The sequence below is a fragment of the Ambystoma mexicanum genome, chromosome 6q (assembly GCF_040938575.1).
Source record: "Ambystoma mexicanum isolate Mex_15411 chromosome 6q, UKY_AmexF1_1, whole genome shotgun sequence".
Classification (NCBI taxonomy): Eukaryota; Metazoa; Chordata; class Amphibia; order Caudata; family Ambystomatidae; genus Ambystoma; species Ambystoma mexicanum.
In genome coordinates this window covers 1,252,395,100-1,252,971,815 of record NC_090937.1, presented here as the reverse complement: position 1 = coordinate 1,252,971,815, position 576,716 = coordinate 1,252,395,100, and the positions used below count along the sequence as shown (strand labels likewise).

Genomic DNA, 576,716 nt, shown 5'->3' with positions numbered 1-576,716 from the left:
TCTAGTGGTAACCATTTTCCACTGCGAAATAGCATTAAGTAGCAAAAATGGCCTACTTAAGGGATGGATCTTGCATGTACTTACACAAAATGAACCACCAGTGCACAAAAAACGGAAACTGTCTAATACTAGTAGCTGTACGAGTACGGGTCATGCTAGTAGTGCAGTTCCCGTTTCCTCTCAAACCTCTAGATGATATACAACATTAAATCCTGCTCTTCGCCATCAGGGGACTTCGCGAGCTTCCCTCTTAGCTATCCCTGCCTCACAGGTCAGAGGCAATACAAACAGCCTTCCTTAACAAGCCAGGACTCACAACAGTATTGCTCCGTTCCTTGCAGGGGTGGACATATTATACCCTCACCATCTCCTTCTGCCCTCCCTTGTGGGACCTCCCAGTTACCATTTCCAATAAACAAGCAGAACTTATCCCAGCCACTATAGCATAAACATACGCAGAGTTTGTTCTGTTTTGATTACATCATCATTGCGACTGAGCCATGCAGCAGAGCGCCCATACACACGTGGCCCATGGTGCAGAGGCCAACAGGGACATCTCCAGACTTCCTTGTAGGCCAGCCCCACCACTGGTTTCTTAGTGTCTCCACCTATGCCATATTGTGGTATGGGACATCATACAAATACACATATTCTATAAGGTTATGCATTTTGTTGTGCTTGTTTGGTTGTGTTATGACAGTGGGAAAAACAATATTCACTCGTTCCCCCGTTAGTGAGTGCATGTGCATATTATAGTAAACAATCTATATTTATATGAACATTGTATTAATGAGAACTTGATAAAGCCTATGATTGTGTGCATACTATATGTGGGATCAGGGGTCCACTATAAAAGAAACATAGATAAATATACATGTCTTGCAGGAAAGTTAACATATCTGAAGAGCATAGGATATATGAACTGAGAATCCTGTAAGATCTAAACAAAGCTGCTTAATTCTACAGCAATGTGGTCCACTGATCGAGCAGATCCAGAAGGGATAGGAACTACTCCTTAATTAAAAGCAGCAAACGGCAAAACCTACCTGTGCTGAGGTTTTGATGAGGCAGGAAATTGTTCTGAGATTGTCAGTATCTACAATGCAATGGGGCGAACCTATCAGGCTGGGGTCCCACTCCTCTGTGTTTCAATTCCCTATCCGAGTCCTCAGAAACCACAACCACTGAGGCTGAAACGGGTGCTAGAAATGAAATATGAGTGCCTCCAAAATAAATTAAACATGTATGTTTTGTGGCAGAGTCACTAACAAGAGGCTAAGGGGTGGGGCCGAGGCACCCACCATTTCAAAGACAAAGGCACCATGACAAAGACATCTTACTCCAAAATTATGGGGACCCTTTTGTGGCTTCCTCCTATGGAGCAACAGACCACCTAACAGAGTAACAAAAGTTAGGAGTTTCACTTCAGTTGAAAGTGGGAGAATGGACAAGCACCCAACCTAGACCTGTGAATATCTAAGAGCAAACAGGTGTCCCCAGCGCAGTACTAATCAGCCCAATTACATGGAAAGCACGGATATAAAAAGGCATTTGTCCCAATAAATGTGGTGGAAGGTAGGAGGCAGATTGCAAAGAGTGACGAGGGACTGAGAGAAAGGGGAGGTGAGGTAGGACTAAAAGAGATTAGAGGTGAGAAGAAGATGGATGAGCGACAGAAGGATTGAAGAGGCAAGGTGTAGAGAGAAGACCGCATATGAGGAGGGACAGGGAAAGAGGGGGTGAGATAGAGCAGGAAGAGCTAGGGGTAAGGAGAGAGAGAGAAGTGGCCAAGTGGAGCAAGGAGAGTATAGAGGCGATATTGAAACAACAGAGGCAGGGAGAGCAGAAACAAGGAAGAGAGAAAACCACATATGAGGGTGGAAGGAAGGAGAAAGGAAGAGCAACAGAAAAGTAAACACTTAGAGGAAGGAAGAAGGTCAGCAGAATGAAAGAAAAGCACTGTGTGGCCATAGAGAAGGAATAGAATGAAGGAGGATTGAGGTAAGAGTGAGGTAGAGATGGAGAAGAAAGAGGGATGGCAAAAGGGGATAAAACCGTGTGAAAGTGACTGTCCAGCCTACACAGGGTGCCACGGCCCTGACCCAGAGAAAAGAATGGACTCCGGCCTTTAGCACTTTAGAAACTCAGTCCTCACAAGTTATGGCAGCCCTTGACATGAGCATTATTTTGTTTAGATTACCCTCTCGCTCATTTTCCTGTACTGACTTTAACCCAGAATATAGGGGAACAAAGTCAAGTAAACGTGTCTCTGTCGTCGTCTGCGGATTTTACGGCTGGTACAGGGTTTAATGTACAATAAACCTAGGCTGTGTTCCAGCAGAACAGCTGCCATGTTTTTCCAGTGTGGTGTTGAAATAACAGGGCAGATCTACATCAAGTTGGGATTGGGGTTCATAAACTTTACGTGGCAACATGGACCTTGACACTGCTACATATGATGATCCATTCTTGTATGAAATGTCACAATACACTGATATCATAACCATTTTTTTCTTAGTGCACTGAGGGATAATGCTTCATGAGGCCGTGTCATGGTGGGGGCGTGGTCAAATGGCATCACTTCCTGTGGGGGTGTGGTCTAATGACATCACTCCCTGTGGGGGTGTGGTCGAATGACATCACTTCCTGTAGGGGTGTGGACAAATGACATCACTTCCTGTGATGCCACTCTTGGGGGTGTGGCACTGTGATGTCACTTCCGCTACCCCTGGCATTTTGGTGAAATGACGTCCCTGGGTGTAGTGAAGCATATTGGCAAGTAATATGGACACTGTCATATTCTGAAGCATTAGAGAGGGGTGCTTGTTTCTATTTTAATGCAGCATTCTGAAGTGCACACAAGAATGAGGGGAGTCACATCTGTTAGTGGGAAAGTTGATAGTTATTTAATTTAAATGTTTCTAGAAGTCCTATATAGAGGGACCAAATCTAGCTGTGCACAACAGGCCTAGGAGCTCATTTGTTCTGGGTGGTGACAGAATGGTCGGGATTGCGTAAGGAGGTGTAAGTATAAAGAAATTGCGTGTGTGAGGAGAGCAGAATTGTGTAGGGAGATCAGGGCGGTGCAGTGCTGGCCTCGGTCAAGGGTGGGGTGAAGGTGGGCAGCAATCATGTGTCTTGTGTGGAGAGTAGGGCAGTGAAATGCCTCCCACCTGTCGAATGGGCAGGTAGAAGGGCAAAGGTATTTGGGGGTAGAAAGTAAAGGTCACCGAACATGGGCCTCTAGTCCAGGGGACGGCTGTGACAGGAGGGGCCCTGTTTTTGGATAGGCAGCAATGATGGCAGCACTGCTCTTTGCCGATTGGCAAATGACGACGTGGCAGGGTTCGCATACGACATGGTCTGGCCATGTAGGCCAGATACAATTTAAAGAGCTGCTCTTTCAATTGGCAGGCACCGCAGCAACACGTTTTTGACAAAGGGTGTACTCTTCACGATGGGTACAAGGAGAATGGCCTCACTGAAAGAGACACCGATTATCCTGCTAAGGTGGCCAGCATGCATCTCGCAGCCAGCAGGTACTCTCTTCTTCCAGGGGCGTCTCACCTCCACAATTGTTCTATTTAATAATAATGGGCTTGTTCCTCCCTCCCCCACAATCAGTTTTGTGAGGAGAAAATAAAGCGGTGTGGAGAGCGCCGGCTTGAGGTCAAGCGAGCAGGCCTGTGCATGGCAAATAGGCAGCTGCAGAAGGAGGGGGGGACTTTAGCCCTCCCACGCCCATGCCTGGCACCACCCCTGGTGCCACATACCTCAACTCTGAAGTGCTTGCCTAGGACAACCACTCGATCCCTCAGCGCCGCAGCCCAGGTCTCCTTTTCAGTGCCTGGAAGTGAACAAAGCCTGCAAGTGCAAGCCAAAACAGAAATGCGTGCACTCAGGCTGTGTTTATTGTGCGATCAATGGGGGTAGGGCCACCATCATACGTGGCTTGATCCAGTCCATCGCGGGTGGTGAGCTGCGGCAACAAACAAAAAAATGTGTTCACACTGAACTGCACATGTGATTATTGTCCATGCACAGTTCAGAGGGGAAGAAAAAAAAGTGTATTTTTTTGCTTTTTCATGGGGTGGCCGATGGGGGGGCCAGCATTTTTATAAGGGTGGCCATGGCCCCCCCTGGCCACCCCTTGGAGGCGCCCCTGTTCCCAAGCCCCCTCACATTCCAACTCATGCACGTAAATTCACCCAACAGATCTTGTTAGTGTACATATTCTCACCAAACTATGAACTGCCCCCAGTGGAGCATACCACGGGTCTCCTTCCCTGCATTGCCCATAGCGCAACAGAACAGCTATGTCATCACCAAGTGCCATTTGCATCCCCAGTATAATATTCCCAATCGGGAAAATGGTACCCCCAGAATGACCACCCAACCAAACGTGCCACATTGCATTGGCCCAGGCCCTGCAGCAACTGTGAAAAAACGTGGCGTTTTACTCAAATATATTTCTTCTGTGTCTGGCAACAAGAGAAATGAAAGGGGCATGATAACCCCAGTTTGTGTACAGTGAGACATATCTAGAAGGGGGCATCAATGCCAGGTAGCCTCAAGGCACAGATTACAGAAGCATTGGTAACCAAAGAAAAGACTTAGTCAAAGCAAAGAACAGTTAAATCTCTCATGTTGCGGTGGAGCATCCATTAAGGAACTTCATGGCTTCCTCAGGGATTGTAAAGAAGTATGTTTTGCTACTGCATTCTATACGGAGCTTAGCAGGATATAGCAGTGCATATTTCATGCCGAATTGCCTGAGTTTTTTCTTCACTGCCAAGAAGCTTTTGCTCTCATTTTCTACAGCCACAGAGAAGTCTGGGGAGATACACACAGGCCGATTCATGGAATAATTAGCGCGGCGCAAGTGGGCAAAAACGTGCGAATCGCAGTGGAATAGCGAAAATCGCAGTGCAAGTGCGAAAATCGCACGAAAAGCAGCGCACGTCGATTCATGGAAGGCCGTGCGCGAGAAAACCAGCGGATGTGCGATAAAAAAGTGCGCGGCGCACGTTGGCGCACGTTGGCGCACAGGCCATCTAACAGCGTGCGCCAGGTCACAGCGAAAATCGCACAGGCCACAGCGAAATTCGCACATAGCGCGGCGCACGCAACAAAAGTAGGCGGAACACGGGCGTAACACTCGGAATGGGGAACAACTTGCCAAAACGTGGGCGTCACGGGGGAAGTACAGGGCACAAGTGCGCGGAACGCCCACACGCTCGCCTACAACACGTATTCATGGAATAGAATAGGGGAAAAAAGCGCACGCTCAAACCAGCGCACAGGCACAAACACGACCGCCACAAGAAAGGAGGCGGTAGCGTCTCTGCGGCTGTAAGAAATGTGCGCCAAAAGGTGCGCCAACAAATAGCACCTATATACTGCCATGATGAATGTCCCATACTGTGGCCCTCCAGGAAAAATGACATGCAAAGGGGTACCCACAAACACGGACACCCGCTGACAAAAAATACGTGTGCATGTATACCGGGGTGCGCGGGAAGTGTCACACGCGATTTGCAGGGTACGTGCATCACAGGGGTTTGCGTGAAGTTATTCACGCGATCGGGCCTGGGGGAGCGGGCTACGTGTATTTCAGGGGTTCGCGTGAAGTTCCTCACGCGATCGGGCCTGGGGGAGCGGGCTACGTGTATTACAGGGGTTCGCGTGAAGTTATTCACGCGATCGGGCCTGGGGGAGCGGGCTACGTGTATTTCAGGGGTTCGCGTGAAGTTCCTCACGCGATCGGGCCTGGGGGAGCGGGCTACGTGTATTACAGGGGTTCGCGTGAAGTTCCTCACGCGATCGGGCCTGGGGGAGCGTGCTACGTGTATTTCAGAGGTTCGCGTGAAGTTTCACACGCGATCGGGCCTGGGGGAGCGGGCTACGTGTATTACAGGGGTTCGCGTGAAGTTCCTCACGCGATCGGGCCTGGGGGAGCGGGCTACGTGTATTACAGGGGTGCGCGGGAAGTTCCACACGCGAATAGCCTGGGCGCGTGTATTTCAGGGGTGCGCGGGAAGTTCCACACGCAAATAGCCTGGGCGCGTGTATTTCAGGGGTGCGCGGGGAGTTCCACACGCGAATAGCCTGGGCGCGTGTATTTCAGGGGTGCGCGGGATGTTCCACACGCGAATAGCCTGGGCGCGTGTATTTCAGGGGTGCGCGGGAAGTTCCACACGCGAATAGCCTGGGCGCGTGTATTTCAGGGGTGCGCGGGAAGTTCCACACGCGAATAGCCTGGGCGCGTGTATTTCAGGGGTGCGCGGGAAGTTCCACACGCGAATAGCCTGGGCGCGTGTATTTCAGGGGTGCGCGGGAAGTTTTACACGCGAATAGCCTGGGCGCGTGTATTTCAGGGGTGCGCGGGAAGTTTTACACGCGATTTCTGCACGGTACGTGTATTTCAGGGGTGCCGGGGAGTCCCACATGTGATTTGACAGTGTGGGTCCTCCCAGGTGTACCCTGTACACCCTCCACGGCCCCTGCAGGCAGCCCACACCACAGGGGACTACCCTGCATCCCTGGTCATGTCCCGCAGGCAGCCCACCCAACATGGGCATGCCCCCCAGCAAAGGCACATGTCTCCTTGAACTAATGAACACCAACTCATGTCCCCTTGCACCCCCACCCCCCAGCACTGTGGGGCACCTGCCAGCAGGCCCCCACCCATGTCCAACTCATGTCCCCCACCACCCCCACCCCCCCAGCACTGTGGGGCACCTGCCAGCAGGCCCCCACCCATGTCCAACTCATGTCTCCCACCACCCCCACCCCCCAGCCACCAGGGTCACCCTCCACCAGGCCCCCACCCATGTCCCCTATCACCACCACCCCCCAGCCACCAGGGGCACCCTCCACCAGGCCCCCACTCATGTCACCCACCACCCCCACCCCCCAGCCACCAGGGTCACCCTCCACCAGGCCCCCACTCATGTCACACACCACCCCCACCCCCCAGCCACCAGGGTCACCCTCCACCAGGCCCCCACTCATGTCTCCCACCACCCCCACACCCCAGCAGTGCAGGGGCACCCTCCACCAGGCCCCACTCATGTCTACCACCACCCCCACACCCCCAGCCACCAGGGGCACCCTCCACCAGGCCCCCACTCATGTCACCCACCACCCCCACCCCCCAGCCACCAGGGTCACCCTCCACCAGGCCCCCACTCATGTCTCCCACCACCCCCACACCCCAGCAGTGCAGGGGCACCCTCCACCAGGCCCCCACTCATGTCTCCCACCACCCCCACACCCCAGCAGTGCAGGGGCACCCTCCACCAGGCCCCCACTCATGTCTCCCACCACCCCCACACCCCAGCAGTGCAGGGGCACCCTCCACCAGGCCCCCACTCATGTCTCCCACCACCCCCACACCCCAGCAGTGCAGGGTCACCCTCCACCAGGCCCCCACTCATGTCTCCCACCACCCCCACACCCCAGCAGTGCAGGGGCTGCCTCCACCAGGCCCCCACTCATGTCACCCACCACCCCCACCCCCCAGCCACCAGGGGCACCCTCCACCAGGCCCCCACTCATGTCTCCCACCACCCCCACACCCCAGCAGTGCAGGGGCACCCTCCACCAGGCCCCCACTCATGTCTCCCACCACCCCCACACCCTAGCAGTGCAGGGGCACCCTCCACCAGGCCCCCACTCATGTCTCCCACCACCCCCACACCCCAGCAGTGCAGGGTCACCCTCCACCAGGCCCCCACTCATGTCTCCCCCCACACCCCAGCAGTGCAGGGGCAGCCTCCACCAGGCCCCCACTCATGTCACCCACCACCCCCACCCCCCAGCCACCAGGGGCACCCTCCACCAGGCCCCCACTCATGTCTCCCACCACCCCCACACCCCAGCCACCAGGGGCACCCTCCACCAGGCCCCCACTCATGTCTCCCACCACCCCCACACCCCAGCAGTGCAGGGGCACCCTCCACCAGGCCCCCACTCATGTCTCCCACCACCCCCACACCCCAGCAGTGCAGGGGCACCCTCCACCAGGCCCCCACTCATGTCTCCCACCACCCCCACACCCCCAGCCACCAAGGTCACCCTCCACCAGGCCCCCACTCATGTCTCCCACCACCCCCACACCCCAGCAGTGCAGTGGCACCCTCCACCAGGCCCCACTCATGTCTACCACCACCCCCACACCCCCAGCCACCAGGGGCACCCTCCACCAGGCCCCCACTCATGTCACCCACCACCCCCACCCCCCAGCCACCAGGGTCACCCTCCACCAGGCCCCCACTCATGTCTCCCACCACCCCCACACCCCAGCAGTGCAGGGGCACCCTCCACCAGGCCCCCACTCATGTCTCCCACCACCCCCACACCCCAGCAGTGCAGGGGCACCCTCCACCAGGCCCCCACTCATGTCTCCCATCACCCCCACACCCCAGCAGTGCAGGGGCACCCTCCACCAGGCCCCCACTCATGTCTCCCACCACCCCCACACCCCAGCAGTGCAGGGTCACCCTCCACCAGGCCCCCACTCATGTCTCCCACCACCCAGCAGTGCAAGGGCAGCCTCCACCAGGCCCCCACTCATGACACCCACCACCCCCACCCCCCCGCAACCAGGGGCACCCTCCACCAGGCCCCCACTCATGTCTCCCACCACCCCCACACCCCAGCAGTGCAGGGGCACCCTCCACCAGGCCCCCACTCATGTCTCCCACCACCCCCACACCCCAGCAGTGCAGGGTCACCCTCCACCAGGCCCCCACTCATGTCTCCCACCACCCCCACACCCCAGCAGTGCAGGGGCAGCCTCCACCAGGCCCCCACTCATGTCACCCACCACCCCCACCCCCCAGCCACCAGGGGCACCCTCCACCAGGCCCCCACTCATGTCTCCCACCACCCCCACACCCCAGCCACCAGGGGCACCCTCCACCAGGCCCCCACTCATGTCTCCCACCACCCCCACACCCCAGCAGTGCAGGGGCACCCTCCACCAGGCCCCCACTCATGTCTCCCACCACCCCCACACCGCAGCAGTGCAGGGGCACCCTCCACCAGGCCCCCACTCATGTCTCCCACCACCCCCACACCCCCAGCCACCAGGGTCACCCTCCACCAGGCCCCCACTCATGTCTCCCACCACCCCCACACCCCAGCAGTGCAGGGGCAGCCTCCACCAGGCCCCCACCCATGTCTCCCACCACCCTCACCCCCCAGCCACCAGGGGCAGCCTCCACCAGGCCCCCACCCATGTCTCCCACCACCCCCACACCCCAGCAGTGCAGGGTCACCCTCCACCAGCCCCCCACTCATGTCTCCCACCACCCCCACACCCCAGCAGTGCAGGGGCAGCCTCCACCAGGCCCCCACTCATGTCACCCACCACCCCCACCCCCCAGGGGCACCCTCCACCAGGCCCCCACTCATGTCTCCCACCACCCCCACACCCCAGCCACCAGGGGCACCCTCCACCAGGCCCCCACTCATGTCTCCCACCACCCCCACACCCCAGCAGTGCAGGGGCACCCTCCACCAGGCCCCCACTCATGTCTCCCACCACCCCCACACCCCAGCAGTGCAGGGGCACCCTCCACCAGGCCCCCACTCATGTCTACCACCACCCCCACACCCCCAGCCACCAGGGTCACCCTCCACCAGGCCCCCACTCATGTCTCCCACCACCCCCCACACCCCAGCAGTGCAGGGGCAGCCTCCACCAGGCCCCCACCCATGTCTCCCACCACCCCCACCCCCCCAGCCACCAGGGACAGCCTCCACCAGGCCCCCACCCATGTCTCCCACCACCCCCACACCCCAGCCACCAGGGGCACCCTCCACCAGGCCCCCACTCATGTCTCCCACCACCCCCACACCCCAGCAGTGCAGGGGCACCCTCTACCAGGCCCCCACTCATGTCTCCCACCACCCCCACATCCCAGCAGTGCAGGGGCAGCCTCCACCAGGCCCCCACTCATGTCACCCACCACCCCCACCCTCCAGCCACCAGGGGCACCCTCCACCAGGCCCCCACTCATGTCTCCCACCACCCCCACACCCCAGCAGTGCAGGGGCACCCTCCACCAGGCCCCCACTCATGTCTCCCACCACCCCCACACCCCAGCAGTGCAGGGTCACCCTCCACCAGGCCCCCACTCATGTCTCCCACCACCCCCACCCCCCAGCAGTGCAGGGGCAGCCTCCACCAGGCCCCCACTCATGTCACCCACCACCCCCACCCCCCAGCCACCAGGGGCACCCTCCACCAGGCCCCCACTCATGTCTCCCACCACCCCCACACCCCAGCAGTGCAGGGGCACCCTCCACCAGGCACCCACACATGTCCCCCTGCCCCCAGGTCCTGACGATACTCAATCATGGCAGTAATGGGCAGCATACCCAGCACAAACACCCAGGCAAGGATTGCATCCACCCACATAGTGAATGCAATAACATGATACAACCCCAATGGCAAGTCTGTAAATGAACACATGTCCGTCACACACACATACACAATGGGTGCAAGTCAATGTCAAAACCCATATCATGACATGTATGAAACCAATGAGAAAATACCACAAGTGAAAGTTAAAAAGAACATGTATTAAAGATGAAAAATAAGTAAAAAAATCAAACATACAACAATGGGGATAACAAAATAAATGGTCCATGTCCGAGAACAAATGTAAAAATAAAAAAAACAAAGTAATCCAAAAACAAATGTTGTCCAAAGCAAAATCATGTGGAAGTAAAATAATGAAAAACCATTTCCTCATGGTGAACACAATAATTAATGAAAAAAATGTTTCTTCAAAAAGCAAACTATATACACGGAAATTCCAGGGTCCATGAGCCCAACACCATAAATGAAACCTACTACTACCTAATGAAAATAATATATACAAAAAAGTGGCCATTGTCCGAGCGGTCCAAAAAAAAAAAAATTAATAAAGGAAACCTAACACTAACTAACTAAATAACTATATACAAAGGCAGCGGGCAAGTCCTGCGGCTCACTCGGTGATGTTGCTGGCCAGGGCATCATCGAACTCCATGTCGATGTCCTGGAGGCGGGACTCTGTCCTGGCCCCGAGGTCTCGCAGGGATAACCCCATGTCCAGCTCAAACTCCCTGCGAGCTTCCTCGAGGCACTCAGCCCGCCTCAACGCCCGACGCATGGAGAACTCCGCCCTGACCATGGTGAGCCGCTCCTCTTCCGCCCGCTGCCGCTCCGCACCTATCCGCTGGACCAACTGCTCCCACACGGAAGACACCACCATCCCAGGGTTGCCCTGCCCTCCGGCCGATGCCTGCCCCTCTGATCTTGAAGGCCCCGAGCCATGATGCCTCCCACGTCGAGCCTGCTGCTGCCTCCGACGCCACTGCCTCTGCCAGCACGACGGCATCCAGGCTGATGGAAACCACCGACGCCATCGTGCACGTGCCCTGCCTGATGATGCTGTCACATCTTCCACCTGCTGGGGTCCAGTTGCTGTGTTGTCCACCCCTGCTGGACCTCCGACTCCCAACTGTGGCAGGGATGGGATCCCCACCGAGCTGGCTGCATTGGTCGGGGCAGGTCCACAGGGGGCCCTGGTGGCATCTGGGCCGGAAGACGGCAAGGAGAACGACTGGTGTATAGCCTGCACAGAGGAGGAGAGGGCCGCCAGATTGGACAACACATGCAGAAAACCCCCGAACATGGCCGATCCCAATTGGGCCATGTCGGCACGGTGCACTTCGTGATGACGTGCGTCGTCCTCCCGGGAACCACGCACGGCATCACGAATCACAGCTGTGCGCATCGCGACCCCAATCAGGACCTTCTCCACACGGCCAGGGGTTCCCACGTCCGCAGGTGGAGGGGAGTCAGGTGACATGGACATCCCCTCTACCTGCGGACGGGCCTGGGACGGGGCATCCCTGCTGGTGCATGGTGGTGCACTCACAGGGTCAGGGACAGCGACATGCACAGGCCCCGCCACGGTGACCTGTGCTGCCTCCTGCCCCTGGCCCTGGACTGCACCACTTGCACCAGCAGGGATGCCCCCACCAGGCCCCATGTGTGCCCCAGTGGCGGCCTCCTCCTCCTCTGTGCAAACCACCAACCTGGATGGCTCCTCACCGTCCCCCACCGTAGCAGGCCCCTGTGGGGGCTCACCCACCCCTTCCGCTGCAGCCGTGGGGGCATCCCCGCCGCCTTGCTCCACAGCGCCGTCTCCGCCCTCTTCTTCACTAGCCGCTGCGTAGAGGGAGACAAAGAACACAAGCATCAGGGCACTGTACAATGGTCGCCTAGACAGGAAGCAATAGCAGATGAGCACCACTGTCAAAGTACACTTCCATCATGTCCCTCCACAACACATGGGTCAGTCCAGGCAAAACACACACAGTAACAGGCATGGTGCATGCCATGGACATTTCCATGCATGTCCAATGGACTCTTGAAACATTCAATGATATGTAACTCACATGCATCATGGCTCATGCCTATCACATGCACACACTTCACCTCAGTCACATCCATCTGGCCCCAAACACACCAAACACAGCGGATACAAGGGTAATTTGGCTGCTTCACTGAATCTGTGCATTGTCACACACATGTGTCATGCATCCATGGCATGCACAAGTCACAGACACGCAGGTCAGGCACACAGACATGGCTACCATATATGTACCTGGCATCAGCACCCATCCCTCACCCCCACCCATGTCCAGGTACAGAGACTGGCATGCTCTCATGTTCAAAATCTGCATAGGGCTCCCCATGCGGCATTTGGACACATGCAACAACCATGTGGGTCACACATCACTGGTCGCACATGCATTACCATGATGTCCCTGCACACATACATGCATACATGGCCTATGGCACACATACAGGCAAGTATCATAGAACCAGCACACCGCAACATGCCCTGTCTCACACAGTAATGCTTGGACACTTACCGCTCAACTCCAGACGGGCCTCCCTCTCAAGGATCTGGGCGTGGAGCGCTGGGCGTACGCGTTCCAGGACCCTCATCTGGATGGAACTCATGCGGCCCCGGGCCCCCTCCACGAGGCGCCGAGCCTTCACAAGGGTCCTGGACCTCAAGTCCTCCCAGCGCTTCTTGATCTTCAGGACGTCGCGGGTTGCCACCCCCTCCGCGTTGATGGCAACCACACAGTCGGCCCAGATCCTCTGCCGTCCTTCCTTGCCTGCGCGGGACGATCCAAAGAGGGCATCATACTGCCCCAGGACATGCTCCACCAGGACACCAACTTCGGTGTCAGTGAAGCTGGTGCCCCTCTGCCCCTCTGGCCTGGGGTTGCCACTGGTGCCAGATGTGGAAGTGCCCGACATGGCAACCCCAGAGGCAGGTGTGGGTGGGCAACTGGGTCCTGGGGCTGGGCTGTGGTGCGATGTAATCCCAGTCGGGAGTCTTCAGTTCCAGCAGGGGTGGACACAGCAACTGGACCCCTGCAGATGGCTGATGTGCAGGCACCAAATGGCAGGGCACGGTGGCAGCAGGCAGGCAGGCAGGCAGGCAGCAGCAGATGGCACGTGGGAGGCTGCTCGGGGCACTGGGGGGCAGTAACTCGGCCTTCTGGGCAGGAGCGTGGTCTTCCGTGTGTTTTCGCGTGGCCAGCTTGATACGGAGTGATTTGGCACGTGAAAATCCTGCACGTCAGCGTGAAATCCGAGGAAAGGCCCTTAGCGCGTAAGCGCGTCAGCACGCATATGCGATTCTATTGGACCAGAGTCCCTCAGCGCGTAAGCGCGTCTGTGACGTGACCCGCACGGGTGTTCCCCACTCAGCACGTGATGACGGGGCACACGTGGAAATACTGCACTTCAGAGTGTCATCGCGTGTAATTGGACAAAAGTGCGCGTACACGCGATTGGCCTATGTACGTGTATTTCATGGGTGCGCGGGCACTTACACACGCAAGTACGTCAGCGAACCTGTATCCCGTGGTGCGTGTGAATTTCCACACGCTATTGGACTGGGAACTGGATTCCAGGGGTGCGCGGGTCACACGCTGTATCCCGTGGTGCGTGTGAATTTCCACACGCTATTGGACTGGGAACTGGATTCCAGGGGTGCGCGGGTCGCACGCTGTATCCCGTGGTGCGTGTGAATTTCCACACGCTATTGGACTGGGAACTGGATTCCAGGGGTGCGCGGGTCACACGCTCGCCTAGAACACGCGCAAAGCATACATTTGCGCACTTTAACAATAACAAGCTCAGACGCCAGGATGAACATACCGTTCCTAGCAGCAGTGGCAGTGGGCTACCAAAGGAGGAGGAGGAGGAGGAGGAGGATAGTCAGGGCCAGAATATTCACACCCAGAACCAGCCTTTTCGGGCTGCCTGATGACCAGGTGTATGGGAGGTACAGGTTTCCACCACACATTATACTGGACCTGGTGAGTGAGTGGGAGGATGACCTCACATCACCCACCCTGTGCTCCCAAGCACTCAGCCCCCTGGAGAAGGTCCTCAATGTACTGCACTTCTTAGCCACTGGATCATTTCAGCGGACAAGTGCCATAGTGGGTGGGGTGTCACAGGCCACCCACTCACGCTGCCTACACCAGGTCTTGAACATCATGACTGCACGCCCATCAGTCCGCAGGCACATATACCTGCCCAGAACACCTGCAGAAAGGCATGCTGCCGCCCTGGATTTTTACGGTGTGGCACGATTCCCCAAAGTGCTAGGTGCCATCGACTGCACCCATGTGGAGTGAGTTCCATGTCTACTAGTGGAGACCCACCTCCAGTCACTAGAGTTGCGGCATGACTTGAGGCCAGCTTACTCTTTGCCCTGCGCTTTAGGTCATTCCAGCGCTTATAGCAATCATTGGCTGTGCGCCTCACGATTCCAAGGGCACTTACGATGTCCGCAACGGTCTGCCAGTGTGCCTGGCGTTGTGCAGGTGTGGTCTTGGATCCTGCTACAATGACCATCTCGTTGTCATGTCCGGACACATACTCGACAAGTGCATTCAGTTCGTCATCCGTGAAGCTGGGCTTCCTGGATGGGCCGGACTGTGTAGCCGTGTCTGGGGCATCAGCCTGTGCCGGACGAGCACTCTTCCTCTTCCGCTTGGAAGGTGGTGGCGATCCTGAGTGTCCTGCGCCGCTCTGGACACTAGGGGCAGGAGTCCTGGTGGACTCTGTATCAGGAGTGTGGGATTGCACACTCAGCATGGGAGTTGGTGCAGGCATTGGCTCTAGTGTGATGGTGTCAGGGGGAATGTCAGCAGCATGGACTAGGACCGACACTGTCCTGGCTGTGTGTGTGAGGGCTGGGGTGGATGGAGCCGCAGCTGCCCCTGCAGCCTCTCCGCCCTGCCTCCTTGGTGCAGCAGATGACCTTGCTGGCCCAGATGCACATGGCATGGTGACATCAACGTGCACCAGCGCACGTGTCATAGGCCTGCTGACCTGGAAGTCAGCCATGGAGTCAGCCAGATCTGGTGCCACAATGGGCTGGTCCAACAAGGGCTGAGCATGGATGGTGTCAGCCACATCAGCCTCAACGGGAGGGGGGGGGATTATGGGTGCCCTTGACTGGTCCTCCACACATGGGGGGACAGGCTCACCCTGCAAGTAACGACCACGTCCCCTACCGGATCCACCACGGCCACCACTTGTGGCTCTTCCACCTTTGCCACCCTTACGGAATCCTCGCCTCCCAGCCATGGCACTGATGTAAATGTGCGTATGGGAGTGGCTGGAAACTATTGTCCTGGGCAATAGGGGGTCAAAGGGGTTGGGTACCAGATGGTAATTGTACCCTAGTGCTCTTGCAAGGCTGATTGTAACCCCTGGGGAAAGATGACGGGTCACGCTACGCACAGGAGCCCCAAAAAAGGGAGATGACGTGCACGCAACCCCTCCTAGACCACGTGTGCAGAAAGTAAAACCTGCACTACGCTGTGGCACCCAGTAACACAAGAATGAACGTATGCGTGTCACACGCAGCCTAGAATGACCTCTGAAGGGGTAGGCTACACACGGGGCAAGCACAGATGTTAGATACGTGCGTGACTCACCGTCTGCCTGGTAAACGAGCGTGTAAAAGGAGCACGTTTGGTTGGCAACACCCCCGCCAAAAGAAGATTTGTACGCTGTCTGAGGAGACAGGACAAGGGAACACTGTTTGAGGGAACAGGCCCAGGTAAACCAGTAAAAGCGAAAAAAGAGAAAAAGCTGTCAGAGGTAACAGGGAATACGAACTTGAAACGCCGTGAAGTAAATCGCGTGTGAAACGACAAGAAGTACAGAATTCACCCACTCGCTCTCCACGAAAAGCACGTACAAGGAAAACGTGTTCTACACATACCTTTTATACAAGCCACACGTCCAGCGTCACTTACGCGGCGTGTACGCACTAGGGCCATTTCCACCAATTACACGCTTTGTCACTTCTGCGTGTAGGGACATTTCCACCAATTACACGCTTTGTCACTTCTGCGTGTAGGGCCATTTCCACCAATTACACGCTTTGTCACTTCTGCATGTAGGGCCATTTCCACCAATCACACGCGATGAGACTCTGACGTGCAGTCTTTCCACGTGTGCTCTGTCATCACGTGCTGTGTGGGAAACACCCGTGCGGGTCACGTCACAGACGCGCTTACGCGCTGAGGGCCCTTGGTCCAATAGAATCGCGTATGCGTGCTGACGCGCTTACGCGCTAATGGCCTTTCCTCGATTTTCACGCTGACGTGCAGGATTTTCACGTGCCAAAATCACTCCGTACCAAGCTGGCCACGCGTAAGCACACGGAAGACCACGCTCCTGCCCAGAAGGCCGAACTACTGCCCCAGAGCCCCGAGCACGCTCCCACCTACCATCTGCTGCTGCCTGACTGCCTGCTGCCCACGTGCACTGCCATTTGCTGCCTGCACATCAGCCAGGGGTGCTGTTGCTGTGACCACCTCTGCTGGAACCGAAGACTCCCGACTGGGATTCCATCGCTCCACAGCCCAGCCCCAGGACCCAGTTGCCCACCCACTCCTGCCTCTGGGGTTGTCATGTCGGGGCAAACACCATCTGGGACCACTGACAACCCCCGGCCAGAGAGGCAGAGGGGCACCAGCTTCAGTGCCACTGAAGTTGGTGTCCTGGTGGAGCAAGTCCTGGGGCAGTATGATGCCCTCTTCGGAAGTTCCCGCGCCGACAAGGAAGGACGGACTCGGATCTGGACTGACATCGTGACTGCCATCAACGCGGAGGGGGTGGCAGTCCGGGACTTACAACATGTCAGGAAGCGCTGGGAGGACTTCAGGTCCAGGACCCTGAACAAGGCCAGGCGCCTCTTGAAGGCAGCGGATGCCAAGGGGCGCCGGGGCCACTTGTCGGAAGAACAGATGGGGGTCCTGGAACGCATATCCCCAGCGCTCCACGTCCAGGTCCTGGAGAAGCAGACCCGTCTGGAGTCGAGCGGTGAGTGTACATGCATCCTGATTGTGAGCAGTGCGTGTGGTGATTATTCGGTATTGTGCAGGTTGCACATCTGTTTGTATGGGGTCGAGTATGGGTGGGGGTGTACATGGCCGTGGGGCTGACACATGCGAGGGCTGTAATGTGTGAGACATGGATGGTGCTTGTGTGTGTAGGCTTGCATGGCAAATGCAGTTGTGCGTGCACACATGTTTGTATGTATGTGTATGTAAGTAGACATGTCCGTGATGTCACGCATGTATGTTGTTTTGGGCTGCATGTATGAGCACTGTGTACATGTGCATGTGTGTGTATTTGACAAGGGTGCAACAGTGATGCAACATGGATGCATGTGACTGCCGTATGTGTAAGCCTGATTGGCAGATGTGACATGGATGCCCGTCTGAACAGTGCGACACTTGGCAGAGGTGTACACATGCATGCAAGTGTGGTGGTGTGTGTACATGTGTGGTGCACTTCCTGTGTTGCATGTGATGTCTGGGTCACCTTTGGCTGCTCATGCTGTTGTATGTGTATGGATGGTGGTGGCAGTTGCGATATGGCTGTGGTATGGCTCATGTGTGCGAGTTGCAATGACATGTGTGTTGGGGATTGTGATGACATGTCTGAGGTTTCCCAATGCCACTCATGTGCAACTGTCATGTGTGTATGTGTCCATTGTACAGTGCCCTGATGCCTGTGTTTTGTTTCTCCCTGTCTGCAGCGTCAACTGATGAAGAGGGCGGAGAAGGTGCTGTGGAGCACAGCGGCGGGGATCCGACCGCCAGCCGGAGACGCAAGGCTCGGCTCCCCTCCCGTGTTGTCATCTCGTCGGGGAGTGAGGAGTCCGGTGCCGCGTCCCAGGCCGCAGCTGCCGGGGGGAGGTCCAAGAGGCGGAGGTTGGAGTTGGACTCCTCGGCAGCAGAAGGGGCAGCTGGGACCCCACAGGGCCCAACAGGGGAAGATGGCACGGAGTCATCCAGGTTGGTGGGGGGTCTGGTGGAGGAGGAGGCCGTGCAAGCACCAGTGACGGGGTCTGGAGGTGGGGATCCCACTGGTGCTAGTGGTGCAGTCCGAGACCAGGGACAGGAGGCAGCACAGGCCGCCGCGAAGGTGCCTGTGTGCAATCCTGTCCCCGATCCTGTCCCTGCATCATCTTGCACCAGCAGGGATGCCTACGTCCAGACCCGTTTCCAGGCAGGGGATGAGCTGACGTAAACTGGCCTTCCTCTGCCTGCGGACGTGGCTATCCAGGTCCGGGTTGAGCCTGTCCTGGCTGGTGTGGCGTTGCGTCAACGGGCCATGCGAGGTGACCTGCAGTCTTTTCATGGAGAGACTGCACGTCATCTCGAATGGCTCGTTGACCACGTCAGCCTGCTGGGACAGGTCACCCAGACCAGATTCCTCCGTCTGATGGGGCTTGTTCCGACCCCCTCCTCAACTGGACCCCCTACGCGCATGTCGTCCTCTGTGCCATCTTCCCACCCATCAGTCACCTGGGTGCCCTGTGGAGCTGCCTCTGACAGTGCGGCCAGGCTGGTGGAGGAGGCATCCCTACCACAGTCGGGAGTCGGACGTCCAGCAGGGGTGGCCACATCAACAACTGCACCCCAGCCGGCGGAGGATGTGCAGGCAGCAGGAGGCAGTGCACGGGCAGAGGCAGAGCAGCAGCAGCAACATGGTGGGACCCATGAAGGCTTGGGGCCTTCGACATCGGAGGGGCAGGCATCGGCCGGAGGGCAGGAGGACCCAGGACAGAGAGTGTCTTCCGTGTGGCAGCGGTTGGGCCACGCCATAGGTGCGGAGCGGCGGCGGGCGGAAGAGGCGCGGCTCACAATGGTCAGGGCGGAGAACTCCATGCGGAGGGCCCTGAGGCGGGCCGAGTGCCTCGAGGCAATCCGCAGGGGGTTGGAGGAGGACACGGCGTCGTCCCTGCGGACCCTCGGGCCATGGAACTGGACCGCCTCCGGGACATCGAACAGGAGTTCGATGATGCCCTTGCCTGGAACACCACGGAATGAGCCGCTGGACTTGCCCGCCGCCTTTGTATATAGTTCTTTAGTTTTAGGTTTCCTTTGTTTTTTCTTATGATTTGGAGTCGACGGACACTGCTCCACCTTTTGTATATAGTTGATATTTAGGTAGGTTTTTTAGGAGGTTTCCTTAGTTCAGTTGTGATGATGGACCCTTGTTATTTTTGTACATAGTTCTTTGTTGCATGGAGAGTTTTTACATTTCACTTTGGACAAAATTTTTTGGATTTGATTTTCTACTTTTGTGTTTTTATGCGGACATGCAGCTTATTTTTTCACATTTACATTGTAGTTAGTTTTCTTTCTTTAGCATTCGTATTTTTGTCCAATACATTTTTTTTTCCATTGTTCACTGTGTGGTTTCATCTCATTGCTTTTATGCATGTCATGTTGTGTGTTTTCCCATTCAATTGGAAAATATGTGTGTGACGGACATGGGTTCATTTGCTTCATGAACATTGGGGGTGTAACATGTGTTTTCATTTCCATGTGGGTGAATGGGTTACTTGGTAGGGCTTTTTGGCTGTGGAGGCTGACCATTACGCACATGATTGGGGATTGTGAGGACCTGGTGGGGGCTGCACATGGTGGCAGGGGGGTGGGGGTGGTGGGAGACATGAGTGGGGGCCTGGTGGAGGGTGACCCTGGTGGTGGGGGGGTGGGGGTGATAGGGGACATGAGTGGGGTCCTGGTGGAGGTTGACCCTGCACTGCTGGGGGGTGGGGGTGGTGGGAGACATGAGTGGGGGCCTGGTGGAGGGTGCCCCTGCACTGCTGGGGTGTGGGGGTGGTGGGAGACATGGGTGGGTTACTGGTGGAGGGTGCCCCTGCACTGCTGGGGGGTGGGGGTGGTGGGAGACATGAGTGGGGGCCTGGTGGAGGGTGCCCCTGCACTGCTGGGGGGTGGGGGTGGTGGGAGACATGAGTGGGGGCCTGGTGGAGGTTGCCCCTGCACTGCTGGGGTGTGGGGGTGGTGGGAGACATGGGTGGGTGCCTGGTGGAGGCTGCCCCTGCACTGCTGGGGGGTGGGGGTGGTGGGAGACATGAGTGGGGGCCTGGTGGAGGGTGCCCCTGCACTGCTGGGGGGTGGGGGTGGTGGGATACATGAGTGGGGGCCTGGTGGAGGGTGCCCCTGCACTGCTGGGCTGTGGGGGTGGTGGGAGACATGGGTGGGTGCCTGGTGGAGGCTGCCCCTGCACTGCTGGGGGGTGGGGGTGGTGGGAGACATGAGTGGGGGCCTGGTGGAGGGTGCCCCTGCACTGCTGGGGGGTGGGGGTGGTGGGAGACATGAGTGGGGGCCTGGTGGGGGCTGCCCATGGTGGCAGGGGGGTGGGGGTGGTGGTGGTGGGAGACATGAGTGGGGGCCTGGTGGAGGGTGCCCCTGCACTGCTGGGGTGTGGGGGTGGTGGGAGACATGGGTGGGTGCCTGGTGGAGGCTGCCCCTGCACTGGTGGGGGTGGTGGGAGACATGAGTGGGGGCCTGTTGGAGGGTGCCCCTGCACTGCTGGGGGGTGGGGGTGGTGGGAGACATGAGTGGGGGCCTGGTGGGGCTGCCTATGGTGGCAGGGGGGTGGGGGTGGTGGGAGACATGAGTGGGGGCCTGGTGGAGGGTGCCCCTGCACTGCTGGGGGGTGGGGGTGGTGGGAGACATGAGTGGGGGCCTGGTGGAGGGTGCCCCTGCACTGCTGGGGTGTGGGGGTGGTGGGAGACATGAGTGGGGGCCTGGTGGAGGCTGCCCCTGCACTGCTGGGGTGTGGGGGTGGTGGGAGATATGAGTGGGTGCCTGGTGGAGGGTGCCCCTGCACTGCTGGGGTGTGGGGGTGGTGGGAGACATGAGTGGGGGCCTGGTGGAGGCTGCCCCTGCACTGCTGGGGGGTGGGGGTGGTGGGAGACATGAGTGGGGGCCTGGTGGAGGGTGCCCCTGGTGGCGGGGGGGTGGGGGTGATAGGGGACATGAGTGGGGGCCTGGTGGAGGCTGCCCCTGCACTGCGGGGGGGTGGGGGTGGTGGGAGACATGGGTGGGGGCCTGGTGGAGGGTGCCCCTGCACTGCTGGGGGGTGGGGGTGGTGGGAGACATGGGTGGGTGCCTGGTGGAGGCTGCCCCTGCACTGCTGGGGTGTGGGGGTGGTGGGAGACATGGGTGGGTGCCTGGTGGAGGCTGCCCCTGCACTGCTGGGGGGTGGGGGTGGTGGGAGACATGAGTGGGGGCCTGGTGGAGGGTGCCCCTGCACTGCTGGGGGGTGGGGGTGGTGGGAGACATGAGTGGGGGCCTGGTGGGGGCTGCCCATGGTGGCAGGGGGGTGGGGGTGGTGGGAGACATGAGTGGGGGCCTGGTGGAGGCTGCCCCTGCACTGCTGGGGGTGTGGGGGTGGTGGGAGACATGAGTGGGGGCCTGGTGGAGGGTGCCCCTGCACTGCTGGGGTGTGGGGGTGGTGGGAGACATGAGTGGGGGCCTGGTGGAGGGTGACCCTGGTGGCTGGTGGCTGGGGGGTGGGGGTGGTGGGAGACATGAGTGGGGGCCTCGTGGAGGCTGCCCCTGCACTGCTGGGGGGTGGGGGTGGTGGGAGACATGAGTGGGGGCCTGGTGGAGGCTGCCCCTGCACTGCTGGGGGGTGGGGGTGGTGGGAGACATGAGTGGGGGCCTGGTGGGGTTGCCCATGGTGGCAGGGGGGTGGGGGTGGTGGGAGACATGAGTGGGGGCCTGGTGGAGGCTGCCCCTGCACTGCTGGGGGGTGGGGGTGGTGGGAGACATGAGTGGGGGCCTGGTGGAGGGTGCCCCTGGTGGCGGGGGGGTGGGGGTGATATGGGACATGAGTGGGGGCCTGGTGGAGGGTGCCCCTGCACTGCTGGGGGGTGGGGGTGGTGGGAGACATGGGTGGGGGCCTGGTGGAGGCTGCCCCTGCACTGCTGGGGGGTGGGGGTGCAGGGGGACATGAGCAGGTGTGCAGGGTAGTCCCCTGTTTTGTGGGCTGCATGCAGGGGCCGTGGAGGGTGTACAGGGAACACCTGTGAGGACCCACCCAGCCTAATTGCGTGTGATAATTCCCGCACACCCCTGTAATACACGTACCTGGCCAAATCGCATGTGAGAATTCCCGCGCACCCTTGTAATACACGTACCCAGCCGAATCGCGTGTAGAACTTCCCGTGTACCCCTGTAATACACGTACCCAGCCAAATCGCGTGTGATAATTCCCACGTACCACTGTAATACACGTACCCTGGCCAATCGCGTGTACAACTTCCCACGCACCCCTGTAATACACGTACCAAGCCAAATCGCGTCTGATAATTCCCGCGCACCCCTGTAATACACGTACCTGGCCAAATCGCATGTGAGAATTCCCGCGCACCCCTGTAATACACGTACCCAGCCGAATCGCGTGTAGAACTTCCCGTGTACCCATGTAATACACCTACCCAGCCAAATCGCGTGTGATAATTCCCGCGCACCCCTGTAATACACGTACCCAGCCAAATCGCGTGTGATAATTCCTGCGTACCCCTGTGATACACGTGCCCTGGCTAATCGCGTGTAAAACTTCACGCGTACCCCTGTAATACACGTACCCTGGCTAATCGCGTGTATAACTTAACGCGTACCTCTGATATGCACGTTACCCGCTTTGCGTTCCTTGTTTGGCAGCCCTGTGGACTGGTCCAGGGTTAGCGCTGCCCTTTGCGATGATTTAGCGATTTTGATGGCTTTTCCTTGCGTGAGGGCGTTCTTGGGGGCGTTACTGGCGCTGCTGCAGGTTCGCTGCGATACTCTGCGCCACGGCTGGTTTGGGAGCCTAAAATCCATGAATACGCTGTGCGCGGAAATCGGTTTTAGCGCACGAACCTGGCGCAGACAATCGCACGCGGACACTCTGCGCCAGCCGCTTGCGACACTTTTCTGCGAAATTCTATGAATTACCCTGACAGTCTACTGGAGCCCAAGTGCAGTTCTCTATTTTCTTGAGCGGCCTGAAAGATTGCTTCTCTTTCACGATCATTTAGTAGGTGGGTGATAATCGGACGAGGCGCCACTCCGGGCTTAGAGCACCCTCAATCGCAAATTGCAGTGACAATTTAGGATTATCTAGCAGGGAAAGGATAGTATGTTCTACAAAGTCTTCCATAGTGCCTTTTAGGTTATTCTCAGGGACTCCGATGATCCTAATATTAATTCGTTTTGACCTGATTCCAATTCGTCATTCTTCCTGGTGACAGCTTGGATCTGTTTAGTAAGGACACCCACATCAGTTGTCAGTTGGAAACATCAACCTCTACCACTCCTACCCAATGTTAGGCCCCTGTAAGTCTCAAATCCGTTTTCTCCAGTTTTACCTTGATGGATACAATTGTGCCAGTGATATTGTCTTGTTTACTGTGGACGGCCGAGAAACCCTCCTGCATACAGGCCATAATTCGCTGCAATTCGATAGGTTCAGCCGGTTCAGAAGTGCCACTCACAGGCTCTGCATCACTTGAGGTGGCCAGAGCCTTCTTTGGTGAAGATGTTGATGGAGCTCTGCTTCCTTTCAGCTCCTTTAGTCATTTCAGCCTCAATTATGCTTCGGCTGCCCCAGTCGCGGAAGGGTACAGCCCCATGCCTTTTGCAATCCCAAGAGACGATAGCCCGTGAGGGCAGCATTGGCAGTTCTATTCCCGGAAGCGATAGGAAGTAGCAAAGTCCCAGTGTACTGCAGATGGGTGCTTCACCCTTTTTTCGAAGGCGCCAGTTTCAAATGGCTTGTATCAGGGGCATGAACCGCCATTCTGGCATTGCAATCACAGGCCAATCAGAGTACAGTCCCATACATAAAGCACACAGTAGAGGCAAATTAGATGTGGATTGTGGCACTCCACCACCTCACCTGGCTCCTCCCATGTAGTGTAAACTGATAGGGAGCACACAAGATGACCATCAGGTCAGTAAATATCTGGTGGCACAGTATGTGGCAGGAGAGGGCTGAAGTTGTTCCAGATGGCCCTACAAATTAGTAGTGGGTCGATTATCACATAGTTCCCTGATTATTGCAGTCCAAGAAATAGAGAAAACGAAGGAGAGAGGGGAGGGGCATTGCTCTGAAAGGTGCAGATGGCAAGCGTCCAACAAAGGAGACGGTTAATGAGTGTATTCACTGCACCCCCACTCACTGTACAAGTAGTATCCTCCAGTAGTGCTCTGATGTAATACACACGTGTAGCAAGCCCACAATACTTGAATGCACAGGGCTCCCTGTGCGTCAGGACACCAATCCTCAATCCGGAGAAGCTCCAATGCCTCTCCTTGTTGACAGTGCATAGTGCATCGTGGCAGCGGCCCACGCTCGTAAGTATAGCAGATGAGGGTGGGTTCCAGGATGCCAGCCGCTATCAGCGGTAGAGCGCAGGAGCTCCAAATGCAGCACCCGCCCAGCCAAGCTCCACTCAGGCCAGGAAGATCTCTTCACCCAGCAAGACGTGTTGCGGCTGCCATTTTCTCCTGCTCCCCTCGTCCGCTCTACGACTGCTCACCACAGGAAGGCGAGACTAAACTGGGAATCGCAAATATGGAAGACTGCACCTCAGCAGTTTAGAACAGAGGTGGCCTCATTACGACTTTGGCGGTAGCCATGCCGCTATTGGTGGCATGGCTGCTGCCAAAATTGGGTCCAGGTCCGGGTTCCATGAATGGGGAATTACCGGGCCATTCCTAGTTCTGAGGGCCTGGTAATTCCTCCCTCTTGGAACCCGGGCCCAGACCTTCCCCATTCCCATTTGAACCCTCATAGGGCTCAATGGGAATGGGAGTGGGAGCAAACAACGGGCCGATTACGAGCGGCCCATTGTTTGCTCCCTCTTCCCCTCGCGGGACCCAGTAAGGACGCCTGGTTTGACCAGGCGTTACTTACCGGGTCCCGCGAGGGGAGCTTGTAATGAGGCAGAATGGGTTTAACAGGTCCGCCTCCATTAGCGGAGCCCGTTAACCCGTTCTGCCTCAGTTGTAATGAGGCCCAGGAACTCGCCTTAGCCGCACTCCAGGCTGTAACGGTTTTATTACACGGCACACTCCAGCCAGCGACTCCTTCCCCGGCAATGAATGCGGCATACAATAAAGCGTCTTTAATCTTTAATAACCCACAGGTTCGTTTTAGTAGGCCTCCACCCCGTCTCGCACCCAACAATTACAAACACCCCTTGTCACAATGGACCCGGAACCAGGCCGGTGTGTATCAATAAGATATTTATTCATTTATGGTTTAATGAAAGGGCAAAATCAAAAATTTATTTGACAATAGCCACCACTGTTGTGGTACCCAAATGTAATAATTCCTTCAGGACACTTGGTGCAGATCTCCCAACACATTTCACAAGAATCATTAATGGCAAAACAGGAAAAATAACAATTTTAAGGCAATGAATAGCACTAAGGTTTAGCACTCCCCCCTGCAACACTCACCCCGAACATTAGCTAACTTAATTCCCTTTAGATGGAAGGCAGTGGCAAGGAATTTTGAAATTCCGGCCACCACCCCAAGATGGAAAGCCAGAAAAGAAAGTGAAAACCAGTTTTTGAGCAAAGCGGCAGAATCAAATTTTGATTCTTATTATGCACACGGCTACGGGACAGGATGCAAGGAAATTTGTGTTGCTACACTTGTGGAGATAGGGAAGCTGCTAGACTACTAATCCGCACACAGAATAACCTGGGTACAAGGAAGGAAAGTTGATTTTGGGAAAAAAGCAAACGCAAAGACAAATACTCATGGCAATGGAAATTCTTTTTTACACAAGATTTGTGATGACAGGCAGCTAAGGAAAGGGGCTTAGCTGTCAAAATTGGAAATCGGTTTTTAAAGACAAGGTCAAGGACACATGCAGGTAGGATGCTAGACAAGAGGGATTGCTCTTAATGGGACCAATGCAAGTTAAGAATTTGGGGTAATGAACACAAGACATGGGCAAATTCAGTTTTCAGTGACAATGAGACTAATTCTCAAAGACTATAGTAATTAAAGAAAGACACTAAGCGCAAGGGGGTTAATTTCAAATTTTGACCAACTTACACCGTGAATTTCCTTATAAGGGAATTCATTGATTTGCTTCAGAATAATGCTAAGGACTTGCACAGGCTACTGAGAAATTAATCACAGGGAATATGCTAACATCCACAGACTAATACAGATTCTTATGCAGGAAGGTGAATGAATGATATTGGCAATTTGGGACTTTCAATGGAACTTTCAATGGGAATTTCAATGGGACTTTCAATGGGATTTTCAATGGGATGCAATGTTACAAAAAGAAGGGCTTATGCAATTTAGGGCTGAGGTTTTTTGCTACTTACAAACTAAGCCTTGGTTTGGGATTCTGGACAGCCAGCGAGATCTCAGGTCACTCTGGACAGCTAGGGCAAGGAATCTGGTCACTGGGCTCTCCTGGATGGGATCAGCTAGGCAAGGTTTTGGTCTCTGCACTCTCTGGATGGAATCAGCTGCCTCCGTCCTCTTTCTCCTGTCTCCATGGATTCTTGTGTGGGTGTGTCATCCTGTGTCTAGTACTGTTCTCCCTTGTATAGCTCAAAGTACATAATTTATTTTACAATCTAGGGGGAGTATTCTAAAATTACCCCTACTCCCAGGATTGGACAGTCTATCATTTCTCTCTGCACCCCCTGGTCTTATTTGTTCAGGGGAGGGGGGCATCATATGTCTGTTTGGCCATTTATGACAGTTCTTTGTTTCTCAGGTCCACATTTAAGCAAAACTGAGTTATGGATCATAACTTCAAACTTCTACTAGCCACCGCCATAAGAAGTAGATAAGCAGTTTCAGTGGGCCACAGGGAACCAGACAGTCCGATCACCAACTCTGTGTGAGGTAGCATAGCCCTTTGGCACATTTTTGCCCTTTTCATGAAATGCATAACAGTTATAATTCTGCAAATAATTCAATGTGTTCATAACCTCATTTCCCCTCTGTCCACCAAAAGATCCTCTGCACAGGGTTCTTTAATTTGACACAGGAGAAAAGAACAAACTAAGCAGTTTTCTTTCATTTGCAGTGTTTCAGAGTGCTCCTGCTCACATGAAAGGGAAAACAAAAGCTGTGCCAGTTGCAATGTGAAATCCTTGCCCCCCATGTGAATGAACAGTAAGACAATGCTGTTTTAGGATGTATTGCCTAACATTTTGGCATCCAGATGAAATAACTCAAACACAGGGCCGTTTTTCAACGCAGTGCATAACTTTGTGGTATTTTAGATGAAAGAAAAGCAAATGCAGGGCCCTCTTGAATTTAGAGCACAACTTTGATATTCAGATGACAGAACAGCAAATGTAGAGCCGTTTTTCAATGCAGCGCATAACTTTGTGGTTCAGATGAAAGGAACAACAATTGTAGAGCCGTTTTTAATGTGGTGCACAACTTTGATCTTCAGATGACAGAATAGCAAATGTGGAGCTGTCTTGAAAGTAGTGCACAACTTTATGGTTCAGATGAAAGGAACAACAATTGTAGGGCCATTTTGAATGCAGTGTTCACATGCTTGCTGCACATGTGCCAGGGAGAACACAGCACAGCCATTTTGGGTGGCAATGTTTAACTGCGGTTTTTGGTTGAAGGATTTCTGCTAGGGCCTGTAAATGCACCCCACATGGCTCCGAACAGAAGTTGAAAACCAGTCGCTGCAAGCACCAGCTCGAGCAACAGTGGCCGCCCAAACTGGATTATCTCTATACAAGAGGCCATGATGAGCAAGATTAGCAAAATGAAGGGGGACATTAGAGCCAAACATTTTGCCTTAGAAAGAACCAGTGTAACTATGGAAACTTTAAAATCACATGCTTCTTCCCCCATGTTTGATGTTAGGGCTTTTACAAAGACCGAAAAATCGAAGTTTTTTTAAAAATACTTAAATGTACCAATTGCAAGGGGACATTTGCCCTGCACTTATTGTCAAATCCTACACCTCTCAGTTGCTACCTCTGATTACTAAATTTGTGAACACCTCCTTACAGCACAATCTTGTGCTATCTTACAAATAGCAGGATTGGATCTCTCTTGTCTTGACCTGTGTACCTAGTAACTATCGTCCTATCACCAACATACTTTTCCTGTTAAAAAATCTTGGATAGGGCAGCATATACACAGACTCAGGACTTTCTGGCTACACATAACATTTTGGGTCAGAAGTAGTCAAGTTTCAGGAGTGCTCACAGTACTGAGTCCACATTACTGGATCTCAAGGCGAACATCCTACATGTCTTTGAGAAGGGTTGCACAGCACTGCTTATGCTTCTGGATCTGACTGCCACTTTTGTCTTGGTGGACCACTCAATACTAATTTCCAGACTATTAACCGCAGCCTCTTTGTCTCCAGCAGCAGCTAACTGGATTAAATCTTTTCTTTCAGACTGTAAAGCTAAAGTCTTTCATGAGGATTCCATGACAGAGGAATGCCTGGTGACGTGTGGAGACCCCCAGTGATCCTGTGTTTCGCCAGCACTTTTTAACATCTTTACGTTGCCCCTCTTCGAAATGCTGGATGCAGAAGGTGTAATTTATGCTAATTACGCGGATAACAGACAGTGGCGGTCATTACGAGTACAGCGTTAGGGGTTAATGGCACTGTAAGGATGCCGGTGCCGTTAACCCCTTACCGCCGCATTCCGAGGTCCCTTAGCGGGTCCCACTAAGGCCGGCTGGTAAAACAATAACAATTAATAAATTAGCTCCCTCCCCATTCCCATTGAGCCCTGTAGGGGATCGAATGGGAATGGGGAAGGGTTTTTGAATGGGGACTTACCGGGTCCTCCAAGCTTGGAATGACCCGGTAAGCCCCCATTCAGAGAACTCGGACCCGGACACAACTTTGGAGGAAGCCATGGTGTTAATAGCACCATGGCTACCTCCAAACTCGTAATGACCCCCCCAGTGTCTTATTCCATTATCAGGTAATTACAGCAAAGACACCACGACCATCAATGCCATCTATAGTCTTATTCCAACCTGGATGGTGGAAAATGGATTAGCACTCAACGATGCAAAGCCAGAGAGCATGATAGCTGGTGTGCGCCCCAGTTGCATAAGCTGAGTTCTGAGTGTCAGCTTTTTTTGTTTGCAGGTTGTGCCATTGCCGCACTGCCCAAGGTTAAGACCCTGGGAGTATTTTTAGATCAGGAACTTAATATGAAGGCACATATCAACAGCCTGGTCTCTGGTACTTCGCACCATCTAGAATTACTCACACAACTACGATTGAGACCTTTGCTGAGTCTTACTAACTGTGCCACCATCACACAATCGATTATTGGGGCAAGACTGGACTACCGCTCAGTCTCCTGCAGGGCATTGGTAAAGGTGAAATCAACCACTTACAAATCATTCAAAATAATGCAGTATGCGTCGTTGAGGGTCTGCGCAGAACTGACCATGTGTCAGCTACCAGGAGGGCCCGACACTGGTTACCCATGAACAGTCACATTTCTTTTCGGCTCCTGTGCATTACGCAAAAGTGCCTGCATGGCAAAAGTCCAAGTTATCTATCAAGCAGACTCTCCTGGCTTCCTGCCCTGAGAGCTGACAGGTCAAATAATTCTTTGTCTTCTGCAAATACCAAGGTCTAAACTCATGCTAGCGGCCCAAGGAACTTTTCCTTATGTTGCTCCAAGATGTTGGAATGCCCTGCCGCCAGACCTAAGAGTATGTCAGTCCCTTTCTGGCTTCAAACGTGGACTGAAAACTGTTTTAGTCCAATGATCCATGTTTATGTCTGAACCCCTGCCTTTGACACTGACTCTCTTTGGAGCTTCTTTGTTTTCCGTTGTTCATTTTGTCTAGCGATATTATGCCTACGGGCCCTTGGTCCAGTACTATATAAATAAAATAAATAAATAAATAGATAAACATATACCACACGAGTACAACATTTAGCCATAGCGTTTAAAGTTAAAGCTGCTACATTCTGCAATTTGTTGTTGCATGTTAGACCACCAAATATAAAAAAGGCTTCCCAATCCAAATGGGAAATAGACTGCGGAAAGGTGTTTGATGAGAAGACATGGGTATTGTTGTGGTCTAAGGTGAAACACACTCCCACCTCAGCAAGATCACACAAACCTCTATTTCTTCTTACATAGAGCTTTACTAACCCTGATATAGATACTTAAGACTCAGCACGGATCTAACGGGAAGTGTTGGTCTTGTAAGAATAATGCAGGTTCCTATGTACATATGTTTTATGAGTGTTCGTATATTCATAGGTTTTGGCAAGATGTTTAGAAACTCATCAACAATATGTTTTGAAATTAACCTTCCTTTAGCCCTCTCAATTATTTTATTGGGAATTATTGCATTCAGTAAAGATGTATTGGATACTTAATTTATTCTGTGTTGTCTTTTTATTGCCATTGTTATCAAGTTAATTACTGCTAACTGGAAACAATTAAAACACATTTCTATAAAAGTTTCGTGGAATCATATTTGTCACGTACAAAGACTTGGACATTGCATGGCCAGGCGTCTTAATGTACTGGCTAAACATGATGCCAAAGGGGCCCATTTCACCATTTTTCATAACATGTCCGCGCATGGAATATGAACATCTTATCATAAGCTTTACCTTTTTCACTACTGGTGGATTGTGTCTCTAATTGTTGTTTCTGCACCTTGTTCTTCTTAAATTAATTCATTATGCTTCTGCCCTCCCCCCCTTCCCTATCTTCTTAATGTATCTTGTCTGCCTTTTGTGTCCCGTCTTCCCCCTGTTAGTCCATCCTATCTTTTTACTTACACAGATCATACTACAGAGGCATTTTATAATATAGCATATTAGATGTGGTATAATTGCTATCTTGTTTATATCGCTCATGTCTAACTTATTACTGAATGATTGCCCTTTTATTTATTTATTTTCATTGGCTATTTATAATGCACCTGTACAGCAAAAGGTGTTTCAAGGCACAACAAGACAAAAGAGGGGGGAGGGTACATGGATAAAGAAAAACAAAAACGCTCCTACTAGGCCTTGTATCATTCGCATCGTGGTCCCTGGCCCTGAGGCCAAAAATACGTCTTGCAGTCCTATTTTGGATTTGAAGGGAGGAATTCGGCAGATTGAGGAAGAGGCTGTTGCAATAGTCCAGTCTGGAGAGGACCAGAGCTCTGGAGACATTGGGCCTCATTCCGAGTATGGAGGTAGTCATGGCGCTATTTACTTCCCATACCGGTACCGAGTACCGAGTCCGCCCTGGTTCATTGGGGACTTACCGGTCAATTCCAACCTTGGAGGGACCGGTAAATCCCCATTGAAAAAAACATTCCCCATTCCCATTTCAGCCCCCATAGGGCTCAATGGGAATGGGGAAGTAGTTAATAAGTAGAAGTAGTTAATAACGGTACTGCAATTTGCGGTACCGTTATTAGCTCTAAAGTCCCTTAACCGGTCCCGTCCTTAACACCTGGTCAGACCAGGTGTTAAGGAAGGGACCCGCTAAGGGAACTCATAATAGGGCGCAAAGGGATTACCGGCACCGGTGTCCTTACCGGTGCCAGTAATCCCTTTGCGTCCAACTCGTAATGAGGCCCATTGAGTTTCTGGGGGAAGGTGAGGAAAGGGAGAATGCCTCTGAGGAAGGGAAGCTGAAAGTGGGACTTCTTGATAAGTTCTGTGATTTGAGGAGAGAAGGAGAGAGAGGAATCGAAGAGGACACCAAGGTTTTTTGCCTCACAGGAGGGTGAGGGGAGGTGGCCCATGGAGGGAGGCCAGAGAGTAGGAGGAAGCTGAGGTCCCAATGAGAAGGATCTCAGTCTTACTGGCATTAAGGCAGAGATTGTTAGTAGTGAACCATGCCTGAACAGCAGTCAGTCAGGAATGAGAGAGGAAGAAGAGGAGGCAGTGGAGGGAAGCTTGAAGGAGGGATGTATGTTGTCCACATAACACTAGAAGTTAGGAGAAAAGGCACAGATCAAATGGGCTAGTGGGGCAAGGTACATGTTGAAGCGCCACACCACAGGTGAAGAGTGTGACGGAGGAGAAAAAAGTATGTGCTCGAAGCCTGACACTTCCGCTTAGCAGCTCTGCACTTGCCTTTCAGAGAGGCTAGTTCGGAGCAATACCAGGTGTTGCGATTGGAGGTAGGCTTCATGCGGATACTCCTGACAGGGGCAAGGATGTCCAGGGTGTTGGCGTTAGAGAGTTGAAACTTAGTAAGGACTGTGTCAGTGTGAGAGTCGGTCGCAGGAGTGGGCGGGGGAATGTAGGTGGTGGCAAAAGCAGCAAATGACACTCACTTCATTGGTCGAATGACAGGGAAGGTGACTGCCAGTGTGGGCGGGGGCTTAGCCGGGGAACCCTGAAGGTCCATGTGAGAGGACAGGAGAGCATGATCAGACCAGGAGAGAGGTGTAGTGAGAGGGTTGGGGATGGGGATGTCTACTGAGATGAGAGCATCCAAGTTGTGTCCAGCTGAGTCCATCGGACCGGAGGGAAGAATGGAGAGGGAAAGTCACAGAGGTTGCGGAACAGTCCAGAGGCAGCATCAGGGGAGTTCAGGCAAATGTCAGGGATGACAGTGCTCATCAGGTAGACATTAATGATGGCCCTAGAGGTTGGGATATATGCCAAGAGTACTTCCCAATGGGTGCCACCATTAATGGGTGAGGACGAGAAAGGGGAGAGCAATGAGACCATATGATGAATCCAAAGGTCTGGAGAGGGAACGACAAAGAGGATGTCAGTGTCAGTCTGCCTGGAAGAAGCGTTGACATAGGTGTTAGCAATGGGCAGGCCTTGATTGGAGACCAGGAGATCCTTCTTGAATGTTTTCCTTCCAGACTTCGAAAGAGAAGTAGGTGATAGAGTAGCAGTTAGAGAAGATAGGGGAGATTGAAAGCACCATGGATGGAGACCACGGAGAGAAGGAGGAGAGAGAGAGAGAGAGATAGAGAGAGCGAAAGAAAGAGAGAGAGAGAGAGAGAGAGAGAGAGAGAGAGAGGGAAAAAAACTGCTCTGCATGACGCCCAACTTCAACACAACAGCAATCCAACCATCTAGATTCAAGTGTCCAGGATAAAGGGAAAAACCCTAGGTTTCAACATATAGCAGAAAAAGCAGAAACACCTAGATTTATTTATTTATTTGCATTTTAAAGCGCTCACACAGCCCAGGGGCATTGAGGCGCTGTTACAGATTTTTTGTTGCTATTGTTGTCTTAGTTGCATATTTATAACACGCTTAAATACCCAGAAGTTTCTAAATGCAGACCCGGGCATCAAACCTATGTTGCTTCGTGTCATCTTGCTTCCAAGGCGAGCATGTTTCCACTGAGCTATCCTCCCGGCCAAATGATGCAATTTTCCTGGATTCCTGCTCCAATGGTAAACCCAGGCAAACACAGTCTGTAGCAGCTACTGTAGGAGCTGCCCTTTGCCTCAGGGCCCTTTGCTGCCGGGGCTGCAGAGGCAGGAGGCTGCTCAGTGGACAAAGATTAAAAGGGGCTGAAGGCCCAGTCATGCAGCAGTAGTGGAGCAGGTGGCAGGGAGAAAAGCAGGAAGAGGGTGGTCGGAGGCCGGGTTAAGGGGCTACATGCAGCGATGCAGCGATGCAGCAGAGAAACAAAATTAATTAAAATAAAGGCAAAAAGGGAACAGAAGAGCACAGTTCAGGGAAGAGGCACTCACCAGCTACAAAACGGCTATCGAAATGCTGTAGGTCAGCCCAAGCAAGTGAATACACTTGCAGGAAGAATCAGAAGGCTGAAGGCCCAATCATGCAGCAGGGGTGGAGATGGGGGAAGGAGGCAGGGAGGGAATCAGGAAGAGGGTGTTGGAAGAGGGTGTTGGAAGGTTTGGGAAAGGGCTACATGCCACGGTGTGGCTGAGAAACAAAAATGATAAAATACAGGCCAAAAGGGGGCAGAAGAGTGCAGCTCAGGGAAGGGGCTCTCACCAGCTCCAAAACAGCGATCAAAAAATCCATACGCTGTATTATTTTGACCGTACTTTCTCATCTTATGATTCTCTGCTAGCACATCTCCTTACCAACTTATATTGTAAGTTTCCACTCTGTTTCTTATGGAGTTATTTGTTACAAGAACTACTGCTTTTGTTTATATCCGATTGTTCATATTTTCAACAATTCCAATAAAACGTATCAAACAAAACAAAACAAAAATAAAACAGAACAAAACCAGACTCGAACCTCCTTACTGGAATGGTCATGTTGGTATGTATGATAAAGGAACATTTTCCTATACATGAGTCGGTATGATACTTAACAGCCTTCTCCTTTGCATGAGTGGGCCAGAACAGCCAAACATATTTAATTGAAAGTAGTTGACAATAACCATTTTTGACCCCGAAATTCTGCTGCTGTATAGTACATTTAGGGGCTCTGACACTGTTTCGTCCATCAGCATAGCGTTAATTGCTGGCGCTTTGTTCGCACTTCAGTTTAGGTGCAGGACTGCTGTAAAGATAAAAAGAGGACAGGTTTTCAAGTCGTGTGCAGATAGATCTCTGGCACAAGGCAACAGAGAAATCCACTTCCATGCTTCAGCTGATAATAACTCTCTCCGTTCTCTCTCCTCACCGAAGCATTGCTGTGGCCACGAAGTGCATCAGTGCCCAAAACGAATGTGCTTCCATGAAAAAAGTATGTATGGACATTGGGGGTCATTACAAGTTGGGCGGTAAGGGATACCGGGCACCGGTAAGGAGACCGGTGCCGGTAATCCCTTACTGCCCAATTCCGAGGTCCCTTAGCGGGAACCGTAAAGGACGTGTGGTCTGACCACACATCCTTTATGGGCCCCGCTAAGGGACCAGGGCGCTAATAACGGGCCTGCTATTCGCGGGCCCGTTTTTAGCGCCTTCCCCATTCCCATTGAGCCCTATTGGGGCTCTAATGGGAATGGGGAATGGCATTTGGAATGGGGATTTACCGGGTCCGCCCAGGGCGGAATGTCCCGGTAAATCCCCACTCCACCAGACCGGACCCGGACACGATTTTGGAGGCAGCCATGGCGTTAATAGCGCCATGGCTACCTCCTAAGTCGTAATGAGGCCCATTTTTTTTTTAAGGGAGAATGATCTTGTTTTTTAATGTATGTGCTGCCTGGCTTCAAAATGGAAGATAGCAATTATCTTTGTGGGATGGCTATCCCGTTCTCTACAGTCGTTCATCAAACTTCAAGGATGCATGTGGGAACATCGAGCGTGCGTCATGGCAGGAAAGTGCATGCTTTGCTGAGGAGTGCAACCAATGTGTGGTTGCAGCTCTCGGCTGATGCTGGGCCTAAAAGGGAGCCACATTCAAAAACATTTTTAAAAGGGGTCCCTGCCTTAAATGAGAGGCAACAGGCGGGGTCCCTGCCTTAAATGAGAGGCAACAGGCTCACACATGAGTGATGGTTATTTTGTGGAGCACCGTGCGGTTTATATTAAGCAACTCGCTCAATAAGCCAGCAACTCAGCAAAAATATAATTACATTACAAAAATATAAATGCAATTTACCCGGGCAGTGAAGGCTTCTACTGTGTTATACAAGATTAGCGCCAGTCTAGACTGTGTTTCTTCTATTCCTGAAAGGTGGCTATGAAAGCAGGGGCCTCCGTCAAAACACTGGGCTTCATGAAATCTGTGTCAAATTAGCTCTGAAAGTTGGTATAAATGAGCCGGGCCCTGCTGTGTGTCAAAGGGAAGGCGGGCTATGCCAGCTTCTCCTCAAATACTCTGAGAGTGGCAATGGGGTTCATCATTCAAGCTGCCGATATTTTTTTGAAAACAAGGCAGTCGCTGCTTTTTGAACAAGTGACTTCTTGCATGCGCTCAAAATATTTGTTTTCTATGTCATCTAATACCTTTCCATGCTATTTTAAGCCCACGCCTTCCCATTTCTCACATTTTGTCCACACTGCTCCATAGCATTTGAATGTCACTATCAGTGATAGAAGTGTACAAGAAATGTAGTGGAACTGTGACTCTGGGAACGGACAGAGTAGGAAGGAAAGGAGCAACGCATTTTTGAAGGGTTGCAGTCATGCTGGTTGACAGGCAATTGAGTGGAAATAGATTTCAGTTTAGCTGTAGCTGCTATCCGGTGGTAAAGTGGAGAAGTGTGCTTTAACTTCACAAAGGACAGTTCCGGAATGGGACAATGATTGCACAAAGTAGTGGAGCTGTTAACAGTAAAAAATGAAAGTAGTGGAACACTGCTCCGGGCCGTTCCTGCTCACTTCGACCACTAGTCACCATTCAAAATTACAGGAACAATTTAAATGTTTAAGCACGTAGATTTTAATCTCATCTTCTGCAATTACAGGAAATAACTTTTTCATCAGGCATGTTAAACCGGGCTGTACTCCTCCAGAGTTAGGTCCTTGAGGCAGATTTAATCAACATCTGGACATTAAAAAAATAGATAGATTGATTGTAAATGCACGTTCTGGGCTAGCCAGACCCGTGCCTAGATATCTCATATCACCAGACTCTGCCACCCACCGAGGGTGAATAAGAACGAATGGTCACTTTACAGCTCGTCCTTTTGTAATCAGTCGCCTGGAGACAATACTGGGATGTTCTTTTGTTGCTGGTGTGTATAATTTGTGCATATGTTTAATTATGGTCAATACATTGGCGCTTTAGCACCCCCAATGACCCGAGACCAATGCAACGAATACAGAGTAAGGAGAATGGATTTTGTCTAGACATACATAAATCATAGTCCACAAAATCCACTTGACCCATTGTGGTGGACTTTTCAGGGGCGACTTTTCAAGTATCAGTTTGATTGTACTCAAAGGCAAGTGTCCCTTCTGATATATTTATTTGTACTACTTCCACTGTCTGTGGCTGCCCTCTAGGTGGCAGCAGTGCATCACAGTTACCTGTAAGTCACTCTGCCCTCTAATCCTACTGGTGAAGGTGGTGGAGTGGTCTCTGGAGTAGCTTTGAGGGTGGATGTTCACAGAGCCCCAGAAGTCTGCCTGGAATTTGTTTTTACCAGGAAATGAGCCCAAATGAGCGCTCACCAAGACCTGTAGGTATTTAGCACAACAAGGTATCCATGTGGCTTAAAATGGAGTGGTACAACAAAAGTTCCTCCTTTACACCAGTCATTATGTTGAAATATTCCACAACAGAGGTCCAATGTCCACATTTCAACTTGATGAATTATAATTTTTGGCTATGCGAGACAGGTCTGCTCAGGATTAATGAGTTTTAAAAATGTGCCTTTGTGTAGCATTGACAATTAGTCAAAAACAGATTCTATATGGATTTATGTATATTTGGAACCTACAAGTTTGAACCCAAGAGTGTGCCAGCTTTGGTTGTGCTTGTTACGATTCTGAGCAAGAGATGCATTGCAAGGGCATTTGAAACGCTCATAAAGGCGGTGCTTATTGGACTTCCGAAGGCAGGGCTCAGAACTGGGAGAGGCCTGGGCAGAATGGGGCTTGGGTGGCGAGTCCAGACACAGCCATGGAGGATGAAGTCTTGTTGGACACAGCTGCCATCAGCAGTTTAGGTGGCGCCTGCGGAACCCTGAGTGAGGCTGAGAGCGACAATCTCAGATCACAAGACTCCAAGCTCAAAGGATCCAGCAGCAGGTTCCGGGTTCACTGCTAAGGGAGCAAGGATCCAGAGCTTTTGTTAGCTGAGCTTCCATTGAAAGTACTGTGCCATAGAGAGAGGGAGAGCTACAAGAAATATGCGGATGCACACAATGAAACATTTCCAAAGACTTCAATAGACATATGTGCTGCTTTTCGGACACTTATGACAGTGCAGATATTCAGTGAGGGGCCAGCGAGAATGGATGGTTACACTGGTGTGCAGTGCCTGGGGCTTCCCTCTGCTGTAGAGACTACAAGCACATGCACCAATTAGTCTGGTGGAGGGCAGATGAGTTTCCTCAAACCCATCTGTTGAGCCTCAAAATAGAGGATTGCAAATGGTTGACCTTCAAGTGTAGTTTGCACGGTAATTGCAGGCTCTTGGCTCACTTATGCTCAAGAATGTCCCTATTCATCCATTCTCATGAATTTAAACTGGGCTGGGAGTACGCGGTAGTCTGTTGCCAGCACTGATGTGTAGTTTGAGAAATAATTAGTGAGGAACAAGGCAGGAGGGATGGCTCTGCATTGTAGGGTAGAAAAGACTCTTATAAAAATACATGCAATGGTCATTATTTTGCTTAATTTCTGAATCCGTTTGCAGCCACCCATATTCCTTTGGTTCTCCGCCGGTACCATTTATTACTCATTTGGTTTACTATGGCCAACTACCTACTCACACTGCTACTATATCTCAGGCCTTGGCTGCTGGTTTATTGGGTATTGGAGCACGCATCCTATCCCTGGCTCGAATTCTAACTTTGTCTCATTCTACCTCTAATTCGTAGCAGCAAGCTACTGCAAACTCTAAGCCTAGCGTTAGCCCAAGTTTATCATAACTAGTTTAGCGTCACCTGATGGTAATTTATATGTGAGATGAGATGTTGTAACCTCTACAGTATGCAGGACATTTGGTTACAATGTGTCTAGGAGAATATGGAAAAGGAATATTGGCAGTACTGTTCATTTTTGTTGATAAAACAAATAATAATATTATTATTACTAAGTTAATGGGTCGAGTACATTGCTTATAGGCCAAATAGATAAACTAAGTTACTCATCCAAAACATCTGGATGGGTTTTGAAGATGTTTTGTAGGCTAGTGCTTTGACAATAATTCCATCCTTTCCACACTCATGCCATGCAGGGATTGGTGGCCCACGTCACAACAGGACATTGGCATTAATTCATTAATCTTTTATAACACACTTAATAGCAGAGACCCGGTCCTGAGCGTGGGATCAGGATTTGAACCTGTGTAGCTCTGTGTTGTCTTGCTTCCAAGACAAACACGTTGCACCTGAGCTTTCCTCCTGACCCATTACTGGCAATTGGCACTTTGATGCTGTTATTAAGATATTGTAAATGGAAATTACCAATGGCAGATGTGTGGTAGGTGTTTACCTTCTCATATCTCACAGACTCGTCAAATAAAATTGATGTATCTGAAGCTGATGGCTGCAGTAGTGGGACACGTTTCTTTAGTGAATCATCTAACATCTATGATAAATAAAACAATCTTCCTCTGTAGTTTCTCCATGGCTGTAAAGGCTGATGAGAAAAAGTCACATAAGAAAAGGCATTTCATTACTGGCACTTAGCCTGATTGGCTTAAGCCTATCCGAGGGCTTTAAGGGTGCACATATTTAGACTCATGATCTATTTAATGTAAAAAAATCATACATAAATAAAATGTTTATATTGTGGATAACGCTGCATTTTCTAACAAGTCGCAATGCAAGACCACAGTTTTATTAAAGACATAGACGGCCCTGCACATTATCAGAAATGAAAGGAACTCTTAGAGGAGACCTGATGACCAGTCCTGGTGGAACAGATCTGGGGGCCAGTTGCTAAACGGAGGTAGCTGCCTGTACTGATGGGACGCAAAAAGGTTGATCATCAGAGCACCCCATTTTTTCGGAAGAACCTGAAACAAAAGGGGATGCGCTTTCGAGTCACTGGAATCTGTCAGGACACGGGAATGCCAGTCCCCTGTCATGTTGTGAATCCCCATCCAGTTTTATCCAGAATCTCTGCTGTAGCCAGTAGTGCCAGAATTGTTTGCCCAGGTCCTCTAGCAGTCTTAGACAGGTGCCCCGCAGTTTGTTGATGTGATTTACTGCTGAAATATTGTCCTTCCGAAGCAGTACACAGGACACTCGCTGCGTTGTGTCTTTGAGCAGGACCTTGATGGCAAGTAAAGCTGCCAGAAGCTCGTGACAATTGATGTGCAGGCTATGTAGGGTTCTTAGTGCTTTGCCCTTCTCCTCTGCCTGATAAATGAACCTACGGTTTTAAGTGCTTTGCCCTTCTCCTACGCCTACTAAATTCACCTGAGGTTCACATTGCTCTGCAATTCTCTCCCACCTAATTAATGCATGCGGGTTCTCTGTGCTTTGACCTTCTCCTGTGTCTACTAAATGGATATGGTATCCTCAGTACTCTGGCCTGTTTCTCTGTCTACTAATTACACATGATCTTTTCATTGCTTGACCTTCCCCAACGCTTACAAAACAGATGTGGGTGTACGGCCCTTAAAGACCAAAGTCACCCCTCCCAAATCATGTGCCCACTCACTACCAGAAAATGCTAACCTAATTCTCTAACCCTACCCAGCCCCTACTACTGATTTCATGCTACTCTCCCTAACACTGTCGAAGCTATAATTACCCTCCCTAATCAGCCTTACCCACTCCTCCGTCTACAAACTCCAACCATTGACTGTCCCAACTTTCTACTTGCCGGCTTTACATAGACGGGAGATTGAACCCATAGAACCTCATTTCTAAAATCTCAGGAAAAAACAATACATTTCAACCGGTCGCACTACGGAAAATTGTAGGAGTTTACGTATTGCCCAAATCGTCCCAGTTATGCTTAGCAGACGGGCCTGGCAAAAATCCATTGCAATCTGATTCATATGGGCCCATTATAAAGTGGTTTTGCTAAAACACAGCTAAGGTGCCTCATACTATTCACCCATCATTGATTAGACTACAAAAAGTGTGTTTGATAGTGCATACTGCAGGGAGGACAATGTAAGGGCACGCCTATAAAACAACTTTTGTCCTTGTATTCCTTGATGCTGACAAGGCAGTTTCATGATTGGAGCCATATAACTCAGGCAATGAACGCACTGGATTTGGCGCTCAATGTATTCCACTTGTACTGTCTGTATGTACCCTTCAACAAGGATTAATATGAACAGGTGGATTTCATCTGCATTTCAGACATCTGATGCACTTGCTTTTTTATTTAAGCATGAATAACCCTTCTGAGGGCAACACCCTGCTCAGAGAAGTCACGGGTGCCACCTTGGACCCTCTGAAAGCTGTCCAGCACGCTGCATCACAGGACCAAAAAAAAGCCAACACATCAGCCAATCTTGTAGGAGTTGTACAAGCTACCCCTGCCAGCATGTATCATGTTCACGACAGCCTGCATCACCGACAAAACAGTCACAACAAACACACCACTCTACCCGGCCGAGAAACACTAGAGGCAAATGCACCACCAGAAGCCACGACATCCTCACAATGCAAAGAGTTGCAAGATGGTCACATCTAGGAAGTAAGCCTTTTCCTGATATGCACCCTATCTCTGGGACAAGTTACCCAAGCAAAGAAGACACCCTCCCCCGCTCACCCATCATGCACTTCAAGAAGGACCTTAAGACCCTTTCTCTTTAAAGGACATCTATCCAAGAATTCATCACTGCGGCCAACCCTCCCTCTCCCCATCCTCCCACCCTGCCCCCTACCTATTCCAACTTTCTCTGCTACCCTCGTACCCTACCTATAATCCCCTGAGTGCATCCCCTAAATTGCGCTCTGCTGCTTCTGGGCTAGTGTTGCGTTTTATAAAACCCATACATGCATTCATACATGCACTCATACATGCATTCATACATACATACCTTGGACTGAAATAATTGGTTGGGTTTAAATGAATTAAATGAATCTTTCAAAATCTAAGACTCTGAGTGTAATACATCCTGCTTATAGAGTTAGGCCTTTCAGTGAGTTCTCTCAACTTAAAGTAGATAAAACACAAATTAAAAACCTGAGCAGTCGTTTGGCCAAGAACGACACATCACCATTCAAACTTAACTTCCCTGCCCCACTATCTATATTATGTAAAGACTTAACAAGGCAAAGGGAGCTGTAAAACACGTAATTTGTTTGAATGGACAGTATTCGTTCCTCCGTCTCTGTACGTTCCTATATGTAGACTATGGGCTGTGTACAAAAGTAAAAGCAAACACAATTTGTTTAGTTTTAGTGCGATTGAAGAAGGCCAGGGCAAACACATAACACTTGTTATACTGAAGACAGCAACCCGAATCATCTTATCACACCCTGAGTCAAGGTCTCTCTTCCTTAAGAGCAACTTGTTTCAACTATGCCAACAATGTGAATTATCCTCTACTATGATTTTACGAAAACCAAATAGCTTGTTTTTATGATATATGATATTTTATTTGCATCGCGCTCACACACAAGTGTTTCAGAGCACGACGAGGCAAGGGAAGGGCACAAGGGAGGACAAAACGGCAATCTTACTAGGCCCAGTGACATTGAGAACACGCATGTGCAGGGGAGAGGGAAGGGGGAAAGTGCAAGGGAGAGGGGAGAAGTGGAAAGTGCTGAGCAATGGATAAAAAACAACAAGTGGTAGTGCAGCCAGCAAGGTGGCAAGTGCAAGGACTAAGGCGCAGACAAGGGGTGCCTGATAAGTGCAGGTAAGGGGACTGTAAGGTTACAGATACAGACCCAAGTGCAAGGGTTGCCAGGAGGCAGTGCGGGTCTGTGGCTGCATGGGCAGGAACCTGGGCCCAAAATCAGAGGGTAACCAGGTGCACGGTGCCAAAGCAGACAGATCAGCAGGGGAGAGATGAAGCCCAATCCGTTTACATTGCTCTGTGCCATAGCAGAGGAGAATATCTAGTTGTGCGTCAAGTTGATGCCAACCAAAAGGGCAGGCCTAAGAAAAGGGCAGAACAGTCTCCTCAGATGAGAAGTACCAACAGGCAAATCCACATACTTGTTCATGCATTCTTGGGCATCATCAGGGAGGGGTGGCCAAGATGCTGTGTTCTTTATAGGTACAGAGAACAAGCGCTCCACGTCTGGAGGTCACTACTCACGTCAGGTGAAACCCCAAATACTTCAAAATTTGCCAACAGCTTACTTCTTCCTTTCCCCCAAGCTTCAGGTCAGATGAGGAATCATTTCAGGATGGTGGAAGTGACAGATGGATAAAATAGGTACTAGACAAAGCGTCCAATCTTGGGACCACTGCAAGTCTCCAAAAGAATAGTTGTTTCAAAATAAATGAAAACACTGATCCCAAAATACTCAAATCATGCAGTGACTGTCCATTGCAGCTATATTCCATTCCTTTGACCAGCGTCCAGCAACGTTTGTGCACCCCCCCCACCTACCCCCACCCCCAGGCAAAAACAAGAATCTTGTTCTCATAGGTGACTTTCAAGAATGAAGGCTGTAACACTGGAACCTGTATGCTCACTACCTAAAACTTCTTCCTTAAATCCACCAACATCCTCCTGTTTTGCTGTGTGGCCGGCTCAAGTGAAGGAACACCACAATGCCACTACCACTGTAAAAAATGTGCTTCTTACTGGAAGCTGCAGCTAATACAAAGCCTGTAGCCTCCGACTCCTTCAAAGTAAGCAGAACAGTATCTCCACTTGTCATGGTGTGGAAACAAAGAAATTGACATGAGGCCGGGAAGCCCAAAAGGAAACACACCAACACAGGTTACAAAGGACATACAAAGCGCTTTATTTCAAAGTTACAAAGTTACCAAAGTCAATTGACAAGCGAATAGCTATTCGGCCCTCTGACTAACACATGAACCTTCAACGTTAGGTTCGCACTGAAAGTGGGAGAGACCGATCATCGGGATGCTTGGGTTTTTATACATTTAGTACTGCATTGGCCAGCCCTCTTACAAGTTAACCATTTCTGGAACCATGGCTAGGGTTCGTAGCCAGGTCGAACACACAATTTCCATATATTAGATCAGTTCCGCTGATATGGTTACATATTTACACATAGGTTAAACAGAGGACAGGGTCTTAGTTCATGACCCTAACAAGTAGCCTGCGGACATATTATTCATTCACGTGTGCGGAGGTCACCATGGCCGAAGTCTTACTCGAAATGTCATTCGGCCTCCATTTTGTGATTCAGGGTGACTTCCACACTGCAAGAGTACCTAAAATGGCGGCTAGATTCAAGATGGCGGCTTACACAATACATTAAGGTCAAGACCTTGCCGCGGAACCTATGTACATAGTATCCTTTAGACAACTTGGCGTAGGCCAACATACATTTAAACGATGCGATTGGGGTCATAATATTATATCGATTTCCACAGACCCTCCTTTTGGCCTATGCCAAGTGCTAAAACATTATTTCCTAATACTTTTGAAAATACTTGAAGGCATTAGCATCCATAGGTTCCGCATCATTGTCTGAAATGTCAATAGCCATAAAGTTGTTCATAAGAACTTCTTGCAACATGAATTCTTTAGATGCTGTCTTCGGGGTATATATTCTACGCCCTATTGCGCTCATAACTTGGGCACAACATCCCCCTATCATTCCGCATATACTCGGGAGGCATTGAAAACAGCAACAAAGGAATAACAGAGTCCCTAAAATACCTAAAATAACAGAAAGCACCTTCCACCCCCAAGATCGTAGAGAATCCCAAAACCAAGTACTAAGGCTCCAGTCTCCTACAGGGATATGGACTTCAGAACTAAGAGTGTGTAAATTCTGAATTGCTTTGAATATTGTTGGTGAAGAATCTGGTACGAAAACACAGCAAGCGGACCCCACTAATTTACATACTCCACCTCGTTCAGCTAAAATGACATCTAATGCCATTCGATTTTGAAGTGCTACCAATCTTATCGCCTTTTGCTCTAAGGTCATATTGTAAAGTATATCCGTGGTCCGGTTGATTGTTTTCTCCAACACCCTCGCTAATCCCCTGATGTTTTCTGAATTTGCTATTTGTCCCCAGAAGGGAACTACTGATTTGGCTATATCCCCGAACACTTGTCCAGGGGTATCTCCATCATTATCCCGTCGCGGGCGAGCCTTAGATACCTCTAAGGTACTGGCTATAAATACACCTGGTAACAATATCCCTAAATAACAAGTCCCCTGCCAATCCTTGGGCAACCAGGGAAAAGCTAAACTACCACACACAAAATAAACCGGTCCCCCTACATACAAAGGCCTATTTTCCCCAGTCAAATTTACAATATTTATACAAGGCTCGAAATCTCCCATTGGCCTAGTGCCGTTTCTTTGTACACAGAAAGGGACAGAATCAGGACTATGATTTACAGAATAAGAAGGAGGCATGGCATCCTTATTGCCTATCGGAGCCATCTTGAAAGAAACTAGATTTTGAAAAGGAAAAGAAAGTTTATCAGATGGCCTAATAGAGGCGATATTAGGTCTACTCCTATTTGCGAAAAGCGAGCATCCCAGGGGAGTCAATTCACATTTTTCAAATTCATTCAAATTAGTCCCATCGAAGTTCCCTGAGATGCTATCATTCCATCGGCCAAAAAAGAGTGCTCTAAGAGAGGCATAGCAAGAGGTTGTTAGAGGTAAGGGATGTATATACCATCCCAGTCCCTTGTTCCCATGTTGTGGTAAGTGAGTGCAGACCCAACAATTACTCCTATTAAAAATAGCATGCGTAGCATTCATCACTATCATCAAAGTGTTATTATAATATTTCTGTCTATGCCGAGAGTCCCTAGGGGACAGAGTGTGAAGGTGTACAGAGGGAGTCAAAACAGTTGGTACAATTTTGGTCGGTAACAGAGGCTTCAAAGGATAAATTTCTTCGAAGTACCAAAGTCCCACAGCAGCAGTTGCAAAACTAACAGTAATCAAAACGAGAACACAGCAGTACATTTTCGGGGCCCAGGCACATTGTCCATTGTTCGAATTGGTCACCTCCTCATCTAATAGTTCAATACGAGGAGCAGCGGTGAAGGCGGCAGGCATCATGGTTATCCCGATCGACGACCCCAATGTTCGTTGCTGGCGGCACTTCGGCCGCGCGACTTCTTAGTCCTTCCCAACCCTGGCCAACAGAACCCCCCCTTTTCTTTGTTCCAAAAAAAGGGAAAACGATAGTATTTCAATCACTCCTTTTTTTTCTTCCAGATGCACGATACTCGTGCGGCGATTTTATTTGCGTGGTCGAAGGTTGTACCGGATGGTACCCAAGTTTGTTGAATCCAAAAGCAAGGTATCGTCGCTCCCTGAGGGGAGCGTCGTATCAGTAGCGACGGAAGTCGCAGAGCTCGAAACAAGGTTTTCCGGAAGTGATTGATCACGGGAGTGCGGAGACAAAATGGACGGCTCCCCGAGCTCCTCAGGCTCAGAGAACTTCTCCGACGCACTCACAACGCTGCCTGCTACTCCGAGATCAGAGAGTGTAGCACCAGCGAGGGGTTCTGTTTCTTCTGTAACGTGTGGCGTCGGGTGAGGGATCTTCTTGATATGTGTTGCATGTATCCAGTTCTTCTTTCCTGCCACCCGCACTGCCGTCCTGGTGACCAATAAAACCTGGTAGGGTCCCCGCCAGCGAGGCGCGAGACAGGAAGACCTTTCATAGGCCTTCACCAGGACCCAGCTGCCGGGCAATATATCGTGTCCTGGGCCCGTAAACCGTACAGGTAAGGCAGCATTCACCTGGTGGTAAATGAAATACAGATTTTTAGTCAATTGATTACAATAGTCTATGAGCAATACATTCTCCACATCCCTCAGGGCTTTAGGTTTAGGGAGACCCCAAATATTAGCAGGCCTTCCCATTACTACCTCGAATGGAGAGAGCCCAGTTCTAGTCTGGGGTGTGGTGCGCATAGCTAACAACACAATAGGTAAAGCATCTGGCCATTTTAATTTAGTGTCGGCACATGTTTTTGCAAGTTTGTTTTTCAAAATACCATTGTGTCTTTCTACCAACCCCGCACTTTGAGGGTGCCTAGCTGAATGAAAACGTTTCTCTATCCCTAAGGCAACACATATTTGCAACATTACGGCTGCGATGAAGTGGGGGCCGTTGTCCGACCAAATTATCCTCGGGAGCCCAAATCGAGGAAAATAGTCTTTTACCAAGATCTTTGCGGTGGTCATGGCGGTAGCATCTTTGACGGGGAAAGCCTCGACCCATTTGCTAAAAGCACAAATGATAACAAGAACATATTTCAAGTTATTACATCGCTCCATTTCAATAAAATCAAGGTGAATGGTTTCAAAGGGGACAGAGGGGGGCCCGAAACTTCCCCTTGGAGTCACTGTCCCTTTACCCACATTGTGCTGCAGACAAATCATGCAGTTCTGGACGTGTCGTTTTGCAGTTTCCAAAATGTTATCATTCACCCAAACCTGCTGTAATATCTTCGCAATTTGCTGGGCAAACACATGTGTTGGACCGTGTGCCATCGTGACCATTGCTAATACATAAGAATCAGGAAGCAACCATTTCCCGTCAGATGCGTCCACCCAACACCCTTCGTCATCCAATTTCCCCATGCCTTCAGCCCATTTCCTAGATTCTTCAACAGAGGCATCAGTCTGAATATCTCGCACAGACCCAATGCCTTCATCTATTATACAACCCTCTCTCACTTCCCTCGAGGTGTACATGTCTGTGCTAAGGTCTGTAGCTGTTTGTCTAGCTATCAAATCTGCAAAAGCATTTCCTCTTCCCACATTGTCTATGACCTTGCGATGTGCTGCACATTTCATGATTGCTAATTGTTCAGGGAGTGAGAGCGCTAAAAGTAGTTGTACTATTAAGGGACCATGCTGAATCTTGGTCCCGTGTGAGGTCAGAAACCCTCTTTCCAACCACAGTTTTCCGAAATTGTGAGCCACCCCAAAGGCGTACTGACTATCCGTATAAATGTTAACTCTATGCCCTTGGGAGAGCTCACAAGCGCGGGTCAACGCTATAATCTCTGCGGCCTGCGCGGAGTTATGCGGAATCCTTTTAGTTTCTACGATCTTGTTCAAAGTAGTAACTGCATAAGCAGCTGTAGATGTGCCATTCGGAAGTTTAAAACAGGAGCCATCACAAAACAGCTCCCCTTCCGCATTCTCCAAAGGAGTATCTGAGAGTTCTATTCTGCCCTTTGTTTCTTGTTCGGTGGCATACAGGCAGTCATGTGATCCGTCATCGCCGCAAGCAGTAGTTTGCGGGAGAGGCAAAAGTTCAGCCGGATTGAGAACACAACACCTTTTAATTTGGATATGAGGAGCAAATAGAACTAATTCGTACCTGGTCAACCGGGCAGAAGTAAGGTGTTGTGTTTGAGTTTTATTCAATAGAATATCGACAGAGTGAGGTACCATCAAAATTAAATCGTGGCCTAGGACCATCCCCTCACTCTGTTTTACAGACGCAGCGGCAGCAGCAACAGCGCGCAGACATCGCGGCAAAGCGCATGCAACAGGATCGAGGGCGGAGGAATAATAGCCGCACGGCCTATTCTTCCCTCCATGTTCCTGTGTTAACACAGACAAAGCACATCCATTACATTCATGCACAAACAACACAAAGGCCTTATCGTAATTTGGTGTACCCAGAACCGGTGCTGAACACAGCGCGGCTTTGAGAAGCTCAAATGATCGTTGATGTTCCGATTCCCATGGCAATGGCAGAGAAATGCCCTTCTTCGTCAAAGCCAACATCGGTTTTACCACTAGGGCAAAGTTCGGGATCCACAGTCTACAGTAGGACGCCATCCCTATCAGGGCTCTGACTTCCTTCTGTGTTTTTGGGACAGACATGCCAGAAATGTGTTTTATTCGTTCAGGTGTCAATCTTCTCCCCTCCTTTGACAGGAGGTAGCCTAGATAGGCAACCTCCTGACAACAATATTGAAATTTCTTAAGTGAAGCTTTGTGACCATTTTCAGCTAAATGAACAAGCAACAATATAGTGCCCTTTTTACAAGCTTTCTCAGAGTCTGCAGCCAGGAGCAAATCGTCTACATATTGAAGCAGCGTGCAAGTAGGTGGTAATTCAAGGGTGTCGAGCTGCTCTTTTAAGGCTCTACTATAGATACTAGGACTTTCAGTATACCCTTGAGGTGCCCTTGTGAATGTAAACGAGCGTCCCCCCAAGGTGAACGCAAACAAATACCTGCTCTCCTCATGTATCGGAATACTAAAGAAGGCGTTTTTTAAATCTACGACACTAAAGTGTGTAGCCGTAGCAGGGATCATTGTTAAGATCGTTGTTACATCAGGCACGATTGGAAATTGTGGGGCTACCACCCGGTTAATAGCACGAAGATCTATTATAAACCGGTACGGAATTGCATTGTCGCCTTTCTTATATACTGGCAAGATCGGGCTATTACATAAGCTACCTGTAATCTCTTCGATCACTCCACGATGTACAAAATCGGAGACAATGCATTTCAGAGCGCGCTCTCCTTCAATTGAAATTTTATATTGCGGAATGCGCGGTAGCTTAACCCCATGTTTCAATATTATCTTAACAGGATCGATGTGCAATATCCCGACATCATTATCGTCTATTGCCCACAAACATTCTGGGACAATGTCAAATTCGGGAGGTAGAGGTCGGGTCAAGTATTGGGAGTTAAAGGGTTGCTGTGGTGAAACTGTTAATCTAATTCCGTCAGGGGAACAATGAATCACTGCATTCAGTTTCTTCAACAAATTCAACCCCAGCAAATTTTCTCCACAGTTTGAAGCAAGAAGAAAAGGGCACTGGTCTGTAAAAGGAACCAAAGAAACGGGTACCGGCGCAGAAACCGGACAAACAGTTGGTATGCCAGAGAACCCTATAGAGACGTTTGTTTGCCCTGACAGTGGGATGTTTGGAACCCTCGAATGGTCGATGGAGCACTTTTGTGCTCCAGTGTCGATCAAGAACTGATGTTTCCTATTCCCCACCAATAATTCAACATAGGGGCCCTTCTGAATAACGGGAATAGGTAAAGGTTCCAAACGCTGCTTCGGGCAATCCTAGTAAGGCAGAACTTCATCAAAGGGAAGTTCCTCAGAAAGATAGGCGGCGGAAGGGTGATCAAATATATTTCTCGAGTCCATACTCGGAGTCTGATTTTCCCGTGAAAAAGGTTGCTGTGGATCTTGTAGAAGCTGACCCCTATCAGGGCCCCCTGCTCCGGGGCGGCCCCTTGGTCGCCTACCCATACCTCCAAATGTGCCTCCTGACCTCTGACGAAGGGCAGGGCACTGTGCTCGCCAGTGACCTTCCTGGCGGCAATAAGCACACTGATTAATATTTATAGAATTTGGAGGAGTATTTCCTCTTGGAATATACTGACCTCTAGTCTGCGTCATACCTCCTCTGGGGTTTCTGACAATTTGCTGCAACAATACCTTAGTCTTTAGGTCACCCCTTTTTTTTTCGATTTTCTCTTTTTCATTATTAACCCGATTCTCATAATACTGAGCCATATGCAAGACCTCTGACTGAGATTTTGCCTGCCAAGCGCTCTCTGAGGACATAATTTGTGACTGGATGTCGGGCAACAATCCACGCACAAATTTGTCCACAAACAACCTCTTCCCTGACTCTGTACCTAAATCCTGTCCACTGAAGTCGGAGAACACCTGTTCGAATCTATTAAAGAATTCAGTAGTACCTTCAGTTTTCCCTTGGACGCAGGCCGTAAGCTTGTCCCAAATAATCCTTTTTTCTGGGATTATAGTTTTTAATTTAGCAACTATTCTATCGGGTAAGGTAAGTATTACCTGGGGTGGTTTCTCACCAGCTAGTCGTTCCCCATCTATTCTAGTTAAGTTTACCCATGTATCCCCTAACCCCGGCACATCATCTATTGTTCGTACCTGTTTCCATACATCAACAGGTAAAAGCACTGGAAACAATAAATCCATGTCACTTAAGGTGAACACAAACATTCTGGGACAATGTCAAATTCGGGAGGTAGAGGTCGGGTCAAGTATTGGGAGTTAAAGGGTTGCTGTGGTGAAACTGTTAATCTTATTCCGTCAGGGGAACAATGAATCACTGCATTCAGTTTCTTCAACAAATTCAACCCCAGCAAATTTTCTCCACAGTTTGAAGTAAGAAGAAAAGGGCACTGGTCTGTAAAAGGACCCAAAGAAACGGGTACCGGCGCAGAAACCGGACAAACAGTTGGTATGCCAGAGAACCCTATAGAGACGTTTGTTTGCCCTGACAGTGGGATGTTTGGAACCCTCGAATGGTCGATGGAGCACTTTTGTGCTCCAGTGTCGATCAAGAACTGATGTTTCCTATTCCCCACCAATAATTCAACATAGGGGCCCTTCTGAATAACGGGAATAGGTAAAGGTTCCAAACGCTGCTTCGGGCAATCCTAGTAAGGCAGAACTTCATCAAAGGGAAGTTCCTCAGAAAGATAGGCGGCGGAAGGGTGATCAAATATATTTCTCGAGTCCATACTCGGAGTCTGATTTTCCCGTGAAAAAGGTTGCTGTGGATCTTGTAGAAGCTGACCCCTATCAGGGCCCCCTGCTCCGGGGCGGCCCCTTGGTCGCCTACCCATACCTCCAAATGTGCCTCCTGACCTCTGACGAAGGGCAGGGCACTGTGCTCGCCAGTGACCTTCCTGGCGGCAATAAGCACACTGATTAATATTTATAGAATTTGGAGGAGTATTTCCTCTTGGAATATACTGACCTCTAGTCTGCGTCATACCTCCTCTGGGGTTTCTGACAATTTGCTGCACCAATACCTTAGTCTTTAGGTCACCCCTTTTTTTTTCGATTTTCTCTTTTTCATTATTAACCCGATTCTCATAATACTGAGCCATATGCAAGACCTCTGACTGAGATTTTGCCTGCCAAGCGCTCTCTGAGGACATAATTTGTGACTGGATGTCGGGCAACAATCCACGCACAAATTTGTCCACAAACAACCTCTTCCCCGACTCTGTACCTAAATCCTGTCCACTGAAGTCGGAGAACACCTGTTCGAATCTATTAAAGAATTCAGTAGTACCTTCAGTTTTCCCTTGGACGCAGGCCGTAAGCTTGTCCCAAATAATCCTTTTTTCTGGGATTATAGTTTTTAATTTAGCAACTATTCTATCGGGTAAGGTAAGTATTACCTGGGGTGGTTTCTCACCAGCTAGTCGTTCCCCATCTATTCTAGTTAAGTTTACCCATGTATCCCCTAACCCCGGCACATCATCTATTGTTCGTACCTGTTTCCATACATCAACAGGTAAAAGCACTGGAAACAATAAATCCATGTCACTTAAGGTGAACACAGAAGATTGCAAAACGGATTCTATTTCTTTGTAAAACCCTGTCGGGTTCTTCCTGATATCAGGGACTGATTGTCTAATCGTGTTCACTTCCTGTCGAGAGAACGGGACGTGAACAAACTGCGATACGTAATGTGCAGGGATATCCACCGCGGCAGCACCAGTCGCCGCGTTGGCGGGGATTTCTACTTTTGGGACAAAGGTCGGAGGGACCTCTCTCATAGGCAACTGAGATATAGGGACCTCCGACCGCTTACTGAGCAATAGGGCCAAATCGAGCGCTAAAGCAGCTGTAGAAGTGTCGGGCGAAAAAGCTCTTTTACAAATACCCAATAACTCTATGGGGCAACCAACCTTCTTCCTTATACATTCCTCCTGTAAGTGCTGTACCATCACTTGGATTACCTTCCTTTGCATCTCTACCGTGTATTGACTATATGTGTCATACACCTCATCTGGCGGTATCGATGAATCCGAGATCCATCGAATCGCATCTCTAGTACAAATCCGTACTTCCTCAGGTGCTGATCTTTGGCACGAAAGGAACCGTTTCTGCATATATATCCTATCGTCCTCATCATCCTCGTTTTGTAACCTTTCAAAATCCCTCCTAAACTCAAACAATCTGTCAACATGTCCATATACTTTCTGCTCTGTATCCCTCGAAAGTGCCAAGGCATTCAGATCTCTCACCCCTTGTGGGAGATCCGAAGTCTGCAATCTACCCCACATTACACCTAAATGAATCCCCAGTCCTTCAATAAAAACGTTTTTCTCGGGAAAATCGTGCAAATTAGATAATGTTGAAAGTACATCAGTTTGATCACCTTTTTCCATGCAATGTTTAGCCCAAGCAAATAGTTCCTGTTTCCTGCCCGCAGGAACAGTACTACGAGTCACAATTTTCGACCCTGCACCGGGATCTGATTTAGTGAACACTGGACTCCCCAGAATCGGAGGTGTAGGTGAACCTAACACGGGTGCAGGGGAAAGAGGTAATGTAATAGATGAAATAGACAGAGGAGCGACAACCAAAGAACTAGGGGCAGTAGGCTGCGCAGGAGGAGTAGGAATAACGATAGGAGCAATAGCAGGAACGGGCAAGGTGCCCACAACGGGAGCATACGGAGGTGGCGCTGAAGAATCAGGCCTCCGTTCGTTTAATATTTTCTCAATAAACTCCTCGGAAACATGAAAATCTTTAGAAGGGTAAATTTTCTGGACTCCAAGCGAGAAAGCTCTATCCATCTTCTGGGTTTCATCTAATCGTTTTTCCTTGTCATACAACAATGCCTTTTCGGCATTCGTTTTATGACGTCGTGCATGTTTATCCCTACTTTTAAGCTGCTGTAATGCTTCCTTTTTCCAATTTTGTAACACATCAAAGGCTGCTGGCCTAGCCTTCTTTTTAAGCAAGATCGACTCTAAGTATTCAATACGGGGGATCTCAAAGCTACCATTGATTGGCCACTGAAATTCGGAGGCATTTCTGGTCTGTCTGTGCCAAATGTCATTAAATACAATACTACCAATGCCATACTTACAGTACATAGTACACGCCGGCGACCCCTCCTGTGGTGCCGGACGGCTAAATTCCAAAGATTGTCGATCGCTGCGGAACAGAACCCTAAAGCAGCTAGACAATTTCCCAGGCATTTCTCAAAAAATTGGTGTTACCTGGTCCAATAATTGTGTCTGCAGATACAATACGCCAAATTCAAATTGTCAGGGTTAAATTAAGAGCCGGGTCACGACTGCACCTGACCAAACCTAAGGAGGACCGTACGGTTTACAAAGGACTTCAACTAACAAATTTTACCTGCGTTCGGTGGTTTCGGCAAATCTGCCCGCCTCGGAATTGGACCCTCGTCAAGATGCCGTGTCAGACCGCACGACTATCGCCCAAGGATCGGATCGTGCAGCGCTGCCGAGGTATCGCGTCTCGATCGGTCGGGCCCGCAGAATCACACCGTCCGATCCCGATTCGATAGTCTGCGTCAACCTTCAATGATCCGGCATCAATCTTGAGGGTCCCTATTCGGGCGCCAACTGTGGAAACAAAGAAATTGACATGAGGCCGGGAAGCCCAAAAGGAAACACACCAACACAGGTTACAAAGGACATACAAAGCGCTTTATTTCAAAGTTACAAAGTTACCAAAGTCAATTGACAAGCGAATAGCTATTCGGCCCTCTGACTAACACACGAACCTTCAACGTTAGGTTCGCACTGAAAGTGGGAGAGACCGATCATCGGGATGCTTGGGTTTTTATACATTTAGTACTGCATTGGCCAGCCCTCTTACAAGTTAACCATTTCTGGAACCATGGCTAGGGTTCGTAGCCAGGTCGAACACACAATTTCCATATATTAGATCAGTTCCGCTGATATGGTTAGATATTTACACATAGGTTAAACAGAGGACAGGGTCTTAGTTCATGACCCTAACAAGTAGCCTGCCGACATATTATTCATTCACGTGTGCGGAGGTCACCATGGCCGAAGTCTTACTCGAAATGTCATTCGGCCTCCATTTTGTGATTCAGGGTGACTTCCACACTGCAAGAGTACCTAAAATGGCGGCTAGATTCAAGATGGCGGCTTACACAATACATTAAGGTCAAGACCTTGCCGCGGAACCTATGTACATAGTATCCTTTAGACAACTTGGCGTAGGCCAACATACATTTAAACGATGCGATTGGGGTCATAATATTATATCGATTTCCACAATGGTGTTAGGCAAAGGTTGTATGCAGTACCCTCTGGGAACACTACACACAACTATAACTACAGGTGTAAGCAAACCAACCTTTGGTATAAGTCTGCACAACACAGTTTTGGTAGCGGGGCTGAGCAGCCAGGCTTATCTCAAGAGGGGAAATGTGAGCAGTAATGATGTTACACAGAGGTCTACAATCACAGGTGTTCAAATAAACTCTTACACTCAAAGTTTCTTTGATAAATACTTATAATTTGTTTATCTGTCAGTTATAAAACATTCATAAGAAGGAGGCAATTATATAACACACAAATATACTTCAATACTATTTCAAAATACTTTTGAAGAGGAGTAAAAGTAAAGGTTATTAGAACATGAAAGGTTACAATTATTCTTAGACAGTGTAAATATTTTGAGTTCACCAGAAGAGTCATTTCACTTCAATGGGCTAGGCCAAAGTCAATGGCTAAAGTCTTGGATAGGATAACGCGGTTCTGGTAAGTAAACAGTGAAGTCTATGCACAAGTTATCAGAAGTAGTTTGTAAAAAGAATCATCATATGTTGGGTCACAAGCTGATTAGGCCTGCGAGTTGCAAAAGTTTCAAGCACTTTCACCACGAGAGGTAAGTACTCTGGGTCTCGTTTCACAGTATCTTACAATGAAGAAAAAGAAGCATCTGATGACTTCTGTTCCGGACAGTTCCTGCAGATCTCGCTGTTCCTGTGCCTCAGTCGTGGGGACAAGAGGGAGGACATCGGGGGACTCCTGCACTGCACTCAGACTGGTCAAAAAGTTCACAACTGGCAACCCTGAGGAAATTCAACCAGCTCCGAGATGGGCATCCAGGTGGCTTACTTTGGAGTTGATTGGTCCCACCAACTCATAGGGAGAAGTCGTCCTTTGCAGGTCTTCTGTCGATGCGAACTTGGTGATTCAGCCTTCAGCATGGCTTCACGGGGCAAACCAACGGTCCAGGAGTTGCAGCCATCGTCCTCCTCCAGCTCTTCTTCGGTTCCTTGGTCCAGTGGTCGACCCTGCCTTCCAAGCCAAGAGACTCGCCTTTTATTCAGTTCTCTCCCACTCATTCCAGCCTAGCTGTCACTCACCCAGCAGGGTGGCTGTCCTTGCCGGACAGTCAGCCAGCCAATCACCACAGAGTGAATTTGGATCTCCTAGAAGATTAAGCACAGGGAGTTTCGGGCACCTCCCTTACTTCCTGCCCACCCCAGACACTTGGGCGCCAGAGGCGGTCTTCACTCCTGGAGCCCGCCAAAGGTGAATGAACAAAGAGACCAAACCTGGAAAAACTCTAGAAAGACCTTTCCACAAAGAAATGGTGAAAAAAGAAGACCGGGACCTGTTTTAATAAAGGGGGCTCAGACACCATCTTGAAAAACATGGCTCCTGCGATTTAACGTTACCGGAACTACGAATAGTTAGCAGTCGGGAAAAATCATGGTAGTTCATTGTAAAACCATTGGCACCAGCCATTCTAAGAGGAAAGGGTAGCATTTGACTGCTACATTAGTATGTAGACACAGGGGATACTAAGTAATCCCTCCAGCACTCTATTGTAAGATAGTGTATGCTGGGTCTAGGAATTTAAAAGACTAGTAAAGTCAATTTCACTTTACTTTCTCTGGGAAACAGTAGTTTATCCCAGAGAAGGTATTTAAACCTTGGGGAAAGCCTGAAAGGCTTTCCTGTGTCACTGCAATGAGGGTGCTGTGTGACATACATGAACAAGATGATGCCTATGGAGTTGGTTAGACTCCATAACCAAAAAGAAACAAACACAGAAAACACATTGATTTGAAAAGTTCAAAGTCCTATACAGAAAATTGTTCACCTCAAATAGTGGAAAGGTCCAAAAGGACTGGAAAGGGACAAAGGATTTAACAAAAAACGGAACTTTCTCTCTGAGATCTGAAGGATTCAAAACTATTGCCAGGAACTTGTGGTTTGCTAATCGGGACAGGGATCGAGATCCAAATCAACATCACTTGTGATTTATTATTATTATTTTTAGGGAATATATTGAGTGTCGACTTAGCTTTGAGAAGCAACAGATCACTTTACAATCATAGAGAGAAGAATACAGGGAGAAAAGCAGAGAAACCAGGGAGCGGGGAGCTAACGCAGGTGGGGGAGTGCGGCTAGTTGGGTAGCAAGGGATCCACTAGCAATCAGGGGAGGAAACAGTGGGGAGCAGATCAACCAGTCTCATGTGGGGTGGGGAGTGGAGTGTGAGTGGTCCTAGGTGTTAGGGAGAAGCCAGTCATTGAAGAGGAGGATCTTGAGCTCGTTCTGGAACCGTAGATGCGACGGAACGAGTCTGATGTTGATGGGGAGGTAGTTCCAGAGTCCTTGTGTTTATGAACTGTTTGTGACAGGGATGGAATAGCCTGCTTTCACCTGAATATCTTGCCTTCCCCACCCCATTAGTCTTCTTTTAGGGGGAACATCTGGGTTACTGTAACTGCTTCTTAGTCCCTAGTCCCCTCTACTTCACTTCTTTTTTCCGGTCGTGTGGGAGAGTCAAACAGAGATAAACCCTCAGGTCCTGGATGGCAGCTCTTTGAGCAGGTGACCTAGTTTCCCCACCATTTCATGTTCGCTGGTCCAGGATGGGACACCACAAGGGGATGCGTGCATGGGAACAGCGTGATTCCTTGTAGGTATTTCTACTTTCAATAATGTATTTAATCATTTAGTGGGGTGCAAACCCTCCAAAGGTGCCTAGGCACCTAATGCCGAAACTGAACACTGAGATAAAGACCTAGGCCACCAGGCCTGCAGTGAGGAATGCACACCTTACCCACATGTAGTGGTGAAAAGTTCCTAAATAGTACATGCACGAAAGTGATTCAGAAAATTAGGCACATCATACTCCTATGTCTTTAAATTAAAAAAGTGATTAATTTAACTGATGAATGTGGACAGATGCCTATAGCCAATGCATTTCAGACCATAATGGTCCTTCATCAGGGCACAATCTACCCATACAACATTTTTTGCACTGATTTTATTGGGCTGCGGAAAAAAAACAATGTAAGACAATGTAATTATTTGAGATATTGCATTTTTTTATTGATAGGTTGATTTTTCAACTGTAACAATATATATATATATATATATATATATATATATATATATATATATATATATTTACATTGCAAATATCAAAGGTGTTAAAAACACAATAACAAATACACTGGTTCCAACATAATGCAAATTAGTGGCAATTAATATATGAAAGGCACAAGGAGAAAGAGAAAAGAAAAACGAGTTAGTATTCATGTTGTGTACTGTAACACACTTGACATGTTGAAAACAGATCAGAACTGTTTAGTCAACCATGAGAAGAAAGAGTTAACGCTGCATGGATACATGATATACCTCGGTGTTGGTAGTAGTGGTACCAAACGTGCTGAAACCTTGTTCACATCAAATGACAACCTGGAGCTGCACAATCATTCTTCTTAATGCTTGTCTCCAGCCTCTCGTCTAAGGCTGCCAGGATGGTGAATGAAATAAATGTGTGAATCACAATGGTTGACAAAAGGGAATAAAACACTTGAAAATGCCAATAATTACGCCTGATACGTGCAGACCAAAGAGTAACGTCAGGTGGGCACTGTGCATCGTTCATAACCCGCAAAATGTCGCAATTACTGACCTGTCACCCAGTAAAGGAACTGGGAAGCACCTGTAATAGAAATATGTTTCCTGTAATCACATGTAATCGCTCCTGTGCTACCAAGATCAACACTCCAGTCTCGTGAGAAATCCGCAACGACGGCTGCTGAATTACCACAGGTACTGTAATTACTGAATGTGCACTAACTTGTTAAAGTGATGCCAACGTTCATGGCCAGCTATACCTCTACAGGTACCTTTCCGAATTAAGAGGATGTCACTGGTAACCAGGAGGATTCAAGTCGTACAAACATTCTGAAACGACATTTAGGTAAAAACGCCTTTAGAGTAAGCTCATGAAGGCTATGCACTAGGAGGTTGAGTAACGGAAAGTGAAACAGATGAACTCCACTGTAATGAAAGGACATCGTGCATCATGTGAAAATGTAAACTTCATGACGCCATTGGCGGAAAACTGAGGTGAAAAAGCATAGACTGCTGGTAGGCCTAGCGCTAGTTCCATTGTTGACATGCAACAGAAAGACAATGTAAACAATACCTTCTAAAACCTGCCAAGGACGAGATTGCTCATCCTAAATGCACGGTGAATCTCATTAGGCTCATTCTTCTTGCCAGTTAAGTGATTAAGAACTACTTTCTAAAAGGGTAGAGGAAGGTCACGCCTAAGAGAATGACCTTCTCTAATACTCAAATAAGTTCGAAAAAGTGAATTCCACCATCCGTGCTTGCATCTGTAAAACAACACTGAAGGAAATAAGTACTGCATATGTCAATTGCCTAAACTTAAACAATAGGAGCTAAATAAAACCTAGTGCATTTGGATAATGTACCAACTCTGTTGACGTAATAGTGTGTGCAAGAATGCTATTGTGGGTAACTTCTTAACGTCAGGTATCAATATGGTTGAAGGTGAGCCCACTGGACCAGTTGATCAACAAAAGCAATGATTCTTAACACATCTGTGCATGAAGAAAGAAACCTTCCTGTATGATCACATGCTTACTATCTCTCAGAACTGTGTGCACATGTACTCTTATTATTGATTACAAGAAACAGTGCAGATTGAATTCTTCATTCATTCCATTCGGTGTGAGGGAATGCAGACGGTCCACCCAAAATGCTCCACATTGGGCTCTTCTTATCACCTTTGAGCTCCTTCTTGTTCAGTACTTCTAGAATTTGAAATTTCATTTGTGAGATAGAGTGCCCCCATTCGGTGTAATGTCTGGCGACTCTTGAGTTCATGTTCTTGGTACGCGTACAAGACCTGTGTTCATTCCACCAAATTTTTGCACTATGTTACGTTTCTCCAACATAGTAGATGCCACATGGATATCGGATGCAATACACAACATTCTCAGTAGAACGAGTTTCAAAGTCTCTAAACTTGATGCATTCCCCTGAATTCGGATGAAACACATACAGTCCCTTAATGGCGCTATTACAGTTCATAGAGTCTAAGCATGGATATGTCCCTTTCTTAGTCCTCAAACTGTCTGTCATGGTGCTGCCACTGGTGTTCACTAGGAGATCTCTTAGGTTATAGCTCCTATTATGTGTTAACACTGGAGTATGAGAGAGCAACGTTCTCATCCTGGGATCATTCATGAGTAGGTCCCAATGTCTATTAATGCTTCTTTTGATGGTAGAACTCTGCAAAGAGTGTTGTGAAACAAACACTAGCTCTGTTTTAGTTCGGAGATACGTTTCATAACTTCCTCTACGCTCACAGGAGGGAAAACAAAGAAGGGTGTTGTTACTTCGACAACAGTTGTCACGTCAGTGTCTTGCATGGAAACATGCTGACCAGTTAACTGAGAGTCAGTAGTCATCCTAATGGAATAGATTTTGTCCATAAAATAGACATTACATTACATTTGCTAGCCAGGCAAAGCGAAGGGGGAAGACTAGGTAAGATGCATGGAGGACCATGCATCATATCTATTGGACTCCAGTACTGATGGCCTTGCTATGACTTGGATTGTGCACACTCTATAGGCATGATGTCTCAGTGGATTAATACATACTCTGCAGAGATCTGTGTACCTCTGACGGTCACTCCATCACTGGCTCGAATCTGGAGGGCTCCTTCGCCCACTCATCCGTCTCATGGTCGATAAAAGTACCATTGAGTTGGGTAGTAATAACACGTGTTATCAGCACTTAGGTAGGATTCACATTATAATTTCCTTTGCATAGGTGCACTAATTATTGTTGTTAGTTTTGGCTATTAGCTGCCCCTGAAATGCCTGCCTCGAGGCCAACAAGATAGTCATGGGAAGAGAAGAAAGGAGTGAAAGGTGATGTGCGGTGGGACATATTGCCTTTGGGTGCTGTTTGGTTACTTGCCCACCCATTTACCACCCATGCCTATTTATTTATTAATTTATCGATCGTTTGTAAGGCGCTTTATACAACAGAATTGTGTTTCAAAGTGCGACTAGGCTAAATGGGAAGGAAACAGGGGAGATACTAACAGTGGTAAGAAACAAAAAGCAACAATAATATGTATCCAGTCGTGGCCCTACTAGGCCTTGTGGCATTCAGCCGTGCAAGTGCATTGAAAAGAAGTGCGGAAGAGGAGGATGGAAATGGGGAGCGGAGGAGTGGACAAGTGTTGGAGGAGGGCCCAAGGGGGAAGTGCTGAAGGGAGCCAGGAGGAGCACCTCAGGCTAAGTGCTAGTGCAAGTGGCTCTCAAGGGTAGTATGTGGAGCCACCATCCAGGGACCCACAGGGCAATTCAATGGTGGGTGGGGGTCTTTGCGAGTAATGATGGGGAGGTAGTGCCTGATAGCCTGTGTGGTTCATGAGGATCAGGCCAACGGTCACAGCGGCAGTGGTGTGATTAGCAAGGAAGAGAAAGAGACACACAAGAGCAGAGTGTTTAGCACTTTCCAGAATTTAAGGAGGTCCTGCTCAAATCTGAGAGAGACAGGGAGGCTGTTCCAAAGGGAAAAAGTGAGGCGCCAGCCACGGAGAGAGATCAACCCCCACTCACTGGTTAGAGGAAGGTTTGACAGTTGGAGAGTTGGAATTACAGGAGCGTAGGGCTCGAGCAGGGGTGTATTTAGGGAGGGAAAGTTGGAGATAGCATGGTCCCTGACCCCAGAAGGCCTTGCGGATGATGCAGAGGTCTAGCAGTCTTATTCTGGATTAGCTGCAGGGGGCAAAGAGGGGAAAGAGGGAGATTGAGAAAAAGGCAGTTGCAGGAGTCCAGCCTGGAAAGGACCAAAGCTCTGTAGAGATTGAGCTTCTGGGGGAAGGTGAGAAAACGAAGAATGCTTCTGAGGAGGTGGAGCTGGGAGTGGGACTTTTTGGTATGGTCCATGATGTGAGGGCTAAAGGGGAGAGCAGAGTCGAAGATGACGCTGAGGTTTTTGTCCTCACAAGATTGTGGGGGTAGAGGGCCCAAGGAGGGTGAGTAGGATCTCCATTTTACTGGTATTTAGACAGAGATTAGTTACTGAACACCATGCCTTAATGGCGGAGAGACAGTCAGGGATGAGAGAGGAGGAAGAGGGGAAAGTAGATGGAAGTTCGAAGGAAAGTTGTGTGGCACAGGCATAACAAGAGGGGCGAGATAGATATTAAAGAGCCAAGGTGATCCCTGGGGGACACCACAGGTAGAGAGGGTGGTGTTAGAGGAGAAAGGGCCCAATTCCAGATGAAAGGACGGTTACTGAGGAAAGAGGTCAGTCAGTCCAGTGCCCGCTCAGTGATGCCGAGGGTGTCAGAGTCGTTTTATGAGGATGTAATGGATGACCATGACAAAAGCAGAGGAGAGATTAAGGAGAATTAGAACAGCCTGTGAAGCAAGTATTTAAAGAGCCTTCTGGTTATACACAGGGATCAACTCTCTGACTAATGTTAGACAGCCCTCCACCCCCTATCCTGCAGAGGGCTCCCCCTTGTCTGTGCACCATGACTTTGTGACATTGGCCTGTAAGTGAGAATCATTAGGACAGGAGAACTTTCTAATCCTAGTCTACGCATAATCAATGGGTAATATGTGGCTCAGATAGTGCATAAAGCATTTCATCAGCAGAGAATGAAACACAAGGGAAAGCAGATACTTTAACATTTCAAACTATTATTATTAAGGTATTTGCTGAGCGAGGAACTATTTTAGGAAATCAAAATAGCGCTTTACAAGTCACAGAGTGGCATACATGGCAAGGAAAGCTGATCACAACTTATCAATGCAATGGATTGCAGAGCTAACAACATGATAGAGGGCAGGTTGGCAATTTTGCAGCAAGGGATCTACAAACAACCAGGGAGGAAATAGGGGAGACCAGATTGCCCAGCCCCAGGTTGGGTGGGGAGCCAGAGGGTGTGTGGGCCTCAGTATTTGGGAGGGGCCTTTAATTGTAAAGAAATTCTTGAATTCCTTCCTGACATGAAGAAGTGAGGGGCAAGTGTAATGCTGATAGGGGAAGGTTCCCGAGTCTGGGGGTATAGACAGAGAAGATCTGTTTTCTGGCTATTTGCTTCCTGCACTTGTGGAGGTCAAGTGTACACATGTCTTTGCTTCTGGTGGATCGTAGGCCTCCGAAGATGCTGAGCTTCTCAGCAAGGTAACCTGTGACCTTGAGGGTGTTGACCTTGTAGATTATGCTGCACGATTCAAAAGCGATACGTGCTTGCAGCAGAAACCAGTGCAGTACAGTGAGGGTCAGGGTGATGTGGTTGAATTTACAGTCCTTTGATGAGTCATGCTGCAGCATGTAGGACATATTTCAGGGGTGCCAGGGTGGTCATCAGAAGACTTTTCAGGAAGGCATTGGCGCCATCCATGTGGGAGACGCCAAACCTGTATTGAGGCCCATTGTCTCAAAACACAGGGTTATGTGTCATTCTCAGTTAGGGAGGGCGGCTGGACTGCAACAGCCTGATGCATGTTTTCAGGGTGGTAATATATCTTGCGTAAGCACTATAGGGGTGGTAAGGTGGTTTTAAGGCTCTTTATAGTTGCTTGCGTAAATAAAAGGGTGCAGTGGCTGAAACTAAACCATATAACATGGATGTAAGCACTTAGCACATTTCACATTTAACTCAAAGTGTTGTACATAAGACTTGAAAGTGTCACACATATTCACACTGCAAACCTGGAAATGTCATGCATTAGAAAGCAGACAACGAAGTAGCTCGGCCTTCATATTATCTTCATTTATACCCCCTTCCCGGGCTATAATAATTGTATTTAAATGTTCTACTAAAGAGCTTTGGATAAAAGTGTATATAAATTACTTCTTCTTCTTCTTCTTCTTCTTCTTCTTCTTCTTCTTCTTCTTCTTCTTCTTCTTCTTCTTCTTCTTCTTATTATTATTATTACTTGTTCCTGCCTTCTGATTCGATGGCATTCTAGGGCAGCACACCCTCTCTCAACCTGTAGCGCCACCACAACTTTTTGCCCTTCCGTGAAAACATAGATGAAGTCACGGTACAGATTCCCATACAAGTCACTCCTACCATGTGAACAAATTACCCTCCTTCACTGCTTCCTTACTCTTGGTTATCCTCTCTATCACACACTCTCTCAAACCCTCATCTTCCGAACACAGGCTTCCATAGAAGTCCAACAAAGTATTAAGCTAAATATCTTGAAGAATTCTACATCTTATAAAAGCTTACATTCTAATTCTTTGTGAGATGCATAGTTTTCTCTGCTTTTATATTTTTACAGACTCCAACCCAATCTATTCATGTTTATTTAGGAAATAAGCTATAATACACAATTATTTTTAAGATCTTTGAAATTTGCATGATCAGAGCAAGCAGACTGGAGCCACGTAAGTACAAAAATCCGTCATTTCTTATCTGCTTCCGGGAAGTTACAAACAAGTAAAATATATTCTAACACACACCTAATGGATATCCATAAACCAGATAAGATCAGGTCTAAGAGCCACTCCATGAACCTTCCTACATTCACCCACCTATCAATTGCACACCCCGTTCCATGCCCATTCAATGAAAGATGCTGCCCTCTCCATTTTATTCTATTTAATTGATAGACTAAAGTAGGTTACAATAACCCTTTCATGTATAAGAACAACATGACCAGCACTCCAGCACAACAACAGTCAAAGTCTCATACAAATATCCAAGTAAATGCAGCACCTAAATCCATCTCCATCTCCTTCAGAGTACACATGTAAGATCGGAACAGGCCTGGACTGAAACATTGGAGTCATACTGATCCAAATGCAGACAGAAGGCATGGTGCTCAAAGTCCACCTGAAATGTGAGACAATGAACATGCCAGCTCTTTGTCTCATTGATCTTGGCATTCATAGTACAATAGCGAATGTATTTTCTATAATCACACCAACATCCATACATCCATACATATATGTAGAATCAAATATAAATGACTATTCTACATGCAAATAGGATCATGTAATATCTGTAGATACTCAAAACTAAATACTCTGTTCTTGTTTAAAGAGGACATAACTAAAAGAAACATGTCGATAGTATGAGGTAAATCATTATATTGTGCACTTATCAATTTGCTGAAACATCCTCTTGTGTCTATAAAGATAGGTTCCTGATATTTCACACAGTAATTCCTGAATAATTTTGATTAAAACTGACAAGCTGTGTCGCATGTATATGATGATTTAATCAAACAATTTTTATGTCAGCACCATGGACAATGCTGTTGAACTGTATGGAAATTACTACAAGGTAAAAACTTTAGTTTTGGAGAGCAAAACAGCTTGATGTATTAAAGTGTCACACACGCATGAGATTTTAAAATTGAAATAGAAGTGGCATCATTAACCTAATTTTAATTGACATTAGGAGTTCACGTAAGGCAGAATCCTATTTCTGCACATTGTGGCTTAGAAAAATGATGCTGAATATTAAAATTGACATTATTTCCTTGGGACGGAAGTGGAGAAACTTACCACCTTTCTTATTCCATGTTAATGAATAGAGAACTCAGTTCATGATGTTTTAATGTAAGCTATGTTTTTCACAAGTCAAGAAGTTTATCAGTCACTGCAAATCTGTGAGATACATTGTACACCTCACTCACAAACCCAGATATATTTGTCTTCTGTGAAAACCAAGGAAACAAATGAATAAATTGTTACTGTCAGAGACAAACGTGCTTGTCACAAGTACAGATTCTAAAACCATATGTTTTAAATACACTTCCACACGTTTTTAAGACAGGCCCAGTCCCCTCGTAGGTTACTTAGCAATTAAACGTATTTTGGGGGAAACCCTGTATGCACACTGGGCCTCATTATGAGGTTGGAGGTAACCATGGCACTATTAGCGCCATGGCTGCCTCCAAAACCTTACCGACTCCGCCCTGGTGAATGGAGCTATTACCGGCCCATTCCAAGGTTGGTGGGACTGGTAATTCCCCATTCACCAGGGCCCTTCCCCATTCCCATTGAGCCCCCATAGAGCTCAATGGGAATGGGGAAGGTGCTAATAATGGTACCGCAAATTGCGGTACCGTTATTAGCTCCAGAGTCCCTTTGCGAGTCCTGTCCTTAACGCCTGGAAAAACCAGGCATTAAAGGAGGACCTGCAAAGGAGACTCGTAGTAGGGAGGTAAATGATTACTGGTGCCGTTACCGGTGCCGGTAATCCCTTACCGCCCACCTCGTAATGAGGCCCACTATCTGGGATTTAATTAATTAATTTGTCTAAATGCTCTTGTCTCTTTGTACTTGCTCCTGTTTTCTCTTTCAAAGGCCCAGGGCACATAGAGACATCAACCATTACTGCAGGTAGGCTATTCCTTTCAGTCATTCCACTTCCCAAAATTCCTCTAAGGCAATCTTTGTCTGCCTTTGCATTCAACCCCCTCTGAAAAAGGTCTTCTTAAGGGGTTTTCGATCAGCTACTTTGGGTTCAAGCCTAAATCCACTTTTCGCATATCAAACAGGCTCTTCTCATTTTCCCAAAATGCTTCTCTCTTCCTATGTTTTTATTTATTCTATTTTATTTTTGTATTTGTAAAGCGCCTAGCAGTCCAGAGGCATCGAGGAGCTGTTTCAAGAAAGTGTCTTACTTACAACAAGCAACAAGTACATGGAAATGCATGGGTTACAGGTAGCAGTTTTGAGTTTACTACCTAGCAAGACAGGGCTCGTGATAGGTTCTCTTCAAATACACACACCCACTAGGGTCCTCCTATTTGTTTAGATTGGGACATTAAGTTTGCTTTGTCATAAAGTAATGTGTTAGGTATAAGGTCACCTTCCCGCTATGGGTGTACAAACACGATTGGACTGGAATATGTATTTCCCTTATAATTCCCGTTATGGATATTAATAAGAATTTTATATTCAGATGTGCATGAATATCCTGAATCTAAAGACATCCTTTAAGTTTTTGTGGCTGTTTACATAACAGTTACTAAAATATGTACATTTTTAATATGTTATACATTTTAATATATCCTATTTATTTATATGCATGTTGTTCCACTCACTGTATTTAGATCTATTTTTATTTTTCAAATCAGACAAATGGTTCTACAGTTACAGTCAAACATGTTTTTCCTGCTTGCCCTCTTTAAATACAAGATTCATTGTATACTTTACTGTACAATTTAGCTTTCAATTACATGTGCTACTAGGGACCTGATATCAACAGAACCATCTGATTCCATCAACAAACACACTTTTAATATGCTGGTCTTAATGTCGCAGACATGTTCTGCATGAGATCTTATTTCTCTGTCAGGTCAGAGGTAAGGGTTAGTGTAGACATCTCCTTATTTTAAGTTGCCATTACTAACTGACAATGCATTAATTAATCTTTTACCCGGGTGGCCTTCCAAAACTATGACCATGAAAAGCCTGAGTTTGGAATGCATTTTGTCTTATTTTTTCATATTTTACACACAGCCTTTTTCCTGGGTACACAAAGCAGTGCCATTAGTCTTTTTAATGCCTTAATCACAGTGTTGGAAAATGGGACCTGTTTTCAAGAAAGCTTATCCTTGAATACACATACAGTTTAGAGAAAGCACCACACTAAACCAAAGTTCACAACTTAGGTTCACAGTATATGAGAAATAATGTGTCCTATGTAACAGAAATATGCTTTTTACCTTGATTTTTTATAATAACACATAACTAATAAACTTTTATTTTCATAAATATACTAAACCTCTCACGTGACATGCAGTTAATGTCCTGTTGATACTTTCCTTGTAGAAAACCAAAATACAAGTTTCGTAGTTTACAACATTCCATTTTCACATGGCATTTTAAGGATAGCAACTCCTTTTGCACTCCTTTGCACTTACATTTTTCAGTAAAACATTTGCCATTGTAATGCTTAGTATTAATTACATTGATATTTCTGTGCAAAGCCAGTGTGAATGCACATAGGTTAAGGATCCACAAATTAACAACATATTAGATGTAAATGCAACTACTTACAATCTAATACTAATAGTGTTACACCATGACCCCACTAGTAACATAACAGACTTAGGGCCTCATTACACGGTAGGCGGTAAACCATGGCGCTATTAGCGCCATGGTTCATGCCGGTAATTTACCGGTACGCCTTGGTGGAAAGGGGAATTACCGCCCTATTCCAAGGTTGGCGGGGTGGTAATTCCCTCTTCCACCATTGCCCTTCCCCATTCCCATTTTTGCCCCATAGCACTCTATGGGAATGGGGAAGGTGCTAATTACGGTACCGCAAATTGTGGTACCGTAATTAGCTCCACTGGACCCTTTGCGGGTTGGTTTTTAACGCCTGCAAAAAGCAGGCGTTAAATTCCCCAACCCGCAAAGGGACCTCCTAGTAAGGCGGTAAGGGTTTACCGGTACCGGTAAAATACCGGTACCGGTAAACCCTTACCGCCTACCGTGTAATGAGGCCCTTAATATCACAGAACATATAGTACATTAGTATAATTTCTAAACACACATCCATGGTGTTAGACACCTAACAAAGACATATAATAATCACATTTTACAAATATTAAACATGACAAAGGAGTAACATAGACTTGGAATTAGTTTAACCACAGAAACAATATACAATATACTCTTGGCATAGGACATACAATACATGGACTTACTTTACTCAGACACACCATGCAATGTCATCTTGACCCTGGTATACACCCCACAGTGTCCCACCATAATGTGTGTTATGCAATGATTTTGTTTCCTGGTAAATGGGATTTTTGTTTGCAGAAACACCCAGCTCCTCACATATAGCTTACTGTAATAGGATTAGTGACACCTAAATGCACAACTATATATGATTTGCAGCCACCTTCCCCTGATTACCTTGGGTTTTCACCCACTCCCACCAATGGATATGCACACACTTGCACATGACTTCATGGGATCTGTGCACATTTTCATCCCATTAAGAGTGGTATTCAAACCACTTAAACAGGAATATGGTGAACATGTCAGTTAACACCTTCTGACAAACCCATAGGGTACAAATGCTTCTGTAAATGTACTGCAATACTACAACACAAATCGTTGCACAAACTTGAAACTCTGAAACATGCCAATAAACATGACCATCTACTCACACACGAAATCTAGATGATGCACCTCCTGAAACAGAATGCAGCAAGTACACATTTCATGCTGTAATTTTGAGGAATCTGCAACGTCACTGTATCTTAAAGACCGTTGGGTATAATTCTGCTATGTACACATTGTAAACAGTGTATAACTCTTAATCTTGGTCCATACTACCTGCCCACATCATAGCAATGTGCAACTACTGTGTCAGAAAAGCATCCGAAAAGTATGGAACACAATGCACTACTTGATATTTAATTATTGCATAACGTTTACCTACTGACATGTGCTCCACATGGTAGTCATAACCGATGAATTGCCGTCATTCTCAAAATATTAGATTATTACTCTGACATGAATTGAAACATATTTATTCAAACCACCATTGTGCACTAACCCTCTTTATCAATGATGCCAACGGTGGTTACCAGTCTAAGATGCTTAAATGGTGGTTACTGTGCCAATAATGGCCCACACACATGCCCAGTCATTTCAATGTCTCTACTGAAGATTCCTGGTAACTTGCATTACAGGAATAGTCTTACCACTTAACTCCTAACCTGGCATCCCAGCACCATTTACATATCTGTGCTTGTCCCTTTCCATCACAGTGCTTTGCTGGAAACCTCTTTTCCTCTGTGTTACAGAGCCACAGCCAATTCAAGAGCTGTGTTCCTAGATGTCCGTTGTTAATCGTCTCTCTTGGTGGCTGCTCCTCTAAACTAGATGGCTACACAAATGGTTACTCCATTAGAATGTCAACATACGTGGAACAGCCTTCCCAGCCCCTTAACTCCATGGAGGTCATTTTGGATTGTGGCGTAACGTGAATGGAAGGTGTAAAAGACTTGATTATCGCGTGAATGCCTTCCATTCACGCCATGTCACATTTTCATGCATTTGTATGGTAGAGAGGAGGGGTCAAATGCAACTTGCATTTCCGCCACCTTTCTCCACCTCTGTTATGCAATGCTCCAAATTTTGATGGGGCATGGATTTTCATGCCGGTGCAAATGCTGTAGATCCTTATGGGGTCCGCCAGCTTAATGCACTGGCATAAAGCAGTCGGACCCCATAGGCTCCATTGTAAATCCGTTCTGCCATGCTTGCATGGCAGGCAGCATGTTCAATTACAATTAAACGCTACCTGTTTATTTGTAATGGTGAACACTGCTACCATGCATGCATGGTAAGCAGTGTTCACAATTAAAATTAACCGCGGCCTGGCATGCAAGCATGTCAGGCATAGTTTAATTGAAATTGTGTGTGCTGCTTGCCATGCGAGCATGGCGAGCAGTGCTCATATTTGAAAGTAAATGCATGCCAGGCAGCGTTTACTCACTTTACACAGCAGAGTACAAAGGTGCAGGGCAAAGGCGGCATACGTACATTGCAATGGGCAATTATGGGAACATTTTGGTTTGTCAAAAATTGACCATGTGTCTGCATTTAGGTAAAAAAACTACATTGGCTTCCTGTGAAACAGAGATTCAAGCACAAGATTCTTTCCTTGACTCACAAATGCCTGAACTCTGCTGCCCGTCAGTGTCTGGTTAAAAGGACTTCCTCCCAAAAACCATCCAGATTACTGCGATCTAATAACACCGATGGGTGTCCAGTTAAAGTATCGACTGTAAAAGGATCGAATGCAAAAGGATCGACGTAATAGGACCGAAAACAAAAGGATTGCATTTTTTTTAAATTATATATTTTTTGGGGGGTTTTGTATAGGTAAAAAAAAGTGTTTTTTACCACAAAACCAGGGTTTGGGGGGATACCCCCGATAACCCCCCCAAAAAAAAAATGTTTTCAATCCTTTTGTTTTCGGTCCTTTTGAATCGATCCTTTGACCATTCGATCCTTTTGAATCGATCCTTTGACCTATAACCACACCGATGCCTTACATCAACCTCAATTTAGCCTAGAAATGTTTGGGGGTACAAGCTTTGAAGTCTGGGTCCTGCAAGAGTGGAATGCAACCCCTTACCGTTTCATGATTCTTCTCTATCTTGGTGAGGTTTAAGAGGACTATCAAAACTCTTCTCTTTAACATCCCTGATTAAACATCCAGCTCCTTACTACGCTCATCTCCTGAGCTTCACCTTGTGTTGTCTGTCTGTTTGTTGTTATCTATGCGCTCTGAGGCCTACGGGCATGTAGCGCTTTATAAAAATAAAAAATAAATAAGTAAATAATAAACATTGGGCAATGGGGAGCCATTAACGTTGCAGTGCTAACGTAACACTTCCCGCCATCCAATTATGTTTAGGAGCAACATTAGCTCCTCAGAGTATATTTTGGTCTGTAGATGCAACATTATGGTGTTCTGCAGCGCTGTGCGCTGACTTTACCAAGGTCTGCTCAGCCACTCGTCTGCTCAGGCCTGTTCCATTTTCCCAGCACCATACGTGATCTTTCCAGCATAACCGATAGCTGACCTGCATCCTTTTAGAAAACAACCACCATCCAGCATGCCATCATTTCCTACTATTCCAGATTTCACTCACAGCCACCGCTGCTGGACATGGTTTTATCTGCAGTCATCTTAGGCTGCTGCTCTTTACTTTTATGAAAGATGTTTCATGTTTTGTGGGCGGACGTATTCTCTTTCAGGCAGCGCAGCCTAACAGCTATAATCTGTGTTTATCGCAATACCTGTATACTATTGTAGAAGGTTGCACAGCCACTAGATCCAGACTGGATCCAAGTAAGTCGAACTAGGAGTACTTTTCTTTTCATCTGACAGCTTCCAAGTAAGTAGGATATATTGTAAAAGGCCACAAATGGATCATTCACTTACCTAAACTCTGGCTCAATCCCACTCTTGAAATCTTCCTTCATTCACTCATGCACCTTTCACAAACAAATTCTTACGAATTTAGAGCACACAAATGCATACATTCCTGCCAATGAATAATATAAAAGCATCTCTAGCAGGCACCTCGCACCATATCCCGAAGAAGGTGCTTGGTTTCTCTTTAGAGCTGAGGACGTTATCCAAGCCATCAGATCTTTCTTTGAGTTCTCCTCATCCCTGAAGTCTGTCCCACACTCCCCTGCAGCCTGTGAGCTGACTGGTGATCGTGGCATGCAGATGGTGAAGGGCTAAGGCAAAGGGTGGCATCTGTTTGCCTGTTCGGCATTCTGCCCCTACCATGTCCTTCCTCATTGCTCGGTGCAGGATCGATTTACAACTAGTGAGCGACTACACTGTATAGGAACTTTGCCCCATGTTGTCCAGCTATACTTATTTGCTATTTGATTATTTGTCCCAATGTAATTTGTTTTGTACAGTGATTTTCCGTTCTTGCGTCTCACTGTATTTTGTTCTATGTCATGATGTATCCCGTAGTGTCCCATAATAGTTTGTGCTATACCGTGATTTTGCTCCCCGCTGTCCCACTGTAATTTGTTATAGTCTGTGATTTGACCCCCTGCTGTCCCATCTAAGAAGCAAGCAGGTGGCCGATCTCTTTCCTTGGCTGGCTCCCTCCTCTGGAACAGCCTCCCCCTTTCTATCTGTCTTGAGCCGGATTTCCCCAAATTCCGCAAGCTCCTCATGACTTTCCTCTTCTCCTCCTACTTCCTCTCTCTCTCCCATGCTAAACCCCCACAGTCGCTGAGATTGGTGGCCTGGGCCCTTATGTGTCCTTCTGGGTCCTGGCCTTCTGACCAATGGCTTTCAGCCTCCACCCTACCGCTGCACTTTCCTTTGGGCACCCAGTGGACTGTGTTGTTTCCTAGCCCTGCACTTATTGTACTTGCAGGTGACCACTCTCCAAGTGTTCGCTGCCTGGCAGTTACCCTGCAACTGGCTCTCTGGCACTTTCCCCTCTGTGGAACCTCTAGCAGTTACCTCCATCCCCTGTCCCTTCCATCTCTGCACTTGCAGGTTCTGAATGTTTACAAGGCCTTGTACGACCGCTCTGCCTTTTGCTCATCATTTTATTCCATTGTCGTGTTTTGTTCCCTTGTTCCTTCCCCTTTGCCCTGCGGGCACTTTGAAATAACATTTCTTGATATATAAGTGCCTTACAAATGCACAATAAATAAATAAATACATTGTAATTTGTCCAATCCATAAATGTGGCCCCTGGTGTCACACCGTCATTTGCGCTGTACTGTGATTTTGCTCTCTGGTGACACACTATAATTTTGTTGATGGTGTGTTATTGCTCCCTGGTTTCATATCGAAATGAGTGCTGCACTGTGATTTTGTAGAAGGTGCCCCACAGTAATGTTGTTCCGTTGTCCCACTGTATTTTGTACTATACTGTGATGTTCTCCCTGGTGTCCAGCAGTAATGTGAGCTAAACTATGGTGTTGCTCCCTTACGCCACACAGTAAGTCTACCCTCTTGTGCCCCATTATACTTTGTGCCATAGTCTAATTTTGCGTCCTGATGTCACACAGTGATACTGCACCCTCGTGCCACTCCGTCATTTGTGTGATACTGTAATTCTGCCCCCTGATGCTACCCCTCCCTGTGGGCCTTCCCCAAGGCTCATTCCTAGGCCCACTTATCTTCACCCTTTGCACCTCTTCCCTGTGAAACCTCATTTGTTCCTTCAGCTTGAACCATTACTTCTACACTGATGATCTGATGATGCCCAGATAGAGTATTCTTCTCTTTGGTCTCCTTCACCCCTACTATCTCTGAACATATAATCAACTACCTTAACACCATCACCCACAGGACCAATATATGCTGCATCATGCTGAACTCCTCAAAGAAAGGAGTTATCTTTCTTACAGCCTCCAACTCCACACTCCCTTCTCCCATCTCCCTTCCCCCTTGACATTCTCAACACTTTACCCTATGGCTCATAACTTTGTGGCTATCTTCGGCAGAGACTGCACAGTTCATCACAGTTCATCATGGACACTGGCCGCTTAGCCAGGCCTAAACAGAAACACCTATTCATATCTCACGCACCACGCAACTAAAACTCTAATTGCTAGTCTAGTGCTAGGCAAACTAGACTAGTGCCTGAGCCCTCTGCTTGGTCTTCACCTACATGCCTTCACTCTAATCAATAAAGTTCTCAACTTATTGACACACACACTTTTAGACCTTTTCACATCCTCTCCCACCAATACCCACTGACACCATTCTGGATGGTTTCCAATGCAAATCACTCTCTTTTAGTTCCCACTTCATGCCCTCATTTCAACTAATGAAGCCTGTTCGGCAAAAATACCACATGTGGTACTGCCCTGTACTGTCTGCAGGCTTTTCTGTGCTTGCAAACTATTTTTCTCAAAGCCAGGCCTAACCCCAATCCTGACTGACAGTGGCCCTCATTACGACCCTGGCGGAGATCGTGGTGCAATATGCACCATGGAGCACGGCGGAAAGCTGCCGATACCGCCATGGGGGTTGGCGGATTTACCGCCCCATTCCAACCTTGGCGGGGCGGTAAATCCTCATTCCCCATTTTACCCTTCCCCATTCCCATTTTTGCCCCATAGGGTATAATGGGAGTGGGGAAGGCGTTAATTACGCCACCGTAAAATACGGTGGCGTAATTAACAACAAGGTCCCGTAGCGCCATGGATTTCTCCGCCCGGAAAAACCAGGCGGAAAACGGCTCCATGGCGCTACGGGAACTCGTAGTAGGGCGGAAGGGTCCGCCGCGAATACCGCTGGCGTAAACCCACTCCGCCAGGGTCGTAATGAGGCCCAGTGTGTTTTTTGTGCTTTGCCTTACGAGTCCTGATGACTCTTAAGCAGGGATAGCTCAAAGATACCCCTTGAACTCCCAGACAGAGTACTCTCTCTCTGCTAGTAACGTGTCTAGGCGGTGGTGACCTTTTCACCTGTGTAAAATAGTTCCACTGAGTGGACTTCATTTTACCTTGCTGGGCCCTTTTTGACCTTTGCCACCATTCATCAGAATAGAGGTTGTAGTTGTTTGCATTAAAGACCTGAGGGGTCTCATGACCCTCCCTTGTTGTTTGTGTGCGAGATGGTAGCCATCTTTGATTGGACTCGAGGACTGGAGAATGTAGCTAGCCTGAAACCATTTCTAACTGGCATAAGCAGGTGCAAGTCTGGGACAGGGTCATTCTCTTTTGCGAGAGACCTTTTCAGAATGCATGAATACACCTATAGGGATGTTTACCATTGGCTGACCACTGTTCTTTTTTAATTATGCTTGCTGTGTGATTCGGTAGTGTTCCCTCAGTGGTTCCTGAGGGGGTTTAAAGCAGCCCTTCTTGTCTACTCTGGAAGGCCTTCTACTCAAGGAAGGATCAAAATATTGCACTAGCTACTTCAACACACAATTCTAGCCTATGACATCCCACACAATGATGTCATGACTAACCTCAAAGTATGTTTCTAAAATGGCTGTAGATAAAACACATTACAACTTGTTGCAAACCTGCCACGTTCTGTACAGTTAGCTAAAATGGCTGCACACATTTAGAGTTTGCCACACTGTGTAATGTAACAAAGAGAAAAAGAGCACGAAGTTAGTGCCAGAGATTTACTGTCTGGGTTTTTTGTAGGGGGAAGCACAGCTCCCACTACTACTCATATGAACATTATACACAGATTTTAGTCCAGCTTAATTTCCCCCATACGGATATGTCATCTCAATTTAGGAGCTGTTTGGAGGCAATGGGGTGGTGGATGGGCTCAAATTGGCTTAGATTAAATGGGGACAAAACAGAGGTCCTTGTGGTAGGCCCTCCATCTGCCACTGCCCGATGCAGCCCAGCATTCTAGCCTTCTATGCTTGGATCTTTCCCTGCACCAGTATCTGTTGTCAGGGATTTGGGAGTGAAGCTGTCTTCTTCACTTTCTTTGGAGCCCCAAATTGGGGCCACCTGTCAGGGAAGATAGCTCCAGTTGAAAATTCTGTGAAAAGTTCTGCCCTTTCTACCTAAGCATTTTCATGTCCCAGTAGTAACTTCACTGGTTATGAGCCGGCTTGCCTACTGCAACTCACTGTATTTGGTGCAGCCCTTGTACTTAAAGGCATGGGCCCTCATTACGACCCTGGCGGAAAGTGACTGACCGGACCGCCACAGCGTAAATAGCGTTTCCGCCATTGCACGATGGAGCAAAGTGCGGCCCATTCCGACCCATCGGGCACGAGCACCACGGCATGGCGGAAGTGCAAAGTCCGCGATGGCGGAAATGACCCCAAAACGGCCCACACCGCCGCCGTACGGCGCCCTAGGTGCAATACCGCCACCCATTTTAGCGGACACCGCAGTGAGCGCCAACCGGAAAGTACGGTGACCGTAAATATACGGAAACGGAAGTAAAAACATGGGCCCGGAACGGGAAACAACACGCCGTACACCTATAAAACCACAAAATCCACACAACCACTAAAAACACTACCCTGAGACACATCCCAACCCGTCATCCACCCTAGTGAAACCAAGAAAAATGGGAAAAGTAGCGAAGAAAGCGTGCGACCGCAAGCGGCAGGTCCACTTCTCCCGTGAGGAACTCACCGTGCTCACAGAGACCCTCCAGGAGAATGCCGCCGCCGTCTTCTCCACGCAAATGACCAGGACGGCACTTGCGAACAAGAAGGCCATATGGGCCCTGGTGGCACAGCGGGTAAGTGCGGTGGGGACCGCACCCCGCAACCCACAGCAATGCAGAAAGCGATGGGACGACCTGCGGATACGCGTCCGTAGCATACTTTCTGCCAACCGCAACATTGCCACAGCCACCGGGGGAGGATCGGAATCACCCATCAAGTTGACCCCCTGGGAAGAAATCTGTGCCTCCACCATAGGAATGGAGAGCATAGAGGGAGTCGGAGGGATGGAGAAAGGAGTGCAGACATCCGGAGAATCAGGTAGGTGACCCAAATAAAACCATGCCAAATCCACAATGTCCAATCATGTGAATCACATGTGTCCACATAGCGCAACAGTAACACATGGCCAGGAGAACGTCCACACACATTGGCCTGATAGCGCACTTTAAAACTCACAATAAATACATAAATAATTAAAAACCCCTAAAACACCCACTACACGTGCAGCAGGCACACCCTAACTGCAGGCTGCCAAACAACTGCACCCTCACTCCACACACAAATGAAAGCACCTCCAAGGCCCCGACCCAAATCACCCTCAGGTACCACCCCAATGCATGTGATACATTGCCATTCCAATTCCCACAGACCCATTAATAACGCTCGCCCTCCTTTACTCCACCACAGGGTCCGATCCAAACGACGAGCTTCAGGACACCCCTACCAGCACACCTGCAAAGAGGGCCAAGACCAACGGCCAAAGACCCTCCACCTCAGCTGCACGCATCAAGACACGGCAGCAGCACAAATCAAGTGGCAGCACAGAGGAGGGAACATCAACATGCACCCCAGCAGCCAGCATGCCCACAACAGCAGCACCACAGGTCCCCCCAATGGATGCCCCAGAAGGCACTGCCTCCGGTGGCAGCAGCACCATAGGTGACACCCCATTAATGGCAGCATGCTCCGACACAGAAGACGGGGATGTCGAAGTCAGATCCATCCATGACCTGTCCCAATCCCCCTGTCTGTTCCATCCCGTACACCATGAGGATACCACGCAGGGGCACCCACAAGACGACGACTGGCCATCCCCCACAAGCCCTGTGGCAGGGCAACATGAGGCGACCAGCCACTCTGTGACACCACCGCAAATGGCCATGGCCCAGCAGAGGCAACAGTCCCTCGACCAGTTAATCGTGCAACAGCAGCAACTGGCCACGCTCCTCAAGGACCATGCCGATGAATGTGGGGGCACTAAGGCAGACATAGAAACATCAACTGAGACACTCAGGGCAGAAATGGAGAGAAGTACAGAGACACTAAGGGCACAAATGGAGAGTAGCACCGAGAGCCTGAGAGTCCAAATGGAGAGTAGCACCGAGAGCCTGAGAGTCCAAATGGAGAGAAGCACCGAGAGCCTGAGGGGGGAACTGCATGCGACGTCCAAAGACGTATTTGCCGAACTTGCCGCAGTGCGCCGTGTGCTCACTGAGCTCTCACAAACCCTTAGGGACATGCATGGACGTGAGCAGGCAGAGACATCATCCGTTGCAAGTTCCGTCCAGGGCAGCCCCCAACGTAGATCTGGGAGGAACCTGCGCTCCACAGGCAGGGGTGCCCCTGATACCCGCAGAGGGGGCTTGCAATAGCGACTTCCCACTGACAATGTGCATCTTTGGACACTGGTGTTCGGGGGGGAGGTAGGAGGGTGGAGGGGGTGTGTTGGGCTCACTTGGGTGGCGGGTCGATAGGGTGTTCAACATGATATCACATATGCCATAAACAATGCACGATCAACCAATGAGATGTGTGGACAATGATCTTTGTGTACTAGGCCATCATAGGCGTACAGTCCATATTGTGCATGTACCAGACAAACACAGTGCCACGAGTCCCGTGTCCATGTATCAGCCACCAGGCGTGAGTGCTAGAAGCATGCATCAATGAGATGCTGACGAATGTCACGGCCCTCCTGTGCCTCGCGGACTCCTTGAGGTGCTGCCACATCCCCACCCTCATCATGACCATCTTCAGGTGCTTGCAGTTCTGCGTCAGGGGGCATGGGCACATTTCTACGTACGCACATGTTGTGTAGCATGACACATGCCATCACCATCTTTGCAACCTTCTCATGGCGGTACAGGAGTGCCCCGCCAGACCTGCTGAGGCACCGGAAACGAGTCTAGGCCGAATGCCTGTTCAATGACTACACGGGTACGTGAGTGGGCATGGTTGTAGTCCTCCTCATGCTGGTCCCGTGGGTTCCGGACTGGTGTGAGGAGCCATCTCTTCAGTGGATATCCGGCATCACCTGTATGTGGACGATAAACGAATTATGTGGAATGCCATTGCTACGTACGCACCCCCCCCCTTCCTGCCAGGTCATTGCCGCATCACATACCCCACATCATCATGCATGAAATGAGACTCACCGAGTAGCCAGGATCTGTACCCTGCGTGTCGCTCCATGTAGCGTGGTATTGTTGAGTTCCTCAAGACCATAGAATCATGGGTTGATCCAGGGAATCGGGCACAACAATGTGTAATGATCCTGTTGGAGTCACACACCATTTGTACATTCAGAGAATGAAATTGTTTTCGGTTGCGGTACTGGGCCTCCATGGCATGTGGGACGACCAATTCCACATGGGTGCAGTCGATGGCACCAATGCAACCCGGTATGCCGCCAAGTGCATGCAATCCCACTTTTGTGTTGGTAATTTCCTGCTCCGAGCGTGGTAGTGAGATGTAGTCGTCTGCGTGCTGCAGGAGGGCATCGAGCACTTGCAATAGTGTCCGTGAGAACAGTGGCTGAGAAATGCCATGCAACTGTCCGACTGTGTGCTGGTAGGTGCCTGTGGCCAGGAAGTGGAGTACAGACACCACCTTCAGTAGGGGTGGGATGGCGGTTGGGCTATCTATCATGCTGACAAGGTCAGCCTGTGTCATGTCCACAATGGCGGCTATGGTGTCCCGGTCCAAACGGTAGAGGGTGTGGATCTGCTCATCAGTGAGGTTGAACGGATGTGCTCGGAGGCGTGGGATTGCGGGCTGCCTGCGTGGTGGTAGTGGCTGTGCTGGCGGCCCTTGCTGGCCCTGCCTTGCCCTCCTCCTCCTCCTGCGTCTCCTCCGTGCGGCCGGTTGTAGTTGGTGTTCGTCTTCTTCTTGGAGTTGGAGTACTTGCAGTGCTATCAGGTCCCCCAGGGCCAACATAGCTAGTCCTGCCGGTAGCATTTCGGAGTGGGTGTGGTTGTGGGAGGAGACTGGGTGTGCAATTTATGTGTTTTCAGGCTGGATGGCCTCCACCTGTGGTGATTCATTCCACCTGTGCAAGCTGCTCTCCCCTTTGGCCGAGCACGTCCCGCACACAACGCTGCAATTCGAGGAATGGCATCTTGCTATTACAATCATGTATTTGTACCCGATGGCCGTGTAAAATTGGTTGATATGTTCATTCGGCTATGGTCCCATTGTTTCACATACTATCTTAGCAGTCGCGAACAGACTTGTGAAGGGTCAGTGGAACGTAGTACTCGAGTAACGGTGGACCCTCATGCATCACTGTACCGAGTTGCAACGACGGGCGGGGCGTCCCATTTGTGAGTGAAGGCAGTTGCCATTTTCACACACAGCCGCACTCGATGGATTAATTTGTGATTTCAAGCGGCCACAGATGCCTTTTCGACGTGATGTTGCAAATGAGGAATCCGAAGGGCGGCGCTTTCGGTTATCAGCTAGCGGCGAGGAGATGCCCACAGGTCTGACTGCAAATATAACGTTCTATTGTTCAATGTCCTTGGGACAGGGGCCATGGCGAGGATGCAATTATTGATATGAATAGTTTGGGATGCGCAATAGCGAAGTGGACGATGAGGCCGGACGTTCCCAAATACATGTTACTTCACAACACTGGAATTACGGGCTGGGGCACAGTGGATTTTGCAGGCTGCATAACGCACAGACTCAATGGAATTCTCACATGTTATGTGAGTATGGAAACAGGCGTTATCATTACGGGATGAGGGGATGATGAATGGATGCATGGACAGATGATTTGATACAGTGTTTGCCATGTACAGGGCTTCTTGGAATCTGTCCGCCTCCCCTGCGCTATGTGATGCAGGGCTGCCATAGTGGGACCATCGTCTATCTGGCCTTGTTGAGCCCTCCCTGTCTCGACGCGCCTTCAGACACTTGTGTCCATGCACGTTACCAATCCCATCTGATGGATTCTGTTTTCACAGACGCATGCACAGGTACACTCGTTTGTGATGGTGTTTTCACCTCGATATAGATAGTTATGAGTCGCAAGTGGTTTTTGGGTGGTGATGATCCTTTGGAGTGGGCTAGCATGCATATGGCTGTGGATTTAGTGTGATCATTGAAGTGAGTTGTTCGAATGTAGTTCTGATGGCCATTCTATTCTTTTTCTTTTCTTTTGGTTGACAGGTATCTCCTCCCCTTTTGCCACTGCCATCTGTATGCCACTCCTGCAGATGGCTTTTACTCCCGACACCTGCTGCTTCGTGTTAATCAGTGGAGCAGCATTACGATCTTATGGGACGATCGCCAATGGGCCACATGCCCTTACGCAGTACTAGTGGCTCGGAGCAACATTTCGGCCTTTCAGCTGGACTAGTGCCTCCCCATTGGGACGGCCCTGCGGTTCTGTGCGCTTCCATGTTGCCTTTTCGTACGAGAATGTGGCCCTGTGTACCATGAAGGAACAGGGCGTCACACAAGAAGTAGCTGGTCATTTCTTGCGGATGCAGCCCACAATGGTGAAATGTGTTTTGGAGTTCATGGCCTAATGGCTGTATGGGCTTGGTGAATTTGTTGTGCATTAAATTTCTATTCTGATATGGGCCGTGCAGCGTTCTTCTCTGCAAGTGATGTGGCATATTCCTATTTGGGGAGCGATGTGTTGTGAGGAGATCTGCATTGTGTTCCAGCTTCGGAGTATGGTTGCGTGGTACTGTGCTGGGCGCGTTTGCCTACGAAGCCCAGTGAGGTCAGGGATGAGGGCTGCCAATATGACTGTTTGAATGATGTCATGCTCAGGGGCGGGGGATTAGGTTTTGTGTAACAGATGCCGGTCAGCCAGGTGGACTGGTGGAATGATGTGATTTTCGGAATATTGCTGGTCACAGGTGCCTGTGTTTGCGTGCGTTTCTTGGTGGGAGACTGAGGTCATGTCCATTGGAATGGCTTCTGTATTCGTGCCATCTGTGCCCTGCAGCTCCCATTGGCCCCTCTTGAGATTCTTTTGTTCGTTGGCATGCATGGGTGACTTGTACATTTCACTGGTTGCATTGTGACTTCATTGCACCTACGGGGAGTTGTACAATGTGGCCAGGGAGCGGTGTACAGGCACTCAGTGGGGCCGTTTACGGTTGATTCGCGATGCCGTACTTCTCACCATGGCGGAATGGTACTTTCCGCCGTGCTTGATGGCGTTAGGTACATGTCCGCTAGGGTCGGAATTCGCGTACCGTTGCGCCATGGTGGTATTTACGGTTTGGCATGGCGCGCGCGCGCGTACTTGGTGCAGTTAGCGTTGGCGTTCACTACGGTGTCGCTAATGGCATCGTACTTTATGGTGACGGGTCATAGTCGCACCGAGCGGTATTCGATGGCGGTATTGCATTTCCGCCATCGTTTTTCGATTTCTGCCAGGGTCGTAATGAGGGCCATGGTCTAGTAAAAATTTTTATTTCAAAAATAGATAGCCCACATTAAAAAAAAAATACTAGCATCCTCCGTTTTAAAACTTCCTATGTAAAATTTTGAGATATTTAAGCTCAAAAGCAAGCACAAGGGTGCCGCCATTTTGTGAAATGGAGGCCCTCCTGTGCTGGCTTTTGCGGCACTAATGAAGGAAAAGCCAGCCAGCTGTAGTAAATAAAGTCTACCGCTGGGTGGCTTTCCCTTCATTAGTGCCGGGACTCGGAGGACGCGGACCGGAGACCAGAGCAGGAAAGCTGCAGCTGAATCTCGGTAAGTGCTATTTATTTATTTTTACAAAAAATAAGCACTAGCTGCGGTTTTTTTTCTAAGTTTTCCGGGCTGGAGGAGCCCGGAAAACTGAGAAATAAAACCGCAGCTTTAAAAACGTTGTATTTATGTTTGCGGTCGCTTTTGAAGCGACCGCAAACATAAATACAATGTTATTGTGTTGGAAAACGCTGCGGTTTTAAAACCGCAGCGTTTTCCAACGCAACCGTGTTGTGTCTGCCTGAATCTGCTTTACCATTTGGGGCTCTCGGGCTCCCCGGAGCCCGAGAGCCCCAAATGGTAAAGCTGATTCAGGCAGACACAACGCGGCGTTGCGGAAAACAACCGCGTTGTGTCTGCCTGAATCTGCTTTTCCATTTGGGGCTCTCGGGCTCCCCGAGAGCCCCAAATGGAAAAGCAGATTCAGACAGACAACGTAGCATTTCCCATTTGGGGCTCTCGGGCTCCCCACGGGGAGCCCGAGAGCCCCAAATGGGAAATCAGCTGCAGGTAGAAACACTACGCGGCATGTAAACATAACCGCGTGTGTTTCTGCCTGCTGTGGCTTTCACTTTGGGTCTCCGGTGCTCGGAGACCCAAAGTGATAGCCACAGCAGGCAGAAACACACGCGGTTGTGTTGGAAAACGCTGCGGTTTTTCTTTCCAAGTTTCTCAGGCTCCTCTGAGCCGGAGGAGCCTGAGAAACTTGGAACGAAAAACCGCAGCGTTTTCCAACACAATAACGTTGTATTTATGTTTGCGGTCGCTTCAAAAGCGACCGCAAACATAAATACAACGTTTTTAAAGCTGCGGTTTTATTTCTAAGTTTTCCGGGCTCCTCCAGCCCGGAAAACTTAGAAAAAAAACCGCAGCTAGTGCTTATTTTTTGTAAAAAAAAATAAATAGCACTTACCGAGATTCAGCTGCAGCTTTCCTGCTCTGGTCTCCGGTCCGCGTCCTCCGAGTCCCTGCACTAATGAAGGGAAAGCCACCCAGCGGTAGACTTTGTTTACTACAGCTGGCTGGCTTTTCCTTCATTAGTGCCGCAAAAGCAAAAGCCAGCACAGGAGGGCCTCCATTTCACAAAATGGCGGCGCCCCTGTGCTTGCTTTTTCGAATTTTGAGCTTGAATAGCTCAAAATTTTACATAGGAAGTTTTAAAACGGAGGATGCTAGTATTTTTTTTTTAATGTGGCCTATCTATTTTTGAAATAAAAATTTTTACTAGACCATCCCTTTAATCCAATGCCTACAGCAACTCCAAAATCTGGCAGCTCGAGTAGCCACTGCAGCCCCTTATGGGACGCAGATTACTACTATTCTGCAGAATATTCACTGCCTTCCGGTGAGGAAACATACTGGATTTAAATCTCTCTGTGTTGTTCATCGTGCCATATATGGTCAGGGAGCAGACCATCTCTGAGCCAAACTTCAGATTTATATACCAATATACATACCGGGCTCTTCACTCGCAGGATGGCTACCTTCTTGTCATTCCGCGCTACAAGCTAGCCAGAAATGGCGGCCACGTGTTCTCACCAGCAGCTGCCAAGCTGTGGAATGTGCTGCCATGTGATGTTAGAGTTACAGAAATTCATCTCTGGTTTAAGCGTGCTTTAAAAAACAATCTTTTTTGGTGCTCTGCCTGTAAGACCCTTAGTCGGACCATTAGCGCCAAGATGATTCTGGCGAATGTGTGCTTTAGAAATGTAATAAAATAACATAACATAACATAATATAACAAGTAGCTGAACTTCCTGTTACCAACTTGTCTCCGAGCTAAAGGCTAATCCTGGCTAGTTTTTAAACTAACTTCACCGAAACCACACGTGCCATGGGTCAATCGGTTAACATATGAATTCACAACCTGCCCTTCTAGCCTTGGAGACAAGTTTGATATTTTTATTGCTACAGTCACCATTTTTAATTCAGGTTAATTTTATGCGTATGCCAGGCCAAGAGAATGAACACACACATTTGTCTTTCTGGGGGGTTTCAGTGTAGTTTAGTGGCCAGTTCCTAGGTACATAGGTAGTCATGATGACCACAGTGACTAATCCCAGCCCCTAAGGGGATAGATAGGCAGAGCTGAGGGACCCCATAGCAGATAGATCATGTAAACGTTTGATGTCCTGAACAATCCAATGGTGAAGCTCTGCTGCTTTAATGAAGACCAGAGGGAACCTTTTGTGGCAAACCTTTCCTCTGATCAAGTGGAGACAATTGGGTCACAGATCCTGCTCGAAGGGCTAATCTCCTTGAAGCTCCTCACTGAGCCTGCATTGCTGGACCCAGAAGCAGGTGCCCCATCAATGCCAATACCCTAAAGAATCTCTGAGCTAAACTGAAATGGGAATCTTCTCTGCGAGGCCCCAATCAAGTGCTCTTGTTCAGTCTCCTCTCACCTGGAGTGCTCAGTAGGCTCTGCTGCCCTGACACCTAGAACTGTACCACCAAATCCATCCCGCTATTCCATCTTCTGTGGCTGTCTTCTCTCTAGTGTGCTTTTTTCATCTACTACTTCTGCTCAAGCCAAGCTGACCCCATCTTCAGAAGCCAGATCTTATGCCGAGGATAATGTGGGAGTGCAACATCACCAGCAACCGCTGACAGCAGCCATCTCTACTGTCTGTACCTCTGGTTCCGACCCCTCACCTGAGAATCTACACATTTCAAATTGGGGTCCCCCTGCATCAGTATACTATCTCTAGAGTCCTCAGTGATTGCTGTACAATCTGCCACCTCTGGAAATAACCAACCTCATCCTCAAGAACTTCTCAACAATTCCCAGGGTATTGTTCTCCTGCCCCTCAAGTATTGCTGACAGACATTTTCTTCATCTCTTTCTTCATCCAAGAGCCTCTTCTTCAGCTCCACCAACTCTTGAGGTCTCCCTCCAATGGAACTCCAGGAACTGCTCTTTGAGGGCACTTGCGCACTCAGTTAACTCTCTCTCAGCAAATACAGACCCATTGTGCAATATTGGTCCCTCTTGGTATCTGTGAACTTGCCTACCTGAACGGAAAAACATTTACTTGCCTGTTATTGCTGGTTTCTCTTTCAGGAAGTACTTTGTATTGATTCTGCAAGGAACTATATTTAAATGTTCATACTTACTTGCTACATTGTGACCTACCTGATTATAATTTTAGACAAATATGTAGCGTGTAACATCTCTTATTTGGTAATAACAAAAGTGTGTACTGTACCCATGCACCACCCCATTCCACCTTCTTGGCTCCTCTGCCACGACTACTCCTTGGAGACCCTGGTGATAGCCCTTATTAAGGGCATGGCTACCTCCAAGCTCGTAATGAGGCCCAATGTTTCAGAACCCCAAATGGGTAAGGACACAGGCATCATGTATTGCGACTTTGGATGGCTGGGCACAAATGAGAGATACCCATTATTGAGCAAAGAGGAATGACCATCCAACAGTGTAAATCTTACCATTCTAACAGTGACATATTTTTCTATTTTCCACTTTGTATGCAAGTCAGTATGGCACTGTCAAACATGAGGCACAGCTAGGACACATTTGTTGACCTAAAGTTTGATCTGTCCAATACGTGGTGGCTGCAAAACCATGCCCTAACCTCTGACAATGTTTTAGTCTCAACAAACTAGTGCAGGGTGCTTTTCTTAATCCGGTGGGCATTACAATCAAATGCAAGCACAAATTTGGATCTGGCTGCCAGAAAGATGGTAATACATTGTAGAAAGTCTGGAGACTGGTTGAAACATTGGAAATTGAAGACCGCTGTATACGTGAAAAAAGGTGGACAGTGCAGGAAACTCTGTGCCTTTGAGTCTAACATTGTGAAAGTTCTCTACACTGCTTTTCTCATACTGGATTGCACCTATTAGGCTCGTTGCGCTTAAGTGTTTGGATACAATGCACATTACATGAAAAAAACTTTGGGTAAATAACGTGGCTCTCGTATCAATTTTATGGCCCTATAGAAAAGGGAACATGCAGGACCAAGTTCCTTGCATAAATCTTCCTGCAGCCAATGACGTTTAGAGTGGGAGAATCTCTTGTTTTTCTATGTAGACGATATGTCCTGCTATGTGTGTGATTTTCTTCATTGCTCATTTATCTTGTGACCACCATCAGATGAAGAAGTCTCTGGGACGTCCAAAGCTAATGCATCTGCTATCTCAGCATAATATCATTTAGTCCAATAAAAGGTGTCAAAACTTAGATTTTATTTGGTTTAACAACTGGTAAAGCCTGATCACCCGAACAGGCAGCCCTTTCACCCAGGGTCAAGTCCCACTCCTGCAGGCAGCCCATCCCTAGTATATGACAAGGCATTACCAGCTGCAGTGTTGACAGCATTGGCCTCCCAATGCTCCCTCCCGCATGGTTGTAGGGCCAGCCTGTTTGTGCAGAGGCAGAAGACTGTCAGTGACCCAGGAATGAGAGTTGCACAGTTATTAGGCCAATATCTAGTGTTTTGAGAAGGGGGATTGGATTTCAATAGGCTTTCATCTAAATTAGTCAAATATCCTTCAGCTGATCCTGCGACTGATTTATAGCAGCCTTTTCAAAATTGCAGCTATTAAACCATGTCCTTTTCTTAATCAATATCACATTTTAAGATGATTTTACACAACACCATCTGATTTGAATGGTAATGACATTATTATTAATGTCCTGATCAAGTGTGCTTTTTTGGGAATTTTATTTCTAAACATTACAGTATCCAACACACTTTTGAGGTGTACATATTTGTACACTTTGTTTGCCTGTTTCAAATGTTGAGCAAGTGTTGAACTCATTGCTATTGGGATATCATAGACCCTATTCATGCCCATGTTTCCCTTGTGCCGTAGTACAAACATGCTATCTTACATTTACTGGTGGAAACCTAGAAGCGTAAAACCTTATCTTAAATAAGTAATCCAAAGTAGTCTAAAGTAATTGAATGTAATCCAAAGCGATTAAAAGTAATCTAAATGTAATCATAAGGTACGGTAAAGAATTGTTAAGACATACAAATGGAATGTGAAGTCATTCAAAGGATTCTGAAGTAATCAAAATCTGAAAAAACGGCCACTTGCATAGGCTGCCTGGCTGTTTGCCAGCAACTAGATCCCAGTAAATGTATTTACAAATAGTTTCTACTGGATATTGTTTCGGACATGTATTTTTTGTGTACTGAAGATAGTTGTGGTGTTGGTTCTTGTCCCTTCTTGCACACTTCACTTCCCTACCTCTTCCTGTCTGTACATCTGCAGACAGCGCCCTGAGAAATCGACTCTTTACCGTCCTCCTTTCCTCCCTACTCACTGCACCGCTTTCTCTCACTTATCAATTTATTTACTGGCAACCTACTACTTTTTGTGCTGCTAAAAAGCCTTCTATGAAATTGTACATATGAAGAAAGTTAAAACTATAAAATATTATATTAAAAAGACACACAATTTAGCTGGCGTATAGGAGCACTATAAGGAGTGATGTGTATTCCTTTGGGTCACTTGGGTAAAAGCTATTCCTTTATATTGTTGTCTGTCTTGATGGATAGCTGATGTGTTAAGAGCTCGCCTTTGATGTGGGACTAGCTTGCACATCATCCCTTTGAATCCAGGCAAAATTGACTGTGCATTTCCTCCTGATGAGCTCAATACATCGGGTAACATTATATTGGTTAATAATAACAGCTATTATTTCAGTGCTTAAAAGAAGCAGGAATCGAGCATGAAGCGCTAGGTTTAAAAAGACATTTAAAAATGACTTATGAAAGAGAATATTTAGAGGCAAGTTTCATCAAAAGTTGTAGTTAAAATATTGTCATACAAAAATGCCACAATAAACTTCCAGATAGAAGGGTTCTAGAGTGACTCCATATTATTTCAGGATTCCATCCTTGAATACACATGTACTTATCTTTTATTTTTTATTATTGTAAACATAGTTTATTACAAATCTTTTTACAATGCAATTTCCCACGGCTTCATATAAATTTGCATTTAAATTTAGGTTTATCCTCTAGCAAGCAGTTGCAGCAAAAGGTCCAGTAGTCCAGTGAACCTTGACAGGCCGATGGTATATAAAGTTATTTCATTGAGGCCGTACCCCATTTGTGGGCCGTACTCCCGGACCGTGGGTTCTCATTTAGTTTGCCCAGCCCTGATTAAACTGGGATTCCCTCTTCAGCCAATGATCCTTAAGCAAACAGTTGTCGGAGTTGAACCTGTGAGCCTTAGCAAGTCGGTTGTTGTTGTGTTCCCCTGCAGTCAGACCTGATTGCTGGCCGTTCTTCTATACCATGAATTGTCATTCAGTTAGACAACCCCCATAGAACCATTTTGCCCCACTCCAGTAGCTGATGCCCAATCAGGCTACCCAGTTGAATGTAGGCACTAATCGAAAAAATCAATCATTGCGATGGACAAACTCACATGTTCCTCTCTTAAGGCCAATGTCCACCATTCTTCTGCCGATAAGGATTCTGCAGATTTAGTGAATTTTGCCAGATGTTTAGATCTCACGTAGGGTTTCACAGGATGTTGCCTGTGCACAGAACCTACATGTCGGCAGAACATAGTGGTCTTTAAATCTAGTTGCTAAAATCTCCCTTGTTGGCAGTAGGTTAAATCTTAGTTTCATGGCATTTATAACGCGCCTATACACAAGTGTTTCAATTAGTAGTTAGCATCCGGAAATCTTTTAAGATAGGACTGAGGCTGGCCAAAAGTGTTTTCCTCTTGCTCCAGCTGCCTGTAGAGCCAGTCTGTTTCCCATAGTTTTCTTTCAGTTTTGTCTGGATTTGGCACCAACTCTTCGGATGAGGACTTCTTTATTGATAGGAGATTACAACACATGTCTTCCCAGCTTCTGCCCTTGATGTTACCATATTTCAATAATTCTTCCTGAATCAATTCAAAGCATTAGGTTGGATTCCAGTCTATCTATTTTCTATAAAACGAAGGGATTTTAAATCCACAGAGCCCTCCAGTGAGATTAGGCCCAGTTAATGTCTCACTATCTGGATTGGTATTAATTTTGGCAGGCCCAGCACCCACTTCCAAAATGTTCCCTCAAGCAGCGACCATAATTTGCAAGGGGTATTCACCATGGTCTCTGAGCCGTAAGTTAATGTTGGTACTACTTTGGCCTAATAGAAGTCTATCACTGGTTGCATGGAAAAAGCACAACATTTTTTCTTCAAGGTCAACGCTTGATTGGACAGCGCTTCTGCTTTCCCAATGAGATTGGCCTTGTATTCTTTCTGTACAAGGTTTGCCGAAATCATCAAACCCAAGTATTTAAAGGATGAGACAACCTCCATTTCATCTCTGCCAATCCTCCAGAGTAACAGTCTTTTCCCCTTTGAGGACAGCTGGAGTTGTATCACCTTAGTTTTCTCCTGATTGATAGTGAGATTGTTCAGTTCAGTGTATGCTTACAAATGTTTAAGTTGTCTCTGGAGACCTACTGACATCCTATCCATGAGGACCAAGTCATTTGCGTATAGCAAATGCGTGAGCTCTTGTCCTCCTAATTTTGGGAGGAAACCTTTGCATCCTTTCATGAAGTGACAAAGATCCGAAATGTACAGGTTGTAAATGTAGGGAGCCAATGGGCATCACTGTTTTACCCGCAATCAGTTATGATTTTACCCGAAAGCAACCCGTCGCCATTCAGTTTTATTGTGCTTTAATTTGTGCTATTAAGTACGCTGGGCATTTACAGGTTGTCAATTTTCCCCATAGTCTTTGGCAGCTGATGCTGTCAAATGGTTTGGAAAAGTCAATAAATGCCAAGTAGCTCTACTTTTTTGATTTTATCATTTTATTTTTCAAAACAGAAAGGGGGAACAGTAGGTTAGATGTTCCTGCTCCTTTTATGAAGTCAGATCGAAAAGGGGTCTTGATGGCCAGAGTCCATGGCCCATTTTTCAGTCTTTGAAGAAGTAATGAAGCGTATAGTTTCCCTAGGACATCTAAAAGCGATATTGGACGATAGTTCCCTGGGTCAGTTCCGTCTACAGATTTGAAAATTGGAACCAAGGTTGCCATTTCCATGACTCTGAGATAGATCTTGTTTCTAGCAGTTATTTTAAAATTGTATCCAGAGTAGCTGCCGATTCTGTCAGGTTCTCCTTTAGCATCATATTTGTCAGCCCGTCTGGGCCTGGTGCTCGTGAAGCTTTTGCGTGTTTTATCAGCGAGATTAGGTAATCTCGGCTATGCTTTAGCCTCTTAGGCATCGCTATTATTGAGCATGTTGGCTCATCCTTTGGATACTTATATAGGTTCTCATAGAAGTCTATCCAATTTTTCTCTGATACTCCATTAACTGGAACCTGGTGTTGTTTACAAAACAGAGGGGGGTCTGGGAAACTCTCTACCAGCACGAACACAGCCCATTGACTTGTTCTTGGGTGGATGGCCCCTGGGAGAGTCTCAACCAAGTCTTTAGCTCACTGTTCTTTTCACAGAAAAGAAATTTCCCCACATATCAGTCTTTGTCCTGCCCAGGGGCAGTCCAGCACCGAAATGCTAGGCAATTCTCCTCTGAACAAGAGTACCACAGCAACCCCATACACGTGTTTCAACCTTGTTGGGCATCATCAGTGAGGTGAAGCTGCGCCCCTCTAAGAACAGTGAGCAAGGGGTCCACGTCTGGATTCCCCTGGTAACTTAGGGTGAGACCCAAAGTTACTTAGTATGCAAAACAGAGGGGGTCTGGGAAACTCTGTACCAGCACGAACACAGTCCATTGACTTGTTCTTGGGTGGATGGCCCCTGGGAGGGTCTCAACCAAGTCTTTAGCTCACTGTTCTTTTCACAGAAAAGAAATTTCCCCACATATCAGTCTTTGTCCTGCCCAGGGGCAGTCCAGCACCGAAATGCTAGGCAATTCTCCTCTGAACAAGAGTACCACAGCAACCCCATACACATGTTTCAACCTTGTTGGGCATCATCAGTGAGGTGACGCTGCGCCCCTCTAAGAACAGTGAGCAAGGGGTCCACGTCTGGATTCCCCTGGTAACTTAGGGTGAGACCCAAAGTTACTTAGTATTCAAAACAGAGGGGGGTCTGGGAAACTCTCTACCAGCACGAACACAGCCCATTGACTTGTTCTTGGGTGGATGGCCCCTGGGAGAGTCTCAACCAAGTCTTTAGCTCACTGTTCTTTTCACAGAAAAGACATTTCCCCACATATCAGTCTTTGTCCTGCCCAGGGGCAGTCCAGCACCGAAATGCTAGGCAATTCTCCTCTGAACAAGAGTACCACAGCAACCCCATACACGTGTTTCAACCTTGTTGGGCATCATCAGGGAGGTGAAGCTGCGCCCCTCTAAGAACAGTGAGCAAGGGGTCCAAGTCTGGATTCCCCTGGTAACTTAGGGTGAGACCCAAAGTTACTTAGTATTCAAAACAGAGGGGGGTCTGGGAAACTCTCTACCAGCACGAACACAGCCCATTGACTTGTTCTTGGGTGGATGGCCCCTGGGAGAGTCTCAACCAAGTCTTTAGCTCACTGTTCTTTTCACAGAAAAGACATTTCCCCACATATCAGTCTTTGTCCTGCCCAGGGGCAGTCCAGCACCGAAATGCTAGGCAATTCTCCTCTGAACAAGAGTACCACAGCAACCCCATACACGTGTTTCAACCTTGTTGCGCATCATCAGTGAGGTGAAGCTGCGCCCCTCTAAGAACAGTGAGCAAGGGGTCCACATCTGGATTCCCCTGGTAACTTAGGGTGAGACCCAAAGTTACTTAGTATGCAAAACAGAGGGGGGTCTGGGAAACTCTCTACCAGCACAAACACAGCCCATTGACTTGTTCTTGGGTGGATGGCCCCTGGGAGAGTCTCAACCAAGTCTTTAGCTCACTGTTCTTTTCACAGAAAAGAAATTTCCCCACATATCAGTCTTTGTCCTGCCCAGGGGCAGTCCAGCACCGAAATGCTAGGCAATTCTCCTCTGAACAAGAGTACCACAGCAACCCCATACACGTGTTTCAACCTTGTTGGGCATCATCAGTGAGGTGAAGCTGCGTCCCTCTAAGAACAGTGAGCAAGGGGTCCACGTCTGGATTCCCCTGGTAACTTAGGGTGAGTTACCAGGGGTGTTGTTTACAAGTTGCAGAGTTTCTGATTGCCCTTAACTCTCTTGAGTTGTTCTTTTTCATCAGGGCATCTAGCATCAACTGTGTGTCTTTTATCAGCATTTCCTATTTCTTAGATTTCACCCAGTTCTTATAGGTGTTCTTTAGTGTGTTAATTGTTTTGGCTTTTGCGACTGCATCCGTATTTGTTCATTTTTGATGTCTCCTTTTAGCTTAGTTTTTTTGTTGCAATTTCCATATCATAAGCTTGCTTGTGTGCCATTTGCGTAGGCTGCATCGTGGACTTTGGTTTATGATGCATCAGCAACATTGGTCTATAGTCAATGGCTGTGCCCGAGCTCAGTGCGTTCCTGTTGTTAGTTGGCAGTGTAGGTTTTGGGTCAGCACAATGATATCTTGTTTGGCGAGCCTTAACCTGATCCCTCCGTTGTCCACCTGGACTTTATGATATGATATGATAGGTTATTTATGACGTGCTTAATACCCAGAGGTTTCTAAGCACGGACCCAGGGATCAAACCTGTGTTGCTCCATGTCGTCTTGCTTCCAAGCCGAACACATTGCCCCTGAGCTATCCTCCCGGGACTTTGGACTTATATACATGGGAAGAAGTTGTGTTAAATTCATGCCATTGAATCCTTAGCATGTTATGATCATTCTGCTCCATATGAATTACTTCCAGTGAATTCATGACTGCCATACTACTCCTGGAAACAAATATGTAGTCAATTATGGACGACCGATTGCCGGAGTGGTAAGCGGGTTCACAGACCTTGTCCTTTTGCAACGTTCCATTCAACATATGCATGTCGAGAGATTTCATCAATTGGACCCACTCCGCACCTCTTTTTGTTTTCTGCCACACATCATTTACCAGTTTTTGGCCACCCATTTGGTGACCAGTCCTGCAGACCTGGTTTGTCACCGCAAAGAATTATAGCAGCATTTGGCATACTATGGTCTGCATCTAATGGCTTTGCTACGCCTTGCAACATTTCTTCCTCAGCCTTTTCTTTTGGGTTCCAGCAGATATTAATCAAAATTAGGATTTTTTTTCCTTCGGTTGAATACATCTATTGGAGGATCTTTGTTTGAATGTTGTGATCTGTAAGTATGGATCATAGTTAGTTGAAGTAACAGGTACAAAAGAGGTCCCTGATTTCACTAGCGTTAGTAGACCAACCGCAGGTCTGCCCCTCAACAATGTAATTGCAGGGTTGATAAAGGATGCATACCCGTCCAAGACAGGATTTAAAGAGAGACATGTTTCCAAGAGGCAGATATAGGGCCTCATTACACGGTAGGCGGTGGACCAAGGTGCTATTAGCACCTTGGTCCATGCCGGTAAATTACCGGCACTGCCTTGGTGGAAAGGGGAATTACCGCCCTATTCCAAGGTTGGTAGGGCGGTAATTCCCCCTTCCCCATTGCCCTTCCCCATTCCCATTTCTGCCCGATAGGTCCCTTTGCGGGTTCGTTTTTTAACTCCTGCTAAAAGCACCAACCCGCAAAGGGACCTCGTAGTAAGGCGGTAAGGGTTTACCGGTACCGGTAAAATACCGGTACCGGTGAACCCTTACCGCCTACCGTGTAATGAGGTCCATAGTCTTCCTTATTCCAGCCTTGGTCAGCTTGTATTATCAAGTGGGAGAATCCACTAGTGTTCCTTGAGACCAGGCTCACGTTGGAAGGTTCCTCAGGTCTCATATTTGGCTGCTAGTAATCGTGGCCTTTCAGAGTTGCGGTCCAGTCCCTCTGTGTTGGTGGATCGATTGTCACTAGTCTTTTGGCCCCATTGTCTCATGATGCTTTGTTTCTTAGGGCCAACTTTCCCGACTCCTTTTTGCCCAACCGAACACCTAGACCCGGCCCTTTTAGGGGCTTTTCTGCCTTTGGTGTAGGTGATGGACTACTTTTTGCCACAGATCTGTGGTCGTTTCTCTGGTCCTACTGCCGAGTGTTAATTTGGATGTTGGTATGGTATGGTATTGTCTATTTGTAAAGCGCCTATACACAAAGCAAGTGTTTTAAAGTGCACAAGGAGGGAGGGAACAAGGGGGAAAAAACAACAGACATTCAGAGCCTTTGAAATTCTGAACGATATAAGTCTGCACAGGCAGAGTGGGTGCATGGAACAGTGCATATAATACAATTAACAATTTAGATGTCAGCAAATAGGTCTGACAACGATTCTGCAGTTTTGCCAAGTGCATTGAGGCGCCACCATGCAAGGAGGGGAGATAAGGGAAAAACAGATCGACGATCTTCAAGGCATGGTGCATTCAGATCGAGCAAGTGCGCAGACAGGTGCAGGGGAGGTGGAGGTGTGGGGGGACAAGTGCAGAGGGAGAGGAGCAGGGACCAAGTGTACCCAGTCAGTCAGAAGCTGGGGTAAGTGCTGAGAGATGCCACGCTAAAGGGTCATTGACCAAGTGCAGTAACAATGAGGCATGTGCAGGCCCGGAGGCTAGTGCGAGAGGACTGATGAGGGTGCCAGAGACCTCTGACACTCTGAGGTACACCAGACGACCAGTCAGAAGGCTGTGCGGAAAAGGAGGGAGAGAGGGATAGAGTGGAGAGAAAGGTTAGCAGGGTAGAGGGAGAGAGAAGTAAGAGGAGAAGAGGAACGTCTTAAGGAGTTTCTGGAACTTAAAGAGATCAGGCTCAAGACAGAGGGCGGCAGGGAGGCAAATCCAGAGGGAAACCCCTGCAGAGGATAAAGATCTCCCTCCAAATCTCTGCCTGGAGAACTGCACCTCTCGCAGAAGGTTGGAGGTTGATGAAGGCTCGGGAGTACCAATGAGTATCTTCCTCAGATCCTCGTCTACTCTGTGGGGTTACATTGAAGCCCAGGGAGAGCAGGCTGGCTGCGGCGTCTACTCAAGGATCTTTAATAAGTGAGGAACAGAGATGTAGGAGGACTTCCTCTGTCCTTTATTCATTTGGAAACTCCACTATGCAGACATTGTCAGGAACTATTTGCCTTAAATTGGGGACACATTGACAGAGTTTCATAACATTGTGCCTATTTAGGATACATTCTTGCCCTTTGCCCAAGATTCTTTCCAGTCTCAAGCAGCAATCTCCAAGTCTTGACTCTGCCTTCTGATGGTGCCCCTGTCTAAGGCTTCTTTTAGGGTTGCAGTCCTTAAGAATAATGATTTGAAGAAATCAGCGGTCTTCCTACCGGGGCTTCCCAGCAGCCCTACCCTTGCGTCTGCTTCGCACTGCAAGTTATGGTGATCCTGTGAAAGCCCAGCCAGTACTTGTGGGGCTCCTCTGGGTGGCCTTACAGTGGCTTCATTGTTATTTATGTGCAACCTATCTGTCATGATGCCCGCTCCCGGGGAGCCGGTTCAAGCCCTGCGTCCCCGAAAGCGGACATCCAGTCCCCAAGGAAGGACCCAGCTACCCCATATAGGGGCCCTTTGGACAGTGTCCTGGCGCCTATGGCGCCAGGCTCATAAAAGACATCAGTCCTGGCACCATAGGCGCCAGGCTCATTATGGGAGTGCTTGGGTGCACTTACCTGATGCAGACCATGCTGCAGGATCCCGGCCTCCTTGAGGCCTGAAAGGAACTACTTTACCTGTGGGACTAATTTACCATCCGGGCGTGGTCGGGGAAGGATACATACCTGATTGGAGGAAGGATACATACCTGGAACTTCTTCCAAGGCTATTTAAACCCCACCCGAACAGCCACACGTGCTTCGCGTTGTTCTGCATCTAGCAGCTGGACGCTCACCGTGTCTGCTCCTGCATCCTGACTTCTGCCACGCCTGCCAGCATCCTGGATCACCTGCAAAGGAAGAGAAGAAGAGAACAGAAGAAGGAAAAGTCCTTACCTGCTAAATCCGCATCCCGGAGACATCTCGCCGACAATCCTGAAAAGGAAGACTTTTATTTAAAAGCTCATTGCGTCAATCGCTGCAGCGCCGCATTCCACTCACCTTTACAGGGCGCCTCCATGTTCAGCAGCGATCATCCAGATTCGCAGTCACGCCCCAGCGCCTAGGGAGAGAAAGACCAGAACAAAATGTGAGAGAGAGAAGGGAATAAGGAAAGCTAAATCTCCATGTTAAGACTTACCTGTTGATTCATTCCCTCTTCATTTCGGGTCCGCGCCGCATCCTGGCATTTCCGGACCCCGGCCCCTAAGGGGAAAAGGAGACATCAGCGTTAATGAGCGAATGAAAAGACATTACCAAAAAACGCTCATTAAAGACTTACCTGATTTCTACAAGGATTTCACCTCTCATCTGGGGTCGGTGCATTCCGTACCCCGGCCCCTATGGGGAAAAAGACACGAGCATTAGTACATTAATGCATGGACACAAGGGGAACCTCTTATCAAAAAACTTACCTGGAAGCCAAGCAAGTTTGGTTCTCACCAATCCGAAAATCCAGTGAAGTAACTGGATACCAACGCGCCCCTGCATCAGAAGCAGGATGGAGAGCTCGTCCTTCCAGACCCTAAGGTGAGACGCTATGAGGAATCACAGAAGGGTTTCGAGGAGGGTGAGAGGGGAAAGTGGGAGGCCGATTGCATTACCCCACAGACAGTTAATCCCCTATTTTCGCCTACAGAAGGATACTTCTGCGAGCCAGACAAGCCAGATTTGGGGGCCCGGTCCAGTCCGTCTTCCGAACCCTGCGCATCATCTTAGAAGAGGTCACAGCAGCGCGAACCAGGCCAGCGCCTCCGTAGGAGTCAGGTGAGCGTTACACTATCTTACTCAAAAGACACTATTGCTCACTCTCTTCTTTTGATTAGTGTTCTGATGGGACTGTTCTTTCTTGTGACTGGTTGTACAGCCTGCATAATGTTTTCTGTTCCCTATATGGGTTTGTCGGCAGCCATTTGTGCTTTAATCATTTCTGCCAGCTCTTCATCAGTGGAATAAGTAGAGATGTTTACAACAGATAATTTGCTTCCGGCGTCATCCCCGCCAACCTAAAAGAATCATGGGTGCTTACCCTTCAACAAACACTTGACCCGTCAATACCCACTAATTACCGGCCTATCACGACCGTACCATTTCTATTGAAAATCCTCGACAAGGTCGCCTACACACAAATCCAGAAATACCTGGAACTACACCACCTCCTGGGAGCACGTCAATCTGATTTCCACCCACAACACGGCACAGAGACAGCCCTCATAGACTTAAAGACCCAAGTTGACGAATTAAGAGATAAAGGGAAACTGCCCGCCTCCTCCTTCTTGACCTCTCGGCTGCATTCGACCTGGTTGACCATAAGGTCCCATGCAGCCACCTATACTCATCTGCCCACTTCTCTAGGGAGGCCATAGCTTGGATTGAGTCTTTCCTAAGTGAAAGGACCATGTGAGTATTCTCGCCCTCAGCAGCTGCAGACCCTACCCCTATCACATGTGGCGTCCCCCAGGGATCCTGTGTCTCTCCTACGCTATACAACATATTCACCAAGCCCCTTTTCGATGATTTGGACAATCTCAGTATCACCTACACTAATTATGTGGATGATACACAGATTCTCCTCCCACTTTCTGGGGATTATGTTAAGGATTTGGCCTTGGTGAATAGGGTGTATCTCATCATCTAGGCATGGATGGCTAATCATGGTCAATGACTGGATGATGACAAAACAGAGCTCATCATTCTAGGTACCTCCACCAACCTCAAAAAACTGGGGACGAAATACGCCGCCTTCATAATTTACAGTAACCATATTAAAGTGGCAAGTGGGGTGAAAACCCTTGGCTTCTATCTTGACTCAACTCTCTCCTTCACCAAACAAGTCAACATGTTGACTGACTTCCACTACTGGCTACACAAACAGTAAGCCCTTCCTCTCAAACAACAGCTGCATCATCCTGGCCAGAGACCTCATTCTGTCCAGGCTTGATTATTGCAATGCACTTTATATAGGCTCAAACAAAGCATCCAAACACTCCAAAACAACGCCCTAAGAGCGGTCCTTGGTGTGGCTAGGAGAGATCATATTTCTCAGATTCGACAAAATCAAACTGAAAATTACATCCCTCACTCACAAATCTCTGAACAACGCTGCCCCCAGCTATCTGGCCGAGAGGTTCCATAAAAGGACCTCCACCAGACCCTCCAGATTAGCCCATAGCAACTCCCTCCTTGTCCCTAGATTCAAACATTCTAAGTTAGGTGGTAACAGCTTCCCCATTAAAGCGGCCCAGCTCTGGAACTCCATGCCTCCTGCTATCCGAGAAGATCAGCCATATCAGAACTTCAGATCTAAATGCACCAGCTGGCTCAAATCTTCTGATATATAACACCAGTCGTGTGTCCACGAGATTTAAACACCTTCAAGTGGACAGTATCAAAATAATGTATAACATAAATGTCCACTATTATCTTATAACTATTCTGCGCATGTGTGTACCTGTATTGCTAATTTATATATCTGTGTAACCAAGCTGAGAACCTTCCTGTAACTGTAGAGCCCTGATACCCTCGGGTCTGGAGCGCGGTACAAATGAATAAACAAACAAACAAACATAAAGTTGCGTCCTTGTTGTTCATTTGTTGACTAGGTCTAACCTCCGTCTCCTTGGTTGTTAGGTTGAAGTGGCGGATTGATGACGTATCTTTCCTTTTAATTTGTTGTTTGTGTTGAGTATTTGTTAGGGAGAATTCTCTTATAAGGCTAATTTCCCAAACCTAGTGAGTCCCCCAGCAGCTTTGCTGGATTTTTGGGGTTTGTTTTGTTCTCCTGCTAAGAGTGAGACTCTTTTCCTCCCACTCTTAGGCATGATTTGAGGTATGTCTTTGACTTTTTATGTGCTTATGGGCTATGGGGTCTTTTACTCCATAGGGTATCATCTGTTTTTCATGTGTGTTACACAGCACCCTCAGTGCAGTAACACAGGGGTGTCATAGTGACCCCCAAACATAGACTCCATACCCTGGGACTGACTACTGTCTCCCAGGGCATGTAAAGTCACCATTGACTTTACTAGTCCAAAATTGTGAACGGAATCAGTACAAACCATCATTTTGTGGAAGTACTGGAAGGGGTTAATTAGATTGCCCCTGGGTCTGTTTTCAAGGGGGCACTGTGCAGTCCCCCCTTGTCGAGTTTCTGGCTGGTGGCTGTGGTTACCACGCGAAATATTCCACCTGAATATTTCCTATGGGATTTTCCCATTGATTTTAAACGCACCACTTTTTGGTGCAATGTTAAAGATACCACCGATTTATTTATTTAATATTAAATCACCGGTTGGGTATTTTTGCCAGAACTCTTTCTAAAATGGCGTTTGTGTCTGTCTCTGTTACTCTAACCAAGGTCGGGCCCTTTGTTCCACTATTTTGGCGGGCTTCTCCACAGAAGCCCTCCAAATGGTGCCACTCTGTCTGGGTTCCACAGGATGTGTGGGGAGGGGAATTGGCACCCTGAACTGCGTTGCCTTAGCAACCCAAGTCACACTCTTTTCTGATTGGCCCAGTGGTGAGCCGCCCGGCTCACCACTTAGCATGTGTGAGCGACAGCTAGGCTGTTGAATGGGGTTTTTCTGCATAAATGCAGGGCTTTTGGGACTGGTACTTCAGATGTCGCCACAGGACCTAAGAATCTGAAGAGGGAAGAAGCTGAGCCATCTGCAAGGACAACACCACCGATGGAGCCCTGCTGCAACAAACTCACCACTTTCCCAATGACAATAGAAGATCTTCTGCTAGACGAGTCTTCTTCCTTTGAACTGGTGGGATCAACCAGTGCGCCCCTTTCGCCTTCCAAAGACGTCTCTTGGTCGAATCGCCCGTGCCAAGCACCCCGGTGGCCAGATAGCCAAGCTTCACCACTTTGATCGCGAATAAAAGGAACGCACCTTTTAGCAGACAAACTCCGTGGCTGGTTTCATCCCTGTGCAGTGCATCGACTCCATGTTTCCTCTTCGACGAGATCCTCACTTACCCTGGTCGAAACAACAAACTGCAACCACTGCCAGGAACAACTGCCACCGCTGGAGCTTCCTCTCTCTTTAAGGTACTGTGTTCGGCCTGGCTTCCCTTTCCACAGATTGCTAAAGGTGACCCTTAAATACTTGGCTTTCCAACTGGGTTGGCTCCAGACCTTCTAACTTTACTTCTTGAATCACCCCAACCTCTTTTGAACATTCTGCAAAGACTTTTAGTGCATTTAAAACTGTGTGATCTTGGGCACATTTCGCCTTGCTCCATTCAAAGTGGGCCTGGCCTATGAACTTTGGCTCTACAGTGTCTACTGCCTTCACTAACTTGCTTTGAACTTGGAAAAATGTTGGGAACTGTTTTATTTTAATGAGCTGTCTTTCTCTCTCCCTTTAACCGAATTATTGGAGTGCCATCTAGGTTACGCGCTCACATCTGTTTTGACAAATAGTGGTGTTTTGACCTAGACTTGTCTAATAATTATTAAGGGAGGTGTGTATACTTTACCTGACTGTGTTTTAATTTGGTTTTGATTTAGAGTGCTAGTTTATTTCCTAAAGTGTGTTTTAAATAAATAATTATATACTTTTGATACAAAGCTCTGGTCAGTGTTTGTTTGCTCTACTGTGTTTTTGGCACTAGTGTGTATACTCTATATACTGCCCTACTCTTCTTGAGAGAAGTCTGACTGCTCAGCCACAGCTACCAGGTAAATCTGGGTGGTACAGACTGCTTCCAATTGGGTTTACTGCTTACTCCTGTAGTCTTAATCTTCTTGCAGTGGTCCCCAAGGGAACTGCACAGGATTCTGCCTAACAGTATTCAGTTTATTCTTACTTCCGTTCCTCCCCAGGGTTTTCTTTTTAGTTAATTCTGACCGCCCATGTTTTGTGTTTAACAACATCGGGAAGTCGGTTATCTTCGAACTTTGGGATGCCTTGCACCTCCCTTGCCTCAAGTCATTTGTCTCCTCAGAAATGTTATTTTGTATGACAATGGGGCCATCCTGGGATACTTCTTGGCTCTTCTCCGATTGACTGTGCTACACCATAACACATTTTTGTGTGGGGCTGGTTCTGCAATGACCGAACCTTGAATTTGAGCTACTGTACAGCTTTCTTTTGACTCTGTAGTCCTTGGGCTCTGGGTGTGGGGTCATTAAGTGCTGGAACATCACTTATGAGGGAGTTGATGTTGCTGCCCTGAATATTAAGCCGGACGAGAGATTGTTGTTTCATTTATCAGATTGTCTCTTAGATTTACTGCAGTAGCTCGGCTGCCTATGAGATGTGTCTTCACTGGTCTGTCTCCTTCAGGTTTCACACTCATCTTCCTGGGTATCAGCTTCTTCATACCTCACTCTGTCTTTACCCCACCCTTTTTTAGTGCAGAGGTTATTGTTGTTCCTGGGTTGTGATGGAGTTTTAGCAACATCTATCTTGTCCATTTTATTTTCTGTTGTTTTAGTTTGACCAAGGTTTTTTGGTTCACCTAATTCTTTAGCTCTCATTACAGTCGAACAATAAGGTAGCTCCTCTCCTTTTCCCACAAGTTGTGAGGTATTGAGAGGATAACTTCCCTCAGGGTCAATGGCCGATAAGTCAATCTGCCCCGTAGGGGATGATACAGAGGACAGCCTCCGTCTTTTTTGGGCATGTAATCCTGTTGTTTTCCCAAGTAGCAATGGGTCCCTGCCGCTTAAAGCCATTCCCCCTTCATCATAATCTACAAAGCCCTCCAGGATTTCTCCGACAGTCGGTTCTGTTTCGTTACCCCTGTCGGTCTCCCTATGCCAGATCGACCTAGGGGGTGGATTAGATTTTCCTCTGGGCAATGCATTTGCCATTCCTCTCATGTCTGAAGTTGCTTTTGTTGACCGTGGTACATCCTTATCTGGGTGGTCCCCCTTTAGGGAGCTCTCATCAGTTTTGGGGCCACTTAAGACCCGATGTCCTGTGTTCAGTGTTGTAGTAAACGAGGCAGTTTTAATTGGGCGGCAACAGCTCACCTCCATTCCGCATGTCTAACCCTCTCAGTACTTGGAGGACCGATGGGCAAGAAGGTTTGAGTGTGTGTTGGGGCTGACATGCTCAGCCCCCCGGCTTTTGTTACCAAGGGGACAGATATCAGATCTATGGATGTTATTGGGGACCACGTTGGAGTCAAAGCAGGAATACCCACTGGGCTCCTACTGGTCCTGCACCCCTGTATCTTGCAGCTTTTCATCATCCGGCTGACCCTTGCCGCTCTAGGAGAGCAGGAGGCCCGATCTGGCATTAGGTGGGCCCTGTTTTCCTGCCCTGGAAAGGGTGAGCCGGCTTGTTTAGTCCGAGGGCGTCTTAGACCCTCCACGGCCCTATCGAAGCTGCTAGTCTCCCCATAACATCCCTCTACTGCTTCCGTCCTGGGAGAGACATGCGGGACACGCGAATGCATAGCCGAGGCGGGGTCAGTCGAGCAAATGGACAGATCGACACAACCCTGGTTAGCAGGGGGGCTGCATTCCACATTCACCACCAGGGTAGTTAATTTGCTGGACAAGGCAACAGCTCCCGCCCATGGGTCCCCAGGTGGCAAAGCAAGTATTTCTTCACAGTTAACAAGTAGAGGAGCAGCCTCAAAGGGTTCCGGGAAGGTGAATAGTGGTTGCAGGTCATGGGGTAGCCAAAGACTTACCTGAGTCCCCAGGCGACGCAGCCAGCTTGCAAGCTAGCCAGCTTGCCTCCTGTGCTGTGTAGAGCGTCAATACCGGGACGGGCGGCTGCGGTTTTAGCAGGAAGCGGCTCAGAGGCGATGTTGCAGCTGGGCCAGGCATACTGCTTCTGAGCGTTCTTGGTTTTAGTGAGTCTCCTGGGTCCCTTATGGTAGTTCCATCTCGGCATGCTGGCTTCCCAATACTTTTCTTTAATGCAAAGCCCTGGTCTGATTCCATTGACACTCGCCGGTCCACCCGATGTTGGCTGACTGGCGAGTGACTGGGCTCTCCTCAGGACTCCGCGCAAAGAGGCAGTAACAACGTAATGCAAAGCAATGAATTTCAGTCTTCCATCAATTGTAGCACACACATTTATTTATTTATTTGGAAGTTTTATATGTCAAATTATTAGAGCATTTGAGGGTGAACATGGCATATGATGTTAATGGCTGCATGTGTGCGGTTATACCCTAACATACGGTGACTATGCCAAGTATATGATGGCAGCATTAGGATGTCTGCGGCTGCACTTGACATGAGAGCTAAAATGATTGGCCTTGCCAATGTGCGTTTCCTTTGAATTTCGTAAATTGCAGTTATGATATGAACAACAAAACTACCAGAATCAGAAAGTAGATAGTAAAGATAAGATTAGATGGTCTGCTCCAACCTGACAGACAGACAATTCTATGAGGCTCATTACGGGTTTGCCGGTGACCCGTCAGTAATTCCGGCGGCTTACCAGCAAGCCCGCCTTACCGTTACCCGCCCCCGATATCCCAGTATTGCCGGAATATTATGGGTGCCAACAACGGCTTTAAGTTCCCATTCCATAGTGTTCCATAGGACTCCATGGAATGGGTTTCCGCAATCAATGGCACCGGTTCCGGTGATTGCGGCAATTATTTGCCAGTAGGGGTCAGAACCAGCAGGTCAGGCCTGCTGGTGGATCAGGCCCCTTACCCACAAACTCGGAGTGTTCTGGTCTGGCAAAAATGCCAGAGCCGAAATTACCAGCATTTTTACGGTACTGGCACACTCGTAATGAACCCCATATGTCTTGAATTTGATGCAGGTGCAACTGCAAATACATGGCAAGGGCACATGGCAAGGGCACATGGAGAAGCACTGATAGGGATTAGTTAGATGAAAACCACCTGGCAAACAGCCCGATTTGAAGGACCTTTAATCATGCAGATATCACAGTAAAGAGCAAGCTACCAGTGCATGGCTTCTGCCAGCGTCTAAGGCTCCATTCACACAGTTTGAAATCATAAATAACGATGGAATTCGCAAAAAGAAAATATTCTCAAATACATTTTGCAATTGACTTAGTACATATGTTATCGTTGGTCCTTTCTCTAAAGTATGCATAGGGTGTACAATTCGCCCTCTCACAATTCCTCTGGAGGAGCACAAGAAGGCATGCCGAAAGGAGAAACGAAATATTCGATAACAATGCATTTTGAAGAATAGGTAATAATTTACAAACTGGATTTGTATTTTGAGCTATCGACAGTATCCCCGCCAATCTTCAGCCTGGTAGTAGAGAACGTCTGCTGAGAAGACATGAAAGCAAATGGGTTTTGCATCTTTACAGAATGCTGCTGTTCAGAATACATCTGGGATCCAGACGATACACTTTATTAGACGATTGATGCAGCGACACTAAAAAGCCCCCTGACCACACACACAAGGTGCAAATGCTCTGTTTCCTTCCCTGCGACTATTTCAGAACATGTGCTTACATTGCTGTACGCTGACTTTACTTGTACAAACCGCGGAGCTGGCAGTGTACTGAGGTGCACGTTACACGCTAGAAGTAAAACATCAGACATGCAGGCTCAGCAGGGTTAGGGACAGCATAGAGTCACTGCAGCACCTGTGCACAGGCTTGACAGGCATGCGGACACAGTGCCCTGCAAGGGCTTTCTCCTCCGAAACACTTGTGTATGAGCGCGATAGAAATACACTATCACTATCAATATCAGTACAGCAGCCAGACACCGGAAGGGGAGTGAAGTGGGGGGCGGGGCGCAGGGGGTATTGATGGGTGAGAGAGTATCCCTGGTTTCAGCAGTGATTCGATTTTTAGAAAATGATTTAAGGACTGTGATCAATTGCAAAGTTGTTAGATGATAATCTCATGAAAATGAAGGTTTTAATTTTTAAACCAATACCAAATAAAAAATAAAAAATGAAATAAACCTGACTATTGGGCTCCAGTTCCAACGGGAAAAACAAAAATACCGGCGTCAGTGTTTTGGGGTAAGAGCCCTGCACTTCCTGGCCTTGCAGCTCTTGTCCGAATCGGCTCTGCATGACCCCAGATCATACAATGCTCAGAAAAGTGTCAATAATGCGCCCCTTCCTGCTGACCTATGACACTGGCATCTCAACTGTTTCTCAGATCCGACTAAGTGAAAGAACTAAGTGAAAATAGAAATACACTGAAGATAATAGACACTTTTGAAGTGGTGCAGCAGGTTTTCTTTAAAGTGGGGCAGAGATGACGCAGCACGTCCCATTAGAACGTTGGAATGTTGGCAGAGGGCAGACATGGCTGGTATAAATCCTTTGTCCCAACATTCCAAAACATGTTTTTCTTTTTAGTGCTCGTTGGGCCATTGCTGAGTGGTAATGCCCTCTTAACATGCCCTCGCTTCACACTAGCCTTTAATCTAGGCCGAGGGCCATTAACACCTGTTAATGCACGCGGAAGCAGTAATATTGCTTATTTGTGGCTTGGCTTTCTACTTTCTAAGGACTTTTTTTTTTTTTTTACAGACTACAGAAGTGAAGTTTTTTTTCTCCATTGTGCTCACCATTGACTTCACCAGACTGTGCACTACTGCCTTTATCGTCTCAATTGCATTCTCAAAATGGCGAGTGGAAGTGACCTATACACGACTACCGTCTCCGCCTGTTGCTATTTGCTTACTTCCCGGGACACCTATTAACTAACGGGGCCCCGAATGCCGCGCAGAAAGTGCAGGCCTGCATGAGATGAAGGTACATGTTTGAAGGCCGCACAGGTGGACGCAGTCACACAGATGCTGGAATGACTTGAAAGGACCCAGAGAGATATTCCTCGACACACTGAGCAAGGACAAACGCAGGCAAATACAAATTATCTTGCCCACACAGCTGGCGTTGAAGCACACGTTACTTTGACATATGGCGCCAGATACACACAGCACACTGTTTGCGTTTGTGAACGTCATTGATTAAAAAAAAATGAAGAAAACGTGGTTTATACTTTCAGGAACAAGTCATGCGTGAGTGTGTATTTCAAGCGAAGAGCTTAGCGTTGAAAAAAAATATCCCTAAGCAGAAGTATTGGACCGTCCTCTTGCGGGCACTCTCCCACCCTCATCCTGTGTAATAGTAAATCCATGTGTGTTCTAGTCACACCTCGGACATAATAAACGAGAGAATGCCTGCTGACGAGGGAGCCCGTTCTATTGCACCTGACACACCGTCTAAGGCCACATATGCGTCTTTTGCAAAGTCATTTAACACACACTCAGTGAAAGAAATGAAGAGTGCCTTATTCCAAGTCTGGGGGTCCAGAAATAAGGCTGCCGGTAGCAACCTACCGCCACCCTTTCCGCACTGCCAGACTACGAGATTGCCTGCCGGGGCAGGATCTCCCCGCAGGTCTGACCTGCCCAGAGTACTGGCCCCTGCACGTATGGATTTCACGGAAGTACCGTGCTTCTGTGTCCCCATTCCCCTGGAGTCCTACGGGGCTCCACGGGAATGGGGATTTACCGTTTCTGCCGCCTGACATCACAGTCCACCGCTGGTTGTAATATTCTGGTGGCACCGGGATGCCACGCGTTGGAAATGGTGATAGGCGGTCGGTGGCAACCATTTTTGTAAATGATCGGAAATGTTTGCAATGTTAAGGTGTCATAGTTTGGGTGAAAATAAAATGTATGCAAATTATAATTCTGCAAAACAAACCAAGGGGTCCATTCATGGAAATAATGTGCGCCGAAAATTCCCGCGCAGAGGTGCCAAAACGCAAGTGCGAAAATCGCAGGGAAACCAGCGCACATCGATTCATGGAAGTCCGTGCGCGAGAAAAACATTGGATGTGCGCTAAAAATGTGCGCCGCGCATGCCGGCGCACAGGTCATCCAACAGCGTGCGCCACGGCCACTGCGAAATCGCAAATAGCGCGGTGCACATCACAAAAGTAGGTGGAACACGGGGCATAACACTCGGAATGGGGAACAACGCGTGAAAATATGGGCGTCACGGGGGAAGTACAGGAGGCAAGTGCGCGGAACGCCCACACGCACGCCTACAACCCGTATTCATGGAATCGAATAGGGCAAACCAGCGCACGGTCAAAGACGCGCACAGGGCCAAACAAGTACGCCGCAAGAAAGCAGGCGGTAGCGCCCCTGCGACTGAAAAAAATGTGCGCCAAAATGTGCGCTAACAAAAAGCACCCATATACAGCCATGATGAATGGGCCATACAGTGGCCCTCTAGGACAAATGAGGTGCAAAGGGGCATCGACAAACACGGACACCCGCTGTGTGAATAATAGCGTGTGCGCGTGTTCCTGGGTGCGCGGGAAGTTCCACACGCGATTGGCCTGGGTACGTGTACTTCGGGGTGCGCGGGAAGTTCCACACGCGATTAGCCTGGGTACGTGTACTACGGGGTGCGCGGGAAGTTCCACACGCGATTGGCCTGGGTAGGTGTACTTCGGGGTGCGCGGGAAGTTCCACACGCGATTGGCCTGGGTACGTGTACTTCGGGGTGCGCGGGAAGTTCCACACGCGATTGGCCTGGGTACGTGTATTCCGAGGTGCGCGGGAAGATTCACATGCGATTTCAGCAGGGTACGTGTATTTCGGTGGTGCCGGGGAATGCTACACGTGATTTGGCCATGTGGGTCCTCCCAGGTGTTCCCTCTACACCCTCCACGGCCCCTGCAGGCGGCCCACACCACAGGGTATTACCCTGCAACCCTGCTCATGTCTCACAGGCAACCCATCCACCATGGCCATGCCCACCAGCCAAACCACATGTCACCTTGCACTACTGATCACCAACACATGTCTCCCATCACCCTCACCCCCTAGCCACCAGGGGCAGCCTCCACCAGGCCCCCACTCATGTCTCCCACCACCCGACCCCCAGCAGTGCAGGGGCAGCCTCCACCAGGCCCCTCTCATGTCCCCTATCACCCCCACCCCCCAGCCACCAGGGGCAGCCTCCACCAGGCACCCACCCATGTCTACCACCACCCCACCCCCCAGCAGTGCAGGGGCAGCCTCCACCAGGCCCCCACTCATGTCTCCCATCACCCCACCCCCCAGCAGTGCAGGGGCAGCCTCCACCAGGCTCCCACACATGTCCCCCTGCACCCCCACCCCCCAGCAGTGCAGGGGCAGCCTCAACCAGGCCCCCACCCATGTCTACCACCACCCCCACCCCCCAGCCACCAGGGGCAGCCTCCACCAGGCCCACTCATGTCTCCCATCACCCCCACCCCCAGCCACCAGGGGCAGCCTCCACCAGGCCCCACTCATGTCTCCCACCACCCCCACCCCCCAGCAGTGCAGGGGCAGCCTCCACCAGGCCCCCACTCATGTCTCCCACCACCCCCACCCCCAGCCACCAGGGGCAGCCTCCACCAGGCCCCCACTCATGTCCAACTCATGTCTCCCTGCACCCCCACCCCCCAGCCACCAGGGGCAGCCTCCACCAGGCCCCCACCCATGTCTACCACCACCCCCACCCCCCAGCAGGGCAGGGGCAGCCTCCACCAGGCCCCACTCATGTCTCCCACCACCCCCACCCCCCAGCCGTGCAGGGGCAGCCTCCACCAGGCCCCCACCCATGTCTACCACCACCCCCACCCCCCAGCCACCAAGGGCAGCCTCCACCAGGCTCCCACACATGTCCCCATCACCCCCACCCCCCAGCCACCAGGGGCAGCCTCCACCAGGCCCCCTATCATGTCTCCCACCACCCCCACCCCCCAGCAGTGTAGGGGCAGCCTCCACCAGGCTCCCACACATGTCCCCTGCACCCCCACCCCCAGCAGTGCAGGGGCAGCCTCCACCAGGCCCCCACCCATGTCTACCACCACCCCCACCCCCAGCCACCAGGGGCAGCCTCCACCAGGCCCCCAATCATGTCTCCCACCACCCCCACCCCCCAGCAGTGTAGGGGCAGCCTCCACCAGGCTCCCACACATGTCCCCTGCACCCCCACCCCCAGCAGTGCAGGGGCAGCCTCCACCAGGCCCCCACCCATGTCTACCACCACCCCACCCCCCCAGCCACCAGGGGCAGCCTCCACCAGGCCCCCACCCATGTCTACCACCATCCCCACCCCCCAGCAGTGCAGGGGCAGCCTCCACCAGGCCCCACTCATGGCTCCCACCACCCCCACCCCCCAGCCGTGCAGGGGCAGCCTCCACCAGGCCCCCACCCATGTCTACCACCACCCCCACCCCCCAGCCACCAAGGGCAGCCTCCACCAGGCTCCCACACATGTCCCCATCACCCCCACCCCCTAGCCACCAGGGGCAGCCTCCACCAGGCCCCCAATCATGTCTCCCACCACCCCCACCCCCCAGCAGTGTAGGGGCAGCCTCCACCAGGCTCCCACACATGTCCCCTGCACCCCCACCCCCAGCAGTGCAGGGGCAGCCTCCACCAGGCCCCCACCCATGTCTACCACCACCCCCACCCCCAGCCACCAGGGGCAGCCTCCACCAGGCTCCCACACATGTCCCCCTGCACCCCCACCCCACAGCCACCAGGGGCAGCATCCACCAGGCCCCCACTCATGTCTCCCATCACCCCCACCCCCAGCAGTCCAGGGCAGCCTCCACCAGGCTCCCAGACATGTCCCCCTGCACCCCCACCCCCCAGCAGTGCAGGGGCAGCCTCCACCAGGCCCCCGCCCATGTCTACCACCACCCCTACCCCCCAGCCACCAGGAGCAGCCTCCACCAGGCCCCCACTCATGTCTTCCATCACCCCCACCCCCCAGCCACCAGGGGCAGCCTCCACCAGGCCCCCACTCATGTCTCCCACCACCCCCACCCCCCAGCAGTGCAGGGGCAGCCTCCACCAGGCCCCCACTCATGTCTCCCACCACCCCCACCCCCCAGCAGTGCAGGGGCAGCCTCCACCAGCCCCCCACTCATGCCTCCCTGCACCCCCAACCCCCAGCCACCAGGAGCAGCCTCCACCAGGCCCCCACCCATGTCTACCACCACCCCCACCCCCCAGCCACCAGGGGCAGCCTCCACCAGGCCCCCACTCATGTCCAACTCATGTCTCCCTGCACCCCCACCCCCCAGCCACCAGGGACAGCCTCAACCAGGCCCCCACCCATGTCTACCACCACCCCCACCCCCCAGCAGTGCAGGGGCCGCCTCCACCAGGCCCCCACTCATGTCTCATGCCACCCCCACCCCCCAGTAGTGCAGGGGCAGCCTCCACCAGGCCCGCACCCATGTCTACCACCACCCCCACCCCCCAGCCACCAGGGGCAGCCTCCACCAGGCCCCCACTCATGTCTCCCATCACCCCCACCCCCCAGCCACCGGGGGCAGCCTCCACCAGGCTCTCACACATGTCCCCCTGCACCCCCACCCCCAGCAGTGCAGGGGCAGCCTCCACCAGGCCCCCACACATGTCCCCCTGCACCCCCACCCCCCAGCAGTGCAGGGGCAGCCTCCACCAGGCCCCCACCCATGTCGACCACCACCCCCACCCCCCAGCCACCAGGGGCAGCCTCCACCAGGCCCCCACTCATGTCTCCCATCACCCCACCCCCCAGCCACCAGGGGCAGCCTCCACCAGTCCCCCACTCATGTCTCCCACCACCCCCACCCCCCAGCAGTGCAGGGGCAGCCTCCACCAGGCCCCCACTCATGTCTCCCACCACCCCCACCCCCCCAGCAGTACAGGTGCAGCCTCCACCAGGCCCCCACTCATGTCTCCCTGCACCCCCACCCCCCAGCAGTGCAGGGGCAGCCTCCACCAGGCTCCCACACATGTCCCCATGCACCCACACCCCCCAGCAGTGCAGGGGCAGCCTCCACCAGGCTCCCACACATGTCCCCCTGCACCCTACCCCCCAGCCACCAGGGGCAACCTCCACCAGGCCCCCACTCATGTCTCCCATCACCCCCACCCCCCAGCAGTGCAGGGGCAGCCTCCACCAGGCCCCCACTCATGTCCCCCTGCACCACCACCCCCCAGCAGTGCAGGGGTAGCCTCCACCAGGCCCCCACTCATGGATCCCACCACCCCCACCCCCCAGCAGAGCAGGGGCAGCCTCCACCAGGCCCCCACTCATGTCTCCCTGCACCCCCACCCCCCAGCAGTGCAGGGGCAGCCTCCACCAGGCTCCCACACATGTCCCCCTGCACCCCCACCCCCCAGCAGTGCAGGGGCAGCCTCCACCAGGCCCCCACCCATGTCTACCACCACCCCCACCCCCCAGCCACCAGGGGCAGCCTCCACCAGGCCCCCACTCATGTCTCCCATCACCCCACCCCCCAGCCACCAGGGGCAGCCTCCACCAGTCCCCCACTCATGTCTCCCACCACCCCCACCCCCCAGCAGTGCAGGGGCAGCCTCCACCAGGCCCCCACTCATGTCTCCCACCACCCCCACCCCCCAGCAGTACAGGTGCAGCCTCCACCAGGCCCCCACTCATGTCTCCCTGCACCCCCACCCCCCAGCAGTGCAGGGGCAGCCTCCACCAGGCTCCCACACATGTCCCCATGCACCCCCACCCCCCCAGCAGTGCAGGGGCAGCCTCCACCAGGCCCCCACCCATGTCTACCACCACCTCTACCCCCCAGCCACCAGGGGCAGCCTCCACCAGGGGCAGCCTCCACCAGGCCCCCACTCATGTCTCCCATCACCCCCACTCCCAGCCACCAGGGGCAGCCTCCACCAGGCCCCCACTCATGGATCCCACCACCCCCACCCCCCAGCAGAGCAGGGGCAGCCTCCACCAGGCCCACACTCATGTCTCCCACCACCCCCACCCCCCAGCAGTGCAGGGGCAGCCTCCACTAGGCCCCCACTCATGTCTCCCTGCACCCCCACCCCCCAGCCACCAGGGGCAGCCTCCACCAGGCTCCCACACATGTCTACCACCACCCCTACCCCCCAGACACCAGGGGCAGCCTCCACCAGGCCCCCACTCATGTCTCCCATCACCCCCACCCCCACCCACCAGGGGCAGCCTCCACCAGGCCCCCACTCATGTCTACCACCACCCCCACCCCCCAGCAGTGCAGGGGCCGCCTCCACCAGGCCCCCACTCATGTCTCATGCCACCCCCACCCCCCAGTAGTACAGGGGCAGCCTCCACCGGGCCCCCACCCATGTCTACCACCACCCCCACCCCCCAGCCACCAGGGGCAGCCTCCACCAGGCCCCCACTCATGTCTCCCATCACCCCCACCCCCCAGCCACCGGGGGCAGCCTCCACCAGGCTCCCACACATGTCCCCCTGCACCCCCACCCCCCAGCAGTACAGGGGCAGCCTCCACCAGGCCCCCACCCATGTCTACCACCACCCCCACCCCCCAGCCACCAGGGGCAGCCTCCACCAGGCTCCCACACATGTCCCCCTGCACCCCCACCCCCCAGCCACCAGGGGCAGCCTCCACCAGACCCCCACTCATGTCTCCCATCACCCCCACCCCCCAGCAGTGCAGGGGCAGCCTCCACCAGGCTCCCACACATGTCCCCCTGCACCCCCACCCCCCAGCAGTGCAGGGGCAGCCTCCACCATGCCCCCACCCATGTCTACCACCAACCCCCACCCCCCAGCCACCAGGGGCAGCCTCCACCAGGCCCCCACTCATGTCTCCCATCACCCCCACCCCCCAGCCACCAGGGGCAGCCCCCACCAGTCCCCCATTCATGTCTCCCACCACCCCCACCCCCCAGCAGTGCAGGGGCAGCCTCCACCAGGCCCCCACTCATGTCTCCCACCACCCCCACCCCCCAGCAGTACAGGGGCAGCCTCCACCAGGCCCCCACTCATGTCTCCCTGCACCCCCACCCCCCAGCAGTGCAGGGGCAGCCTCCACCAGGCTCCCACACATGTCCCCCTGCACCCCCACCCCCCAGCAGTGCAGGGGCAGCCTCCACCAGGCTCCCACACATGTCCCCCTGCACCCCCACCCCCCAGCCACCAGGGGCAACCTCCACCAGGCCCCCACTCATGTCTCCCATCACCACCACCCCCAGCAGTGCAGGGGCAGCCTCCACCAGGCCCCCACTCATGTCCCCCTGCACTCCCACCCCCCAGCAGTGCAGGGGTAGCCTCCACCAGGCCCCCACCCATGTCTACCACCACCCCTACCCCCCAGCCACCAGGGGCAGCCTCCACCAGGCCCCCACTCATGTCTCCCATCACCCCCACCCCCAGCCACCAGGGGCAGCCTCCACCAGGCCCCCACTCATGTCTCCCACCACCCCCACCCCCCAGCAGTGCAGGGGCAGCCTCCACCAGGCCCCCACTCATGTCTCCCACCACCCCCACCCCCCAGCAGTGCAGGGGCAGCCTCCACCAGGCCCCCACTCATGTCTCCCTGCACCCCCACCCCCCAGCCACCAGGGGCAGCCTCCACCAGGCCCCCACCCATGTCTACCACCACCCCCACCCCCAGCCACCAGGGGTAGGCTCCACCAGGCCCCCACTCATGTCCAACTCATGTCTCCCTGCACCCCCACCCCCCAGCCACCAGGGGCAGCCTCCACCAGGCCCCCACCCATGTCTACCACCACCCCCACCCCCCAGCAGTGCAGGGGCAGCCTCCACCAGGCCCCCACTCATGTCCAACTCATTTCTCCCTGCACCCCCACCCCCCAGCCACCAGGGGCAGCCTCCACCAGGCCTCCTCCCATGTCTACCACCACCCCCACCCCCAGCAGTGTAGGGGCAGCCTCCACCAGGCCCCCACTCGTGTCCCCCTGCACCCCCACCCCCCAGCCACCAGGGGCAGCCTCCACCAGGCCCCCACCCATGTCTCCCACCACCCCCACCACCCAGCCACCAGGGGCAGCCTCCACCAGGCCCCCACTCATGTCTCCCACCACCCCCACCCCCCAGCAGTGCAGGCTCCACCAGGCCCCCACTCATGTCTCCCACCACCCCCACCCCCCAGCAGTGCAGGGGCAGCCTCCACCAGGCCACCACCCATGTCTACCACCACCCCCAGCCACCAGGGGCAGCCTCCACCAGGCCCCCACTCATGTCTCCCATCACCCCCACCCCCCAGCCGTGCGATTTGCCTGGGTACATGTACTTCGGGGTGCGCGGGAAGTTCCACACGCGATTGGCCTGGGTACGTGTACTTCAGGGTGCGCGGGAAGTTCCACACGCGATTGGCCTGGGTACGTGTACTACGGGGTGCGCGGGAAATTCCACACGCGATTGGCCTGGGTACGTGTACTTCGGGGTGCGCGGGAAGTTCCACACGCGATTGGCCTGGGTACGTGTACTACGAGGTGCGCGGGAAGTTCCACCCGCGATTGGCCTGGGTACGTGTACTTCGGGGTGCGCGGGAAGTTCCACCCGCGATTGGCCTGGGTACGTGTACTTCGGGGTGCGCGGGAAGTTCCACCCGCGATTGGCCTGGGTACGTGTACTTCGGGGTGCGCGTGAACTTCCACACGTGACTGGGCCTGTGAGAGTGGGGTACGTGTATTCCAGGGGTGGGCGGGAATATTTACTCGCGACTGGGCCTGGGAGAGCGTGCTACGTGTATTCCTGGGGTGGGTGGGAAGATTCACACGTTCGCCTACAATGTGCCGAAAAATAAATGGTCCAATCCTGAAACAGTACGCCAGCATGAAGCAGGCGTACGTCGACCCGCGCAGCAGAAAAGTGCGCGCAAACAACAAACAAGCTCTTATACCAGGATGAATATACCGTTCCTAGCAGCAGTGGCCGTGCGTTACCAAAGGAGGAGGAGGATAGTGAGGGCCAGAATTTTCACTCCCAGAACCAGCCTTTTTGGGATGCCTGATGACCAGGTGTATGGGAGGTACAGGTTTCCACCACACATAATACTGGACCTGGTCAGTGAGTGGGAGGATGACCTCACATCACCCACCCTGTGCTCCCAAGCACTCAGCCCCCTGGAGAAGGTCCTCAATGTACTGCACTTCTTGGCCACAGGATCATTTCAGCGGACAAGTGCCATAGTGGGTGGGGTGTCACAGGCCACGCAGTCACGCTGCCTACACCAGGTCTTGAACATCATCACTGCACGCCCATCAGTCCGTAGGCACATATACCTGCCCAGGACACCTGCAGAAAGGCAGGCTGCCACACTCGATTTCTATGGTGTGGCACAATTCCCAAAAGTGCTAGGTGCCATTGACTGCACCCATGTGGCACTACGTCCCCCCAGGGCATCTGAGCACATCTATAGGAACCGCAAGCACTGGCATTCCATCAACATGCAGGTAGTATGTAATGCTAAGGGAATCATCACCTCAGTATATGCCAACTATCCAGGGTCCACCCACGACAGCTTCATTTACCAAATGTCTACCCTAAACCGGGACCTAGAAGCTGGGCGGCATGGCGATACATGGCTGCTTGGTGAGTATGAATGCCACTGCACATGCATGCATGTCAGATGCAGAGTTATGTCACTACCCCACTAATGATACCCATCTCCTCCTCACCAGGGGACAGTGCCTACCCTCTGAGCACCCACATGATGACGCCAATTCGGAACCCCATCACGCCTCCAGAGGTAAGATACAACACTGCCCATATTGCAACCCGGGGCATAGTGGAGCGCACATTCGGAGTGCTCAAGTCACGCTTTCGCTCCCTTGACCGTTCTGGCGGGCAGCTGTTATATGCGCCCCCAGTAGTGTGCAGAATCATAGTGGCAGCATGTGTCCTGCACAATGTTGCAACACGCCGGGGCCTGGCTGTGGACATGGTGGTGCCCCCACATCCCCAACCACATGCACGCCCGCTGTGCATGGGAGGGGAGAGGGCACGGGGTGAGGCAGCCCGTACGCAGCTGGTGGCTAATTACTTCACATAGAAATCACACCCCAGTGGAGTGCACACAGGCCTGGCACATACCATCTGATAAGCAATGATGACTCGACCTGACAATTAAGATGAACAAAGGGACAGTCAACTGTCAGAACCATAGCAGCCTGAGATTGTTCATGTGGAAGTGTCACAATGTGTGCATCCCTACCTACACAAACACCACCAATGCAGTGTCATCAAAAGACACTTCCATGCTGCAGAAATGAATACCCACTCGCAAAATACTACATGAAAACAGTGCCATGTCACCCAACCCCTCCCCGGCACGGCCACATAACACACCATGGCATGTCATGCAATGTGAGAGGAAAGAAATTAATCCCCACAACATGCCCCAAGTGTCACCAGCTACAGTGTCCCTAATGGAAACATGTCCACACATGAAATTCTCACAGTAATGCAGGACCTACAACACACATTACCAAATACTTACCAAGAATACCAATCACCCACACAACATTCAACCTACCTTAAACATGACATTACAGACTTAAAAATTTGCTAGCCTCACTACCTGATGATGCCAGCCCTCCGAACACTTCCAAGTATACAATGTTAGCGCCACGCAAGAGTGTAGGTGCACTGCTTACAACATGGACTCCAGTTCCAAGGTGGACCGCATTGTGAAGACATGAGGAATGGACCTGCAAATTAGGAGGATGAGATGGATGCAGAGGCACATATCAATACACCATGCAGTGTACAATACAACAAGAATATGCACTATGAATGTATACACAGTATTGGCTACAGACTGCCCACACAGCTCATGGGAGTCCAATGTCACCATGTACGTCAATGTCACTTGGGCACACCCTTTGCAAGCCCATGGAAACGGGAAGCAGGAGGGGTGTGGGTCACAAAAACCCAAGCATCTGAACCAAATTCATGACAAGCCTGCATGTGCCCAGCCACAATGCAGCGTATGCCCACGGGAGCCACACAAGGCAACACACTGTCCCAAAAAAAAAAAAAATTAAAAAAACAAAAACAAAAAAAAAATCAAAAATGGCCATTAATGGGCCCAGGGGGGGGTGTGGGGGAGGCCACCCAGGAGGTCCGAGGACAGGGTGCACACCAAAACCCACCTGTGTGGATCTTGTAAAAAAAAAAAAACACCTCCATGGGCTCATGGCCTACACGGCTACCCTATTGTGGGAGTATCACTGCTGTCGCTCTCCTCACCCTCTGCAGCTGCATCAGGAGGTGGTGGCACTATGGGAGGCAGCCCACCCAAAGCCCTAGTCTGTTCCTCGATGGCTGCAAGCATGCGGGTGTGGTAGGTCTCGTTCTGGAGGATAAGTGTGCGGAGGTCCCCATGCAACAACTCACGGGATGCCCGGACCTCCGCCCTAGTTGCCTGCATCTCAGCTGAGAGCGTACATGTGAGACGCTCCAGCTGCTGTTCTGTCCTTTTGTTTGTTGAAGCCTCAAACTCAACAAGAGTCGTCCTGAGGTGAAGGAGTTCCACCCTCAGGGCTTCCCTGTGGCCCTGGGACTCTATGGAAATGGCTTCCTGCAGAGTCGCCAGTGCCGCCCGCCTGTCCCTGTCGGACGCCAACATGTCCTCCCTGTGTGACTGGCAGATGGAGTCGGTTGCCTGCTGTAGTCGCTCCATCAGCCTTTCGGGGGGGGCAATGGAAGTGGCCACCCTATCCATGGCCTGAGCCATCATCTCTGATGATGCTGCCTGTTGGGTTGCCATACCGTATATGGATTGCTCCCATGCGGTATTGCCAGGTGGCTGACGGCCTCCACGTCGGCAGGCACCACACCTGTCTGGGGCAAGGCGAACTGCGCCTTGCTGTGCCGGCACTGCCTGAGGCTGCAGGACTGCATTCCCCCTCTGATCTGCTGGCCCAGGAACAGGATCAGATGTCGCGGAGTGTGACCCTGCATCCGTAACCACCAAAGGCGTACCTGCCAACACTGACATCCCCATTGAGGGTTATAACCCTGGTGCAGGTGGGTCGGACAGAACAGAATCCCTCCCAGGAACACTCACCTGCGACGGGAACTTAGGTCTCATCATCCGAATCGACACCTGAATACAGCTCGGGGGAGGTGCAGCCAGAGACACCCCTTGAGAGCACGACCTGCAGCAGTTGTGGTTTCTCACCCACCACCACACCACGTCCCTCACTGGTGGTCGGTCGGCCCTCAGACCCCTACTGGGTCTGCACCATCTCCACAACCCCAGCAGTATCAAGTGCATCATCCCCTGCAAAGACATAAAAGAAAACAAATGGAAACAGGCATTAGCACCATGGCACACAATTAGGGCTGAGAGGCTACAGAAACAGTACTTGATTGACACATGTCCCACATGACTAAAACCCTCCCATGCATGCACCGTCACTGTGTGTGATGGGGAGGCAGATGGCACACATTGATGACATCAAGATGGAAGATGAACACATTTGCTGCATGCTGCCTAGCAGTGGCATCACACATTGGCCAGTGATTGGCAGGTCAAATACACATGCCATCACACAGATGGCATGTACCCTAGCCATGAAGTGAAGAGGGAGAGGAGGTCACCAATTGCTCATTCAGTCCAGTTTGCTCATATAATTGATTTTTTCATTGAAATGGTTCAAATGTTTAACCTGCAGCTGCCAGTCCAAAATGGTCCTATAGCACAGGGACATGTCTAAACTAATCATGTCCAGGAAACTAAGCCAGTCCACTGTACCATAGCCATGTCAGACATGTGACAATAGGACTGAGAAATCCAGAGTAAAAGTGGTGGTATGCAAACAATCTGCCTGAATAAACAGAGGTAAATAAGCAACAATGTTGTGGCAAGATGACACTCCAAGGGCGTGGTGTTGGGCTGGATGTCTAATGTTGGCAGAAGGGATGCTGCTATACCCAAATGCTGGTGCCAAGAATGTATAGGAAGAGGCACATGGGTGACCCGAACCACTCAGGCACACACACCCTCACCTGGCACCCAAACAGAAGCCCTCCCACACACACCATGCACATGGATGACACACACATGCATGTGCACTCACGGGACAATGCCTCGTAATCTGCCAGTTCTCCCACGCCTTGGATCTGTTCCTCCGCGACGTAGGTCCCAGCAACCTGCTCATGTGGAGTGAGTTCTATGTCGTCTGCTGGAGACCCACCTCCAGTCACTAGAGTTGCGGCATGACTTGAGGCCAGCTTATTCTTTGCCCTGTGCTTCAGGTCATTCCAGCGCTTGTAGCATTCATTAGCTGTGCGCCTCACGATTCCAAGGGCACTCATGATGTCTGCAATGGTCTGCCAGTGTGCCTGACGTTGTGCAGGTGTGGTCTTGGATCCTGCAACAATCACCATTTTGCGGTCATGTGCGGACCGATACTCTACAAGTGCATTCAGTTCGGCCTCATTGAAGCTGGGCTTCCTTGACGGGCCGGACTGTGTAGCCGTGTCTGGGGCATCAGCCTCTACTGGACGAGCACTCTTCCTCTTGGAAGGTGGTGGGGATCCTGAGTGTCCTACGCCGCTCTGGACACTAGGGACAGGAGCGTGGGATTGCACACTCAGCATGGGAGTTGGTGCAGGCATTAGCTCAAGTGTGATGGTGTCAGGGGGAATGTCAGCATGATGGACTTGGACCAACACTGTCCTGGCTGGGTGTGTGAGAGGTGGGGTGGATGGAGCTGCAGCTGCCCCTGCAGCCTCCCCAGCCTGCCTACGTGGGGCAGCAGATGACCTAGCTGCCCCTGATCCACGTGGCCTGATGACACCAACGTTCACCGGCGCACGTGGCCTAGACCTGCTGACCTGGAAGTCAGCCATGGAGTCACCCTGTGCCAGGTCTGGTTCCACAGTGGGCTGGTCCAACAAGGGCTGAGCATGGATGGTGTCAGCCACGTTAACCTCAACCAGGGGGGGGGGCATGGGTGTACCTGACTGCTCCTCCACACATGGGGGGCTAGGGGCGCCCTGCAAGTCACGGCCACCACTTGGGGCTCGGCCACCTTTGCCACCCTTACGGCTTGGTCGCCTCCCAGCCATGGCACTGATGTTATTGTGCGTATGGGAGTCGATGTGAACTATTGTCCTGGGCAATTGGGGGTCAAAGGGGTTGGGTACCAGATGGTAATCGTACCCTAGTGCTCTAGAAAGGCTGTATGTCACCCCTGGGGAAAGATGACGGGTCACGCAACGCACAGGCACCCCAAAAAACGGAAGTAAGGTGCACGCAACCCCTCCTAGACCACGTGCGTGGAAAAATAAACCTGCACTATGCTGTGGCACCCAGAAACACAAGAATGAAGCGTACACGCGATTGGCCTGGGTACGTGTATTTCTGGGGTGCGCAGGAAGTTTCACACGCGATTGGTGGAAATCCACGTGTGCTCTGTCATCACGTGTAATGAGGGAAACACCCACGCGCGTCATGTCACAGACGCGCTTACGCGCTAAGGGCCTTTGGTCCAATGAAATCGCATATGTGTGCTGACGTGCATACGCGCTAAGGGCCTTTCCTTGATTTACACGCAGACGTGCAGGATGTTCACATGCCAAATCACTCCGTATCAAGCTGGCCACGCGTAAGCACACGGAAGACCACGCTCCTGCCCACAAGGCTGAATTACTGCCCCCCAGAGCCCCGAGCATGCTCCCACCTGCCATCTGCTGCTGCCTGACTGCCTGCTGCCCACGTGCCCTGCCATTTGCTTCCTGCACATCAGCCAGGGGTGCTGTTGCTGTGACCACCCCTGCTGGGACCGAAGACTCCCGACTGGGATTCCATCGCTCCAGAGCCCAGCCCCAGGACCCAGTTGCCCACCCACTCCTGCCTCTGGGGTTGTCATGTCGGGCACTGCAACATCTGGCACCACTGACAACCCCCGGCCAGAGAGGCAGAGGGGCACCAGCTTCAGTGCCAGGGAAGTTGGTGTCCTGGTGGAGCAAGTCCTGGGGCAGTATGATGCCCTCTACGGAAGTGTGCGCTCCGACAAGGAAGGACGGCCTCGGATCTGGACAGACATCGTGACTGCCATCAACGCGGATGGGGTGGCAGTCCGCGACTTCCAACATGTCAAGAAGCGCTGGGAGACTTCAGGTCCAGGGCCCTTAACAAGGCCCGGCGCCTCTTGAAGGCAGCGGATGCTAAGGGGCGCCGGGGCCACTTGTCGGAAGATCAGATGAGGGTCCTGGAACGTATATCCCCAGCGCTCCACGTCCAGGTCCTTGAGAGGCAGACCCGTCTGGAGTCGAGCTGTAAGTGTACATGCATCATGATTGTAAGCTGTGCGTGTGGTGATGTGCCAGTAGTGTGCCGGTTGCACATCTGTTTGTATGGGGCCGAGTATGGGTGGGGGTGTACAGGACCGTGAGGCTAACACATGCGAGGGCTGTCATGTGTGAGACATGGATGGTGCTTGTGTGTGTAGGCTTGCATGCCAAATGCAGTTGTGTGGGCACACATGTTTGGATGAATGTGTATGTAAGTGGGCGTGTTCGTGATGTCACGCATGTATGTTGTTTTCAGCTGCATGTATCAGCACTGTGTACATGTGCATGTGTGTGTATTTGACAAGGGTGCAACAGTGAGGCAACATGGATGCATGTGACAGCGGGATGTGGAAGCCTGATTGGCTGATGTGACATGGATGCCCATCGGAACACTGCGACAGTTGGCTGAGGTGTACACATGCATGCAAGTGTGGTGGTGTGCGTGCATGTGTAGTGCACTCCCTGTGTTGCATGTGATGTCTGGCTCACCTTTGCCTGCTCATGCTGTTGTATGTGTATTGATGGTGCTGGCAGTTGAGATGTGGCTGTGGTATGGCTCATGTGTGCAAGTTGAAATTACATGTGTGTTGCCGATTGTGATGCCATGTCTGAGGTTTGCCAATGCCACTCATGTGCAACTGTCATGTGTGTATGTGTCCATTGTACAGTGCCCTGATGCCTGTGTTTTATTTCTCCCTGTCTGCAGTGTTAACTGATGAAGAGGGCGGAGAAGGTGCTGTGGAGCACAGCGGCGGGGATCGCACTGCCAGCCGGAGACGCAAGGCCTGGCTCCCCTCCCAGGTTGTGATCTCGTCGGGGAGTGAGGAGTCCGGTGCCGCGTCCCAGGCCGCAGCTGCCGGGGGGAGGTCCAAGAGGTGGAGGTCGGAGTTGGACTCCTCGGCAGCAGAAGGGGCAGCTGGGACCCCACAGGGCCCAACGGGGGAAGATGGCACGGAGTCATCCAGGTTGGTGGGGGGTTTGGTGGAGGAGGAGGCCGTGCAAGCAACAGAGACGGGGTCTGGAGGTAGGGATTCCACTGGTGCTAGTGGTGCAGTGCAGGACCAGGGACAGGAGGCAACACAGGTCGCCGCAGAGGTGCCTGTGTGCAATCCTGTCCCTGATCCTGTCACTGCATCATCTTGCACCAGCAGGGATGTCTACGTCCAGATCCGTTTTCAGGCAGGGGATGAGCTCACGACAACTGGCCTTCCTCTGCCTGCGGACGTGGCTATCCGGGTCCGGGTTGAGCCTGTCCTGACTGGTGTGGCGTTGCATCAACAGGCCATGCGAGCTGACCTGCAGTCTTTTCATGAGGAGACTGCACGTCATCTCGAATGGCTCGGTGACCGCGTCGGCCTACTGGGACAGGTCACCCAGGCCGGATTCCTCCGTTTGATGGGGCTTGCTACGACCCCCTCCTCAACTGAACCCCCTATGCGCCAGTCGTCCTCCGTGCCATCTTCCCACCCATCAGTCACCTGGGTGCCCTGTGGAGCTGCCTCTGACGGTGCGGCCAGGCTGGTGGAGGAGGCATCCCTGCCACAGTCCGGAGTCGGACGTCCAGCAGGGGTGGCCACATCAACGACTGCACCCAGCCAGCGGAGGATGTGCAGGCAGCAGGAGGCAGTGCATGGGCAGAGGCGCAGCAGCAGCAACGTGGTGGGAGCCATGATGGCTCGGGGCCTTCCACATCGGAGGGGCAGGCATCGGCCAGAGGGCAGGAGGACCCAGGACGGGAAGTGTCTTCCGTGTGGCAGCGGTTGGGCCACGCCAAAGATGCGGAACGGCAGCGGGCAGAAGAGGCACGGCTCACGATGGTCAGGGCGGAGAACTCCATGCGGAGGGCCCTGAGGCGTGCCGAGTGCCTCGAGGCAATCCGCAGGGAGTTTGGGGGGAACATGTGGACGCCCTGCGGACCCTCGGGGCCATGGAGGAGGAGCGCCTCCGGGACATTGAGCAGGAGTTCGATGATGCCCTGGCCCGGAACATCCCGAAGTGAGCCGTCGGACTAGCCCGCTGCCCTTGTAAATAGTTATATAGTTAGTGTTAGGTTTCCTTTGGTTTAGCATTTTTTGGACCTTTTGGAAAATGGGCCACATTTTTGTATATAGTTATTTTTTTTAGGTAGTGTTATTAGATAGGTTTCATTTCTTCGGTTGGGATCATGGACCCTGGATTGTTTATCTGTACATAGTTGACTTTTGGATATTCAATTTTTATTATGATTTCGCCATGGAGCAATGGTTTTCGATTTTAATTTTCCATTGGATTTACTTTTGTGGACTATGACTTTGGACAGCTTTCCTTTGCATTATGATTTGTGGTTTTGCATTATTTCACGGACCTGCTGTTTTTTTTTTTAATTTCTATTATTGTTTGTTTATTTTTGATTCAATTTATGTTGCTTTTAATACATATTTTCTCTTCAAAGTTCAATGTGTAGTATCATCTCATCGGTTTCATGCATATCATGATATGGGTTTTGACATTCACTGACACCCATTGGGTGTATGTGAGGGACATGTGTTCATTTCCAAACTTGCAATTGGGCTTCTATCATGTTTTTGCCATTTCTAAGTGGGTGGATGCAATACTCGGGTGGGTGTTTGCCATTTGGAGGCTGACCATAAGGGCCAGGGATCTACATTGTGGTGACATGTTGGATGGGAGACATGAGTGGGGGCCTGGTGGAGGCTGCCCCTGCACTGCTGGGGGGTGGGGGTGGTGGGAGACATGGGTGGGGGCCTGGTGGAGGCTGCCCCTGCACTGCTGGGGGTGGTGGTAGACATGGGTGGGGGCCTGGTGGAGGCTGCCCCTGGTCACTGGGGGGTGGGGGTGCAGGGAGACATGAGTTGGACATGAGTGGGGGCCTGGTGGAGGCTGCCTCTGGTGGCTGGGGGGTGGGGGTGATGGGATACATGGGTGGGGGCCTGGTGGAGGCTGACCCTGGTGGCTGGGGGTGCAGGGGGACATGTGTTGGTGGGCAGTAGTGCAAGGTGACATGTGGGTTGGCTGGGGGGCATGGCCATGGTGGATGGGGTGCCTGCAGGACATGTGCAGGGTAGGCCCCTGTGGTGTGGGCCACCTGCAGGGGCCGTGGAGGGTGTAGAGGGAACACCTGGGAGGACCCACACGTGCAATTCACGTGTGGTGCTCCCAGCGCACCCCTGTAATACACGTACCCTGATGGAATCGCGTGTGATACTTCCCGGGCACCCCTGAAATACACGTACCCTGCTGATTTTGCGTGTGATACTTCCCGCGCACCCCTGAAATACACCTACTCTGCTGCTTTTGCGTGTGATACTTCCTGTGCACCCCTGGAATACACGTACCCTGCTGTTTTTGCGTGTGATACTTCCCGAGCACCCCTGGAATACACGTACCCTGATGGAATCGCGTGTGATACTTCCCGCGCACCCCTAAGATACACGTACCCTGCTGCTTTTGCGTGTGATACTTCCTGCGCACCCCTGAAATACACGTACCCTGCTGCTTCTGCGTGTGATACTTCCCGTGCACCCCTGGAATACACGTACCCTGCTGTTTTTGCATGTGATACATCCCGCGCACCCCTGGAATACACGTACCCTGATGGAATCACGTGTTATACTTCCCGCGCACCCCTAAGATACACGTACCCTGCTGCTTTTGCGTGTGATACTTCCCGCGCACCCCTGAAATACACGTACCCTGCTGTTTTTGCGTGTGATACTTCCCGCGCACCCCTGGAATACATGTACCCTGATGGAATCGCATGTGATACTTCCCGCGCACCCCTGAGATACACGTACACAGGACAATCGCATGTGCCAGCCCTGTGAACTGGTCCAGGGTTAGCGCAGCCCTTTGCGATTATTTGGGGATTTTGAAGGCTTTTCCTTGCGCAAGGGCGTTCTTGGGGGCGTAACTGGCGCTGCTGCAGGGTCGCTGCACCACGCTGCGCCACAGCTGGTTTTGGATGCGAAAATCCATGAATACGCTGTGCGCAGAAATCGATTTCAGCGCACGCGGCTGGCGCAGACATTCGCACAGGCACGCTGTGCGCCAGCCGCGTGCGCCACTTTTGTGCGAATTTCTATGAATTACCCTCCAAGTGTGCAGAGCTTTTGTGTTGAGCATGAATTTCAAAATAACTAATTGCATACAAAGAGAAAGTGAAGTTCCCAAGTGAGGATAAAAGTTGGGAATAACATGTTCTTGGTGGTTCAAAACAGCCGAGTTATGTGTTGTTTGTCTGTTGTTGCAATGTGGTGAAGTATGTGCGGTTTGCTATGCAGAGAAGTGGTTGTGTGAGTTTTCTGTATGAGAAGTGTATGCAGAAAGTTGAGGTATTAGAGTTGTGTTAGCAGGTTTTTTCTTACCTTTTTAACTTTGCATTTCTGCACTCAACATCTATGATTATCCTGTGTGTTTGGTGTATTTTGTCTGCCTAGTTGGCACTCATGTTGAGGAGTGGCAGTTTCCTCTGTGTTACTCTAATGGTATGTGTATCTGGCTGATGCAGATGTTCCCCTGCCCTGGGTTGGTGATGTTTGGGTTAGAGGGTTCTGGTCACTCCCTGCCTGTCCGTGGAGGGTCCTTATCTACCCTAGTTTCCTCTGTAGACTAGCTGTTTATGGACATGGGTTGTTGGCGTGTCCTAACCCCGCCATCCGTTTAGGGAAGATTATTTTAGGGGTCACAGGTTACTCCTTGGGTTTCTTGTTTCCCGCGGGTCTATGCTTCCTAGTCATTTCCTTCTGGTTTCGTAGCAAAGAGCCACATTTTGAGTAGTTTTCGGAATTCCAGATGATCCTCTGTGTTACATATGCTTTTTGGTAGGACATTCCAGGTTATTGCTGCCAGGTGAGAGCAAGATGATCCTCCGAATTGCCGTTTATTGTATGGTTTCGGTTCTACACGAATGTAGTTGCTTTACCTGAGTGGTCTTGTCGGATGGTAGACGGTTATTTTCTTATTTAGGAACTCTGCTCCTTGGCCGTGGATTGTTCTGTGTGTTATGCACATTGTTTTGAACTTTCTTCACTATTCTATTGGAAGCCAGTGTAGCATTTTCAGCGATGGGGTAATGTGTTCTCTTTGTGGTAGTTTCAGCAGGAGTCTGGCTGCAGCGTTTTGGATGCGCTGAAGTTTCATTAATAGACGTGCTGTCAATGAATTGTGCATCAAATTTCATTTTCATTTAACATTAAATAGCACTGTTGGGAGAAAGGCCTTTCTACTCACTTGCCTTTTGTTACCAACATCCACCCCTCACACGCCGTGTTCTTGAAGAAGGCTGCCTTCTAGGTTGGCAGGCAGTCCCAGAATTATTGTTCGGGAATTTACCCGTGGTTCCATAGACACAACAGGTATTTTAAGCCTACAAATGTTATCAGGATTGCAATCGCAAAAGCGTTCAGGCAGCAGACATTGATATGCAGGTAAATAATTCAGCAATTACATTCCTTTACTGATATTTAATTTAGGGGCCATGATGGTACACATTTTAGAAGTTATTTATTACAGCCCTTCTCTGGTAGATAAAGCCGTCCATCACACCCCTGGCTTTTGGATTAACATAAGTGCTAAGACCACTCGGAGGAATTTCTCACCCAATCAAAATGTCCCCACCCTGGCACTCAGGAGAGGCCTCTCCGCGTGGTCGAAGGCTTTTTGCGCATGGAGGAATAGCGGGGCGGGTGGTGGGCATGTTTTATGCGAATTATTACTGAGACCCACTACCATTTCTGATACTGCAGGAGGCCTGTGCCCCTTTCACAGATCCTGATTGGTCTATTCTGACTATCCTGGGTGAGACGGAGTCTAACCTATTTGCTAAAAGTCTTGGCATACAACGTAACCGTGTTAGGTAACTCTACTGGGCAATAAGAAGAGCACCTCCTCAGCTCACATCCTTTTTTGGGAAGTAGAATAATCTTGGCTTCCCCCCAGTATTAAACAAATATTCCCTCCTCTCATATAAAAGTGAACAGCACATAAAGGGCATTTACAATATGCATCTGAATATCCCTCAGGGTCTGGCACTTTATTGATAGCTAATTACAAGTCTTTCTTTAATAATTTACAATTCAACTCTATCATCTTCAGAGGAAACGCACTGTCATGTCGCGGATGTGACATGCAAAACCCCACCACACCGTTATGTTGGATGGCCCGCGTTGGGGTCGCATCCCAGGGGAAGTAACTTTGGGGCTAGGGAGGCGAGAGAGGGGGAGAGGGGCAGTGACTGTAGTAAGGGTGAATAAAGAAGACGTATGAAAGTGCCTCTCTGGGCCTCATTACACGGATGGCGGTAAGGATTTACCGGTGCCGGTAAAATACCGGTACCAGTAAATCCTTACCGCCTTACTACGAGGTCCCTTTGCGGGTTGGGGGATTTAACGCCTGCAAAAAGCAGGCGTTAAATCCCACCAACCCGCAAAGGGACCCAGGGAGCTAATTACGGTCCCGCAATTTGCGGTACCGTAATTAGCGCCTTCCCCATTCCCATTGAGCCCTATGGGCCACAAATGGGAATGGGGAAGGGCAATGGTGGAAGGGGGAATTACTGCCCCGCCAACCTTGGAATGGGGCGGTAATTCCCCTTTCCGCCAAGGCGGTGCCGGTATTTTACCGGCATGAACCATGGCGCTAATAGCGCCATGGTTCTCCGCCATCCGTGTAATGAGGCCCTCTGACTGCTGTCACCTTATTACGGTCACGCCGGTGACCTCCAGTGTGTGTACGCGGGCGGTGTGATGGGCAGTCCCCTTCTAGCTTGGCCCCGACACGCACCACTCACACTCAGTCCCTTCTGAAGAACACAGCCTTGAGTAGTAGTCTCGAAATCCACACAGTTTACCTGTCTCTTTACTCGCTACTGTCCCATCTGCCAGCTTGATCGCTTAGGTATGGGTTTGCTTTCATTTCCGCTTTTAATTTGCATGGCGAACGTTTCTGAGCTTTATTTCATGTTTGGAAACGGATTGTTTGGTCGTGAGTAAACGCATTCTGCGTTGCTAGTGAAGAGGGTACTGATTTGCGAGAGGAGAGTCTGCAGAAGGTCCTATTGGTGCCCCTATCTTTTTACTTCAGCTCGAGCGTATGAAGTTCCTAGGGGAGTTTTCAATTTGCCAAACCCATAACCTTTCCAGTCTAGCTGGTTTCTCCATCAGATGTCGCGTAATGTTTAAAGATGTCCCATTGGACATGTCTTTGTAATGCTCATGTGATGTTTTAAAAAAAATTTACTTGTTTTTAAAAGTTACTATGTAACTGTAAACAAATAATAAAAAAATAAAATAAAAAAAAAACATGTCTTTCATCTCGTGTGCCTGTATTTTTCTAAAAACAAAAAAGCTTTTCTTCTGGCTTGGGACAGGGGCTTGCTCAGATAGTGTGATGTCACCTATCTCTCACACCTGGGTCAGACCTGGGACCTCTGCCTAGTCACCCAGAGACAGTATCATGGTGGGTTCTTTATTTGTTCTCTCCTGCAAGAGGTGACACCCTGTGGACTCCCCTCCATTTGTTTTGGGCAGCTCTCTGTGCTCTGCAAGAAAGGTGGCCCCCCCTCGGAACCACACTTACCTGATACCCTGGCCTCCATCTGCTTCAGGCTGCTGGAAGGACACCCGGGACCCTCATCCACATTGGACTAGCAGGCCCTGGGTCTCTGCTACTGTGAGATGAGGAGCGGGACGGGTTTCACTCCCCTGTAGCCCCTCTAGCCATTTCTCTGAGTTAGGGTCCATATCCTTACCACTCCAACATGGCCACATAGTACATTTAGCTGATTAAAGTGAATTAGACATAGGGTTTCACTAAGTCTCAACGGTGCTAACTGTGTGTTCAAGTTGTTTCCCAGAAGCCCTTGCTTACTTCTACAGTGGCCTTCCTGACAGACCTACCCCTAGAGGTGTTTTCCTGCTGGCTTCCATCAGCCTGCAGTTTTTCCTCTGCAATTCCAGTGGTTGAACTTTTTGGGGGGCTCAGCCTTCTCTGACCTCCCTTTGCCTTATTCCAGGCTGGTGAGGTGGAGGAAATGGGCTCCATTACATCTAGTTCAATTTGGTAAAAGACTAGACCATCATTTGACCAGTCCTGGCTCCAGAATGCATCCACAGCTCCAGTAAGACATGCAGATCAGTCTACTGTCTGAGTGCAGTATAGGCAATAAGCAAACACAAGTAGTCCTCAAATAAATTCAGGAAGAATGGGGAATAAAAATGATGGTCTTCTCCTGGTTGAAAGCGTATCCAACATCACCCAGCCCTGACCCCAGAAGATATGTCACTGCCTCTTTATGAGTAAGATGTTGACCCCAGTTGTCCATTTTGCCGCTATAGCAATTTCCATCCCTAGTAAGGGTCAAATCTCCTGCAAATATTGGTTAACACTTAATGAAGGATACTAGCACTCTCACAAAATGGTAAAAGAAGGCTTTCTGTCAATCATTTGGTGCATATATAGAGGCAATTGTGACCATGTCCCCATTCAGTTCGTCCGACAAGAAAAGATACCTCCCTTCTTTGTTCATTCTACTATGAGAGAGCATCTGTTGTTATAGCTGAATAGAATCCCTGTGTCAGATAATTCTGCTTCGGCAGCTTTCTGTGAGTGAAGAAAAGATACGTCCCTTCCTTGTCCACTCTACAATGAGAGAGCATCTGTTGTTATGGCTAAATAGAATCCCTGTGTCAGCAAATTCTGCTTCGATAGCTTTCTGTGAGTGAAGAAAAGATACCTCCCTTCCTTGTCCACTCTACAATGAGAGAGCATCTGTTGTTATGGCTAAATTGAATCCCTGTGTCAGATAATTATGCTTCGATAGCTTTCTGTGAGGGAAGAAAAGACACCTCCCTTACTTGTCCACTCTACAATGAGAAAGCATCTGTTGTTATGACTGAATAGAATCCCTGTGTCACAAATTCTGCTTCGGCAGCTTTCTGTGAGGGAAGAAAGGATACCTCCCCTCCTTGTCCATTCTACTATGAGAGAGCATCTGTTGTTATAGCTGAATAGAATCCCTGTGTCAGATAATTCTGCTTCGGCAGCTTTCTGTGAGTGAAGAAAAGATACCTCCCTTCCTTGTCCACTCTACAATGAGAGAGCATCTGTTGTTATGACTGAATAGAATCCCTGTGTCAGCAAATTCTGCTTCGGCAGCTTTCTGTGAGTGAAGAAAAGATACCTCCCTTCCTTGTCCACTCTACAATGAGAGAGCATCTGTTGTTATGGCTAAATAGAATTCCTGTGTCAGCAAATTGATCGCTGAGTACAGTAACATCACAACTCCTTGCTCCCTTTCCTCCAAAAAACGGGCATGTGGACCTGTCAACATGCAGACAGCCCATCAACCTTAAAAAATAAAGGACCCTTCCGGGGACGGGTGTGAAGGTATTGTCAGATAGACCTTGATACATGGAACAAGTCCCAACTATGGTGAGGCTTATTCCCTCGAGTACCTGGGCCTTGCAGCAGTGTGTCAGCAAGCCCCTCAAGGAACGCCCGATTTTAGAGCCAAAAGTACAGTTTTTAGGCATCTAGGAAACTTAAAACTGTTACATGCCAGCCCCTACACCCGAACAGCCCCCCTCTCCTCTTGCTTAGTCTCTTTTAGCAAATGCATAGCCTACCACTTAGTCTCTGAACAATCTCTTCTTCCCAGCACAGTCTTTACAGTAGGCGGGAAAAACACTGTTACAGAGCACAGTGGAGGAAGCTGATGCTGCGCAATTCTGGACGCAGCGGTCTACTCTCTGGGTCTCTCTTCTTTGGTTGGGGACCAGATATGATCTGCTCAGCATGGGTCAGCTGTTGTCCTTAAGTCCATCCCAATACGAAGTGCAGTCTCCTCCAGACTAGTGTTTGTTTATTGATTTATAAAGCACACCTAACCCGGTGACATTCCGCGCATGGTACTGATAGTTTTCACATTGTCAGGTTACACAGAGAGTATTTACAGTATTTACAGTCATAATTTACAGACATAATATACAATAATGCAGTAAGAGGGCAAAAGTGCATGTGGATAAGGTTCAATAAAGCAGTTTACATAGCAGACAGTCTCCAAAATGCAAAGCTGAAGCATTCGTAAGGTGTCCAGAGGACTTCACCTGTCATTGGTAGCTAACCAGCTTTTAGTGTTTTTCCTGAACATGTGGAAAGACTGTTCTGAACGCAGACCAGACAGGAGGGCTTTCCATGCCTGGGCAGCCATAACTGGGAAGCTGCTCCCGCCTGCTCTTTTCAGATTGAATCTTGGGACTGTGAGGCAGAAGGAGTTGGCCGTCCTGGAAGGACGTGTTGAGGAATATTTTACAATTTTGTCCTTGAGGTATTTCGGGGCAGCATTGTTGAGGCATTTGTGGGTCAGGGAAACTGTTTTGAACTGGATTCTGTCCTTAATTGCATGCCAACTGTTCTTTCGCCTGGCTTCCGAGATGTGTTGTCTCCTAGGAATACTAAGGGCTGTTCTAAGTGTGTTGTTTTGCAGTATTTGCAGTTTGTGGACGATGTATTTGCTAGCTCCTAAATATAGAGCATTACGATAATCGAGTTTTGAAAGTATTAGCGCTCTCGCTAATGTGATGCAGCTCTCCGTGGAGAGGAACTGTTTGCAAGCTTGTATCAGCTTACAGGTGTAAACTGTGGCCGATGCCGTGGCAGTAACCTGTTTGTGTAGATTAAGAGAAGAGTCAAGGTAGATAACTAGGGTTTTTACCTCTTTTGCCACTTTAATATTGATGCCGTCAATGCCGTCAAGACATTGCATATCATAACTGATACACATGAGCCTTGGGGGACTCTGCATATAATAGGTGAAGGGTCTGCCAAGGCGGAGGGAGAAAAAACTCTCATTGGTCTATTCGTCAGAACTGAATGAATCCATGCTGTGGCTTCCTGGGCAAAATGTGCGGCTGTGGTCAGATGTTTACACAGCACTTTATGATCTACAACATCAAAGGCAGCCGATAGATATAACAATAGTAAAATAGCAAGTTTTCTATTGTCTTTGAGTTGGTCGATTTGATTCTTAAGATCTATCCGAGCTGTTTCCATGCCGTGTTGTGGTCTAAACCCGGATTGCCTGAGCCCTAGGAGATTATTGGTCTCCGGGTAAGGATGGACCTGGGGGTAGGCTGCTTTGTCTATCATCTTGAGTAAAAACGGGACTGTAGTAATCAGCCTGTTGTTCATTGGCATAGTGGGGTCTAAGGACATTTTGTTGAGAGTGGTAAGACCTAGCATCCTTAAGGTTATTGGGGACGCTGCCAGTTAGAAATGAGGCATTGATTAATTTAGTGATAAAAGGAGCCAGGTGTCTGGCCGCTCCTTTGATTATTTTAGCTGGGCAAAAGTCTCCTTGGCATCTTGAAGGCTTAAGCGAGGCAATGATCTTTTCCACCTCTGGCGTGGAGACTTGGGAGAATTGAAAACGCTGAGGAGGTTTAGCAGAGTAGTCTATGGGACTGTGGTTAGTGTCTATTTTGGTAAGGTTTACTCTTTTCTCTGATATTTTATTTTGGAGGAGGGCGATTGTAAAGGACCGGAGGGGGGTGTCTGTACTCCGGCTCTCTATACGGCAGAAGAGAGGCACAGAGCACCCCAGCCAAGTTTCTCTATTGTTGGTAGAAATGGATGAGCAATCAAGGCCTAGCTTCTCAGGAGGTGATGCGTGCTGGTTTTTAAGTACAGTGTAGTTCCCAAGCACCCACAAAGAAATGTCCACACACTATGTTAGTTAAAACACAGTCTTTATATAAATAAGGTTCAAGGTTATATACACAATCACGATGATACACTTTGTGGTCTGACAATTCTAGGATGGTACATATATACAGTTCTAGGTGGTACCACGATTACTCTGATTCCATTAAAATGTATCAACTGTACTCAGTCACAATAGTATACGAATCAGCACAGCAAAACGATACCAACCATAGACCTAGGAGGAAGACAAGTTGGTTAGACAATTGGCAGACTACTGGCCCCGTTTACCTAGGCACAGTTCTGTATGAGGATCCCCCCACCTGGGCAACCTTTAAATGAAGATACACTACAAGCCCAGTCCATATATTGTCTATTAGAGTCTTATCTTCTTCTATAGTTCTGCAACCCAAATGTACCTTGTGTTGGAGAGTTCTTCCACGAGTTTTCCATCTTCCTTTTTCAGCCCGCAGGGCTTTAAGTTGGGGAGTAAACCAAGAGTAAAGATAGGCTCTAGGTTTGCCTTTTCACATTTTGAGCGGGGCAATGGTATCTATGGCTTGCGTGATAGTAGAGTTGAATATCTCTACTAGTTTAGCTGGGTCCGAAGTGGATGGTGTGGGTTTAAGTAAGGGGGTCAGATGTGGCAGTAGCTTGTCTACTGTGATGTTCCGTTTGTTTCTAGTCTGGAGAGGAGGGGCTCTAGGGTTAGACTTCATAGTCTGTATATTAGCCAAAATTGTAAAAGACAGTAGAAAATGGTCAGTCCAAGTTTGCGGTTCAGTGGAACTGACCAAGGTCTCACAGTTGAGATCAGACACCAATCTAAGGTTCTACCTTTGTCATGGGTAGGTTGTTGCACTCTGTGCATAAGGCCTAGTTCTATAAGGGAGTTTGATAGTGCCAGTGCATGTTGGTCATTAGGGTCATTTAGACCCAGGTTGAAGTCTCCTAGCACTAGTATTTATGATGTGGGTTTGGTGTTGCTAGATAGTATCATAGTGATGTCTTCCTCGAAAGAGCCAATGGGACGAGGAGGTCTGTAAATAAGGTGATGAGTTAGTGTGCAAGAGTTATTGACAGGTAGTTTGACCGTGAGTAGTTCACATGACGGAACGTGCGGTGACGTGGATAATCTGAGGCCTAAACTGGCCTTGGTGATGAAAGCTAAGCCGCCACCTCTAGAGGCTTCTCTGTCTGCTCTTAGGATAATGTAGTTGTCAGGTATAGCAAGTAGAAGAGAGGGACCAGCGGCTGCATGGTGCTACGTCTCAGTTATGCAAACAGGTCTAATTTTTGTAGGTTAATCAGGTCGACAATGTCAGTGGCATGAGCTACCAATGATCTTGCATTGATTAGGGTGACTTTGATCTGTGGGGTCGTCATTAAAGAGGGGATGGGGCAAGGTTTACTCTGAGTGGCTACGTTTTTCTTGGTGTATTTTGTTTTAGCAGTAGGGTTATTAAGCGAAAGGGAATGATTAAGTTTAATTGGGTGCCTCGACTGTGTGCAGTAAGTTCTTGTGAGTGCAGAGCCGAGCCTGCTGTTTCTTGTTTCAGTAGGACATGGTTTGTTAGGTACTGGTTTGGTGGCAAATAGTTTAATCCATTAGATAGGCATTACGTACAAAGTCTGTGAGGGTAACACAGTCTGTATTAGAGTGCTTAGTTTCCAAATTAAGCTCTGGTAGGAACTTGGTCGGTCTAATATTTAAAGTATGTAGGCTCTGCTTCAGAGGTGGTAAGAATTTGGTGGGTTTGATCCAGAGTTTGTTTGTTTGTTTGTTTATTGAATTTCTAATGCGCACCAGATCCAGAGGTAGCAGGGCGCAGCAAAAAGAATGTGCAAAGCTTTCAAGTTACATAATGAGAATCACAGTGACATAATAGTAAATACAGAAGACATAAAGGTGGGTGCATTTGCAAAGTAGATACAGAGTTTTACAATCGTGGTTTTAGTTAGAGAAAAGGATAACATATTTACAAAGGCAGACATGTAGATTGTTCAGTTACAGACAGTTATGCCGGAGTCACGTAGGAAGTAATGCCTGTTGGTTGAGAAAGGTGATGTAGCCCTTTCTGAAATGTAGTAAAGGTTGGTCAGCTCTTAACTCGTGAGGTAGGGAGTTCCAGAGTTTAGCAGCCTTCACCGGGAAGCTATTACCACCAATCCTGGTGGATTTGAATCTGGGTACCACAAGACAATTGGCATTGATAGTTCTAGTGGGCCTGGATGAGGATCTTCTCGACAGTTTGTCAATTAGGTAGATAGTTGAAGTTTATGGATGTTCGTTTTGTTAGTGCCGCAGTAGAGGGAATTACAGTAATCTAGTCTTGATAAGATTAGTGCTCTAGCCAGAATAACGCAGTTGTCATTTGACAAGAAAGGCTTGCCCGCTCTTATCAATTTGCATGTGTATGATGTAGTAGAGGCCAGGGATTTCACTTGTCTATTGAAGGACATAGTTGCATCCAGATAGAATCCCAAGGTTTTTACTTCCTTAGAGACTTTGATATTATTGCCGTCAATGATGAATGAGGTATATGCAGGCCCTAGTTTGATGATATTGGAAGGGGTACCCAAAATGATCAACTCTGTCTTGTCATCATTCAGGCAGAGGCCATGAGTGGCCATCCATGCCTGAATGATGAGGTAGATTCTATTCATCAGCGCCACGCCCTTGTCATGATCCCCAGAAAGCGGGAGGAGAATCTGTGTATCATCTGCATAGTTAGTGTAGGTGATACCCAGAAGGTCCAGATCGTCGAACAGAGGCTTGGTGAATATGTTGTAGAGGGTAGGCAACACACAGGATGTGATTGGGGACGGGTCAGCCTCTGCTGACGGGGAGAACACACTTATTGTTCTGTCGCTCAGGAAAGATTCTATACACCTAATCGCTTCGGCGGAGAAGTGGGTCGCTGAGTCCACATGCCTGCAGAGGACCTTGTGGTCCACCAGGTAGAATGTCGCTGAGAGGTCTAGTAATAGGATAAGGGCAGTCTTCCCACTGTCTCTCAGCTCATCGATTTTGGTTTTTAGGTCAATCAGCGCCGTTTCCGTCCCGTGTAATGGTCGGAAGTCTGATTGTCTAACCCCTAGGAGAATATGGAACTCGAGGTATTTTTGTATCTGCACGTAGGCAGCTTTGTCCAAGATTTTTAGGTGAAATGGTACCATCGTGATAGGACGGTAGTTAGTAGCGATGAGAGGATCTAGTGTTTGCTTTTTCAGAAGTGGGAGTACCCAGGATAGTTTGAGGTTGGCTGGGACAATTCCAATTGAGAATGAGCTATTAATATGTTTAGAGATGAATGGGGAGAGGTCTCTGGCCGTATTGTTTGTAATATGTGCTGGGCAGACATCACCCTTGCAGTATGAGGGTTTAAGTGATAGAATGATTTCTTTCTACCTCTAGAACAGATATTTTAGTGAAACGGAAGCGGTTATTTTGTGCCAGTGTTTTGCCATTAAGTGGCATGGAGTTGGTCGGCTGTGCTAGGTTCAGATCATCTTTTTTGGTTTTTATTTTATTTTGTAAGGTGCTTATTTTGTTGGTTAGGGCTTGTTGAATCTCAGAGCACCATGTTTTATTTTTGATACAAACATCAGGAGTTGGGATGGGCGACTCAAATTCTTTTAATATGGAAAATAGTTCTTTCATACTTGAGTTGGCGTTGGCTATTCGTTCATTGTAATTATTTCTTTTTGCCAGATATATTTCATTTTTGTATTGTGCTGAGATTAAGGATAGCTTGTTTTTGTTCTCGCTGGATGGGCAAAGTCTCCAGGTGTTTTCACACTTTCTTTTCAGTGTGCATAAGTCCTTTAGTTTAGGCGTAAACCACTTGTTGAGGTGTGCTTTATTTTTGCTCGGTCTCTGTTTGAGTGGTGAAATTTTGTCTAAGGTGGTCAGCATGATATTATTGTATTCCTGTACTAGGGTACCTGGGTCAAGGTTGTCTGGCAAGGCGTTTAGAGTTGGAAGAATATTAGGTATCACATTGTCTACAGTGATAGTTGTTTTGTTTTTGGTCAAACAAGGTGGCACTGTTTGTGAGCCCAGTGGTTGAGGTCTGGTGGTTGATAGTGTGATAGATACAAGGGAGTGATCTGTCCATGGTTGGGGGGTGATGAGGTAATCGTCGCTGTGCAGTTATAGTCGGCTACCCAGTCTAAGGTTCTACCCTTGCTGTGGGTGGGCTTATTTAATTTTTTTAGATAGTCCCAGTGTTTGCAGGGCGTTGGCAATTTCCTGGGCATGTTTATCTGCTGGGTCATTGAGACCTAAATTAAAGTCGCCTAGCAACAGAAGTTGGGAGGTAGGCTGGAGGTTATTGGCGAGAATATTATTCAGATCCTCCTCAACTGAACCTAAAGGAGGTCTATAGATTACATGCATGGTAAGTGATTGGGAGTTCTTTAATGGTACTTTGGCAGAGAGGATTTCACAAGAATGGATAGTTTGATGCGGGATTAGTCTGATGGAGAGGTTTTCTTTAGATATAATGGCAATTTCTCTGCCACGGGAATCCTCCCTATCTCTTCTAGAAATGGTGTATCCTTCTTGGATGGCAAGCGTGAGCGCTTGTCCGACGGCGTTATGCAGCCAGGACTCAGTAATGGCTAGGAAATCCAAGTCATTTTCAGTGATTCGGTCAGATATATCAATAGCATGTGCTATGAGGGATCTCACATTGAGTAAAGTTCCTTTGATATAGTGGTCATCTGGGGCTTTAGTCGTATATGTAATGTGGGCCTTCGGGGCCAGATGTGTCGTTGGGGCTATACCTGGTGGTACAGTGGGTGTCGTCATGATTGTATACTGACACTCTATAAGTAAGGCGTCTAAGGCTTTAACATAGAGTCTAGCATCCAGTAATATAAGCAAGCGTTTCACAATAAGGCTGCTGTAGGCGTGCATAATATGGGTGGATAGGCTGTTACCTTAGGAGATGGGCAGGTTGAATCAGTGTGGATAGATACTATGTTGGGAGCTAGGTTCTAGTATGCCTAATTACACAGTAAGTCATATGCTAGGACGTCTTAGAAGGTGACAGTACTGGGAGATCGCTTTCAGTGTTATGGCTAAAGGAAGTACAATATTAAGTATCACAGTGCAAAAACGTAGAGTTAGTCGTGGTCAGAGGCGTACTGGAGGCAACCTTAGTAGTGTGCCCTGTGTGACATAGATAGTGTCCTAGGTCATTGGGTAGCAAATGTACAGTAGGTAGCGTGGGGGTTCCAGAGGCAATCCTGGTGATAAGCCGTAGGTGGCCTAGCTAATCCATAACATCATTCAAACACACAAGCAGTAAATATATTACAGCAGGTCAAGGCTGAATGTATGGGTTGCAGTTTGTACAGTAGTCATGGGTTTATCACACTTGTTTCTCCTGACACATAAAAAGTACAGTCAAAAGGGGAAACCTACATATATTTGACATTGGGCCACTTTAGTTTATTTGTCCTTGGGGAGAAGGCCTGTTGTTTCTGTAGTATTGATGCCACCATGTCCTAAAAAATGGGAAATCCATGATACTAAATGAAGCTCATTTCTTGACATGCCCTGAATATGCTTTCTTCTTACAGAATGAGTGACATGTCATGATCACATCTCTTGGCGTAGCTCTTGGACCCAATGGGGCAGTTCTACTATGTGTACTCAATCCAAACTTAGTTCCCCCTGGGTGAAGCATCGGAAGGTTGACTTGAACATCTGCAGGACCCAGGTCTGGATGTCGGTTCCTTTGGCCCCAAACTCTTAGGTTCTCCCTCCTGTGTTGTTTTTCTAAGTCTTTCATTGTTTAGTGCCCTGCTAATCTGTCTTGGTGTGAGACAAGCCATTGCTCAGATTGTACATCTTCTCCACCCTATCGCCCAATGGACCTACATATTGCTTCAACTCAATAAGCGCTTTATGAAGATTTGCAGTCTTGGTCTGTATCTAACTTTTTGACTGTGTTCTCAATATCAGCCTTCAATTCAGAAAAACATTCTTGAAGACACTGTTTTTTATTTATTTGCATTTTTAAAGTGCTGACAGCGGCGCTGTTACAGGAATTTTGCTTTTTTAGTTGTGTAATCGGTTTTTTTGTTTTAGTTGTGTATTTATAACGCGCTTAAATACCCAGAGGCTTTTACGCATGGACCCGGGGATCGAACCTGTGTGGCTTCGTGTCATCTTGCTTCCAAGGCAAAAACGTTGCCGCTGAGCTATCCTCCCGCGACTGTTTGGTAAGTGGTGCATATGTTGAGGTGGAAAACTTTTAATCAGTGCCATTCGGCTGTTGGGAAGTAGGCCTTTTTTGCTTTAATAGCCTGAATGTCATAGGCCTTTCTCTTTTAGAGTGACACAAAATATTTGAGTTTTTTTACCTTGCTTGGGGATTTGCGTGCAGACATATAGAGAAGAGAGTTGCAGAGAGCAGGAGACGGATTTATTGCCCCTGAATTTGCGACTTCATCTGTTGTGGAGTTGACAGTAATGCGATGAGCTTTGGCCAATCAGGGCTATGTGTGATTCTCCACCAAGGTAGTTCTAATATGCCATATTGATTTCGAGGTGAGTGACAAACAACTGTCATGCCACACAGTCCTCTCTTTTGCTGTCTTAAATTCAGTTTCAGACAGCCATGAAAGTTAGAGGAGCGCCCAGCATATTTTACAAGGTTTTGCAGAGCCAGACTTGTGACTGGCCTTGCTTTAGTGGGTCAGTGCAGTGGCATAACATTTATTAAATGGAGGCTTAGTATGGCTAATATCAGAGGCAGCTGGTGAATATTTTAATTAGACGGGCGCAAACATTTTGCATGAATATGTAGGAGTGACCGGGCATAAAGAGTGGACCCAAGCCAACCAAGCGAGGCTGGTGGGGGGAGATTCTCCCCTTGAGAAAATGTTTTAAATAATGGGATGAAATGGTGCATTTTAAAGCACACTTTGTGCGCGCAATTGTGTAAAAAAGCCACACATTTTACAAACAGTTTTGTAATGTAAGATGTGAAAAATCCATTGGATGCCAAGTCACCAACAGTGCATAGTAGCATTTTCCAGCACATTATTATGCTACCTTTGCCCATTGTATGCCAGCATAAAAAATAACATTTTCATACTGATTGTCTGATTGTGCCCATACATTTCCAATTCAGGCTGCACCAGTATATGCCGGTATTCTCACATAAGAACATATTCATGTTTGCTTTGCCCATAATGCTAGTATTGATACTATAACAACCATGTCCATGCTGGCTCTACCAATATATGCCATTACCCCCTGTAAAAACATAGCCCTGTTGGCTCTGCTCTTAGTTGCAGCAATGAATGACCTGCCACAGTAAGAAAATATTGATATTGATATTTTATTTCTATCGCGCTCGTACACAAGTGTTTCAGAGCGCGACAAGGCGAGGGAGGGGAACAGGGGAGAACAAAACAGTGATCTTACTAGACTCAGTGACATTGAGAACACGCAAGTGCATGGGAGAGGGGGAGGGGAAAAGTGCATGGAAGGGGGGAGAAGTGGAAAGTGCAAAGCAGAGGAGAAACAGATAAATAACAATAAATAAATAATAAAGGCAACAAATAGTGTTTGCAAGTGCTAGGTTTAAGGCAGCAGACAGGGTAGGTATGATAAGTGCAGGAAGAAAAAGTGAGGGGGCTGTATGGGTACAGATACAGACCGCAGTGCAAGGGGTGGCCCGGAGGCAGTGCGGGAGGATGGCAGGGTGAGCAGGTACCTGGGCCCGGAGGACATGGGGTGGCCAGGTGCACAGTGCCAAGAGAGAACAGATCAGTAGGGGAGAGGGGGAGCGAAGGCAGAAGAAAAGAGGAAGGTCTTGAGGTACTTCCGGAACCGGAGATGGTTCTCCTCAAGTTTTATAGTCACAGGGAGGCTGTTCCAGAGGGAGGCCCAAGCCGAAGACAGAGATCTACCCCGAGCTCGTTTCTTTGAAAAACGACTGACCCTGAGGGAGTTGGAGGTAGAGGAGCGAAGAGCTCAAGAGGGGAGGTATTTGCAGGGGGATAGCTGAATGTATTTTGGACCCAGGCCCCAGAAAGCCTTGTGGACAATGCAGAGAGTTTTGAATGTAATCCTTGCATCCACTGGGATGGCCAGTTTGTCCTGGTTAGAACACTCATGCTGGCTCTATCATGCCAAAATTCCATTCCACAGTAAGAAGATCTGTACAGACTGGTTGCACCAACTGCAGCATAAAATGCCATGCCACAGTAAGAAAGCATGTATTTGGTGGCGTGGCGGCACAACCGCTCCCACCAATATGTTAGAACATTAATAATGTTGCCACACCATTATTAAATGCCATAATACGAAAACATATCTTTGCTGGCTGCACCCCCCAAACCTCCCTGCTCCCCACTTACCCTTCATAGAAGAACTCTAATCATGTTGACTTTGTCCTTAACACCAGTGTGAAATGTCATGCAACAGTAAGAAAATATGTCCCTGCTAGCTGCTTGTACCAATGCCTCCTGTAGCTCCTGTATCTCTCTCGCACACACAAACCCCACACACGGGAACACACGGCTCACAGGCTCGGCTCCAGACTCCCACTCACTCCAGTGCTTCTCCGGAAGGCCCACCCTACAAATTCTTCAGACAGGAACAGGGGAAGATGTCAGTCAAAAATCATTCCCGGATTTCTTGTTCCTGGAGAGGGATGTGGAGCATTCAGGAACTGGGTGCCCAGGCCCTCTTAACCCAAGTGCAGGAGCACCCCATTCAGGTGTGCTTTTCTCTTATACTCAATACTGCATTGTGATAGTATTCTAAACTGCATTGTGAAACCTAGGCCTTCTTCCCACTATTCAGAACTCTCAAATTTGGGTGTGTTTTCTCCTGTACTCAATACTGCATTGTGAAAGTAGTGCTGTCCTGTGGCTTGCCTCCTTGCATAAGCACTCATCCAGCGAACCTTCTGACACTATCTTAGCGCCTGTCGTCCTGTCCAATTGTCAACCTGTCTCATCCCTCCGTCTCGTTTGCGTGCACCGTGCCCTGTGTCCTTACCTCGTGTTCTCCCCTACCCCTTCCCACTCGCTCTCTCTTCTCACCTCTCCATTCCTTCTCTATGGTGCTCTCTGTCTCTCCTATCTTTTCTAATTGCTTCTCTATCGACTATCCTGCTCTCTTCACTAAATCTGGTAGGAAGAAGTTTAAAAAGGACATCCTGGTCTCCAACCCAGGCCTCCCAATCGCTGACACCTATACCAGTGCCTCCTCCAGGCAAACTGTCACCGACATCCTCCTTGTCGTTCCCTCGCCAGACCTATGGACTCTACATATGGTCTCTGTGCTCTCTCCCTTCTCTTCCTCTCCCATTAATGGTGGCACCCGGTGGGAGGCCATCTTGGCCTCCTTCCACTCCTCTAAGGTCATCATTAATGTTTACTTGAATGGTACCGCCTTGGTCAAAGGCCCTCAGGCCAATCTTCTCCTCTTTGATAGACGCTTCCCGTGCCTCATCAACTTCCTCTCCTCTCCTGCTGTCACTTTTCTTCCCTCCAGGTCCTCCACTGATGTCTCCTCCTCGGCTTCCTTGCCCTCTCCTCCTTCCCTTTCTGCCCCCCATGGTCTTCTTCTACTTCTTCGCAGGGCGTACCTCTGATTTGTACCCCTCCCCAAAAGTCTTTCAAGGTCGACAACCTTCTCCATATTGCCACTCTTAACTCTCACTCAGCTGTCAAACACTCCTCTGACATTTGCCACCTTCTGGAGGAACTTGACCTCGACGTCCTCGGTCTCACTGAGACATGGTTCATGGCCATCTCTGTCACAAGCTTTGACACTCTCCTCCCTGATAGCTACAACATCCTCTCTGCGCCCAGGCCCAACAGTTCCAGAGGGGGTGTAGCCCTGATCTTCCCTGAGTGGATTCCTGCCTCTGCCATTCCTACGCAGGCCTACTCCTCCTTCAAATGCCTCGTCTGCAGGCTCTCTATCTCTCTCTCCTAGTCAATCCCTTACTGTGGCTACTATCTATCGGCCACCTGGTCAGATCTCCTCCTTCCTCTCTGAGTGGTCAGAACTCTCCTCTTCTCTCCTGGTCTCGACCAATCAACTCCTCCTTCTTGGAGACTTCAACATCCACCTGGATGCTTCCTGCCCTTCCTCTGGACTCTTTTGAGACCTTTGCGACTCTCTCTCACTCTCCATTCTCCCCTCTGGCCCGACTCACTCTGCAGGGCATATGCTGGATGTTCTGATCTCCTCAGATCTTCCCCTCTCTATCTCTCTCACCACTACTCTCTCTTGGAGTGATAACTTTCTCCTTTCCTCCCAGCTCACCCTCTCTACCCATCAGGCCAAGCCAACTCCATCATTGCCACCCACCTTCTCGGTCATCAGACCGATGAAGCGCGTGTCAGTTGAGGCTTTCACTGCCACTTTCTCTCCCCCTCTCCCCCTTTGGCTGACTCACACCCTGACACAGCCCTTTCCATGCTCCACTCTGCTATATCAGACACTCTCGATGTTCTTGCCCCTGACGTGAAGATCCGCCTGAAGCTGAAAGCCAAGTACAACTCTTGGTACGTCCCAGACCTCGTCACCCTTAAACACAAGTGCAGGGTGGCTGAGAGGAAATGGCTTGCTTCACAAACATCCTCTGACAAACTGGCATGCTGCCTGCTCCAAAGGCAATACCGGCTCTCTGTTCGCTCTAAGAAGAGAGCCCATATCCAAGCCTGCATCTCTGCAGCATCCAACAACTCGGCTGAACTCTTTAAAATCGGCAAGGAACTGGCAATCCTGCCGCAGTCTCTACCTCTCCTGTCCCTTCCCAGGCTCTCTGCACGGCACTGGCTTCTCACTTCATCTCTAAAACTCAGGACATCTTGTCCCCTCTCTCTCCCTCTCCCCCTTCTCCCTCTACTCCCTTCTCTTCCTCAGGTCCTTCTGCGGCCACTTCTCCTCCCTCCTTCTCTGCCTTTCCCCAGTTCTCCCCAGATGAGGTTTGTAGACAAGTCCGATCTATGAAAGTCTCGTCAAAACAGGCTCACCCCTGTTCCTTCAAAACCACCAAGGACCACATTGACTCCCTGGCTCCTGCCCTTGCCGATTTCTGCAACCACACCTTCACCACTGGAGTCTTCCCCTCCCCCCTGAAGCACTCCTTGTGCACCCTCTTCTTAAGAAACCCTCTACCTATCCTTCCTGCCAGGCTAACTATCGCCAATCTCCATCACTCCGTTCCTGGGCAAACTCCTGGAAAAGCTGGCCATCTCCCAGCTTAATCTTCACACAGAATCTGTTGGTTGTCTCCATGACCATCAGCACAGAAACTGCTCTCCTGAACATCCGCAAAGACCTGCTCTCTAACCTTGATTCCAACACCCCCTGTGTCCTCATCTTACGTGATCTCTCTTCTGCCTTCGACACGGTCAACCATGCCATCCTGCTCAACCGTCTCCATGATAACCAGGGGATCACCGGTCAGGCCCTGGCATGGCTGACTTCTTTTGTCTGTGATCGACCCTCCCAGGTCCAACTCGGGTCCTTCCTCTCCTCCATCTCTATCTCTACCTGTGGTGTTCCCCAGGGGCCTGACCTCTCTCCCTGGCTGATCAACCAATACCTGGCACTTCTTGCCCACTGCATTGCAGTGCTCTGCCCCAACTTCCAGTGCCATACGGATGACACTCAGCTCATTTTCAGGTTACCCTCAGCCACCTCTTTTCCCTCTCTCATCTCTGACTGTCTGTTCGCCATCCAGGAGTGGTGTGCCGCCAATGATCTCTGCCTTAATGCCAGCAAGACTGAGATTCTTCTCATTGGCACACCCACACCCTCCTTTCCTGTCACTCTCTGGCCGGCCTCTCTTGGCCCTCTCCCTGCTCCCATCTGTGAGGCTAAAAACCTCGGGGTCATCTTTGACTCCACACTCTCCTTCTCTCCCAACATCTCTGATGTCTCTAAGAAGTCACACTACCAGCTGCACCTCCTCAGAGATATACTTACTTTCCTCTCCTTCCGCAAGAAGCTCACTGTCTACAGAACTCTGGTTCTCTCTAGGCTGGACTATTGCAACAGCATCTTTCTAAATCTGCCTGCTTCTACTCTCCGCCCTCTGCAGCTCATCCAGAACCGGACTGCGATACTTGTCCTTGGCCTCAAGCCCAGGGATCGTATCTCTCCAGGACTGAAATCTCTGCACTGGCTCCCAGTGGCTGCAAGGATTAGGTTCAAAGCCCTCTGCATTGTCCACAAGGCCTTCTGGGGCCTGGGGCCTCAATACCTTCAACTTTCCTTCCTAAATATCTTCCTTCTCAAGCTCTTCCTTCATCTGCCTCCAACTCCCTCAGGGTCAGTCGCTTCTCCAAGCAACGAGTTGGTGGTAGATAACTTTCTTCGGCCGGGGGCCTCCCTCTGGAACAGCCTCTCTGCCCCCCTGAAACTTGAGGAGAACCATCTCCGATTCCAGAAGCACCTCATAACCTTTCTCTTTGCTTCTGCTTTTTCTCCTCCTCTCCCCTGCTGATTTTCTGGCTGATTCTGAAACTGCACTGGTTTACCTGGCCACCCTCTGATCTTGGGCCCAGGTCCCCTTCTCCGCCAGTCGCACACCTGCACTGCCCTCCTGGAAACCCCCACACTTGGGGACTGTTCTCTGTTACCCTACAGTCCCACCACAAACACTTGACACCTGATGCCTGCACTTACCCTTTACCCTTGCACTTGCCACCTGCTGGCTGTACTTTACTATTGTTATGGATTCTATTATCCCATGTATTGCACTGTCCCCTTCCCCTTCCTCTCCTGCACTTTCCCCTTCTCCCTTCCCATGCTCTTGCACAATCTAAATGACACCTGGCCTAGTAGGTTCGTTGTCTGTCTTCCCTCTGTTCCCCCTCCCTTGCCTCATCATGCCTTGAAACACTTGTGTATAGCCGTGTTATAAATGCCATATCATATCATATCATATCATATATCATATCATGGGCATTTTCAGGGTGCAGTAGCACAGTCAGCATGACCTCCAGACCATGCAGGGGTGGGGAAGCAGAAATCCCTGCCTTTGTGTGTCTCATTGGCCATGTGCAACAGGGTTATAATGGGTGGCGGGTTGGCACCCCATCGCCCATTATGGACAAGCTGCTCCTGGTTGACATCATGAGTTAAAAGTAATGTACCCCTCTGATGTTGGTCCAGCAGTGGGAAATGCCCGCAGAAGGGCCTATCAATAGGTCTAAATTGCTGCAGGACTCATGCCATTGAGTACTCCCTGCAGGTACTGGAAGACAATGCTGCTAACTGGCACCCAGAGCCTCTACTGGGGCATTACTTCCTAGTGCAGCACCTTTATCCCAGGAACGGGATGTCTCCTTTCTTCCTCTGCGTATACCACTGAAAGCTGAAGGGCTCCCACCTGGTCTTTACTTTTATTTTACTTTATTGAATTTATGCTGCGCATAACCAGAAATGGCCCGGAGGCATACAGGTGCAGATGATGACACCTAAAAACAGACAACAGAGGAACGAAGGGACAAATACTCATAAACATCCAATCCAGCCTACCCAACCTGTCAGACTAGAGATAAAAGAGAGAACATGAGGACTACTTAAAAAGGTACGTCTTCAGTTTCTTTTTAAACTTGGCCAGGGATTCTTCCCCTTTAAGCGTAGATGGGACTGAGTTCCAAAGTCTGAGGGCTGCTGTGTAGAACGCACTCTTATCGACTCTTGCCAGCTTGGCTAGCAGATTCACATTGGCTGATCTCAGGTTTTTGACCGTGGGTTTTTTCATAATCCTCTCTGTCATAGATTGTGGGCTGGAGCCCTCCAGACATTTGTGGACTATGGTCAACATGCGATACTGTATCATGGCCTCCATTGGCAACCAGTGGAGACCCCTCCTCGCTTATGAGATAAGGTCATACTTTTTAAATCCGATAATAGCTCGGACCGCACTGTTCTGTATAACCTGGAGTCCGGCAAGTTCACCTTTATTAACTCCCACCATCTGGCGACTATAATAATCTATTTTAGAGCCTATTATAGTCCTCGCAATCGTCTCACTGCTCTTAATCGGGAGGTAAGGGCGCATGTGAGTTAGAAGTCTTATATAATAAGAAGAGGTAGACACAGGGTTACTGATATGCCTACTCATATTAAGGTAGTCCAAATAGTCCAAATAGATGCCAAGTGTTTTTATCTTCCTTTTTATAACGAGTTTACACTCAGCAATGCTAAACTCGTCATATTCAGGTCCCAGTCTGGTAATTCTGGCACTTGTGCCTATAATCATGAGCTCGGTTTTTTCATTATTCAAAGTGAGCCCATTCTCCACCATCCCCCATTCTCCACCATCCAACCTTGTATCAGTCTGAATATTTAATTAATATTGCGTGTGTCCTCGCAATAATTGCCCAAAGTGGTATGATACACTGCGTATCATCCACGTAGTTAGAACAACAAACATCCTTGCTTTGTAGCAGCTGACACAGGGGGGCTGTAAAAATGTTATACAGTGAGGGGGACAAGCAGGCTCCCTGTTGGACAAGGTACGGCAGAGGGACACGGCAGGTTTCTGCATCATGACTGTAGACCCTGACCACTCTGTCTTCCAAAAAGGAACGTATCCATGCCGCTGCATCATCACTGAAGTTGACAACTTCCTTTAGCCTATGCAAAAGGAGAAAGTATTCTACTAAATCGAAGGCGGCAGACAGATCCAAAACCATCAGCAGCATCGTCTGTAATTACCTGGTATACTTGGGTCTAGTCCAGGTGTTTTTATTAGTGGTGTTATCCTTGCACTTTTAGCTCCCTAGGCACGTGGCATTCACTCAATGAGGAGTTCACAATTTTTGTTGACGTGCTGAGATGAGCATCTGAACATGCTTTAACCACCACCACTGGGCATATGTCTCCCTTACAGCTTGTGGGTTTAAGGTTACTTAGAAGGGTACTAAGTTCACCTTCCATTATTGTTCTAAATTTAAAGGTGAGGATTGCCTGTTTTTGAGGTTCCACTGTGGTGGCCGTACTACTATCTCCAGACTGCACATTCGTCTAATTGGTTGCTGACCTAGCCTTCTGGATTTTATCTTTTATACCCTCTAGTTTTTTAAACATGGCATCCTGTATTAGGATGAACCAGGCTTTGCCTTAGACAGCCCCTTCACATATATTGTCCATAGGTTTTTCCAATTCTTTAAGAATTGTGAACAGTTCATTGGGATCTGTTAAAATGGGGCCTCAGCGCCCTTGGTACAGCAAAGGTTGGGCCAGATTGGTAGCAGAGATGTGTGTAAGCCTGTGCTAGCTCCCTTTAGTCGAGGAATCAAAAGTTTCATAATAAATCTGCTGTACTGGGGGTGTAGCGTCATGACCATCAGCACCTGTGATGCCCACGTAGTGAGTGAACACCAGCTGCTCCTGGGGTTCATTGGGGTCATGCTGGACTTTCACAATTTTAGTTTCGAAGGAATTTTTTGGGGACTCCGGTAGGGTGTAATACAGCGCCCACTCTTTATCTCTCAGCATCAGTCCACGTGCTCCACTGCTTTTGTATTGATCTGCAGAGCTCCCGGGCGGACCGTTGCACTATACTCCTCCAAGCATCCACATCACAGTGGCTGCAACATACCATTGCTAGCAGGTCAAGCTCGGGCCTGCAAGCATTTACTGCTTGATCTGTGGGCTCGAGTCCGAACGCCAACCAGAGTAGGGCGTTGCAACAGATGCCGATCTTGGCACCGTTGTTCCAGGCAAATTCAAGTTTGATTCCTCCACTAAAGGGAGCTAGCACAAGCTTCCACACATCTCTGCTACCAATCTGGGCCAACCTTTGCTTTACCAAGGGCGCTGAGGCACCATTTTAACAGATCCTCAAACAGAGCACAGTGCTGGGATGATGTTCTTCAAAAAATGCCTTTCGGCAGGATTGCGTCCATAGTGCCAAGCTGCCAAGAGCCTTGCACTCTCATGCAATCAGGGAAGCCATGCCTGCTCTCATGGACGAATAAGCCTTTTTTTCACACAGGAGCAGCTGCTGTTCACTCGCTACGTGGGCATCACAGGTGCTGATGGTCATGACTCTACACCCCCAGAACAGCAGATTTATTATGAAACTTGAAATTTGAAATGCCTTAAGATTTGATAGCCTGATTGTAGCAGCCGACGCTGTCAGTTTATATATGAATATTACAAGATGGCATTTAAGCTGTCCGTAAATATCTGAATAATTTTCAGCTGACAGGAGTTAATTTTCTTTACCTACTATCCCTTTTGGAACCGTTTTTCCATTTTGGCTTTTGAGTGGCCATCTTTTGCCCTAGAGTGTTCCATCCCGTTTGATGTGTCCCTTCTAAAATGGGCCCCCTATATCTTCTGTCATTTCATGTTTCATCATGCCTACAATTATTAAAGGAGAAAATGTATAAAACACATGCTTCATGGCAGTTTTAGGGACTGTTTTTGTTATAAAAAAAATATCTATAGATGAGTAATTTCCCGGGTGTCACTCGGACGGATTTCGATTTCTATGGTCTAATTGAGTAAAGATTCTGAATATTGCTCTTGGTGCTATGTACATCTGCAATAAACAAAATCAAATAGATAGAGGCTCCATCCACTAAAATCAACTGCCAATGTGCAGAACTGGGCTGGAACCAGAGGATCCATGTTTACTTCTTCAAGGTGATTTCACTGTGTGGGTCCAGTGTTTCTCCTATTTAATATTAGGACTGCTGTAATTGACGTTAATAAATTGTGTGTGTGCAATTGGTAGCACATTGTATGTCTTCATGAACACCCTCCCCCTCCTGTCTGGTGTGTCTAGCTCTGACATACTTCTTCAGGAGACATTCCCACAAGCTGACACAGGTTCCTCATGCTGGGCCAGCATGATTATCCGGTACTTCATGAGCTCCCTCTTGCTTCAAAATTCAAGAGTTGTGCAAGCACTGGCGCCAAACCTATTAGCCACATTTGCAACTTTTCCACTGCCTTAGCACTATATTTGGGCACTCTCAAAATATGCTTAATCTTTCTGCCACAGATAGCTACCACCCTGTTGCTGGAATTCATTGAATGTCCTGGGAGGTGCAGTGAGTTTCTAAATGAAGATTTACATGTACCCCAACCACATATACATCCATAGTATGTGGATTATTGACCTGGCAGTCTGGGAATGCCTTTGAGTATGTATGAGATGACCCCACTCAGTGTACGTACAGGAGACGCTCTCTTTATATTGTTTAATATTGCTCGGCATATTATTCACAGAATCATTCTCAGCTGCCTGGAGGTAGCGGTGATGGTGATTAACCCTTCTCTGGAACAGTCACATTTCTCTCCCTGGAAGAATGCATCAAGATATGGACATTCTTTTCAAACTGGTTTGCATTCTTTTGTCATAGATGGATAGTTGGGGGTAGGAAATGTGTCGCACCTTAATGGATTTTGAGGGTAGGAAATGTGACGTACTTGGATGGATTTTTGGGGATAGGAAATGTGACGCACTTAAATGGATTGTTGGGGTTAAGAACAGTGGTGCACTTAGATGGACTTTGGGGCGTAGGAAATGCGAGGCACAAAATGGATTTTAGGGGGGTAGCATTGGTGTAGCTCTCTCTTGCTGGCCTGTCCATTTACGCAGATGTCATGATGATATCCCCAGCACTCTGAAGAGCATAGGGAGAATCAGCCCAATGTGTTTGAAGTCCTTTGAGGAAAGACTGTCAATTGCACCAAGAAGATGTATTAGGAATGCTCCTTCTGTGCTTAAATATGTCAGGATAGCTTGCGACGGCTCCAGGACCTTGGTACTGGACCTGACAGTTTCTTGATATTAGCCCATTTATATGCTTACAACACCTGTAAGGACAGTCATGCGGTTGTACCTAGATATGCGGGTAGCCTGGCATTGCAACTAGAAGAAAGCACATGCAGGTTAACACTTGTGTTACACTTAGAGCATTTACACCTTATCATGCTAAACCAGCCCATGATGCTCCAAGATATATGTTGATAACCCCCCAATGCACTTATAACTGCTTAGATTAGCCATTGTAATGCACAGTGGTTATATACAGGTATCCTTGATTTCACACTTAGTAGACTTCTTTGGTTAGCATTTGTAGAACTTGGATGATATGTTGTAAGAATATAAAGATAACCTGTCAATTGCGATTAGAGAATCTCATTATCCTAGTTGCTATGGTAACCTGTCTGTCTCACATAGAGGATGTTCTAGGACACCCAGACTATTGCACTTGTTAGACTTGAGGGTTGACTGTGTATAGTGCCTAGAAAAGTCAACGAAGGTAGCTGGCTTTTTCTACCCCACGGAAGATCGGATGACAGAGCTGCATCAAAGAAAAGCTCCATCAGAACATAAGGTATGCATAAATGCACCACTTGGATGGACATCTCCAGCACGCATGGTTATCTATCTATGCACTTTAGAATGTAATTATGACTACGACAAATTCTACCTAGCTGGTCACATAACCGCTTCACACTGAAATACCAGACTAGCCGCAACACCTCTGCCAGTAGAATACAATGACAAACTATGATACATTTCGGTCTAGCTGGGTACATATCAAGTCTCCTGCGCTAGCGTTCTGTCGTGACCTCTCTGGGCACCCATCCACAAGCCTGACCTCCTGGGTTACTTACTGGTTCACAGCCAGCCCTCCTAAATCCTAATCTTGGCCAAATGCACACATGCATCTTAAGCCTTCTCTGAGAACATTCCTATATCTGAACTTCAGTACCCGGGGACGTTCCTACCACAAAGCGTTTTGAGGCCATACACATGGGAAAAAGGCACTATATAAATGACAACTACAATACAATACAATATCCCCTCAGTCTCTTCTGTCCTCCACATTTTCAATAAGATGTTTTCCTCAATGAATAGTTGTGACATGGGAAGGATAAGCAGATTGAAAGACAGGTCACTCTTCCTCTTGAAGTTTCCAACAACATACTGTAACTGTCTTGGAGGAATGCATAAGGATGAAAAGCTCAATAGCCGCTAAAAAGACATCATCCTCACACTCTCCAAGCAACTGATTACATCTCTATGAGTCTATTATGGTCACCAGACTTTATTTGAGAATGCATTGCTTTTCTATTACGGTAGGGGTCAATAACCTTCGGATCTCCAGATGCTTTGGACTACAACTCCCATCATTCATGGCCAGCACAGTCAATTGTGAGTTATCATGGGCGTCATAGTCCAAAATATCTGGAGAGCTGCAGATCTTTTTTGTATGAACTCTGAGTATCATCTTCCAGATTAATGTCATTGGTACAACAGTGATCTACCAGAAACTCTGGATCTTTGGGAAACCACATTACCTGCCCATTGGAAAGAATGACAGGAACAGCTGTTCCCATCTACTCCCCTTCCGAGACTGGGCAACTGCTTTGGTGGCTCAAAGGTACTACTCTCTGTGAGGAGTCAGAAATAAATGCCGGAGACAAAGTTGTCATGTTTTTGGTTAAATACATTTATTAAATAAAACTGGGTCAGGAAAATGCCTCTCTGGCCCTATTCTAAAGAGAGACTTCCCTACCAAGAAACCAGAAACTAAGGATCTGTCTGTGTCAGGATGTCAGTAACTGAAAAAAAACATGCCCAGAACGTCCTATCCTGGCCCTCATACCACAAAGAAATCAACAGAGGGTGCAAGGAAATGTCTTTAACTTGATGTTGGCAAAAGTGTTAAAAACCAAAAGTATAAGAATTACTCCAACAAAAATGTTCTCCAAGGTAAAAACCCTTGGGTCCTGAGGGTGGTCTCCTTGCTCTGGATTTTTAAATAGGATGGCAAAGAAATGTCTCTTTAGCTAATAATTCCTTTGTGTCTTTGCTGGACTCACAGAGTTCTTGTTTAAGCAACAAGATATGTAACAGTCTTTCTGTAGTATTTCTTGTAACTTTGCAGATTGTCTGGTATACAACCCTTGCCAGAAATCTTTATACAATTTCAGCTGCATGGTGTACTCGCATGCCAGGACTTATTTTACGGTTTTGTTAGATCACCTGGTATGCTCTCCTGCCAGGAATCTTTATACAATTTTTGCTGCCTGGTGTACTCGCCTGCCAGGACTTCTTTTGTGTTTCACAATTCTTTGGCTATACCACAATTTCATATACTGTGAGGTGATTGGTATATCTATCTATGGTAATATTTGCTCAAACCTTTCCCCCGCGTTGGCATCTCATCCATCTCTACTTGATTGGGAGTGTTGGCCTTGTCTGCATTCAAACATTCTTCTTACTGGGTGTTGAATATGCACTTTGCCTTGACTGCTTTCAAACACACTTTGGGTATTTTCTGCATGAGCAATCTTGTACCATTCAAACATTTGTTGACACGCTTATCGGAATGTGCCGGGGTCCTAAGCTGCTTTGGGCAGGCTCATTGGTTCCTTCCAGCGTCTCTGATCCTGCTCGCACCTCCTGAAGGGTGAGTTAAAAAAAATGTTTTTTAGGTGGTTGACTTTATTGAAGTCTTTCACCTTCCACCTACATTTATTAAATTACAAAAATTGAAAAATTAGAAGCAACAATGAGAAAATGAAAATGTAGTAAAGTAAAAATATAATCTAAAATCTAAAAGGTGGCATCCACAGAGGGGGGCCAGACACTAACACAGGAGAATCCAATTCTTCTCTTTGCACTCATCACTATCATTGCTTATTGTACATTAATTTGCTCAAACATTTTCTCCAAGTAAGATATCAAAGCAATGAGTAGAAGTGTCCTTACACTTGCATGAATATGTACCACCATTCTTCTGGTGTAGTCGTCTTGGTCTCTTTGAAAAAGTCCCCCTAAAACTTAGTTCTAAATGCTGTGGCAGCTCTACAAAACAACAGCAGGTGTTTAAGAGTTTCTTTTTTCAGACTTCACTTTGCAAAGTCTACAGATTTCACACTTTTCACAGTCTATACCTGTTGTTAAGACCTCTAAGGTTGGGTATAAGTTCAGTTGGAATCTCCTGTACTGTGTTCTGTAGCAAGTGCTAGGACACCTTATCAAGTAATTTGGTAGACCGTTATAGGGCCTGCGTAGTGGAAAACCATAAGAGTATAGTTTAAACTGGCAAGCTTGTTCTTGTGTCCCAATCCAGTCTTGCCTCCATATTTTAACTTTTACTAATACCGGATTGGCCAAGAACTGTTCCTCTGTTGTGTCTAAATTTTTCAGCACCTTGTTACAGGCACTTTTTCGAATCTTGCAGGGATTGATTAGTTCAACTAGCGAGAGCTTGTCTCAATAAACAGAAACATCTTACTGGGACCACAAATAGACACTTTCGATACAGTGTTAAGTTCTTCCACGCGACCAATGCTAGTAGGGAAATCAAACCCAATTCTTGTCTCAATACTTGTATTGGAACACAGTTTGGTAAATTCAAAACTTTTTCCAAAACAGTCTTTCAAGAGAATGCCAAATTGTGGTTAGTAGTGCAATGAATGCTTCTGCCCCGTATGTTAGTATCGTTACTACCTACATTTTAAAAAAGGTGACTACCGGGATAATGGAGAATTTACCATATTTTTTTAGGCAGTCTTCCTTGAGATGCAAGTACTTTTGTTTTATTCCGCAGCATGACTTCACGAGGAGCATCTCTCAAGGCGATGTTAATGCACATTCCTAAGTATATGATTGCGTTCACTCTAATCAGTCTTTTATTGCTCAGGTACCATGATCTTTTGTTAGATTTCTTTCCTTTAGCCGACTGTAGGATCAAGATGTTTGATTTCCCTACATTGATTTGTAGGCCATTGTCTTGCACATAGGTCTGTAATGCATTCAGTTGACGCTGTAGACTCGCAGGAGTTTGGTCAATTAAGACCAAGTCATCTGCATAAAGTCAATAAAATAATACCCCATCAATATTGCGAGGTAAGCTCCTGGCTTTTCTCAGGACTTCTGGCAGGGCTGAAATAAATAAATTAAACAAAGCCGAAGCCAAGGTGAAACCCTGTTTTAGGCCCTTGATGTCTCAATAGAATGTGACAGTATGCCCCTTTGGGCACCTTTATTTGTAGCAAGGTTTCTGTGTAAAGGTCCTTGAATGATTGCAGGATGTCCTTTGGGCACCAGATCAAGTCTCTATCTAGAGAGTCGAAAGTCTGAGCCAAGTCAATAAATGCCAGGTATATCTTGCTGTTGGTCTTGATGGACTGACGTTTCAAAAGATTATTCAAAAAAACATTCAATGAGGTACAAAACCTGACTGCCATAGATCAAAACGATCAGACCTGCTCGTCCAGTCCTCTAAGTCACTTAGGACCAGTTTGGCAAATATTTTACCAACAGCATCGAGAAGGGCGATTGCCCGATAATTCATTGGGTTTGACCTAGCGCCCTTCTTGAATATTGGTACCACTGTAGAGGTCTTCCAGGATGTTGGTACCTGTTTTAGCCTTATAATCTGAGCAAACAATATACCCAGAAAGTTTGCCCATAAATCAGGCTCCTCTTTAAGAAGAGCGTGTGTTAACTCGTCAGGTCCAGGGGCCCTTGAGCAGTTAGCTTTTTTAATTAGCAGTAGAATGCTCTCTTCATCAGTCAAATAAATCCACTACATCCTTGAGTTCACCTCTCCTTGCTTCTGGTCTCTGCTTCCTGTATTAAACAGACTAGTGAAATGATCAATCCACATAGTTTCTGCAAATACAATACATTGGAGGGTCTGAGGTGGAGTGTTTACTGAATTAATTAATTTCCACATGTCTCATGTCTTCTTGCTGGAGATTTTCTGCAACATTTTCTCAGCGTCTTCCTGCAACATTTTGTACTTTCGTGCCTTGACCCAATTGTTGTACTGTTGTGTTCAATTTCTAACCAAGGCTTTGCTAGTTAGATAATCCTCAACTTTGAACCTCTCTAGGTTTGATTTTAGTTGCTTCCTTTCAATCACTAGTTCTGCTTATGCGAAAAGAGTGGTTTCCACCTGCTTTGCTGGTTTCTACAAAGGCCACCAGGAGTTTCGGGTAATCAATGGGATTGCGATTAAACCTATTCTTCTTATTGATTATACGATCTTTAAACCGATCGGTCAGAAGCAGTATTTTTGTCGTATCCATGATTAGATGATTTCGTCCCTGGTAAATTACAACCAGAAAAGTATACATTTCTTCGAGAGGTTTACTGCTCATGATACAAGTGAGCTTTACTGCGATGTGGTCGCAGTGTGTCGTCAATATCACCTCAAGCTTAGACACCCAAGACTGTATGTTCCCTGACAAATACAAATAATCCAGAACCTTGTTAGGGCCACCTCGTTTCCATGTGGGGCGTGCTGGAATATCACCCCTGGTTTGACCATTAAGCAAATGTAAACCTCCCCAGCCAGCTTCCTCTGCCCATAGGGCACCTTTTCTTTCTGGTTCTGTTACGGGCTCGTTTTCTTCAAGGCTAGAGCTTGAAGTTTTCTTCACGATGGTCATATCGAAGTCTCCACATATTATAACTGTTGGATCTTCCAAAGGTTCATAAAACGTATCAACCAGTTCCATGATCCCCTTTATAAAAATGATGTCACTAATTCCTGTTGAATCCCAATTTATTCATTTATTTATTGTGCATTTGTAAGGCGCTTATACATCAAGTAAATTGTGTTTCAAAGCACCCACAGGGCAACGCGGATGGAACTTGGGAAAGAAAAGCAAATATAACAATGAAAGATAGAGGCAGACTTACCAGGCCTTGTGATCATTCAGAACGTGCAAGTGCAGAGACGGAGAAGGGGTAAAGGAAGTGGGTGGTAAGTGCTAGGTGTCCCAAAGAGGGAAGTGTAAGGGAGTAAGCAGCTGTTAAGTGACTTGGTGAGAGTGGTAATATGTTGCATATGATCAGCTGTTCTGTTGGGTTTGTCCTTAATCCAGGAGTCTGGATCTTTAACACGTGAATATAGGGATTTTGAGTATCTCGATAATTTCAATTGATCTTCCATTCCTTATTAATGTTAGCAGCCCCAATGCTTGTCTGCCCCTAGGGTCTTTCGTAGCTGGATTCAGAAAGGCAGAGAAACCACCAAGCACTGGGGATGTTCTCAGTCAGGTCTCCTGAAGGCAAATGATTTCATAATCATCCCAAATTAACTCCTCATTGGTGAACACATGTCCAAAGCCTCTTGTATTCCAACTGCCTATAACTCACTTATCTCGATTTTGTCTGTGGGCTATTTAGGCTCCTTTCCTTTTAGTTGCAAGTGCTTCAGCCAGCCAGGACCAGGATTCATACTGATCATTATCCAACTCATTGTCCTGATATGATGTTACTTCCCTTTCGGCCACATTTTACCACTGTAATTCGCAGAAGTGGGTTGACCCCATCCCCAGGATTAATTCCTCTACACTTTGTAGATTTTCTTTGACTCTTTTAATGTTCAGAGGAGCTTTATGTTCCTTCTTGAGGTGGATCGTCTTCCCATCCGGCCCTTTGTTGTTCAACACTCTTTCCTCTAGGTTATCCATCAGATCAAACCACAACAGCAAAAAAAAGCGAGGCCTCTTCCAAGACAGCTTGCTTAATTAAGTTGGATTCCAAATGGACGGTTGCTTTATCCAGTCACTCCTCACTTAGGAATTCAACCCTAGCAATGGCTCTATATGTGAGCAATCCAAGTCTCGGGATATGATGTAGTAGTCTTAAAATATTTCCGGCCTCATCACAAGTTAGGCGGAGCGGTAAAAATGCATCTGTAATGCTATTACCGCCATATTACCTCTCCGCCCAACTATGAGTTTTGTGGAAAGTTGGAGGTTCACCTCCAGCTCTGAGCTGAGGGTAAATCCGCTGACTTTCTGCCCATTTCTCGGCACAATTACCGTGGTGGTATTAGCACCACAGTAATTGCACCGAAAATGCCCATTGGGTCCAATGGACCCAATATAATTGGGGATTTACCACCCCACCTCAACTTGGGATCCGGTGCTAATAGCGCCAGAAAAAGTTGCAGTAACGCTAATTGCGTTGGGCGGTATCCCAGCTGATTTACTGCCGGGATACCGCCCAACTTATAATGACCTATTCAGTATCAAACCATCATCTGTATGGAAAATCCTTTCCAAGATAACACTTACATTTTCATCCGATAGCTTCTGTCTTCCATCCACATGATTTCCTTTTGGGGTCTGTGGTTTCTCTGAGAGTCTATTGGTCCTTTCTGTTGCTGATTTAGCAAAGGAAAAGCGCTCAGCCAAAGACCTCTTGTTTGCCAATGGAACCTGGGGCGCATTCTGTGCTGTTGTTAAAGCCAAGGTTTTCTGTTCTAGTGTTTTAAACACCTGAAGGGGTTTCTCAATAGTTTCCTCAGTGTTTGTTGTCATCCACTCAATATACAATCATTGATAAGTTATGGGCTTCCCATTCCTTTTCAATTTACGTCCTCACAGGAGTATGTTGACACCTCCATAAGCTATTCAATCATTTCTTCCTCTAATGATGTATCCCCAACCGGTCTTTGTGAAGTGATACTCAATCTTTCTTGCGTCCCTTTCTTAAGACTTCCTTTGGGTTTCCAGTTTTATACCGCTGTTTACTTTCAGACTTGGTGGAATGTTTATGCTCCTAAATAACGTTTGGGAGTCATTAGTTTTTAATTTAAAGTTGGTTTGGTTCTCTTTCTGAGGTTCCCATTGCTGCGTAGCTTCACCCCTGTTTTTATTCTTGAAAACATTGGGTACTCTATATTGTTTTTTTACATGTGAAGGGTCTATACAAACCTGATCTCTTTACAAATCTGATCATTATAAGTTGGGCGGTATCCCGGCAGTAAATCAGCAGGGATACTGCCCAACGCAATTAGCGTTACTGCAACTTTGTCTGACGCTATTAGCACCGGATCCCAAGTTGCGGTGGGGGGGGGTAAATCCCCATTTATATTGGGTCCATTGGACCCAATGGGCATTTTCGGTGCAATTACTGTGGCGCTAATACCCTCCTCTTGTTCCTGCCCAGCTTCTCCGCCCGCCCCCTGTTCATCACAAATGTTATGCTCTTTGAAAGTCCTTTGGTCTGACGTAGAGCCAGCATCGATCTTCTCTGGCACTGTAACCCCCTTCTCTGTTTGACTGGCTTTGTGTGATGCTTCATGAGGCAGACTACCTATACCTATTGCTGAAGCCAGTTGAGGCTCGTTCTGCGAGTTCAGGAAGGTAGGCTCCTGATTTGTCCAATTTTCTGTTTGGGAGAGAACTCCAATGGGGCATTGAGCCCCTGTATCACCTCTTGCTCTTGATTGCCGTCTCAGCTTCTTTTCCTCAATCATAGGGTATAGGATACTGTGTGATATGCTCGTAATTTCTTTCCTGTTTTGTCCAGTTTTTCATGAACTGCAGTGACGAAGCCTTCTACAAAGACCATTTTTGAATGGAGCATAGCTGACAAGGTGGTTTGATCTTTCAGTTGGTCATTTATTGACTAATATCATTTTATGAAGGGGGCTATGGCTACTGACAGTGCTGCCACCGGGCTGGCCTTTTTCCCAGGCCCACAGGCGTCTTTTTTGACGTATCCGCCATGTTCTTCCAGTTCCGTCCGATCTTGAGGGGTAGTAGATGAATCAGAGATATGCAGGATCACTAAATCACTAGGGGGGTAGTAGGATCCTCTACCAACTGTCTCAATCCTAGGCCATTTCCTCCCCCCCATTACTCCCGGAGTTTGCAGGGTCTTGGTATTGTCAACCTCATTTGACAGTCGTTTTAAAAAATGTAAAACCTTATTAGGTTTCACTGTTTTGGTGGAGCTCACCGATTGCTGAGTGCTCTTCTGCTGATCTTTTCCTTGCTTGGCCTTCACTCGGGTATTGGTCTGGGTATCCAGTAGCCTCTGCTTATTATTCCACCTAGCAGTGTCACTCCCTTCTAGTTCTTCTAGTGGAGGGCTGCTGAACCTGCCCTCAAGACTGTTTCCCTTCTGTGAAAAGCGGCATTTGCATGTGTGCTACTTTCCCCCAATCATTGTCAAGTCCTCTACTTCCCCTACATCATTTTCCTTCAGAGGGATTGTTGGTAAGGAGTCACCTTTATCAGCTGTTGTTAAGCTTCTATAATGGAAGCTCCTACCTCCATTAATTCCGAAACCAGCTGGTTTCCAAAACGTGGCTCCTTGAGAGGGGGATAGATCGAATGGAATGGATCGACCCCACCCCCTGCCCCCCATATTCCTGCCCCCTAGAGTATGTGCAATAGATTCTGTAGTTACATTTCCTGTTTTGGGGCTCCTCACATCCCCTTTTAAAGAAAGCGGGATGAGAGATGGCTCTGCTAGATTGTTTATGCAGGTGTCAGCCCTTTCAGACTCAATGGGCCGTATTAGTCCAGTCATGGGGACAGTTATAACTGTTTCCAGTGAATGAGATAGTATGAGATGTTCTGCTAGAGTGTTCCACAATGCATTAGCCTTTGTCGTTTTTTAATTAATATGTTATGATACCTCTTTTGAAACACCCTTACAAAACTCCGCCAAGTTCACCATTTCTCCCCAACCTGTGGACCCAGATGCATCTTTGCCTAGAGTCTTTCTGTTCTCGTGAATGTGGCCGTGGAAGGGGGGGTAACGGAGAGGGTGGCTTAGGGGCCCCATATTTTTCTAAATATGACGCTGTAGATGGGGCTGGAGGGTTATGAACTAATTAAAAAATGTCTGAGCCAAACTTTTCAACCACACAGATTTTTAAATCCTCTAGGTCCTTATCCAACACAGGTTTGTTTGTTAATTGACACAAATAGTCACTGACCTCTCTGGCCTCGATGGCCTCTGGTGAATTAAGGGAGTCGCTACTCAACGGGCACAAAGTACTTGCCTGCATACTTTCCAATGTGGACTGCTGCATACTCCACGAGGCTATTTGCTCCAGGTTCCAACACCAGCTCCTTGAATTTCGCTTCTCCTTTGCCAACGCCAGTCCCAGTAGCGTTACTGCAGGTAGCTGCAGGTAGCTGCTTCTACTCTGCTTTAACTCTGCTTAGCTCCACGAGTGTGCAGAGTATTTAAAAGCTCATCCCAGCCAGCAGGTGACAGCAAATAAACAGTGAAGTCAGACTCGCACCAAAACACCCACTGCAGTCAACTGATTCTCCTCTGCTTCTATTCTTTAACATGCTTTCCACTTTGGAGTATGTGGACACTCTTCCAGCGGCCTGCGCTGCTCTGCGATCACACGCCGACTATCCTTTTGGGCCAAGACTGGAGAATGCTCGGCCGTACATCCAGAAGCACCTCCGCGTCTCCCGAAGTCTCCACTGCCCTTCTTGCTCGCACGCTGCCTTTCTCCTCCTGTCCCGGCAGCCTTCTCCATTCCACAACACCTGTCTGTGTGTCTCACATTGTGAGCCTCATCCTGGGGTTCAACGTCTTCTCCTGCACTGCTCGACCCAACAGTGCGGTTGCCATTTTAAGACTTGGAAAAACAACTAGCCTGCAATGTTGTAAATCGAGCTCCTGTCACTCTGCACAAAATCCCTCGTCCTCCTCCTCGTCTCTGTACCTGGGTGGTTATGGGAGTTGGACTACATTTATACAATTTGACTTTTAACTCTTAGATGGTTTTTCTGAGAGAGTTCACTTAGAGGCACATCTGAAACAAAAGGTGTTAGTGTGAGCTGTGGGTGTTTGGGTCAAAGGTGTGGGTCTGATCAGAATAGTGTAGAGAAGAGATTTCTTGACTTCCTTTACAAGGGGGAACCGCTAGCTGGGAATAGGCCTTTAAGGTCTTGGGTGTCAGAGGGTCTTACTCATGGGAAACGGGGGGAATACTGCGTCTCACCCAATGGACTCAGGGTATCTCCCCAGAGGTAGCCTCCCTCATACAGCTGCCCCCATGGTAAGGATAAGATTAGCAGCTGCTGTCCCATGGCCACACGGGAGGAGGTCACCGCCTGGAAAAAAAATAGAATCACATGTTTAGTGAATAGGGACACATTTATTTCACAAGGAATTAAAGAGATCAGAATATCGCTCTGTATTTTGTTGGGAGATGCAATCGCAAACGTATTTATTTTCTGCTATGCATAACAATGTTTAATGTATATTTATATATCTTTGCTGCTGGATGAGTTGGTAAAAACATAATACATTTTCTTGGACGACCAGGTCTTGCCATACAATTGGCACCCTATTATTCAAAAAGAATTCTGATAACATGCTCACTACTGAAAGCAGCCAGACTGGAGACTGCGTATTCATTCCCGCCGAGGGGATTGAGTGTGGGGTCATAACCCAGTGAACACATACACCAGGCCAGATTCACAGCCTGTTTTTCAATGGGACTTAACCATTGAAAACGCGCGCCCACTGCCCACCAAACTTTAACTTATCTGGGGTCGAGCGCTCATTGATAACCTTTCAGTAAACGATTTCCAAACCATAAAAGGGCACTTCTTCTGTCTTGCAAATCCCAGCGCCCTTCACTGGTCCTGCCAAGCGGCCACTCCCACCCCCAGAATTCCCGAGGTCCCGGCGGTGCATTAGGGCAACGAGGGGGACAGCCACCTTGCCAGCTGAGGCAGGCAGCTAGCCTTTGTTAATTACACTTAACTAGTCACACAAAGCAGCGCCTTCACTGGTGCTCTCATAAACTGGCGTCTCAGGCAACCGCCTGGGTTTCCAGACTGCCTGCCTTCCTGCCCGCCTGCCTGCCTGCGTGTGTGAGAGAGAGGAGGGGGCGAGCCCGGATAGCATGGGGTGCAGAGAAGGAGAGAAGGAAAGCATTAGCATTTCGCTATATACTTATTTTTGACACTCTTTAATAGAAACATGATTGCAGTATTGCCACCTTGATGTCCATATCTTCTTTTCAAAAGCAAACCACGTTGAAGCAGTGCATGTTGTGCTGTCCTTGAAACGAGTGCTTTTGTCAGTGGTGAACTAAAAGGGAGGTACAAGCTGGTGTTTTTTTTTTTTTACCTCAAATGATAAGTTACGAGCAGATACAATAAAAAAAAATAACTTGCGCATACCCTTTCGATATATTGTACTTTCGCTTTTTGAGAACTATGGTCCACCTGCAGGATTTGCTTGCACCCATGCCGCCCACCTTCCCTGTATTTGCAGAATCGGCTCCCCTTTCCCATCCTCCTATCTCCCCCTCACTCATTTAATTTTCTCCAGCAGACTAGCATCTGGATGCACCTACTGTGCACAGTACCAGACTCCATGGATACACCTAGGTGCTCTGAAACAACTATCAAAAGCACAGCATAAAAGCATATTGACATAACACAGCACGCGCAGATCTCTGACACGGCCAACTGAGCAACACCTAGTACTTACTATACACATGAGTGGCTAGGGTGGGACAGGAAGTCAGGCAGGCATGCTCCTGTAAGTGCTGTGGCACTTATAGGAGTGTGTTTTTTTCCAGGGCGGGGGACAGCCGGCGGGGCTTGTGGCTGGCCCCTGCTTTGGGAAGGCACTGACCCAAGAGGAGGGTTAGGCCAGAGCCCAAGCTTTGACCCGGGCTGGCCCATGCACCACATGGCTCGCCCAGCTCTACCTTTAGACCCTCATTTATGATGAAGGCATAAAAAAGCATCCACCGGGTGCGCAGTACCAGCAGGGAGGTGCAGCACACTAACATGTCTTTTTATGGATACTCCTTATTTATTATGAGTGTAAGTGTCTGAAGTAAAGTAGAAGAAAATAGCACAACAACCTGCACGCACTTCACTACACTGCAACAACAAATCGAACCACACATAGCCCCGCGCAACAGCGCATGAAGACCACCAACCGAAAAATACACCTAAGCTCAGCGAACGGTGTAAACCGAACTGAAGCTGCCAACAGCACATCACAGCTCTCTTACTCTTTCTCCCGCTCTGTCCTACTAACGTACCCCCCACCTTACCATTTTGCTTTACAGATCCACCAGAGCACCAGGGGACCACTCCGGTGGTGACAGTGTGCGGTATAAATAAATAATAATAATTTAGCATATATATAACGCTAAAAACCCTCAGGTATCTGAGTGCTGCTCATTGACCGGCTATATCCTTTTTCATTAACATCAAATAAGTAATTACATAGAAGGAAAGCTTAAGTCAATGAGTAGTGCAACTCAGTGGAGACCAAAAAGAAGTTTAAAGGAAAAAAAGCACAGTTCCGTTCCACTGCCTGAACAGACACGGAAAGACACAGAGAGGTAAGGTAATTACAATTGCATTTAATATGTTTTTTCAGTTTAAAATTACTTCTCTGTGATAGCTGTCTCGAGCGTTATGAGTCCTAGTGCTCTGCATGAAATAATAACGAACTTTAACACCGGCAGTCCCTCACCCACAGGCTAAAATAAATTAAAAATCGAATCGCTTCCTTAGTCTGACACTCAGGCACCTGCAGTGTGCGGTGCTCGGTGGTCTATTTGTATGCATGCAGGCATCCGTGGATAACGAGATTAGCACAGCGACAGGCACAGGTCGACAAACTGACAGTAAAGCAGTAAACACAAATATTCCTGTAGTTCTCCTTCAATTACTTCTTGATGCATTTTCAAAGAGGATTAGTAACTCTTTCCAACCCACTTCATGTCAACATCACTTTCCTCTGTTTCCACCAGTAATCATTCGGCCTTTTCGAGGAAAACTGCTACTTAATACTGAGGTCATTAAATGCAACGCCCATCCTTTGAACACACCCATATTTACTTTGAAACGCATCGTAATCACATTTATTTTCATTAAAGTGCCTTTCGCGTTCAGTGGCAGAAACTAACCATAATGCAAAATGAAGAAGCAGACTAGGAAGAAATATCTTAAAGTTCATTTTTGGGCACAATCTTTGCATTGTAAAAATGGATGAAAAGTAGGCTGCGTTCATGACATAATTCTAAGAGTTATTGATAAACCACCAGACTACAAGAAAACATAAAATGTGCTTCTGAGTGTTTAGTTATGTTGGCAAAAATGCAGAATATTCCACGACTGGTTCAAAGCAAGCTGTCCTTGTTGGCGAAGGGCATGGATCAAAGCGTTGAGAGTCAAAAGAAGACCTTTCGTATCACTCGTGCAACCGGCACGCCGCTCCGGCGCATCAGCCACCTAACCCTGGTTTTCTGGGATCCAGAAATTCCAGGGCTAACATTTAGATTGTTCCTATTTACAGGTACACACAGATTGGGGCACACACTCGGCTGGGGTTAGATAAGAAACAGGGTTCATCAGCGTCTGTGGATGCCTAGATGAGAACAGTTTTCTGCTGACCCTTGAGAACCACCACCTTTGAACCCAAAGGCCTTCTTAAGGGTATTCCAATAGTCCTCATCTTCCAGGCAAGTAGAGCTTTCCCTTTCAGAGTCGGTTGATCTCCCTTAAATGTCAATCCGCAGTTTCTTATACGTTGCTTCAGACTTCCGCTCATGTCGGAGCAGACACTGCAGCAGATAAACTGACATTGCTGTAGGTGTACCTGGAGATAGAGGCTCTGGAAGTCCTGCTCTCCTCCTCTGCCAGCCTGGCCCCCCTACCAAGTGTGGGCGCGCTCCACTGGTGGCAGCATGTGAACGTGGCCAGGAAGCCAAGGCGGAAGCGCTTGTTCATGAAGCAGTAGATGATGGGGTTGACACAGGCAGAGGTGTAGGACAGCAAATGGATGAAGGAAATTGGTGCCCCGGAGAGGTGCACATCGGCCGACATGGTGCTGAAGGCCCTCCAGGCATTGACGCTGAAGATCGGTGTCCAGCAGATGAAGAAGAGGATCACAATCACGATCAGCATGCGGATGACTCTCTTTTTGGCCATCAGGTTGGTGGCGGAGCTGCTGCTCCTGACCCTGTCGATTTTGACACTGCAGTTGGTGGATATCTGCTGCATTTCCATCCGCTTTCTCCTCTTCGTCTTCTGGAGGTAGCAGCCATCACCGTCTTCATACTTGCTTCCGCTGAAGCTGTTTTTCCTGTCTGTGCACAGAAGCAACACATTATCTCTCTGCAGTGCTGTGATTTCAACATGCATGGTTGTAAAGCAATAAACACTGTATGGTCAATGTGCCTCTGCTTTGGTCCTCTTAAAAACTCTACAGCATGCCACAGCCAACCATATCACAGGACTGGTGACCCGCCTCTCTTCAAAGAGCGCCAATGACCCCCACCTCAACCCCTGCATCACCTTCAAGCCAGTGCATCACTGACAAGGCATTCCTTCCAGGCGGCACTAGGAGGCAAGTCATAACCAGGCAAGAAAATAAGAACTGTAAGAAGGAAACAAGCAAATAACAAGAACTCCCCTGTTGGGCCCTTCTTCTGAGAAACGAAATACCAAGATTCCCCCTCTCACGTAGACACCCCACAAGGCACTTGCTCTTGAAGCAACACCTGACCATACATGCCAACGTGATGTCTCCCATTCCATTCAGGAGGTGCTTGTCCAGTCATCGTTTTATTGTTGCACTCCAACACACACGTAGTCCTGTGTGTATCATTATAATTCCAGGACTACACGTCCCAGAATGCAACAAAAGAAACAAGACTGGACAAGCACCTCCCCTACTGGAATGTATGTAGGCCTGTCCAATCACAGACTATGGACGACCTAGTTCTCCTACTGACTACCTCCCTTTGTTGTACCTTGCAATCAGCCTTTACCCCGTTCTTCTGCTTCCGAGCTCAGTCCAGGCTCTACACCTCTAACATAACAACAGAAATCAAGGTAGGACTTTGCCACACACCAAACCATTCGGAGGAGACTGTTACCTTGGGACGGCTGCCTCTGGCTCTCTTCAAATTGTATTCCTCTGTAGAGCTCCATTGAAATTAAGCCGTAGGCCACTGCCATGACTATCCCAGGGACCAAGAAGAGGATCAGTAACAGGAAAATGTACCTGAGGAAACAGGAGACAGAACAGGCATTTAATGTCAATTTAAGAAATGCATGGACAGACTGGGGAGGGCCTTGTAGGTTGTCTTAATATGCACGTAGAATCGCCCAAGGGAACTGCCGTGTCCTCTGAGTGGCAGTGTATGTAGACCAAGCCGTGCAATTATACATAAGAGGATGGTGAAAAAACACAGGACATTTTTCAACATGCTGGAGTTCCATCTAACCCATATTGCTTCTTTAATCATCATAAGAAGCATTTTATTTCAGAAAACATCAAAATATTTGTAGACTCGAATATGTCTCCCACTTGTCTCCATACCCTTCCAAGTGTTAATTTAACCTTCTATTCCTTAGGCGCTTCAGGTGCATTGGACAACAACTCCTAAAAGTCCTAGCCAGCATAGTCAATGGTGAGGGATCATGGGAGTGGTAGTCCAAAACATCTGGCGAGCCACAGATTGCAGACCCTGTCTTGAATGGAACCATATTATTTTACCCTGTTGTACAGAGCTCCACTGCTTCACATCCAGGCGTACCAAATGTAAAACCCAGCACATATATACATGCATGCATGCACATACATACATGCATTTTAACCTGACTGACTTCGAATCCGGCAATGAAGTTAGCAGCACTGAAGCCGGCTGCTCATCAGGCACAGGCAAGCAAGTAATTCTTTTTGAAATCATACGCATACGTGCTTTAGCCCAGTTGCCTACATCAAAGCAACACAATCACATCAACATTTTTAGAAATCTCATGGCTCGTTTTTGTTCAATTATTTTTTTAATTGGTTAATTTGCTACGCCTAAAAGCCGTTTAATAACTAACTCAAATACAAATCTAAACACCCTGCACATATAACTTCTAATTAACCTTGTACCGAACAAGGGGAAACGGCTTTGTTGCATAGCAATCTAAAAGCTTCACTTCAAAAATACTCTATATACATGTAACAATAAGACCAACAATCTACATGGTGCCATATAACAATGGTTGCAGAGATTCCAGAATTCTCTGTCTCCACCCTTGAATTGTAGGGCTCTCCCCAACTTGCAATACAAACACGTGATGAATGGAAAGGCCTTAACCACCCTCTTCCATTCTGCCCACCCAAAGCAATCCTTCATGAGTCCTGCAGACCACCCATATTACCTTGAGCTGTGCTAAGGTAAAACACCGTAATTTCCACCCGTTTTATTCCCCTTTACATTTCAAAGGCCTCTGGTATGTGCTAATTTAACCACCTATAGTCGAAGTGAATGACAGTCTCCTTGCTTTAATGTATGCATGCATGTATAGTGTTTCCTATAGTGCAGATCTGTACAAAGGCGATGAGGGGGGTCTACTATATAGACTTCTGGAACAGGGGGTGGGCAGGGAAAAGGTCAGTGTTCTGCCACTCCATCCTTTTTTATTTTTTTATTTGCATTTTTAAAGCGCTCACCCAGCCCGGGTGCATCAAGGCGCTGTTACAGGAACATGTCTTAGTTGCATATTTATAACACGCTTAATAACCAGAGGTTTCTAAGCGCAGACACGGGGATCGAACCTGTGTTGCTTAATGTCATCTTGTTTCCAAGGTGAGCACGTTGCTGCTCGAGCTATCCTCCCATGACCCATCCTGAGTCGCGGGGAATATATAGTGCTATTTTCTTATTTGCGCATCTCGGATTCAAGCGTAAGCTTTTGAAATGGTGTGGCCTCATGAACTGGTATGTTTTCTGGCCAGCGAGCAGGATGTGTTGGTTTTCAATGCTTTCTATAGTATGTGAAACAAGCCGCCATGAAGAGGACACAGGACATGATGTGCCGTGTGGTGAAGGCACAAGCCAGAGCCCCAATGTGTAAGGTCAGGGGATCCAGGGAATAAGGCAGTGTCACATCTCACAGGGGTTACTTAAGCACTGTGGAGGAGGAAGGTGGCATCAGACTGAGGTTCTGCGTCCTGTGATAATATCTCAGTCCACAGGGGGTCCCCAGCTCTTAGTAGAACCCTAAGTATCCCTGAGGATGGGCCGTGTGACAAAGGTACAAGCCAGAGCCCAAATGACAGCGGTCGGGGGATCCAGCTAATAAGGCAGTGTCACATCTCACAGGGGTTACGTAAGCACCATGGAGGAAGGTGGCACCAGACTGAGGTTCTGCCACCTATGTTAATATCTCAGTCCCAGGGGGGTCCTGATCTCATAGTAGAACCCTGAGTATCCCTGAGGATCGGCCGTGTGATGAAGGTAAAAACCAGAGCTCCAGTGAGTACAGTCGGGGGATCCAGCTAATAAGGCAGTGTCACATCTCACAGGGGTTACGTAAGCACTGTGGAGGAAGGTGACACTACACTGAGGTTCTGCCACCTATGTTAATATCTCAGTCCCAGGGGGGTCCTGATCTCATAGTAGAACCCTGAGTATCCCTGAGGATCGGCCGTGTGATGAAGGTAAAAACCAGCGCTCCAGTGAGTACAGTCGGGGGATCCAGCTAATAAGGCAGTGTCACATCTCACAGGGGTTACGTAAGCACTGTGGAGGAAGAAGGTGGCATCAGACTGAGGTTCTGCGTCCTGTGATAATATCTCAGTCCACAGGGGGTCCCCAGCTCTTAGTAGAACCCTAAGTATCCCTGAGGATGGGCCGTGTTACGAAGGTACAAGCCAGAGCCCCAATGTGTAAGGTCAGGGGATCCAGCGAATAAGGCAGTGTCACATCTGACAGGGGTTACTTAAGCACTGTGGAGGAGGAAGGTGGCATCAGACTGAGGTTCTACGTCCTGTGATAATATCTCAGTCCACAGGGGGTCCCCAGCTCTTAGTAGAACCCTCAGTATCCCTGAGGATGGGCCGTGTGACAAAGGTACAAGCCAGAGCCCAAATGACTGCGGTCGGGGGATCCAGCTAATAAGGCAGTGTCACATCTCACAGGGGTTACGTAAGCACTGTGGAGGAGGAAGGTGGCATAAGACTGAGGTTCTGCATCCTGTGATAATATCTCAGTCCCAGGGGGGTCCTGATCTCATAGTAGAACCCTGAGTATCCCTGAGGATCGGCCGTGTGATGAAGGTAAAAACCAGAGCTCCAGTGAGTACAGTCGGGGGATCCAGCTAATAAGGCAGTGTCACATCTCACAGGGGTTACGTAAGCACCATGGAGGAAGGTGGCACCAGACTGAGGTTCTGCGGCCTATGTTAATATTGCAGTCTCGTGGGGTCCCAATCTCTTAGTAAAACCCTGATTATTAAAAGGGGGAAGCTGTGGGAAAAATTGTTGTCAGTACCCAGAGTGTGCAGCTGTAAGACGTTTTGATTGAGGGTGAGGGGCACGAGGTAGTGTAAGATATATTTATGGGACCACAGGTAATATGGGGAGTGCTCCCCTCCAATCAAAAGTGCCACACACATCAACCTTTTTGTTCAATCCTACTCTGTCTGTGATTCATCTAGAACCACATAAATCCCTCAGCCTGTAGCTATGGTAAGCCAAGCACCAGGCCGGTGAAAAAAATATAATTGTATTAATTATTATGTAAAAGATAATATTTACACTAGATCACACAACATTCTGCATTCTCCGCGGCACAAATACTTTTCTTTCCCATCAATTCACTTTTTAGTCAACTAGAAAAACACCCAACGGTTAGAATCACACAAACCACAGACTCCTTAATCCAACTCATGTACAATATTCCTTCTTACAGACAGGTTATATAGAACTATGTGTCCATGAGATTTGCCACATACCAGGGTCAATGATAAAATACTCTTTAATTCACTAAATTGGACAGCACCATAGACATGACAGAACAAGTTAACTGCCCCCTTTGCATTGCATACAATTCACTTTTAATCACATTTAGCACCTTCAAACCTGCCCGGACCATGAGCTTGGCACTATAGTTCATAGGAAGGTTAACTTAAATAGAATGCAACACTTTACTTTGCAAAAACAATTTCAGACATGCAGCGACCTGTCTTGTTATCTCCATGCGCGCTTAGTAAGGCATTACAGTATTGTTTAACTGAATCACATGTAAAATGAATTTGAACTGGCGCTGCGTCCTTAGCAATGCTGACAGTCTTAAAGCACAACAAACTTTTCAGAACAAACACTTTTCTTTCTTTAACCTTTCTCATCAACCCTCTGCCATGCAAAATCCCCCTTCTCTCATGAGCCACTATCCACTTTCTGTAGAAAGTGTGCTTTTCAAATCAGTGACTCCACTCTGTTTAACTGTTTAACTCTGTTCCAGCACGTGAAACCCCAGGTATTCAGTTGATCATTTGAAACCCCTCTGCTTTAAGGTAGGGTTCATTGGAATTAGAAGCATTAGTGTATTTTGTGTTTTTATAAACCCCTCCCTTTAGGGCCTTTTGGGGTTGCCAAAAATAAATAACTATATTAAAAAACTATATTTTTATCCATCCATACTGGAGCAATGTTATTGATTTTGAATTTCAATAAAATCACCCTGTGTAATTTGACTATATGGGAATTAATGTAATTATTATTTGGTAAGAAAATGCTAGGGGTCTACTCTGCCCCACCCAATCCATAAAGGGAAAAATGACATCAAACAGATCGCCACAAGACTTGGTTGGGTTGTACAAGTTACTTACTTAGAATTTCTTTGGGTATTGCACTCAGGGATAACACATCAAGGTCATCCTTCAGGTACAGGCCAAGGACCTTGGTCAAACGCCACCTCAGTCATGGATATTCTCCAGTCTCAATCCCTCTATTTTGTCTCTCCTTCGTCATAGGCCCCCGCCCCTGTCCCTCACCCAGATGATTTCAGTCAGTCCATCTCATTCATCTTCCAGAAAGACCCCTGATTTCCATGGTGCATCCCCTTATGAATCACTCCCACAAGAATGTCTAAATTATCATATGCCAGATTATCGCCTATTGTTCTGGATATTGGACAACTATTTTCCATTCCCTTACCCAAGGCTGAACCTATTTTCTTTGATTTTCCCCTTCAGTTTAACAAGCTCAAATACGGGCAGGGGAGTCCTCCCACTTGAAATTAAATGTTTCCATATTTCAATTTTGCACTTAAAAAACTCTAACATGACAAATATTTTTAATGTACAGTCAAGCATAACAATATATATATATATATATATATATATATATATATATATATATATATATTGGTCTGCCCATGCCACACCTTTTGAAATGAGTCCCGTGATGTGATTGCACAAGTTGTAGGCTGGAACACAGGTTTTTCTTATTTTTTTTCAATATAACATTTTATTGGCATTTTGACCTAAGACAGAGCAGACATTTCACGAAATTTTATTAAAACAGATCACATGTTAGGTTTGTTTTGTAAATGTTCAGTATTCGGGGTGGGTGGGCACTGGGCAGTGTCTCTGATTAGTCCGTGGTGGGTGGTGGTAGGGAGAGTGGCTTTGCCACTGTGGTGTCTTGTGGGTGCACTGTTATCCCAGCCACCGGGTGAATGGTAGTCTGCGGGAGAGGGTTGGGAATTGTTCTGCGAACTCCATGAATGGGGCCCATATATTCTGGAAGCAAGTCAAGTTCCCTGCGCGTAGGCCAGTGATCTTTTCTGCGACTACTGTGTCCCAGCATTTCGCCCACCATAGCGGGATTGATGGGCCTGTGGGGTTTTTCCATTGACGGGCAAGTGCTATTTTCGCAGCTGTCAAGAGATGTGTGCATAGGATGGATAGATTTCCAGTAAGGGGGAGTTCGTTGTCTCCTGTGTCCCCCAGCAGTACTATCCCTGGGTCCCAGGGGATGGTGAGGCCGGTTATTGCTTTTATGTGGTTCAGGATTTCTCTCCAGTATGTCGCTGCTTGTGGGCATGTCGATAGCAGGTGGAATGAGGTTCCTTTGGTTTTGCATCCCCTCCAGCAGCCCGATGGGATGCTCGGATTGGCATTGTGCAGCTGTGTGGGGGTGATGTAGTATCTGTAGCAGATCTTGTATCGCATTCTCTGTTGGTAATGCAGTGACTGCTTTTATGGCTCCTTGTCCATATCTTGTTCACAGGTGCTCTCGTCTATTGGTCGCCCTAGATCTCTTTCCCAGTTGGTCATATATTTTTCTTTGATTGTAGTGTCGTGTTTTTGCAGGAGCCGATATAGTGCGGATATTTTCCCTTTAGGTGGGGCTGTTGTCAGTGTGAGTTCTAGCGCTGTTAAGTCTCTGGAGCCTTTCTCCTTGACAGGTCTCTGTGATAGCCAATGCCTTATCTGGGAGTATCTGAATCTTTCGGTTTCTGCGACCTTGAATTTGGTTTTGCATTCCTCGAACGTCATTGGGTTGCCTCCCACTAGGACGTTTGAGATCGTTCGGAGACCCCCCATTCGCCATGCGGTGAAGCTCAAAGGCTGGAGGCCTGGGGAGAAGTCAAGGTTGCACCAGATAAGGGTTAATGGGCCTATGACCCCTGTGCATTCCCATTTCTGGGCTGATGCTCTCCAGTTCAATATTGTATTGTGTGTTGCCTTCAGTGGACCTCTGTTTTGCTGGTTTCTTGTTATCCGCATATGTGGGAGGTCTGATAGTGGGCATTTGCATCATGCTTCTTCTATTTGTGCCCAGTATGGGGGTTCTGTCGTTTGAGACCATGTGAATGCTGGAGCTAATTGGGCTGCTCGTTTGTACCTGGTTATCTCCGGCACTCCTAGTCCTCCAGTATTTCGGCCTCTGATCATTATGCGTTTCGCTATTCGAGCTCTCTTCCCACCCCATATAAATTTCAATACAGCTCGTTGTAGGGCTTTGAGATCGCTCTCTGGGATGTTGGTTGGTAGGGCTGTGCCGTAGTAAATTAGTCTTGGGACCATGTTCATTTTCGTTGCGGCTACTCTGCCCAGCCATGATATTTCTTGCTTGGACCAGTATGTTATGTCTTTTTTCAGTTCTTTGAACATTGTGGGAAGTTGCTCTGATATATCTGGGTGTGGTTTTTGGGGATGTGAACTCCCAGGTAATGGATTGTGTCCTCGGCCCAAGGAATACGAAATTTGGAAGAGAGTTCCTCTCTCTGTTTCTTTGTGATGTTGATTGTTAGCGCTGTTTATTTATCATAGTTCACTCTGAATCCTGAGGCTTTTCCAAATTCTTCAAGTTCTTCTCGTATGTGGTCCAGGGAGGTAGTCGGGCGAGTGATTTTTAGGAGGACGTCATCGGTGTATAGCGCCACTTTATTTTACCTATCCTCTACTGAGATGCCATGTATGTCTGGGTTTTGTCTGATCCTTCCGGCAAAGGCCTCCATGGACAGCACGAAAACCATGGAGGAGAGCGGGCATCCCTGCCAGAGAACCCTATTGAGAGTTATGCTTTTGGATCTGTGTCCATTTATTCTTAGTTGGGTTGTGGGTGTTTGGTAGTTTGCCATTATCCAGGTTACGAATCTGTGTCCGAATCCCATGTGTTCGAGGGTGTTCTTGATGTCTGTCCAGTCCAGGAGGTCGAACGCCTTGTGTGCGTCTAAAGATATAACCATGAGTTCCTCCTTCTGTCGGTTGGTGCTCTCTATCAGGTCTAATGTTCTTCTGATATTGTCGAACGTGCTTCTCCCAGGGATGAATCCGGTCTGGTCCCTATCTATCAGGTCTGGTAGCACATTCCCCAGTCTGGCGGCTAGGATTTTCGAGAATATTTTCCTGTCTAGGTCATGAGGGTTATTGGTATGTATGCTGTTTGCTGCAGTTTGTGGGCAAGTATTCGGTTAGCCTGGTTGCTTTTACTATAGTAAAACAGCTTAGTGTAGGCGAGGGCTTTGGCCGATCAGTCCGCCCAGTGCATTTCTATCGCAGTTTGCGCTTTCTTCAACTCTCTGTCTAATTTTCTAGAGTGGCAGGCTTTCAGTCGCTTCAATATTATGGAGACTTTGAGCTCTATTGTTGATGCCTGGATCCGGGAGATTCGTTGGTGCTCTGCTGCTACACTTGGTACCCCTTACCACTGGCTTCATCGCTTCCCATACTATTTCGATAGGCATATCGGGGGTTGTTTTTTCCTGAAAATAGGCGATCAATGAGTCCCTTATCTCTGTTTTGATCACATTGTCCAGGAGTATGGAGTCATTTAGTTTCCAGTATCTTGGTGGAGGTGTTGGAAGTCCATTTATAGCTAGGTCTGCTGATACTGGGGCGTGATCCGAGATCATTCGGGTGTGGATTCGTATATTTTCTAGGCATGGGAACAGTGTCCCAGTGATGAGCAGTAGATCGATTTGTGAATGTCCCTCGTGGGCACCCAAGTAGAAGGTGTAATCCCGGGTTCGGCTATTCGCCAGCCTCCACGAGTCTATGGTCTCAGTCTCTCGCATTAATTTTGCAAGGGCTAGGGCTGGGGCGTAATCCGTGTTAGATGGTGGGAGGGTTTTGTCAGTTGCAGGGTCTGAAACCATGTTAAAGTCTCCTCCTATGATCAGGTGGCCCGTGGTGAATGTTGTTACTTTTGGGGTTAGGTTCTGCAAGAAGTTGGCTTGGTCAGTATTCGGACAGTATATCCCCACTATGGTGATCTCCTGGTCCCCTAGGAGTCCCTTTAGCAGGCAGAATCGGCCTGCTGGGTCTCTCTTCGCTGTGATGTCTCGGAGCAGAAAGTTCCTACTCAGTAAAATTGCTATCCCCCATTTCTTTTCCCTGATGTGGCAAATAGGGCTGGTGTGAATCGTCGGAACGTGAGGCGGTGTTTGTCTGTTGCCAGGAGGTGGGTTTCTTGCAGGATTAATATGTCTCCCTCTAAGTTGTTCAGTCTATTCTCTACCGACTTGCATTTCTTCAGAGAGTTGAGGCCACCTACGTTCCGTGTGAGGATGCGGATGTTCCTATCTTCCATCTGGACTGGAGTGTTGATGCTGCCGTGCCTCTAGGGCTTGTCCATTTCGCACTGCGGGGCCCGAAAGTATGGATCCCACCTTTGTGAGTTTATGTGTGGCGAGTATGTGCCTGTCTCGGATGCCATGTCTGTTTCTGTCCTGGAGGGCAACGTGCCTCAACTTTTACCCCCTCTCTTTCCCTCCCTTTCCCTCCCCTCTCTATCCCCCCAACTCCTAGGACCAAGACCAACCTCGTCCAACAGAGAAGGTTGGCTGGACCTTAACGTCGAGCTCTTTGTGGCCAACTGGGCCTGACTGCTGCCGATGGCTCAGCCAGACAGTGCAATGTAGGTTGGTGTATTCAGGCTTTCGCATTATGTTTTAGGGTGAGTGGAGCAATCCATTTGCAGTGTAATTGAGATTTGCTGGACTGTTCCGCTCCTTTCTGGTTCCCCCTCTTGGTATGGATCTCCTGGTTGTATTATGGTGGTACCTTGTGTGAGTAGGGTGTCGTATCTCAGGGCTGAGATATGTTTGTGGCCCTTGCATGTGGCTCAGTCCGGGTCTTTGGTCTTCCGTGGGCCTCTTAGTCTGCGTTTTCTGGTGGCTCTGGACAATGTTTCTCGCTCCTGGGGTTTAGCTTTATTTTGGCTGCATGTCTCGGATTCTGAAGCTTCACTTTCTGGTTCCTTCCCCATGAATTTGTCCGCTTCTTTAGGAGTGCGATTGTATCTTCTAGCTCCTTCCCTTCCCTACTGTTGGGAAACTCCATCTATACTGCACCTTTCGCTCTATTAGCCACCTTGTAAGATTGCAGAGTGCTTTCCTTTTCTGTAGCGTCACAGCGGATAGATTTTGGTATAGTGCTATGTTTGCTCCCCTGAAGGTGACTTGTTTAGTGCTCCGAGCCTCTCGCATTATCTCTTCTTTTATCTTGAAGAAATGGATCCTTGCAAGTACGTCTGGTGGGAATTGTGAGGGTTGCCGCTGTATTCTGAGGTGGACTTGGTCGATCTCCAGGGGGGAGCTGTCTGGGAGGGTCAAGATGAATCTGAAGAGTTCCCTGGTGAAGTTCTCCAGCTTTGTGTCCGTGATTGTTGTCGGGATTCCTCTTAGGCGGATGTTGTTTCTTCGGGATCGATTTTCTGAATCTTCTTGCTGAAGTTCCAGCAGGTCGTATTTCGCTTCTAGGGCTGATAGTCTATCCATGTTCCTTTCTATGTCGAAGGCATGGCCTCAAAAGGTATTTTCTAGGTAGCTCGTGGGTTTTTCAACCTCTGTCACCCTTTTGTCTAGTGCAGTGATTTTCTTTGTGACTTCTTCTGTACCTTTTTTGTATTTCCTTGGTTGTTGCTGTTAGAAGGTCTTTTAAGTTGGATTTGGTTGCGGATTGATCTGCTTCAGAGCCTGTGGAGGGGGTGGACAGTGCCGGGCTGGGCCCATTGTGTGGTCAGCTGTCTTTAGCTTTTCCGCTGCTGGTCCGCCCATTAGGGTTGTTATGTCTGTTTGTTTTGTTGTTTTGTTGCTTTTTGCCATGGTGTGGCTTTTGAGTCTGGGGTCAACCTGCAGGTACAGATATATTTGGGTGTCGAAGTGGTTCTCTCTCTCTCAATTATGGCTCCGTTCTAAGTGCTTATTGTTGTAGTGCTAGTATTCCCGCAAGCTGCGGGGCCGCCAGCCGAGTGGGTGAGTATGCTGGTAGTGCGGGCCTTTAGGAGGGGGGCAGGTCCGTAAGTGGTGCTCTTGTGCTTTAGATGGATCAGGGGGACCGTTTTCCTATTGTGATGGTATTAACTCGCCTTTTGCTGGAAGGTTGTGTGGCGGTCCCCAGTGGGGTTTCCTTGGATGTTCGTGGAGGTTGCTTTGTGCACTTGCTGCTGGGTGGTTGTGCCTCCCACTTCAGGAGTTCAGTCCTGCTGTGGGTTGTATTGCGAGTACTTCCCCCCAGCCCAAGTCTGCTGGCGGCCTGTTCTTTGCTCTCCTAGGAGCTCTCTTGCTAGCGCCCGTGGGGCGCTGCTCTGTGTGGCCTGGTCAGTTTGCCCAATGTAGGGATGTCTGTGGCTATAGGGCGCGTGATAGATCTCGCTGAGTCCGGCACTTTGCCAAGGGCAGTGGACCTCTGGGTGCGGGACTCTTGCTGGGAGGGGGAATGGACTCACTGCTGTCTTGTTTGGTGCGTGCTTCTCGGTCCCGTCGTTTCGGGTGCCGCTGCGTTCTGGGGCTCTTCACATTGATCTGCAGGGCGGGATCTGGCTCCGTAGCTGTAGTGTCTCCCGGGTCCCTCTGGCCGCAGTGTCTGGGTGCTTCGTTGGTTAGGCTGCTCTGTTTCCTTTCCAGTGGTCGTCTTGATGTTGGGCTGGTTGGAGGGCTGTTAGGCTCGTGTGGAGTTCATGGTGCTAGAGGCGATGGGTCTCTGGATGCGGGGCTCCTGCTGCTCCTTCCCGGTCCTGTCCTTCCGGATGTAGCCACGTTCTGGGGCTCATCACAGGGGTCCAAGGTGCAGAAGCTACCTCCGTCCCTGCAGCGTCTCCTGTACCTTTCTGGCCGCAGTGTCTGGGTGCTTCATTGTACGAGCTGCTCCGTTTGCTGCTGAATGTGGAAGCCGGTACAGAGGGTGGGTGGACAGGGGATGTCCGGAGTTGAGAGAGGATGGTCCTGGAGGGATCCGACTGGAGGAAAGGGAGACATAATTTACAGTGAGATGAACAGAAGAAAGGAATGTAAGGCTCAGAAGTGTGGGCTGCATAAGAAGGAGAAGGAGTTAAGAGCCATGAATGGCAACATGCTGAAAGGGGAATAAGAGCGGAAGAAAAGAGTGAGCAGAGATTGTGGAACACGGGAGACCCTGGGGAACATAAGGATTGTGTGCAAAGCTTGGAAGGGATGCAGGGAAATATAAGGGTCATATGAAAAGAGCCATAGGAAGGAACGATGATAAATAAATCTCTCCACTGGCTCCCGGTTGCTGTGAGGATCACTCTTTCCTCACCTTCCCCCAGAAACTCAATGTCCCCAGAGCTCTGGTCGTCTCTAGGTTGGACTACTGCAACAGCCTCTTCCTCAATCTGCCTAAATCCTCCCTTCACCCAGTCAACTAATCCAGAATAGGACTGCAAGGCTTATCCTTGGGCTCAAACCCAGAGATTGCATCTCTCCAGCTCTAAAATCTCTCCACTGGCTCCCGATTGCTGCGAGGATCAAATTCAAGACCCTCTGCATAATCCACAAGGCTTTCTGGGGCCTAGGAACCCACTATATCCAACACTCTGACCATAAATAAGTCCCTGCTAGACCCCTTCGGTCTTCTAGCTCCAACTCTCTACAGATCAGATGCTTTTCCAAGCAGAGAGTGGGGGTAGAGATCTCTCTTCTGCAGGAGCCTCCCTCTGGAATGACCTCCCTGTCCCTCTCAGACTTGAACCAGATCTTCTCAAGTTACAGAAGCTTCTCAAGACCCTCCTTTTCTCTTCTTCCTTCCCTCTCTCCCTTCCCTGCTGATGTCCCCTTCTGCCGCATTTTGACTGGCTGCCTGGTTCCTTGTGATTCATACATGGCACCAGGCCCTCCTTGCCCAGTCTACCCCAGTACTTCGGTCTTCCCTGATCACCCCCTTAACCTGTACTTGCCCTACCGGTCTACCTCATCCTGCATGAGCCTGGGAGGGCCTACACCCCTGTTGAGCCCATCCAGCCCCTTCCTGGCACTTAACATGTGGACCTTCATTCCCATGCACTCTGCATTTCCCTGGCACTTGTCTCCCAGCACTTGCATGCTCTCCACTCCGACCTGCACTTCCTTTCCCTCCTTAGCACTGGCGCATTCAGCTCTGACTGGCACTTCCCCCACCTACACACTCCCCTGCACTTCTTGTTACTTCACTTGCACGATCCAAATGACACAAGGCCTAGTAGGACCATTTTTGTTATTCTTCATCTGTCAGCCGCCCCCCCCCCCCTTCTCCTGTCTTGTTGCGCCTTGAAACACCATTTGCTGTATAGGCGCATTAAAAATACCCAATTAATAAATAAAAATAAGGGGGATAAATAGATAGACATAAACATACAGAATAAAGTCCTGACAGAACAGAATACAAGAATTGGAAAAGGAATTGGGAGAGAGACCAAACAAAGGGAAGGGTGGCAAACTGGGATAATACAGGTGAATTGTAGAGTGATGGCTGAAAAAGAGACCAAGGTCGGTTAGAGAACATGGGAAAGTTGTCACAGCAAATCTGTGAAAAGTGAAAGATGTAAAACACTGAAGGCAAGGGGCACTGGGAAAAAGGTACAAAAGAAGAAAACCGTCCATGAGTGGAGGAGACGCAGGGGGCGGGGAACCAGAATAGCAAAGCACAGGAGTGGAAAAAAGGGAGCAGGAAAGAATGTGTTTAAGCAATAAAGGACATAGTGGAGAATGAATGGAAAATGGACCCCCAAAGGAAGGAGACAAGATCAATACAGGGAGAAAGAGACAAAGACACCATCTGTGAATAGGGAAAGGAAGCATAAAGTGGCTAAAGATATGATGGTGCAAGGGTAAAACTCATATTCAAAGGCAATTTCGTAGGGTGGAGAAAAGAGGAACCATAAGGCTGGATGAAGTGGCAGATAAAGGAAAGCTGCAGGAATGAATAGTGGTTGTACCCAGAGGAAAGACCCATGGAAAGGGGGACCTTTTAGAGAAAGAAAAAAATTGTAGACAGGAAAACCCCCTGAAAAAGATAAATCCTGGAGAAGTCTAAGAGTCTGAAAAGAAATACAAATCAAGTGGGAAAAAGGGGTCATAGAGCCAAAGGGGAAGTAGAGTAACCCAAGTCCTTTCATTTGGAAAAGAGTGGGAGAGGTGGCTGCTAGGGGAAAGAAGGATTGGGAACAATTTGAGGACCTAAGAGATGAGGGCACAAAGAGTGGAGAATCAGAAGGTCTGGCCAAGAAAGCAATCTAGAGAGAAAAGTTTACAGCCCTGGCATGCAAAGAGGGGCAGATGAAGAACGCTAAAGAAGCAGTAAGCAAAGATTAACAGACACATCTATAAGAATGACCATGGAACTAGCCCTAGGGAACACATGCCAAAAAGGTCACCCAGAGTCTAACCCAGGCAGTAGATAAGCCAAAAGGAGAAGCCCAAATCCTACCTCAATAAAAAGGTAAAGCTGGAGAAATGAACAGAGCCCCATGCCAACATATGACAAATGGGAAGTTTGGAGGGACCACCAACCACAATGGAGAGACCCTAGGATCACTGGGATGTTTTAATGTCCCAGTAGATAATAATCCCGATGAAACAAATACAGTCTCTTGAAACAGACTCTGGTTTAAGCAGCATTTGATACGGCTACAGTACATTTCTTTCATGGGGTGATGTGATCAGACATCATCTGACCTGAGGTGGTAGACATTCGTGGCTAGATGTAGAAGAGACAGTGTCACAGTCCGAGGATGTACTCAGAACTTTTAACCTCCATGTAGAGCTGCATGCTGTCAACATATTGGTGGATTTCAGTTTTGATGGTGGATAGTAATTTGTGATCAATGGTGTTAAAGGTGACAGAGAAGACAACCATTAGGTAGACATCATAGATGAATTGGATGGTAGCAGACTCAGTGCTACATTTTTGGTGGAAGCTTGACGGTAGGAGGTTTAGTTGGAAGATTCTTCATATAAGTTGGAATGAGTGCTGTTCCAGATATGGTTTTATGATAGAGGAGGAGGATGTTGTCTGCATAGTTATTTATTTATTTAATATTCATTTTAGTTCATTTAATGGTACCAGAGCATACGAGTTTGCTTTGGGGGTGGTAAGGATGTTGGTCATGTCTTTTCAGGTTATGGTCTTGAAATTTGGTCTTGGGATTTGCTTCAAGGGGGGAGGGACGACTGTGGTTGGCTTACTGCATCAATGTGCTTCCTGGTATGGTCAATGTTGACTGAGACGTATTTACAATGGAATTGTATTTATCCTTACACTGGAATGTGAGCTTCTAGCTGAGGGTTTCTGCAGTAATTGATGAGAGTGCTAATACTTGCACTATGGTAGTTTGCTGTATAGGTGTGCTGAGGTTTCGAGTGGGTTACCCAGAGTGTTTTCAAAGTGATTCAATCTTCCTGGCCCTCATTACGACCCTGGCGGAGAACCATGGTGCAATTTGCACCATGGTCCATGGCGCAAAGCTGCCAACTCCGCCATGGGGGTTGGCGGACTTACCGCCCCATTCCGACCTTGGCGGGGCGGTAAGTCCCCAATCCCCATTTACCCTTCCCCATTCCCATTTTTGCCCCATAGGGTATAATGGGAGTGGGGAAGGCGTTAATTTCGCCACCGTAAATTACGGTGGCGTAATTAACGACAAGTCCCGTAGCGCCATGGATTTTTCCGCCTGCAAAAAGCAGGCGTAAAAATCACCATGGCGCTACGGGAACTCGTAGTCGGGCGGAAAGGTACGCCATGGTTTACGCTGGCGTAAACCCCTTTCCGCCAGGGTCGTAATGAGGGCCCCTGTCATTAGTTTTTTCGCTGTATTTGTTCTTGTCGGAATATGATGCGTTTGCTATCTGTGTGGACCTGTGCGCACCAGCTGCAGCAGTTTTGGTCTATTGGCTTGGGGCTTTACAGGTGCAACAGAAGGTTATTTCAGTTTCATTCTTGTTCCTTGATTGATGGATATGGGCCATGGCATGTGTATACATTGAGCTTCAGTTTGTCGCATGGATCCTCCACATATGCTTAAGTTAAATCTTTTACTGCAAATGATGGTGAAATATTTGAGATTCCTATGCATTTCTCAAAACAATTGCATGCATCCAGGTCATAGCGTCCTGTTTCTGTACTTCCGTGGCTTTTTCTAAGAGCCTCACAGGTAAAAACGTTCTTCACGCGATAATGAGAAGCTCATATTTTCACCAAATGATAATCCGTTGATCTGTGTCTTCTGCCTACAGAATATAAAGAAGACCTTTCCAACCTCCATCCAGATAATGATTGTTCCTGAGAGGTTGCATGAGTCAGAAGTGTTGTTAATCAATTTAAAACATGAGAGAATGAGATTAGCCCCATGCTTTCTCATGAAGAAAACGAGGATTCTGTTATGAAACATCTACCTTTGGTAAAACTAAAAGGTTTGACTTAATTTGTTTACATGTTTGTAAGTATTATGCGTATCTAAACCCACATTTATTTGGGTTTGCCGTGTGACCAGAGGCTGTGTGTGTTTCAGGTTTAAAATTTGACGGGAAACCTCTTGTTGTTTAGGGACTCCCTGCACGAGGGATGCACTGATGCAGATGGTATGATCCACCTGCAGGGGGAGCGGTGTTGTCTGTGAGGTGAGTCCACCTCAACACATTCTAGAGCTCCCCTGCAGAGGAGGGAGCTCAGGGCGTTCTCCCTTTTCCCTTGCTGGTGCCTCATGGTGAGAGAGAGCCTAGCGAGTTCCTTCGCCTGCAGGGTCCCGGCAGCCATATAGGAAGGGAAGTCTGATTGGGAGGAGCTGGGTATGTCCACCATGTGGGTTCTGTATTTCCACACAAGGGCATTCACAGACAGGTAGGCCGAGGTGTTATAGTACACACTGTTTAGCCTGTTTTACCAGAAACCGGGCGCATGGTGGTTGATCGCCTTTGCGAAATGCACAAGAGGTTAAACCTCCCTGCAGTGTGTAAAGAGTGCCATAAAGCCCCACTGGGTTACATGAGTTGGTATACGTCCACCAGACACCTACTGCAAGAGAGTGTGAGAGAGTGGTCTTGGACCCTGTGTTGTTGTCTCCCCTCTAATTCCATCCACGAGTGCTCGCAGAGGCCCAGTTGGTCCTGGGGGTTTGGTTTGTGTGGTGGCTCCCACCAAGGGGCAGGCCCTCCTTTCCTTCCTCCGCTGAAGGGAAGGTTTAGTGGGCATTGACCACTCACAGTGCAAGGTCTGACAGATCCAAGTGTGCGCCTCATCTGTGTGCGGTTTAGCCTGCGTGCATAGTCCGTTCCCAGTGTTGGGAAAGAAGCTCTTGCTGGCATGAGGGGCGCATTACTTGAGATAAGACAACCCTGGAGGCTGGAGGGGCCTAGCCCTGGCTTTACTAGAGTGGCCTGACAGGCTGGGTGCCATCTCACTACGTACTGCACATGGTATCGCCTAGGAGTTTCCCAGGTGACCCCATTGATGTTATTTAATTATTTATTTACCAACCATGAGAGAACTTGTGACAGGTGACCCCATGGATGTTATTCAATTATTTATTTACCAACTGTGAGAGAACTTGTCCCAGGTGAACCCATTGATGTTATTTAATTATTTATTTATCAACTGTAAGAGAACTGGTCCCAAGTAACCCAATTCATGTTATTTAATTATTTATCTACCAACTGTGAAGGAGCTTGCTCCCAAGCGAACCAATTGGATGCTACTTTATTATTTATTTGCTAACTGTATTGCAGGTATTCACAGGCTGCCATTTTGTGATAATCCTATCACTTGCCCCATCGCCCTGGCTGACCTGCCTTTGCGGCACTAATTCATATCTCCCACCCCTGAGCCTGACATTATCAAAACATTCATATTCCCCGCCTCTCTCCGTGACGTTACTGTGCTGCGTAGGCAAATGCGCCCAGTCGTCTTCTACGCGACTTCACACAGAACCCGGAAACCAACACAGAACAACTCACAACACAGCGCGCCACAATTCGGAATCTAAAACTGTACTTTCAAATCAAACAGCAACACAGTACATTTGATAAAGTACATTTATTTAACATTAAATGTTTATAGAATATTCAGCAATTGGCATATTAAATCGGAATGTCATTTTTTTCTTTTCTCTCTATCCGCAAATCCTGTTCCGTTTTATCGTCAGTCACGTGCTGTTACTTTATGGTACACAGGGTGTTGGTTTTCGTTAAAAAAAGCACTTTGGTTGCAGGGTGAACCGCATCAACTAGGCACTAGGCCAGCGTAAAGGTTGATACGTTGCTTCTAGCCACTAGTACCGCGTAAGGGCATATGGGCCCTTGGCGATCGTCCCATAAGATCGTCAAAGTGGTGCAGTTGTTTACGATAAGCTGCAGCTGGCAGTTGAAGAAACCATCTGCCGGGGTCTGAAACTGGTGGCAGTAGCAGTAGGGTAGGATATACCTGTTTTGAAAACATAAAAATTATAATTAGTCTCGCCAGCCGATCTTTATTAATATTATTCATTTTATTTATTACGGCCGATCTGAAACTATTCGCTTTCAAGGATAGTGCAATGGAGTATGTTCGGCTCTAAAATCAATGCGAAAAGTAACAAAATAAATCGAGGGTAACACACAATGAGAAACAAATGTTTGTCTACATGCGTGTGGAATGTGGACCTGCATGCCCATGTGCCTGGTACAAAGACGATCCCACAAACGTTTTACTTGCTCTTCATTCATTCATCCATTCAGTAATTCTCCATTCCGGTATAAAAGCGTCTAAAGAGTTACTTACATTATTATTTGCAATCTCCATGGGTCTCTGCATAATGCAGTCCGTAAATCCCACCGTGCTCTTGACAGCGATTTTTCGTATACTGAACTAACATGAAACTCGGTCTAGTTTCAGAATTTTCTGCCTTATCGTCTTTTACGTTATTGCACCCCTTCTTCAAATGAAGTCCTTTCGGCATGGTCCCTGTCTCCAAGGTCAAAAAACAATAGAACCTTATACTGCCAGTGCGATTCGCGCGGTTCTCCATGCCGCCAGCTGAAAATCAAAGCCGCTGACCTTCACTCTAAACGAACATACATTCTTACTTTGCAACATCCCGTAGTAAAGCCATCTGTGAGAACTTGAATTTCGAATCCATCTATGTACTAGGCCTCAATGTGCAAATGTGAACTGGCTTCTCTCCCATCTGTAATGGCTCGCTTGGCACGTTCTGAGGCCCCCAATTTTGTCCTCGTTGTCCGCGAGTTTTGCAGCCCTAGAGACCAATAACTATGGAGACATTGACTTTTAGGGGGAAGGTCAGGGAAAGTATAACGCACCCGAGGAGTTGAGTTGAAAGTGAGATTTTTTTGTTTGTTTTATTATTTGCAATACGCAAGCCTTGCAAAACTTAGTTACAGTAACAGAAATATATACATACACATATTGACAAGGTCAGCGATATGAGGTGAATTGAGAGAGAAGTCACACATGACACCCAGGTTGTTCGCCACCCAGGATGGTGAAGGGAGGGGTTAGGGTTAGAATACTTTGTATGTACACTGTACAATAACATTTATTTACAAAAAGACAATCATATTACAATTATTTAAACCGGGATTTGTACTTCACAACCAGCTCTGCTTTGTGTGGACATGGCACAGTGGCAATGTTCGGTGGCAATGCATCAGTGCTCTGCACAGAAACGTTCAAAATTCCATATCTGTGCTTCTCGAGTACATCAACAATAAGGCTTTTTACAAAGTCGAACTCCATTTCCTCATAGACTGGTTTGATGACCCATTGCTTACTTCTTTTAGAAAACACCTTAGTGTAGCGAGGCATCCTTACATTACCCGTAATCCTAGATTGTTCAAGGCAGAGATTCTCGTTATGGGCCAAGACCGCAAGTAGAGTCCTATGTTTCATGCCCTGTATGCTGAAATGCAAGTGCTTTGGCCTGTACTTTAGGCACATATTGTGGAACACCTCCAAACCTCCTGTGTGACAGAATTCTGTCAGTCCCCTCAAATCTCTTGATAGAGTGTTATCGAAAACAATCTTCTCAAAGGCTTCGTGTGTAGGTGAAGATGGAATCAACCACTTCTTCTTCCTTGCCTCATCTGGGGACAAAGGGCCATGTTCACATTGGTGTAAATGTAGGTTTTCTGACCAGCGGTGAACGTTGGTACAGTGGTGCATCAGTGACCGCCATTTTTCAAGTAGTATTTCCACTGATCCTTCACAAGTTTTGGAGCTCCACCAAAGATGGTTGCTGATAGACTGGGACCACTGTGAAATACTTTCCAAACCTTTTTTTTTCCCTGCAGCCGAGATTTTCTTATTAATTGATTTAGCAAGATGCCATACATTAAATTGATGTTTAATATGTGGGAACTGCTCTCTCATTGTCTTGGCAATTGAAACGTGTCTGTCCGTGGCTATGAGGTCGATGTGCATTCCCCTCGATTGTAGATATTCCACTGATTTTATAAATCCTAGTTTCTCCATGGCCACTGAGGATGTACATTGTGTTACCTGCACGACCACCAAACTCACAATTTTCTTACTATCCATGTCCTGAAAGTGGTAGGTGCAGTACTTGGCAGAAAATCCAGGGCTGTCACACTGTCCATCGCCGGCTAGCCTGAATCGTTTCCCTTCGGATGTACTTGCTAGAGACAATTGTTCAATTTTCCAAGCATCACTAATGGCCGGAAACAGATAATCATGTTGGTATTTGTAGTACTGCGTTTTAGAAATGAAACGAAGTCCCACAAACTGGAAGAAAGACTCTAACTTTCTAAAACTGGACCCACTAAAAAGTGATGCAGCTGCACACAGTAGATTGCCTGCTGGCAGCTTCCCCAGCATTGGTTGTGCAGACCATGAGAACGCATGATTTAATCTACAGGCGGCATGTATTTTGACGTTACTGCCTTGTTTTTGACGAGTCACATGAATCAATGGCCTCCGACATACTTTCCCTCTGACGGAATGCCCACATTTCAGCATACTTATAATGTCCATCAAAAAACTGTCGAATACAATGTATTTGCCCTCTTTCATTAGACTGTCATCCGGTGTCACTCTTGTTTCGGACTGCATCGTTGAGGACATTTCACCACAACTGAAAGAAATATCGCTGATAACAGGTTCTGATGCGTCGGTGAATGCTGCTGCTGGTTCATTCTCTGACATTTCAACATCAGTTACTTCAACATTGATGGGAGAACACAATATTGTCGACAGATTTTTTGGTGGCAATTTTTTGGCGGGTGTAGATTGTGTGAATTGATCTGCGACTACTTCTGAGCTATCATCAATACATTCAGTATCATCTTCTTGTGGTGGGGCAGTTGCACTGTAGCAATGGTCCATTACAACCATTCTCCGGACACATTAATTTCATGTTCTGGCCATTGGATATGAGCATCTCTAGTCTCAACACGCAGCGTCTGAATTAATAGTTCCTCCATAGTGTAAATGGTCTGGCAAGCAACATCTCTCATTCGCTTCACTGTCTGTGTATGTATAGTTCGTAGACCCACGGGTAACTACAGGACAGATTCGAAAAGGGATGTTCAGTTTAAACACAAGATAAAGTATAGTACAATTGACTGGAAAAAACATAAAATAGTCCCCAGCACAATGAAATTCTAAAGTTATGAACTGTTTGTAACTAACCTTATTTTTGTTTCTTTTCTTTGCAACTTTCTTGACTCGACCTTCAACATATGCACGTTGTAGCTCCGATTCGTTTCCGCATCTCTTCCCTTCCTCTTGCGCTGCAACGACTATATTTTCTGTATCTGCATAGACAGCACGGAATGAGGCTCCATCAACTCCCTGAAACATTGTACTTTCATTACTATGTATCACAATATTGATAACATAAAACACACATGAGGACGAACACACAGGTACATCTCAATAGCTCAACACGAATTAAACATTGTGTAGAACAATCAAACGACAAGTATTCGAGCTCTGATGACCTAGTTCCATGGAACTGTCAGTATCCATACCTCTGGCTCTGCATGGACTGCCATGAATGATTGTATTGGAGAGGAGGCATCAGCAACTCCCTGAAACACAGTACTTGCGTTAGTATGGTTTTCAATATTGTAAACATAACACACACTTGGGGTCGACGGCACAGGTACATATGAAGAGATAACCACAAATGATGCATTGTCTAAAAGAATCAAGGAATATTTAAATATGATCAGATTTAATCGACTTATTTCTCCGATTTCTTTACATCTGCATCATCTAAATGGGATCTTGTGATTGTAGTGGAAGCTCCTTCGTCTTCCTGAAACACAGTACTTGCGTTAATAGGGAAGAAAGTATAGCAAATGGAATCACGTTATATGATCACGCTCGATGGAGCTGTCACTATCCATACCTCGTACTGCTGAAGAATATCTATGGATGTTGTAAATGTCGTGCGCATTTCCGAAAGCTGTTGCGCCGATTCGTATCCGCATGGTCCCGCTTCCACTTCCCCTGGAATTACTTGAATGTCAGGCTCCGCATCAAGTGCGTGGGTTGATGCTTCAACAACTGCCTGAAACATAGTATTTGCATTAGTAAGGATTACAATATTGAAAACACAACACACACTTGGGGTCGACCGCACAGGTACATATCAATGGCTAACCATGAATGAAACATGGTGTAGAACAATCAAACGACAAGTATTCCAGTCCTGATGATCACGGTTGATGGAGCTGTCAGTATCCATACCTCGTGCTGCTGAAGAACATCTAGGGCTGTTGTCAATGTGGTGGACGCTTCAGCATCTCCCTGAAAGACAGTACTTGCATTAGTATGGATAACACTAATTATAACTGAAAACAAACACCAGGGGACGACAACTAAGGTGTATATCAATTGGAAAGCACAAACCAAACAATTGGTAAAATAATCACACGATGCATAAAAACTATTACTTGACATGCATAAAACAAGTCTGTAGCGGAATAGCCAAGTATGATTACCTGATACGCGCTAGAAGTGGTGGATAACTGCGGGCACGTCACGGATGTAGAATGTTCTTGCTTCAGATTCAGTGGATAGTCAAGCAGTTGTAAAGGTAAATTATTGTTTGATAATGAAATGCAAATATTAAAAAATTGCTGTATAAACCGACAGAATACTTGAGAATAATGCTAATGAAAATGCGCAATATAGCACAGTTCCCTGTGCCCATAAATAGATTTCCTTTGGGGGGTTATAAAATCGAAAAATAATTTATTGATAAATGTCATTATTCAAAAAGCTATACACTCATATCAATATCGAAAGTATTACAAGGGACACAACACCTAAAATATCAATTAATCCATTCGGTTACCTACACACTACCGCAAGGCCTAAAGCTAAATCCGGACACTTGACTCACCAGTGGCGGAATGTGGACGAATAGAGTTGGAATAGCATTTGCGAGCAATTTTCGTGTTGTTCGCTGTTTATTCTTCTTTGTTACCCAAGATGTGGCGTACATGTTCGAGGAAAAGTGCTGGCTGCAGATGCGGTATCCATCACCCCTCTTGTCCTCAAAGACTTGCTGGACTCTACTTTCAAGCTCTTCCGGTGGATATCCGCAATGTCTGACCCATTCTCTTATTCGATCAACAGTTTTAGGGAATACATGAATTGTAGTGCCTTCAGATTTAGCATGGGTCTTTGAAGGGCAACCGCTAATCGAAAAGGCAGGCATTGTTGAAAATTCTGAAAAGTAAATATCAAGATTATTATAAAACCTTGATGAATAAAAATGTCATAAAAAAGTAAATGAACCCTACCATGTTCAATGCAAGGTTTGTTTTTGTCGCCGGAACTACACCAGTTCTTCATGTGCGGCTTAGTATTTGCATAAGTTACAGACATTTTTTAAATGATGTGACTAAACTCTGAACATGTGACTCGTCCCTTGGATGTTCTGTCTTGCACGAGAAGGAAACAAGCTTACATTATAGACTGGACCCCCGAAGGATGCAATTCGATGACAATTGACACAGAGGAAAATAAATAGATCTATTGATAGCATAACAATTGAAACTCAAGTCAATAGCAATGAGACCAATGACCATAGCACTATTGGGTACTGTAATTGCAAATAGATAGAAATGTAAAAATGACCGAAATATGACTAGGATACATGGCCTTACCTTGACCAACAAACAGTTGGATTCAGCAGGCCAAGCAGTATGTTGTAGGAGAACAGGTATATGGCCACAGGTAGCACACTGACGAGTTTGCTCGAAGCGGTCACAGATAGCACGATGACGAGCAGATTAGCATAGATCTCAGTGATTCTCAGGTAGAAGGTTCAGGAGTTGACTTGCAAAGCACAAAGATGTTCTCATGAGACATATCAAGTGGTTTATAAAGTATTAGAAACAGGGGTGTGTTTGTGAATGAATGACGTGTGTATGTCGTGGTATTATGTGGTTTGCAGGTGGGCGGCCTGCCTCAGGGGAGGCCTGCCTGGAGACACGGGGGTCTGAGGAGGCCATGTGAGCGATGGCCCCTGGGCGTGGGATACCTTTTGAAGTGTACTTGCTGTTTGGCACCTTGGCCGTTTGCGCCAGTGACAGCCCCCCATGCCAGCGCTCATCCCCGGGTGTGAACCGCTTTTGATAGAGGGGGGTGGGATGGATTGGCGGTGGGCGTGCAGATAAGGCACAGGAAGACTGCTGAATGGAGACACACTTATGTGGATTGCAGGGGGGCAGCCTGCCTCAGGGGAGGCCTGCCTGGAGACACGGGGTCTGAGGAGGCCATGTGAGCAATGGCCCCTGGGCGTAGGATACCTTTTGAAGTGTACATGCTGTTTGGCACCTTGGCCATTTGCGCCTGTGACAGCCCCCCATGCCAGCGCTCATCCCCGGGTGCGAACCACCTTTGATAGAGGGGGGTGGGATGGATGGGCCGGTGGGCATGCAGGCAAGTGTGTGGGAGCGAGGGGCCATCAGGCCCCTCTCATCCTTTACTTCTCAGTAGAAACTCGGACCAAGTGCCTCCAGTAGTGGGTTCGCCCCTTGCCCTTATGTGATGTTAACTTTGGTTGACGTTTGCGTAGATGGGACCACTGAGCAGGACACGGCGCATCCATTTTTGTACCCCCTTTCCACTCCATCTTGGTGACCAGGCCTCACCGCGCAGAGCACATGGCCCCCACCCTCGTTCCCACTCTGACTGGAAAACTCCAGAGGTATTTGCAACAGTTAATAAATGTAACACATCACTCTTCCTCTGAGATCACTGTCCTGCATGTGAAGCAGCCTGAACTAAGCACATAGCTCGTTCATCTCCACAAACGTGTCCTTGCCCACGCACCCTCGCCAGTGTAAACTTACTGCCATTCTGACCATGTGTCCCTGCAAGGTATTCTCTTCATGTGCCAGAACACTGACCACGCCATGATGCCCACCTAGCAGATCCCCAACTAACATTAGACCCCTACTGCAGTATATCGTTGCCTATCAATAACAAATGCCACATACCGGAGATTCTTGTGAGCACAGACCCACACTTCAAACAGTGTATTATACTGGTCAAGACCCTTAACGTAAGGCCTGTATAATCCAATGTTGATTGATAGTATAGATATATGTGTGACTTTTATAGAGACATAACCGACTGAAAGACTTTGAACAAGTGTTATTTAGTGCATGCATTATTGAGAATATATTATGTTAGCTTAGATAGTGACCACCCTGCTTCACAGCGACCTGACCTTCACCCATTCAGAGCACAGATGTCTGACGTCCATCCACCATATGTGGTGTTTTATTTTGTATGTTATTTTGATGACACAAAAATACAAGACTTTACACATTGTACAGGTCAGGTTGCAGCACAGCGAGAGAAAAACCCCTGTACTGAACGCTGTCACTTGGGAAAGTTTCTCTTATGGCACAAACGGCACAGGCGGGTATTACTCTTCGAACGCGGTGTCCAAGCCTCCCGTGAGGCCACCATGTAAAGGAACGATAGGCAACCAGCCTGTACCACCTGTGAAAAGGAATGAAATAAACTGTTTTTAAATGACCAAGATAAGTTTAATAAACGTTTGTTGTCAATGACAATTCTTGTAACTAATAGCATTCTGCTTGGACAAATGCTATCTAGACACTGCACACTAAAGAATGACTTTCATGCGTTACAATGATATGTATATGTAATTTTGGATATAGTAGAAGACCATGAAATAGGAGCGGCATGACAAGCAGAGTATACTTACTCGTTACTCGGATTACGAGGACGAATAGTTGCGCGAAGTTTGTGCATAAGCACCATCATTCTCCTCAACACGGACCGTGTGAGGCAGGCTGCCCTGAAGTCTGGCAGCTCGGTGATGCATTGCGGTCGTGGCTCGCCTTCCGAAATGTAGGCCACGCATCCTGAGTTTTCACAGCAGCAGCAGTTCTCGTCCTCGGTTGGCATTAGCTTGCACCGATTGCATGTGCACCAGGTGGAAACACCGTCCATGCGACTAGGTCCAGGCTCTTCAGCTGTTGAATCGTCCTCCCAACTGCCGTCCGAAGACCCATCGTTTTCGCGTGTTTCCCTTTCCAGTAGTTCCTCCTCGGTATACTCGGGCTCGTACATGTAGGGCATTATTGTAGCCATTGTGTGTTAAACAAACTAAAATAATTTATAGCAGTGGTACTGGTATCTGTTCACACGGGCTACAAGCAACGAAGGTAGCTGACCAGAGCACAGAAACGAGTTACAGAATACTCAAAGTAACACAGATAGAGGAATGGAATCGAAAATCTGCTGCTGTGTGTTGTGAAACGGCCTGTTTATACTTATTGAGGAAAGAGGCGTCCTGCCATTTCCATGGCGACAAGTCATTACCTGAAGCGCAGCGAATGTTGACACAAGACGTGCTTTGGCGTTGTGAAATGGGCGGTGCGCGTCTGCTGATGACAGGCTCAGGGGCGGGGGATATGATTTACTGCCCCAAAAGCAGGTCAGCCAGGGCGATGGGGCAAGTGATAGGATTATCACAAAATGGCAGCGCCCTGATGCCTGTTTTCACCTGCGTTTAATGGACGAAAACTCGGGTAAGGTCCATAGGAATTTTTTCTAAAATCGAGCGACTTAGGCTTAAAAACACATGGCCGACCCGTAGGGACAATAAAAAATTTTGACCGAACCATTCCTTTAACCAGGTACCCACAAATTGCTGCTGGCCTCCAGGGAAGCCTGCACATGCCGAGTTCTGCCAAAAGCCCTCTTTTAGGGGCCTCCAATCTCTCTCTGCTGTGGGTTTCCACTCGCACATGTGTGCAGTAAGGTGTAAGTACCTCATGCTCAGGACTCCTACAGGTTGCTGCTCACCCCGTCTTTCATAAACACAGGTAGAAACACCTTAAACATATCATGTGCTTTATGCAGTGAAGTAGACTGGCTGTAAACAATGCACTATTTGTTTTATGGACTTAGTGTGGGCAGCCCCACATGCCATATGGAGTACATACGTGAATAAAGGATCTCTATTTCGTAGTTCTGGTCATATCATCCTCAAGGTTTGTAAATGTGCTACAAGTTCCAAAGAGTGCTACAGTGGACTTCCTGTTCTTTGATCTGCTTCCTCCCAGGATTTCCTGTCCTGTGACATAATGCCCTGCCTGCTGGTTTCCTTTTCATTCCCTTTCTAATAACTGCCAGTGTACACTCACTTTATATAAAACTAAAAAAGACTATTTGTTTGAAGGTGTAGAATATGATGACCTATTTTCCTGACACAACATCATATATGTTGTTGTTCAGTTTTGTGTTATTTTCTTCATGTATGACCATTGTCAAAACTGAAGTGATAAATTGTTGGGACCTAATGACAGAGATTACATATAATGCATTTTTTATGACATTATGCAAGAGAAACTCCTATTTGCCTATTGTTTATTTCAGTAAAACAAAGCATAACATAAAAATACAACAATAAATAAGCAAACAACAATATTACAAACGCAAATTTAAATGATTGGGGTCAGCCATGTTCCCCATAATAGAAACCACAAAGTTCAGAATTCACCATACCTTAATAGAAATGCTCTCATACAGCCCACCCCACCTGTACAGATTCCGCCCGTAAGAGATAATGCATTGCTGGCTCATAAAATTGAACAAACCTAAACCCTGCAGAACAGGTTTCAATGTGAGCACACTTAAAGCTGAAAAAGCGGGGCAGAAAATAAAAGTGGGCCAAGTGGTCTTTAAGCGTCCCACAGAGCACATGTGATTGGCTCAAGTTCCCTTTAGACAAAGCCGCAATCACATCTTTTAAGTGAATACAATTAAAACGTGCCCTAGAAACAAGAATGAGCAAAGACGACTGCTGATCTCCGCGCAGATATTTCTGCAAACCAGGGGATGTGATTATTGATTTTTTCCTATTGGCTGGTCTCATAAACTCCAGGGACTCTCTCTTAACCCGAAAAAGTGGAGTACATTTGTCTTTGCAGATTTTACGGCCCTAATAGATGAAAAATCAGTAGTAGAAAACACACCCGCATCCACTAAAGCTTTCACACACCTTAGCTAGGGGATCTTTAAGTGGGGATCTCGAAGCACAAGATAGCTAATTCATTCCCGGGTCAGAATAGCTTTAGGTTTTCTCAAAATTCTAAACCAATGTCTGGCAGGTAAGGATGCAACCAAATCGCCAAAAAAACAGCAACTCAGTTCTTAGTGGACTGTTCGCAATCACCTGGATAGGTTCAATTTTGCCAAATCCCCATAGGTCCATACCATATCTTGCTGCAGAAGCGGCTTTGCCATGAAAACTTTGAGCACCAGCTCAATCGGCTTTGTTTTAAATGACCCCAAAGCTCTGGCTAACCCCCCAATCGCCTGTTTTAATATTAGGGTCTGCTTCTCGGCATGTGCCTCAGCCCCAAAGTTCGATGAGAATCTCACCCGCAGGTAATCAAACTAATCCACACTAGGGCTTAACTCACCCTTACAAAGATAGCTGAAAACCTTGGGGGACACTTCCCCCTAAAGCACACCATAACAGTACATTTCTGGGCATTAATCTTCAGCCCCAGAGTATCCATAAATTGTGCCTACTCGTCAACAAGGCAATGTAGGGATCTGGGAGTGCGGTCTAATAAAATCGTGTCATCTGAATTGGCAAGTAAAGGCAAACGTATATATTATCCACCTAGGAAAATCAGAGTTGGATTTAAGTAAATGGTCCTATAGGGCATTTATACAGAGACAAAAAAGCAGAGGGGCCAAGACCCAGCCTTGGTGCACCCCACATTCAACCTGAATAAAGGAGGTACAGTGTCCCGCAGCTCCACTCCTCACACAAGCCACCGTTGAGAGATGTAATCTCTCCAAAAGATCCACCAAGGCACCCGGGCAAGTCATGGATCTGAGCATGCTCATAACCTAACAAGGTTAACCTTGTCAAACGCAGTGCTCAGATCCATGAAAGCCAAAAAGATAGGCTGATGAATAATGAATGTGACACCACAAAGTAAAGATTCAAGATCTGCTCTGCAGCCCCCAGACCAGGTCTAAAACCCAACTAGATATGGGAGAAGATGTTTCTACTCTCCACCCAGGACTCCAATCTTCCAAGAAGGGCCCTCTCCATGATCTTAAATACAGAATTTGTATGAAGCGCCTTTACCCCTTCTTATAAATTGGATGAATCACAGAGGGGACCAGGAAACAGGATGGGTACCTCAAGCACATAAAGCATTGAAACCCAGCACCGAAATAGGGGCCCACAGATTTGGTTCAGCCAGAAACAAGTATGCAGGAACATTATCGAGACCTGGGGCCTTGTTCCTACCTTGATTTTTGTTAGCTTACACAATTACCTCAACAGTGAAAATAATATTGTCTTCCATAGGATTAGAATCCACAACAGAGGGCCAATCAATAGTCCCAACCCCTGGACCGTTGCTATGTAAAGAGGAGTAATGGGCTACTGTTGTGTCTTGTATTTCCCTGCCCCCTGCCCTGTATGTATAAAATGTTGTGAGTGACTGACATGGAATGCTGTGAGTGAGAATGTTATGTTCCGAATGGTTATGTGAATGTCCGTTGAGAAGATGGGTTGATTAAGAGAGGATACCGGTGGATGTTCTTTCCAAGTAAGTTACCTGATGTGGCCTAAATTTCTTCATGTGCCCTGTACCTGGAGTTGGAACTTAGTAAAGATGTTTCCTGTTTCTACCATGGTGTCAGAGTGATGCTTGGCCAGGAACCTACCTTTTCAGCTAGTGAGTGGTCATCAGAAATCCATTATTAACCAGGTCCCAAAAGAGTTTAACATCATTTGTGACAGAAGAATTAACCCATTCCTCCAAAGACTTTGTTTAAATTTCATGTTTTCTAAGAGCTATGGCTTTCTTATAAATAGTTTGACCCATAATAATATTAAATGTTGTGGACGAGGGATTCTTCAAAGTTCTCAGCAGGCAAGACTTCAGCTTTACATACTCTGTGTTGAACCACCTAGGATGAGGACTGCTCTTCTTTCTACCCACCCTCAAAGTAAATGAGGCCGAAATATTGGCTAGTGATATTTAAGTATCGAGAAGTCAGACCAAATGCCACCCCGATTTAAATTGCCAGATAAAAGACGTTCACAAATCTGCAAATTATTTAAAACAATATCCTAAACAAACAAACAAACAAACAAACAAACAAACAAACAAACAAATAAACATCCCTCTGAAGGCTTTCACAGTCTGCTGACTGCCAATTTAAGCAATGCTTCAAGCCACCATGGGACACGTTAGACAAACCGGGGGAGAAAGACCTACCCTGGATCCTAAGGTCCCCTTGGATAGGAAAATGATCGCTATATATATCAACCAGCACCCTAAACCCGATAACACTACCCCAGAATTTTACTGGGACCCAAAAATAATCAATCTTACAGTGACCCAGCATTGAAAAAAATATAAAGTTCCCTGGAACATCTTCGGGGAAGTGACCATTTAACGCCTGCATCCCTCAAGAAAAGAGCAACTTCCATAGCCTAAGCCCCTACCCACACATTCTAACATCTCTCATAGTAAAGGGCAAGATACCACAGCCAGATCATCTCCAGTGGGGCAAACAAAGACACACCTAGCCCACTACCCAACTTGACATTAAAGACCCCCCAGCAAAATAAGACATACATCATTTGTAGCCACCCACTGACCAAACCCTCCATCAAGGTGGCTACAATAGAACGAGAGTTCTTACCAAATTGAGCATGGGGGCTATTATAAAAATTGACCACCAAAATGTAGCGGCCACCCACCCTGCAGATTCTCATCGCCTGCAGGAATGGGCAGGAATACTCCAACTGGAAGGATTCACTCACATAGAGGCACTTGACCAAGATACACAAGTCTCCATGGCAACACCACCTGGAGCTTCTCTGCGCCAGGACAGAATAAGCTTTGGCAAAGGCGTACACCTTATCCTGGGCCTGCTTCGAGACTTGAAAGAGAGTCGAAGAAAACTGCCTCTTCCTATGTGCCAAATCAAATCTAGTTAAGTCGATGATAGGGCAATTGGGATCAATGAAAGTCTCAGAATTGCTACCAGGCCTATGGATTCCTGGAACCCATAACAGGATACTTAGAAAAAGGACATTTTTTGGCTCCTCCACCTCCTGCCAATGATACCAAGAATCATGGACTTGACAGAGCTCAGAATTTGTATCTTCAAAAACCTCAATCCCCTTGGAAGCCAAAAACTTGCAACAATTCCAGAGAGGGAAATTAACTCAGAGACGCTAGAGCTGATCCACAGAGAAGTCCACTTCAGTTAAATAAGACCTCAAACACAAGCAAAATTGGGTGCAATTTTAAAAACGAATTTGGCAATGTGTGACTTTCTGTGCTCCTAAGTAACAAAGTGCTGTATTGAGCTGGGTGGCAGAGGATTGTACAGTGCCTGGGTATGTGGATGAGAAAGGAAGAGGGCTACCCCTGGGCAAAAAAGGGTGTGGTGAAAGCAGCCCCACAAGTCTATTTAATTCTACCATTTGAAACAAGTAATGGCAAAGCAAATTGTTTTGTCCACTTTATTGGAATGGCACAATCATTCGTCAGGCATTTGTATCAGATCACCAGGCAGTCACACCATTTGCCAGTTATTTGAATGATATACCCTGTGAGCAGGGCTTTAAGTGGGCCGGGGCCTGCCGGGGCTGTGCCCCGGCAGGCTCCGAAATTTCGTTTTGAGGCGGGGCCCTGCCGGGGCCCACTAATCTCCCCTGGCAGCCCCGGCCACTACACGAAAAGGCATTTTTTTCTACAGCCTAAAGCTCTCGCTCGTGTGCGAGAGCTTCAGGCTTCAGAAAAAAATGCCTTTCAGCCATAATGGTGGCGCCGCACCTGCGAGGCATCCCTTTAATCAGGTGATGCACGTGGGCCGGCGCCACCATTATGGAGAAAACGTGAGGCCGCTGGAAGCAGAGGCCTTGCTTTCTAAATACTGAAGCTCCCGCGGATTGCGGGAGTTTCAGTCTTTAGGAAAAAGGCCTCTGCTTCCAGTGGCCTCGCCCTTTCAGCCTTAATGGTGACGCTGCCCTTCCCCAGCTGGTGAGGGGCACACCACCATTAAGGCTGAATAGGCGAGGCGCTGTCCCCTATATAAAATAAATGCAGAGATCAGCACCCTCTCCCCAATAGGGGAGAGGGTGTTAATCTCTACAAAAGGCTGCCTGGCAGGGGTGCCAGTAGCCCATTGAGCCGGGACTCGTCAAGGGGGCGTGGCCTAATGGGACATCAAGATCCCCGTTGTTAGGCCACGTGCCCTCGATGAGCCCCGGCTCGATTTGTAGTGCCACTTAAGGCACTGCCTGTGAGCAATGTTCCCTCTGAGCTGTGCACATGGGCTCTTGACCAACTTCCCATTAGGTGCAGTTCAGAAGAGTTGTAGCAGCACACCCAGACAATTCCAACCTTCTCAATAATTAATAATGTGCAAGCCAAATCAGTAATGTGCAAGCCAAATCAGTTACCTGATATTTGGTTTCTCTCTTGTTAAGCTAAATTATACTAACTAGTCTCAATATTCCGGTCTAACCTAGTTGCAATACTATACTGTGAAAGCATGACCTTAAAATCCTTAATACCCTAGAACAGAATATACCCTCAAAAGGTTAAAAACGAATATGATATTGATATTGATATTGATATGTTATTTCTATCGCGCTCGTTAACAAGTGTTTCAGAGGCAAGGGAGAGGAACAGGGAAGAACAAAGCAACGATCTTACTAGGCCCAGTGACATTGACAATGCGCAAGTGCATGGGAGAGGGGGGTGCATGAAGAGGGGAGAAGTGGAAAGTGTGAAGCAAAGGAAAACAGATAAATAATAATAAATACATTAATAAATAAATAAATAATAAAGTCAACAAACAGTGGTAGTGCAGCCAGCAATTGGCAAGTGCTAGGTTTAAGGCAGCAGACAGGGTAGGTCTGATAAGTGCAGGAAGAAAAAGGTTGGGGCTGAATGGGTACAGATAAAGGCCCCAGTGCAAGGGCTGGCCCGGAGGCAGTGTGGGCAGGTGGCAGGGTGAGCAGGTACCTGGGCCAGGAGGACAGATGGTGGCCAGGTGCACGGTGCCAAGAGAGAACAGATCAGCAGGGGAGAGGGGAGGCGAAGGCTGAAGGAAAGTGGAAGGCCTTGAGGTGCTTCCGGAACTGAAGATGGTTCTCCTCAAGTTTTAGGGTGGCCAGAGGCTGTTCCAGAGGGAGGCCCTAGCCAAAGGCAAATCTACCCCCAGCTCGTTTCTTTGAAAAATGACTGACCCTGAGGGAGTTAGAGGTAGAGGAGCAAAGAGCTTTAGAGGGGAGGTATTTGCGGAGGGATAGCTGAAGGTGTTTTGGACCCAAAAAGCCTTGTGGACAATGCAGAGGGTTTTGAATGTAATCCTTGCATCCACTGGGATCCAATGGAGGGATTTCAGAGCTGGAGAGATACGATACAAAGGCTTGAAAATCTGGCTCCATGGACAACACATTTAGCAAAGATTTGCCAGGACTCATTAACCAAAAAACCTTTCCTCCTCACGCGTGACTCTTATGCTTGATGCTACCACATTTATACTTTATGACTGAACCGTTCCAGAACGGTTTCTTTTTAAAATAAAAGTATAGGAACCGGGAAAATTAAAAATAAAAAGTATAGGAGCACCTCTACCAACCGCTCCCGCCCACTTCGAACTCTGCATTTAGCTATAACCGAACAACCGTGAATCTGACGACCTTGGCTATGCGAACGGATGCCAGACTTGTACCTATGGCCGTTTGTTTTATGCTTGTTTTAATACGAATAACGTTCAATCATCAGAATTTAGTTTTACTTACAGTATTTGTATTTGTATTTATTTTATTTGTATTGCGCCCCTGGCCCAGGGGCAACTGGGCGCATTTCTTAGGGAGGGGTAGCATGGGAGGTGCATAAAAGGCAGTGAATTTACAACAATGTCAATATGCAGCTATATATAGCAAAGTACAGCAAATGTACACTTATTTACAGTGAGGCAGAGTGTCATGGGTAGGGAGGGGTATCAGCGAAAAAAATGCATAGTTGATTGCATAAGGTGGTGTGATAGCATGCAGTGGACAAGAGATACTGGCGGTGCAGCGGGTTATGTAAGAGAGGTAGTGTGGTCCTGCTCGAAGAGCCAGGATTTCACTTTGTTCTTAAATGCGAGATATGATGGTTCAGCTCTTAAAGTGGAGGGTAAGGTGTTCTAGAGTTTAGCGGCGAGGACTGGGAAGCTGGATCCCCCTGCTTTTTAGAGCTTGAATCTAGGTATTACCAGTGAATGGTTTTGTGCAGATGTTAATGATCTGATAGTAGTGTGGGTGGTGAAGTGGTTAGCAAGATAGGTGCCTGGTTGGTTATGGATTTGTGAGTGAGTGCAAGAGTTTTGAGTGATACTCTAGAGGTGATAGGGAGCCAATGTAAGCTGCGTCGTGTGTCAGAGATGTGTGATTTCCTGGGGATATTGAGGGCTGCCCTAATGGCATTATTATGGGTGACTTGGAGCTTGTTGATGTTATTCTGGCTGGTAACTAGATATAAGGCATTGGAGTAATCAATGTTTGCCATAACAAGGGTTCTGGCGAGGGTGATGCAGGTAGGGGTAGTTAGGAACGGTCTGCATGCTGTTATAAGCTTGCAGGTATTAACTGAGGCAGATGCAACAGCATTAGTTTGTCTGGTGAGTGACAGTGTGGAGTCAAGATAAATGCCTAATATTTTTGTATCCTTAGAGACGTTAATAGTGTTGTCGTCAATGATGAAGGATTAGAAAGTGGGATCCAATTTACTGAGTCTAGTGTGGGAACCAAGGATAAGTAACTCAGTCTTCTCGTCATTTAAGCACAGTCCATGATGTGCCATCCAGGCCTGGATGACAGAATAAACATCATTAATTGCTTTGGAATCAGTGGCATGGTTGCCAGCGATGGGGATGAGTATCTGGGTGTCACCCGCATAGCTGGTATAGGTGACACCCAGATAGTCGATAATATCAAAGAGGGGCTTAGTAAATATATTGTAGAGTGTTGGAGAGACATATGAACCTTGTGGGACTCCACATAAGACTGGCGATGGTTCGGCATTTTGCATTAGCAAAAGCGTCACCCACACTATGCAACCAAAATGTAATCTGAAATAGCAGATACTGGCTGTAAGTATGCAAGCTGCTTGGATGTGTAACCCCATCCCATGCTTCCTATTCTTCACACGTATTTCACACGGGCACTTCGAAGCTGTACCCTTGCAAGTTAACGCATTTTGAAACTCAAATAAATTGCCCTTTAAAGATTCTGAGTAGGGAAATATCATGCTCTGCCTCTCTCACTTTATCATTGCTAACATTCCCCTATACATGGAGAGCACCATTGCAATATCATTTACGTGGCCTGCAATCATTTATGTATAAAGCATATACCTGGCTCGACTCTTTCATGGTATTAGGGCAATGGGCATGCAGACAGCCACAATGCTTTTCAGCCAATCTGCATCCTTTCCACGTTTTCAGAGTTCCACTGGACACAGTCCTCAACAAATGAAATGGTAACTTTGTAATGCAGTTAATACCATAATATACCAGGTATTGCTGAAACGATCCCAGATGCTCACATCATGGCCAGATTTAATTATCAAAGTCTCAAGATACACACAACTATTGACAGACCCTGCAATGAAAACCTCAGTTTGTTGGACACATAACTTCCAATGCCCAGGTCCCTCTGCCATTTTCAACAATAAGGGCAGGAGCATAGTAGCTAGTTCCATTATGCCCAGTTAGCAAAGCAGGTCTAGATTGAATTATGCCAAAACCAGAAAACCATGCCAGGCTCAAATATGCCCACGCTATGCCCAATCGTTGCATGGCAAGCCTCGTTAAACTAAAAGAATGCTAGGACTAAGAGATTTACAAAACATTTACTTTGCAAGTGAGTGCTTCCAAGAAACCTTGTGGTTCATGTGTGTGTCCTCCGGAGCATAAAACATGGTATTAACAGGTTATGCGAGGTTTAACAGCCCTTTGCGCTCTGTGGGATTTTTGTCATTTGTGCAGGTAGAGTTGGTGCATGGAACAGGATTTCCTCCGCCTAGCCTTTACACTCTGCTTGCAAAAAGCACATGGATATGCACCAGTATGACATTTTCATTCAAGTAACCAATGGACGCCTATGGAATCCACCTTCTTCTTTAGCACCTTCAAAAAACAGTTGGATTCCGCAGTTATCCATCGCACATGCTTCATGGACATGAAGTCGGTAGTTGCAATTTTTGCATTATGAAGAGGAAGGTGTTTAGGCAACTCACCATGGAAATGCAAACCTAGACACGCTCCTCTGTTCAGTTTACTCCTTTTTTTAAAAAAATGAACCCAATGTAGTTTTAGATATGGGGCCTTTCATGAATTGAATACAAAAGGGATGATTCACAAAGCTGTTTCGGTGCAAGTGAAACCGATACACTGCCGTTGAGTTGGCGGAAAGATTTTGGCATTAGAAACAGGGAAACAAGATGGATTTTTTACAGATGTTAAATGTTTATATGATTGTCAGGCACCAACAGGAATAGTTTTAATGAGTGATTTTAGGGTTCATGGCTTGATCCTGACCATTTTTGTTAGCTTTTTAATTTCTTTTGTAATTCGTCAGAATTGGTTTGTCGCCAGGGTGGATAATAATACTGGTCCCCAAAACACTTCACTATTGATCTATACCTTAATAGATATCCATTACTCAAGGTGAAAGAAATACTTTCCCACCACAAAGGTTCATCAGCTACAAACTCCTTCCCAATATTCAAATACAAGGGCTTGTTGTACATAGAGGTAGAGCAGTCCTCCTCTGTCGGGAGTCCCTCTTCTTTTTGACAGGGCGTACACCAGCTTCTTACAGGGAACGTTCACAGATACATGGCAGCTTAGTCTTTCCTTTACCAGCCAAACAATCTATACACAATTGTGTGTTTTTGCCTCTTCTGAGGTGTTATAAAAAATGGTTGAAACAAAAGAGGCATACACATTTGACAAGGGCCCCCCTCGAGGTATAGGAGAAATAAGATGTAGACAAAAATCTGTGTCCTTCTTTGCACATACCTGAGGCTTGCATGCGACTAAGTCAGCGTCACCTGATTCCATGTATTGTTTGCTCGGAGCGATTCACAAAGAGCTTCTTCACAAACACTCCCATTTCCATACTTCTCCATTGATGTTAGGTATGATATGATATGATATGGCATTTATAACGCGCCTACACACAAGTGTTTCAAGGCGCGACGCGGCAGGGAGGGGGGACAAAGGGAAGACAGACAACGATCTTGCTAGGCCAGGTGTCATTCTGATCGCGCAAGTGCATGGGAAGAGGGGAAGGGAAAGTGCAAGGGGTAAGGGAGAGGGGAAAGTGCAGTACAGGGGTAGTAGAATAATAAGATAAATAATAAAGGGCCAGCTGGTGGCAAGTGCAAGGTAATTGCAGACAAGTGCTGAGAGGGGGGCTGTAGGGATACAGAGACAGTCCCGCAGTGCAGGGGTTGCCAGGGAGGCACTGCAGGGGTTACCAGGGAGGCAGTGCAGGGGGCAAGTGGCTGGGCCAGGGACCGAGATCAGTGAGGTATTGGTTTTATCCTCTGCACTCAGGCCTTGCTATTATGTATCCTCCGCTGCTTTCTACACTCCACTGTGGTTACATTCTTCATGTCTCGCCCAGAAAGAGAGACATCGCATTCTAGTGATGCCAATGTCAAAGTCATTGGGTGTTGCGATTACTGTGTCTTTTAAGTGTTAATGAGTAGGTCGTACTTCCTAACAGAGTGGTAGCCAGCACATCTTTGGAAGAAAGTTTAACTTTTTGTTCAAAATTGCTCAAATAGGCTTCAGCTGTGATATCCTTAATTCCTGTAGGCATTGGAAGTTGTATGTTGGGAACTCTACTGGGGACAGTGTCCAATGACTTCCAGAGATGTCCAATTGCTTCTTTGATACTGATCATCGAGAACAATTTGTCCACAGTCATCCTACAATTATTCATGCTTGTTGATGTGTCTGCTTAAGTTAGTGCGCTTGCTTATCAGTGTTCTTAAATGGTGTTTAGGCCTTTACTCTCTTTGAACGACTTTGTAAAATGGTCTATCCATACCATCTGAGAAAACGTTGTCTTATGGATGCCTGTCACCCCGCTTGTTTCCTGATTTAGTTTTTCTTTTCCCTGTTTTTTTAATTGTTCCTAATAATCAAATGTTTGGAGGTAATTTTTAATTTCTTCATTTCTTCCTGAAGTTAATTACATGCCTAATTCAACCATCAGGATTACAGAAAGGGCATGAAAAATAAAAAAGCATTAAAAAAGTAACTGTTTCTGGTACTACAAATTCTGTTACAGGGAAAAAACAAACCTGCTAACCTAATTCTAAAACCTCAACTTTCCGCATATACTTCTCATACAGAAACTCACACAACCAGCTCTCGACACTATACGCAATACGTACGCACTTCACCACATTGCAACAACGGACTAACAACACATATGCCAACACAACAGCACAGGAATATTTACAAAAACCATAAAACCGTACTTAAACTCAGAGAACAGTGCAACCTGAACTGAAGCTGCCAACAGGACATCACAACTCTCACTTTCCTATTCCCACTACACCCTACTAGCCACCCACTACCCCCCTTTCTTCACACCCTTCTTTCAGATCCGCCAGAGCACATGTGGCCACTCCGGTGGTGACGGTGCGTGGTACAAATACCTTTAACATTTCCAATAACATATAAGAGTAACAATTTCACGGATGGTTAGCACAAATGTAATGCCGAGTCAGAGGACTGTGATCAATGTTCCACAAACAGTGACTGTAGGTAGATCCTTCTCAGATTAAATGTGATCAAGCACTCAACATGTGCATGGTCTAAACTAACTGTTCTTGTCAAAACTCACGGTAACGGCGTGTTTTCAATTCTTCATAAAATAAAGATAATTTGCCACTTTATCAACCCAAATGTTCAGAGGACCTTTTTATTTCTGGCTTCATGCAGACCGTTGTACAGCATTGCAGTGACAAACAAGTTCAACTATGACTATATCATCCCACTATTACCGAGTTTGTAAATCAACAATATACGTTTGGAAAGCCATTTCCACAATCACATTTCTTATGTTTAATTTGTTGCACACTAAGGTAGACTGTGTTACAATAGAGAACATTAAGAAATATATCCCCAGTTGAAAGAAAGTAATGTTCATGTGAATTTTGTAGATTGAATTTTGTTTTTTCTTTTATGTCGAGCTTATGGCAATTGCTGCAAGTATTAAGATGACTTGTCAAATGTCAATGCTGTGCTAGAGTTCCCAAATTCACTTCTATCTGCAGCTTCCTATAAACTGTGAGGGGTCTGGAGCAGGTCTCACGTGCATTCATATCCATAGAGCCCAGTTTACAGTTCACCCAGTCATAAGACATAGCCACGTCAGTGAGGTTTGGCATCCAAATTATGTCCATATTTCAATGTACCAGAAATGATGTCTCTAGATATGCATAATGTTTGACTTTCTCACGTGGTGAGTTTCAATATGTCATGTAAACAATATTTATTTTTGTTGATATTAAACATTTATGGGTTTTCAATGTTATACTTGCCTTACATATAAATGGCTTTATGTGAATGTATGAGTTAGATAAACAGTTTTGTCAGCTTAACCTAAGTCAAACTACTTTGGGTCCCCATGGGATTCAATAATGGTGGTAACACATTGCTACTCACAAATTGAAACGAATGGTTCAGGCCCTGTATAGTTGAAAATATAAGTATTTTTTTTTCCATTACTACCCATCATTATTCATTCCATGCTTACATTGACCAGAGACACAAAAGGAAGTTGACCAGTGTGTTCTAGAACAGTGCTAAAAGCCACAATCTAGATCTCATAGCATGATCTCATGGGAGACTAATGTCCTTCCTCCATTTAACTTCAAATAACAGCTCAAAGTGTCCTACGAAAAACCAGTGTGGAAGATATAAAGGCTTTTTTCAACAAGTATGTTGCATATACTATTGTTATTATTATTATTATTATAGCTGCCAATACATCTCGTACATAAAGTTTGCCTGGGTGATATTATTGTAGTCGAAAGTCACTATACTGCCTAATCTGCATTATATTATAATACCATGGTTTGATTTTTAAACAATGAATCTTATATGTTATGGTATGTCACAGATGCTCCTTTTATGCACTGGGTAACAAAAAGAGGAAGCAGCTTGTCCCTGGTGGCCCTTTCTGGACAGTCAAGATAGTCTAGGGGGGATCGTGAACGATGGTTGTGACTGTGGGAGATGTAGTTTTTCTGCATATGTCTTGGTGCTAAGATAAAACAAGAAAAGAGTAAACTGCACAATACTCACCTTTGTGTCATGTATGTGAAGGCTTCTGTTCATAGTACTAGGAATAGCCAACATTATTTTGGGTATTTAAAATACAAGCTGTTTTATGAGGAGTCTGGACAGACTGAAACATCTAATTCTCCTAAAGACATTTCGATGAAATGTCGATAGATTATTGAAAACATGAATTCACCAACTTTGTATCCATTTACTTCTTGAAAAGAAACTTCATGCTGTCATCACTACCGCATGCGAATTCCAGCGACATTGAATAGCTTTTAACAATCAACTTTTTGTACACTGCCCTTTGTCAAGATCTATATTAGAGATGCTTAAACAAGCAGAGCATAGAATAATTGCAATACTAAGACACCTCAATGTATTCAAGACACATTTCAGACATTGAAACGGAAACACAGATAAAGTCACATAAAAGTATTTGACCAGATTTAACTTCCAAAGGATGGCCAGCAAATCTGATATGTACGCCATCAGTTGGAGTAACAAGCCATTACCTCAAACCTGCCATCACTCCCTAAGATAGATTTACCACTCATCTTCAGGTCAGAGTGGTTTTGAGCTGCATCTGTTCCAAACAATGTACTTGTCCTTTGTTCACGTTCATGAATCTCACCTCCACATTATACTTTTAAGCGAAATGCTCTCTATCCTTGTAAGGACTAATAGACATACTCCGATAGTCCAAAAAGACAGAGGGGCTCATCACAAGTCCGGTAGTAACACTTAAAAATGGTGGTAACAGAATTAGCGGCACCAATACTGCTCGACCGGATCATGAGCCGGGCCAAATACAGCCGACAGGATAATCATCCGGCGCTATTACAGCCGGTGCAATTACAGACGGCACAATTACAGACAGCGCAATTACAGCTGGTGCAATTACAGCCAGCGCAATTATAGCCGGTGCAAGTACAGCCGGCCACATGAGGATCAAAATCAGCTGCATCACAAGTCTATGTCCTGCAGTATTGGTGCCGAAAACCAGCGGTAATACAGCCAAAAACACAGCACAGTTACTGCCAGCCTCCAGATGGAGGTAAATGAAGACAGATGCCTGAAATCAAGCCAACGGTGATCCCAATCCACCCCAGAGGGCTAGATAAGGCAACCCTGTCCCCAAACACTCTTTCCAACACTATGCTGCCACTAGCCACTGTGAGCTGGAACAGGCAGCTGCTCATGCTGCTCTTGGAATTAGAGAGGCTGACACCCAGGACAGGGCACAGGGAATACAGGGCAAGGTGGAAAGGAGGAGGAGAGGCCAAGTAAGGAGTGCCCCCGATCCCCAGTGTCAGGCCCTCATCCAGCCAGTTGGTCATACTGTACTGCCTCAGCAGGGAGACCATATCAGAGCTGCTCAGCACAATACAGGACGACATAGGGAGCAGGATCAACATCCAGACAGCTGTGCCCCCACTGCTGAAACTAGTGCCATCCTACAATTCCTTGGAACTGACACTTTCCAGCACTCTGTGGTCATGAGGCACAGCATAGCACAGCCCACATTCTGTGCAGTGCTGGCGCAGGTGCTTGAAGCCCTCCTGCGGCAAGTGCAACGTCACATCTCACTGCCTACCACCCCAGCCCAGGTCAATGCCCTGAAGCCACAGTTCTATGCCATTGCCCAAATGCCAAATATGATTGCAGCCCTGGACTGTACCCATGTTGCGCTGGTGCCCCCCTGCCCCACAAAGCAGTGTACCGAAACCGCAAGCACTACCACTCCATGAATTTGCAGGTGACCTGCGACCCAAACCTCATTATCACCCACTGCTGTGCCTGCTACCCTGGTTCCACCCACAATGCCATGGTCCTATGCAACAGAACACTGCCATGATACATGGAGAGACACAGAGGACAATGGACATGGATAATGGGTGAATAGAAAAGCTAGCAAACATGCGCTGTGGGTCACATTCCCAAATGGTGGGGTGTCCGAATGACCACACAAAGGCTAGCATGACAAGTGAATGCAAAATCCGCACTTGACCACCTCCTGCACCAACATCACAGTACAGACCAGGGAGCATGCACATGTCGGACTTACCTGAATGGAGAAGAAGTAATATAGATACAGTAGCAACCAAATACACAAATATGACTACAGGTACAACACTGCAACATGCACCCACCAAAGCAATGCAGACAAATGGCCAAAATCCCACACATCACAACATCCCTGCCAATGCCTCTGGGCAGCCCACAATTATCCCCCACCAGACACCCGGGGAGGAACCATGGGGAAGCCAGTATCATGCCCCATGCACAGTGTGAATACATATCCACATGACAGCCACCATGTCCGCTGGATATGACACTGACAGACACCCTACGTAACATTTGCTGCAAGGGAGCAGGGTGCATGTGAAGCACAACCATGCACAACCAATGCATGGCACGCGTGACACTGCATGAATAGACACATGCCATGAAATGATGGACCATCTGCATGCACAAGTAGCCCATTGACCTGATATTGTGTACGTCCACCCCCACAACCTACACCATGACTAATGCCTGTGACTCCGCACCATGCAGGTGACTCCATATACCCACAGCTGCATGGCTAATGGCCCCTGTGCATGATCCACAAACACTGCAAGAGAATGCCTACAACCACGTTCACAGCATGACCCGGGTCTGCTTCCAGTGTACCTTTGGCATCCTGAAAGCATGTTTCTGCTGCCTCATTACATTCAATTAGGACTACACGTGTCAGTACAATTTCACCTTTGGTACAAGCCTGTACTACATAGTTTTGTGGTAGCAGTGGCTGAGCAGCCAGACTTACATCAAGAGTAATATGAGCAGTACAAGGGGTTACACAAAGGACCAAACTCACAGTGATTCAAATAACCATTTACTCAAGGTTTCTTGGTAATAGAATATACATTTATTTACACAGTCACTTGGAAACATTATACTAGCAAGAGCACATCAATATCATATACTAATATACTACAAATACACAACCAATAAGTTATTGAACAGGTTCAGTTCCCCTGAAGTTGGAGCAAAATGGCACTTCAGTTATTTTTAAAAGGGGAAAAAAGACAAGGCTAAAAGAAATCAAGGCACACACACTTTCATAGGCAGGGCAAAGGGTTCACTACAACCAGCAATTCAATTCAATAGACCTGGGCCAAAGTCAATGGTTCAGAGTCTTGTATAGGATAGCACAGTTCTGGTAGTAAACGGTTAAGTCTTTGCCACGGATCTTAGAAGAATTTGGTCAGACGAAAAGTTAGATGTCGGTTTAGGGAAGAACAAGCCTTCAAAGTCGGAAAAGTTCCAAAAACCTTCACCGCGGCCGAAAAGATTTCCTGACCGCATTTGCACAGTACCTTTAAATTGAAGAAGAGCTGTAGCTGAGGCAGTTGTGCCTTGCAGTTCCTGCAGATCTCGCTGTTCCTGAGCTTCAGTAGTGGGGACAAGAAGGAGGATGTTGGGAGGTTCCTGCACTGCCCAGGGAAGAGGCCACAAGCCTGGCAAAATGTCAGTTTATGGTGTGAGTGCCTTAAAGACCACGAACTGGTATCCTTCCCACTGGCTATCCAGTTTTCCACATCATTCTGCAGAAAATTCGACCAGTATGGGGACGGTGTCCAGGTGGCTTACGAGTTGGTTGTTCCCACCAAACACAAGGAAAGAAGTTAACCTTGAAGGGTTTCTCTGTCGATGGAGTTTCAGGCAATTCAGACCTGCAGCAGGGCCTCACCGGTGCACCAGGAGTTGCAGCAGTCGTCTTCCTTCAGCTCGTCTTCGGTTCTTTCGTTCCCATGGTCGACTCTGCTTTCCACGTCCCAGAAGCCTGCTTTTAAACAGTTTTCCCCCATTCATTGCAGTGTGGCTGTCACTCATACAGCAGGGTGGCTGTCCTTGCCGGACAGTCAGCCGGCCAACCAAGCCAGAGTGCATTCAGGTCTCCTAGGAGACTAAGCACAGGGAGTTTCGGGCACCTCCCTCACATCCTGTCCACCCCAGACACTCAGGCACCAGAGGAGGGCTTCAGTACTGAAGCCCGCCAAAGGCCAACAAACAAAGGGACCAAACCTGGTTTGGCGCACAGATTTGAACACTAGAAGGACCTTTCCTAAAAAGAAACAGCGAAAAAAGTTGACCGCAGTCTGTTTTTACAGATAGGTCTTGGGCGCCATATTGGAAAACATGGCTGACATGATTTTTTGCTACCGGTGTTCGCGGTCAGGAAAAATCATGGTAGTTTGTTTTAAACCACTGCCACCAGCCATTTCAAGTAGGAAAGGGTAACATCTGACTGTTACATGAGTTTCAGACTCAGGGGATGCTAAGAAGATAGAGTGTGCTGCGTCTGTACATTTAAAAAGACCAGTAAAGTCAATTTAACTTTACATGCTCTGGGAGACAGTAGTCAGTCCCAGAGAAGCTATTTAAACATTGGGGAGTTTAAAAGACACGACTGTGCCACTGCACTAAAGGTGCTGTGTGACACATAAGAAAAAGATGATTCCTATGGAGTTGTTAAAAAAACTCCATAACCAAAGAAGACAAAAGTAAAACACACATCAAAATACATGGAAGAGTGGGAAAAAAGGTTCACACCCTTCCCAGGTAAAAAATAAAATCCTAGAAATCCAGCAAAGTTGCTGGAGGTCTCAAAAGGTAGGGGAAATGAGCACATTTTTGAGAATTCTCCCTAACAACGCTCCAGAAAAAGTTGGGAAAATTGTGCTAGTGTGTGCAATATTGCACAATATCTGCCTGGTGAGAAATGTACCGCTACCCTCTGACGTGGACATTCCACATCCAGAGGATAAGGATGCAGTGCCTGTAGCAGAGGCAAATGCACGCATTGCCAGAGATGACGTGATGGATGGGAGAACGGCACTCCAGGGACTGATATACAATTTATTCTGACACTTACACATGGCACGAGCCATGCATCACAGTGTGACACCCCCCAATAAATCAACACGACAATGACACAATTAGGAATGTCCTTGCACTGATGAATTTTAATGATGTTTATGGAATGAAGCACCCAAACTATTCCCCTCCCACCACCAACTCACCATCACCCTATCCCCCTACCACCACCCTATCCCCCTACTACCACCAACTCCTCATCACACTATCCACCCGCCCAACTTCACAGCATGGCCACTCAAGGAAATCAGTGTCCCAGAGTCTATCACAGTCATGACCTCTTGCAACCCCGTCGGCCCCTGGCGATCTTGGGTGCAGAAGGCACGCTTTCTCTGCAGCGTGCCCTGCTGTGACCCCTTCGTGGGTATTGATGATGTGGATGGGAGCCTGTCGATAGGTCTTTCTACTGTTGCACCTTGGTGCTCCTGCGTATGGTCTCTACCAATGCAGAGATGCCCTCTGTCATCTCCCTGACATGTTGGATGTAGAGTGTAAGGGCGGACGTGTTTGCTGTGGTCTCACCCCTGCTCTGCGCCATGGTGCACAACCCTGGGTGCGGCCAATTTGATCCATATCCTCGAGTGCAGCATCACCATGCTGTGTGTAGAAGTGTGCTGTAGTGTTGAGGGGCTCTGCACTGGCTCAGAACTGTAAGCAGGGGAGCCATATGGGGAAGTATCCATGTCCGGCTCGGGTGTATGTGCATGCTGGCGACATGGAGGGCTCACCTGGGAGTGCTGGCGCTGGCAGCTTGGAGGGCTCACAGGGGATGGCTGGTGCTGGCGGCATGACGGGCTGACTGGGGAGTGTGGCCCTTGGGCAAGTGTTGTCACGGGGCTGGTGTTCCCCTGTAACTCCTCAGTCACCATGGAAGCAGGTGTGGCCTGAGTGTCAGGGCCTTCGGCTGCGGGAGTGGGTGTAGTATGCCCTGCACTGCTCCTAGTGGCCTGTGGTGTGGGCATTGCCTTGGCCGTGCTACGCTGCAGCGTTACCACCATGAGATACAGTCTTGTGTGGACTGTGCGGGCTTTTGTGGGGTGGTGGTGGCAGACCTTGAGGGCCTGGTAGTGGTATTCCCTGATGGGATGGCATCACCCTCTACCTCCTCTGACACCTCTGATGATGCGTGAGTGCCTGTAGCGGACATAGGAAATGTCATCAGGTATGGTTCACCCAGGTATGTTGGCATGCAAGACACAATTGCTATGGCACAGAGTGTGACCCCAAACATATGGGCAAATGGACATGGTTGGTCATGGAAGGAAGCATGTGAGCCCAGCATCACGGGGTTTCTTGTAGCGATGGGTGTGTGACCCATGGCCTGGGAGTCATTGCCCTGTGTTTGGGTAGGGCATGGTGTCCATGCTGGGGAAGCTTATGTCTGACATGCATGCTTGTGGTCCTTCATGGCCCCAAATCCCCTCCCCGGGTGTCCCTCAAATGGTGGGGCGGTGGGGAGGCTTGTTCCACGGCACTTCCATGGCTCTCTGGGGAACTGCTGTGCAGCCAGCAGGGCGGCACTGTGGTGCACAGTGATTGGCAGGCTGGGTACTTATCAGTGTGTGGGACGTGTGCCTCCCTGTGGCTTGTCTGCCATCCCGTCATGGGGCAGGCATACTGGGCCTGCAGCATGCTGGTGTGAGTGATGCAAAGGGTTGTGCAAAGGGTTGTGGTCGCTCACGCACCTCACCCCGCTGGCATAGGGTGTACCTGCAGGAGTGTGGTTCACTTGACTGTCCTTGCCTCTGCTGTGTCGCTCATGGGTGCCCTTGGTGCCCTGCCCCATGGCTGCTGTGGAGGGTGGTTGATGTGCACCCATCACTCTGCCCCATTTGCAAGCCCTGCTTGTGGGTCTGCTGACTCGTGTCCCTGTCTACTGGGGCATCTTATGCTGGGCTATCATTTGTGCATGCATTTGTTGCAGGGGGTTGACTCACCTCCTGCGTCCTGACTGCTGGAACCCCCCTCTGCTGGACCTCCATCTATCCCCTCAAGGTCCAGAACTGTGCTACATTTCTCCTCCCAGGCAGTGAGGAACAGTGCCTCCTGTCGCAAGGGACTCCCAGCTGTGTTGGGACAGCAGTCTCCACATCCTGACCCTCAGGTCATTCGACCGCTTGCAGCAGTCCTCTCCATCATGGGGTACACTGGAAACTGCTGTCACCTTCTGGGCGATGGAGATCAAGATGGTGGTCCGGCGCTGCCCACTGGTCTTGCGTTGATTTCTCAGCAGTGCCCTTATTTTGGTGCAGTTACCGTCGGGCGCTAATTGCGTTACCGCCGGAGTCGGGGGCGCATTTACGCCAGTGATGCAGCATTAGTTCCACTGCACGACCCAGTGGTACCGCTATTCGCGCCCAGCGTTAATTGCGCTGGATTACCGCCACACTTGTGATGAGGCCCAAAGAAGGTTAACTTAAAACATGCATGTTCAATATGATCATTTAAACCTTTAGGAAAAGTAAAACGTAAAAAGGCATATCCAAAATAAAATCACTCCTGTTGTTTTAGCGACCAGTTACTATCTCCAGCTCTAGACAGTTTGTTAGACTTGTTCCAACACTTGAAATCTAACATGTGATGTTTTATGGACAACTTCAACAAAACGTATGCCCACAGGTGCCTTTCTTTCATGATTAATAATTTTACTCTTGTGTTTTTACACTCCTGGTTGTCTCACCAGCTTTTACTCTTAACTCTATACTAATATCCTGCATGGGGAATGTATTGAAAACGTTGATAAGCATTTAGTACAAGATCTTCAAAATTAATTTTTGAATGAATTGTTGACATCATTTTAAGTTTCAACTATTTTCATCAAATTAGGGGCACAACTGTGAGTTTCAATGCAATGAGCCCTAGCTAATTTGTTCATGGACAGATTTGAACAATCTTTTAGTTTTGAACATAAGGAATACTCAACTGTTGATTTATCAATTACATTTTCTAAGGATGGATGGGAACAGAGGGCCAGTTGCAAGGAATGTTTTAATGCATTTCACCTATCACATTCCTGATGCAAATGAGTCAGACATCTATTCATTTTTTGGATAGTTGGATGATATTGCAGGAGAATCAGTTCCAATTTGATATTTGGAGCAAAGATTCTTACAGGATCAGTCTTGCACACACATGTTTTTGTCGTAAGACTTTACTTAATTCCTTAATTGATTTACAAATATAAGGCCATGACAAAATATCAGTAATGATGAAAACTTTAAATTGAGCGTGCAAAAAATAGCAAAACAATTACATCAGAGAAACTATTACAGGCATATGTTGGACAAAAAGCAATTCAGAAAGCAATGCTATTGGACATAATTGATTTGTTGAAGTCGAAAACTGTAAAAACTAAAGAAAGGATGGCATTCATAACTAAATGTTTCACTTATACTTACATTTTGAAAACAAATATATATTATTCAATGCTGTGATTTTATCAGGGTATAAAAGAATTGTTAAAACATACTTCTTTCTTTATATAATGGGAAAATAATTCCAGCTTTACTATATGGAATGGAATGTACCCCTTTTTCTCGTACGATCAATTGGGACAGAATAGAGAGTCGAATATGGAAGAAAACACTTTCTCTCCCTCAATCATTTAGGCTGATATTGGATCATCTTGAGCATACATTATATGAAGACATTAGTGAATATACTAATTCTCGTAAATGTAATGTTCTCAATAACATCCAGGATGACGCTGTAAAGATTCTAATGCAGTGTGAATGCTCCAAAAATACCTTAATTGAAAATCCTGAAAAAGTCAAAAAAACGCTAATGCGCACAGATTGGATAAAACAAGATCCTCAATCAGCATCTTAAAAAATCGCAAAAATGTTCACATATGTGAGAAACCGAGCTCATATCTGTTGCCTTATATTAGAAGGTTTCCCAACCCTATGTGGCGCCAAGAATTAATGCGTTTTCGATTGGGCTTGACAAAGACCAACAAGACTGATCGTATCTGGAATAAATAAGATGCCTCCAGGGGAGAATGTAATCTTTGTGGAGAGAGTCTTATTCAAGATATGCACCATTTACTAATCAGTTGTCCAGCCACTTTGTCACTCCGAGATAAATACTTCACAAGTTTTGTGTATCATCCTTGCTGGATTTCAACACAGGATATTTGGCTTAGACTCAGCCTGTAAACATATTTCACTATCAATTGCTTTATTGAAATTACTAAATTAATTTAATTTTATAACTTTACCTCCTCAACCTTTCAAAAAAAATCTCAGTAAAACTGTCAGTGACATTTTGGGATTCCACCTTTACAAGCATATATGTCAGTCTATATTACTTTATATATTACTTTATATATTAATTTTGAATTCTGTGTGATATAGCCAAACATTATTTTTAAATGTGACATTTATTATGTTTGTTTTAACCTATGATATGTATGATTTAAATGAGTTAACCATGTGATTTGAAAGTCCATCTTTTACCTCTTTTATTTTGTAATAATTGTCTTCTTTTGTTCTTAATTAATCTTTTGTACAATGTGTAAAAAGTCCTTTTGTGAGACTAAATGCACAATAAAGAAAAGAAAAATACTTCTTTCAAAGCTCAATATGAGCTGGTTTAATGACACAAAAGAAGGGACCATTCCCTTCCTTGAACTGTTCACAATGCAATTATGTTTTAAGAGTTTTGTTTAGGAAACATCAATTTACTGACAACATTATCAAATTCAAAGATTTTGAAGCATGTATGTGCAAGTAGATTGTTTACTTGATTAAATGCTCTTGCGGCTTACAATATGTAAGTGAGGCAACCAACAGTGTCAAAACATAGCTTAATGAACACAAGAATAACGTATGAAATCGTCCAGACAAAGGTGGCAGTGGCAAGACATTTTTTTGAAGTTGGCCATAATACATCTTCTGTTATATTTCCCGTATTGGACCAAGTAAGACACTGTCCAGAGACGGAGACCATGAGGGGTTGCTAAAACAACATAAGAGATTTAAGAGAATCCGCTATCCTAATGGTTTCAATGATCATTTCAAAATGGCATGTTTTTGTTAGCCTTCTTTTTCTTTTTGGACTTCCAACATATTTTTGTTAGTCCTAACAAAGATGCCAGACATTTAGTTCCAAAGTTTGTTGTGGAGTGGTGGTATTCAGCAACATGAATAAATGCTTTGGAACATATGGAGCCCAACACCACTACAAAATGGAGATGAGTAGTGACATGAAATGGACGACATCCACCCGTTCATGGATTCCCATAAGCATGTTGAAGCACATTCCTCCTTGCACTCTTTGAACAATATCCTTCAGTGTCTTTTTAATCATTTTGAATTATGCCAGGTGTTTTAGGTTGTTGACTCACATCCATAATGTTCTCTTCTTTCACTGAATGGAAGGATTCACACGTATATTTCTTCCTTTCTAATGTTATGGGGCTTTTTTCTTTTGATGTGTATAACCATTCTCATATTTAACCTAACCCTGAAGTTTGTTTGTTTGTTTGTTTGTTTATTTATTTATATTGCGCACCAGACCCTTAGGTTACCGGGCGCAGCAACAAGTATATGCGAAGCTTACAATGTTACAATGTTGTATAAATGAATTTACAGTATTACACAATATTACACAAATTACTAGAATGTACAAATAAACAATTGTCGTATTTACATGAATGTACAGTTAACAATATACAGGATTAGCAATAATAAACATAAGGGTTAATGTCACGTCAGGGTGCATTAGGTAGGACTACACTTGTGAGTGTTCAGGTGTCAAGTCGTTGTTGGCGATAATGTGTTTGATAAGGTTCCTTCTGAAGTGAGGGAAGGGTTGGTCAGCTCTTAGGTTAGGTGGCAGGGCGTTCCACAGGTTAGCAGCTTTCACAGGGAAGCTGACGCCACCAATTTTGGCAAGTCTGAATCTGGGTACTGCCAAACAATTGGAATTGGCGAGTCTCATGGGTCTATTAGAGGTTTTTCTTTTTATTTTGTCCATCAGGTAGCTAGGAGCAGCATTATTTAAGGCCTTATGGGTTAGTGAGATCATTTTTAGCTGGATTTTATTCTCAGTGGAGAGCCATTTATGTTGCCGCCTAGTCGAGGAGATATGCTCCCTCTTTTTTATTCCTAATGCAGCTCTAAGAGCATTATTTTGTAGAGTTTGAAGTCTTTGGGTATTGGCTTTATTAGCACTACTGTATAGGGCATTACAGTAGTCAAGTCGGGAAAGAATTAAGGCTCTAGCCAAGATTAGGCAGCTGGTATTGGACAGGAAGGGCTTGCCTGCTCTAATCAATTTACAGTATCATCAGAATATAAACTATCATGGTATATCTTGCATTATGTACAGGGCTGTCTTGTGACATGACTAAAACAACCTGTAGCCGATGTTGGGTCTTTTTTCATGTAGAAATTGGCTAGCTGCAGGCCCTGCGTGCAAAGATCCTCTGGAGCAATGCAGCCTGGCACACTGCAGCATTGCTCGAGTAACAAAACCGTTATGCTCGCATGCCTCTCTGGGCAATGCATTAAATGATGGCTGTTTCTGTCTCCCTCAGCCATACTGTCATGTGTGTCTGTTGTAGCTCTAGGAGAAGTACTGGCTCGGATTTAGGATAGTCAGATATTTTATCTAGATTACCATTTTTCTAAAAATACTTTTCAATGGGGTGTTTTTATGCCATGTTTGAAAAGGCCCATACGTTTTTATGGCTACTCAATTGTTTCCGATAATTCCCCTGTGATGAACTTACTGTGACAAGTGTACAGTAGTCTTCTTTGAGTCATTATTTTAAAAAGCACGTTTTCAATGAATTGCATTAAGAAATGTGTGCTGATGATTTGTTACTTTTTGATTTATTTATGTTTTGTATCCTTTCCTCTTTTTCGGGTGGGTGTTATTCCAGTCCCCCTTTTCACCTTTGTAGTCACTTCTCTTCTGTATCTATAAGACACTAATGATAAATTCCTGAATTTTCACCTGCCTTCCCTTCACCCCCTTATCAGTACACCGTACACCAAAGCTAACCCTCCTTACAACTCCTATTACCTTTAATTCCCCATGTATCTCTTTCTTCTGAAAAGTCAGCCCTAACCATAATCCTAAACTGAGCCCTCCAACTTCACCCTTCTCTGTTAGTTTACTTATCTTTTCATCTTTGTTTTCATGGTGATTCATCATTGTTCACCCGTCAGCATCAGGTTCACTCCCACGCTCCTACAATTCAGAAAAGAACTCAAGACCCACCTCTTCAAGGAGTCTTCCCTCCTCAACACTTAGGCCATCACATCGCCATCCACGCACCTGACTTGCTAAATGCCGTCCACCCTCTCCTCCCTGCCGCCCTGCACAGCTGTATCACTCCTCTGTGCCCCATTTATCCTATCCCCCGCTGTATATCTGTTCTATTGTTACATCTGAAAAGCGCTCCATTATGCAGCTGTACTGTTGTATACCTCGGTAAAATGCTCCGTTGTTTATCTGTATTGTTGTACACCTCTGTAAAGTTCTTAAAGCTAGGTCCGCGCTCAATAAATACAATAATTATAATAATTGTTTTCATTCGTCATTCTGGTAACAACTTCTTGTTGTCATGATATTATGACGGCTATCTGAGCCGTTCACTTGGCTCCTCTAATGGCAGTCCACCACGCTGCAGCACATTGTATTAGGGGTGAGCGGGAATTTGACCCATCTTATGCAAACTATATTGGCTTCCTCATCCAGGCCAGGCTACTGTTCAAGACTGCATGTATCACCTACGAAGCTGTCACAAGTAGCACATAATCATACTGTTTGGCTAAGCTCCATATTACTGGTTGCACATTCTCTTCCTTTATCAAATCAACCAACCATCTCAAATCATAATTCCACCTGCAAACAATCCTTCTCTCTCACGGACGTGCACTTTGGAACTCGATCCCGGTATTGCCACTGAATGCCCCACAATTCACCAATTTTTAAAGTCTCTCAAAACCTGGTGTTTTCAACAACACCTGGCCAAAAGACTAACCCCAATGGTCGCACAGACTGTCGCAGAGATCGCAACTCACAGTACTGCGCTACTGTTAAAAGGGTTGTATACGAATTGTTCGTTTTACAACTTTTCGAATTACAATTGACCTTTTCACAATTGACCGAATTGTGAAGGTCAATTGTAACATATATGTGGGGGGGGGAAACCCCCCACAGCCCCCCAGCCAATGCCACCCCCCAAAACCCCTATATAGTGCTCCTTAAATGACTGACGCTAAGTCGGTTCTTTTGAAAATATATATATATATATATACGGTCAATTGTGAAAAGGTCAATTGTGAACCTTTAAATTCGGTCAATTGTTCATTCGAACAATTGTAAACTAACAATTTGGGTAATACCGTTAAAAGATGCCAGCCCAAAAGCTGGCTATCTACACATTTCTCCCAATCGGCATTCAAAAATGATCATAAAAGCTGAACAAGTTTGAAAAAGATTTACTGATAGTTAATGAAGATTACGGTAATTGAACGATTCTATATGAATGATTCTGAGGTTCCATTTGTATTCATTACTGATTACTGGAACTTGAAACACCTCAAAACTGTGAAGTGTGTAAACATACCTCAGGCAAAATAAAAGTTGTTATTTTCCAGATACAATTTAGTAACTAAATGTTATCTGGTGAATAAGGTTGGGAAAGCTGATGCATGGCCCCCTCATCACATCGGAATCTTTCTCGAGAGACCACGCTCTGCCATGACTCCTCTTGATTGTTTGTTTGGATCTTTTGGGGGCAGTAGATAGATGTAATCAAAGTAAAGATGTACCAGTGCATCAAACATTAGGAAGAAGGAGTTATCAGAACTCTATTAGGATGGTGGAATTTTGTCCTGGAAGAATACATGTGAAAGTCGGGTGCTGAAACTCGGATTACCAGAACTATGGTGCTAAAAGACAACTCTTACTCTAATCCCACCTTGGTGTTGGTGGACTAGCAATTCAGATTCTTGAAGAACATGTTAGATTGTGTTTTGTGTTTGAGTACAATAGAATCTTCTGATACAGTTATGGTCTACTTACAAGTTTGGCAGTGCAGTAGAAAAGTGGTGGTAAATCCGTTACTGACACTTTTTTTGGGCAGTAAATGAATTATCCCCACTTTTACCACAGAAGTGGAGGATTTACCTCCAGCAAAATGCTGCCAGATTAACGCCACTTTACCACTACTCGTAATAAATTGGCTATGCTGTGGACCAAGTGGCGGCAAAGGTAAAGGATTTTAGTGGTAATTCCAAGGAAGTACTGGCATTGACTGCATACTGAACATTCTGACTTCAGACAGGGCAGCAACAATACAATTCCCAGGCAAAACCTCTTTCAACAAGCTTATGTTGCTGCAACATCCTATTTAAAACACCATTCAGAAAGCTAAAACGTGGCAAAACGCGTTCACTTTGTTACAGAGAAACTGCATATTATTACATGAATCCTAATGCATTCTCATGTTTACCCACTCCAGTTTAAGCACGTTTGCAATGAAAATACTAAACTTTACATTTAACAAAATAAACCCCCTTTTTTTTTTGTACTTCACCTCCAAAACTCCATCACATGTTTTGCTTCTACCATCATGTGCTAAAAGATTTCTAGACCTTGGCAGCGGTCATTATTGCTTTGTATAATAACCCTTCCACAAACAATGACCCTCGGTTTTGCCTCTGGCCATAACTTACTTTTTTGTGGGTCATTATCCTGTGTTAATAACCCTTCCCTGAGTATATAAGGCTATGCTTATTTTTATTTTTTAGATTTGTAGAGCGCACACCAACCCGTAGGCATCAGTTACATAGGCCTAGGTTGGGCATAGGTGCAGATACAGAATTCCAGGCATTTCAGTCATGGGGATCAGTTATGTGGCCACAGGATCAGGGCATAGGCATAGTTACAGAGATATAGTTACAGGCAGGGTAACACAGTAACACAGCTACAGATCGCCAGAGTCAGATTCACATGTTTGAGTCAGACAGCACACACATATTATAATTGCTGGCAGGCTGCAGTAGAGGACTATTATGTCAAATTATGTGAATAACCAGGTTTTGAGGTTTTTTCAGAAGACCCAGTGTGATGCTTCCACTCTGAGAGCAGGTGGGAGTGGGTTCCAGTATTTGGCAGCCAGCCCTGGGAAACTGGACCCTCCCGCTTTGGTTTGTTTGAACTTAGGTTGGACCAGCTTGTGGGAATGTTGGGCTCTAGTAAGTCTATTAGAGTGGGCTTTATTAATGTTCTGAGTTAGGTAACGAGGGGCTATGTTTGAGATGCACTTGTGGGTGTTTGGGAGAGTCTTGAATAGGATTCTATCTTTGATGGCAAACCAGTGGGCAGCTCTTCAGGTGGCTGAGATGTGTTTAGATTGTCGGATATTGAGGGCAGCATGTATAGCATTGTTATGGAAGGTTTGAAGTCTTTTTAAGTTGTGAGTGGATGTGCCGGCGAAGAGGACATTGCAGTAAGCGAGCATGCGGCCGATCACTGCCCGGGCGATAATTAGACAAATGTGTCTCTGCATAAGAATGGTCTGGCTGCATTGAGCAGTTTACTTGAGTAGGCTGCTGCAGAGGAGATGGCATGTACTTGTCGGGTCATGGAGAGAGTGGCATCCAGGTAGATTCCCAATGTTTTTACCGAAGGGGAGACAGGTATCACAGATATGTCAATATTGAAAGTGGAGTAGTAGGAGTCAAGGGTTTTTAAGGCAGCTGCCGGACCAACAATGAGGAGCTCTGTCTTCTTGTCATTAAGACAGAGGCCATAGGTTGCCATCCAGGTTTGGATCATGGTGTATGTAGAGCTCAGGGTGGAGGAATCTGTGTGGTAAGACCCTGTGAGTGGGGGAAGAATCTGAGTGTCGTAGGCATAGTTAGTGTAGGCTATGGCAAGCAAATCCAGGAGGTCAAAGAGGGGCTTTGTAAAAATGTTATAGAGCGTAAGCGAGACACAAGATCCTTGAGGGACCCCACAATTGATTGTGGATAGAGTGGTACCGGCATTGTTGGCAAAGACTTTTATTACTCTCCCTTCGAAGAAGGACGCGATCTAGCCGGCAGCTTCGTGCAAGGTCATGTGAGGTCAGGTGGTGGCATAAGATGTTGTGAACAACTAGATCGAAGGCCACAGACAGATCGAGGAGGAGAAGCATGGGCACCTTCCTGTTGTCTCTGTGGGAGTCTAATGGAATTTTCAGGTCCCGGAGGGCAGACTCCGTGCCGTGGCCTGGGCGGAAGCCAGATAGACGGATGCCTAGGATTTGATTGGTTTCTAGATGGCATTGAATTTGCAGATAGGCTGCTCTATCCAGGATTGTTAGTAGGAATGGGAAAGTGGTGATCGGTCGATAATTGTTGCCGGTGGTCAGGTCAACTGTGGTTTTTCTTTTTAGTATGGGGAGGACCCAAGCTTCTTTAAGGCAGGAGGGCACTATACCCTTGTGGAAGGAAGCATCAAGGGCACAGTCTTTAATTAGTGGAGCTGGGCAGATATCCCCTTTGTATCTTGAGAGCTTTAGGCTTTGAAGGATATGAGTGATTTGTTGTATAGTTATCTTGTTGAAGTGGAACAGTGGGGCATCAGGCATGTAGGCCGATTGCATGTCCATGGGCAGAGATTGTTGCATGAAGTTTGCTTTTTTTACCTGGATTTCTTGTTTCAATGTGTCAATTTTTGTTAGATAGGTGCTCTGAATGGTTTTGCACCAGGCAGAGTCCTTGTTGATCGTAGAGACTTGGGGGATTGGTGTTTCCAGTTCTTTGAGGATGGTGAACAGTTCCTTGGAATCTGAGCTAGCATTGGCAATCCTAGTGTTGCAGGAGGAGGCCTTGGTGAGTAGAATAGCCTTTTTGTACTGGTTTATGAGGATGGAAAAGGCACGTTTGGATGACTCAGATGGGGTGTTTTTCCAATTCGATTCAGTCAGTCTTTTCTTGGGTTCTGAGAGTGGCAAGCTTTTGGGCATACCAGGTGTTAATGTGGGCAGCTGATTTCACCTTTTTGGCAGCTAGGGGAGCAATGGTATAGATGCCATTAGTGAGTGTGGTGGAGTAGTATTGCACTAGGAGCACTGGGTCAGTAATTTCTATGTTGTCAGGATTGAGGACATTGAGGAACAGGATGAGGTTTTCCTACGTGAGTTTGAGTGCGCTATGGGCAAAGGTGGACAGAGTGGGGCTGATAAAGGGCTTGGGCGGTGGGCTTACTGGGAGTGAGTAGGTGATGATATGATGGTCTGACCGTGGGCATGGTGAGTTAGCTTTGATGGTAGTGTGACAGTTCATGTCTGCAAACCAGTCCAAGGTGCGTCCCTTATTGTGGGTAGGGTTGTTAATACGTTGGTTGAACCCAAGGGTGTTAAGGGCAGTGGCCAGTGACATGACTGCTAGGTCCAGGGGGTCATTAAAGGCCTAAGTCTAGGTCCCCTGGAAGGATCATTTGAGATGTAGGCCTGAGGTTGTCGCTTAGGATGAGGAGTAAGTCTTCTTCAAAGGAGAGGACAGGGACGGGGGGCGGTAGATGAGGAGAATCGATATAGTGTTAGTGGGGGATGTGGTCCATTTGAGTGAGAGAATGTCACAGTTGTTCTTGAGCTCAGCAGGTATTTGTCTGATGGTCTGGTGGTCCTAAAAGCCATGCCACCTCCTTAAGCCATCTGTCACATCTATAGATGGTGTAGCGTAGCCTATGGGGAGGGCGAGCGCTAGCATAGGGCCAGAAGCTGAATGTAGCCAGGTTTCAGTCATGGCCAGGGCATTTAAATTGTTTTTAATGAGGAGGTCGTGGATGTCTAATGCGTGTGCGGGCAGGGAGCGGGCGCTGATAAGGGCTAGATTGAGGTTGTGAGCAGAGGTAATGGGCAAGTTCTGTCCTTGTAAGGAGATGTTTATTAGGATAGGCGAGGCTAGGGTTGTTAGTTTTAGGCAGTGGAAGGTTGCTGGTGTTAGTCATGGTTGCGTGTTGGTTTCAGGCGTAGGGGCGACATTTTGATTGGACTATAAGGTAGAGCTAACATTTGGTATGGCTATTTTATTAGCAGTGGGCTCTGGCAGTATTGAGTACTGGTGCAGGAGCACTGCAATTATTAGGCACAAGAATATTACAAATATTAGATGCAGCACTTGGTATAGCAATTGTACTAGCAGTGGGCTCGGAGGCAGTAATGAGTACTGGTCCTGATGCAGGAGCATTGCAATCATAGGGTACATGAGTATGTCTTCATATAGGTTTGTGGCCGTTGTTAGAGTTTGGGTTGCCCATGTGGGTTGCGCTAAGTGGGTGATCGAGTCCGTGGGCGAACTTGCTTGTCAGGCTTCTTGCTTGAGGGTGCTGGAGCGCTACAGGCACTTGCTAGTGGGCGAAGGGTGGGAGGAGAAATCTTTGTCCTGGTGAGTTTAAGGCACTAGATCGGACTGGTTTTAGGTATCTGCTACAAGAGGGGTAACTGAACCCATACCCAGAGGGGCTGAGCATGGTTGGCTTACCTTTGAAGGCAGTTCTGGAGCCAATACGGGAGTTACGGGCCGTAGTTGATAGAGGTTTTGCACAGTCAACAAGGGTGCAGGGGATGAGACTTAAGAGTCGGGCATTCCGATGCTGCATGTCACGTCGTACTGATGCTGCTTCCATGGAGGGGTTGGAGCAGGCATAGATATGGGCATGTGTAGGCTTAGTACTTGATGGTAGGGCGTCCGGTAGAAAAAGGAAGGGTGGGTAGAGAGAGTGGGTGGTAGTGTTGCTAGGAATAAGAGACGGAATTGGGGTAAGGTGCTTTAGGCCCAACATGCCGTTCCCATTACCGGCATTATACGGCCAGGATCCGGACGGGCCAGACAGGGTGTTTCAAGGGCCTTGCGGGTGGGCCTTCGGTCTGGGCCGGCAAATCCTGCCGGCCTCCATGGTAAATTGACAAGGGGGTCCTGGGAGTCTCTCTGCCAGACATTAGTCCTGGTTACGAGAGACTTACCCAGAGTCTTTAGCTCACTATCTTTCACAGAGAAGAAATATCCCAAACATATCAGTCTTTGTCCTGCCCTTGGGCAGTCCAGCACCGAAATGCTAGGCAATTCTCCTCTGAACAAGAGTACCAACAGCATCCCCAGACACGTGTTTCGGTCTGGTTGGACCTCATCAGTAGGGAGGAGCTGTGCCTCTCTAAGAATAGTGAGCAAGGGGTCCACGTCTGGTATGAGGCGGGTAGGTGGCCAATCAGGGTAAGGTGGAGGCAGGCTGAGTGCAGACACTGGAGCTCCACGGATCGTAGTTAATGTGGCGGCAGCCATCTTAGTAGCACAAAAAGATTCCTTATTGTAAAGCCCAGCAAGGCTTACGTTCATGGTGTTACCTCCTTGTGTGGCAGGAGGCAGGGGAGATGTGTGCACTCCTATGCATCTGCCTGACTACAGGGCCAGACAGGGAATTTCCAGGGACTTGCTTGTGGGCTTTCAGTGTTTATGCTCTTTGTAGGAAAGTATATTTACATATTGATTTGCCTTATCATAGATACTTAAGTATTCGGTGTGTTCATTGGTGAGATCTACCTTGGTATGTGATAAATTCCACTAGCAATGTACAGTGCCAAAAACATGTTTTGGCAGAAAGGATTGCCATTTTCAGAATGTGAAGGCTTTTCATATGGGAAAAATCAAAACTAGCATTGTCCCATTTGCCATTTGATGGATTTGCTCTTTACAATGGAACATTGAAATATAAAAAATAATGCAAGTATTTTGTATGTTTTGATGACAGTCCTGTTTTAGGTGTGGTACTGTGGAATGCAGGTTTATTTTTCACGCATGCTTACATTTCTTTTGCTTGGAGCTTGGGGCATTGGTGCTGTTGCTTCGTTACAGGTGTTTACAGGTATATACCAACTGATATAGTTTCTGTTACCTAATTATAGGTGGGTGCCACTGGAATAGATACCGGAGCCATTGTTGCATGCAGAGATGCTCATGCTGTGTTAGTGGAGAGCAGGACTTGCAGTTCTTGCAATATGTTTACAGGGACTTAAGAGCACAAGTCTCCTTCTTGTGTAATGGAGCACCTTTCTCTTCTGAAAATGTTTCTGTAGCTTTAGCTTGTGAAGAACAACACAAATTGAATGTGGGTCATCCGCATATGCGACTCACATTATAGGAATATTCTTCTAGCCTCACAATGTACTTGTTTATAAATATCGCGTCTGTCTCCTGGTGCCCACTTATAAAGACCTACTGTGATTACTTGCCTGCAAAATGTCAGCTTGGCCCAGGCTCCTATTTGAAGGTTTTACCTGATCACTGCTTGGAGCCTCAGTGCCTGTCATATATCGTAGGTCACAGAGCATGTCTGGACGGTCTGCCCCCATTTCTATCTCAGTAATACTCCTGAGATATACTTTGCCTCAATTAGTACTGGTGCCCCCTTTTTTCCACTTGTCCACTCAATGTCACACCATACATTTACTAGTCACCTTGACTCGTCTGATATTGATTTCCTGGACTTGACATTTTTTGTGAAAACAATGCATCCCATGTGAAGCTTAATACTAAACGCATTGGTAGTAAATTCCTTTTTAAAAATGATACCTTCTATCCTGTTTTTCTACGCACCAGCGTAACGTATGGGCATTGCTTATGCCTGCAGCGCAACAGCCTGAACAGAGATGATTTTGACAGAGAGGCGTGTCTTCTCTCGTTGAACCTCTCTTCAAAAGGGTACCGCAAAAAAGTCATTAGACAATCCAGACGGTGTGCTAGTCCTAATAACCGCACTAGCCTTTTGGAATAGAAGAAGGACAACGATGAGATCTACTGTTTGATATGTGTAAGCACTTATTCAAAGCTATCATACAAGTTAAACCGTGTCACCCTAAAACAAAGACATGGGGCCTCATTACGAGGTTGGCGGTAACCCGCTGGTGCGACTGGCGGGTTGCCGCCAACCCTGTAATACCGGATCTGGCACCTGACTTCCCGGTGCCACTGGGACATTGTCCTGGCAGTGCGGGAAGTCAGGCGCCAGAGTTGTTCGTAACTCACCATTCCCATAGAGTCCACTCTATGGGAGTCTGGAGATGGAAGTGCCTGCACCATTGCTAACGGTGCCGCACTCCCGTGAAGAATCTGCCTACCAAGGCCGCTGCACCCAGCAGGGTCAGACCTGTCGGGTGCAGCGGCCCCGGCAGGCAGCCTCGTAGTATGGCTGTCCATAAACAAGGGTGCCAATAAGCTTACCGGCTCCCTTGTTACGGGGCCACCGCACTTGTAATGAGGCCCATGATGATCTATACTAATGGCCCCTCAAAATGGAACACACCTTTTGCTTCAAGAGAAGTAAACATTTGAAAGATGTCTATACATTCTGACACTAATATTAAAAATATTCCTTCAAAAACACACGGGCATATTGGCTGGAAGGGGAGGCCGACTCTGAGTTCCACTCTATGGGGCATCTCTCATTTCCTTGGCCTCCTCAAGTTGGGTCATTTCAGGCATTGGAGGGCAATGGAATTAGGCACCTGTCGGGCATGGTACAGGAGGGCTGCATTCTTCCCATTCAATCCTTGCAGGAACGATTTGCCCTGGGTGTGGGGGAAGGCTTTAGATATATGCAGCTATCACATGCAATGAGAGCACATTTCCCCCTTCTGAGTGAAATTCCACAGAGCTCTTCACTGGAGGCGAACCTATTTGCAGGGCCGATTGAGACAAAAGTCACGTCTATGTTGTATCAAGTCATTTTGGCTTTCGGTGCTCAGAAACTGTCCCACCTCAGGGAAAAATTGGAGGGGGACTTAAGCCCCATGGAGCCAGAGGAGTGGGTGAAGGCGCTGATGTTCCCTCGGGAGATATGTATATCCACCAAGCTTCACCTCATACATTATAAGATTCTGCAACAGGTTTATTACTCCTGTATTACATTATTTGTGTGGAGGCGAGCAGACAACAATCATTGATTAAGATGTGGGGGACCCGGATGCACGTTCTTTCACACCCTATGGGAATGTCTGCAGATTCAATTATTGTGGGGGGATGTATATGCAATGAATGTGGAGGTCCCCAGAGACCTGAAAAGTGCATTACTTGGGGTTTAGGGAGAGGAGGGTTTCACTAAGCACGAAAAGGTCTTTTGGCTGTTGGCCTGGGACTAATTACGAAAGTCATCATCATACAGTGGGGCTCACCAGTACGCCCTTGGATGGCCAGCTGGGCTGTCGAGATGGACATGTGTTTGACCTTGGAACGGCGTGTGTATTATATGATATGATTGTTTATTTATATAGAGCCTATACACAATGGGCCTCATTACAAGAGTGGTGGAATGGGTTAACGAGTGCCGCAAAAGGATGCGGACCAGTTAACACCATTCTGCCACATTACGAGGTCCCCTCGTGGGACCCGCTCTGCTTCAGGAAAGGGAAGAGGAGCTAACAACGGGCCCGTTCCCTATGGGGGCTGAAATGGGAATGGGGAAGGTCCAGGCCTGGGTTCCTGGAGGGAGGAATTACCGGGCCCTCCGAACTCGGAACTTCCGAACTCGGAATGGCCCGGTAATTCCCCATTCTGGGAACCCGGACCCAGACCCGATTTTGGCAGCAGCCATGCCGCCAATAGCGGCATGGCTACCGCCAAAATCATAATGTGGCCCAATGTGTGTTAAAGCGCTTCAAGGCAAGGGAGGGAACAAGGGAAAATACAATGTCATTCTTACAGACCATGAACAATACAAGTCCTACTATAATGCAAGGGGTGTTCGACAAAGATTGTGAAGTTTTGGGGCAAATCGGAGGACGATGGTGGTGAGTAAGGGATTTCAATATGCAGGTGGAGATGTTGGAGGCTGCTGTGTTTGACTATCACATCAGACTTCTGCAAAATGCTCAGCAGCTTTATTTCTGGTTAACAGCTCAAAGCTACTATGTGTAGCAATGCGAGTTATGTGTATTTATTTATTTATTTGCATTTGTATCGCGCACTTGCAGCCCAAGGGCATTGAGGCGCTGTTACATGAATATGTAAGAAATTTGACATACAGGTTGAGGCGCCATTAGGCTTCTTGGTTAATTACAACATAGCATGAGCAAGTTGCATACATGCAAAATGATAGAGAACAGTAGGTTGGTTCTACATAAGAAGGGGGGTGCCAGTTTACAACTTTTCAGTTGAAGAGCGAAGTTTTGATGGCTTTCCAGAAAGCTTGGTGGGATTCGATCTGTCTCAGGTGAGGAGGGAGTGTGTTCCAGTGTGTGGCGGCCAGTGTGGGAAAGCTGGAGCCGTCTGCTCGTGCTTTACGGATTTTAGGTGTGAGGATAGTGTTGGAATAGACTTCTCTGAGGGGTCTTGAGGCAGTATGCCTCGTGATTCTTTTTTGATAGGTATGTGGGTGCGAGCTCATGGAGGCATTTGTGGGTGATGGCCAGCATTTTTAAAGACAATTCTCTCTTTGACTGGAAGCCAGTGGACCTGTCTTCTGACTTCAGTGATGTGGTCTCTCCTGGATGTTCCAGTGGCTGCCTGGAGTGCGTTATTTTGCACCAGCTGGAGTTTGTTGAGGTTTTTTTGGGAAGTCCCAATGAGGAGAGCATTGCAATAATCAAGCCTAGAACCAATTATCGCCCTTGCAATAGTAAGGCAGTTCTCCCGGGAAAGGAAGGGTCTAGCTGCGTTTAGCACTTTGGTGTAGTACGCAGAAGATGAGGCAATGGCATTAACCTGCCTGTCCATAGTCAGGTCGGCGTCCAAGTAGACTCCAAGAGTCTTGACATTGTTAGAGACTTTGATGGGAATGCTGTCAATAGAGAAGGATGAGTACTGCTCATCGAGGTTGTCCAGGGTGGTGGGTTATTCTATGAGCAGGAGCTCAGTTTTTCGCCGTTGAGGCAGAGCCAATTGTCCGCCATCCAGGATTGGATGGTGGAGTAAATGGAGATGAGAGTGGGAACATCTGCGTCATAGTCCCGTGTGAGAGGAATAAGCACCTGCGTATCATCAGCATAGTTGGTGTATGAGATGTGCATTGCGTCAAGGATGCTGAACAAGGGTCGTGTAAAGAGGGTCTAGAGGGTAGGTGCAATGCACGAACCCTGTGGGACGCCACATTTAATGTGGCTGGGGGTGGCAGGCAGTGTCGGAAAATACTTTCATGAGATTTGGTTGTCTGAAGACAAACAGCTAGGAGCATCTGCAATTAAATGCTCTAAAGTAGCAGAATCACTGGATTTACATTAGATTGCAACCTATTTTGCATTCTGCATTCTAATGCCCTAGTTAAACTTGTGAACTTTCCTTTATTCTCCCCTAGAGCATTAAAGTCCTGTTTGTCATGGACTCATTTCAGGCTTTTAGGTCAATCAATAGATCTGTCAGGATTGATTTTGGAAACTCAGTGTTAGTCGTTCTTCCTAAATTTGCACTAGCCCCTTTGAAGGGAGTCTTTCATGCTGCAGCGCATCTGATCGTTGGTGCTGGTAGATTTGAGCATATTAGCCCGATTTTGAGGTCACTACACTGGCTACCAATTGAACAGAGGATTCAGTTTAAACGACCTGGTATTATGCACAAAACACTTTGTGGCAAAACTCTGATACACCCATCAGAAAGTAGATATTCTCTTTGGAGATTCGAAGTTTGCGGAGTAGAGATGCTGTACGGGTGGAAGTGCATAGATTCAAACAGTCTGTAACAATGAAGCAGTACTTTACTGGTGTTGTTGTGAACCTTTGGAATTGGCTTCTTCCAGAAATAAAAGTGTTTGCGGACTATTTGAAATTTTGAAAGGCTGCAAACATGTGTTTTTGGAATTTAGACAAAAGTGTGTCTAAATAGTATGTGTAATAAATATTATGTGTAGTACCACCATGGAAGGTCAGTGCTCTTATTTTTAAATTTTTTAATTTGCTTTTATTGAGCATTTTTCAGATAAAAGTTTCATACAGCAATAAAAGCGTAATAAAAGAAAACACAGGAGAATATATTCAAAATTCCCTCCCCCTCAATCCCCTCCCTGCCCAGTATTCAAACGTGGCACCATTGGGAGCCATAATGGCTTATCACGAAAGTATATTTGCGATTGGCGTGGCACAGTGTTCCTCTTGTTTATTTGTAGGCCTCCAGGAAAGGGGCCCATTCCAATTCTCTGCTTGGGGTAATATCATATAGGCAGGAAGTTATGTTTTCCATCTCATGTAGGTCTTTCGCCTTTTTAGCCCAAGTTGTTTACGTCGGCAGCATTTCAGATTTCCAGCATATCGTCAAGCATGACCTTGCTGCCAGGAGTAGGAAGTGTATGGGGCACCTTTTTCCACCCCTCGCCTCGTAATTCTAGACCGAAAAGACCAGCCTGGGGTCGTTGTCCCTAGGGATCCCTTCAATCTTTCTGATCCAGCCCATGACTTCCTTCCAGTATGCTTGTGATTTAGGGCAAAACTGTTGCTTGGCGAGCTGATTCACAGAACACTGTCTGTGCAAAATCCTCAATAGCACCAAGGAAAAAATATAGCATCTTACACAGCCACAACAAGCACCCAGCACAGCCAGACACTGCGCCGTGGGCCCATATTGCGCTGTGATGGGGAGTGATAAAAAGGCGATTTCAGCTATTACTTGGCGCAATCATACAGAATGCCACAATGAATACCTGCCCCCTTAAGCACCGGCCAAAGACAGCCCGTTTGTGGTACTATCATGCAAGTTCTCACTGTAGAAACATCAAGTAGACCAGTAAGTCACCCCAACATACTGCACCATGATATAAAACACAATTGCATCACAAACAGGCAAAACAACAGTATCATGATAGCAGTGTCAGCGCAACACCTGGCTCTGAGGCAACAGTACTTACACTGAAAGATGTAGATGGGCCACATCTGTTGTAGCACCTGTGTTGCCACTGTTTCGTCAAGGAGGAAACCATCAATGGCAAATTGGGGCAGTACTTGGGGTACGTTCTTGGTTACTTGCCAATTGCAAGTGCTTCCCAGGCTTCATTGGTGAGATGAAGTTGTGACTGAGGGAGTTGTGAATGATTGCCAGCTAAGGGACGACCACTGCAGGTGGGATTGCCAGGAGTACGGATACAGCGAGGATGGTCACCATGGACAATGTCCCCGTCACTGAACATAGGTAGTCAGTTGTGCAGTTGCACATGATGTTTGAATAATATGGGGCCCCGGTATGTGTGTGTGTTGTGGACACACTCCATCCAATGCATCATGGTCCCCTCATTGGTGCCTATGGTGCCAATGCTTGTTTGCAAATTCCACTGCACATCAGTTCACACACATACCTGAGGTGCCCATAAATGGAAGCAGTGCAGAAAGATGGGTATGTCACCCCTTCTCCACTGATACATACATCATTCAGGTTGAGGCCTTCAGTGTACCAAGTTGTGGAAATGCAAGGCTACATGTGGTGTTGGCACACCGGTTCATGGTAGTCAGCATTGTCAGCAGCACTCTTAAAAAGTGATTTGATAAGCAACTTGCAGTCATGGTTCTTTCACAAACATCGCCCTATGAGAGGAGGATGTTGTTGGGGACTACCCTGACATCCAACACTGGGAAGCAACTGAAAGATCTCAATGTATGTTTGCTGCCTTGCCTTGCCGATGGATGTGGATCACTGAGGTGGTGTGACTCATGTAAAAGTCAATTATCACATCCGCCAACAAGTGCAGTTTCGTTGTGAAGTCAAGACATAGGGTGTTTAGGTTGTGCTTGTGGAGAAAGGGGATGGAACCGTTTATGTGTGTTGTCTCTTTTGTGTACTGTGTCTGGTTCAGTGTGTTGAGAATGCACTGGACACCTTCTTTCAGACAATTGTTACAGGGTTGCCATGAACATAGAAGACAGTGAGGAAGAAGGCGTTTGGGCAAATGAGAAACAATATTGTGAGCAAGTCTGGCAATTTTTCTATTTCAACATTGACTGTCCTTAGGTGGGAGTGACTTGAAGTTCAAGCTGACCGTGTCTGTAGTTGAAAGCAGGAAGCCGCCACAGAGTACGAACAACAAGCAAATGTGTACCTTAGGGTGCATGTGCATGAATCATAATGAATAAGGGGGGTACTTCTCACTATGAGGAATGAGCCCAAAATCATCAACTCAAAGAAATGGCTCTTCCACAGATCCTGGCATTTGACCTTCTCAACCCACTGCTCCATCACTTTGTTGCATGCACAGTCCTTTTTATTGTTTATTTGTATCCGGTTTAAAAACATCTTTTCAACATTTTTTTAATACAAAACAACTTTGTTTGAAAACAATCACATAATGAATCATAAAACAGAGTAGAGTAAAAGAAATTTAGATGTACAAATTATTCTAAAGAAATAACTCACATTTCCTTAAACAACAATAGTATCTCAGTAAGGAAATGATGTAATAGAGCAAAACTCTCTCCCCCTGGATATTTGCACTCCCCCATTGTTACTTCCCCCCACCCTTACAATGATCCCTTGTTAAATGCTCCCATCCATGAGCACATGCCCATACGATCAAGCAAGTGCATCTTACCTTCCTGAATCAAGCTCTACCATAAGGAAACACACAAATGGAATCAATAGGAAGAAGAGTGCAAAGCTTCTCACAGCCCACATCATCTCCAACCCAACAGACCCACCCACCCACCACATAAAGCAATTAACTGCCTGCATGTCTAACAAACATTGGAAGCTGCAAATTGGGCAGAGACGCGAGAAAGGGAAAACTGAACACATCACGTGCTAACAATTCCCACTGACAGTCTATATAAATTAGCCCTTATACACTGATAGACACCTACACAGGGTCATGAAGCATGGACACACGTCATGTATTGAACATGTCAATTGCCAGAAGGGCCTAGAGACTTGCATCTAGCCTTGTGGCCCTAATACCACTAATACTACCGACCATGGAACATGTAGATGATCTGCCAAACCACTCAGACACACATAAGACATCAAGCAAACACATTCATCACCTGCGACAATAACAGTGCAAGACCAGGCATTGTCATATCAAATTAAGGGATATATTAAAAAGCATCCAAAATACAGTAAATAAGAACATGTGTACAAAAAGATACCACATAAATGACAAAAGAAACATAACCATACCCATAGCAAATAATAAAGAAACCAACACAAATATATACAGAAACCATGTAGGGAAATGCCAGGGTCTGCCTCATCCTCACCTCAATGTCTTGGGAAGCCCAGAGAGGCTTCTCTATTATTGAAGACATGGATACTGACTTTCCATCTGTTCCAAGAAAGGGCCCACATCCAGGCCTGCATCTCGGGTGCATCCAACAGCACAGCTGAACTCTTTAAAATCTGCAAGGAACTAGCTAACCCTTCCACAGTCTCTGCCTCACTTCTTCCTTCCCAGGCCCTCTGCAGCGCACTGGCCACGCATTTCACTGCAAAAACTCAGGGCATCCCTCGCCCCCTCCCCTTCCTCCACTCCCCTGCCTCCAATGGCCTCCCATCTCCCCTCTACCTTTCGCGCCTCCTACTCTCCTATCTAACATGATGAGGTCACCAGAGTTTTCTGCTCCATGAAGGTCTCCTCCAAACAGGTCTCTCCCTGTTCCTCCTGAATCTTTAAGGAGAATATTGGCTCTCTTGCCCCTGCACTTGCGGATTTCTGCCACCACTCCTTTGCTAGTGGATCTTTCCCCTCCTTCCTCAAGCACTCCCTTGTGTGCCCTGCTGAAAGAAAAAAACTCTGCAGACATGTCTTGTCCAGCCAACTGCTGTCCCAAATCTATCAGCCCTTCCTTGGGGAAACTCTTGGAGAAGCTGGTCTTTCCCCAACGGATCCTGCACTCTGAACTTGTTGGTTGCCTACACGACCATCAATCTGGATTTTGAGCATCCAGAGGCATGGAAACTGCTCTTCTGAGCACCCACGAGGAACTGCTCAAATCTCTTGACTCCAACTCGCCAACTGTTCTTATTCTACTTGATCTTTCCGCTGCATTTGATACGGTCAACCACTACATCCTCATAAATTGGCTCCACGATACCCTAGGTATCTCAGAGCGAGTACTAGACTGGCTCACCTCATTCTTCAATGACTGTCCATCCCAGGTTGTTCTGGGCTCTTTCTCCTCTCCCACCTCTATCTCCACTTGTGGTGTCCCCCAGAGCTCCAGCCTTTCTCCCTGGCTCTTTAACACCTATCTTGCTCTGCTTGCACACCTCATTTCCACCTTTTCCCCCCAACTTCCAGTGTTATGCAGATGACACATAACTCTTCAAACTTCCCTCTGGCACTCTCCTTACTTCCTCCATCATTCCTGACTGCCTATCTGCCATCCAGTCCTGGTGTACATCCAATGATCTCTGCCTGAACACCAGTAAGACGGAAATCCTTCCTATTGGGACTCCATGCAGTTGTTTGTGTGTGGTTGGAAGTATGTGATGGGTGATACTCCCCAAGGAGCCACAAGTTGCAGAAAGGTCCAGATGCCAGAGCCTGATGGATATAGCTATTGCATAGGATGTAGCATTCATGATTACATCTGTGGATATTGGCCTTAATGTGCATTATGTGGCCATTTGCATCACAGATGACCTGCACATTGATGGAACCCCAATTCTTTCTATTCCGGAATATGTGCTCTGTTTCTATGGGGAGCTGCAGCACTACATGCGTGCACCCAATCAATGGATCCGAGGGCCTGGGGGACGTGTGTGAGGGCATAGAACTCTTGGGACACTCTTTGCAGTGTCTGCTGAGTGAGGGGCATGTCTATATGGGCATGCAGCTTTGTAATGATGCACTGAACGACCCAATGCAAGCACCGGGATTGTGTGGGTTGGTGTATGCCTCCTACAACGACTATGGTCTGCTGGAATGAACCGGGGGTAAAAAAAGTGAAGGACAGATAACACTTTCACATGCTGAGGTACTGAATGTGAGCACATGGGGCGTGATGGCAGGTCAGCCTCCTACTACCTGACCATTTAGAGGATGACATATGGGGGAAATTGGCACCCTAGAAATGATTGTGTGGGTGTGAAATATCCCGAGCCTCCTCCTCCTTGTGTTTGTGTGAGCAGTGTGTGGTCAGCCATTCTGGCTGGGTTTCACTAGCGTTCCGCCTTTATACTTTACTACTTCTCCGGTTGGGCGGTACGTTTCAGGGCAATTGGGGTTTGTGCAACGGTGCGATATTATTTGTTAATTAGGTTTGTTTTGCACTTTAGTGTGTGGATTTGGGAGTTTGCCAGGTGCTTCCCTACCCACACCCATGCCACTCCCCTTTATGCAAATTTAGGCTTGATGCATATTCGGTCCCATTCCGGTCCTTGCATTTGCCTTTCCTTTGCGCTAATATGGCGCTAATGGGTGCAATGTGCAGGGAGCTAAGGGCGCATTCTGTGAATAGCATTCCGACTTTTTGTGCTGAGCAAAATGCGCGTTTGGAGCGGAAGACACTATGCACAGCAGAAAACATATTGGAAATCAGGCCCAATGTGTCGTCACTTTTATATTTTCTCGCTAATATGCTTCAGACTGTTGTGCTTACATATTCAACCGCTCACTTGCAAATGTAGCTTTAACTGGGAGGGTTTCCATAACTCACGTAATTTCAATGATTCACCCGTCAGCATTTCATGTGTGCAGCGACAGTGCTTTAGCTGAGCTGAACATGCTCGAATAGGTGTCCAGTCAAATGGTCGACAGGACAAATGGTCGACACCAAAAGGCCGACAGGTCAAATGGTCGAATTTTTTAAAATTTATATATATATTTTTTAGGTTTTCGTTTAGGGAAAAAAAGGGGGAAAAGGGGACCTCCCCAAAAAAAAAAAAGAAAAATGTGAAAAAACAAAAAAAAGAAAATTCGACCATTTGACCTGTCGACCTTTTGGTGTCGACCATTTGTCCTGTCGACCATTTATTTTCGACCAAATGACCTAGAACTGCTCGAATACAGTCACATGTGTGTGGTGTCTGTCATGCCCTTATCTAGTATATGTACAGTTATGCTCAGTCCTTGCAGCATACATATATATTTATACATCCAGATGAGCATTGTGTGCTTAATATTTGCCTTTAATAAACTCACAGTTTTTCTCTCTGGGCACTCTCTATCCACAACATAATGTCATTTTTCTTTCGTAACTGATGCAATTATTGGGCCTCATTACGACCCAGGCGGTAAGTTACCGCCTGGGCCTTGAGTTTACCACCATGGCGTAAACTACGTTTACGCCATGGTGGTTGGCGGACTTACCGCCCCATTCCGAGGTCGGCGGGGCGGTAAGTCCCCAATCCCCATTTACCCTTCCCCATTCCCATTTTTGCCCCATAGGGCATAATGGGAGTGGGGAAGGCGTTAATTACGCCACCGTAAATTACGGTGGCGTAATTAACTCCATGGGCCCTCATTACGACCCTAGCGGATTTTTTCCGCCATCGGCGGACTTTTCCGCCATGGCGCAAAGTCCCTTTACGCCATGGCGGATGGCGGACTTACCGCCCCATTCCGAGGTCGGCGGGGCGGTAAGTCCCCATTGACCCATTTACCCTTCCCCATTCCCATTTCGGCCCCATAGGGCTCAATGGGAGTGGGGAAGGTGTTAATTACGCCACCGTACACTACGGTGGCGTAATTAACACCGAGGTCCCATAGCGCCATGGATTTTTACGCCCGCAAAAAGCGGGCGGAAAAATGACCATGGCGCTATGGGAACTCGTAGTTGGCGGTAAGGGGTCGGCGCAGCTAACGCTGGCGCAAACCCCTTAGCGCCAGGGTCCTAATGAGGGCCATGGTCCCTTAGCGCCATGGATTTTAACACCTGCTAAAAGCAGGTGTTAAAAGCGCCATGGCGCTAAGGGACCTCGTAATTGGCGGTAAGGGGTCGGCGCAGCTAACGCTGGCGTTAACCCCTTACCGCCAGGGTCGTAATGAGGCCCATTGACAGCTATTGTTAAAAAAAAAATCTGAGCGTATTCTCATCCCATGTTACATTTCTGTCTTGTGTAGCTTCAAATTGGCATTTCTATGCAATGCCTCTACCCTCTTGATTACTCTGCTGTGTGCTGCTTGGACTTAAATGTCACACCTTAGGCATCACACAACATTTTATTAAAAATAGTCATGTTGCCTTTTGTTTCTCTTTAAATGTCTTTCTGCAAACCAGAAATGCCATTCCTTTTCTCTGTTCCGGCTGCCCCCCTCCTCAGCTGCCAGCTCCTCGCTGCCTTGCTTCTCTGCTTCCCTCACCATGAATGGAAAGCGCTCAGTTGCTTTCCGCAGCTGGGTCTGCGCTCAATAAATACCCTAGTAATAATGATAATAATAATCTCCAGCGATTGGTAGACATACAGGGCCTAATTCATGGAACTTTTAGCACGGCGCAAAGTGACTTTGCACTGCCAACAAACACCCTGATTCCCAGAGCGGTGCAAAGTATATTTTTGCTGAGGAAAGTCACTGTGCACTTTAAAAGTGCCCTTTGCACGGCCCATCTAGCGTGGTGTGTGTTGGCAGTGCAAAGTCACTTTGCATCGCGCTAAAGGTTCCATGAATTCGGGCCAAAGTCTGTTTGCTCTCAATAATGAATAGGAAGGTATACTTAATGTACATTTTATTTGATCAAGTCATGCCTATTAAATGCACAACCCTCATATCTTTGCCAGGATCTTCCTTCTCAGGCTCACGCTCGGGTGTTTCACGTGCATCATGCCAGGATCTTCCTTCTCAGGCTCACGCTCGGGTGTTTCACGTGCATCATGCCAGGATCTTCTTTCTCAGGCTCACGTTCGGGTGTTTCACGTGCATCATGCCAGGATCTGCCTTCTCAGGCTCACGTTCGGGCGTTTCACGTGCATCATGCCAGGATCTGCCTTCTCAGGGTCACGTTCGGGCGTTTCACGTGCATCATGCCAGGATCTGCCTTCTCAGGCTCACCTTCGGGCGTTTTACGCGCATCATGCCAGGATCTGCCTTCCAGGATCTGCCTTTTTACGTGCATCATGCTAGGATCTGCCTTCTCAGGCTCACGTTCGGGTGTTTCACGTGCATCATGCCAGAATCTGCCTTCTCAGGCTCACGCTCGGGTGTTTCACATGCATCATGCCAGGATCTGCCTTCTCAGGCTCACGTTCGGGTGTTTCACGTGCATCATACTAGGATCTGCCTTCTCAGGCTCACGTTCAGGCGTTTTACGTGCATCATGCCAGGATCTGCCTTCTCAGGCTCACGTTCGGGTGTTTCACGTGCATCATGCCAGAATCTGCCTTCTCAGGCTCACGTTCGGGTGTTTCACGTGCATCATGCTAGGATCTGCCTTCTCAGGCTCACGTTCGGGTGTTTCACGTGCATCATGTCAGAATCTTCTTTCTCAGGCTCACGTTCGGGTGTTTCACGTGCATCATGCCAGGATCTGCCTTCTCAGGCTCACGTTCGGGCGTTTCACGTGCATCATGCCAGGATCTGCCTTCTCAGGCTCACGCTCGGGTGTTTCACGTGCATCATGCCAGGATCTGCCTTCCAGGATCTGCCTTTTTACGTGCATCATGCTAGGATCTGCCTTCTCAGGCTCACGTTCGGGTGTTTCACGTGCATCATGCCAGAATCTGCCTTCTTAGGCTCACGTTGAGGCGTTTTACGTGCATCATGCCAGGATCTGCCTTCCAGGATCTGCCTTTTTACGTGCATCATGCTAGGATCTGCCTTCTCAGGCTCACGTTCGGGTGTTTCACGTGCATCATGCCAGAATCTGCCTTCTCAGGCTCACGTTGAGGCGTTTTACGTGCATCATGCCAGGATCTGCCTTCTCAGGCTCACGTTCGGGTGTTTCACGTGCATCATGCCAGAATCTGGCTTCTCAGGCTCACGTTCGGGTGTTTCACGTGCATCATGCCAGGATCTGCCTTCTCAGGCTCACGTTCGGGTGTTTCACGTGCATCATGCCAGGATCTGCCTTCTCAGGCTCACTTTCGGGTGTTTTACGTGAATCATGCCAGGATCTGCCTTCTCAGGCTCACTTTCTGGTGTTTCACGTGCATCATGCCAGGATCTGCCTTCTCAGGCTCACGTTCTGGTGTTTCACGTGCATCATGCTAGGATCTTCTTTCTCAGGCTCACGCTTGGGTGTTTCACGTGCATCATGCCAGGATCTGCCTTCTCAGGCTCACGCTCGGGTGTTTTACGTGCATCATGCCAGGATTTGCCTTCTCAGGCTCACGTTCAGGCGTTTTACGTGCATCATGCTAGGATCTGCCTTCTCAGGCTCACGTTCGGGTGTTTCACGTGCATCATGCTAGGATCTGCCTTCTCAGGCTCACGTTCGGGTGTTTCACGTGCATCATGCCAGGATCTGCCTTCTCAGGCTCACGTTCGGGTGTTTCACGTGCATCTACCAGGATCTGCCTTCTCAGGCTCACGTTCGGGCGTTTTACGTGCATCATGCCAGGATCTGCCTTCTCAGGCTCACGTTCGGCGTTTCACGTGCATCATGCCAGGATCTGCCTTCTCAGGCTCACGTTCGGGCGTTTTACGTGCATCATGCCAGGATCTGCCTTCTCAGGCTCACGTTCAGGCGTTTCACGCACATCATGCCAGAATCTGCCTTCTCAGGCTCACCTTCGGGTGTTTTACGTGCATCATGCCAGGATCTGCCTTCCAGGATCTGCCTTTTTACGTGCATCATGCTAGGATCTGCCTTCTCAGGCTCACGTTCGGGTGTTTCACGTGCATCATGCCAGAATCTGCCTTCTCAGGCTCACGCTCGGGTGTTTCACATGCATCATGCCAGGATCTGCCTTCTCAGGCTCACGTTCGGGTGTTTCACGTGCATCATGCCAGAATCTGCCTTCTCAGGCTCACGTTCGGGTGTTTCACGTGCATCATGCTAGGATCTGCCTTCTCAGGCTCACGTTCGGGTGTTTCACGTGCATCATGTCAGAATCTTCTTTCTCAGGCTCACGTTCGGGTGTTTCACGTGCATCATGCCAGGATCTGCCTTCTCAGGCTCACGTTCGGGCGTTTCACGTGCATCATGCCAGGATCTGCCTTCTCAGGCTCACGCTCGGGTGTTTCACGTGCATCATGCCAGGATCTGCCTTCCAGGATCTGCCTTTTTACGTGCATCATGCTAGGATCTGCCTTCTCAGGCTCACGTTCGGGTGTTTCACGTGCATCATGCCAGAATCTGCCTTCTCAGGCTCACGTTGAGGCGTTTTACGTGCATCATGCCAGGATCTGCCTTCTCAGGCTCACGTTCGGGTGTTTCACGTGCATCATGCCAGAATCTGGCTTCTCAGGCTCACGTTCGGGTGTTTCACGTGCATCATGCCAGGATCTGCCTTCTCAGGCTCACGTTCGGGTGTTTCACGTGCATCATGCCAGGATCTGCCTTCTCAGGCTCACTTTCGGGTGTTTTACGTGCATCATGCCAGGATCTGCCTTCTCAGGCTCACTTTCTGGTGTTTCACGTGCATCATGCCAGGATCTGCCTTCTCAGGCTCACGTTCTGGTGTTTCACGTGCATCATGCTAGGATCTTCTTTCTCAGGCTCACGCTTGGGTGTTTCACGTGCATCATGCCAGGATCTGCCTTCTCAGGCTCACGCTCGGGTGTTTTACGTGCATCATGCCAGGATTTGCCTTCTCAGGCTCACGTTCAGGCGTTTTACGTGCATCATGCTAGGATCTGCCTTCTCAGGCTCACGTTCGGGTGTTTCACGTGCATCATGCTAGGATCTGCCTTCTCAGGCTCACGTTCGGGTGTTTCACGTGCATCATGCCAGGATCTGCCTTCTCAGGCTCACGTTCGGGTGTTTCACGTGCATCTACCAGGATCTGCCTTCTCAGGCTCACGTTCGGGCGTTTTACGTGCATCATGCCAGGATCTGCCTTCTCAGGCTCACGTTCGGCGTTTCACGTGCATCATGCCAGGATCTGCCTTCTCAGGCTCACGTTCGGGCGTTTTACGTGCATCATGCCAGGATCTGCCTTCTCAGGCTCACGTTCAGGCGTTTCACGCACATCATGCCAGAATCTGCCTTCTCAGGCTCACCTTCGGGTGTTTTACGTGCATCATGCCAGGATCTGCCTTCCAGGATCTGCCTTTTTACGTGCATCATGCTAGGATCTGCCTTCTCAGGCTCACGTTCGGGTGTTTCACGTGCATCATGCCAAAATCTGCCTTCTCAGGCTCACGCTCGGGTGTTTCACGTGCATCGTGCCAGGATCTGCCTTCTCAGGCTCACGTTCGGGTTTTTCACGTGCATCATACTAGGATCTGCCTTCTCAGGCTCACGTTCAGGCGTTTTACGTGCATCATGCCAGGATCTGCCTTCTCAGGCTCACGTTCGGGTGTTTCACGTGCATCATGCCAGAATCTGCCTTCTCAGGCTCACGTTCGGGTGTTTCACGTGCATCATGCTAGGATCTGCCTTCTCAGGCTCACGTTCGGGTGTTTCACGTGCATCATGCTAGGATCTGCCTTCTTAGGCTCACTTTCGGGTGTTTTACGTGCATCATGCTAGGATCTGCCTTCTCAGGCTCACGTTCTGGTGTTTCACGTGCATCATGCTAGGATCTTCTTTCTCAGGCTCACGCTCGGGTGTTTCACGTGCATCATGCTAGGATCTGCCTTCTCAGGCTCACGCTCGGGTGTTTCACGTGCATCATGCCAGGATTTGCCTTCTCAGGCTCACGTTCAGGCGTTTTACGTGCATCATGCTAGGATTTGCCTTCTCAGGCTCACGTTCAGGCGTTTTACATGCATCATGCCAGGATCTGCCTTCTCAGGCTCACGTTCGGGTGTTTCACGTGCATCATGCTAGGATCTGCCTTCTCAGGCTCACGTTCGGGTGTTTTACGTGCATCATGCTAGGATCTGCCTTCTCAGGCTCACGTTCAGGCATTTTACGTGCATCATGCTAGGATCTGCCTTCTCAGGCTCACGTTCGGGTGTTTCACGTGCATCATGCCAGAATCTGCCTTCTCAGGCTCACGCTCGGGTGTTTTACGTGCATCATGCCAGGATTTGCCTTCTCAGGCTCACGTTCGGGATCTTCCTTCTCAGGCTCACGCTCGGGTGTTTCACGTGCATCATGCCAGGATCTTCCTTCTCAGGCTCACGCTCGGGTGTTTCACGTGCATCATGCCAGGATCTTCCTTCTCAGGCTCACGCTCGGGTGTTTCACGTGCATCATGCTAGGATCTGCCTTCTCAGGCTCACGCTCGGGTGTTTTACGTGCATCATGCTAGGATCTGCCTTCTCAGGCTCATGGTCGGATGTTTTACGTGCATCATGCTAGGATCTGCCTTCTCAGGCTCACGCTCGGGTGTTTTACGTGCATCATGCTATGATCTGCCTTCTCAGGCTCACGGTCGGATGTTTTACGTGCATCATGCTAGGATCTGCCTTCTCAGGCTCACACTTTGGTGTTTTACGTGCATCATGCTAGGATCTGCCTTCTCAGGCTCACGTTCGGGTGTTTCATGTGCATCATGCCAGGATCTGCCTTCTCAGGCTCACGTTCGGGTGTTTCACGTGCATCATGCCAGGATCTGCCTTCTCAGGCTCACGTTCGGGTGTTTCACGTGCATCATGCCAGGATCTGCTTTCTCAGGCTCACGTTCGGGTGTTTGATATGATATGATATGATAGGTTATTTATTACGCGCTTAATACCCAGAGGTTTCTAAGCGCGGACTCAGGGATCGAACCTGTGGTGCTCAGTATCGTCTTGCTTCCAAGGCGAGCACGTTGCCTACTGAGCTATCCTCCCGAGACCAGGATCTGCCTTCTCAGGCTCACGTTCTGGTGTTTCACGTGCATCATGCCAGGATCTGCCTTCTCAGGCTCACGTTCGGGTGTTTCACGTGCATCATGCCAGGATCTGCCTTCTCAGATTCAGGTTCGGGCGTTTTACGTGCATCATGCCAGGATCTGCCTTCTCAGGCTCACGTTCGGGTGTTTCACGTGCATCATGCTAGGATCTGCCTTCTCAGGCTCACGTTCAGGCGTTTTACTTGCATCATGCCAGGATCTGCCTTCTCAGGCTCACGTTCGGGTGTTTCACGTGCATCATGCCAGAATCTGCCTTCTCAGGCTCACCTTCGGGTGTTTTACGTGCATCATGCCAGGATCTGCCTTCCAGGATCTGCCCTTTTACGTGCATCATGCTAGGATCTGCCTTCTCAGGCTCACGTTCGGGTGTTTCACGTGCATCATGCCAGAATCTGCCTTCTCAGGCTCACCCTCGGGTGTTTCACGTGCATCATGCCAGGATCTGCCTTCTCAGGCTCACGTTCGGGTGTTTCACGTGCATCATGCTAGGATCTGCCTTCTCAGGCTCACGTTCAGGCGTTTTACGTGCATCATGCCAGGATCTGCCTTCTCAGGCTCACGTTCGGGTGTTTCACGTGCATCATGCCAGGATCTGCCTTCTCAGGCTCACGTTCGGGTGTTTCACGTGCATCATGCCAGGATCTGCCTTCTCAGGCTCACGTTCGGGTGTTTCACGTGCATCATGCCAGGATCTGCTTTCTCAGGCTCACGTTCGGGTTTTTGATATGATATGATATGATAGGTTATTTATTACGCGCTTAATACCCAGAGGTTTCTAAGCGCGGACCCAGGGATCGAACCTGTGGTGCTCCGTATCGTCTTGCTTCCAAGGCGAGCACGTTGCCTACTGAGCTATCCTCCCGAGACCAGGATCTGCCTTCTCAGGCTCACGTTCTGGTGTTTCACGTGCATCATGCCAGGATCTGCCTTCTCAGGCTCACGTTCGGGTGTTTCACGTGCATCATGCCAGGATCTGCCTTCTCAGACTCAGGTTCGGGCGTTTTACGTGCATCATGCCAGGATCTGCATTCTCAGGCTCACGTTCGGGTGTTTCACGTGCATCATGCTAGGATCTGCCTTCTCAGGCTCACGTTCAGGCGTTTTACGTGCATCATGCCAGGATCTGCCTTCTCAGACTCACGTTCGGGTGTTGCACGTGCATCATGCCAGAATCTGCCTTCTCAGGCTCACCTCCGGGTGTTTTACGTGCATCATGCCAGGATCTGCCTTCCAGGATCTGCCCTTTTACGTGCATCATGCTAGGATCTGCCTTCTCAGGCTCACGTTCGGGTGTTTCACGTGCATCATGCCAGAATCTGCCTTCTCAGGCTCACGCTCGGGTGTTTCACGTGCATCATGCCAGGATCTGCCTTCTCAGGCTCACGTTCGGGTGTTTCACGTGCATCATGCTAGGATCTGCCTTCTCAGGCTCACGTTCAGGCGTTTTACGTGCATCATGCCAGGATCTGCCTTCTCAGGCTCACGTTCGGGTGTTTCACGTGCATCATGCCAGAATCTGCCTTCTCAGGCTCACGTTCGGGTGTTTCACGTGCTCTTAATTCTTATATCCTTTTTAGGGAAGACAACATATCAATGAACCATGCAGGCACACATATGTTGTCGTTGGAGTTAAATGCCATGTTTTGAGCTCAACCTCCTATGATGTGTATTTCATTTTCCCCTCACTCCAGACATCCCATTTTGCGTATGTCTGGAAGTACACCAACTTCCTATCTTTTTTTCTGGGCGTGGCCGCAAATAGGAGTTTTGACGTTTCTGTGACTCACGTGCAATTTGCGCTAGCAGCATTTTGCTCTGTTTTGCAGCCCCTAAGTCCACGTGTGATGGGCAAAATGCTTTGTGAATTGGGCACTCTCTCTTTAGCGGGTAAAATAGATCAGGAATTTAATAGCCATGAATCAATCACCAGAATGTAATCCGGAGGACGCAGGTATTTATCATGATGGGTGGCTCAACCTTTCATTCATTTAAGGTGGGCATAATGAAAGCCATTGAATGACTTGGTAGGATTACCCTGGCCATTTCAACACTGACAGCAAGGAAAGAAAGACACGTGCAGTGGACGCACATGCAGAATACAGTCCACAGGGCTCACATGAAAAAACAACACTGGCGTTTTATATTCGTATTGCTGTCATTGAAAAATATTTAGACTTAATTGCACTTGAAATATCAAGTGTGTGGCAGCAGGTAACTGTGGGAAACGAAAATGGAGCCACATCCATAATAAGGTTCATGGGCCTTGCATGGAAAATAATAACTATGAAGCCTTTTGTTATTATTACTCATACTGAATAAGGGTTTGAGAGTTAATTGCTTTTCTCAAAATGGTGTTTCTGCGTTCTGCTTCTGTTGATGAATTTGTATTCTCTCTTATAGAGTTCCTTCCCACTCAGCTCTATTTTCAGGAGATGTGTTCATTAGATTAATTGTTTTTGCTGCAGCCCCCCGACTTATCACTTGCGAGCGCCTGGTGGAAATTAGAGTGGGGAATTGAATAGAATCTTTCAGAATGTCACAAGAAAAGCATATACATGGGATCACGGACCCCCTATTTTAGGTTCTAAGGATAACGCAAGCCACAAGGAGTTTCGTGACTAATAGAGGAAAGCAGCTCAAGGGCAAATTCCTTTATAAGATCACAGAATTCCAAGGTACGTACAATATTCTTTCTATGCACAGTATGTGCCATTGTATTGCTTGTACTACATGGCTGCACCAGCATCCCATCAAAACCTGGTCTCCTGTTTGCAATACTGCAAGAGACGTCCAATATTTGATAAATATGATAAATGTAGAACACTAATTTGTAGCTCATAAAGTACTGCAAAAAAGCATTTTAAGCAGTTCAATACAGGCAGCTCTAGGTCCCGATTCATGGAATTTCTTTACACTGCTGAAAAGTGAATTTGCCCTGCCGACCTAAATACTGATTCATGGAACTGTACAAAGTGTATTTTTGCAGCGCAAAGTCAGTGCAAAGTCATTTTGTAGTGTTTGGCATGCCAAGCGTCTTCACAGGAGAATAACACATGTTTAATTGTCTCTTTTTGCCCGTTTTCTTTTTGCATAACCGACACATCCTCTCTCATTCTTCTCCAACAGGAGCCTAGGACCCATACATTATAGAGTGGGGAGAAGATTGAATTTAAATCGCAGATTGACTGATCATGCTCTAAAGCAAGGGAACAATAAGATGTATTTTGAGAGATTCCTTTGTTTCCCTGGAAAGCGACTATATTCCTTGTAAAGGGAATAAGAGCTTAACCCATCAAGAGTCTCACACCAATCATGATCAAAGAGCTACCGCTTAACCAGTTCCGAGTTCTCCTTAAGGCCCATAATATTAAGTATGGTTAACATACTGGACACAAACTCGTTTAACGAGGACATGGATTTCTCTTTCCACACTAGATTAAGCGTCTCAAAAAGAGATTTAGCGGGAGGAACTAACAATTTATAGAGCAAGTGCATTTTAGCCCATGTAACTAGAACAGTCAATGACACCAAGCCAAACCTGTGGCGGATAACGAAATTTGGAATAGAGAGAGGGAGATCCAAACCCAATTTCCAAATGGACCCCTCAAGAGAGCTTAAAAAAGAACTGGAATCATACAAACAACATTCCAACCCATATGTGAGACACATAACTACTTTGCCTGAATAAAACTTCCGAAAGGGACCTAATGTGAAGCTGCACATAGATAACCCTAGTCTCGTTAACTGAGTGATATAGACTTAGGACGTAGCTCTCAAATCACCTTCCAAGGCTATATGCGGCTCCTTGTATGTAAGATTGAAGCACAGGCATCTAACAGAGTGGGTAAGCTCTAAATGTGCTCTACCAATTCCCCAACCCATAACATTCGGCTTCCTTTTCTGAGAAAATATAATTATTCTAGACTTGCTCCTGTTGACTATTAAGTTGTTATCAGTGCAAGACACAAATGCTGTCAACTTTTATTATATACCCCCAGGAATCAAGACGAAGAAAATAAATCATCAGCGAAGGCCGACCAGTTTATTTTGGTTGAGCCGAGCCTAATAAGGAGAAAGAATTTGTAGAGTCCCACAGGTACTCTATGTCAGAGAGATAGATGTTATAAAGAAGGGGCACCAAAAGACACCCCAGCCTTAATCCCACAGATGTTTTTATGGACCTGGATGGGGAGCCCTCCTTCGAGATTCTGAGTTAAACATAAGTACCATGATGCAGTAAGGAAATCAGCTTAACTAATGCCGGTGGTAACCTCTCTGCCAAGAGTTTATGGCACAGTTTAGATTGATTGACTCTATCAAATGCACTTGTTAAGTGCAAAGAGGCCATATAGACCGTACCTAGAATGCCCTTGGAAACAGAAGACCTAACATGGGATAGAATGGTTGCATTGTGTGTGATGCCAACTTGATTGCGAAAGCCAATTTGGCTCTATGCTAAAATGTTCAGTTTATGAACCCACAAATCCAGCTCCTTCAGAACCACGGTGGCGCAGATTTTACTCGTAGCATCTAAAAGAATGATCGATGTATAGTTGATTGGATTAGACCTATCACTAAATTACATGAAGTGGGAAAAAGACCTCTAACCATAATTTCTCTGAAAAGATGACATAATATCGATGCCCACAAATCGGGATCGTGTTTCAAGGTTATCGGAGCAAGACTATCAGGACCAGCGTCCTCGACCTCCTGCTTTTCCAAATCATCTGGCCGATGTCCTCTGGATCAAAAGAGTTCGAAGACACTGCATTCAATAGATCATTTGGAAGGTCGGCATCCAATTTTATTTAGGTTCCCTAAAAACGCTGGCATGATACAATACCCATGTATCTTCATTAATTGCACAAGGTTCTGCAATCATCTCTCCCTCTACTTGCTTGTTCGTCAGTTTCCAAAACAGAGACATATCTTGTTTTATCAAACACTCAACAGCCGATTGGCTGTCTTTCACACCAAGACTTAACTTCATCCCCTTAGCAACGTTCTGATGATGCTGTTTTTATTTTCCTGTAGAGGGAGGAAGAATGCTTCTCAGTGAATTTTGAGATGGCATTTAGACCTGCAATCCTTTAGCTTCTAAGTGGTATATCTTCTTAAAATGAAAACATTTAGCTGCTAATTGTATGTCTTGCCTTCCCATTCCTCAGACCCTAGAGTGAGTATTTCATGAGAGGGTGATGTGGTAGTGGGTGAGTGTAAACCTGCGTGTAATTTCAAAAGAGACTGGTGTACAGGCAGAAGTGGAAGACTAACTGCTCAAGTGCATTAATGAGTGGACAGTTGGTGGATGGTCAGATAAATCCATCTTGAGGGATGTTTGGTGGCCCTGGTTCGAGGTCAAAGATGAACTTTACATAGTTTATGGTATGTTGGTGAGTAACAATACGATCATATCGCTGACTGGGCTTAGGGAGATGATTGTTCAATTATTTTATGAGGGGCATCTGTGATACAATCTCACTAAGGCAAGGCTCCGACGGCCGTTCTGGTGGCTGGGAATGGATGTCACAGCAAATAGGGTAGTGAGGGCATGTCGCTAGTGTTTAGCCGGTAACAAGTCTAAAATTGTCAGGGAGACGCCCCTTCTTCAAGTGCCTGTTTATTAGTAGCCCTGGATTAATGGGGCAGTAGATGTGTTGGAAAATGTGTTTTCTTTAGAGAGGGAATCCCCAGGGAAATTGTGATAGATAATGGGGTACTATTTATCTCTGTGGCTATGAAGAAGTGTTTGGATTGGGTGGTCATTAAACACACCATGAGCACATTGTACCACATCTGAGCCAATGAGCTGGTCGAGAGGGGAAACCGCCTGATCAAAGGAGGGATCCAGTTAGCATTGGAGGTAAAGTTGTCAAGGAAAGAGAGGATTAGGCACATGGTTTGGGGGTACTGCACCATGCCTCACCAGGCACTATGATGTCACCATCTGTCTGTATGAAGGGAAGTGAGCTAGGGACATCCTTGTGTCCCAGTTGAATGGGGTTAACCAATTTCATTTCTGTTGATTGATGCAGCATTTTGCAGTTCATTTGGGCAGCACTGGTTAAGTATAAGGAACAATTTGATGCCCAACATTTCATGCCGAACATTAAGTCAAACCTCAACAGTAGAAAGTGGGGTAGTCGGTCCTTGTCCAGAATCTTCGGTTGAGTGACAAGTGCAGGGAGAAACGTTCTTAGGCCCTTAAAGAATAAGCTTAATGAGATCATGGAGTGGTGAATATGGAAGGAGGTGAAGGTTGGTCTAGGGGTCACCTGTCCAAGTGTTCAGCAGAAGGTCTTTTACAGCTGGGACAAGGGGGGGGGGGGGTCAGCCATGTCCCACACTGCACAGTGACTAGCATTGAGTAATCCTCAGTGAAGAACAGGTCACATTCTAACTCTCAAAAGAAGGCTGTCCAACACCTGCAGGGCAGACAGTCATCAAACGAAACACGAGACAGGCTATGCTACCGATTTGGCTGAGGGATTATATATTTGTGAATAATAGTGTAAATAGTGTGGTGTTGCTGTAACAGGGGGGGTTTGTTTGAGGGAAGCGGGGGGGGGGGGCTTTGTGGGTTAATGTTCTTTAATGGAATACTGAAAGAGAATGTTGGTAGTGGAATGGGAGGGAATTGAACAGAGCAGCCACTGCAAGTACTTTCTGGTGGATGACTGATGTAAATAAAGGCGTTTACCTTAATCCAGCGTTGTGCCTCAATGCCTGAGTTCCAATCAAACTTCCTAAATTCACCGGCTGGGCTGCTGAGCATCCCTAATCTAAATAGTCAAAACTAACATCACTATATATGCCTGCTCATTACCCACATGGTTTCGGGATATGCGAACTAAAGATACCAGCCTACCCGCATCAACCCAAACTACTCAACAGGGGGAACTGAAGAAAACATGAGGATGCATTTTGTGCTTTACAAACCTCTCTGAAAATGAAACAAATGACTACATTGATAATGGCATAATATTGCGCTCCTGGTTCCGCGGCTTCTTTCAGTAAGGACACCCAGCGGAAGGGCCACACTTAATGTCTTTCTTAATTGTTTTCCTCCATAGTTTTGGCACGCTGACATGAAAAGACATGTGGTTCATGGGCTTGCTGGGAACCACAGAACCTTTTACATCAAAATGATAACTTGACTGGCCCACTTTCCCTCTGGGCCTTTCCTCCCAGATACAGCTCAGCAGTAGGATTATGGTTCCTCACTAGTTTTGCTGGTGGGGGCGGGGGTGCAGGCTTTGGAGATGGCTCCTTGTGCATACAGTTGCTTCTCATATCTCAATCAAACACCTGCTTAAAGGGTGACCCGCTGGAGACTCACATCACTGAAAAAGACATGACAGTCTTTAATCTAACTTCTCCACTCTGGACAATCAGCTTTTTGAACCCCTCTAGCCAGACTAGTCATGAGTTGGGGAATTAGGAATGCCTATAAATAAGGGCCATGCAGTTTTAAGCTTCAAAACGTTATCCGGGGTTTGACGGTAAAGTACAGAATCACAGATGGTCGTGAGCTTCAGAATGTTAGCTTGATTCTTGCTATCACAGCAGGTTTGGATTGGAAGCAGGGTTTCATAAAGCTTCCCTGACTCTTGCTATTAGAGCAGGTATTTTATTTATTTAGTTATTTTATTTGTTGATAGCGCCCAGACCCGGAATCACGGCCCTAGGGTAAATTACATTAAAATCAATGCATTGTGCAAGAGAGGTTGCATTGTGGTTACAGAGTAAATACGTTTTTATTACGGGCAATACATTTTGGATGTATTTAGGAATATTTATTAAACAGTGCAGTTTTGATTTTTTTGCGAACGATCAGATAGGAGGGGTCTTCTTGCATAAAGGGCGGGAGCCATAACAGTGAAGCTTGCTCCTCCAGCTCTTTTTATGTTGAATCTCAGGGCAGTTAGTGATGTGGAGGATCGCAGACTGCGTAAATTGGTCTTTTTAGAGATGCGATGGGTGAGATAGGAGGGGGCAGGTATGGGCTCGGGGCAGATTCAGACTCCCCTACAAGTTCTCAACGGTGGGGGCAATGTCTAGATACATGGAGTATCAACAGCATTGAAGCTCCTGAGCTGCCCAATCAGGACTCTAGCTAGGTTTGGATGACTCTTGGCAGTGAAAAGAAGAAGGGTTCCCACACTACAGTGCCTCTGTAGTGACACCAAGTAAGCTATAAATAAACAAACTACCAGTCCTATACCCAACCCCCAGAAAGACTATAAAGCTCATATATTCTCTTCGCTCTACCCCAGGCAGTCTGATGGCAGCGTTACAAGTGGAAGCAGCCTACCTGGACATGTGCTGGATTTGTTCTGTGCACCAGGGTCTGGTGCAGCTTCCCTCCATTCATCCAGCCTGAGCCAACACCACCATTGACCCACCAACGATTATAAAATAGCAGCATCCATGATGAAATGCGGCATTAGGAGCACCTAGGGCACGCTGGCTTTGGGTCCCTTCGAGCAATTGTGGTGTCTTCAGGTAACCTTGCAATGTGTGACAGTTTCACAGGTACTTTAAGCAGCATCTACCCTGTTGAGGAAACACTCATTAAAAAGTCATGGAATACTAGGGTTTTCTTGAAGGGCACACAAGCAGGGATGTCATTTAGGGGTCGCCAGGGGTCGCAATTGCGACCCTTGAGGTCTCCCTTGCTACTGCTGTGGTCTCCTTTGCTACCCCTAAAAAAAAAGCTCCTGGGCTGTGCCATTTGGGCTATTTGTCATTCTGGAATTCCATGCAATAATTGCTAGACTCATTGAAGGTTTATTTCAGGCACACTTCAGGGGGTGAGTCACTTATTTAGTCTGTAAACATCTCAAATTCACAATGCAGACAAAATCCTCCAAAAAGCATTTAAGAGTAGAATAAGCATCCATTTCGGACTATGTATTTTGCTTTTTGCAAGTTGTCGTTATAGCATGTTTTTTCTGCTGATACATATGGTGATCCATTCTTGTATGAAATGTATATCACGTTACAGTAATATTGTAACCATATTTTTCATAGTGTACTTAGAAACAATGCTATTTGATGCCACTTCCTGTTTTGTCAAGGGGTAAACGGTCGCGTTCCATCGCTTTCCGTGATGTCACTTTGGGGTGGGTCAAATTACATCACTTTCTGTGATGTCATCAGAGGTCAAGGGTCATGTGATGTCACTTCCGCTACCCCAGGCATTTTGGTGAAATGACGTCCCTGCACACAAGAAATAGTAGGCACGGAGGATAACATGGATTTCAACCCAACTAACACCACCTGAAAGCCAGAAAGGGATATGAGTGTGGGTACTACCTCCATTGGAAATTATACCTTCAAAACGCAACCCTTAGAGAGGAGTTACAGAACCTGATATGAAAGGGGGGCACCCTAAATGGGAAAAGGCTCGATATGAATTTCATTGCACCTAAGAAAAAAAGAGTTAATGAGAAGTAGATTTTGAGAGCTACAAATTGCAGCTGTGGATAAAGTTTCTGCAGATGCGTTGCCCAAGGTTTGGGAACGGCCTCCCTGCCCCTCTCAAACTTGGGCCGGACCACCTGAACTTCCAGAAGCAGCTCTAGACCCTTCCTTTCTCTTGAACCCTTGCTAACTTACCTGTCTGGTGCGCCGACTGGTCGCTTCGTTCCCTGAGAGTCTCACTGGGTACCAGTCTTCTTTTGCAGTGCCTCCTGGTCTACCGTGCCCTTAGGGGCTACAACTGTGACCCTTACAGCCCCCCTGCTTCCTTGCACTTACCCACAGCTGCGCTGCCCGGCTGCATTTAATCAGAGTTTGCTGCCCTGATCGCACATCCCCCTACCCTCCTGCATTTACCCCTGTCCTTCCCCCTGCATTTCTTGTTGTTGTACTTGCACAATCCGAATGACACAAGGACTAGTAGGACTGTTTGTTTTGTCCTCCCTATGTCTTCCCTCCCTTGTCTTGTGGTGCCTAGAAACATTTGTGTACAGATGCGTTACACATGCCATATCATAGGTATGCAGTGATAAAATTGCGGCAGAAATGTCGCCTGTACAAGAAATTGCAGCAAAAATGCTGTGGTTTGACCCCTTAAAGGTGTACCTCATTACACCATTTAAGGGGAGCAGGAGTTGCGGGGTGTCCCCTGCTACCCTTAAATGGTATAATGGGATTGCGGTGGCAAAACCACATCCTTTTTGCCATGATATTTTGTGTCCACAGCCATTTTTGCCATGATTTGAACACATGGAACCATAGCATATCATATCATAACATAACAAGAAATTCTATTGCAGCCAAATTTGCAGAAGCAGACTGGTTGTACGATTTTAGTTTAATCTTTAATGACAGTGGCAGAATAATTAATTTAGGAAGTAAGGGGGGAAGATGTGCTTAACAGAGTGTGCCCAGGGCATGGGAAGTGGAGCTGATGTTGACACTCTGGAAACCCTGTTTAGAGGGCACAGGGTCAAAGACGTAGTATTGAATCACTGTGGGGAAGACCCCTGGGTGCAAGCATGTTGCATCCAGGAGCCCTGTTTTTTGCTGACGGGTGGAATCAATTATTTGCCAACAACTTTCAGATACGTTCTGCATCCTTATCAGTCTCAACATCATGGACAATGTGATTGTCCCTTTGTGTGAAAAGGGCCCTAATGATAATATCAAGTCTTATAGGCCTTGTTGATTATTAAAATGAGTGGCCTTGGAAGACTGGGCATTGCATTTTGCGTGGCATCTAAACAGGGAAGTTGAAAAAGTTTAGACTCAGAGAAGACATTCTGGAAAAAGTTAAACATTTTCTTATTGTGGTATCCAGGTTAATGGAGGATTTAATATCCAGTTTGAACCCTTTGCCCATGTTTGTTGGATTACTGGAGGCAAAGAATTTGGGGAATTTCAGAGCTGGAAGCCCTGCATTTACACGCAATATAGTAATTGTGGCCCCGCTTTTAATTAAGACTAGTTTAAGCCTGAATAAGACGATTGTTGAGTGACATAACGACTAGTCTGGTCCCTGCTGCCAGATATAATGTTGCAAATATTTCAGAAACTGAGAGTGAGTGAAAAGTACCTATAGTTACAGAGCATCTGAGGGTCTTGAGTTGGAACACACTGGGTTCCTCAATATTTAGGGGCACCGGAGAGAATGGTTTCATCTTTGATAAATACGAAATAGTCCCTTTTCAGAAAGCTTGGCTCACGGCTCATTGCCAGATAAACGGTTTAATTCAGAGGGCTAGAGGCAGGCCGGCCAGTGGGTTAATGACAGCAATATGTGACACATTGGTGTCAAATGTGGAGCTTCTGCCCACCGGGTTAGAGGGTCTGCTTGCAGTGAGATTGATTGTCAAAGGAGGTGGCTCCATTATTTCTATACTCGTGGTGAACATGTATTGGAACCCTATGTGTATAACTCTCACATTCTTTACGGAAACATAGGCTGAAATTCTCCTATTGAGTCACCTATCGCCCAATTCCTCGAGCCTATTGGTGGCTGGAGATCTAAATTTGTCATGTATTACCATAAGTCCCTCGGTGCCGGGCAGACCAGTGACCATGCCCACCAACAATGGTATGGTCAATGGCAATGTGCAAGGTGATATTCCCCCTGCTCCAATCTGCGGCAGCAGGCCGCCCCCCTCAACAATTGATTATCTTTTTGTATCCCAGGATCTACTGACAAGCTGTATCCATTTCTCAGTAGTTGAGATGAAGGGAAGTGACAATTTTCCAGTGATGGGTCTTTTTTCCTGGAAGCCAGTGGAACTTCTGTATGGTTCTTGTACTGCCTACTAGCTAATGCAGGAAAGAACCAATTGGTTACATTTAGAAATGGGCGAACCAAATTGAACGGTACCCTGCAGAACCTGGCGACGAATATGTTAGAGCAGGATGTTGATAGGTGTTGGGCACCAGAAATCTTTTCCCAGTTGCTTTGGGAGTTGGATAGACCCCATCCTCTGGCGACACACAGGCGTGCTTCATTTAACATTACTTCAAACTTTCTGTATGTGAAAAAAAGAGGGACCTGAGGAGGGCATTGAGATTAGCCAAGAAGCATCATTCTGAAAGAGCAGATTATCTTTATCATGTTCATTCTTTAAAACAAGCAAATAGAAACTGGCTTCGATCCCATAGATTTCTCCATTATCAGAGAAACAGGGAAAATATGTTGCCAGCCTTGAGAGACAAATCCATGAGTAGCTTCTGGGCTTTAATAAATCACCAACAAGAGTCCCAGGTTAGCATGCTGAACAATGCTGTATCAGAAGAAGTATGGCATGCACATTTTAAGAAAATAAACGAGAAACACGCGAGGGCCTTTAAATTTCAAAAGAGTGCACCCCTTTGGAACGTGACCCTATCCAAAGAAATAGTTTCAGACCTTATATTTATGTCTTCCACCTCAAGGGCAGCTGGCCCAAAGGGCCTGACAAATCAAAGCCTGAAAGTAAATGTGGCGGTATGGGCTTCTACTTTATTGGTACTTTTCAAAGGGGTTCTTTGACATAGGTCCATTCCTCCTTCTTGGAAATTCATTGGAAAAGTCCTGCCCTCTCTGTTGTAAGGTATTGAAATTAATCCACAATCCCTGAAAATAGATTGGAATCTTATTGAATGGCTCATCTGGAAAAGTATTCTGGCTCTCCCGCAATCTGTTACAATATCAAGTCTGAGATATGAGTTGGGTCTGCACGCCCTACTGCAACATGTGGAGTGGAGAGTAATCTCTGTATATCGTCTGATAATTTGTCCTGCAGCACAATCCCTGTATGTGGACTTAAGGGTCGCTTTGAAGGGCAAGTCTAGCAACCTTTTGGTGGCCTTAGAAAATACTACTGTGGAAGTTCTCCTTAACAATCCAGTCAATGTTAAGAAATTATTGGGCAGACATGTCTAGATTAGAACAATCAAAGGACTGCGAGAGCCGAAATTTGCTAATTCTTTGTCATCCCATGATAAGCCCCAGGGACATTTGATGAGATATCTGCTCTGTTTCCCTGATTTTAGAGTCACACTTGACGTTTTGAGGTTCAGACTAAATCTCCTTAACACAGGAGAGGTCTTGTCCATCTGAAACTCCCAAAATTCTTGTCCACAGTCCTGCTTGCTCTGTGGAAGAGTGTGTAAACAGACACGCAAGCACATACTCATGGAGTATAGTGGGACCTGGAGTACACAACTATTGCTTTTAAGTTGATTTGTAAAGGATCCAAACAGCTTAACTTCTGAAATGTTTTGGGATCGATTGATCTTAGGTCAGGAGGTATTTCTGACAACCCAGATCGTGAGAGTATTGAAAGCTCATGGGTTCGAATAGCCCTGCCTTTACCCTTGATTGATTGTGAGGATTGTATTGTTGATAATGTTGTAAGGTGTAAAAATTGTGTTCTTAAACTGATTTGTTTGTATAAAATTGTGAAAAGTGGACTTTTTTGCTAAAACCATAATAAACAAAATATGTATGTAATTACAGCAGCACAGTTCCGCTATATATTATCCCAGGCTACACTTTTCAAACCACCATTTCTTTCACACTAAGCTATTATATTCCACCATTCACACTGTTCCTATTACCATCTAAACACCGCCATTGCAACACCCACTCTGTTCCTCAATACAGTGCAATGTGCCTACAGATTCCAACACACCACCACTCACTTACTCACTAACCCAACATCATCTCACCTCTGCATACTCTTACTCTCGCAACCTTCCCAACCACACCTAATATACCACCTCACAATCAAACACCACTCTATTCATCTCTACAATCACATGCATAAACCTATGGACCATGCATGCATATACATTCCAACCCAAACTTCCACTTTTCCCAACAGACACAACAAAATGCCTACTAAAAAGCAACTCCATAGAAAAGAAAGAGAAAATAGAGCAGATAAGAATAAAACTACACCATATAGTCATCCACCTCTAAAACTATTTTTAGAAAACATTAAAACAAAAGAGCTAGTAACCTCACTCAACAAAACTAAACCAGCCATGAATAAAAAAGGTAAAGCCCCTCTTTCAAAAACTAAAAGTAAAAACTATGCACAAAGAAAAGCAGACCTACTAACGAACTTAACACTGTATCTACCAGTGTTAACATAGTCAGGGTAAAGCAATCCAAAAGATTTATGTTACAGAACAATTTCCACTGTAGAATTCTTCACAATCTTATAAAAACTGCTGAAAAGTCACGTTCTACCCTTAAAAAATGACCACAGGAGACTAATCCTGCAAACTCTAATTGATAGCGCTTTTCTACTAAAGAGAAGATTGTTTATATTGATTTTAAACAGAATGAAACCACTAACTAAATTAATCAATACATTACAAAAAGTACTTCTAAACATGCGCAGTGTCAATATACAGACCCTTTCAAACTTCTGTGATGGTGAATGGATGCACACAAGCAGCACAGAACCATATTTCGATGAAGAAGCTTATAAACAAGAACACCAGAAAACAATTGCCATAGACAATAATGGTCGAGGGTATGAAATGGTAGAAGACACCATTATGGTAAAAGAAACCCTTATAGAAAAAAGTCCCCAACAAACTTTGAACCAAAGGCTCCTTTCACCTAAACAAACCATCCAGTGCACAAATGGACATGCAGCTCAATATGTAATGTACACAAACACTCCTTTAAATCTTTACGACAATTCCTCAATCACTATGTGAAACTAAAAGACAACAGTAGACTGAACACTTTACAAACCATCGACTCCTGTCCAGTGCGCAGCCAGACTGGTCTGTAAGGACATTCATTAGCTTAAATTGTAGCAACTGCTTGCAAAAGCACCTTCCACCACATCACAAATGTTAACATTCTACTATAATGAATCTTGTCCATCAACTATACTATGCAAAATGTTCTGCTCTAGAACAGCAACATTTAAATAACATTCTGCTACATGGAACAGCCAAAGAACTACTTCAAGAAACAGAGCACATCCAACGAAAATAATTTGGAAGTGAAGTTGAACATTCTGTACCTTCAGAAAACATTACCGAAAACTGCATAAACACCAGCGTCCTAATAAAGACATACAAAAAAGAAATAGTTAAGTTTCAAAACAATTCTTCTGAAATACCAGACCAAATATGTCTGTTGTCGCAGAACGTTTTATAAAAAGAGCACAAAAATATAGCCTAATGAATAGACGACAAAAAAGAATCCAAATGGTTCCAATTAGCTTTATATCTAACAGCAGAAACTAAACACAAAATAACTGACCCCTCAACAGTTTGTATGTACTGTAACCCAAAGTTTGGCAATAACCAAATGCCATCACGTGCTATCACTAATAATATAGAAATATTTCCACTTCTGAAAGCTCTCCAACAACTTAAGTTGTATGAGAGCATTATAATCCAAACAGTGGACCCATTTCAAGCTATAATACGCCTTCAACCAAAATCAGCCAAATTACCTCCATCCGAGTTAATAAAGGGCATCCGTTGCAAAGTAGATATTTGCCATTATATCTGAAAGAAATGTAGAAACTCTAGGAGTACAACGACCAATAGATCAATTTTTGATTGTACTAGTTAATGGGCTGCCAACAAAAGACAAAAAAAGTGATAATAACCAGTCCACTTAAACAAAGTTAGACAAGCCCTACAATATATAAAAGAAAACAATGAATACTACAAAGATATAAACATAGAGGAAAACATGAGAGAAATCAAACAAATAATTCAAGACTCACCAGCAACTGGCCAATTTGAACGTGTAGATCCTGTTACTGCAGCCAACATTTTAGACCAGTATACCATTAATCCACTACACTCCAAAGACACCATTGACGATGCATTAGAAACATATCAAATGCATCAAGCCAAAGGATCCCCAATGAGCATATGGGAAAAAAGTGTAGAAGCACGTTCTTTTCCTCTACTGTTTCCTAAAGGAAGGAGGAAGATATGATGAAAGGTCCATGCAAATTAGTGCATCAGAATATCGCTCTTTTAGAATGTATTCGGAAGACCCCCAGATTTGGGCCACATCACGAGTAGGGCAGTAGCCCTGGCACTATTACCGCTGGGGCTATTAGTGCTACGGCCAAACCCCCCGGCGCTATTAGCGCCGGATCACTGGTTTGGCGAACCGGTTGGTTCCCATTGCCCATTGGGCCCATTCACGAATTCCTCATTTCCCATTGGGCCCAATGGAGAATTGTCGCACTATTACCGGTGGCGGCTCAGAGGTGGGAGCAAATCCACCAAGCCCATGATCTGGCACACCCTTAAATGCAGCGGTAATAGCGCTAGCGCCACATTTAAGGGTTACCGCCAGACTCGTGATGAGGCCCAAAATGTTGAATACATTTTCTACCTCCTCTTCGAAAGTGAACTAGCAACTGTATGTTATGGAGTTGCACACACATTAAAACCAGGCTCTAACTTTTAAACATATCCACTACCAAACTACTTCAGAAAATAAAAGACAAAGTTTTGCAGTCAAGTATCCCAAATCTCTTGCAAACATGGTGGTACAAAAAATACTGGTTCCAACATCACAATGATGTGCATTGCATGCTAAGGAACCTAGGCCCACCAACATGGTTTGTTATTTTAAGTTGTGCAGAGTATGCATGGGATGACTTCTTATGCATGGTGTGGGATGTATTGACGCACTCCGCTGTGCTATGTGGCATCTCTTGCCAGTTATGGGGAAAGAAATAGCAACAATGGCGACAAAACCCTTGTGCCAAAAACCTACAAAACCTCCCAAAACTGTGTGCTTCAGTACACAAAAAGAGGGATGCACAACCTGCCACCCATGGTGCATGTGCCGGGAAAATAGAGCACACCCTGCAGAAATGTGCCAGTGGGTTCCATGACCAGCAAACAGAGTGCAGAGAGAAAAGCAGCACTTTGCAAATAAAACCCAAACATGTGCCTACAAATGACATTTGCTTTTTGGAGTTGCCAAAAACTCCAAAATGCCTATAACACAACACTTTTCAACATTCACAATCTTGCTTGGTGCTAGAATCCATGTATCAAATGAAACATTGTGAAACATACAAACTCTGAAAAATGACAGCCTCTATGCCAAAATCTGGGTGCAGTACCCGGGGCTGCCTGACTGACAGCTGTCAGAGAGGACTGAGAATGCTCTAAAATGACCTAAAACTCAAAAGTCTGCTGAATTAACAAACATAAACAGGATTGTTGCCAAAAAGGAATACAGATTTTAATTGTGTTTTTGATTCCAATATTTTAAGACCAAGCAATAAATGTATTTGTATGTGATGCAACAAAGTTGGTTTTGCTGGATTTAAAAGTTTATTAAAAATAACAAGGGGGGTCCTGGGAGTCCCTCTGCCAGACATTAGTCCTGGTTACGAGAGACTTACCCAGAGTCTTTAGCTCACTATCTTTCACAGAGAAGAAATATCCCAAACATATCAGTCTTTGTCCTGCCCTGGGGCAGTCCAGCACCGAAATGCTAGGCAATTCTCCTCTGAACAAGAGTACCAACAGAAACCCCAGACACGTGTTTCAGTCTGGTTGGACCTCATTAGTAGGGTGGATCTGTGCCTCTCTAAGAATAGTGAGCAAGGGGTCCACGTCTGGATTCCCCATGTAACTTAGGGTGAGACCCAAAGTTACTTAAATATGCAAATTAACAAGGGGGGTCCTGGGAGTCCCTCTGCCAGACATTAGTCCTGGTTACGAGAGACTTACCCAGAGTCTTTAGCATTTCGGTGCTGGACTGCCCCAGGGCAGGACAAAGACTGATATGTTTAGGATATTTCTTCTCTGTGAAAGATAGGGAGCTAAAGACTCTGGGAAAGTCTCTCGCAACCAGGACTAATGTCTGGCAGAGGGACTCCCAGGACACCCCTTGTTAATTTGCATATGCAAGTAACTTTGGGTCTCACCCTAAGTTACTAGGGGAATCCAGACGTAGACCCCTTGCTCACTATTCTTAGAGAGGCACAGCTCCTTCCTACTGATGAGGTCCAACCAGACCGAAACACGTGTCTGGGGATGCTGTTGGTACTCTTGTTCAGAGGAGAATTGCCTAGCATTTCGGTGCTGGACTGCCCCAGGGCAGGACAAAGACTGATATGTTTAGGATATTTCTTCTCTGTGAAAGATAGTGAGCTAAAGACTCTGGGAAAGTCTCTCGCAACCAGGACTAATGTCTGGCAGAGGGACTCCCAGGACCCCCCTTGTTAATTTGCATATGCAAGTAACTTTGGGTCTCACCCTAAGTTACTAGGGGAATCCAGACGTGGACCCCTTGCTCACTATTCTTAGAGAGGTACAGCTCCTCCCTACTGATGAGGTCCAACCAGACCGAAACACGTGTCTGGGGATGCTGTTGGTACTCTTGTTCAGAGGAGAATTGCTTAGCATTTCGGTGCTGGACTGGCCCAGGGCAGGACAAAGACTGATATGTTTAGGATATTTCTTCTCTGTGAAAGATAGTGAGCTAAAGACTCTGGGAAAGTCTCTCGCAACCAGGACTAATGTCTGGCAGAGGGTCTCCCAGGACCCCCCTTGTTAATTTGCATATGCAAGTAACTTTGGGTCTCACCCTAAATTACTAGGGGAATCCAGACGTGGACCCCTTGCTCACTATTCTTAGAGAGGCACAGCTCCTCCCTACTGATGAGGTCCAACCAGACCGAAACACGTGTCTGGGGATGCTGTTGGTACTCTTGTTCAGAGGAGAATTGCCTAGCATTTCGGTGCTGGACTGCCCCAGGGCAGGACAAAGACTGATATGTTTAGGATATTTCTTCTCTGTGAAAGATAGTGAGCTAAAGACTCTGGGAAAGTCTCTCGCAACCAGGACTAATGTCTGGCAGAGGGACTCCCAGGACCCTCCTTGTTAATTTGCATATGCAAGTAACTTTGGGTCTCACCCTAAGTTACTAGGAGAATCCAGACGTGGACCCCTTGCTCACTATTCTTAGAGAGGCACAGCTCCTCCTTACTGATGAGGTCCAACCAGACCGAAACACGTGTCTGGGGATGCTGTTGGTACTCTTGTTCAGAGGAGAATTGCCTAGCATTTCGGTGCTGGACTGCCCCAGGGCAGGACAAAGACTGATATGTTTAGGATATTTCTTCTCTGTGAAAGATAGTGAGCTAAAGACTCTGGGAAAGTCTCTCGCAACCAGGACTAATGTCTGGCAGAGGGACTCCCAGGACCCCCCTTGTTAATTTGCATATGCAAGTAACTTTGGGTGTCACCCTAAGTTACTAGGGGAATCCAGACATGGACCCCTTGCTCACTATTCTTAGAGAGGCACAGCTCCTCCCTACTGATGAGGTCCAACCAGACCGAAAAATGTGTCTGGGGATGCTGTTGGTACTCTTGTTCAGAGGAGAATTGCCTAGCATTTCGGTGCTGGACTGCCCCAGGGCAGGACAAAGACTGATATGTTTAGGATATTTCTTCTCTGTGAAAGATAGTGAGCTAAAGACTCGGGGAAAGTCTCTCGCAACCAGGACTAATGTCTGGAAGAGGGACTCCCAGGACCCCCCTTGTTAAAAGTTAATTAGCCTGGCTGGGGCTGCAAGAACTGGAAAAGCAGGTTTCCTCCTGGAAGGAAGGCCTTCCTCTCAGCAGAAACTCACGGGGAGGTGCTAATTTCTGGGTAGCCCAGACTTTTGTCTACAGGGAGCAAAGGAACAATGACAAAGTTGCAGCTGAGGAAACTGGAAGTGTGAATAGGGGTCGTAAATGGCCTCTAGAAGGAGCAAGCAACGAGGGGGATGCCTTGGACTGCAGGGAGACAAAAAGAGGTGGAGCCAAGCAACCATCTGTTGCTAAACATAAACAAAGAACACATTTTAAAAGACTTAGCACTTGCTATTCAAAATGGTGAAAAATATAAAAATGACACAATTGTTAATTTAATTTCTGGCTGCACGTGTGAAGAGGCGGCAGAACTGTGTGACATGTTCTGGGCAGGAATGGCAAGATATGGGGTTTTATGCAAAATGTATTACTGTTAGTACTGTGAAAATGTACACGCATGTCCCTATGTTAAACACGCATATTTGTGAAAATTTGCAGAAAAATTGGAAAGTGTGTTCATAGCAAAAAGGGCAAAATTCTGTAGAAAGGGGAGACAAGATCCCACCACTGCAGGGTTTTGACGAATAGCTGCTATGTAAAATATGGCATCTTTATGTGTGATTTGTATAAAGATGACCAATGTACAAATTTACATTTAACATAAAATCAGACTTTAAGACCAATGGCTAAAGGGAGGTCTCTGAGGATTGTAAAGCAAACCATAGAACCTGACATCACCCAGCCTTGATCCAATCACTCAAATTGCAAGGCGGAGATGAAGTGGGGTCCAATCCCAGCTCAAAGGGGCAAGCTTAACTAAACCGGCCCGGACACCCCCTTTGTGATGTCATTGTTATAGCATAAATAGAGACAGCTGACAACACATAGCGCATACAGATCCACTAACCCTCCTGACTGCTGGCGGAGCGCCCTGCTGACGAAATCTACATCTTCCTTGTTCCAGACTCCAGAAACTTGGCAAAGCAAAGGCCTATTGCATAGCTGAACCATTCTCAGCTATGCCTCAAATTCTAGAACAGAACCCCAAAAGTCTAGGGGAAGCATCACAATACAGCCGGGCGTGCTGTTAATGCTTGCCTGCTGAATTGAAATATCCTGAGAACCAAGAAGGGCAGATCGCGTCCAGTCCTCTGCCGCGCTGTGACCATAGCACCTTGCTGACCCTGTCCAGTCCGATGTGCCCAGCTGTCAATCCCTGATAGATCCGATTCAATGGTCCAGAATCCTGACGGTCCAGAATCCTGACGGTCTAAAATCTTAAATACATTTTGTTTTGTGAGGATTAACAGGAAGCTAGAAACTGTTGATTTCCGTGAATTTTCCGTAACCTCTGAACTATGCTTACTTCCATAATCAGTAACATTGTCTAAATCTGTAGTGAAATCTTATTCCGTCTCCCTGTAAAAGCATACTTTTCCTAGTCATTTTGTCAACTTTGATCTATTAATTTCATTCGAGTGACCAGCCTAGCGCTCCAAGGTGGACAGCGAGGAACCAGGACTGAGTCGCAAATCAATCCTGACTCTTACGTTGTGCCGTCCTGGTGGCTTAGCTGGGATGCTCTAGTCCATAGTCAATATTTTCTGACTTTAAAACTGAAGCCTCTTTCCATTCTCGCGCCTATCTCGCAAAAATGACCTTTACTAAAACCACTATAACTCCCTCAGTTTTTGTGATAGAAACAAAATGTCAACTTCTACTTGTACCTAACATCCATAGACCCCAAAGCATTTCAAAACAGTGCTGTTCTCCCGTTATCGCGAATATCGCGCACATAAAAGTTTGCTGCAATTTTAAAATCCTGAGAAATTTTACACGTGCAAAATAGATTTAAACTGCTTCCGACTTGGATTTTGAGATTGCAAAGATTTTCTGCTGACTAAATCATTGCTTATGCTTGTGTGCAACTATTCAAAGCGGCTCCCATAAGAATTTACAACAATTTAAGCATTTTTGCACACATTTAGAGTTCTTGCTCAGCCACTTTAAAAGTCATTCTGACAGTTGAAAAGCCCACTTTGTTTTTCTCTTACTGTGTAAGAGGGTAAAGGAAAAAGTGAGACACTGTGATCTGTACTATTTCTGAATACCTGCTATCTCCTCACATTTATTTAAATTTGCTTATTGGTGGGTTGAGCGGTGTTGCAGGGGGAATTTCTAACCATTGTGCTATCTGATCAGAAACCAACACAAACGTATTATTTTCTGGGCTGCATTTGTTTTGCTCATTACTTAGTGTCAGTGTATTAAAGATATCATTCTGTGTTCTGTCACCCCATTGGTGATTGTTGTTAACCTATTAATATATATTGTGATTTTGACCTTAAATAAATAAATAAATAATACCTTTTACAAACCAGCCTGATTCCTGGTCCTGCGTCACACGGGGTAGTCTTAAATAAGGGGTGAGATACGAGTGGTACATCTTTCAAATAATTGAATCTATATATCAAATAAGTTTTTCCATTGCGCTGTACACTAGGCCGAGAGCAGAGTGTACCGCCTGATTGAAATCCTTAGCAACGGCAAACCAAAATAAAGATGGAATAGATATAAAAACACTGTTCTCTTGACCCTGTCAATGTATCAGTATCAATGTATCAGGGTACTTTCACCATCGCTTCATTGCCATGGTGCAATAAAACTACCCCTTCGCGCAGAGAAGAGCAACACTTCTTTTGGAGAAAAGAATATCAATCCAGAGGAGCACCACATATCCACATGCTTTTATGGATTAAAGATGCTCCTAAATTTGGCCATGATAGTGACTGTTTTGCAGTTTATTGAAAAAAACATTTCCTGCGACATCCTTTTAGAAACTACAGATAGTGACCTACATTCACAAATTTTACGCTTTCAAAAACATAGGTTTGGCAAATACTGCCAATGTAGATATAAAAACAAAGACAAATACTACTTCCCTAGACCAGTTTGCACAAAAGGACAAGTTAATAGCTTAATGTCATCTGTTAGACACAGCGTAAAAGCAAATCCCCTAAAAATACATACAACATTAGAAGGGATGAATCATCCAAGTGCATCAATGATTACAAGGCAACCATTGCCCTCTTGTGGAATGCAAACAGAGACATACAATACATTGCAGACAATTCCACTGCCATTGCAAGATATGTCACAGCTTATCTCACCAATGCTGAGAAAACAGAGCTAAAAGACCTCTGGGAAGACATTTCATCTGACAAAACATTATCATAAAAATTGTACAGCTTTGGTATAAAACTGCTCTCCGATAGAGAATGCGGGTGCTACGAAGCTGCAGACCATTTAACAGGTACAGCCTTATATAGCAAATCTGAACACATTGTCTGGATGAACCTTGGACCAGCTTCATACCTAAAAAGAGTACTAAAATCCTATCAATAGACAGAAAACATACCCACAAATGATCCCAACAGCCAGGACATTTTACTGTACTGCTTTGGAAAACATGCGTCTGTCCGATATTGCCCAAAGCTACACCTACAAAAACAATGTCACACCAAATGAGACAACTGGCAAATATTCAGTCTCAACTTTTGAAGGAAGCCTAGTGAAACTCACCAAATCCAGTCTAATTAATCATATAAAGTTATCATTTAAATTTCCACAACATAGAGAACTGTATTGCATGGCCCTACTCCAACTGTTTAAACTTGGAGAAAAGAAAAATAATTATTAGATGACTTTGACTCATTTGAAGCTGCATTCAAAGCCAATAAAAGCAGTATAACAAATGACAAACATTACAAACAAATGTTGGATAATGAATGCCAACAAGAGGAAGAAATTGGAGCTCAACAAGACAACTCCTAACGGCAGTCAACATTCCCTTACAGGAAGCCAAGAACCACTTGGAGAGACATTCATTCTAAATGAAGCAGAAATAGCCATGACTGAGGTAGAAAAGACAATTTTTCAACATAAATAATCTGAGGAAGACTTGTCAGTGCTAGAATCACAGCTGAATGATGAACAACTCACCATGTATCTAGAAGTCACTGAAGAAATAAATTGAACATGGTTTTAAACATGAAACTAAAACCTGTACCTGTACAAATTATAAACCTCTGCTCCAGTATGTAAGTGGTGAAGCTGGTTCTGGTAAAACATTCTTAATTAAAATAATCAGCAAATTTCTACAAAACATAACAAACAACAACCTTTTGGCTGTAGTAACAGCTCCCACAGTTTTAGCTGCCTACAACATAGGAGGTGTAACTTTACACCGACTACTGCTCCTCCTCATAAAACACCAAAACAAATTAGAATACTACAAATTATCAGCAGGAGATGCTACTGAAGTGTGCAGGATTCTGAAACAAATGAAAGTGCTCCTGATAGATGAATTAAGCATGGTTTCCAAACTCATGTTGCTTTTAATTCATCTCAGAATGCAAGAAGTACTAAAAACCAACTACGAAGAACTGTAAAAACATTAAGACACAAACAATGCCTTAGTACCCTCGGCTGCATCGGAAATGTAAATCTCTGGCACCATTTTCACTACAGAGAACTAACTCTAAACATGCGTCAGTCTGAAGACCTCACCCATGGTAACATTTTAAAAAGCATTAGAACTGGTCTGCTTACTAAAGCTGCAAAACATCTTAAATAGTAGACTAATCTATGATCTATGTGGACGAAACACATCTGCTCCTGATGCAAGGGAACAATTTACTCAACAAAATCTAAAATGCATGTCCTTAATGCCAACCCTTGCAAGCTGTAGTCAATTCAATGAGACATTGTTAAAAATAGAAATGCAACCCATACTGCATATCAGCTCCACAGACAAACTAGGCACAGCACTTCCTATGTGTCAACAGCAACAGCACAACTAAATAGCTTAGAAAAATGTATCTCCAACAAGATGGATTGGAAACAATATTGACTTTGTGGCTACACTGCACAGTAATTCTAAAACGTAACCTTCACGTAGAACAAGGTTTAGTCAATGGAGCAAATGGTACAGTTGTTGGCATCCAAACACATCCACATGACAACAACATTTAGTTTGTCAACATGCACTTCGACAAACTTGCAGAAGTTAAAAAAATTGACCGGACAATAGCATGCTTCCTTCTTTTCAAAGACACATACATACCTTGTACCTTACCTCAAAAAAAGAAACCTTTAAAAGGACAGCTAACACAAATAGAATCTATAACAGATCCAAAAATACCAGTAAAGAAATAATGACCAGCTCCTCCTGCATCAAAAATCTGTCTAGTAGAAAGTCAACTGCACGCCCATCAGAAAACAAAGACACAAATGTCTCTTCTCCAGGAAAATCTGCAGGCCCATCAAATGATCCACAAACAGTACTCTCTGGTCCATTTAAATTCAGCAACACAACTGGAGTAAATTGTTGTGCTAATGTAATAATAAATATTCTCTTTCAATTGCCACCAATTGTTCACAACAGTTACTTAAACGGCTTGGGCCAGTTGAGTTTGCAAATACTCGTTCTTGATATAAATGCCACAAATAATACTAACAACACAGTGTCTCAGGTATAAGGCAAGAATAGAACTACTGTACAGGGATGTTAACATTTACTATAAACACACAAGACGACCCACAGAATTCCTAATGTACTTGCTACAGGTACTGGAAACCAAAAACATCCCTATAAATGAAAATCTTTCAAATTTCATACACGTGGAGAACATACATGCACTCTCTGCAACCTTGTTTCACAAGAGCGCATCCCTAATGAACGATTTGTAGATTTATCCATGCCAAATTCTGAATGCATTGCATTTCACCAGCTTCTGCAGAATGCAACTCATGGCATATTATGCCCTTTTTGCAATTCAGACAATCGTTCCACCAAATAAATGAGCTCTCATAGCGAATATGTCATACTAATGCTTCTAAGGTGCAATGCAGATGGTACCACAAATAACTGTAAGTTTACCGGTATCTCTTGTAAAGAAATCCTTCACAACAGTATGTATAATATATGACACTGGTACCACAACCACTTCAGGACACTACACTGCGTATGTCCAAAAATAAGTAGTTTGTTTGAATATAATGATACCTCTGTTACTCCAAAACATAGTTTACCTGCACATTTAACAAATGCCTACTTAATAGTCCTGCATGCCAAATTTAGTCACTAAACTGCAGCACAATCAACAGTTAGAATACATCAACAGGTATCTAACTACATCCATGATACTACAACAGTACTTTTCAAAGTCAATCGCGTTAGAATAAAGCAACAGGTATGTAACTGCTTAAAAAATACCCTCCAGTGCAAAACACTTTAAATACGGCATCACAATTCTTATACAACAAAACCATTTTATGATAATGATGTGTTATTTATATAGCACCTTAATCCAAAGCACTTTACAGAGCACATATTTACATACAATCTCACCCAACCGAAATTGGTACTCATTTATCGTCCTCAGAAGGATGAAAGGTTGAGTTGGCCTTCCCGGGACTCAAACCTGTGAGTGCAGATCACTCTCAGATCGCAACAGCGAGCGCTCAACCCGATGAGCTATCCAAAAGGTATCTCATTATTTAAGCATTCCCTTAATCACAACATACTTCAAACAAACATACTATAACACTTACACATAATTGTAATCAGTATGGATTTTCTTTCCCAATGACCCAATGATTATTTAATGTCAATACACAGCAGTGTGTCATATAATAATGTTGTACCAAACATAGTACTTAGAATGCACTGTTTATGAGGGCCTATCTAAAAAATTAAATATACATGTAAAATTGTATACAATTAAAGCTTTTAAACTGTCCTGCTTAACAAATCGTACAGTTTTTTCCCCACAGAAAATGAACCAGAGCTTCAGAGACCAGCTTCATAACGCTATGAAACTGAGTAACCATACCATGTATAATCAAATACATATTCTATAAGCACTATCCTCAATTGTACTACAATCATAAGTACCATATACAGTTCAATTATATAATTCCACAATATTATAAACACTTTATACTCCCACTACATTACCTATAATTACTATACACATATTACTACTGTAGTGATTCTGGACATACTCCTACTCCATTACTTATAGTTACTATGGACATATTACTACTGTGGTGGCCGTGGCCAGTGTCCACAACCACCAGAATACAATGAACTATATAACAAATAGGTACCATACACCGTCAACTAATACAACTCACCCTGACCCCCATGCAATCAAAATGATGTCCGCAGACACCGAATTTGACCACAGACTCAGCAGCATATGCAGACCCTTTTTCCAGCCTATACAAACAGTTCCATATAATCTTTATTCTATCCCCTACCCTTTTATAACCCTCTTTCACCCACAAAATGTGTTTCCCAAGCCGTCTGTTCACGGGGCTGTTTGTGAACTACAGTGGAGTCTGTGGACTGCTACGACACCTGCCCAACCTTTTTCCACCTACAAAAATAGCCCCATATCATCTTTTTCACACTCCCCCATCCTTCCCAGCCCCTCTTTCCTCCACCAAATAACCCAAAATGTGTTTTCCAGACTTTTTCCCTACTGCGATGTTCGCAGTCAGTTGCGACTGTCCATTGATACAACATGGCAGGCACCCCTCCTATCCATCGCTACCCAAACCAGGGTTTTGCTACCTCAGGGAATTGTTCTAAATCCAGTCTAGGTGATCTCTCCTGTCTGGGAGCTTAATACTTCTGTGACAGAGATCATATCTCCCAAACTCTCAAATACCTCTTCAGCGATGGCATGTCAAAGCTCTTACACCTGTCTCAGTTTTACAGCAAGCCATCCAGTGTCTTCCTGTGGAGGATCCTGTCTTTGGGATGGCAGTGGGTGTTCTTCAGCAGCAGCCTTCAGCTCCTCTCAAGGAAACTCTGATCTCCAACTCATAGGTTCCTCCCTGACACACACACACTCACACACACACTCACACACACTAGCACTCACACAAGCACTCACATTCAAACACTATCTCTCTCTCACGCTCTCTGCTAGGCACCACCACCTCAGTAGCTCTGAGATTAACCCTTTGTCAGGCCACATATTTATGTACACATTGTCGCCTTTGGCTTTCAATCCATGGGATTCTACAAGAGAACACCTACCTTTCTCTGTCTTCATCTTTCTCACCACTTTTTTTAAAGTCTTGGATAGTCAATCCTAATTAACCATAAGCCCCAGATAAGGAGTCAAGGCTGGACCTCCTACCCCTCAGAAAGATACCAATTTATCACGCTACTCCTTTTTTCCTCCACCTCGGGCCCTGGACTTCATACAAATATGCTAGCGACATTCTGATCCATCTGAGCCTGAAGGACGCTCTAACGTGGACTCCCTACAAATTACTTGCAGCCCTGTATCCTGTCACAGGCGCACTGCAAGCTCCACTTGCTGACTGCTGCCTAACCCTTGGTCATCCCACACCATCTCACTACAGTACAACAGGGATGTTAGATAGGAGTGCATACTTCCCTCCCTCCAAACCCACTTCCTAAGTGCTGCTGCTGCCTCATTCAACCTCAGAACATTCTGACCCTAGAGAGTGCTCTAGGGTGGAGGCTGCCTCCAAATGAGGTTTGGCCCCGGCTCCTGCCTCAGGCTCACTGTAAGTTCCTCTTGAACCCGGCAGCCTGACTCTTGGTTGGCCTGCCACCAGTACTATAACAGGCAAATGGTCAATGCATCAATGAGTACATCACATGACAGAGGATAAGAACATAGGCGTCCCTTAGAACATTACCTGATAGAAGGTAGGAGCACAGACTGTCCTTCCTATTCACCCACTTCCTAAGAGGTGGAGTAGCCTCATTCACTCTCCTTCCCTGTGAGGCGGAAGACTGCTCTAGGGCACATGCCTTCAAACTACCTGGGCTGTGTATCCTGACCCATACCCACAATGAGCTCAACATGCCACTCTTGGTCAGCCCACAGCCATTACAAGAGGCAGGGCTGCATTGGTGCATTCCACCATGTGTCACCCCACTTACCAAAGTCTCCTAGGGCTTACATGTTGAACAATATGTGTTACATGTTTTATCTTAGTCACTACTGGCGACTGCACCCATAGTATAGGGCAGTTGGGCTAAGGGCAACTCCTGCTTCACCCTATTTGGGCCTGAAGGGACCAAGGTCCACACCTCCTACTACCACTTCACTCCCCACTCACATGTTAAGGTAAGCACCACTCCTCTGTGCTCCCTCGAATCTCCATCCTGATACCCTCTCCTTACTATACTATTGCTCTCTTCTATTCATCATGCAACTACTAGTCCTACTCCTCCTCCTTACCGTCCTCTCCATTCCTCTCTTCCAAGGTCCCCACCAAACCCCCACCTTATTGCAATGTCAGTGAACTGGTAACAAAAAGGACCAGAGAAAGCCAATAATCATAATTGAGTAAATAGCTCATTTTCCAGTTATTTCCTAAAGCAAAGCAGCTTCCTCTGTTGTCGAAGAGGTAAAGGCAGGGAATTCCAACCCCTGGCTGGTTGATAAGAAAAGGACTTTCCTCCCGTTCTTAGTTGAAACTTCTCTAAGCTGCCTCTACAGTGTTAAGATGATGAAGTTAAGAAGTTCACTAAATGGCTCTATGTACTTGGCCTTCAACCGTATAATTTTTTCAAGGGCCATGACGTTAAGCCTGATAATACGTCGTAACATTTCTGGATTTTAAATAGCATTCTTGTGGTCGCATTTTGCAAGCATTCGAGTCACAAAAGCAGTCTGTCAGGCAACCCCAGATAAATACTGTTACAAAAGTTAAGATGTGATGCCACGGGCACATTAATTGCCAATATGCTATGGTTGAAGGCCATTACAGCTAGCAGATGTTTACATTTTCCTAAAAAAAAACAGTTGTAACAGTCTGAGATACTTGTGGTTCCATAGATCGATTTCTATAATTAATAAGTATTGCAATATTTTGGATTACAGGTGATGGATTCAGACAGGTACCAAACGATGAATAATGAACTCCAGGAATTAAGAGCTGCATTGATCATCAGTACCTTTCTTATTTTGGGATTGATTTTCAAGAAATGATTGTCCATCCATGACTTCCTGGAACTAAGACAATTCTTAAGTTTGACAGATTTTGCAAATCTGTTCTCAGAGAGACGAACCACGGTGTGGGTATCATCTGCATATTTTCAAAATAGAAGACCTTTTAGAAACAAGGGACTGAGGAGTTAACGACAGGGGAGGGGGGAGAGCAGGTAATTTGTCAGCAAGGGATCTATAAGCCACCAGGGTAGGAAGCGCTTGGGATCAGATCATCCAATCTAAGGTAGGGTGGGAAGTTGAGAGTGTGTGGAACTAGGTGTTAGAGAGGAGCAATTCCTTGAAGAGCAGGGTCTTGAGTTCCTTCCTGAACTGTAGAAGTAAGGGGGATAAGATGAGCCAAAGGTCGATTACACAAATTGAAAAGTTTTGGCGACAGGGAAGATTCTTGGGGAACACCACGGTTCAACTCTCTTGAGTGTGAAATAGATTCACCCATCTGAATGATCTGTGCTCTACTGTTCAGAAAAGAGCTTAACTAAGCCTAGAATTCTCCTTAATATCATATGATCTTACTCAGTTCAGGAGATTTTCATGTTCTTACTACAAAGTTCTAATATCTGCTCTCTGCTCGCATAGTTGCAAACTATCCATGACCCTCCAGTCCATACTTTTATCCTCTAAAAACTGCTCCATATAATCCTTTCTCTTCACTCATGATTTTGCCTTCTACTTCTCCACTAAAATCACCAAAATACCCAATTTTCACTATACAAAATCTTATTCTACCCCCCTACTGAACCCATGCCCATCCCTTGCTCTGTCAACCCATCCTTTGCTCCTATTGATCCCTTTGTTCCCCCAACAATCAAAGAGTTTTCACTGGTAACAACCTATTACCTTTTCACCCCTATTCACCCCTCTTCACCTTCTCGCAAATATATACCCAGCTTGTTATATAACAGCCTCAGGCATACCCATATGAAATTAAATACTGCTGACTCAAGCAATCCCTCATTCTACATACCTCTTTCTCTCCTATCCAATCACTCCCAAATCCCCAAGAAAGTTGTCTCCAAATGCATTGTCCATTACCTCAATGCACCCACAATCTAGATTTTGGGTCAAAACACTGCACTGAGATGATGTGTGGCATGATCGGATGCAGTGGTATAGCATGGTAGGGTGATGGGATAGTGAGGGTGTTGAATGGGGAGTGGGGTGGAGTAGTGTGGGGGTGCAGTGATGTAGTAGGACAATGGGGCGGGGTGAGGTGGGGTGGTGTGGGGTGAGGTGGGTTGGTGTGGGATAGGGAGGTGGTGTGGGGGTTGAAGGGGGTGGGATGAGTTTATTGGGTGGAGTGGGATGGGATGATTGGGTGGGATAATGGGTTAGAGTAATGGGATGATGGAAAGAGGATTGGAAGGGGGGTGGGAGAGTAGGATAGGATTAGGTGAAGTAGGTGAATGGGTGGAGTGATATGGTGGGTTTGGGGGTATGAAGGGATGGAATGGGGTGATATGAGGAATGGGGTGGGGTGATAGGATGGGGTATTGCAGTGGGATGATGGGTTTCAGAGGGGTGATGGGGTGGTTGGGGTGGTGGCATAATGTGATTGGGTGTGGTGTGGGGATGGAATGGAATCAGGTATTGGGGTGATGGGATTTGGTGGGGTGAGGTGATGGCTGCTTGGTGTGATGTGATGTAGTGATGGGATGTGATTAGGTGGGGTTATGTGGTTGGGTGGATTGATGGGGTAGGCTGGTGTGAGGTGATGGGATGAGGTGAGGGGGTGGAGTGAAAGGGGTTGGTCCCTTGTTCTTAATGAGAGGGTGTAATTGGGGCTAAAAGGGTGACATGAAGGAGTGGGGTGGGGAATGGGATGATGGGATGGGCTGGTTGGGGTGGAGTAGGTGGGGAGATACAATTGGGTGGGGCATAGTGTGATGATGGTATGGGCTGGGGTGATGGGATGGGGTGGTGGTTTGGTGGTATGATGGATGGGGTTGGGTAGTGAGGTTATAGGATGGGGTAGAGTGATCGGGTGCAATGTTGAGGTATGGTGGGGTGAAGGAAAAGAGGGATGGGGTGATGATGTGGGCTGGTGAGATGCAGTGGGATGGTGGTATGGGATGGGGTGATGGTATGGGGTAGGGTGGGCTGATAGGGTCAAGGATTCTGGGGTGTTTAGTGGAATGGGTTGCCGTGATAGGGTGGGATGGTGGGACACGGTGGTGTGATGGCCTGTGGTAAAGCGATGGATGGGGTGATATGACACAGTGGGGTTGCGTTATGGTATGAGATGGGTAATGGAAGGGGGGTGTGTTCCTTTTTGGATTACTACTGGGAACTCATTTATTGCAAACCTTAGTGGATGCCTAATACATTTTCGGAGGCCCCAGCAAGATCCTCAGTTCTTTCTGTTAACTGAGTTACTGTATGTGGAGCATTCACTATATTCCATTTTGGAAAAATTTTAAAGTACACTAACAACACAGAGGGCCTCAGGGTGTGAAATAATACTGACAAACCCAGCCATAGATGTAGTGAGGTGTTGCGTTGTTAACTCAGCAACATTCATAGTAGAGCCCGCAGAGGAAGGAGATTACATGCACGACTGTGTAACACATATGGACAAAACGGAAGGTAACATATGGGTCGAGGAAGAAGAAATAGAAGGGGCAGACATGGACTTCATTGACGGAAGATCTTTAGGGAACGAGATGGCTGACAGAGCGGCAAATGAAGTGGCCTATTTACCGGAGGGGACCACAAGACTCTATCCAGGGACAAAGGAAAGAATGAAAACAATGGCAGCAGAGAGGAGAACAGGCCAGGAGCAAGAAAGGGGGGAAAACTTTAACACAATACCAATTGCACAGATAATAGAACTGCAAGTAGGGGCCCCGCAGGGAGAAAAAGATTTGTGGATACAAACAGGTTGCTGCCTCTAACCCACTGACTTGATATGGAGGCAGAACAGCACTGGGAAACTGGTGATGCCAAAGAGGTTGTTATATGTAGTACTAGAGCAGCTCCACTTTCCAGTCCATGTGTCCAGTACAAATAGCGGTATAAATAAGCAAAGGATGGTATGTCCAAATCTACATGAGCCAGTGGCATAGTTTATGGGGAATTGTGTGGTGTGTCAGCAGTTTTTGTCCAGCCATTCTTTGAAAACTGTAAAGGGAAAATTCCCGCAAACGGAAGGGCCCTTCCAGCACTTGCATATCGACTATGTCGACGTGCAAAACAGATGTACCTCTCATAGGTGCTTGCTTGGGGCTTTCTGCCATTTTCCCATTGGATTGAGGCAGGGCTCTGTACTGAAAAAGATGCAAAGTCGGCCGTGAAGTTCCTAGTACGAGAGGTGTACTCAAGGTGGGGGGTATGCGATGAGATAAGGTCTGACAAGGGACAACATTTTGCTAATAAATGTTTTAAGGAAATAACACACCTCCTAGGAATAAAACATAGGCTATGCACAGTGAAACTGCAGCAAGCTAACAGAATTGTTGAGAGATTAAATGGTTTGCTTAAAGAATGCTTAGCAAAGCTAATAATGAATGGGCCCCATTACAAGTTTGCCGCTCCGGAAACAAGGGTGCCGGTAAACTCCCTTGCACCCTTGTTTCCCAGACCGGCAAACTACAAGTATGCCTGTTGGGGCTGCCTCGCCCGACAGATCTGATCCTTCTGGGCACGGCGGCCATTGTAGGCAGACTCTTCATGGAAGCACCAGCACCGCTAGCAACAGTGCCTGAGGTTCCGAGTTCCTATTGGACTCTATGGGAATGGGGACTAACATTTTACTGGCGCTGGCAGGGTTACCGTCAGATTCGTAATGAGGCCCATTGTGCAAAAACTGGCTGTATTACCTCCCATTAGTGCTTTTTGCCTTTGCAACTCACCCGGTGCGGATCCTCACTTGACTCCCACGAAATTGTAACTGGTAGGAGCTTGCATGCACCTCTTGCTCCTGCACATTCAATTTCGGATGCTAATACCACAGCACAGGTTCTGGGAGAAGAGCTACAAACGTACATATCTGAAATGACAACTGCCTTCAAATACATTTCCAGCCAGGTTCAACGTTCAACAAGTCGGCCGACCAACGTTGAAGAAAAAGCTGGTGCACAGAGAGAGGAAGAATTCCCACAAGCACAGCTCCTCTGTCATGGGGATAGAGTACTAGTCTGTAACATCGTACGAAGGTGGCGGGAGCCAAGGTTCACTGGCCCTTATGAAGTAGTGTATGCAACACCTACAGCTGTGAAAATCTAAAAAAGAAAGGCTTAGATACATACTTCTGACTTCTGTAAGGTCAACAGCAACACCACAGAAGGAGAAGAGAGAAACACAACTGGATGGGAAGTATTACCCAATTATCATTGACATTGTTTACAGCTGTAAGATTTTACAGAAAGCACACAGGAGGAGACATGTGGGTGGAATGGAAGAAAGTGCAAATATGAAGTGAAAAGTGTAGGTATAGGATTGCTTTATCTCTTTCTTGGTTCTTTTCTATTCCTCTTCTGGTTTCTACTATATGAAGAAAGTAGCAGTGTTCCTTTTGTCAATGGAAATGAGACACATACTAAGATAAGCATATTTAGCACTGAGAAGTTCTATGACTCCATTGGGGAGGGGGGAGACGAGGCATCTGGAAACGTGTGGTACGACGAGATGAAAAGGGTGGGGCGAGAGAACACTAATGACAGTTGATATGTGTGCTTGCTAATCCTGCATGTTACAGGGACACCAAAACATTCCTGCCACAAGAAGTAGCAGCAGAGGCAGGGAGATTCCTGATGCACTTGTCCTTATGTAGAACTCGGGGGTTGTTTCAGTGGCACACAGTAGACGTTCAATGGATAGATGAAGGGGAGGAAGTATATGGAGATAATTACATACAACTTGAAAGCATGGCCAGAGAAGAGGCAACAAAGCATGTAATACTGTAGTATAATGCAGACGGGGCACAAAGGGGGGAACAATCAGCTACTGCCCACAGGAGAATATATTGTAAACTTCAACAAAGCATGATATTCATATCCACACCAGACCCCTGATGCGAATAGGGGGTTCTGTGTTTCATGATGGGAAGTGGGAATGGGGGATGATGCAGTGCTGCGCAGAAGGGCTAGTGGGGTGTGAAAAGAGAGTGGTAAAGAAAATAAATAATGAATGAAGGGGGATATGGAATATGAACATACATGCCTTGGCTTGGATAGATGAGAAACACCGTCCAGTGTACATAAAGCCACTCACACAACATTCTTTATTTTTCACAGTGACAGGGAAGACCATACTGGGGATGAACACTGGCTTCAAGAGGACGATGAGCATCCCGGGATTGCAGAAAGGGACAGCAGAAGTGATGGACTTCTGGCGGGCATACAGATTCAAAGCTTATGCCAGACTGGGGAGTGGTATGCACACTTGTGACCCTCCAAAACCCTGTATTGGTCATGCCCCGGGCGAACCAGGTTACCTTTCAATTAACTTTCTACAGATTGGCAGATGAATAAGGAGAAAGAGCAGAAGGAGGTGAGAGACAAGCGAGGGCGAGTGGCGAGAAAGAAAAGGAGCAGCAATTATATATCTACCGAATCAGCCCAGGGTTTGGACGCAATACCACAGCACTTAAGACTCTACAACAAAGCATCTGTTTTCTTCTCATCCCTACTACTTCCCAGGGTACAAGCCGCTGCCAATGCCAAATGGCTGCAGATTACCTGTTACGAGGTGTTACAGTTGGCAAATGCAACCCAAAAAGGACTGAACATCATTCCAGAAGAGCTCTGAGACCTGCGCCTGGTGGCCCTACAGAATAGATTTTTTCTTGATTTAATTACTGCAATAAAGGGTGGGGTCTGCCACAAAATTGGGAGCAGCTGGGTGGGTGAGGGGGAGGACGGAGTGCATGTGGTTTTTGCACCACCCCCTCCAAATGCAGAAGACTTTGATTCTCTTTGGTAGCATGCTCCCTGGATGGACTGGCTTGTCTAATAGTAGGGTGCGCACTGGAAGGGTACAAGGAGGAAGGAGGGGACATGGACAGGGTAACACAGCTATGGAAGCCCAAGGAACAAAGTAGGGAGATGATGGGGAAGGAGGTGTCAATCGAAAGATAGATCAACGGGGGGAATGTAAAGAAGGTGCTGATTCTGTGCCAGAACGGGGTGGGTGGGGCACACCTACCAATTACGGGAATAAGGAGGGTAGGACACACCCATAGGAGGGAAAAAGGGGGACACTTTGTATACCACACATTATGGACATCAGGGAAGCATCATTATGAGGGCACCACAGGTGGGCCTCACCATGTGGGCCAGATTTGAACACATGGTCCATGCACCATGGCTGAGGGAGGGGTAAGCTTGTCTCCAGCAGACATTCTTCGCTGGGAACAATACCGGGTGATGTAATCAAGGTCAGCAAGCCAGACCCACGACTACTCATGGGAGCTGGGGAGACGGAGACTCTTGCATGTTTCGAAGGTGGTTTGAAATCACCCCTTGGCCAGTGGGTATGGGAACAAGGATGCAGAATGGAGGGGCACTCCATGAAGAGCCAATCACATGGTAAGTTTTGGTGTCCCTGGAAAGTAACAAGCCCACAGAGTGTCCACAACAGTGTTTGTCAAGGTTAACATCCGGCAGTTGCCATGTGAATGTCTCCCTTCCCACTAGTTCAGGGTGTCTTGTGTTCCTTTCTTTCTGTTGCTGGCAAATGGCAGACGAATAAAGAGGTCAGCAAAATTATCTTATTTCTGAGTGCAAACTGTTTGCGGAGAGGAGCGGGAAGCAATGTGGTGCCACACAGGGAGGGGAGGAGGCCAGAGAGGGTAGGGCTGTCTATCTAACTAACATATGTCTAACAATAAGGGTATGACGTAGTTTAACCAGTCAGCTTCTGAGAACCATGAAGACGTGTAGTTTGAGGTGAAACTTTTTCTAACTGCATACATTACATTAGTGGTATAAAAATATTGTCATCTGTTCTGTTCCACTGTGCTGTTTGATTTGTACTTGCCCAGCTGTAATAAAGAGTGGTACTTCTTGCCTGGTGTGTGCTTCTTTTTGGACTACTACTGGTAACTTAATGCAAGCTCCAGTGGACACCTAATACTAGGTTATAAGTATTGTGAGTTGATGGTGTGGGGTGATGAGCTCTGGTTGCATATTGGAATGAGGTAGGTAGGGTGGTGGGTGGTGGGATGGCAAAGGGTGATTGGATTATATGATGGGATGAGGGATTGGATGGGGTGCTGGGGAAGTGTGGGGTGGTGCTGTTTCAGTGGAGTTTTGTTATGTTATTATGATTTGTACTGTGCACCTCTTACATTTTAATGGTCTGCAGGCACCCAGGTACATCTGAAAAGGAGGGGGGTTGGGATGGGTTAGTTAGTGGGATTGAGAAGTAAAAGTGCAAGAGAGCTGTTTTGTGCTTTTGGTAGCTTCAATTTGGAAAAACGGTCACTGTGTGCTGGTTTGTTTTAGTTCATTGATGTTGTATGGTGTTTGGTGGCTGGTTGAACATGGGTGATGTAGGTGTGTTTTGGGTGTTGTGGAGAATAAGCAGAGTGCTTGTAGTTTGTGGTGTTTTTGGTTTGTGTGGTGCAGGTATGTGTCTGGTTTCTTCAGTGTTGGAGGGTGGGTATGAAAAGTATTAGAGAGTTTTTAGTTTGGCTAGTTGTCCATTGTCTGAATCCTTTTCTGTGCACTGGGTTGATCCGTTGGGTTAATCTTATTCTACAGTGTTTGTGGTTGAATGTTTTATTACTCTGGATGATCCAGTTTCAGAGTTTCTTATTGTGTTGCGCTGGTGGTTTTCCTTCATGGTGTTCCCTCTTTAGCTTGGTGAGTTAAAGAGCCAAGTGTTTAATGGTTTCCTACATTTCAGGTGATCTTCTATTGTGTTATAGTGTTTCCTTTGGAGCGAGTTTCAAAGTCTCACTGCTACGCAGGAGAATGCTGGTCCCCAAATTTGTGCTTTGTGTATTGTTTCAATTCGAGGCAAATGTCATTGCTGGACCTTAGTGTTCATGTTGGTTTGTAGATGGAGATTTGTCCCTGTATGAATTCCGTTCCTTGGCCCTGGATTGCTCTGTGTGTGCCATGCAGAGTGTTTTGAAGAAGATTATTTTTTGACAAGTAACCAATGTAGTGTTCTCAGTGCTAGTGTGATGTGTTCTCTCTTGGCGTGTCTGAGGAGTAGTCTTGCTGCTGCGTTCTGTATTCATTGTAGTTTTCGCATATGGTATTCTGGTAATCCGAGAGAGATGCTGTTGGCGTAGTCTATTCTTGACATGATGAGAGAGATGACAGTGAGTGTTCTGTGTCGGAAGGTGAAGAAGGGGAGTATCCTCTTGATTGTGTATAAGGGGAAGAACCAACTCAACTACTGCATTGACTTGTGGTTCTAGTGTTAGTTTGTTGTCATTAGTATTCTGAGATTTTTGACCACTTTGGATTGTTCTGGTGGGTTTCCCCGTTAGGTAGGCCATGGAATGTCATGACTGTTCAACAGGTCATTGGGTGCGATCATGATTACTGTTTTGTCTGGGTTGAGTTTAAAGCTGTTGGCGCTCATCCACTGGTTTAATTAAGTGAGGCAGTCGGCAATGGTTGGGATTTGTTCTTCACTGGCATTGATTTTGTATATGATTTGAGTGTCATCTGCATCATTGTAGCAGGTGAGGCCATGTTTTTTGATGATGCTGATCAGGTGGGGTCATGTAGATGTTGAAGAGTAGCTGTGATAACGGTGATCCCTGTGGGACTCCACGTGTTGTTTTATGAGGTGCTGACTCAAATGGTGCTATCCAAGTTGTTTCTGTTCTTTCAGGCAAGGATTTTAGCCTGAATAGTACTGTGCAGCCAATTCCAATATCTCCGAGTCTTCTGATGAGTGTATCGTGGTGGACTGTGTCAAAGGCAGCTGACAGGTTTAGTAGTATAGAAGCTGAATTGATGTTGGAGTCTGCATTGGTTTTTAGATTATCCCATATGGATAGAAGTGTATTTTCCGTTCCTCTCATGTGGCTGAAACCTACTTGTGTCCGGTTTAGTATCCAATTGTTTTGTACATGTTGCAGGATTTGTTCGTAGACATAGCTTTCTAGTAGTTTTGCCAGGCATGCAATGTTTGCGATTGGTCGGTAGTTGGTAAGGTCTTCCGTGTTCCCCAATGGATCTTAAAGTAGTGGCTTGATGTAGGCCGATTTGAAGGTTTGTGGCATGGTTCCTGTTGTAAGTGAGAAGTTGAAAAGGTTGAGGAAATATTCTGCAGGTGTTTTCTGGGTGAGAATAGGTTTGTATACACCAGGTGGACAGGAGTCTCCTGGGCTCTGTTACCTTTGCTTACCAGGCTGTTGAAATTTTCTGTTGAGATCGGTGGGAGGTGGTTTGTTAATAGTAGAAGGTTCAGATGTTGGCTGGTTGAGGTAGTTGATCGTGATTGTCAGATTGCTCTCAATGATTTGCTGGATGTTTGTGATTTGGTGTTTGCACTGGTCTGCTAGGTCATCGGGTCAATAAGGTGTCATTAAGGTGCATTGGGTGAAAACTAGACTGGTATAAGGGCAAGAGTAAATGTTTTTTGAGAAAAACTGAAACTTGATGGTGAACAATGCGCTCCAGAAGGTTTGAAAGAAATGGAAGAAGGGAAATAGACCTGGAATTAGAAGGACCAGAAGGATAGCGTGAGGGTTTTCTCAGTATAAGAAGTATGATCGTGTGTTTGAAGTTTGTTTGAAAAGTCAACGTAGAAAGGGGTGAATTAAGGAGGGCTGTCGAAAAAGGTAAAATTCTTTAGGGACGGGGATGAATGGAATCAGAAGGGATGAGCACAGGTTAGGAACTGAGCATTGTCTGAGTCAGATAAGAAAAATAAGAGGATAACGAATGTAAAGGAGAGGGGAATCGGAAGGGAGAGAAAAGGAAGAGATTGAAGAGGCAGCAGGGGATGAGTGTATTTGAAGTGATTTAGTAGAGCAAAGTCTGACCAAGAGAGACATGGATGAGCAGAGTAATATAGAATTAGGCCTGAGAAGTCTTTCTTCTTTGCAGCAAGAAAGAAAAGTGTCATGCAAGGACTGGTGAGGCGAGTATGGTAAAGTGAGACAGGTATTTACAGCAGTGTTCTACATGGCAATGGCGATAGCATCAGGAGCGGAGGTGAAGAGTGATCCATGGTTGGGAAGGTTTGTGAGTAGGAGAGAATGGAAGGGAAGGGTAGAGAAAATCAAGAATGGAAGAGTGGGAGGAAGTTTGATAAGTGCAGAATGAGAGGGATGAGAAGGATAGGTGATGGGGTAAGGAGAGGGTAAGAGCCTTGAGATTGTGGTGAACAAATGTGGGAGAATGAGCATGCTTAGTAGGGCAGGGTGGGGCGGGGCAACAAAGTTTAAGCTATGGGGAGAATAAAAAGACAGGGAGGACTGGTAAGAGGACCAATACTAATTTCCATATGTCTAGCCCCTTTCTGTGAGGGCTTATACAAAGTAAAAACAATGGCGAGTACGATTTTTCCACAGTACTGCCAATTGTTATAACTTTTCAAGTATATGCAAGGTTTTTCTAAACGGTGTGCATCGTATGAGGGGCTTGGTAAATAGAGCGTGTCTGATGTGGGTCTGTGAGTGATGACAGTAGGTATGTAGGCTGGCGCTCTAGTGCTTCAGGAACTACGGGTGGAAATGTTTGAACAGTCAGGTCTTCATGTCTTTCCTGAAGTGCTGGAGCGTTGGAGCAATGCCGATGTCTGGGTAGGTGTGCCTTCCCAGTGGCGTTGTGTAATAATTCAAGAACATGCTATCTTTCACTTTTTGGTTTATCTCTGTAAGAACAAGAGGGTATTCCAGCCCTGCGCCCCTTGCTTGATGTAAGAAAGGCTGCCAAGCTGCACCCCATTGAGGGCCAACAAGGCAAACACATGTTCGGGGCTGCTTGCAATCCCACAGAGAAGGGAAGCGGCATGGCAGTCCTGCTGGACTGATTCTAAATGTGGAAGAGCCATGACTGAAGTAGCAAGATGACTGTTATACTGTTATGGTGAGGGTGGTTAAGAATCAATGGCATTAGAAGGTTGCTGAGAGAAAAGCCAGTGGTTGTGATTAATTCAAAATATTCCATCCATACATGCTTGCGTATGCATACAGTCCCCCTTAGTCTTCCCTGCAATCTTATTTAGCAGTCCATTAGAATGAATTCTACGTCATTTTCATGTGCAAGCTCCCCATTCCTTGTACAGGTGACTCTTACTAAGGGACACCTTCTCACTGTCCCTTTTTCTCTAAAGGTCTATTTTTCCTTTTCCCGCTGACACATTTATGAGCTTGACTCGCCAAATGGCCTTGCTGTTGTTTACTTCCTTGGCTCTTTCCCGTCATTCCCGCTTACTTCCGTGTCTCTTCTATTACCTGTCTCCTTCTGGTGATCTTTCTCGATGTCTTTTCCTCAGCCCCATCTCTATCAGTCTCTCACGCCTTTCAATTTCCAGTGCTGTGGGCGTTATGTAAATGCTCCATTCTATTCGCCGCTCTTTTCTTTCTCTCCACATCTACTCTTGCCCTCCTCTCCCCTTTTACCTTTTGTGCCACATGCCGCTCGGCTGACCTAACAGGCATGCACTTTAATTTTCTTGAGTACTGTTTGTCCAGCTCCGTATTCTTGGCAAAGCTTCCTCAGCAGATGGAGACCGCCTTTTCTATTTCCTAATGGCACGGAGCCAGACTTGCTAATTTCAAAATCTCTTTCTTTCTAATTAAGAATCCAAATGCGGCTACTGGTAATGATAACCTACTGGGCTGTTTACAGCAGGCCCTCGAGCACAAACACAGCATCTTCGTCGCCATCTCCTAGCCGGGCCATTCTCAGCAGCTCTCCACAACGCTTTGAAGATTACTTTCCGTGGCCACTTACCTCAGTACAACGTTTCACCTTCATGATAATGCCTGCTCCAAATAGCGCTGAAAAGAGGCTAACATAGAACAGAGCGCTAGAGGGGGCCTGTGGCTCCTTTTCACCCCGCAGCTCTCTTACATGACAAGGGGCTGAGGATGGATTGTGGTATGTGGCCCCCTGGTGTTGATTCCTAGCTGCAGTCACCCCTGGATCTAGACGTAGGGGTGCACACCTTGTTTCGCTGGACGGCCGAAAGTACCACACAAGTAACATACTGTGGGCCGAACTATGCATGGGAATGGGCGACTGGAAGGCACATCATTGCATGAATTTGTTTTTTTTAATGGCTAGTGTAACACGTGATTCATAGCATGTTAATGGCATTACCACTTTTATTTGTATCACGCAACTAAAATCATGTTTTAGAATACAAGTAAAGCTGCACGAGTTATGCAAAGACAAAAACTGGATCACAGATGCTCCACACATGACAGATTTAGAGACTGACTTCAGGCCAGCAGCAACTCCTCATTAACTCATGTGACTTGGAGGGCCATGAATAATGTCCCAAAGGGACACATTTGGCTCTCAGGCTCCATGCTGTGCACCACTGATCTAGATTGCCCTTGCATAGTTGCAAACATGACTTATTTCAATCTGTATGTGCTTATCCAGTCCTGTTTTTTTTGTTTGCATTCTGGAACTTGTTCCACTTTTCTCATTATATGGACTACGAGTCCCGGGAAAAAACAGGACTGGATAAGCACCTACAGATTGGAATGGGTCATGTTAGCAACTATGCCCTTGTGCTAGTGCAGCTGCACACCTCGTCCTGTAGACCTTGCAGCTTGCCTGGGTTTTCAGTCTTGACCCTGCATGTGCAGTGAGAGATAGCTTCTGGAGTGTCCCTGACATGGTAAAGCACTTTTTTATTTTTTTTTGTCGGCAGAGGCGACAGCAAACACATACATCAGAGCAGGCAATCCATTCAATGTGGGTATACAGTAATACAATAACTGCATGAGCAACTTTACAACCAGTAGGGGAGCAATGACTGGTGATAAACCACAACGTATATGTCCCTTATTGAGGGGTCATAGAGGAGTCACTTCCGGAGGTGCTCTCCTCTTGGCTGTGAAGGTAACTGTTAAAGGCAGTCCAAATGTTCATGGGGCATGAGTGGAAGCATATCAAGGTACTCTTCTTCACAGTTTCGGGACAAAGTAAGCAAATGTACCCACTTCTGATGTGTAGGGGGAGAGGAACTCTTCCAACTTGGAAGAACGCATTACTTGGCTACCATGCAACTTATGTTTAAAAATTTGGCCATACATTTAGCCTCATCAGTTTTCCACACCCCAAACAGGACTCCCATTGGGTCAGGATCAATTACAGTTTCAATGATCTCAGACAATGTCCCCAGGATTCTCTCCCAGAATTCCCTCAGTTTATGGCATGTCAAGAACATGTGCAAATGGTCTGCATTCTCCGCCCTGCAGCGGGGGCAGGCTTGTGGTGTAGTGCTGGCAAATTTGGAGAACCTGATAGGGGTGTAGTATAGTCTTTTCAACAATTTGTATTGCATGGTACGATATCGGAAGTTCAAGGAGACTCTATTGGTATGCAAGCACATTTTCTTCCATAGGTGGTCAGAAACTTCAAGGTCCAGTTCCTCCGCCCACTCACCATGAGCCCTGGAATCGAATCAGTCAGGGCACTTGTCAATAGCAGTTTGTACAATGAAGGGACAGCGCCCCGGGCCCCACCAGAGTTAGCTATGTATGTGATCCCTGGAGAGCCCGGGGGCTCATTGGGGGAATCCGGCCAAGCAGCGCGGAAGGCAGCGCGGAGCCTGTAGTATTGCAGAAATTCAAGTGCCGACTCTGAATGGCCCGGCCTCCATGTCTGTGGGTTTATAAACCGCCCATCGGGATAGAAGTCTGTTAGTGCGTGATAGCCCAGGGTGCCCCAGTGTCGCGCCAGGGCTGCGTCGTGTGTGGGCTCCAGCTCGGGGAGCCCCCAGATAGGAAGCCACTTGTAGTAGGGGTGTTGTTCTGCCGAGATGCTGAGCAGTCAGCCCCAGGCATGCACGGTGGCTCTGACTGGGTCAATGGGAGAGTCCGGTATGTACTGTCGGTGCAGTATGAGTGTCATGACATTAACTCCGACCGCATCCAGCGTCTCCAGCTTGACATGCAGGAGTGGGGGGGAAACGGGATACCAATGGGAAACGCATTGAGCTTGCGCCCACAGCCAATACAACTTCAGATCCGGGGTGGTAAATCCCCCTCTTCAGTATGGGAGCGTCATATCTGACCATTTTTTGCATACCGCACCTGAGTGCCAAAGGAACTGCGTGCATAGTGTATGAAGTCTTGTAAAGTATTCCCCACTGGACAGATGGGAATGTTACTAAATATGTACAATAGCTTGGGGAGAAGTACCATCTTGATAAGAGAAAGCTTCCCAGCAAATGACAATGGGAGCGAGCGCCAACATACCATTTTGGACTCTACTAGCTGTACCGTGGCCAGGTAGTTCTCTGCCAGCAATGTGTTTTTGGATAGGGACACCTGGAGCCCCAGGTACTTAATCCCGCCGGGTGACCAGAGGAGTGGGTATTCAGTGGCCGGTTGTTGGGTGGAGCTGGTAAGGGGAAAGACCTCAGATTTGGAGTAATTGATCGTGAATCCCAAGTGGGTGCCTATGCGAGTGATATCTTGCAGTATTGGATCGAGATGGGTAGCAGGGTCCCTAATATACAATAACACATCTTCTGCATAGAGTGATATCATTTTGGGAGTGTCCTTCAGTCGTATCCCCCTGCGGGAGTGGCACGCTCTGATGTAATCTGCCATTGGCTCTATTGCCAGGGCAAAGAGAATTGCCCATCGTTTCCAGCACTAGCCACATATATTTCCAAGACACCATATCAAACGCTTTTTGGGCGTTGAGTGTAACCGCTACCACACTTGCGCCCTGACCGATTCGCGCCATGAAGTTGAACAATCGCCTAATGTTGTGGGAAGTGGATCTCCCGGGAACAAAGCCGGCTTGGTCCTCGTGGACCATGTGTGTCATTACTGGGAGGAAGCGGTTCGCAATGACCTTGGCGAAGATCTTGGTGTCCAGGTTCATGAGAGAGAGGGGTCTGTATGAACCGCATTCATCGCTGGGTTTACTGGGTTTAAGTAGCACCGTTATGACGGCCTCGCGCATATGCAACTCCCTGTGTTTGGGTGGCTGGGAATAGAGGTTTGTGTAGAAGTCAGTGAAAATGTCCAGTATCTGCTGGTCTGACCATTGTGTAATGCCTCGTCCATCCTTGATACAGGTAATCTGGGCCTGATCCCACTCCCCCCTTGTTAAGGTGGCCAATGTTGTACCGGGTCTATCACCTTCTCCATACCCGTGCTGCCTGTGGGCGGCTAAAGTATCGGACTTCCCTAGTGGCGTGTGCGTTGAACAACTGAAGTTCCTCACTAATTAGGGCGAGGGAGGCAGGATCGCTAGATGTCGAACAGTCCCGTTCCAGCTCTCACAGTCGGGACTCGGAGCGACTGAGGTCGGCTCTTATTGTCTTTAGTACTCCTGCCTCCTTAGGCATGGACATTCCTCTAATGTAGGCCTTGAAGGCGTCCCAACGGCACCAATGGTAGTGCCCTGAGGAGTGTTGTGCTCGAAATAGGACTCAATATCCGCTAAAATGCCAGCCCTAAACACTATATCCTGAAGGGCAGCTGACTTAAATCGCCATGTAGAGCATGTTGGGGCAGGCATTCCTAATTCCGATGATAGGGTGATTGGGGCATGGTCAGAAAGGGTGCAAGTCAGTATTTGCGCTCCTCTCACCTTTGCCATAGTGCACTTGACACAAGAAACAGATCTATTCTGGTGGAGCTGTCATGGACAGAAGAATAATGGGTATATTCACATAGTTGTGGATGTAGTAGTCTCCAGGCGTCTTGTATATCAAGTGTTGCACTGTTTATCTGCAGCTTGCGAGCCGCGCCGTACAGTGGCCTGGGGGCAGTCCCAGTCCTATCCATCCATGTGTCTAGTATCAAGTTCATGTCCCCTCCCCAGATGATCTGGACTCCTACATAACCCCGCAGTATAGAAGCTACCGTGTCCACAAAGTTGCGGGTATCCACGTTAGGGCCATGTGTATTCACAAGAAGGTATTTGCTGCTTGCAATTGTGCAGTGCAGTACAACATATCGGCCGTCAGGGTCAATATAGCTCTTGAGAAGTGTGAATTTAATGGATTTGTGTATCATTGTCAACACGCCTCTGGCCCGAGTGGAATAGGCGGTAAGTACCCTGATGTGATGCGACACGCCAGTCCGCCTCCGCTATTTTTCAATATAACTCCCCAACCAACTCCTCCCCCCACCACCCCTTCCTGTCAGGTAGTGTCCCCATCCTCCCCCCTCCCCATTATAAGAAACCTTCCCAAGGAACAGGAGTTTGCGGGCAAATCCCAACATGGGTCTACCATACTACTGGGCCAACAGGGGCCAACCCTCCCCCCCCAACAACCCATAAACATGATTGCTGCAACTGCAATGGGGTGCGCTGCTGCTGTGTATTTGACGCATGGACAAACAGGGAACTTTGAGTACCGAAGTCGGTACGTGAGTTAGTGGTTACCTATAATAGATGCATATTATACATTGCCCGCTGGCGCAGCAAGAACAGAGCTCGATCCGAAAGCTGAACAACATAGGTAGTCGGTTCCCGGTATCATCAAGCCCAGTGGTGAAACCTCAGAGGCAAGTAGAGGCCTATTCAAATTAAGCAGACCCGGCTGGGGAACATATGGTGTCAACACAAGGGGAACCGACCCAGTGCAACTGCTGCAGGAAACGGAAGTGTATATGCAAAGTTGAATTAATGAGTCATTATTACCATCGTCTCATTTGGAAGCAAACATCAACGTTCAAACAAGGATAATATGAAAACTGGGCGGTTGACGCTCAGTCGTTGTCTATAGGGACACCCTCTGCATTGGGAAGCAGTATTTGTGACTCTATGAACTTGACAGCTTCCTCTGGGACGGTGAAAAAATACAGTTTTTCCTTGTATGTGATGTTGTGCCATGCCGGGAACAATATTGTGTAGGGGACGCTCTCTCAACAGATTTTTTACGCAGAGGAACTGGCGCCTCTCCTGCTGCACGCCAACCGAGAAGTTGGGAAATATCCTGATGGTATGTGAGTCGAGGCGCAGCTCACCCTTCTCACGTGACAGCCAGAGGATAAGGTCTCTGTCCCTATAATTGAGGATTCTGGCGATGATAGGCCTGGGGAAGTCTCCCAGCTTAGGGTGCGGTGAAAGGGCCCGGTGAGCTCACTCTATAGTGAACTATGGGGACAGCGTAGGGTTACCCAGTAGCTCTTTAAGCAGGTTCTCGACCACCACCTCGATGCGCCCCTTAAGGGCATTCTCCAGGACCCCAATGATGCGCAGGTTGTTCCTGCACAAGCGGGACTCCAAATCGTCGCATTTGGCCTTCACAATCTTCATGTCTCGGGTCAGGGTGGCAACAGTGTCCCCGGAGGGCGTGCAGCCCATCTTCGTTTTAAGCTAATTCTGTTTTCTGCCTCGGTGATCCTGGTTCCGGCCTGGTCAACCCATGATTTAAGTGAAACAATGTTGGCGTTGATATTATCCAGCTTCTCGTGGAAGGAGGCAAAGTTCTTTGCCATTGATTCCATCATTGTAGTAAGATTAGGGGCTGATGTGCCGGAGTGCGTTTCGGGTTCGGGCTCCTCCTAAATGGATGATGAGTGTCCCGGTTCGGCCCTCGGCGCTGACTTTTTGAATTTATCCATAGCTCCCACCTTATTAGCTCACCGGGATCGATTAGACATTTCTGGAATAGTACAAGGCAATGGGGTGCCCCAGTGTTCGATGCCCGGAGTGGGGTGTAGAGCAGAGCGGGGGCCCTGGGTAGATAGAGTTGTAGTGCTGGACCGCAGATCTCCGTTGGGTGGAGGCAGAGTTGGCGCCGTTCATCACAACCCCAGCGCGGCTGATTGACCCAGTGGTGATGGTTAATAATGGAATAAGCGTGTGGGCAAAGTTCCACGTCTGACCGGTGGTCACATGCAGCCATGGAGGGTGTGCTGCAGGTAGCCACAAAAGGGAGCACTGGGAGTGGTGGTGAAAGGATTGTGTGGATAAATGAGGACCAGACCCACTAGTGCTTAGTCCAGCAATGGGCTGTGATGAGCCAGAGAGGAACCCTAGCAGAACAGCACAGTACGGATGTAGAAGTTGACAGGTGGCATGTGGGAGGGAGCCTCAAGTAGCAGGATAATTGTAGTAGTACACCGACCCCTGATGGATGAAGACATGGATGGCGAAGACGGCTGTGCCACAAGCAATGTCAGTGGGGCCAGCTCCAATGGCCACAGCGGTTTAGGTATGCAGGCGAGGCGCCAGCCCCCAGCAGGGATCAGCAGCCGCTGTGGAGGATGAGGACTCAGGCAGTCCTGTAGTAAAACGTTGGGGGCAACTGTGAAGGACGTGTGAGAATAAGAAAAGCCAGTCCCATTGGCGTTCAGGAGCCGTAGCCCAGACCGGGACCAGGGGATACCAGGCTGGGAAAGGGGTCCACAGGCGTGATGCGCACCTACAGATCACCGCTGCAGTCCGAGGGAGCGGAGAGGGATGCCCCGGGGAGCCCCCACAGCAGTTCTGGAACGGGGAGCGAGTGACGCGCAATCCGCGCAGAAGAGCCAGTAGGTGCTCGAGGAGGGCCGCGACAAAAGCGAGCCCCGTGGCCCAGCGCCAGCAGGCACCCGGAACCCAGGAAGCAGATCCCCCCGCTACTCCTCACCTGGATGTCCAGGTCCAATCACCAGCCCGGTGGGCGGCACACTCGGGTCTTCAGGCACGAGCCGGCAGAGGGCCCCGGCCGTGCCTCACAGCAATGTCTGGGGAGCAGGGTCCCTCCAAGTGCCCCCCCGGCAACAACGTAGGATCGAAGCAGGATGCCAACCCCGTGGCAGCAGGACACACGCAGGCACCAGCACCGCGGCAGCCACAGGGCCCAGTTGCGTGGGGACGAGCACAGCCACTGCCCGACAGGAGCCGGCACGCCGCAAGGGACGAGCACAGCCAGCCGCAATCAGAAGTGGAGTCAGGAAGGTCCCGCGTAGTTCGAGCTCGTGGGCCGCCAGCAGGGGCACAAAGTACGGGAGAGAAGCTACAGCCGTAGCAGGGCCATGGTGCTCCGATTTCACCCAGGATTGGGGGACAATATGTCTCCGAGTGTCTGCTGCTCACAGATGTAGGTATAGTCGGGTAAAATGCCAGAGAACCGCAGATTATGTTGGATTTGTGTCACTGCCACACGGAGCTCAGGAGCTAGGGAGCTATTTTCTAGGCTGCTCAACAGTGCCCCCCATGGGAAAGCCAATTGCCAGGCACTGCTGTAGTGGTATTAACTGGTCATTGTTGGTAGCAGCTGCAAGATGGTCTCTGTACCTGAGTATCTAATAATAGTTACTCGCAAATGCTTAATACTTATGCACAAGCCAAAACATTTGGCTTTGCCAATGCTTGTTTTAACAGGACTTCAGTGAATGACATGCATAGTGCTTATAAATCGAGTGGCTGAAGGCAAACCTGGTTAAGACATTTTTATTACACTAGTTGCTGGTTTATAGCTCTAATTAAGCCATTAGCTCTTCCAAGACTACTTTCAAAAAACACTTTGGGCCTCATTACGAGGTCATTACGAGGTATGCGGTAGAGGGATAATGGGGCCGTTATCCCTCTACCGCCCCATTACGAGGTCTCCTCGCGGGACCCGCTTAGGATGCCTGATTTTACCAGGCATCCTTAGCAGGTCCTGCGAGCAGACCAGGATGCAAACAATGGGCCCGTTGTTTGCATCCTCTCCATTCCCATTGAGCCCTATGGGGCTCGAAAGGGAATGGGGATATACCGGGTCCGGGTTCCTGGGAAGGTGAATTACCGGGCCCTCCAAGGTCGGAATGGCCCGGTACTTCCCCATTCCAGTAACCCGGACCCGGTACCCGGTATGGGGGTAGCCATGGCGCTAATAGCAGTATGGCTACCTCCATACTTGTAAAGAAGCCCTTTGAGTGCAAAGTTTGATGGTAAGACGTGATGAAAACTAGTTCAAAGAGTTCCCATGAGGAGGTGTTTTGGCCGGGGAGGGCAGGAACAGGGTAGGAATGGTCATATTTATGAGTGTAGCCATGGGGAGCCAATGGGTGGGCAAATAACCGCACAACACCTAAAAGCTGTGTGTCCCTCCTCATATGACATTTTTACGTATCTGCACTCTAATGCAATAGGTGGCGTAAGCGCCACCTAATATACCAAAATAAAAATACACAGGAGTCTGACTCTGGAATTGCTGCTGTGGCCTCTGTGTGCCCATGTGGTAAGATTTTCATATTAATGATAAATCTTCCTGACCAATGTCAACCCAGAACTTTTTGCTTGGACAAGGTAATTATTTTGCCTCGTCCCTTGGTGAGTGGGAATCTTTTTCACCTCTCACCTAATCTTTTACTCTTTTTATGGGTGACCTTTTTATGTCCCTCCATACTGTGTATTTGGATTGATTGTTCACTCTAACCTTTGGGCTTATGCTGGGTTGCCCCTTTGGGCTTCCCTTTTTAATTGCTCCTATTACCTTTTGGGTGAACTAATGTTCCCAAAAAGTAAAGTGGGATTTCCATCCTCTTTACATTTATTTTAGTGAGCCAGCACACCCCACCTTATGTGAAGTGCTAGGGAGATACACTGTATCTCCTTTCTTACTTACTTGGTAACATGTGTGTTGCAATTGCAAGTTCACTTGAATGGCGGGTGTCAGCAAAACTACTTTTTACTAGCAGACTGTCAAATTAGCCGCCGTAATGCACAGGAGGGCCACCATTCCGCTAGAATGGTGGGCTCCTTCTTTTTGTGCCATTTCTTATTTACTTGTTGTTACTTGGGTCTTTTTTGCTGGTCTAGGATGAAAGGACCCTGATTGAAGTTTTGTCTTCGGTGGGAATCTTTTGTATTCCCTGACAAGGCTCCAGAGTGTCTGAGAAGGCAGGAAGTGAAAGAGGAGTGCAAAGCTCTGCAGCCTTTTGTCTTTCACCTTTCATGAAAGGAACAATTTCCCACTTGCGAGAGGAAATTGAAAACTCCATTGCACAATATATTGCACAATCTCAGGGGGAAATTGATGATGCATGTAATAAGTGTAATGCCATGGTGCTAACACCCAATCTTGATCCACTTCTGAAAGGGCCCTCCCTAGCGCAGGCAGGAGCATACAAAAGCCAGGTTTCACCGGAAATAGTTAACACCACAAAGATCATGAGCGATAATCCCAATCGTCCACCACTAACAAATTGGAGGAGAAACCTTTCATAAATTCAGGTGACAAATGGCAAAAGTATAAAAATCATCACTGGCTCCTAATAAAATGCAGAGAACACCCATTCATGATATGATATGATATGAGAGTTTATTTATATAGCGCCTATACACAATGTGTTTCAAAGCGCTTCAAGGCAAGGGAGGGAACAAGGGAAAAAACAATGATATTCTTACAAGCCATGAACAGTAAGGATGCGAAATTAACTATCGTACTCGGCCTGGCGACATTTCAGATAGTGCAAGAGCTAAGACATAGATGAGGAAGGGAGGGGGAGAGTGGGAAGGAAATGGAAACAGGCAGGTGACTACCGTACTAGGCCTGATGAAATTTCTGGTAGAGCCGGAAAAAAACAAGAGATGAGGGAGAGGGGTGCAGAAAGGTAGGGTAAGAACAAAACAAGCGACTATCATATTAGGCCTGATGACATTTCAGATAGTGCTGGAGGGGGCTTGGGGAGGAAAAAACCAGTAAGGGGAGGGAGGAGGTTACAGACGAGGTTGCTATCATACTAGGTCCAGGGACAATTCTGATAGAGTAAATGCATAGAAGAAAGTAAGGAGAGGAGATAGGAAAAGGAAGAAGGGAAAGGAGGAGAGAACTGAGAGTTAGCAGTCAGAAGAGTGGAAAAGCAAGAGGGGAGAGTGAATACAATTGCAGAAGTCAGTAGTAACACATAATGTTGCAAGCCAGGATACAAGATGAAGATGGGAACAGCATGAATCAGGGCCACCATGAGTACAAGATACAAAAGAATTTCACCATGAGAGTTGAGAAAGGGTGATACATCATGAATGAATAAAAGTCAAATCCAGCATTGTCCACAAGATGGTGATGGTGAAACCAGAATGTATCAGGACAGACTCCTGCAGAAGTAGGCTTGTGTGGGGTGAGGGGGGAGCAGGGTAGAAGAATCAAGCAAAACAGGCAACACCTGTGTGCGAGAATGGGGGGCACAAGGGAACATCACGGGGGGACCAGAGGGAGTAACACATGTTGGTGCATGCCTAACTGCTGTCTGAGCAGGGGTTCGGGCCCTGGGTCCTCCAGGTCCAAACAGGAATTCCCCTTTTCTTCGTCTGCCCTTCGCTTATGACGCCCGGGCGAGAGATGCCCTTGATCTAATAGTTAAGAGCAGGAAGGAGGAGGCAGGACTAAGAAGGTGGGTTCTGCTTGCTAAGTGGTGAAAAGGAGCGGCAAACAGGAAGGCACCGGGTGGGTGGGGTTTGCTAAGTGGTGAAAAAGAGCAGCAAACAGGAAGGCACCAGGTGGGCGGGGCTTAGGCCAGGTGACCTAGATCCACTTGCACCTGCTACCCATCATGAAGTATGATATGAACAGAACAAGTCTGCTCAACATATGCATAGATGTCTTACCTCCTCAGATATCGATCTAGTAGAATTAAGAAACCATCATGATCTAACAGGGGCACGACTCTTCATCCAATCAAGTGTGGTTTTAAATACTCTGTGGCAGGCAAGATAAATACCTTATAATTTAGGATTTATTCTGGGTCAAGACGTCATACCAGATGAAGGAATTGAATCATTACAGGCAATATCTGGACCAAGAACCAAAATACAGCAAAATCTTACGTGACTGCCCATTCTAAGCCCATGACACACAAAATGTGGCGGAACCAAGCAAATTACAGGAGGCTGTAACAATCCATGATTGGTGAAAATGTGAGCTTAATGTCCTGGAATACGAGAGGTCATAAACATTTCATTAATACAAATCTGATGAGCTGAACAATTATGATATTATTATGTTCCAGGAAGCATGGCTCACAGTAGATCCTATATGGGATTCTTACAATATATTGACAGTTCTGGCCATAACCAACGGTCGAGGTCGACCTATGGCAGGTTTGTTGATAGCTACTAGGAACACCAAGAATCTTAATATAAAGGCTTGCAAATCGCCACTTCCATATATTCAAATAGCCAAACTTCAGAAGGGTTCCCATACTCTTGCCATTATCAATATTTATTGGGAGGAAAACACATCTGTCTGTTACTTGAGACAGACGTCAACTATATCCTTATAATGGGAGATTTGAATCTCCACCTAACATCTACAGATAAAACCCAATTAACATCTGATGAATTACAGTGGAATAAATTGATGACTGAAAGGAATTATGTCATGCTGAATGGATCCACACAGGGGGATATACTAGATTACATCTATAGCGACAAAGAGTTTGCTAATCTGGTTTATTCATTGGTTATCAAGCCCACTGAATTGAGTGATCATGATCAACTCTGCCTCACATGGAGCTGGCCAACATGTCAGATGACCAAGCACATGAATTTTCATGCTGCCCATGTCACAGTGAATAATGCAGGCAATTGCATAAAATGGACAGAGAACGAACTAGTCCAATTTGAACACACATTGACAAATGCCTTTAGAGGTTCAAACTTTTATGAAGCAGGATGCTATGTTATGACGATGCAGAGATTTATGCAGGGAAGGGCATCCGACAGACAGCACACACATAGACATCTTCCTGCTTTTCATCTAGAATTAAAAACAAAAAAGGCCCAGCTCAGGCAAGACATACGAAATCTTAAAAGTGGCCTGCCTGTAGCCAGGTCCCGACAAATCAGGCACCTTAAATCGGTATATAAAAACTGGTTACGCGGTAGAAGCGCAATCCGGTATCAAAAAGATGGAGAACATATGATACGCCAAATTATGACCAATTCATCAGGTGGTAAATGGACCCTTTTGAATGAAGCGCTACATAAAACCCAGGCCTCTATACAAACAAACCCTATAACAGAAAAAGAATGGAGCGACTACTATGGTGGTGTTTATCGGTCGCCCTTCCCTGACTGTGAAGCCGATTTTACTGGGATAAATCTCAATGATGAATTCCCATTTGATAGAGACGATATAATGCATGGACTATCGAAGCTCAGTCGATCGCGAGCTACAGGGCCAGATGGCCTTCATAACGGTATGTTGAAACAAAATTCTCACGTATGGGCCTCAATTCTGTACCAAATATACATGCAAATAATGAGAACTGGTAGAGTACCAACTTCTTGGAAGAAATCAATTATTATGCCTATTTTCAAGAAGGGGGATAGATCTGACCCCAAATCATATCGTCCTATCGCCCTCTTAGACTGCCCAGGTAAGATTTTTGCTCGATTGTTGCTGACAGAATTTAACAAATGGCTAACAAATGCAAATTTAAGGGATCCTTTATAGACAGGATTTTTACCAGGTTTGGGCACAGCTACTAACTTGATCACTCTAAACTCTATTATACAGTGCGAAAAACAACGGAAGCAGCCAATTTATGTTGCATTCATAGATTTTCACACTGCTTTTGATTCAGTCACCAGATAGTTATTAATTAAGAAATTACTCAGCCTAGGGTGTCCATGGTTCATACTAAAATGGCTAGTCGAACTGCATTCAGGCACCAGTAATCAGATCTGCCTAAGTCGCAATGGCCTTCTATCCAATGCCATTGAAACAGCTCATGGGCTCAAACAAGGTTGCCTACTGGCTTTGACATTATTTAATTTCTTTTTGCTGATTAAGTGTTTGTTTCAAAGGGTTGACAAACGATGCACCTAGACTGAAGGGAACACCAATAAATTGGCTATTGTATGTTGATGATATGATCTTGATCTCCAAAACACCAAAAGGCCTGAGACTGCTGTTAAAAGCTCTAGATATTTATGCCCAGAACAATTGCATCACAATAAATACAATGCAAAACATCATATTACAAGTTGTTTGAACCTACACATATCTAGGAGTAATAGTTAATAATCATCCAATGGATACTCCATATGAAGAAAACCTAAAAAGCTAAATATTTACAGCAAACCAGAATTATTAGAGCCAAATACTGTAAATTTACAATTGCACCAATTGGACCAATAATTACATATTACAAACAGAAAGTGACACCTATCCTACTGTATGGTACAGAAACAAAAAAATGGAAGCCATATCGATATTGGTCCAAAATAGAAGGCTCTTACTGGAAAAAAAAGCTTTATGTTTACCTATGTCTGAATCCATTGCGATAATTAGACACAAATTGGGATTGATTTCCTTACATGCTCTCTATAAATGGAAATTATGTTAATTGTATAGGAAATGCTGATTGAAAGCAAGAATGTACTCCTAGTTTTAATAGCAGACTATTTGAGAATTTCTAGCGACAATTTCCAAAGTTATGGCGATTCAGGGCGCAAAAAGTTCTACAAGATGCGGTTATCTCAATCAGTTTTCAAACTGAGAATACAAATAAAGCAAAACAGAAACCCTGAGAATATGACTGGGTGAAAACCAGAGAGCAATGTATGAGATATAAAAATGTTAGTCAAAATCCTTTTGTCTATAAAAGATATGGAACAACAGCGGCATACGTGGTAAAGTTGACAAATCCCCAGCATCGTGCAGACTTTTTGCGCTTTAAGATAAACCTGTGGCCAACTAATGAAGTTCTATGTAAACGATAAACAAAAAAATGACCATCAGTCAAAAATAATGTGTCATTTTTGTCATCAGGCACCAGAAACTCTGAGGCATCTGGTGGTAGATTGTCATGAGCTATTAGCGCAAAGATGTGTTCATTTTAAGTGCCATTTTGAAGAGTATATGAACCTAACCCACCAACGCCTATGGGAAGCACTGTTTCATGCTGACAGGCCGTCAGTCAGATAGGCTATTACAAACTATTTACAGAAGTTGAACTTCAAGGAAAATGTATAACAGCTATCAACTCAAAGTCTAATAAGATGATAGGGTAAGGGGCGTTTGCCATGCAAACAGGATGTTATTGCTAAGCTGCTTTTTGATGTGATAAGACATTGAATTTTTATTTGTATGACATTTTTGGGGGAAAGAAATGTGTCAAAGGAATTATTAATTTTGTTTTTTCTTTTCTTCCTTTATGTAAATAATATTGCTTGATCTTATTCTACATTTTTGCTCAGATTACCATTCGTATTTTTACTGTAATTTTACACGTTGAAAGATTAACACTGAACTGTGTTTTAAAAAGTAACATGGTTGTTGTAACTGTATCCATTCCTGATAGAAGAAAGTGACATATGTTGCAAGATATGCTTGTAACAGTGTTGGTCCAATTAAGTGTGTTTATAAGAGAATAACACTGTCTATTGGGACCAATAAGTTCTACAACCCTTTAATTACTTATTGTGTTCTGAAAGTATACCTAACCTGGTTAACTCCCCAAGAATAGCTTAAAGGGGTAGTTTGGTCAGAAATGTTATTGGCCCAATCATTCAGGAATGTATTTTAGTGCATACATTGATAGTTCTTAAAAATAATTTCAATGCAACTCACCAGAGTTTTTCTCACTTTAAAACATGTGAAAATAACAGGTCGGGTACCGCCGTCTTGTGCTAATCTTATCCGTTGATCCATGGCCCTAAGATCAAGTGCTGTTGCGGCACTAATTTAGATCACCCGCCCCTAAAGCTGACATCACTAGATGTTCACAATGAGCCCCACCTATTTTAATGATGTTAATTGGCAGCGTAGCCAAACGTACCCCGTCATCACCAACAGCAAAATGTTATCTAATGCAGAACCAGGAACAAAAACACACACATCCACAACAGACGCAAAAACGAAAAAAAAGTTTATTTTGAAGAAACAGCAATAGTCGGGAGCATAACAAGTACTGAAAAGAGGTAATTAAGTCAACGGACACATGGGTAACTTTTTCCGATAGAGGTTATAGCTAGTGAACATCACATGGTTCTCATTTTTAGTTTAACCGTGAACAGTGATCTTATAATGCTGATTCTGTTCATCAATCGAGTAATCCCAGTCTTTGCATGCTTCACAGAAATGTATTATCTTCCGTTGCCGATTTCTGATCGAGGAACATGGCGTTCCATTACAGAGAAGAAATTAGTGGTTTCAATTTTAAAAGCAACACTTTCACATCTGCACGTTTTCAGAACCTATAGGTTTCCATGCTGCTCCTTATTACTGCAACTGCGAAAGGACAAATTGGTGTCTAGCGATCGTCCCAGATAATGGTTATCACAGATGCATTGTTGATTATTGTCCAATTGCGGTTAAAGAAGCCATCAACCGGTAAACCTTACCCATGACAGGTGCACAATGGTATAACATAACTATGGAAAATCGAGAATGCACAAATATATTTCAGTACCCAATTCATAATTGTTTATACACAGTACATATTTATGTTAACGATCAATTTAAGTAATAATTAACACGTACAATGCCTATTATTTGCATCAAGTTAAACGTTCATCTGTCACAACATAGATCATGTAGCATACAGCACACTTGCAATCCTCACTTGCAAAAATATTATTTAAAACTTTGCTTACATTGTGTCTTGTGTTTCCATTCTCCTTATGTGATGGATGACCAACCGCTTCGAAAGACATATCTCAGTAATAGTAACGGACATAAGGCTTTCAATATAGTGAAACTTATCACCTCTTTGTGGACATTCAACACATTTTGACCTTCAACTTGTTAGTGCAGTGGATTCAAGGACACATAACAATGAAACCCTTCATCCAGCGTTCACAGCATGTCAGAGGGAGTTTTGTTTTGGGAACACATGCCACAACATTGAACAATATTAATGGCAGTCTGTACAGTGAAAAACAACAAAATATTTCAACTATCGCACACATGAAAATATTGACTTCCATTGGAACCGTATGAATGTGCCCGATCCCACAACATTTACATATCCTTTCAAAGTTGACCCTAAGCGAGGTGCAGACAGGCTTGAATGTCCCTATACTTCAATAGGGCAATACCCGGAAAAGCTAAATTAATAGCGTGGGGCAGTTTTTTGGGACAAAGTGGGCCACTTTTTTTTAAATAAACAGAATTTGAATACAAAAGCAGTGGTTTAATATATAGAGATGGCAATGAAGGACCAGGAAGGAGGGGAAGGTAGGGGGGGAAAGAGCGATTTCCAGGCTGGGTGGACTGTTGCAGCCATGACAACACGTGCAATGAGCATCAATAAAAAGAAAACAGAAATTCCTAAGAGTAAAATTGCATCATGCCTCTAAAAAGTGCAGTTTTGAAAAGCTTACTGGCTTCTGTGCACATCTATTCCAGCGATTATATTGATTTCTGAATTGATGCATGTATGTCTGCTTGTCCTCACCATGTGGCCCTGCACACTAAGATGTAAATGTGCAAAGGCCACAGGTGCATGTTCATAGTGCACATTGGCAAGACATATTCCTTCAATCGTTATTTCTATGTTAGCTAACATTGCAGCACATCAATCTTTGGTCTATTGCTATCTGCAGCTGCTTATCAAGATTCCTACTTTCCAGACTTTTAGACTTCATTTGTTTTATTATTTATTGGCTACTTGTAAAGCACCTATACAGAAAATGGTGTTTCAAGCTGTCACAAAACAAAAAAAGGGGGGGGGGGCAGGGCAGGGAGAAGAAAAAAACCATAACTGTCCTACTAGGCCTTGTGTCATTTGGATCATGCATGAGCAGTAACACGAAGTTCAGGGAGGAGGAAGTGTGGAGGGGGAGGTGTAGGTTGTGGAAGAAGGGAAAATGCTAGGGTGGGATGGAGGTACAGGGGGGAGGAGGAGGGGAAGAAGAGGGCCAAATGGGCTAGGCAAGTGCTAAGGGGAGGTCAGGTGGGCAAGTGCCAGGCAGAGCATGGAGTGAGGACCACATGTGAAGCGCAAGAACGGGGGTGGACCAGGATCGGTAGGGATTCATACCTTGCCACGCTTGTCAGGGGAAAGGGGCCCAGAAGGGCAAGTGCAGGTTGACAGGGTACTGGGGTACACTGGGCTAGGATGGCCAGATGCCCTGTGGAGCTCAGAAGGGACCTGGCAGCCAGTCAATGCGACAGAGGCGAGCATTAGCAGGGGGGAATGAAGAAGAGAAAAACTGGGTCTTGAGAATCTTCCCAAACTTAAGGAGATTAGGCAGAAGCCTGAGAGGGGTAGAGTGGCCATTACAGAGGGATGCTCCTGCTGAGGAAAGAGATCTATCCCACACTGTCTCCTTGGAATAGCATCTGATCTTCAGAGAATTTCAGCTAGATGACCAAAGATCTCTAAGAAGGAGGAATTTAGTGAAAGAGTCAGATGTAGTGGGGTCCCTGGCCCCATAAAGCCTTGTGGATGATGTAGAGGGTCTTGAACTTGATCCTTGCAGCCACCGGGAGCCAGTGGAGATATTTTAGGGTTTGAGAGATGCAGTCCCTGGGCTTCAGGCCAAGGGCAAGTCTTGCAGTCCTATTCTGAATTAGTTGCAAAGGGCAAATGGAGGATTTAGGCAGATTGAGGAAGAGGCTGTTGCAGTAGGACAGCCTAGTGAGGACCAGAGCTCTGGAGACATTGAGTTGCTGTATGGCTGCTGCTCCAATCTTCAACTATTGTCAGTTCATTACAAACAGGGCTCGAAATTAAGATTGGATAAGCAGGAATTACAAGCACTGCCTGGGATCCAGCAGTAACCGGTCCCAGGAGCTACCACTATGAAACAAGGAGCTAGTTTATAGCGTTATATTAGTTGGGCTGGGGGAGCCAAAAGTAGCTCCTACTGACTGTTGGTTTTAAGCTCACCAGTCTCTTCTACATGTGATTTGATTTGATTTGAGTCACATGCTTGAAATAATCATACTGACATTTATTGTTCTAATATAAATCAATTATATTGATGGTAATAAATACACAAGTCCAAGAAAAACAGAAATGCTAAAGCCTATCTAGTGACATAACTTCACATACAGTGATTAATTAAAAATACATTATTTACCTCAAGTGACATACTACTTCATTTATTGTACAATGAAAGCAGTTTCGGAACACTGTACACAAGCTTGTTACTGGTTGTGTTAAACATTGTGAAGAGAGCCATACATTATTTGAATCTTGAAGTCAACCTTTCAACAAGTTCAAGTTTGGGAGGGCAAACCTCTTTTGCGATGTTCTGTGGCATAGACTGGGCCCTGGAAACAAAATCTGGAGCTATTCCATGCGTTTGCATGGCCAGCACATTCAATGTCAGATCTTTCACAAATTAATAATCCATCTGCTGGAAGATTGGCTGTGCCACCCACTGCTGGTTTCTTTTGGTAAACTTCTTATTGCAACGAGGCACCACGAAAATGCCTGTAGTTTTTGCTTGTTTGCTTCCAACATTCTCGTTGTGTGCAAGTACAGTCAGTCTTGTTCTGGCCGTCATACCGTCTATGCCAAAATGCAACCTTTTAGGCTAGTACTTTAGGCACATAATATAGAACACCTGCAAATCTCCAGTGTGGCAGAAATTGGAGAATCCCTCATGTATCATGAAAATGTTTTGTCGTACACAATCATATCAAGTGCTGTGTGAAGAGAGATTCCTGGAACCAACCACCTTTTTTTACACTCCTGCTCCTTGCTCAATGATACATGTGCACATTTGTGGAAATGTTTGTTTTCTGTCCAAGAGTGTATGTTAGAATAATGGTGCATCAATGAGCGCCATTTTTCAAGCAGAATATCTACGGATCCATCACAAGTTTTAGAGCTACACCAAAGATGGTTGTTGATAGACTGTGACCAATTCAAAATGTTTTCTGTAGCCTTTTTATAGCAGCTGTAATTGTTTTCAAAATTGATTTTGTGATGTGCCATACATCATATTGATGCTTTATGTCTGGGAACTTCTCTCGCATTGCCTTAGCTATTGAAACGTGCCTGTCAGTGGCTATCAGGTCTATTTGCATTCCTCTGGATTGCAGAAGTTGAATGGATTTTATGAAACATATTTTTCCATGTCAACAGATGATGTACATTCAGATACTTGAATTGAAAGTGTACAGAAAACCCTGGACTGTCACACTGTCCATCAACAGCAAGCCAGAGCCTTTTGCAGTGAGAGCATTGTCCATTGACAAATGTTCAAGTGTCCATGCCTGGCTAAAAGCGGGGAACAAGAAATCCTTCTGATATTTGTAGTACTGTGTTTTCTAAAGGGATTTGAGTCCCACAAAGTTAGAAAAACTTGGAATTGTACTGTACATTGATCCGCTATATAACAAAGCAGATTTCCGGTAGGCACTCTTTAAAGTGTAGGTTGAGCAGACCATGAAAATTAGTTATGGCTGTGTACACAGCTACGCTTGATCTTTAGGTTGGTGCCTTTGAGTACACAAGTAAACTTCACCAAATGCCCCCCCCCCCAAAATCCTCCTATGCAATTTATGATCACATTTAATCATTTTCATAATCTCTATCAGGCAGCAGTCAAACACAATGTATGTTGGTTCTTTTAATAGCCAACCGTACAGAAGTAGAGTGGTTTGCGTTCCATGATGGTGCAGAAGTCCTCAACACTAGGAAGATTGAAGTCCACATCACGAGCACAATTGTCAATCAGTAACAAAGATGCTTTGGTTATTTCTCTGTGTGATATTTCCAATTTGTCCACATGTATTGGAGAAACAGGTAATATTAACATTTTCTATTTCTTAGAGGGTGTGTATTGTGTGAGCGGTCTCTATGCAATTCTGAAACATCTTCTGTATTGACTATTTCTTATGGGTCATGTTGTGTAATGTAAAAATGATTCAGGGTTACTTTCCATGGGTCACTGCTGACATTCATTTCAAATTCCAGCCACTGGACATCTACATCACAACACTGAATCTTGCAAGGACCATACTGAGCCTCAAATTCTAGCTGCTCCCAAGTGACAACGGTTTGGCAAGTGAAATTATTAGTTTGTGTAGTTGTCTGAGTCTTTAGGCTCCTCTTGTTCCTAGGCCTCTAATCAAAGAGAATAAAAACATGCTTAATTTATAGCACACTTACAGAATATATAAATTACAAAATGAAAATGTAATACCAATGAAATGACTGATAAACCACTTATTCTTTTATACAGGCTGTCTGTTAGCTACCCTTGATTTCCGAATTTTCCTTGAAACAGTCAAAGAGGATTTGCCGACCACCAGACCAAGCTGAAAACCAGCATTTTGAAATTTAGTGAACCTTGAAATGTGCTCTTCCACTTAAAAAATCATATATACAAATATACATATATAACAAAATGACACTATGGAAACCATTAAAACATATAAAATATTAAATCACAGTAACAATGGATGATAACTGACATTTTACAATATCTTATGTATAACTCTTGTCCTGTGTCTCCTGATAACCTTCAGAGATGTCACAGAAAATGGACCCTTTTAATGCATTGTAATGCATTGTAATGTTATTTTGTTTCACTGATTCCATTTTTCACTAAGCAGCTAAAAGTTTATAAACAAAAACATACGCCATTCATATAGTAAAAGGGTCTATGTTATTCAGTGACAAAGTACATGTTTCTAAAGGTTTACTTTCATTGTTGCATATGTTGCTACAATAAATACATCATGGTTGTTGATCTAATGCCTTGAAATTTGCTGACAGTATTGCAAATTATCAGAAAGACAGGTAATCCTACATGTAATAAACATATTGTTAATCAATAAATTATCACTTCTCATACCTCATCCTCCAGATCAAGTACACTGCTGAAGTTCCAGGCTCTGCCTATATAACAGTAATTGTAATAATAAAGATGTAACATCAACAACAAAATAATTATATGTAAAAGATGGTCGATATTGACAAGGAAACCTACAAGCCAGTTTGCATCAAAAGCTAATATTATACATAACAATAATCATTACATTTTATGTTGAACTTTAACAAATAGCATATTTTGTATAGTCACATCTAAAGGAATATTCTAAACAAATTACTTGAAGGATGTAAGGTTGCTGTTCACTCCGGAACAGTGGTCGATATAGCAACACAGTACTTTAATCAATGTATATATTCATACCATTATTTAATAAAATGGACATTAGTATTATAATTTTGACCACAACAAAAATTATTTAAAGATGGTTGTGTGCAAGTTGCTTGGCCTCACTGTAAGGATGCTGGACGTCTCTCTGGTTTCCTCCATGGTAATGGTCTGTAATTCCATCAGTGCTGTCTACGTAAAGACTGACATGGTAATTTAAAAAGAATTACCTATTTTTAAAGGACATGATACGAGTGTGTTTGCGAAGGCTACATTGCACTGAACTATTGGAGTATCTCTAAAGTAGGGATAGTCAAAGTAGTCTAGAGTTAAAAATGTACAAACCACCATACATCGTGCCATGAAAGAAACGGGTGTAATAAAATACCAATGGAAATATTCTCCAAAAACTGAAAACCATTCATTATGTTACTTGTTCACAGACTTTTAATATATTGAGTGGTCATTTATGAGACATATTATACAGGAACATTTTTAAAATGGTAAAATGCATTTAATAATTCCCTGTCCACTACTCACCTGGGTCACCGTGTGTTGAAATTAATTTGGAACTGCATTGGGAAGTAATTTGCAAAGGGATCTGGGGCGACGCATTTTAGTGTACTATTTTTATTCGTAAATATCATATGAGAGGTGCATGCTGTAGACGTGGAATCTATTGCCCCTTACATCATCCAAGACATTCTTGGCTCTGCTCTCAAGTTCCCACCTGGAATTCTGCAGCTCAAGAGCCATTTTCTTATTAAATGTAAATCCTTTGGAAATGCACGAGTACTGTAATCTGACGTTTAGCATGGCTCTTATTAGTGCAACCCAAAATGATACAAAAGGCATTGTTGGTGTCATGATCTCTGCTTCCAAAAGGTCAGAATTTACCCAACTCCCTTGGAAGCAGACCCATAACCCAGGTTCCGAGTGCCAAACAGTCCCAATTGGGACCTTTTGGACCCTGTCCTGGCGCCAGTGGCACCAGGCCCATAAATATGCCCAGTCCCAGCGCTGGAAGCGCCGGGCTCATAATGCTTGGGTGGACTTACCTGCAGCAGACCATGCTGCTTATTTACCTGCCAGTTGAGCCTCTGATCCTCTTCTGTTTGGGACTACTTTTCCTGTTGCGTGGGGCAGGAGCCACTCCCTAGGCTCAGAACACTGGAACTCTTCTGGAAAGCAGGAACTCTTTTCTTACCTAGGCGAGGCTGTGGAAGGAGACACCTAAGCACTACAGGAGGCTATTTAAACCACACCCGATGGATGAATCTTGCTTTGCGTTATTCTGCATCCTCTGCAGCAGAACGCTCATCGTGTCTTCTGCATCTGATCCTGGGCCTAAGGGAAAAAGGCTTACTATCCTGAATCCAGTCTTCAGCAACACCTATAAAGACAAGAAAGAACAGGTTAGCACTACGGTCTTCAGTGACAGCGCATCTCTTACCTGGTCCATCGGCTGTCACCAACGCCTCGCGCTGCATTCCGGCATCTGAAAGACAAAGGCTTACCTACTCTTCGCGTGCTCCGGAGGTCTTCGCACTGCATTCCGGCATCTGAAAGACAAAAGCTTACCAACTCTTCGCACGCTCCGGAGGCCTTCGGCGCTGCATCCCGCATCTGAAAGATAAAAGAAGGTGCGTTTAAAGACATTGGGTAACTTTAATACTCACGTGCCATTACTCCTTCCCACGCCGAACCCAGTGGGTATTCCTGCACCCTTCAGCAGCTCCGAACTTGTACCTGCAAGATAAAAGGACAGTTAGTGCGCATCGTTAAGCAGGCAACAAGCGCTTACTTACGTGCTTCCAGGCGCTTCTATTCCTCACACGGGTTCCATCCTCAACTCACTTCAGCCCGTCATCCGCCATCGCCGGAACCCTGCAAAACAAGAGACATCATTACAAAAGACTTTTAAAGACATTTGAAATACTCTGATCTTACCGTTCGTGCAGTAAACGACGGACAGCAGTCCTCTGAAGTCAAGAGGCCTGCACCCTTATCCAGTGAAGAAACTGGTTACGGCACCCTGCCCCGAGGCAGATGGAGAGCACGGCGTTCACTTACCTAAGGTGAGAGCGTTAACCTTTGGGGTTCTACAGGAGAAGAGAAAGGGAAGAAGAGAGAGACACCCAATAATCCAGTTCATTAATCACATATTTTCTATCTGCAGACATCTTACTCTTCGAGTCAGACATACAGTGCACAGAGGTCCAGCCCAAAGAGCCAACCGTGTGTTGCACATCACCTTTGAAGATACGGTATTCGCCCAGTCAAGACCGGCGCCTCTGCGGGAATCAGGTGAGCGTTACAGTTGGATTGTCCCTATGCTCTGTTAAAGAAATATAAATAAATATTACTATTAAAAAAGTATCAATGAGTAAATCAAACATCATATTGCTTTGATAATAAAAAAATGTACTTCATGAAAAATGGCACCTAAAGCAAACATGTATTGAAAATATGCACTACGAAAGATTACAATTGGAAACAATAAAGGTAAAAATCGGTAGGATGGCTCATAATAGTGCAGACTTTTTGAATAAAGTAAAATGAGAATATGGTGTATATTGCGTATAAAACAATAGAAAGTGGCCTAGCAGAGAACGTTGACACTATAGAAAACAATAGTAAACGTTGACTAACTGTTACTTGAAAGAACAGATGAGTCGACTCAGCAACCAAGGTAAAAAGTGGAGTGCTGGCAATATCCGTTGTCGATCTCACAGATATTTTTTTGTTAACCCCCACATTGATTATAAAGGATTACATAAGTGGGTGTGTATGTGAATGTTTTACATGTTAGTTCACTCACACCCACCATGTCTCTATGACAATGTTTGACATATTCAATCCAGCCAGAGTTGTGAACAGGTGCGAAAAGCCATTGTTAGTAGAGGTGGGATGGATGTGGATAAGGTGAGCATAATACGTCTGGAAGATAATCAAAGGACACATACATATGTTGATTGTAGGGACAGGGTCTTCAAAGGGGAGCACGGAGACATTAGGTCTGGGGTGGTAATATGGATAAGGGTCCCATGCGAAAGAACCCTTTGAGATGTACGTGGTATTCGGCACCTTGAGCGTTCCCATCCTCCTAACCCACTTGCGAGTGCACGTCCACGGGACCGAACTGTCATTGACAGCTGAGGGGGATGGATGTGGATGAGGGGAGCACTATAGACCCGGAACACAGTCAATGGACACAGACATGTGCTGATTGCCCAACGGGGTCTTCAAAGGGGTGTCTGGAGACACGGTATCTGGGGTGGCCATGTGGATAAGGGTCACCATACGAAAGAACCCTTTGAGGTGTGCATGGTATTTGGCACATCAAGCATTCCCATCCTCCCAGCCCCCTTGCGAGCGCAAGCCCACAGGTGTGAATATCCATTGATAGCGGAGGGGGGATAAATGTGGAAGAGGGGAGCGAGATAGGCCAGTAAACCTGTTAAAGAACACCAATCTTTTATGATATTCTTAGATGTTTGGACGTGTTGTGGACTTACAAAACATTTCTAACAACTATTCAGATTAACTCATTTTTATTTATTTTTATTTAGTTTGGTAAAGTGTATGGCAATGGCACTGCAAATTATAATGCTGCAGTCGAGGTACTGTCTGTATAAATCCATGGTATTGTCCATGGTCACTGGGGATTTCATCACAAATTGCTCGAACCACAGCGGCAGGTATTACTTGTCGAACGTGAAATCTTCCATGAATCCACCACGTAAAGGCATGATTTGCCACAAGTCTGTATCACCAGTGTAAGAGATACAGAAATAGTTTACTTGAATTAACCCAATAATTACATTTTTTTTGTTTGCACTTCCTTGTAAAATGTAATGCATTGTTATGCTTTTATGCTTTCAAAAGTACCGTTTTGTACAAAGTAGTGACACTACTTGTGGTTTAAATTTGGCATCAATTAGAAATGTAGAAATGTCAACGCACATTCCAGCAAAAACAGTTTGAGAGATACTTCCAGGTGAAATAAAGGTAGTTGTTCGGATGCTAAATCTAAAGATAAACACTTTGTTTTCAGATTAGAATGATTAAATTATTCAATTTACCAAAAACATTTTTCGTGAGTGATCCATCAAAGTTATATTGATATAGGGGAACAACATATTGGGCATCATTACGACCTGTGCAGAAGGCGTTTAACGGTGTCGGTAATGGTGCCGGCGCCGTTAAACGCATTCTGCACTATTACGAGGTTCCCTCGTGGGACCCGATGTAGACGCTGGTCGTAATCGGCCCATTGTTAGCTCCCGCACCCATTCCCATTGAGCCCTATGGGGGCTCAAATGGGAATGGCAAAGGTCTGGGCCCGGGTTCCCTGAAGGAGGAATTAACGGGCCCTCCAAACTCGTAATGGCCCGCAAATTCCCCATTCAGGGAACCCGGACCCGATTTTGGAGGCAGCCATTAAGGTCATGGCTACTTCCAAAGTCGTAATGAGGCCCATTGTGTTAGCTGTTTGGGTCGTCAAACACACAACATACATAGAGTGAACTTACTCGTTACTTGGATTATGAAGGCAACCTGTAGCTCGAAGTTCATGCATAAGGAAGATCATCATTCACCACATGGATCTTGTAAGGCATGCGGCCCTGAAGTTATGCAGCTTGGTAACGCATAGCGGTGGTGTGTCTTCTTCGGCAATGTAGCACAAGCAGCCTGAGTTTTCTCTGCAACAGCAGTTCTCGACCAGAGTAGGCATTAGCTCACAAGGATGACAGGTACATCAGCTGGAAACATGTTCTATGAGAATGGGTTCAGGCTCAGGTGATTGCTCATCATGACTTTCATCTGATTCCACATTGTTTCAAGTGTTTCCTCTTTCAAGGATTTCCTCTTGAGAATATTCAGGCTTGTTGCAATAGTTCCTGAATAGTGAGAAGCACAGAATCAACAGTGAGGTAAATACAAAGTTTCTGTTTGTATACATGAAAATAAAAGAGGTTTCCCTCTGGCCACCCTCTGATCTCAGGCCCAGGTCCCCTCCCCTGCCAGTCGCACACCTGCACTGCCTTTCTGGCAACCCCTGCACTTGGGACTTTTTTCTGTATCCCTACAGTCCCACTAACCGCACTTGACACCTGATGTCTGCACTTACCCTTGCACTTGCCACCTGCTGCCCGTACTTTTACTTATTGTTTATTTATTCTATTATCCCATGTACTGCACTGTCCCCTCCCCCTTCAACCGCTGCACTTTCCTCCTTCCCATGCACTTGCATGATCTGAATGACACCTGGCCTCAGGTGTCTCAGTCTTCCCTCTGTCCCCCCTCCCTTAACTCATTGCGCCTTGAAACACTTGTGTATAGGCATGTTATAAATTCCATGTCATATCATATTATAACACTGAATGTTAAAGAAAGACAAGCGAAGAAACAGCCATTTTACAAAAACACATTGTGAAAAGATTTATAGGCTCAAACTTTAAAAGTTTGCAAGGACACATGTTTAAATATGGTAAAATTAAATATGGACATTTGTCCATAATATAAGAAATGAAAAGCAACTACTGATTTAATTTTTTTTATTTTATTGTTATGGATGAAACAAGATTATCAACCTTTCAATGTAATATTTTCGAACAAAATGAAACGTCATTCAGTTATATCATTGTAAGTCATCATAAAACATAAAACATGGGAATACAACATCAGAATTGAAAATGTAATACAACAGGATTAAATTATAAAATTTGGGATGTGTATTCATTAAGCTGTACTAGATCCAAAGACATGAGAAATTTAACAATTGAGATTCTGACCATTGTCAGTCTAGTTTGAAATATCCAATCCCACAAGATATTTGATGACATTATTCTAAAATCTTTAAAATGTGGTCTCAAGTATTGTACTCATTTTGTAGCTAACTTAAGACATGCAGTTAACAGATGCTCTAAATTCTCACATTGTTTAGGGCTGCAGCCAAATCTGTATATATTGTCGCATTTTAGTACGATTTTTTGCCTGACTAATATTTCTCTAGTTTTCCATAAATGTAACTGAAAGCATAAAAATGAGTTTCTATATGCTGGTTCTGGAAATTTTGTTAAGTAGATTCCGGGACTCAGAAACTTTTACGATTGAACGGATTATCTTTGAATGACTTAGCTGGGTTGTACGTATCCAATCGTACTGCCACAATTTTTGTTTTGCTCGAGTTGGATTTAATAGCAACAAATCTGGCACGATATCACTGCAGCCATAATAGTGATAATTTGCTTCCTCCATTCTGTTGTAAAGTTGTGCATTGAACACTTTAGATAATTAGACACAGTATGCAGTAGAGTGCCCGGTTTGCCACTTAGGAGAAATTTTCTATATAGAGAGCAAAGCTTCCAAAAGTACATGATGTGCAATGGAAGTAGAGCCAGTTCATATCTGAGCATGCTCATTAGTTGAGAGTTGGGTAATGCAAGTACTCTTTTCCAGAAGATGTCTTCGAGTTTTAGCCAGTATGTTTCTGGTCTATAGGTCTTGTTCTCTGCACCATACAGGACTGTCGGTGCTACTTTCTGGCTGTAAAAGGTTATCAAAGGGGCACATGACAATTTTCCATATTTAGCAAGAATGATTCATGCTTGCGAGGTGGCAGTTGTCATTTTATTTTTAAGTTCAATCAAGTAGGGCAGATCTGTAATATGATCATTGATGTTTATCCCCAGATATCGATACTCTTTGGCAACAGTGAGTCGTGTGCCGTGCAGAGACCATCTCAAAGAACATCTTCTGTTCACCAGTTTCAAGTTGCAATACAAGATTTTTATTGTGAGAAAATTGTCCCAAAGATAGTCTTCTAATGCAGTTAACAGGTTTTGTAATCCCTTGTGGGTCTTGGATAAGAGAACAAGGTTGTCTGCATAGAATAGCCATGTTATGGGTTCTGTGCCCAGTCGAGGGTGGTCAGAAACAACAGAACTGAGTCTCTGCCTCATATCTGAAAGAAAGAAATTAAACAATGCAGACGTCAGGATGCACCCCTGCTTCAGGCCTCGATAGGTGAAAATGGGGGCAGATACCTTGCCATCAAGTGTCAACCGAAATTTGCACGGATGTGTCAGTGTGTAATTGCAAAATGAGTGCCTGAATTGAATATGGGCGACCTGCTTTGCTGAGGTTGGTCATTAAATGCTCTTGTGATATGGAATCAAATATGGTTTTAAAATCGATGAACGTCATGTAAACTGGTTGTTTTGTTTGGAGTCCATGCATTTTGATAGCTGTTATCATTTTTAGGATAATGGAAGTTCCAAGCCCAGCAACAAATCCAGTTTGATGAGGATGCTTGCAAGTGATTCGTATTTACCCAGTTATTAAAGTCTCTAAGGACCAGACGGGCAAAAAATGTACCTGCAGTGTCTAGTACAGCTATAGGTTGGTATTTACCCGGTAACTGACGATCTCCTTTTTTAAAGACTGGAATCATTACTGACATTCGCCAGGATGGAGGAATGGTCTAAAAATGTAATACTTGCTCAAAAACGGCGTAAAGTATTTTGGCCCAGTGGTCCGGATGAGATTTAAGCATAAGATTGGTAAGGCCATCCAGACCCAGGGTTCTTGAAGGGCTCCATTTGGTGATGTAAAACAGAACATCATCCTGATCAAAGCTAAGGTTAATGGTGTTAGTTTCCAGTAGTCTGCTCTGGTGTTTGTCTATATTGACAGATGCATATAGATGGGTAAAGTGCAGGAACTAAGTTTTTTCGGGGACAGCATTGATTTGCAAGGGAGGTTGTGTGTTATGACTCACTTTATTTAACAGGTGCCAAACACTGCTAGAGCTTTTGATTGCTATGGCACACAGCATCTCTTCTCCATCTTTTTGAAGCATCAATGCTTTACGAGCTATCAACCAATTTTTATATTGTGTATTTAGCTGTTTTAATTTGGTAAGTTTAGCTTCAATCGGTAGAAGGCAACCTTCCCGCTTTGATTTGCGGATGTCTGTCTTTCTTTGTTGCAGATCAGGATCGTAAGAGTGCTTGTGCTTGAATCTAGGTTTATTTAAGGTCGAAACTCTCTGTTTAAAGAGTTGTAGAGCGGCAACATAATGACCATCAGATTTCGTTAAATGTGATGACAGTGAGATTGATCTAGATGTAATGCGGTCTTACAAATATGTTAGTCGTCTGGAGTCCATCGCAAACGATTTCATCCACTTGTGCACTTGTGACTATAAGTCTGTCATTATACTGAGATGACACAGTGACTAAAGGAGGAGGTTCCCAAGTCCACACTAGTTTTAATAATTCAAGGTCACTGTGCTCTTGATGGATTGTCTCAAAGTTTTCTACAACAGCAAATAAGATTCTGTTTGTGTAAATGTTGTTGATGATCGCTTCCTGACTACATCTTCTCCAGGTACTGTTTGGAGGTATTGCGCCTTGTAATGCACCATTTAGCATTATCAGCTGCCTATCAGCCATAAGAGCAGTCCATCGACGTACTAAAATTGCATCAGTTACAGTTGTCTTTGCCATGCAGTGAATATTCAAGTCACCAACCAAGATTGTGGATGTTATTGTTGGATGTGTCATGATTAGGACTAATTTTGCTTCCATGTCTTGAAAAAATGCATTAGTGGCCATGGCTACATGTTTCTAATAGTCATTTATGAGATGAATAGTGCTGGATTGGGTTTTTATCTAGACCAATTGTATGTGCAAATTGGGCTCAGCCCATCGTTCTAATTGCAGTCGTGCTGATAATTTAGTTGCTAACATTAGGCCAGCCATCGGTCTGCCTTTCAGAGGAATTTTGGCAGGCATGAGTAAAATTGTGTAATCATCCCAAATTGGGGTGTCAGCAAGCCAAGTTCCCTTGCGGCGTGATAATGTCGTATTTGCCCAGATCATTTTCTATTGAGTTCATAAGATGTCTATGGCCCCTGGTGTTCCAGCTGGCTAAATGGTAGCGCTGCAGAATTGGTGACTTGGATTGCTATTCTCCATGTCAGAGTCATGGTCGAAAGTGACATTGATCATTCATAATAGAACTACTGAGTTTATTTTAGGCAATATAAGTACTGGTTCTCAGTGTGTCGTACTTGGCAGATAGCTGAACAAAGCAGAAACAAGTCAGGGAAGTTCAAAATGAAATATACTGACACGAAGGAAAAGAAACTCCAACGTTATCTGATCAGAAACGGTTTGTTTACACTTGGCGAGGAACAGGGCGTCTTGGCATTTGCATGGAGACACGTCAATACATTGCGCACAGGGGACGTTGAAATGAGACATGCTTTGGGGTTTTGAAATGGGGTGTGAGCATATAGTGATGTCAGTGTCAGGGGCGGGTTATCTGAATTAGTGCCTAAAGGGCACTTGAACTTAGGGCGATGGATCAACGGATATGATTAGCAGAAGATGGTGGTACCCGACCCATCGTTTTTGAATGTGTTAGAGTGAGAAAAACTCAGATAAGTTGCATTGGAATTGTTTTAAGAGCAATCGATGTATGCATTAAATTACATGGCCGATCGATTAGGCCAATACAATTTCTGATGGGACTACCCCTTTATTGTCATTCTGAACGTGTAATAGGTTTGACTCACCTTGACTGTTTATTTGAATCTAAATAAAGTTATACTTTGGTTTGTATACCATAGGTATTGAGTTGGTTTTTATATATTTGTTTATAACTTATGTGAATAGTACTTACTTCCCCAAGATTTGTCTTGGTCTACTGTATTTAAAATAAAGCATTCTTTTTACAATACTTAGTGCATCAGTGCTTCTTTGAACCATTTGTATACTACAATTTGTTTGTACTGACCTACAGCCCGCTCTCCCTCCAAAGATAATCCTGGCTGCTCTGTCCAAGCTACCTCTGTCTAAGGTGGTACAGACATATACTAAGAGTTGGAGATTCTATATTGCCAAAGTTGTATGGTTTGATGAAGCCCTTAGTTGGACTTTAGAAAAACTGTCCTAACAGCACTCACTCCTCTTAAGTGCAGCGACACGTCCTCCTTGTCCCTGTGTTCCTGTGAGTGTGCGTGTGAGCTATACGCCCCCTCCGTCCTTACATTAAAACACAAACAATAACTAGGCTGATTGTGATCAGATGTTTAGTCTGTGATTGTAAAGCATTATTTGCCTGCACCACTTTGCGTCACAAATGGTTGATGTTGCGGTATGCAACAATGGATTGCAATGCCCTTGCCAACCAGCAGGGATGGCGTCAGGGCCTTTCACTTTTCAGTTGAAATTGGTCCTGGGGATCTCAGGGGGGCCCCAACAGCTGCCCCATGTTGGCAGTTTTATAACACAGAAACGTAATCATTTAATTTGTAATATTGAACATGCGAATCACACGCTACAGGCTGCCTTTTGCTGGTGCCCTCAGGCCACCACCTTCTTATCAGCTAGTTGCCTTTTTACTGTTTTTTCTCGATGTCAGCACCCAGCTCTCAACGAGCTATTAATAGCTTTTCAGAAGAGATTCAGGGCCTCATCCCAAGTTGGGCGATAGCCCTTAAATGCTGCAGTAACGCTCTTACCGCTGCCTTTACCACTCTGCACAATCTCCAGTCCAGCATGTTTACCCCCAGCTTGGAGGTGGGGATGAACACACTGGAAAAATGCCAATTTTCAGTGCAATTATCACCGGCGGTATTGCCATGCAGATATTGGGCCTCATTACACGGAAGGCCGTAAGGATTTACCGGTACCGGTAAGGGCATTGGTACCGGTAAACCCTTACCGCCTTACTACGAGTTCCCTTTGCGGGTTGGTACTTTAACGCCTGCTGTTTAGCAGGCGTTAAAAACCAACCCGCAAAGGGACCAGGGTGCTAATTACGGTACCGCAATTTGCGGCACCGTAATTAGCGCCTTCCCCATTCCCATAGAGCCCTATGGGGCAAAAATGGGAATGGGGAAGGGCAATGGGGGAAGGGGGAATTACCACCCCGCCAACCTTGGAATAGGGCGGTAATTCCCCTTTCCACCAAGGCCGTGCCGGTATTTTACCAGCATGGACCAAGGTGCTAGTAGCACCTTGGTCTTCCGCCTACCGTGTAATGAGGCCCCTTGTGTCGAAAGTTTACAATGGACCCATTGGGGAATGGGGAGTAACAGTTTGTGCCCAACTCGTGATCCGGCGAGATACTGCCCAACTGATGAACTCCTGTGATAGCCTGCAGCTATTCTTTTTACTTAATTATAATGTAAGCATTACATGGGTGCCTCAGACTGTTTTCCCCAGTTCCATGGTGGGGGGTGGGGGAAAGCCCAAACACCATATTGAAATGGGCCCTCAAAACACCTCTAGGGGAGTAATAGCTCATGTATATCAATCTTAATATCATATGTAGCACATATATTTGATACATGTGATATACATTAAATGTGTGAAATGTTTGCAGAGTATATGACACATGGTATTTACATGCTATATATGTTGTGTTATTGGGTTTGGTTTTACATAGCCCAATATGACATTATGAATCATCTAATCTAACAATATAATAAAAGGCCAGATGTATGTTCGTCCCTGTATGTTTGTCCGATGCAGTCGCTTTGCATATTGGTCACCGCTAGAGGGAGCTGTTGTCTTAAGATACATAGAGACAATGCCAATTTGCATAGACTCACCTGCTGACACCACTAGAGGGAGCTGTTGTATTAGGATACGAAGTGGTCCAATAAATACCTGCACTTTGGCTGGTGTAAACAGGTTCTTACACTAGTAGTTATATAAAAGGTTACGCATGTCTGTGTACTTTATGCTCCATCTGCTCAGCGTGGTTCCTTGTAGGTCATTGACAGCTCCGTCCCTACAAACAGTATAGCTTGTTAATGGCACAGAGCACAGAGGGGTGGAGGAGAGCAACTCATGAACAGTGCCTGACATGGAAGTGAGGAAAATGGACTCTACTTTTTGAAGTTAAGGCACAGCGGGATACAAATCTTGTTTAAGCAGCAAACTCAGGACTTTCATGGAGTACAGTAATGCTGTTTTATAGTCTTTACTTGAAAAATAAATAAATCCCATAGTAAAACAACCAATATATAAATATATAAATACACACATAAATATGTTAAGCCAAAAAAATATCAGTGTTCTTTTATTTTCCACATTTTGCATGTAAAACTACGTGTTCTAGAATGTAAAATTACGATAGCCTGAAAAGTCCCCTATTGTACAACACTGCTTTCAGCACGGTAAGAGACACATGGGGTGCTTTTACTTAAAATGTAAATTGTATGCAGGGGACCTGTCAAATTTGCCCTTACGTGCAAACAGGTATGCTGAATGAAATTCTATTAATTTCCACTATGAAGTCCAAAGCAAAGGGGTAAACGGAGGTACAAACGCCTGTATGCCTTTATAGTGCCAATTGATTGCATGCCACTTGCCATTTATGCATGGAAGACAGTGTTTGCATGGAGTCCTTTTGAATCCGCCTGCTTTCAGCTGGTGGGAACAGCAGTCAGATTCCAATATACTCCAAAGCATTTGCTCTAAAATGAAACTGTCCTGCTGGTGTAAATGCTTTTGATTTGCATGAAGGAGAGGATGGGGGTGGCAGAAAAGGCAATTCCGTTCCGTGCCTCCTCTCCACCATACAAATGATTGAGAATATGGTGAATTGTAAAAATGCACGTGCCAAACATGTATGTATACATTTTACACGTGCATTTTATGCTACCATAATAAATATGGTTCTCACTCTAAAATAAATTCTGTTAAAAGGTCACCTGGTATCAGCGCCGGCTCAAGGTGCACTCAAGGGGTGCGACTGCACAAGGGCGCACCACTGCGCAGCAAATAAAGGGTGCCTTGCCTCCAGCTCAGTGTTATGTCCACAGCGCCTATTAACGAATCACTGCGTGATTCTTTAATAGGCGCAGTTTACATGACACTGAGCTGAAACACACTTTTAAAGAACAGCAGGGCACTCAGGTTTGTTGTTTGGATGATACATGTTCTAGTATGTACTTGTGCCCTGCTGCATCAGTATACCGATTCACAGCACCTACTGTACCAGTGGCACTGAGCAAGTTCAGTGGTCACATGTTCCCTCTTGACAGCCACAGTGACATCCAAGTATCTGCAGTGCAGGGGTTGCATTTGAAATATACACCACTGTTCCAAAAACTGCATAACCATGGCGTTCCTGTCCTGGTGGCAAAATAAACTGTAAATATAAGCCATACCTGACTTAGGGTATGCTGGCCAGCATTTATCAGAGTTATCCCAGGGTTTTGTGTATTCCTCCCAGACAAGGACCACTGACAGGACTGTAGCCTGGCGGGGGGGGCTTCTTCTGTTTGTTCCCTTGTAAGGGCAGGTAACACCCTTTCCCCCAGGACAGCCACTCCACAGGACACTGGCCTGGGAACAGAAATCAAGAGGCACACCCATCCAGGGAGAGCCTGGCCTCACACCAGGGGGCTGCATTTCTAAAAGCCTGTGATCCTATTGGGAAGGAGAGGGGGCAGAGTATGGGTAGCTAGCCAGAGCTGGATCAGTACAGTTCTTGGAGGGCTCCGCCATCTTGATGCTCTGTGCCTCTTTTTCACTTTTCTGTCCCCTTTACTTCCTCCGAAGCAAAGTATTATGAGTGTGACATCATAAGTGCAAAGTCCACACATTTCAAGAGCAGGGAATGGACCCATAAAGCAGGCTTGCTTTAGTCCAATCACCTGGAGACTTTTGTCTATAAAAGAAGGGGTCTCCCACCACTTCTTTGAATCATCTTGGGAATCATCTTAAAGCACCTTCAGATCATCACTTGAGAGGATTGTGTTGGACCCTGATAATAGAGCAGTCCTCACTAAAGTCCTCCAGTTGTGAGGTGAAAGGCAAGTGTACTAAGACAGAGGCCATTTCTGTCCTCTAACCATCCCCAGGGACCATTAGAGGTAAACTCTGCTGCTGGACCATAAGCCTGACTCTCTGCCAACCACCCTGTTGCCTAGGACCTCGCCATGTTGCAGGTTCCCTGAAGATGTGTGCCAGCCTCCGCAGTGTTTGGGAAACTTGCTGACAATGGCCCTCAAGACCCTGGAGTGGGATTCCCAGCACCTGGAAGCCAGAATAGACATGATCCCTGGTGACAACGACAACTCACTTTGAATCGTGATTCATGCGCGGCACGACACAGAGCAATCTAGCTGTACCCTCGACACTGCCATTTGTCATCTGATGTTCTCCTAACCGCCATCTGCCAGTCGACCCAGTGTGCCACTGCACCATGCCAACAAAAGCACGTTGTTGCCCCGGCTCGAACTGCAAAGGTGTAGGAAAGTAGGGCGGGCAAGAATGGCACTGTGACTGACCACTCTCTAATGCTGATGCCTGGGAGAAGTATGCATCTTTGCCACATTCTCCTTACTTGAATCAGCAATTTGGAGTAGCCGTGCACACTGGTAGTTGAACCTGGCAACAGGCAAATACCTGGGCAGGTGATGGCCACCTTTGCACCTTGATCAGCTACAAATACTAGCACATTTTACTGATGGATATAAAAGAAAGGTGTGTTTGTTAACGTGATAGCTTATTATTGTGTTGTATATGTTGTTCTCCCACTTGTGAATATGAAATGTGCTACTATGCAATGGGAGCAATCCGTTTTCCTTTTGTGCTGTTGAACCTATTGCATGATGTATATTTGAGTTCACTATTGTTTTTATCTGTCTTGTAATCAGCTTTAATCAAAAAAAACATCTATATTTGCTGTGTTAACTAATGGAAAAAATAAGAGGATTCATAAATACCTGGCTCCTTTTTCTGAAAATAGGACGGAATGATGAGTATGTGCGCTTGAAAAACAGGATTTATAATTGAAATAATACGAGAATATACACAGCAGAAGTGCAACCTGTGATCTGTTATTGGTATCATTTATCCTGGCTCCTTGCTGCGTACTATTATCCCTTGCATACACAACCTGGCAACAAGGAAGGTACATTGGCAATTGTCAGCAATCCTTTGCAATGAGGGAAGGTTTCTGCCATGTTTTGGTGATTTTTGGTAATGAAGCAAGTGTCTGGGCAGTTGATGGCACTCAGTGGGGGAAGCATTTAGGCACCTGTTTGCAATCTTTGGCAATGGGGGAAGTGCCTGTGAATGTGACTGCCATGTCAAGTTCCAAAGCATTTAATGACAATCTTTGGGAATGGGGTAATTACCAGAGTCGTTGATGGCAATCCTAATCATTACCGCAAACACTTCCGCATTTGATGAAATCGGTGACAATGGGGGAATTACCCGGGTAGTTATTAGCAATTCGTGGCAATAGGGCTATTGCCTGGGCAGTTAATTACAATCCTTGGGAATGGTCAGCAGGGCCCAGGAGGTGGACAGAGCTGAAGGAGGGCAGGGACGCTGCCGTCGTATTCAGTGGCCATCCTCATTGGCCGATTTTGGCTGCCTCACAAGTCCTTCTTCTATGGACCTGAGAGGGGGCCTGCACGGTCAAAGGAGCTGTCTTTACAGAAGCCCAAACTGTGGACGTTGACAGGGCTTTTTGTTATGATATTGGATATATTTATTTATTGGTGTATAGATAGGACCTCATGACACCATGACACAGTTTCAGGGCACTAGTTATGGATGTAAAGACCAATAACACTCCACTTCAAACCAGTACCTTGTCTCCCGAAAAAAGCCATCTTGAGAGATAAGCAATCATTTGGTTCCACCAAAATTCTAAAGGTCCAACAACACAACTACTAACTTTTCAAAATCATGCAATAATTCCTTTAGCTGCACTGCGTCGATATATCTCTCATGGCCTCTCAATATTTCTGCACTTAATAGTTTCTTTACTAACACGCTTCCAAAAGGTGATGTGGTCATTGCTTTCACTCTCAGTCTCTGTTATCCAACCACATCCATCTCTTCATTTGTGGCCAAAATGTCCCTCTCTTGCTCAGTTTTAAAAGCATAGAAACCCTCAAACCATCATAGCATAGCTTCACAGTGCCTGGCGTTGAGTGCAATTCCAGAAGACTATCAACACGATAATACATGCAATGGGAAAACAATAGCTACATAATTAAGCAAGACAATGGGAAACATAAAAGTACACAATAAATAATGGAAGTCCTTTTAGTTGTCATCTGACAGTGATACAACACGAAAATCGCATCTCTGCAGAATAAAAGAGACTGATTTAAGATCTCCGCTCATTGGTCATTTAAGCAGCTTTAAGGCTTTGTGAAAGATCTTGAAGCTGGCTTTGGAGATAGTACTTGAGTTCAACTCTCTGTGACTGCATCTGTTTTCCACTATACTTATTTCTTGGAAGGATCGCTCAGGGGCAACATGCTCACCTTGAAAGCAAGACCACATGGAGCAACACAGGTTCAATCCCTGGGTCAGTGTTTTGGAACCTCTGGGTATTAAGCGCGCTATAAATAAACTAATATTTTCGGACGGAACGTGCCCCAAGCTCCTGGGGGCCCACCCAGCAGCAGCCCTCATGTTAGTAGTGTAAATACCCAGCCGTCTCTTCTTTAAATCAGGATATTAAAAGTGCGCTTCGCAGCGTGCATATTACAGGCTTCCTTTGCAGGTGCCTTCAGGTTGTCACCTACTTCAGCCTCTGGCAGTATCCAGCCAGCAACGTTATCAGCTCATTGCCCATGTTCTCCTGTTTCGTCTGCATAATCACTCTTTGTCAGAAAGCTGTTAAATTCCTTTTTGGTGCACATGTAGGGCCTGATTTACAAAGCGTTTTTCAATGTACCTTCCTTATCAAATTCTTGCAGGACCCATATTGTAGAAATGTAATGGGAACTTACTAGCTAATACAATACTTTGATGGGGAAACAGAGAGACATACCACACAGCATATGCATTAATATAAGGCCAACCATGGGGGAAGGGAGAGTGACACAATGTAGAGCTATCTCTACAAATGAGTCGGTGTGAAAGAACACAACAGAAAGACACTGGGCCTCATTACAAGTCAGGCGGTGAGGGGTTAACGGCGCCGGTAAAGGTGCCGGCGCCGTCAACGCCGTACCGCCTGATTACGAGGTCCCCTCGCGGGACCTGGTCTGCACATCTGGTTTCACCAGACACGCAGAGCGGGTCCCGCGAGGGGAAGAGGGAGCAAACAACGGGCCGCTCGTAATTGGCCCGTTGTTTGCTCCCTCTCCCATTCCCATTCAGCCCTAAGGGGGCTGAATGGGAAAGGGGAAAGGCCGGGTCCGGGTTCCCAGAGGGAGGAATTACCGGTCCCCCCGAACTCGGAATGGCCCGGTAATTCCTCATTCTGGGAACCCGGACCCGATTAGCGGCATGGCTACCGCCAAAATCGTAATGAGGCCCACTCTGTTGAATGCTGTTCATTGTTTCTGGCTTTACAGTCCATTGAAAATCACCCTGGAGCACACACAAAATACCATTAATAGATGGTCTGTATACTACGGTGTAGGCCTGGCAGTTGGATGCGAGGGAGTGGGGGAGATAGCACTTAAGAAGCTTAAAGGGTGTTCCCCCTGCTTTGAGGATGGGGGCTCACTGAGAAGAGCAGCCTGCACGTAAGGAGGAGGAGTGTAACTTACCATTCATCCATTTGAAAGCTGCCGCCAAAATTCATTGATAGAAAATGTTCACAGGATTGCTTGATAAAATGTGACTAGGCAATACTTGGTAAAACAGACCCAGTGGCGAGGGTGACCACTAATACTATTGTTTGCAAGGAATGGCAAATTAGAAGTACTGTTGCATACAGCATTCAGCCTAATTGCTCCATCTGCTACCGCATGTCGGTCCAGGCTATGGGCATGCCTGCAGCTAATCTCCCATAATTCCACAAGGGCCCGCACACAACTTTAAGGTGGTACCAGTTGATATGTTCAGACAGGCTCTTCATGGTTCTCTGCTGCCATGCCTTGCAGGCCAAACCACCTGTTGGACCGAGGCACAGTGGCCTTTTAGAGTGGCCACTCTCTTACTGTGTCACTCACCTGCAGGCATAAAACAAACGTTCAACCCTAATGAGCTGCCCTTGGGCCCAGGGTGATCAGTAGATAATGAGACTAATTATTTTCACACCATGAACCCCGAGCAGCTGACATGTATGACAACGATGAGTCCTCCCCCCTCCAGTAAGGCCAGAATGCCTGATGCCATCCATCAATGTTATCACATCTCAGTGCAAGCAACTCTGCCTTTTGACATGATAGACACCACCAGCCTCGGCCCCACGTTGGAGAGTGGATGTGTAATTGTGAAGTATACATTGACACCCTTGGGTATAACGCAAAAATTGGTTTCTTCATACTGTCAGCTGGCTCGTCAGTCAGAGGCATAGGACATGAGATGCCAGGTGACAGATGTGACGAATTGGATTTTGTCAGCAGGAGCACAAGGAGGAGTAGGGGTGAAATGGCCCACTCAGCCCTCATACGTCTACAAACCAAAACTCAATTCAACCATACAAGTAAAACAAGGACAGTTAAGAGATATGCCTCCTCTGCCTTTTGTGGTAACGTGGGCCCAGGGAAGGCTATGCTCACAAGAGGGGTGTGAAGATGAATCAGTAGTGACACAAACAACACAGTCCAAAATTAAGGGAATGTCCAATCAGCGTTCTATAAAAATATATATACTTTAATTAAACACACCATCTTCAATAGAACGAATAGTAAAGGCTGCACGAAAACGCACTCCTAAGGAAGAACAACGAAGATGCGACAGACTGAGGAAAGTAGCACTCTCAGCCTGGTTCCAGGGGTTGTAGGTAAGTTGCTAGCCTTGAAAAGGATGTGTCGTCGTTGAAAACAGGTACGATCGAGACCTAACCAGTCTCTAGGGCAGAGGTCTTCAAACTGTGGGGCGCGCCCCCCCAGCGGGGCGCGGCCGCATCCCAGGGGGGGCACCAGAGCCCACGCAATAGTTCATAGCTATTTCTACATACTGTCCATCTGGCACTTTTGGGGGGGCCCGGCCTGCCCAACTTTGCTCAGGGGGGCCCAGGCCAAAAAAGTTTGAAGACCACTGCTCTAGGGTCCAAGTAGACAGGGGGTAAGTTTGTGGTCAACAGTACCTGTATTCCGTTCTTGGTGGGTTGATGAGATCAGACCATGTGTCAAACGTTGATGCTAGCATAATCAAGCTAAATTCAGGCATGTGTGGTCGAATGAAGCTCTCAACGAAGCAGGTCCTAGGATCTCTTCATAGCTGGACCAGGCAGAGTCAAGTTTTAGCTGCTAGGATGGGTGAATGTGTGATACTTCAGAGGTTTGAGTCGGTAGAGACGGCCGTCGAAGTGGTGATCTTGGGGGCATCGAGGTGCAGGTCAGTGAGGCAGCCATTCAAGGGCTAGCTGGGTCAAGCTGTGGCTGTAACAGCCATGATCATAAGTAGTACTGTACACCATCCCCAAATCCCCAAACTCAGGCATTTCTTTATTTAGAGTTTACCCACCCTGACTCCAGTATGGGTTTCTTATGATCATGTAGTTTTGGTACAGGGGGGCGTGACTTAATGCTGTCACTGTGCTGCAAACAGTTGGCTGTTGCTTGTGACCTTTGAATCTGCTCTACACCACGAGTAGAGCGAGCGCTGCATATCAGGCTACTGATGCAGCAGGCCACCAGTACACTATGCCTTTGGCATGAAGTTGATGAGAAGGGGAATGTGGTTAGCAGATTACCATTTTGGAGATGGAATTACCCTCCTGCTTTTATGTATTTTATGCTTTACACCCTTTCCAGACGTCAATTCCTAGCAAAACAATCGCCCCGTTTGATGCTCTAAAGAAAATTCTGAATGAGTATTTTGACCACACAAAAATGGGGCTAAGAGCGACATGTATTGCACTCTATCTCTATTTCAAGAGATAGGAAAACTAAAGAACTGACAAGAGAAGTTGCACATTGGCAATACAATAAAACCGATGGCACAGCATTACAAGGACCCAACTTTCACCATCCAACAAGTTGAAGACTAATTACACCTTCAAATAAAACAGACATCATTAAACCTGAAACTGGGCTCACATCATGGGTTTTACCCATTGTCACTGTCCCCAGGGAAAGGGTGGGACAAACACATTTGCCTCTGCATCAATGTAAGAGTGCACAACCAGGCCATACATTGGGAGAGACACTAAGCTCCAAGTATAAAAGATATGATAACCTTGCTAAATAGTGCCTCAAAATACCCAAACTAGACATAAATAAAGGACATCATCAGCTTGAACTTGCCCATGAATCAAGATACATAATGACTTTTGCAATGCATCCTGGGTTATTTTTTTACAAGGGCTTCCATTTCAGTAAACATTCAACTGCCAGGACATTCCAGGAGGAGACCTATAAAGTTATATTCACAATTCTATCAATTGTAGCGATGATGTCTTAGTGTCTGGAGCATCACAAGAGTTGCACAACGCAACACAACACATAGTGTGCATGGCCGTGGAAGAAGCACAGTTGACACAGAAATGTGAATAATCTGACTTTGGAAGGCAGACAGTAAAGTTCTTTGGCCATATCTTTTCAGACAGAGGAAATGAACCAGGTCCTGTCAAGGTGGCAGCTTTGGAAAACACCTCTAACCTCAAATGTATCACACTTGCACTCGTTTCTGGGCATGGCCAGCTACTGCAAGAGATATATTCATTACTCTGAATTGATTAGCACTGCATTCCTCCAGCTCACCAAGCAAGGTCAGGAATTCATGTGGTCACCGGACTGTCAGAAGTCTTTTGATGAAATCCATCACTGTATTGTCTAATACATTTCTTTGGCATGCTTTGATCCTAGTCTTCAGATGAAAATCACGGTTGAGGACATTTCAGTAGGACTAGGTGCAATCCTCACACAATAGAAGCACATATCTTCCTCACCCAGATTCAGAGAGCTTGGCCATTGTGTGGGCATGTGAATACTACCACCTTTTCCCCTACAGCAAGTCTTTCACAGAAATTACAGACCACCAAGCACTATTCTGACCACCTTCTATGATGAGTCCACTGCATGGACGCATCCCATAAATTGCTAGGTGAAGATGTATGCTTGCAAGACTATCACTTCAATATTGTGCGTAAAACAGGCAAAGATGTCAATCTAGCTGATTTCCTATATCGATACCAAGTTAAATCATGATAAATACAGACATTTCCTGCAGATCTCTATATCAATTTCACTGTAAAAGAAGCCTAACTTAGTCTACTACCTAAGGAAGCCACTCAGAAGAACACAGAAGAGGCTCAGAAGCAAAACATTATAATAACTTGTCTGAAATCAGGAAAATGGAAACATTCTGAAATATGAAAATTGTATTTACCCCCTGTGCCTGGCGCTGCAGTATTATAATGACTAAGCACTGTAACCTGCTATGTTTAAGCAGTATTTCTTGCTTATGCGAGGCAGACACTGTAGTCATACCTGCACATTTCTTTGCAATAAAAGCCTCTTGCATAGCTTGTTGGAATGTGCGCTTTCTCATCTCTTGCTTCTGACATGTTTCCCTTTTGCACAACTGGTGTCAAAGGCTGATATAATGAGGCTTTGTTCTTTTCTAGCAGGATGAATTTAGTGTGCAACCTTGACCTGTTGGGACCAGCCCTTAGATTAGAAAGCATGTGCACTGGCGGGTATAAAGGCCGGAGGGGCTAGCAGAGAACGACACGCAGAACTGCGTGCCTCTTGTTGCTATTGCGTTAGTGCTGCCCTTGCTTTCTAATAATAAACGTTCACCAATCCAACTGAGTCGTGAGTGATCCTTTTTCCTTCGCAATGCCAAAGGGCTAGCTGAAAACAATCGAGAGGTCAATCCACACAGGCTACGACCATGACTACTAGTGTATGATGAACTATCAATGTCTGGGCCCAACATATTATTAAAGGACAACAAATTAGTAATTCCCTCATCCCTACACATAGAGACTTTGGGCCTCATTACGACTGTGGCGGCCATGGTATGACCGGTGCCAGTAAGGGACCGGCATATCATTCATCTCCTTAAAATGCACCTATGTATCCCCAAATTAAAAGATATATACTCAACAAGATGGCACATATTTCTCTCTGAATAGGAGCTTCCTCAGGACCTACACCAATGTTTGTTCAAATACATAGGTGTCAATTGTGATGATGATAAAAGTGCTACATGTGCATAGTATTTCATGTTCTGTATCTTTTCGGTATTGAATGATGATTCCTTCTTGTGATCAACTCTCTGTTGATACATTTTTTCAAACGTCCTCTTCCATTTTCCGTAACATAACAAAAAATAAAGATTTTTATGGAGAAGCTTAACTTTTATATAGTTTTGTCATTAGTATTCAGCATTAGGTCTAGGTGTTTGTCTAACCTTGATGGGCAATACATTGTTTCAGAGTGTAGTTATTCAGATCTTGTAGGTTCCATTGTATCTTCTCTATTTATGGGGTCACAGAAACACGAATACATTGGTGTGGGCCCTGAGGATGCTCCTATTCGAAGAGAAACATGTGTTGGCGTTTTCTTAGTGTATATATTGTTTGATTTATTGATACAAACGTGCATTCAAAGCAAAACAATGTGTCCATCTTTCAGAATGTATATCTTTTGATTGATGCATACATAAGTGTATTGTAATGAGGCAACCAGGTTCTAACAGTATGTTGTAACTGAAATAGTTTACAAATCATCAATTACAGTTTATACACAGTGGAATTCCATTAATTAGAGTATCTCTCTTCTTTTTTCATTACAGGTACACACTTGTTTGTTGTGGGTGGTGCATTTTTTAAGTTGTAATGTGTACATACAGTTTGTACATACCCTGGCATATGAGTGTTTTTTTTAGTTAACATTTGTAGTATATTCTTTTCTTATTACAGGCGTGCAGTTCAGTTTTCAATTAACCCAATTCATTGGAAATATTTTTAGGTAATAGATAGAGGGCCTCATTACGAGCAGGGCGTTAAGGGATACCGGGCACCGGTAAGGAGACCGGTGCCGGTAATCCCTTACTGCCCTACTACGAATTCCCTTAGCAGGTCCCTCCTTTAACGCCTGGTCTGACCAGACGTTATGGACGGGACCCGTTAAGGGAAATCAGAGCCAATAACGGTACCGCAAATTGTGGTACCATTATTAGCTACTTCCCCATTCCCATTGAGCCCTATAGTTGCTCAAATGGGAATGGGGAATGGTTTTTTCAATGGGGACTTACCGGTCCCGCAAAGGTCGGACTACACCGGTAAATCCCCATTGAACGAGACCGGTGCCGGTACCGTTATTGGAGACAGTCATGGCGCAAATAGCGCCATGACTACCTCCAATCTCGGAATGAGGCCCATAGTGTTGCCTGCGCTGAACACTGATCTTTGCATTGACCATCAAGCCTCTGGCACATTTAGTTCATAGGAAATTTACGAACGGAGGCATCCGCTTAGGGATCAAACTGCATATCATTTCTTTGCCTGCAGTTGATGTCCTCTTTTATATGTTGGACCCAGGAGAATCGTTCCTCCTACCATGCTAGAAAGGGATTCTGGTCTGGCCTATGGACAGGGGGTGAACTGAGCCAAGCAAGCATGGTTCCATTGCTAGGTTGTCATATAATGCTCTGCATTTGTTTATGATGGAAGTGCTGGACCCTGAGTTTAAATACTTTGGAATATTCGTCTATTGAACGTTTTTTGTAATTATGTTTGGGATTCCATAGGGGACTAATGGAAAGGGTCTTCTTAACAACGATGATTACTAATACCTATGCGTATTCTGGTTACTGGTTAGGTCCTGCTCCATGCTGCATGTTGTCGTGGCATGGGAAGCCATCATTGCTCTTTCTGCAGCACAGTTGCTGCAGAAACTAGTTGGCATTGGCCACAGGATTATAGGAGGCACTGTACTGTACTGTATTGCAGCACATTTGCAGCATATAGTTCCGTGATTTACTAGTTGAAGAACAGATCCGATTGCTAGCATGGTTAAACTGCTAATGTGGTTGACAGAGTGATTGTGAAGGCAGTGGGAAAATGTGTATTTATTTGGGCTTTTGGTATCAGAAACCTAGATGATAAGCAGCAGGGATCTGCACATGCCGTTGAGGGTATTAAGGTAAGGAGAGGGGCTACAATATGTGACATAGGATGTTCCGGCCATTAAGGTGGATTGTGATACCAGACTGCAAAGAGCGAGGTGGCGCTGAGGTAGCGACCCAAGAGTAAGGTATTGAGTTCTTTTCTGAACTGCAAGAGGGTTGAGCGGGTCTGCATTTCCACCAGGGTGGTGTTCAAGCAGGCTGGTGCATAGAAGGCCAGATTCCTGTGTGTCTCTTTGTCTGACCGTTGAGCCTAGCTATGGCCTGGCTCTGGGAGGAGCATGACCCAACTGAGCTAGACAGTTTTGCTGCTATGTAGGGAGGTGTACAGGCGGCGGTTGCCTTATAGGACTCAGATCAGTAAGGTGCAGCAACACTCATCATTGTAGGTCTTTTCAAGACCTACAATGAAGGTATAATAACCGTTTTTAAAGCATAAGGAAGGACGGCAAGTTTAGGTAGAATATGGAAATTGTATGTGCAGTACAACTTTGGAAAATGTGATGTCTATTTTGATACAGCTTCCATTAGGAGATTGACCGTCCTGATACAGCTTCCATTAGGAGATTGACCGTCCTGGACACAAACAAGACTAGTGGCATGGGTTAAGGAGCCCAGACTTGGAATTCCTGGGGAACCAGTGGAAAACATTGTTAATAAGGCGTCAAGATCCAGGGAAAGAGGTAGGGGGAAGTGTGTGACAAAATTATACAAGACTGAACCTGGTTTGCCAATGTCATGAATATTGAGCCAATGGCTAAATGGGAGGCGGTGCTCTATCAGATAAGAATGAGGAAGAACATATTGGCATACTAGGAGGGAATGGTGAAATGACCAGATTACATTATGTCACTATGAGGGCATCATGAGATCATATATAATGGCATATGTGTTGCCTAAAATGAATCAGCATATTGCCCCCAGACTGTCTTAGCTGACAATATTCTAATCATAGAGGATGCTGTGTGATATTTTCACTGCCCACCCTAGGGAGCAAAGAGTACCAGCACCAAATCTCCAGGACCGGGAGGGGGGGGTAATTGGTTTGCCCCCTCACCACTCCCAAAATGGGACTTATAAATAATACACCTTGTGACAGAAGGGTGCCACTTTTTCACGGTGTATCTATGTATGTATGCTTGTAGTAAGGGTCTCAAAGGGTTACATAGGAGGCTTATTGCAGGGATAGAATAAAATGACTAGCACACCTACATGATTAAACGTGAAGGCCTATGTTCTGCAGAAGATTACACTTGTATATTTTTGATGCATGTATCCTTATGCGAGGTAAACATTTCCGGTCATTGAAACCCACATAGGTTTTCTGGTGATAAGCTGTTGCTGCAGGACATCTTACACAATGAGGAGGAGAGGCTGTGGGGGGAGTTTGGCATGATCTCCATTTCAGGCGCATCACTATCTGTTCCTTGTGCCTTCTGATTACTCTCAGTGCACTGTGAGCTCAACACTGCAGACGCTTATCTAGGTCCCCTGCTGATGAAGGCATCTTATCTGACGTTTTCCACACTTTCCTTGCTTTTTAATGTGTTGTTATCTTTCTTGATTTGCATACGTTTTATTATTTTGCAGGCTTCTTTTGATCCAAACTTACCTTAAAAGATGTTTCCAGTTTTATGAACAACAAGTCCTGCGTGTACCTGGACGAGGTCCATCTGGTACTTGCCAGCAGATTCGCGTTTACGAATGCTTATTTTTCTTCTGTAAATTACTTATAATTAATGACTCGATGGGACTTCCTGATTACACTGCTATGGTTTGCAACATCATTACAGCTCCAGAAGTGACATCAGTATTCCCCTTTTACCATTCTAGCAAGATTGCATTGCCATATGCACCGATGAGTGAATTACACAACCCCTGAAAAGAGATTACTTGAAAAGCTTTCCATGTGGGGTTTGAGTTCTCCTGACTCAAGCACAGAAAGCAATATCAACATGCTAGCTTAACCACCTTAGAAAAGAATATGGGCCTCATTCCGAGTACAGCGGTAAGGGGTTCACGGCGCCAGTAAGGATGCCGGTGCCGTTAACCCCTTACTGCCGCATTCCGAGGTCCTTTAGTGGGTCCTGCTAAAGGACCAGGGAGATAATAACGGGCTTCCCTGAATGGGGAAATAACGGGTCCTCCACGGTTGTAATGACCCGGTAAGTCCCCATTCAGGGAACCCGGACCCGAGTTTGGAGGCAGCCATGCCGCAAGTAGCGGCATGGCTACCTCCAAACTCGTGATGAGGCCCTATGTCTTTATGGAAAAAGAAATCAATATGGACCCATTGTCACTGGCAAGGAAATCACCTAAAACAACCATTGACTCATGACAAGTGATATGACCAACATGTCAGTATGAAGCAATGATAGTGCAGTGATGGGCAGACCCAAGAGGAAAAGCACCATGACTAAATAACTGTTACACATACACAGGGTCTCCAAAATGTTTGTGGTTGGTATGCGTGACAGCAACAATGCACCAATTGATGCTGTAAGAGCTATATCATTACCCTTACAGACACAGGTGTATGTGGCACACCGGCACATTAACACACCATGTCCAATGTCTGTAACAAACCATGACACATGTACAAAAACAAAAATACCACAATTTTGTCTGGTTGACTCAGGAGGCACAGCAAAACATCAGGGTGGTATGTTCACTTGTCATTGGTGACGCAGGACGACACAGATGGACACAGCATCTGACAAAGGTCATGTACATGAGCAAGTTGCACAAACAAGACATCCTAACTCAATGACGCAAATTAACTGGTATGAAGCAGCAAGCAATGCTGTGCACTCAAAAAGATACACACTTGCACATTGAACGGCACCGGGAAACACTGGAGCATCAAACCAAGCAAAGAAATGTAGGATGGCAGGAGAAACTGTGTCCTGCAAACACCCACACTGCTGGCCATATGCGAAAGATACAGGTGGCAGCACAAGTACATTGAGACAGCTATGATGCTTGTCGCGAAACTAGTATATTGAGGTTCAACCCTTAGCCTCAAGTGTTGTAAACAGTTGACTAATTATACTAGTTAATCAAGCTTGCCCTGAAATTAGCATCATATACAGGTATGATCCACAGATACAACTGTGAAATTATCAAGTAAAGAGTTGAATTTATTGTATTCCAATTTTCTTCTGATCCCAGCCAACACGTGTTTCGACAAGGTCTTTTTCAAGGCATTTGTGGCAAATCGATCTTTCCCATTGTGCTGTGGGTAATGCTTGACTGAAAATCAATAGTTGCTTTGTCTCATGTACTAGATTCTTTTTTTATAGCTCAAATGCTTAGCTGTTCAATGAATTTAGCAATGGTTGTCTCTTCTTAATTCTCAATATATAATGCTATTTATGGAAGGGGTGTCCTGTCAGGAGTCGTCCCGGGCAACCCGCGTGTGTGATGCATTTCCCATAATACCATTGCTACATTAGTTGAACAGCTAAGCATCTGAGCTATATAAGAAGCATCTAGTGTGATGCATCACACACACACAGGTTGACCGGGATGACTCCTGACAGGAGATTCAACAAAGTGATGGAGGAGGTATATGAAGCTACATGCTGTGCCTGTTTCAACTTTATGATTGGATGCTAGTAGTGTGGGGCTAAGTATGAGCTTAGAAGCCCTACTCATTCCTGTACTCTTATGGGGCAGTAGTCATTCTATTGCCTTGACACTCATTCTAGAGACCATACCAAACTGGGTAAAAGTGTAAAAATATTGGGGGTAAAAAATCAGTCAACCCCTTTGTACTCAACAAAGGTAGAACTTTCCCACTTTCTCCCTATTTTGCAGTGCAAAGAGCTGTTTATGGGCGAGGCAGGACCTTTCTGGCTCAGGAACCTCATGTGGGGGACAATTTACACGTTGTGCCCTTACTGTTCCGTCTTATCTCTGGAAGGGCAGAAAACAAATAAATACTGCATAGCGGCGTTTGCCATGGTTGTAGTCTTTAGATTCTGCACAAAGCTCTCTCTGGTGCACTAGCAGAGTTCAGTACCTCATATTGGCAGAGAGAGAGAGAGAGCAAATTCGATATTGCAGTATTATTGGATTGCCAAGCCTACTTCCCAAACTCCTTTCTTCCAAGTACAAATGCTTCTCTTTACCTTACTACATGTGGGGCACTTCAAACACGATATTTACAATCTACCTGTTAGCTCCCCTGCTTCACTCCTCTTCATCTCATCTACCTCCCCATGACAAACCCCCTGTGTAGTTTCGGAATCATTCGGACATCAACGTTATGGAGCTGCCTCTACACCAGCGGAGGAGGGGAATTGAGAATTAATTTCAGCCTGTGGCTCTGTGAAAGAGTTTTGTGGCTTATGGGACACACCGCAGTAGACATGTGGGACCATTACATGATCACCTGATAAACCCCAGACCAATGGTGTTTGTTGCACTGACGGGAAAATGTCCTAGCAGGTCCACAAGACAAAGCACCTGAGCAAGTTAGAGCGAGGTTTGAGGTGTCTCTTAGACTGTCAATCAACATTTTAAGGACAGTTAAATGATTGCTTTGGGTTCTCATAGCTCAGGCAGCCCATTCCCCGAAAACAAACATTCACGCCTCGCATACATCTTAGTACTCTACTTATGGTAGTGAGTGGAGTCCACTACCATCCCCATCCCCTTTGCTGCCCATTACTTGATCCTGTTGCACACAGGGTACAATGTATTAATTTCAGAGAGAGAGAGAAAGACTTTATAGTGGCAAAGTGAGATAGTGAAATGTGAGCTTTCCATAGAGGCCAGCGGTAGGAGTACAGTAAGGGGACTGGACTGTTTGCCCCATTAGGCCTCTTTTGTACTATGCCATAGTATAATTTGCTATATATTGCTTGAAGATGGCCTGCACCCCTCACCATCCTACCCATCGAGGTCTTGCACTAACTTGCTTGCAAAGGGCTTGCTAAGTGCAGTTTAGCAGTGTACCTTGTGGATTCATCTTGTGGAGCGAGGTGGCTTATGACTACAATGTTTTTATTTTTGCTGCCTCTGCCAAGCGGATTGTGACTGGCATGCAGGACTACAGGTGGTTCCTTTACCATTTCAACTGTTACTTTCGGTTTTCTCCAGGGAGAGGACGTGAGAAGACCTTAAAAAATCACTGCCATACCGAAGTGCTTGCTCAGTGCAGTTTAGCAGTTTGGAAGTGTAGTAAGTGGACTTATTTTCAAAAAATGCTGGTATTGCATAAAACATACCAGCTGCGTAGCACAAAAGGCACTGTTAAGACACGGGCTGGTGATAATAGCAGTAATTTTAATCGATGCATACAAAGTAAATTACAATCTAACACTACGGCATCAAGTGTGGTTAGCGCGATGGGATAGTGGGGTAATACGTAAGCAACGCAGTGAACAATGCGAAATCACTGTGTATCTAAAATCCACTCCCACACGAACATGACCATCAGCAGTAACAGAGTTGGCCTCAGTGAACAAAAGGGTTCATGTTGCTCGAACCCAGAATGATGAAGAGATGGGGAATGGGTCACAGCTGTGTGCTCTGACTAATAGTTCATTGGATATACTACCTGTGGAAAACAACTCACTGATGAATATGTGTTTAAGCTTACAGTGTGACTCAATAGGGGCACATACTTAAGGAGAGCTACCCATACGAAAATAAGTTTCTGAAAATATCATTGACATAGATACTAATTTATCAAGTTCTCCTGACTTAGGGCCTCATCACGAGTTGAGCGGTAACGCCGGCGCTATTAGCGCCGGTGCTAATAGCCCTACCGCCAAACTCCCCGGCGCTATTAGCGCCGGATCACGGGTTTGGCGGAACGGTTATTGCCCATTCCCCATTGGGCCCATTCGGGAATTCCTCATTCCCCATTGGGCCCAATGGGGAAAATTCACGCTATTACTGCCAGCGGATTTCCCCCCAGCTCAAAGCTGGGGGGAAATCCGCCAAGGACATGATCTGGCGGACCCTTAAATGCGGTGTTAATAGCGCTACCACCACATTTAAGGGTTACCGGAGACTCGTGATGAGGCCCTAGTCTGGATTATGCCTCATCTCCAGCATATGACACATCCTTCTCATCTGACACATCTACTGAAGTTGAGTCACCGAACTCAGAAGTCTTAACTGTATTAAAAGCCTTACTAGTATTGTGCAATAATTTACACAAAGAACAAACATTGAAAGTGGGCATGATTAAACTTGTATATGTGGTACTAGCAGCACACTTGGATGATAACAAACTAAATAATAATCAAACAGAATGAAGGATTTACAATACTGAATGTAATCACGCTGACGTGGTGGCAACTTTAGACACCCAATTTGAGGCAAAAAAATCAACAGATGGAGACAATTGATGAGTCTCCAGTGAATCCAACTGACCATTTAGATACACATAACATTTTGTCCCCCATATCTATTGCCGTTACACCAATTGAAATTTAATTCAGAAATCGAAGGGAGGAGACTGAGAACCAGAAGGAGAAGAGTAAGGTGCAAGAAGGGGACCTCAAAAATGTCACTCCAAAATAACTTCCTGTCTAATGACACCTGTAGGCGATTGCAATCATTGGCAGTGGTAACTGAAGAAGATAACTTGGCATGTATTGAAGTGGCAAATCTATTCAAATTGCTATCTATGGACCCCCCCTGATTATTACCATGAATAACAAAAGCAGTATGTACTGAATAAAATACCTTAGACACATGGTTAGTCCAAGAAGGGGCTACTCGTTTATCAAACACAATGGAGAGTAATCAATTTACGGATAGCTTAAGGACTAAAACGGAAGAGGTTAAAGTGAGATCAATCAATAAGCCTAATTATTTTTGTGAAAATTATCCTTCTGGTCTCATGTCTTATTGAACACCAAGGACGAACACAACAGGAGGGCATTCAGAGTGAGCCTAAGAAACAAAGTTGCACACAAATTGCTATCACTGAATTGTTTGCGATGGACTCTAGCACCTTCCTGAATCGGAAGAGAATTTTACAACATTTTGATTGCGTGCCTATATTATAAACAATTTAATCCAAGGATATCTCATTAGTTGAACTTCCAATCATATCTCATGAAACCAACTGGGCAATAGTTTACTTCATTTCACCAGTTATTTCAGAGATTGTATTATTTAATAGGCACGATATGCTGCAAAGGGGTTTTGCTTGCCAACGAATGCAGGATTTTGAATTAACTAAGGATGTAACAAAAAAGGAGTCTGCCAATTGTGACATAATCCCTACTAGCAACTCTCTAGAGCTGATCAGAAGCAAATTAGCTGAGGTATTGGTAGGATATACGACTGTGAACTTTAGAAATGTAATAAATGGTGGGAAAGCCACACCAGAACATGCTTGACTGAAAGATAAACTATCCTAATTGGTTATACTCTCTTGGAACACGAGAGGGTTTACATTTTCCTTTGAACCCACAGGGACTAATATTGTTATTGGAATCAGATATTTTTATCCTGCAGGAAACCTGGCTTGCTCGTAAATATTGTCTGGGGCTCAGGTCATACAAAGATTAGCCGGAGCCAACCCTGGGGGAAGGCCATGTGGAGGGTTATTAATAGGATTAAAGAATTAATTTAATATCAACGGATTCCTGCCTTAAGATCCTAATCCATTTGTAGTGGCTGGGATACTTAAGATTAATGAGAACAAAATACACCAGAATGTACTGATCATAAATGTATATGACCCTCCCGCAAATATTGAAAAAATAATGTTATGGCATATGTAGAATATATGCTTAATGAGTGGTCATTATTTGCCCCCTCTGGGAGTTTCATTATGGTGGAAGATTTGAACTTCCAACGATACCCATCCAGGCCATACAATTCGAGTAGGGACAGTTGTTTTAAGGTGGTCAAAAATTGTTTTAATGTATCAGTGTTGGATATGGACTCTGATTATGAAATAGAAATTCATACCATTAATGGTTGGTAGTCCTTTATGTCTTCTATGGGTATGCTACAATTATATCAAGCTAGTTTACTGAATGATCCTGAACCATATACCTGGTCGAATGAGTGTCATTATTCCTGGATTGATTATGTACTTATGAAACAAGATCTCTTCAGACTCATAGAAGCATTTGAACTTATCAAGAATACTCCCAAGCAATCATGTTGCAATTAAAGCCTTACTCCGAGTACCACACTGTAAGATTAAAGAATATACTTTGGGAACATGCACTACTTATAGTACAGTAAATTGGGTCATGTGGACAGAGAATGACATAGACAAATGTATTACTGAGGTAGCTAGGATATTTCTTGAAATATCTAGGGATAATGTATTTAGCTTGGACAAATACTATGTTGAGATGGGTTGAAGTTTGGAAACCTTTTATAGATGTATGAGGAGCACTAGTCTTCATAGGTCGGGATATGTGGGGATTTATGACGCTGCGATTGCCTATAGGAAGAAAAAGCTTCGAGCAGACATGAAGGCTATCAAGAAATTAGGGGGCATTGAAGCTGTAAATCATAATGAATTAACTATATTGAAAACAAATTATTAAAATTGGATCAGAGAACACAAACTATCGACCACCATGGTCCAGTGGCACATAATGAATAACGCATTGTGCAATAGCGACTTGCAAACATTCTGGTCGATCTATGAACACCAAACGATAGATTTAATTGGGAAACAAGAGCTTAATCCAATTTCCAACTTGATTTGGAAGATATATATTAGCTCATTATAAGTTGGTTGCCCCTCATGAGGAAATTGCAGTGTTCTATTTGCCCTACAAAAGTGAGGGTTTTAATATAATGACCGAAGATATTGAGGAAGTCATCAGTGGATTAAAATCTTCAAGGGCACCAGGGTCAGCTGAAATAGCTAATGATGTATTTAAAGTGGGTGGGCAATGGTGCTCAAGAAAATCTACTGTCATGTAATTAGGACTGGCATTATACCATCTAGTTGGTGAAAGTCTATTTTAGTGCCAATTCATAAAAAGGCCGCAGAGAAATACCCGTAAACTACCGGTTACTGGCCAGTTACTGGCCACAATTGATTGAATGGCAAATATTTTCTGTCATTTCCAATTACAAAGAATTCATGTATGTATTCATGGGAATAACCATCAAATTAGTTTTTAGAAAAGGTCTTGATATTTTAGCAAATCTATGGAGCCTCGCTTATCTAATTCGATTAACATTTAAAAAATAAAGATGTCACATTGTTTATAAATTATATAGATTATTCCAAAGCCTTCAACACATTAAACTGGCAAATATTTTCGTTTTAAACTTCAAAGATGGGGCTTGGATACCACAACACTGTGCAACCTTTTAGCAGATTATAATTAACCGAAATGGACAATTGGGGGAATCCATGTCAACAAAATTTGGGTTGAAACAGGGATGCACGTTGGCACCTGTTTTGTTTAATCTCTATTTATCGGATTTGGAGGATATTGTTCGCAAATGTTGAAATTTCCCACTTAAGATTGGCCAGCAACTAATAATCTGCGTATCATTTGCAGATGATATGATTGTCCTGGATCATACATACCTCTATTAGTCTTCAGAATAGTTTGACAACATTGAATGAATATTATAAAAATAACAAACTTGAAATGAATCTTAATAAAACAAAAATGATGGTCATAAATAGCAAAAAGTCACAATCAAAATAATTGTATTGGCAGATTGAGGGAAGTACTATCGCGACTGTTAAAAGATATGTATATTTGGGAGTACCTATTTATGACTCATTTGATTTTAAATTACTGGCTAATGCGATCAAAGTCAAAATTAATAGCAAATTCAATGCTGTCAAATTGTTTATATGAAAAATGTAGGCTACTCCATGGAGGGGCTGATTAAAATCTACAACATTAGTATAGTACCCAGCTCTGTATATGGTTTGGAAGTCATTTGGATAAAGAATCAAAGTGGATTAGATTACTTGAAGGGAAATTATGGCATATAACTTTAGGACCTATACCTAATAAACCTGTAGAAGCTCTTTGCCTAGAGATGTGGCTTATATCTATGACCACTAGAAGTAAAGTGCGATGTAGCCTATTTTTTCTCCAAATACTCGATTCATGTTCAGATCAGCACTCGATATATATTCCTATATCAGGAACTTACTGAACCCTACATAAAACACAGGAGCTTTGGGTAACTGGATATCAGTAAGTACAATACGGAAATAGGTTTCGAATTAAACTTTCCAACAAATGTCAGAGCTGATTCTCTAGATATTAAAAATAAGGCAGAGGTGTGGGATAGTATCAATAATATTGAATACTTGGCCTCTAAATCCTCTTATTTTCAGTATAATACCCAAGGATTTCCTGAGAAATCTCCATTTAGATATTTACTTAAAACACAGAGCCCTCGAGCACAATGTTTCATTGTTCAGATCTGGTTTGAGCAATTGCCCACCTTTGAATGTCGTGGTGCCTGGCTTGATATCCCATTTGATAAAAGAATCTGCCGAATATGTGCTGGAGAAATAGAGACTACTTGACTTTTATTGAAACAGTGCCCCAGATTGGCCAAGATATATGAGAAAGGTTACACTAATTGTGTAAATTTTATGGTTAGCATACGTTCTGACTAATTTTAGTCATTTGTTTATTCTGGTACTGATCTTAAATTGAATTATGCATGATTTTACATTTGGCAAGTTATACTAAGAAATACTTTCGCTGGTATAGAATAGTCACTGCATATTATGCTCAATGTTATTCAAAAAGTATTTTATTAATTGGTTCATGATATTTTATTGGACGATATTTTATGTATATGAATTGTATATATATTAATATTATACATGTTATCTAGTATGCTAAGTGATTCTTGAATGAAATTGTGTTGATGATATGTTCTTTAATGATGTAACAATTGTTCTGTATTATTGTTTATCAACTCGGTAAATGGTATTTTACCAATGAAACCTAATAAAAATGTTAAATAAATAAAACAATCCTGCTCAAATTCTGCATTCAAAACACAGTATGAATACCAACTAAGTCACCTACGCATGGACAATGAACACCCCACTCAACAAACATAAAGCAGCAGAGATCTACACCACTAATATGAACTTACATACAAACATAACATGTATCTTCTTGTTGTTGCTTGGGAGGAGAGAATCCAGGTGATTACCTAGCATGGCAAAAACAAATATGAAATTTGTTACCAGTTACTAGTACTTAGGAGAATATAATTCCAGAGTTGGTGTGATCAAAACAAAGGGCTCCTGGTTGTGACCCTATTCTACCCAGGAGGGCTAAATTGTCATCAGACACAAATGAACGGGTCAGTAGAACAAAAAGAAACCAACCCCTTGAGCATGTGGTGGAACAAATCACACAGATCAGTTAAGATTACACACCTCAATTGTTTAAAAAAATGTCATTGTAGTTTGAAACAACCACATATAAATGTCTGCTGGGAGACATAACACAGAACAACATTTTTTACATTTATAGGGTAATGTGAATTACAATAGGTATATCACCAAGATACATTGCTTGGATTGAAGTACATAAAATCTACACAGTACATATTCTACTGTCAAGGTATGGCAAGACAGGGGTCATAACAGATGAACAAGTACAACATAAAATGCAAATTGACATAATTGCGAGAAAAAACTGTGAATATTTAGCAACACTGTGACTACAAGGTCAAAGTCTACACCACAGTGTTTCGGCCCTTCTGGGGCTGGAATATAACCCTTTCTTATGTGGATCTTCATCAGGACAAGAAGACTGGGGCGTCTGGGTGTTCTGTATGTGCTGTTAAAAACCAATGGAGCACAGTGAGGGGTTTGTGCTACAAGGGTCGGTAGCAAGATATCATGAATACTTCGTAATGCACACTGAATGTGATTATTAGTACTGCCTGTCTTAGTTCAACAGGTGGGGCTTACCGTGTCTACTAGGAGTTGGAGCACGGGAAGCCGAGGGGTGATACCCTGGATCAATCTGGTATCACTACGTGGCCATCGCTGGTTAGAAGACACAGGTCCAATCTGTAGGGAATGACTGTGTAAGAGTAACCAGGACTGGATGAGGGCATTTGTTACACTAACAGAGACATCTCCTGCTTACCTGTCTGGTGACAGCAGGATGTGTGTCATGACTTTAGGCAGGGAAGCTTTTTGGGAACCTGCAACAATGACCAAAATCAGATACAGACGTCACCAGAGGCTCCCTCAAGTTGCTGTAGACTTGCAAGTGTCTAGACAAGAACTAACATACAGGACATAGCACATAAATACCTGTATGTATGTATGTATGCTTATATAGCACCAGAAGCCCACAGGCATCAGGGTGCTTGTAACAAACAACATAGACTATATCTACATGGGACACAACAGTTGTCCCAGCTGCGGCTTAACATTCCTAACTAACAATAATCACTTGAAGAGACATGTCTTCAGGCTTTTCCTGAAAATAAGATAGTTCTCTTCCTGCCTCAGAGAGAGTGGAAGTTTATTCCACTGTTGCGCGGCCAGTACTGCAAAGGATCTGCCCATACCTGCCTAAAGCTTATATCTTGGCACGGTGAGCAAATCTTTTTCTGCTGAGCGTAAATGTCTCAGTGATGTATATTTCACGAATTGATTCTTGAGGTAGAGGGGAGCGTCTCCAAACAGGCACCCATGAATGATAGTCATAGATTTAAAGTTCACCCTATCCTCTACTCTAAGTGCAAAGATCTTCTTGCCCTTGTTATATGATCTCTGCTTTTTATTCTCTTCACAATCCGTGCTGCCTCATTTTCCATGACTTGGCACCTAGCAAGATCTTCTTTGGAGGCTCCTATTAACAGGGCATTGCCATAATCTAATCTGGACAATACAATTGCTCTCGCGATTGTTGCTGTATTCTCCTCATTCAGGTACAGTCTAATTGCCCTCATGAGACGTAGGTAGTATGTCGTATGTTAGTGCAAATAATTAACCTGAGCCTCTGAGCTGACTGAAGCATTGACCATCATCTCCAGTGTCTTAACCTGACTCATGACTTGAATTTTCGCCTCTTTAATTGAGAAAGTCTCATACTCCTCTCCTAATTTGGCTCTTGTCAAGTTGGTTCCAAAGATCATGAGCTCTGTTTTCATATCATTAAGACACATTCAAATTTGCTGCATACAGCTATTTTGCTGTACACTTCAGCTATCTTGTCACTGTCCCTGGTTTAGTCTCCCTCCAATTCAATGAGAAGCTGTGTGTCATCAGCGTAATTGGTAAAAAAAACGCTGACCTCATCCAAAACGTCACATAAGCTTCTCATGTAGATATTAAATAACAGCGGAGAGAGACTTGCTCCCTGGGGAACTCTGAAGATGATTGGTATAGCCTCAGAAAACATATCCCCCCATTGAACTCTGGCTTGGCGTTCCGTTAGAAACGATGTGAGCCAGTCCAAGGCAACCGTAGAACACCCCAGTATACGTTTCAGTGCTTTTACTAGTAGCTGATGATCTACCAAGTTGAAGGCTGCACTAAGATCCAGTAACATCAGCATCCCTGCTTTCGCTCTGTCGACTAGCTCCAACAGATGGCTTTGAAGGTCTGACATGGCTGTCTCCATGCTATGGACAGCCCTTAAACCTGATTGTTGTTTGTATAAAGATGCGTGCTCTTCAATATGCTTCTGCAGTTGGTTAGTTGCTATTTTATCTAGTATCTTGAGGATAAAGTTAGAGTTCGTAATCGGGCGAAGGTTGCCTGGATCCTTAGGATGAAGGCCAGCCTTTTTAACTAGGGGCGTAATAGTATGTTTTGTTTTTATTTCTTTGGGCACAGAGCCTTCTCTAAATGATGCGTTAATTATTTTCACAAAAACTGGAGCAAATATATCATTACTTTCTAGAATGATTTTTGATGGTAATATGTTTTCCGCTCATGAGGTAGGTTTCATTTGTTTTAAGACCCCCAACATTTCTAATTCAGAGACTGGTGTAAAATTAAAAGTGTCAACGACACCCTGTTTAGCACAATCTTTCTTCGACGTAGATTTACCTGAGAGTTCTCTGGCCTTGATTATATGGTGTCTGGCCTTTTGTATTTTTGCTGCAAAGGCATTTTGCACTATGTCACAGTCTTCCTTTAAAATTTCAAATATTTTACTTGTGGCATTTGATGCTGCTTCAATGTCCTTGTTGTAAAAGTTTTCTTTAGCCACTCTTATACTTTCTCTATACTTTTATTCGCCTGCTTCCAGTTATCTTAATTTTCCTTGGAGTGGTTTTGGTGCCACTTTCTTTCAAGTGCTCTTTTTTCTACTTTCTGTTTATTGAGCTCTACGCTGAATCATTTTTGGTGCTTACTATTTTTTCTAGCTGTTTTTGTTTTCAGTGGAGCTACTTGTCCCATCAAATTTTGAATTTGTGTTGAGTATTTATTTAGCATCACTTCACAGCTATCTTGATCCTGCAGTGATTTCAAGATTTTATCTATGCAGGGTTGAAGTTGTTCAGCACCCATATTTTTAAAGTTTCTGCTTGATACTTTGATATGTGGGTTATGTTGCTGTTTGGGAATTCCCAGTATAACTTCAAAAGAGACCAAGAAGTGGTCGCTCCAAATACAAGGTTCCTTAGTTACCAGATGGGCGTGAAGATTTTGCGTTAAAACCCAGTCTAATTGGTTTCCTTGTGGCTTTGTCGGATCTTTATTGATCACACAATAATCCAAATGTTTTAGTGTGTTCTCCAATGAAATGGCTTCTTTATCCGTCCCATTCCCTCACCAGTAATTGCAATTACCAACTAGCAGAGTAGATGTATTTGGTGATTTCAAACTTATTAATTGAGAGCAAAGCTCATTGGCAAAATCAAAGACTAACGATGGAGGTCTGTAGATGACTACAATATTAAGACAGTTGTTCGGAGTATGTACTTATTTCAACTGTAAGGTTTTGCATCCATTACAGCTGAAATTGGCTTTGAACTATTTCATGGGTTCTCTAGCTGTAATGGCTGCTCCCCCACCCTGCCCACTTTCTTTATTAGTGTTATATACTGTGTATCCATCAGGGACCGCTATGTCACATGTACATCCTACTGGATTTTTGAGCCATGTTTCCGTAATGCACAATACATCTAATAGTTTCTCCCTAATCAACTCGTTAGCAGTCCCACCTTGAGTGTTTGATTAGACTGAGGTGGTGTTATATGGTTCACTTTCCCCTCTCCCAGTTGATGTCCACTTTCCATTTCATACGTGGTCCTGCTCCCTTTAGACATCACACCTTTCATTCTGCATTGTAGGATTGACAAGTCTAAACACAGGTCAATGTTACGTGTAACACATGTAAAATAATTAGTAATGAAGGAAAGAGGGTAGGCATAGCAGAGCACTCACCGGAGCAAAACTGGAGTAATCCGGCCCCTACGCGCTGGTGCTTACGCGCCTGACGTAGGAATAAGTACACTCGCAAAACTACAGTGAGCTCGGGAAATGTAGTTTGCGACGTGTAATTCAACCCGGAAACCTTGCAGAGAGCGGAGAATTGCTTTCTGCAGTAAGGTGCAAACAGACTCCAACCAAAACGTACAGTCTACAAAGTATCAGGTACTCTAGAAATCCTGTTCAATCCTAGTCCAATTAATTAGTTACAGCAAAACACTAAAATACAACATTACTAAAGCCAATTCAATCAATTAAAATCAGTTCAAACTAAAATGTATTAAGCAGCAGCGTTCCCAGCCTAATTATTACAATCATCAAAGTAAAAGAGGAGTCGGGATATCTCTTAAATAACCAGAGTAAAATGGCCCCTACGCGCCGGCGCTTACGCGCCTGACGTAGGAATAAGTACACTTGCGAAACTACAGTGAGCTTGGGAAATGTAGTTCGCAACATGTAATTCAACCCGGAAACCTCGCAGAGAGCGGAGAATTGCTTTCTGCAGTAAGGTGCAAAGAGACTACAACTAAAACATGCAGTCTACAAAGTATCAGGCACTCTAGAAATCCTGTTCAATCGTAGTCCAATTAATTACTTACAGCAAAACACTAAAATATGATGTTACTAAAATCAATTAAAATCAGTTCAAACTAAAATGTATTAAGCAGCAGCATTCCCAGCCTAACTATTACAATCATCAAAGAGCCTTTTGATCTGGATACGTTAAAAACAGAAGCATCGTTAGCTGATTAGTGCTGTCTGGTTGGCGAGTGCTCATAAGTACTAATAATCACATTCAGTGTACCTTACGAAGTATTAATTATATCTTGCTACCGACCCTTGTAGTACAAAGCCCTCACTGTGTTCCATTTTTTTAACATCACATACAGAACACTGAGACGCCCCAGTAGTCTTCTTGTCCTGATGAAGGCCCACATAAGAAAGGGTTATATTCCAGCTCCAGAAGGGCGGAAACACTGTGGTGTAGACTTTGACCTTGTAGTCACAGTGTTGCTAAATATTCCCTGTTTTTTCTTGCAATTATGTCAATTTGCACTTGATGTTGTACTTGTTCATCTGTCATAACTCCTGTCTTGCCATACCTTGACAGTAGAATATGTACTGTTTAGATTGTATGTACTTCAATCCAAGCAATGTATCTTGGTGATATACCTATTGTAATTCACATTAACCTATACATGTAAAAAATGTGTTCTGTGTTTGTCTACCAGCAGACATTTATATGTAGTTATTACAAACTACAATGAAAAATGTTGAAACAATTGAGGTGTGCAATCTTAACTGATCTGTGTGATTTGTTCCCCCACATGCTCAAGGGGTCGGTTTCTTTTTGTTCTACTGACTCATTCATTTGTGTCTGATGGCAGAGTTGGTGTGAGGTAGGCGATTTCATTAGGTGGTTGTTAGCATTTTCTTATGACTAGAGAATAAAGAATCCCAGCGACCATCTTGAATGACCTGCAGGCAGAAAGTGAGCTTTGCTTTTTATAGGGCCACTGAACCTCTCCAGAGATTCTAGAGCTTGGATGGCCACTTAACTCTCTCCGAGGTCCTAATTGGCCTGCACCTTTTCAACCCTGCTCCCAAAATTACACACAAGTTCATGTGTGATATGTGTGTTGTAGACTTGTGCAAAGTCACAAGTTTGCTTAACCATCAATATATTATTTGGGTTGATTTGCAAGTTTAAAGAAGAATCTGGTTCATCCAGCACTCGTGGCAATGAACCCGAGAGATGTAGTACATGTCCCTGGGAATAAATCAGACAGCAGAAGAGTGACAATTGTGAAATATACAGTGCCACATCACCACTTACCCATCATGCACCCGATTTCCACATGCAATATAGGTGTACAGCCAAGAAAAAGCTATTGAGGGTAATCAGTATATCTGAAAAAGAAAGGAGAATGAGAAAAGAATGTGCTCAGAGCAGTTTATCTAATAGCATGTGTGAGAAACCTGAAGGTGTCTCATTTACTAGTCTCGTGGATTTGTCGTCCAGGTGGCCAGGACACGGCCATCGCTATTGGATCCAGTACCTGGGGGTGGACCAGTGGGGGAGGATCACCAGGATCAAGGGTCCACGGAGAGTGGAAGTGGGACACCATAGGGTGAGATGCAGTATCCGCTTCCTTATGAAAACCTTTTCCCTATTCTACCGCGTAGGATATCTAGAAAATCTAGCCCCCCTTTTCTAACACAAACACTTCTCTACAACGTGACAAACAACAGACTTACACAAGAGCTGTTTACCTGACATGTCCCAACACAAGGGTCAAGCAGAGTCAGGCAATTGCTAATAATTACACACACCAGACGGCCCTTTCTCTTCCCCACAGGGATAAAAGGCGGAGACAAGAGCATACTTCAAGCAACGCCAAACGCATCTCGAAGTAGTAATTCTGAGACTGCAGTTCAGACGGAGGAGAAAGGCGGCAAGACCTGAAAGGAAGACAAGGAGGGCGTATCCCTGCCCTTCCCAACCCTGACCCACCAAGCCTCCAAGAAAAGAATCATGAGAACAGGAACTACTGGTGCGACAGATGTCAATGGTACATGGGGCCCTCCTGCAATGATAGCTAGGGTGGGGAGAAGCGCCTGCCGCCATTGTACCGTCCTTGACTCCAGCGTCAAAAGAGAAGCCAACAAGTTCAGCACAGCCAGTGAGTCGTTGAGAGCTGATAGTAAGCTGGACTGTGCTGAGCCGAGGTTGCAAACGGCAACATTAATTGAACAAAGAACTTGTATGTGATTGAACGTTTAAGTAAAACAAGTGATGGACAGCAGCAAAGTGGACCGGCACCACGTGGGCTCTCATTCGAAGGACTCTGGCGTGTCTCCTTTGTTGAAACTACAAATACCAAGAGGCTCTAGGAGAGGCTGGTGTGAGGAGTCAGAGGGGTCATAAAAGGGTCGAGTCAAACAGCTTGTGCAATCGAAAGTCTCTGACGCAATGACAAAAAGGAAAGTGAATGGAACCCTGGCTGGGGGCTTAAAGGAACACCTGACTGGGGGCTGAGATCTGGATTTAGGAAAAAGGAAGAAGGGGTCTAAAGGAACTGTTGTGTCAATTATGGCAAGTGTGAACCCGACAGAGGGAGGCCAAGAGAAAGCTAGGGGATGGGAACCCCCACTTTCTAATAAGGTTGTGAAATTGTGAACTAAGGCAAGTGTGAACCTGACAGAGGGATGCCAAGGGAAAACTAGGGGAAGGGAACACCGCTTTCAGATGAGATGAGCAAATCATGAAATGTATTAGAAAATCTTGCAATAGCTATCTGAGCCCGACAGAGGGATGCCAAGGGGAAAGCTAATGAGAGTGAATCCTGCATTGTGAGAAAGCAAAGTGAACTGTGTATTTGGCACATGTCAACCTGGCGGAGGGATGCCTGTGAATTGGGTTGAAGCATAATACATCCGTGAATATTGTGTCGGCAAGAGTGAACCCAGCTGAGTGTTGTCCACAGTGAAAGGTTGTTAAAAAAGACATTGAGACTTTGGAATATTACATTGTGAATGAAAGGCCATAGTGAACCCGGCGGAGGAAGGCCAACGTTGTACGAGGGATCGGAGCCCAGCAGAGGGGTATCCTAAGGCGAAGAGTAATCGTCCTATGAATATTTATTGAAGGAACTTTGTTTTTTTGTTAATTGTAACACATCAGGTCCTCTGAGGCAAGAGACTTTGTGTGAAATAGACTTGGCCACAGAAGGCCCTGATATTTTGGAAACAAACTGTAACCTTGTGCTGGCCGAGGCGAAGGAGTGTGCTGTGCTTAAGAGTCCCACTTTGTCCTGTGCTAAAAACACGGGGAAGGGAGACCCCAGTTACACAACCCTGACTTATAATTTTGAGAACACTGCTTTCTTTTCTGGTGAACACTATCCCACACTATTTTGTAGCACAGCGGTAAGGATTGGCAATAGTTTTTTTTACTATAGACCCTTTTTATTTGACTAGACTCCACTTGGACTGTATTGTTATTATTTGTTGGTCGTAGCTTGTTCCCATCTTAGATTTAGGTTTAGATTATGCATTTTTCTCACCCATATATATAGTTTGATAAACTCCCTTGAACTGTGATCACTTGTGTCCGTCTTTACGGTTGCCACCATGAGTTCCTTATATATTGGGTCAGAGTAGGATATGAATCAACTGATAAAAATTGAAACCCATGCTGATAACAGTGGTACCACCAGAAGTGGAACATTGAATAGTTGATCTCCTCGCCTCTGACCACATATCAACACTGAAAGAAGTATTGTTCTCTCACCTGCATGTCCCACCTGGTCAACAGGATCTGTTCTTAAAACTCAGGTGTTGCTAGACACCCTTCCTCTCTCCCATTACAACATACAACTGTGGGACGAAATAATCCTAAAAGTTCTACCTGTCTTTTCTTCTATCAGACCCAGTGCTCTGAATCCCCTTCCTTTCGAACTTTTTTTTTTCATGGTACCCAATCATCACCTATCGCCGGGCCATAAGGGTTAGAGATTAATTTACCCAAGTCCAACCCTTCAACAGATTCGGAATTGGAAGATTCAGAGGATTTTGAAACTTTATCCTAGGGAGTCAAGAGTTGTTTCTTTTCTGATTCTGACATCACAGAAGGAACCCTTACACCCCCGGAAGAAATGGCTGACCTAGCCAATGTCATCACCCAATTGGCGGCCCATCAGACACAGGCCAACAATAGACTCCAAGAAAATGTAACTAGATTGAGTTGCAAGCGAGACCCTTACTACCACAGGGCATATTTCAGCCATAGTGTAACGGAGAAGATTAATAATTTTTTTTCTAAACTTCGAACACCTGGCCGAACAACTGGGATGGGAAGAGAACCTTAAAAGACGCTATTTGGTTCCTTTGTGGAAAGACAGACTACAGACTTCCTATTAACTACTTAACATTGCACAGGGAGCCACCTTTCTGTCCATCAAGGAAGGGCTATTAAAAAGAGTACGACAGACCTGCAATTTTTATCGGCACCAAGACTAGCCATTAGGTTAAGCCCGAGAGAAACGCTTTTAGAACTGGGTTAATGTGTCAAAAACATGGTGGCCCTATGGATTAATAACAAATCCTTAGAAGAACTGATGGAGATGATTACCCTAAAAGTATTTACTAATTCCTTACCTCCTTTTCTGTAAAAATCCGTTCTTCATTTAAATTTACCTACCCTGGCTATGGCCATTGAGACTGCCCAAAACCACTTGTATGCAGCTAAACACTTCCACTTGGCCCATCAATGGGAAGAACGGAAAGATCGTAAGCTCGTCCATCAACCTCAGGGAATAGATAAACAAGGGGAGTCACATAGGATCAAGGAAGGGATGCCACGAGAGAGAGTTGAAATCAGTAGAACTGATCCAAAGGACAAGGATGAAAGCAGGAGGGAGGAATTAAAGGAAGCAGACCACCTCCTTCGGTCTGTTCTTCCTGTAGAGAAATAGGACATTTACCTGGGCACTTTCCAAAGAATACGAAGGACGAACCTATGGAAATAGGCTGTTGAAGGGCGAAGAGTAGGAAGAACACGAGGAAGAGCTAGAGACCTTTAGTATCTGTTTATGTCAGACCCCTACCGATTTCACATATGAAAAGGCTAGGGTGAATGGGAGGCAAGTAAGGACTCAGGTAGTAAGCAAACCGCAATACTGGTCAATTTGGTTACAACTTAAGACCTAGACAACGCAGCCCTAGTTAGAGTGAAATGTGCACATGGAGATAATGACGTATATTCCAAAATACCTGTACACATTGAAATTATGGGAGAATCCTGTGAAATATCACCAGCCATAATTCCCAGGCTCCCCGAAGAAGTTATTCTGGGTCAAGACCTCCCACCTTCTCTACTCTCTTACAAGAATCTACACCTCCCTTTGGAGATATTCTACCCCTGAGATCCTGGTAGGCGAACTACTACTCCCAAAACTACAATATGAGACTGGGAAAACTCTGAGCCTACGAAACCCAAAACAGTCCTTGAAACCCAATTCATAGGTTATTGTAAAGAGACTGGTAAAGCCACTCCACCTCTACCTACACCAGCCAAAACCAATTAGTGGAATATGTGAGAGTTCCTGGACATCTTATTTATTTTTTATTTTTTTATTTATATAGCGCCCAAAACCCTGAGGTATCTAGGTGCTTCAGTTTAGGAGATTAGTTTCAGTGATTCGGGTTACAGAAAAGGAAGCGGAATAGGTGAATTACAACATTGTGGGACGTGCAAGGTAATACATCATTCGATACATCATACGCAAAGTGCAAAAGAGAAGTAAATGGCAATCACATCCATTGAGCAAGACCCCATGTTACAGGGCCGCAGCAACACACAGGTGCAAAGTCAAATCAGTGGACAAATACATGGTGCCTGCCCCATGTTGCAGGGTGGCAGCAGCACACAGATGCGAAAGTCAAATAAATGGGCAAATACATGGTGCCTACACCATGTTGCGGGGCGTCAGCAGTACACAAATGCAAAAGTCAAATCAGTGGGCAAATACATGGCGCCTACCCCATGTTGCAGGTTGGCGGCAGCACACAGATGCGAAAGTCAAATCAGTGGGCAAGTACATGGTGCCTACCCCATGTTGCAGGGCAGTAGCAGCACACAAAAGTGAAAGTCAAGCAATGGGCAAATGCATGGTGCCTACCCCATGTTGCAGGGCGGCAGCAGCACACAAATGCGAAAGTCAAATCAGTGGGCAAATACATGGTGCCTACTCTATGTTGCAGGGCGGCAGCAGCACACAAATGTAAAAGTCATGCAATGGGCAAATACATGGTGCCTACCCCATGTTGCAGGGCGGCAGCAGCACACAGATGCAAAAGTCAAATCAGTGGGAAAGTACATGGTGTCTACCCCATGTTGCAGGGCGGCAGCAGCACACAGATACGAAAGTCAAATCAGTGGGCAAATACATGTTGCCTACCCATGTTGCAGGGTGGCAGCAGCACACAGATGCGAAAGTCAAGCAATGGGCAGATACATGGTGCCTACCCCATGTTGCAGGGCAGTAGCAGCACACAAATGCGAAAGTCAAGCAATGGGAAAATACATGGTGCCTACCCCATGTTGCAGGGCAGCAGCAACACATAGATGCAAAGTTAAATCAGTGGACAAATACATGGTGCCTGCCCCATGTTGCAGGGTGGCAGCAGCACACAGATGCGAAAGTCAAATCAATGGGCAAGTACATGGTGTCTACCCCATGTTGCAGGGCAGCAGCAACACATAGATGCAAAGTAAAATCAGTGGGCAAATACATGGTGCCTGCCCCATGTTGCAGGGTGGCAGCAGCACACAGATGTGAAAGTCAAATCAATGGGCAAATACATGGTGCCTACCCCACGTTGCAGGGCAGCAGCAGCACACAAATGTGAAAGTCAAGCAATGGGCAAATACATGGTGCCTACCCCATGTTGCAGGGTGGCAGCAGCACACAGATATGAAAGTCAAGCAATGGGCAAATACATGGCGCCTCCCCCATGTTGCAGGGCGGTAGCAGCACACCGATGTGAAAGTCAAATCAATAGGCAAATACATGGTGCCTACCCCATTTTGCAGGACGGTAGCAGCACACAGATGTGAAAGTCAAATCAATAGGCAAATACATGGTGCCTACCCCATGTTGCAGGGTGGCAGCAGCACACAGATGCAAAAGTCAAGCAATGGGCAGATACATGGTGCCTACCCCATGTTGCAGGGCAGCAGCAACACACAGATGCAAAGTCAAATCAGTGAACAAGTACATGGTGCCTGCCCCATGTTGCAGGGTGGCAGCAGCACACAGATGCGAAAGTCAAATCAATGGGCAAACACATGGTGCCTACCCCATGTTGCAGGGCGGCAGCAACACACAGATGCAAAGTCAAATCAGTGAACAAATACATGGTGCCTGCCCCATGTTGCAGGGTGGCAGCAGCACACAGATGCGAAAGTCAAATCAATGGGCAAACACATGGTGCCTACCCCATGTTGCAGGGTGGCAGCAGCACACAGATGCGAAAGTCAAATCAATGGGCAAGTACATGGTGTCTACCCCATGTTGCAGGGCGGCAGCAGCACACAGATACGAAAGTCAAATCAGTGAGCAAATACATGTTGCCTACCCCAAGTTGCAGGGTGGCAGCAGCACACAGATGCGAAAGTCAAGCAATGGGCAGATACATGGTGCCTACCCCATGTTGCAGGGCAGCAGCAACACAAAGATGCAAAGTAAAATCAGTGGCAAATACATGGTGCCTGCCCCATGTTGCAGGGTGGCAGCAGCACACAGATGCGAAAGTCAAATCAATGGGCAAACACATGGTGCCTACACCATTTTGCAGAGCGGCAGCAGCACACAGATGCAAAAGTCAAATCAGTAGGCAAATACATGGCACCTACCCCATGTTGAAGGGTGGCGGCAGCACACAGATGCAAAAGTCAAATCAGTGGGCAAGTACATGGTGCCTACCCCATGTTGCAGGGCAGCAGCAGCACACAGATGAGAAAGTCAAGCAATGGGCAGATACATGGTGCCTACCGCATGTTGCAGGGCGGCAGCAATACACAGATATGAAGACCAGCAATGGGCAAATACATGGTGCCTACCCCATGTTGCAGGGTGGCAGCAGCACACAAATGCAAAAGTCAAATCAGTGGGCAAATACATGGGGCCTACTCTATGTTGCGGGCGGCAGCAGCACACAAATGCGAAAGTCAAGCAATGGGCAAATACATGGTGCCTACCCCATGTTGCAGGGTGGTAGCAGCACAAAGATGTGAAAGTCAAATCAATGGGAAAATACATGGTGCCTACCCCATGTTGCAGGGCGGCCGCAGCACACAGATGCAAAAGTCAAATCAGTGAGCAAATACATGGCGCCTACCCCATGTTGCAGGGCGGCAGCAGCACACAGATGCAAACGTCAAATCAGTGGGCAAGTACATGTTGCCTACCCCATGTTGCAGGGTGGCAGCAGCACACAGATGCGAAAGTCAAGCAATGGGCAGATATATGGTGCCTACCCCATGTTGCAGGGTGGCAGCAGCACACAAATGCGAAAGTCAAACAATGTGCAAATACATGGTGTCTACCCCATGTTGCAGGGCGGCAGCAGCACACAAATACGAAAGCCAATCAATGGGCAAATACATGGTGCCTACACCATGTTGCAGGGCAGCAGCATTACACAAATGCGAAAACCAATCAATGGGCAATTACATGGTGCCTAGCCCATGTTGCAGGCCAGCAGCAGCATTCAAATGCAAAATTTAATTAGGGGGCACTATCAGTCTTGGAAGAGTGGGACGGGAGGGATGAGGTCATCAAGGGCAAGAAAGGGGGTGGGGGCACACGCAGTATCACAGGCGACCGGGGTGGTGAGGGCACACACAGCATCACTGGTGACCAGGGGTGGGTGAGGGTACACACAGCATCAAACCGGGGGTAGGTGAGGGTACGCAGAGCATCACAGGCAACCAAGGGGGTGTGGGTACACACAGCATCACAGGGGACGGGGGGGGCTACACAGCATCACAGGCCACCAGAGGGGGTGCACACATCATCACTGGTGACCAGGGGGGTACACACAGCATCACAGGCAACCAGGGGATGGGGGTACACACAGCATCACATGCGACCGTGGGGGTGGGGTTTACACAGCATCACAGGCCACCAGAGGGGGTGCACACATCATCACAGGTGACTGGGGGGGTACACACAGCATCACAGGCAACCAGGGGAGGGGCAGGGGTTCGCACAACACCACAGGCATCCAGGGGGTGGAGGAACACACAGCATCACAGGCGACCAGGGGGTGGGGGTACACACAGCATCACAGGCAACCAGGGGGTGTGGGTACACACAGCATCACAGGCGACCAGGGGGGAGCATACCTGAAGCAGACAGGTAGCTGACAGGGGCCTTTGTGTGGGCCTTAGTGGTCTGGTGCCGGCTCCCACCTCCCAGATGCACTGATTGGCCTATCTAGGCGGGGCTGCCAATGGGAGCAGGAGTCGGGGCCTGGCCACAGAGAAAGGCAGCATCATCAAAAACAAAACGCCCATCTTGGAAGGGCCGAAATACATGTCGAGCATGGTGCAATATTTAAAAAAAAAGTGAAAAACCCAGAAGATGGGTTTGAATCCAGGAGAGAAATTGCACGTCAGCAAACATTGTGCAGCCAACAGCAAATCCGATCGATTTTTTTTAAATAAGTGCAAATTTCAGCGCATCTGGCGCAATGTATTCTACAATTGCCAGGCTTACCTCGGCAGAGAGTGGAAGGGCCCAGTGAGGCATGTAGGCAGGGCGATGGCTGCTGGAGCAGCAAAGCAGGCTCCAAATTGTAGAAAAAGAAGTCATGAATGAAGAGCAGCCCTCTGTGTGGGCCTTAGTGGTCTGGTGCCGGCTCTCGTCCGTGTTCTCTTCCAGGTCTTAACAGTAAGGAACCTGGACAAAGAACAGGCATATCCACCTCACATAAGGGAAGGGTTTGCGAAACACCTCAAGGTGTCTCACTTACTAGTCCCCAGGGATCTGTCATCAAGGTGGCCAGGACACAGCCATCGCTATTGGATCAAATTCCTGGGGGTAGACCAGCGGGGGAGGATCACCTGGATGAGGGGTTCTCGGGGAGTGGAAGTGGGACGCCGAAGGGTGAGATGAAGTATCCCCCTCCTTATGACACCTTTTCTCCATCCTACCCCATAGGATATCTAGAAACTCTACCCCCCTTTTCTAACACAAACACTTTCCTACACCGTGACAAACAGCGGACTAACACCAGAGCGGTTTACCTGACATGTCCCAACACAAGAGTCAGGCAGAGACAGGCAATTGTCAATAATTACACACACCTGATGGCCCTTTCTCTTCCCCACAGGGATAAAAGGCAGAGCCCGAGAGCACACTATGAGCAAGGCCAAACACACAAAGAAGCAGTAATTCCAAGATGACAGTTCAAACGGAGGAGAAAGGCAGCGAGACCTCAAAGAGGGAAGTACCCTGTCCTTTTCAACCCAGAACTGCAAAGCTTCCGAGAAAAGAATCCTAAGACAGGGAACCACAGCTGGCGAATGGTGTGACAGATGTCAACGGTACATGGGGCCCTCCCATACTGATAGCCAAGGCGGGGAGAAGGTACCATCCCTGACTCCAGTGGCAAAAGAGAAGCCAACGCGTTCAGCACAGCCAGTGAGTCGGAGAGAGCTGATAGTAAGCCGAACTGTGTTGAATCCAAGGTTGCAAACTGCAACATTAATTAACAAAGAGCTTGTATGTGATTGAACTTTTAAGAAAAGCCATTGAAGGATCAGCAGAAGAGTGGTCCAGTGCTACGTGGGCACTCATTCGAAGAACTCTGGCTGGTCCCCTTTGTTGAAACTACAAATACCAAGAGGCCCTGGGAGGGCCAGCGTGAGGAGTCAGAGTGAAACCCCTTGTAAAATCAAGAGTTTGTGACGCATTGACAAGAAGAAAAGTCAAGAGAAGCCTGGCTGGGATATAAAGGAAAGCTTGACTGGGTTTAGATCCAGACTTAGGAAAAAGGAAGAACCTAAGGGGTCTAAAAGAACTGTCTAAAGGAACTGTTGTGTGAATTGTGTCAACTGTGAACCTGAAGGAGGGATGCCAAGAGAAAGCTAGGGGAAGGGAACTCCTGCTTTCTAATAAGGTTGTGAAAATGGCCCCGCTTTAATATACACCCAACCCCTAATCCAATGCCAAGTCCTCTTTTCCCCTTTTAAGATAGAGCCAATGTATTCTGTTGCCAAATCAGTCAACCTAATATACCTGCCAAGACTGAAGTACCAAATAATACCAAGTACCTTGCATCTAGTTGTAAAAGAAGTACTTTGAAGAAGATGATTGAGTCCAAGGATCACTGTAGAGAAGCTGAGTGAGCGGTCTAGCTTCTCACAGGATGTCATTGGCTCAAACGAATGCAACAATCCACAACAGGAGTTCAAATAGAGATTAGCTAGGATGAAAGAGGAGAATGACTCTCTGAGGAGGGACTGTGGGAGCCGTACACCGTGCAAGCAGACGAGACCCGAAAGGGAAGCCGTGAACAGAGGCGAAGGAGAACCCCAGCCCGGTCCAAGCTGGAAGGACCACTCAGGCTGTTGCCAAGATAAACCTCTGGGTGCCCCAGGCCCCGGCTAAGGGTCTGCGGGGAAGGACGTGCAGCCAGGCAAAGTCAGATGCCTGCAGAGCTGCTGCAAACCCCTCTGCTTACCCGAATGCTACTGGAGCCTCGAGAACCAGTGCACCTTCTTAGGAAATGCTGTAACTGTAAATAATAAGTTAACAGGTGTATGGGTTACCCGAGAGGTGTAAGAGGTCTGGGGAAGCAAAGGGGTGAAAACAGAAGCTGGAACCAGAGGATCAGGAACCATGAGAAAGGATTGCGAGTCTGGGACCTACACCCATATGGAATTAAAAGTGTCTGGGACCCTGAGGAATAAGAGGTCTGGGACACTGAAAGGACATTGCAAGCCTGGGTCTTGCACCCATATGGAAGTCAAAGTAAAAGAGGGCCTGGGACACCGGGAATAAGCAAAATAGAGGAATCATGCGTTTGGCAGGCGAGCAGACCAAACAGATATGACAACGAATTGTGAGTCTGGGACCCACACACATATGCGAAGCAGGGGAAAAGAGGGTCTGGGACCCTGACTGTAAAAGGAGCAAACAAGGAAGAGTTGTATGCTTGGCAGGGGAGTAAACCAAGTAGATACAAACCTGCACTGTGAGTCTGGGACCCACACCAATTTGAAAGACAAGAGCCTAACGTAACTAATAAGAAGGGGGTCTGGGCCCCTGTGAAAGAAGGAGAGACAGTCCATGAGAGGACAGTTGCTTGGCAGGAGAGTAAACCAAGCTGTGCAGAATATTGAGAATCTGGGACCCACACCCATATGTGAAGGGGGGTCTGTGACCCTGTGAGAGAAAGAGAGACAGTCTATGAGAGGACAACTGCTTGATAGGAGAGTGAACCAAGCTGTTCGGAGAATTGCAAGTCTTGGACCCGCACCCACACAGGAGGTTGAAAATAATAGGTTGAAGAACCCTGGGACTGAAAAGCACTAATGAGAAGGAATCCTATGCTTGGAATGGGAAGTGTGCCAAGTTGGTGGGATAAAGAACTGTGAACATAAGAAATATATCCTTGTGAATTCACTAGTGGCACTTACCCAAAAGGATACGGGGCTCAGAGGCCCAAAAGGAAGGAAAGAAGAATGAGTCAAAATTTAGGGGACAGGAGCACAAGCCTAGCCTTGGAATCCTATATTTGTATTTGTATTTTGTTTTTTGTTTATTTGTATAGCGCTCCAAGCCCAAAGGCATCTGGGCGCATTTCTTACATAAACATAGGAAACATACTGTACGTAAAAACATGGTTATATAGTTACATATTTATGAATGAAAGTGTCGATGTTGCACAGTTACAGACATTTAAAGTGAACTACAACAGGTTTCGGCTAGTATTATCTAAGTCTCTTGGGCGAAAAGCCACATTTTTGCATTTCTCCTGAATAGATGATAAGAGGGTTCTATTCTTAAATATATAGGTAGGGTATTCCACAATTTCACTGCTAGGATGGGAAAGCTGCTTCCTCCTGCCTTCTGTAACTGGAACATAGGGATTTGAAGGCAATGTGCCTCTGCAGATCTGGGGGGACAGTTGGAGGTGTTGCGAGAGAACTTGTGGATCAAATAACTAGGCGTTAGGTTTGCTGGACATTTATGTGTGAGAGATAGGGATTGGAATGCAATCCTTTGCTTGACCGATAGCCAGTTCAAGTTATGTCTATATTCTGAGATGTGTTGTGATCTAGGGATATTCAGTGCTGACCTAATGGCGTTATTTTGAATACCTTGCATCTTTTTTAAATTCTGTTTATTGGTTCCAAGGTAGAGAGCGTTGCAGTAGTCTAGTTTTGACAGTACTAGCACTCTGGCTATAGAGATGCAGTTCAGTGTGGTGAGGAATCGTCTGCAGGGTGTAATTAATTTACGCGTGTAAGCCGTGGTGGAGGCTATCGCATTGATTTGTCTAGATAAGGTTAGTGTGGAGTTGATATAGATGCAAAGTGTTTTCACATCCTTGGAAACCCTGATGGTGTTTCCGTCTATATTGAAAGAGTCAGTTTATCAAGTCTGTTAACTTTAGGTTGGGAGCCGAAGAGACGTAACTCTGTCTTATCGTCATTAAGACAGAGTATGTGTTTGGCCATCCAGGCCTGTATGATCAAATAAATGTCATTGAGTGCTCGCCCGGTGATGGGGATGAGTATCTGGCTGTCATGTGCGTAACTGGTGTAGGTGACACCCAGACAGTCAGGTCATCAAATATCGGCTTTGTGAACACATTGTAGAAAGTTGCGGATACGCACGACCCCTGTGGTACTCCACACGTGACTGGTGCAGGCTCAGCAGCGGCCCAGGGTAAAAACACTCTCATTGATCTGTTGTCAAGGAAAGCCTGGATCCATGCATTGGCTCAATCAGAAAATGTTGCTGCTGAGGTTAGATGCTTGCAGAGGCCTTTGTGATTAACTAAGTCAAATGCAGCCAAACGATCTAATAGTAGAAGGAGGACAAGTTTGCCTTTGTCTTTTATTTCTTCAGTTTGTGTTTTAAGGTTGATCAAGGCAGTTTCTGTCTTGGTCTAAAGCCAGATTGCCTGAGGCCAAGAGGGTTATTTGTTTCTAGGTGCTCTTGAATCTGCAGGTAGGCTGCTCTGTCAATAATATTTAGTAAAAATGGCACCATGGGGATGGCTCTATAATTCATGTGGATATTGGGAGGGTCTAGAGTTGGTTTCTTTTGTAGTGGGAGGACCAATACGTTGTTTAAGTTGTTTGGGACAATGCTTGTTTCAAATGAAGCGTTGATTATGGAGGTGATAAAAGGATCCAGTTCCTTAGCTGCCTCTTTAATGATGGGCGCATGGCAGATGGCTCCTTGACATCTTGATGGTTTTAGTTTTGTGATTATGTCCTCCACTTCTTTCGTCATAAGAGGAGAGAACTTAAATAGATTGTGGGTTTTGGGGAGAGGATCTAGCTTGGAGGGTTGGGATGGGACCACAGGGAGGCTAAGATTTTTAGATTCTATTTTGTCTTGTGGCATCGATAATTTGTCCAGTAGGGCTTTCTGGATGTTAGTACACCATGTGGTGTCTTTAATGCAGACGTCTAGTGATGGGGCCGAGCATTCCAACTCTCTAAGCATGTTAAAGAGTTCTTTGGTACTTGATTTGGCTGGGATGATGCGGTTATTGTAGGTTTCATTTTTAGCCTGAAGAATTGCCTCTTTGTAATTAAGGGAGGCTAATAGACAATAATCTTTGTTAGTGGCTAATGGATGACTCTTCCAGAGAGTTTCTGCATTTCTTTTGGATTTGTGTAGTAATCTAATGTGTGGGGTAAACCATGAGTTTAAATGTGCTGGGGGTTTGGCCTTGCGCAATTTTAGAGGTGTGATTGTATTAAAGGCAGTAAGTAAGGTGTGGTTGAAAAGGTCCACTAAGACCATCAGGTCTGGTTGTTTGGTGGAGGTGGCATTAGTGATTGACTGTAGTAATGGTAGCAGCTTCTCTTCTGTTATATTTGCGATTATTCCTTGTGCGTATGAATGGGGCAAAGTTATAAAGATTACTCTGTTTCCATTCCTTTATCATGAAAGAGATAAGGTGATGGTCTGACCAGGCACATGGTGTGTTAGCGAGGATGTTGATGTCGCAATTGAGGTTGGCAAACCAGTCTAGTGTCCTAGCTTTGGTCTGAGTAGGTTCGGAGATATGATGCAGAAAGCCAAGTTCCGTGATCGTGTTAGCAAGGGCTGAAGCCTTAGTATCCTTAGCATCCTGAAAACCAAGGTTCAAGTCCCCTATAAGGATAATACATACAGGCGACAGTGTCAGTTATCACGTTACTAATGACAGCATAGGCCTGGAGAGCCTTGCGGATAAATTGGAGATTAGACACAATATACTCCAGGCAAATTGGTCGAATGGAGGAGGAGACTACAATAGCAGATGGTGTGTGCATAAAGGCGTAAGTAGTTAGTGGTGCAAATACATCTGGCAGCGAGTGGTGTGACATGCAAAGATAGATACATACTTTAGCGAGATGCCAATATTATGGAGTAACAATGGTAAGGTGTTCAGGCGTATTAGTCCTTGTATAAAATAGCGGGGTGGAGACTTAGCACAAGTTGGATGTCTCAGTAATGAGTTTTGATCGTATAAGATTGGATACGGGATAGATACAGAAGGGTGATTTGCTTACCCCAGAGTCAGAGTCTTGGATGGAAGGGCAGCTGGAAGGATGGGCAGCCTGGCGTGCCCCACGGCACCGTTGCGCCAGACAGGCACAGACAGGCCCTTTAGATAATCGGGCCGGCTTCCACCTAACGGTGCAGGGGATTGGCCAAAGTACATTCAGGCAGGCTAATAAGATGTTGCAGATGCGCTGTCGATCAGGCCTCTTGCAGAGGCTTGTAGCAGATGGTGGCCATTTTCAAAGGTGCAGCCGGCTACGAATATATCAAAGCAGGTAATCAGGCAATAGGCTTCCTGCAATCTATTTGCAGTAAGGCAGCGAATGCGTGAAGCACATTAGTTGTGTGAATAAAAGGATCCATGGTCGGAAGATTCTAACTTGGATTCACGGGGTCTGGCAGTGAACGTTTCCAAGGTCCCCTTAGTTTTGTGAACATTGTTTATTTCACCAGTTTTGATTATCGAAGACACTGGGAACTTTCTGTTGGTTGGAACCACCACAAACACTTTGAGACAAGATCATCCTTGCACCATTGGATTTAGTTATTCGTTTTGAGGGCAGAAGTAGCCTTTTTGGTTTAGGACATTCTGACAATTTCACTAGTTTTCTTTGAGGCAGGGAAACCCCTCTTAGCTTTAGGAATAGAGGGGCATTTTTGCAACACTTTCGTGATCAGTAAAGGTTTATACCTAAAAATGTGCCTCTATTGTGTCTGAGCCTTACTTCTGCACCCCTACAACACCATAACATAATTTCAAAAAAGGCTGATCACTGTAAGATTATGTAATCAAGTACATGCATCTAAAATCTGCGCCCCATATCCGGTCCTCTGAGATTAGCATGTTACAAATGCAATACAATATAATACAATGCAATTATTATCCTTGACAATTGGTGGGCGGTAAGGGATTACCGGCACTGGTAAGGGCACCGGTGCCGGTAATCCCTTACCGCCCTACTACGAGTTCTCTTTGCGGGTCCTCCCTTAACACCTGGTTTTACCAGGTGTTAAGGACGGGACGTGCAAAGGGACTTTGGAGCTAATAACGGTACCGCAATTTGCGGTACCATTATTAGCGCCTTCCCCATTCCCATTGAGCCCAATGGGGGCTCAAATGGGAATGGGGAAGGGCCCTGGTGAATGGGGAATTACCGCCCCCGCCCACCCTGGAATGGGGCGGTTATAGCTCCATTCACCAGGGCGGAGTCGGTAAGGATTTGGAGGCAGCCTTGTAATGACCCCCATAGTGTTATATACAGAAAAAGTTAAAATATTTGTTTTAATGTTATTTCACTTCATTACAATACAACACTCTCTGATTAATACTAATTTTCAATTCAACACAGTTCCAAAATGATAATTCCGCCAGCATTATGGAGACATGTTTACCGTTCAAAATTGTCAGCCAAAAAGACTCCCTACTAAGTTTGTCCAGACCAAAAACATCATGGTCGAAACATCTTTCTCTAAACAGTTAAAGTTTAGCACAATCTATCAAGCGGTCCCTTGCTGCTTTCACAAATTGTGAGTTCTTACACACTTTACAAATAATTTGTTTGCTTGGGAAAAGAAACCTACATACCCCCAAAACATCCAGTGCCTCAAGCTTGTTCAGACATTTCCCATTGAATGTACAGCTCATACTCATACCAGGAAATCCTTTAAAATGTTTTAGTAGTTCATTCTTTTCTTTGTTAATTTCAATATGCTGCATTTTGGTTATATAGCAACCTTTCACACTGTGCAAACAGTAAAATACAAATAGTCAATCAAAATTCACATCAATAGTTACAACAATAATTTACAGATCATTAAATAACGTATAACCAATAAAATAACTCTACATGCTAATACTAACATTTTTTATGATCAGGGAGTATTGAATTAATACACATTCTAATTAATTGTAATCTCAATGTTGGAAGAGGACGCCTATTGGCCACAAGTTCCCATACATGATCTGCCGTTGACGCAATAACCAATGACTCAGCACCAAGCACACTATTCCAATATTGTTCAGATAGCGACAGACTACATTTACTACATGCTTTCTCATACACACACGTGAGCGCCTCTTAATGGGTCAGCACATGTTGGGCAGATTCCACTTGTTTAAAACATAGGGCTTCATTACACGGTAGGCGGTAAGGGTTTACCGGTACCAGTATTTTACCGGTACCGGTAAATCCTTACCGCCTTACTACGAGGTCCCTTTGCGGGTTGGGGAATTTAACGCCTGCTTTTTGCAGGCGTTAAAAACCAACCCGCAAAGGGACCAGAGGAGCTAATTACGGTACCGCAATTTGCGGTACCGTAATTAGCGCCTTCCCCATTCCCATAGAGCCCTATGGGGCAAAAATGGGAATGGGGAAGGGCAATGGTGGAAGGGGGAATTACCGCCCCGCCAACCTTGGAATGGGGCGGTAATTCCCCTTTCCTCCAAGGCGGTACCGGTAAATTACTGGCATGAACCATGGCGCTAATAGCATATCATTGCCAATCATGAATACCAGATCATAGTACTCTTTGACATGTCCAGGGGTTTCCCATCCTGGATTAATTTGAATGAAACTTGCCTATTTCTATTTGGAAAACACATTTGGCCTAATTAAAAGTGTGGCGGTCCAGAAATAAAGGTGCCAGTAGCAATGCAATGGCACCCTTTCCAGACCGCCAAATAACGAGTCTGCCGGTAGGGGCACGGAACTCCCGGTAGGCCTGACCTGCCGGGAGTTCCGGCCGCTACTGGCAGAGTATTTACTTTAGTACCGGCACAGTTTAGTACCAACAGTGCCTGTGCTTTAGTGTCCTCATTCCTTGGAGTACTATGGGACTGCACGGAAATGGGGATTTACCGTTCCGCCGCCGCTCGATAGCACTGGGATAGCTGGTGGTGGAAACAGTGTTATGGGGTTGGCAGTAGCACGCCACTTACCAGCGAGTTTTACCGCAAAACTCTTAATGAGGCCCAATTGTTTTTTTAACATTTAACTCAAGTTTGGTTTCAATGAGGTAAGTTCTTACAGAATGTACGCTTCTTTGTAGCCCAATTTGCATATGTTCGGAGATGACTATTTTTATGCTCATATGACAAGAAATGAACATGCTGATATCTAATTTTTGCAGCTATGTAATTTATTTTTCTAAACGACTGTCCATCTCTGCCATATATACATTGCAAAGACATAGCGACAGGAGCCTTTATTCAGTGAAGTTTCTTGCGACTACATCAGACAATTTTCCGTCTTCATGTTGCCTTACTTTTACTTTATTCCGAGTGCATCATACCTATTAAATTCAATAGAGCTGGGTTAAGACCGCAGAGTTTGAAATTTTCCCATAGCTGCTATTGATTTAACCGTTCTAATGCAGTTTTGTGGGCTACAAAGGCAACGTATAATGGTGGAGTGTTTGATTGCAGGGCTGTCTATTTTAAAAAGGACAGCAATATTGAATTTTGCGCTTTTTGAAAGGCACCTTGAAATGTTGCTTAAGTATTATTGGTTATATGGGCTGAGTCACAAAGCATCTTCCAATGGGATTGCTCCATTATAAAATGCTTTTGGGAATCAGGCACATAACCTGGATGATGAATGATGTTTCTGTGGTGACTTGTGTGCCTGGGCTGTGTCTGCTGGGTGCATGAGTTGGAATGTATTAGTGGAATGCTTCGTGGAGCATGGAATCTGGGGCTCTCTAGATTCCAGGAGTGACGGTTGGAAGGGACTTTAGGATGGGAGCCGATACCAGGGACGTCATTTAGGGGTTGCCACGGGTCTCAATTGCGACCCCTGAGGTCTCCCTTGCTACCCGTGTGGTCTCCTTTGCTACCCCTAAAAAAAAGCTCCTGGGCTGTGCCATTTTGGCTATTTGCCTTTCTGGAATTCCATGCAATAATTGCTAGACTCATTAAAGGTTTATTTCAGGCACACTTCAGGGGATGAGACACTGATTTAGTCTGTCACAATGCAGACAAAATCCTCCAAAAAGCATTTAAGAGTAGAATAAGCATCCATTTCGGACTATGTATTTTGTTTTTCGCAAGTTGTAGTTATAGCATGTTTTTTCTGCCGATACATATGGTGATCCATTCTTATATGAAATGTATATCACGTTACAGTAATTCTGTGACCATATTTTTCATAGTGTCCTTAGAAACAATGCTATTTGATGCCACTTCCTGTTTTGTCAAGGGGTAAACGGTCGTGTTCCATCGCTTTCCGTGATGTCACTTTGGGGTGGGTCAAATTACATCACTTTCTGTGATGTCATCAGAGGTCAAGGGTCATGTGATGTCACTTCTGTTACCCCAGGCATTTTGGTGAAATGACCTCCCTGGCTGATACCCAGTGGATGCATATTCCCTGCTCTCCTGCTTAACCACTTACCTGTAACCTGCAACTAATAAAGAGTTTCCTTTTGTACACACCTGGGTCCAGCAGTGTTACTGCTTGCTGCCTGTCTCTCCAGATACCCAGGATAACACAGTTTCACTGCGAGCTAATGCTATCTGACACTCAGCATTTTACAGCGAGAACGTCTAGAATCCAGCCTTAGTAGAGTCTGTGTATAAAAAGTGAATGATATACTCATTCTAAAAGGAGTGAGCTACTAAAACGAGAGATGGTGAGACAAGCTATTAATCCTCTTATTTCATGTAATGGTGAATTGCTTTCCAGTTCTTGTTCATTTCTTAGCTCAGTTATTAACGATAACTGTGTGATTTTAACATACAGACATTGTTTTAGACCATGTTATCCTGGTGAAATTACTTTACTTAACTGTGCTGCTAATAATGTGAGCGCCTAGTGGACATAGTAGTAAGCGGTTGTAGCACCTAGTTTAATGGCCCTGGCCTGAGTGTGTAAGGGATTTCAATCAGGCACACACCCAAGTCTTGCCTAGTATGTAGTGCGCAAATGAAACCCTTATTTTATTTTTTTCGATAAGTTCAATATTCTGAATGACATACCACTCATATCACACCCTTCTGAAAATACCCCCCAGGTCACACTGAACCAGAAATCAAGCTAGTTTGCAAAGGTAAAGATGTATTTATTTATTTAATATTCAATCACACATAGGTTTAATATAGATATATATATGGGGCAGCAATCACCCAAAGGGTGACAATACAATTCTGAAAGATAAGCAAAGCAATTGAATTCACTTATAAGGCGGCAAAATCGAACACACAGGGAAAAAGAACAGTTTGTTTAGCACACAGATAGCGATTAGGTTAATGTTCCCCCTGCAAAGTTTTGTTTAAATACAATTGAGCAGTCCTACACCAATGTGAGTAATCAGCAGGTTTTCAGGAATGAAGCACAAGGTCTAGGGTTATAGGCAATCTTCCCTCCCAAAACAAGAGAAGAAAACCATTTTGGCAAATGACACTTGTAAACTGGCAGATGAAAAATGGCTTTGTGAAAGACTGAAAAAAGGTGCAAAAATGCTTAAATGGAGACACGTTCTAAAGAAAGCAACACTAATCAGGTCCTAACATACATAAACTATAATATAAAGAACAATACAAACTTGAGATCAGGATGGGATGGAAAAAGCACTTTGAAATGGGGAATTGACACGTGTAAACTTGGGAATTTTGTTAAAATTTGCAGCAAACTTTTACTATTCGATATTGAAGAGAAATGGGTCAAATATACTGTTCCGAGTGAGAGTTGAAATTTCATTTCTATCTTTAAAATTGTAGGAGTTATAGAGGTTTTAGTGAGAGGTGTTTTTGCAAACTAGGCGCGAAAATGAAAACCGAAATGCGCTTTTGAAAATGACAGATGGGTTTGAGTACACTATATTATGACTATGAAAAAGAGAATGCCACAGATGGATCTTACAGTCACATGATCCGCGTAACCCGTCCTGGTGTGGATACTCTACTTCTTCCTGGGATTTACTTTAGTTATTCAGAATTACTAGGGAGTTATGGTTTTGGAAGACAGGGAAGACAATCAGCGCATGAAGGATTCTAACACTACTGGAGTTCTGAATTAAAGATGGGATGGGTTGAGATAGGGATAATACAATGCAGATATACTAAGGGTCACTGTTCTTCCTGTTAATACTTACAGAAGAAGTTATTAAAATTGGGCCATCAGCTCTGCTCAATAAATTGGATCTGGTCTACCGGAAGCAAGGCACCTCTAGCGGGATTGGATCAGCAAGGCAGTTCTGGTCAACTGGACTGCACCTCAGCCTGGATTTGAAAGGGCCCCTTCTGGTTACTAGACACGGTAGATAGCAGGATGCAGGTTTTCAGCGGGCAAGCCTTAGTGGTAGCAAGCTAAGCTGAATCAGAATTAAATCCCTTCTAGTTTGGGATTTTTGCAATTGGGTCAGGCTAGCAATAATTTTGCAATGCTAGAGTCTGGAGTCTGCAAAGAAATCTGGATTTTTCAAGAATTCTGGAGTCAGCTACAAGTTAAAGAGTTCTGGAATAAGGTGCTGCGTGGACATCTGGAAGGGTTCTGGGATCAGTGTGTTCTGGAAGCAGTCTGCTCTGGAAGCAGTCTGTTCTTTGTGTAGCGAAACTTCTATATTTATACATTACAAATGCCATCCCCCAGTTTATGGTGTGGCCAGAACTTCAAAACACACCCCCATGTCTGTGAGTGGCTACTGGCGCATGCTTTATCCTGGTTGGCAGTCTAAACAGAGCTGTCATCTCATGACAGGATTTAGGAACTCCCACCTGGATTTTTACCAAAAACATACTTTTGCACAAATGTACATTTCTGCCATTATGTACCCTCATAAAATTGTACACATATACTTTATACTCGATTATCTGCATTTACATCCCCTTCCCATCTTTGTGAGAGCTGTTTTGGTCATTCTATGGATTTTTATTAATTTTAACCATAAAACTTTGGATTAATCATTTCTAATTTGATACATCTCTGGGCACTGTTCAGGGGATCATGCACATACAAATTTAAGCTTGCAACATTAATAGTTTTGCCACAATCAGTGTTTTAGTGTATCTTTGGTTCCTTATGTAGTATGAACGCCTACCACTTCTTTAACTGTCTAGCATGAGTTAAGATTTATACGTTTGTATTTTTCACTTTTCTACTTATTTTGGATGTCATGTTAAATGTCATAAAGTTCTGAAGCAAAAACAAGTAATTTCCATTGAAAATCCAGTCCAGGTTTTTTTTCTTACTTCCAAGTGAGCAAATGGCCAGTCCTTTGAAGTTCACTGAGAAACCTCCTCCGCATCCGGCCCCTCCTTTGAGAAGAGGGGTGTCCAAGCATTCCTTTGTCCTTGGGTCAGCTAGGAGACAAATGTCTGAGGCTTTCTTTGTATTCATTATGCAGGAACCATTAACAGCCATTAGCCTTCCTGTTCTCAAGGAAGTGTCGAGCAGAGATGTCAGTTTTCCTAAGCCAGGCTATCAGATCAGAATTACATAGTGGATTTGTCCCAGACTGGCCTCTTTTACATTAAAGTCTTTGCATTTCCCATATAAAATATAAGGACAGTTTATAAAGGATTTAAACATTTTAAAACAATTAGCCCTTCATAAACATAGGCGATGTTTGCCATTTTAATCAGGAAACAGAAACACTTTTAAACTGGGTTTGACAACTGATTTTCTGATGTAGCTGTCTGTCAGTGAGGCCTGGATTCCTCTGACTGTGTAACGCTCACCTGATTCCCGCAGAGGCGCCGGTCTTGACTGGGTGAATGCCGTATCTTCAAAGGTGATGTGTAACACACGGTTGGCTCTTTGGGCTGGACCTCTGTGCACTGTATGTCTGACTCGAAGAGTAAGATGTCTGCAGATAGAAAATATGGGATTAATGAACTGGGGTTATTGGGTGCCTCTCTCCTCTTCCCTTTCTCTTCTCCTGTAGAACCCCAAAGGTTAACGCCCTCACCTTAGGTAAGTGAACGCCGAGCTCTCCATCTGCCTCGGGGCAGGGTGCCGTAACCAGTTTCTTCACTGGATAAGGGTGCAGGCCTCTTGACCTCAGAGGACTGCTGTCCGTCGTTAACTGCACGAACGGTAAGTTCTGGGCACTTCAAATGTCTTAAAAGTCTTTTGTAATGATATCTCTTGTTTTGCAGGGTTCCGGCGATGGCAGATGGCGGGCTGATGAGAGTTGAGGTTCGAACCCGCGTGAGGAATAGAAGCGCCTGGAAGCACGTAAGTAAGCGCTTGTAGCCTGCTTCACAATGCGCACTAACTGTCCCTTTTATCTTGCAGGTACAAGCTCGGAGCTTTAGAGAAGCTGAAGGGTGCTGGAATACCCACTGGATTCGGCGTGGGAAGGAGTAAGGGCACGTGAGTAATAAAGTTGCCCAATGTCTTTAAACGCACCTTCTTTTGTCTTTCAGATGCGGGATGCAGCGCCGAAGGCCTCCGGAGCGTGCGAAGAGCTGGTAAGCTTTTGTCTTTCAGATGCCGGAATGCAATGCGAAGACCTCCGGAGCATGTGAAGAGTAGGTAAGCCTTTGTCTTTCAGATGCCGGAATGCAGCGCGAGGCGTTGGTGACAGCAGATGGACCAGGTAAGAGATGCGCTGCCACTGAAGACCGTAGTGCTAACCTGTTCTTTCTTTGTCTTTACAGGTGCTGCTGAAGACTGGATTCCAGGATGGTAAGCCTTTGTTCCATTAGGCCCAGGATCAGAAGCAGAAGACACGATGAGCGTTCTGCTGCAGAGAATGCAGAATAACGCAAAGCAAGATTCATCCATCGGGTGTGGTTTAAATAGCCTCCTGTAGTGCTTAGGTGTCTCCTTCCACAGCCACGCCTAGGTAAGAAAAGAGTTCCTGCTTTCCAGAAGAGTTCCAGTGTTCTGAACCTAGGGAGTGGCTCCTGCCCCACCCAACAGGAAAAGTAGTCCCAAACAGAAGAGGATCAGGGGCTCAACTGGCAGGTAAGTAAGCAGCATGGTCTGCTGCAGGTAAGTCCACCCAAGCATTATGAGCCCGGCGCTTCCAGCGCTGGGACTGGGCATCTTTATGAGCCTGGTGCCACTGGCGCCAGGACAGGGTCCAAAAGGTCCCAATTGGGACTGGCTGGCACTCGGAACCGGGGTTATGGGTCTGCTTCCAAAGGAGTTGGGCAAGTCCTGATCTTTTGGAAGCAGAGATCATGACAGCCTGCCTGGAGAATCCATGATTTCAGCACACTCTCGTTTCAATAATTCACTGGGGAAAATTACTGAATTTAGCGCCAAAACAGCACTTTGAAGATTGCCATTGATGAGGAAACTGTATTTAATGGCATTTTTGGATTTTAGCCCTTCTGTGGCCTTGTTTCAAGTGACAGGGACAGATGACAGGTGACAGATGACAGCAGGGTCGCTATGCACACCCAGCCCCGGGATGGAGGCACTTCTTCACCCAGGGCTTTTGCTCTTCCGCTGGATAGCAGCCTGGCCAGCCACCTCCTTGATGCCCTGGGGGCAGTTCGAAGTTGTGTCTCCCACATGGAGCGCTAATCTTCTTTTTCTCTTCCCTTTTATTTCTTCTTATATCTCTCACTCTCTTTGTCCTTTTCTGATTTCTCTCTCCTTCTTTCAACTAACCCATCCAATTGTCTTTTGCTTTTCATTCCCTTTTGAACCTTCTGTGAAGTCACTCCAGTCCTGTTGTTAGCAGAGCACTCAGCCCTAATCAACAGTAAATTGTCTCCAGTCCTAGAGTTTTGTTTCCCACGTGGCAGGGAAACATGGTACAGCCAGGTAGTCCTACAGTAAAAGCACATACACATTGAATAAAGAACCCTTAAAAAATCTTGTGTCCTGTTTTTTTTAATATCCTATTAATTCATTTAATTTGCCCCATATCTTTATATCAATACCCGACAAGCCACCATTTGGACCGGGGGTTACAAGTGCACTAGTATTAATTTGTTTGTGATTTGATCTGATATTCTTCAGCTTATCCAGCCAGGAACTCACCTAAAAAATGTTGGTCATTGTAGTTTTGACCTTAATGCTCCACTTGAATGGAAAAACTTGCCTATGAACATCAAAACCTCTCAATCAATTTCTGTCTCTAAGAAACATGTGAAGACTTTGTTCTTCAATCTACCCAAATATATTTTAACTCATTTTCTACGGTATCTTGGTATCTCTCACATTCTTCTCTTCTCTGAGGCCTATGGGAATGCAGGGCCTTATAAGAATTTAAATAAATAAATAAAATAAATGTATTAGATGTGCACTGTTTGTACTGTCATACAAACAGCCTCCGTCATGCACGGTTTAAGTGTCGCTTCATGTATGGATGGACATCTACAGAGTGCACAATACAGACTAAACAATCTCTCAGCCCACCACTCATAATAGTTATATCATAACATCATGTTTTCAAATAGGGCCTTATGCCAGATTATACCTCCAGGGTGTTGCCAGGTCCGCAAAAGATCCAGGGCTACTCTAATGTCGGCCCTCAGGGCTGGCTAGCATTTGGGTTGTAGTCCCAGAGCTTCTATCCGGGGCTACAACCCAAAGACCCGGGGCTATAGCCCCCTCAGCCCCACCCTTGCAAAGCCTCTGGTGGTCACAGTTTCTTTTACGTTTACCCAACATTCATAATCCTAGGTTTATCGACCTCAGAAGGTTGAAGGGCATTAATGGGATTCAAATGTAGGCTTTCCGCATGGCACTGGCAAGTGCTTAACTCGTGAGCTATCCACCCATTGTTTGTGGCAACTTCACTGGTGGGCCATAGTTCTTACACTGAAACATCATAAACAATATGGACAACTAAACTGTGTCCATATTGGGGATCGTCTCTGGGCCTGGGTATCCAAGACACAGGAAAAATAAATGAAAGATATGTTTGCATTCTATCCTCCTATTAGACAAGAATGAAATACTAGTAATCTCACCCAAAAGGCAATAGCTTTATTTATTTGAGAATGTGTCTGCCTGTGGGCCTCCTTCTCTATTTCGTAATGAAGGGAGTAGCACCGGCAATGTATTTTTGTATTGAACTGTTGAAGCAAGAGGTCTAGAATTTGGAACCAGGGAGTTTGGTTAAAACCTCAGCTTCCCCACATGACTACAATCGTGTGATCCTGCTCAATGCACTTGGAATGCTGGCTTAGGGCTGCAACCCCGTAGCTGCTGTCACTGCACCGCGGGTCCATAAATGGCACTTGCCATGAGAGTAAAAGTTTCCAGTGCTCTTCTGGTCACTAGTCGCTAGCCAGACTATGTTTTGGTTTAGCCAGCCAATGACTGACTTCATGACTTCATGACTGACTTCATGACATGCTCACGCTTTGCCTATTCTAGTGCTTATTCTAGTGCTAAATATAGAGGTGGCACGCGATTATTGGTTGGTGTGCCCAGGTGCCATTAGGACCTTGGTGACACCAAGCAAAGGGCAGAAAAAGAAAACACCAAAGTATAGCATCGTAGGATTATAAAGTGCAAAAAAAGTTCAGCTGCATCACATTGCAAGTTCTACCCCTTGTTTCGGAGTTCGATGTTCGGCAATCAATACTGACTAATCGGTATGTCATCACTATTTAGCTTCTTGCTCTCCTAAATTCTTCTCCTTTACATGGCATCTCCTACTAAGAAAGGTGTCTGTTTCCAATGAGGAAGGTGCAGCCACCCCTTTCAGAAGTGTAACTAAATCACGCTCCCATTAAAGTTATTTCAGCATTGCTGAAGAGTGCTGGGGCCTTCTCACACTTCCCACCACTGTGACACGTGAGGGTGGGGGTAAATATCAGCCTGGCAGTCCATTATTGCCCCTTCTGCTCAGAATAACACGAAGTGTCAGCCACCTTTTCACACAATCCTCATCACCCGCATGCTCTTCACTGCAGAACGGCCAGACCTCTTGGCTTTGCCAAGTCTTGTTTCTGCAGTGTACCGGTTTGTTTGTTCATCACTACTTGGGATGGATTATTTTACAGCTATATGTGGTTGGTTCTCGGGCACGTTCTGTTTGTGACATGGCCAAAGAGTGTACAGAGGGGTACCTCCGAGCAGTTGTTAAACACCCACGATTAATCTACACTGAACAGTGGTGTTGGCTTTGATGTTTTTCTAAACCACAAAATCAAGGGAGACATGTTTTGCTTAAATTAGAAAGCTATTTTTACTAGACTGCTCACAGCCAGCCTTTGACAGTGCTATACCCTGGATTCTAATGCAGGCGCAGCTGGAAGTTCTGGTGCTAATTATGTCATTAGTGACTTCCAGGCAGCTCATGCTGCTGACAGTGGTTTTCCGAACACATGATAACTGAGAAAGAACACAGGGGTGTTCAGGAAGAAGGACTCCTAACTATTGAATACTCTTCAAACCTGCTAGCTAGCCATTCTCTGCTTCAAACATGTATGCCGCTTTGAGCATGAAGGTAAAGCATGTTATTTCCGTGTCACATTGTTTTATTACTACGCAAACGCATTTTTAATCCGCTTCTAGCACTTCTAGCGGAAAAGAGAGTGTGTTTTGTACACATGCAGCCCTTCCGTAGTCTACTGTGGTGACCTGGCCTACCTCCAGCAGTGTGTGGTTAATGAATATGAATGTGTGGCAGAATGCCATCCCATGAGGGTGTGGGAATTATGCTTTTGAAAGGGGAGTCTTCTAATCAGACCCCTCTTCCATAAAGCCCCATGCCAAAAGCATAGTGCACACATGTGCCCTTGCTGCATGAGTCTCTTGACAACTACAGCACCTGCTTTCCAGTGGCAGAGGGCAGATGCAAAGGTCACATGTGCATTCCTGCCAGCTTCTCTGTCCCACAAGTCATTGCAGAGAGTGCTGCGATTTAACTTCTGTACCTCTGAGCCAACATATAATAATTGATTTAGAAGAGCTTGGCTATGTTGTCAAGTCTGACATGGCGACATCTTTTCTCAGTAATGAGTAAAAATGCTCTTTTCTCTACAACACGTTCCCTGCGGTCGTGTCCCCTTGGGTAGTGGTTTAGCCAAGTGAAAACCACCTACAAATGGTTTAGTAAAGAGAAAAGATCCCAAGTTGAGACTGCGCCCAGTTTTTTCAACAAGCGTTTTATTATATTGATGCCCTTAGTGATGACACGTGTTTCGGTCCCTCTTGGACCTTTCTCAGATCAGGGCAGATGTTATGTATCAATGAAAAGAAATAATCACAAAATTAAGAAGATATTTTCAAAATCATATGAAAGCAAAATTAAAAGATGACAGAAATGTTCATTCACATGTTTTACCAATTATGACAGTAATTGATGGATTAAAGCAAACCATAAAAAATAACAGTTATTAAATCAAAGTAAATCAAAATGCCAGACAAAAAATGGAGTGGGGAATAGGGAGGAATAGTGGGGGTCAAGAGACAGGCAAAACCACATTTTCGTTAGTCAATGTTACATGTTGTGTCACATAGGAAATCAAGGAAATTTGGATTCAAGTTATCTTTTTTACCTTATTTTCATCTACTATCCCTTATGGGTTAAAGCAAATAGTAGTCTCTCTTTGAGTCTTGGGTTAGATCCCTTTAAAAAAATACAAATCACACAAAGCTGTCACCTCCAAATATGTGTGCAAGATCTCCATAGGTATCACCGAATATTGAGAAATAGTAATCCTATAAATCACCAAGGTAGGTGTGTTTCTTTTAATTCTTAAGCGTTGAACTGTCGTAAGGATGTTCATAAGTCTCCATTACTTTGAGTGCCTAATTAATAGTACTGTGCGTTATCCATAAATTTCATACCTACATTTATGAGAAAGTAATGCCCTTATTCCTTTTATAAATACTCATTACGGTTTTTCAAGTCATTCTTAACTGACTGTGTATTCTGGCTTTTATAAATGTTCTAATAAGGAAACCCGTGCGCGTGGAAATGGAGCGCACGGCAAGACAATAATAATGCTGCTGAGCGTTTATATCTTAGTCCTGAAGTCGCTGCAGACATTTCTAAAAAATGCAGCGTGTGCTACACTTGCAGGACGGTCTCTTACCTGACAACTTTGTACTCGCGTCGAATCGCGTGCTGTGGATTCTCCTGAGGGGCCAGCGATCAGCGCCAAGTCCCTCATTATTGTATTCATGTTGTCATGGAAACGGATCCTAGCCCTGGTCCGTTTTCTATTTGTGTGACAGTATTTCACCTATGCTCGCGTGGCGGCCATTTTAAGCCAGTGTTGTTAAAGTTACTCTGGTGTATTTCTGGCATGTTTTCTATTCAATTTCATTCACCATAACTTTTGCATGTTAATCCTGGGTTCTAGTCTCATTTAATGGATTATTAATGAGACAAACAACCACTTAGCGTTCACTGTCTAACAGAATTTGTGTAACTATTGTCACTTACTATGAGTGCCAGTCAGAGCATTGCAATTCTCATATGAAGATACAATGCTAGAATGACGTACTAAAAACTGTTCAGAGAGATAGGTACAAGTATACACATTACAATATATTCGTGGTAGTTCAGTTGGACAAATAAGGTAATGAGAGGGAAAGGGTCCTCTATAGAAAGGACACCATTTCATTGTCCGTGTTTAATCCAAGTACTGTAGAGTTCAGTTTGCAAATTATTCTCGCTTCCGCTTGTCTTAGTTTCTTTTCTTTATTTCCACCTCTTCTGCCTAGTGAGATCTTCTTAAGGCCAATAAATCGTAATTCAGCTTTATTAGCCATCTTAAGTTTTTCCTGCCAATGTCAGGCCAATGGTGTTCTTGGATCTTGACTGACAATTTTGGCAAAATGTTCTCTGACTCGTATCCTAAATTCTCTTATAGTGCTACCAATGTCGACCAAATTGCAAACAGATATAATTCCATACACTACATAGTTTGACCTGCAGTTGATTGGTTGTAGAATCTTCAGTGTTTTATTATTAGTGCCAGTAAATGCGTCCGTTTTGATGTGTGCAAATTTGCACATTGTGCATGTACCACACTTTCTAAAACTATTTGTAGATGCTTTAAGCCAGTTCATTGGTTCTTCCCCAGTCAGATCTGGTAAGTTCGATGGACTCAATTTGTTCTTTATGGTTGGTGCCTTTTTGTATATAATTATTGGTTTATCGTCCACATTGTTCGCAATGTTCTTATCCAGTTTGAGAAGGTGCCATTGTTTTGCTAGTATTTTGTAAAAATTTCTGTGGTCACTAGTGTATTTGGTGATAAATCCTATCGTTGGTTGCTCGATCCCTTTAGTCTTTGGTGTTAGTGTACGCTCTTGGGTTAGTATTGAGCTTTTTTCCAATGCTCTTTTGACACATTGTTCTGTATACCCTCTTTCCAGAAACCTGGATGTTAAAAGAGTACATTCCTTCTCGAAGTGTTCATTTGTTTGCAATTTCTTCTTGCTCTTATAAATTCACCTGTAGGTATGTTCACAATTGTTGGTCTATAGTGGCAGCTCCCTGCATGGAGAGTTGAATTCACTTCCGTTGTTCTGATCTGATTGTAATCAATGTATATTGTGAGATCGAGAAAATATATGCTTGTCTCATTGCAGTTGCCCGTAAATTGTATTCCCATTTGATTTTGATTGATTCTGTCTTTAAAGTCTGTAAAGTCTGAGGTTGTACCGTTCCATATTATTAATACATCGTCGATGTATCTCATCCAATACACAAGTTCTCTCTCATATGCGTTGTCTTTGTAGATGATTGTGTCTTCAAACATGCCCATAAAGATGTTAGCTAGGGCCGGGGCATATTTGGTGCCCATTGCTATGCCCCCTTTGTTTGTCTGAAAAAGTTATTGTCAAAGTTGAAGATATTACTTTTAAAGGTCAGTTCCAACATTTCTTTCACCATTTGAATTTGTAGGTACATCGATGCAGAATCCTCCTCAAAGGTATGATCAATTGCTTTCATGGCCCATGTGTGCTGGATCGATGTATATAATATAATGCGCATACATCCAAAGTTGCAAGTTAATAATTGCTTTCCCAATTTATGCTTCTCAACTTTAGAATGACATCAGTAGTGTCCTTTATATATGCCTTCAATCTCATTGCTCTTGGTCTTAGGATGTTATCCAAATATTGAGAAATGTTCTCTGTTACCCAGCCTATTCCGCTGAGGATAGGTCGTCCTTCTGGTATGTGTTTGTATCTCTTATGTATCTTGGGCAAAAAATACATAATTTGTATAGTAGGTTCTTTAATTGTGAGAAAACTCCTTTCATCGTCCGTAAGTAGACCTTTGTAGTGCCAGATCTTAATTTGTTGCTCCAAGTTAAGTACTATTTGTTTAGTTGGATTAGAGAGTAGTATTTCGTAACAATCTGGTGTACTCAAAAGCTTTCTTGCCATTTCCAAGTAGTCTTCTCTATTCATAATGACAATGTTTCCCCCCTTGTCTGCTTCTTTTATCACAATTGAGCGTTCAGTCTCTAGGGTCTGAAGAGCTTCTTGTTCCTGTGTGGTCAAGTTATGTTTAGTTCTATTTTGTCGTCTTTTCGAATCCGTCTGATACAATTCTTGTGATACCGCCTTATAGAAAGTGTCTATGATGTTATCCGCTGCAAATTGTGCTACAAATTTGGAGACCGGTTTAAGCTCTTTAGTTGATAGCATGTCTGATTCCATATTAAGATCTCTTAGTACTTCGTTAATATCATAGCTCGTGGGCTCTGCAATGGATCTGAGTAGGTGTATCTCTTCTATTTCCTTAATACTCAAATCACTCTGTTGTATCTTAGGTTGTGATTGGTAATTCCCTGGTGCTTTGGTGGCAAAGAATTTCTTCAATTTCAATTTGCGTACAAATTTGAATAGATCTATATGCAAGTCTGTCTCATTATGTTTCGCCGTAGGTGCGAATTAAAATCCTTTATTGAGTAGCTGTTTTTCTTCAGGTGTTATCTCTCTTCTGGATAGGTTCAGGACAAGATTAGGTGTTATTTGGTTCTGTTTAGTTCTTTTGCGTTCGCCCTGGTAAGCCTTTTGTTTGTGTTTCCTTGTAATCCTGGATTCGTTGGATCTTGTGCCCCCCCCCTCCTTCCTCTCTTCCTGGTGTACTGATAGTTGCTCCTGTATTCACAGGTAACTGAAAACTGACCTGTTTGGGTGGAAGGTTCCTATTACCTTTATTGTATGTTTTTATTTGATTCATGAAGCCTGAGGTTGTTTTCCCACTTACACTTGTCTTCTCTGTTGTATCTTCCCCAGTAAGTGCTTCTCCTTCTGAATCTGTTTCCGAACTTGCGGATGATGTGTTCGGTGTACTTGTTTTTTATCCAAATTTCGTGTTTTGATTATATTTGGTTTGGAAGGTGTAGACCCTGTCTTCTTGATAATCTCTCTCGTCTCTGTAGTGTTTTTTTAGTTTTCTAAGTTTCACTTCATCCTGGTAATTGTTAAGAATGTCGTGCATGGTATTATAGTTCTTTTCTTTCGTTGTTTCTTGTGAATTTTTTTCCGCAATCTCTTTTTTGATTTTGTCTATCAATTCAATTGTTCTTTTGTGCTCCCGTGTTGCGTGTTCTATCAGGAGTTCCACCATTTTCTTAGAACTTCCGTTCAGATTCTTCTCCCACATGTCTGCTAAGTCGTTGTCCAAATCGTTGCTAAAGTTCGGGAAAATCAAAATCCTCAAGCCGCTAGGAATTAATTTCTTTTCTTTATTTCCACCTCTTTGGCAGGAAAAACATCAGATGGCTAATAAAGCTGAATTACGATTTATTGGCCTTGAGAAGATCTCACTAGGCAGAAGAGGTGGAAATAAAGAAAAGAAACTAAGACAAGCGGAAACGAGAATAATTTGCAATCTGAACTCTACAGTACTTGGATTAAACACGGACAATGAAATGGTGTCCTTTCTATAGAGGACCCTTTTCCCTCTCATAACCTTATTTGTCCAAATGAACTACCACAAATATATTGTAATGTGTATACTTATACCTATCTCTCTGAACAGGTTTCAGTACGGCATTCTAGCATTGTATCTTCATATGAGAATTGTAATGCTCTGACTGGCACTCATAGTAAGTGACAATAGTTACACGAATTATATTAGACAGTGAACCCTAAGTGGTTATTTGTCTCATTAATAATCCATTAAATGAGACTAGAACCCAGGATTAACATGCATGCAACCATTACGTAATTGTAAAAAATACAGGTGTTTTAAAAAGTTTTGTAAGTATATAACACTGTCAATTTAATCTCGGAAGGATGTAGTACATGGCATAGTAAGTTTTAGTAATTTCTGAAAATACATCAAAAGTTATAGTGAATGAAATTGAATAGAAAACATGCCCGAAATACACCAGAGTAACTTTAAAAACACTAGCTTAAAATGGCCACCATGAGAGCACAGGTGAAATGCTGTCACACAATTAGAAAACGGACCAGGGCTAGGATCCGTTTCCATGATAACATGAACACAATAATGAGAGACTTGGCGCCGATCGCTGGCCCCTCAGGAGAATCCGCAGCACGTGTTTAGACGCGAGTACAAAGTTGTCAGGTAAGAGACCGTCCTGCAAGTGTAGCACACGCTGCGTTTTTTAGAAATGTCTGCAGCGACTTTGGGACCAAGATATAATCGCTCGGCAGCATTTTTATTGTCTTGCCGTGCGCGGCAATTACGCGCACACGCGTTTCCTTATAAGAACATTTATAAAAGCCAGAATACACAGTCAGTTAAGAATGACTTGAAAAACCGTAATGAGTATTTATAAAAGGAATAAGGGCATTACTTTCTCATAAATGTAGGTATAAAATTTATGGATAACGCACAGGACTATTAATTAGGCACTCAAAGTAATGGAGACTTATGAACATCCTTACTACAATTCAACGCTTAAGAATTAAAAGAAACACACCTACCTTCGTGATTTATAGAATTACTATTTCACAATATTCGGTGATACCTATGGAGATCTTGCATACATAATTGGAGGTGACAGCTTTGTGTGATTTGTATTTTTTTGAAGGGATCTAACCAGAGACTCGAAGAGAGACTACTATTTGCTTTAACTCATAAGGGGCAGTAGATGAAAATAAGGTAAAAAAGATAACTTGAATCCAAATTTCCTTGATTTCCTATGTGACACAACATGTAACATTGACTAACGAAAATGTGGTTTTGCCTATCTCTTGACCCCACTATTCCTCCCTATTCCCCACTCCATTTTTTGTCTGGCAATTTGGTTTACTTTGATTTAATAACTGTTATTTTTTATGGTTTGCTTTAATCCATCAATTACTGTCATCATTGGTAAAACATGTGAATGAACATTTCTGTCATCTTTTAATTTTGCTTTCATATGATTTTGAAAATATCTTCATAATTTTGTGATTATTTATTTTGATACATAACATCAGCCTGATCTGAGAAAGATCCAAGAGGGACCGAAACACGTGTCATCACTAATGGCATCAATATAAGAAAACGCTTGTTTAAAAAACTGGGTGCAGTCTCAACTTGGGATCTTTTCTCTTTACTAAACTATATAATAATTGATGCCTTATTTATCTGGTAGCAGGATAAACTCTACAAATTAGCTATAATTTGCTATAGTGTCAGATAAGAGCACACAATAATTAAAGCCACACCAATTTCATATCAACCAAGTGTCAATAATATGAGGCCAGACCAGCTATGTGAGGGCAATGTGTATTCATGTCTGCCTAGCTGTCTGTACTGCTCCCAGTCAGGCAATAGACAGCTTGCAGCCCTCCTTTAGTCCCCCAGGATGAAGCGTAATGCCTCCCCTCAGGTTTAGGAGCTCTCATCGAGAGATCTGCTGTGAATTTTGATTTCAATGGGGCTCTCTCATAACAATGGCTAGCCTCACACCAGTGTGCTGCACACCAAAGTACCTTTGAAGTGCACGCTTGGAAAGGGGACAGAGTTACAACAGCCAGAGAGAGTGCAGATGACCGAGAAAGCAATCCACTATTTTGTTTTTTTGTGGGGCTCTTCTTCCTTTTTTATGGAATAAGAGACTTTGCGTAAAATACATGAAGCCACGGCTCAGTTGTTACAGCAACAGAGATTGGACCTCTTAGAGCAGGCTTACTCCTGTCAAATCCCCTGTGACCTTTTACCTTTATAAGGAAGGGGTCTCCAACTCCTTTCTTGATTTATTTTCTGGACACTAAGAAGAAGACATCTCTGGAACACTGTTGGGAGTGCATTCCATTCCAAAGTCCTCTGTCGTATAGGTAGAGACAGGTGCATCTAAGGCAGAGGAGAGCTCTGCCCACTACCCAACCCCAGGGAATATTGGGGATGAGTAGCTGTGGACCACAGCCTCCATTCTACAAGCTGCATTGGAACCAGGCTCCTTACTGGAGATGAAGAAACTCCTGCAGGTGCCAAGCTCCCTGGAATGGAGTGAAGAGTAAAAAGGACTCACTTTCTCCTATAGCCCATGGAGTTGGACTCACAGCACCATGAGAAGCCAAAAGCATCTTGAACTCCTGTTTATCATTTATAAACATCTTCAAACTGGCTAGATCGTGTTCTAAGCCTTTGAACCACACAAGACCCATGGAGCTGCCTTTAGCACTCTCAGTGCACCCTTGAAACACTTCTTGCAACCTTCGACCGGCTCATCGCCACACCACATCACCATAGCTCATCACTCTTTTGGTTTGAGCAATGGTTCAATGCTGCATATGCCTTCGAACCTCTGCATCTGCGAATTACGGATCAAACCATTAGGACCTTGTATCCACATGACTCGACCCAGCACGAAACATTTGTCACAAACCGACTTGACCATCGCACAAACCCTGGAGAAAATCTTCAAACTGCACTGGTTGAACTCTATATAGAACTGCACGGAGCCCTGCTTCAAAGTTGATTCACTGCCAATGTGCCTCCTGGGGCAATGTGGCACACTTCATTCAAACCCGGTTTGACCTGCAAGGACAGTGCCTAGAAGCCTGGCTCAATGCTGTCAAACCACCCAAGAAAAATAACCAGGTACTGTGAAGAGACCCAGACCCCCTGGTCCTCTTTTGGGACCATAGTGACTGATAAGAGTTGGAGTATTTTTACTATTGCTGTTTGGGTTGCTACTATGATCCTTACACACCCCTCTGGAGAGTATAGCCTGCTGTTGGCCCACATTAACAAAAAAGGCAAAGGAGGTATTCCCGTCTGCCTTTGTATGTTTTACTTTTATGATTGGGATCACTAATGGTTTGGTAGTAGTGTGGAGCTGAGGAGGCAGTTGAAACACTACTCAACCCTGTACACCTGCACTACAGAGCAGTAGTTATTTCATCAAACAGGTGGCAGCGGTGGGATTTGATTCAGATATGCCAACAGCTCAGTCTTGCAGAATAAAAAAAGTGTTCAGTTAACGCTAGAAACACTGACAGATATTTTTTTCATGCTACAATGGAAGTAAACATGAGCTAACTATGTCAGGAAAGGGGACTCCCATGTGGCAATATGGTTAATAAAGCTGAAGAGCTTAAGTATCTACAAGCCTTTAAGAGAGTTAAAGGGATGGAGGAGGCCCAGGGGGCCAGCAGTGATCTGGTGTCCCCCAACTCAGGTCCCCATACTGCCGGTGTGCATAGAGTTTGAGAGGGATAGCAAGAGCGATAACTGTTCCCACCATAATTCCTACAGGGTGGGTAGTATGGTATCACTGAGGTCCTGAGTTTCAGCACAATCCTGAGCTTCTGTTAGGTCTTATGTCTCAGCCAGACCACAGATAAGTCTAATTGCGGCAGAGTTAGCTGCGTGGAAGATCCTTCTAGAAGAGCGCAGACTAGCACTAGCAGAGCAAAAGCATATGACTGAGAGGCAGAAACACAGAGACTTTGGAATGCTGCACAGACTTGATCTGGAGGAACAGATGGAGGCCCACAAACAGACTTCTGGTGTTCAACCTTGCCGCTCACAAGGGAACCTGAGCACCACATCCCCAAGCACCTAGTTCCACTGCAGAGTGGGGAAGGACATCTTTCATGTGTTTTACTGGACTATAACTAACTTTTCACCACCAGGGTGTGAATTAGGAATTGTGGGAAGCAGCTCTTATGAACCTCCTACCGATGGCTGGCACTGATGTGATTTTTCAGTTAGCTGCTGAGGAAATGCCCATTCATCACAAAATGAAGGCCGCAATCACCAGGGCAATACCTCAGGAGTTTTAGAGAGCTCACAAAGAATTGGAACCAAACAGTTGAGGCATTTAAACACCAGTTTCTGAGGTATCCGAGTGGGTGGGTCACAGGAAATAAAGTTGACATATTTGAAGGGATGTATAATGTGGTAACATGTGAGCATGTCCTGAAAAAGTATCAAATGAAATTTCACCAGCGTCCATTGGACAAAAATATCACAGACCCTAGAGATCTCCCAAAAGCTGCCGACAGATATGTGAGTATTCAAATACATAAAAAGACTCAGGTTAACACATCTAAAGCAGATGTTAGGATATATGATCAAAGTAAATCAAAGGAGGGTAAGGACAAAGGTTTGCATCCTGCCACCAAGAAAGGTCCCCAAAAGCACAATGGAAAATACATAACACATGGCTCATCAGCTGCCCAGAACTAAAGCCCACAAAGTTGTCTGCTCCTGCCGGAGAGGACCTTGTGACCACTGAGGAGATTAATGCGCTGGCACCAGATTCGTTGATCTCAGGGTGACCTGCTGATGTACAACCTAAAGATGAGGTGGATGACACAGTAGTGTCAGACATCAATGGCCCGCCAGAACAGAGTGAGTTGTCATCAGCTGGAGATTCAACGCAGGCTACGTTTGCAGGGCGCAGAGAGACTACCCTACTGTAGGTTACCTGCGTGCACAGGCGGATAAACAGGCTCAGGGTGGTATCCTCTGGGATGTTCAAAGTTTGCTGGAAGAATGGTCTCTTGTACAGCGAGCCAGGAATTTGGGTACAGGGGCCAGCCCTCTGCTGGGTGTGCCCCAATGCCACATGAGGTTTCCTCTGGGCTTGCCTCAAGACATTCTTTTGTCAGGTCACTTTGGAGTGACCAAGACAGCTGAAAGGCTGTTTGTGCATTTTTACTGGTCTCAGCTGGGCACAAAAATAACATAATTTGTCCTTTTTTGTCATACTTGCCAAGCATTTGGTTAGTCATGCAAGTCAACAAAGAGCACTTTAATTCCACTACCAGTGTCAGGCCTTTCAAGAAGATAGGCTTGGACATTGTGGGCCCTTTGGATCCACAGATAACCCAGGGAACCGGAACATCTTGGTCATTGTAGATAACACCACCCGGTACTATGAAGCAGTACCCTTGAGGAGTAACAAAGCCCCAGTGGTGGCGCAGGCTTTGGTAGGGATATTCTCTCATGTGCGCTAGTAGGCTGACCACAGAATTTCTCTGAAATGTAATCATTCTATTAAAAGTTAGCTTAAGGAAATGACCGAAAGTGTAACTCATAATTTTAATACATGAAATGAATATGTCCCCATTACAGGTGCGACAGTAGATACTGAGGTTGACCAAATGAATTATCGTGAATAACCACAAATCTCAAAAGCAATAGCAAGAGAAGAAATACCCACCATCCCGTGTGAAAAACAAGATTCAGGTCAATAGCCTAACCTGGAGGAATAGACTGGGTAAGAAAAATATCCATAGAAGACCTCACTCATTAGTTTCATGTTTATATTTGTAATCCCACAGGTTCTATAAGAAAGACTAAGGGGTAGTCGAACGATTTGTGCATCGTGTATTCCAACTCCAATTGAAAATTGTCAAAGAAGATTGCTAAGAAGGGACGGATCCTCACTAAAGGGCCAAAACACATTGTGTCGACCGAATATTGTACGTTACATCCTTCTAAAAGCCTGATTGAAAAATATGTAAACTTTAGCCGCTGGGCAATGTATGGACACAGAGACTACTGGTAGAACTGGTAGCTAAACAAATCCGTTTTCTAACATCCTGATTTAGATCCACCAACAAAACAGTTCATAATTGTGTTTGCCCGTATGCTCATTGCAATCTGTATCAATAGGGAAACCATTCCAATGTTGCTGCTCTGCATATATTGCACTTTAAAGTACTAACCCCCACTTTGCACTGATGCACTTTAACAAGGAGGCAAAATCGACTTTTTGCTTGTGCCTACCCATTGAATGATATACAGATGTGTTACTAAATGTATATGTATGAAAACACACGTTTACTACACATTGTTATGATAGTGTTGGGATTTTTTAGAATTCTGTACTTGTCTTAAATGTTGTGTATTTTATATGCGTGTTGGGAAAAAGTTTGAATAAATACGTTTTTAATGAGAAACACAAGTTGAGACATTGGGCCCCATTACACGGATGGCGGTAAGGGTTTACCAGTACCGGTAAGGGTACCAGTGCCGGTAAACCCTTACCGCCTTACTACAAGGTCCCTTTGTGGGACCCTACCTTAACGGCTGGTTTTAGCAGCCGTTAAGGTAGGGTCCCACAAAGGGGACCCTAGGGTTTTGCCAGCAAAGGGTTTTACCAGCCGTTAAGGATGGGACCCGCAAAGGGACCTGGGAGGTAATTACGGTACCGCAATTTGCGGTACCATAATTACCGCCTTCCCCATTCCCATTGAGCCCTATGGGGGCAAAAATGGGAATGGGGAAGTGCCATGGTGAATGGGGAATTACCCCCCACACACCTTGGAATAGGGCGGTAATTCCGCCATTCACCATGGCGGACTCAGTAAAATACTGGTGGCAACCATGGCCATAATAGCGTCATGGTTACCACAGTCCGTGTAATGAGGTCCATTGTGCCGCATTTGTTACACATCTGCACATATTCCACAGGTGGCTAACTGGTTTGCACACAAGCGGGAGGTGTAGCCAAATACTTGCATGTTTTTTTCTGATTATAACTCCCCGTTTTTCGAGTTAAGGCCCCCCAACCCACGGCAAAAGACCATTGAGGGAATGACCCATTGAGGGAGTGACCCTACACCTGAACACCCCTGATTGCTATATCCGAAGATCTGGTGATTCTAAATCTACAGCATTACAACAAGTAGAAACCCATATTTTGATGTGGCATAGAAAAGGTTTAATCACTGATGAAGAACGTGCCTTTCTTTCCATCAAGCAACCTGTAACTCCAACGATGTATTTCTTGCCTAAAATCCATAAGAACTATGACATGATACCAGAGGGTCGCCCAATCATGAGTGGCATTGGTTGGGTGACTGAAAACATTGCAGAGTATCTTGAACATATCCTCAAACCGAGGGCTAGTCTTTTGTTTTCATACCTACGTGACTCAACAAGCCTTATTCAGAAATTACAAAAATTTACGACATAAAACCTTTTTTCTGGCAACTCTTGATGTGAAGGCACTATATACCTCCATTCAACATAAATGGGCTATGGCAACAGTTGATTGCAATTTCAGACATGAATCAGCTTCTTTTTATAACCATTTACTAATGATCAAGGAAATGTTACAGCTCACTCTGGATCTCAACATCTTTACCTTTGATAATCAGCTTTATCAACAAGCCAAAGGGGTGGCAATGGGCGTGAAATTTGCCCCAGCACTTGCAAACCTTTTCATGGGCATGTTAGAAGATAAAGCAGTATACTCGGAACCCTTTTATAAGACCCAGATTAAGATGTGGACACACTATATAGACAACGTTTTTTGTATAATTGATGGAAGCACAGATGATTTTCAGAATTTTGTGGCAGATCTCAACCAAAATGGTTTTGACATACAATTTACAGGGTCTTGTGATCGCAAGACAATTAACTTTTTAGACTTAACTATACAGTCTCTTGGAGATCAACTACAGACTTGGGGCCTCATTACACGGAAGGCGGTGATCCAGGGTGCTATTAGCACCCTGGACCATGCCGGTAAATTACCGGCACCGCCTTGGCGGTAAGGGGATTTACCGCCCCATCCCAAGGTCGGTGGGGTGGTAAATCCCCCTTCCGCCATTGCCCTTCCCCATTCCCATTTCTGCCCCATAAGGCTCTATGGGAATGGGGAAGGCGCTAATTACGGCACCGCAATTTTGCGGTGCCGTAATTAGCTCCGAGGTCCCTTAGCGGGTTGGTTTTTAACGCCTGCAAAAAGCAGGTGTTAGAGCACCAACCCGCTAAGGGACCTCGTAGTACGGCGGTAAGGGTTAACGGTCACCGTTGCCATTAACGGTGACCGTTAACCCTTACCGCCGTCCGTGTAATGAGGCCCTTGGACTTTCAGAAAACCAACTGAAGTCAATTCAACATTGCATGCCAGTAGCTGTCATTCAAACTCAACCATTTTCAACATACCATCGGGAGAATATACCAGAGCACGCCGTAATTGTCAATGTGAACATAAATTTGAAGATGAGTGTGTACTTTTACAACAACGTTTTTGAAACAGGGGTTACTCGAATCAATCTATAACAAGAGCATACAAGAAATCTAAAAGAATGAAACAACAAGATACCCTTGAGCAACAACCTAAAAGGACCTCAGAAGTGGACATGGCAATTAGCTTTATCACTCGGTACTGTTCTGATCACCGTAGAATTCAAAAAGTCCTTAGGAAACATTGGCATCTTTTGAGAATGGACGATCACATTTGTAAGTTTGTAGGTGAAAATCCACGGATGATCTATACAAGGGCAAGTACACTTAAATCCATCCTGAGTCCCTCCTTGTTACCGGACATTAAGCAAGCCAACCAAGGAACATGGCTTGATACTCAAGATCAGGGTTTTAGAAAATGCGGTATATGTCCCCAATGTAAATATGCTCATGCCCCCACAAAGGAATTTCAAGATACCAATGGGAAACAATGGACCATTAAACAGACCATTCATTGTAAAACTCAATTCGTTGTGTACTGAATCATATGTGTCTGCAACAAAATATACATTGACAGCACTAAAAGACCCTTAAGAATCCGAATACGTGAACATTTGTCGAAAATTGGAAGTCAGGACCCTTCCTTACCACTAGCGGCACACTGGCAAACCGTGCACCAATTACACAACAAATCAGATATCCATTTCATTGGATTGCAGCAGGTTTTTCTGAATAAAAGGGGTGGGGATAGGCTGAAAACTTTGAGAAGAGCTGAGGCCAGAATGATATGCTTCTTTAACACGACTATCACAGGCCTTAACAGCGATAATGAAATGATTTCTTTTTTGTAACATTGGTTAATTGTTGCCCCATATTCTGTCTGTGTTTCAATCCTTATTAGGACCCAATCTATTTCAGAGAGTAATTTCCACTTTTTCCTGAAGCTTCTTTTTTGGTCAGTATTTCGACACTTGTCATCATATATCAACACATAAATATGTTCACATCCAATCATTATGCCTGTTCTGTCAACATGTTGGCATATTTGAATGATGTCACTCGCTAAGCTCTATTTTTTTCCGCTCGAACCACTCTGTAAATTTGAGTTTAATACAAAACACAATCATGATTATTCTCCTAAATAGACATAGATTTTACTCCCATCTTTGTGCGCTCATATTGATCCCATTTATGGTAGCCGCCATCTCCAGATTCAAGTTAACTCAGTGTGGCGGCTCCACTTTGAACGTTTCTGTGAATATTGATATTTTTTGGAACACTTGTTTAGCGATTACACATACCACTTCCAGACACCTGTTGACAGTTCAGTTTCCAACTGTACTAAACAAACATGAACGAGCACACATACGATACTAATTTACTATACACCAAAGATAATTCAGTCTTGATTTTACTTGGAATACTTGTACTCATGGCAGTTTCTTTGTGTGATAAACTCCTACACGGCGGACGTATTTGTACGTTTACTGACACGCTCTTTTCCATGACAACTCTAGACGTGTTGCCATGGTTTTGCATTGGGGCTTCAACCTTCAAAATGGCATCCGACACTCCGACTATAGAGGACATCTTTTTATGGCGGACGCATTCGCACGTCTGACGTCACCTAGTATCCCGTAGCAACGCGGGACACGTTGCCATGGACAGCGCCTTAGCATTCTTTCTTAAAATGGCGTGCATGGAACAGTTCGTGTTCCCTTGCCAAAGCGTGTGATTTTCTTTGCTTGTTGTTAAGGTAAGCTTTTTGCAGTCGTGCATCGGTTCTTTGGTAATTATTTGATACGCTAAGGATTGATGGCATTTATTTTTGTTGCGTTATTTCTTTAATCTGGTAAAAGGATTGTGGTTTCACGTATTGTTTAGCTAACTATATATTCACACGCGGAAAGTACAACACGCGTTTCTCGGATAGATTGCTATTACAGTGTGCACACACTTGAAGCAAACTTTGAGATATAACAGAGACTCAGTCTGTCTAATCTGAACATTATGTATACATATCTAAAGATAACGGATTCAACGTGTTTTTCAAAGTTATGGGCGCTTTCTATTGCTATGGCGATACCTGAATTTGACTTTATCTATTTGCAGATTTAGCGCTGGGGATTTGACCCCGTTATAGGTATAATGACATTTTGTCTTTTGGATCGGCTAATCGAAATTTGGGTAAGCGCAACTATGGCACTTTCACTGGACCTGGTAATTGGACTTTTTGGTTGTAGTTATGCAAATTGGACCAACACAATAATTACTAAAAATGTCTCTCTCATTTTTTCCTTCTTTTCTTCTTTCTCTCTTTTTTTGCATTTTCCTCATATTGTATGGTGCTTTGTTTCTGTTTGTTTGTTTATTGACACAATGTATTAGCGATTAATATATTTTGGAAAACATTTTGTCTCTATACCTTTGCATCCGCCCCCTCACCAACCCCTGCCTCTCTGTCTATTTATTATTTTGCTTTTTATCTGTTAATACCAACTGTTACACAACGTTTGTTTTTGATATTTGCATTTTCTTTGTTAATCCAATCAATGTTTTTGTAACATAATCTCTGATATGTTGTATTGTTTATTATGTTTGGTGCTTTATTAGCCCAGATTTGAGAAAGGCTCTGAGGGAGCCGAAACATGTTATCACTAATGGGCTTTATCTCAACATTTAATGTGTGACAATACAACACAATTAAATGCGGTTCAAATTGGTGGCGCTGAGTACTGGATTTCTTCCTTCTTCTACAATTTGTTAAACACTTTCTAATACTCATAAAAAAGCTAAATCTGTTGGATTTGTCAATGCTTGTTTCCTTCTGTGGAAGGACCAGATAACAATACATTGACTGACTGAAGGTACACTTTATTAAGAAATGTTCAGTACACCAGTAGTACCAAATTACTGTGAATGCAAGCAGACGTCCATGACCAAATGATAATGATGTGTTATTATATAGCACTTACGCTTAAGCGCTTTATATAGAAACAATATACACCCAATATCACCCAACCTGCGTTGGTACTCATTTATCGACCTCAGAAGGATGAAAGGCTGAATTGAGGCATTTAAGAACAGACTAAATCAGTGACTCATGCCTAAAGTGTGCCTGAAATACACCTTTAATGAGTCTAGCAATTATTGTATAGAATTCCAGAAAGACACTTTATTTGGTATTCCTATTCTTTCTTATTTAGGGTCAGTGCTGAAAGTGTTAGACTTGTGGCACTCCTTTTCTTCTTTTTTTGAGGGGCTTTAACATGAAAGCCAGCCACTCCAGAACTATAGAGCCACATGGTGCTGGCCACAGCCCATGAGAACGCATTACAAAAAACAAAACAAAAAAGTTTGTTTTTCTTTTTTTTTCTCGTGGTCGCAAGGCTTACCACAGAGGTCGCAAGGGAGACCACAGGACCCCTAAATGACGTCCCTGCGGGTGTCTCAATGCATCCAGGGGCAGAGAACGACCCCTTGGTCCTGGGAGAAACTTCAGTGAGGTGCTGGGTGGCCTCCATGAAAAGTTGACTGGACAAGCAACATGGTTAAATATCAGGATGTGTACGATCCCTGGAGCCTTCAACACCCGGCGTTTGCCTGACAGCGCTGAGAAAGGAGAACAACTGTACTAATAATGCTATAGGCAACACTCTGACCTCTGACCATGACCCAGTGTCACTGGGCACTTCCCTTAGCCACGCCTTACTGATGTCGTTCAATTGGAGACTCAATATGTCATACTGTGGCTCAGTGGACGGGTGCATCCACTACAGGAATCTGTGATTGACCTTATGATCACAATTTCAGATCCTACCAGGCACACGCAGCCCTGCATCCTTCTGAGGGCTATACAATTATTGGAAGGAGGTTACACGTGTGCACTAAAGACCAAAGAACGGGGAATTGTCTGTCGAGAAATAAATGTGACATCAAAACGTTGCTCTCGGAACATGGTGAGTACGCCCTGCTCAGGATAAAGACCAGCTCATTTGGATTATGAGAGCAGCTGGGACATAGGTGGGAATGGGGTGAGAGCGAGAGGACGATGGACAGAACATGTAAAGATGGTGGCGCTATCATATGTGTCCCAGGGAAGAGAGATGAGGAATGTAAGCTCCCTAAACAGCAGGGAGACACAGGGGATGCATGGGTTTCTTGCAGAGTTTTACAAGATTTTGGATGAAACAGAGAATTAACTGCTCAGTTCAATATATAATAATAATTTAGCATTTATATAGCACTACGAACCCTCAGGCATCTGAGTGCTGCTTATTATTACCCACGGTGTGTGGTACTCATTTATCGACCTCAGAAGGATGAAAGGCTGAGTTTGGCCCTGCCGGGATTCAAACCTGCCTCTGCAGACTCTGCACAGATGTCAAAGCGGGCGCTCTACTCGCTGTGCTATCGGACCAGCTATCTGGAATCACCATGAGTGAGGAGTCTGCCAATGACCTTTTGCAAAGCACGGTTTAGTCTTCTACTTAGGAAGGGCCAGGACCACTTGCAGGAGCAATAGACCACTCAGACTCCTCAACATTGACTGCAAGGTCTCTACCAAGATCTTGGCAAGGAGGCTGGAGAGGGGTGTGGCTTGGCTGATTCATCAAGACCCATGCAGGTTTGTGAAGGGCCAGAATGGGAGAGACAATATGCAGAGGCTGCTGCAGAGGGCGGTGAAGCATGCGGCAACAAAGAAACTCCTTGCTGTGACACCACTATCGCTGAATTCAAGGGAGGCATTGGATCACCCCTTTTAGACTATGGCCCGAATGCGCACTGCCAGGGGATTAGTGGAGATGACGAGGCTGCTGTACGCCTCTGGCACAGCCTCTGTGATGGCAACTGCTCCTTCCCTTCAGGAGGAAGATGGGGCATGGCAGTCTGCTGTGCCTACTGTTGTTTGTGATCTCCATGGATTCCCTGGCAGACAGGATTAGCGCTGATGTGCCCATCATGTGTCTGTCCTGCGTGGGTGCTTGCCAGAATGTGAGTGTATGCAGACAACCTTTTACTGGTCCTAAAACATGTCACTGTCCCCTTACAAACAGCCATGCAGGTCATGAAGGAGTTTGACCTGTACTCTGGGTGTAAGGAGAACTGTTCAAGTCTGAAGTTTTACTAATGATGCGGAGTGGGCCCCACCATTCTACAGTCTCTATTAATAGAAAGGTAACCATTACATTTAGCGCCTACCAGAAACTACACAGCACAATATAGTGATAAATCTATCAGCAGAAAACAACTGTGGGGGCGCCCCCAGTAAAGGCTGCATGCACCCTGGTAGTATTAAACTACAGTATATTGATATGCAGTATACGCATTCATCAAAAACATTATTTTCGCATACAATTATTTTATTATGATTCAATTTTCCTCAAGTTCACATGAGGCAGGCTGTGTTGACCAATGCGAGTCCATCATCAGGGCACTCATCTGGCAACTAACAACTCCATGTGACAAGTGTAAAGACATATCTGTCGTCAAGAAAAGGCTCGCGACAAACTGCCTGTTGCGCCAAGCCCAGAAACCTAAACGAAACAAAATCGAATAATTACCACACAGGTTTTTACACCTAATCCTGTGCGTACATTATATAACAATACATGTCAAATTAATACACAGTCGAAAGGAATACCTGAAGTAATCCCAAAAGTTACCCACACGCGAAGTTTTATGGAACCACTGTTGTAGAAACTAGCATCTCAATTTGACCTCATATGCTAAAAATACCCAGGCATGAATGTATTATTAACATAAAGTACTCGTCACTTACCCAAACAATGAGCACGGGTTAACTAAGGAGCAACCGTGAATGCTGTGATCGGCTGACACGCCGATTATATCGTTGCCACCATAAATCACGTGCACGCTAGTGCGCGGTGACGTCTTCGCATGTTAAAGGCAGGAGTTTTACCATTGACAAGGGCATGCTAGTGGAATATGCCAGACAAGCTCCCGCCACCCCTGATACCCGAAGACATCTCAGACACAATGAGAGTTAATATGACTAAACTGTTGAAGAAGCTCAGAGGCCGTTCTGATCGAGAGAAAATTCTGACACTATCCTTGTGGTGCAAGATGAACGTGATCAAGATGGTATTTGCCCGGAAGATTAAATATATGCTGTTCACGGTTCACCTCAGGGGGCCGGCCAGTTATTCTAGGAACTTAATAAGATGGTGAGAATGTTCGTATGGGACGGAGGCGCTTAGACTGCCCTTTGGAAGATACAACATGGACAATCTACTGGTGACCTGTGGCTGCGCAGCTCCGCCGGAATTTACAAGTGGCTCGCTGATGAAGGTGAAGACCCAAGGATTCAAGCTAAGGATGGAGATTCAGGTGCGATACCCCTGCGGTCCTCAGTGACAAGGGTGGATGTTTGTAAAAGAGATGAGAATGTTCTTACAGACTTCCTGAAGGACTGCTGGATGTGAATGTCTGTGGGTTTGCTAAACGCACCACTTCTCCGAGGCCTCTCTGTGGCTGAATCAGGAGATTCCTGAGAATGGTCGTCCGGTGTTCTGGTTCATTTGGTACCTCTTTAGGATGATGTATGTTGGAGATGTTTTCAAGACGGATGGCTGGCTTTCATTTGAGATGCTGTAATGAACCTTTGGCCTAAATGGGTGAATGTGCAGTGAATACAGAAAAGTGTAAAAGATAAAGGGATTCATTACAAGTTTGGGAGTAATACAGTGGTAACTCTGCCACTGCGGAATTATCGTCGTGTGTGGCGGAATCAGCGACATATTACAACTTGTCGGGATCGTGCACCCACCATTGGTGGTAATGGTAATTCCGTCTGGCAGAATTACAGTCGAATCAGCACTAAATCCGCCGGCATAATTACCGACGGTGAAATCACTTCCAGCATAAATAATGTCATTGCAGGAAAAGGAAGTACTTCGGCATCCATTTTTCAAAACACAATCCATTAAAAAACCAACCTGTATGGGTGCCATCCATCCCTAGAGGCAAGCACTTCCATGTCTGCAGGGAAGGCCAAGTGTAAGGTTCCTGTTATGCGGTGCGAACACTCATATTCAGTGATCAGGAGCTGACAGTCCTAGCAGAGCAGGTGGTCACAATAATGGAAGACAACCCAGTAGCACAAACATGACATCTGGCTAGACATTCGGGACAAAATGGTGGCTGTGGACCATGTCCCACATGACACAGAGGACATGAAGAGGTGGACCGACCTCAGGTCCTGAGTTTGCATTGTAATTTCCAAACACCACAGGGATATGGCTGCCACAAGTGGAGGAACAGAAGACCCTCTGTGAGGAATTAGACCATCTGCACGGGGAGTGCACTCACCTCAGCTTTTTTGAAGTTTTTGTAATGAAAATGAATGATGGGAGATCAACCTCAGAAAATGTGTGGGGCTAATCCGCACACATATTCCTCTACTCACACATAGTTGAGCATACTACAGTCAGCCACCGGTACATCAAAACATCTCAGGAAGGGGGAAGGCAACACCTTCCTCTGGCCATGGCCAGCCTAATCAAAATATCAAAGGCCCATGGATCTTCCCTCTCTCTGGTGGCAGCATATAATGATGAGAGTTAACTAAAACAGGCCTGCGATAGGCCTGAGCACAGAAATGACAAAAGGGGGCATTAATACCTCTTTCATATGCAATGGATCAACTTGAAGCTAGCTCGCACCCATCTGTATGAAGGGCAGTGAATGGCATGTCTGGCACAACTATTTACAGTAGGCAACCCCTGCTGGGGGACCCCGTTTCATAGGGAATGAGTATGGGATTTGATAGAGACAGGAGTCTGTTCTCGCCAAAACTTCAAGGAAGACCTGCACATTGATCTAGAGTCACAGAGAGCTCAATTAACTAGAGAGACACTTTGATCCACAACAGCCAGGAAGATGGGTGGGACCTAGTAGTACATGCTGTCAAGCCTTACCTTTCCTGTTGCAAAACACTTTGGGTATGGCCTAACACATAACAGAAGATTGTTGGTGGGGACCCAAGATTGGTTCATTAAGGTAATGAGATGGGTGTTCTCTCAGACAGCCCTTTAAGATAAGTACCAATACCCTGGAGGTGGATGTGGATGCAGATTTTATTCATACATCAATAATCAAGACGACACAAATAGTTTGGCAAAGTTTGTCTGTTTTAATGTCAAGTATCTGAAACAGGGAGCATGGCAAACATCAGCAAGCGCTCGATCCTCTGACTCTACTTACTTCATAAAAAACTGGGCTCCTGTACACACAATTGGTCATCATTGATGTTTTGACCTGCGTTATTACCAACGCCATCCTACGTGGCAAACTACAAAAACCTAACGGAGGGTGTGATTGGGTCTAAGTGGGTCTAAGTGTATTTCTAAGTTTAGGCTCTATATCTTTATAGAGCAGTGGAGGAAGGTGATAGAATAATTAACATTAGGTGGGGCAACTAAGCCCTCCCCTCAAAATGGCCTCTATGAACGTCACTAAATGTACAACGCTCCATTGGCTACACAAACTAAAGGACCCTTAATTACACAGTCCCGTATAATTGGTTAGCTCCTAGCCCCCACCAGTTCTTTTCCACCTACTTCTAGCAGCAGGCAGACTGAACAACCAGGTGCGGGTGAGCTTGTTTTAGCACCAGCTTCCCACCAATTAGCATATCATCCATCATCACCTCAATGGTCTAGTGTCAATTAATGTTTTGAAGTTTGGCCTTGAGTCTGTACTGTGCTCTGAGAATTTTTAAGGAGTGTGGGCACCAGCCGGCCTTCGTGTGTAGGTGTGACCACCTCGACCGTCCAACTTCCCTTCACCAAGTGACTGGACACCATGAAATCGAGCTTTTCGTGTATTGGATTTTATTCTCTAATAGTCCTCTGACGTTTTTTGTTTTTGCTTGACCTTTCTGAACAGGAGGCTCTGTTCTTTCACACTTATTGTATCCAATGTCAGCCACTTGCAGTTTGATAAGACCTTGACTTTCTTGGCTCAGTCAACTCCTTAGCTGAGCTTTTATTCTGTTTAATTCAATTGCTTTTTCTTAACTGCGACACTGAAATGATGCCTTCTTGCTTTGTTCAGTATTGCTTATATGCGTTATGGAAACATTCATCATTTACTTGTCCATATGTATCTATATGTATATATGTTGACGCTTGCCGCAATCTAACTATTCAAAAGCATGTGGCTAGCTTCATGATTGCTTTGATGCTTGCGTTTCATTGCATCTGTACACATTTAAACTAACTAAGTACCTTCATCAGGTCTCTGGCATAAGTTTCTTCACCTTGATCCCAAGATGTCACTTATCCTTGATACTTTCTTGATGGTTTATAAATCGTCTGCATCCTCTGGTCTGTTTATCTCTTCTATTGGTGTCAATTCGATTTTGTATGATGTCACCATTCATCTTTGTCTTTTAGTTTCTCTGCTTCTTCAGGAATCTCGTTCAAATGGCCATCATATTGTCTTGTATGCAGGCAGGGGTGTTGCTAGACCTGGAAAAGATCTGGGGCTATGCTAATGTCAGGACTGTCAGGACTCAGGGCTACCTGGCTTTTTGGTTGTTACCCCTGAGATTCTATCCGGGGCTAGTACCAAAAGACCCGGGGCTATAGCCCCCTTGGACCATCTAGCAACGCCTCTGTATGCAGGTATAGCTTCCTTAATAGGTACTTAACCTCCCATATTCTCTTAGGTATAGGTGTTCTTATTGGTACTGCACAGAGTCCACGCTCTTCTCTTTGTTGGTTTAACTGTTCTGTGTACGTCACATACTTTGGTTCATACTTTTCAGGTAATGTAGGCAGGGCAGTTGGAGTAGGGGTACTAGGCTCCTCCTCTACACTTGGCATAGCCTGCACCAATCACTGGGGCCCATTTGCCTTGAAAAGAAGGCTGAACCCCTCACTTAGCAGATCATCCGACGACTTTGAAAGGAGTAATAAGAAGGCCTCATTTGGACCCTGGCTGAAGGTACAGTCTGCCTTCCTGCTTCCACCAGTGAAGGAAGGCCAGGATTTCCAAGAGGGATGCAAGAACCCTCCCCTAAACATATCACAGGGAACAGAGGGAAATACCAACCTCAGGGGACCCGTCCAGCAGCTTTCGAATCAGTACCCAACCAGCAGACAGCGTGCCCTGCTAGGTTCTGCCAGCAAGCTTCCTAGGTGGGAGGTGCCAGAGAATCTCTCAACAAAGGATAAGGCTGCTGCCTGCAAACACTCTCCTCAGCTTTGGTCCATCCACCTTAATGGACAACCCAAGCTCTGCGAAGAAGCTAGGAGGAGTGCCACAACAAGCATCAAATAGTGTCCATATCTTAAGGACATTTTCGAGGCATTGGAGCCCTCGAACCTCGACCGGCTGCACCACTGATAGTTGTCATACTGCAGTCACTCAAGCCATCCGAGACGCCTCGATCAGCATTCCAGATCCGCCAACCAGCACAGAGACAACTATTCTTGACGCTGTGTAGGCCAGCCTATGGCCCTCTGTCCAGCCTCGCTTGCCGAACTGCCTGCCTCATGATAGTTGGAGCTGTCTACCGTCTTGAACCCTGTCATAGGCTCTGCATACTGTCGAGCATCAAGATCGTCTCAAGCACCAGCTACATTGTGATTCTGTCCCCCTGTTCCTTCTCTTAAGGCCCCTAGTGACATTTACGATCCCTTGCTCCCTTGGTACTGAAACCAAACAACCTTGAAAAGTTAAGACTGATTGCTTTACCGACTACCCTCCTACCAGTATTCATAGTGCATTCCTCTCCTTCGTGAAACTGTGTGTCCTCTGTCTTCCTTTACAGGGTGGGCTGAATTTTGTAGTGTGCTAGAACTGTCTGTTGTAATAATAATAAAGTAGGCATTTTTATACAACCTGGACTGAACAGTCTCTTTTATCATTGGGTAATAATTGTACTTTCGCTGTGTTGCAACTAACCAAGGATCCATGACCTTGTGGCGATAAGTGTGCCGTTCCGTTCGCGTTATCAAAATGGGACAAAAAGGTTTATAATTTACTTGTGTTCCAATCTGTTCGAATCCCTTCTGTTGTACTAGAAGTGTGGGGCGGATTGAAGGTTTAGAAACCAATATTCTTCCCTAGACCACTGGTGGCCTGGAAGTTGATTAGTTACACTCTCTACAGCAGACCCCATGGGAGGAGATGGTCAGCAGCATCCTCCACATGGTGGGCCTGGAGGGTGTGGGATTGGTGCAAGCAGCCAGGGAGAACCTGGTTAGTACATAAGTGAGTGATGGGCCCATTGCCGAACAACCCTAACAGCATGTAGACATACACAAACTGACATGCATCCAGGAGACAGCAACCTGGTCAATGCATGACCCATCCATGTGACACTGCAGGCCATTACATCATGTGTAATTGAAGGCTTGATCCCCCTTACATTCCACCTAAGTAGGATGATGACGGCATAACGTATGCAACATCCACCATCAAAGAGCAAGTAACAAGGACTGACACACATCTGCATAACACATCATAACCGGTTCCATGTCATTTCGCTGACACGTGTTTTGCCGCAGAATTTTTTATGAAACAATTCATCAAAAAAAAAAATTCAATTATTTTTGAGGGGGTACCCCCCAAGCCCTTCTTCATTTTATTATTTTTTTATTTCCCTTCACCCCCAACCCTTTATTTGCCCTTTCCCACACCCCCAACAATTTCGATGGAGTTTTTCGTAAAAATTCCTGCGCCAAAACACCCACCGTAAAAACGACTTTCGGCGAAAGAACGCCATACATCACAACCAACCCTTGCCTGCACACCGGTCACCCATGCAGAGACATCACAGCAAGCATGGTACCAAACGTGTTGCGCATGTCAGGCAATTAACACCACTGGATGTGTGTCTCATACCACCAACCCCTCAACTGACCAGTAGCTGCAAGGCCCCGGTGGAGACAATGCCCAACCTTATTCAGTCAGAACTCCACCACAACTATCAGGACAGCTCTCAGCTGACAGTCCTACGGGATATGTAAGGAATAGCAGTCTTTCCCTACATGCGCACACATGACACTGTATGTCAGTAATGCACATGACTACATGGTCCAAGCAAGGCACAACCCCCACACTGATCATATGCATGCACATCATTCAATGCTGTAAACTGCCATACTGTCAGTCACATGAAGTATGCCCCCCTGGAGGCCTAGCACCCTGTGACCCCATAGAACACACAGTACTACATGACAACACACCTAACACATTTCCATGAAGGTAATGAGGCACAATTTGATGTTTCCCAACAGGCACACAAGACACCCGGAACCCCATGAAGGTGCCAGTACCTCTGGCAGACAGGCAACAGCAAGTGCCACAAAGGCCACAGGCCATGCCTCAGCCAGGAGTGGGAGTTTCACACAAAAATCCAAGGGGACAGTGCCATCCTATTCCATGGCCACTGGCACACCGGCCACAATTCAACCGCCTACTCAGGCCATTAGGGAGGCTGCAACTCCACATGCAGAAGGAGCACCAACCACCACTCCTGGGGACTCAGGAGTAGTACACAACGGCCCAAGTGCTGACAACAACCAGGCATGTGCCCAGCCCACTGCAACCACTGCCGCTGTGTAATCACAGTCTTCCTCATACAACTCTAGTCCTGCCTGTTGACCTGTGGGACACTTCTCACCAGAATCCTCTCCCTTGTGCAGCCTCCTGCCAATGCAGTCCTCCCTCTCCCCTTTGTCATCTCACTGTGCCCTGCACTTCGAGCAATAGGGGACACAGATTACCATGCAGAGCAGGCAGGCCGGGCATCCCAAAATGAGGGTGTGGGCCGCCAACCATCTCCTGAGCCAGTCCATGGCCCCTCATTGCACATTGGGAGCGGCTGGACAGAATTGAAGAACAGCAGGCTGAAATGCCTGCCATCGCACAGGAGCATTGTGCTATTCACAGGCCATGTACAACGTGATTCAGGTGGCCTCCAGGGGGGTGGCCACATCCATTGACCGGCTGTGCCAGAATACAGTGCACACACATGCAAGTAACAGCCTCATCAGTCAGAGGGTGAGGGAGCTTGCAGAATCCTACTCAGCCTTGCATGAGACCATGGCCAGAGGAAACAATCTCCCCATGTCACACCTCTGGGGCAGTTAGCCACTCAGTTCCGTGTCAGCCACCCCTACCGAGGGGTCGGTGGCCAGCACGCCAGCTAGGTGCTCCCAGCACTGCACTTCTTGTGGTTCCCTGCCTGTGCAAAAAGGGGACAAAAAGAAGTGCTAGTGGTTCAGCACATGGAACAGACTCGGGGTAATGGAGTTGGGGCTTAGGGTCTGGGGCGGGTGATGGAGTTGGTGATCAAGATGTGGGAGTTGGGGGATCAGGATTTGTTGATTTGAAAATAAATCACTGTTGAGTCTAGACAATTTGTACAGTGTTTATTCTATGATGGTTATACATTTGCATTCAGTAAATCATCAGTGACGTCAGAGGTGTATTTGTGCAAAGTCAAAGAAAATTGTCAATGAGGTTCTGGTGGACAATTTACCCTTCCCTCAACTCCCCACGTATGTTCTGAGGTGACCTGTATTCACCTGCAACATCTTCCTCATCAGAGCCATGGAGGAATGGTCCTCATCTGGACACATTTGTATGTTCCTTCATATGAACATGTTATGCAGCATTGAGCTTATGACTACAATTTTACCCCTGTACATGAGTGCCCCACCTATGTGGTAGAGGCATCTAAATCTTGCCTTCAGCAGTCTGAAGGTGCACTCATTGCATGTCCTGGTCCGCCTGTGGGCCTCATCATAGGTGTCATCAGTCAGGATAACTGAGGACGGCCTGAGTCACCTACAAGAAATTGAATGTACAGTGTTAGACATGGCCATTTGTCTGACAAGGAACATGTATACAGGCCTATGGTGCCATTGGCCTATGTGCGCATATCTGTGCATGTGGATGATGCACCTTGCATCAATTGTGGTGGAGGGACCTTGGCCTACAGAGAGCACGTTTGGGCATTCACAGTATATGCAACATCATTTATCATGTTTTTGTCTATTCACTGACCTTACCCATGCAGTTGACACTATGGAGATGGTGGTAGGTCATGTACAGCCCCATGACCACGCATTGGCAGGGAATGGCTTTGACAGGTGCCTTGCTTGGTGTCACTGATGTATGCAACATCATTTATCATGTTTTTGTCTATTCACTGATGTTACCCATGCAGTTGACACTATGGAGATGGTGGTAGGTCATGTACAGCCCCATGACCATGCATTGGCAGGGAATGGCTTTGCCAGGTGCCTTGCTTGTTGTCTCTGATTGTGTTCTGCTACCTTGAATGCCAGGTGTCCTGTGGAGTCACCTGAGGTCAGTATGTGCACTGGGGTAAGTCAGTCATGGTTCATCGCCTATTCATTGCTTTCTTGGTGATGTATTATGGTAATTGTAGTTTGCTCACATTACTTCTCATCACATTCTCCTTTTGTGTCACAGTGCTATGTCTTTGTCAGATTGACTACTACTACTTACCCCCAATCCAGATACACTGAATTCTGTGTGTGTCCATGTACACTGGTAGGGTGCTGTTCATCAGTATCATGGCATCATGTGTGACACCAGGGTATCAGGCACAATAGTGGCTGATTGCAAGGTCCCCATCACATGTCATTTGGGCATTCATGGAATGGAACTGTTTGCTGTGTCGGTATGCCTCGTCCATTGCCTGGGGGGCCACTAATGCCACATGTTTGCAATACACTGCTGCTATGGTGTTGGGGAACAGGGCAATGGGGTAGAAATATGCCTTTGCTGTGTGCACCAGCACGTAGGTGGTGGGCATGGAGATGTGCTCATGGGCATGTCTCATGAGCGCATTTGGCTTAAAGCGCTATACAAATTCAATAAACATAACATAACCTTTGAGAAATTTGGTTGGGACACAGCATGCAGCGTCCCAACAGTGTGCTGGAATCCGCCCATGGCACAGAAGTGTAGGACGGACACAAGCTTTACCAAGGGGTGGGGGGTGGCAGTTCTGATTGCGATGGCACTCTGGAGCCTCAATCAGGGTGAGCAGGTCTGTGATGGTGGGACGGTCCAAGCGATAGAGTGTCACTAATTTGTTGTGCCTCAGTGTCCAAGGAGATGGGTGGACACGTGGTATGGGTGCCCTCTGCAGCACACGTCTCATGTGCCTTTGTGGTGCCTGTCTCTTCCCTGATGTGGTCTTGCATGATGCTGTAGCTGGATGAATAGTAGCTGGCTGTGGATCCCATAATCAACGTCTACTTGTGGCTACATGTTGCTTGGATGTGTGTTTGGGGATGGTGTGGGCCTTAGATACTCCACCCGAGTAGAAGGGGTGCACCTATGACTTCATTTCCATCACCTGTGTGCATCCACCTCCACATCTTTGGTGGAGGTAGCTGCACTGTGTTTTTGGTTGAATTACTGCCGATTTGCAGTGGTAATTCAGCTGTTTTTCAATATATTAATATGGTGGAAATACCATATGTGGTTCTGGCGGTTATTCCACTGGCGGCATTAGCCCATGCATTAATTCTGCCAGATCTCAGTGGTAATTCTACTGGAGGTGATTCCCCCAGTGGTAATTCCACCAATGGAATTAGCGTCACATCTTTCATTCGGTATTGTGGTAACAGTGGCAGTAATTCCAATACCTCCACTTTTAGCACTTAGCGCCACACTTGTAATGAGCCCCAAACGCATATTCTGATGGCATCAATCCTGGTGAAATGCACAATGTTTGAAAGGCAATCTGATTAGTGGATGATGGCCTTCAGTACATGGCTAGCCTACAATCTGCTATTGTAGAGTGAAGGCATGGGAGAATGGTTGATGGTTGCATGGTCCAGAGACTTGTGCAGAGAGGGGACAAGCGAGCACCAACAGATAGGCGTGCAGGTACACTAAGTGCTCCTCCTGCTGCTTTCTGCAGATGAGGCAGCCCTCATGGGCTGATTTAATCTCTCAAAGGGAAACTTGATTTCCCTTTGACAATTTCTTGTCCCCAGTGCATTTGTTCAATGGATGATGCAATGCCAGGCAGGGCTGTCAGAAGATGTGGTGAGGCCCGGGGCAAAACATTTGGTGAGGCCCCCTTACAATTTTTTGCACTCAGCCAGCGGTGGCACATCCGCAAACAGGAGACTCGAGGAATCTCCCCTTGAGTTTGTGTGCAGGATCCCAAATATGGTTTATTAATACAACTCCAAATCAACTACAGCAAAGTTAGATTTCTCTACTGAAGAAAGGTTCATGCCAGACTAACTTTTTTATCATAGGAATAAATATATATAGGATGGCATGAGCTCTCCACTGCGCCACCTCCAATTCTCTGAGGGTTTGTCACTTTTCCAAGCGTTTTCCAAGAGTTGAGGGCAGATCTCTTTCTTTGGCTGGGGCCTCCCTCTGTAAACAGCCCCCTGCCTCGCTGAAACTTGAGGAGAACCATCTCTGGTTCCGGAAGCAACTCAAGACCTATCTCTTTGATTACGCTTTCTCTCTTCCTCTCCCTTGCTGATCACCTGCCTGATCCATGCACTGGTCACCTGGTCAAGCTCTGAATTCGGGCCCAGTGGCCTGCCTGTCCTGTTGCAATCCCGCACTGCCTCTTGGCTCCCCTGCACCTGTGGTCTGTATCTGTAACCCTACAGTCCCCACTCTTGCTCTTATTCTCCACCCGTTGGCTGCACTTATGAGTACCCCCACTTGCCACCCGTTGGCTGCACTCTTGTTTCTTCTTTGTTCCTGCACTTCCGCATCCTACCCCACCCTCGGCACTTGTTCCCTTCCCCCTTCCCTGCTCTTGCGCGATCTGAATGACACATGGCCTAGTAAGATCTGTGTTTTGTCCTACTCTTTTGTTTCTCCCTCCTGCCTTGTCGCGCCTAGAAACACTTGTGTACAGGCAAGTTATAAATGCCATATCATATCATTAAGGAGTACCCTGCCCCTGTGTGCGCATTAAAACACACATCATACACAGTGGCAAATGATGTACAGTGGAGGCTGGTACATTTCTGAACTTAAGAGGCTTAAATATTTGTGCCAATCAGGCAGGATCAACAGAGCACAGTGAGGGAGCCCAGACCAAACAAGGGTTGCTTGAGGGGGGTTCTCACTCCCAAGAAAATGTTTGAAACATTGGGTTAAAAGTATGCATTTTACAGCACTTTCTTTGCAAAATTGGGTAGGAATCCATACAGTTTGCAATTGGTTTTGTATAAAAGCACATGGAAATTCCCAATAGTTGCAAATCACAAATTGTGCATAGGAACATTTTCCAATACATTGCATGCCGCCTTTCCACGCAAGATATGCTAGTATAAAAATATAGTCATGCTGGTTGTTCCAATTATGTCGATGCAGGCTGCATCAATATATGCCATTATTGCCATGTACGGACTCCCAGCCAGTAAAAATGCCATGCCACAGAAAGTATATCCAGGCTGACTGTGTACCATAAGTGTTATTTCTGGCTAGATTGGCCTACATTCAATGTGGGCCAATTTAGCCAAGTAGTATGTTTGCTTTAACCTTGATGCATAGTCCTGTGCATCAAGGGTAAAGCAAAAAGAGCACTGGCAATGCTAACACTTTGGGCATTCATGTAGGCATGGGAAAGGCACTTCTGTATTGGTATTAGCTGGCCATTGATAGTGCCAGTGCAAAATGGTTGAGTACCTGAGCAGCTGATAGCAGTGCCTGGTAAATGTCTAATACTTGTACACAAGCCAAAACCGTTGGCTTTGCCAATGCTTATTTTTAAAAGAACTTCAGTGAAAGACACGCAGGGTGTTTTTAAATTGAGTGGGCAAAGGCAGACCTGATTAATACATGTTTATTACACCAGTTACGTGCTTACAACTCCAATGAAGTCATGAATTCTCAGAAGACTCCTTTGAGGAAACACTGTTTAAAGGTAGCTCAAGAGTTCCAGTGAGAAGGTGCTTTTGGTGGGGAAGGCAGGAACTGGGTGAGAATTGCCATAGGGATTAGCATGGCCATGAGTAATCATTTCACTGTTAGCACCTGCATTCATAGCCATACATTGATAGGTAATTGAAATTGTGATGTGGGGTTAGCACTAGCATGCTAGGGGAGTGATTAGAAGGGAAGTGGTGACATGAGATATCTCATTCTCACAGCAGTCCTTAAGTGTGACGTTTCAGAAATGAAGGCAAGAGGTAGCTGCTTGTAACATTGAAGCTTCACCAGAATAGTCTCATTCGAAATGTGGAAAGATGTTAGGTGCCCCCACACAAGGAAGCTTGCCCCTTCCTCACAGCCTCTGATGTTAGCGCCTCTCCCAACATTTGAAGTGTTAGTCCCCTTTCCCCCCTGACATTTTAGCCTAGATGCACCTCTGATGCCATGAACCCACCCCTTAATGGAGTGGCCCCCAGGCAGTTACACAACTCCATACATTCATGCAAACATAAAACAAAACACAGCATTGACACAAACACCAACATGCATGCATGCATTCATACATACACATATACATACTAATTTAATTTAAATACACATATACACTTTTAATTTAAAATAAAAAACACTTACCTTACCTCCATGCACCCTTAAAAAGCATCCACGCAGCCGACACGTAGACATGCTGCCTGACAAGAGAGAACTTCTCTCCCATCAGTCAGCATGATCACGCTGACAACATGAACACACTGGGTGGCGGGAGAGGAGTCATCTCCTATCAGTCAGCGTGGTCATGCTGAGCAACGTGAACACACTGACTGACAAAAGAGAACTTCTCTCCCATCAATCAGCATGGTCACGCTGAGCAACGTGAACACACTGACTGACAAGAGAAAACTCCTCTCCAATCAGTCAGCGTGATCACGCTGACAACATGAACACACTGACTGACAGGAGAGCATTCCTCTCCTGTCAGTCAGCATGGTCATGCTGAGCAAAGTGAACACACTGACTGACAAGAGAGAACTCAAGAGAACTCCTCTCCCATCAGTCACTGACTGACAAGAGAGAACTCCTCTCCCATCAGTCAGTGTGGTCACGCTAAGCAACGTGAACACACGGACTGACAAGAGAGAACTCCTCTGCCATCAGTCAGCGTGATCACGCTGACAACGTGAACACACTGACTGAGAAGAGAGAACTCCTCTTCTGTCAGTCAGCATGGTCATGCTGAGCAACGTGAACACACTGACAAGAGGGAACTCCTCTCCCATCAGTCAGCGTGATCACGCTGACAACATGAACACACTGACTGACAAGAGAGGAGCCCTCTCCTGTCAGTCAGGGGGGTCATGCTGAGCAAGGTGAACACACTGACTGACAAGAGAGAACTCCTCTCCCATCAGTTAGTCAGCGTGGTCACGCTGAGCAATGTGAACACACTGACAAGAGAGAACTCCTCTCCCATCAGTCAGCGTGGTCATGCTGAGCAACGTGAACACACTGACTGACAAGAGAGAACTCCTCTCCTGTTAGTCAGCGTGGTCATACTGAGCGACGTGAACACACTGACTGACGAGAGAATTCCTCTCCCATCAGTCAGCGTGATCACGCTGAGCAACGTGAACACACTGATTGACAAGAGAGAACTGCTCTCCCATCAGTCACTGAATGACAAGAGAGAACTGCTCTCCCATCAGTCAGTGTGATCACACTGACAACATGAACACACTGACTGACAGGAGAGGAGTCCTTTCCCATCAGTCAGCGTGGTCATGCTGAGCAACGTGAACACATTGATTGACAAGAGAGTACTCTTCTCCCATCAGTCACTGACTGATAAGAGAGAACTCCTCTCCCATCAGTCAGCATGATCACGCTGACAACATGAACACACTGATTAACAAGAGAGAACTCCTCTCCTGTCAGTCAGTGTGGTCACGCTGAGCACATGAACACACTGACTGACAGGAGAGGAGACCTCTCCCATCAGTCAGCGTGGTCACGCTGAGCAACGTGAACACACTGACTGACAAGAGAGAACTCCTCTCCCATCAGTCAGTGTGATCACGCTGACAACATGAAGACACTGACTGACAGGAGAGGAGTCCTCTCCTGTCAGTCAGGGTGGTCATGCTGAGCAAGGTGAACACACTGACTGACAAGAGAGAACTCCTCTCCCATCAGTCAGTCAGCATGGTCACGCTGAGCAACGTGAACACACTGACAAGAGAGAACTCCTCTCCCATCAGTCAGCGTGGTCACGCTGAGCAACGTGAACACACTGACTGACAACAGAGAACTCCTCTCCCATCAGTCACCGTGATCACACTGTCAACATGATCACACTGACTGACAGGAGAGGAGTCCTTTCCCATCAGTTAGCGTGGTCACGCTGAGCAACGTGAACACACTGATTGACAAGAGAGAACTCCTCTCCCATCAGTCACTGACTGACAAGAGAGAACTCCTCGCCCATCAGTCAGCGTGATCACGCTGACAACATGAACACACTGATTGACAAGAGAGAACTCCTCTCCTGTCAGTCAGTGTGGTCACGCTGAGCAACGTGAACACACTGACTGACAGGAGAGGAGTCCTCTCCTATCAGTCAGCGTGGTCACGCTGAGCAAAACGTGAACACATTGACTGACAGGAGAGGAGTCTCTCTTGTCATTCAGCATGTCCACGTTTTCAGCTGAATGACGGAAGGCAGCAGAGCCCACTTCTGAGCCCTGCTGTCTCCCATTATTTTGCTGTTTGTTGCGGAGCCAAACGGCTTCACAAGAAACAGCAAAATCATTGCAGGGGCAGCACAGTCCCCCGTGTGAATAAAGGACACGGGAGACTGTGCTGTCTTCCACTTAGGAGAGGGGGCCGCGAGGCCCCCAGCAAGCGCGAGGCCCGGGGCAGTTTGCCCCCCCTGCACTATCTGTTAGTGCTCGCTTGTCCCCTCCCTGCACAAGTCTCTGGACCATGCAACCATCAACCATTCTCCCATGCCTTCATTCTACAATAGCAGCTTGTAGGCTAGCCATGTACTGTGAGGTCCATCATCCACTAATCAGATTGCCTTTCAAACATTGTGCATTTCACCAGCATTGATGCCATCAGAACATGTCTTTGGGGCTCATTACAAGTGTGGCGCTAAGTGCTAAAAGTGAGGTATTGGAATTACTGCCACTGTTACCACAATGCCGAATGAAAGATGTGACGCTAATTCCATTGGTGGAATTACCACTGGGGGAATCACCGCCAGTAGAATTACCACTGAGATCTGGCAGAATTAATGCATGGGCTAACTTTGCTGTAGTTGATTTGGAGTTGTATTAATAAACCATTTTTGGGATCCTGCACACAAACTCAAGGGGAGATTTCTCGAGTCTCCTGTTTGCGGATGTGCCGCCGCTGGCTGAGTGCAAAAAATTGTAAGGGGGCCTCACCAAATGTTTTGCCCCGGGCCTCACCACATCTTCTGACAGCCCTGAGTGAGCTCTGCTGCCTCCTGTCATTCAGCTGAAAACGTGGACATGCTGAATGACAAGAGAGACTCCTCTCCTGTCAGTCAATGTGTTCACGTTGCTCAGCGTGACCACGCTGACTGATGGGAAAGGACTCCTCTCCTGTCAGTCAGTGTGTTCACGTGCTCAGCGTGACCACACTGACTGACAGGAGAGGAGTTCTCTCTTGTCAATCAGTGTGTTCATGTTGTCAGCGTCATCACGCTGACTGATGGGAGAGGAGTTCTCTCTTGTCAGTCAGTGACTGATGGGAGAGGACTCCTCTCCTGTCAGTCAGTGTGTTCATGTTGTCAGTGTGATCACGCTGACTGATGGGAGAGGAGTTCTCTCTTGTCAGTCAGTGTGTTCACGTTGCTCAGCGTGACCACGCTGACTGATGGGAGAGGAGTTCTCTCTTGTCAGTGTGTTCACGTTGCTCAGCGTGACCATGCTGACTGGCTGATGGGAGAGGAGTTCTCTCTTGTCAGTCAGTGTGTTCACCTTGCTCAGCATGACTACCCTGACTGACAGGAGAGGACTCCTCTCCTGTCAGTCAGTGTGTTCATGTTGTCAGTGTGATCACACTGACTGATGGGAGAGGAGTTCTCTCTTGTCAGTCAGTTACTGATGGCAGAGGAGTTATCTCTTGTCAGTCAGTGTGTTCACGTTGCTCAGTGTGACCACGCTGACTGATGGGAGAGGTCTCCTCTCCTGTCAGTCAGTGTGTTCATGTGCTCAGCGTGACCATACTGACTGACAGGAGAGGAGTTCACTCTTGTCAATCAGTGTGTTCATGTTGTCAGCGTGATCATGCTGACTGATGGGAGAGGAGTTCTCTCTTGTCAGTCAGTGTGTTCACGTTGCTCAGCGTGACCACGCTGACTGATGGGAGAGGTCTCCTCTCCTGTCAGTCAGTGTGTTCACATGCTCAGCATGACCACGCTGACTGATGGGAAAGGACTCCTCTCCTGTCAGTCAGTGTGTTCATGGTGTCAGTGTGATCACGCTGACTGATGGGAGAGGAGTTCTCTCTTGTCAGTCAGTGACTGACGGGAGAGCAGTTCTCTCTTGTCAGTCAGTGTGTTCACATTGCTCAGCGTGACCACGCTGACTAACTGATGGGAGAGGAGTTCTCTCTTGTCAGTCAGTGTGTTCACCTTGCTCAGCATGACCCCCCTGACTGACAGGAGAGGGCTCCTCTCCTGTCAGTCAGTGTGTTCATGTTGTCAGAGTGATCACGCTGACTGATGGGAGAGGAGTTCTCTCTTGTCAGTGTGTTCACGGTGCTCAGCATGTCGACGCTGACTGACAGGAGAGGAGTTCTCTCTTCTCAGTCAGTGTGTTCACGTTGTCAGCGTGATCACGCTGACTGATGGCAGAGGAGTTCTCTCTTGTAAGTCAGTGTGTTCACGTTGCTTAGCGTGACCACACTGACTGATGGGAGAGGAGTTCTCTCTTGTCAGTCAGTGACTGATGGGAGAGGAGTTCTCTCGAGTTCTCTCTTGTCAGTCAGTGTGTTTACGTTGCTCAGCATGACCACGCTGACTGACAGGAGAGGAATGCTCTCCTGTCAGTCAGTGTGTTCATGTTGTCAGCGTGATCACACTGACTGATTGGAGAGGAGTTCTCTCTTGTCAGTCAGCGTGTTCACGTTGCTCAGCGTGACCATGCTGATTGATGGGAGAGGAGTTCTCTTTTGTCAGTCAGTATGTTCACGTTGCTCAGCATGACCACGCTGACTGATAGGAGAGGACTCCTCTCCTGCCACCCAGTGTGTTCATGTTGTCAGCGTGATCATGCTGACTGATGGGAGAGAAGTTCTCTCTTGTCAGGCAGCATGTCTACGTGTCGGCTGCGTGGATGCTTTTTAAGGGTGCATGGAGGTAAGGTAAGTGTTTTTTATTTTAAATTAAAAGTGTATGTGTATTTAAATTAAATTAGTATGTATATGTGTATGTATGAATGCATGCATGCATGTTGGTGTTTGTGTCAATGCTGTGTTTTGTTTTATGTATGCATGAATGTATGGAGTTGTGTAACTGGTGGATGAATGCATGGGTGAAGGTGTTTTTTGTGAGTGTGTGTTCAGCACCATCCTTAAATGTAGCCGCCCTGGGGGCCACTCCATTAAGGGGTGGGTTCATGGCATCAGAGGTGCATCTAGGCTAAAATGTCAGGGGGGAAAGGGGACTAACACTTCAAATGTTGGGAGAGGCGCTAACGTCAGAGGCTGTGAGGAAGGGGCAAACTTCCTTGTGTGGGGGCACCTAACATCTTTCCACATTTCGAATGAGACTATTCTGGTGAAGCTTCAGTGTTACAAGCAGCTACCTCTTGCCTTCATTTCTGAAACGGCACACTTAAGGACTGCTGTGAGAATGAGATATCTCATGTCACCACTTCCCCTCTAATCACTCCCCTAGCATGCAAGTGCTAACCCCACATCACAATTTCAATTACCTAAAAATGTATGGCTATGAATGCAGGTGCTAACAGTGAAATGATTTCTCATGGCCATGCTAATCCCTATGGCAATTCTCACCCAGTTCCTGCCTTCCCCACCAAAAGCACCTTCTCACTGGAATTCTTGAGCTACCTTTAAACAGTGTTTCCTCAAAGGAGTCTTCTGAGAATTCATGACTTCATTGGAGTTGTAAGCACGTAACTGGTGTAATAACAATGTCTTAATCAGGTCTGCCTTTGGCCACTCAATTTAAAAACACCCTGCGTGTCTTTCACTGAAGTTCTTTTAAAAATAAGCATTGGCAAAGCCAACAGTTCTGGCTTGTGTACAAGTATTAGGCATTTACCAGGCACTGCTATCAGCTGCTCAGGTACTCAAACCATTTTGCACCGGCACTATCAATGGCCAGCTAATACCAATACAGAAGTGCCTTTCCCATGCCTACATGAATGCCCAAAGTGTTAGCATTGCCAGTGCTCTTTTTGCTTTACCCTTGATGCACAGGACTATGCATCAAGGTTAAAGCAAACATACTACTTCGCTAAATTGGCCCACATTGAATGTAGGCCAATCTAGCCAGAAATAACACTTATGGTACACAGTCAGCCTGGATATACTTTCTGTGGCATGGCATTTTTACTGGCTGGGAGTCCGTACATGGTAATAATGGCATATATTGATGCAGCCTGCATCAACATAATTAGAACAACCAGCATGACTATATTTTTATACTAGCATATCTCCCGTGGAAAGGCGGCATGCAATGTATTGGCAAATGTTCCTATGCACAATTTGTGATTTGCAACTATTGGGAATTCCCATGTGCTTTTATACAAAACCAATTGCAAACTGTATGGATTTCTACTCGATTTTGCAAAGAAAGTGCTGTAAAATGCATACTTTTAACCCAATGTTTCAAACATTTTCTTGGGAGTGAGAACCCCCCTCAAGCAACCCTTGTTTGGTCTGGGCTCCCTCACTGTGCTCTGTTGATCCTGCCTAATTGGCACAAATATTTAAGCCTCTTAAGTTCAGAAATGTACCAGCCTCCACTGTACATCATTTGCCACTGTGTATGATGTGTGTTTTAATGCGCACACAGGGGCACGGTACTCCTTAATGATATGATATGGCATTTATAACTTGCCTGTACACAAGTGTTTCTAGGCGCGACAAGGCAGGAGCGAGAAACAAAAGAGTAGGACAAAACACAGATCTTACTAGGCCGTGTGTCATTCAGATCGCGCAAGAGCAGGGAAGGGGGGAGGGGACAAGTGCCGAGGGTGGGGTAGGATGTGGAAGTGCAGGAACAAAGAAGAAACAAGAGTGCAGCCAACGGGTGGCAAGTGGGGGTACTCATAAGTGCAGCCAACGGGTGGAGAACAAGAGCAAGAGTGGGGACTGTAGGGTTACAGATACAGACCACAGGTGCAGGGGAGCCAAGAGGCAGTGCGGGATTGCAACAGGACAGGCAGGGCACTGGGCCCGAATTCAGAGCTTGGCCAGGTGACCAGTGCATGGATCAGGCAGGTGATCAGCAAGGGAGAGGAAGAGAGAAAGCGTAATCAAAGAGATAGGTCTTGAGTTGCTTCCGGAACCAGAGATGGTTCTCCTCAAGTTTCAGCGAGGCAGGGGGCTGTTAACAGAGGGAGGCCCCAGCCAAAGAAAGAGATCTGCCCTCAACTCTTTGCTTGGAAATGTGACAAACCCTCAGAGAATTGGAGGTGGCGCAGTGGAGAGCTCATGCCATCCTATATATATTTATTCATATGATAAAAAAGTTAGTCTGGCATGAACCTTTCTTCAGTAGAGAAATCTAACTTTGCTGTAGTTGATTTGGAGTTGTATTAATAAACCATATTTGGGATCCTGCACACAAACTCAAGGGGAGATTTCTCGAGTCTCCTGTTTGCGAATGTGCCGCCGCTGGCTGAGTGCAAAAAATTGTAAGGGGGCCTCACCAAATGTTTTGCCCCGGGCCTCACCACATCTTCTGACAGCCCTGACTGGGACTGAAGGTAAGGAATGTATTTAATATGTATGCATACGTTTGGGAAGGAATGAGTTTATGATGCATGCGGGGGTGCGTATAGGAATGAATGAATGTATAGTGTATTGGTTTGTGAATGAATGCTGTGAATTAGCGAGTGAATGCTGCATGGATGTTTGTGGTGGTGTGTGCTTGTGTGTTTGTTCCAGGCCGGGCTTCTGATGGGGGAGGTTAGGACAGCAAAATCAAAGATGCCCAGTAAAAAAGGATTCTTAGAGAACATAATGTTTTACTGGTATTCTTTGATGAAGCAGGCATGATCCGTGTTATTATGTGGCTCGACCGGCATTTTAAATCATTTTGATGCTGCCAGTCTAGTAATTTCTTACTGTGGCATGATGTTTTTTTACTGGGGATGTTTGATGAAGCAGGTATGATAAGTGGCATTACATGGCTAGAGTGGCATTTTGGTGCATCCAGTCTACCTATTCCTTACTTTAGAAAAGCATTTTTTACTGGGCATCTATAATAATGCAAGCATGATAAGTACCACTGCATGACACGCATCTGCCAGTGCACGAGAAGTGCAGACCTGCAGACCCTGGCGTTCGGCCAATGTGTAGGTGGTGTTTCACTGTTCTGTGTTCCTCAGCAGTTGTAAGCAATTAAGGAACTTGGAGTTAAAAGGAGGGATTGGCACGTATCATGCGCGCGCATCGGCAAGTGCACGAAAAATGCAGACCTGCACACCTTGACATTTGGCCACTGTGTAGGTGGTGTTTCACTGTTCTCAGTTCCTCGTCAAAAGTAAGAGATTAAGGAACTTAGACTTAAAAGGAGGGATGGGCGCGCATCACGCACGTGCATCGTGCGCGCATTGTCAAGTGCACGAGAAATTCAGACCTGTAGGTTTGCAGTGTGCTGTGTGCAGTAAGGCTTAGGAGTTACTAGAGGAGTCCTTTTTATGCCTCGAAAAAATAAAAGTTATCATCCATTGGCTAAAATGCCCCCCAAACGAGGCGATGTTAAGGACAAAGGCTCCAATGCAAGGCTGGGGCCTTCGTCCACTGCAGGCAATGTGAGTAATGAACCTTATTCCATCGCAATCACTGTGAATAATGTTACCTCTGTCAACTCAGACTGGGGTAAGACCACTGATTATTTTTCTGCTGCTTGCCAAGATGACAATGGTGAAAATGCAGCAGCTATTTCAAATTGTTCAGAGAAAGGTGGCTTCATTTCATTATGAGTGCCTGAACAGGGTGATCATTCGATTACCGTGCAAGGAGGTAACTCAGCGTGTCTGCTAGTGCACAATAATTCCGTACTTAACTTATGTTATGATTTGCAAAGGCAATCTACTGATCATGCTCAGGATAACTCCCTTATATTGCAGGAAGACATGGCAAGTATCGTCATCGGCTTTAACCTATCTAAATCACCAGATTTGGAAAATATTTCAGAAGAATTCAGGAATTGGACTGTGGGAAGTAATCCATCTTTTCAATGTGACTTTCCATCCGAAGCCGGAGAAGGAGATTTGGGTGAAGCGCTTATGATGGTCAAGGCCCTGGTCACGCTATTCATGACTATGTTGCACAAACAAAACCATCTGTGTAATACAGTGGCATGGGTTGCTGATATCATATTAGTAAATTGTGTCCCAAAAAATGCGATTTGTCTGGGACCCATAGCCACTACTGTGGATGCTATAGGTGATATAAAGGAAATGTCGCTATATAGTCCTGCTAATGCTAATGCACCCACTGTCCCAGGGGAGGGAGAGGCCTCTTGTCATATACACGGGTTTGAAGCGCGGATTCATAAAGACATTGGTCCTCATTACGAGGTTGAAGGTAGCCTTGCCGGTTTTACCGGCAAGGCTACCTCCAAACTCGCATCCGGGGGTCCGGCACCCATCAAAGGGGAATTACCGGGTCATTCCGACCTCGGCGGACCCGGTAATTCCTCTTGAGCGGGTGCCGGGCCCAGTACATCCCCATTCCCATTTGAGCCCCCATAGGGCTCCATGGGAATGGGGAAGGTGGCATGCAAAGGAAACGTCAATAACGGTAACCATTGCTACCATCAAGTTCTGCTCACTGGTGCCAGTACGGCCGCAAGGGCAACCGCAAGCAGAACCCCAAGTATGGCAGTACGGTAGCAATGGTGCTGGTAGCCATACTCGTAATGAGGCCCAATTGTTTTTAAAAGTTCTAGTACGGTAAGAAAAGGTCTCATGAAAGGAGAAAGCGAAACAAGAAACAAAATAAATGTGAGCACAAGTCTAAAGGGGTTGATACATCAGAACAGAAGAGGTGGGGCCGTACTAATGCCTCTGCTCTTGTGAATATTGTGGTGGATAATATTTAATGTGTTTCTAGGGCAACCAGCTATGATCAGGTTGCTTCAAACAAAGGTGGTGAAAAAAAGGTGAACTCTAAAAGACATCACTTTGGATAAATGGTTGAGGAAGACTGGGGACACCTGTAAGGATGTGAATGCAGGGAATGTTGATTCATCCTCTGATTCTTCTGACTCTGTGATGTTAGTATGATCGAGTGTGATGAGCGAGGTGGAATTAGAGTGATAGGATCGGTTAGTGTCGCTCCCTTGGCCATGGAATTGGTGGAGGACAAAGAAGTTCCTTTGCAAAAAACATGTGAAGTGGCTAAAGGAATGTATATTGAGTAGGAATGTGTATGGAATAGGTGCCGCTGAAAATAATAAGGAGGGTGGCGTGTCTCTTTTTAGGTCAGGTACATTATCAAAGAATGGTTATAAGCTTTTATTCACAGAATTGTTTGCATCCAACAGCAGCCTGTTCCTTAATCGGCACAATATTCTACATTCATTTCATTGCATTCCACAGTTTTCCTCTATTACCACTAAGGATATTGAATTAGTGGAAATACCCAAAGATGAGGAAAGTACAAATTGGTCATTGGTACATTATATTTCACATATTTTTGCAGAAGTGGTCTTAAATTATGCTCATGATTTTTTGAAGCTAGGATTTGGATGTGAACCGTATATAGAGAATGTTATAAGTGAAAAGATGGCCCCAGAAATAAGTAAACCAAACGGCAAACAAGGTCAAAAAGAATCAGAGGGCAAACCGCTAAGTATTATGAAGTCGTTGTCTGAGCAAGTAAGAGCAACAGATAATCAGAACTGAACTTTAGCGCCTGGCGAACCGCGGCTTGCCCTCAAAGGCCAGCCTTTTGTTATATTGTCATGGAATTCTAGGGAGTTTCATTCTTTTCTCAACAACCAGAAGGGACTCACTATTATAAAAGAGTCTGACCTGTTAACATGTCAGGAGACATGGCTGTGTGACGCTGTGCATATAGAGGGTTACCCTGTAATTCAAAGAGGCCGACCTGTGGGGAGTCTCATTATTGGCATAAAGTCTAAGTTCTCTTGACAGAGTATGGGGGCTTTTACCATCCATCTGTCCTTGTAGTCACTGTGAATACTAATATGGGTGGTACTTTAGCTCAGATTGTGTTAATTAATATCTATGTTCCTCCCTATGGGAAACAATATCTGACCATTAAGAACTTGGTAGAGGAGTTATTAGAGGATTGAAGTAACTGCTTTCCTCGCTGTCAAGTAATTGTGGTAGGTGATTTTAATGTTGTTTGTGAAAAAGGACATAAGATTAGAGGTAGTTATAACAGAGACAGGGTGCAGTCTGGCACTTTGTGGAGCAACCTGTTGGAAAGTTGTGGGATGAAGTACTTAAATCAGATTAAGGATAATGGATGTGCCAGATGCTACTCTTGGACTAATGGACTATTCAGGTCAAGAATAGACTATATGTATATGTCTATGCAGATTAAAGAAGTTGTGTGATGATTTTCTATTTCTTCACAATAAGTGACCACACAGTATTGAGATGCCAGCTGAATTTTGAGAGACTGAAACAGAATGTGATAATTATTAATAATGTTGTTTCCAATACTATTTTTCTCGTAAGCATATGCTTATCAGTAATGCAAGAGAAATAAACCCTTTCCCTGAGGAGGTTTGGATGAAGTATGTCGATACTATTGACTTCAACAGTGTACATATTATCCAGGAAGTGGGGCAATCGGCTGGATCTGCAGTAGAGAGTTTTAATCGGGAGCAGGCGTCCTCATGGTTTACATTCACTGCTGACGATATTGTCATATTTATAAATAAGCTAAAACCCTCTATGGTGCCTGACCCTGATCGGTTAATAACCGTGGTAATTAAAGCTAACCCTTATTTATGGACCAATCTTGTATAAATGATCTGTTTGGACATGGTCTGAACTGGCATTATCCCAGTGAGTTGGCGTAAAGCTGTTCGTATCCCAGTATTTAAAAACGGATTAAGGACGTCCATTGAAAATGATAGTTTATTTGCACTTTCAGATTCATTATTTAAGATTTTTGCTACCTGTTTATTTGAGAAATTGAATTTATGGGCCCTGCAAAAGAAGATCCTTAAGCCTCCGCAGACTGGGTTTCACAAATGACACAGCATTGTACATAACATCTGGATGCTGTCATATTTGATCAGAAATACAGTACTGCATGCAGAGCAGAAACTATATGTCTGTTTCATTGATTACTCCAAGGGATTTGACTTTGTCTCTATATTCCGACTCTGGGATAAGCTGGATAGATCGGGTTATCGACCCTGGATTGTTATATTTATAAGACAACTGTATACTTACACCTCTGTTGCTATTAGACTTAATAATGATGGACAGCTGTCTATTGTGATCCCGGCAAATCATGGTGTAAAACAGGGAGTTGTTCTTGCAATCCTCTTATACAACCTGTATGTGTTAAACATGAGTGACGTATTGGAAAAGTTAACAATTTCCCACCGTGGGTTGGTACCACTCTATTAGTGTAGTTATTCTATGCGGACGATACATTTATTTTAGATAGAACGGCTGCAGGTTTACAAGGCATTCTGTCCGCATTATTCCTCTACTGGAAATGAATATCAACAAAACGACAATAATGACTATTGGTGGATAGAAAAACATGAAAGGCAATATGTATTCAAATTGAAAAGAGATCTCAGTGGAGGTAGTGAAAGAGTATACTCATTTGGGAGTGACTATTGGTAGGTGGTGTCGGTTTGAATGCCTCCATTTGTCATACGATATTGGGTAAATACCAGATAATTTTGGGTGTTTTGGAGTGCATCCCCATTGTTGGCTACCTGATTAGCAAAGGCCTGTAATTCCATTTTGCGCTCGGTGCACTTTTAAATTACATAATTATTGCGAGATCTGCCTGCTTCCTAGTTGGGTGTGTGCTCCTTCCTCTCAGCCCTCCCACCTGCTTTGATTGGCCAGTGATATCCAATAAGACCCAACTCCCAGAAAAGCCCCCCTGTCCATGCCGCACCTTCAGCGAAGGATCTAGAAGCAAAGGCAGCTCCTACAAAAGCAGCTCCAGACCATGTTGGGCCATGTTAGCCTGGGGAGCCCGCAGCCATCGACCAGCATTGACTGACCTGGTAAGCAAGGGATGAAAGATTCACCACTGTTGCCCCCATTTTACTAGTTTTATCTCGCTACTGTGCCCCATTTTAGGTATTTCAATCCTAGGTGTTGTTGCATTTGACACTGTGCCCCATTTTAGTCATTTCAAACCTAGGTTTTGTTGCATTTGCTACTGTGCACTCATTTTGGGTGTATTCTCCAGCTATCCAGGTGTCACAATTCTAAGTATTGCTGCATTTGCTACGGTGCCCCCATTTTGGGCATCTCAAACCTACGTGTTATTGCATTTACTACTCTGTGTTCCCATTTTAGGTATTTTCTCATGCTATCTAGGTGTCACATTTTTGGGTGTTGCTGCATTTGCTAATGTGCCCCCATTTTAGACATCTCAATCCTAGGTGCTGCTGCATTTGATGCTGTGCCCCCATTTTAGGCACCTCAAACCTAGTTGCCGTTGCATTTGATCCTGTGCCCCCATTTTAGGTGTTTTTTCCTGCTATCCAGGTGTCACAATTCTAAGTGTTGCTGCATTTACTACTGTGCCCCCATTTTAGGTGTAATTCTTCTTCTATCCAAGCCCCAATTTTAGGCATCTCAATCCTAGTTGTTGTTGCATCTGCTACTCTGCTCCCATTTTAGGTGTTTTCTCCTGCTATTCCAGGTGTCACTGCATCTACTACTATTCCCCCATTTTAGACATCTCAGTCCTTGGTGTTGCTGCATTTTCAAAATGAGTAAATTTGCATTTATCCCCTGATTACTCAGAGAGGCTATCAGCTTTTTTTCCATTCAGACTTCTCCAAAAGATGTGACTTTTTTATAGTTCACCCAACTCCTGCAATTTTCCCAGATATCAATGCTCTCTCTAGATGTGTGGCTAGCCATGGTTCATCTGACCCCACATAGTCTCACCTGCTTTTGCATATAAAGGGGTGTGTGCATTAATCTCCAGTCTCAAAAGCCTCAGTAAAAGCCATGAAAATCTCTTCATATCTTCAGGCAATGGAAGCAATGGTGCCCCTAAATGGGTCATCAGCAATGTTATGTTATGTTACAGGTTCTTATACTGTGCACTGTTGCCACCTGCAAGGTCTCCTGGTGCTCTGGTGGATCTGTAATGCAAGGATGGTGGTGGGTATGTTAGTAGGACTGAGAGGGAAAAAGAACAAGAGAGCTGTGATGTGCTGTTGGCAGCTTTAGTCCGGAGAAACCGGTCACTGAGTGTGGGTGTGTTTTTTCAGTTGTTTGTTGCCATGTGGTGTTGGGCAAGAGTATGTGTGGTTTGTTACATTGTCAAGCCATTGTGAATTGCATGCGGTTTGCGGTGCTGTAGAGTTATGGCTGTGTTTAGTTCAAAGTTTGAGAAGGTGTGTGCAGAAGGGTGAGTTTTTAGTACAGTTCGTTATTGGCAGTACATTTCCTAACCACGATTTTCTGACTAAATCAGATCCATATACCTTCACCTGTTGATTCATTCTAGTGTGTAGAGATTGCTACCCCCACGTGTTCTCTGTGTCTCGTGGTCAGTCTGTGAGGTGCACAGTGTATGTGTTCGGCCGCATTCCTTTATGTGTGACGAGTTTCACATTCTTGGTGGTCTGATTAAGTGGCACAGATCTCCCTCCCTTGTTTCCACCTTGGCCCTCTATCGGGATGAGATACCCTTCTAGTCTCCTGCACCCTTCCAATTTGAACTCCTCTAATCATCCCTACCCTCCACTATTAATTATTTATTTATTGTTTGCTTGTTAGGCGCTTATACAGTAAGAAAATACTGTTTCAAAGGGCCCACAGGGCAAGGAAGGAGCAAATGTGGGGAAACAAACCCATTAATAACACAGAATTCAAGAGGAGAGAGGGGAACAATGTAGAAGGGACAAGCCTACTGTGCCTTGTGCGTATTCAGAATGTGCAAGTGCAGCAAGGAAGAGGGAAGAGGGGATAAGTGCTGGGGAGTCCGAGCTCATGTGTGAGCTACAGACGAAGTGCTGGGAATGTTGAGTGCTACACAGACTGGGGCAGCGGGAGGTGTAATTTCGAACCTCCAGGTCGCAGGGTGTGCATATGCTAGTGCTGTGGATAGACAGGAGCTGGGCAGGATTGCTGTGGGAGGTCAGGGCCTCGAGGATGCATAAAGGCCCAGGACACCGATCGCAGAAACTGTGGGATTAGCAGAGAAGGGAAGGAGGAGAAAAAGAGGAAAGTCTTAAGGAGCTTCCGAAATTTTAGAAAATCCTGCTCAAGGTGCAGAGGAGTGGGGGAGGCTATTCCATAGGAGGAACGCCCGCAGAGGAAAGTGAATGACCACTTTCTCTCTTTTTAGCAAAACGCTTTACACAAAGAGAGTTCGTGCCAGAGGAATGTAGTGGTCTAGAGGGAGAGTATTTAGTGAGATAAATTTGAGGATAGTGTTGTCCCCAGGCCCAGACAGCCTTGTGGATGATGCAGAGGGATTTGAATTTAATCCATGCTGCAACCGGGATCCAGTGAAGAATTTTTAGTGCAGGAGAGATGCGGTCCCTGAGCTTAAGGCCAAGGATAAGTCTTGCTGCCCTATTCTCAGGTCAGATAGCACAGCAAGCTGAGCACTCGTTTCTGACATCTGTGTGCAGCCTGCTGATGCAGGTTTGAATCCTGGCAGGGCCAACTCAACCTTTCATCCTTCCGAGGTCGATAAATTGAGTACCACGCAGTGAGATAATAATATCAACTGTTATCTCAGCGCTCAGATGCCTGCAGGCTTGTAGCGCTATATAAAACTAGATATTATTATTATTATTCTGGATTAGCTGGAGGGGTCACATAGTGGAGGAAGGTAGATTCAGGAGGAGGCTATTGCAGTATTCAAGCCAAGAGAGACCTAGGGCTTGGGTCACATTTGAGGGAAAGTGAGAAAAGGTAAAATTCCTTTGAGAAGGAACAACTGAAAGTGGGGCAATGTCCTGAGTGTGAGGGAGGAAGGAGAGAGAGGAGTCAAAGATGACTCCAAGGTTTCTGGCTTCAGTTGAAGGACGCAGTGGGAGAGCCCAAGGAGGAAGGCCAGAGTGAGGGGAATAAGGAGGGTGTAGGGAACCCTATGGGAAGGATATCAGTTTTACAGGCATTGAGGCAGTGATCGTTGGAGGCGCACCAGGACTGAATGGCAGATAGGTGATCAGGGATGATGGAGAGTGCAAGGGGGTCAGCAGGTAGTTTGAGAAAGAGCTGTGCGTCATCTGCATAACACTGTACGTTGGAGGAGAAGGAGGAAATGAGGCGTGCAAGGAGAGCAAGGTAGATGTCAAAGAGCCAGGGGGAGATTATAGAGCCCTGGGGGACACCACAGGTGGAGAAGGAAGGAGGAGAGGAGAAGGTTCCCAGGATGACTTGGTAAGAGCACTTAGTGAGGAAAGAGGTCAGCCAGGCCAGTGCCCGTTCCGAGATACCAAGGGTTTTGCGGAGCCTTTGTATGTGGATGGAGTGGTTGACTGTGTCAAAGGCAGAGGAGAGATCAAGTAGGATGAGGACAGCTGGCGAGTTGGAATCCAGAGATGCAAGCAGTTCTTCACAGATGTTCAGAAGAGCAGTTTCCATGCCCCTGAATGCTCAGGATCCAGATTGATGGTTGTGGAGACCACCAACAAGTTCAGTGTGAGAGTTGAGTTGGGACAAGGCCAACATCTACAGAAGTTTCCCCAGGAAGGGGCTGGTGGAAATAGGGTGGTAGTTGGCTGGGCATGTAGGGTCTGCTCATGGTTTTTTAAGGAGGGGGCGCACAAGGGAGTGCTTGAGGGAGGAGGGAAAATATCCCGTGGCAAAAGAGTGGTTGCAGAGATCAGCGAGTGCAGGGACAAGAGAGCCAATGTTGTTCTTGATGGTTCTGGATGATCAAGGGGAAACCTGTTTGGAAGAGACCCTCATGGACCGGACAACTCTAGTAACTTCTTCGGGTGTGACAGGGGATAAGGAGGAGAATGAGGAAGGAGGAGGAATGGGGGAATGGAGGTGAGGGGCTGTGGGATGGGGTGTGAGGGAGTGTAGAAAGGGTGGTCAGGATGTCCTGAGTTTTGGTGGCAATGTGTGAGGCCAGTGCATTGGTGAGGGCCTGGGAAGGAGAAGGTGAGGAGGAGACTGCGGAAGGATTGGCTATTTCCTTGCAGATCTTGAAAAGTTCAGCCGTGTTGTTAGATACACCAGAGACCCGTGGCTGTATGTGGACTCTTTTCTTTGCACGGATGGCAAGTCTGTATCGCCTTTGGAGCAGTGGGCCGGTCCACTCCCTACTCCTATTCTGTTGTGTGATCGTTTCATGGTGCGCAGATGTTGTTCAGTTTTTTCATCCCATTCGGAGTTGAAGCCAGGCTTTTAGAAGTTTTCTGAATTTTAGATGGTCCTCCATAGTTCGTATTTCTCTCAGGATGGAGTTCCAAAATGTTACGTTTATGCAGGAGAATGCTGATCCATCATGTCTATTCCTCGTGTATGGTTTAGGTTCTAGGTGGATGTCATTGCTGGATCTAAGTTTTCTTGCTGGCTTGTAGATGCCTATTTTCTTTTGTATGAATTCCGCTCCTTGGCCGTGGATTGCTCGGTGTGTTATACACATAGTTTTGAAGGTGATTTGTTTTTCTGACTGGCAGCCAATGTAGCATCCTTAGTGCTGTGTCATGTGGCCTCTCCGTGAGAGTTTGAGGAGAAGTCTGGCAGCTGCATTCTGTTTCCTCATTAAGGAGTCTGGCATTCCGAGGTATACGCTGTTTATTTATTTATTTTACTTATTTGTTTTTCTTATATAGCATCCAAACACTAAGGTGCCAAGGCGCTTTTCTTGAAAGGTTACAGAGATAGAAAACAAAAGTGCTTACAGTTACAATATTATTACAAAGTTGGTAAGTACAAGGTGCCGGCCATATGTTACATGGCAGCAGCAGGATATATAAATAGCGGGTCATAGTTAGTGTGCAGATACATGGCGCCAGCCATATGTTGCATGGCAGCAGCTACATACATCGCGGCAATGTACACATATACACTGGCCATAATCGATGGGTACATGGAACCGGCCGCTATTGCATATTATCACTCTACATAAAAGCAGGGTGAAAACTCTACATATACAGACACTATAGCAATCCCATATTACAGAAAGCAAGTACATACAGATATATAGTTTTGATCGGCTGATACTATCTTGGAGGCGATAATAATTGAGTAGGGCGACAGCTGCTCACATACATGAAGTCAGGTCCATGGAAGCACTCGAACCGACAAACCTCGACCCGCTAATGTTGCTCATGAAGTGCATATGCTAATGCATAAGCTTACGTTCAGCGCCTTACATTGCTAAGCATTTGGTGCCATCTTGGGGATGGCATGGAGTGCCTTGCAGAAGGACAGTGCAGTTTTACTTTGGTGCTATAAGGACGAGAGTGCTGTTAGTTTTCTTTCAGACCTATCAGTAATGAAGAAAAAAGAAATAGATGTGCTGGAAGCTACACACTCAGACATCAGATCTCCTGCATCATGAAAAAGGGTGCATCTTATGTCCCAGGACAAGTACTGCAACACAAATACAGGTCTTCAGCTCCCATGTAATCCCCCTAGAGTTGTACCATAGCACCCTGGAATATATGTATCTTTCAGCACCTACAGCCTCCTTGATATTTAGCACCCCAGTGCAGGAATTTCCTGAGGAGGTGCACATCTGCCAGCACACATACATCTTCACAGCACCTGTGAAGCACACACAGCACTCTTCCCCTGTAAACGCCCAAACCATTCAATTATCTGCCTTTCTATGTCTCTGCTCCTGCTCTTTTAGACTTCCAAGCAGCGCCCTTATTGGCTACCAACAAGACTAGAACCGTTGTCATAGCTTTCCCACCCCTGGCATGAGCTGCAGCTCCTCACACGTGTATGCCCTTTCTGTGCCTATGCAGTTCAAACAATTACTATAGTGCCCCTGCCCGTCTGCGCTCTTACCACCACTGCTGAAACTCTAGGGTCACTCCTGAGGCCACTCACTCATTTAATAGAACATATCTCAGGGCCCCAGTACACGACATTGCCACAGGGAAGAGGTTAATACGTAGGGGCATTGCTAGGGGAGGTTTGAGGGGGCTATAGCCCAGGGTCTTTTGGTTGTAGCCCCGGATAGAAGCTTAGGTGCTACAACCAAAAGGCGAGCTAGCTCCAAGTCCCGAACAGTCCCAACATTAGCTTAGCCCGTGATCTTTTCCAGACCTGGCAACACCCCTGAGGGAACCAGCTGCACACGCTCTTTTCAATTCACAGTAGTAGAAATAGAGTTCCATAGACCTGGAATAGCTGGATGCCTGGGGCAGATGAAAGACATATTATGGTCCAAGGAATGATCATAAGACGAGAGAAGAATATATCTTTCACCATTCTTAAACATTTTAAAGACAGGGGAGGTGATCTGTGAGACCAATTATGCTCCAATGCAAAAACCAAAACTGTTGCCAATGGGCGTTGCTGAATGCCTCACAATCAGGTCTCCACAATCAGCTATTGTTATCGTAGACTACAATTAAACGCATCAAGCTTTTAAGTGGAGACCAAGTTGGGATAGAGAAGTACCCGCGAGAAATATCAAACGTTGTGATAAATCCTTGCACGCATACAGCTAAAAACAGACTACAGCAGATGTATATTTTAAACATATTTTATATGCAAAAATGTCACCCACGGGGCTTGATTTAGTTAGCACCATACTGAAATACATTTTATTTTGCCGATTTCCTCTCTGGTCTCATTAAAATCATTGACGAGTTGAAAACAGGGACAAGACTTCAGGGAGAGAAGAAATCTCAGGCAAACCTCTGTAAGTGTAGCCGGAATAACAACGTCTTTTGGATCAGAAAGACAGAAGGGAAATGTCAGCATAGGTTTTTTAAAACGTGCCATTTTTTAGGGAATAAATGTTATTTAATGTTCTTAACAAATTCCTCTAATGTTGTATCTAGCGTAAAAAACGGCGCTGTTCGTCGGAATGGACTTCCTCTGAGAAATCTGAGCTCACACTAGACTAAATACAAAAGCATGAACACAGCCCCCATTCTCTATGAGATTTGTAAGGACTGGAGGGTTGCTCAGTACATTTATTTTTGTATAATTCAAGACCATGTAGTCAGGGTGAAGAGACACACATATAGGGCATACTCTGAAATATACAGTGTTCTAAGTGTACGAAAGGAAGTAGTGGAACTATGTTCCCTGGTGGCCCTGCTCCCCACAAACCCCATCGCCATGCCCCTTCCCACGCACAATCCAAACCCCGAAACAAGCACACCTGAACTTTAAGGGAAAGGTCAGTGCAGTGGACAGAAGTGCAAGTTTCAACTTCTTCCACCACTTTTATTTTAAAAGTAAATCATTCCGGAACGGTTTCTTTTAAAAATAAAAGTATAGGAATAGAAAAACGTTTTTAAAAAAGGTAGAGGAGCACTGCTCCCAACCGCTCCCACCCACTTCAACCACTGGAAATATACTTTCAAACATACAGGCTCTTCGTCTCAATTTTGACTACAAGCCTCTTGCTGTATGACACTTTCAAGACAGGTTGGCCCCGCTATTTTCAATAGTTCAATCCATGCACTTTTTCCTTATAATACATGGCAGCCTGCAATATCCGTATAGAAGCCTGGACATAATTGTCTTATTGCACGCTAGTTGTGACATCACAACTGATCCGTAATCCATTATTACGTTTCATTTGTGACATCCCAGTGCCTGCTGCTTGAGCCAGCAAAGGTCAAAATTCCAGTTGTCATTGCAGCTGTTAATTAAAAGTACTACAAGCTTTTCAAATTCCCTGCTTGTTAAATAGTTTTCTGTGACACTTTACAGCGATTAATTCCCAAGGAACTATTTATGGTAGAATGTTAAATATGTGCACTGCTGAAGTTTAACACATCTGAGCAAGAAGATGAATGTTATTACTTATATCAAAGTACAAAATGAAAACTTTCTTCAATGCATTGTATTAAAATGTTTACACTATATTTGTGCAACACATTCAAAGCTGCATATTACCTTTTTTAAATCCAGATTCAACATTAATTATATGGATCAGCAAATGAAAGATATCTTACATTAGATTAAGCAAGAGGCTAGGCATTAAAGGGAATGACAGTGTGCGCCCATGTATTAGAAGTAATAAAATACCCCCTACCATATGTGAAAAGGATATTATACAATTCACCTCACAGTTCTGTGACCTGATAAAGGAACTCAGCATCATTCCTCTATTTGGTCACGGAATCCTCTGTTACTTGCGATATTCTTATAACGTACAGTAGCAGGTACTTTATCCTATATATCCTTTTCTTTCCTTGTCATTGTTAGAATATTGTCTGCTGTTATAATCCAAGGAATGGTATCCAGGCTTCAGCATCAAAAGGAAAACGAATGGGCACAAAATAAAAGCTTTTTTAATGCTTAGAAATGGGTGCCAATATGTCTGCATTATAGATGTAGGGAGCGTTTAAAACATGATAGGTTCAGCCAATTATAAACAAGCAATGATTTATCTTATACAGAATGAATTAATAACACCCACTGAGGAGGTCTGTACCACCTGGGAATGACCCACCACCGATGATAGCAGACTTGAGTGAACTAAGGGTCTTTAATAAGGGCACTGGGAACATTACCGGCCCGTGCAGCCTGCCACCATGCGCGTTGCTATGATTTTCAACTAGTCCCATCACATTGGTATGTGGTTTTCTGGCTGGTAAAGTTGCTCACATTCCCCACCCAGTGCTCTCAAGGCCCAAAAACGTTTACTAGAATGAAAAAAAAAGAAAAACAACATCTATGGTGAAAGTAAAGCTGCCCTTTCTCTAGTTCAATCCATGGAGGCATGGCTCAGAAGGACTGACACCATGGTAAATTAGTGAAGGATAACATTGCATTTTTTTTAGCTTAAGGCATGGATCTAGTAAAGCAGATATAGCCTAGTGTGTGTGTGTGTGTGTGTGTGATTAACAAAAGGAAAACATGCTTTCCGCAATCCCTGCCAGTTTGTGTATGTACATGCCCAGCCTCCCTTTGGGACATTCCCAGTGCCCTTCAGACCCAATACGTTGCAGTCCAAGATGGTACTCCCCAAAGGAGGGACACTGGGAGGGTCCATGGGACAATCCACCCACCTCCCAAAGAAACCTCTCCATTCTAGACAGCAGGAAGGACCTAAAAACATCACAACTTGCCAATAGCTGTCATTTTTACTGAAACTTATGTCAACCTCTCTGGAGTTCCCCACCCGGTGCTCTTAGCCCTCCCAACTCCTTTACTACCCTTACACGCTACTTGTAACCTCCTGAGTGTGTTCCCTTTGTGCAATGTTCTCTTGCTTCACAGCTAGGTCAGTGCTTCATAAATCGCATACATACATATATACTTACAAAGAGCGCCCTGTAGGGTGATGGGAAACATCCATCCCTCATTTTTTAAAGACATTCAGCTGCTTGTTTTCTCTACACGGATGTGGGATATATTTGGCCCAAAAAGAAGGAAACTGCATTTAGCCATGTTGGGCCTAAACATTTCAGGGCATTGAAAACATGTTGAGAATAATGTCAAACTGGAACAGCAGCATTTCATTCGCATTTGGCACATATTATAATGCTTTTTCAAATAAAGATAAATCCACTTACTGATTGGGCCTTGCATGTGATTGATAAAGCCAAGAAAAATTAAAAGTTTATTCTACATGGAAAGCATGGCATTTGCAAAAACAGAAACTGCGATCATGGAAGTGGGTGCATTTTGCAGCTGAAATAATAAACTCATGGGATCTAAAAATTTCCCTTGCCAAAAGGAACATATCATGATGGTAAAATCACTAAGTGACAGCATGATGCGAGATATTAAAAGGCGTCATATGAAGAATAAATTCAGCAAATTGGAAAGCAAATATCTCTCTTATTCAGAGCACAGAAGGCTTGTGTGAGTGTAAAGACTCTTCCCCTGAAAATTGAAAACAGTGGCCTTCCCCCATCACATGCTCTGCTCAGGCTCTCCAATCTGAAAGACAATTGCTTTAAAGTGTCAGGGCCAGAGAGAAGAATGGTATTCATGCATGACAGAGCAATCTATTGGTGTGCTGGCTCATCAGAAAGACTTCCATTAAATGTTAATAATATGTGTATTTGTGGTCAGCTCAGAGATACTGATCACAGGCTTCTTCCCTGAGCATGGAGGTGGGGCCAGCTGCTATGCTCTTCAAGGTAAGCAGAACCATGGCAAGATCTTTGACCTTACAAGAATGCTAACAGACTTAATGTCAGGAAAACTAACAAAGGAAGCCGGTGGCCAGGCCACTAATTAAGGCTTGAAGAGATGTAATGTGAAAACTGAAATATGCAAGTGATTATTTTGCCATAGAGTTGTTTTAAGTATCATATTTTGTTGGTTTTCTCAGGAACCGTAGAATAAACCAACTATCATTGTAAAGTTTATCCCAAGGTCATAAATTCCATCAAAATACTACCTTGGGAGCTCAAGCTACAACCTAAAATGTACTATACTAGCTCCTCAGAAAATGTCGTTGATAATTTTTTTGCAAACTGCAAAAAATTGTTGTTCGCATCTGAAATCTCCTGCCGAGATGGGAGTTAGTGAATTACGAGCGACATGATTAGAGGAACCCCAAAATATATATGTTGTTAGATTATTGTGTAAAATGAAGAAAGTTGCGATGTAGTTACTTTTAAGGGAAAAATTAGCTAGCACCTCTTAATTTATACACAGGCCAGAGAGGGAAGAACTGCCTAAAATCATATGGGTGAACACTGAAAGGGGTTTGCAGAATGTATCCTTGCTAGAAAGCTGCCTAACATTCATCAGGCTGCAACTATTGAAAAAATACTGCAGACTTAACATTGCCTGGGAGACAGAAATTGGGAAAGACTAGAGAGGCTGGGACCTTTGCTAGAAGAGCAACATAGAGGGATAAATGCTAGTGGCTGCCCATGACTGAAGTGCCTTACCAGATCCCTGTGCTTCCCCTAGAGAGGGTCCTGAAACGCTGATGTCTTTCCTGAGCATCAAACTCAGAATCCAATGTAGTTTGTACAACAAAAACAAGTGTGGGGATTTGTTTGATTTAATACTTTCCCCTTGTTAAAAGGTGGGGGGTATGAAAGTAGACCCTTAGTATATTTTGATAAATAATTAAATTAATTCCCCTATAGCTAATTAACACAGGGTGACTTTGTTAACTTTCGAAATTAACAAAACTCACTCTGTGAGTGTGAATAAAAACTATAGTCTGTTAATGTAATCAGGTATGCCTTCTTTCCTTGTCACCCCAGAATTCCCCAAAGGGAACGGGTGTCCATGTCTAAAAACAAAATTCCTAACTGTCACCAATCCTCAGGTCTGGCCTTTAAGCAGAGGGATTCTGAATGTAACAGAATGTCTGAGTTTTTGGTGCTGGGTAGAGAAGTAATTTTCTCAATGAAACAAAGTGTAGTTGCTAATCAAAAAATGCACTCTCTCTCCTGAGAGTGAGAAAGTGACTCTGATAGAAGAGAGATTATGTATTGCTTCAGGGTAAAGAAGGAAGAAGGGTTCTATCATTACGAAATATTATCAACAGTATATTGTGCTTTCAAAACGCATAGCATTTTCAAGTACACCAGGAAATTAAACATATCAAGCGCTGCATGTGTGAAATTGCTTTTGAAAATAGAAGAAGTTTGCAGTTAGTTTCAATCTAAACCTTATCATGGAATGCTAATGCTCAGGATCATGTAATGTTCCAAGGCACTGTATAATGTTGACTTTAAGGGATTTGTGTATGATAGAGGGTTTGAACTGTTTATTTGGCCTGTGTTCCATGTACGAGTCCAAAAGTGAAATCCCCAAAAGTGCATTTTTGTGTAGAAGCTTTGTTTTGTGCCACAGAGAAGGTGGCGTGTGTAATCATTTAGTGCAAATATTCATTGAGCCTACTATTTGATAAATATATATTCTTTCTGTACCCAGCCAGGGGGAGGGATCTACATGGCTCTATATGAGTAATTGACAGAGCTAGACTGAAGCAGACAAATTATATATTGCGTGGCGCTTTAATTGGGGGGAATGAACGCCCCATGTTAAGGGTAGTCTCTAAATATATTGTTACACAGAAACAGAAGCTAATGCACCTTACGAAGCACACTCCGGTGAAATATCTATGCGCTGGCTGTGTTAAAACCAAAACAAACCACTGTATACGGTACAGATAAAACCACATGACTAATGTTTCCTGTACAATATTACAGGGGGCAAGCCAAAAGGGAAAGAAAAGGGTCTTGTAATAGCTCTAAAACAGGTACATCATCGGGTGCATTTAAAGCAGGGGGCAGCACGTTTCAAACTATGGCTGAACGTAATACCAGTTTTAGGCCAATATCAACACAGGCTAAAGGGTCGAGAAAGGTACTCATATGAGCAGCAGAGCGGATGGATCCATAGGCTTCCCTGGCCGCACCTTCTGCTAGCAGTGGTCAATCGATCAATGCCCAACACTCATAAAAGGTGCACGCTGGTCAAGCAAACAAGGTACTTTGTTATCCCATCTAATATAGAAATGTCCACAAATATATTTTAAATACATTTGATCTTTTTGCAGACAGGCAAGTCTTCTTATACAGTTTATGGTAAGGAAAGTGGTCAAAATAATCCACGTCTATAGGACTAAGTGTCCTTTAGTTAATAACCTTTTGAGTCAGGGATAAACACAAGAGGCTGGGCATCTGCATGGATAAGCGGGTTCAGTATATGCAATGATCAGCTAATAAGTCCCTTTTGAGGATTCTGGGCCACTCACAGCTCAACTATGATGCAGCCCTACCTCAGGATACAAGTGTGTAGCTAGTTTCTGACTGATGGGTTGAGCAGGAGATAGTCCCCATGATGTGTACTTTGCCAATGCAGGAAAATGTGAAGTACCTGATCAAGATTTATAGCTAAAGTGTGGTTCATGGGTGTGAAGTCCCTTGCATCTTGGATTCTTACATTTCTCTGCAGGCATTAGAAACCAAAATTACATTCTTGTTCCCACAGAGCCAGATATGTGTCACATTACAACCAACAATGATGATTATAAATCGTGGTTGGTGATTTCATTGCCAACCGGAGTGTTTAGCACTCATCCCTGGAATGGATTGGGTCCATGTACCATCTGGCATCAGCTGCAGGTGGATCCTAGAGACAAAGGAGCAGCTTGAAGAAAGACAAGATAAGTTATGACACTTCACATCTGATGTTTGTCTCCTATTGTCTATATCAGCAGATGGTGCTCTTCATTCTACAAGCAACTAAAGCAGACCCTCTGCTAGTGCTAGAATAATGTCCTCAGGTTTTTATCAACGACTAACATTCATGGGGCCAGGAGGAAAAGTCAGTGGCAACACAATTGCCTTAGAAGCAAGACAATGCAGAGAAATGCAGATTGAAATCCAGGTCCCATGTTTACGCGTTATGAAAGATTAATTAATTATTCAACCATTTTGACAACCACATTCAGTTTAGTGAACTGTTCAGCTGTTGATTCAGCCTTTAATCCAGGTGGCATCTGCTCAGAGCCAATACAACTCTAGAACTCTACGATCAACAGTCATCACAATGCTTCCTCGTTCATATCCCATTTAGTCTACAACGCTAGTGTGCTGCAGATCTATGCACTGGATATTACCTGGTTGTCACTGGCAGGTGCAGCCCAAGAGACACTCAAGCTGTATCACCTGCAACTCCAAAATAGACTGCTTGCAATCAGTTTAGCAAATGAAAAGAGACATGCAAGCCACACTCAGACATAGAAATAATGCATAGACACTACCCTTAGTGCGGGGTATGATTCAATGTAATTGGCAATCAAGGAGAAAATTATACCTAATCTAACTGCAGAGTTTACCTAGACTTACACCAAAAGAGAATCCAATATTTTGGCTGAAGCAATATAATCAATAAGTACCGCCTTTGTGCCACGTATATCCTTAACTCAAATTGCAGGAAGGAAATGAGCCAGAATGACCAAAAAAGAAATACTGCAACACAACGTTGTGAACCATGCCTGACGAATTGACATGGGAAAAAATACAGTGCATTAGAATTGCACAGAAAGTTAGTGCTTATGAATACATTATACAGAAATAAATAAGAGTTAATATATAATAAAAAAAAGTTGACTAGGCAGTGCAGGTATTTTATGATACAGAAATGAAAGAAGGACTAGGCGTGAATAAACAAACAGAGCTAATATTATGCATAAAAGCCGGAGAACAGCGGAGAGGACGTGTGGTAAACCTTTAGAAAGGAAATTCCAAAGTGTAGCGTTGTTCAAAATGATAATAGATCAAATGAAAAGGACTAGCCACATACATGGGAGTAAAACTGAAAAATGAACACGTGGGAAAATCAGAAATAAATTAATTCATTCCTTCAGGTGAAAGTGTGTTCAAAGTAAATGTCCATATTTCTTTAAACGGGTATCTCCAGCTCTGCCACTTGCATGACACCACTGTCTTCTCTGTGTCTAGCTTGACTTTGTATTTGACCCATTGCTCGCAAGGATCTCATAGTTGGCTGATGTGTTGTCCCGTTTTCTTTAAATATGTGGCAACGCTTAAATTAACAATAACATATCCTAAACATTGACGTACCTCAATTACTCTTGCTTTTAGTTTTCTGGTGTCCCACGCAGAATTAGCAACATAGATATTTGAAGCTATAAACTAGTTAATTATTTAAACATGTAATGTTTTATGAGGAATAATTTTCCTGGTCTTTGGATGTAAGATATAGTATATTTTCATAATTTTGCTGCAAGATAAACAAGCAAGGTCGGGCAATGTACGCTTCTTCCCTGTGGATCTAGTATAAATGCAATATTCTTTGGTTAACAAATCGGGGGTATGTTTTATTTGTTAAGAACTGAAGAGTGGTTTATCGTTTACGAGTGAATGACATTTCATTGTTACCTGCATCCACTACAATACTGTTACCTTCAACATCAGGTGCGGCTAATGGCGTGTTTCAGTTAACAGAGTAGAGGATAACAGAAACTAATACCATGACTCCAATGGAAATTTAGAAACCATGTGTACACATTAGATCAGCCTCAATCTATCGAGAAAAGGACCTGCCACTGGAAAGCCATGAAACTGACCTGCAAAAGGGCAGGCATGGAGGACTTAGATGGTGGAAGTGTCTCTTACCATGATTTATGGGTGACATCACTAGGCCAAAGAAGACGACACATGTTGCTGGTACTGTTGGCCGAGTTCGTGAAAGGCACCAGAGTGCTGTAGATGGGGTATGGAGCCATGATGGTGAAGGACAGGCACCATGTCGCCGCTATCACCTTCACGGCATGCGATTTTGTCTGCCACACTCTGGACTGCAAAGGTTTGCAGATAGCACCGTATCGCTCCAGAGAGATGGCCACCAGGTTGAAAGTGGACACGCTGACAGAGATACCTGCGTGTGAACAAGATACATACAATCAGATCACGTATTCTCTAGCTTGACAGACGAGAATATAATGATTCTTCATATTTACACACTTATCCTGAATTAATGAAGCAAAGCGAAAAAAAAGCACAATAATATTTGCAATTGCTCTTTGTGTGTTTTAAAGTAATGGAAAGTGACGAGGGGCTTTATTCCTCTGCATGCGTCCACAGGAAAGCAGATGCATATTGTAATAATTAAATGGAGTGGAACATTATGCTTTTAAAACCAATTTTAGGCTTCATGGAACAGACAAACTGTTTGCATTTCCAACATGCAGATAATATAGTGATGTCATTGATTACTTTTGCTGTTTACCATTCAACGAGTGACCTTATTTTTCAAAAATTTAATGGGAGCGCCAGTAAAGCACAATTACATATCACTGTAAAGAAAATATACCCATAACAAAAGAAGAAATAAAGTAACGTTTGGGCTGCACAATTGAAGCAATGTCTGCACCTTTTACAGTAGTAGAACATAGATGTGTGCACGATACAAGCCTTTGTTTCTTGAAATTGCGACTAAAATCTGTAGGTTTTACAGGCAGTTTTGAAGGGTCACGGTTGAGGGCGGCGCTAAATGGAGCCAAGAAGTTTGTTTTAGAGAGCTATTCTCCTATGTAGCATTGATCATAGCATTGATTCCTATAAATGTTGACGGTAGCGTAGGCAACTGTCCCATACTTAGCAGGACTTTCCGGTTATGGAGGACCCTGTCACGTGATGGACAGGTAAAAGTCCTGCCTCGATTCATTCAGCAGTCTCGATCGAGGTTCCTCTGTGTGCCTGCAGATCGAGCTGCTGCTGCAGCTCTTTCAATCTTTCTGCTAATGCGCTAACACCCAGCTTCCTTACAATGCTAATGCTTTGTTCCTGGGGTTGTGATGGCCACGTTTGTATTAAAATAATTTTACCATCACCTCCCAAGGACAAATTAATTTCATTTCGTCAGTTGTATAGAGCCTTTCACCATAGGTATGGTCCCAACATGCTGTAGGTTGAAAGCCCTCAGAGGGACCAGAGTCCGAAATATGGTAAAGTTAGGAGGTGCTACTATGCATGTGTGAATAATGGGCATTAAAGGTTATAAGGACATGGCCGAGTCTCTGCTAGCCACCCATGCCTAATTGACATGTGTATGGGTGGAGAGATGCACACTAGGGAAATAAGCTGGAGTGGGTGTGTAAGAGGATGGCCAGTTATGTGTGCATCTATATCCTTATGACAGAAGTGTTGTGCAAAGTGTCATTCGAATTGCATGTGGAAGCAGATGCATGCAGGAGTATGGCCACGCCTTTGGCTAATTGCAAAAGCATGGAGTGCGCAATGAAAAAATGCATTGGTTATAATGCGATGAAAGCCTAGAATTGGTACATTCTGCAAAAATTCAAAAACATCTTGGTTGATAAATGATGGTGGATAAATTCTGCATGCTTCCGGCTATCTTTAAGTGGGTACATTCAGGACCCCGCCTAACCGTAAAGGCAGCATTCTGCAAACACCTGCATTCACTGTAGTGGAACACATTCTCCAATCGCCTAGAATCCATATCTTGATTACCCGCATGGACTCGACTAAGTTGAGCAGCCTGGTCAACTGACAAACCCTTACAAGTGCCATGCAATGGGAATCCCAAGAGATCCTCTGGTGCAAAGGCTCCAATCTATGCAATACAATGGCTACCCTCACACAATCCTTTGAGAGCAACACCCAGGTCGCCCTCCTGAATTATTCCAAGTGCAGCACAAAGGCCAACTGCACATGTCTTCTAAGTGTAACATGTTGGCTACCCTAATGGATATTCACAGAGCAAAAACCTTGGCAACACTTATACATCATCTAATGGCAGATGCAATGGCCGCCTTTCTAGTGATGTGGTTCAACATGTTGTCCACTCTCACAAATACCTTGAGTGTGATACATTACTAACCCCCCACAATCCACCTAAGTGTATCACATTGCCCACCCCAAAAATCCATCTAAGTGCAATACATTGCCTACCCCTAAAATCCATCTAAGTGCAATATATTGCCCGTCCCCAAAATCCATCTAAGTGCAATATATTGCCCACCCACAAAATCCATCCATGTGCAATACATTGCCCACTCCCAAAATCCATCCAAGTGCAATACACTGCCTACCCCCAAAATCCATCCAAGTGCAATACATTGCCCACCCTCAAAATCCATCTAAGTGCAATACACTGCCCATCGACAAAATCCATCCAACAGCAATACATTGTCCACTCCACTAGTGCAATTCACTACTTGCCCCCCACCCAAAATCCATCTAAGTGCAATACATTGCCCAATCCCAGAATCCATCCAAGTGCAATAAATTGCCGGTGCTCAAAGTTCGTGTGAGACAGGGACCACTTCCACAATGCCTCCGAGCGCAATACCATGGCCGTCGTCACAATGGTTCAAACAAGGCTAAATGTGTCATATCTCCAAGTGTCATGCTCTGCCTACCCTCTTGGTTCAACACATAGGTTAACAGGTGAGTGTACACCATAGGTCAACATCGTGCTAGGAGCGAATGATAGTAATGTAAATGTGGCAGTGTTTTACTGGAGCATAGTAAAGGCTGTGCTCACCACCTGTACCACCTTGCCTGAGTTGTAGCTGCAGGATGTTCTGTCCACCTGTCACTAGTGAACAGGGACAAACGGGGATGAGAGTTGCCCCAAAAAGGAGCTTCCCTTTGACTTTGGCCCTTAGCCTGCTGCCCGGTCAAGGCTACCCTGGGGGAGCTACTGAAGAGAGAGAGTTTCGGCCATGTGCAGAAGCAAAGACCCAATCAGGGAACATGGTGGGCGGGTTGGGAGGAGGGGGAAGGATGGTCTGGGAAAGGGCTGAAAAAGATCCTGCAGTGGCAGAGGGAAAACAGAAGTAAAGTAAAGAAGTAAATAAATAAATAAAATGGGCAACGTGGCAAGGAGGGAGAGGCTTACAGTGCAGGTGGAAGATCCCAGGACCCAGAGCTAAAGAAAGGCCTTGGCCGGCTGCACATGGAGACACTCTCTGAGCCACAATATCTCAGTCACGTGCAGTAGCACAGACCCAATCCGGGAACACGGTGGGTGGGTTGGGATTTGGAGGGAAGGAGGGTCTGGGGTCTGGAGAAAACAGGCTGATGAAGGCCCCACAGCGGCAGAATGAAAACAGAAGGAAAAGTCAATAAATAAAATGACAATGCGGCAGGGAAGGGAATGCTTACAGTGCAGGTGGAAGATCATAGGGCCCAGAGTTAAAGAAAGGCCTGAGTTGGTTGCACATCGAGACTCTCTCTGTGCCACGATATCTCCGGCCACGTGCAGTAGCACAGACCCAATCAGGGAATACAGTGGGCGAGTAGGGAGAAGGGGGAAGGAAAGTCTTGGAAGGGGCTGAAATAGGTCCTGCGATGGCAGAGGGAAAACAGTAGGAAAAATAAATAAATAAAACAAGCAATGTGGCAGGGGAGGCATAGGCTTACTGTGCAGGTAAAAGATCCCAGTGCCCAGAGCTAAAGAAAGGCCTGGATTGGTTGCACATGGAGACTCTCTCTGTGCCACGATATCTCCGGCCACGTGCAGTAGCACAGACCCAATCAGGGAGCACAGTGGTCGGGTTGGACGGAGGATGGAAGGACGGTTTGGGAAGGGGCCGAAAAAGGTCTTGCAGCGGCAGAGGGAAAACACAAGGAAAAGTAAATAAATAAAATGGGCAGAGAGGCAGGGGAGGGAGAGGCTTACCGTGCAGGTGGAAGATCCCAGTGCCCAGAGCTAAAGACACACATCACATCATACATGAAGCATGCATTTGTCAAACGTTGCAACACAAACATTACCTTTGTTAATGTTATGAGTCTTGAATGTACATTTTCAAAACCCAAAGGCTATTGTTTGCCCCTGCTGAACTGAATTCTGGTATCTGTAGCCGTCCATTCAAGTTTGGGAAATAAATGCCACAAATGTACACTTTATGACCCAAAACATTTCTATAAGGATTTATATATTTGTGGGTTTATGGTTTGTGTACCTCAAGAAAGGTTTAGAAAACAGCATTGCTGAAAGCCAAACATGGGGGTGGAGGGTAAATGATGAGGTCAAGTGAGTTATGAATATTTGCCCAGGATGTGGCAAGAGTTTGTAATCTTGGAGACTGGAGTTTATTTTCCATAGTTGGAGTCATGTGCTGCTTTTCAGGGTACAAGTAGAGAATACATGTGGGTTGGCAGCATCAGCCCATTTATTTTCTTCCAGAGGGTGGAAGTAACCGGCCCTTAAGAATTGGAGGCCCACAAGCTTCCTCAAATATTTGCCTACCAGGTTCCCAGTGTCACGTCTCACTCCTGTTGTGTAGCCATTTTTACTGCCAAGATGACGGTTTGTTCCCACTCTAGCAGTCTAGCAGCATGGTATTCTGTGACCATGGAAGCTCCGCCCATGTTGCCAGGAGAAGCTTTTCAGGAATCAAGAACGAAGCTCTAGCGCGTTGCTACTCCTCGTTTCCAACGCTTCGTAAATTCACTCCTTTCCTCTGTCTGTGTTTAGCAATCTTTCACTTTCATTCTTGTTTACTTTTATAGGTTACTCATTTCCTGTTTATCCGAATTTCCCCCGAGACTAGATCGCTCCGATATTTGTATCCGGCACAGCGTTACAGAAGCCCGCCGGCTCTGCTGTGTGCTCGGCAGCGGCGGTTCTCATCACACACAGTCTTTACCAAGTGCGGCAGACTTACAGCCTCATAGACATAGATTGGTCAGGAACGTTCGCCCGGGAAAGTATCAGGACTGATAGAGATTCTCCGATCATTAGTCCGGGACTTACTGTGTCCTTTTTTCACTGATCCATAGCTAAAGAAGTTGTCATTCTCCAAGCAAGTTCCCGTTTCCAGACTCAGATTCCTGCAAGCAGTAGATCTGCACTTCTCCACAAGGTATTAGTGACACGGATACACAAGTCTCCATTCTATATCTGAAGACTTCATCTTTTCTAAATCTTCTGTTCTGCATCTATCTGTTTTCATTAGCCATCAGACAGAGTACCGTATGGTACTGAATAGAAGAGCCTCAGTTTTCGTCTGTATCCTGACTAGAAGGTAGTCACCTTAATATCTCTTTCCTGTTATTATCTATCTGTTTTCACATGCTCTCTAACTACCTTTTCTTTTTATATACTGAACTGATTAGAGGATTGGAGGCTGACACCTGAGAAGTTCCCTTCCTTTCATACCACGACAGCCTAGACCCGGAGATATCCAGTTCAAGAACCACAACAGACTTCAGCGACAGGATTTTATTCCCAGAGGGTTTCCCTGGGGGATTCTTGTTCCCCTAAACCTTTCTGTTTTGGGGGAATAAGGGTCCTTTGGGTATACTTCTCCTCACATCAAAAGTGCCGGTTGCGTCTGACCAGGTTAGTGGTTTTGTGTTTGCTTGGTGAAAAAACTGGTGCAAGAAAGTACAAATGACAATTTATCCTAGGAATTGTCACACCAAGCACATGTTTCTTATTGGGATCCTGGGAATATTTCCAGGGAATATTTCACCATAGAGGTTTGGGTTTAAATGGTGAGCACCATTTATACTTTGCCAGCGAAGCTATTGGAAGGGCTGCTGCCAGGTTATTTTTCTGGAGTGAATTATTTTTTTGGGAAGGCCAATGCACTTTTGTCTTGTGAAAGGACAATTGAACTAAAAGTGTATTTTTCCATGGGAGCCAGCCTTTGATTTTCGCTAAGGGGGCAGAGGTTCCCAGAGAGAAGCAAAGGAGCATACACGTCCCTAGGTCAAAACAACACATTTTACAGCAGGAATTGGAAAAATAACAACTCAGCAACAGTCACCTAATCTGCTGCCTTTGCAACATTCTGCTTTAGCATCCTGTGCTTCCCACTGCTATTTCTGTGTCTGCCAAGCAGTCTTGCCGTGCCCACCCCCTCCAATCAAGGCTCAGGGGGTAACACTGATACGGCTCCCTTAAGGTGAAATATACACATTTAGTTCAATCACGTTCGATCAGCTTAGCCTCTACTCAACCTTGTACTCCTGTAGGGCAGGATCCAATTCATAAGTCTGATGCTGAAGCAATTGAGCTTGGAACCTAAGTGGCTGTTATGTTCTGGCTCCGCGAGGAGGCAGAACGGTGTAGGCCTCTGAGGTAGGCCGCAGTGGCGCAGCTCCAGCCGGAGCGAAATTAAACACACCACACGTTGATGGAGTCTGTGCCCGGAACTGCCTCCCTTGTGCGGGGGCGGGGCTTTTATTCAGACGCCATGCGTCACCGCGTAGCGGGGCACAGGGCGGATATAACAGTGGCCGTCTCTGCCTCACTCTGGGTCTGGCAGTGCCACCTAGATTGTTTCCAGCAAAAAATGTGCGCTCCATAAACACATGCGACCTCACTGCCACGGCCCCATTATAAGCATTACAACTAAGCCAGGTGGTAGAGCGTTAAAATACATTCACCAATTGTTTGAATAACAATTGGGGGCGGGTCAAAGGTGATGCCATCGCCACCATGTGTATGTGAACAAAAAGATCTCTGCCACCCTATTTGATGCGGGCTCCTACTGTTTTTCAAAATGTAAGCATGTGGCTATACTTTTAACTCCCATTGTGATTCATTCTCCTGTCCGCCCACTTACAGGTAGATTCTCAGTCCTATTAAATGTCTAGATCATTTACCAGTAATCTTTATTACTCTGAGTCCAACTCTTCATCGTCGCAGTCCTACAATATGGAAGGTTCATCATCCAGAAATCTGTGCTAGCCACACCTTATTTTATACACTTTTTGGGGACTTGCTGTGCTCATCCCCTTGTTGCTGGCCTATAAGGCCCTCTTCCCCTTCTCAAAGACTGGGCTAACAACAGGAAGAGTGTGAGGGGTCAGAACTATGAAGAGCTGGAATCCCTTCATGCCTTTTCCTCATCACATTCCTATATTCTTACGAGCGAGGAGACTTTGATAATGAAATGTAAATAAGGCATAACCCATATTGAATGGGTGCAAAGTAAAAGAGCAGTCTCTTGTTCAGTAATACACTGGATGAAGACAATCTGAGCCAAAATAAGATTTGGGACTGCGAAGCCCAAATTTCAGCCCTACAAAACCCATCATTTGATGACCTTGTCTTTACTCACAGAGCCGTCATGGGACTGGAGGAGCAGCTCTAAACAGATAATGGAAAAGGGATAAGACAAAACGTGTAGTCAACTTCAGCAGTCTACCTGATCCACCTACAGTGAACAGGACCATATTAAACACTTTTGAGGCACGGTACAGACATGTTTGGGGCGCCCCTACACCGAACCAAATTAATTAAGGGATACAGAATATCTGATTGGACACTCTCTTATTGCAATCACGACGCATAGCTTGGAATGCTGCCTTGCAGCAATCAAAATAAGCATGGTTAATCCTTTTTTATTCCACTTATCCTCTTAATTCTTGCCTCAATTATAATAATAATAAACAAGTAGCATTTCAGTGCAACATTAACAGTCCACAACACGGGTCCCTGTGTTCTAGCATAAGTACAGGACATATTTATCAATAGCAGCCACGAGAAAGGTATACCGGCCATAGTATAAAAGCAAGACACTTATTGTATTAAAAAAGGTGCACAAAATCCAAAATAGGGAGATGACTCAGATTAGCCGCCTCACAGAATGCAGAAGTACTCAAGCATGAATACAGCAGGTCAGGAGGAAGAAAGGAGGAAGCTACACATAGCATAGCATACATAGTGGATGAACAATACATGCTGCTGGGAAGGTGTCTGTATCCAGACAGACGCAGATTAGAAGAGGATCATGGTTTTCAAGGAGTGTTGCCATTAGAGAACAAAAGAACACGCAGCTTTGGTGTGCATTATATCAATGCTCACTATGATTATAGAGGAAGCAGCACAACAGCCAGCGAATATTTTTTAAGATCATACCCTGAGAATGAAATAGTTCTGAAGGGTGATAATTTATTTTGAAAGGTTTAGGGACTGGTAAATTAAGCAATGCGAGATTAAATGAGATGCCCAGGTTCACACATTGGTTAAGAGGTGACGCTGGGGTTTACACCCACTCTGCAATTTCAGCATTTTACAGCATTCTTTTCCAGTTCTAACCATGAACTAAAAGAATACCATTTTATAGAACTGACTTGGAAACTGCACCAATACTGTAATTCAACAAGACAATTTTTAAAAATAAAATGTTATAGAAGTGTATTATTCAAACATTGAATGATTGTAGCTTCATTGTCTCCATCATCAAGGGACATATGTAAGTGGCAGAAAAATAATTGATGTGATCCTAAAAGATTCTACCTGGGTGTCTCTTTTGTATTTTAAAGCTTTAAATATGCCCCAAAATACAGGCTTGTTAAGTTATTTCTAAATGTGCAGAAAGATATCTGAACTGTACAAAAAACCAAACAGTTTTTTGCGTCACATTGAGCAGAATTTACAATAAGCCTGCCAGGGGCCTGCTATATGGGGTCCACTTTCTTCTATCTAGAACCCTCCACTCAAATGTCCTAAATAAAAGGAAAGATCAGGTAATGGGCTAAACAACACCACCAGCATGTGAGAAGGCAAACCTTTTCACAGACGAGGCCAGGGTGTAAGAGGGAGGGCAAGGCAGCACAGCAACTTCGGAGAGGGCTATGAGTACAACGTTGGTCTGCCGGAGCCCTCCCAGGCATCGTAGCGGGGCCAGAGAACATGGGCAGCACATTATAATGTACCACACAACCCAGCATAGGCCCACACGGCAGCAGGAGCCGGCATAGGCCCCACACACAGAGGAGATCTCTCCAAACGGTCAGCTCGGCGGTGCCAACAGCCAGAACTCACCCCCATCCCCAGCACACAGCGCATGGTGGCCTATGCAGCATTCTTAGTACAGCACCGCTGGAGAACGCTTGAGCCCCATGCTGCGCTGCCACACTCTAGCCGCCCTGAATCTGTGGAGAAAGACAGCGGTCGGATTCCAGGGGCATACAGACTTGGAGCCACACAAAGCCATCGCATAACCCAGGTAACCCCAAGAGCCTTACAGCACATCGGGACACGAGCCGGAGACTCTGAGCCACCCATAACCATCGCCACGTCTGGCTTTCACCTTTACACCACGATGGCCAAACATAAGTCTACGAAATCGGCGGACATTGCCAGCATGCTGCACATACAGGGGAAATCTAGGAAAGCGGACCCCAATCGAGCCCATGCCACATCGCCTGAAAGATCCCAGGGCCAATGGGCCACAAAAGACGATATTCAAGCCCTTTTAGCGGACATTAAGATGGAATTCCGTAACTGTGTGACAGAGGTATCAGCTAAAATAGATGGGCTAGATAATCGAATGGAGGAAGTGGAACACAGGGTCGGAGAAACAGAGGACCAGATCCTGCTTCACTCGACGCAAATTGCAGACCTGCAGCAGAAACTCCAAACCCTAGAGGACAACAGCGAGAGCATGCAACGCAAGCGGGAGGATTTGGAAAATAGGGCCCGCCGGAATAACATTCGCATCAGAGGGTTCCCAGCCTTGATATCAGATTGGGCCCTGCCGGCTTACATCAGCAACCTCGTCCAAACCCCCCTCCACGATTGCGGCAAATCATTACTCATGCTGGATTGCACCCACAGACTACGAGGCCGTAGAGGCTCCCCAACAACAGAAGCACCCGAAGTAATCTCCAGGGACCATTTCTTTTCCACAAATCAGGAAATAATGTCTGCAAGCCGCGCTCAAGGGGACTTAACATTTCAAGGGGCCTCTCTACAAATCTTTCAGGACCTGGCACCCACTACAGTTCAGCGACATAGAGCCCTTAGGCTGCTAGTGTTCTTCCACCAGGACCAACAAATTAAATACCGGTGGCTCTTCCCAGTAGCACTTCAATTTTCATTCAAAGGCCAAACACATATAATCCACTCCCTCGAAGAGGCAGGAGAAATCATAGGAGGGGAACCAGCATCCCCAGACGAAGACTCGATGAATCCGTCCCCAGATAAAGAACAAGGCTCGACCCTGAAGTCACAGTGAAATCGCTGGATGAAAGTCCCCAAGGCGGGAAGCCACCTGCCACCTAAAACAAGTTTCACCCCCCCCCACACACAGGGAGGGAGGGGGAGCAAGAAGTAACATGGTCTCTGTGCCGGAACACACTTTCGGCACTCAGACGTCCCACTATATGCCCCAGCCGAGTGAATGGACACACACTCCAGCCCAAGGCCCATTGAGCCCAGTTTGGTTTTGTTTGGGTTTTTGATTTTTTGGAATGGTCTATTATTGGTCATTCTGGTTCCCGGGCCACGTTTGGACATGGATTGGATAAGATTAAAACCTGGTTGAAGCAGGACAGAACTCGAAGCACAGCACCAGAAGGCAAAACCCGCAAACAGCTTCCCCCACCTGACCATTGAAGAGGGACGGCAGGAAGCCCCCCCACCACACTTGAAGCTGTGCTATATCTCACTGAACGCTAGGGGCCTGAACTCACCAGAGAAGTGTAAATCCACATTCCAGTGCCTGAAGGATCTCCACAGTTCAGTGGTGTTCCTCCAAGAGACACACTTGATATAATTTGCCAGATTAAGCCCAAAAAGACCATCCCAACTAACACTACACTAGGAACCCCACCAACCCGTGGACCTGCTCCACCCATTTTTGACAGATACAAAATAGAGGACACTGCTATTAAATCCCTCCAACATTAAGATAGGACTCCTCAATACGAGGTCTATGAACAAGCATGCACAGGACATTCAAGATTACATCATTAATGACAAACTTGATATATTGTTTCTTACGGAAACATGGCTACAAGAACCCGTAGATCCTACGTGGATGTTGCAGTTCCAGAGGGATACAATATATACTGTATAAACAGGGAGATTGGCAAGGGGGAGGAGTGGCTATAATAACCAAACAAGAGTTGGCTCTCTATCCCTCACCTACTCATTGCAATGGTTGCAAAATAATTATGCTAAAATTGAGACCCACAAATAATAATCGCGATCTACAGACCACCCTCCTTGATATCTGACTTTAATGAAGAGTTAGTCCACCTTCTAAACTCTTTAAAAGGACCCAATACAGGGACAATTGTACTTGGGCACCTTAATAGGCAGAGAGGAAGCCTGCAAGATAAAGAGGCCATTCTCTTAGAGTAAGATCTCAATGCTATTGATTTTCAAGCGGTTAATACAGAATCTACCGCAAACAGTGGAAACCAGCTTGACTGGGCTATATCTAATAATGTGAACATGACAATTCTTGGGACCTATCCCTGCATTTGGACTGATCACTATAAAATCGACTTAAGTCTCAGACCTCACAACATCGTTAATAAACTGAATAACTATCCCAAACCCATGCTAAGTAGAAACCTAAAAAGATCTCACCAGTCACTCTCGCACTAGGCGTCTCAAACATCATGAATGCCAGGAGCGAGGATGAAAAATTAATAACCACCTTTAATGATCACTTTAAGGAAATACTTGATCAACATGCTCCACTCAAACAGAAATTAGCAAGACCCAATACAAACCACCAAAATTGGTTTAACACAGAAGCTTGTAGACTTAGAAAAGAAAAATGAAAAGCAGAAAGGAAATGGCATAAAAATCCATCCACTATCGAAAAGGAAACTTGGAAAAAATTCGATCATATTTACAAAGAAAAAGTGACATTAGCTAAAAAGAATTATTATAATGACCAGATTACCTCTGCATCTAATTCAACAGGCAAACTGTTTCAAATCCTTAAATCAGTTGAAAAGCCGGAAACTCTATCTCCTCCATTCCAACCATCTCAAAGAGACTGTGAGACTGTCCAAACTGCCTTCTCCAATAAAATATCAAAGGCAAGAGAAAATATTAGAGCTTGTATCAAAGCAAAACACCTACCACTTGGGCTTGATCTTGTCATACAACCAGAATTCTGAAATAGCGAAATTCCACTTCTCTCCAATTTCTGTGGATGAGATGATGAAAACCCTATCATTTACCAGATGTACTTCATGCACAGAAAATATTTTACCACCAAAGCTGATACTTGATAACGCTGAGTTGTTTGCCCCTTTCCTCTGCTGTATGGTCAATGCCTGCTTTAGAGACCTCCAATTGCCTACCTCTATCAAAACGGTAACAGTGACTCCACTAGCAGAAAATCCTGGTCTGGACCAACGTGATCCAGTTTACCTTTGTCCTATTAAAAATTGCAACTTTTTGTTAAAGATCCTGGACAAAGTTGCTACAGGCCAACTACAAAAATACTTCGACCAAAACAATCTCCTGCATGCCCAACAACCCGGCTTCAGAGAGGCGCAAGGAACTGAGTCGGCATTGTTGGACCTCCAGACCAAAATGCTGGAGAGATAATGGATAGGAGTAAATCTGGTTTGCTCATTTTACTGGACCTCTCGGCAACTTTCAATTGGCTAGATCACCAGAAGCTCCGAGAGGCCATTGATTGGATCTCCTCGTTCCTTGGTAACAGAAGTTCCAAGATACAATGGGGCGAACACTCATCTGCCTCCCAACCAGTAGACTGTGGGTTGCCTCAGGGAGCTAGTTTTTCACCCCTCCAATATCTATATGTGTTGTCTCTGCACCCTCCTTACCAACATGGGCATATTTTCCACCAACTTCGCAGATGACATGCAGCTAGTTATGGAGCTAACGGGCCGGCACACCACGACAACGACAAGCTCAATACAATATATAACTCCATTGAGGCATGGATGAAGTCCAACTGGATGTACCTCAATGGAGGTAAAACAGAATTCATGGTATTTGGATCTACCCAATCTAGAGCCAAACTTGATCCAGCCTACAAGTCATTTGAAATCAAAAATACAACAGTCAAGGTATCGGATAAAGTAAAGACCCTTGGTGTCTACCTACAAATTTGCCGGTACTACCAAAAATTGTTAAACCGAAGTAGGCCTACTATTGCTAGAGCTATTGTCCTGCCCAGACTTGATTACGGAAACTCCCTCATGATGGGAGCTAGCATCAAGTGCATTAAGCAATGCCAAATTGTCCAGAACAATGCGGTCAGGACTATTACTGGCAAAACCAAAAGGGATCACATTACAAAGGAGAGGAAATCGCTGGAAGCCTTTCAGTTCGGCCCTACGTTTCGCAAGATGCTACAAGCCAACTACCAGGCCTTGAAGACTTCTCTAAGGGTGAACCAAAAGCTCTCTGCCCCGATCTCACTCTCATGTGGGACAAGACAGGGTTGCCCGCTCTCCCCACTGATCTTTGGCCTCGTGATGGAACCGTTCGCACACAGAATTTGCTTGAACAATAATATAACAAGGTTGGACATAAACAGAACAATTCGAGATATCACTATACGCAGATGACGTGATGATCTCCCTCACCAGCTGTCAAACCTCGCTCCCGGCCACCTTAGCGGAACTGGATGCCTTTGAACAGATAGCAGGGTTTGCGGTTAATTACACCAAATCGAAGGCACTGGGAGTGCATATGCATGAAGATCTCATGAGGAACCTCCAAACGACATGCCCACTGCAATGGAGCACTACATCCTTATCCTACCTTGGAATACGTCGTGTTGCAGACCCTAAAGAGCTATACGTAGCAAACTTTCCCCACCTGTTCAAGGAACTCGAGGTCAATCTGAAGGGATGGAAAGGACAGGAAATCTCTCTGCTAGGCAGAATCACAGCATGTAAAATGAATCTTTTGCTTAGATTCCTGTACCTATGCTCAACCCTGCCGGTCCATCTCCCAAAACAACCCCTGATGCAGCTACAGAAGCAGCTATCTAAATTCGTCTGGAAAGGAAGTAGGGCGAGAATCTCGTTGAAAGTCATGACTGGAGCGGCCAAATGGGGAGACATGGGTCTTTCAAATTATTATATAGCGGCTCAGCTAGCAAACGCCACTGCTTGGGTAGAGCATACAAAACCCCCAAAATTGACTCGAATTGAACAGGCTAAATGCCCCCTCTGACTGAGCTCCCTGCTACACGTATCGGGCATGGCACGCAGCCGTTGGCCAGCTATCCTATCGTCCACCAGAACTACCTTGGAAACATGGGCATGGGCTCTGCGTAGGAAGAATCTCCCCAAGGGCCTGGGCCCTCTCTCCCTAATCCTCCAGAAACCCAGACTTCTCCCTGGGAATGGATACAGCAAACTTTAGCAGATGGTCCTGGGGGGGGACTTCAAACCCTCTCACAGCTGTTTGCGAACGGTGCCCCTCTCTACTTCGAAGAATGCAAGAGCCATATCCACCTGGCAGAAACAGAGAGGTTCCCATATGCCCAGATCAGGCACTGGATCTCGCAACCAGGGGTTCGACAGAGGGCCAATAGGGACCGTCAATCTCTTGAACACGCGATGAGGGAGGGCCCGCACCAGGGTCTGATTACCAAACTCTACAAACTACTGCAGGTCGACATGCTGACGACAAAACCAGCGTACATGGCCAGATTGGAAGCAGACCTGGGGCACCCCATAGAGGACCAAACGTGGGTGGACATTTGGACTAGGATCACATCTGCCTCTAGATGCATTACCAATAAGGAATGCACACTAAAACTCCTTCACCACTGGTATTTCCCTGCGGAGCGCCTATGCCGCTTTCAGAAATCTACAGACCCGAACTGCTGGAAGCAATGTGGCGCTCATGGAACCTTTTTCCATATGTGGTGGGAAGCTCCCAGGCCTTCTGGGAGGAGGTCATACAAATCACTGAGGCTATAACCCAGCACAAATTGCCCATGAACCCAGAGGTGATCCTGCTGGTAGTGTCAAGACCGGAGTGCTACCGAAAGGCGAGTCGCTCCGCCAAATTGCTCACGCAGCTGCTTCTGGCGGGCAAGATAACCTTGGCCCATAAATGGAAGACACAGGAGGGCCCCTTAATACCCATATGGTGGATAAAAGTCTGGGAGATCCTGGTGGCCGAAATAGTCACAACAGCAAAGGAAGGAACATTACACCGATTTACGGACTGGTGGGCCCCGGTCCTGGAATACAACAGCCAGTTCCCGCCATTGACCTTCCAACCACAGCAGGTAAAATGCTTTTTAAGATCATAGAGGTCCCAACCTCGTCTTCCAGTGGGAGAGGACACGTGAACATTGGAAGGCTCAAGAAGCGGGCGGCCGGGGGAGGGAACATAGGATGGGGAGGGGTTAATGTAAGCTGGTCAATGTAACGCAATTATTTGTCAATTACACGTAAATGCTATGAATCTGCTGTAACCGGAAATAAAGAAAGTTGTTAAAAAAAAAGAAAGTACATATACATGCAGGTTAATCAACTTCAGAAATAGGAAAGACTGAGTTGGCCTGACCGGAATTAGATATTGTAATCTTGCATATAAATACAGATCTCTGCAAGGAGTGCTTAAAATACTGAGCTATCTTCTGAACCATTGTGCTACTCAAATTTATCAAAATGCGTTTAAACTTTGGCTTTTGCACATGCTCAATATAATCCCCAATAAACAGTGACAATTCTACAGGAAATGCGCCATAATGAATGCACAAACTATGTATACAACAGTGAACACAGAAATCATTACAGGATGAACTAATCAGAGCAGAATGTACTTGTCAAGAACAGACATGCAATAGCTTTAGAGCCTCAGCAGTACGTTATAAAATATCCTGTTGTGTGCTGTTTATGTTTGGTGAACAATGGGAACTGACTTCTTTAGCTCAGCCCGCTTTGTGTAGGCCCCCATAAGGTAGTGGACCGGGGCCCCTTTGCCCTCCCTAAAAAGACGTCTCTGACTGCGAATCAAGGTGCACATCCTTGCACTCTTATGCCCATCTTCGAATAGAGCAAATAGGGCTGGCTGCTCCAGATGCAGACGGCCCACTATACGGAACGCTTGCTATTGATTGCTTGACCACTGCAACCAGGAGGTGTGCCCATTGAAGCCCAGGTATCCACTCTCCTAACTATATGAGTCCTTTACTCTGACCCTTCACCTGCGTTTCAGGTAAAACGTCTGAAAATCGTCCCAAACCAAAAAATGGTGTCAGCTAAAGCCATAGCTTGCAAACTACTGCCACTTGCTTTAAAATGCACACAGAAAAAATATACCTGTTTCGGACACATTGCAACACTCATTATTAGTGACAGACAGGTTTTAGAAGAGGGGTGGGCACCCTACAAAGTTGTATGATTCTCAATGCATGCCTGTCTAAGGTCAGGGACTCGGTGCATACTCATTTGTACGTAGCTAGTGTAGACATCTCAGCAGCCTTGGACAATGTTGATCTGCATCGCCTGTGGAAGAAGCTATCAGATTGGGGCATAGACCCGGGCCTGTTGGCAATGATCCAGATGATGTACTCAGGCTGCAAGACCAAAGTCAGGCTCAATCGGAGGGCGGAACTCTCCAGAGATATCAAGGTTACAAAAGGAGTTTGGCAAGGCTGCATAGTGTCACTGACCCACTTTAACCTGTATTTGGCTGACCTATGGAGGGAAGCATTGACTTGGGGATGGGGGAGGGCGATTCACCAAAAATGGAGGGGATTTGCATGTTGGTTGTATTGCCTACATTGACGACTTGGTTTTGGGGGCCTATACTGCGTCTGGGTTACAGCGCTGCCTGACGGGGCTTGAACAATATCTGCAGAAGAACCACCTCAAGGTGAATCCAGCTAAATCCAAGGTAATGACATGTAGCACACAGATTAGGAAGGTTGATTGCCTCCAATACTTAGGATTCTCCATTTGCTCTAAGAGCAAAAGGAGAACAGAGGAAGGGAAGATGGAAGAGAGTGTTGGGGCATGTTTATCTACGGCCGAGAGTCAAGAGTACTCTATGTGATTTCTCGTTACGTCCTTTCATAGAGTTCTAGCAGGCCAAGATATCTGCTGTGGTCCTGTATGGGTGTGAGCTATCCACTGGCAGGAATAGAAGATTCTGTGACATCATGGAAGGAAGGATCCTGAAGAGGGTTCTCGGGCTCCCAACTTTGGTCCCTGTTAGTTTGATTAGACTCGAGCTGGGGCTTATTTCTTGGTGGGCACAAATGGTGAAGCGCCGCTTCACTCTGTATTTCAAGTTCAAAAAAGCAGACTATCCCCAGATAGATTACTACTTAAATGTGGTGATGGAGAAACGATTAAATCCATACCTGTCTAAAAATATTTTTAAGTGTGTACATTTCACAGAGGAGTTCGAACTGCGGGGACCTGTTTCGGATTCCATGTTAAGAACAAGGGTAAAAAGTTGGGATAACTTTGCGGAACTCAGGCACATACGTCAACTGAAAAGGTATAAGGGATACGAGGCAGTGTTCTTACGATCGAGGGAACCTCGATTAAATGTGAAAAGGTTCCCCTCAGCTAAATTTCGAAATGTGTACCTAAAGTTTAGGCTCAATTGTCTCCCAACACCTGAAGTACTGGGGCCCAACGCGGGGGATTCCAATGGAGCTGAGAGCCTGTAGATTGTGTAGGCATGAATTAGAGACATCTAGTAATGGATTGTTCAAAGCTAATGTTCATAAGGCTTCATTTACTGGGTCCTTTTGTAAATTCACCAGTGGGCATTATAATAGATGATCTGTGGCTCAGGCTTCTAAGTACGCCACAGCTATCACTCATACTGGCCTTCGTGAAATTTCTGATAGTTATTTTGGAAAGTGTTGATGATGTAATGATGGCAGCAGTAGTGGAGCAATTGGGGGTAGCTTAGCTCTGTGTGGCTCCTGAAAGATGATATGGAATACTACGATTTGTAACAGAGTATTTTGTGCATTCTATGGTTGGGGTGTAAAATGATTCAATGAATTGTTAGGAGGGGGTGATATTGAGTTAATTTTAAGCGATTCATGTTATTGTACTTGAGTGAGTTGCAGTGACATGTATTATAATGTAAAAAGTGCCACGTGTACTGACAACATTTTAAATAAAAGAAAAATTGTTTTGAAAAAATAAAACAAAATATTAGTTTGGGCTATTAGGTGTCGCTTGCGACAACTTTATGCTGAAACTGTTACACGGGGGATAGATAGGGAGGATTGGGGCATATGATATGTGACACAGAGGAATGACATATGAGGAGGAACACACAGCCTGTAGGCGTTGTTTGGTTATCTGCCTGCCCATTACTTGCCCATGGCCATGCTATTCCCTATACCCATTCCCACCCACTAGTGCCTCCGCCCACCCTAACCTACTCCTCTTTGGAACTCTTTGAGCTCGCTTTAATCAACCCTTACCAACAGACTTTGCATTCAAAATGGCTGCCAGTGTTTGTTCAAAGCAGTCTTCTCATAGTTAAAGATTGAATTGGAGTTGTAAACATTGTGACATGAAGTTGACGGGTTGCGCAATTTATGCATAAGCAAATACAATCGATGTGGAAAGAACACCTGTTCAAGTGGTTTGTTCTGTTTTTGTATAGATGTGTACTCAGCTGTGGGGACAAATACACTAACCTGTGAGCGAAACCAGTATTAGCATTTTATTACTGCTTCTCAGTTTCTTTCTTAAAGCAGAGCATTTAAAGTGGGGGTGAATTACAAGTGATGGGCCATTTAAGAGGCCATTGTTTTGGACAAGACGTTCGCAACATATTCGTCTTAAGAAATGCAAATATGCATTTTCATTTTGAAAGCACACAGAAAGCACACCGTAGTGACCTACATCTATGTCGTCCCGATTATATCACACAGAAGCATTTATTTTTGGTAGAATGTAATATTTTCATCACATCATATATGAACCCTGAATCTGTCAAGCACTGCAAACCTTTCAGAGATTACATGTTGTTATAAGCCTTGAAAGTACATTTTCAAAATCCAAAGACCATTTATTTGCCTTTTGCTGCATAGCATTTGGGTATTTGTAGTCCCCCAGTCGAGATGGGGGAATAATGCCACAGTTGTAAACTTGTTTGCCTAACATATTTCTATAAGGATTTATATATTTGAGTGAGTACCTTATTATGGTATGTGTATGTTTCAATTCATCTTTCTAAAGCAGAGCATTGTTGAAAGCCAGACATGGGGTTGAAGAGGGGAAATTATGAGAGGGCACGTGAGTCATGAATATTTATTCTGAGGTTGTGGGAAGAGGTTGCAATCCTGGAAACTGGTGTAGTTTATTTCCCAGATTGTGGTCATGTGCTGCTTTTCAAGACACAAGTAAAGGAAAAATGTGAGTGGACCGTTTAACTTTTTCCAGGCGGCAGACGCAACCCCTTTGGGGGTTTTTGAGGTCGACAAGCTTGCTCAAGCATTTGGCTACCAGGATTTCACTTGCATTGCCATGTTCCCAGTGCAGACACTTGCCCACAAGACCACATACAATTGTCATCAAAACAAATGTCCTTTATAGGGATTTTGTTTTCCAGGGAATAATTCACTATGTGTTTCTGGGTTTAAAAGGTGAGCACCTTTTATATTTTGGCAGTGCATTTATTGGGAAATGTCCTCTCTCACGTAATTTTCATGTTCTGGATTACTTTTTTTGAAAGAGCAAGACTTTCTTCAAAGTGGAACGGTCAATTGAACAAAGTTTGCATATTTCACTTTAAGATATGTTCACTTATTGTGCATATATTCATGAGTGCTAGCTTTTGGTTTTTGTTGTGGGGGCAAAAGATCCCACACTGAGTGAAGCGATGGAGCCATACTCATCCATATTTCAGAATAACACATTTTACAGTCAATGTTGCAGCAGGAATAGGAAAAAAGCCATATGATTTACAGTAAGGTATAAACATATAACATTGCACAACAGTCTCCTAACCTAGTGAGCTGCCTCTGCAATACTCTGCTATAGAATCCCCTGCTATTCCTGCACCAGGCAAACAGTTCTGGCCTGCTCACCCCCTCCAATCAAGGCTCATGGGGTACATTAATGAGAATCCCTTCTCATTTTGTAGTGAGCAGCACTTTATAAACATAGTTATTACCTGCTCAGAGTTTATTTCTTTTGACAGCCAAAATAATCCTTATCTGTAGCTTCTGAAATAAAAGTGTATTGCTAATTTGGACAATATGACCAAATATACAAACAATAGAATAAAAACAATCGTGAGGCTTCTGCAAAAACAGCAATTAGTTTGAGTTAGCAAAACACAATCACCATATTTTTGCAATGCCTTCCACAGTCATATAGTGTTTCCAAACCAAAGTTTCATGAAGACCTTTGCAAACAGTATTTCTACCAATTACATCTGGGAAGCGATGTGCATACTGCTCTCAAATTCCGGCTTTCCCACTTAACCAAAGTGAGTGCTCCTGGGAAAACCATTTTATCACAATATGCCTTTTCAGCTCACACTTTCTGCTACTTCAAAAAAAGCCTCACTCCTAATATTTCCACACAGGTACATATTAATAGTCACAATTCAGATATTGGACATCACAGCGTATTGGTCTACTACCTCGCGCATGGCAACATGTTTTTTAATTTAACCTCCCATGATACATTTGCGTACTAAAAACCTCATTCTGTGATATCAATGATGTCACTATTTATGAAAATTAGGTGGCCCACATATCTTTTGTAGTCCAGGGCCCCCAAAACCCTAGGGCTGGCCCTGCTCCCACCTGTGACAATCTGTACTGTTCTGTTAAAAGGTCATGCTTTTTTGGTCCAGTTACTTTGCCAGCTCTAGATTTTATCATTGTCCATATGTTAAGTATTACTATGTTGCAAGTAGGGTCGGAAATGGCAGGGCAGCCATGTGGACACGCTGAGCCAGTTCTGCCTTTTCAGACACCAGCACTTGCATTCTGGGACTTGTGGTTCTGTTTTTTAGTTTGGGCTATTAGTTCTCGCTTGTAAGCCAAAACGAGTGCATTGGAGTACACATGGGCAGGAATGACATATGAGGAGGGACACCGACTCTGTAGGTATCTTTTGGTTCGTTATGTGTCCACCCAATGCCCGCCCATGGCTATCCTAATCCCTATGGCCATTCCCACCCATTCCTGCCTCTGCCTGCCCAAAACACTTCCTCATGGGAACTCTTTGTGTTCGCTTTAATCAAGCTGTACCATCAAACTTTGCAGTCAAAGTGGCTGTCAATATATTTCCAAAGCAATCTGCTGAGAGTTAATGACTTAATTGGAGTTGTAAACATGCTACAGGTCTAATAAAAATGTCTTGCCAGACCTGCCTTCATCCACTCAATTTATAAGCACTCTGCATGTCCTTCACTGAAGTCCTGTTAGAAAAAAGCATTGGCAAAGCCACTGAAGTCCTGTTTAAAACAAACATTGGCAAAGACAATATATTTGGGTTGTGCATACGTTTTAAGCTTCTGCCAAACACTGCTATTAGATGTCAAGGTACCTGCACCATTTGTCACCTGCTACAACACTGGGTAGTTACAACCACTACAGCAGAGCCTCCCAAGTGCCTTTCCCATGCCTACACGAGAGCACCAACTGTTGGCATTGTCAATCCTTGTTTTCATTTTGGCGTTCCTATGTAATAGTCTTTTCTGTCCATTAATCAACTGGTTTTAAGCTGTTTGTACCATGTACAATGTGTTGTTGCCCCCTCAATTAGGGGAATTAAAACATACGAACGACATTGAAATTGATGTATTTAACATGGCCATTGTACAGAAGCCTTACCGGAACGTTCTCTGATTTTCTTTCTGTACATATTTTATGTTACTTTATGTTATGTTATGTCATGTTATTAGAATTTTCACCAAACAAACTGCTCGCTCTGGGGAAGAGAGTGGGTGAGTTTTGTTAGGAGGGAAAAAGTGAGCATGCAGCACGTTGAGTTGATGGTGCAGATCGGAAGTACCCAGAGCCCTGGGTGAGTGACAGCTTTCTAGGTGTGATGTGTTAGGAGCGTTGGAGGTTTTGTGCCCAAAGGTGAAAACTCGTAGGAGCGTTGGGATTTTGTTCCCAAAGAGGAAAACTCATGCTTTCTGGGTGGCGTGCATTGGCCAGGCAGTGGGTGTGTCAGTTGGTGTTAGAAGTGTAGAGTGGTGTTGTTTGGAGTCTGGGGAGAGGGTCGTTTGAAGGACGTGTGTGTGCGGCTGTTATGAGTTTGCATGATGTGAGTAAGGTGGATAAATTGCAGGTTAGTCAAAAGGGTGAAATTGAGAATTACTGAACAGGGTGAATGTTGGTCTCACCCTGTAACATATCCATTACTAGGCCTTTCTTTATTTGTAGACAAACACCAACCACCAGAACACGTTTCTTCAATAGCACCATCATTTCAACAACAGCAAACCTTGCTCTACTCCTTCCCATCAAACCATACCTTTCTCTCACAGACCCCAAAACACCATGAGTCCATGAAAGCTGTGCTATAGAAGGCCCAACAAAAAAACATAGCATAACATCGGCATGGGATGCAGGGATAAACTAGGACATACAAAGGTATTCCTAATGATCATGGTATGCTTTCTGACAATTGATGCCTGGATAACTACATGAAAGCTTCATTCTAGTCTAGTCATTGCTGTGCATGATCTTTAAAGACATTATCTATCGATGTGGTGCAGTAGTTACTAATTGCTATTTGTTAACAGGAGTGGAAAATGACAAGCGTGGTATTCTTAGTATGCCGGAAGTTGAAGTTCTGAGACACAATAGTGTATTTTCAAAAATAATAAAATCTGCTATTTGAAGATAGAAAAGGGTATTTTTGGAAAAAGACAAGCTGGTGTTTGGTTACAAACGAGTTTTTTGGCGATAATGGGAATGCATTTTCAGAGACGAACTAATCTAATTCACAGAAAAACCCTAAAAATCTAGTAACAGAAATAATGCGTATGAATAAAAAGTTAAGATTGTCAAACAAAATTAGTCAATTAGCTGAATATTTTAAGGTGAATATTGGTGGATATTCATGTGGATTTGGGGGGACTTCGTCTAGATTTTGAAGCAAAATGTCCTTGCTTTTGCAGGAGTGACTCATGTTGGGGCATTTTATGATCACTATGGATAGCATGTTATGACCTCATCATCAGTCCGCATGGGGATTGGACCCCAATTAAAAGAAAGACAAAAATATGAAAATGCCATAAACATTTTTTCACAACCAAACTTACCACTTCTGAATGTGTGAATGAAACTATGTACTGTTCAATGTCTGGAACTGTAATACAGATTTTATCTAACGCATATGTCTTGTGTCTGAACTTGTAGAATCTCTCTTACATTGCTAGCTCTGCTGACTAAAGTCTTATTAGACTTGAAGCCTGTATGCTCTGTCCTCTACAGACTTAAATCTTTTTACTACTTCACAACCTTGTAAAAATCACAACAGTGATTCAATCAAGAATAAATAAAAAATAAAAAAAGTCTAATTTTAGGAGATCTGTATAACTTTTGTCATTACACTTTCATCCCCCTTCCTCGTCCAGTCCTATATTCTTGAGGGTGAGTCACTCGGGACAGACACCAGTGTTACTACTTTGTTTCTTTACCGGCCATTTTTGGGGGCTTTTACTGAGCCCCTTCCTTTTTGGGCTGGGCTACATGTGCTCCTCTGCCCCATCCTGTTATTTTTGTTTGGCTGTGCGTGGACAGATGCTATGCAGGTATGGGTACAGAAAGTACCTGGTTTACTTTGCAAGTAAAGAGAGAAGACACTCTCAACCTAGCCTTTATGGATCAAATGAGGAAACCTGAGAATTTTGTGTCTGGGTGAACAACTACATGCAACCTTTCCAAGAGCTGCTTGACTTCTCTCAAGTTCCAGAATCAGAACTAATTAGGAGTTTCTTGAAATGGACACAATCAACATACTCTCCGGCAGGAGAGCCCAGTTCTGACTCCTCTATCAAACTTAGGGAAACCAATTGTCTTTAGTCCTAACCCATTGCTGAAAGCATTTGACCTCGTCTGAGCCACAGATGGTTAACAGTTGGTTAACAACACAAATACGTCGAGTGGGAGAGAGATCCTAGGATGTCTACATCGAAGTATGAGTGGAACGCTATACACTGCAAATATGTCATTTGCCAAGGTCACCTTCTTGGTGATGTGCAGATTTAGCATATCTGTGATTGTACTGAGTGCCCATTAAAATGTGACATCTTGGGTTAGAAAGGATAAACAGTTGCCGGAAATATGATGGCCCGTGCTGGTTATGTCTAAGTATTCATGGAATGTCCTGCTTTTGTCTCCATATGGTATGAGGTACTCACTAAGAGAGAATTGGGAGCAACTTTATCCTACCAATGAAATGGTGATCCTTAATGACTTAGGATGAGCTGTCCTGCCCAGCACTTTTGAGCAGCATAGATGGTGGGCCATACGTGATATTGTGCAGCTACGTTATTGGTAGCTAGGAATTTGAAGTCTAGAGCAGCTTTTGAATACAATGCTGGAGCAACACATTGACACAGCAGGCTTCCCAGATGAGGTACCAATGTTGCATATCCAGGGGGTGTGTCTTCCGGATACTCTGGGGAGGTTGGATGCAGATCCCTATATCAGTGATGTCATCAATGAGATTTGTGATGGCATCTTTGATGTCACGGGTGTTAGTCCTTGCAGTGTACACTGGTGGCGCGAGTTATGGCTGCTTAGTGAAATAACTCTGACTCCTTGAAGGGTAGATTCAAACGTACTTTAGACCCGGTGCCTCGCCTGCATCCATCTGCCTCCCATCCTAGCGAACCTTCTCTATCTTTCCAATCTAAACATTCCAGGCACGCAGATGCAAGTTACAACCTTCCATACAGTACTTGTACATATTACCTATTATGAAAACATATAAATGTATAGAACAGAATACAACACTTAGCTTACCATAATTGGTGAATTTCGGTTTTTTTTTGGTTTTATAACGTCTCTGTAACAATGTTTTTCCATTGAATTTCATAGGTTTTTGCTAGTGCAAATTAACCATAACATCCCTTTAACAACGTTTTGGGATAGTGAATTTCATAGGTTTTTGGTAGAGCACTGTAACCAGAATGTTGCTTTAGCATAGTGTTTTCAGTAAAGGTGATCATTGTTTAGTAGCGTAACTTAACCATAACGTCCCTTTAACAACGTGTTTCCAGGGAGTACGGCCTGGAAAGTACCAAGACCAGAACATCACTACAATGTAGTAAGCACACTGAGGTTTGTCTACTAAATGCATAGGTGCTGCAGTAAACAATAGTAGAGAAGCATAATGTCTCATTTATTACGACGCAATGGCATTTTTTCATTTCTCCTCCTTGCTCCGGAGTGTAAGGTCCTGCAGCCTCTCACCTTCCCAATCTTCATTTTCCTGGTCTCCATGTCTGTGCAGGGCTGTTGCAGCCACTTGGTTGATGTAGGTGCAATTATCCATTGCCCTCTGCACCTCATGGGAATTGTGGGAGCATCTTTGAAAAAAAAGTGAAAATTTAAAAAATGAAAGGAAATCGCTTCTTAAATGCCATTTTTTGAAGAGCTTCCACATTGTGCCATTTGGCAGTTTTATAACATCCAGCTGTCTGCTGCACCTCTAATTTGGGAACTTTTTGGAGTTTCTGCCTGCAAACTCTGTGAACCATGCAGTGCTTTCAACATGGCTGCCCTGGCCTCATCTCCATCTGCGGCTGTGTGTGCCTTCCTGGCTGCCTCTATGGTGCTCTGCCATTGGCTGGGGACTCTCTCTTCCTGACCAACGAGGGACTGGCAGGCTTTGGCCAGCCCCTCACGAAGGCCCATTGACTCTGTTGTTTTCATTTCTCCCCCTTGCTCCGGAGTGCAAGGTCCTGCAGCCTCTCACCTTCCCAATATTCCTTTTCCTGGTCTCCTTGTCTGTGCAGGGCTGTTGCAGCCACTTGGTTGAGGTAGGTGCAATTATCCATTGCCCTCTGCACCTCGTGGGAATTGTGGGAGCATTTTTTAAAAGAAAAGTGAAAATGTAAAAAAACAAAGAAAATCACTTCTTAAATGCCATTATTTGAATCGCTTCCACATTGCGCCATTTGGCAGTGTTTATGACATCCTGCTGCACCTCTAATTTAGGAACTTTTTGGACCTTCTGCCTGCAAACTCTGTGCACCATGCGGTGCTTTCAACATGGCCGCCCTGGCCTCATCTCCATATGAGGCTGTGTGTCCCTTCCTGGCTGCCTCTTTGGTGCTCTGCCATTGCCTGGGGACTCTCTCTTCCTGACCAACGAGGTACTGGCAGGCTTTAGCCGGCCCCCCTTACCCTAGGCCCGCTTCTAAGGCTGCTGTCAGCTTCCCTGTCTGCTTTCCGGGATGCTAATACAACAGCCTGACCCTCCCTGGGGTTGCCATCTCTTTTCAACTATGAACCTGGACTTCCAAGACTGTCCCGATTCCCCATCTATTGGTTAGTTTACCTCTTTCTGCCTACCCTTTCTATTTTCACTTCACTGACCTTCACTCTACCTTCTTCCTGTTTTTTTAAACTGGTCTTCCCTTTGTGCTCTCATCTGAGCACTCACCTATAATCCCACCTCATTTCTTTTACCAATTGGTGCCTTAGCTATTGCCTTGAATTTCAATATCTGGGTGTGATTTTGGGAAAGTCAATATTGAGTGTCAATTTTGGGTGTGTTTTTGGGAAAGTCATTTTTGGGTGTGTTTGGAAAAGTCAATTTTGGGTGTGTTTGGGAAAGTCAATTGTGGGTGTGTTTGGGAAAGTCAACTGTGGGTGTGTTTTTGGGAAAGTCAATTGTGGGTGTGTTTGGAAAAGTCAATTTTGGGTGTGTTTGAGAAAGTCAATTTTGGGTGTGTTTTGAGAAAGTCAATTTTGGGTGTGTTTTGGGAAAGTCAATTTTGGGTGTGTTTGGGAAAGTCAATTGTGGGTGTGTTTTTGGGAAAGTCCATTTTGGGTGTGTTTTGGGAAAGTCAATTTTGGGTGTGTTTGGGAAAGTCATCTGTGGGTGTGTTTTTGGGAAAGTCAATGTTGGGTGTGTTTGGAAAGTCAATTTTGGGTGTGTTTTTGTTCACCTTAATTTGGCCCTAATTTGTTACTTGCTAGCCCAGTGACCTCTCCATACCTCTGATCTTGTATATTTCTCCTACTGCCTCCTCTCTCTACCTGCCCATGGAATTATCTGTTTCTCCTATCTATTCCAACTGTTTCTCTATCAACTTTCCCTCCCTTCTCACTAGGTCTGGTAAGAAAAAATTCAAAAAGAATATCTTGGTTTCTAACCCTGGTCTCCCCATCGCTGATACCTATTCCAGCGCCTCTGCCAGACAAACCCTCACTGACATCCTCTTTTTCGTTCCTTGACCCCTTATATGATCTCTGTGCTCTGTCCTGTCTCCTCCTCTCCCATTAATGTTGGCACCCTCTGGGAAGTACGGATGGATCTCTTTGACTCCTCTAGAGTCTTTATTAACATCTATCTAAATGGTACTGTCATGGTGCAAGGCCCTCAGGCTAACCTCCTCCTCTTTGATAGGCAGTTCCCTCACCTCATCAACTTCCTCTCATTTCCAGTTGTCCCCTACTTTCTTCCCCTGGCTACCTTGCCATCCTCTGCCTCCTCCTTTGCCCCATCTTATGCTTCTTCCACACCTCTGCAAGGCATACCTATGATCTGTACCCCTCCCCGGAAGGTCTATAAGTCTGGCAACCTTCTCCATCTCGCCACACTAAATTCTCGCTCAACAGTTAAACACTTGTCTAACATCTGTCACCTCCTAGAAGAACTTGTCCATGATGTCCTCGGTCTCACCAAGACATGGTTCACAGACAGCTCTAGCACGTGTTTTGACACTCTCCTTCCCAACGTCTACAAGATCCTCTCAGCTCCCAGCTCCAATCGACCTGGAGGGGGTGTAGCCCTTATCTTCCCTGAGTGGATCCCTGCCTCTCTCATTCCCACTCAAGCTTACTCCTCGTTTGAATGCCTAGTCTGCAGGCTCTCTCTCTCTCCTAACTACTCTCTTACTGTTGCTACTCTCTACCAGCTTCCTGATCAAATCACCTCTTTTCTCTCTGAGTGGGCTAACCTCTCCTCTTCCCACTTGGCCTCAACCACTCAACTTCTCCTCCTTGGTGACCTCAACATTCATCTTGATTTTATCTGTGCCTCATCTTCACTCTTTCGCGACCTCTGCGATTCACTCTCCCTCTCTATCCTTCCTTCTGGCCCGACTCACTTGGCTGGCCACACACTTGATGTCTTGATCTCATCCGGCCTTCCCCTATCTACCCCCCTTACCACTCCTCTCTCCTGGAGTGGTCACTGCCTCCTCTCCTCTCATCTCTCCATCTCCTCCCCCAAGCCAAGTCCACTCCTAGATTTCCACCCACCTTCTTAGATATCCGGCCCATGAAGCGTGTGTCAGTCGAGGCCTTCGCTGCAACCTTCTCCCCCCCTCCTCCACCCCAGGCTGACTCACACCCTGACACAGCCCTCTCTCTTCTCTACTCCTCTATTTCTTCTACTCTTGATACTCTTGCCCACGCCATGAGGATCCTTTTGAAATCCAAAGCCAAGTGCAATTCTTGGTATGACTCTGACCTAGCTACACCTAAATGGAAGTGAAGGGCGGCAGAGAGGAATTGGAGGGCTTCTTGCTCATTCTGACAAACTGGCCTGCCGCCTGCTCCAAAGGCAATACCGACTTGCTGTCCGCACTAAGAAGAGAGCCCACATACAAGCCCGCATCTCTGCGGCATCCAACAACTCAGCCGAGCTTTTCAAAATCTGCAAGGAGCTGGCCAACCCTGCTGCAGTCTCCACCCCTCCTCTCTCCTCCCAGGATCTTTTCAATGCCCTTGCCTCTCACTTTATCTCTAAAACCCGGGACAACCTGTCCACTGTCCACCCTGTCTTCCGCTCCCCCTCCTCCTCCCACTCCTTCTCGGCCTGCTGACCCTCCCTCAGCTACCCCTCATCCCCCTTTCTCCTTCTTTCCTCTTTTCTCCCCTGATGAGATATCTAGACAAGTCCGATCTATGAAAACCTCATCAAAACAGGTCCATCCCTGTTCCTCTAAAACCATTAAAGACCACATTGACACCCTTGCGCCGGCCCTTGCTGATTTCTGCAACCTCTCCTTTGCCTCTGGCTCTTTCCTCGCTCCTCTTAAACACTCCGTTGTGCATCCTCTCCTCAAGAAATCCACTTCTGATCCGTCATGTCTGGCAAACTATCGCCCAATTTCCATTACTCCCTTTTTGGGCAAGCTCCTGGAAAAGCTGGCCATCTCTCAGCTTAATCTCAATTCCGACTCTGTTGACTCCCTCCATGATGACCAATCTGGCTTCAGAGCTGCCAGAAGTATGGAAATTGCTCTCCTGAACATCAGTGAAAACCTGCTCTCAATCCTCGATTCTAACATTCCCTCTGTCCTCATCCTCCACGGTCAACCACACCACCGTGCTCAATCATCTTCGTGACAACCTCGGTATCAATGATCAGGCTCTGGCCTGGCTGACCTCTTTTCTCTCTGATCGACCCTCCCAGGTACAACTTGGGTCCTTCCTATCTTATATCGCCCTCTCCACATGTGGTGTCCCCCAGGGGTCTATCCTCTCACCCTGGCTTTTCAATCAATACCTGGCAACTCTCGCTTACTGCATCTCAATGTTCTGCTCAACTTTCCAGTGCTATGCTGATGACACCCAACTCCTTTTCAGGCTTCCTTCAGCCTCCTCCTCTCCTTCTCTCATCTCTGATTGTCTAATCGTCATTCAAAATTGGTGTGCCGCCAATGATCTATGCCTAAATGCCAACAAGACTGAGATCCTCCTTATTGGTACACCATCTCCATCCTTTCCTCTCACTCTCTGGTTGGCCTCCCTTGGCCCTCCTCCCACCCGCACCTGTGCGGCTCAGAACCTTGGGGTTATCTTTGACTCTACATTTTCCTTCTCTGCACACATCTCTGATGTCTCCAAAAAATCTAACTTTTTACTTCACCTCCTTAGAGGTACTCTGCCTTTTTTCTCCTTCCCTCAAAAGCTCACTGTCTCCCAAGCTCTGGTTCTTTCCTGACTGAATTACTGTAACAGCCTCTTTCTAAATCTACCTGCCTACACTGTCCACCCTCTACAACTAATCCAGAACAGGACTGCAAGACTTGTCCTTGGCCTCAAGCCCTGGGATCGTATCTCTCCAGCCTTGAAATCATTCGTTGGCTCCCAGTGGATGCAAGGATGACATTTAAACCCCTCTGCATTGTCCACAAGGCTTTCTGGGGCCTGGGTCCAAAATACCTTCAACTATCCCTCCGTAAATACCTACCCTCTCGAGCCCTTCGCTCCTCTACTTCTAACTCCCTCAGGGTTAGTCGTTTTGCAAAAAAAAACAAGCCGGGGGTAGATCACTGTCTTTGGCTGGTGCCTCCCCTTGGAACAGCCTCCCAGCCACCTTGAAACTTGAGGGAAAAACATCTTTAGTTCCGGAAACTTCTCAAGACCTTCCTCTTTGCCTCTGCCTTTGCCCCCCTTCTCCCCTGTTGATCTGTTTCTTCTCATGGCATTGTGCACCTGGGCACCCTCTGTTCTTTGGGCCCAGGTACCTGCCCACCCTGCCACCCTCCTGCACTGCCTCCAGGCTACCATCTGCACTAGGGTTCTGTATCTGCACCCATACAGTCCCTCTCCCACGTTTCTTCTGCACTTATCAGATATACCTTTCTGACTAACTTTCACCTGCCACTTGCTGGCTGCACTACCATGGTGTAAAGGCCTTATTTATTATTTATTCTATTTAATATGTATTGATGTTTTCTCTCCTCTGCTTCGCACTTTCCACTGCCCCCTTTTCCTTGCACTTTTCCCCCATTTTCCTTTCCCATGCACTTGCGCTTTCTTTTTCCTTTTTCTTTTCCCCAAACATGCGCCAAGAACAGCGCTGCGTTGCTTGATATTACAGCAGACAATAAACATAAACAACAAGTCTGTAGAGTCTCAGTGGGGACGAAGGGGAAGGGAGAGGATGGGTCATGTAACAGGGGTAGGAGCAAGAGGTCGTTGTTTGTAGTTCAACTTTAGATTGCGAGGGGGCTGGATCTGTGTGGCGCTGCACCATCAGTAGTTCGCATAAGCTCTCTTGAGCGGGAGTAGGGGCAGGGGGAGAGCAGAAAGTAGTCCCGGGCCCTTGTGTCTTTCCCGCTGGCTTCCCCTGGCAGTGAAATGTGACCTGCTCTTCCAACCTCCTCTTTAATCTTGTTTGTTCATCCATCGAAGAGTTCAGATCGCTGTTTTTCTGGTTGTATTTTTCTCCCTTGTTCCCCTCCGTTTTTGCCTGGTCACGCTCTGAAACACTTGTGTACGAGCGCAATATAAATAAAATATCATTTCATTTCATTTCAAGCACCTTAGAGGGGCTGGAAGAAAATTCCCCTCATTACGCAATGACTTACACTACTAACCCCATTGGTACGCACAGTACTGTGAAGCGTACATTATGTAATGTATATTGCTATATGTACAGCAAACACACTTTCTTTTCTGTGAGAGAACATATTGGAAAGGAAAGCAAGGCAGCACAAGCGGCAACCCTTCCACAACAGCATACGGCCATAGCAAAGGAAAGAAACTCTGCATAGCAAAAAGCACAGGCTGGAAGCCAAAGTGGAAAAATTGGTGAACAATTGTGCCGGCTGAAAGGTTGCATACAGTGGTGCATTATTGACAAAATGAAACAGCTCTAGCAGACCTGCACATGTACCCCTTCCTCATGTCAAAGAGTGCCATCCCCTCAAAATCTGTGTGATGGGAGACAGTAAGGTGATACCTCAATGTCTTCCTCCCCTCACAACTAAATTGGATAGCAGCAAAGTACAGTGTTGAGGAACGTAGGGAGTGTTTTTCGGAAAGTACATGCTTACATACACACCACAATGGGCCGTTGTACTTGTATGTAGCTTTTTGAACAATGTAGGCCTGTTTTCCGGGTGCAAGTTCTCCACAACAGCCCTATAAAAGGCCACACCACAGAGCTGCTTTGCAGTCTGTTTGCAGCTTTTCAGAACACAGTAGCAGGCCACATAGATTTGGCGTGTAAGTGATGTTGGACCAAATGGGCTGTACTACATTGCGTTTGCAAGTAATTCCAACCATGTCAGTCTGGCTCAGTGTGCACAGTAATGTAGAAAATAACGAATGGCCCTTCCTGTGAGCCACACCTGTAGGTGTGAAAGTCCCCACTGTCCCAATGTAATGGGTAGCAAGCTGAAACCGGGAGTATGTGCACGTGCATTTCCCAGAGGACGGCGAGGGCTGTGGCCCAATAAAGCAGAAACATTCCTTCTTCCCTTTCTACTGTCTTCTTTCCAGAAAGCCGTCATTGCGTACTGTTAAAAAGTTCCACACGCATCCACCAATAACATTGAAGAGCTCCCCATGTAACAATATCAGTTCTGTACAACAGTCCTCTGCGTACACACCACGCCCAGAAACTTTATTGGGCAATGCCTCTGCCTCCACAACCCCATTTCCATTACCACCATCCTGAAAGTCCCCGGATGTGGCTTTCGTGCTGCGTGCGGGCATGGGGGAATAAATTGCAACCAGTGTAAGGGAAGTTCGCTGTAAAGGGCAGCTCTGAAAAGAGCTTTTTTTTGTAGATGCTTCTAGAGAAACACATTTTGTTTGTTTTTTATTTGATTTTGTGTTTTTTTGTGCTCACATTATTACAGTAAACTCCTCAGCGCATCCTGTAGACAATCAAAGAAAACTGCATTACCAATGGACAACAACAAAATGACATTTGCTTGGAACAACTCCACAACTGATGGGGTCATTGTTGTAGAAGAACATCCCACGAACTGACAAAAAAGTATTCATGCTTCTGTTGATGAGACCCCTTCTGACCTCTAGCTGGTGATAGCAATTATTGGAATAGGTGCATAGTAATCTTGGTGGTATACATGAGAAAAGCACCTTCGCAGCAATATCAAGCTGGGTAGGGGGTTGGGTCTTCCATCGTAGGGGGATAAAGGTTTTTTTTTTAACATGCCTACATGGTTTTTTCTCTTTATATGTGTTTCTGTTTGCCTCTCCTCACATTTTTACCATATTCTGGTCAATGTTTCTTGCACAGTGTAAAAGAAAAAGGCACTGCTAATGACGCTCAAATAAATGCCATTTCTACGGAACCACTGCATATTTTGCGACCTCATGATCTCATAGCGGGCAGTCTGCATAAATTCACACATGCTTCTGTTTATAACACACTTTCCGACCTCTGGCTGGGGACAAAGTACACCAGCATGGGCCCATACACCTCTTGGTGTTATGCATGAGAAAACAACCTTGGCAGTAGGAACAATCTGCATCACTGCATTCAGCAACCTCTTCAGGTGATGGATTAAACGTCCACATGACATGTAACCGAAATATAGACTTCCATAGTGCACCACAACAAAGTCTACGTTTGTGACGGAGGCCACATATCTGCAAAGGCGAACCATCCCACCGAATCTGTATTCACTGTGACAGACCCAGAAAGTGTCCACTCCTTCCAACCCGAAATTACCAGCAACAACTCCTTGCACGCAACACCTGTGCAGATGGTGCACAAAGGTATCACCGACAATAAGCACTGTGCGTCACTCCATCTCGACCAACCTCACGACACTGCATTGAGAAGAAATGCTACCGCCCCTTCCGGTCAACCGCACCCTAAACACCTATTTCCCACAATTCTATTTCCATGGCCACCATGCTCATAATGGCAGGAAGGGGCACGTGCGCTTTCCTATCTACAGTGAGGGCCAAGGCCCAGTAAAGCAGACACAATACTTCTTCCCTTTGCACTGGCATTTTTGCAGCACTCCCTCATTGGGTCCTGTCAAATTTTCAAAGACGCATGCAGCAATCACACACAAAACCTCTCCATTGCACACTATCATTTCTGTACACCACTCCATATTTACTGTTAAACACTCTCAGTGCACCTTCCATTTCATTCCAAAGCCCCTCCACCAAAAACCTCTGCTAAAAAATGCACAATTGCAGCATCCACAAAGATCCTGAGGCGCACCCAGCACACCTTTGGCCATGCACACAACAGTGCAGCCCTTGCCCACACCCACCATACCACTATGGATCCATGCTGGCGACCATGTGGGCAGCTAACATTATGCACAAACGTAACATATGTAGCAGCACTTCTACCCAACTCCCCCACACCATAAAACACCCATTCATGTAAACGTGTCACAAATAGCAGAATCCACAAACACACCACAGCCTGCACCACCCCGACCCACTGCCATTCACAAAGTATTGTGTCACTGGCAACCTAAGCACAACATCTTCACAACATTGGGCCTACTTCAATAAATCGGCACAGTAACCAAGCACATATAACCTGCACTTCATCCATACCCTCTTCCATACTCACATTATATAAACACTACACCCTGTGGTCACACTGCACCACTTCTCACTGCACCATCTCCTGCCGTACACCAAATACTGTAGCATGTTGCAACTAATACCACAACCATGGAACGCACAATACACGCTTTTTAACACACTTGTGCTGCTGTAGCACATCTACAATATGTTACACACCCATTATCCAAAGATCACCACCCTGTGCCTACCAGCTGCACTTCAACCATATATTCTTCCATACTCACATTATATAAACATTGCATCCTGTGGCCACACTGCACATCTTCTCACTGCACCATCTTCTGCCGTACACCAAATACTGTAGCACGTTGCAACTATCACCACAACCATGGAACGCACAAGACACGCTTTTGAACTCACTTGTGCTGCTGTAACACGTCTACAATGTGCTCCACACCCATTCTCCAAAGATCACCACCCTGTGCCTGATGCACTGTCAAACCTGCATTGTGCAGTGGGTGTTCAGGGAACAATAATTACAGTTGAATAGGTTCAAAGACAAACTTATGCTCAGATTATACTCCTAAACCTTATCACCTTCTGCATGTATATAAAAGAGGAAACACTCTCTCATACTCTTTTTTTGGAATGAATCTTGTTTTTTTATATATTCAAAGTAGTGTAAATAAACATTAAATACCTTTCAAGAGATATGACATCATATGGTATTCAAACCGAGGAATACAGACTAAAAATGATATATTTACAACAAACGGAACCAAAGCATTTCTTGGCACACCTGCCAATTTGTGTGTGTAAGACAAGCTCGAAATCAATCGCGGTATGTCAAAAGAAGACACATATTGTAGTGTACATCTCAACAATTCAACATTTTAACATCACATGGGGATACTGAAAACAAAAAGTTCTGTTTGAAGCAAGCAGAGTTACTGCACTGAAATTAGGGGTAGTGCGTCTACACCAGGGTGTTTCAGCCGTTTTTAGGTAGGCTTGATGTGCCTCATCTTGTGTACGGCCTTCATCAGGATGAAAATATGTATAAATTGATGTCTGTGCTGCAGGGGAAGGGAGAATATTATCAGGGGAGTATTGGAGCATATATTTCTTTCAGATGATTAAATCAGATATTGTGTTGTTTGTGTTATCAAACACACACAGCTTACCTATGGTTTAAACTAGGTCCATACGCACTGTAATGGAGATCCAGATGCCTCGAGGGCTGATCTCTACGTGATCCTGTCGCAAAAGAACAGAAAAATGTGGGGGGTCACTGATTATTAATGTGAGTCCCTATAGTGAGAAAATGAGAGACACGCGACTAGTGCGTGAAGAAAGGGGAAATCTTACCTCTCAGTGGAGGTAAATTTTCTAATGTTGTCAGCCAGTTTCAAAGATGGTAGCTATTGCTATCCCTCGTAAGCCATCCGCTCAGGGGAACCTAAAAGGACGGAGAACTTATCATTACTACAGCGGGAGGGCAAACATACTTGTCAAAAACGAACAAGGAACGAGTGCGCTAGGTCCGCATACCTGCACGGCTGCAGAGCTTGCACGCCGTCTGCTGTCTGAATCAGCCGATTCGCGCTGGGATGCTGAGTCACTGCAGTGGCGGGGGCCTGGCTTCACAGCGTTAGTAACGCTGTTGCTAGGTCCCACCGAGTATTTATGTCGGCCGCCATCTTGGGAGGGAATCAGGTCACCGAAGGGCGACAAACACGGATATCTGTACATCCGTCCATCTGTTTAACACAATATCAAATATACATAACAGCCCATGGGCGCTGGATCTAAAAAGGTTTTTTAGAGCCCATTGTTGTAATTTGGTTGCCATGGCAACCGAGTGGTGAGGTGAATGATTAACAACAGCGGGTGTTAAGAGAAAACCTTCAAATAAATAACCTACTTTGGTTTCTAGACTTCTGGGGTGCCGCTCGTAGGGATATACTCTTTATGGGGCACAGTCGTATATGATCGGGTCTAGTAGACACAGTGCTCTAATGTTTGAGCCTGTAATGATGGCTCTAATGACTGATTGGATAACTAAGAGAGTCCTCGTGAATATGGTGAATGAACACTACGTGACAGACCGACATAATTGCAAGTTGAATGGGACACACTTGTATATCTCAATACGTCATAGACATTTGTGCTTTTCAGTTAAACATTTCTGGAGGTAAGACATTTCACATAGATGATGCATATCAAGGTTGTGCACGTGTCCCATATCATTGGATGAGTGGTGTGATTGCATATTCTATTGTGTCAAAACAACATGTATGATTGCATTTTTACAGTCAAGACAAGCAAAATATGCTAGTGTATCTTAACACGACAGTGGCACTTGTGTACACTGGTATGCAACACCAAATCTAGTTTTTTTTTTTTACACACATGGCCGCTGGAAGTGGTTAGCAAAGCTTCCTATTATGATTTGATGCCCACAAAGGTGCAAACACCAAAAAAGTCTAATCACTGACTCATGTTTAGATTTATAGGAACGATTTCCACTCAACGGAGATGTTCAATCCGGCGTGTACAGTGTTGAGTTTATGAACCCAGCGTTGTTCTAACTTTGTTAATGTCTTATTCAAGTCCCCTCCACGTTTTGCTGGTTTCACTTTCTGGAGAACGAACCATCTTAGGTCGATGTCTCTGTGGTTATTTTTTACGAAATGCTCTACAAGGAGCTTGTCAGCTACTTTGTTTCTAATGCAGGAGCGGTGTTCTGAAATCTGCATCTTTATGGCGCGTATTGTCTTTCCCACGTAGATGAGATTGCAGGGGCATTGTACTATGTATATGACCCCCCTTTGTATTGCAGTTGGTAAAATCTTGCATTGTCCATTTTACATTGTGATACTCAAAGGATTTCTTTTGTAGAGTCAAACGGCAAGCAACACAGTGGCCGCACTTGTGATGTCCAACTATTGCGGGTAAGCCCCACAATGTATTGGGTAAACTCGGAGGTGGCTCTAAAAACATGTGAACCAATGCATCTTTTAGATTCTTGTTTTTTCTAGGCGAAACACGGCACATTATTTAATGTGCCCGGATGTTTAACAAGGTGCCAGTCCTTCTTAATAGTTTTTTGAATCAGTTGACTTAGAGTTCCAAAGGTGGTGACACAAACCATCCTTCCCAGATCTTTTTTGGGTTTATTTTCCAAGCAGGTCTCCCTTGGTGTATATCTGGCCCTCTTTCTGGCTTGGCTGATAGATTTTCGAGGGTATCCCCTCTCGGTTAGTCATTTAGTGAACCCATCTGCATGTTGTTGAAACTTATACAAATCTGTGCAGTTTCTGCATATACGCAGAAATTGTCCATAGAGTAAATTATATTTCAAACCCATGGGATGATAACTTTGGAAATGCAAGAGACTGTTGCGATCGGTGGGCTTCCGGAATAGCTCAGTCTTTAATCGGTCTCCTGTCTTGTAGATGTGAAGATCAAGGCAAATCTAGCTGGTGGTGGTACCAGTGCATTGTAAATTTAATGTGGGTATTTCTTGAGTTTATCCAGCTATGTTCCAGGGGTGTCCCTTTCCATATAATGATGGTGTCATCGATGAACCGCTTCCACAATGAGATGTTTTTTAAGAACGGGTTTTTATCTGTGAACACATTGTTTTTCTCATGACCAGACATAAACAAATTAGCGATGTCTGGGGCAAAAGTTGCCCCCATACTCACACCCTTCATCTGCTTATAGATTTGGTCTTGGAACAAGAAGACATTTTCAGACATAGCCAGTCTGGTGCATTCCAGGGTGAAATTAGTTGGGGTGGAGTCTGTGTCTTCTCGGGTGTTCAAAATATCGCGTAAAGCTTCTAATCCTTCCTGCTGTGGAATTGATGTGTATAAAGCCTCCACATCCATTGTTGCAAGGAGGCTGTCAGTCGTAAGGATGATGTTGTCAAGCAAATGTATTGTACTAGTTGTGTCTTTTAAGTAGGAGGGCATTTTGATGACAAATGGTTTCAGAAAATGTTCTGTGTACAGAGATAGTGGTTCCAAAAGTGATTCACATGCCGATACTATCGGTCTACCCGGCGGTCTTTCCATGTTCTTATGCATTTTCGGCAGAATATAAAACACTGGAATGCGTGGGTTAATTTTGTTTAAAAACATCTTCTCATCCTCACAAATCCACCTTGTGTGACGGCATGTTGTGTGAGGCTCGCAATCTCCTCGTGAAGGTCCTTGGGGGGGTTGTGGTCAAGGGGTAGATATGCTTCGCGATCGCTCAGTAGTCGCTGACACTCAGCGTTGTAATTAGAAGTGTCCCAAACGACTATCCCACCCCCCTTGTCCGCAGGCTTTATTGTTATTGACCTGACCGCTTCCAAATTTCTCATGGCAATCCATTCTTCTTTGTCTAGATTATCTCTGTAATAATTTTCCTTCTTAAAACCGGCCATTACAGCCTTCGTGACTACTTTCTCAAAAGTAATCATTTCAACTGGAGAGGAACATGGTGGAGGATAGAAATTGGATTTAGCTTTTAGTCCTGTACTGTTGTCCGATTTCTTTTGCGGTTGGTCATATTGTTGAATTGTTAAGATGTACACTACAATATGTGTTTTCTTTTGACATACCACGATTGATTTCGAGCTTGTCTTACACACACAAATTGGCAGGTGTGCCAAGAAATGCTTTGGTTCCTTGTGTTGTAAATATACAATTTTTAGTCTGTATTCCTCGGTTTAAATACCGTATGATGTCATATCTCTTGAAATGTATTTTATGTTTATTTACACTAATTTGAATATATAAAAAAACAAGATTCATTCCAAAAAAAGAGTATGAGAGAGTGTTTCCTCTTTTATATACATGCAGAAGGTGATAAGGTTTAGGAGTATAATCTGAGCATAAGTTTGTCTTTGAACCTATTCAACTGTAATTATGGTTCCCTACACAACCCACCTGGGTAGAATAGTTTCCCAACCAGGAGCCCAATCTTGTTTCTGCAGTGGGTGTGCTCCTTGCACACATTCCCTGCATCGTAATGCAACCATGCATGTCAGCATGTCACCAACTACCACTATGCACATACGCACCACTGGCACCAGCGCTCCTACCTAACCTCTGCACCGCAAAGGAGCTAAACAGCATACAATGCAACAGTTACCATAATCTACACACATTACACTGTCTCCGCCACCCCTATGCCCTTTCATTCACATACTATGGTCTTACCCACTTCCACTCAGAAAGTATTGTGTCACTGCCAACCTAACCACAAAATGTTCACAACATTGCCCCTACTCCAAGCAATCTGCACACAGCACACTATCCAAGCACATATAAACTGCACTTCAACCATACCCTCTTCCATACTGACAGTACGCAAACACTGCACTCAGTACACACAGTGCTTGACTTTTCACTGCACCATCTCCAACCACACATGAAAAACTTGACCATGTTCTAACAGTGGCCTCACCTGCAAATCCAAACATACATGCATGGCTGCTCACTTCTGCTACTCTTTTGCGTCTAAAATGTGCTCCACAACCATTCTGTACAAGTTACCACTCTTTAACTGATGCAGAGTCAAAAATGCATTACTGCCGTGGGTGGGCTCAAGCCCTAAACTCTTGAGTGCATGGCCTATCCTTCGGCCATGCACCCAATACTAAAGTTCTTGAACACACCCATCACAATGTAATGCCACCATGCATGTCACCATGTAACCAACTACAACAATCCACATACACACAACTGCCACCAGCACTCCTACCCAACCTGCACACCACCATAGAGCTATGCAGCAATAAATTGCAATAGTTATCATAATGTAGAAAGGAAACACTGTCTTCTGCACCCCTGTGCACTTTCATTCACATACTATGGGCGTACCCACTTCCATTAACAAAGTACTGTGTCACTGCCAACCAACATACACATACACACACACCGGATGGCTGCAACAAAGATTCTTGGGAAATGTAGTCCTTGAACTCAGGATTAAAAATGATGGAGTGCAAACAAAAAGGCATTCAGAAGCTCCAGACAGGAAGGATTCCTGCTTGGGTAGATCTAGTATTCAGTTTTCATCACTTCATCTGGGGCACCACACAGCTACCCCACCTCTCTCAGATTTTAGGCATTCTGCCCTTTTCCAAGTGTTTCAAGAGTCTTCCCTTTCATTGAGGCCCTCCTTACGTACTCACCTCTTCTGGGGCTAAGGGGCTCTCCATCTCTGTTCTTTTACTCCGGGATATGATTCCCTGCTCACCCTTCTACACCTAGAAATATAGTGCCCTGCTCAATTAATCCACACCCAGGGATATATTACCCTGCTCACCACTCTACACCCAGGGATATAGTTCCCTGCTCACTCTCTCTCTCTTCACTGTGGCACACCCACCTTCAGGACTCCAGGAGCTCTCTTTTTCTGTTACAAATCTCTTATTGGGCTTCTATCTCAATGGCCTTTCCTCACTCTCACTGGACCACACTCCTCTTCTGAGGCTCATGGTGTTTCTCTCCCCTTCACTGGAGCAGACGCCTATTTTGGGCTCAAGTGGGCTCTTTGCCCCTTTACTGTATTGCAACACACCCCTCTTCTGTAGTTCAGGGGCTCCTCCTCCCCTCGCTGGAGCAGATCCTTCTTTTGGAGTTCATTGGAGCTCGTCTCCCCCTCACTGAAGAACGGCCTTCTTCTGAGGCGCAGGGGGCTCTTCTCTCCCTAACTGGAACGGAACCCTCTTCTGGGCTCAAGGGGCAACCTGGCTCTGGTGTTCTCCCATTTCCTCGGCAAACTCCTCTCCTCAGCTCCCCGACAAAAATACACTGTCTGCTGTTTCTTAGACTCTGTTTTAAATCCCTCACCGTTTACCCATTTGCTGAGGCAAACTTTTGAATTGTATTGGATATTTGGCTTCCTAGTCCAAGCAAGGGGAAGGAAGTCTTTAAAAGGCTTGCTGCAATCTTGGATTTTATTGAGTGGTTTCCCAGTGAAGGAGCTGATGTCTGTCTGCTGCTCTGCTCCTGCATTGCCTCCTGGCTGTCCCCCGCCACACACATAAATATTGTGGGTTCTGGTCATTAAAACGTGATCTCATTGGGGAAGGGGAATTAAGTATTTCTCTTCTTAAAGGTTGTAGCTGCAGGGGAGGACGAAAACTGATCTCCTTCACAAGTACTGCAGTTGGGAAGCGGTTGCATAAGTTAGGTTTTTCTCTGTCTTTACTTATGGCCAACCTAGGATTGGGAACTTCACTGCTCCATCCTCCTGGGTGGAGCGGCTTCACTTCTCCATCCTTCAACGCCCAGGATGTGCCTGGCATACACAGCACTGGAGGACTTCAAAGAAGGGCCTGCCTCGCTGGCCACGAGGCGGGCCGTCAGAGGGCCTGGCCGGGAAGACCTGGTCTGGGTTGCCACCCCTCACATGGCCTGGGCCGGGCTGTTCTTCTTGGCCCAGGCAACACCTGGCATTCTGCCTGGGCCATTGATTCCACTAGGCCCATTCGATCTGGCCCCCTGGTGGCCCAACAACCGCTACGGCCCTAAGGTGGCCGAACTACCCCTTGCATAGCAGCTCAGCACCCCCTTGAATGAGCCTCTGTAGTGGGCTCTCCATGCACCGCCTGGCAACCATAGCTGGATTTCATGCCCGGGGAGCCGCTTGAGGGCAGTGACCCCCCCTAGGTAAGTCTTTCTCTTTCCTTTCTTTCTCTTCTCTCCCTCGCTGTCCTTTCTTAACTGTTTTCTTTTCAAATCCCTCTGGATTCTTTTCTATCCCCTGTCCAGCCCATTCCTGGACAGGGGAGTTCTATTCCTTTGATGCTTTCTTCTTCTTTTCTTTTTAAACATTCCATCCAGGCCCATAGGCTGGATGGATTCTTCCAAAAACACACGCTCACAGAACACATATAAATAAAACATACACTACACTTTAAATAAAACCTTTATTACCCTGGTGCCTGCTTCTTTATTTCTAGGAATTCACTCAGAGGTCAAGCAGGTAGCCACACTAGACAGGCCACGTGGGGCCACAGGCTACAACAATCTGTTTTCTCTGCATTCAATTCGTTAGGTCTCAGCATTCAGAATTCAGGTCCTTCCTAGACCTTTGGCAGGCCTCCCACCCTTGCATTAGGGACCAGCTCTCCAGCAGTTCCTCTAGCAAAGTAGCCACCTTCAACGCAGTGGCAGTATTCCCGCTTTTGCAGGCCTCGGCAAAGAACACATCGTACTTCCCCCGTTCTGCCGCTCCAACCTTACGTTGCCAGGTTCTTTTTTGTTTTAATTGCACAAGGATTTTTGATTTGCTCACATTTCTAGAATTTTGTTTCAGGGTCTTTGGTTGAGCTGTATGTTCAGTTTCCCTTAACAGTTCTTTGAATCTGAAGCAATGAGCTGCTCGTCATTGATTAATTATTGTACTTAGCTCACCTGTTGTCTCAGCAGCTGTGCCAATTTGGATTCTCTTTTGCAGCAACTCCTCAGTAACGAGTGCTCTGAATCCTCCAAAGACTGACATGCAGTCTCCTGGGACATCTCTTTCTGATTGCTTGACTCTCAATCTTTCTGTACACAATGGGCTCTACGGCTGTGGACACTGTACATGTTACACCAATTGGTTTCATCTGAGCCCACTAGCCATGGTCTTTGGCTATGGACATTGTACATGTTGCAACAATAGGTTTCTTTGGAGCCTATCAGCCATATCTTTTGGCACAGAGACCCACTTCCCCTTGCCTAGGAGATGTGATCACTGCAGGTGTAAAATTACTTTGTTAATTTCATGCTCTCCCTATTCCCATGGGATTCCTTTGATTTTCCCCCAATAATGGCAACAAATTACACATAGCGTGGCATTGAACTACCCATGCCCACGGGATTCGCTCCGTATTCCCCGATAACGTTTGAAAATCGCAAACTCTTCGCTGTACTCACAGGCACTAAGCAAGTGCCCCCCTCCTTTTTCCATGCTCCCCCTAGGCTTTTTCCCTTCCTGGCCATTACCCCCTATCACTATTTGGTTTGTGTGATGCATGTTCTTCTCTAAGGTGGACTACAATGAAATGCGAGTGCTGAATTTCAGGGGTTTTGTTACATTACATCTGATCACCTTAACACTCTCTTAACAAATGGTTTTTCACCGAATTTCAAGGGTTTTGCTGCACCTTAGTTTCCTCAGGGCCCACTAGCCATGGCCTTCTGTTGTTGCCACTGTATATGTTGTACCAATAGTTTTCTTTTGGGCCCATTGTGCATGGACGTCAGCCATGGCCAGTGGTCACTGCCATATATGTTGCATAGGTTCTTGAGGTCTCACTAGCTATGGCCTTTAGCTGTGGCCTCTGTATGTGTGGCACCAATATCTTTATTTGGGCCTACTAGTCATGGCCTGTGGCCATGTCACACCATTAACACACATTGCCCCCTGCCCAGTAGATGTAGGTGCTGTACATGTTAAACCTTTCTTTTCTAACTCCTTTTTCCCATGATAAGTCCAGAGTAATCATTTCCAATAACAGAAATTCCTGAGGTAGAGTGGGGGTTCGCCAATTCCTGCGAAAAAATGTCTCAGAATTAAAAAGTCTTCCATGTCCTCACAGGCACTCAACATGTGTTCCCCTTGATTTGTCCAGGTCCCCTCACTCCATTCAATTGCTTTTTCCCTCCCTAACCCTCTCCCATTACCCTCTAACACTCATCGCTGTGTGTGATGCACATTTTTATCCGAGCGTGTTTTGCGGCATTGCCGCTGTAATCTCGTGAAATTCACACAGTCTTCCTGATAAACTGAACATTTTCTACCCATAACTGGCTCCCCAACCCACCCCCAAATCCCTGACTTCACATGGTGTCTTCTTTCCCACTCCCTACCTATAGCCTGATGTGATTTCTATTGCTATTTCTATGGGGATTTAGATAGTGCCTACGGCAAGGCCATCTAAGCGATGTTGTTCAAAACAATCAGTATTCCCCTAGGAGTGACTACACAAGAGTAGAGTTTTGAATCTCTTTCTGATGTCGAGAATGCCATTAGACTCTGTAAGGTTGTGAGGAAGTTCATTCCAAAGTCTGATGGCATCCTTTTTCCTCCTCCAAATAGCATTTTGAGTTCTTTCATTTGCGGATTCTCCCGGTAAAATTGAGGGGATTAATTGAATCGAGCAAAAAAAAAATATTGGTGCCTTTTCAATTCTGAAATGCCTCTCAGCCTCTTTGCTGCAAAGCCCCAAGTCACATATAAAGGTTTTAAGGAACAGGGGGTACCCCATGTCTCTGTTGAATATTGAAAATCTACTGGATGGATTTACCCCAAACCAGTTAAAGAAATTAACTCAATGCTTTGTGCCCAAATTGTTTCTTATTTGGTCCAAATCTGCCCAGCGGTTTTCACACTATGCCTGCTAAAAAAGTGGACTTTTTCTCTATGGGCAAACATATTGTATTAGGCTGAAAACTAGGCTGAAAACTGTTTATTTTCTTAATAACCTTTTCATTTTTTACAAATTGTTCCCATAATTTCCAATTCGGGGGAGCCCTTGACTAGTGTTTTGTGCAAAGAGAATTTGTAATGGAGTAATGCACAGTTTGAAGTTTTGCTGATATATATATATATATAGTGCGGGGTGATTCTAGTTTATATGGGCAAACATATTGTACTAGGGTGAAAACTAGGCTAAAAACTGTTTATTTTCTTAATAACCTTTTCATTTTTTACAAATTGTTCCCATAATTTCCAATTCGGGGGAGCCCTTGACTAGTGTGTTTTGCAAAGAGAATTTGAAATGGAGTAATGCACAGTTTGAAGTTTTGCTGATATATATATATATAGTGCGATGTGATTCTAGTTTCCCTATAGTGAAGGTGAAACCTATCATCCATAGGAAACCCACAAAATCCATGGCTAATAACGTTTAAGCCGTAGGACGGATCAGTGCGACATTTGATATTTGTAATTTGGGGCACGGGCCTCCCATTACTGGAAAATTACATTCACATCAGTGTTATGGTTTAAAAGATATAAAGGGTCAAAATAAGGGTGTGTTTTTCACTTTTCCATACATTTTTCCATAGGTAAAATGTCACATTTTTACCCATGCGCACAGCCCAAACCGCTAGACGGATCTGCGTCAAGTTAGAAACAAGTTGGGCATGAAGTGCTAAAAGCAGGGCTTTAAGTGGGCCGGGGCCTGCCGGGGCCGGGCCCCGGCAGTCTCCAAAAAGTGGGACTGAGCCGGGGCCCTGCCGGGGCCCCCCCTTCCACTGCACGCAACATTGGCGGGATGCATTATCCCGTCGCGGCGGCAGCCGCGACGGGAGATGCGCCTGCCATGAAGTCAGGCATCTGACAGAAGTGGCAGCCAACCACAGCGATGCTGTGCCTGGCTGCCACTTCTGTAAGTCATAGTAACTGCCTCTGGTGACCTCTCGCGCGAGGGGTCACCAGAGGCAGTTACTGTCCCTTTGTTTCCCCAGGTCGCCGAGGCGTCTTTAACCCTCGGCGAACCTGGGGATTCCTCGACATTTTTCGAGGTTTATGAAAGATGACTTGAAAAGTACACAATTCAAGCCATCTTTTATAAATCTTTGCCGACGGACAATTTTGTCCGTAGTCAAAGTTTTATAAAAGATGGCTTGAATTGTGTACTTTCAAAGCCATCTTTTATAAAACCGAAATGTTTAAAAAAAAAATGGCCTGAAAAGTAGGCAAACCGTAAGGTATGCACACACACACATATATATGCATGTTCTATATCTGTGTGCGTACCTTACTATGGTTTGTGTACTTTGCAAGCCATCTTTTCTAAACATAGAAATAAATATGTTATAAAAGATGGCTTGCAAAGTACACAAACCATAGTAAGGTACGCACACAGATATATAACATGCATATATATGTGTGTGCATACCTTACGATTTGCGTACGTTTTAGGCCACGCCCCCCACAAGCCACGCCCCCAAATGAGGGCCCCCCCTCGATTTCTTACCCCACTTAAAGCCCTGGCTAAAAGGAAACCCTTTTTTTGTTAAGCATAGCTCTGTCCAGTAGCTTTTTATTTATTTGTCATGGAGTGGGGTCCCCCTGTACCCAAACGGTTAGTTATATTTCCCATGATGCATTGCTGGTGGCAAGATTTTTCATTTCTGAAAAACTGCCATTACGCAATTTCGAGGTCCAAGATCTTGAATCGATATTGGAAACTGCCCTAAATTATATAAGCGGTGTAAGAAGGGCGGTTTTGAGGCCAGGGAGAATGTGGGCAGGGTATGAAAGGATGATCCGTGAAGGTTTGAGGCTTGGGGACACCATCATTTTTTTTAGAATTTTCCTGAGATTGAGAATCGGCACGAACAGCAAAAATAAAATACTTCAAAACTATTATATATTGAGATGTAGCAAACACTGTGATTGCTAGTTATGGGAAAACAATTACAGGAATTTCTTTCTAAATTATATATGTGGGAGGGGGCATTAGGGGGCAATTGGTGTTGTTGGGGTGTTAAATTAGTTTAAACAGTTTATAACTGCTTAATTAGATTTTAAAAAGTGTGTCAACGGGACGCAATGATAGCTGTGTCTCGTTTACATTGTCCTTGTTTTGATTGGATAGTGACTTGACAGTTAAGATCTCTGTTCATTCATGACGTGAGCAGGGAAGATATTGATAACTTTCCTCCTTGTTTTTCGTCACAGTACCTAATTAGTAATCCTAGGTGTCCCTACATCCCTCGTCTGAGTACTGAATAGTAATCTTACCCAAACAAACCAGCCTCACTCTTCCTTGTCACAGTCCCCCACTAGCCCCACCTCACTCTTGTTTGTCATAATACCCCACTATTACCATGCCACTCTTGCTCATCACAGTACACCACTATCACCACCTCACTCTTTCTTATCAGTCATCCATTACCACTAAGTGACTCTTGCTCATCACAGTACCCCCTACCACAAACTCACTCTTCATCATCACAGTTTCACACTATAACCATCTCACTCTTCCTCATCACAGTACGTCACTACCACCACCGTACTCCTTGTCGTAATCCCCTACTAAGTCTAACTCACTCTTCCTCGTCACAGTTCCACAATACCATCATCTAATTTTTCCTTGTCACAGTACCCCACTACCACCACTTCACTCTCCCTCATTATAGTACCCCACTACCACCAACGCACTCTTCCTCATCAGAGTCGCCCACTACCACCATCTCACTCTTTCTTGTCAGTGTCCCCCACTACGATCAAATCACTCTTTCTCATCACAGTACCCCACTATCAAAAACTCACTCTTCCTCATCACAGTCCCCCTCTGGCACCACCTCCTCTTCCTCTTCACAGTCCTCCACTATCACCACCTCACTTTTCCTCATCACAGTTCCCCACTATCACCATCTCACTCTTTCTCATCAAAGCAACCCACTACCACCACGTTACTCTTCCTCATCACATTACCCCACTACTACCAACTCATTTTTCCTCATCACAATACCCGACTACCGTCCCTCACTCTTTCACAGTTTCAGACTGCCCCACCTCAGTCTTCCTTGTCACAGTGCCCGACTACCATCATCTCACTCTTCCTCGTCACAGTAACCCACTACCACCACATCACTCTTTCTCATCACAAGCACTCCAATAGCACTGACTCACTCATCCTCATCACAATCCCCATCTACCGTACCTCACTCTTCCTCATTGCAGTTACCAACTACCCCACATCACTCTTCCTCATCACAGTACAGCATTACTAAACTCTTCCAATCAAGTGGACTCAAAAAAGATGAACTACTTGATAAACCTGATGTTGCATAGCTTAAGAACATATACTGATAATAGATGATATGAGATCAGTTCTGTCGTCAGAAAGAATGGCAGAATTACGGATGGTGGAAGGTAAATCATAAGAATAACCTAATTGAAAAAAACTTTAGTTAAGGGACAGTTGAGTTGAATAATTTAAGTGCAACAACACTCTTGAATTTCAGTGAAAAACTTTAGTTGAAGTGATGTTTGCTACATCTCTGCACTAATTGTACATCATTTTCCTTCTGGCTTTAAGGAGAATTTATAATGCACTGCAATGTTTTCTTTGTTTGTTAGTATGATCTCTACAAAACCAAGCGCAAGGTGTTGCAGTCTCAAACAAACCTGGTATGTAGCCAACTTGTATCTTATTAAATAAAGTACATTTTTTTAAAATGGCAAATGCTTTATTGAAATCAAACACTGAACCAAAACATGCTTTGCAGTTTTGCAAAACACCTGTGAAAATAATTGGTGCCGCCTTTACAGACATAAAACCCAAAAATAGCATTCACTGCAAAATGAAAGAACACCATCCTTTTCATGTACATGAATATGCATAAGAGCACTTTAAGATTCCAGACTTCAGTCAATGCTGCTGAGTAGTGAATGGAACCAGCAATCTTCAGACAAGATTAACCTCCGAAGGGAGACACTTGAAGGTTTGGCTTTTCATTTTGCTTTTCATAAAATAGCTTCGAACACACATCGGGAACGATCTAACTGACAAAAGTGAAAGCTTTTCAACCTATTCCAGCACTGGATAAAGTCAGTGTAGACAGTTCTGTTAGTTAGGGGAAGAGTGTTCCACAGGATTGAGCCTTGTTCTTGCAGTGTTCATCTAACATGTGTTTATCTTCCTGGCACATCTGATACAGCACCCTCCTATGTCGCATGTAGATTGGTGCTTGCAACGTTGGGTTTATGGGCTAAGCGGTTGCTTCCGAAGGCTATCCACTATTTCATTGGCAGCCAGTGAAGCATCTTTAGGGCTGGGGGGATGTGATCAGAGTCTTTTCATCATAGGGTGACGTGGGATGTGAATTTCTACCCCCTGCCCCCACCCGGAACTTGATGGTAGACTTGGCAGGTAATCCTCCTCTGATCCCATTGGAGTAGTCTACAAATATATTATGACTAATACTCACATTAAAAGGGGCGTTTGGAGCGGAGTAGTGTCTCTTAACCACCTGAGGTGGTGGAAGGATGTTTTAATGACATTGTTGATTTGGTGCACATATAATTATTGTTGAAGGTGATACGAATTTTCCATATTAAAAAACAGAGTGTGAGTTCAGGAGGGCCAGTCAAAAGATGGGGAGGTTGGGTTATTGGCTCCTGCTAACAGCCCTTCTGTTTGCCTCTTAAGGCAAATCAGATTTTGTTACGTACATCTGGTTTGCGATCGTGTCATTACATCTTGGAAACGGATGCTGTGGTTTAGTATCTTTGTCAGTGGGGCAATGTGTCTAGTAGAGGTGACCAGGCAGAGACTAAGTGGAGCCCAGTAGGGTCATACATGTGCAGTGTGTGCTTCTGAATCTTTTGTGCCAGATTTTCAGGCTCTCTGCTGGGAAATAGAAGATGGTTCAATATATTCAGACATTTTAGAAGTGATGGAAAGGCAAGATGAAGGCCCTGTCTGATTTAGCCTTTAAATGTGTAAGGGCATCTTCTCTATCAGTGCTACTTTCTTGTAAGATGGCATTCCACATGAAGGCAAGGTCTACTGATACAGCAAAGAATACAGGAGCTTTGCGAATTTCCTTCCATATGCTTTTACTCTTTTGGGGGTCTGTTTGAAGATGCAGTGCATAAAGCAGTAAAAGAGAGGATCATAACTTTAAGAAAATAGTGTCCCGCCCTGCAGACAGTAGGAATGAGTACACGAGTTTTCACTTTAAAACCTAAGAACCTGAAGATTCCTCTCTTCTGACTAGCAGCTATTAAGCATCTCAAGTGGGAGTCAATTTTCTTCTTTTTCGGCAGGCCTGTTGATGCCAGATCTCTGTGTATGATGCACTGTCAAAGGGTACCAACTGGAATCTTCTGCAGGCACCCAGAAAAGTGACGATCATAACACCATGGCATCAGTACAACAACAGGAATAACAAGAGTACCATAATGATGTAAATCCAATCACTTCTGGACAAGTAGGTGATCATTCCAGTTCCAAAGAAAGACTGTGGAATAGGTGCCCAGACCTCATTCTTCTTGGTGCATAAATCACCTGATTCTGGGTTTGAGGTGGATTAACCATTTTGTATCAGCCATAGATCTCAAAATGGAGATGTTGCTGAGGACCACCCCTTTGTTCAAAGAGGTAATTCTCCTTTGTTTAAAGAGGTCCTGCTTCCCTAAGGGATTTTTATAGTGTCAAGTTATATAAGGTTAATGTTTGAGAACCCAATCTTTGAATACTGAGCAATGCCATTAGGACTGAAAGCAGCCACTTTTTGTTCCTGGCATTGTTAGAGGCAGCTGGAGAAACCAAACCTTGAAACCTCATAAGGCATATAATTCACTGGACCCCAGTAGGTGCACTAACAGACATGCTCTTCCTTCCCTGCAAGGCTCTGAGTAGCCCTGGAATCTTGCCTTTCTCTTTGTTGGGCTTTAGAGACATATTGTGCGGGGGTCACATGTAGCATGTGTATTCATTACAATATGATCGGATTACATATATACCCACTGTGGAACTACCACCATGGATTTTTGAATCAGATAACTTGACTTTGAATCCCTGATTCTGGCTTTCTCAAAGTTCTTCAGTGGTAGCTAATTGCCAACATCTTCAAAAGAGGGGTGTCTCTTTAATATTCCTTACTGCCAATAGTCCCGGTCTTTGGGCTGGCAACACAGGCTTGGACAATCAGGAGGTATAGAGCCTATGATCAGAGGAAGAATGCAAATGTTTTTCAAACTAGAGAGAAATAGCAGCTGCCAAATTTCTCACCTCTTCTATTAAGGCAAGCAGTGATCCTAATTACAAACAGGGTTGTTATTGGCAACAGGGAAATTAAATACAAGGTCCTACCAGACTTTGCTTGGAAACTGGGCTTCTGAGTAGAAGGTTTACTCTTATCCCTATCAGCCACCTTGATTACGGGTGCAGATAATCACTAAGGAAATAGTTTGAGCGGAGTATTTCTGGCATCAGAAGGATTAGCTGTGACTTAGGAAGGATTCAGGAATGATTGACAGAACTCCAGTCCTGGATTTATTTGTGTCCATATAGAAGGTCCTAATAAAGTAGTTCAGTTGCACATACCAAATCCTCTTCCTTGGGGTGTGACAAACTCCCCTGCCTTATTTTGGGGCTGTCTATTGGTGTGACCAATGTGAGCGAGTATCTCCCAAAGCTAGTAGATGATGGGTTGGGGAGGCATGGTGAGGCACCACTGGTCACACCGACACATGTGTAATCAAAATGCTGCTGGCCTTTTAAGAGAGTTTTCAAGAGACTTACATTTTTTTGGGATGGGTCAGCAACCAACACACTGCTGGGCAACACCAGCAGTTAGAGAAACACCATAATGCAGTTTATTAACATCCAGCGATGCAAAAGCTGCAGCCATAGAACAATAAGTTTAATTCCAGCATCATTCCAGCAGATAGTGTCCTGCAAACTCTTTCTGCATTTAGGGAATCAGACATGACTCCGCTCCTTGAGATCAGCTCCTATGCTCCTATGCACATGGAAGAAAACATGTACTGTGCCATACCAAGATGTCAGACACAGCATTTAAAGCCTTGCTCGCTGAGTGGCACAAGAAAACTATAACACACCTGTGGCTAAAATCTAGATTCAATGCTCTACATGTGCCCATAATGACACCCGGATAAGAATACTCATACAGAGCCTTAGCACAGGGGAGGGAGTTGGGGGATACATAAACCTGCAACGGGAAAACCAGTGTGTTGGTGTTTGGAGGAAGTCACAAGTGGAGTTTGGAGCTAGTTGGTTTTTCAGAAGAGATGTGGGAGAAGGTGTTTGGAGAAAATAAGGAACAGGAGATTTGAGATGCGAGAGAAAGGGGGAACATCATCAGTAGATGGTGACAGGAGGAGAATATTATATGGTGTTAAGAGGAAAGATTCAGGAGGTGGTAGGGGTACATTTGGGAGTTGACAGGAGAATATCAGAAGGTGGCAGGAAGTGAAGATCAGGATGTGACAGGAAGAGAGGTGACATGAAGAGAGGATCAGGAGGTGTTAGAAGGAAAATGACAGGAGGAGACCAGAGAGAGACATCAGCTAGTGGTGGGGGAAACCAGCAGGAGAAGGCTGGGATGCAGGGGGAAGCCTCTGGCGCTAGAGAGGCAATATCTAGTGAACACAGAAGGAACAAGAGGTCACACATCGTCCAAGGCAGGGTTAAGGGGTTTGATCTCGATTAGAAGGGCTGAGCCCATAATGGGAGCTGGGACGGGCATGTGCCATGGCATACCAGAGAACCAGGACCATACAAAGAATAAAGAGGAGGGACAGAGGGTAGAAATCATTACCCTTGCAATGAGAGATGATAAGATCTTCTTAACACTCTGTGGGACATGGAAATCCAGTCCACTGTCTCTCTATCTAGAACAGAAATGTATACTGTTTCTATGACTGGGCAAACGATCCCGACCCCACAGAACCTAGAACAAGGATCACAGGTGGATGTCTTTCAACATCCACAGAAGACGAGCCAGAGGATGTTGCTTTAGGATGAAGAAGCGAAATGACTGTGTGTGTCAGAGAGGCACCCAAATCTTTTGTGAACTGTAGAACTGTCGGACTGTGAACAGAAGACTGTCTAGATACATTATGCTTGAACTGTGAGCTGAGTTGTAAGCTAAGGAGTATATTTTTCTGTTTGGAGAGGGGTGGAGAAAACCAAGGGACAATTTAAGGCAATCTCAAGAGAATGTGATATGGGATGGAGAACTGCCAAAGTCCTGCAATTACCTTTGCTGTTCTTTCGACTAAATTAGTAGAAATGTAAACATAAAGTTAAAGTTAAACCCCAAACCACATCTCTTTTCTTGATCCATGACCATTTTATGAGAGGGGATGGATTATTTTTATAGTCTTTACTGAGGGAAAGTTATTACTCTATTATAATAATAATACACTTTCAGCCTTGTAGTAGCTGGTTTCCTCTCACTTAGCAGATGGAGACGGCTCCAGTCTGGAAAGTGCTGATCCTCCTCTCCAAGTCCTTCCAAGGAAGAAGGGTGTTCATGTGATCTGAAGAAACGCTTCTCGATTCAGTTTTCTCATCGGAGCGATTCTCGAGGTCAGGGTTTGCACAGAAGGTACAAAAGTTGATTTTAGGATTGTTTAATGTTTGCTTTGTTTGAAGGGTGGTTGTATGATGTGATGAGATGTTAATGTTATGGGTATAAAGGAGGTAGAGTAATGTTGTCAGTTTTGTAAAAGAGGTAGTGGGCACAGACATAAATCTGCACTATTTTGCATGATTTCTCAATTCGAAAGACATGACTTACGAAGAGTGTACAATGTAAAAATGGCAGTTATCCAATGTAAAACATGAGATTAGGATCTTTTTATAGAAGTTTAGTTTCCGAAAGTAAAAGATGTAGGAATATTGGTTCGAGAACAGTGATTCTCGATTCAGAATGTATATTTTTATATTAGAAGTTGATAGTGTTGTGTCAACTTTGTTAAGTTTATATTTATATGAAAAAGATTTCAGGAGGATTGGGCAGTGGTGCAGCCTAAGCTAAAGGTAGGTTTTGCTACTTTTTCATTACGACCGTGGAAGGGGTCTCTAGCCAATTAGGATGCCCGAAATGCAGGCTGTATTCTCCAATGTAAGACTGAGTTAGGAGTGCTGCAGGCCAGCGCCCCCTTTCCATGTGCATCATACCCCTCCCTGCTCCTCTTAGCACCCCTGTAGTTTCCTATGCGGGTGCTAATTGTGTTTAATTAAAACAAAAAAATTACTTGTATTGTGGATGTGAAGGTCCTTCAGACATTTCTCTTTATTTTACAGTCAGGTAAAAACAAACCTGAAAAAGGGAGCACAAACTCTCTCAAAAAACAAAAAAATAACTACTGTCAATTTCACACATGCTCCACCCAAACATCCTCAATTGCCTCAAAAATGGTTGCATTCAGTGCTGTTGACATATAGCACTTCATGCAGGTGAAACCCACCTACTGGAGACCAGCGTTTGCATGATGGGTCCAACGCAGGGGCAACATAGCAGAAACTCCTATCATTTGCATCAGATGAAGTTGATGTGAGAGGTCCTGAGGATTTTGCAGTTGGTGGCTTTGGTTTTGCCTCCTCTACGGCCTGTGGCATTGAGGTTCTGGTGGTGGGTTGCAGGACATTGCAACCATGGCAGAATGCCTGTTGCCAGAACCTGCTCCTGAAAGCGTGTGTCCACTTGCAGCCAGTGGTAACAAATCAGATGGTTGACAAACGCTGTGGTGCACAGGCTCTGCACAGGAACCACAGAGAATCTTCTTCTGCGTACCTCATCACAAAATGTGCATTGTCCCTTTTAGATGTCTGACAGTGGAGTGTCTTTAGGGACCTTGAAGTACTGCTAGCACAGAGAAGTGTGAAACTCCTGTGGTGGTACTTCTTGCGAGGAGCTGGCTCCTCTACCCATTTGATGTCTGCCGGGTCTTCAGGGAAAGTAACAAGTCGATGTCATCATCGCTGGAGGGTGCCTCGCAATGTTGTGTCTCCATCTCCAGAAAAAAATTAAAAACAAAAAAACTAAAATTAAAACAAAAAGGATCAACAAATCCTTAAAAATTGAATAAAAAATCAAAAAGGAATATAAAACAAGCAATCCAACAGAAAACAAAGCATAAGAAAGGGAGAACACACAGGAAAAAGGTTTGGGTAGGAAAAAGTGCTCTTTGGACAAGTAGGACGGTCACAGTTTGCAATGTGACGATCAGAATGTGTCTTCAACGCAATGAGAAAGTGTTAGGTTTTCCAGAGTATATATTTGTGATTCGCGGTCTGTGCGTCTATGAACCAATCAGCTCTCAAATTTGATGCCATCAATCAGTCTCTCTACCAGCACGAACACAGCCCAAGGACCCCTTGCTCACAGTTCTTAGAGAGGCCCAGCTCCACCTCACTGATGATGCCCAACAAGACTGACACACGTGTATGGGGTTGCTGTTGGTACTCTTGTTCTGAGGAGACTTGCCCAGCATTTCGGTGCTGGACTGCTCCTGGGCAGAACAAAGACTGATATGCAGGGACATTTCTTCTCTGTGAAAGGGATAGTGAGATAAAGACTTGGTAGAGTCTCCCCCAGGAGCCATCCACCCAAGAACAGGTCATTGGTCTGTGTTCATGCTGGTAGAGAGACTGCCAGAACCTCCTTTGTTTTGCATAAACTACATATTGTGTTCTTGGTCCAGGAGAATGACTCCCTCCTTCTGGACTGGATAGCACAGTACTTATTGCAAGTTCCTCAGCAGGGGGAATTACTCCCTCCCCCTGGCCCTGGTTACCAGGAGAATGACTGCCTTCTCCTGGTCTATTGACTTCCCAGTTTCACACACCCAGGGGAATGACTCCCTTCCCCTGGTCTTTCTTGGTTACTAGGAGAATGCATCCCATCTCCTGGTGTCGTGTTTCACAGTTCACAACACGAGGAAGAATGAATACCTTCATCTGGCTTGTTTTACACTTTGTTTCTCAGTTCACAATACCAGGGGGAATGACTCCCTTCCCCTGGCTTTTCCTACACTTGGTTTCCCACTTGACAAAACCCGGGGGAATTACTTCCTTTCCCAAGATTTCTATTATACTTGCTTGTACAATTCACACAATCAGTTATGCAGTTCACAAGACCAGGGGGAATTGCTCCCTTTCTCTGGCTTTTCTCTGATTTTAGTTACACAGTTCACAACACCAGGGGGAATGACTCCCTTTCCCTGGCCTTTCTTGACTTTACTTTGAGGGTCCCAGACGCTGGCTACCCCCTCTTCAGATTTGGGCAGACCTGGTTCAAAGAACTGCCACAAGGAAGATGGTTTCTATTTCTTCTGTCTTTTATATGTGGGTCCCAGACCCATGTATATCTGTGGGTTGATTCTGACAGACCTGGTTCACTCTCCTGCCAGGTGTTGCCACAAGGAAGATGGCTGTTAATACACCTGTTTCATGGGTGCGGGTCCCAGACCCGTCTGTGGTTGCTCCCCATAACTTTCCTGCCATTACTGGGTCCTGGGAGAAGTACCCTAGCCTGTGTGTTGCCCTCTTCAACACCTCTGTCTCTTTTGTATCTCCCTTTACCTCTTCTGGGGTACAGATACTTCAGCGGGACTTCCAGGGCTCGGGGTCCACCTCTGCAGATCTGCAGGCTGGTGTCCGCTGTAATCGCAATGCAGGTGTGCCTTCCTGGTTGCTCTCCCCAACAGGACAGGGCACTTGTTCTGCGTTCTCCTTCCTTGCGGCTTCCCGATCCATGTTCCTTTTTCTTTAGTCCTTCTTCCCTTTAATTATTGTACAACTGGTTACTTGGTTGCAACCTCCCCTGTGGAAGACTAGAAGGTTAATCTTTTAATCCACTGAGTGTTCTTCATTACTCTGCACCCCCTCCTCGCCTCAGTATTTATCAGACAAGTCTATAGGAGGTAGTCTAGGTTCTTCCTCATCTCAGTAGTGTTTAACTCCATGGCCCTTATATTACACAATCTATACTCCCCACTTTTTTGTTTTTGGGGGCTGGTTCTACAGAGATGGGGAGCAGGTAACTGGAGGAAAAAGAGGTGAGAACCGACTACCCCTGCCTTTTTGCACTTGTTCACAACATGGACAGGAATCAGGATACAGAAATGCACAACTTAATTATAAATGTATAGGTCCAAGTATTCATGTCATATGATCAGTCAAAATGTAATTCTGTTTGTATCCCAGTACATCAAGCTAAAAACCTTACCGAGATTGTGTGGTCATACCTCGATCTATAAACAATGGTGATCAGGGGTTCTTAAAAAATGCCCGAAATCAAGTGCATAAAACAATACATAACAAAACATTTGTCAATCCTATTTGACATATGAGACAATCAGGGTGTATTCCCTGATGTGTATCCAATCTAAGTAGCACTTATTAACATGGTTATCGTCCACTTGTATGATAAGTCTATGGTTCTGTACACAAAAGTAGGACTCCCTATCAATCACTACATTAAATCAGAACAAAGGAGGATGATGACCCAGCCGGACTGGTCACATAGAAATATAGTTGGCACTAGGAATTCGGCCCTTGTGACAGAAATGGACATCCAAACCCATTCTTCAAATAGTTAAGTGGACCTTCATCAGGATGTATATATTTTCAAAAGGGTGTTACTCCACACCCACTTTCTTATTATACAAATTCCTTTAGGTATAAAATAGAAAACAACATTGGTGAGGCTCGGACCCAAAGCACAATTTATAGTGCCTTTTAATGCATATCCATGTTGGTACACCAACCTCAAATGGTTATTTTTAGGTGCATGGGATGAGAAATAATGACCATAGAATTGATTCAATGTTGAGTTTCATGTCAAACATTGGTATGGCTTGAGCACCTGCAACGAAATATAGCAGGTTTTCTTTAATTCTGTCATTATAATTGTGATTCCTCATTTTGTCGCTATATCAAAACTCATTCTGTCATCTCTCTCATCAGTATGGGCCGTTCATCTTATTAAATTGATGAGAAGAGCTGGTTGATCCTTTCCAGTTCACATCTGTAAAAACAGGTTAAAAGCACACAGAGACGTGCATTTTAAAGCACCTCTGTGTATCTGTGGTTTCTCATTAGTTATGGGCGGCTGAACGTCCTCCTCATAAATCCCTTGTATTATAAAATGTGCTTGATTGTTTTGATTAAAACTACAAGCATACAGGCACTCACATCGCTTGAGCCATATGATCACGTGTGTGAAAAATGGAAAAACAAAGTGTCTTATCGGAGCGTGTGTTACTTCCCTCGTGCTTCTGACTGCAACTGCATATTAACTGCAGCCCGATTGGGCTGTTGGTCACTATGGTGATACCATCACGTGTCCTCCGCATGGTACTTACTCATAGCACGGGTCACGCCACAGGTCACCATCTTGTAGTAAAGAGCAATGAATGCTAGTTGTTGCTTGAGTTCTATGGTCCCATGTGGGACCAAGACAAAAAAAAACCTAGATTTATGTGAACGGTTGGGACCTCAATGGTGACCACTGACTCATGGAACAAATAGTGGAACAATGATTTGTTGTGGAACCTGGGAGGTTGCTACTCAGTGTCAAGATAAAGCAATCATGCAGATCTCGAGTCCTGATTACAGGTAGACCAGGATTTTAAATGGCTTACAGAAAAAGATCCCACTCAATGCTGGTGTTGAGGCCAGTGCAGTTTTTTTTAATCCATTTCTTCTCCATCTGCCTTAGTCACTTGTCTCTGTCTCCTTCTCTGGGGTGCATATTTACAGTTTGTATAATAAACCAAGTGAAGTCTGTTTGTTTATGCTGTTTTGTATAAAATGTTCTACCATAGGTTTGTCAGGTACTTTATTCTTAAGACGTGAGCGATGTTCACCTATTCTTTGTCTTGTCTCTCTCTTAGTCTTCCCTATATAAATCAGATAACAGGGGCATTTGGTGCCATAGATGTCCCACATGGTGTTACAGTAAGGGAATTCCTTTAGCTCCCAAAGGACATAGTTTAGTTGAATGCTGGTCATATTATTTGGAAGGACACATACTGAACAACTTCAGAACTGATGATGTCCTTTAACCGCAGCATGCCCCACATTGATGTAGTGGATGGTACTTTTTCCAGGGTATATTCGTAGGTCTGTACTAAGGGCTGTTCTATATTTTTGGATCGCATAAAGGCAAATCTGGGTTTGTTAGGATGAAAGTCAGCTGTTGCCAGGATGTGCCCGTTTTCTAAGATGGCTCTTCTGAGACTTTTACTAATGGGGCTATATGTGTTGGCACAAGTGATTTTGTCGGTTTCTACCACTTTATGTTGTTTAGTTAGGCAGCTTTCTCTAAATTGATTTTTTGCTCTTTTTTTAGCATCTCTAAGTATCTTTTTTGGGATACCCCTGTGTGGTTAGTCTGTCAGTGAGATCAGTGATATATATTATCAAATTCTTAATTAGTGGAACAAATCCTTTTGACTCTGCAAAATTGCCCAAAGGGCAGATGGTCTTTGAGGGCCAGTGGATGGAAACTGCTGTAATGTAATAATGTTCTTATCAGTGGGCGTTCTATTCAGTGTGGTATCAGTCATGCCGTGGTCATTCTTGGGAAGTGGAATGTCATGAAAGGCTATCCATTTTTCATTTTATGTCATGGTGAATTTTAAGTGCTGGTTACAAGAGTTTAACCAGTCGTGGCAGCTCATCAACTGTTGTGTAGTTCCTTGCCAAATCCTCAGAATGTCATTGATGTATCTGTGCCAACTCTGTGGGATAAATGGATTAGTTTCAGGAAAAATGAATTGATGATTCAAAGCTCCATGTATAAGTTGGCTTTACGGGTGCAAATGTGGCACCCATGCTAGTAGCATGGATTTGCTGATAAAAATCCCTTTTGATTGGAAAATAATTCTCATTGAGAGCTATCCTGATGCATTCAAGTATAAATGCTGTGGGTACTTTCTCTAATGTGGAAGTGCATTTGCCCAAGTATGTTTTCAGTACTTCAATGCTGGCTCACTGGGGAATGCTGGGGGAAAGTGCCTCAAAAATCACGAGAATATCGTCTCTGTGTATATATCTATGTTATTGACAATGTTGATGAAAGAGGTGGTGTCTTGTATATTGGAGCGCATAGACGGATAATGATTCCAGGATAGACTTTATGGCTGAAACTACTGGATGGTCTGGAGAGAATGTATAATGCCTGGATAGTGGAGTGGGATTTATTAGAAATATCTTCTCATCTTTATCTATCCACCCTTCTCCTACGGCATGCAGTGTGAGGCTACTGATCTCATCTTGTAAATGTGTGGTGGGATCTCTATCGAGTTTCCTATAGAGTACCTTGCTGTTAAGTTGTCTCAGGGCTTCTCAGTGATAATTCATATGTTTTCAAAGCACAATGCCGCTCCCTTTGTCTGCAGGTTTCATTACGAAATCAGGGTGAATTTCTAGACTTGCGATGGCTTGCCTTTCTTTACCTGACAGGTTGTCCATGTATTTATTTTTAGTCTGGAAAAGAAGATCTGTTTCCTGCAGAATTGTATTCTCAAAAGCTAAAATCTCCAGGCACATTGCTCCTGCAGGGGGGCAAAATGTCAACGGCAGCCTTAAGCCTGTCACACTTTTTTCCAAACAGCTTTTGGAATTTGCCTCTTCGTCTGTAAAGAAATATCCAAGTCTGAGGACTCTGAAAAATATACTCAGTTCCACCTCAGTTTTAAATTTGTGGGCTTTCATACAAGGCACAAAACTCCACCTTTATTTAAGGCACTGAATTCATCTGCCGACAAACTGTGTTCAGTGTCATTAAATATGTAACAATGTTTTGTTATGTATTTGTTTATGCAATTGATGTCAGGAACTTTTTTTACTAACCCCTGATCACCATTGTTTATAGATTGTGGAATGACCACACAATCTCAATAAGGTTTTTATCTTGATGTATTTGGATACAAACAGAAATACATTGTGATTGATGATATGACTTGAGTGCTTGGACCTATGCGTTTATAATTAAACTAGCTGGGGTACCCGGCGTTGCCCGTGTCCTGATCAAGTGGTGTCTCATGTGCCCTGGAGGATGTTGCTCTTGTCCTCTTGTCGGCAAGTCTTGCTTCAGTTTGCTCTGGCATCTCATTTGCCCTGTAGAAAGTTGCCCATGTCCTCTGGTTGGCATGTCATGCTGCTGTTTGTTGTGTTTCAGAAGCTCTTGATATTGATTTTCGCTTTGCATCAGAAGGAGCTTTTCCAAGTGATGTTCGTTTTTTGTGTAGCATGTTTTAGTCACTCAGTGGCTTCAGCACATTTGAGAAAATGTCAAAGAAAGTTTGATTGTTTGTGCTTTCTTCACATCAATGAACTTAGGTAAACTGTAATCTTGCCATTTCCCATATTTGGAGTGGAGTGATTAAAAGAAAATATCTATTTAGTTTTTTAATTCCCACTAAAAATGCTTTAATAAACACTTTAGAACTGTATACAGTAGTAATACATTTCAAAGGAATAACCAACACATTGAGCATTTTGCTTCAGACACTTTTCGAAATGTTGCCTCCTTCTATTACCTACTGTAGTGAATCGGGTGAGCATAAGTAAATGAGGGTGTCTACGGAGCGATTTTTTTGCATCCAAACATAGACTACAATCTTGCCCCAAACAAATGAGGAATCCATGCAAAATTTGGTAGCAGTGGGTTCAACGGTGTGGATTTGAATAGCCGGACAAACATACACACACACATCCAAAACATTTTTTGCATATAAGATTTTTGCATCCAAACATAGAGTACGATCTTGCCCCAGACAAAAGAGTAATCCATGCAAAATTTGGTAGATGTGGGTCCAATGGTGTGGATATTTATAGCCGGACAAAGTTTGAATTTGACGGATTTGTTTGACCTGTGCCATAATTTTGCTCATGAAGTTTGTTCTCTGGCCTGCTAGTATCTCATTTGGGAAGTCTACCCGTGACAAAGAGGGAATAAAGTGTTTTGGAATTTGTCGTGAGGTGTTACTTCAAATTGGAAAGGCCTCACGGTAACAAGTAGCATAGTATAGTACAACTAGGATATACTCGTTCCCGAATTTTGATGATGTTAATGGTCCCACAATACCCATCCCTATTCGGGAGAAGGGGATGTCTACGATGGGTAGAGGTTGTAAATGGGCTGGATGAGGGTAATGTGGGGCTGTCTTTTGACACAAAGAGCACGTCATAACAAAGTTCTTAATGTCAATGTATGTCCCTGGCCAACACAACAGGCTCACTACTTGTCCCTGGGTTTCTGCTGTTCCCAAATGTCCAGAAGTGAGGCGGACATGGGTGATTTCCAATACAACCCTGCAGTGGCTTCTGGGGACAACTATTTGGGACAGAGGGGTTCCCTCATTGGTAATGTCGCCTCTGTATAATAATCCCTGCTTCAAGAATAAAATGGACCATCTGTCTTTCTACCCTCCTGTTCAAAGATGCCTTGGAGGAAGGCTTCAGCCAACAGAAGGTCACTGCATTGTGCAAACGCTAAATCTGGGATTATTTCATTTTCCCCTTCTTCAGTATGTTGTTTGGGCAGATCTAGGTTTGTGTCTGGATCTTGGTCAGCCTCCCCAAAGCCTTTAGCCCCTCTCTCTGTGGAATCTAACTCTGGTACTTCTAGGAGTTTGGGGAATAGGGCACTCTCTAGAATTCCCTAAGCAATCTTCTCCTTAGGTTTTACGTGATAAGCATGTCTACTTTTATTCTGAAGTAAGACCTTAATATCTCCTCCATAGCCTGGGTCCACCACCACGGCCATTACATCCATCCCATGCTTCCATGTGACCTCCAACTTGGAGACCAATCGGATGTACATACCCTTGGGTGCTGCCAAGACTAGATCAATAGGCATGAGTTGTCTCTCTCTAGGTTCTACAGTTATATCACGACTGCTGGAGAGATCAAACACTATGAACTCTTTAGTAGCAATAGATGGGTTAGTGTCTCAGTCACTTAGTTTCATGAATTTTAGGTTCCCCCTATTTGGGTCAACTAGGTCAGATCCCACCATATATAAGGGTGCAGAAAGAGGAAACTGACAAACAGGTGGCATAGTGATTTATATAGACTTTTATTTAGTATACAAATAAAGAATAACCCTATCTTTCTCTACATCTATGAGGGGTGTCTGTGCCTCAACTAAAGTTCTAATGGGTCTGTCAGGATGTTTTAGTAACTTAAGAAGTCTACCTTTGTCAAAATGTCCCTACCTCTGTCCCTTACACTTATAACTTAACTAAAGACGGTGCCAATGTTTTGGTCCAGGAGAATGGCTACATCCTCCTGGACTGGACAGCACAGTTCTGGTGGCAAGTTCCTCACCAGATGGCGTGACTCCCTTCCCTTGGCCTTGGTTACAAGGAGAATGGCTCCCTTCTCCTGGTCCATTGACGTCCCAGTTTCACACACCAGGGGGGGATTTATTTCTTCCCCTGGTTTTTCTTTTACTAGGAGAATGCCTCCCTTCTCCTTGTATCGTGGTTAACAGTTCACAACACCAGGGAGAATGACTCCCCTCCCCTGGCTTTTCATACAGTTGGTTTCCCACTTCACTATACCCACGGAATGATTCCCTTCCCTTGGCTTTCTCTTATACTTGGTTTTAAAGTTCACACACTTGGTTGTACAGTTCACTAAACCAAGGTAATGACACCCTTCCCATGGTATTTCTCTGATTTTAGTTACACAGTTCCCAACACCAGGGGTAATTACTCTATTCCCCTGGCCTTTCTTGACTTTACTTTGAGGGTCACAGACCCTGGCTACCCCCTCTACCTACTTGGGCAGACCTGGTTCACTCTCCTGCCAGGTACTGCCACGAGGAAGATTGTTTCTTATTCTCCTTCCTTTTAGGTGTGGGTCCCAGACACCTGTTTCTCTGTGGTTTGGTTCTGGCAGACCGGGTTCACTCTCTTGCCAGATCCTACTTTTTCATGTCCCAGACCCATCTGTTGTTGTTCCCAATAACTTTACTGCTGCTACTGGGTCCCGGAAGAGCTACTCTAGCCTGTGTGTTGCCCACTTCAACTCCTCTGGATCTTTTGTATCTTCCTCACCTCTTCTGGGGTTTGGGGTACACCTCTGCGGCTCAGTGGGTTTGTCTCTGCTGCAATCACGATGCTGATATGCCTTCCTTGCTTCAGGATTTGATTTGTCTTCTCATGGCGAATTGAGAACTCATTTGGCATGTTCCTGTCGTGCTCTGCTTATCCCCAGCCACTGTTCTGCGCGTTCCTCTGTGGTGCTGGACACCAGCTGCTCTCCCCAACAGGACAGGTAACTTCCTTGCGGACTGCCTCCTTGCAGCGTCATGGTCCGCGTTCTCCTTTTTTCGGCTTTCCGATCCCTGTTCCTCTTTCTTTAGTCCTTCTTCCCTTTTACTATTGAACAACTGGTTACTTGGTTGCACACTCCGACACGGAAGACTAGAAGGTTCAACTTTGTTCTACGGAGTGCTCTTCCTTACTCCGCATCTCCGCCTCATCTCAGTATTTATCAGGCAAGCCTCCCTAAGGTAGTATATGTTCTTTTTCATCTCAGTATTTATCAGACGAGTTTCTCTGCAGTAGTCTAGGTTAGTCCTTATCTCAGTAGTGTTTAACTCCATGGCCCCACACATATACCTGGGTTGGTTAGGGATGACATTTGGGTATATGGGATATGGAGGTGTGTATGGTGTTATGTGAGGGATGTCAAACCTCGTTCTCCCTAGATGGCCATTCTTGTCCCCAGAGGGAGAGTCTCTCCCGTGAGATCCTCCCGCTGTGTACCACCCTCAGGGTGACTATCGTGTAGCGGCCTCACCTCCCTGACCTCATGGGGTGGGGCTCCTTCTCAGGGAGAAGGAATGACATCTAAGAATTCATCAGAAGACATAAACAAGGTAAACTTCAAAAACGATTTTTTTTTTTACCTAGTTCGCGACTCACATAGTGTCTTCTTTTGTTAATTCTTGATTTCAATACTTAAAGACATACATCTAAACAATATATGAAACAAGTGATTGGAGTAGAGTGACTAATAAAAATATGCAAAATGTTGACATATGTATGTTGTTTAGATACCTGGCTCCTCAGCTCCTCCATAATTGGTGAGGGGGCCACTGGGTGGACCCCCACTTGCCCATTATGGATGAGCAGCTAGGCTTGGACTGGCTTATAGGGTAATGCCCATACCAAAAATGCAAAATGATATTGTGGGCCAGTCAAAATGGGCCACTTTTTTGGCCAATGTAAGCCCGTTTGATGAGTTACTTCACTATGCAGCTAGTAGTTTCGACCATTGTTGCTGAATAAATATTCTTTAAATATCACAATTTGCTTACATGTTACAAAAAACACCTCCTTGAGTACTATTCAAACAGTGTGTGACTAAAGGAATTAATATCTATTTGCAACTGCGGGCCGCCCCTGCCCATTTTCTCCAATGTAAAAAATCTTTTTTTTTTTACATTTCATGCTGGGCCAGGCACTCCAGAAGCAAAGAGCCACATGGCACTGGCCACAGCCGGGAGCTCCAATAAATAGAAATATTTTTTCTTTTTTTTTGTTTAGGGGCATCAATGGAGACCACACGAGTAGCAAGGGAGACCTCAGGGGTTGCTTGTGCGACCCCCAAATGACATCCCTGAATTGCAGGTGGCGGGAGGAATAGCATAACAAAACCCTTGAAATTCAGTGAAACAACTTTAATTATGGGACAGTTAAGGTGTATAGGTGCAGTTCAGCTAAACCCTTGAAATTTGGTGAAAAAACATTAATTCAATTGACGTTAATGTGCCCGATTTAACTCTACAAAACCCCCTGAAATTCAGCAGATGCTGGAAGCTGTGCCACCTTAACTATGATGCCCCCGTTGCATGGCCCCTAAGCACACTAATGACATAGCAAATTACATCACTCATGATATCACATCTGACATCACCTGTGGAATAATTAGTGACATCACTGGTACGACAGATCACATGTGCAAGAAAGAGAAATGCAACATTTAAAAAGCGTGTTTCTGCATATAAGGGTGGATTCAGCTTGGTTGGAGTTTGTATCTAAAAAAACTGTTCCTGTGATATGGTGAAGTAGCTGGGTAAGCTGCCTGCACATTTACATTTCACAGTACGTCGCACATATGCAGTGGCATTGCACTGTGCCTGTCACTGTGTGACTTTCAGGGATAGACGACATTTTCATGCACACTCACCCTGACATCTACATGTACGTAGACTCCAACCAAACACTGAATGTAGGACAAAGTGTGCAGACACTCGACAATAATTGCAACATGTTCAGTCCTTCTACTTAACCGTGCTCCCTAGACACGCAGACATGTCAGTTGCTGTGACGAATCAACTTCCAGGGCACCAGTGGTCCAGGGATGAATATTGGTTTCTAAATCAACAATCAACCCCACACCTCTAGTACACCAGAAGGGATAAGAACAGTTTGGAATACAAGTAAATTATAAGACCTCCTTGTCCAATTTTGGTAACGTGGATGGAATGGCAGGCTTATCTCCACAAGGTTGTGTATCGTTGGTTAGTTGCAACACAGCAAAAACTATAAAAGGGACTGTTCAGACAAGGTTGTATAAAAATATCTACTTCTTTATTACTATAACAGACAGTTCTAGCACACTACAATTGCAACCCACACTGCAAAGGAACACAGAGGACAGACAGTTTCACAATGGCAAGGAATGCACTCTGGACACTGACAGGAGGATAGTTGGTAAAGTTATCAGTCTTATAGTTCAAGTTTATTTGGTTTCAACACCAATGTGGAAAAGGGTCGTAACTACCGCTAGGGGCCTTCAGAGAAGGACTGGGGGTGGGGGCAGAAACACAATGTACCTGGTGCTGAAGATGTTCTTGGTGTTCGACAGCCTTGAGGCAGTTCCAGGGCACTTTGCAGGCCTTGAGACAGAATTAGTGTCGGGAGACAGCTGCGGGTACCAGGCGGCAGGCAGTTCGGCAAGCAATTATTTCAAAAAAGGTAGAAGGCGCTCCTCTCCAGAAAGAACATGCCATGATAACCTGCTCTGAGATGAGAGTTTGCAGCACACGCTTTTTGCTCACTGTACCTTCACAGATGGGAAATATCAATTTGCACATAGGCAGTCAGGCACCGAAATCCTATGGCAATTCCTCTCTGAACAAGAGTACCAACTGCAACCCCATACACGTGTTTCAGCCTTGTTGGGCCTCATCAGTGAGGTGAAGCAGTGCCTCTCTGAGCACAGTGAGCAGGGAGTCCACATCTGGTTCGGCAAGCAAGGCTGGACGGACGTCTGCAGGCTGTCTGGCGCGGCAGCTCAGGGCCAAGAATCGTTGTCTCTGTACTGGTTGGCGGATCTAGAATTATGGGGTCTCGGACGGCTCTGGGGCCGGAGGTGTGACAACAGTCAGAGGTGCAGCCGGATGTGGTTTAAGGACTCGAGTGTCTAGAAATTGTCCTGGACCCTGGATGATGCGTGTGTGGCACTCCTTGTAGCTTCTTCGCAGGGCTTGTGTCCTTTCAAGGCAGACATTCCACAGCTCAGGAGGGTGTTAGCAGGCAACGGCCTTGTCCTTTGTCGAGAGACTCTCTGGCACTTCCCACCTAAGAAGCTTGCTGTCAGAACATAGCAGGGAACACTGTGTGCTGGCTGGGTACTGGTTCTGGAGCTGCTGGACGGGTCCTCTGAGTCTGGTATCTCCATCTGTTCCCTGAGAGATGTTTAGAGGAGGGATCTTGCTTCCCTCTTGGAACCACTGGCCTTCCTTCACTAGCGAAGTCTTCAGATGATCTGATCAGTAAGGAGCTCAGCCCTCTTTTAAAGCCAAATGGGACCCAGTGAGTTAAGCCTACCTTAATAAACCAATCCTGTGTCCCCACCAACAATCTTCAGTGATGCTACAGTTCAGAATCGGAGAGCTTGTCAACAGACAGAGGAAGGATGACAACATATACGTCTAAGTCCCACCCATCATCCTCTCTGCTGTACATCAAAGTGTCTCCCTAATTAACTGAGCCCTGTGCAGCGCTTGGTCACAAAATGGGCCTCCTTTGAAGTAGGGGGTTGCAGGCAGATTTTTGTCTCCTGCAATTCACATACGTCACTGCTCTGAAAGTAGTGGTTCCAGACAGGACATTCACTTCCCTTTCATACCAAGGGGGGGTGTTAGTACCAAGTTGACCGATTGCATTACAAAGAGATGTTGGTCTCTGGTCTCCATTATCACTTCCTGCACCCAGGCCTCCCTGAGGTCTGCTAATCAACATTCTTCAGTATTCGCCACCAGCAGCAAGGTGTAACAATGGAGATGCAAATCCATGGGGCTTTGAAATGCTAATCAGGCTGCCGACGGCCAGAGGCTTTTGATCTACCCACAGCTGTGAGGTGTTAGCTACATATGACAGGGGAGTGTGGCACTAGTAAGCTATGTCCTCCCAGAATACATGACTATTTTCCTGCTGTGCGGTGAGCATGGAAAATATGTGCAGGAATGGCCCCACATATTTTCCGGAGGTTGATCTCCCATCATTCCTTCCTTTTAAATAAACAAAAATCAAAAAGGCCAGGCGAGCGCATTCTCCCATTGTGGATGGTCGAATTCCTCACAGTTACCATCAGGGATGACATTATATGAGAAATCAGGTGTCAGGTGTGATAGAAAGGGGGTGTGGTAGAGAGAGGGGGAGTGTGGTAGAGAGAAAGAGGAGGAAAGTAGAGGTGGTGTGGTAGAGAGAGGACACAAGTGTGGTAGAGAGAAAGTGACAGGACAGTGTGGTAGAGATAAAGTGGCAAGTGGTGGCGAGGAGTGTTGTTGAGGGAGAAGGAGTGGGGTAGAGAGCAAATGGTGTGGCAGAGAGAGAAAAAGGGGGTTGTGGCTGGGGAGAGAGGGGTACGTGCAGTAGAGGAGGGAGAGTGTTTTTGAGAAAGGGGGTGTTTATACAGAGGAGGGTGTGGTGAAGAGAGAGTGGTGGACTAGAAGGGGTATGCTATAGAGAAAATGGGAGTGTGTTAAGAGAGAGTGGTAGTGAGACAGGAGAATGGAGTAGACAGGTGGCATAAGGGAGGGGGAGAGTATAGTGGAAGGGATGAGTGCAGTAAAGATGGGGTGTTTGGTCGAGAGGGGGAGTGTGGAAAAGAGAGAGGGGGCATGCATACAAGAGATACTGGGCCTCATTACGAAGTTGCCGGACCGGCAAACTAAGAGTTCTGCGAGCGGGTGCCTTTCAGCCTGCCAGGTCTAACCTGGCAGACTGAACGGCACCCGCTCGCAGATCTAGACGGATGCACCAGCACCATTCATTCGGTGCATCCATCCTCCCCATTCCCATTGAGTCCTATGAGACTCAAATGGGAATGGGGAGTAATAGTTTTTGGAGCCTGGCAATGGGGAAATACATGGTCCGCCGGGGCTGCTATACCCCGGTATTGCCCCATTGCCAGGCTCTGGAAAAATGTGCAACTCCGGCGGCAGCCTGCTATTATTAACGGCATGGCTACCGCCAGGGTTATAATGACCCCCACTTAGTCTGGTAGTGAGACAGGGTAGTGTGGTCGGAAACAGGAGTGTGGTAGAGAAGATTGATAGAGAGGGGAAGGGTGATAGAGGCAGTGGTGGAGAGAGGTGAGCATAGTAGAGGGAAAGAGGGTAGAGTAAGGTGGAGGGGGTGAACCGTGGTAGTGAAAGATGGTGGAAAGCAATAGAGAGAGGGGCTATGCTGGAGACAGGCATGTGGTAGAGAGAAGGGAAGTATAGTAGAGAGAGGAGCAGTGAGCATGGTAGAGATTGGGGTGGACAGTGGTGTAGGGGTTGTGTTGGGAGGGGGAGTGTGGTGGGAGAAGAGTGTGGTAAAGGGAGAGTTTGGCGGAGAGGGGGATTGCGGTAGAGAGTGAGAGAGAGAGGTAGAGTGCAGTAGCGAGAGGGGAGTGTAGTAGAGAGAAAGGGGAATGTAGTATAAAGTGAAGGGTGTGATAGAGAGAGAAAGGGTGCATGGTGTGGAGGGGGGTGCAGTAGATGAGGGGAGTGTTGTTGAAAGTAGGGACTGCAAGGGGGGTGTTAGAGAAGGAATGGGAGTGTGCTATAGAGAGAGTGATAGAGAGGCATGTGGGTGTGATAGAGAGAGGGGAGCAAGGGGCATGGTAGAAAGAGAGCAGCTAAGTGATAGGTGAGGGAGGACTATTGAGACAGGGTGTGATCGAGAGGAGGAGTGTGGGCGAGAGAGGCGAAGTTAGTAGATGGTGGGATTTCCGGTAGAGACAGGGGTATGGGAGAGAGTCAGAGAAGTGTGGTAGAGAGAGATATTTGTGATAGCGGGAGTGTGGTAGAGGAAGGGGAGTGTGTTAAGAAAGGGATTGTGTAGGTGTGTGGAAGAGAGTGATGGCGTGTCGTAGGGAGGGGTGTGGTAAAGGGTTGGGGTGTGTGGTAGAGATATGGGAATGGGGCAGAGAGAGGGGCAGTGTGATTGACAGAGAAGTAACTGTGGTAGAGATGGGTTGTGTGGCAGACACGGGTAGAGTTAGGTAGAGAGACAGGGATAGTATGGTAGAGAGAGGGGGAAGTGTGGTATAGTGAGGAGGAAGTGTAATAGAGAGAGACAGGAATATAGAAGGGGGGGATTATGGTAGAAGGAGAGGAGAGTGTGTGAGTGTGAAAGAAAAAAGGCAGAGTGTGCAAGTCAAGTGGCAGAGAGAGGGGGTATGGTAGAGAGGGGGTTAGAGAGAGGGAGAGTTTTACAAAAAGGGGGTGTGCTACAGAGGGGTGGGCAGATTCCATTAAAAAGTATAATTTGTCTTGACAGGAAAACAAAGACTTTTGAAAGTCCAGGTCGGGTTCAATCTGCAAGATGTGTGTGACTGTCTAGACTCTAGCCTGTGTTCTTGCATACCAGTCAGCACCACACTCACATCAATTCATCAGGAACTATTCAACACAGTACACACAAAAAAACATTTCACATCTCGCCACATGAATGTTTATCTGCTTTCCTGGGCTACAGTGGAGATGGGTGATAGATGTATTTCCTAGGCTGCGTGGTAACAGGTGCCAGTCTGTCTGAGCTTGGGATTTTAATATAGTAAAGATAGCCAATGCGATGCATGACTCGTGGTGCTCGTGAGTGGCTAGTTGATCTTATCATGCAGCAGAGGAATGCACTGTTAGGGAGAATTCTCATATATGTGCTAATTCCCTTCACCTTAGAGTCCCCCAGCAACTTTGCTGGATTTTGAGGACTTGATTTTTTTACTTGGAAAGAGTGTGAGTCTTTTTTCCCACTCTTTCATGTATTTTTATGTGTGTTTTACATTTGTGTTCTTTGACTTTGAAGTTTTCAGATAACTCCATGGTCATCTTTTCATGTGTGTTACACAGCACCCTCAGTGCAGTGACACAGGGATGTCTTTTTAGACTTCCCAAGGGTTTAAATACCTCCTCTGGGATAAACTACTGTTTCCCAGAGAATGTAAAGTGACATTGACTTTACTAGTCTTTCCAAATTCGTAGACCCAGCACCCACCATCGTACAATGGAGTGCTGGAGGGGTTACTTACTATCCCCTGTGTCTAAATACTCATGTAGCAGTCAAATGCTACCCTTTCCTATTGAAAAGGTTGGTGGCAGTGGTTTTACAACAAACTACCATGATTTTTCCCGACCGCGAACACCGGTAGCTAAAAATCACGGGAGCCATGTTTTTCAACATGGCGCCTTAAGCCCCTTTGTTTAAACAGGTCTCGGTCTTCTTTTTTTGCTGTTTCTCTTTGGAAAGGTCCTTCTAGAGTCTGTGTCTGTGCGCCAAAACAGGTTTGGTCCCTTTGTTCGTGTGCCTTTGGCGGGCTTCAGGACTGAAGACCGCCTCTGGCGTCTGAGTGTCTGGGGTGGGCAGTAAGTGAGGGAGGTGCCTGAATCTCCCTGTGCCTAGTCTCCTAGGAGACCCAAATACACTCTGGTGTGATTGGCTGGCTGTCTGGCAAGGACAGCCAACCTGCTGGGTGAGTGACAGCTAGGCTCGAATTAATGGGAGAAAACTGTTTAAAAAGCGAGTCTCCAGGACTGGAAGGCAGAGTCGACCACTGGAACGAAAAAACCGAAGACGAGCTGGAAGAGGACGGCTGCTGCAAATCCTGGACCGTTAGTTTGCCTGGTGAAGTCCTGCTGCAGGTCCGAATTGCCAAACTCTATTCGACAGAGAAGCTCCTTCAAGGAGGAATTCTTCCTTTGAGTTAGTGGGACCATTCAACTCGTAAGACACCTGCATACCATTCTCAAGGCAGGTTAGGATTAACCAGGGAGAGGGACACCAGCTTGTGTTCTTGAATCTACAACTACTGGAACTGAAGTGACTCCATTTTGTTTGCTTTTGTCAACGATCCCGTGCAGTGTAGGAGTCCCCCGACATCCTCCCTCTTGTCCCCACGACTGAGGCTCAGGAACAGCGAGATCTGCAGGACCTGCCAGGAACCACAACTTCAGCAGCATTTGTTTCTTCATCAATCATATTTGTGATTTCATCTTTGATGTCATGGGTGTTATTATTAGCAGTGCACGGTGGTGGCGCAAGTTATGGTTGCTTAGCTTGCCGAATTTCAGGGGGTTTTCGGTTTTACTTGTAACCATAACGTCCCTTTAACTACGTCTTTTCACTGAATTTGATAGGTTTTTAGTAGCGCAACTTAACCATAACGTCACTTTAACAACGTTTTTTAATTGAATTTCATAGGTTTTTATTAGTGCAACTTAACCATAACATCCCCATAACAGAGTTTTTTCATTTAATTTCATAGGTTTTTATTAGTGCAACTTAACCATAATGTCTACGAACATCTGACTTCATTGCGGACCTTCCGGACAGTGCCACATGACCATATGCTGGCGCGCAGCATGACGATGTGTCCGAGAACCCGTCCGCACTTCATGATAAGATCTGTGATTCGCAGACAGTTCGGAACTGCCTTTTCTACTGATCTAGGAACTTTCAACTTCAAAATTTCCCTTGCACAGCTCCAAAACCCATTCCTACTCATCCATTAAAAATCTAGTACACAGTACATACTTTCAGCAAAACTGCTATCAGCTAATGCCATCCCTCCTCCCCAAGAGACACCACCACTGCTGTAATCAAGCAGCATGAGAAACACTGCCCCTACCTTAGAAATAACACACGTGCAACCTTTTCCCCTGTCCACCTTCCCCCCCATATTAGTGTTTGGTGCCTGTTTCCTCATTTCCCTCCCCACCTTTCATTCTAAGCTCTCCTGCCAAAAAAAAAAAACAAATCCATAAACAATAAACAAAATGTTCCTTTAGGAACCACCTTTCACAGTTAAAAAATAAAACTAAAAAAACGTATATACTCCATCTACTTTATATTTCTCAGTAAAGTACATAGACTCAATGAGATTTTTCCAACATTTCCATGTGCATTTTGTGTTCTGCTAATGGCGATATTGTGGCGTTTATCCCCTGTTTCATGGATGGAACGGTGGATACTGACCTGGCAGCCCAAGTTATCAGCACAAGCAAAGCGAGGGTGGATAACGAGGTCTCCAGACCATTATCCCCCCATTCTAGTCCCTGTAATGCGGGATGAAGGCCATTAGCACCCTAGGTTCCCAAAGTGGGAACCCGGGGTGCTAAAAAAAGGATTTTTCTTCCTACACCGGGACCCCTGTGGCCACCATGGAAAAGGAAGGCGGGGTTCCGTACAGGGCCCCTCTTTGCTTTTCATGGCAGCCTGCAGAAGGCGAAAAGAGAACCCTATGACCATATTACCACAAACACATTTTTCGTCCCTTTCAAACCTATCCCAATTTCGAATAACTTTACCACAAAGCCAGTCCCAAGTGGGCATGGCCACTTTAACCCCATCTGTCGTCTCTCGTGGTCATGACCAGTAGCCTGATTGTTCGTATCATGTCCTTATTCCATGACCCGGAAAATCTGGCCAGTGCCCATGGCCACAGGCTACACCTCGTCCCCAAAGGTAAATCACTATTTTTTGTACCTACATTATGACACTTGTCAAAAAACAAAATCCATTCAGACTTTACGAAAACATTTATATCTAGATCTATAATCTTTTTTCAAACCTTTGTGTAGATTTGTCAAACTGGCACCACATTTATAAGCCTTTACAATATTTTGAGACCCCCCTCTAATTTTGCCCCCTCTTGACAAAATCCCACCAAACTTTGCAAAAACATTTATATCTAGATCTATTATCAGTTTGCCAAAATAAGTGTAGATTCGTCAAATTGCACCTCATTTATAAACCTTTCCATTATATTGGAACCCCCCTCTAATTTTGCCCCCCTCAACAAAATCCCACCAAACTTCGCAAAAACATTAATATCTAGTTCTATTATCAGTTTGCCAAATTAAGTGTACACTTGTCAAATGGCACCTCATTTATAAGCCTTTGCATTATTTTGTGTCCACCCCTCTAATTTTGTCCCCTCTTGACAGAATCCCACCAAACTCTGCAAACACATTCAGAATCAGGACGGGAATCTAATTACAAAATTTCATGCGGTTTCATTGAGTGGTGCCAAAGTTATATGCCATCCAAAAACTGCCCCCAAAAATCTGAAGTGTCCCCGAACTTCACAGGCCTGTTCGCGAACATCCAAGCTGTTCGCTGACTTTTGCGGCAAAAACCACTCGTTTTTTTGCTTCTTGCAGCCATATCCCATCCCATCCTCATCACCCCCCACCTCCCCAGAGATTATTTGATAAATTTGACAAGTGCAATGTTGTGTTTTTTAATATGTTTTTACTGCGATGTCCGCGGACATCAGCCGATGTCCGCGAATCCAAGATGGCGGGCGTTACAAAAATCTGACGCATCTCACGCTTCACGCCAACCAATCAGCGAACACGTTGTGTGTCCACGGACATGACACAAGTCTATTAGCCAATCAGTGTCCTTTCCGCGGAGCAAACAGGGAAGTGTGTCGCGCAGCAGACATAGATATCACTAATTGTTTTGCCTTATGTTTTGGTAATTTTAAAAATAACTACTGGACAGATTTACACCAAATTAACAAAAGCACGCTTTCGGGACCAAGCCACCACTTCTGCTGCAAATTTGGTGAAAATCCGTCCATCGGTTTGGGCTGTAGACGTGAGCAAAGTTTTTTCCCATTATGTTTATGGGAAAAAAAGACATTTTGGGACCACCCCTATAACTTTGCCCCCCGCCCCCCTTGACCAAACCTCACCAAACTTTTTTTCCAAAGTTTGGTTAGGATTCGTCCAGGGGGAGCAAAGTTATAAGCCACCCAAAAAGTGCTCTCACTATGAGATGAGCAACTTAACCATAAGTACATGGCCGCTACCGCAGGCCATGTAATGTTATTTATATATACATTCAGTGAAAAAACTTTGTTAAAGGGACGTTATGGTTAAGTTGCGCTACTAAAAACTTATGAAATTCAGTGAAAAAAACTTTGTTAAAGGAACGTTATGGTTCAAAGTAAAACCGAAAAACCCCTGAAATTCGGCAGTTATGGTAAGATAAGCAACCATAACTCGCGCCACCGTGCACTGCTAACACTAACACCCAGGACATCAAAGATGACATCACAAATATCATTGATGACATCACTGATGACATCACTTGGCTGGCTCTCCCTTTTTTTCCTTGACTGACATATCTAAGCCACATAGTTTTCTTCAGTAACAGTCAGGAAGTAAACATTGAAAAGGTACTATATTTGTAGACTTAGGGTCAAGTCAAATCATATGAAACATATACATAGCGGAAGACACAGGCTTGAAAGAGAGCAATCCTTTCTGTGCATGAAGATAATCATTAGGGTTATCAGCACTTTCTCATAGTTTTATTTTTATTACTCTACCTTCCCTGTATATGCTCATATTTGTATACATTATACTCACTCTCCTTTCCTTTGGGTGCAGTCACATCATGTGATACACATACATATGGTAAGTAGCAGCTTTGAAACAGAGCAATAGTTTCTCTGCATAAATACAATCAGTTAGGTTATGAACTCTTTCTGCTACTACTTCTGCTTTTTTGTTTACTTCACTGTCCCTGTATATACTCATATTTGTATGTGTTGTTGTATCTTTGTGTTTTGTCTGTAATAATTATGTATTAAGTGGGTTTTATTATCTACTTATTACATGTTTCACAGTACGCAAAACTCTAATAAGAAAGCAGTTATCATTTCACTATTCAACATGTCAAGATTATGAATATGGCACCTTCATCATGTATGCTGCACACACTACCTATGTTTCTGCATGAGTAGCTTAGTATACTGGATAGAACTTCATAATAGAATGCTATTTATATCAATGCATTGCTTAATGCACTAATTAGCTCATGATATTTATCCCAATGATCCTTGACAGTTTTTGGTCAGCATTATAAGAATCCCTTGTACAGAGTTATTATGAAAAGTAAGTGCACATGTGATGTCATCAGTGATATCATCAATGACATTTGTGATGTCATCTTTGATGTCCTGGGTGTTAGTGTTAGCAGTGCACGGTGGCGCGAGTTATGGTTGCTTATCTTACCATAACTGCCGAATTTTAGAGTTTTTTTGGTTTTACTTTGAACCATAACGTCCCTTTAACAAAGTTTTTTTCACTGAATTTCATAAGTTTTTAGTAGCGCAACTTAACCATAATGTCCCTTTAACAAAGTTTTTTCACTGAATTTCATAGGTTTTTAATAGCGCAACTTAACCATAACGTTCCTTTAACAAAGTTTTTTCACTGAATTTCATAGGTTTTTTGTAGCGCAACTTAACCATAACGTCCCTTTAACAAAGTTTTTTCACTGAATTTCATAGGTTTTTAGTAGCACAACTTAACCATAATATCCCTGACTTCATATACATGTAACATAGAACATACTGAACCCCCACGTAGTGATTTTGATGTCCGTGGACTACCGCCATGTCCGCGGACATATCGAGAATCTGAGCGTGGTGAATGTAAATTTAAATAGTGTGCCCCATTTCCCCTTTGAAGTTGGCTCTGAAAAGAGCCGGTTTTTTGGGTTTTTTACAGATGCTTGACAGACACCTGTTATTTTGTATTTTTTTTCCTGTTTTTTTTTCTTACTTTACTCATAAAATCTTCACATAACCTTCTCCAAAGCAACCCTTACATTCCAAAATAGAAAGGCATTTCCCGTAAAAGATAAAGAGATGCCATCTTCTTTAAAATTAACAGTATTACTTACATCAATATTCTCATTATTACAGAAGAACATACCAGCTCTAAGCATGAAGGCACACATGCCTCGGTTGATGACACACCTAGCAATGTTTTGCTGAGGACAAAAAACTGAACTATTGTCCCATATTGCCCTAGGTAGTAATCCAGAAAAAATTACTTTCGCATTTGGAAGGATCTTCATTACAGCTTGAACCAAGCGTTCCAAATCAGCCAACAAAGTAGGGGCACTGACGTTGCCCAAATGGAAAGCACCATATTGCAAAACTACCACATGCGGACTGTTCATCGTGGCCATATCCTCACCAACTTGTACAATTCCCTGTACATTGCAATCAGGCACAGTGCTCCACACCACCTCCACTCTTTTCACATTAAAGTTATTTTCAACATGCCTGCATCGAGCGTACTGTTGTAAACCATGCACAAACATATCTCCAAGCACCAACACCCTGACTTTCTCTACTTCTGCCATCTTCACCACACACAGTCTCTTTCAACACAAATCCACAACCTCGACATCTGATTGGCTAATCTGTACAGTCTTCTGTCCATGTTGGATTTGCTGGAAAACCCCGGATGTAGCACGCCCTGTCCACGGACAGCCGCGGTGTCCGCAGACCGCGTAACTCTTCGACACCCCTTCTACCATTTCCACTTTACTCTCTGTGCCATTCCCTCATTGCATACAGCTAAGCAGTCACACAATACGAAGAACGTCCTCAGAACACCCCCATTTTGTTTATTTTCGAACATTTCAGGACAATTATCATTTCATTATTCAACATATTAACATTACAAATATTATACTTTCATCTTGTACGCTGTACACAATGCTATGTTTCTCCATTAGTAGCTCAGTATACTAGATAGAACCCCATAATACAATGCTATTTATATCAATGCATCGTTCAAAGCACTAATTACGGTATGATATTTATTGCAATGATCCTTGACACTTTTTTCGCAACATTATAATAAAAATCCCTAGTACACAAATTTCATGAAAAGTAAATGCACATGTGATGTCATCAGTGATGTCATCAATGACATTTGCGATGTCATCTTTGATGTCCTGGGTGTTAGTCTTAGCAATGCACGGTGGTGGCGCGAGTTATGGTTGCTTAGCTTACCATAACTGGCGAATTTCAGGGGTTTTTCGGCTTTACTTGGAACCATAACGTCCCTTAAACAAACTTTTTTTATAAGCACGCAAACAATATACAAAGATGTAGTGTAAACAGCAAGTTCTCACAGATGGCTTTACACAGAATGTTGCAAAGTAAGCATTTATGCTCGTTCACAGTGAAGGTAAGCTGCTTCCATTTTTTTCTCACGGCCCAGAGAGGCCCACGACTCCCAGTATAAGGTTCTATTTTTTTTTTACCTTGACAGACAGAGATTGTGCTGAAAGACTTCTTTTGAAGAAGTGTAGCAAAAACGTAAGACACGATAAAGATGAAATTTCTGAAATGAAACCACTTTTGTATATTATATCACTTTGAGAAAGATCGTTGGCACACGCAGAGTCATATTTTGGGACTGCACTACACTTGGACAATGGAAAATGCAATTATAATGTAAGTAACCCTTTAGATTATTTTATACCGGAATATAATAACAATAGCGTGGCATTAAAGCCCGGTCAAGTTGTACTTGTTCGTTCAATGTGACATATTGTTTTCTACCACGCACTATCACCGCCGAATTTATCCCCTGTCGGTTAGAGGTCTCTGAAAAAGGCAGACAACACAGGGTGGGTTAATAGAAATAATTTAACCGGTCTGTAGCCGGTCAAGTGCTCTACTCGCTGTGCCACTTCACTGTAGCCTGTCAAGTGGCACAGCGAGTAGAGCACTCGCTTTGACATCCGCGCACAGCTTGCTAGCGCAGGTTCGAATCCCGGCATGGCCAAACTCAGCCTTTCATCCTTCTGTGGTCGATAAATGAGCACCCCACACCGTGGGTAATAATAAGCAGCGCTGAGATACCTGACGGTTCTTAGCGCTATATTAATGCGAAAATATTATTATTTTATTATTAACATACTCCGTTGCACTATCTTCGCTAGCAAATAGTTTCACGCCCTAATAAATAAAATGAATATTTTTATTAAAGATCGGCTGGTGAGACTAATTTATGTTTTTTAAAACAGGTATGTTGCCCCATTTTGCCAATGTCACGATTTTCAGATTCCAGCGGATGGATTTTTCAACTGCCAGGTGCAGCTCCATGTAAGCAACTTCATCACCCTCACCATTTTATGGGACAATCGCCGAGGACCAATATGCCCTTACGCAGTACTAGCGGCTAGAAGCAACATACCAACCATTATGGTGGTCTAATGCCTTGTTGTTGGACCAACCTTCCGATTATCAGTGCGACCATTTACTGCTTTTATCATAAACCAATAGCCTATCTACCGCAAAGACACAGCGCGTGGCTCAAAATAAACTTTTGCTGATCGACAGCAGAGACAATTGCAAATCGCTGAATATTCACTAAACATTTCATGTGAAATAAATGTACTTTACCAAATGTACAATCCTGCTGTTTACTTTTAAACCACAGTTTCATATTCCGAATTGTGGCGCACTGTGTTCTAAGCTGATCTAACACCCTCTGTACCGCAAAGGAACATCGCGTGGCTCAACATGAACTTTTGCGGATCGACAACAAAGACAAATGCAAATCGCTGAATATTCTCTAAACATTTGATGTCAAATATATGTACTTTACAAAATTTACAATCCTGCTGTTTACTTTTAAACCACAGTTTCATATTCCGGTTTGTGGCGCACTGTGTTCTAAGCTGATCTAACACCCTCTGTACCGCAAAGGAACATTGCGTGGCTCAACATGAACTTTTGCGGATCGACAACAAAGACAAATGCAAATCGCTGAATATTCTCTAAACATTTGATGTCAAATATATGTACTTTACAAAATTTACAATCTTGATGTTTGCTTTTAAATCACAGTTTCATATTCCGAATTGTGGCGCGCTGTGTTGTGACATAATGTGTGTTGTCTTCCGGGTTCTGTGTAAAGTCGCGTAGGACTGGAGACGACTGGGCGCGTTTGATGACGCACCCTGTAACGTCACGGAGAGAGGCGGGGAATATGAATGCTTTCATAATGTCAGGCTTAGGGGCGGGAGATATGATTTAGTGTTGCAAAAGCAAGTCAGCCAGGTCAATAGCGCCAGTCATAGGATTATCACATAATGTCGGTGCACACCAGCCTGATTTATCATTTCTTTAGTGGACAAAAAGTCGGGTGAGGCCATAGGAAATTGTACTATCAGCGGACAAAAGGAGGGTTCACTCCCATTTTGTGTAATTGCAACCATTTCGGGACACCGCGAGTGTTCTAAGAACACATTGAACTTGACAGATTACAATACGGACAGTGTCCTCAGGACACCCCCAGTTTGTGTATTTACGAACATTTAAATACACCGCGAGTGTTTTTAGCTCAATTTTACCTTCCTTGCGAACAAAAAGGACACATACTCCGTCCTCTGAACACCCCACCATTTAGTTTATTTACAAAATGTCAGAACAGCCGTGTTCTCCGCGGACAAATCGAACACAACAAAAGCGTATAGCACATTAAAAAAAAACATTGAACCTATCTCATACTCCCCCACCCTCCCCAAACACTCTTACACACCAACACACTCCACTAAATACAATTTTTAATCCAAGTTTCACCGCGCTGTACGCGGTCGACGGCGAATACAAGATGGCGGGCGCCACAGAAAATCTGACGCGCTCCACGCCCCACGCCATCCAATCAGCGAACATGTCGCATGTCCGCGGACATGACGCAAGCCCATGGGCCAATCGGGGTGCTGTCCGCGGAGCGAACAGGGAAGTCCGTCCGCGAAGCGAACACAGATATCACTAATTTTTTTGCCTTACGTTTTGGTCATTTTAAAAAAAACTACTGGACGGATTTACAATTTGCAAAGGCACGCTTTCGAGACCAAGCTGCCGCTCCTGCCGCAAATTTGGTGTAAATCCGTCCAGCGGTTCGGGCTGCAGCCGTGCGCAAAGTTTTTTTCCCATTATGTCTATAGGAAAAAACAAAAGTTTTGAGACCCCCCCTATAACTTTGCCCCCCCTGGACCAAACCTCTCCAAACCTTGCAAGAAGATTCAGACTGGGCCATATACTATTTTTTGCAATGTTTGGTGAGGATTTGTCCAGAGGGAGCGAAGTTATAAGCCACCCAAAAAGTGCTCTTCCTATGGAAACACCAACTTAACCATACCTACATGGACGCTACCGCGTCCATTTAATTCAGTGAAAAAACTTTGTTAAAGGGACATTATGGTTAAGTTGCGCTACTAAAAACCTATGAAATTCAGTGAAAAAACTTTGTTAAAGGGGCGTTATGGCTCCAAGTATAACCGAAAAACCCTTGAAATTCACTAGTTATGGTAAACTAAGCAACCATAACTCGCGCCACCACCGTGCACTGCTAAGACTAACACCCACGACATCAAAGATGACATCAGAAATGTCATTGATGACATCACTGATGACATCACATGTGTATTTACTTTTCATGAAATGTGTGTCCAAGGGATTCTTATTATAAAGTTGCGAAAAAAAGTGTCATGCATCATTTCAATAAATATCATACCCGAATTAGTGCATTGAACGATGCATAGATATAAATAGCATTCTATTATGGGGTTCTATCTAGTATACTAAGCTACTCAAGCAGAAACATAGCATTGTGTGTAGCGTACAAAATGAAGGTATAATATTGTGTACTGTGAAATATGTAATAAGTAGCTAATAAAACCCATGTATTACATAATTGCATTACTATAGACAAAACACAAAGAGAAAAGAACACATACCAATATGGGTATATACAGGGAAAGTGAAGTTAGCAAAAAAGGACAAGTAGTAGCAGAAACAATTTCTAACTTAACTGATTATTTTCATGCAAATAAATGATTGCTCTGTTTCAAAGCTGCTATTTACCCTATGTATATGTATCACTTGATGTGATTGGACTCTAAGGAAAGTAGTGTGAGTACAATGTATAAAAATATGACCATATACAGGGAAAGTACAGCCATAAACAAACAACAGAACTATCAGAAAGTACTGATAAGTCTATTGATTATCTTTAAGCACAAAAAGGATTGCTGTCTTTCAAGCTTGTGTCTTCCCGTATGTATATGTTTCCTATGATGTGACTGAACTCTAAGGGAATTACTGTAAGAACCTACTTGAAGGATATGTCTACAAATAAAATAACATTTTTAGTTTCTGACTGTTACTGATGAAAACCATGTGGCCTAGATATGCCAGAAAAAAAAGAGTGAGCCAGACGTGTGATGTCATCAGTGATGTCATCAATGACATTTGTGATGTCATCTTTGCTGTCGTGGGTGCACGGTGGTGGCGCGAGTTATGATTGCTTAGCTTACCATAATTGGCGAATTTCAAGGGTTTTTCGGTTTTACTTGGAATCATAACGTCCCTTTAACAAAGGTTTTTCACTGAATTTCATAGGTTTTTAGTAGCGCAACTTAACCATAACGTCCCTTTAACAAAGTTTTTTCATTGAATTTCATAGGTTTTTTATTAGTGCAACTTAACCCTAACGTCCCTTTAACAAAGTTTTTTCATTGAATTTCATAGGTTTTTATTAGTGCAACTTAACCATAACGTCCCTGTAACACATTTATTTTTACTGAATTTCATAGGTTTTTATTAGTGCAACATCACCATAACTAGACCACTAGCATCTTAGGTCCTCAAAGTGGGAACCCCGGGTGGTAAAAAAAATATTTTTCTTCCTAAACCGTGTAGGAAGAAAAATCTTTTACCAAGATGGCCACCATGGAAAGGGAAGGCGTGGTGTATAAAGAGAACACAACAGGGCGTGCGGGAGGTGGGGGCGAACAGGGGAGAGACGGGGCATGAGTGAGAGTGGGGGGAACAGGGAAAACACGGGGCATGAGCAGGGGGTGGGGGAGAAAAGGAGGGAGACACGGGGCATGAGCAGGGGATGGGGTAGAACAGGGGAGACACGGGGCATGAGTGGGTGGTGGGGTGGAACAGGGGAGACACGGGGTACGAGCGGGGGGCGGGGGGGTACACGAGGGAGACACGGGGCATGAGCGGGGGCTGGGGGTAACACGAGGGAGACACGGGGCATGAGCGGGGGGTGGGGGTACATGAGGAAGACACGAGGCATGAGCGGGGGGTGGGGAGAACACGAGGAAGACATGGGGCATGAGCGGGGGTGGGGAGAACACAAGGGAGACACAGGGCATGAGCGGGGGGTGGGGGGAACACGAGAGAGACACGGGGCATGAGTGGGGGGGTGGGGTGTAACACAAGGGAGACACTGGACCTGAGCGGGGGTGTGGGGGCAACAGGGGAGACACAGGGCATGAGCAGGGGGTGGGGTGGAACAGGTGAGACACAGGGCATGAGCGTGGGGTGGGGGGAACAGGGGAGACACGGAGCATGAGCGGGGGGTGGGGGGAACAGGGGAGACACGGAGCATGAGCGGGGGGTGGGGGGAACATGAGGGAGACACGGGGCATGAGCGGGGGTGGGGAGGACACGAGGCATGAGCGGGGGGGGTGGGGCTTAACACGAGGGAAACACGGGGCATGAGCGGGGGGTGGGGGGAACATGAGGGAGACACGGGGCAGGAGCGGGGGTTGGGGGGTACAGGAGGGAGACACAGGACATGAGCGGGGGGTGACGGGTACAGGAGGGAGACACGTGGCATGAGCGGGGGGTGGGGGTACTGGAGGGAGACACGGGGCATGAGCGGGGGGTGGGGGACAACACGAGGGAGAGACGGGTCATGAGGGAGACACAGGACATGGGCGGGGGGTGACGGGTACAGGAGGGAGACACGTGGCATGAGCGGGGGGTGGGGGTACTGGAGGGAGACACGGGGCATGAGCGGGGGGTGGGGGACAACACGAGGGAGACACGGGTCATGAGCGGGGGGTGGGGGGCAACAGGGGAGACACGGGGCATGAGCGGGGGTGGGGGGACAGGAGGGAGACACGAGTCATGAGCAGCGGGTGGGGGGAACAGGGCAGACATGGGGCATGAGCAGGGGGTGGGGGGAACACGAGAGAAACACGGGGCATGAGCGGGGGTGGGGGGAACAGGAGGGAGACACGGGGCATGAGCGGGGGGTGGGGGGTAACACGAGGGAGACACGGGGCATGAGCGGGGGGTGGGGGGAACAGGGGCACACACAGGGCATGAGCAGGGTTTGGGGGGAACAGGGGAGACACAGGGCATGAGCGTGGGGTGGGGGAACAGGGGAGACACAGAGCATGAGCGGGGGGTGGGGGGAACAGGGGAGACACGGAGCATGAGCGGGGGGTGGGGGGAAAAGGAGATAGACACGGGGCATGAGGGTACACGAGGAAGACACGGGGCATGAGCGGGGTGGGGAGAACACAAGGGAGACACAGGGCATGAGCGGGGCATGGGGGGAACACGAGAGAGACACGGGGCATGAGTGGGGGGGTGGGGTGTAACACAAGGGAGACACTGGACCTGAGCGGGAGTGTGGGGGCAACAGGGGAGACACAGGGTATGAGCGGGGGTGGGGGGAAAAGGAGGGAGAGATGGGGCATGAGCAGGGGGTGGGATGGAACAGGTGAGACACGGCATGAGCGTGGGGTGGGGGGAACAGGGGAGACACGGAGCATGAGCGGGGGGTGGGGGAACAGGGGAGACACGGAGCATGAGCAGGGGGTGGGGGGAAAAGGAGAGAGACATGGGGCATGAGGGTACACTAGGAAGACACAGGGCATGAGCGGGGGGTGGGGAGAACATGAGGGAGAAACGGGGCATGAGTGGGGGTGGGGGGAACACGAGGCATGAGCGGGGGTGTGGGGCTTAACACGAGGGAAACACGGGGCATGAGCGGGGGGTGGGGGGAACATGAGGGAGACACGGGGCAGGAGCGGGGGGTGGGGGACAACATGAGGGAGACACGGGTCATGAGTAGGGGGTGGGGGGCAACAGGGGAGACACTGGGCATAAGCGGGGGTTGGGGGGACAGGAGGGAGACACGGGTCATGAGCAGGGGGCGGGGGGAACAGGGCAGACATGGGGCATGAGCAGGGGGTGGGGGGAACACGAGAGAAACACGGGGCATGAGCGGGGGTGGGGGAACAGGAGGGAGACACGGGGCATGAGTGGGGCGTGGGGGGTAACACGAGGGAGACACGGGGCAGGAGCGGGGGTTGGGGGAAAAGGGGCACACACAGGGCATGAGCAGGGAGTGGGGGGAACAGGGGAGACACAGGGCATGAGCGTGGGGTGGGGGAACAGGGGAGACACAGAGCATGAGCGGGGGGTGGGGGGAACAGGGGAGACACGGAGCATGAGCGGGGGGTGGGGGGGAAAAGGAGATAGACACGGGGCATGAGGGTACACGAGGAAGACACGGGGCATGAGCGGGGGGTGGGGAGAACATGAGGGAGATACGGGGCATGAGCGGGGGTGGGGGAACATGAGGCATGAGCAGGGGGGTGGGGGGTAACAAGAGGGAAACACGGGGCATGAGCGGGGGGTGGGGGGAACATGAGGGAGACACGGGGCAGGAGCGGGGGTAGGGGGTACAGGAGGGAGACACGGGACATGAGCGGGGGGTGGCAGGTACAGGAGGGAGACACGTGGCATGAGCGGGGGGTGGGGGTACTGGAGGGAGACACGGGGCATGAGCGGGGGGTGGGGGACAACACGAGGGAGACACGGGTCATGAGCGGGCGGTGGGGGCAACAGGGGAGACACGGGGCATGAGCGGGGGGAGGGGGGACAGGAGGGAGGCATGGGTCATGAGCAGGGGGCGGGGGGGAACAGGGCAGACATGGGGCATGAGCAGGGGGTTGGGGGAACACGAGAGAAACACGGGGCATGAGCGAAGGTGGGGGGAACAGGAGGGAGACACGGGGCATGAGCGGGGGTGGGGGGTAACACGAGGGAGACATGGGGCATGAGTGGGGGGTGGGGGGAACAGGGGCACACACAGGGCATGAGCAGGGAGTGGGGGGGAACAGGGGAGACACAGGGCATGAGCGGGGGGTGGGGGAGCACAGGGGAGACACGGGGCATGAGCGGGGGGGAACAGGGAATACACGGGGCATGAGCGGGGGGTGGGGGGAGCAGGGCAGACACAGGGCATGAGCGGGGGGAGGGGGGTACAGGAGGGAGACATGGGGTATGAGCGCGGGGTGGGGGGTAACATGAGGGAGACACGGGGCATGAGCGGGGGGTGGGGGTCAACACGAGGGAGACACGGAGCATGAGTGGGGGGTGGGGGGCAACATGAGGGAGACACGGGGCATGAGCGGGGGTGGGGGCAACACGACAGAGACACAGGGCATGAGCGGGGTGTTGGGGTAACACGAGGGAGACACACGGGGCATGAGTGGGGGTGGGGGAACAGGGCAGACATGGGGCATGAGCAGGGGGTGGGGGCAACAGGAGGGAGACACGGGGCATGAGCGGGCGGGCTGGGGGAACAGGGGAGATACGGGGCATGAGTGGGGGTGGGGGGGAACAGGGGAGACACGGGGCATGAGTGGGGGGTGGGGGATCGTGAGGGAGACACGGGGCATGAGAGGGGGGTGGGGGGGACAGGAGCGAGACACGGTGCATGAGCGGGGGGTGGGGGGAACACTGGGCGTGAGTGGGGGGTGGGGGAACTGGAGGGAGACACAGGGCATGAGCGGGGGCTGGGGGGTAACACGAGGGAGACACGGGGCATGAGCGGGGGGTAGGGGGGGAACAGGGGAGACACGGTGCATGAGTGGGGATGGGGGAACAGGGCACACACAGGGCATGAGCAGGGGGGGGGGTGAATAGGGGAGACACGGGGCATGAGCGGGGGTGGGGGGGAACAGGGGAGACACGGGGCATGAGTGGGGGGTGGGGGGAACAGGGGCACACACAGGGCATGAGCAGGGAGTGGGGGGGAACAGGGGAGACACGGGGCATGAGCGGGGGGTGGGGGGGCACAGGGGAGACACGGGGCATGAGCGGGGGGAACAGGGAATACACGGGGCATGAGCGGGGGGTGGGGGGAACAGGGCAGACACAGGGCATGAGCGGGGGGAGGGGGGTACAGGAGGGAGACATGGGGCATGAGCGCGGGGTGGGGGGTAACACGAGGGAGACACGGGGCATGAGCGGGGGGTGGGGGTCAACACAAGGGAGACACGGGGCATGAGTGGGGGGTGGGAGGCAACATGAGGGAGACACGGGGCATGAGCGGGGGGTGGGGGCAACACGACAGAGACACAGGGCATGAGCGGGGTGTTGGGGTAACACAAGGGAGACACACGGGGCATGAGTGGGGGGTGGGGGGAACATGAGGGAGACACGGGGCAGGAGCGGAGGTTGGGGGGTACAGGAGGGAGACACAGGACATGAGCGGGGGTGACGGGTACAGGAGGGAGACACGTGGCATGAGCGGGGGGTGGGGGTACTGGAGGGAGACACGGGGCATGAGCGGGGGGTGGGGGACAACACGAGGGAGACACGGGTCATGAGCGGGGGGTGGGGGGCAACAGGGGAGACACGGGGCATGAGCGGGGGTGGGGGGACAGGAGGGAGACACGAGTCATGAGCAGGGGGTGGGGGGAACAGGGCAGACATGGGGCATGAGCAGGGGGTGGGGGGAACACGAGAGAAACACGGGGCATGAGCGGGGGTGGGGGAACAGGAGGGAGACACGGGGCATGAGCGGGGGGTGGGGGGTAACACGAGGGAGACACGGGGCATGAGCGGGGGGTGGGGGGAACAGGGGCACACACAGGGCATGAGCAGGGAGTGGGGGGGAACAGGGGAGACACAGGGCATGAGCGTGGGGTGGGGGAACAGGGGAGACACAGAGCATGAGCGGGGGGTGGGGGGAAACAGGGGAGACACGGAGCATGAGCGGGGGGTGGGGGGAAAAGGAGATAGACACGGGGCATGAGGGTACACGAGGAAGACACGGGGCATGAGCGGGGTGGGGAGAACACAAGGGAGACACAGGGCATGAGCGGGGGATGGGGGGAACACGAGAGAGACACGGGGCATGAGTGGGGGGGTGGGGTGTAACACAAGGGAGACACTGGACCTGAGCGGGAGTGTGGGGGCAACAGGGGAGACACAGGGTATGAGCGGGGGTGGGGGGAAAAGGAGGGAGAGATGGGGCATGAGCAGGGGGTGGGATGGAACAGGTGAGACACGGCATGAGCGTGGGGTGGGGGGAACAGGGGAGACACGGAGCATGAGCGGGGGGTGGGGGAACAGGGGAGACACGGAGCATGAGCAGGGGGTGGGGGGAAAAGGAGAGAGACACGGGGCATGAGGGTACACTAGGAAGACACAGGGCATGAGCGGGGGGTGGGGAGAACATGAGGGAGAAACGGGGCATGAGTGGGGGTGGGGGGAACACGAGGCATGAGCGGGGGTGTGGGGCTTAACACGAGGGAAACACGGGGCATGAGCGGGGGGTGGGGGGAACATGAGGGAGACACGGGGCAGGAGCGGGGGGTGGGGGACAACACGAGGGAGACACGGGTCATGAGTAGGGGGTGGGGGGCAACAGGGGAGACACGGGGCATAAGCGGGGGTTGGGGGGACAGGAGGGAGACACGGGTCATGAGCAGGGGGCGGGGGGGAACAGGGCAGACATGGGGCATGAGCAGGGGGTGGGGGGAACACGAGAGAAACACGGGGCATGAGCGGGGGTGGGGGAACAGGAGGGAGACACGGGGCATGAGTGGGTGGTGGGGGGTAACACTAGGGAGACACGGGGCAGGAGCGGGGGTTGGGGGAAAAGGGGCACACACAGGGCATGAGCAGGGAGTGGGGGGAACAGGGGAGACACAGGTCATGAGCGTGGGGTGGGGGAACAGGGGAGACACAGAGCATGAGCGGGGGGTGGGGGGAACAGGGGAGACACGGAGCATGAGCGGGGGGTGGGGGGGAAAAGGAGATAGACACGGGGCATGAGGGTACACGAGGAAGACACGGGGCATGAGCGGGGGTGGGGAGAACATGAGGGAGATACGGGGCATGAGCGGGGGTGGGGGAACATGAGGCATGAGCAGGGGGGTGGGGGGTAACACGAGGGAAACACGGGGCATGAGCGGGGGGTGGGGGGAACATGAGGGAGACACGGGGCAGGAGCGGGGGTAGGGGGTACAGGAGGGAGACACGGGACATGAGCGGGGGGTGGCAGGTACAGGAGGGAGACACGTGGCATGAGCGGGGGGTGGGGGTACTGGAGGGAGACACGGGGCATGAGCGGGGGGTGGGGGACAACACGAGGGAGACACGGGTCATGAGCGGGCGGTGGGGGCAACAGGGGAGACACGGGGCATGAGCGGGGGAGGGGGGACAGGAGGGAGACATGGGTCATGAGCAGGGGGCGGGGGGGAACAGGGCAGACATGGGGCATGCGCAGGGGGTGGGGGGAACACGAGAGAAACACGGGGCATGAGCGAAGGTGGGGGGAACAGGAGGGAGACACGGGGCATGAGCGGGGGTGGGGGGTAACACGAGGGAGACATGGGGCATGAGTGGGGGGTGGGGGGAACAGGGGCACACACAGGGCATGAGCAGGGAGTGGGGGGGAACAGGGGAGACACAGGGCATGAGCGGGGGGTGGGGGGGCACAGGGGAGACACGGGGCATGAGCGGGGGGAACAGGGAATATACGGGGCATGAGCGGGGGGTGGGGGGAACAGGGCAGACACAGGGCATGAGCGGGGGGAGGGGGGTACAGGAGGGAGACATGGGGCATGAGCGCGGGGTGGGGGGCAACATGAGGGAGACACGGGGCATGAGCGGGGGTGGGGGCAACACGACAGAGACACAGGGCATGAGCGGGGTGTTGGGGTAACACGAGGGAGACACACGGGGCATGAGTGGGGGTGGGGGAACAGGGCAGACATGGGGCATGAGCAGGGGGTGGGGGCAACAGGAGGGAGACACAGGGCATGAGCGGGGGGGCTGGGGGAACAGGGGAGATACGGGGCATGAGTGGGGGTGGGGGGGAACAGGGGAGACACGGGGCATGAGTGGGGGGTGGGGGATCGTGAGGGAGACACGGGGCATGAGAGGGGGGTGGGGGGGACAGGAGCGAGACACGGTGCATGAGCGGGGGGTGGGGGGAACACTGGGCGTGAGTGGGGGGTGGGGGAACTGGAGGGAGACACAGGGCATGAGCGGGGGCTGGGGGGTAACACGAGGGAGACACGGGGCATGAGCGGGGGGTGGGGGGGAACAGGGGAGACACGGGGCATGAGTGGGGGGTGGGGGGAACAGGGGAGACACGGGCATGAGCGGGGGGTGGGGGGAACAGGGCAGACACGGGGCATGAGTAGGGGGTGGGGGTACAGGAGGGAGACATGGGGCATGAGCGGGGGGTGGGGGGGTAACACGAGGGAGACACGGGGCATGAGCGGGTTTGGGGGGTAACACGAGGGAGACACAGGGCATGAGTGGGGGTGGGGGGAACAGGGGAGATATGAGCGGGGGTGGGTGGGAACAGGGCAGACATGGGGCATGAGCAGGGGGTGGGGGAAACAGGAGGGAGACACGAGGCATGGGCGGGGGGTGGGGGGTAACACGAGGGAGACATGGGGCATGGGCAGGGGGTGGGGGGTAACACGAGGGAGACACGGGGCATGAGCGGGGGGTGGGGGTGAATAGGGGAGCCACGGGGCATGAGCGGGGGTGGGGGGAACAGGGGAGACACAAGGCATGAGCAGGGGGTGGGGGGAACACGGGAGACACAAGGCATGAGCAGGGGGTGGGGGGAACAGGGGAGACACGGGACGGGGCATGAACGGGGGGAACAGGGAATACACGGGGCATGAGCGGGGGTGGGGGGAACAGGGCAGACACGGGCATGAGCAGGGGGAGGGGGGTACAGGAGGGAGACACGGGGCATGAGCGCGGGGTGGGGGTAACACGAGGGAGATACGGGGCATGAGCGGAGGGTGGGGGGCAACACGAGGGAGACACGGGGCATGAGCAGGGGGTGGGGGGCAACACGAGGGAGACACAGGGCATGAGCAGGGGGTGGGGGCAACACGAGGGAGACACGGGGCATGAGCGGGGGGCTGGCGGAACAGGGAAGACATGGGGCATGAGCGGGAGTGGGGGGAACAGGGGAGAAACGGGGCATGAGTGGGGGGTGGGGGGATCATGAGGGAGACACGGGGCATGAGAGGGGGTGGGGGGACAGGAGGGAGACACAGGGCATGAGTGGGGGGTGGGGGGAACACGGGGCATGAGCAGGGGGTGGGGGAACAGGAGGGAGACACAGGGCATGAGTGGGGGGTGGGGGGTAACAGAGGAGACACGGGGCATGAGCGGGGGGTGGGGGTAACACGAGGGAGACACGGTGCTTGAGCGGGAGTGTGGGGAACAGGGCAGACACAGGGCATGAGCGGGGGGTGGGGGGTACCGGAGGGAGACACGGCGCATGATCCGGGGTGGGGGGTAACACGAGGGAGACACGGGGCATGAGCGGGTGGTGGGGGGTAACACGAGGGAGACACAGGGCATGAGCGGGGGGTGGGGGCAACGCGAGGGAGACACGGGGCATAATCGGGGGGTGGGGGCAACACGAGGGAGACACCGGGCAATTACCGGGGGGTGGGGGAACAGGGCAGACATGGGGCATGAGCGGGGGGTGGGGGAGACACGAGGCATGAGTGGGGGGGAATGAATGGGGGAACAGGGGAGACAGGGGGCATGAGCGGGGGTGGGTAGGAACAGGGGAGACATGGGGCATGAGCGGGGGGTGGGGGGAAAAGGGGAGACCCGGGGCATGAGCAGGGGGTGGGGGTAACACGAGGGAGAAACGGGGCATGAGCGTGGGGTGGGGGGAACAGGGCACACACAGGGCATGAGCAGGGGGTGGAGGGGAACAGGGGAGACACAGAGCATGAGCGGGGGGTGGGTGGAACAGGGGAGACACGGGGCATGAGCGGGGGGTGGGGGAACAGGGCAGACACGGGGCATGAGCGGGGGGTGGGGGGTAAAGGAGGGAGACACGGGGCATGAGCGGGGGGTGGGGGGTAACACGAGGGAGACACGGGGCATGAGCGGGGGGTGGGGGCAACACGAGAGAGACACGGGGCATGAGCGGGGGTGGGGGGCAACACGAGGGAGACACAGGGCATGAGCAGGGGGTGGGGTCAACATGAGGGAGACACGGGGCATGGGGGGTGGGGGGAACAGGGCAGACACGGGGCATGAGCAGGGGGTGGGGGTACAGGAGGGAGACACAGGGCATGAGCGGGGGGTGGGGGGTGACACGAGGGAGACACGGGGCATGAGCCAGGGGTGGGGGGTAACACGAGGGAGACACGGGGCATGAGCGGGTGGTGGGGGGTAACACGAGGGAGACACAGGGCATGAGCGGGGGGTGGGGGCAACACGAGGGAGACACGGGGCATAATCGGGGGGTGGGGGCAACACGAGGGAGACACCGGGCAATTACCGGGGGGTGGGGGAACAGGGCAGACATGGGGCATGAGCGGGGGGTGGGGGAGACACAGGGCATGAGCGGGGGGAATGAATGGGGGGAACAGGGGAGACACGGGGCATGAGCGGGGGGTGGGGGGGAAAAGGAGAGACCCAGGGCATGAGCAGGGGGTGGGGGGGTAACACGAGGGAGACACGGGGCATGAGCGGGTGGTGGGGCGAACAGGGCACACACAGAGCATGAGCGGGGGTGGGGGTAACACGAGGGAGACACGGGGCATGAGCCGGGGGTGGGGGGAACAGGAGGGAGACACAAGGCATGGGCGGGGGGTGGGGGGTAACACGAGGGAGACACGGGGCATGAGCGGGGGGTGGGGGTGAATAGGGGAGCCACGGGGCATGAGCAGGGGTGGAGGGTAACACAAGGGAGACACAGGGCATGAGCGGGGGGTGGGGGGAACAGGGGCACACACAGGGCATGAGCAGGGGGTGGGGGGAACAGGGGAGACACAAGGCATGAGCAGGGGGTGGGGGGAACAGGGGAGACACGGGACGGGGCATTTGCGGGGGGAACAGGGAATACACGGGGCATGAGCGGGGGGTGGCGGGTAACAGAGGAGACACGGGGCATGAGCGGGCGGTGGGGGTAACACGAGGGAAACACGGTGCTTGAGCAGGGGTGTGGGGAACAGGGCAGACACAGGGCATGAGCGGGGGGTGGGGGGTACCGGAGGGAGACACGGGGCATGATCCAGGGGTGGGGGGTAACACGAGGGAGACACGGGGCATGAGCGGGTGGTGGGGGTAACACGAGGGAGACACAGGGCATGAGCGGGGGGTGGGGGCAACGCGAGGGAGACACGGGGCATAATCGGGGGGTGGGGGCAATACGAGGGAGACACCGGGCAATTACCGGGGGGTGGGGGAACAGGGCAGACATGGGGCATGAGCGGGGGGTGGGGGAGACACGGGGCATGAGTGGGGGGGAATGAATGGGGGGAACAGGGGAGACACGGGGCATGAGCGGGGGTGGGTAGGAACAGGGGAGACACGGGGCATGAGCGGGGGGTGCGGGGGAAAAGGGGAGACCCGGGGCATGAGCAGGGGGTGGGGGGTAACACGAGGGAGACACGGGGCATGAGCGGGGGTGGGGGGAACAGGGCACACACAGGGCATGAGCAGGGGGTGGAGGGGAACAGGGGAGACACGGAGCATGAGCGGGGGGTGGGTGGAACAGGGGAGACACGGGGCATGAGCGGGGGTGGGGGAACAGGGCAGACACGGGGCATGAGCGGGGGGTGGGGGGTAAAGGAGGGAGACACGGGGCATGAGCGGGGGCTGGGGGGTAACACGAGGGAGACACGGGGCATGAGCGGGGGGTGGGGGGCAACACGAGGGAGACACGGGGCATGAGCGGGGGTGGGGGGCAACACGAGGGAGACACGGGGCATGAGCGGGGGGTGGGGGCAACACGAGGGAGACACGGGCATGAGCAGGGGGTGGGGGCAACATGAGGGAGACACGGGGCATGGGGGGTGGGGGGAACAGGGCAGACACGGGGCATGAGCAGGGGGTGGGGGGTACAGGAGGGAGACACAGGGCATGAGCGGGGGGTGGGGGGTAACACGAGGGAGACACGGGGCATGAGCCAGGGGTGGGGGTAACACAAGGGAGACACGGGGCATGAGCGGGTGGTGGGGCGTAACACGAGGGAGACACAGGGCATGAGCGTGGGGTGGGGGAAACACAAGGGAGACACGGGGCATAATCGGGGGGTGGGGGCAACACGAGGGAGACACCGGGCAATTACCGGGGGATGGGGGAACAGGGCAGACATGGGGCATGAGCGGGGGGTGGGGGAGACACGGGGCATGAGCGGGGTGAATGAATGGGGGAACAGGGGAGACACGGGGCATGAGCGGGGGGTGGGGGGGAAAAGGGGAGACCCAGGGCATGAGCAGGTGGTGGGGGGGTAACACGAGGGAGACACGGGGCATGAGCGGGGGGTGGGGGGAACAGGGCAAACACAGGGCATGAGCAGGGGGTGGGGGGGAACAGGGGAGACACAGAGCATGAGCGGGGGTGGGGGTAACACGAGGGAGACACGGGGCATGAGCCGGGGGTGGGGGGAACAGGAGGGAGACACGAGGCATGGGCGGGGGGTGGGGGGTAACACGAGGGAGACACGGGGCATGAGCGGGGGGTGGGGGTGAATAGGGGAGCCACGGGGCATGAGCGGGGGTGGAGGGTAACACAAGGGAGACACAGGGCATGAGCGGGGGGTGGGGGGAACAGGGGCACACACAGGGCATGAGCAGGGGGTGAGGGGAACAGGGGAGACACAAGGCATGAGCAGGGGGTGGGGGGAACAGGGCAGACACGGGCATGAGCGGGGGGAGGGGAGTACAGGAGGAAGACACGGGGCATGAGCGCGGGGTGGGGGTAACACGAGGGAGATACGGGGCATGAGCGGAGGGTGGGGGGCAACACGAGGGAGACACGGGGCATGAGCGGGGGGAACAGGGAATACACAGGGCATGAGCGGGGGTGGGGGGAACAGGGCAGACACGGGCATGAGCGGGGGGAGGGGAGTACAGGAGGAAGACACGGGGCATGAGCGCGGGGTGGGGGTAACACGAGGGAGATACGGGGCATGAGCGGAGGGTGGGGGGCAACACGAGGGAGACACGGGGCATGAGCAGGGGGTGGGGGGCAACACGAGGGAGACACAGGGCATGAGCAGGGGGTGGGGGGCAACACGAGGGAGACACAGGGCATGAGCAGGGGGTGGGGGCAACATGAGGGAGACACGGGGCATGAGCGGGGGGCTGGGGGCACAGGGGAGACATGGGGCATGAGCGGGGGTGTGGGGGAACAGGGGAGAAACGGGGCATGAGTGGGGGGGTGGGGGGATCGTGAGGGAGGCACGGGGCATGAGAGGGGGGTGGGGGGACAGGAGGGAGACACAGGGCATGAGTGGGGGGTGGGGGGAACACGGGGCATGAGCAGGGGGTGGGGGAACAGGAGGGAGACACAGGGCATGAGTGGGGGGTGGGGGGTAACACGAGGGAGACATGGGGCATGAGCGGGGGGTAACAGAGGAGACACGGGGCATCAGCGGGGGGTGGGGTAACACGAGGGAGACACGGTGCTTGAGCGGGGGTGTGGGGAACAGGGCCGACACAGCGCATGAGCGGGGGGTGGGGGGTACAGGAGGGAGACACGGGGCATGAGCCGGGGGTGGGGGGTAACACGAGGGAGACACGGGGCATGAGCGGGTGGTGGGGGTAACACGAGGGAGACACAGGGCATGAGCAGGGGTTGGGGGCAACGCGAGGGAGACACGGGGCATAATCGGGGGGTGGGGGCAACACGAGGGAGACACCGGGCAATTACCGGGGGGTGGGGGAACAGTGCAGGCATGAGCGGGGGGTGGGGGAGACACGGGCCATGAGTGGGGGGGAATGAATGGGGGGAACAGGGGAGACACGGGGCATGAGCAGGGGGTGTGTAGGAACAGGGGAGACACGGGGCATGAGCGGGCGGTGGGGGGGAAAAGGGGAGTCCCGGGGCATGAGCAGGGGGTGGGGGAAACAGGAGGGAGACACGAGGCATGGGCGGGGGGTGGGGGGTAACACGAGGGAGACACGGGGCATGAGCGGGGGGTGGGGGGGAACAGGGGAGACACGGGGCATGAGCGGGGGGGTGGGGGAACAGGGCAGACACAGGGCATGAGCGGGGGGTGGGGGGAACAGGGGAGACACGGAGCATGAGCGGGTGGGTGGGTGTCACAGGGGAGACACGGGGCATGAGCGGGGGGTGGGGCAACAGGGCAGACACGGGGCATGAGCGGGGGGTGGGGGGTAAAGGAGGGAGACACGGGGCATGAGCAGGGGGTGGGGGGCAACACGAGGGAGACACGGGGCATGGGTGGGGGGTGGGGGGCAACACGAGGGAGACACGGGGCATGAGCAGGGGGTGGGGGGTACAGGAGGGAGACACAGGGCATGAGCGGGGGGTGGGGGGGTAACACGAGGGAGACACGGGGCATGAGCCAGGGGTGGAGGGTAACACGAGGGAGACACGGGGCATGAGCGGGTGGGGGGGTAACACGAGGGAGACACAGGGCATGAGCGGGGGGTGGGGGCAACACGAGGGAGACATGGGGCATAATCGGGGGGTGGGGGCAAGACGAGGGAGACACCGGGCAATTACCGGGGGATGGGGGAACAGGGCAGACATGGGGCATGAGCGGGGGGTGGGGGAGACACGGGGCATGAGCGGGGGGAATGAATGGGGGGAACAAGGGAGACACAGGGCATGAGCGGGGGGTGGGAAGGAACAGGGGAGACACGGGGCATGAGCAGGGGGTGGGGGGGGAAAGGGGAGACCCAGGGCATGAGCAGGGGGTGGGGGGGTAACACGAGGGAGACACGGGGCATGAGCGGGGGTTGGGGGGAACAGGGCACACACAGGGCATGTGCAGGGGGTGGGCGGGAACAGGGGAGACACAGAGCATTAGCGGGGGTGGGGGTAACACGAGGGAGACACGGGGCATGAGCGGGGGGTGGGGGGAACAGGGCACACACAGGGCATGAGCGGGGGGTCGGGGGTAAAGGAGGGAGACACGGGGCATGAGCGGGTTTGGGGGGGTAACACGAGGGAGACACGGGGCATGAGCGGGGGGTGGGGGGCAACACGAGGGAGACACGGGGCATGAGCGGGCGGTGGGGGGCAACACGAGGGAGACACGGGGCATGAGCGGGGGGTGGGGGTAACACGAGGGAGACACGGGCATGAGCAGGGGGTGGGGGCAACACGAGGGAGACACGGGGCATGGGGGGAACAGGGCAGACACGGGGCATGATCGGGGGATGGGGGGGTACAGGAGGGAGGCACAGGGCATGAGCGGGGGGTGGGGGGTAACACGAGGGAGACACGGGGCATGCGTGGGGGTGGGGGGTAACACGAGGGAGACACAGGGCATGAGCAGGGGGTGGGGGAAACACGAGGGAGACACGGGGCATGAGCGGGGGTGGGGGCAACACGAGGGAGACAAACTGGGCAATTACCGGGGGGGTGGGGGGAACAGGGCAGACATGGGGCATGAGCGGGGGTTGGGGGGCAATAGGAGGGAGACACGGGGCATGAGCAGGGGGGCTGGGGGGAACAGGGGAGACACGGGGCATGAGCGGGTGTAGGGGGGAACACGAGGGAGACACGGGGCATGAGCGCGGGGTGGGGGGTAACACGAGGGAGACACGGGGGGTGGGGGGCAACACGAGGGAGACACGGGGCATGAGTGGGGGGTGGGGGGCAACATGAGGGAGACACGGGGCATAAGTGCGTGGTGGGGGTAACACGAGGGAGACACGGGGGATTAGCGGGGGGTGGGGGGGAACAGGGGAGACACGGGCATGACCTTACTAGCAGGCGGCAGATCCCGCTCCTTGTCTCTCAGGCAAACCATCAACAAAGATGGCGGCCGTCTTGCAAAATACGACGTACTGCACGCTGCACCGCAGCCAATGGGAAAGCACGTAACATGTCCGCAGACACCACGCAAGCCGCTTGCCCAATCCCTGTCCTGTCCGCGGAGCGAGCGGGGAAGTGTGTCCAAAGCGGACACAGATATCACAATTTTTTTCTGACCTACTTTTTGGTCATTTTTTAAAAAACTACTGGACTGATATTCACCAAATCTGCAAAAGCATCCTTTCAGGACCAAGCCGCTGCTCCTGGTCCAAATTTGGTGAAAATCTGTCCCGTGGTTTGAGCTGAAGGCGTGAGCAAAGTTTTTTTCCCATTCAGTCTATGGGGAAAAAAAAAAATTTGGGACCCCCCATATAACTTTGCCCCCCTGGACCAAACCTCACCAAACTTTGCAAAAAAAAAGCAGAGTGTGCCATATACTTTTTTTTGCAAAGTTTGGTGTGGATTCGTCCAGTGGGAGCGAGGTTATAAGCCGCCCAAAAAGTGCTCTTCCTATGGGAACAGCAACTTAACCATAACTACATGGCCACTACCATGGCCATGTTATATATATATATATATATATATGGGGTTGAGGGGATAGGATGGGTTGCGAGTAAGGGGAAGGGAAGTGTGTGGGTGGTATTGGGGATCTTCTTACTAAAACAAGAAAATAACAAAATGCAATAACTAAATTTAGGTTGATCTAATTGACCACTTTCAAATTTTTGTCAACGAAACAACACATACCAATAGTTGTGCAGGTGTAGAGGTTTTACTTCCGCTAAAACGTGTAATGGAAAACACGTGACTAGTGGGGAATACATGCTAGAGGATCAAAGCAAAGAAGTGATTGGGAATGTCCAAACACCAGCAGCTGTTACTGCCATTTGAGCATATCAACAGCAGACTAAATACAACATTACAGAAAATATTGTCTACTGCATTATTTCCGAATTTGTATTTTTGGGGTTATATTTCCAAACTCAGACCTATAACCAAGCATGCATGCATGTGTCAATAAGCAGCTCGTATATAAAGCTATATACTTTGGCTGTTAAACCATGGCTTGGGTGACTGCTTGTCTGTGCAGCAGTCCCTTTCATAGTGCCCTGGCCGCATTTACCCCATTTCATAGTGCCCTGGCCGCATTTACTCCATTTCATAGTGCCCTGGCCGCATTTACCCCATTCCTCTCCCTTGCACTTCCCCCACACCTTCCCCTTGCACTTCCATTGTTGCACTTGCAGGATCCGAATGACACAAGGCCTAGTAGGATCGTTTGTCTTGTCCTCCCTATGTCTTCCCTCCCTTGTCTTGTGGTGCCTAGAAACACTTGTGTACAGGCGCGTTATAAATGCTGTAGCGTAGCATATCATATCATAGCATGCCCATCAGCTCCGCCAGCTGGAGCATCAGCGAGACTCACCCATGAAGTAGGTGGCCGTCTTGCAGACGGTGCTGCCGAAGATGAAGTCCTTCAGCAGGTTGGGGATGAGAGTGAAGGGCATGCAGAAGAGGCACAGCATGAGGTCGCTGACGGCCAGTGAGAGCAGGAAGCTGTTGGTGACGGTCCTCATGCGCCGGTTCCGGATCAGTACTGCAATCACCAGGGTGTTGCCCAGAACGCTGAGGAAGAAGATGAGCGAGTAGAGCAGGATGCGCACAGTCTGGTGCAGGTCTGCAGACGTGCAAAGCAACAAAGAGAAACATCTCAACATGAATACATGAATACATCCATCCAAGAGCCTGCCATAATATGCAACAGTCAACCCAGGGCATAACCTGCCATAGGATGCGCCATATGTCACTCCAGCCTTGGGGGATGTACCAGGGGCAGTGCCAATCAAAGTGGAAATAACATTTTCTTATGAGGTCCATTCTCTAAAGCACTAGGTGCAGAACTGGGTGTACCTGAAGGACTCAATTTTCGGGGACTCTCTCTTTTTCCATTTCCAACATTTTTCTTACAGTGTTCATAAGGAATTGTAACTCTGCATGAAGCAATGCAGTAGGAGCTTGAAATCTGTTTATTCTTGGCTCTTCTTTCCTCCACTACATGTGAGAACAACTGACACTGTTTAGAGTTTATAGCCACATTGACACTGAGCTACTGGCCTGCACCCACTCCCCACAAACCCCATTGCCACGACCCCTCCCACACACAATACACCCCCCCCCCCAAACACGTGCACCTGCTGTTTAAGGGAACGTTCAGTACAGTGCACTGAAAGTGAAGGTTTCAACTTCTTCCTACACTTTTATTTTAAAACGAAACCATTCCGGAACTATTTCTTGTTAAAATAAAAGTATAGGAGCTGTAAAAGGTAATTTAAAAAAGTAGAGGAGCACCACTCCCGACCACTCCCGCTTACTTCGACCACTGCACTGAGCATGAAGTAATGCTGATACGTGTGTGGCTTGAGTATTCATGTATTTAGGTAACTTACCCTCGCATGTACAATGTTGGAATTTTTCTGTTGCATGTACCTTTCTGTACAGTATGAGTTAACCTGTTTCTAATCATATGAACCCCCTTGGACTCCACTGTACATTCACGCACAGAATGTTTTAAATGTTGGTATATGTTTGTAACAATGAATGTGTCCACTACCAGTAACAACAAATTGCAACTCACTCTGAATGCCTGCACTGCATTTCCTGGCCCAGGCTTGCACTATTTGACAGTTAATAATATGCTGCCAGGGTGCCCCCTTTTTTATGAGATTAAATGTGCACTGTGAATTAGTGTGCAAATAGTATCCCTACAGGCCAATCAAAGTGAAGGCCTCGGCGAGGGCTGTAAAGTTGGAGTGGTGACGGGACGCCGGGAAGACGCCGGAGAAAGGCCAAGGTGGAAAGGCACCTAAACAAATATGGGCACCCGGAGGAGAAGGGCCTAGCGTGGCTCATAAAACACGGCCGTAGCACTGGCAGTGGCAAGCAACGTTTCCAGCCACCTGATTGGTTGAACACCCTTTCCCAGGTTCGAATATTCAATGTACGCATGGGGCAATGTAGGTGTATAAACATTTTGAGCATGACAGTACTAAACACCAGCTACAGCAAACGCTGTGTATTATTGACACTCAGCAGAACTATATATAGACAACAGCAAGTACAAATAAAGGAATAGAAGCAGTGAGGCCATGTGTGCTGTGTGAGCATACATCATTATTGTACATTCAGATAATATATACGCACTGTATACTTTATGTGCTAAATAAAATGTGCTGTCCCTTTTCTGTAGCTTTAACTGTGCTACATCCACCCTTCTCTTTTTTCTCTCACTTTCTTGATCCTTTGGTTTCTTTCTTTTTCTTTCTTCCCACTTGCCATGCTTGCTCTTTCTTTTCGTTTCTTTCATTCTCCCATCTGTTCTTTTTTCTCTTTCCTCCTTGATTTTTTCATTTCATTCCCCTTTCCCCCATATTTTCTTTACTCTTTCTTTTGTCTTTTCTTTTCCTCTATTCTTTTGTCTTTTTCTTTGGTTATTTCATCTTTCCTTTAAACTTTCTTCTGTTTCGTACTTTCTTTCTATCATTTTTTCTTCCTTTCTTTCTGGTTTCTTTCTTCTATTGTCTTTTCTCACTTTCTCACGTTCACTTTCTTTGTTTTTTCTTTCTTTATTGTTCTTGCTCACTGTCTTTCCTTCATTGTTTCTTTCATTTTCTAGCATTATTTTTCTTCACTACCTTCCTTCCTCTCCTTTTTGTGATGCATTGCCTTTCTTCCCTCCTTCCTTTCTTTCCCTCTCTTCCTTCCTTTCTTTCCTTTTCTCTCTCTTTCCTTCTTTTTTATTCCTTTCTTTCCTTCCATTTTCCTTTCTTGCTTTAGTTCTTTCTACGTTCCTCTTTCTTTTATTTAGTTCTTTCTTCCTTTCATTTTCTTTCATTTGTTTCTTTTGCTTTTTTATCTTCCTGTCTTTCTTTCCTTTTTTTCTTTTTAATTTCTGCTTTTGTTTCTTGTGGTCTTCATTGTGCTCTCTTTCTTCTGTATTTCTTTTTCACTGCCTTCCTTCTCATATAATCTCTGTGCACTCTGTCACTCAAATATCTTCCATTCACTCCACAATTAATGCATCGTAATATCTAAAGGTTACTTAAGAAAATAGTGCACTGCTTCCGCACCCCCATTTAGGAAATATATCGATCAATCTGTGACTTGTTTCTTAGAGCTGCTCTAGACGCGTCACAGGCTGTTGTCATCTAAAGCCAATTTGCCATGTAGCCAATCCGTGTGTGACTGCAGGAAAAGCCACACTCTTCAAAGGGTAATGCTGCCACGGCTATCAAAGGCCGAGCTGCAGAGCTTTGCAGAACACCTGTGTAAATATGCAAGTGTAGTCTTACTTAGCTTACATCCAAGAACGCGCATCAATGCCACCTGAATGAGTTAACACGCTTTTTCTTTTACATGAAATGCATCATCCGTTTAAGCTGCCAAGCTAATTTCAAGGCTATACATGAGCTGAAAGAGGCCAGCGCTCTTCAGTGATGATTAACTACTGTTTGCTGTTACTTTTGCGTTTCATAACTTGCCTGCGTTCGCGCACCTCCTCCCGAGGCCAGCCAGCCTTTTCTGTGGGCCTGAGGCGTTTGGCTCACAACTGCAGCCACCTTCCACTGTCCACGTGGTGTTTGCCTTGTTCACCAAATTCAACCACATTCAGCCAATTGCCTGAGTACCAGGCACACTGCCAGCACACACATTCCCCTTGCACAGCATCGCCTAACTTCCCACTGCTCCACTACTCCATGTTGGCCCCTTCCGCATCCAACACTTTCCATGCATTTACCCTCACACAGTGAACCACAACCCGACACACTGCTCTAGTCTATGGTCTGCTACGACCCATGGCCATTCATTTGTGTGGTGGAGAGGAGGGGCCGAGCGCAACTTGCGTTTCGGACGCATCCCTTCCTCTCAGCCAAACACATGCATACATGTGCATACCATCGTAAATGCTGGGCATCTCGATGGAGCTGCAGTGCTCGCATGGTAGGCAACATTTACTCATTTGCACGGTGGAGTGCAAATACACAGGACAAAAGGTGGCATACATGCATGCCCACCACCTTTGACCCTGCACATTTATACCCCCCATGTAAAAGACAAACAGGAAAATGAGCCCCAAAGTATGCTGCACTTCAGACATCGGTAGACATCGGCCTACGAGAATCTCGTCGGGAGGCACAGCAGTCACGTGGGAGGCGTGACATGAGCGACAGATGCATTTGGGGGTATTAATGTACATCGACGCTCTCGTATTTTTTGGGGTAAACCTTTGGGGAGAGTTTGGACATTTAGTCAGACATCCATTTGTCATCTGCTTAATGAATAGGAAGGGATGACGCACTAGAAGCCATAGTCCTCGGGCATTTGGTGGATATCCACTCTGCTTCCCTCGGCCCCACCCCACGGCTGTTCTTTATCGTATCATAGACTCTAATGCTAATTATTGGCTCCCTTTTTTGCTGTTACCTTCTCCCAACCACCACAGAGCGGCAGGTGCACCTAAACATTGGATGAATGCACGAATGCTATGCTCATGATAGGTTTGCCAAAGTGCAATTGCCACGTTCACCCAGGTGTTTTAAGAATATCATTTTTATTTAAAAAATATCTTTACAATGGATGTTGCATATTGGACTGGCCTATTTCCCTCTTGCAATCATCCTAGGTGGCAATTCGTTATTTATGTAATTTTCTAGACCTGCGATGAATTCTCGTTTCTCCTCCTTTGAGAGGGTCCAGTAACAATGGAGATTACTACAGACTCCCAACTTGACAATGAAACCTCACTCCACCTTAGCCCGAAAACACCTCAAACCCTCATATCCAAATGGCTCAATTTGCTGCAGCTGGAAAGAAGCCAACCAGCACCCATATGAGCTTCAAGAACCCCTGTCTCACTGACAAACGCATCCAGCGAAGACCCCAAATACCCCGATAGCAATATACAGTCTGCTCTTGCACACGCTCTGCCCTCGAATCGAACTGGCAGATAATTTGCAACCATGGGGGGAAATGTGCAACCAGTGTGTCGGTGCCAAGCTCCTTCTGGCTGGACTAGCACACTTAACAGTCACTGTGCTTGCCGGCAGGCTTGGCCGGCCCTCTGCCAAGGACCCGATCATAAGGCCCTTGCTACTCCCTGTCCACTACCCGGACACGAAAGGGCGAGACGACACAGGTCAGTTCATATTTGGACCCTTGCCTGCCTATTTTGACTCTTGTACCTGTGTGATGCCTTCTCCCAGCAACATGGGGTAGGCTCCATGCAGGATCCTGTCTAGTGATGCTGCCGCCCTGCCACATGGGGTAGGCTTCATGCAGGTTCCTGCCTATCTAGACTCTTGTAACTGTGTGATGCCTTCTCCCAGCAACATGGGGTAGGCTCCATGCAGGATCCTGTCTAGTGATGCTGCCGCCCTGCCACATGGGGTAGGCTCCATGCAGGTTCCTGCCTATCTTGACTCTTGTATCTGTGTGATGCCTTCTCCCTGCAACATGGGGTAGGCTCCATGCAGGTTCCTGCCTAGTGATGCTGCCGCCCTGCCACATGGGGTAGGCTCCATGCAGGTTCCTGCCTATCTTGACTCTTGTACCTGTGTGATGCTGCCACCCTGCAACATGGGGTAGGCTCCATGCAAGTTCCTACCTATCTTGACTCTTGTATCTGTGTGATGCCTTCTCCCTGCAACATGAGGTAGGCTCCATGCAGGTTCCTGCCTAGTGATGCTGCCGTCCTGCCACATGGGGTAGGCTACATGCAGGTTCCTGCCTATTTTGACTCTTGTATCTGTGTGATGCCTTCTCCCTGCAACATGTGGTAGGCTCCATGCAGGTTCCTGCCTAGTGATGCTGTCGCCCTGCCACATGGGGTAGGCTCCATGCAGGTTCCTGACTATTTTGACTCTTTTATCGGAGTGATGCGGTCGCCCTGCAACATGTGGTAGGCTGCATGCAGGTTCCTGCCTATTTTGACTCTTGTATCTGTGTGATGCTGCCACCCTGCAACATGGGGTAGGCTCCATGCAGGTTCCTGCCTACTTTGACTCTTGTATTTGTGTGATGCTGCCACCCTGCAACATGGGGTAGGCTCCATGCAGGTTCCTGCCTACTTTGACTCTTGTATCTGTGTGATGCTGCCACCCTGCAACATGGGGTAGGCTCCATGCAGGTTCCTGCCTATTTTGACTCTTGTATCTGTGTGATGATGCCGCCCTGAAACATGGGGTAGGCTTCATGCAGGTTCCTGCCTATCTAGACTCTTGTAACTGTGTGATGCCTTCTCCCAGCAACATGGGGTAGGCTCCATGCAGGATCCTGTCTAGTGATGCTGCCGCCCTGCCACATGGGGTAGGCTCCATGCAGGTTCCTGCCTATCTTGACTCTTGTATCTGTGTGATGCCTTCTCCCTGCAACATGGGGTAGGCTCCATGCAGGTTCCTGCCCAGTGATGCTGCCGCCCTGCCACATGGGGTAGGCTCCATGCAGGTTCCTGACTATTTTGCCTCTTGTATAGGAGTGATGCTGCCGCCCTGCAGCATGTGGTAGGCTGCATGCAGGTTCCTGCCTATTTTGACTCTTGTATGTGTGTGATGCTGCCACCTTGCAACATGGGGTAGGCTCCATGCAGGTTCCAGCCTAGTGATGTTGCCGCCCTGCAACATGGGGTAGGTTCCATGAAGGTTCCTGTCTATTTTGACTCTTGTATCGGTGTGATGCTGCCACCTTGCAACATGGGGTAGGCTCCATGAAGGTTCCTGCCTAGTGATGCTGCCGCCCTGCAACATGGGTTAGACTCCATGTAGGTTCCTGCACACTGATGCTGCCGCCTTGCATCATGGGGTAGGCTCCATGCAGGTTCCTGCCTACTTTGACTCTTGTATTTGTGTGATGCTGCCACCCTGCAACATGGGGTAGGCTCCATGCAGGTTCCTGCCTACTTTGACTCTTGTATCTGTGTGATGCTGCCACCCTGCAACATGGGGTAGGCTCCATGCAGGTTCCTGCCTATTTTGACTCTTGTATCTGTGTGATGTTGCCGCCCTGAAACATGGGGTAGGCTTCATGCAGGTTCCTGCCTATCTTGACTCTTGTATCTGTGTGATGCCTTCTCCCAGCAACATGGGGTAGGCTCCATGCAGGTTCCTGCCTAGTGATGCTGCCGCCCTGCCACATGGGGTAGGCTCCATGCAGGTTCCTGCCTATATTGACTCTTGTATCTGTGTGATGCCTTCTCCCTGTAACATGGGGTAGGCTCCATGCAGGTTCCTGCCCATTGATGCTGCCGCCCTGCCACATGGGGTAGGCTCCATGCAGGTTCCTGACTATTTTGAATCTTGTATAGGAGTGATGCTGCCGCCCTGCAGCATGTGGTGGGCTGCATGCAGGTTCCTGCCTATTTTGACTCTTGAATCTGTGTGATGCTGCCACCTTGCAACATGGGGTAGGCTCCATGCAGGTTCCTGCCTAGTGATGTTGCCGCCCTGCAACATGGGGTAGGTTCCATGAAGGTTCCTGTCTATTTTGACTCTTGTATCTGTGTGATGCTGCCACCTTGCAACATGGGGTAGGCACCATGCAGGTTCCTGCCTAGTGATGCTGCCACCCTGCAGCATGGGTTAGACTCCATGCAGGTTCCTGCACACTGATGGTGCCACCCTGCAGCATGGGGTAGGCTCCATGCAGGTTCCTGCCTAGTTTGACTCTTGTATCTGTGTGTTCCATGTACCGACTCACTTGTTTCAACGCTCTGCACTTTCCGTACGATATATTCAGCTTCATGCACCTCAATGACTGTAAGTACATTATGCGCTTCCTCTCCGCAACCTGAAGCACTGACATGAAGCAAAAATGCCTAGATACTTCCGGGTTTTGCGCGCTATAAAAATAAACAAACAAATAAATGTTTCTATGTTCATTCCGGGTATCAGGGGGCAGGCGGTGCTTATGGTATCAAGGGGAGGGAGGGCATTACTCTCCATCCCCCTGGTTTGTCCAGATATCAGTACTTGGCACACACGTCAAGGCAGCTGGGTGCATGGTCAGAGATGTGTGTGCGGGGAATAGCAGGATGGAATCTACAGTTTATGTTCCTTCTATGAACTGAACATACCCAATCAGCAGGGTGTCTCCCTCATGTGATTTCTTGACCCCACCCTGGGACACCTGGCACGAGGATGCCTAGAATACAGCTGCTTGGGGTGGACCTTCTGGGCAGACAGTGAGGATGCTCTTCTGACGGCGCGTTCTAATCCTCCAGCTCGTCTGATTTTGGCAGTTGCCCTCTAGCTGCCCTTTACATTGCCCCGTTTCTTTCATTCACGGGCTGGCGGCTGGTGTAGGGATATAGATGATCCCCCCTTACTCAGTGTCCTCTTTGGCCAGGATGGTATTGGCTCCCCGGGTCTTCCCTGGTGCAAGTGACGCTTTTATCTTCCCCGTGCTAACCATGGCATCTTTCAGACTTTGCTGCGATGTTGGTTGGGGGTTAAGCACCTGGGCCTTACATGTCAGGGTCCCTCGTCTGTAGGAGCCAAATCAGTGCGGTGGTCTTGCCAAGCAGCGGCTGCACACTGAGTAGAATGGCTTCGTTCCACCATGTTCCTGCCACCTCCGAATGCAGCCCTGCTTATTTTCAGCACCCAGGTCTTAACACCCAACTGAAGGGTTCTCCCGGGGGCTGTCCTAAATCGGATTCTTCTCTGAGGACCATCAGGCACCCATACTGAATTCTGGGATCTCTGGGGTGGTGTGGGACCCCCACTCCCATTACCTGGAGCATTAGAACTTAACTTGTATTCCTCGTCCCAACAGGTTCGCAGCTTTCCCTTGAGTTCTACACACATCTTGAGGAGCTACTCGCGCCTCCCTTTACCCCACTCTCCAAGATTTGTGTTCAGCCCCCTCACTGGGGTCTTTGTTATGATATCCATTGCGTAAGCGATGGTGTTTCTAGGATATGTGAGGCTCCGTGTGAAGAGTAGCTTTCCGGGGGTCCAGCATTTGGTGCCGGTTGAAGTATTTGCGTCTGTATGGTTCTCCTTTCCTCGTGTTTACGGAAGTCAATGTACGCCCCCCACAGCTCTCTCTCCCTATGGGGATAAGCCTGTCCAGCGATGGATTTATGGGGGCGGGGGGAAGCAAGGGCACGAGCCTTGGGCCCCCACCTTGCGAGGGGGCCCCCACAAGGCTGCCTCTTTCTAAGGAGTCAGTGCCCATTTTAAACAGAGCATAAATAATACATGTCATGATATGTTATAGTGCGCTGCGGACTGACTACGTGTTCTGCCTGGCTGTTGTTGACAAGCACATTCTGATCTGATGACTTAATCCGACAATCTTTTCTGATTTCAGTGTAGCACATACAGTGTCTGTGTTCACTTTAGTACAGGTCATGCAGCGTTTTCCCATTTCTGTGGGCATTATCTTGATCATGTGCAATAACCAAAGTTGAAATGCATATCAATACATTTGAATGCCTCTATTGTTCAGGAGATAGCTCAGTGTGCTAAGTACTTGTTGCAGAGATGTGACTAGGCTGACTCAGCCCTTTTTTGTCTCTAAGGTTGATAAACATGAGTGTGCGTATACTTTGGTGATAATAACACCTGCTATGTTTCAAAATAATGGACCTGCTCCAGATGGCGCTAGTTCTACAAACTGACATAGCCTCAGTATGGTGAAGATCTAGAGCTTTGTTCGTCCACACAAGTGTTGCAAAAAGTGGCAGATACCCGCAATGAAGAAAAGAATGTTTTAGTCAGTTGAGGTGATTAGGTACCAAATTCGAGGCTGCAGAACCAAAGTATTGCCACTCATATCCTGGCGTTTCCACGGACGATCCGATGATCCTGGACAAGTCATCTCATCTCAGTGTCTAGTACTGTGCTGGCTTCAGCGTAAAGGTTGCCTTCTCACATTCTGGTGGCATTGTTTGGCTCATTGCCTGCTTCTTCTTTTCGTGTGAGGCATTTGCGAGGAAGGGTTTTTGGATTTTTGGATAGCAGAGAAGCAACCAAATGTCACAGGCTATCTATCATTGAAGCATGAAGTCACAGCCTAAGTGGTGAAGCTCTTTTTGTTTCTTTTCTTTTTAAAAATGCAAACTACACTTCTCCTTTTGTGAATTAACTTTTATTTACTACAACTTGATATGGTGATTGATGTAATGGATTAAAAAGTTATTAATTTAACTGCATAATAAAAAATTAAAAAATAAAAGAAAAATATCACAGGCGCTGGCTCCATTTCTTTTAGGTTACTTATTTGACACAAAAAGTTATCTTTTTTGGTAGAATTTGAAATGTGTGTCTGCAGATCATGAATAACAATCCGCAAGTCTGTGTGTTGGCTGTATGTAAAGCTTTAAAATCCAGCAGCAAAACCCAGATGAGAATGTTTAGGGTCACATCGATTAGTATTCTGCTACCTTTATACGTCCCTTGATGGAGAAAAATGAAGATACAGTCATTCTCCTTTTGCATTATATGTTTCTGTAAAGTTTACTTTGTTTTAGTTTTAAATATTCTCAAATTGAGTTTTATGATTTTCATACTTTCCAAGTCAGGTCTAAATAACAGGGTATTATTTGAATTCATGAAAGTCAAACTTTCACAAATAGTTGCACCTTGCTCTAACACAAGAACTGGGAAAGAATGTGGTAAAGTGGGCAAATTCCCGACTCATCTAAAATCTCAACCAAAGTGTGTGATCCAGGCCTACTCGTTAATTCTCAGCTAGCCCATCCTGTAAAAATGGCCAGTCCCTTAATATTTCTAAATTGTCTGTCCCAAAGAGTGATTTTGTTCTCAGAGTAGGCTCTTCCAAAAAGCCTGGCTCAACTCTGGCTACAGTGTATCTTCATAACACAAAGTCATTTGTTTCACAACTCACAATTGGCATCACTACTTGAAAACCATGGTCCTCTTGTACTCTCAGTCTATGTTCCAATATGTGCATCTTCCTGGTAGCTTTTAATCCATGTCCACTATTTATGCGATGGTATGTGTACCTTCCTTGCTGCTTCCAATATGTCTCTTGTACCCGAGTTTGAGCATGTTTACATTCTGTCAGGCTGCTAATCTGAGCTCTGTATACTGCTTGGCCATGCACACTTATTTCATACAGCTACTGATCTGTGTCCCGCCGGTATACTAGAGCCTGTATCCCTTCTATTGTTGAAGTGGTTCCTGTTCCCAGGCTAGAGCACAGGTACCCTCATCATGGACTGCTGATCTTGCCCTTGAAATGTCACTTGTTCCTTATTCTGATTCCAGTCAGGCTGAAGGGGGTACGGGAAATTTAAGGCAGCCCCCAAGCTTATGTTGTCAACTGCTGCAGCAGCATATAAAGCTTTGGATTCTGATTGTGACGAACGGTTGTGGGGGGCAACCAGAGATTCTGAATCCACTGATTTCATTGGCTCAGCTGGGCCCCAAAATGCCCCAGCGTGGGCCTGCACATGTATTACACTTACTGACAGTTGACAGAGCACCTTTGTTCTGCTTACAGGGAAGATACTTGCCCGACTAACTGGCATTCCTCCTTTAACTTTTGGACCATCTGTGCAGGGCTGGAAGGCCTCTGCAGTGGCAATGGAGCCATACTAGTATGCGGATACCTCGCTTTCTCCAGAAGTGTGGAGCCGCTCCACAGATATGGTGGCAGCATCTTGGGCCTGGTCCCTCTGGGTTAACTTCTGAGGTGGTTGGGCATCTACATGAGTGGCACCTCATGCACTTTGATCCCAGTACAGTTTAGATTTGCAGTACGGGTATCGGGGCATTGGAGGGACAGGCTTACTCTAGCAAAGGGGAGTGGGGGGGCACATTATTGATCCTCTATACGCATGGGACATTCCCTCGTATGGCCAATTTGGTCTTTTAGGAGCTGAAACAGCAGCATGGCTATTCCTCACATAGTAAGGCGTGGCATGGGGGATGAGGGGCCGGGCGTAATGCCCCAGTTGTGTATGGTACTCATCAGTGCCCTACTCTTACTCTTCCTATCTCAACGCTTACACCCCATCCCCCTCCCGCCAGAGGGTTTCTTTGGCATATAGCTTGGAGGAGCCTGTGGTAAGTAGGTCCTTTACATGCAATGATGCGTACTGGGAAGGCGTGTCATCACATTTAGCAGATAGCGCCAAACAGCTTTGAATCAATGTGCTTGCCAGGTTGGCAACATCATGCAGCAAGTACTGGTACGAGGAAGATGAGCACTAGGACAAATGAAGGTTACCATAGGCAAATGGTGCATTGTTGGTGCTTAGCGTGCTCATCTGTAAACAGTGGTTCTCTAGATGCGCTGGACAAGCAGCAGGTCAAAAGGGGATGGGGGGAGGGGGTTATTCAGCCCGAAGACCCCAGATATGAAATGTGCTTCCTTTGGGAATGTCGCTGAAGCCAAACGTTTTCATAATGCAGAACACAAAGCATATTGTAAAGTCACCGAATCACATGACACACACATCTTATACATGATATGCACACAAACACACACTAAGATCCCAGACTATTGGGCACCTGACCTGCTCCTTTTACATTTCATTTATCAAATTGTTTTTTTTAAAAGCTCTAGAAACTATAGCTACATGTTACATTCTGCCCACAGCATCATCAGCTGTCACGTGATGTAAATTGCAATGTATATATTTCATTTCCCGGGGCATAGCGCACCGTCAGTATCAGGATTACCAAGTGATTACACAATGCGCCAAGAAGCGCTTCTCACTCTCATCAGGGGTGGCAATTACACGAATGCGTGCATCTACCTCTTCATGTGCACGTGCACTAAATGTGCTACAAAAGCTCACCTGATATGCCTGGTACAAAGGATCAGAGACAACAATAGCAAAATAGAAAGTCGAGGGTGAAGGCCAAAAAGCCTGTGTCGGTCACAAAGGCTCAACCGGTCAACGCATCGCATATAGCACACAACCAAGGCATACATATTGCATAGTCAAACCAGCAGTGCCACACGACCTACACAATCTAGACACTGCGTATCATGGCAATGCAACCATCACACACCACAAATGCAAGCCCTCTAACGGTGTGCCTAGCCAAACGACCACACAGTACATGAAGCCATCTTACGACCAGCAAAGTTGCACTCGTTGCAAACAATACACGAATCCCAGAATAAACGCAGCATATTCACAAGATAAATGTTATCTACTTTCTCTTACTTTCTCTCTTTCTTTCTTTCTTTCCTTCTTTTTTCTTTATTTCCTTTCCTTCTTTCTCTCATTTATATGTGTCTTTCTATCTTACCTTCATTCGTTCTCTCTTTTTTCTCCCTCTTTCTTTCGTTCCCCGTTCTTGCCCCCTCTCTATTTATATAGACACCATATAGTATCCCTAGGGCTTGGTCGCTGTTTTTATTAGCCAATCACCCAACAACCCACACGCTATAAAAGTAAAGATGTATTATCAAAACGCCTTTCCTCAAAACCCAATAGTTTGCAATGCCCACAGACGGCGCACGTGGAACCATGAAGCACCACGATTCCTGTTTCCGTGGAAAGTCCGGCGCGTACCTTTTGGGGGGAGCGTCGTGTTGTAGTGAGAGTACTGGATACAGATGAACGTCCCATTCTCCTCCATGCCGTACTCGCACAGCAGGTCGGCGTAGTCGGTTTCGTTCACGAGCTGGACATCGTAGATAGTTTCCATCCTCCCGCTGTGGCCGGCAGCCGCCCTGCGCTCAGGCGTGGAGGGAAGGAAGGGCGCGCGCTTGCTTGCTCACGGGCCGTCCGTCAGCGCTTGTCAGCGATCCGCGCGCGCTGCCTGCGCCGGGCAGAGGCGGCAGTGCGCGCCGTCTTCGGTGAACGCTGCTGCTGCAGCCGCGGTGACGGAGAGGAGGTTTCAGTGCACATGTTCCAGCAGCGCATGGAAACTCACAGAGGCGGTGGCAGAGGAGCCTCCGACATCACACCTACAGGATCCACCCACCCGCATGACAGGCGGCTCCACAGAGCCCCAGACTGAGTGCACTCACGAATTACTTCCAGCATTAACCCGTCGACTGCTTTCCCACCAGGCGGCCTTAGTATTTTCCGTTCATTTTCACGCGGACAAGTTATCTCCGTTTAAAAGCGGTGGTCGAATTGTAGTGGAACGACGGTCCCGCTGCCCTGCCGCCTTTACTCCCCCATACTCACAATCATCTCCCCCACATTCAAACGCCCTGCATGGGTCCTTCCTTTCCTGCCTTCACCAACCCAGTGTTTTACAGCAGTTCTTGCAAGACTGAATCAAACATGGTGAAAGACTGCATTTAAATGACCCCCATGCGCGTGTCATTGTCCCCCTCAGCATGCACCTTTATGCAGCCTCCCTTCCAATCACCACTCCTGCCTCTTAAGTGACACACCTAGCACTACAGCCACAAGCACACCCCTCCCAATACATGCAAACACCCAAGCGCCTACAGCAATTCTCAGTTTGCTGGCCGGCTGCTTGGGAATGGGTTCATTACAAGCAGTCCGTTGAAATAAACACAAATTAGGCAGTATTTGTGAGATAGCACAATGCGGTTTGACATCTGATGGATAATGGTAGAGACTAGGTTCATATCCCCAGCAGAGGAAACATTTTTCCCCACAAAAAGTGGCCTTTGCTAACATCCTGGAATGGTACTCCAGGTCCCGTAAGGTAAGTGAATTATGACAGATTTCCCTGAGAAGGGAACCTAGTACCATTTAGTTCCCTCCCACTTTGACCTTTGCTTAAAAGGATTCCACACATATAAAGAAATACAACTTCTTTCAACTGATTAGTCACGTGAAGGCATATCTAATCAAGAGGTGTGATGACGTGTCATCTGGCAATGGTGTCAAACCCCTAGCTTTTTTGATTTTTATTAAATAATAAAATGATACGGGTGATTCCATCTCTGAAAGCATAATCTGCTGATAAGAGTTCTCGTTCATAAACTCCAAGCCAAAAGCATACAGTGTATCTGTGCCCTGCCGCATCAGTATCCTGAATTGCAGCACCTGCTCTACCAGTGGCACAGAGCAGGTTCAGATGTAACAATTGGCAATTTGATAGCTGCAGAGACAGCTAAATCTTTGCAGCACAGGGGCTGTATTTGAGATATGCTCCCTGTACCACAGCTATGATGATCATAAGCAGCTGATGAAGGTGGAAAGTTAAACTCTAAAATAAAGCTATGCTTGAGTAAAGGCATGCTGCATGACACGACTTATAATCCTTGCAGCCCCATTCCATTTGATGTCAGCTCCTGTGAGCCTGATCAAGCTATGGAAGGTGATGTGTATTCAGTCCAGACAGGCTGAGCCTGCCAAATGACAGGATAGGGAACCTAAATGGCCATGTCTCTTCTTTGATCTCTTTGTGAGGGGCGCTAACGCCCACTGCCAGAGCCAGCCACCCACAAAGTAGCTGCCCTGGGCACAGTCATCAAAAGAACACACCCATTTTTTGGCAGTAGCCACACAACAAGCCGCTACATTTCTTAAGGCCTTTGATCCTAGTGAGAAAAGAAGGGGGCAGGGTTAGAATAGTCAGAAGGGCCCTGTATAGGGAGACTTGCACCATTTTCTTTCTCTCTCCCTCTCTCTCCTTCCTGTCCCCTCCACTTCCTCTCAAGCAAAGCACTATGGGTGTGATGTCAGAAGAGCAAAGTCTACTTTAGGGGAGGCTAGCTTTAGTCCAATCACGTGTGGACGTTTACCTTTAAAAAAGGGGGGTCTCCCACCACTTCTTTGAATAATTTCTAGAATCCAACCCTGGAAGAATATTTTGCTGGACCCTAATGAGAGAGCAGTCCTTTCTAAACTCCAATTGTGAGGTGATGGCAGGTGTTCCAAGGCAAGCTCTGTTCCCTAACCATCTGCAGGGACCGTTAGGTGTGAACTCTGCTGCTGGAACAAGCCCTGCATTTATGCTAGCTGCCATGTTGCCTAGGACCTCACTGTGTGGCAGGACCCCTGAAGGTTTGTTCCAGCCTCCTAATGTTTGAGAGCCAGAGAAAAGGACTAACTTTGGCCCTTGAGTCCCTGGAGCGGCGCTAACTGCTTCTGAAAGCCTGAACAGCTAAGATCCCTGTGTTTTCGACACGGATCCACTGCAAGCCCTGATTCAAGTGTGTTCAATGCCGAGTGAACCTTCAGGACTCTTCGAAGCGGACTTCGGTGTTTATAGTTCCCTGAAATGCTGTTTGCTGTTTGCCTCCATTTGCTGCGCACCACACCAGCTGTAGCACACTGTTGCCTCGGCTTGGACCAACAAAGTACTGTTACCTTCAGTCACTGATTCTTCATCACCGCTACTGTAAGTCGATTGACCTGACCCTGGTATTTCCCGACCAGAGACGTCCAAGCCTCTGAATTCAATCGATTCGCCTCTGTAACCTGGCACCAGTTTACCGCCACCAAACATCGACTGCTGATCGAACCTCGTGACCACCCGATCTGCAATTCGAGTAGACGTTTTGAGACCACAGCTACTTTCCGTTCAACCCAGACTCAACAAAAGTTTGCCGCTGGACTATCGTGACCTCGACCCAAGACGAAACCGCAATTGACGCAGAGAAGCCTGGTTTGAACTGTCGAATCACCAAGACATTTGCAAAGGTGTTACTGACTGATATCTGCCCTCTGTTATATCTTTGGGCTCCAGAGAATGGATTGGTCCTTTTAATCCCTTTTTCAACCGCAAGAAATATCCTTTGGAACATTGTGGTCTTTTAATGACCTTTTCTCCCATGCCTCATTACCCCAAGTGCTGCATCTTTCCTATTTTTGCGCATTCTGTGTTCTTTCTACAGGGGTGGATTCTTGCAGTGTTTTTTTACTTAATATTGTACATGGTCTATTAGAGGAAAGTATATATTTTTATAGAACCTTAATTGGACATTCTTTTATTTTGGACTGTTATACTGCACAGTTTGGATTGCTAATGAACCACATTCACGCCCATCTTGAGAGTATAGCCTTCCCTCGGACCAAAATAGCACAACATGTGAAGGAGGTATCTCTCTTAATTGTGCCTGTTTTGCCTTTATGTTTGTGTTGGCTCTTGGCTTGTAGAAGTGTGAGGGATGAGTGGGCATTTTAGCCTTTACTCATCCTTGTACGGCTGCAGGTCAGAAGTCAACTTTCCACAAGAGGTAAAACAATATTAACAAGAATTGGCAAAGCCATTACCTTTTGGCTGTCATTTGTCAAGTGCAGCCTGAAATGCCACCTTCATTTTCATTCTTTCACCCAGGATGCAGGTTTTGATACCTTTTATTGCACTAACTGAAAATACTATGCAAAGATGGAAACAAAGCATTAGCTTTCTAAGATGTTTTCGTCAGATGTATTATTATTATTAAGGTATTTATTAAGCACAAACCTATGTTCAGGAACCAATGGAGCACTTTACAGTCGTAGGGGAAGAAAACAGTGAGTCTGATATTGACGGGGAGGATAGACATAGACACTGCATCGACAGAGAATGCCTGTGTTCTGGTTCTTACCTTTCTACACCGGCAGAATTCAAGTCTGCACATGTCCTTAAATCTGGTGAATCGTAGGCCTCCACAGATGCTGATGTTTGATAGTGAGGTAGTTTGGGATTTCAGGGTGACAGCCTTGTAGATGATGCAGCAGGATTTGAAGATAATTTGAGTTTGTAGCGGGAGCCAGTGCAGTTCGATGAGGGTCGGGGTGATGTGGTTGAATTTGCTGAGTTCTTTGATGAGTCATGCTGCAGGGGTGCCAGGGTAGTCACTGGAAGGCCTTTCAAAAGGGCATTTCCACCATCTAGGCAGGAGAGGACCAATGCTTGGACAGAAGATTTGAACCTGTTTTCTATGGGATTAAGGGCTTGATGGTCTGCACCAGAGAAAGTTGGTACCAATCCATTTGTGCCCTCCTTTCTATGTGCTGTTTGAAGGAGATGTGTCTGTCGAAGTTGAACCCAAGCGGCTTGGTGCAGGTGGCCAGCTGGGGTGTAAAGCCCTCAAGGTTCGTAGCAGAGAGCCAGGTTAGGGTGTTCAGTTTTGTTGGTCAGCAGTAGGAATTTAGTGTTGGAGGCGTTGAGTTTCAGGTAAACACTGGATATTCACGACTGGATCAATGTGAGGCAGGCCTTGAGCCTTTGGATGTCATTGATGGAGGATTTCATGAGGTAGCACTGCGTGCCATCTGTGTTTTCGTGTATGTGGATGTTGTGTGGCGCGAGGACCGTTCTGAGTGGTTCCACGTAAAGATTAAAGATCACAGGGGAGCGGATGGATTGTTGTGGTACTCCACAGTTGATGGGCAGAGTAGGTGATCTGGATGAATCAATTTGTATGAACTTATGGAAATTAGCATGAACTAGAACCAGCTCTGGACAATCTTGCTGATCCCCATGCTGTGATGTAGTTTGTCGATGAATATGTAGTGGTCTACAGCATGAAACAATTAATAAAAGAAATCCACAGTACAGATCATTCTCACAATCCAGCTGGGCGTACTTGCTCCTCACTTGACAGATATACCCCTGTCTCTGGTGCATTTCGGAATCCATCTTGAAGTGCAAAGAAATATTTGGTGCTGCGTTAGTCCAGTTCTAAAATCACACACAATTCAGGTTTGGATACTTTGTATTGGGCTAACTGAAAATAATATGCAAAGATGAAAACAAAGCCAATCCAAAAGACAGAAATAAAGTTTACACAATGTTCTGATTACCTACAGGTAATCTTCATTATACCTACTTCTCCTCTTCCTTGTCACAGTCAGTGCATATGACGGACGTCAGCCTGCCTCCAATAGTTTTCTTCACCAGTTTATACTTAAATATTTATACTTACTCACCCCTCCCTGAGGAGTATGACATAAGAGCAGTCCCCTCAAACCTCCTGTCCCTTAACCAAGACAATGGATAATGGTCCTTCCCAGGTAGAAGAGGCGGAATGTCAGGACTGTGATGAGGGAGAGGAGGATTAGGTGCAAATAAGACTTCTGGTGAGTAAACATAGCATTACTCCCACATCCTCGTTCCTTGTCCCAGTTCTGACATATATGAAGATTCCCCAAGATTAGACTGATTGTCTAATCTTGGGAAAAGACATAAGCATAGCTAGGAGAACTGCAAAATCCAGTTTACCTTTCATCATAAGCAGTCTGGAACAACAAGAATCAAGTATTAATAAACCACAAAACAGCAGAAACAAACCCATGTTCAGCTCTTTTAGCAACAGTCAAACGATAATGATGGGCAGAAAAAGGCCCATGTGGCTGCCCTGCATATGTCCATTAATGATGTCCCTCTTACCTCTGCCCAGGAAGTAGCCACCCCCCTAATATATCTGCCCACCACTTTACCAGGAAGGAGGGGCCCCACCAGACTGTAGGCCAACACAAAAGTGTTCTTGATCCATCAACTAATGTAAAGAGGGGCATGAGACCCCCCCCTATGGGCACCCTCAAAAGTGGAAAGCAAACTGTATAAAGCCCCGAAGGATGCCGTCCTGTCCATTTTATTTTAATTTATTTTATTGTTCATTTATAACATGCTTAATACCAGCAAGTGGTTTCTAAGCAGAGGATCGTGATTCGAACCTGTGTTGCGCTGCATTGTCTTGCTTCCAAGACAAACGTGTTGCCCCTGAGCAATAACAGTACCTCTGTCACATCCAAAGACCCCATCTGTGCTTGAGCATCCAAAGGCATAGCCTCATGAAGTGTAGGAATAATCAATTCCCTGAGATAAATTAATCGTGGACACAACTTTCAGGAAGAACGCGGGATCGCACGTCGAGATAATGTCCTCTTGAGACACTGAAATGAACGGTGGGGAACGCAGAAGTGCACCTGACTCTACAATTCTCTGCCTCAAAACAATGGCAGTTAAGATGACAGCCTCAATAGTCAGGGATTATAATTTGGACAAATGTAAGTGCTTGAAAGGAGGACTCTACAGACCCCACAGCATCATAGGTAAGTGCCATGGAGGAGAAGAGATTTAATTCTGGGTCTAGGCATAGCAAAGTTGTGGAATAGTTTGGCCGTGAACTAATCAGATTCAGATGTAACTGCTCACAGAGCCCTGACCATCTGGATTATAGCCCATTGTGCCCTAAGTGTGGAAGGTGACAGGCACAGCTGAAAACCCTCCTGCAAAAATCTGGCCACATCGGGCATTGCAGTCTACAGAAAGAAGGTTTTTCCTGCTACAGCAGCCCGGAAAGGTCCCCCAATACCTATCATATGCTTTAAGCATACCATGCTTTTTCGACTCCAGGACGGCTAAAGAAATAAAGGAAGCCAAACCTTGATGCTTCAAACCCTCCCTTTCAAGAACCAAACTGTGAGGAATTCGACCATATGCACAGGGAGAGTGCACTGGAATGGTATTTTTCTTTTTTCATTTTTTTAAAAAGAATGAATGATGGGGGATCAACCTCTGGAAAACATGTGTGGCCATTCCTGCACATATTTTCCACGCGCACTGCACAGGAGAATAATAGTCATGTACGCTGGGAGGACACAGCTTACCAGCACCGCCCTCCCCTGTAATGTGTAGCTGGCTCCTGGCAACTGTGGGTACATCAAATGCCACTTGCCATGGGCAGCCTGATTAGCATTTCAAGGCCTCATGCATTAGCATCTCCATTGTTACACCTTGCTGGTGGTGGTGAATACTGAAGAATGTTAATTAGCAGCCCTTAGGAAAGGCCTGGGTGCAGTAAGTAACAATGGAGACCAGAGACCAACACCTCTTTGTAATGCAATGTGTCAACTTGGTACTAACACCCCTTCTTGGTATGAAAGGGCAGAGAATTTCCTGTCTGGATCCACTTCTTTCAGAGCAGGGAAGTACGTGAATTGTAGGAGACAAAAGTCTGCCTGCAACCCCCACTTTAAAAGAGGCTCATGTTGTGACCAAGCGCCGCTTAGGGGCAAGTTAATTAGGGAGACACATTGATGTACAGCAGACAGGAAGATGGGTGGGACTGAGAAGTATATGTTGGCATCCTTCCCCTGTCTGTTGCCAAGCACTCCGATTCTGACCTGAAGCATCACCCAATGGGTTGGTGGGGACCCAGGATTGGTTCATTAAGGTGGGCCTAACCTGCACCAATTACTGGGGCTCGTTTGGCTTGAAAAGAGAGCTGAGCCCCTCACTGGTCAGATCATCTAAAGACTTTGCAAGGAGTAAGAAGAAGGACTCATTTGGCCCAGAGCTGAAGGTACAGTCTACCTTACCATACATCTTCTGCAAGTGAAGCAAGGCCAGGAGTTCCAAGAGGGAAGCAAGGTCCCTCCCCTAAGCATCTACCAGGGAACAGAGAGAGATACCAGACTCAGAGGATCCATCCAGCAGCTCCAGAACCTGTACCCAGCCAGCACACAGTGTGCTCTGCTAGGTTCTGACAGCAAGCTTCCAGGGTGGGGAGTGCTGGAGAGTCTCTGGACAAAGGACAAGGCTGTTGCCTGCTAACACGCTCCTGAGCTTTGGCCTGTCCGCCTTGAAAAGACACGAGCCCTGCGAAGAAGCTAGGTGGAGTGCCACACAAGCATCATCCAGCATCCTTATTTTTAAGGGCAATTTTGAGACAGTCGAGTCCTCGAACCGTATCCGGCTGCACCGCTGACTGTTGTCATGCTGCAGTCACCAGAGCTGTCTGAGACACCTCGATTAGGAGTCCACAGCACAGAGACAACGATTCTTGGCCCGAGCCGCTGTGCCGGACAGCCTGCAGATGTCCATCCAGCCTTGCTTTCCGTACTGCCTGCCGCCTGGTAGCCGTAGCTGTCTCCTGTGACTAACTCTGTCTCACGGGCGGCAAAGTGCCCTGGAACTGCATGATGCAGTTCAGCACCAGGTATATTTGTGTTTCTGCTCCCCCCGGTCCTTCTCTGAAAGCCCCTAGATACAGCTATGACCCTTTGCTCCTGTTGTTGAAACCAAATAATCTTGAACTATAAGACTGATTACTTTACCAACTACCCTTCAGTCAGTATCCAGAGTGCATCCCTTTCCTTTGTGAAACTGTCTCTCCTCTGTGTTCCTTTACAGTGTGGGTTGTAATTGTAGTGTGCTAGAACTGTCTGTTGTAGTAATAATAAATTAGATATTCTTATACAATCTTGAGTGCACAGTCCCTTTTATTATTGGGTAATAATTGTATTTTTACTGTGTTGCAACTAACCAACGATCCACAACCTTGCAGAGATAAGCCTGCCATTCCGTCCACATCACCAGAACTGGACAAGGTCTTAAAATGTACTTGTATTCCGATCTGTTCGGATCCCTTCTGGTGTACTAGAGGTGTGGGGTTGATAGATGGTTTAGAAACTGATATTCATCCCTGGACCACTGGTGCTCCAGAAGTTGATTCATCACACAAACTGCCCAGGGCCAACTATTTTGAGGCATCTAGTCTGCTGTCAAAGTTGACAGCAGATGTACCAGAAGAAACAATGGCCGACCCACCGCTAGATGTAACGGGAAGGGAAGCCAAGACCCAATATGGGGCTGCAAGAAGAACCTCCAACATGGAGTACTAGATCCTCCAAGACCCTGGACAGCAGTGGTATCGGAAGAAACCTGCAGAATCTCTGCAGGCCCAGGAATTGACACGACATCCACAGCCCAGCCTTCCTCCTCCACCTCCATGGCCCAGAGAAAGGCCTAACAGAGACACCATAAGGTTGAAGGTCTCAGGACTCAGAGACAGCTCTTGAGACAATGTAATGTTCCTGCTGAGAGTATCCAGCTGACTTTTGTGGATCTCCCTGATGTGAGCTGCTTCCATTGAAACAGGGTTTCTCTCTGCCCAAGACCCCAATCTGTGTGCAATGTTGGACAGGGCAGGAGAACCCATACCAACCTATCAGTTTTGATATGAAACTATGGTTGTGCTGTCTGATAGGATCTAAACTGGCTGTGTCACAATTTGGCTGGTGAACCACTGCCTAGCTATCCATGCTGCTTCCAACTCCCTTCAGTTGGGGATCTACCATGAATCGACCTGAGACCACTTTAAATAGTCATGGGCCCCAGTGCAGCCCTCCAACCTCAATCACTGGCTATGGTGGAGATCACTGCGGGCAACGGTGGATCCAGAATAACCTCCTTCAGAAGTTTGTCCCACTTCAACCACAAGTTCAGGCTTTATACCACCCAGGCCAATATCAGAATCAGCTCTTGAAGTCTTGAGGGACTAGTTGCCAAGGGGAGTGCAGGTGTCACATGAGAGGGTGGAGATGCAGCCTTGTCCACAGACTTACAAACACTGTTGCTGCTAGTAGTCCATGCACCTTCAGTTACTGTCTAGCCAAAGCCGTGGCCAGCTGACACAGAGCTGCCACTTCCTGCACAATTTTGTTTGCTCTTTCCTCTGGGAGAAAGGCCCATCTCCACCTTGTCTGAAAGTGAGCTCCAATGTTGTTGGACAGAGAGTGAGATTTTTGCTGATTGATCAAGAACCCAGGACTCATGAGCACCAAGGAGACTCTGCTCACTGTATTCTCCACATTCAGAGCTGCGGACCCCTGAAGTAATAGACCATCCAAGTATAGGCACTCTTTCAGCTCCTCTGCAAGAAGGATCCACATGACCGGGGCAACATCTTGATGAAGACACAGGGTGCTGACCACAATCGAAAAGGGAGAACCACAAATTGAAAAAGAAGGCCTGAGACGGCAAACCTCAAAAGTCAGAAATGGTCAGATGGATAGGCACATGAAGGTATGCGTTGCTGAGGTCCAATGAAGACAATCTGTCACCTGCTGAAGTCATGGGCAGAAACCTTTGCATTGTTTCCATTTTGAATGTTATGCTCTGCACAAACGTGTAGACTTCTTTCAGGTGCAGCACCCATCTGAACCCCTTCGGGATGAGGAACACTTTGGAGTAGCACCTCTTCCCTTGAGATGCCTGAGGGAATAGGAACATTGTTTTCTTCTGTAGTAGAAACACCAGTCCCTTCTCCAAGCATGCTTTCTTCTCCAGATTCAGGGGGGCCATGCCACTTCTGCCACTCCCATTCTATGGTGGTTGTGAAGAAAATTCTATGCAGTAACCATCACGCCGTACGTCCTGTACCCATGTATTATTCATGGAAGTAAGCCAGGTTTCTTTTCCTTCTCCCCACCAGGGCTGACAGGGTGCTCATTCAATAATGAGCGGGAAGTATTCAGTGAAGATGATGTTCTGACCTATTGAGCAGGAGCCTGCCATTTGTTACGGCAACCAGGGCAGCTTCTGCAAGTCAAGCAAGGAAACATGGACTGACCAGATGAGGACGTATTATGTCCAGTAGACTGCTTTGCTTCTTCCTTAAAGTGCTTAAATGCTTTACATGTTGATGGAATCAGTGTGCTTTTTCCTCCAATTCATGTCCAAAAGATGTGGCCCATATGGAATGGGAGCCTGAGGCTAACAATCTTCTGAGAATGTTCTGTTTGCAACTCCTTGATATGACTAACTCTCCTGGCTGCCACTGTTGTCCCCATGGCAATGGATGCTGCCCGCAACCCATCATATGCCAGGTCTAATAATAACTCAATTTGATGCTGCATGACAATCAGGTTGCCAGGATCGTGGGCTGAATCCTATGATCCAAGCCTGCTTTCCGAGAAACCTGAAGTCTGCTCAGACCCGCCCCCACAATCTTCCTCCCACCCTCCTCTTCCCTCTGATCTCTGCTTCCTTCCCTCCCCACCCTGTTACTTCCTTTGGAGGCTGTGCTAATGCCGCCACTGCTCGGCATCCCCATAGCCATGGAAAGGGAAGAGGGGCTCCACAAGGAGCCCCCCTCCCAATTCCAAGATTGTCATCATATGTAAATATTTGTTTGAATGAATGGGACGCCGCAAGAGAGTGTCCCATTCATATAAACAATATTATTCCTATCAGGACCCCAGATTAAAAACACGGGGTGCTAATAGCAATAGCACCCTTGTAGGCGGGTTGGACTAGGAGGTAATAGCGCTGGGGACCATCATTAAGGCCATTCGTTCACTCAAGCCTGTAAGTTGGGCCCTGAGCCGTCACACCCCCGATCCAGCACTCCAACTCAGGTATTGTTGCTTAAATAATGCTAGACATTCCTGACCTTCTTCAATCCTTGATTAAAGTTGTTAAAAGTCATCTAATAAGACCTGAGTGGTAAATGTGCCATTGGCGGATGCTCTAATGGCTAGATGAGACACAGCATACCTTCTTCTTGAAGCTGAGTCCAGTTTTTAGTTTTGGCTATTAGGTGACACTGAAAACACTACCTTTAAGCCGAAACTATTGTCATTAAAATAAGAGCTTTAAAATAAGAGATTCAATAGGGGCTTTGAATGAATGAGGGTCTGTAATGCTTTTCACTGCAGATGACATTTGGGGATGGATTTGTGTTGTTTGGCTGTGTCCACCCATTTAACACCCATCTCTAAGTTGAACTTATATGAATTTCCTCTCATTTCCACCCATCTCCAAAATGCAAAACATTGTAAATACAAGTTATTTTACTTGATTGATGTTTAAACAAATATTTTCAAAAAGAAAAAGTTCCCAATTAGGGAACTCACGTCCCCTGCACACTATCCTTTGTCTGGAAAAACAGACCAATAGCTTGTATTATTTAAGTGATTATACATTCAAGTAGTCAATAGTATGTAACTCCCACACTGGCATATGTGGTATTTGGTCAAAAGCAAAATTCAAGATAACAGTTCAGTCAGATGTTTATCACACAAATCTTCATTTATTCATGGTGATGATACCAAGAGGGCCCAACGCGTTTCGAGTAACGCTCACTCTTCATCAGGGGCGTGTGCAATTCTATAGAGGAAGTACATATAACATACGGTTAGGACTTATGGTGCAACCAAGTATATACATTTTTGTAAACTCAATCAATGTAAAATAATATCAAATATACCCAAACTCAATAATTTCATATTAATCTGTTATATCTTTGGCAAATTAGTATCAACACAATGAGTATTTGTGAAAAGAAAAAAAGAGATTTTAATTTTGCTACGTTGCAAACTGGGAAGATGCCAATGAAAAGGGTAGAAAAGGCAGAGCTGGATGTCTGCATTCATTATGCTCATATCATGCAACTATTTCATGAAGATGCAGTCGTGTTGCGCATGCGTGTATGACGTCATTGATTAGAATATCGGGCTCTGCCAGTGGATCCTGATATAAATAAAAGCCACCTTTGCAAATGACTTCAGGCGTTCCTTTGGAGGTTCCATAACGGAGAACAATTTATCATATCCTACTCTTTAGGATACACAAAGTAAGTGATATGGTCAGTGCATCATTGACTCCCCTGTGTTTTTAACTTTGACATAGCTCAGGTGGTTTCTGGGTTTATTAGCTCTGGTTATTCAAACCTTTAATCTTGAACTATGTTAGAAATTCACCTCCCTTTTTTGCATTTTACTAGGTCCCTACCAGTAATGGACCACCACACATGAGGGAAAGGCGCACCATTCCCTGTGCATAAGATACCATACTGCCTCCGGCCGCAAGTCGCTGTAAATTGCCTCCTGAGGTGATTTACTAATCTGATGACGTAACTCCCTGTATTGGTAATACTGCTAATTTCACCACACAGGACACTGGCTCCTGTACTAGATCTGAAAGGGCCATTATATCCAACCTCGACCATAATTGGTCGCAGTGAATTGGAAATCTCAACATGAATTAACTATTGTTAAGGATTTCAATAAGGCAATACACCCGGGTCCCGTCTAGCATGTAATGCACCAATGAAATATTTATTTATTGTATCTATAGGTTCAATATTCTGAGTGATATACCACTCATATCACATCCTTCCTCAAAATACCCCCAGGTCATGATGGACCAGGAATCTGGCTTGTTGGTAAAGGTAAATATTTATTTATTATTTAAAATTCAAATCACACAAGTTTTAATATATATGGAGCAGCAATCAACAATGTGGTGATAATACAAATCAGAAAAATAAGTAAGGCAATTGAATTCACTTTTGAGCAGCACAGAAGATAAATACAGAGAAAATAACAGTTTTGGCTTGTGAAAAGATAGCGTTTAAGTTAAGATTTCCCCTGCAAAGTTCTTAATTCACGAATGAGCAGTTCTACACAGATGTAAGTAAACAGCGGGTGTTCAGGAGTAAAGAACAGTGTATAGGGTTTGAATGCAATCGTCCCACCCTAAACAAGAGAAAACGTTTTTGGAACTTTTACACTTTTGAAATGACAGTTGAAAAATGGCTTTGTGAAACAATGAAAAGTGTGCAAAACTCCTTAAATTGATATAAATTCTTATGAGAGTAACACTGAACCGGTTCTAACAAACATAAGCTACAATATGAGCAACAGAACACACTTTAAAACAGAATGGGAGTTGGGAAATACTTTGAATGGGAAAAAACACGTAGAAAACTTTAGCAAAATCGCGAATTCGCGGCTAATTTTTGCTATGCAATTTTTAATAAGAAACATGCCAAATACACTAAGGGTCTTAGGTTTAAGTGAGAGTTGAAATTAGGTCTCTAACTATAAAATTGAAGAAGTTATGCAAGTTTGAATGAGAGGTGTTTTTGAAAATAAAGGCCCAAAAATGAAAACAGAAATCAGTTTTTACAATGACAATTGTGCTCTAAACTAGGGTATTCAGGCTGGTTACCAGTTTGAAACACAGTAAGCCCCAGAGTTGTCCGTGGAAACCAACCCCAGCACCTCCGTGTCCACCTTGGAGGACTCAGTCTGATTACCCGTGGGATGATTTCTAAGGGTTTGGGATTTTCACAAGACAAAAGGATTTTCAAGAAATTATTACTAGCGCAAGAAATCAAAGCAAGGTTTCAAAACTGATGTGACACTATTACAAGTTCTTAGGTTAAAGAGAGGATGGGTTGAGATATGGGGATAGGACAAGGTAAGACAAAATATGCTATGGTTGACAATGATTCCTATTTATACTTACAGTCCACTGTAGATTAAGTTTGGACCGTGAGGTTCTGGTCATCACGGTCGGGTCTACAGGTATCAGGGCACTTCTGGCGGGATGGTCAGCTGGGCTGTTCTGGTCAATTGGACTGGCACCTCAACCAGATTGGATTGGATTGGTGCTTCTGGTCACTGGACACTGTAGATTTGCGGTATAGCAAGTTTCAGCAGGCAAGCATGAATGGTAGCAAGCCAGACTGGATCAGAATTATTCTTTCCGGACGTTTGGGATGGTTCAAGATTTGGGCCTAGCTGAAAAAGAGTTCAGCAATTGCTGGGACTTGGTTTTCCAAAGTAGTCTGGATCAAGACACGATGAAAAGTTCTGGAACAGGATGAAGAAGTCGGGAACAAAAGGCCGCACAGAAATAAGGATGTAGTCAGGAATCAGTGTGTCTGTGTGTTGTGAGGTTCCCATATTTATCATGCCAAGTGACATCACTCAGTTTTTGGTAGGGGCAGAATTACAATCCACATCCCCAATGCTGTGAGTGGTCAAATGCACTTGCCTTTTTCTGGTTGGAAGACAGAAAGAGCTGTCATATTTTATGATGTGACTTGGGAATTCCCACGGTGATTTGGACCAAAACTTAACTTTTCCACAAATACGCATTTCTATAATGATGCCCTCTAATATAATCGGACACATGCATTACATATTTTATGGTTTACATTTACCTCCAACTCCTACGTCCGTGAGAGCTGGCTTGTCGTTCTGCGGTATTTTGTCAATTTTTATCATAAAGATGTGGCCTAACAATTCCTAATTCAGTACACATCTGTGCAATCACCACTAGAACACGGGTATACAATATTAGACTTGCAGCATTAATAGTTTTGGCGCAATCAGTGTTTCAATATAACTTCTGTTCCTTATGGAGTACCAGGTTCACTCACGTCTTCAAATGTCTAGCATGAGTTCAGATTCATAAGTATGTATTTTTCACTCATCTACTTATTTTGTCTGCCATGTTAAATGTCATGAAGTTCTGTGGCAAAAATAAGTCATTTCCATTCAAAATCCATGTCAGGTTTTTTTTCTCTTTCTTCACAAGTGAGCAAATGGCCAGTCCTTTGGAGTTCACTGAGAAGCCTCCCCCACATCCTGCTCCTCCTCTGGGAGGATGGGGGTCCAAGCCTTCTGTTGTCTGTGCCTGAAGCAAAGTCGAATGTCTAATGAGGGTTTTGTTCTTAGTATGCAAGGCCTCTCCATAGCAATTAGGCCTTCCTGCTAGCAATAAGGTGTTACCCATTCCCAGGCTGAGGCTGTAAGATCAGAATTAAATAGTTGATTAGCTCCAGACTGGGTTTTAACTTTAAGTTACCTACATCTCTCATTACAACATATAACTTGAAAACAGTTTGTAGGTGGATTTTGACATTTAAAGAATTAGGCATTTCAACAAAACATGTTTTTAAACAGGCGATTTTGCACTTTCTTCCTGAAAAACACATTTACTTTGAGTCTTTTACATCAGATTTTCCTCTGCAGCACACACATTTTATTCAGCATTATTTCTGTCCTTGAGTGCTGGAATTCGTCTGCAGTCTGGATTTATGTATCCTGCCTTTGCTTGGAGTTCTCGCTGCATAGCTGAAATTGTTACATGTTGCCATTTTTAGCCACATTTTTCCAGTGGAACTGAAAACAATGTTGCTGGGCTGCCTTTTTCATGAAATACCATTCTTAGCTGCTGTCAGTCAGTGAGGCCTGGCTCCTCTGAGCCCATCAATCCAACACTGGATGATCTGTAACCCTTTTACTCTCAAGGATTCACTGGAAATGAATGGATGTTGTACCAAAACAGCACTTTGAAGATTACAAAGCTGCATTTTAAAAGGCATTTCGGTTTTTAGCCCAATTCTGTGGCCTTGCTGCATGTTGAATGGAACAGAACCCACTGGCATGCTCCTGTAGGGAGAATTCTGTCTACATCCCCACTTTTACTGTGTGGCATGGGTGTGCAGCCTTTTGTGATTGTGACCACACACAGTTTTGTAGGTTTTTGCACGCACAGTGGTTAGCGCATCCATTTTTGGCTGTTTCTATCCCCATTTGTAAAGTGGTGCAGGGGGGCACATTGGCATGGGTCAAAATATCCCACAAAAGCCCCCCCCTGACTTTGGCTTGACTTCCAGTCGTGGGGAAGTTGGGCACGTGGGATTTCTCTTTCTGTCCATGTGAAGAACATCGGTTCTTCAGGTGTAGGTACTTCTCCCATCAGTGATTGATGAGACACGTTCTCTTCGCTGGTTCTGGTTGGAATAGGAACGATACCCCCATCTTCTCTCGTGCTTTCTTTTCCAGTGTGGAGCGGCACTCCGGATCTTCTTCCTCCCGGGTCCCTGAGGAGGTCCTCCGTGGTGATTAGGTACACTTAGCGCCAATATTAGAAAACAGAACATAACCAAGTCATGGACATTTTCCCACTACTGCCCACCAATAGGGATAACAGCCGTTGGATATACATATGCATTCAGTGACAACTTACAATATTGTACGCATGTATTTACTGACAATCTAAACATTTTCTAGGTTTCCTCATTCTCTACCTCTGTGTTTTCTGTAGGCTCTTCTATTTGCCGCAAAGTATGCCTGGGGTGGCAACTCTTTAGCTGATTTATGTGGACCCACTTGTCTTCTCCTGTCCAATCGCCCTTGGGGATGCGGATTCTGTAGGCGACAGGTGAGATTTTGTCCACAATTTCAAAAGGTCCCCGTCAGCTGGGCAAAAATGTGTGCTCCTTGGCCTGGTTCCTTTGGAAATTGTACAAGTAGACCCTGTATCCTACTTGATATTCCTTTTTGGTTGTCTTAAGGTCATAGTGGGTCTTCATACTGTTTGCAGACTTTCTAGATTCCGCTGAGCATACGCAAAAGCATGTTGAAGGTGTTATTTTAGATTTTCAACATAAAAATGAGTTGTGGAGGCATTTATCAATGTCTACTCTTGGGTTCTATAGAGAAGATGGTGGGGTAGCACCATCCTTCGTCCAGTCATCAGCTTAAATAGAGACATTTTAGTTGCAGAAGACGGGGTAGATCTGATGGCCATCAGGACAAGGGGTAATCAAATATCCCAACTTGGCCAGAGTCTGCCACAAACTTTTATAATATGCTCACAATGGTTTTATTATACCTCTCAACTCCACCACTAGAGGACGGCGGTATGCAATGTGTAGTTTCCTTTTCATCCCAAGTATCTCCCACATCTTTGTCATCACTTCGCTAATGAAGTGACTTCCTTGGTCTGACTGAATACTTTGGGGTAGTCCAAAAAGTGAGAAGATGTGATTGATCATCAGGGCAGCTGCTGTTTCTGCCTTGCAATTTGGGGCCCGGAGACATTCCACCCACTTAGTAAACTAGCAGTTAACATGTACTTGTTCCCCCTAGAGGAGTGAATAACGGGCCTGATGAAATCTACTTGTAAATCTGACCATGGCAGTGTCATCCCCCGCTTTCGAGGGGAGCACGGTGTGTGAGTAATGTTGGCTGAAATTGTGTACACACAAGACACCCCTTCAAGTATTGGTCGAGGTCCTGGCCCATGTGTGGCCAATATGCAACCTCTTGCAAGATTTCTAATGTAGTATGAAACCCCGGATGACCGGCTGCGGCCGCATCATGGGCGTGACTTAGCATTAAGCTTCGGAATGAGGTAGGGACCACCCACTGGTCACAGCCAGATATGGATCTCCTCACCAACAAACCGTCTTGGATTCGGAACATTTTTGGACATTTCATCAACCCTCTGAGGTCCTCTTTCCCAATGTGATCAGTATCCGTCAGGGGAAAGTTCTCAGGGTCCTCAATGTTTGATAAAACTTACCAATTATTGGATCCCCTTTTTGAGCCGTGATCAGCATCTGGGGTCTCCTTACTCCACTGGGCAGTTGAGAGGTCATTGTTAGCATTTGTCTGGGACCTAGTGATAGCAGTGACCTGGATTTCTCCCAACAGGAGCCTGATCTCAAGTAGATCCCTTTGGATGGCTCCGGTTTTGGCCAGCTGATCAGCTAAGTCATTTCCAGTTGTGTCTGGTCTGTCTAATTTGGAATGTCTCTTGATCTTTTTCCAGTAGATGATCGTCCCACTAGAGGTGACCAGATCATCAATCTACTACGGGGACCAATTTTGTACCCAGCGGAGGGTTCCGGTGCATCATTCACTCAGGCATTCCCCACGCCGGCCACTAGTTCCTTTTCCCCGTTGTTGTCAACATGGTAGGAACACCCATCCACATAGACAGTGGGCATGCCCTCACATTTGTCTTCTTCATAGACTTTGTGTGGGGAATTGAGGTACGCCTCCATGTTGTCCTGGGTTTTAAGACTTTCGTCCTCGAGACAGTTTTCTCTGGCACAATCATGCAAGTCAGCCAGACCTTGCGCGAGAGGACTCTTCTTATTTTGGCCATATCTGACCTCCACAGGAAAGCCTTGCATTGACAGAATACAGGAAGTAATTCAGGAATTACTCACATTTCCGGAAGGTATTCTGTCACTTTGAAGATATTGTAGAGGCTGGTGTCCACTATAATGTGTTCCCCTGGATGAATGGGCGGTAATTCTTCAATGCCCACACCTTTGCCCGGAGTGCTTCCTCACAATCATTGAATCTTTCCTCCAAGAAGATCGCCTTGTTTTTGACAGGCTAGGCAAGGTGCTTGTGAGAGGCTTCTATTGAGTTGTCTTACTGCCTCAGCTTGTTCTGAACCCCACTCCCACTTGACCCCCCCTTCAACAGATGGATCAGGGGTCTTGTGATCTCTGCGTAATCCTCAATGAACTTTCTGCTGTACTTAGTCAGTCCAAGGAGGCTCCTTAGCTCACACAGAGTTGTGGGGTCTTTTAGTTTCAGGAGTGCTTCCACTTTCTTTTCTTGGGGACAGAGACCCTCAGGAGTTATCTCATGCCCAAATAAATCGACATGGGTTGTGCACCACCATGCCTTTTGGAAAGATAGTTTTGCTCCGGCAGCCCTCAACTGTGTCAGAACATAACGGACCTCCGCTATGTGTTCCTCCATAGTTGAGCTTTTGATCAGAACATCATCTACATAGGCCAGGTTACCCCTTTCACCCAAGTCGGGCATGGCCTTATGTAAGAAGATATTTCCAGAGTTGATGTATCCGAAGGGAGTCCGGGTCCAGGTGTACTGCTGCCCCTTGAAGGTAAAGGCCAGTTTGTATTGGTCCTCCGACAGGCACGGTCCAGTACCCATTGGTCAGGTCAATGGCAGTGTATACCTTTGACCCCTGGATCTGGGCCAGCCCTTGGTCAATGTAGGGGAGAGGCCATCGGAACGCGTGGACCCGTTTGTTTAGCTCCCTTAGGTCAGCACAGAGTCTCCACTGGCCATTTGGTTTTAAAATCCCAAGCACCGGATTATTTAAAGTGCTGTGGACTGGACGAATTATCCCACGGGACTCAAGGTTTTTAATTATTTCTGTGAGGGACTCCATGGATGCGAGAGGCAAGCGGTATTGCTTCACAAACACTGGAGTCATGCCAAGGTCCGTGGGAATTGTTGTTGTATGGATTTCGGGGCGACCACAGTCATTAGAGTCCACTGCAAAGAGATCCTGAAAATCTAAGAAAACCTGTTTCAACTTTTGCTCCTGCTCCAGAGTCTTGCAGGCATCAGCTAGGTTGACTCTCTCTTCAAACATCTGCCTGAAGCCCCGGAAACACTTCTGGTTAGGCTATCTCAGCGGCCTCCTCCAGCTGGTTGGAGAAGTTCCTGGTTAAAGTATTGACTTGGACTGACGGCTTCAGGCAGGGAAGGCAGTCCTGGTGGATTTGAAAGATCACCTCATCCCTACTGAAGTCACAGGTCACCTCTTCCTTACCATAAGGGCAGGAAGAGTACACCAGGAAATTCCCCCCATGCCGGGTGAAGATCCTGTCTGGTGTTCTGTCATTGTCGCTATAACTGTCAAAACAGTCATTGGGGAATGGTCCTATCAGCTCCCTACCTAAATCTATGGAAAAATGTTGGTCATCAACCGCCATTCCAATAATGGTGCCTGCGCCCAGAGTGATACTCCTAAGGTCGCTGTTATCCACCAATATTGGAATGGTGTTGTGTTCTATATTGACTAATGGTGTTGGGTTTAACCCCAATCCTTGCTGTTGGAGATATGCGTTGAGGTGAACATATGCGTCAGGAATTTGCAGTTTCTGTCCTCTCTTAATTTTTACTTTAAGTGGGGCTAGTAGTGTCCATTCCGGGATGGTGACTTCCTCTCCAATCTGAACTTCAACTGCATATGGCAGCAATTGAGCTGACCGAAATGCTTTTTCTGGATCATCAAAATCCATGGGATTACCCCCTAATCTGGACAAGGCTTTGAAGTTTATCAGGTCCAAATGATTTTCAAAGCGATTGAGAACGTCACTGCGAAAATAAAATGCAGCAGGGACATCTTGCACAACCCAACAGTTGTGTAATATGCTTTTGTTGCCCATCGAAATTTTGAGCATACACCTGCTAGGCAGGAGATGTTTGGAATTGGGAGTTTCCAGGTCCATTTCCCATTTGTCTATCAATTTAAATGTGGGAATGGCTGGATCTTTTGGGAGTTGTCGGAATATGGCTTCGCTGATGAAGCTCTTAGCGTTGTTCACGTACACTCGGGCGAGAACGGAGTCCTTCACCTCATTGAACTGAATAGAGATAAACAACTGTTTGTTATAATGTGTGTCTCCCCACCATTCCCTCTACTTCCCCTGGTGTGGTGATGTTAGTGTGGAATGCAGAGATGTCACTGTGGATGGAGTGTTGTGATCTGAATGTATGTTCTACGGGGGGCAGTTGGAGAAGGAGAGCTGGCTGGCAAGGACGTGCCGGTGTTTCTGCTGTATTACTTTACTAATAAACCCATAGTAACTTACCTGCAGGCTCAGGTGTGTTGATGAACAATACCACTTTGTTACACTGGTCTCTAATCTTCTGAATGTCAGCTAATATTTGAGCTGGTTTCTCAACATTTTGGACTATGAAAGTGGGCTTCTCTGATTGTGAATGAGCATAGAATTTCAGAGTATTTCCTTCCAGTGTGGAATGCCACTTCAAACTGGAAGGAAGGTTGATTTTCAAAAATAGAGAGGACTTCCCATCACCAGTGTGTTGTCCTACTGCAATTACTGTCACTTCAGGGATTTGGTTGTTTTGAAAATGGAACTCAATGTGATCCTGTTTTTGTTCAACCATGTGGCATGTGCCATTTAAACTAACATGGTTGACAGTATGTTTTAATTTTATTGGTCGGTTAGTCTGGGTCCAGAGGACATTGTTTACACAGTCTATTAGGGAAGACAATCTGCGCACGATGTCACTCCCCAGTAAATATGGTGTGCCCTCTGGATTCACCACTATGACTGGGTGTTTCACCTTGTGTCGCCCAATTTTAATTTCCAAATCCGCAGTCCCCTCGACAGGACTTTCATTCCCATCGAAGTTCTGAAGTTGTCCATGAAGAGGGGTGAGAGGGATCTGGTATCTCTCCCCCTTCCTGAATTCAGTTGATCAAAGGCTCTCTTTGACAGGAGAGTGGCTTGGGATCCAGTGTCCACCAGTGCCAAAAAATGTACATTGCCCTTGTACTTGGACCGGGGCATAACATCTTCCCTCCTTCTCCTCAAGGGGGCAAAGATAATGTGCATTTTGGGCCAGTTGGTGGGTTAGTTTCTTGATTCTTGATTCTGACACCGGGGTAGTTTGGGCAGGATTCTGTGTGGGAGCTTGGGGATCTGTAAGAAAAATATGGCAGTTGGATATTGGGGGAGTTTTGGGCTCCCCTGGTTCTGATTCTGGGCTACCCCCCACCCCTTTTTGGAGGCAGTCCCAAAGATTAAGTTTGGGCAAGGTGGTTCTCCAAGCAATCATTCTGGGGTTCAATGATGGGCGGTTCTAACTCAGTCCCCACATTTGCCCAGTCTTTATTAGGATCTCTCGGGACCCATTTTTCTTTGGGAGGAGTACCCCATCCCTGAAAGGGAAGATCCTTTTCCCAGAGTCCTCTGAGGACTTCAAATTGGAGGACACTAACCTCTGCCACAAAGTGGGTCTTTTTAGGTCCTTTATTTCTCCCACCCACCTCTGTTCCTTAGGTTGCAGACTTTCGGGGGCAGGAGATTTTGGTTATGGTTCCTGAGTTTCCAAGATCTTTTCACAAGTGGGTAAGCAAGCTTCCTCTGAGGCTTTACACCCCACCCCCCCCGTGTCTCCTCCTTTGGAACCGGTGCATTGTCGGGGTTCTCTCCCCGTCATTGTCCTGGAGTACCAGACCATTGGTTTGCGGAGTATTGAGCCTCCATGTTCATCTGAGGGTTCTGTTGAGCCCTCAACATGCGTCTCAGATCCTGTAACAAGTTCTGGACCTGGAGCTCCAGTTGGGACACCCGTTCTGGCTGGTATGAGGGTCTCTGGTCCACCCTAGGTGGATCACATGAAGGGTAACTGTCCCTTCTCCCATAATACCCTGGGTGGGGACAGTTCTGGCAAACCTCCACCCTTGGCCTCCCCTCTCCCAGATTGGGCTGTCTGGACTCAGGAATGTGGGGAGCAAAAGGAGGGTTGTTTTGTGGGCTGAAGTTTGGCAGGTACCGGGGAAAGAAGCTCAACCTAGCATTTGGGGTATTACTGCCCTCCTGGGGAAAGTTAGGAGGGATGTTTCCTGGGTTGGTAGCTACCTGGTTGGACCCCCCCTTGGGATTGGGGAGTCCACACGTACCCCAGGATGGGTTTGTTGCCCTTGTATCGGGGGCTTATGTAGTCCGGGGAGTTAGGGGTCCCATTTGTGGGATTACCTTCCTGACTACCTGTCTGGGATTGGCCCGAGGGCCTTCTGGTTCTTTGGTTGGGTAAGTTCTGTATCAGTATATTTTTAGGCCCCCCCATATACAGATCTAAAATGGGGGCAACCTTCACCTCTGCCACCTTAGCAGCAGCAGCGGTGTTGGCTGCTTTGGGGGTTTTATTGGTATTTTTGTTCTCTACAGGTTTCTGCACTTCATAAATACGGGTCACCTGTTCAATGACCTAGTCCGGTGATCTCTTCTCGTGAAAGTCCCTCACCAGCTGGGTCATGATGTATTTGGGGAGTGCATGGAAGAAGGTGTTAATGAACTCCTTACTGTCCGTGCACACCCTCCTGGTGGTCTGCGCAAAGGCACATTTATGTTCTTGCACAAATTCTTGTGGGGCCTGGTCTTCCCCACACTGCAGATTGTAGGCCGGCTTGCGGGCCTCTTGGGGATTTCTATGGAAAGAAAAAAGTGTTTTAAGATGGCTGCCCTGTAGGTGGACCATCTTGAGTGGTTCTGATCCTCCAACCCTGCAAAGAAGCTGGAGTACTCAGGGGAGAATGTCCATTTTACATATTGGATGCACCTCTGACTATCTTTCAGTTGAAAAGTATCAATCATCTGTTCGTATAACTCAAGGTGTTCCCAGGCTGAATACTTGGCATGTTTGTGATAGGGATTTATAACACTCCTAATGGCCTTGATCTGCTTCAGGGGATCTTTCAGTAGAGCCCTCTTAATTTTGTTGGCCTTTTTAGTCTCACTCATCCTCTGACTCAGAGGCACTACTACTGGGGTTGGCTATCTTATCCTCTAGGCACTCCCTGTTTCTGCGAGCTTGAAAAGGGCTTGCAGAATGTGGGGGCCTAGTTGCCCTATTACTGTGGCGCTCAGAAGAGTCTTCTGACTCTCCCCTGCTCCCAGGATTGGCAGAGTACCCCTCCCACTGACCTATCTGGGAAGAGGTCTTGAGGATACTCCTTTTGGGATTGATTTCCTGTAGTTCCCCCACCAAATTTTACAAACAGATCTTTTGGTAGACAGTATTTTTGAAGATCCAATTTCCTGACTCTCCCCTCATCTGAGTCCTCCTGGTCAGAGATATTAGCCCTAACATTTGGAGATCTCTACGGAGACGCCCGCCCATCAACTTCTGAGATGCGCTGATCTGTCAGTCCTATCTTACCCATTTTGTTGAAGTCTACCATCCCCATGGCCGCTGGTTCATATGAGTCAGTGGACCTGAAGGTGGCAGAGTTTATTGCATTGAAGGGGTTAGAGTCCCAGAGTACAGGGGTCCTGATGTGATGCTCAGGGGTTTCCCTTTCCCTCCCTACCTCTTCTCTTTCAGCCCCTATTCCTTGGTGATATGCCAAAATCTGAATCTTTTGTTCTTCTATTAGGGCCTTACTGGTCTCAATACTCGCTCTTGCATGGCTATCTGTTTGTGGAGCACATCATTCTTTTCACAGAGAGCCTCATTGTCTCTCCGCGCTTCCTGCCTGGTTTGGAAATACTGGGCCAATTTCTGCTGTTGGAGACTCACCTCCTGAGTTTTATCATTATTGGTCTGGATGTTCTTTTGCAGAGCATCCTCCACCCGCCTGGTGTGCTCTAGTTGCTTCTCGTATTCTGTTTTTGCTTCATGAAGCTCCTGTATGATAACCACCTGTTCTGCGCAGACTCTATTACAAGTTAATTGTTGTGCCAGCTTTTGTTGACTCTGTTGTAAAGAGTCAACCCTTTCCTGACACTCATCTTTCAGTGCCTGAATTTGGGTATCCTGCTCTGCCTTCTCTTGCTGTAGGAAAGCAAGATCTTCTTTTAGTTTTGTCAGGTACTGCCTAGCTTCTGTCTCTGAGTCTTGGCTCTTCGGTAGCCTTTGCTCTGCAGACTCCAGATCAGCCTGGATTCTTTCTAGTGTTTCCACTTGATTCCTTGCCAGAACTATGTTCTCAGCATGTTTTTCCTGCCTTATTCCTATGTGGAGGTACAGGTAGGCCGCTCTTTTGGCAATTTTGCTCTGCTCCTCTTTTACTTTTGGGGCCACTAAGAGCTTGGTGTAATGGGCCTTTGTCCTGCCATGCATCTAGGTCCCCTGCAGTGACCTGTTCTTTGATGATTTCCTGCAGCCATACCTGTTCATTCTGTTCGGGCCACTCACCCCTGACAAACAGTTTGTGAATGAGGTGTTCCCTAGCCATTTAATTTCTACTGGGATCAACATTTTGGAAATATCAATTTCCTTATGACTTATTTTAGGGTTAATTTACTTTTACAAACAGGCCTGATTTTGAAATATTTATTTTGAGAGGTGCTTGTACAGTGTAGCACAGTACCCCAACCCAGCAAGGTGTCTGTACCCTGCAGTCTAGTATGCTGTGTTAGACTGTCACGGGTGGTAACTCGAACTCAGAATCACGGCACAAGCCCTCAAATCTGTTAAGGATTTCAATCAGGCAATACACCCGGGTCTCGCCTAGCATGTAATGCACCAATGAAATACTTATTTATTGTGTCTATAGGTTCAATATTCTGAGTGATACACCACTCATATCACACCCCTCCTCAAAATACCCCCAGGTCATGATGGACCAGGAATCAGGCTGGTTGGTTAAGGTAAATATGTATTTATTATTTAAAATTCAAATCACACAAGTTTTGATATATATGGGGCAGCAATCACCAATGTGGTGATAATACAAATCAGAAAAATAAGTAAGGCAATTAAATTCACTTTTGAGTAGCACAGAAGATAAAATACAGAGAAAAGAACAGTTTGGCTTGTGAAAAGATAGCGTTTAAGTTAAGATTTCCCCTGCAAAGTTCTTAATTCACGAATGAGCAGTTCTACACAGATGTAAGAAAACAGCAGGTATTTAGGAGTTAAGAACAGTGTATAGGGTTTGAATGCAATCTTCCTTCCCCAAACAAGAGAGAAAACGTTTTTGGAACTTTTACACTTTTGAAATGACAGTTGAAAAATGGCTTTGTGAAACAATGAAAAGTGTGCAAAAATCCTTAAATTGAACACTAAATGGTTCTAACAAACATAAGCTACAATATGAGCAACAGAACACACTTTAAATAAGAATGAGAGTTGGGAAATACTTTGAATAGAAAAAGACACGTGGAAAACCTTTGCAAAATCGCGAATTCGCGCCTATTTTTTGCTATGCGATTTTTATAAAAACTGGTCAAATTCACTGTTTCGATGAGGGTTTTAGTTGTGGATGTAGATACGGGTCTTATGTTTAAGTGAGAGTTGAAATTAGGTCTCTAGCTATAAAATTGTAGAAGCTATGCAAGTTTGAATGAGAGGTGTTTTTGAAAATAAAGACACGAAAATGAAAATAGAAATCAGTTTTTACAGTGACCTTTATGCTCTAAACTAGGGTATTCAGGCTGCTTACCAGTTTTAAACACAGTAAACCCCAGAGTAGTCTGCGGAAACCAACCCCAGCACCTCCATGTCCGCCTTGGAGGACTCAGTCGGATGACCCGTGGGATGATTTTTAAGGGTTTGGGATTTTCACAAGACAAAAGGATTTTCAAGAAATGATTACTAGCACAAGAAGTCAAAGCAAGGTTTCAAAACTGGTGTGACTCTATTACAAGTTCTTAGATAAAGAGAGGATGGGTTGAGGTATGGGGATAGGACAAGGTAAAACAAAATATGCTGTGGTTGACTATGATTCCTATTTATACTTACAGTCCACTGTAAATTAAGATTGAACGGTCAGGTTCTGGTCATCACGGGTCGGGTCTACAGGCAGCATAGAACTTCTGGCGGGATGGTCAGCTGGCGTTTCTGGTCAATTGGACTGGCACCTCAACTGGATTGGATTGGCCCTTCTGGTCACTGGACACTGTAGATTTGCGGTATAGTGAGTTTCAGCAGGCAAGCATGAATGGTAGCAAG

The 576,716-nt window shown here is 46.3% G+C and overlaps 1 protein-coding gene across 1 annotated transcript; it reads right to left on the bottom strand.

Annotated features, from left to right (window-relative positions):
- Window positions 1-164,730: 164,730 nt before the first annotated feature.
- CCKAR (cholecystokinin A receptor) lies at window positions 164,731-549,938 on the bottom strand. The gene is made up of 5 exons (XM_069630334.1): window positions 549,567-549,938; window positions 536,442-536,693; window positions 436,796-437,057; window positions 167,274-167,401; window positions 164,731-166,481 (listed from the first exon to the last, which is right to left on the bottom strand). The coding sequence occupies exons 1-5, from the start codon at window positions 549,700-549,702 to the stop codon at window positions 165,940-165,942; spliced, it is 1,320 nt and encodes a 439-aa protein (XP_069486435.1). The 5' UTR covers window positions 549,703-549,938; the 3' UTR covers window positions 164,731-165,939.
- Between the last annotated feature and the right edge of the window lie 26,778 nt (window positions 549,939-576,716).

Coding starts and splice junctions, on each gene's coding strand:
- CCKAR (XM_069630334.1), bottom strand. CDS start 549,702: ATGGAAACTATCTACGATGTCCAGCTCGTGAACGAAACCGACTACGCC. Junction 536,694..549,566: donor CACGACGCTCCCCCCAAAAG/GTACGCGCCGGA, acceptor GCACGTCTGCAG/ACCTGCACCAGACTGTGCGC. Junction 167,402..436,795: donor GATGTCACCCATAAATCATG/GTAAGAGACACT, acceptor CTGTTTCCTCAG/GTACATTTTCCTGTTACTGA.